The sequence below is a fragment of the Dendrobates tinctorius genome, unplaced genomic scaffold (assembly GCF_039654945.1).
Source record: "Dendrobates tinctorius isolate UK_male_01 unplaced genomic scaffold, ASM3965494v1 ptg000003l, whole genome shotgun sequence".
Taxonomy (NCBI): Eukaryota; Metazoa; Chordata; class Amphibia; order Anura; family Dendrobatidae; genus Dendrobates; species Dendrobates tinctorius.
The window spans coordinates 83,939,436-84,389,804 of NW_027361671.1; the positions used below are offsets into that span (position 1 = coordinate 83,939,436).

Below are 450,369 nucleotides of genomic sequence, written 5' to 3' on the forward strand. Positions count from 1 at the left end.
GGGATTCTGGACAGCAGAGAGGTGACATCTGGACCAGAAAGGTAGATCTGAGTGTTGTCTGCATACAGATAGTACTGGAAGCCATGGGACTTTATGAGTTGTCCTAGGCCAAGGGTATAGATGGAAAAAAGTAGGGGTCCCAGGACAGAGCCTTGAGGGACTCCAACAGAGAGAGGGCGGGATGAGGAGGTACTGTGGGAGTGGGAAATGCTAAATGTGCGGCCAGAAAGGTAAGAGATGATCCAAGTCATGGCAAGGTCTTTGATGCCAAGGTAAGAAAGAATCTGTAGCAGTAAGCAGTGGTCGAAGGCAGAGGACAGGTCGAGAAGGAGGAGGATGGAGAACTGTCTGTTAGCTTTGGCTGTAAGTCATTAGTAATTTTGGTCAGGGCATTTTTGGTGGAGTGATGGGGGCAGAAGCCAGATTGGAAGTTGTCAAGGAGAGAGTTAGATGCTGCTCAAGGAGTTTGGAAGCAAACGGAAGCAGTGATAGCTGGGCACAGCAGTTGGCATAGCATGTTTGAAGGCAGAGGGGAAGGTACCAGAAGATAGCGATAGGTTGAAGAGATGTGTTAGGGCTGGAATGAGCGTGTTAGTGAGGTTGGGCAGCAGGTGGGAAGGGATGGGGTCAAGTGCACAGGTGCAATTTGGAAAGGAGATGAGTAAGCTTTCCTTCGGTAATGTTGGAGAGAGAGGTTATTAAAGGGCAGAGGTCTGGTATATGGAGTGGTTGGGGTGGGGGAACAGTAAAGGTTTGCCTTATTTGGTCGATCTTATTTTTGAAGTAGGTGGCAAAGTCCTCGGCAGAGATGAGGGGAGTTGGAGGTGGCAGTGGTGGGCAGAGAAGAGAGATGAATGTGCTGAACAGTTGTTTTGGGTTGTAAGATAATGAAGATACAAGGTTTGTGAAATAGGTCTGTTTAGCAGAGGTGAGGGCTAATTTGAAGGCAAGTGTAGCTTGTTTGTAAGCAGCGAAAGCGTGTTTTCTTCCGACGCCGCTCTGTGACCATGGATGATTGTCGAAATTTTTGGTGAGATTGTTGTGCCAGGATTGCCTATTAATTCATCTCACTTTGTCATGCGTGAGAGGGGTGACTGAGTCTATGGCTTATGTGAGGGTGGCGTTATAGAAAGCGGTGGCGCTGTCCATGTCGTGGACTGGAGATATGGAGGACAGAGGCAGAAGAGAGTCTGAGAGTCTGTGAATGTATAGGTGTGCAAGGTTTCTGCAAGGATGTGCTAGTCTCTAGACATGGGGGGCAGGTGAGGACAGAGATGAGGTGAGTAGGTGGTGGTCAGATAGGGGGAGGGGAGAGGTTGTGAGATTATATAGGGACCAGAGGCAGGTGAAGATGAGGTCTAGTGTATATTCGTCTGTATGGGTGGCTGTGGAGGACCACTGAGTAAGTCCAAAGGATGACGTAAGTGACAGGAGTTTGGAGGCTGCTGGCTGGCGGGTGTCAGTAGGGATATTAAAGTCACCCATGATAATGGTGGGGATATCAGCAGAGAAAGTGAAGAAGCCAGGTGGAGAATTGGTCGATGAAGGCAGTGGCTGAGCCCGGTGGTCAGTATATGATAGCCATTTGAAGATTAGAGGGAGAGTAGATACGGATCCAACGATACAGCCAGTTTTAGAGTGATGTTTGACAGCTTTATTGTATAACAGCTTGCAAATTCACACTCCTTGTCTAGGAAACCAAATACGTCTGATAGATTGCAGAGGAGGCTATTACCATTGGCAACGAGCAGTGAACTATAGAATTAAAAATCTCTTCATTCTTGAGAATGGAGAGAATTTTTAATAAAAGGTAAATTACAAAATTGCTTGTTTTTGTACTTTGCAATTTGACCCATTTAATGAGAAGAGACAACCCCTTTAAGTTTCATTTAAAGAGCTACAGAATAATTCCAGCATAATAATCATTTTTAGGCTGTGTGCCCACGTAGCGATTTTTAAGCGTTTTTGCAGCGATTTTCGGCGCAAAAACGCTGCAAAAACGTTTAAAAATCGTGTACAGAACGCCCCCCATGCATTCCTATGGCATTCTGCACATGCTGTGCTAATGCTACGCTTTTTTCCGCGGCGGAATCGCATCGTGGAAAAAATCGCAGCATGCTCATTCTTTTGTGCGGAATCGCAAAGAATTGCCGCGATTCCGCACCCATAGGAATGCATGAGAATCGCTTACTTCCCGCATGTGGCTATGCCCACCATGCGGGAAGTTAAGCGTCTCATGTGCGGTTGGTACCCACGGTGTGGAGGAGAGGAGACTGTCCTCCAGGCCCTGGGTACCATACCCCTGTAAAAAAAAGAATAAAAAATAAAAAATCGGGGTATATTTACCTTCCGATGTCCCGCGCTGCATTCCCGGCCTAGCGTTCCCAGTAATGCCTTGCGGCAACGCCCTGTAATGACGTAGTCTCGCGTGACTCTAGCGGTCTCGCGAGAACGCTATAGCAACGTGAGACTACGTCATCACAGGTCTCGCAAGGCATTACTGGGAACGCTGAGGCCCAGGAATGCAGCGCGGGACGCCGGAAGGTAAATATACCCCGATTTTTTTATTTTTTTTAGCATTTTAGCATTCTATCTTTTACTATTGAAGCCGCACAGGCGGCCTCAATAGTAAAAACCTGGTCACACTTGTCAAACACTATGTTTGACGAGTGTGACCAACCTGTCAATCACTTTCCAAGCGATGCTTCAAATCGCTTGGAAAGTGCTTGAATATCGCACGCGAGGGGGAGGGGAGAGGTTGTGAGATTATATAGGGACCAGAGGCAGGTGAAGATGAGGTCTAGTGTATATTCGTCTGAATGGGTGGCTGTGGAGGACCACTGAATAAGTCCAAAGGATGACGTAAGTGACAGGAGTTTGGAGGCTGCTGGCTGGCGGGTGTCAGTAGGGATATTAAAGTCACCCATGATAATGGTGGGGATATCAGCAGAGAAAGTGAAGAAGCCAGGTGGAGAATTGGTCGATGAAGGCAGTGGCTGAGCCCGGTGGTCAGTATATGATAGCCATTTGAAGATTAGAGGGAGAGTAGATACGGATCCAACGATACAGCCAGTTTTAGAGTGATGTTTGACAGCTTTATTGTAAAACAGCTTGCAAATTCACACTCTTTGTCTAGGAAACCAAATACGTCTGATAGATTGCAGAGGAGGCTATTACCATTGGCAACGAGCAGTGAACTATAGAATTAAAAATCTCTTCATTCTTGAGAATGGAGAGAATTTTTAATAAAAGGTAAATTACAAAATTGCTTGTTTTTGTACTTTGCAATTTGACCCATTTAATGAGAAGAGACAACCCCTTTAAGTTTCATTTAAAGAGCTACAGAATAATTCCAGCATAATAATCATTTTTAGGCTGTGTGCCCACGTAGCGATTTTTAAGCGTTTTTGCAGCGATTTTCGGCGCAAAAACGCTGCAAAAACGTTTAAAAATCGTGTACAGAACGCCCCCCATGCATTCCTATGGCATTCTGCACATGCTGTGCTAATGCTGCGCTTTTTTCCGCGGCGGAATCGCATCGTGGAAAAAATCGCAGCATGCTCATTCTTTTGTGCGGAATCGCAAAGAATTGCCGCGATTCCGCACCCATAGGAATGCATGAGAATCGCTTACTTCCCGCATGTGGCTATGCCCACCATGCGGGAAGTTAAGCGTCTCATGTGCGGTTGGTACCCACGGTGTGGAGGAGAGGAGACTGTCCTCCAGGCCCTGGGTACCATACCCCTGTAAAAAAAAGAATAAAAAATAAAAAATCGGGGTATATTTACCTTCCGATGTCCCGCGCTGCATTCCCGGCCTAGCGTTCCCAGTAATGCCTTGCGGCAACGCCCTGTAATGACGTAGTCTCGCGTGACTCCAGCGGTCTTGCGAGATCGCTATAGCAACGCGAGACTACGTCATCACAGGTCTCGCAAGACATTACTGGGAACGCTGAGGCCCAGGAATGCAGCGCGGGACGCCGGAAGGTAAATATACCCCGATTTTTTTATTTTTTTTAGCATTTTAGCATTCTATCTTTTACTATTGAAGCCGCACAGGCGGCCTCAATAGTAAAAACCTGGTCACACTTGTCAAACACTATGTTTGACGAGTGTGACCAACCTGTCAATCACTTTCCAAGCGATGCTTCAAATCGCTTGGAAAGTGCTTGAATATCGCACGCAAAAATCGCGGCAAATCGCGATCATAATCGCGGTAAAATCGCGCGATTTCTGGGAAGGAGTCCGGTTTTTAGTGAGCGTTTTAAAACGCTAAGTGGGCACATAGCCTTACACATTGCTGTTGACTGTAATAGTCACTGTCATTATATTTATTTGTTTCATATCATAAATAAATAGTATACCTGAAAATCAGAAACTTCTGGACATATCTTAATACCAAAATCTACTTCTTTCTCCTCCAGGACTGATCTTTCATTCTCAATATTCCCAATTCACAGGTAACATCTGTCTTCAGAGAACTATTCCAAAACTGGGAGAGGAGATGACAGTTCGATATCATAACGTTATATGATGAAAAGAGGGAGGAGGAGGATGAATTAGAGTCAGACACAGACATTCTGCTGCAAGTTCTCCTGAAAGGACAATTAAAAGGTCCACTACGTCCTTTCTCTGTCTGAATGTTTGGTGCCGATACAACTATTCCAACAGTTTTGGCACTTGTGTTCCCGTGTGGTTATTATGACACATGTATAAGCCATTCGCCCAATCTGTAGCAGCATCACTGTCCTCGCCTTCAGACATATTGAACATCAATGGGAAGTTACTTCCTAGCTTCCTCTTGATGTTCGATTTGTCCGAAGGTGGGAAGAGTAATCCCAGCACAGATTAGGTGCCGAGATTATGTGTCATAGCAACCACATGTGAGCCCCATGACTGTGAGTGCCGACACCATGGAACGGCGCCGGTACGGGGGGTGAGTTTAAGTGTTTTTATCTTATCAGCTCCAAACACTCACATCGAGAAGAGGTTGTCCTAGTAGAATCATAGAATCATAGAATCATAGAATCGTAAAGATGGAAGGGACCTCCTGGGCCATCTAGTCCATCCCCCTGCTCAAAGCAGGATTTGCTAAATCATCCCAGTCAGATGTTTGTCCAGCCTCTGTTTGAAGACTTCCATTGAAGGAGAACTCACCACTTCTCGTGGCAGCCTGTTCCACTCATTGATCACTCTGTCAAATTGTTTTTTCTAATATCTAATCTGTGTCTCCTCCCATTCAGTTTCATCCCATTGCTTCTAGTCTTTCCTTGTGCAAATGAGAATAAAGATGATCCTTCTACAATGTGACAGCCCTTTAGATATTTGTAGACAGCTATTAAGTCTCCTCTCAGTCTTCTCTTTTGCAAACTAAACATTCCCAAATCCTGCAACCTTTCCTCATAAGACAGGGTTTGCAGACCAGTCACCATTCTGGTCGCTTTTTTCTGAACTTGCTCCAGTTTGTTGATGTCTTTTTTAAAACGTGGTGCCCAAAACTGGACACAGTATTCCAGATGAGGTCTGACCAAAGAGGAGTAGAGGGCAATAATGACTTCACGTGATCTAGACTGTATGCTTCTGTTAATACATCCTAGAATTGCATTTGCCTTTTTTGCTGCTGTATCACACTGTTGACTCATATTCGGTCTGTGATCTATTAGTATACCCAAGTCTTTTTCACATTTGCTGTTGCTTAGCCCTATTCCTCCCATTCTGTATATGCTTTTTTCATTTTTATTGCCCAGATGTAGTACTTTGCATTTTTCCCTGTTAAAAACCATTCTGTTAGTTGCTGCCCACTGCTCCAGTTTATTTATATCTTTTTGAATCCTCTCTCTCTCTTCTCTAGTATTAGCTATCCCTCCAAGCTTTGTGTCATCAGCAAATTTAATCAGTTTACCCTCAATTCCTTCATCTAAATCGTTGATAAAGATGTTGAACAATACAGGGCCCAAGACAGAACCCTGTGGTACCCCACTTGACACATTTTTCCAACTGGATGTGCAGCCATTTACGACCACTCTTTGGGTCCGATCACTAAGCCAGTTATGAATCCACCTAACAGTTGCCTTGTCCATTCCATACTTAGTAATTTTTTCAATTAGGATTGTATGAGATACTTTGTCAAATGCTTTGCTGAAGTCAAGATATACTATATCTACAGCATTTCCTTGATCCACCCAATCAGTGATTCCGTCATAGAAGGAAATTAAGTTAGTTTGACATGACTTATTAGTTACAAACCCATGCTGACTCTATTTAATCACTTCATTCTTATCCAGGTACTGACATACATGTTGTGTAATAATTTGTTCAATAATCTTTCCTGGTATAGAATTCAGACTCACCGGCCTATAGTTGCCTGGGTCCACCTTCTTCCCCTTTTTAAAGATAGGAACAACATTTGCTCTTCTACAGTCTCCTGGGACTTCTCCTGTTCTCCAAGAATTTTCAAAGATTATGGAGAGGGGTTCAAAAATTTCTTCTGCTATCTCCTTCAGTACTCTGGGGTGTAATTCATCTGGACCTGGAGACTTGAATTCATTTAGGTTAGCTAAGTGTTTCCTCACTATTTTTCTGTTTATAGATATCCTGGATTCTTCTATTCCCTTAATAGGACAGTGAAGAACACTTGATGTTACATTTCCTTTCTGAGAGAAAACAGATGCAAAATAGGAATTTAAAAGTTCGGCCTTCTCAACATCCTGTCTTACCATTTCACAATTTCATCCTGTAAAAATCCTCTAGCATGTTTGACTTTTCTTTTACTTTTGACATATCCCCAAAATCCTTTATTATTGCTTTTGACATCTCTTGCAAGCCTCAATTCATTGTCAGCTTTAGTTAATCTGATGCGTCCCCTGCAGGTTCTGCAGACATCATTATATTCTTCTTTAGATATGCCTCCCTCTTTCCATTTTATAAAAATTTCTTTCTTCCTTTTTAGCATGTGCTTAAGTTCTGTGTTCATCCATCCTGGTTTCCTTAAATGCTTCCTAATCTTCCCTCTTTTCGGAATTGTTAACAAATGTGCTTTGAGAATTTCATTTTTCAAGATTTCCCATCCTTCCTGGACATTTTTGTCTTTAAGGTTATGCAGCCATTGGATCCCTCCAATTCTCTTTCTGAATCCCTTAACCCCTTAAGCCCCAAGGGTGGTTTGCACGTTAATGACCAGGCCAATTTTTACAATTCTGACCACTGTCCCTTTATGAGGTAATAACTCTGAAACGCTTCCATGGATCCCGGTGATTCTGACATTGTTTTCTCGTGACATATTGTACTTCATGTTAGTGGTAAAATTTCATTCAAATAACTTGCGTTTATTTTGAAAAAAATGGAAATTTGGCGAAAATTTAGAAAATTTCACAATTTTCCAACTTTGAATTTTTATGCCCTTAAATCACAGAGATACGGCACACAAAAAACTTGATAAGTAACATTTCCCACATGTTTACTTTACATCAGCACAATTTTGAAACCAAAAGGAAAACAGGAGAAATTGGACTGCAAAAGTTATTGTGCAATTTGTCCTGAGTACGCTGATACCTGATATGTGGGGGGGACCACTGTTTCGGTGCATGACAGACCTCAGCAGGGAAGGAGCGCCATTTGACTTTTTCAATGCAAAATTGGCTGAAATTCAGATCGGGCGCCATGTCACGTTTGGAGAGCCCCTGATGTACCTAAACAGTGGAAACCCCCCTAAGTGACCCCATTTTGGAAACTAGACCCCCCAAGGAACTTATCTAGATATGTGGTGAGAACTTTGAACCCACAAGGGCTTCACAGAAGTTTATAACGTACAGCGGTACAATTAAAAAATATTTTTTCTACAAAAATGATTTTTTTTCACCCCCAATTTTTATTTTTCCAAGGGTAACAGGTCCCTAAAAGTTATTGTGCAATTTATCCTGAGTACGCTGATACCCCATATGTGGGTGTAAATGCTATTTGGGCGCATGGCAGAGCTCGGAAGTGAAGCAGCGCCATTTGACGTTTTTGGCTGGAATTGAGATCGGACACCATGTTGCGATTGGAAAACCCCTGATGTACCAAAACAGTGGAAACCCCCCACAAATGACACCATTTTGGTAACTAGACCCCCCAAGGAACTTATCTAGATGTGTGGTGAGAACTTTGAACCCCCAAGGGCTTCACAGAAGTTTATAACATACAGCCGTACAATTAAAAAATCATATTTTTTCCACAAAAATGATCTTTTCACCCTCAATTCTTATTTTTCCAAGGGTAACAGGACCCTAAAAGATATTGTGCAATTTGTCCTGAGTGCGCTGATACCCCACATGTGGGGGTAAACCACTATTTGGGTGCATGGCAGAGCTCGGAAGGGAAGCAGCGCCATTTGACGTTTTTGGCTGGAATTGAGATCGGACACCATGTCGCGTTTGGAAAGCCCCTGATGTACCAAAACAGTGGAAACCCCCACAAATGACACCATTTTGGAAACTAGACCCCCAAAGGAACTTATCTAAATGTGTGGTGAGCACTTTGAACCCCCCAGTGCTTCACAGAAGTTTATAACGCCCGGGCGTGAAAATAAAAAAATCATATTTTTTCCACAAACATGATCTTTTAGTCACCAATTTTTTCATTTTCCCAAGGGTACAAGGAGATATTGGACCACAAGAGTTGTTGTCCAATTTGTCCTGAGTACGCTGATACCTCATATGTGGGAGAAAACTACTGTATGGGCACACGTCGGGGCTCGGAAGGGAAGTAGTGACGTTTTGGAATGCAGACTTTGATGGAATGGTCTGCGGGTGTCATGTTGCCTTTGGAGAGCCCCTAATGTACCTAAACAGTGGAAACCCCCTACAAATGACCCCATTTTGGAAACTAGATCCCCTAAGGAACTTATCTAGATGTGTGGTGAGCACTTTCAACCCCCAAGGGCTTCACAGAAGTTTATAATGCCCAGGCATGAAAATAAAAAAATTGTATTTTTTCCACAAACATGATCAATTAGTCTCCAATTTTTTTATTTTCCCAAGGGTAACAGGAGAAATTGGACCCCAAAAGTTGTTGTCCAATTTGTCCTGAGTACGCTGATACCTCATATGTGGGAGAAAACTACTGTATGGGCACACGTCGGGGCTCGGAAGGGAAGTAGTGACGTTTTGGAATGCAGACTATGATGGATTGGTCTGCGGGTGTCATGTGCGTTTGGAGAGCCCCTGATGTACCTAAACTATTGAAACTCCCCACAACTGACCCCATTTTGGAAACTAGACCCCCCCACGGAACTTATATAGATGTCTGATGAGCACTTTGAACCCCCAAGTGATTCACAGAAGTTTATAACGCCTGGGCGTGAAAATAAAAAAAACTTTTTTCCACAAAAATGATATTTTTGCCCCCAATTTTTTATTTTCCTAAGGGTAACAGGAGAAATTGGACCCCAAAAGTTGTTTTGCAATTTGTCCTGAGTACGCTGATACCCTATATGTGGGGGTAAAACACTGTTTGGGCGCATGGCAGAGCTTGGAAGGGAAGGAGCACTATTTGACTTTTTCAACGCAGAATTGGCTGGAATTGAGATCAGACGCCATGTTGCATTTGGAGAGCACCTGATGTGCCCAAACAGTGGAAATCCCCCAATTATAACTCCAACCCTAACCCCAACACACCCCTAACCATAATCTGAGCCCTAACCCTAGTCCTAACCCTAGCCCTAACCCTGACCCTAACCCTAGCCCTAACCCTAGCCCTAGCCCTAACCCTAGCCCTAACCCTAACGGGAAAATGGAATTAAATACTTTTTTTATTTTATTATTTTTCCCTAACTAAGGGGGTGATAACGGGGGGGTTTGATTCACTATTAATGGCGGTTTTTATGTTTGGCGGCTGTCTCACGCTAAAAGACGCTTTTTATTGTAAAAATAGTTTTTGCATCACCACTAGAGTTGAGCGACTTTTGGTTTTTTAGGGTCGCGTTTCGTTTCGTGAAACCCGACTTTTCCAAAAGTCGGGTCGAGCAAGATCGTCCGATTATAGGGAAAAGTCGGGGTCGTCCCGAAACACGAAACCCAATGTAAGTCAATGGGGAATAAAAGTCAGCAGTGAGAGGAGGACAGGAAACACACCTACAGTGCCCATTTGAATGCCAAAAGCATCAATTCTTCTTACTTAAGCTTGTCAACCTTAATTAACTTCATAATACAAGTTACGCACTGAAAAATGGGGGTTATTTGGCTAAAGTTGTGGGGGGGTGCTGGCTCCAGGTTTTCATGTGCCCTGGGCGAAAGAGCGCCCCTTTAACACATACCAAAACCCATCATGCTCCGATACGGCAGAGAAATAGCGGTATAGTACAATGAAAAATACTTCACTTTTTACATCTCATGACGAGGCCCATCTATTTCTCCATACAGAATCATTGGTCCCATATAATGTTTGAAACAGTATATGATGAGCTCCACATAATGCTACAGTATATGTTGGTCCCCATGGATGAAGCTCCACTGTCTTATGGGCCCAAATAATGCTCCAAACATAATGGGCCCCATTTCTAATGCTCTAGTGTATAATGGGCCCTGTAAATGCTGCTCCAGTGTCTGATGTCCACCTTTGGAATGTTCCAGTGTATGGTGGGCCCCATCTATCATTCTCCAGAGTAACGTGCTCCCCAAAAATTGCTGTCCCAACATTGAAAACAATCAAATAAGTCTCCTCGCTAGGGAATCCCTGTACTAGTCTGGACTCCTCGTCGTCCCCATCTTCCATCTCACTGCACAGTATTTCAACCTTGCAAGTGCTGTGATCCTGAGCAAGCAGGGGGGGCCCACTCGTTGGCGACGGCACTGGCACAGGGCCCCTGATAGTACGGTGGTGTGTCTGATGGTGGGTGGGCCGAACCTGCACTTTCATCTGCAGCTTCCTCTTTGTCACCGTGTAAGATGGAACTGTATATGGGAAGGGTAACCTGAGTTTCATCAGGGTCAGATTCAGGCCGTATAGCGTGCGAGGGGAATGTAGTGGTCTGGGTCAATGTACCAGCAGATTCATCGAGCAGTGGCTGGGCATCAGTGCACTTGTGTCGCCCCCAGGAGTACGGTCGCCACAGTGGCATTACCTTCCTCCTAGGGAGTGTGATGTCATTCTTGGGAGCAACGAAGGATCTCTCTAGCAGGTTAACTGATTGAGCGGCGTTATTCCCACGAGTCATGACCCTCCAAACAGCGTTCATGAAGGCAAATTGTTTGTTTTACGTGGGCAGTATGGTTGCAAAGCTGAACCTTAAAGGAATGTCCAGAAGGGCACCACCAGGAGTGGAGCCTACGGTTAAATTCGACTCCACCTGGGAAACCTCAACCATGCCAGCTACAGAACAGATGCACACATTGCAAGCTTAATTCTGTTAACGAACGAGACTCCGTCATGCCCCGCGGTCCGAGTCCGGCTTACTAGAGGGACACGTGAGGCTCTGGAACATGAGATTGGCCAATAACTGGTGTGTCATGCCCTTACATGTCCGTGGCTGCATGTGCGCTACACTGAAAAGGCCAGCATTTGTCGCTTACAGGTGCAGATAACCCGCTGAACAACGTTAGTGATGGGGATCACTGATTACAATTATTACCCGCGAACAATGATTTCCCAGTAAGTGCAGGTCAACTGCAGTTCCGGAATTAGGCCTAACCGTCATTCCTGAAAAAATGAAAAACTTACGTGTGCAAACCACAGGTGCTGTAGCTTGCTTAACAGCTCGCCAGCCGTTCTCATGCCCAGTATGGATTACACGTGATTGCACAAAGGTAAGAAAGGGTACCGTATCCCCAGATAACATGTATGGATAGCGTACACATTCAAAATATATGTCTCAGGAGGCAGGCTCAGACGGTGTTAGGCCCAGTATGGATTGCACGTGATTGCACAAAGGTTAGAAAGGGTACCGTATCCCCGGATAACATGTATGGACAGCGTACACATTCAAAATATATCTCTCAGGAGGCAGGCTCAGACGGTGTCAGGCACAGTATGGATTTGACGGCCCAGATTACACAGTGGAGGAGCAGGGAGAGGTAAAGATTGCAAATGCTGGGGCCCTGCCCAAGCAAGGGGGGCCCACTCGTGGGCGTCGGTACTGGCACTGGGCCCCTCATAGTACAGCAGTGTGTCTGACGGCGGGTGTGCACCACCACCGTCAGAGACACTTGATTGCACTATGAGGGACCCTGTGCCAGTGCCCGCGCCCAAGAGTCGGCCTACCCACCTGTCCAGGGCAACGGCACTCGCACGGTGTCGTGCGCTAGGTGGTGACCCCGGCCATGGGGGGGGAGGCAGCACAGTTAGGGAGTTTTAGAAAGTGGCATATGTTGATGTTGGACATTCAGCTGATGCAAAAGGCGAAATAGGTCAAGTCCCAGGAAGAGGTGGACCAAAGCAAGCCATTTTTCTGTCACCCTATGTGTCATCAGGGGAAGGTGGGACAAAATCCTTGGAAACCCATGCATGGTTCATTTTAATGAAGGTTAGATCATCCACATTTTGGGTTGACAGACGGGTCCTTTTTTCTGTCAGGATTGATCCAGCTGCACTGAAGACTCTTTCCGATAGCACACTTGCAGCTGGGCAAGCGAGCTCCTGTAAGGCATATTGGGCCAATTCAGACCAGGTGTCCAGTTTAGCGGCCCAATAGTCAAAGGGGAATGACCTGTGTGGGAGAACATCGATATGGGAGGAAAAGTAGTTTGTAACCATGGTTGACAACTGCTGTCTCCTGTCACTTTCCATCGATGCAGTATTACCAGTTGTGTGAGCGGTATTTGAAAAATCAGTCCACAACATTGTCATGAAACCCCTGTCTCCAACGCCACTTCTGCTGTGTGCACCACGAACACCTCTGCCAAGCTGCCCACGGCCCGTACGGCTCGTGTGAGAACCATCACCGCTGCTGTGTGCGGGGAATGCCTCAAGCAACCGATTTACCAGAGTTGCTTGTTTATTAGCCAATATTAGGTCAAGGTTCTCCTGTGGCATGATGTTTTGTAATTTGCCTTTATAGCGTGGATCCAGGATGCTGGCCAACCAGTAGTCGTCATCGTTCATCATTTTGGCAATGCGGGGGTCCCTTTTTAGGATCCGCAAGGCATAATCTGACATGTGGGCCAATGTTCCCGGTGTCAATGATGCACTGCGAGTGCTGGGTGGAGGAGCACTTTCTGGCAAATCCACATCCCTCCAGTCACGCACAAACCCTGTACCAGACCTTGCCACGCCAACATTTTCACTTGCCCCACGAGATGCATCCTCCTCCCCTAAGTAATCATCCCCATCATCATCCTCCTCCTCCTCTTCTTCCTCCACCTCGTCCAGGAGAGGTCCCTGAGCAGACAACGGCTGAATGTCATCAAGGATTCCCTCCTCCTCTTCCTCCTCATCAACATTGGCTGCAGACGCCTGCTCCTTAAGGTGCGTCAAAGTTTGCATGAGCAGACGCATAAGTGGGATGCTCATGCTTAGGATGGCGTCGTCTGTGCTTACCAGCCGTGTGCATTCCTCAAAACACTGAAGGACTTTACAGAGGTCTTTCAGCTTCGACCACTGCACACCTGTCAACTCCATGTCTGCTCTCAAAGTGCCTGGCCGTGTATCCTCCCACAAATGCATTATGGCCTGCCTCTGCTCGCACAGCCGCTCCACCATGTGCAGGGTGGAGTTCCACCTTGTTGCAATGTCGATAATGAGGCGGTGGTTGGGAAGGTGGAGCAATCGCTGCAGCTTCTGCATACGAACGGAGTGTACAGGCGACCGGCGGATGTGCGCGCACAGTCTTCGCACCTTCTGGAGCAGGGCTGTTAACTCCGGATAATTTTTGAGGAAGCACTGCACCACCAGGTTCAAGGTGTGAGCCAAGCAAGGTATGTGTCTGAGTTTTGAAAGGGCTATGGCTGCCACAAAATTACGGCCGTTATCACTAACTACCTTGCCTGCCTCAAGATGTACACTGCCCAGCCATGACTCAGTTGTTCGCTTCAAGTACTCGGCCAGCACCTCGGCGGTATGTCTGTCGCCCAAACACATCATCTGCAACACAGCCTGCTGACGCTTTCCACTAGCTGCTCGATAGGGGGACACATCGTGTGCAACAGTGGCAGCTGCAGATGGAGTGCTCGTACGACTGCGCTCTGTGGACGAGCTTTCGCTTCTGGAGGAGGAGGAGGAGGGTGGAACGCCTACAGCCAACTGTTTCCTATACCGTGGGCTAGGCAGCACTGTCCCACCACCGCTGTCCCCTGTGGACCCTGCATCCACCACATTAACCCAGTGCGCAGAGATGGACACGTAACGGCCCTGGCCATGCCGACTGGACCATGCATCAGTAGTGAGGTGCACCTTTCCGCTCACTGACTGCTTGAGTGCATGGACAATGCGGTCTTTCACATGATGGTGGAGGGCTGGGATGGCTTTGCGAGAGAAGAAGTGGCGACTGGGTAGGTCATAGCGTGGTACTGCATAGGCCATGAGTTCGCGGAAAGCTGTGCTTTCCACCAACCGAAAGGGCATCATCTCAAACGAGATTAGTTTGGCTATGTGGGCGTTCAAACCCAGTGTACGCGGATGAGAGACTGAGTACTTTCTTGACCTACTCATAGTGTCTGGGAGGGTGAGCTGGACTTGAGAGCTGCATATGGTGGAAGTAGCGGTGGACAGGGCGGACTGAGAGAGGGTTGATGATGGTGATGGAGTTGGTGTTCTTTCTGATGGCCTAGAATCAGTCTTTCGTTGATATAACAGTGGGATTCCCTGACTGCTGTGGCCTTGCAACGACACCTCAACATTTGCTGCTGTGCTAACCGGTGGGCTTACAGTGGGGGAAACAATGTAGCGTTGCTGACTACCTTCGTTGTGATTAGTTGCACATGTGGCACTTGAGGTTTGGTGTTGTGTCCACGCTTGCAAGTGCATGCTGGTTAAATGTCTAAGCATGCAACTGGTATTCAAATTTTTCAGATTTTTCCCTCAGCTAAAGGTCTTTGCGCACTTCTTACAGATAACCTTGGCCTGATCATGAGGATTTTGTTCAAAAAAGTGCCACACTGCACTCTTCCTACTTTGGCAGACATTTTGCGGCCTAGCATGCTGTGATCTTTTGACCCTCTGGACAAGCTGTCCAGCAACTCTTTTGATGTTTGGAACCTGTCTTTGGAGTGCTCCGGGCCTGCCAGATAACAGCTGTTGCGATGTCGATGTCTGCTGTGGATGCTCCTCATCTGAGCTATTGGAAGCAGCACCCTCTTCCCCCAATGGATGCCAATCTGGGTCAACAACTGGGTCATCCATCACCTCCTCTTCTATGTCATGTGCACCTTCCTCTGTGTCACCGTGTATGGTGGTATAGTGTGCGGGAAGGGGCACCTGAGTCTCATCAGGGTCAGAATCTGGCTCTGTAAACTGCGAGGACAATGTAGTGCTCTGAGTGAATGTACCAGCAGAATCATCCATCAGCGGCTGTGCATCAGTGCACTCCATGTCAGATTCATCTTGGCCTGGGTAATTCACCATTTCACTTGATAATCCAGGCATGGTATGTGAAAACAGCTCCATGGAGTAATCAGTAGTATGGCCTGCGTCATCCTTCAATCTTGGTTGGGGTGAAGGACACAAGGAAAGGTGTGGTTCATGAACATGAGCCTCCAATGACGACTCAGTGCTTTTACTTTTTACAACTGAAGAAGAGGAGGCGATAGAGCTGGAGGCTGAGTCAGCAATGTAAGACAAAACTTTTTCCTGATGCTCTGGCTTTAAAAGCGGTTTGCCAACTCCTAGAAAACTAAGCGTTTGAGGCCTTATGTAGCCAGACGATGACGCAGGCTCAACACCTCCTGCATTCGGTCCTATTTTGCTCTTGCCACTACCATCAGATCCACCACCAACACCATCATTACCAGCTGCCAACCCCCGCCCAATTCCACGGCCTCTTCCACCAGCCTTCCTCATTTTTGGTAGAAATGTAGACAAAATCCAACAAACTATATAGTATGTAAAACAAGGTACAAGGTGTCTATAGGACAGGGGAGATTTTGAATTTCTGCACACACTTTTGGACACTGGACACTTTTGGATTGTGTGAGGCCCAATGAATATCTGAGCGCTATGTGACAGGCTCGATGGCACAGCTGTGACCTAAGTGACTAGAGGATAAGTGAGATTTTGAATCTCTGCACACACTTTTGGACACTGGACACTTTTGGATTGTGTGAGGCCCACTGATATCTGAGCGCTATGTGACAGGCTCGATGGCACAGCTGTGACCTAAGTGACTAGAGGATAAGTGAGATTTTGAATCTCTGCACACACTTTTGGACACTGGACACTTTTGGATTGTGTGAGGCCCACTGATATCTGAGCGCTATGTGACAGGCTCGATGGCACAGCTGTGACCTAAGTGACTAGAAGATAAGTGAGATTTTGAATCTCTGCACACACTTTTGGACACTGGACACTTTTGGATTGTGTGAGGCCCACTGATATCTGAGCGCTATGTGACAGGCTCGATGGCACAGCTGTGACCTAAGTGACTAGAGGATAAGTGAGATTTTGAATCTCTGCACACACTTTTGGACACTGGACACTTTTGGATTGTGTGAGGCCCAATGAATATCTGAGCGCTATGTGACAGGCTCGATGGCACAGCTGTGACCTAAGTGACTAGAGGATAAGGGAGATTTTGAATCTCTGCACACACTTTTGGACACTGGACACTTTTGGATTGTGTGAGGCCCAATGAATATCTGAGCACTATGAGACAGGCTCGATGGCACAGCTGTGACCTAAGTGACTAGAGGATAAGTGAGATTTTGAATCTCTGCACACACTTTTGGACACTGGACACTTTTGGATTGTGTGAGGCCCAATGAATATCTGAGCGCTATGTGACAGGCTCGATGGCACAGCTGTGACCTAAGTGACTAGAGGATAAGTGAGATTTTGAATCTCTGCACACACTTTTGGACACTGGACACTTTTGGATTGTGTGAGGCCCACTGATATCTGAGCGCTATGTGACAGGCTCGATGGCACAGCTGTGACCTAAGTGACTAGAGGATAAGTGAGATTTTGAATCTCTGCACACACTTTTGGACACTGGACACTTTTGGATTGTGTGAGGCCCACTGATATCTGAGCGCTATGTGACAGGCTCGATGGCACAGCTGTGACCTAAGTGACTAGAGGATAAGTGAGATTTTGAATCTCTGCACACACTTTTGGACACTGGACACTTTTGGATTGTGTGAGGCCCACTGATATCTGAGCGCTATGTGACAGGCTCGATGGCACAGCTGTGACCTAAGTGACTAGAGGATAAGTGAGATTTTGAATCTCTGCACACACTTTTGGAAACTGGACACTTTTGGATTGTGTGAGGCCCACTGATATCTGAGCGCTATGTGACAGGCTCGATGGCACAGCTGTGACCTAAGTGACTAGAGGATAAGTGAGATTTTGAATCTCTGCACACACTTTTGGACACTGGACACTTTTGGATTGTGTGAGGCCCAATGAATATCTGAGCGCTATGTGACAGGCTCGATGGCACAACTGTGACCTAAGTGACTAGAGGATAAGGGAGATTTTGAATCTCTGCACACACTTTTGGACACTGGACACTTTTGGATTGTGTGAGGCCCAATGAATATCTGAGCGCTATGTGACAGGCTCGATGGCACAGCTGTGACCAAAGTGACTAGAGGATAAGGGAGATTGGATTGCTTTTAAAAAAGCAGTTTGCGGAGCAGTGGGTAAACAGCAATGCCAGCCTGTCAGGAAGCCTTAAAAGGCAGCCCAACAACCAACACTACTGATACACCACAATATAGCCTCCCCTTGCACTGCACACACAGTGACTGGTCTGTTGTGCAGGCCAAATTGCTATCAGCAGCAGAAGCAGTTTTTTTTTCTTCTCAGCAGGACAAAAAAAAAAAATTGGACTTGCTTTTAAAAAAGCAGTTTGAGGCCCAATGAATATCTGAGCGCTATGTGACAGGCTCGATGGTGCAGCTGTGACCAAAGTGACTAGAGGATAAGGGAGATTGGATTGCTTTTAAAAAAGCAGTTTGCGGAGCAGTGGGTAAACAGCAATGCCAGCCTGTCAGGAAGCCTTAGAAGGCAGCCCAACAACCAACACCACTGATACACCACTATATAGCCTCCCCTTGCACTGCACACACAGTGACTGGTGTGTTGTGCAGGCCAAATCGCTAGCAGCAGAAGCAGTTTTTCTGTCTTCTTCCCTGCCTAACGCTCTCCCTACAGAATCAGCAGCAACCTCTCCCTATGCTAAGATCGGCAGAAGTAAGATGGCGGTCGGCGTGCACGCCCTTTTATACCCCCTGTGACGCCCACCAAAGCAAGCCAATCACTTGCATGCCCTTCTGAAAGATGGTGGTGACCCGTGCCTATGTCATCACGTTGCCCACAGTGTCCGTGGATCCTGATTGGCTGAAAAAGAGCGCAAAACAAACTTTTGAAACGCGAGTTTGGCGCGTGAGTCGCCGACCTCGTGGCCGACCTCATCCTAGGGTCGGGTTTCGTTTCATGAAACCCGACTTTGCCAAAAGTCGGCGACTTTTGAATTTTTTCGACCTGTTTCGCTCAACTCTAATCACCACATATTGAGAGCTATAATGTTTCCGTATTTTGACCCACCGAGTGATGTGAGGTCTTATTCTTTGCGGGACGAGTTGACGTTTTTATTGATACCATTTTCGGGTACGTGACATTTTTTGATCGCTTTTTATTCCGATTTTTGGGACGCAGAATGAATAGAAACCAGCGTTTCATGAATATCTTTTGGGGGGTGCGTTTACACCGTTCCGCATGTGCTAAAATTGATAAAGCGGTTTTATTCTTCGGGTCGGTACGGTTACAGCGATACCTCATTTAGGTCTTTTTTTATGTTTTGTCAGTTTTTTGCAGTGAAAACAATTTTATATAAAAAAATTATTTTTGCATCGCTTTATTCTGCGAGCTATAACTTTTTTACTTTTTTGCAGATGATGCTGTGTGGCAGCTTGTTTTTTGCGGGACAAGATGACGTTTTCAGCGGTACCATAGATATTAATATGCGCCTTTTTGATCGCGCGTTATTGCACTTTTTGTTCGGTGGTATGATAATAAATCATTATTTTTTGCTTCGTTTTTTATTTTTATTTTTTAAGGGGTTCGCTAAAGGGGTTAACTAATGGGATAATTTTATAGGGCGGGTCGCTATGGACGCGGCGATACCAAATATGTGTACTTGTATTCTTTTTTATAATTTTCAAAAAATGAATTTATTGGGGAATATTTTTTTTTTGTTTACTAATTTATTTAGCGATTTTTTTAAAATTATTTTTACACATTTTTTTTTTTTACTTTATTACATAGTCCCAGGTGGGACATCACTGTCCTGTGACAGATCGCTGATCTGTCACATCACAGATCACTGTGACAGATCAGTAATCTGTCACAGGCAGTTCTGCAGACTTCCTCATACCTACGCTTTGCAGGCAGTGAGGAAGTCAGCTCCCTACAGGCCCCCGAAGGCCCCCGTCGCCATCTTGGATCCGGGGGCCTGTAGGGAAGGAGTCCCCCGCAGCAGCGCTGCACATTGCGCTGCCATGGGGGGCTCAGGGAAGCACGGAGGGAGCCCCCTCCCTGCCGATGCTTCCCTTTAACCCCCGGTACACCGCGATCGTATTTGATCGCGGTGTACAAGGGGTTAATGTGTCGGGGGCGGTCCGTGACCTCCCCTGACACATTGTGCCGGGTGTCAGCTGTGATAATCAGCTGACACCCGGACGCGATCAGCGGCGCTCACCACGTGGGTGCCGCTGATCGCATTAGACGTACTATCCCGTCCTTGGGAATTAAGTCCCAGGGCACATAGATGGGATAGTATGTCTAATGGCAGAAAGGGGTTAAAATCTGCCTTTCTGAAATCTAACCTTGAAGTCTGAGTCTTCACAGGTCTTCCTCCTCTAGTTATCCAAAATTCTAAAATAGCATGGTCGCTACCTCCTAGGGTCCCAGCCACTTTTACCTCCTCAACCATTTCCTCCCTGTTTATAAGGATTAGATCCAAGGTAGCAGTTCCCCTTGGTTTCTCCCCTACCTTTTGGAAGATAAAGTTGTCAGCAAGAGAGGATAAGAATTTCCTTGACCTGTTAGTTTTGCCTGAGAGAGATTCCCAACAAATGTACTGTCCCTTCAAAGAACATGTGAATGAATACTAAAAATCCTTAGATTAGCAGCAGTCTCAACTCAGCTGGGTAAATGACCTCAACATAGTAAAAAAAATTGATTATGAAGGGCTACGTTCTTTTCAGGAGGAGATTACATTTTCAATGATACTATTATTGTTCTATATGACTTTTTGATCATCATTTTTGGCATGTTTTTTATTCTTTTAATGGTGTTTATGGGTTATGGGTTATGGGTTATGGTACAGGTCTTTTTTACTTCAGTTTTTACATAAAACAGCATTTTTTGTGGGCAAATATTTTTCCGCTATTTTTTCATACTTTATTTGTATATTTTTAAAAAAGATTTTTAATTGTTTTTGTCACCCAATCAGCCCCATACAGTATTACTGTGTCACGATCCATTTTTGGATCTGTGTCAGATCTGGATTCTCACATTAAAACTTTTTTCCTTTCAGGCCATCGGGGGTTAATATCAGTTTTTCCCCCCGGTGGCTGCTGGTGTAATTACATGGCTGGTCGGATTGCTGATGCAGGTGGTGACCACTCCCACACTTCTTTAAAACGTCACCTGGTGCATCAGCTGTCTCTTGGTTATACAGGTCCTTTTTGGAAACCAACCGTGCTGAAGACAGGAGCTTTCGGGTGCAGTGGTGCTTCAGCTGAATGCTGTGATCAGGTGCCTTACTCTGCTGTGTGGTGCATTGTAGCAGAGAAAGCTAAGTGTTGTTTATCTTACCTTGTCAGTTATATTTTCCCTTGGTGTTGTATTAGTGCAGCGGTGGGACCAGTGTCGGCACTTGCCAATTCCCTACTGAGGGATAGGTACAGGGCAAGTGAAGGCTAAGGTATCCTGCTCGGCAACGGTTTAAAAGAAGCCATATAGGGATGTCAGGCTAGACCATGGCACAGCCTCAGGACAGTGCAGGAGATGTCCATTTCCCCATTCCCTATCGCAGGGTCTACCATTGTAATTGTGTCCCCGGTGTTCCCTTGTTTGTTTGCTGTTTGGTGACCGACTGATTGCTGGGTCGTGTCACACAGGGCCAGTCACTTCGTGACATTATAACCAACCCTCTCATTTTTTTCTGGTGAGTCATGGCCCAAATGCAGGCCTTTGCCCAACTGCTTCAGACCTTCACTGATGAGCTTAGGGTGCTGCGTGGTGAGGTGGTGCAGCAGCTGCAGCAGTTGGTTGGGTTTGGGGCCTTGGTGCAGGTGCAGGCTCAACCAGAACCCAAGATATCTCTCCCTGACAGGTTTTCTGGAGGGAGAGATACATTTTTGTTTTTTCAGGAGGCCTGCAAGTTATACTTCAGGCTCCATCCTTGTTCATCAGGGAGTGAGGAACAGCGGGTGGGAATCATTATATCCCTTCTTAAGGGTGATCCACAATCCTGGGCCTTCTCCTTGCTGGTCAATTCACCATCTCTGCGATTAGTGGACGAGTTTTTTGTGCCATTGGCACTGGTGTTTGGGGATCCAGATGGTGTCTCCCTAGCGGAATCCTGACCTGACTTTGTAAAATCAAGCAGGGGGTGAGGCCAGCAGAGGAGTACTGCTCAGAGTTCAGGAAGTGGGCTACTGACAAGCGGTGGAATTACCCTGCCCTTAGGAGTCATTTTGTGCAGGGTCTGTGTCCCTTGTTAGGGAGGAGGACACACCAGTGCTGACGGACGAACCCATGCAGGTGGGAGGAGCTAGTTCCCGAACAGTGTTGCCTGCGGTTCGTCGCGATGTGGGGGCATGTTTTTACTGTTGGCAGACTGATCATTTTATCGGGGCCTGCCCAGTTCGAGCCAAAACATCTGTACCACCTTAGAATCTGCGTCCCCCTGGTCATGTGGAGGGAGGTGACCAGGGAGTGTATATTTCCTCCATTTTTTCCCCTCAGTGCACAATGTCAGCAGAAGTGGTGGTTGGTGGGGTAACTGAGGGTATACCAGTGCTTGTGGACAGTGGAGCAGGTGTCAATCTGGTGGATCGAGGCATCCTCATTGTAGGTTGTTTTCTGGTGATGTGCAGTGTTGAGGGTCTAGAGGCCCCTCATTGAAGGAGGGGTACTGTCACAATCCATTTTTGGATCGGTGTCAGAAAACTTTTCTCCTTTCAGGCCATCAGGGGTTAATATCAGTTTTTCCCCCTGGTGCGGTCTGGTATAATTACATGGCTGGTCAGTTTGCTGATGCAGGTGGTGACCACTCCTACACTCCTTTAAAAGGTCACCTGGTGCATAAGCTGACTGTTGGTTATACAGGTCCTTTTTGGAAACCAACCGTGCTGAAGACAGGAACTTTCGGGTGCAGTGGTGCTTCAGCTGAATGTTGTGATCGGGTGCCTTACTCTGCTGTGTGGTGCATTTCACAGAGAAAGCTAAGTGTTGTTTGTCTCACCTTGTCTGTTATATTTTCCCTTCGTGTTGTATTAGTGCAGCGGTGCGACCAGTGTCCGCAATTCCCTAGGGCAAGTGAGTGCTAAGGTATCCTGCTCGGCGACGAGCAGGATAGACTAGGGCACAGCCTCAGGACAGTACAGTAGGTGTCCATTTCCCCATTTCCTATTGCAGGGCCCACCTTTGTAATTGTGTCCCCGGTGTTCCCTAGTTTGTTTACTGTTTGATGACCAACACATTGCTGGGTCGTGTCACACAGGGCCAATCACTTCGTGACATACTGCTTTACAATTAGACCCTTAGGGTGTGTGCACACGCTGTGGATTTTTTCTGCAGAAAAATCCGCATCGCCTGGCAGAAACCGCAGGGTAAAACGCATTCAGTTTTCCCTGCGGATTCCTATACTTTGCCCAGTGGAATTTATACAGATTCTATTGCGGATTGGAGAGAGAGAGGGTTTTTTTGTATGTTCGTTCTTCCCGGGACGAAAACTGCAGCTGGGGTTCCGCAAAAAAGAAGTGACACGCTGCGTAAAATAAACCGCAGCAAATCTGCGTGGAAATTTCCACAGCATGTGCACAGCGGATTTGGTTTTCCATAGGTTTACATGGTACTGTAAGCCGCATGGAAAACTGCTGCGGATCCACAGGACCAAAACCGCTGCGGATCCGCACCAAAAACCGCAACGTGTGCACACACCCTTATAGTAATTCTGTTCCCCATCCTGTAATGATGTCCCCAGTTCTGTAATAATGTCCCCCATTCTGTAATGTCCCCTTTCCTGTATTAATGTCCCCAATCCTGTATTAATATCCCCAATCCTATAATAATGTCCCCATCCTGTAATAATGTCCTCTGTCACTTAATAATGTCCCCAATCCTGTAATAAAGTCCCCTAATAATGTCCCATCTCCTGTAAAAATGTCCCCATTTCTGTAATAAGGTCCTAAATCCTGTAATATTGTCCCCATCCTGTAATAATGTCCCTAATTCTGTAATAAGGTCCCCAATTCTGTACTAATGTCCTTCATCCTGTAGTAATGTCCCCTGTCCTGTAATAATGCTCCTATCCTGTAATAATGTTCCTCAACTTGAAGTAATGGTCCCATGTCCTGTAATAATGTCCCTTGTCCTGTATTAATGGTCCCATCATATAGTAATGTCCCCATTCCAATCAACATCTTATAGTATTGTCACCATCCTGGTCGCCATCATATAGTAATGTCCCCATCCTAGTTCCCATAAATTAGTAATGCTCCAACCTGGTTGGCATCATATAGTAATGCTACCATCTTGTACAATAACAATGTCCCACATTCTTGTGCTCTTTACATACACATATAAAAAAATTCTTCACTCCCTCAGCAAATAGTACCCTCTTCCTCCGCCACAGCAGGGGCAGCACATGGCAATGATGTCATGCACAGTCTTGATGAAGATGTAGATGTCAGTCAGCAGGCTTTAATTGGCTGGTGGCAAGTTTTGGTATTGCAGTGCAAAGAGCCAGCTTTTGCACTGCAATACACATCAATTGATTGTGCGTCCAAGGGCGCACATTGAGTTGAAAAGAAATGCTGACATCAGTGGCCCTTGGATTGGACCACGATCATCTCAGGAGTCTGATGGCCACACAATGGAGCCTCAGGAAAGGCATGAGGTCCATGAGCCGCGTGTTTGAGAGCCCTGGTTTAGGGCCATATTGTTTCATTTTATGGAGTTTTACAGAATAGTTATAGCCTATTTTTTACACTCACTGTTCCTCTATAGCTTTACTTGTTGTCTATGTCACTGCTCTAGATAACCAAGTGCAGCTTTCAACTTTTGACAATAGACAATAAATTGAGCACTGGCACCAATGCCACACAGTCCCATTCTTGGATCGGTTAAAACTGCAGATTGTGACAACCCACTAAAATTAAGCAAATGGGATAACTGAATTGAAGTTGTTTTTGGTGTTTTTCGGTTTTGTAAAATATTTCAAAGATTGATATATTTTAGATAGCAGATTATAAGGGTATTTTTTTAACCTAAAGTCAGTAGCTTCTAAATATCCAGGTTGCAAAATGAATTAGTAATATAATTTCCAAATATGTATGTAAGGCCTCTTTCACACATCAGGTTTTCGCCGTCAGGCGCGATCCGGCACTTTTGACAAAAACCGGATCCGGCGAAATGCAATGCCGGATCCGGTTTCCCCCCCATTGACTTGCATTAGCACCGGATCGGGCCGGATGGCCATGCGTTTCATCCGGTTTTCGCCGGATCCGGCAATGTGTCGCAATCCGGCGTCTGGAAAAAACGGCTACTGTAACGTTTTTTGTCTCCGGCGAAAAAGCCGGACACGCCGGATCCGGCATGTCCGGCTTTTTCACACAATGAAAGCCTATGAGCGCCGCAATGCCGGTGGCCGGATCCGGTTTTTTGGGTCTGAGCATGCTCAGTAGCTCTGCCCACAAGACACATATATAAAAGCATGACAGTGGGACCCTCAGCCACACCCAACATGCCACCCAAGACAGCAACCAGGCGCAGGAGAAGGCAGGAGACCACTGCAGCACCATCAGCACCACCACCACCCAAAATGGAGCAGCATGCTGAACAACGGGAGGGGAGTCCAGCAGCAGATGAGAGACGGTAATTATCAAATCCCTCATTCCTCAAAACTAGGGCCATGGAATATCAAGATATTCATTGGCCCTTTGTTTCTCTTTCTTCAACACCTGCCCAAGACATGCAGCAGCAGCAGTGGCAGCACTGGCAGCAGCAACAGCACCACCCACAGCCATGGAGTCTGGCCAGCAAGAGGACAGCACATCTTCTTCTGGGAGCCCTCCCTCGCATCGCCAGCATTTGACGGTAAGTTTTTATTTCCAAAATCCATCATCTCTGTAATATATGTCTATTCATTGCCTTTTATTTCAAAACAGGAATCACAAGCTGAAGAGGAGCTCCCAGAAGAAGAAGGAAGGGGTGGACAGACACCTGGAGTGGGCTCACAATTGGTAAGTTTTTTGCATCAAATGCAGAAACACAACATCACACTACACACAACACATAGAAAACAATGTTCTGCAGACCACACACAGCAAACAAATGCCTACATCCAAACACATAAATTTTTTTCTTTTCTTCTCTAGTCTTCCCAATCTGGTGCTCGGCCAAGAGGTCCTCGCAGTGCCTCCCAGGGTCGTCGGCGACAGCAAAGCGGCGGTCACCAGCGTGTAAGTATAATATTTAAGTGAAATTTTGGTACACTTTTTATTTCATGTCAAGTGTGGTGACTAATTTTGCTATTTTTCTCTTTTACTTTAACAGCCTTCACAGCGTGCTCCCGACTCAGACGGTGAGGATGGAGGAATTGATGTGGACCACCTCATCGATCTCGTCAGAGAAAGGGAGCCGCTATGGAATATGGCTGACCGCCACCATGCTGACCTGATCGTTACCCGACGACTCTGGGAGGAAATCTGTTCACTCCTTGTGGCCCGCAGGGAGGACCTCGATGCTCGGGCCCAGATTAAAGAGCGTAAGTATATACAGTACCGGTTGCTTGATGTAAACCAGTGTTTCCCGAACTCCAGTCCTCGTGGTCCCCACGGATCATGTGTTCAGGATTTCTATTTACTATGGAAATCCTGAAAACATGACCCCTGGGGACCATGAGGACTGGAGTTTGGGAAACACTGATGTTGTATACTAACCACTTTGTGTGAAAGTAGCCTTAAGGTGTCTAAAGGCCTTGTTCCACATCAAATCGGCATTAAATTTGCAACAAAATCTGAATGTGTTGCTTGCAGATATTGTACCATATTTCGCTGTGGATTTCACCCTACTCCACTACAAAGTATTGAATAGTGTGAAATCAGCACAAGAATGAGCATGGTACAGGTTTGAAAATTTGCAGCACGCTCTTATTTCCATGTGGATATGTGTGAAAGGCTATTTGAAAACCTCATTCATTTGTATTATGGTGCAAATTGCTGCGGATTTGTGGTGAGGAACCCACAACTCAAATCGACAGCAAATTTTAATGTATGAGAATAGCAGTAAGGTTCTAATAGCAGGAGATAAGTAAGATAAAATAATGATCAATAGTGAGCTTACCCTTGACTTTCTCTCAGTAATGCCAATGAATGCAAGTACCGTATGCCTCAAAAATTAGTGCCTCACCTGCAAGAACTGATGGTTTGCAAGGAACAAAAGAGAAATTAACTGCACATTAAATAGATACAATAAACTTTAGATTCAATGGGACAGAATGATCATGACTAGTTTAGCAAGCGCTCACACTATGCCAACCTTGCTGGAGTAGAAGGTATTGAATTCAAGGGGCACATGCCACTTAATGAATTTAGCACCTCTTTTGAATATTTGTCATCTCCACGTGCCGCACCAGAAAGGTTACTTCAGTCATGAACTGGTGTAGCATTTCTCCCATCCTGTTCCAATTTCTCCTCAGCTCCACCCATTTTGGCAGACTTGATTCAAACTGGCATGAAAATGACAAAAGTCACAACATTTTGCACAATTCCCTATTGCACAAAGAATTATCAACCTTTTAATGCTTTTACACCAGTTTTCTGGTGTAAAAGCGTTGATGAATTGATCCAAAAGTCTCATTCACATATTACTGTATATTTTGTTATATTTATCTAAAATATCCTGTAGAAAAGATGAGCAATAAGAAAACTATTAATTACCCCACTACTTCAAGGCTTCTTCAGAAGTCCATAAAATCAAAAACACAAGTGGCCAACTAGCATTTAAGAGTGCAAAATTTATTTATGACAAATAGCCTGTATTTTTCTCCTAGAGCAGGTAAGGAAATTAAACCAATGACCTAAATGTTGGTTTGGTAGCATCATCTCTTATATCAAATTTGATGACTGGCATAATATCCTCAGCTTTTAATGTCACTGAGTCTTTCAAGTATCCTGAGTGACATTTGGAAACCTGGGTACATCACAGCTCTAATAAAAAAAAACTATATATATATATATATATATATATATATATATATATACATATACACGCACAGTGGGGAAAATAAGTTTTTGACACACTGCCGATTTTGCAAGTTTTCCCACCTACAAAGCGTGGAGAGGTCTGTAATTTTTATCGTAGGTACACTTCAACTGTGATAGAGAATTTAAAAATAAAAAACAGAAAATCACATTGTAGGATTTTTACATAATTAATTTGCTTTTTATTGCATAAAAAAAGTGTTTAATAGAATAGAAAAGCAGAACTTAATATTTTGTACAGTAACCTTTGTTTGCAATTTCAGCGGTCAGATGCTGTATGTAGTTCTTGACCAAGTTTGCTCACACTGCAGCAGGGATCTTTTCCAGATCTTTCAGGTTTTGCAGCTGTCAATGGGCAACATTGAGTTTGAGCTCCCTCCAAAGATTTTCCATTCGGTTCAGGTCTCAAAGCAAACTAAGCCACTCCAGGACCTTGAAATGCTTCTTATGAAGCCACTCCTTAGTTGACTTGGCTGTGTGTTTTGGGTCATTGTCATGGTGGAAGACCCAGCCATGACCCAACTTCAATGCTCTTACTGAAGGAAGGAGGTTGTTGGCCAAAATCTCGCGATACATGACCCCATCCATCCTCCCTTCATTACGGTGCAGTTGTCCTGTTCCCTTTGCAGGAATGCACCCTCAAACTATGATGTTTCCACCACCATGCTTCAAGGTTGGGATGGTGTTCTTGGGGGTTGTACTCATACTTCTTCTTCCACAAAGCACGGAAAGTGGCATTGATACCAAAAGTTCTATTTTGATCTCATCTAACCAAATGACCTTCTCCCATGCATCCTCTGGATCATCCAGATGGTCATTGGCAAACTTAAAACAGGCCTAGATATTTGCTGGCATGAGCAGGGGGACCTTGTGTGCTCTGCAGGATTTTAATCCATGGTGGTGTAATGTGTTACTAAGGGTAATGTTTGAGATTGTGGTCCAAGCTCTCTTCAGGTCATTGACCAGGACGTCTCATGCAGTTTTGGGCTGATTCTTAACCTTCCTCAGAATCATCCTTACTCCACGAGGCAAGATCTTACAAGGAGCCCCAGACAAAGTAAGATTGACATTCATCTTGTTTCTTCCATTTTCTAACAATTGCACCAACAGTTGTTGTCTTCTCACCAAGCTGCTTGCTTATTGTCCTGTAGCCCATCCCAGCCTCGTGCAGGTCTATAATTTTGTCCCTATTGTCCATAGACAACTCTTTCGCTTTGGTCATGGTGGAGAGGTTGGAGTGGGATTGATTATATGGACAGGTGTCTTTTATACAGGTACCAAGTTCAAACAGGTGCAATTAATACAGATAATGAATGCAGAGTAGGAGGGCTTCTTAACCCCTTCCCGACAAGCGCCGTACGTGTACTGCTCTGTGGAAGATGCATTCCTGCAAAGAGCAGTACAGGTACAGCGCATCGATCTAGCTCAATCACACTGAGCGCTGTGGTGGTAGGGTGTGGGTGTCAGCTCTATGTGAGAGTTGACACCCAGCAGCAATGCCCACGATTGGTGCAAGTACCAATCGCAGGCATTTAACCCCTCTGATGCCACTGTCACTAGTAACAGCAACATTGAGGAGCATCATGCAGTCTTGATGGTCTCCATGGAGACCCCTGCCACAAGATGGCTGTGGGGTTCTTCATGGAAGGTGGCTTCTCAGTGCCTGTTCAGAGCAGGACCTGAGATGCCTCCTTCCCTGCAGGTCAGTGCTCCTCTGATGTTCTGTAGCACAGATGTATTGCAAAACATCAGATCAACAATCTGATGTAATACAGTGATGTCCCATCCTGGGACAATGTAAAAAAAAAAGTGAAAAAAAATGTTAGAAAGTGTTTTTATTTTAAATCCCCAGATAAAGAAAAAAAAAAAAAAGAAATATACATTTATTTATGTAAATATAAACATAAACAAATAAGTACACATATTTGGTATCGCAGCGTCTGTAATGACCTGCTCTATAAAACTGTCCCTCTAGTTAACCCCTTCAATGAACGTCGTACAAAATAAATAAAAAGCGAGTCAAAAACAATGCTTTATCATCATAGCGTTGAACAAAAACTGAAATAAGGCTATGTGCACACGATGCGGATTCTGCTGCAGATCCGCAGCGGATTTGGCCCTGCATATTCGCAGCAGAACTGCATGTGATGTACAGTGCCATTATTTTCTATGTAAAACAAAATCCTCTACAGTACCATTCTTTTCTGTGTAAAACAAAATCTGCAGTGTACATGCTGCATTTTTTCCACGCAGATTTGGTGAGGAATGAAAAAAGCAGCATGTCACTTCTTTTGTGCGCTTTTGCTGCAGTTTTCCACGTGCTCCATTCTAGAAATCCGGAGGTTGAAAACCGCAGTGGAAAACCACACAAAACATGCATTAATACCACACAAAAAATGCACTAAATCCACAGGAAAAATGCAGGTCATTTGACCTGTGGATTTAGTGAATTCTGCGCAGAAAATTCCTAAGCAGAATAGGCACCGTGTGCACATACCCTTAAACGTGATAAAACGATGAATGTAAATAAAAATGGTACCACTGAAAACGTCATCTTGTCCCGCAAAAGGCATATCTGGTGCTTCCTAAAAGCAACATGGTATCAGCTAATTATTCCAGTAAATTTTACTTTCAAAAAGTCAAATGGCGTTCCTTCCCTTCTAAGCCCTGCTGTGCACACAAAAAGTTGTTTTTCTCCACATATTGGGTATCTGTGCTCTCAGGAGAAATTGCACTACAAATTGTGTAGAGCAATTGGACCATAGAGGACTGGAGTAAGGTAATCTTCTCTGATGAGTCTAATTTTCAGCTTTGCCCAACACCTGGTCATCTAATGGTTAGACGGAGACCTGTAGAGACCTGTAGACGCGTACAAGCCACATTGTCTTGCACCCACTATGAAATTTGGTGGATGATCCGTGATGATCTGCGGATGCTTCAGCAAGGCTGGAATTGGGCAGGTTAATCTTTGCAAAGGACGTATGAATCAAGCCGCATGCAAGGTTATCCTGGAAAAACAGTTGATTCCTTCTGCTCAGGCAATGTTCCCCAACCGTGAGGACTGGTTTTTCCAGCAGGACAATGCGGCTTGCCACACAGCTAGGTCAATCAATGTGTGGATGAAGGACCACCACGTCAAATCCCTGTCATGGCCAGCCCAACCTCCAAACCTGAAACCCATTGAAAGCCTCTGAAATGTAATCAAGAGGAAGATGGATAGTCACAAGCAATCAAAAAAAGAAGAACTGCTTAAATTTTTGTACCAGGAGTGGCATAAGGTGACCCAAAAGCAGTGTGAGAGACTGGTGGAAAGCATGCTAAGACGCATGAAAGCTGCAATTAAAAATCGTGGTTATTCCACAAAATATTGATTTCTGAACTCTTCCTGAGTTAAAACATTAGTTTTGTTCTTTCTAAATGATTATGAACTTTTCTTCTTAGCATTATTTGAGGTCTGCAAGCTCTGCATTTTTTTTGGTCTTTTGACCATTTCTCATTTTCTGAAAATAAATAGAAAATTTATTGCTTGGAAATTCGAAGACATGTTGTCAGTAGTTTATAGAATAACAGAGCAATTTACAAAGATAGACCTAAAAAGAGAAAAATCAGATAAACTGAAAATTTTGCAGTGGTCTCTTAATTTTTGACAGAGCTGTAGGTCTAAAGGAAATTTTTTGTGAAAGAAAAGTAAATGTTTATTTTTTTCTTCCACATTCCAAAAATTTGTGTGAAGCACCTGAAGGGTTAATAAACTTCTTGAATGTGGTTTTGAGTACCTTGAGTGAAGTTTTTAGAATTTTGGCACTTTGGGGTAAGCCCCTTAAAGTCACTTCAAATGTTAGCTGGTCCCTAAAAAAATGTTTTTTGCAAATTTTGTTGTAAAAATATGAAATCTCTCCTCAACGTTTAATCCTTATTACTTACTAATAAGAAAAATATATGTTTGAAAAATTGTGCTGATGTAATGTAGACATGTGGGACATCTTATTTATTAACTATTTTGTGTGATATGACTGTGATTTAAGGGCATACAAATTCAAAGTTTGAAAATTGCAACATTTTTCAAATTTTTGCCAAATTTTCATTTTTTTCACAAATAAACACAAATCATATTGAAGACATTTTAAGACTATTATCAAGTACAATATGTCATGAGGAAATATTATCAGAATTAGTGGGATCCCTTGAAGCATTCCAGAATTATGACCTCATAAACTGACATTGGTCAGAATTGTATAAATTGGCCCGGTCTGGAAGGTGAAAACAGGCTTCAGAGCGAAGGGTTTAAAGAAAAATTAACAGGTCTGTGAGAGCCAGAATACTTGCTGGTAGGTAGATGATGAAATACTTATTCCATGCAATAAAATGCAATTTAATTAATTAAAAATCCTACAATGTGAGTTTTTGTTTTGTTTATTTTTAGATTCTGTCTCTCACAGTTGAAGTGCACCTACAGACCTCTCCATTCTTTGTAAGTGGGAAAACTTGCAAAATCGGCAGTATATCAAATACTTATTTTTCCCACTGTATATATGAAACTAACAACTTCAAGGAAAATTTGAAGGCTAATTAAAAATAAGTTTCCTGTAATTCCACCCCATTCTAGGTTTCTATAAATTCAATACATCACAACTCAAAAAGTACAGTACATAGGCTTTTGTATATTTAAAGGTACTGTCACACTTAGCGATGTACAAGCGATCCCGACCAGTGATATGACGCGGTCAGGATCACTGGTACATCGCTAAGTGGTCGCTAGTGAGCTGCCACACAGGAAGATCTCACCAGTGACATCGCTGGGGACGGGGGTCGCTACTTACCTGTCACACCAGGCGATCCTGCGTCCTCTCGCCCGCGTCCACGCTCGTCGCTCGTCTCTCCACAGGAAGCGCCGCAGGAAGCTGACGACGAGAAACAGTCCAGGAAGTTCTCGCTCGATCAGCGATAATCAGCGGGGGAGCGGGTCGTAGGTAAGTAAACAGACACAGCGATATCGCTAGCAATATCGCTATAACGTCACAAGTTATAGCGATATTGCTAGCGATATCGCTTAGTGTGACAGTACCTTAAGGCTGGAATAAAAAAATCAAATTTTCTATACCATATAGGATTTATGTTCCCACTGAACATCTGCAGTTATTAATGTATCCTGACTCTTACACCTTTCTCCCCGTGAGTTTTCTGCATATCTGCAATCTTTATAGAAAATATTCATTAATATTCTGGAAAGCTCTTTTCAAGCCCTGCTTTTCATTTATTAATCATTCCAACAAGAACAGCATGTGTCCAGTTGTGCTCAGTAACTGTGAAAGATAAGAAAGTCATTTGTTGTTTATCATCCAGGTGATGTCATTGGTATCAAGTAAAGATCAAAGTGTAGAAAAGCCAAATGATATATCCGACCGTCCACACTACGACACACAAATACAATGAGGCCAAACCAGCAGCCTACCGCATATGAACATTATCGATAAAGAAATGTAATCTGAAAGGGAAGCTTAGAATGAGAAACTGTAAATTTCTCAATTTAGCAAATAGCTTCCCTCCTAGGATGAATTATCCATCACAGCTGGAAGGCTGGACAGCGGCAAGATGATGAAAAATTCAGACGAAGCCCAACAGCATCTCCGCTCACTTGCTTTGCTTTAATGTACATAATTATTTTAATGATTTTCAGGCATTCTTGATATTTTAAGCAGGCATTATTTGTGCCTTGGGCTAAAAAACGGCATTAAGAAATGCAGTCAGGTGTGCAGCAGCGCAAGCAATACTGTAATGACAATAAAAATGAAAACAATTTGTCATGTAGACTGTGTAAGAGAAAAATAAAACAAAACTAGAGAGTGAGAGAGCAATAAAAAGCAAATTACTGTGCGCATACTTATCCAACATCTAAGAGTAAAATTTTTAACATTTTCTCCATCCCGTCTGGTAGTCAAGTGTATGCCATGAATTCAGTGGTATTGATATCACATAAACTACCCTAAATTATCTCACCACCAAATGGGGGAAGACATCTGCCTAATATATGACATCTGTATTCAATGTCATGGTTGCTAATTTCACCAAAAACTGATGTAATTGCAAGATCAGAGCTGTGCATTACGGAACGGTACTCCTGCCAACAGTCACATCATTGCATCGGATATACATGTATATCTGTTACAGAGCATAAAGAAGCATTTACCTGGGAGGAATATATTTGGCAGAGATTAGTAAGGGGTCAACAATGAATTCATTGTTTTTAACAGGATTTACTGTAGTTAAAACCTGATGGTATTTAACTTTCAATATGTACAAATATTTTTACCTATGTACCATTTCTTATTAAAGAGGTTGTTTCATAATCTTTGGTAGAAATGCACCACTCCCAATCCTCCCAGTTTCTTGCTTGCTATGAAGCTGTGTGCTCCTTCTTGATTGATAGCTCAGTCGAGCTGTGTCGTTGTGCACTGTATGAGACACATTTCCCTCTGCCGGATTGGAGGAGCAGATTGTCTCTGAAGCTGGTCAGGATCAGGAACTAACACAATACTCCAGCGATCCTGATTAGTTTCATAGTACTGATTATATGAACTTGTCAGCACTGCACATGTACAGCCATGGCTTTTAGACTAGCAATAATCACAGTGGTATCTAGGATGCTGGCATTTCGGTGCCAGAAGAAAAAGTTCACACTGTCTTGGTCCAGTCTTCATTGAGTATCGAAGTGGATTCTGGAGCAGGATATTTGGACACTTTTTGCTCATCTCTATTAAAAATCACTCTGCTCTTAGCAAGTGAGAAATAAACTGTAAAGTTGCATGTTTTAACAATTATTTTGAAATTTTACTCACGCAAGAACGTGGGAATAAAGCCCCCGTTACACATAGCGATATCGCTAGCAATATCGCTGTAATGTCACCGATTTTGTGATGTAGCAGCGATATTGCTAGCGATATCGCTATGTCTGATACTTACCTCCGACCGGCTGCCCCGCTGCTCATCGCTGGTCATGCGAGAACGTCCTGGATCATTTCTCGTCGGGCGCTTCCTGCTGGGCTCCCTGTGGCGCCGACGAGCGACGCGTGGACGCAGGCGGGAGGACAGGTAAGTAACGACCCCCGACCCCTGCTAAGTCGCTGGCGAGATCTGCCTGTGTGGCAGCTCACTAGCGACCACTTAGCGATGCACCAGCTATCCATATCATTGTCGGGATCGCTGGTGCATCGCTAAGTGTAACGGTACCCTAAGTCTTTAACCCTGACAGCCATTCAAATGAAACTAGAAAATGATAGTCCCTAATTGAGGAGTCTAAGAACTTAATATAATCTCTTTTCTCTAACTGTGGCTGCTCAATGTTTGAAAGTGGATTTAATGGAAGATTTCAAGTATTTCTTTCATTTGTTATACAGTAAGACCATGCAGCTGCTATGGAGCTCATGGAGAGAGGGGTCTTAGCTCATATCCTTTTCACTACCAGTTGGTAAGAACTTGTTTGGTGCCACACCCTTAAAAAAAGAAAAAGATAGCAAACAAGAGGTGGGGAATAGGCCCAAGGAAAGAGCCTGAAGAAAACAAACCCCATACTTTTCTATTTTGGGTTCCAAAATATCAGCCTATCATTGGGGGTACATTTTCACTTTTGGAGTGGGGTCCCTCTCTTTTATGTACACCATAACCATCTTTGACACTGAGTTTAGTTAGGAGTATATAATCTGGCTTTGTTATCGTACAGCTCAGATTGATATTCATCAATGGTAGAATATTTAATTTGCTGTGTGAGAGTAGATTAGTGCTGTAACCCCTTACTAACATAACTTATGGTACAAGATATGTCTGCTCGCTAACTTTGAACTGATCCTACTTTATTACTGGCATATGATGGTGGTGTTATTTAGCCATCATCTGCCGCTAATAGCCACACATACAGTGCAGCTTTCCCTGCGGCTGTTAGGATGCAGTCAATCTGTTAAATTAATTCACTGTCAATCTTTGACAGGAGAATTAACAGTTTGTGGCCTGGGGGCACAATGTTGTAACTGGGGATGTTCTGAAGATCCCCATGCCTATCGTGACAGTACTCTTGTGAATGCCACTGGCTGTTGTTCATAGGTGACTATGATGTTTGCTATTTACAGAAATATTGTGGTATCGCTGAATATAGCAAAAGTGCTCAGGCCACCACAGGTTAAAATACACTAAAGGAACTACAAGCACAGAGAAAAGTAAAGAAAAAAAAATAAACATGAAAAAATAAAAAATATAAAAGTTTGAATCAACCCTTTTCTTCTATTAAAAGTAAGGAAATAAAATATAGTTTCAAAAATACATGCAATATCTTTACATCCGAAAAGTCTGATCTGTTAACCTATTTATTTTTATTAAAATATAAAATTAACTAACCTGATCACTAAACTCTATAATGACAAAAAACTCAAAAACTCAGAATTTTGCAGTTTTTGGCCTTCGCAACACCGCAATAAAAATAAAATAAGAGGCAATCAAAACATTGCATTTACTCCAAAATAGGATCAATGAAAAATGCTAAGCCCTGACACAGCTCCACGGACGAAAAATTGAAAATTGACAATACCTCGGAAAATGGTGACAAAAGTGAAAAATTTTATTTTATAAATTTCCAAATTTTTTTTCAACATTTAAATTAAATAAAAAGCTATGAATGTTTGATATCCCTTGATTGCACTGACATGGAGAATCATAAGAATCATATTGCCAGATAAATTTTGTAATTTTTACTGTATAGTAAATGCTGTTAAAAAAATGCATTACAACACTTTTTTTTGCCATCTTGCCACATTTGAATTTTTTTGCCTCTTTCCAGTACATCACATAATAAACTGAGCAGGGTCATTCTAAAGTGCAACTATCCAACAAAAAACAAGTCCTCATATTCTGTTGACAGAAAAATAAAAAAAGTTATTGCTCTTGGAAAAAGGGGAGAAAAAAACGAATGCATAAAACAAAAAAAAAAATCACCATGTCAGGAAGAGGTGAATCAATTAATCAAGTTAATTTACACTACTATATTTGTGGATCTTAGAATCAACATTTCTGTAATTATGATAAAATCACTATTATAACTGCTACAGATCTAGCAGTTCTCTGAATGCTGAGCTCTATATAACCCCGCCCACACCACTGATTGACAGTTTTCTGTGTCCACTGTCCATAAGCAGGATGGTGTCAATCAGGGGTTGGGGCAGGGTTGCACAGGTTATAAAATGGAGGACTACAAGGCAGCAGGATTACTAGTCGAATGTGATAAAATTGTTTTATCAGCAGGAGATAAACCACAGCAAGCAGACCAGTAAGTGACACATTGCTGGCATCAGGGTCTCTATGTTACGCTGCTCTCAGATTAGCTGGCAAAAACCTATTGACAGATTTCCTTTAAGAGAGAATTCCTATCTCATCTAGTTCTAGAATTTGCTTGAACAATACAAGAATAAGATAGTTAAACAAATATGGTGGATAATAATATTATAATATTATAATAACCAATAATACTGGTTCATGCTTCAATCCTTGACATCTTTCTGTTTTATTTCATGTAATAAAATATGCTTTGGGCAAATTGGAGAATAAACTTTAACAATCTAAGAACTTTCAGTTTGGATCTAATCTTTGCTCTGCCGCCTCTGCCATACTAAATGGTGTACTTGTCCAGTTCCTTATCTTCTCTTTTATAGTTAATATAACTTTTTAAAGGCAGCTCTTGTGATTTTAATTTGCAGATAATAACTACAAATGCTGGGATAGTGAGTAGCAGCTATACATCATCTGATGCCTTTGATTCCCACTTTGGAGAAATAACATGAAGGACCGCCCTGAGTGACTTTTAAACATTTTAGATCCCATTATTTCCTCTGCTTTTCTGACACATCATAGAAGTAGAAAATTACTTTTTATTTGCAAACCTTGCCCAAAAGAGTTATTTATTTCCTATAGATTTTCAGACTGAACAGTCTCAGACAATTTGATATGACGCATCTTAAAGTAGAATTATTACTGTTAGAATAAAAGCAGGTTTAGTGACCTTGGCTCCATGTTGTGACAAGTACACAGCAACCAGGACAGCAGTGAAAATTTGTTAAAAGAGATTACATGAAATTAAAAAAAAAATTACTTGGATTATTATTCCACTGCAAGCTTCTAATGCAAACCCATTAAAAAAGAAAATGAGGAAGGGATTAGATTGTGCAAACTGCTGTGCATCTCCATATTTAAAAAATAAAAAAAGAACTGAAAATGTCATCAAAGGATCTTACAATTCCGTTTTCTTGACCATCAAACATTATGTATAATGTCATGCGGATGATTAGTTTTTATTAGAGGATATTCAAAGCTCTGCTGAATTAATTATAATAAATGCAGGTTATTCTTTTTAAGTGGCCAACATATAGTTTAGGATGATTCATAATTCCTGACATATAATGACTTGAAAAAGAAACTTTCACCAAATTTTACATGTGTAACTGAAAATAGGATTTGTATGTTCTCGCCGTGTTTATGTGGGTTTCTGTTGTGAGTTCATTTTCCCCTTCACCGTCGATGTCTGATGAACTCCCTCTTCTGGTGAAGGAAGGTAGTGAGGCTGATTACCAAACACCTGATCTGGTAGATGATGACTGGGTAACAGGAACTGCTGACTGGATATAAGGCAGCCGACGCCTTTCTGAGTCGCTGGTGATTTCTCTGCTGGATTCTTGGAGACCAGTCTGATTCCTGCTTCCCAAAGATAAGTTTTTGCTCTGCGATTGAACTTATTAGTTTTGTTTTGTTTACCTTGTTTTTTGGAGTTCAGCCATCCCCGGTCGGGGGTGTGCTGAGTTCCATTTTTGTCTCTGATCAGTTTGTCTCTTTGCTCTGTCTTCAGAATTTACCTGAGTGCTGATCTAGTCATTTTGAAGTCCTAGCGACTTCAGGGCCTGTTTTTCCTATCAGACGGTTGGGACATTTTTTGGTATTGTTTTTTGCGGATTGCAGACAGCAGCTTTTCTATCCTGTCCTTTTTAGTTAGCTTGGGCCCCATCGTTTGCTCAACCTATCTTTCTATCTGTGTTAGTGTTTGCATCTTGCTTCACCGTCATTATATGTTGGGAGCTGCCTATTGCTTTGGGGTCTGCTCTGGGGCAGTTTAGATTTCCCCTTTCTTTCTTTAGGCCTATTTAGTTCTCCGGCTGTGATCGAGGGGTCTAGGGCATCGTAGGAACCCCCCACGGCTACTGTTAGTTGTTGTGGATAGGATCAGGGGTCTGCAATCCGATAGCTAACAACCTCTCCGGTTTTCTGGACTTAGCATGTATTTTTGTTTTTTCCTCCTTCGGTGACTCATTCATAACAGGTTTCCTCCGGGTACTCCGGTTTCCTCCCACATTCCAAAAACACACTGATAGGGAAATTAGATTGTGAGCCCCATCGGGGTCAGTGCCAATATTGTCTGTAAAGCACTGTGGAATTAATGGTGCTATATAAATGAGTACAATAAATAAATCAATAGGATGTAATAGTGGCTGAATAGCAGAATGAAAGGGTTTTGTTTTTCATTTTTAACCTCGCGTTTCTGTTGCAGCAATAATAGCAATCAAAGTCTGTGTCCCCTAATGAGTTAATTTATTTTATATCCCAATGGATGTTATCAGAAAGTTTTCACAAGGGGCATATACTTCCCCCTGTATGATGCTGATCAATCATAAGCAGGCAGCAACAATCCAAGGAGAGAAATACATACCCCCAACATAGTTTATAGCAGGTTTCTCAGAGTATAAGACATAATAATACCTTGCTGATCTTCTGGTCTAATCTCCTACATGAGCCGGTGTTGGAGGAGGGGCAGAGCAGCTGATCTTACCTCTGCCACATTACAAACCTTTCTGCCCAGAGATAAGAACTCAAATTAATCACAATTATGCTTGTTTGTGCTTATGCAACTTGCACCCGCTCTACATGTCTGAGATCAGGGCTGCCAACACATCTCACACAGGAATAACCTGCTTGTTCTGGACTACTGACACTCTGCTCAGATCTCACTGCACAGTGAGTACAAATTGAGAAAAATAAACATAAATGTGATTATTGACACTGAGCTCTCAGCTCTGGACAATGAGAAAATGGAAAACTGTCTTAGGAGCGCAGGAAAGAGACTCAGACAAGAGATGGGTTTAAACCAGAACGCGTTTCGACGGAGGATCCATCTTCATCAAAACGCGTTGTGGTTTAAACCCATCTCATGTCTGAGTCTCATTCCAGCGCTCCTAAGACCGTTTTCCATTTTCTCATTGCTACTATCCTCCATTGGAGGTTTTCGGCTGGAGCTGCGGTGGAGAACTGACATCCTTGTCTGCCCCTGGGTTGCTTCCTAAGTGCTCCTTTATGACCGCTTATCACTGACTCTTACTCAGCTCTGGACAGGCAGTGTGGGGAGGAGGCCGTACATCAAAGGTGACAGTACTTTGAGAAAAACCACACATCAAGATAAGTTCCTTAGGGGGTCTAGTTTCCAAAATGGGGTCACTTGTGGGGGGGTTTCCACTGTATAGGTACATCAGGGGCTCTCCAAAAGCAACATGACACCCGCAGACCATTCCATCAAAGTCTGCATTCCAAAACGTCACTACTTCCCTTCTGAGCCCCGACGTGTGCCCATACAGTAGTTTTCTCCCACATATGAGGTATCAGCGTACTCAGGACAAATTGGACAACAACTTTTCGGGTCCAGTTTCTCCTGGTACCCTTGGGAAAATAAAAAAATTGGTGACTAAAAGATCATGTTTGTGGAAAAAATACAATTTTTTTATTTTCACGCCCAGGCATTATAAACTTCTGTGAATCACTGGGGGGTTCAAAGTTCTCACCACACATCTAGATAAGTTCCTTTGGGGGTCTAGTTTCCAAAATGGTGTCATTTGTGGGGGTTTCTACTGTTTTGGTACATCAGGGGCTTTCCAAACGCGACATGGTGTCCGATCTCAATTCCAGCCAAAAACGTCAAATGGCGCTGCTTCCCTTCCGAGCTCTGCCATGCGCCCAAATAGTGGTTTACCCCACATGTGGGGTATCAGCATACTCAGGACAAATTGCACAATAACTTTTAGGGTCCTGTTACCCTTGGGAAAATAAAAATTTGAGGGTGAAAAGATCATTTTTGTGGAAAAAATATGATTTTTTAATTTTACCGCTGTACGTTATAAACTTCTGTGAAGCCCTTGTGGGTTCAAAGTTCTCACCACATATCTAGATAAGCTCCTTGGGGGGTCTAGTTTGCAAAATGGGGTCACTTGTGCGGGGTTTCCACTGTTTAGGTACATCAGGGGCTCTCCAAACGCGACATGGCATCCGATCTGAATTCCAGCCAATTTTGCATTGAAAAAGTCAAACGGCGCTCCTTCCCTTCTGAGCTCTGCCATGCGCCGAAACAGTGGTTTCCTCCCACATATCAGGTATCAGCGTACTCAGGACAAATTGCACAATAACTTTTGCAGTCCAATTTCTCCTGTTACGCTTGGTAAAATTAAAAAAATTGAACCTGAAGTATTTTTTTGTGAAAAAAGGTAAATGTTCATTTTTTTTTAAATATTCAAAAAATTCCTGTGATGCACCTAAAGGGTTAATAAACTTCTTGAATGTGGTTTTGAGCACCTTAAGGGGTGCAGTTTTTAGAATGGTGTCACTTTTGGGTATTTTCTATCATATAGACCTCTCAAAGTGGCTTCAAATGTGATGTGGTCCGTAAAAATAAAATGGTGTTGCAAAAATGAGAAATCGCTGGTCAATTTTTAACCCTTATAACTTCCTAACAAAAAAAAATTTTGGTTCCAAAATTGTACTGATATAAAGTAAACATGTGGGAAATGTTACTTATCAAGTTTTTTGTGTGCTGTATCTCTGTGATTTAAGGGCATAAAAATTCAAAGTTGGAAAATTGCGAAATTTTCAAAATTTTTGCCAAATTTCTGTTTTTTTTCACAAATAAACGCAAGTTATTTGAATGAAATTTTACCACTAACATGAATTACAATATGTCACGAGAAAACAATGTCAGAATTACCAGGATCCATGGAAGCGTTTCAGAGTTATTACCTCATAAAGGGACAGTGGTCAGAATTGTAAAAATTGGCCCGGTCATGATCGTGCAAACCACCCTTGGGGCTTAAGGGGTTAAGGAGTGGACGCAAAAGCCAATCCATGTACTGGGATAGGGGCTCAGTGAAGGACCCCATCCCAGACACAATGGAAGTCAGGGAGGACAAGACGTCAGGGAGGACCAATGCGGTTTGATGGGAAACTCCGGTAGCAGTGTTTCAGCTGTCCTTTTTGAAATGGTTCCCAGCTCAACATACTTTCTAAGGAAAGAATGTAATTCATTCTTACATTTACTGGTAGGGTCATGTTGAAGTCTCGAATATGTAATGGTATCAGAAAGCTGTCTATTAGCTTCCCCTAAATACTGTGTTTTTTATAGTAATACCGTTTTGCCACCTTTATTGGCGGCTCTGACCACTGTATCTGTCCAGCTTTCAATCTCAGCTAAAACTTGTCTCTCAGGAACAGTTAGATTAGAAGGAGATTTTTGGTAAATTAAAGCCTCCATATCTTTTAACACTTGCGACTCAAAAAGATCTATCACATTCCCTGGAGATATTGGGATCATGTAAGATGATTTTACACCACCTAAAAACGATGTAGAAATTGGAGGATTAATGCACACATTCACATCTGTGTTAACCTGTGTGTCATTCAAATTATACAAAATTGCAGCATCCTCTCTAATGTCAGCATATGCACTCTTGTTTGCCAGAAAATATATAAGGTACAGTACTTACAATAAAAAGAATATAAAAATAGAATTAAAAAGTGACATGCAAATATGCAAAAACAGTGATAAAATAAAAGGGAGAAAACTTAAAGAAATATTGAGCTTTGCAGTCTGGTACTCTGTCCCTGAGGGAGGGGGAAATATGAAATGGAAAACATCAGTTGTCCATGCTGTCCTCACATGTGAAACCTTTTTCTTTGTGTGTAGGCCTATTTTATATATTTACTCAGGGATCAGGTTTCTACACCAGCCTCTCATGTTAATATTCTAATTTCTGGTTTGTGACTGGACCATGATTATTTTACCAATGAATACATTATTTTTCTCTGAAACTCTTTGAGTAACCTTTCTCATAGATAGATAGTGTCATTCTTCAATTGGAATCTCTCTTCAAAAGAGCTTGAAGGTGTGAAATGTTTCCACTTTGTGGTTCTCAGTAAAGCCCACTGGTGAGATTGGAGACAGGAGACTGACTTCTCAGGATAACATAGGTCATGACCTGTGTGGACAACTGCAGTGTAAGGACAGATATTAATTTACAGCTGGTCAAACATCCATACATATACATATTTCACTACACCTCCCTCCTTATGAACGTGCATGGGAGTTGAATTACAGGTCAACTCCCAAGCGCGTATCTGGTTCCTTGAGGTTTTGCATCTCCTCTGCATGTTCCCTCATGTGTGCCTTCACCTCTGCATGGTGAGTTGCTAACTTAGTCCTCCCAGGCTTCCCTGTGAAGACTTCTGTAAAACTGCTGAGCACCCCTATCAGCTCAGACCTCTGACTGTGGGATAGCTCAGGGTTAAATGCTGCTGACTCTATGGACTTCCTATACTGAGTCCAAGCCCCCACATCTAGTAACAGATCTTCCTCCCTCTCTTCAGGCATGCTACAGACAGGTAACACACAGGCCTCCCTGTCATGATGAGCCTTCAACATGGAATACTTTCTGACGCTTTGCATGCTCATCTAGGTTCACCACATAATTAACATCATTTAGCCGCTTGCGTACAGTGTATGATCCCTCCCATGCGGCCTGTAATTTATTCTGTAACATAGGGACCAACACCCAAACCTTCTGCCCCTCCTCGTAGGCCCTCATTCTACCATTATGGTCATACCAGACCTTCTAGTTGATTTGGGCTTGGGTCATGTTCTCATGGGCCAGGTTGCTCAGTTTTTGCATTCTTTCTCTGAGCCGCAATACATATTTAACCACTGAGACGCCCGTAGTTTTGGTGTCGCCCTCCCAACAGTCCTTAATCAAATCAAGTGGCCCCCTGACCCTCCTCCAATAAAATAGTTAAAAGGGGGAGAATCCTGTACACACCTGGGGTACCTCTCTGTATGCAAGCAACAGATGAGGAAGGTACCGCTTCCAGTCTCTTCCTTTAGTCTCCACCAACATTTTGAGCATCTGTTTTAATGTTCCGTTAAAACGCTCGCAGAGTCCGTTGGTTTGGGGATGATAGGCGCTGGCCACAAAATGCTATACTTGTATTTTTTCGCAGAGGCTTTCCATCAGATTGGACATGAATTGGGTTCCCTGATCGAATAACATTTCCCTGGGGAAACCCACACGAGAGGAAACAGTTAGTAAAGCATCTGCCACTTGGTCTGCTTGGATGGAGGACAGTGCCACAGCTTCCGGATACCGTGTAGCATAGTCCACCGCTGTGACAATGTACTTTTTGCCAGAGCTGCTAAGGGATTGCAGGTGGCCCTATGATATCCACAGCCACTCGCTGGAAAGGCTCATCAATCAATTGCAGTGGTTTCAATGGGGCTTTCTGTGTATCCCCAGACTTTCCAACCCTCTGACAAAATACGCAGGATCAACAGTAATTGGCTATATCTGTCCCCATCTTGGGCCAATAAAAATTATGCTAGGCGAGCTTTAGTCTTTTGTGTTCCAAGGTGCCCAGCCAGAGGAATTTCATGCACAATTCTCAATAATTGTTCCCTAAATAGATAAGGAACAACCGGTCGCTTTTCACAGTCCAAAGCTTCTGTAGTATTAGTGGGAAGAGTCTCTTTATACAGTTTGCCCTGCTTCCAGTATATTCTCTCTTTGTCAGAAGCAGTGGGAGGTTGATCTGCAAGACATCTGAGCTTCTCCAGAGTGACATCTGTCCGCAGGGGCCTCCTGGAAACTCTGATTGTCTGTCTGCAGCCCCTGGCCTCGTGTGACTGCCAGGCCCTGGTCTGAAGCTGAGTCTTCAGTGTCGTTTATCAGGGGCCTTGTTGGGTCTGCCATGTGAGGAGGCTCAGGGGCTACAGTATGGTCCTCCTGTTCTGGCAGTTCTATTTGAGCCTCATTCTCTAATCTATGGGGTTGAGTCTGAGCTGCAGCCTGACTCTGGGTCACAGCTGCCACATACGTACACTCCTGTGCATTGGTACATTTTGTCTCCTCGCACGGGATCTCAGGTGGGCTGCTTTCTTCCACCTTCTCTGCAGTATTTACTTGTAAGAGAGGGATATAGTGGGACACCATCCTCCCCAAGTCTATGCCTAGCAACACATTGGTGGGAATAGCCTCTGATACTCCCACTTCTCTCAGTCCTCTCCCTGCTCCCCAATCCAGGTACACACTGGCCATGGGAACGGCAGGGCTTACCCCTCCATTCCCGGTTATAGACATAGTCTTTCCTGGTGTGATATCTGCAGGGGTTACCATTGCTGGACGCACCAGAGTCACTTCTGCACCAGTGTCTCTGAGACCAATGGTGACTTTGTTGCCAACAGTGACAGATTGATAGTTCTCATTGGTCCTCATATCAGAGTCGGCCACAAAGAGGACAAAAGGTGGGGGCCCAGACGGCTTTGTGGTTGCAGTTGGGCATTTCTGCCTATCAGGGCAGACTGCGCTCACATGTCCCACTTTGTTGCAGGTGAAGCATTGGCTTATATCACCTAGAGGAGGTCTATTTCCTGGGACCCCATAGGAGGTGGGCTTGGGCAGCACTGGTGATCGACCGGCAGAGGGAGAAGGGTCCCCATTTGGCTTACCTCCCTTCCAACTGAATCCCGATGGCTTCCACACCTCCACACCTCAGGCATCCTGTTAGCCATATAGCAGTCAGCATTCTTTGCAGCCTGATCCGCAGTTTGTGGCTTCCAATCACACACAAATTGTCGTACATCCATGGGGAACATATGAAGAAATTGATCCTTGATGATAAGATCCGTTAAGTCCTCAAAACTGTTAACAGAAAGCCCCCTGATCCATTGGTGGAACGTGGTCCTCAAGGTGCTCACGACATCCGCATAGCTGTCAGTTGATCCATGTTGTAGGTTCCGGAACTTTCTCTAATACACTTCAGGGGTTAGGTTGTATTTCCTGATCAGGGCCTCTTTTATTGCCTCTGTTCCCATCTAGCTCTGGTGGGAGGCCAGTAAAAACTTCCAGGGCTTTGCCTCTCAACCCTGGGGTTAAATACTGCACCCACTGCTCACAGGGTAGGTGGTATTGCCTGCAGGGTTTCTTGAACCCCCCAAGGAAAGTATCTAAGTTCGCATCCTTCTCCATCACAGGGAAGTTTTCCAAACTTGATCTCCATGGATTTATGTCCTGGAAGGGGGTCAGCTGCGGGGTGTTACACCTTTCTGTTTGAGCCATCTGAATCTTGAAAGCTCTCTCCTCCCAGCGTTCTGCAGCCTCTCTCTCGGACTGGTCACGGCGTTCTGCAGCAGCAGCCTCTCTCTCAGCCTGGCGTTCTGCAACAGCAGCCTGTCAGTATTGTAGAATAAGCTGCATACGCAGATTGGGATCACTTGTTCCCAGCTGTTGTAAGTCCATTTGTAAAGTAGAGTCCATAGGCTCCTCAGCACTGGCATTACTGACATCTCCGGTGCAAGAGCAGACATTGCTGGGTTTCTCTGAGGTGAACTCTCTCCTTGCCCATATGCTTCAGTATTTTGCTCTATGTCCTGTTCGACCAAGGCACGCATCAGCAGTTCCTTGGATTTGTTGGCCGTCTCTATTCCTCTCTGCTCACAGAGGTCGGTGAGAGCCTCCTTGCTCTGCTTCTTGTACAGGGCTGCCATATTGATGAACAGTCTTTGCCAAACAAAAGATAAAGAAAAACGGAGAAGGGAAACTGTTTGCAAGTATGTCTAAGTAAGCATTGAGCTGAATCTTGTAGAACTGATGCACTCCTCGCCAGGATAATAATTCTTTAGTACAGGGAGTAATTGCTTACACCATGCACTAATGCTCTAATAGAAATAAATTCAATCCCACCGCTGCCACCAATTGTCATGAATTACCAGGGAGGATATATTCGTATATCCCACCGCTGCCACCAATCAATCCCCATGCACATTCATAAGGAGATAGTTGTGGTGAAATATGTATAGTATATGTAAGGATGTATGACCAACAGTAAATTAACATCTGTCCTTAGACTGCAGCTGTCCACACAGGTCATGACCTATGTGGACAGTTGCAGTCTAAGGACAGATGTTAATTTACTGCTGGTCATACATCCATACATATACATATTTCACTACAACTATATTCAAAAGAAACTGGCCAAGAAGCATATACATCCATCAACTTCTCGGCAGGAACACCACACTGCCCTTGCTCACTGAGCCAGTGCGTGTGTCCTGAGTAAGACAAACTGTGCTCTAAGATACCTGTTGAGTGGGCAGCAGCAGTGAAGATGCGTGCTTCAGACCAGCAGGACCTGAAGCACGTGACTGCTGGGGGCATGGCCTAAACTCCAGACAGCTAGGAGCTGAAAGAAAACTCCTAGAATGGTAACTATGGGACAAAGTTACCAAGGGGCATAGACAGGGACGTAAACAGATCAGGCTGGGGTCAAAGAGATAGCACGACAAAGCCAAAAGGCAAGACAGAACGGATAGTCAGGACGTAGCCAAGAAGTCAGAAACCAGAGATACAGACACACAGTACAGAATCAACAGGCAAACACAACGGGGAACAGAACCAGGTCAGAACCATATAAGCAAGCTAAAAGACAATCAACAGGCACAGGCGCACAGGGGTCAACACACTCGGCCAAAGGCAAAAGTATAACTGACAGGGATTGGAGTTTCCCAGGGCTATAAGAAGCTCTCCCCGAACCAAAGAGAGGCCACAATAATTAACCCCAGGCATGCAGGTCAAAGTCTGCACTGGGCTCAAGACATTAACCCCTGACGTGCAGGTCAAAACCTGCACTGGGATCAAGACAGTACCCCCTCTCAATGGGGGGCCTCTGGACCCCCAGACTTCCCCGGTATTTGGCATGGAAAGCCCGAACCAGGCGATCTGTATGTACAGAGTGAGCAGGGACCCATGAGCGATCCTCTGGTACATATCCCTTCCAGTGGACCAGGTACTGCAAGGAGCGGCGCGCCCGCTGAGAGTACCCAATATGTCCGACCTCATACTCCAAGTGACCCTCCACCAACACTGGAGGAACAACAGACTCGTGGTCCTCCTTGACAGACCCCACGGGTTTCAACAGAGATTTATAGAACACATTGGATATTTTTAAGGAGGTGGGGAGACGCAACCTATATGCCACTGGGTTGACTATCTCCATAATCTCATACAGACCAATGAACTTTGGTCCCAATTTAACTGATGGTACCTTCAAGTTGATGTTACGTGTGGAAAGCCAAACCTTCTCCCCCACCAGAAACATGTGTCCCGGGGCTCTCTTTTTGTCAGCAAAATATTTGTACCTCTCCTGGGCCCGAGAGATATTACGCTGGATTTCAGCCCAGAGGTTTTTTAACCGTTGAAAGGACCCCTCTGCCCCTGGACAACCGGAATCCACCCATGAAAACTCCCCAAAATGAGGATTAAATCCATAATTGATCAGGAATGGAGACATGTTGGTGGACTGACTCACCCAGTTATTAAAAGCAAATTCTGCCAACGGTAACGCATCACACCAATCCTCCTGTCTGGCGTAGGTCAGACACCTGAGAATTTGTTCCAGGGATTGATTGTTGCGTTCCGTCTGACCATTACTCTCCGGGTGATATGCCGATGAGAAGGAGAGTGAGATGCCCAATTTCTTACAGAATGCCCTCCTAAATTTGGCCACAAACTGCACACCTCTGTCAGACACAACATTCAGGGGTACCCCATGCAATCGGACCACATGCTGCACAAACAACCTTGACAATGTTTCTGCTGAGGGTAATGCTGCCAAGGGAATGAAATGAGCCTGTTTTGAAAACCTATCAACCACCACCCAGATCACGGTATTGCCCCTGGAAGGTGGAAGACCGGTAATGAAGTCCATGGAGAGATGAGTCCTTGGCCTATCAGGAACCGGTAAAGGTATGAGTTCCCCAGCCGGCCGGTTATGCGAGCTTTTGGAACGGGCACACACACCTCAAGCAGAAATGAATTTCTTGACATCAGACCCCAGAGAAGGCCACCAAAAATCCTGGCTACTGCCTCTCTAGTGGCCGTGATACTGGGATGAGCACTCAGCCTAGACACATGAAACTCCTGCAGAAGTCTAGGCCGCAATAAATCTGGAATAAACAATTTATCTCCTGGCCTGGTAGCCGGAGCTAGGAACTGAGCCCTCAAGATTTCTTGTTCCAACTCTGATGAGACCCCAGTCACTACCACCCCTGGGGGAAGAATGGAGGACGGCAGCTCGGGGGGAGATACCGGGTCAAAACTCATGGACAGGGCATCCGCTTTAACATTTTTGGACCCTGGTCGAAAAAGTAATGGAGAATTGAAATCATGGAAAAAAAGTGACCAATGGGCTTGTCTAGGAGTAAGCCTCTTAGCCGATTCAAGGTATGCCAAATTTTTGTGATCCGTGATAACAGTGATAGGGTGAGGCGCTCCTTCCAAAAAGTGCCTCCATTCTTCAAATGCCAGCTTGACATCAAGAAGTTCTCTATTGCCTACAACATAGTTTCTCTCGGCGGAAGAGAACTTCTTGGAGAAGAAGGCACAGGGTTTGAGATTAGTAAGGGTGGCCGGACCCTGGGACAACACTGCCCCCACCCCCACTTCAGAAGCATCCACCTCCACAATGAATGGTTTACACGGGTCTGGTTGGACCAACACCGTGGCGGACATGAAACATTTCTTAAGAGATGAGAAGGACTCTTTAGCGAGTACACACCAATTATTTACATCAGCCCCCTTCCGGGTAAGATCCATGAGTGGTTTAACCACTTGTGAGAAACCTTTAATGAATCTCCGGTAACAGTTCGCAAATCCTAAGAAGCGCTGGAGCCCCTTGAGATCTTGAGGCTGAACCCAGTCAGCGATCACCAGCACCTTCTAGGATCCATAGGAAACCCCTCACAGGACACAATCAGCCTCAAAAAAGACAGTTCCTGTACGAAAAACGAACACTTTTCCAATTTAACAAACAATTAGTTCTCCCTGAGTCTCAGGAGAACTGTCCGTAGGTGTTGCAAGTGAGACTGACTGTCCGGGGAATACACCAAAATCTCATCCAAATAAATGATAACAAAACGGCCTATCATGTCAGAAAACACAATATTGATAAAGTTCTGGAAAATAGCGGGGGCATTATTAACCCAAACGGCATAACCAGGTTTTCAAAGAGTACCTCTGATGTGAGGAATGCAGTTTTCCACTCGTCCCCTTCCCAAACCCTTATCAGGTTGTAGGCCCCCGGGAAATCTAACTTGGAGAACCATTGGGCCCCAGATAACTGGTTACATAAGTCTGGGATGAGGGGAAGTGAGTAAGTGTTCCTAACCGTTATCTTGTTAAGTTCCCGAAAGTCGAGGCATGGCCACAAACCACCATCTTTCTTCTTCACAAAGAAGAATCCTGCTGCCACAGGTGATACAGAAGGCCTGATATGCCCTTTGCGGAGACTCTCAGCTATGTACTGCTTCATGGCTTGGTGCTCAGGCCCAGACAAATTGATCAACCGAGCCTTAGGTAACTTGGCCCCGGGTACTAACTCAATGGCACAATCGTAGGGTCTATGTGGTGGCAGCGCCTCAGCCTCACTTTCGGAAAAAACGTCTTCGAAATCCTTCAGGTACTCCGGAATGCCTTCCAGACCAACAGATGACACAGATACGGATTTAACAGAGTTAACAAGAGGTCCCAGGTTACAACATTTATCTTTGCATCCCCATTGACTGATCTATCCTGTTACCCAAACAATGGTAGAATTATGGCGTTGAAGCCAAGGCATCCCCAGTACCAGTCCTGCAGGCAAGTTATCTAACACAAGACAGCTTAGTTTTTCCACATGAGTGGGACCCACTTTTAGAGAAAAAAGTTCAGACCTGAAACAGATACCATCCTGGGTAAGAGGGGACGAGTCAATTGCCACAAGTTTAACAGGATCCTGAAGCCTGACTGTCCCTATCTTATTATGAGTCATAATTTGGGTATCAATCAGGTTCACAGCAGAGCCACAGTCAACAAAAGCAGTAGTCTGAACAGGACCATCACCAAGTTCCAGTTCCACCTGAAGCACAATTTTTGCAAGTGAGGAAAATTGTACCTGAAGGTCTGGGTAGCCTCCTCAACTACTACCCTGACCTAGTCGTTTCCCGCCATCTTGGAGGATGATGGACAGGAGGGGCAGTCCTTCTTCTAATGTCCAGATTCCCCACAATAGAAGCACAACTGCTTCTCCCGACGGCGTCTTCTTTCCTTCTCCTCACAGGTGACAGCGCTCACCTCCATAGCCACAGGAGTAGTCCGGGTCTCACCTCCACTTGCGAATAATTGGTGTTTCAAGTTGCATAACACCTCTTGTCCGCAGTCTGCGATCCATGTGAACTGCTTGGGTCATGGCATCCTCCAGGGCCAAGTGCTTCCCCTGACAAACACTCATCACCTTGTCCTCAGCCAAACACACTCTATCCGGCTCATCGTAAATAAGCCCTAAGGCCTCAAAAACACATCCACAGTCATTCTCTCCGGGGCAAAAGAGGAAAGAGAAAATGCCCAGGCTTGTGGGGACCCCTAAGCAGGGACATAACCACCCCCACCCTCTGTTCCTCATCCCCAGAGGAACGGGGTCTCATGGAGAAAAAGAGCTTACAGCCCTCCTTAAACGCTCAAAATTCATTTTTGTTACCAGCAAACATATCTGGTAACTTAACCGGGGATTCGGGTGGGACTAAAATGACATCTCTATTCCCCACCTGCTGAAAGCCTGTGGAAAGCGCACCTTGAACTGAGTCCCCAACCTGCCATTAGGACTGGGCCAGAGTTTGATGTTCCAAACTTAGCTTCTGCAGCGACTGAGTCAAGCATTTCACAGGCTCAGATAAAGCATGCATTTGGTCCATGCTGCAGAAGTGGGAGAAAAAAAAAAAGTTTAGGTCAGTTATAATGTCAGGAACATCGCACTGCACTTGGTCACTGAGCCAGTGCGCGTGTCCTCAGTAAGACAAACTGTGCTCTAAGATACCTGTGGAGTGGGCAGCAGCAGTGAAGATGTGTGCTTCAGACCAGCAGGACCTGAAGCACGTGACTGCTGGGGGCATGGCCTAAACTCCAGAGAGCTAGGAGCTGAAGGAAAACTCCTAGAATGGTAACTATGGGACAAAGTTACCAAGGGGCATAGACAGGGACGTAAACAGATCAGGCCGGGGTCAAAGCACAAGATAGCACGACAATACCAAAGGGCAAGACAGAACGGATAGTTAGGACGTAGCCAAGAAGTCAGAAACCAGAGATACAGATACACAGTACAGAATCAACAGGCAAACTCACAACGGGGAACAGAAGCGGGTCAGAACCATATAAGCAAGCTAGAAGACAATCAACAGGCACACAGGGGTCAACACACTCGGCCAAAGGCAAAAGTATAACTGACGGGGATTGGAGTTTCCCAGGGCTATAAGAAGCTCTCCCTGAGTCAAAGAGAGGCCACAATAATTAACCCCAGGCATGCAGGTCAAAGCCTGCACTGGGCTCAAGACATTAACTCCTGACTAGTGTTGAGCGATACTGTTCGATACCCAAAAATATCGTATCGGATGATACGAAAAAAATATCGGGTATCGCCGATTCCGATACCGGAAGTCCCATTCAAGTCAATGGGACTTCCGGTATCGGAATTTAAAAAAGCCCTTTATTTCCTTGTTGGCTAATTCTACATAATTGAAAACAAATAAGAATCATGTAGAATTTATTGTGGGAGGTGGAGGAGACATTAAAGGCATAGTGGTTTATTCAAATCACATGGCATAGCATTAATTCCAATTTTTTTTTTCAAGACGTTCGGAGTTAAAAAGATATTGACTATGTTAACCTTTTTTATATTTTGTCAGATATGTATGTTTCACAACTTCCATGCTCTTCACCTTCTTTTGTACTTCTCCCACACTTTCTCCTTCATGATCCGCAGCAGTAGCATTTTTTTCATCAACTTTTTCTTCACCTTATTCATCTTCTTCTTCTTCATCTTCTTCCCTTTAATTTTTTTTTTCCATTCTTCATATTCTTCTTATTCAGCTATTATTAATTTTAATATGCTATTTCTTCATCTTCTTCCTATTCTTCTTTGTCTTCATTTTCTTATGGTGACAGGCATTCCTGTAGTACTTATCTATAAAAGTTATAAGATTACACCTTACATCCTGCATGTCACTAAAGATTTACAACAGGATTTGTCTGCGTTCAGTTTGGCCTGCAGCAGCAGGCATTTTCCAGGGGCTCCACGAGGAGGAACGGACTCACCCCCATTTACTGCTTAGTCTTCTTCTGCTTATAATTTTGATTTCTTCTATGCTGATTTTTAGTCTTATGCTTAAAGTTCTTCTGCTTTCTGTTCTTCTGCTTTTGCTTCTTCTGCTTCTTGTTCTTCTGTCTTTTGTTCTGTATCTTGGTGGTTGTCTTCATGTTCTTTGTCCTCTTGGTCTTATTATTTAGGGTCATATTTCTGGTCTTCTTTGGTGTGGTCTTCAGGGTTGTCGTCATCAGGGTCGTCGTCATGGAGATCAATAAGGATTACCAAAGACAATTTCAAAAAGCTTGATCTTGGAAATGTAGCAGAAGGTACAAGAAGGCTGAGAAACTGGCGAGAACCAGCAGACAGTGCTGGCACCCGGATGGGTAGCAGAAGGAACAAGAGCCAATGGCACTACCGAGGACCAACTAATGGTGCTGGACCACGGTTACTAAGCAGAAGGTACCTGTGCTAAAAAGCACTACCAAGGACCAGATGACGGTGCTGGACCTCAGATACCGAGATGGAGGCACCTAGGCTAAAGGCTGTGGCGCGAACCAGCAGACAGTGCTGGCACCCGGATGGGTAGCAGAAGGAACAAGAGCCAATGGCACTACCGAGGACCAACTGACGGTGCTAGACCACGGTTACTAAGCAGAAGGTACCTGTGCTAAAAAGCACTACCAAGGACCAGCTGACGGTGCTGGACCTCGGATACCGAGATGGAGGCACCTAGGCCAAAGGTTCTGGTGAGAACCAGCAGACAGTGCTGGAACCCGGGTGGGTAGCAGAAGGTACCCATTCAAAGCAATGTAGCCAGGCCGCAAGCCGGCCGCAGTTACCGAAACCCACAGTCCTACAGGGGGTCCATGTCCCATTGGCACTACAGATCCAGCCTTCAGTGCCAGTTCCCGCAGCCCACATAGGAGTCACCTAAACTGCAGGCACCGTAGAGTTGGCTAACCCGGCCGCAAGATGACAGGACAACGGATTGGTGGCATAGTGACCTTGACACTACCCGGAAACAGCAGGCGTGCTGAAAACAGGCTGGGCAACAGGGAGTACACGTGCCAAAGACACTGCCGAGAACCAGCTGACGGTGCTGGAACCCAGATGGGTAGCAAAAGCTACAAGAGCCAATGGCACTACCGAGGAACAGCTGACGGTGCTGGACCACGGTTACTAGGCAGGAGGTACCTGTGCTAGAAAGCACTACCAAGGACCAGCTGACGGTGCTGGACTTCGGATACCGAGATGGAGGCACCTAGGCCAAAGGCTCTGGCGAGAACCAGCAGACAGTGCTGGAACCCGGGTGGGTAGCAGAAGGTACCCATTCAAAGCAAAGTAGCCAGGCCACAAGCCGGCCGCAGTTACCGAAACCCACAGTCCTACAGGGGGTCCATGTCCCATTGGCACTACGGATCCAGCCTTCAGTGCCAGTTCCCGCAGCCCACATAGGAGTCACCTAAACTGCAGGCACCGTAGAGTCGGCTAACCCGGCCGCAAGACGACAGGACAACAGATTGGTGGCATAGTGACCTTGACACTACCCGGAAACAGCTGGCGTGCTGGAACCAGGCTGGGCAACAGGGAGTACCCGTGCCAAAGACACTGCCGAGCACCAACTGGCGTTGTTGGAGCCCAGGGACAATCAGGGTGCAGGCCGAGGCCTACTTGGTGCCAGTTTTAGATTGTTTGTAGGCTACAACAGACTGTCAACGTGCTCCTATTAGGCATCTGTCTCCACTCTGTTTCCAGGATTTCACGTGACCACCAACACCGCCAGTTTAGGCGTACAGCATCCGTCTGCCCAATCCACACGTGTTCCCGTGTTACTGGGGTTCTGTAATGTCAGCAGATCCCCTGATGTGTGTCTGCCACTGTCTCCTGCTCTGTCCACATTCCCACCGCTTGCAGTATAGATGACATTTTTTGCATTTTGACAGGGTCAGCTGATACATTAGACATATTCTATAATAAATTGAATATGGCCTGGCCAGGTCTAGCCTTTACCATGACTAGGGATTTACAGGTGGTGAGTTTCTTGGACACTAAGGTCATCAAGAGTGTGGAGGGATATTTGAGCACTGACCTACACATCAAAACCACAGACCGGAATAGTCTGTTGCACTACAAGAGCTTACACCCTCCCTCCACCAAGAAATCCATACCGATATCACAATTCAAGAGGGTTGAACGGATTGTTTCTGATCCGTCAGTTAGCCATATTAGGTTAAATGAGATGCATAAGAAATTTAGCTCGAGGGGCTATCCTTCAAGTTTACTTGATCAAGCACGACAACCCCCGGCCCCAAACCGCAGTGGAGTCTCAGGATGTCTACCCTTCGTTCATACATATCACCCGTATGTACAGATTTTACACCGTTCCATACGGAGACATTGGGGCATCCTTAAGGAGGCTCATCCAGAGGTCACAGAATTTCAGCATAACTTTCTACCATGCTATAAACGCCCCAGAAACATTAGGGACACCCTGATTAAAGCAGATATAGGCCCAGGAGTGAGGTCAACAACACAAAGATTTCTTTCCACACCCAAAATAGGGACTTATCCGTGCCTTCATTGCAATCAATGCAGCAATGTATTAAAAGGGGATTATTTTCACCACCCACACTCTGGTAAACGGTACAAAATTAAAGACTACTCCACTTGCGATACATCGCATGTGGTATACCAGATCAAATGCCCTTGCGGTCTTTTGTACATTGGTGAAACCACCCAGTCTATCAGGGACCGCATAAGCAAGCATAAATCCACAATCAGGTGTGGCAATACACTATTACCCCTACCATATCATTTTATTACAGCTGGGCACACCATCCCTCAATTGAAATTTTGTGTTATTGAGCACGTACCCTTTCCTCGGAGGGGTGGTAATCGTATCCAACTCTTGAAAAGAAGAGAGGCCTTCTGGATACATGAATTACAAACTCTCACACCGAGAGGTCTCAATAGAGAGTATGATTTATTATCTTTCATATGATGGGTCTAAGACTATACTTCTTCACAATTTTGTAGAAATTAGATGGTCATTATTTTTGTCAATGAGTCATGTTATCATTACAGGATTACTAACATATTTTCTTAATTTTACAGAGTCGTCGATTTTGAACTACACGCAATTGTCACCGATTGTCCTTGTTTCTCCCTCGGACTCTCCCTCCCTGCCTCCTTTAAGCTAATTCTTTTACTTATCAGCATATCTAGACTACCTTTTGATTCCTGTATTCAATTGTGTTCTTTTTCCTTTTTTTCTATAATATCAATAGATATATCCCTCCTCACTTTGTAACAGGAAGCTTTAATTTATTCCCCTTCACCACTGGTTTAATCATTGTACAATACATGTGTGACACTTTCATATCATCCCCAATGACTAATTAATTAGTTATTTACCATTAATTCACCATTATTTCATATACAGTTCATGTCTTTCACACATAGCCTCCACTCAATCTGATTGATACATGAGTGTTCCCTCTTCTCTTTCTCCTACAAGCTCCCTCCCAATACAGGAACCCTGACAGCATGAAAGCTGTTACACACATGGTTAATCGCTGTGCAGTCCAGCGTTACCTCCCACAACACGCCCCTCTGTTTCTTTATGCCTGATCTCACGTTCACATGGGCGGCAACGTCACTTCTGGTGACGCGGCCCAGTCAATCTGAGGCTGTCCCGCCCACCGCCTATTTAGCAATCACATCATGGGCCGTGTACACCCAGGCTACAAGCGGTGGATACCGCGTTTTCCAGGACACATTACGCCGCCACCCACTAACGGTAAGCACATCTCCTCTGCGTGCATTCAGGCATGTAAATAGTTTACAGGGAGACTTAACCCCTCATGCACTATATATATCGTCCCATACAGCTACATCACTCAGAGTGACATACCTGATCCTATGCAGAATTGAGTCCTAAGCGACAACAGACTTAACACCAAGTGAGCGGGTACATATGGGATATGATGATCATGTATTTCTGAGCATATTGAATGAATTCCTCTCATCCTTTGTTTTGATCTACAGACCTCTTATTTAAACCTCTTATGGAATTACTTCCTGCTAGTCCAGCCACAAATTATTGCCGGTTGGTATCTTACATACACTTAGCACTTTATCAAGGTGCAACCATATGGCAGCATTTTATTGTGGACATTTTTCTTTGTTTTTATTTTATTTCATTATATCTTTTCAAGATAAACGCAAGGATAATCTTTAAAAGGATCGCACTATCCCCACCATCAATATAGTGGTGACTAGATATTAAGTGAGTAGTAACAAATCTAAGATTAGTTTACGCTTTCTCGTCTACAAAATTGATACGATTATCTCACATATATATACTGTTTACTCTTGATACATTGCAAATCTTCCCAAGAGAGCAGTCTGGGTAGGTTACAATACTTCCGCCTTTTTCTTTTTTTTTCCCTAATCCCTCATACCTCAACCCATCCCTCCCATCACTATTGCACTTTTTTGAATATTTATTTTGGTATTTACTTGATGTTTGAACCATATTGATTGTACATTATGTAGCATCTGACTTGTATTCTATACCTGTATCTGATTTGCAGCATACTGATGAACGCTTGTTTGTATAAGCCGAAACGTCTAAATTTGAGACTGCAAATAAAATCTTCACTTTGCGACAAGTTGAGTGCCAAAAATTTCTTTCATTATTCAGCTGACGTTACTGACCCCCACTTTCACATGAACAAGTGTGTTTTTCTGTGTGGACAGCACTTCCGAGCACCAACTAGCGTTGTTGGAGCCCAGGGACAATCAGGGTGCAGGCCGAGGCCTACTAGGAGCCAGGTGTAAAGATGAGGTATTTTGACTTTGGAGGGAGCAGGACACTTTGCCCTCCACACAGCAGGGGATCAGCTGACGTTACGGACCCCCACTTTACCATGAACGAGTGTTTTTTTCTGTGTGGACAGCACTTCCGAGCACCAACTGGCGTTGTTGGAGCCCAGGGACAATCAGGGTGCAGGCCGAGGCCTACTTGGTGGCAGTTTTAGATTGTTTGTAGGCTACAACAGACTGTCAACGTGCTATAATTAGGCATCTGTCTCCACTCTGTTTCCAGGATTTCACGTGACCACCAACACCGCCAGTTTATTCGTACAGCAGCCGTCTGCCCAATCCACACGTGTTCCTGTGTTACTGGGGTTCTGTAATGTCAGCAGATCCCCTGATGTGTGTCTGCCAATGTCTCCTGCTCTGTCCACATTCCCACCACTTGCAGTGGGAAGGTGGACAGCGCAGGAGACAGTGGCGGACACACATTGGGGGATCAGCTCACGTAACAGAACACCAGGAACACAGGAACAAGTGTGGAATGCGTGGATGGCAACTGTGAGCAGGAACTGGCGGTGTTGGAGGTCAGGGGAAATACTAGAGACAGAGTGGAGACAGAGGCCAAATCAGAGAATGTTTAAGTCTGAAGTAGTTACAATTTGGAGGCAGCAGCACTTTGCCCTCCACACAGCAGGGGATCAGCTGACATTACGGACCCCCACTTTCACATGAACGAGTGTTTTTTTCTGTCTGGACAGCACTTCCGAGCACCAACTGGCGTTGTTGGAGCCCAGGGACAATCAGGGTGCAGGCCGAGGCCTACTAGGAGCTAGGTGTAAATCTGAGGTATTTTGACTTTGGAGGGAGCAGGACACATTGCCCTCCACACAGCAGGGGATCAGCTGACGTTACGGACCCCCACTTTACCATGAACGAGTGTTTTTTTCTGTGTGTGGACAGCACTTCCGAGCACCAACTGGCGTTGTTGGAGCCCAGGGACAATCAGGGTGCAGGCCGAGGCCTACTAGGAGCCAGGTGTAAATCTGAGGTATTTTGACTTTGGAGGGAGCAGGACACTTTGCCCTCCACACAGCAGGGGATCAGCTGACGTTACGGACCCCCACTTTACCATGAACGAGTGTTTTTTTGTGTGGACAGCACTTCTGAGCACCAAGTAGCGTTGTTGGAACCCAGGGACAATCAGGGTGCAGGCCGAGGCCTACTAGGAGCCAGGTGTAAAGCTGAGGTATTTTGACTTTGGAGGGAGCAGGACACTTTGCCCTCCACACAGCAGGGGATCAGCTGACGTTACTGACCCCCACTTTCACATGAACAAGTGTGTTTTTTTGTGTGGACAGCACTTCAGAGCACCAACTAGCGTTGTTGGAACCCAGGGACAATCAGGGTGCAGGCCGAGGCCTACTTGGTGGTAGTTTTAGATTGTTTGTAGGCTACAACATACTGTCAACGTGCTCCAATTAGGCAACGTGCTCCAATTATGTGTACAGCAGCCGTCTACCCAATCCACACGTGTTCCTGGGTTACTGAGGTTCTGTAATGTCAGCAGAGCCCCTGATGTGTGTCTGCCACTGTCTCCTGCTCTGTCCACATTCCCACCACTTGCAGTGGGAAGGTGGACAGCGCAGGAGACAGTGGCGGACACACATTGGGGGATCTGCTGACATTACAGAACCCCAGTAACACAGGAACACGTGTGGAATGCGCAGACGGCAACTGTGAGCAGGAACTGGCGGTGCTGGAGGTCAGGGGAAATACTAGAGACAGAGTGGAGACAGAGGCCAAATCAGAGAATGTTTAAATCTGAAGTAGTTACAATTTGGAGGCAGCAGCACTTTGCCCTCCACACAGCTGGGGATCAGCTGACGTTACCAAACCCCACTTACACATGAGCGAGTGTTTTGTCTGTGCGGACAGCACTTCTGAGCACCAACTGGCGGTGTCGGAGCCCAGGGAAAATCAGGTAGTAGGCCGAGGCCTACTTGGTGGCAGTTTGCAATTGTTTCTAGACTACTACTAACTGTCAACGTACTCCAATTAGGCCTCTGTCTTCACTCTGTTTCGAGTATTTCCTCTGGCTTCCAACCACGCCAGTTGCTGCTCTGAAATGCCGTCTGCACAACCCACACTTGTTCCTGTGTTACTGGGGTTCTGTAACAGCAGCTTCTCCCTAGAGGTGAGCACGGCAATGTCTCCTGCTCTGTCCACATTTCCACTACAAGTAGTGGGAATGCAGACAAAGCAGGAGACATTGCCGTGCTCACCTCTGGAGATGAGCAGATATTACAGGACCCAGGTAACACAGGAACAAGTGTGGATTGTGCAGACGGCACTTGAGAGCAGAAACAGGCGGTGTTGTAGGCCGGAGGAAATACTCAAAACAGAGTGGAGACAGAGGGCAAATCAGAGAACATATTAAATCAGAGGTAGTCAGAAGTTGTAGGCAGCAGGAGAGTTTGCCGTACACACAGCAGGGGATCAGCTGACGTTACCGAACCCCACTTACACATGAGCGAGTGTTTTGTCTGTGCGGACAGCACTTCTGAGCACCAACTGGCGGTGTCGGAGCCCAGGGAAAATCAGGGAGTAGGCCGAGGCCTACTTGGAGCCAGGTGTAAATCTGAAGTTGTTTGACTGTGGAGGGAGCAGGACACTTTGCCATACACACAGCAGGGGATCAGCTGACATTACCGAACCCCACTTACACATGAGTGAGTGTTTTGTCTGTGCGGACAGCACTTCTGAGCACCAACTGGCGGTGTCGGAGCCCACGGAAAATCAGGGAGTAGGCCGAGGCCTACTTGGAGCCAGGTGTAAATCTGAAGTTGTTTGACTGTGGAGGGAGCAGGACACTTTGCCATACACACAGCAGGGGATCAGCTGACATTACCGAACCCCACTTACACATGAGTGAGTGTTTTGTCTGTGCGGACAGCACTTCTGAGCAACAACTGGCGATGTCGGAGCCCAGGGAAAATCAGGTAGTAGGCCGAGGCCTACTTGAAGCCAGGTGTAAATCTGAGGTTGTTTGACTGTGGAGGGAGCAGGACACTTTGCCATACAGACAGCAGGGGATCAGCTGACGATACCGAACCCCACTTACACATGAGCGAGTGTTTTGTCTATGCGGACAGCACTTCTGAGCAACAACTGGCGGTGTCGGAGCCCAGGGAAAATCACGTAGTAGGCCGAGGTCTACTTGGTGGCAGTTTGCAATTGTTTCTAGACTACTACTAACTGTCAACGTACTCCAATTAGGCCTCTGTCTTCACTCTGTTTTGAGTATTTCCTCTGGCCTCCAACCACGCCAGTTGCTGCTCTGAAATGCCGTCTGCACAACCCACACTTGTTCCTGTGTTACTGGGGTTCTGTAATGTCAGCAGATCCCCTGATGTGTGTCTGCCAATGTCTCCTGCTCTGTCCACATTCCCACCACTTGCAGTGGGAAGGTGGACAGCGCAGGAGACAGTGGCGGACACACATTGGGGGATCAGCTCACGTAACAGAACACCAGGAACACAGGAACAAGTGTGGAATGCGTGGATGGCAACTGTGAGCAGGAACTGGCGGTGTTGGAGGTCAGGGGAAATACTAGAGACAGAGTGGAGACAGAGGCCAAATCAGAGAATGTTTAAGTCTGAAGTAGTTACAATTTGGAGGCAGCAGCACTTTGCCCTCCACACAGCAGGGGATCAGCTGACATTACGGACCCCCACTTTCACATGAACGAGTGTTTTTTTCTGTGTGGACAGCACTTCCGAGCACCAACTGGCGTTGTTGGAGCCCAGGGACAATCAGGGTGCAGGCCGAGGCCTACTAGGAGCTAGGTGTAAATCTGAGGTATTTTGACTTTGGAGGGAGCAGGACACTTTGCCCTCCACACAGCAGGGGATCAGCTGACGTTACGGACCCCCACTTTACCATTAGCGAGTGTTTTTTTCTGTGTGGACAGCACTTCCGAGCACCAACTGGCGTTGTTGGAGCCCAGGGACAGTCAGGGTGCAGGCCGAGGCCTACTAGGAGCCAGGTGTAAAGCTGAGGTATTTTGACTTTGGAGAGAGCAGGACACTTTGCCCTCCACACAGCAGGGGATCAGCTGACGTTACTGACCCCCACTTTCACATGAACAAGTGTGTTTTTCTGTGTGGACAGCACTTCCGAGCACCAAGTAGCGTTGTTGGAACCCAGGGACAATCAGGGTGCAGGCCGAGGCCTACTAGGAGCCAGGTGTAAAGCTGAGGTATTTTGACTTTGGAGGGAGCAGGATACTTTGCCCTCCACACAGCAGGGGATCAGCTGACGTTACTGACCCCCACTTTCACATGAACAAGTGTGTTTTTTTGTGTGGACAGCACTTCAGAGAACCAACTAGCATTGTTGGAACCCAGGGACAATCAGGGTGCAGGCCGAGGCCTACTTGGTGGTAGTTTTAGATTGTTTGTAGGCTACAACATACTGTCAACGTGCTCCAGTTAGGCATCTGTCTCCACTCTGTTTCCAGGATTTCACGTGACCACCAATACCGCCAGTTTATGTGTACAGCAGCCGTCTACCCAATCCACACGTGTTCCTGGGTTACTGAGGTTCTGTAATGTCAGCAGAGCCCCTGATGTGTGTCTGCCACTGTCTCCTGCTCTGTCCACCTTCCCACCGCTTGCAGTGGGAAGGTGGACAGCGCAGGAGACAGTGGCGGACACACATTGGGGGATCTGCTGACATTACAGAACCCCAGTAACACAGGAACACGTGTGGAATGCGCGGACGGCAACTGTGAGCAGGAACTGGCGGTGCTGGAGGTCAGGGGAAATACTAGAGACAGAGTGGAGACAGAGGCCAAATCAGAGAATGTTTAAATCTGAAGTAGTTACAATTTGGAGGCAGCAGCACTTTGCCCTCCACACAGCTGGGGATCAGCTGACATTACCAAACCCCACTTACACATGAGCGAGTGTTTTGTCTGTGCGGACAGCACTTCTGAGCACCAACTGGCGGTGTCGGAGCCCAGGGAAAATCAGGTAGTAGGCCGAGGCCTACTTGGTGGCAGTTTGCAATTGTTTCTAGACTACTACTAACTGTCAACGTACTCCAATTAGGCCTCTGTCTTCACTCTGTTTCGAGTATTTCCTCTGGCTTCCAACCACGCCAGTTGCTGCTCTGAAATGCCGTCTGCACAACCCACACTTGTTCCTGTGTTACTGGGGTTCAGTAACAGCAGCTTCTCCCTAGAGGTGAGCACGGCAATGTCTCCTGCTCTGTCCACATTTCCACTACAAGTAGTGGGAATGCAGACAAAGCAGGAGACATTGCCGTGCTCACCTCTGGAGATGAGCAGATATTACAGGACCCAGGTAACACAGGAACAAGTGTGGATTGTGCAGACGGCACTTGAGAGCAGAAACAGGCGGTGTTGTAGGCCGGAGGAAATACTCAAAACAGAGTGGAGACAGAGGGCAAATCAGAGAACATATTAAATCAGAGGTAGTCAGAAGTTGTAGGCAGCAGTAGAGTTTGCCGTACACACAGCAGGGGATCAGCTGACATTACCGAACCCCACTTACACATGAGTGAGTGTTTTGTCTGTGCGGACAGCACTTCTGAGCACCAACTGGCGGTGTCGGAGCCCAGGGAAAATCAGGGAGTAGGCCGAGGCCTACTTGGAGCCAGGTGTAAATCTGAAGTTGTTTGACTGTGGAGGGAGCAGGACACTTTGCCATACACACAGCAGGGGATCAGCTGACATTACCGAACCCCACTTACACATGAGTGAGTGTTTTGTCTGTGCGGACAGCACTTCTGAGCAACAACTGGCGGTGTCGGAGCCCAGGGAAAATCAGGTAGTAGGCCGAGGCCTACTTGAAGCCAGGTGTAAATCTGAGGTTGTTTGACTGTGGAGGGAGCAGGACACTTTGCCATACACACAGCAGGAGATCAGCTGACGTTACCAAACCCCACTTACACATGAGCGAGTGTTTTGTCTATGCGGACTGCACTTCTGAGCAACAACTGGCGGTGTCGGAGCCCAGGGAAAATCAGGTAGTAGGCCGAGGCCTACTTGAAGCCAGGTGTATATCTGAGGTTGTTTGACTGTGGAGGGAGCAGGACACTTCGCCATACAGACAGCAGGGGATCAGCTGACGTTACCGAACCCCACTTACACATGAGCGAGTGTTTTGTCTGTGCGGACAGCACTTCTGAGCAACAACTGGCGATGTCGGAGCCCAGGGAAAATCAGGTAGTAGGCCGAGGCCTACTTGAAGCCAGGTGTAAATCTGAGGTTGTTTGACTGTGGAGGGAGCAGGACACTTTGCCATACAGACAGCAGGGGATCAGCTGACGATACCGAACCCCACTTACACATGAGCGAGTGTTTTGTCTATGCGGACAGCACTTCTGAGCAACAACTGGCAGTGTCGGAGCCCAGGGAAAATCACGTAGTAGGCCGAGGCCTACTTGGTGGCAGTTTGCAATTGTTTCTAGACTACTACTAACTGTCAACGTACTCCAATTAGGCCTCTGTCTTCACTGTTTTGAGTATTTCCTCTGGCCTCCAACCACGCCAGTTGCTGCTCTGAAATGCCGTCTGCACAACCCACACTTGTTCCTGTGTTACTGGGGTTCTGTAATGTCAGCAGATCCCCTGATGTGTGTCTGCCAATGTCTCCTGCTCTGTCCACATTCCCACCACTTGCAGTGGGAAGGTGGACAGCGCAGGAGACAGTGGCGGACACACATTGGGGGATCAGCTCACGTAACAGAACACCAGGAACACAGGAACAAGTGTGGAATGCGTGGATGGCAACTGTGAGCAGGAACTGGCGGTGTTGGAGGTCAGGGGAAATACTAGAGACAGAGTGGAGACAGAGGCCAAATCAGAGAATGTTTAAGTCTGAAGTAGTTACAATTTGGAGGCAGCAGCACTTTGCCCTCCACACAGCAGGGGATCAGCTGACATTACGGACCCCCACTTTCACATGAACGAGTGTTTTTTTCTGTGTGGACAGCACTTCCGAGCACCAACTGGCGTTGTTGGAGCCCAGGGACAATCAGGGTGCAGGCCGAGGCCTACTAGGAGCTAGGTGTAAATCTGAGGTATTTTGACTTTGGAGGGAGCAGGACACTTTGCCCTCCACACAGCAGGGGATCAGCTGACGTTACGGACCCCCACTTTACCATTAGCGAGTGTTTTTTTCTGTGTGGACAGCACTTCCGAGCACCAACTGGCGTTGTTGGAGCCCAGGGACAGTCAGGGTGCAGGCCGATGCCTACTAGGAGCCACGTGTAAAGCTGAGGTATTTTGACTTTGGAGAGAGCAGGACACTTTGCCCTCCACACAGCAGGGGATCAGCTGACGTTACTGACCCCCACTTTCACATGAACAAGTGTGTTTTTCTGTGTGGACAGCACTTCCGAGCACCAAGTAGCGTTGTTGGAACCCAGGGACAATCAGGGTGCAGGCCGAGGCCTACTAGGAGCCAGGTGTAAAGCTGAGGTATTTTGACTTTGGAGGGAGCAGGATACTTTGCCCTCCACACAGCAGGGGATCAGCTGACGTTACTGACCCCCACTTTCACATGAACAAGTGTGTTTTTTTGTGTGGACAGCACTTCAGAGAACCAACTAGCATTGTTGGAACCCAGGGACAATCAGGGTGCAGGCCGAGGCCTACTTGGTGGTAGTTTTAGATTGTTTGTAGGCTACAACATACTGTCAACGTGCTCCAGTTAGGCATCTGTCTCCACTCTGTTTCCAGGATTTCACGTGACCACCAATACCGCCAGTTTATGTGTACAGCAGCCGTCTACCCAAACCACACGTGTTCCTGGGTTACTGAGGTTCTGTAATGTCAGCAGAGCCCCTGATGTGTGTCTGCCACTGTCTCCTGCTCTGTCCACATTCCCACCGCTTGCAGTGGGAAGGTGGACAGCGCAGGAGACAGTGGCGGACACACATTGGGGGATCTGCTGACATTACAGAACCCCAGTAACACAGGAACACGTGTGGAATGCGCGGACGGCAACTGTGAGCAGGAACTGGCGGTGCTGGAGGTCAGGGGAAATACTAGAGACAGAGTGGAGACAGAGGCCAAATCAGAGAATGTTTAAATCTGAAGTAGTTACAATTTGGAGGCAGCAGCACTTTGCCCTCCACACAGCTGGGGATCAGCTGACATTACCAAACCCCACTTACACATGAGCGAGTGTTTTGTCTGTGCGGACAGCACTTCTGAGCACCAACTGGCGGTGTCGGAGCCCAGGGAAAATCACGTAGTAGGCCGAGGCCTACTTGGTGGCAGTTTGCAATTGTTTCTAGACTACTACTAACTGTCAACGTACTCCAATTAGGCCTCTGTCTTCACTCTGTTTCGAGTATTTCCTCTGGCTTCCAACCACGCCAGTTGCTGCTCTGAAATGCCGTCTGCACAACCCACACTTGTTCCTGTGTTACTGGGGTTCAGTAACAGCAGCTTCTCCCTAGAGGTGAGCACGGCAATGTCTCCTGCTCTGTCCACATTTCCACTACAAGTAGTGGGAATGCAGACAAAGCAGGAGACATTGCCGTGCTCACCTCTGGAGATGAGCAGATATTACAGGACCCAGGTAACACAGGAACAAGTGTGGATTGTGCAGACGGCACTTGAGAGCAGAAACAGGCGGTGTTGTAGGCCGGAGGAAATACTCAAAACAGAGTGGAGACAGAGGGCAAATCAGAGAACATATTAAATCAGAGGTAGTCAGAAGTTGTAGGCAGCAGTAGAGTTTGCCGTACACACAGCAGGGGATCAGCTGACGTTACCGAACCCCACTTACACATGAGTGAGTGTTTTGTCTGTGCGGACAGCACTTCTGAGCACCAACTGGCGGTGTCGGAGCCCAGGGAAAATCAGGGAGTAGGCCGAGGCCTACTTGGAGCCAGGTGTAAATCTGAAGTTGTTTGACTGTGGAGGGAGCAGGACACTTTGCCATACACACAGCATGGGATCAGCTGACATTACCGAACCCCACTTACACATGAGTGAGTGTTTTGTCTGTGCGGACAGCACTTCTGAGCAACAACTGGCGGTGTCGGAGCCCAGGGAAAATCAGGTAGTAGGCCGAGGCCTACTTGAAGCCAGGTGTAAATCTGAGGTTGTTTGACTGTGGAGGGAGCAGGACACTTCGCCATACAGACAGCAGGGGATCAGCTGACGTTACCGAACCCCACTTACACATGAGCGAGTGTTTTGTCTGTGCGGACAGCACTTCTGAGCAACAACTGGCGGTGTCGGAGCCCAGGGAAAATCACGTAGTAGGCCGAGGCCTACTTGGTGGCAGTTTGCAATTGTTTCTAGACTACTACTAACTGTCAACGTACTCCAATTAGGCCTCTGTCTTCACTCTGTTTTGAGTATTTCCTCTGGCCTCCAACCATGCCAGTTGCTGCTCTGAAATGCCGTCTGCACAACCCACACTTGTTCCTGTGTTACTGGGGTTCTGTAACAGCAGCTTCTCCCTAGAGGTGAGCACGGCAATGTCTCCTGCTCTGTCCACATTTCCACAACAAGTAGTGGGAATGTAGACAAAGCAGGAGACATTGCCGTGCTCATCTCTGGAGATGAGCAGATATTACAGGACCCAGGTAACACAGGAACAAGTGTGGATTGTGCAGACGGCACTTGAGAGCAGAAACAGGCGGTGTTGTAGGCCGGAGGAAATACTCAAAACAGAGTGGAGACAGAGGGCAAATAAGAGAACATATTAAATCAGAGGTAGTCAGAAGTTGTAGGCAGCAGTAGAGTTTGCCGTACACACAGCAGGGGATCAGCTGACGTTACCGAACCCCACTTACACATGAGCGAGTGTTTTGTCTGTGCGGACAGCACTTCTGAGCAACAACGGGCATTGCTGTAGCCCAGGAAATAAAGTTCAGGTCATAGAAACATGAACACAACAGGAGACCTGGATCCTGTTGCCAGCCAATTATTTATTCTGGAAGAGGACTGGCAAATTCAGGTGAGATCCAGGCCTTGTTCATTTTCAGAAAAGTAAGCCGGTCAACATTATCGGCCGATAGTCGCGTGCGACGGTCTGTTACAACACCACCTGCAGCACTAAAGACACGTTCCGATAATACACTGGCAGCAGGGCAAGCCAGCACCTCCAATGCATACTGGCTAAGCTCTGGCCATGTATCCAGCTTAGAGACCCAATACTTGAACGGGGAAGAGCCGTCTGGGAGTACACTAACAGGGCAAGACAAGTAGTCTGTCACCATCTGACGGAAGCGTTGCCTCCTGCTGACTGGAGCCGTCTGTGATGGTGTAGCCGTTTGTGGCGGTCCCACAAAACTTTTCCACATTTGGGCCATACTGGCCTTGCCTTGTCCTGCGGCACTGCCTCTGCTACCTCTTTGTGCAGAGCTTCCTCCACTGCCTCTACCCACATGGCTGCTTTGAAAAGCACTACCAGCAACACTTGCGGGGGGAATGGAGAACATTATGGCCTGCACAAGTGTTTCTTGGTACTCCCGCATTTTTCGCTCCCGGTTCAACTGTGGTATGAGGCTTTGTAAGTTGTCCCGGTAGCGAGGATCTAGGAGGGTGTACACCCAATAATCAGCCGTGTGGAGAATGTTGGCGATGCGGCGGTCATTTAACAAGCACTGCAGCATGAAATCAACCATGTGCTGCAGACTGCCAACTGGACCGGAAACGCTGTCTCCAGCTTGAGGCAGCATCTCTGCCTGCTCAGCATCACCCCACCCTCGCTGTACACACTGACTACTAGAGCCTTGTGTACCTCCCTCCTCTGGAGAGATGTATTCCTCCTCCTCCATTGACTCCTCGTCATCCTCCTCACTAAGTGTCCCCTGCCTGGGCCTTTGTGTGGATGCACGTTGCGCAGACTTGCCAGAAGCAGATGGCATTTCTGACTCCTCATCCTCGACCTCTTCAAAAACCTCCTCACTTAGTGCTTGTAAGGTGTTTTTTGAAGCAGACAGATGAGGGGGACAGTCATGCTGATTAGAATCATAGAATCATAGAATCATAGAATCGTAGAGTTGGAAGGGACCTCCTGGGCCATCTGGTCCAACCCCCTGCTCAAAGCAGGATTCGCTAAATCATCCCAGTCAGATGTCTGTCCAGCCATCATCTGCACTGGCCATCCGCGTGGAGTCATCGAAGGCACGCAAAACTTTGCAGATGTCCCTCATAGTGGCCCACTCAGTGGTGGTGAAGTGTGTCCGGCGCACAGTGCGACTTGTTTGCGCCTGATGCAGCTGGTACTCCATTACTGCTGCCTGCTGCTCACACAACCGCTCCAACATATGTAACGTTGAATTCCACCTGGTGGGGAGGTCACATATGATGCGATGTTCTGGCAGGTGGAATCGGCGTTGCTGAGATGCAATGCGCGATCTTGCCATGCTGGAACGCCGCAAGTGAGCACACTGTAGGCGAACCTTGTGCAGCAGTGCATCAAGATCCGGACAGTCCCTCAGAAAGCTCTGCATGACCAAATTGAGCACGTGTGCCAGACATGGTATGTGAGTGAGGTTGCCTAGGCCCAGAGCTGCCACTAGATTTCGGCCATTGTCACTCACTACCAAACCTGGCTGGAGATTCGCTGGCACAAACCACACATCGCTCTCCTGCTTGATGGCATTCCAGAGCTCCTGTGCTGTGTGGCTCCGATTCCCCAAAGAAATTAATTTAAGGACGGCCTGTTGACGTTTGGCCACACCTGTGCTCATATCTGGCCTAACAGGCTCACGCAGTGCTGATTCCGAGGAACTAGAGTAGGAGGAGGACTCAATATGTACAGACTGCATTCCTGCAATCCTTGGAGTTGGCAGAATACGTACAGAGCCACTCTCCAGATCTGTACCCGGCTCCACAACATTGACCCAATGGGCAGTGAGGGAAAGGTATCGTCCCTGTCCATGGCTACTGGTCCACGCATCGGTGGTCAGGTGGACCTTGCTACTGACGGCGTTTAGTAGCGCATTTTTAATTTTTCCCTCCACATGCTTTTGCAGGGCAGGGACGACTTGCCTGCTGAAATAAAAGCGGCTGGGCACATTGTATTGTGGAACTGCCAATGACATAAAGTTCCTGAAGGTGTCAGTCTCCACCAGCCTGAATGACAGCATCTCAAGGGCCATTAGTTTGGCAATGCCGGCATTCAGAGCCAGTGCTCGGGGATGGTTTACCGAGTATGGCCGCTTTTTCTCCCATGCCTGTGCTACCGATTGCTGGTGAGTGGCCTGGGAGTGTGCTGATGACTGCGAACGTGGTTCAGTGGGTGGAATTTCACTGGGTCTCTGGACAACAGTGGCAGTGGTTCTTCCATGGCGTTCCAGTGAGGAAGCCGAACCAGCTGTGTGTGAGCTGGAGGAAGAGGCCCCAACACGAGCTGAAGAGGTGGTAGGTGCTGCTGAAGGTTGGCCTACATCTTCAGTGTGTCTGTGTAACTCCACCTCGTGCTTGGTACGCACATGTTTCCACATATTTGTGGTATTGAGGTTGCTCACATTTTTCCCTCGTTTCACTTTCTGATGACACAGCTTGCATTTGACAAAGCAAATGTCATCTGCAACTGTGTCAAAAAAAGACCACGCACTGCAAGTCCTGGGAGTGCCCGTTTTGTGTTTTGGAAGAGGATTGCTCCTCACGGGTGCCAGAGTGGAGGCTACAGGCAACCAAGTCTGCCCCCGCCCTCTCCCTCCTCTTTTGGCCGTTCGGGGAATCTCTTCCTCAGAGCTGCTCCCACCACCTTCCTGTGGCTGACACCATGATGGGTCAAGGACCTCATCATCTCCCCTCCCCTCTTCAAGCACCGGCTGGTCCTGGGTTGTCTCGCTAGCACCGTACGCACCAGAAATTGGCAACTGAGTCTCATCATCATCAGATGAGCACTGAGGTGTGCTGACAATAGGCACTGGCCCACCTGCCTCTTCAGATTCAGAGGGACAAAGCAGTTGCACATCACTGCATACTCCCTCTTCTTCACGCTCTAGAATGCTGCTTGGCTGGCCACCTCTTTCCAAGCCAACAGATTCTGAGAACAGAAGTAAAGATTGAGATGGCTCCTGTCCAGGGCTCTCAGACTGCCTGGGCAATTTGGCAGGTGGTGAAGAGACAGATGGTTGCTCTTCAGTGCTCTGGCCTTGGGAGGATGCGGAAGTCATTGAAGTGGATGCGATAGCTGCCATCCATCCGACAACGGCTTCAATTTGTTCATCACGCAGCAGTGGGGTATGGCGAGGTCCTACAAAGCTGCGCATGAAGGACTGTTGCCTGGTAAAAGTGGGGGATGCCGGGTCACTGGTGGCCGCAGCAGACACCGAATCCCCACGTCCTCTCCCTGCTGAATCCCCCCGTCCTCTCCCTGCTGAAACTCCACGGCCACGACCACGTGCCTTACTCCCTGCCTTCTTCATCTTGGTAGACTGATAAAGATAGGCAGAAAAGTAAAAAAGGGGTGGCTTAGTGTTCTTATTCCTGAACACCTGCTAACCAGTATAAGAAACACTAATTTGGTGTGTACTACACTTTAATATGATCTAATGTGGCCTACACAACTGTAAAGTGGAGTGTTTGGTGAACTTTATTTCCTTTTTTTTTTGGGGGGGGGGGGGGAAGAAAAGGATGTGACCAAAGTTTGAAAGCTATAGTATCACAAACTTTTTGGAGCGATTACAATGCAGGAAGCTAACCTACAATGCAATTGATGAGGCTCCAAAAAATAGGGTGATACTAGTCTGGCTGGCCCTGAAGGGCACGAGCCAGCAAAAAGGCTCCTCTATCTAATCCTATATAGTGTTTGCAACCAACCAATGACAATGGATGCAGATGGAAGCACACTAATATAGGAGCAAAAAATCTGGCTAAATTAGCTGCAAAAAAAGGACTATGTATGAGGCAGTGACGCACACTGAGCGGACTACAGCTAGCGGTGGCTGTAGAACACACTGCAACGTGAGCTGCACTCACACACAGAGAGACCTATTAGACAGCCAAAAACACAGAGAAATGGGCTATAGCACTGAAAGGCTGCTGAAAGGCTCTGCTGTCCACTCATTTAGTGTTTGCAACCAACGTATATGGATACGTATGGAAGCACACTATACAGGAGAAAAAAAAAGCAGCAATAAAAGAAAAATGTGTATGAGGCAGAGACACACGCTAGGCGGCCTACAAGCAGACGTGCCTGCAGGACACACTACACAGCGTGGGTCTGCACTCACACAGCCCTTGAAGACAGCTATTAAAACAGCACTGCTGGGCTACAAAAATGCTACAGTGGTGGATTATGTAGCCTGGGTAGAGCAATAGATATGTTTGATGATCGCTATCTCTAACTGTCCCTCACAGTCTTCAACAGCAGCCTGTGCGTAACTCAATTCACAGCAGAGTGACCAGAAATGGCGGCTGCAGCGGTTTTTATAGTGCATCATGACATCATTTCAGCAGCCAATCACAGCCATGCCAGTAGTTAACATGCCTACATGCCTAACAGGATGTGCCCACACTTCTGAGGATCCCCATTGGCTGAATCAAATCGAGCGGGCTCCTAGCATTATGGGAACTTCCGATTCCGGTATTCGATATGAAAAAAGTATCGGAACTAAGTATCGGAATTCCGATACAGCGAATATCGGCCGATACCCGATACTTGCGGTATCAGAATGCTCAACACTACTCCTGACGTGCAGGTCAGAACCTGCACTGGGATCATGACACCTCTCCAGTCACTGTGAGGTTTTTTTAAAAAAAAGGAAGGTGGGTTGCGTCTGTGCATGGATTTTAGTGAGATTTATAAAATTATGGCTCGCAATCGTTATCTTTTGCCCCTTATATTGGACCTTTTTAACCAATTATCTGAAGCTAAATGGTTTTCCAAACTTGAATCTAGAGGGGAATATAACCTTATATGCATTTGTCAAGAGGACGAATGGAAGACCACATTCAATATGCATGAAAGGTCATTTTTCAAAATTTGGTGATGCCGTTCGGGTTAACCCCTTTAAACCTCAAGCCTGTTTCCACCTTCATGACCAGGCCAAATTTTACAATTCTACCCAGTGTCCCTTTATGAGGTAATAACTCTGGTATGCTTCAATGGATCCAATTGATTATAAGATTGTTCTCTTGTGACATATAGTACTTAGAATCATAGAAAGTTAGAGTTGGAAGGGACCTCCAGGGTAATCGTAGCCAACCCCCTGCTCAATGCAGGATTCACTAAACCATCTCATACAGATGGCTGTCCAGACTCTGTTTTAAGACTTCCATTGAATGAGATCTCACCACCTCTCAGGGCAGCCTGTTCCACTCATTGATCACCCTGACTGTCAGGTTTTCTCTAAAATCTAATCTGTATCTTCTCCCTTTCAGTTTTGTTCCTTTGCTTCTGGTGTTTCCATGTGAGAATGAGAATAAGGATGATCCCTCTACACTGTGACATCACTTCAGATATTTGCAGTCATCTATTAAGTCTCAACTTAGACTACTTTTTTTTGCAAGCTAAACGTTCTCAGATTCTTTACCTGTTGTTCCTCATAGAATATAATTTGCAGTCCTCTCATCATCTTGGTAGCTCTTCGCTGAGCGTGCTCCAGTTTTTCAATGTCTTTTTTAAAATGTCGATCCCAGAACTGGACACAGTATTCCAGATGCGGCCTGACCAAGGAGGATTAGAGAGGGATAATTACTTCACGTGACCTAAACTCTATGCTTCTCTTGATACATCCTAGAACTTTGTGTTTTTTGCTGCTGCATCTCACTGTTGACATGTGCAGCCTGTGATCTATTAGTATACCCAAGTCATTTTCACACATGCTGTTGCTTCATTCTATTCCTCATATCCACTCCCATTCCTGGTCCACTCGCGTCTTATCCGCTATCTCTCTGATAACTCTCTTCTCGACCCTCTCCAATCCAGTTTCTGCTCTTTATACTCTACAGAAACTGCCCTCACTAAAGTCTCTAATGATCTTTTGACAGCTAAACCTAATGGTCACCACTCCATGCTAATTCTCTTGGATCTCTCTGCAGCATTCGACACTGTCGATCACCAGCTCCTCCTAACTATGCTCCGCTCCATCTGCATCAAGGACACTGTTCTCTCCTGGTTTTCTTCCTATCTCTCTGACAGCTCCTTTACTGTATCTTTTGCTGGCTCCTCCTCCCCACATCTTCCACTTACTGTTGGGGTTCCTCAAGGATCGGTTCTAGGCCCCCTCCTCTTCTCTTTGTACACTGCCCCTATTGGTCAAACAAACAGTAGATTTGGGTTCCAGTACCATCTCTATGCAGATGACACCCAATTATACACTTATTCTCCTGATATCACACCTGCCTTTTCAGAAAACACCAGAGATTGTCTAAATGCTGTGTCTAACCTCATGTCCTCATTATATCTGAAACTGAACCTGTCAAAGACTGAACTCCTTGTGTTTCCTCCCTCTACTAATGTACCTATGACCGACATTGTCATTTCTGTGTGTGGTTCCACTATTACTCCCCAGCAAAATGTCCATTGTCTTGGGGTCATACTTGACTCCGAGCTTTCATTCGCCCCCCACATCCAATCACTGTCTCTCTCTTGTTTTCTGCACCTCAAAAACATTTCTAGAATTCAACTTTTTCTTACTTTTGACTCCGCAAAAACTCTTACTGTTTCTCTTATTCATTCTCGTCTGGACTATTGTAACTCTCTTCTAATTGGTCTCCCTCTTACCAAACTCTCCCCCCCAGTCTGTCTTGAATGCTGCAGCCAGGATCATATTCTTCGCCAATCGTTACACCGATGCCTCTACCTTGTGCCAGTCCTTACTCTGGTTACCCATCCACTCCAGAATCCAGTACAAACTTATTACCCTCACCCACAAAGCACTCCACGGCTCAGCACCACCCTACATCTCCTCCCTCATCTCAGTCTACCACCCTACCCATGCCCTCCGTTCAGCTGATGACCTGAGGTTAGCATCCTCAATAATCAGAACCTCCCACTCCAGTCTCCAAGACTATACACGTGCTGCCCCAATTCTTTGGAATGCACTTCCCAGGTCAATTCGACTAGTCCCCAATCCCTACAATTTTAAGCGTGCCCTAAAAACGCATTTAATTCAGACTGGCCTACCGCATCAACACATTAACCTAACTATCCCTGTGTGGCACAGTCAAAACTTTTACCATAACCAGGTTCCACGCATCATGTTCCCACATGCAATATGCATATGTTACCCCTCTGTGTCTGTACTGTTACACACTTAACATTATGGCTGGTCTGAACAATGAAGGTAACTGTTACCACCCACCTTTCATGTCTAGCTTTTTTCCTCATAGATTGTAAGCTTGCAAGCAGGGCCCTCATTACTCTTGGTATCTGTTATGATCTATGTGATTATTTTTATGCTGTAATGTCTATCGTCTGTACAAGTCCCCTCTGAAATGTAAAGTGCTGCGGAATATGTCGGCACTATAGAAATAAAATTATTATTATTAATTATTATTCTTCCCATTCTGTCGATTTAACTTTGATGTTTCATGCCCAGATGTAGGATCTTGCACTTCTCTCGGTGAAATACCATTCTATTAGTCACTGTCCATTGCTCAAGCTTAACTAGATCCTTTTGAATCCTATCTCTGTCTTCTCTAGTGTTAGCTATCCCTCCTAGCTGCTAGATCCATTGTCTTCAAATTTGATCAGTTTACCTTAAGTTCCCTTATCTTATATACTATGTGGATGGACAATATAATACCAATACATTTTTGATCAATTTTTTAAGGGTTTTATACTTCATTACATAATAGAAGTAACATTTTTTGATATGACTTGTTTATTTGTGAAAAAAATGGAAATTTGGCAAAAATGTTGAAAATTTTGCAATTTTGAAACTTTTAATTTTTATGCCCTTAACCCCTTTACCCCCAAGGGTGGTTTGAACGTTCATGACGGGGCCAATTTTTACAATTCTGACCACTGTCCCTTTATGAGGTAATAACTCTGAAATGCTTCCATGGATCCCGGCAATTCTGACATTGCTTTCTCGTGACTTATTGTACTTCATGTTAGTGGTAAAATTTCATTGATATAACTTGCGTTTATTTGTGAAAAAAATGGAAATTTGGCAAAAATTTTGAAAATTTCACAATTTTCCAACTTTGAATTTTTATGCCCTTAAATCACAGAGTTATGGCACACAAAAAAACTTAATAAGTAACATTTCACATATGTTTACTTTACATCAGCACAATTTTGGAACCAAATTTTTTTTTGTTAGGAAGTTATAAGGGTTAAAATTTGACCAGCGATTTCTCATTTTTGCAACACCATTTTATTTTTACGGACCACATCACATTTGAAGTCACTTTGAGGGGTCTATATGATAGAAAATACCAAAAAGTGACACCATTCTAAAAACTGCACCCCTCAAGGTGCTAAAAACTACATTCAAAAAGTTTATTAACCCTTCAGGTGCTTCACAGGAATTTTTTGAATGTTTAAAAAAATGAACATTAAACTTTTTTTCACAAAAAAATTAGTTCAGGTCCAATTTTTTTTTATTTTTCCAAGGGTAACAGGAGAAACTGGACTGCAAAAGTTATTGTGCAATTTGTCCTGAGTACACTGATACCTGATATGTGGGGGGGAAACCACTGTTTCGGCGCATGGCAGAGCTCAGAAGGGAAGGAGCGCCATTTGACTTTTTCAATGCAAAATTGGCTGGAATTCACGTTTAGAGAGCCCCTGATGTGCCTAAATAGTTGAAACCCCCAACAAAGTGACCCTATTTTGGAAATTAGGCCCCCCCAAGGAACTTATCTAGATATGTGGTGAGAACTTTAAACCCACAAGGGCTTCACAGAACTTTATAACGCCTGGGCGTGAAAATAAAAAAATCATATTTTTTCCACAAACATGATCTTTTAGTCACCAATTTTTTATTTTCCCAAGGGTATCAGGAGAAAATGAACCCCAAAAGTTGTTGTCCAATTTGTCCTGAGTACGCTGATACCCCATATGTGGGAGAAAACTACTGTATGGGCACACGTCGGGGCTCGGAAGGGAAGTAGTGATGTTTTGGAATGCAGACTTTGATGAAATGGTCTGCATTGTCATGTTGCCTTTGGAGAGCCCCTGATGTACCTATACAGTGGAAACCCCCACAAGTGACCCCATTTTGGAAACTAGACCCCCTAAGGAACTTATCTAGATGTGTGGTGAGCACTTTGAACCCCCCAGTGCTTCACATTTATAACGCCCGGGCGTGAAAATAAAAAATCATATTTTTTCCACAAACATGATCTTTTAGTCCCCAATTTTTTTAATTTTCCCAAGGGTAACAGGAGAAATTGGACCCCAAAAGTTGTTGTCCAATTTGTCCTGAGTACGCTTACCTCATATGTGGGAGAAAACTGTTTTGGCACACGTCGGGGCTCGGAAGGGAAGTAGTGACGTTTTGGAATGTAGACTTTGATGGAATTGGACCCCAAAAGTTGTTTTGCAATTTGTCCTGAGTAGGCTGATACCCCATATGTGGGGGTAAAACATTGTTTGGGCGCATGGCAGAGCTTGGAAGGGAAGGAGCATCATTTGACTTTTTCAATGCAGAATTGGCTGGAATTGAGATCAGATGCCATGTTGCGTTTGGAGAGCACCTGATGTGCCCAAACAGTGGAAACCCCCCAATTCTAACCCCAACACACCCCTAACCCTAATCTCAGCCCTAACCCTAACCCTAGCCCTAACCTTAGACCTAACCCTAGCCCTAGCCCTAAGCCTAACCCTAATGGAAAAATGGAAATAAATAAAAAAAAATTTAATTTTATTATTTTTCTCTAACTAAGGCTAGTTTCACACTTGCTTTTTTTTTGCAGCGCGTTTTTCCCGCAAAAAAACGCATTGAAAAAACGCATACATAAGCATACAACTGCTGCGTTTTTTTCAAGCATTTTTATGAGCATGCATGAAAAAAACGCAGCGTTTTTATGCGTTTGTATGCGTTTTTAGCGCGTTTTTACCGCGTTTGCGTTTTTTTCCAACATTTTTAGGTGGCCCCTCACACTACCCAAACCATGACTTTACTAACCCTAACCCTGACCCTAACCCTAACCCTAACCCTGACCCTAACCCTAACCCTAACCCTGACCCTAACCCTTAACCAAATCATACTTAACCCTAACCCAAACCCTAAACCCTAACTAACCCTAACCCTAACCCTGACCCTAACCCTAACCCTGACCCTAACCCTAACCCTAACCCTAACCCTAACCCTAACCCTAACCCTGACCCTAACCCTTAACAAAACCATACTTAACCCTAACCCTGACCCTAACCCTAACCCTAACCCTAACCCTGACCCTAACCCTTAACCAAACCATACTTAACCCTAATCCTGACCCTAACCCTGACCCTAACCCTAACCCTAACCCTTAACAAAACCATACTTAACCCTAATCCTGACCCTAACCCTGACCCTAATCCTTAACAAAACCATACTTAACCCTAACCCTGACCCTAACCCTAACCCTGACCCTAACCCTAACCCTAACCCTGACCCTAACCCTAACCCTAACCCTAACCCTGACCCTATCCCTTAACAAAACCATACTTAACCCTAATCCTGACCCTAACCCTGACCCTAATCCTTAACAAAACCATACTTAACCCTAATCCTGACCCTAACCCTGACCCTAACCCTAACCCTAACCCTAACCCTGACCCTAACCCTAACCCTAACCCTGACCCTAACCCTTAACAAAACCATACTTAACCCTAATCCTGACCCTAACCATGACCCTAATCCTTAACAAAACCATACTTAACCCTAACCCTGACCCAAACCCCAACCCTAACCCTGACCCTGACCATAACCCTAACCCTAAACCCCCTTAACTAACCCTAACTCTAACCCAAACCCCTAAATTCCATGGTTTAAAAAAAAAAACGCATATGCAAAAAAACGCATACATGAGCATGCCAGTGCGCACATATGGCCATTTTTAGCGCAAAACGTGCGCATATGTGCGCATGCGCTTTTTTGCAGGGCCAAAAAATGCAACATGCTGCGTCTGGAAAATCCCAACGCACACCCCAAAAAACGCAGCGCATGAAAATCGCATACATGCGCTTACCAGCGCGCAGGTATGCGCACCCATGTTAAATATAGGGGAAAAAACGCATGCGCAGGTGTGCGTTTTTTTCCAGCGCTAAAAAACGCAAATGTGAAACCAGCCTTAGGGGGTGATAAAGGGGGGTTTGATTTACTATTTATGGCGGGTTTTTATGTTTGGCAGCTGTCATATGCTAAAAGACGCTTTTTATTGTAAAAATAGTTTTTGCATCACCACATTTTGAGAGCTATACTTTTTCCATATTTTGACCCACCGAGTCATGTGAGGTCTTATGTTTTGCGGGACGAGTTGATGTTTTTATTGGTATCATTTTCGGGCATGTGACTTTTTTTATCGCTTTTTATTCCGATTTTTGGGACGCAGAATGAACAAAAACAAGCATTTCAGGAATTTCTTTTGGGGGGTGCATTTACACCATTCCACATGCAGAAAAATTGATAAGGCGGTTTGATTCTTTGGGTCAGTATGATTACAGCGATACCTCATTTATGTAGTTTTTTATGTTTTGGCGCTTTTATGCAATGAAAACAATTTTATATAAAAAATAATTAATTTTCCATCGCTTTATTCTGCGAGCTATAACTTTTTTATTTTTTGGCTGATGATGCTGTATCATGGCTCATTTTTTGCAGGACAAGATGATGTTTTCAGTGGTACCATGGTTATTTATATTCATCTTTTTGATCGCGCGTTATTGCACTTTTTGTTCGGCAGTATGATAATAAAGCATTATTTTTTGCTTTGTTTTATTTTTATTTTTTAACAGGTTCGCTAAAGGGGTTAACAAATGGGACATTTTTATAGGGCGGGTCTTTACGGACACGGCGATACCAAATATGTGTACTTTTATTGCTTTTTTTTATTTCCAAAAAATGAATTAATAAGGGAATATTTTTTTTAATCTTTTAGCGATTTTTTTTATAAATTAATTTTACATTTTTTCTTTTTCTAACTTTATTACACTGTCCCAGGGGGGACATCACTGTCATGTGTCAGATTGCTGATCTGACACATCACAGAGCGCTGTGACAGATCAGCGGTCTGGCACAGGCACTGCAGCAGGCATCATCATGCCTGCGCTCTGCAGGCTGTGAGGAAGCCGGCTCCCTGCAGGCCCCCGAAGGTCCCCGCCACCATATTGGATCCGGGGACCTGCAGGGAAGGAGGCCCCCACAGCAGCGCTGAACATCGTGCTGCTGCGGGGGTCTCAGGGAAGCACGGAGGGAGCCCCCTCCCTGCTGATGCTTCCCTAAACCCAAGGTACACTGCGATCGTGTTTGATCGCAGTGTGCCAGGGGTTAACGTGCCGGGGGTGGTCCGTGACCACCACTGACACATAGTGCCGGGTGTCAGCTGTGATAATCAGCTGACACCTGGCCGCGATCAGCGGCGCTCCCCCCGTGAGCGCCGCTGATCACTATGGCGTACTATCCCGTCCATGGGCATAGGGGCCTGGGTCCCATGGATGGGATAGTATGTCAGATGTCAGGAATGGGTTAAATCAGAAAATTATGTCTCACAAAATAGTTAATAAATAACATTTCATAAATATCTACTTTACTTCAGCACAATTTTTTAAACATATTTTTTTGTTAGGAAGTAATAAGGGTTAAAAGTTGACCAGTGATTTCCCATTTTTTCAACAAAATGTAAAAAACCTTTTTTTAGGGGTGCCATTACAATTGAAGTGCCTTTGAGGGGTCTATATGATAGAAAATACACAAAAGTGACACCATTCTAAAAACTGAACACCTCAAGGTGCTCAAAAACACATTTAAGAAGTATCTTAACCCTTTGGGTACTTCACAGGAATTTTTGGAATGTGGAAGGAAAAAATGAACATTTAACTATTTTCACAAACATTTTAGGAGTGACAGGAAATAATTTGTTGTGCAATAATTCTGAGCATGCTGATACCCCATATGTATGGAAAAACCACTGTTTGGGCGCATGGCAGGGCTTGCAAGGGAAGGAGTGATATGACTTTTTGAAAGCAAAATTTGCTGGAATAATTAGCAGATGCTATGTCAAGTTTGGAGAGCCCCTGATGTGTGTAAACAGTGGAAATTCCCTACAAGTGACAGCATTTTGGAAACTAGACCCCTCAGGGAACTTATCTAGTTTTGTGGTGAGCACCGTGAACCTCTAGGTGCTTCACAGAAATTTATAACACTGAGCCATAAAAATAATAAAAATCGGATTTTTCCCATAAAAATGTTTTTAGCCCCAAATTTAGCATTTCATAAGGGTAACAGGATAAATTGAACCATACAATTTGTTGTTCAATTTCTTTTCAGTATGCCAATACCCTATATGTGTGGAAAAACTGCTTTTTGGGTGCATGGCAGGGCTCGGAAGGGAAAGAGCGCTATTTGACTTTTTCAATGTAAAATGTGCTGGAATAATTAGCTGCTGCTATGTCATGTCGTGTTTGGAGAGCCCCTGATGTGCCTAAACAGTGGAAACCCCCTAAAAGGAACACCATTTTGGAAACTAGACCCCTCAGGGAACTTTTCTAGATGTGTCTTGAGCACATTGAACTTCCAGATGCTTTACAGAAGTTTATAACTTAGAGTTCTGAAAATAAAAAAAACACATTTTTCCCACTAAAAAATTTTATTTTAGCCCAATTTTTTATTTTCACAAGGGCAACAGGAGAAATTTCACCATAATTTCTCCTGAGTAAGCCAATACCCCATATTTAGGGGAAAACTACTGTTTGGGTGCACGGCAGGGCTCTGATGTACCTAAATAGTAGAAACCACCTACAAGTAACCCCATTTTGGAACCTATCCTTCAAGGAATATATCTAGATATGTGGTGAGCACCTTGAACCCCCAGATGTTTATAACGTTGAGCTGTGAAAATAAAAACATCAAATTTTTCCAATTAAAAAAGTTATTTTAGCCCCAATATTTTTATTTGCACAATATTAACAGGAGAAATTGCACCATAAAAATGTTGAACAATTTCTCCTCAGTACGCTGATACCCCATATGTGGGGGAAAACTATTGTTTGGGTGTGCAGCAGGGCTCTGAAAGGAAAAAGTGACATTTTGGAACGCAGTCTTTGATAGAATTGTGTGTGGGTATGGACCTGAAACAAGTAAATAAAGACTTCTAGAAGCACAACTACAAGCGTGGAACTACTCTGTCTATATAGCATCATAGTCATCTAAATATCTGCCTCCTAACTACTCTTCAATTTACATTGACGGAATTTACAGAAGAGTGTCTTTTATCTCTAGAAGTGACTGCAGCAGCTTATTATACTATGAGCATTTAATTGTGTTGTGATATACACAGCCCAATAAGGTGAGCCCACCAACCCCACTTTACCTGCATCCTACAATACTACTTTAGGCGCTCTTGTCTCCCTTTTCTTTTCCAAGAGACATCCAGGTATCTTAGCGTCATTTTAGTTTTTTCAATTGACTTGAACTGTAAACTACAGAACGTCATCCGAGTGGAAAATGGCAGAAGAATGGTCAGCTCACTTTTTTAAATGCTTAGTGCTTTTAGATACCTGAAACTGTTAGAAAATGTTCAAAAACCTGAGTATACACTGACGATCAAAAAGCTGTATACATACCCAAGTGAGTGGACCAATATGCTCCAACTTTGGGAATGTGTAGAAGTGACCTGGGATCAGATTTCTGTTGAGACATGCCTGAATCTGATCGAGAGCATACCCAGAAGGACTCAGGCAGTTTTGAAAGCCAAAGGTGGATTTACAAAATACTTACAAAATAATAAAAATTTTAATTTTTATTTTAGGAGCAAAACAGTACCAATGCAGTGACATGACAAGAATCTACATAAATAACCATATGCTAAATTGTTGCAAGTCAAACTTATGTATGAGATGAAGGATGTGTGATGGGTATATGGGCACTCGATTATGGGATGGCGAATATGTATGATGGGTATATGGGCATGGGACTATGGGATGGAGGATGTGTGATGGGTATATGGGCATGGGACTATGAGATGAAGGATGTGTAATGGGTATATGGGCACGGGCCTATGGGATGGAGGATGTGTGACGGGTATATGGGCATGGGACTATGGGATGGAGGATATGTATGATGGGTATATGGGCATGGGACTATGGGATGGAGGATATGTATGACGGGTATATGGCACGGGACTATGGGATGAAGGATGTGTGATGGGCATATGGGCACTGGACTATGGGATGGAGGATATGTATGACAGTTATATGGGCACGGGACTATGGGATGGACGATATGTATGATGGGTATATGGGCATGGAACTATGAGATGAAGGATGTGTGATGGGTATATGGGCACTTGACTATGGGATGGAGAATATGTATGATGGGTATATGGGCATGGGACTATGGGATGGAGTATGTGTGATGGGTATATGGGCACTCGACTATGGGTTGGAGAATATGTATGATGGGTATATGGGCACGGGACTATGGGATGGAGGATAATTATAATTTGTTATAACTAACCACAGTTAGTTACTATGCCTGTGCAGCACCGGGCTCTTGAGCTAGTTGTCTATAAAATGATGGTGATCTCAAGTTCAAAGCAGTAGTGGATGGCGCGATATGGAGCAGGAAAGTAAAAAGTTCAAAATATTATCATAGAGAAGAAAGTGGATAGGTACATACCGTCCCATGCAAAATAATCCTTTATTGTGGCATCAAGTTACCAACAGCAGGCAGATAAAACCATGGAGCAAATACAGATGACGATCGTTTCGCTCTTACATTGCGCTTCAACAGGTCATTCTTTTTAGAACTTTTTTAATAGGTTTTTCAGTCAGTTTCTGCTGCAGAATTTTCCTGAATAAGATGTTGTGTGTACATCAAGGGATCATACAGACATCCGAGTAAGAACTGCTAGTGTACGGAGTGCTTATGGTCTTGTGGTGCCCCTGAGGCTCAGTCGCCACAGAGGTACTGTACCTTCTCCTAAGGTGTAGTGCCCCACCACCTAGGTAAGTTGGGGGCTCCTTTCCACACTCCAACACTCGCACCCCACACAACAGGGTAGTTCTGCACAACCACATTGCGGCTCAGTGCTTAGAGAGTAGCAGAGCACCTCTGGTGGTTCCCTGCATGGAACACTGGATGTGCTGGGAGGTGGATGGAGTTGAGATCCATATAAAAGGATGGGAAGGTTTAGAATTAGAGGTTCAGTCTGGCGGGAGGTCAGGCGAGAGAGAGAAGGACAGTCAGTCAGGAGAGTCGGAGGACGGGTCCGAGAGGAAGGAGATCCCTAGAAGAGGGAGAGAAGAAGGAGTGCTGCAGCTGCCTCAGTGATCTGAGCCAGCTGGCACGGGAAAGTAAGAAGAAGGAGAAAGATGTAGAACTGCAACCTAAGCTTCCATAAGAGCGAGAAGGATCAGTACGGAACGAAGGAGTAGGAGAACAGAGAGGAGTTGTGGGTTGGAAGAGGAACCCTGCCTCTAGGTTCTCAGCGCAAGGCCGGGGCCCGGTCCCCGAGGTTGTATGGACACTTATGGTTCTGCAGCAGACACCGGTGGAGTAGATGGCTGTAAATGCACTACTCCCATCTAAGACTTGGGGAACAACAGCAACTGAATAGAGAGCCAGGACTCCGGAGAAGGGAGTCCCCGAGAGAGGCTACAGCTGTCTGCCATATGAGTAGAGTTATTAGGAACATCTGACAGGAGGAACTCCAGAGTACCACGGTACTGGAGCTCTTCACACCTTAAGACGCAATAGAGGAGTCGTTCAGGAAAGGTACATGTTGGCAGAGTGTTGGAGAGGAGAATCCTGACTTGCCCGGGAGGTTGATCGAGTCTCTGCCCCGGAGGACACGGCATGGAAGCGGGCACAGGTGTGTACCACGAACTGTGAGTAAAGCTTTGGGAACTGCAAGCCCTGGTGTCTTCCAATCATTTGTGCGCTAACACCGTCAGCACCACATCAGGGTACCAACATTCCTCAAACCGCCTGCGCCTATTATCATCTATTGCAATTACACTGCCCTGGGGTTACAGCTTCACCTGTGGGGAGCTACACCATCTATGCTGCAACACACCATCAGCCCCAGAGGATCTGCACACAGCGTTGGCTTAACATCTTGCTTGCCAAATACCACAGGTGGCGTCACGAACTATTCCATTCCATTAACCACAAACCACAATTGATTTGGGCGCCCAGGGCCACGGACCGGGTCACCGCCACTGAGATACATCCCACTGACACCGGCCCGGTACCGAGTACCCCACAGCCCTGGGAGTGCGACCCAGTCTCCCATCCCAAGTGTGACTGCCTCATTGAAATACAGTGCCTTGAAAAGCAATCCTAGATCGTGAACCTTTCCACATTTTTTCACGTTATACCTACAAACTTAAATGTATTTTATTGGAATTTTAGGTGGTATACCAATACAAAGTAGAAAGTATTTGTGAAGTTGGCTATTTATTCATGCACTTGTGCACTTTATAATGTGTCCTTTCATTAGGGTCCATTACTAAGATTGATTTATTATGCACCTTTGTTTAGTGCACGGCACATTATTATTATTATTATTATTATTATTATTATTATTATTATTATCAATAAAGACATTTTTGTCTTATTTGCACTATGTCCCCCTGCACTTTATTAAGGGTTTAAATTTTTATCACTTATATGCACTTTTAGGCACTTATATCAGATTGTTATTAGGAGGACTGATGTCTTCCCTTGTTAGGTTTTGTCACGTATTGAGGCAGTTTGTATTTGCCGCTGGGTATGTGCGCATGCACGGACACCCGGTCCTCTGTCGCTTCCGATGATGCTCCAGCACTGACACGCAGGACTTGGAGCTTGCGTGCCAGGGAGCATCGGAAGGAAGCGCTTCATAGAGGAGGTGGAGTGACGCGCTATGCGCCGTGGATACCAGCTGAGGCAGCGTCATCATTAGAGCACTCCTATAGGAACACGGCCGCCCCTTGCCCTGACACGCCCCCGGAAGAAGCAAGAGCGAAACGCGCATCGGGGTGAGGGGACACCACGCTTACCACCACCGCTATTTAGGTAAACATATCTCTCCTCCACCTGGAATTTATTTGGTCATTGACTGCGGTATTTTTCTTTTTCATAGTGGTTCTTTTGTACTGGATGCCGTCTCTTACCTAGGAGAGGCTATTTAGTTGGCACCTAGTGCTTTTGTCTGTTACTAATTACTTCAGAGGCACATGTGAGCCATATAGTGATTTTGAAGGACACTATGTATATATTACTTTACCACATGAAAGGGGATTTCTCATAGTTGGAGGGGTGTTTGAGGTTTACATTGATTTGTATGTTTACACTAATTATTCCTGTGGAAGTTATTATATGGATGTTTGGTAATATATATATTACACATCATTACATGGATATTATTGTACAATTTTTTCAGTAAACCTCTGTAGATATATTTATGGAGATTTTTCTCCTTTGTATGTATTTGGTTGTGTTGTGGTGTCCCCCATGGCATTTTTGCTTTTTTATGTATTTTAACATGATATAATAAAATCGCTGTTTTATTATTTGGGATCTCTTCTTCTTCCTACATATAGTTTTGTAGGATTAGTTGTATCATTGATGTGAAGTGCCCTGGTATTTAGGACATTGGTTGATCAGTATTTGTGAAGTGCAAAGGAAATGATACAAGGTTTACTAAATATTTAAAATGTGTAAATATGAAAATTTTAACATGTATTTGAATTCAGATGGCTAAGTTAATAATTTGTAGGACCAACTTTCTCTGCAATTACTGCTGTAAGTCTTTTACGGTATGTCTCTATCATCTTTGCAAATCTAGAGGCTGACATTTTGCCCATTCTTCTTTGCAAATTAGATCTAGCTAAGTGAGACTGGATGGAGAGAGCCTGTGAACACCAATTTTCAAACCTTGTCTGAGATTCTCAATGGAATTTTGGTCTGGACTTTGAATTGGACATTCAAATACATGAATATGCTTTGATCTAAATCATTCTACTGTAGTTCTGGCAGTGTGTTTAGGGTTGTTATCCTGCTGAAAGGTCAACATGGCCCCTGTCTCAAGTCTTTTGCTACCTTTAACATGTTTTGCTTCAGAATTGTCCTGGATTTAGCTCCATTCATCTTCCTTTCAACTTTGACCAGTTTCTCTGTCCTGCTAAAACAAAGCATTCCCATATCATGATACCGCCACCACCATGTTTGATGATGGGATTGGTGTTTTCAGTATGATGTGCTTTGTTAGTTTTCCACCACACATAGCATTTTGTATTTAGCCCATAAAGTTTTAAAGTTCTACATAAAGCCATTCTTCTTTCCACTCCCATAAAGGCAAGACTTGTGGAGTATATGATTAATAGTTGTATTATGGGCAGATTCTCCAACCTGAGCTGCTGATCTCTGAAGCTCCCACAGAGTGATGATGGGCCTCTTGGCTGTTTTTCTAATTAGAGCTGTCCTTGCTTTGAATGTCAGTTTAGATGAATGGCCATGTCTTGAAAGTTTTGCAGTTGTGTCATACTCATTCCATTTTTAAGCAATGGATTAAACAGTGCTCCATGATGTGTTCAGAGCTTGAGCTTTTTTTAATAACCTAGGCATGCTTTACTCTTCTACACAACTTTATCCCTGACCTGTGTAGTGTATTTCTTGGTTTTCATGATGCTGTTCGATCTCTAATGTCAAACAAACCTCTGACGCCTTTACTGAACAACTGTGCTAAGACTGAGAATATATGGTACACAGGTGGACTCAATCAACTATTTATGTGACTTCTAAATGTAATTGGTCACTCAAGATTTTATTTAGGGGTATCAAGCTACAGGGGACTGAATATATATGCAAATCACAATTTTCAGATTTAAATTTTTAAAACAATTAGAAAACCAGTTATCATTTCCTTTACACTTCACAAATGCTTCATACGTTGTGTTAGTATATCACATAAAATCCCAATTAAATACAATTAAGTTTCTGGGTATAACATGAAAAAATATGGAAAAGTATGAATACTTTTTCAAACCACTGTACATGTATAAGCTGTGATGCTCAGATCTGGAGAGCCGCAGAAGGTCCATGCATTGCAGTCCAAGATCAGACCAATTTGCATGGGTGTCTGCATGAGGTCTCAAGCTGAATCTTTGCCTGTGGAGCACCTCTTTTTGTGTCTTTCTGTTTTAGTTTCCTTTCAGGTTTTTCTTTCCTGTCTCCAATGACATTTATGAACATTGCATGATAAAGTGGTCAGTACAGGAAGCTGAACATAGGAGAAAGGCATTTTTCTCTAACAAAAAATATTATTAATTTCTTATCTTCACTTGTACTATTGATTTATTAAATAAAATGAAAGTTTAGTCACTCTAACCGAAAATTGAAAGGACGTAGCAGCTCAGTTATCATACACCATCTATTAGAAAAATAACTTGGTAGACATTAAAAATTAGTGATATGCACTACATTTTTGAAGCAGGTGTAATATTCTGAACATTTTGGGGAGACGTGCAAAACATTATACCAACGGTGTCAAATAAATTATGGTTGCCCCAAATATTGTTGACATGCGCTTTTTTCTGTAAAATACATAGACAGGTGGCATAAGGAAGAGAAGTGAGTCTACTAAGCAATATATTATGTAGCACGCATTTATTTCTTCATCTCGACTTTACACATTAGCAAGTTCTCAGTCTTAAGACTATAAAAGTTTTTAATGCTATACATTTTTAAGGTATAGGAGAAGAAATATAAAATAAATGTATCATTTTACCTTTGTCTACTCATTTAGTCAAATAGTTTTGGAAAAAAAAACTTTCCATGCAAACTGTAATTCGATAATAATAATGATTCATACAGGAGCTACACTGTGTATATGAAAATAGAAATATTTGTATATGCAAAGTGGAATATGTTGGAGCTATAGAGATAAAAATGACTAATATTATCTGAAAATAGGAATGCTTTCTTTCAACTGAAGAGTCTAAATCTGGGCAATGTACAGAAAAGCATTTACTGGCAGAAAGAGATTAGCGAATTTGCTCGGATTTTGTCCCCAAATCTAATTTTGACATATTCGGGCGATATTCGAACACTATTCATGCCAAATGTATGTCTTATGATCGGTTCCAAACATATTCGGTAATTTCTACTACCATTGACTCTAATGACGTTCGGCTGTGTTCGACGAATACTGTAAAAACAATATTCGATTCCAATCATATTCAGAACCGAATTCGAACAAATTCGCTCATCTCTACTGGCAGAGTAATTAAAGGGATCCTGTAAAAACAACAAACAAACCTTATTCACCAGACCATTGCTGTGTTCTGCAGCTAAATATCATTTTAAATATGTACAACAGTATCATTGGAAGTGCGGATGCAGGGAGAAAATGAAATCATTCTCCCTGCAGCCGCTTGCTTAGAGCAAGCGGGACAATGTTGGGGACTGTGAGCCAGCAGTCAGTGCTCAGACAGACATACTTGACTGCAATCATGAAGCCCGATTCTGATTCTTGCTGCCAACATGAATCTTATGATAAGTTCCCTTTAACACAACAAGGTTAAAAAAATCACCTATCAAATTAAACTTATTATTTTACTCTGGGAATTGAGATTAAAGTAGTTTAGTTGTGGATTGCCTCTGATAAAAGTGAAAACAACTTTCATCCAAACTCCAATATAGCAACCAGCATAAATCATCAACTAATGACCCATATCAAAACAAGTTTTTCTCAATAGTCAACATCAGAAATTCTACAAACAGGTAGCTTCATAAATGCCAAAATAAATTTCTCTTTCAAATAAGTAAGAAATAGCACAAATGTGCACACTGTTTGCTTAGTACATATTCAGTAACACTTCAATCGGTTCACCAGGGTGAGAGTTAATTGCATAACAGGCAGTAATATTTCTACAATCAGTCTTTTACTAATGGATTCCATGGCTACTAATAAAAATAGGTCAGATATAATGTACACACTCAACTCAATTTAGATACATTTATTTTTGAGAAGTTTTATATAAGTAGGTAATTAGAAAAGGTCAACAGAAGCAGAAGAAATTTGCAGACACTTGTAAATGGTAATTTTAAAATTACCATAGAAAATAAATAGAGGTTATTTGCACTGATATTTCATCAGCACGCTCACAAAATAGTTGTTGCAGGGATATTTGAACAAAAAAAAGCTCTTGATTGGTTTAATTAGGTTGGGATAGACACTGCTATGGCAAATTCAAAAGTCCCAAAGATAATCTTATAAATGTGCCTCTGTGCAATAGATGTGTCCGACCATGCAGAAACAAGGTGGGATAAACCACAGCTCCTGGGCTTGGGAGAAAGCAAAAGATTATACAGACATTACAGCATGGGATCACAGCTAAAAATGTTTTCTCACAGAAACCAGCTGCTGCAATCACATGCTGTCATTTTTACAGTGCTGCTCATCTCTATTGGCACCCCATGGCAAAAGTAGGAATTAAAACATCACATTTAATAATACATTAAAAGGTTCAAAGGCACAACAAAACATATAAAATCAGAGCCCTCAAGGACCTGCAAGGACAACCAGCAGGCTCAATCAGTGCACCAACTGTCTATTCTGTATTACCTATGCCAGTACCACTGGTGGGATATTATAAATCCATATAAACTAGAATCGTTTCACCCAATTTCGGTTGTTGTTCGGACCTCTGGCAAGGATTTTACAAACCCTCATGTGAATCTGTGGGCATTAAGCCACTAAGAAGTCATCCATATCATGGGATGAAATCATTATGCCATTTCAGAATGAAAAAAAAACCGCCTCCCGACGTGTTTCATCCCATCCAAAACTCATCAGGGGATATGGCAGCCAAGACAGGAGGGTTCCACGATGTCAGGTAGAAAGAAAGAGCCTCCCTCTGTTCCAGAAATACAGACCATATTCCATTGTGAGTAGAACCACACTGCTCAGCACCCCAAAGTGCATTTCACGTATAGATTCGTCAGAGGGTACGGAGGCAGTGTTCCTGTAGGTACATAAAGGTATCATTAGTAATACTTCACCTGTAAATCATTAGACCTGTGCTGCCCATCGCCCATCAGATACCCCTGGCCAGTGCCAACAGGTCCTAGCAGCATGTAGTGTTTTTTCAAACATAGGTCATTATTTTTTACTATGTCCAATACAGTCATGCATAAGTATCTGCTACCATGTAATGCTGCCTTTTAATCTATAATACAGTGGTGTGGTACTGTAAAGGATGTTTTACTGGATGGGAGATATGTTTCTCCCAGCAGATTAATGTTTGGCCGGGTTTTTCCCTAAAGACAGGATCTGCGGTGATGGCAGGGTCACGTGATCAGCCCATGTGATGTCTATCTCACTGGTGGGAGGGGTTGGGCCCTATGTAATGGAGGTTGGTAATTGCCACAAGGAGAGTGTGTTGAGTGTGTTTCTGGAAGCTACAGGAACTTGGCTGGACTCAGCCTGAAACTTGTATACAGGATCCCCATGCTGCAGGACTATAGCAGCAAGACTCGGAAGAACCCCGGGAATGGCACCTGGCAGATGCCGCAGGACCTGGCAGCCGCTTAGTTAAGCCCGTCCTGTGCAAGGGGTGAGTCTGGGACCAGTGGTTCTCCAAGCTGGAGTATGTGTATGGTTTTTCCTTATGTTCTGTTAACCTGCTGGTTGCTAAGTGACATTAAACCACTGAAACTGGACTTTATGCCTGTGTGTTGCCTTGATACTGCCGCCCTGCAATTACCTACCAGAGCGAATCCCTACAATTGGTGGACTGAATGCAGGCAGAAGCAGTCAGGCCAGGCTGTTTTTCTTATTTTTGGATTTGGACCCCAGCCTATGTCCTGGGTGAAACGAATGGCAGAGACCCAGGCGGGGAACTTTCCAGAAATGGAGGCCACGGTAAAAATGCTCATAGAGGCCATGCGACAGCAGCAGCAGGCTATGCAGCAGCAGGCTACACAGCAGCAGCAGGCTATGCAGCAGCAGCAACAGGAAGCCATGCAACAGCAGGCTATGCAGCAGCAGGCTATGCAGCAGCAGCAGGAAACCAATCAGCAGTTAATACAGCATATCACGACAGTGCAGACAAAAGGAGCTGACCGGGGAATCCATGAGGTCCGGAAAGCGGTTCGTATAGTGATTCCCAAGATGGAGAAATCGGACGATGTGGAGGCGTACCTGGAGATGTTCGAAGGAGTCGCTGAGAGAGAGAAGTGTTATGAATGAGTCACCGAGAAGGAAAAAACAAAAAGCAAGCTAAGCCCAGAAAACCGGAGAGGTTTGTAACTAGCGGATTGCAGACCCCTGATCCTATCCACTACAACTAGCAGTAGCCGTCGAGCGTGCCTATGGTGGTCCTAGACGCCTCGTCACGGCCGGAGAACTAAATAAGCCTAAAGAAAGAAAGGGAAAATCTAAACTGCCCCAGAGCAGACCCCAAAGCAATAGACAGCCCCCAACATGTATTGTCGGTGAAACAAGATGAAACCACAGACACAGATAGAAAGATAGGCTGAGCAAACGATGGGGCCCTCACTAACTAGAAAGGACAGGAAAGAATAGCCGCTGTCTGCAATCACGCAAAGAACCCTGCCAAAAATAATGTCCAACACGTCTGATAGAAAAAGGCCCTGAAGTCGCTAGACTTCAAAACACTATATCAGCACTCAGGTATATTCTGAAGACAGAGCAAAAGAGATCAACTGATCAGAGACAAAATGGGGATTCAGCCCAGTCCCAGCCAGGGCTGGCTGAACACAAAAACTAAGTAAACCAGACAAAAACTCATGAAAAATAGCAGAGAAAACTTAGCTTTAGGAAGGCAGGAACCAAACTGGAAACCAGAAGCAGTCAGGAAAAATCACCAGCAAGAAACTAGGGAGTCGGCTGCCTTAAATCCAATCAGAAACTCCTGATGTCCAATCGCAGTCCTCTTCCTCAGGTGGCCGGTCTCTGCCATTTAGATCAGCTTCATTACTTCCCTTCATCAACAGAGGGAGTCCAGATAGAGAACTCACTACTCCTCTGTCAGCACAGCCAGCTCCATAACCCTCACCAGAAGCCAGAGGCAAACCCGAAAATGAGCTCACAACAGAGAAGCTACCCTGGGACCATTGGGCGGATATCTTTGCTAAGTTTCTGACCCCAGGACCTTTGAAAACGTATCAGAACATACCCACAGAGCAAAGGGCAGACTACACGATTGTCAAGGGTGAGATACTGGCACGTCTTGGTGTAAATGTGTTATTGCGGGCCCACCGGTTACACCAGTGGGAGTTTACCCCGTCCAAGCCAGCCCGATCCCAGTATTACGACCTGTTGCACCTGTTACAAAAGTGGTTGCAGCCTGAGGTGTTGTCCCCCATGGCCATGCTGGACCGCATAGTGACTGATAAATTTTGGAGGGCTTTGCCCCACTCCCTCCAGACATGGGTCGGACAGGCATCCCCTACTAATGCCATGCAGATGATAGACCTCATAGAAAGGTATGGGGCTACCAAAGAGCTACAGGGAGGGACCCCCCGGAAGGTAACAGGAAGGTTCCCTAAGTCCCCACCCTTGGTTCGGCGAGCAGAGCCCAGGAAGGCCGCTCAGGACTTATCTGGGGAAGTAAGGAGCCCCATAATCTGCTGGCAGTGCCAGGAGCCAGGTCATAGGAGAGCTGATTGCCCCCACCTGACTGAGCCCATGGAGACAATTTTGGGTACCGCCAGTCCCACTATGCCGAACCGATGTGCAATGGGTACCCTGAAAGGTCCCAATATGGAACATTTATGTCGGGTTGAAGTGGAGGAGACCCCGGCTGTGGCCCTATTGGACTCAGGGAGTCTTGTAACCCTGGTACGAGCCAGCTGGATACACACCGAGTATACGGGTCGGAAAATTGGGGTGTTGTGTATACATGGAGACTTAAAAGACTATCCCACCACACTAGTGGTAATCAGCACCCCATCGGGGTGGCGGTGCCACGAGGTGGGGGTTGTGACTAATTTGCATTATGAAGTGATAATTGGAAGAGACTTTCCGTTGTTTTCTGTGCTGTGGCCGTCTGTTGTCCCACCCACTGAGCAACTGCTGGCACCAGAGGCAACCAGGTTACATTCTCCAGAAGTGGGGCATGAACCTGATGGCCCGGATGAAGAAGTGCTGGCTGTAGGAATAACCTACCCTTCGGTGGAGGAAGGGGAGAATTCTCCCAGGGAAGTATTGGCTGGAGAGGTGGAAGACTTGCCGCCGGGACCTGAGTTGTCAGACTTGAATGTATCAGGTGACAATTTTGGTACAGCGCAACTCCGAGACCTTACTTTAGCCCGGGCCAGAGAAAATGTACTGTTTGTCAATGGGGAACCCCAACAACCTGGGGCAGATACAGTGTTGCCACGCTTTGAGCTGAACCAGGATTTGCTGTACCGAGTGGAAAAATACGGGGGGGGAAATGGTAGAACAATTACTGGTACCTTAGACGTATCGGAGGCTGGCAATGGATTTAGCACATGCACATGTACTTGGGGGGCATTTGGGTCAAAAGAAAACCCTCGACTGAATTCTGCAGCGATTTTACTGGCCAGGGGTCCATGAAGAAGTTAAACGGTACTGTAGCTCCTGTCCAGTGTGCCAGGTAACCAGTCCCCAGCCTCACTTTCGGAGCCCTTTGGTGCCTTTGCCAATTATAGTGGTGCCTTTCGAGAGAGTGGCCATGGACCTGGTGGGGCCTCTCAATAAGTCGGCAAGGGGACACCAATACATTCTTGTAGTTCTAGATTATGCTACCCGATATCCTGAGGCCATTCCTCTGCGCCACACATCAGCTAAGCTTATAGTAAAGGAACTCATGAGTATGTTTTCACAGGTGGGAATTCCGCAAGAGATTTTAACAGACCAGGGAACCCCCTTTATGTCAAAAATTGTGAAGGAACTCTGCCGATTGTTAAATGTTAAACAGTTGCGCACATCGGTCTATCATCCCCAAACAGATGGTCTGGTAGAAACGTTCAATAAGACGCTGAAGAGCATGTTAAAAAAGGCAGTTTCCAAAGATGGGAAGGACTGGGATCTCTTATTGCCATATTTGTTGTTTGCAGTACGGGAGGTGCCTCAGGCATCTACGGAGTTCTCGCCCTTTGAACTATTGTACGGCAGACACCCACAGGGCTTACTCGATATAGCCAAAGAGGCCTGGGAGAACCAACCTACCCCCCACAAAAGTGTGATAGAACATGTTGCAAAAATGCAAGAGAGAATAGAGACAGTCCTACCCTTGGTCCGGGAACATATGGAGGCAGCACAACGGTCACAGAGTCGGGTCTATAACCGCGAGGCTCGGGTAAGAACCTTTAGCCCTGGGGATCGGGTGTTGGTGCTTGTGCCTACCGTAGATAGCAAATTTCTCGTAAGGTGGCAGGGACCCTACGAGATCATGGAGAAGGTGGGGCCAGTAGACTACAAGGTACACCAGCCAGGACGGAGAATGCCAGAACAGGTTTACCATATTAAGTTGCTTAAACACTGGAAAGATAGAGAGCACCTTGGTGGGGATAGTCCACTGCCAGCATTTCAGATGGAAAAGGCTCTGTTACCTCGTGCGAGACAGGAGAAGCCCAACCCGCGGTCAAAATTGCAGATACTTTGTCTCCTAGACAGGTTCAGGAGGTCCGGGAGTTCATTAGCCGAAATACAGATGTTTTTTTGGAGCTCCCTGGATGCACCTCCCTTATCCAACATGACATTGTCACAGAGCCACAGGCCAAGGTCCGACTAAAGCCTTATCGGGTGCCTGAGGCCCTGAGACAAGCCATCTCGGAAGAGGTAAAAGCTATGCTACAGTTAGGGGTCATAGAAGAGTCTCAAAGTGAGTGGGCCAGCCCAATAGTCCTAATACCCAAGCCTAATTGGTCTCTAAGATTCTGTAATGATTTTAGAAAACTCAATGACATTTCAAAGTCTGATGCCTACCCCATGCCCCGGGTTGACGAGTTGATAGAGCGCTTTGGGCAAGCACGGTATTTTACAACTCTGGACCTCACAAAAGGTTATTGGCAGGTACCCCTAACAGAGGCGGTGAAGGAAAAAACGGCTTTTGTAACACCAGAGGGGCTGTTCCAGTATAAGGTGTTACCCTTTGGGTTGCATGGCGCACCAGCAACGTTCCAGCGGTTAATGGATATTGTGCTCCGTCCCCATCGCCGCTATGCCTCAGCCTATCTAGACAATATCATTGTGTACAGCTCCGACTTGGAAAGCCACTTAGCAAAAGTACAGGCAGTGATAGACTCTCTGCGACAAGCAGGGCTAACTGCCAACCCAAAGAAGTGTTCCATAGGATTGGAAGAAGCTCGGTACTTGGGGTATGTCATTGGGAGAGGAGTTCTCAAGCCCTCAGTAAACAAAGTAGAGGCAATCCAGAACTGGCCCCGTCCCCTCACAACAAAACAGATAAAAGCCTTTTTAGGTTTGGTGGGATATTATAGGCGGTTCATTCCCAACTTTGCAACCCTGTCCGCGCCTTTAACAGATTGCTTAAAAGGGAAAAAATCTGTGATGGTCGACTGGAATGATCAGTTAGAGGAGGCATTTACAAAGTTAAAATGGGCACTGTGTGGTACACCAGTCCTGATCACTCCAAATTTCATAAAAGAGTTTGTTTGTTCAGACTGATGCCTCTGAGATAGGGCTCGGTGCTGTGCTGTCTCAGGAAGTTAACGGGGAAGAGCATCCCGTTAGTTTCCTAAGCCGGAAGCTTACCCCAGCTGAAACACGATACAGTATTGTGGAGAGAGAGTGCTGGCCATCAAGTGGGCACTGGAGTCATTGCGCTACTATTTGCTGGGGAGAACATTTCGGTTGGTGACAGATCACTCCCCTCTTACGTGGATGAGTCAAGCTAAGGAGCGGAATGCCCGAGTCACCAGATGGTTCCTGTCCCTGCAAAATTTTAAGTTTTCAGTGGAACATCGCGTAGACAGACTACAGGGGAATGCAGATGCCCTGTCCAGAGTTCACTGTATGTCATGTGTCTACCCCCTTAGGGTTGAACATAGGGGGGAGGTATGTGGTACAGTAAAGGGTGTTTACTGGATGGGAGATATGTGTCTCCCAGCAGATTAATGTTTGGCAGGATTTTTCCCTAAAGACAGGACCTGCGATGATGGCAGGGTCATGTGATCAGCCCATGTGATGTCTATCTCACTGGTGGGAGGGGTTGGGCCCTATGTAATGGAGGTTGGTAATTGCCACAAGGAGAGTGTGCTTCTGGAAGCTACAGGAACTTGGCTGGACTCAGCCTGAAACTTGTATACAGGATCCCCATGCTGCAGGACTATAGCAGCAAGACTCAGAAGAACCCCGGGAATTGCACCTGGCAGATGCCGCAGGACCTGGCAGCCGCTAAGTTAAGCCCGTCCTGTGCAAGGGGTGAGTCTGGGACCAGTGGTTCTCCAAGCTGGAGTATGTGTATGGTTTTTCCTTATGTTCTGTTAACCTGCTGGTTGCTAAGTGACATTAAACCACTGAAACTGGACTTTATGCCTATGTGCTGCCTCGTTATTGCCGCCCTGCCATTGCCTACCAGAGCGAATCCCTACAGTGGGTACAGAAAGTATTTAGACCTTTTAAATCTTTCATTCTTGGTTTCATTGCAGCCATTTGGTAAATTCAAAAAGTTGATTTTTTTCTCATTAATGTACACTCTGCACCCCATCTTGACTGAAAAAAAACAGAAATGTAGAAATTTTTGCAAATTTATTAAAGTGAATCTGTCACCCCATTTTCGGCCTATAAGCTGTGGCCAGCACCATCAGGGCCTTACCTACAGCATTCTATAATGCTGTAGATAATCCGCCGATGTAACCTGAAAGATAAGAAAAGCGAGTTATATTATACCCACCAGAGGGTGGGGGTGGGTGCGGTGGGTGTCGCGGTCCGGTCTGGTGCCTCCCATCTTGCAGCGATAACATCCTCCTCCTTACTTCTGCTGTGGCTCCTGCACAGGTGTACTTTATCTGCCCTGTTGAGGGCAGAGTAAAGTACTGTAGTGCGCAGGCGCCGGAAAAGGTCAGAGAGGGCCTGCGCCTGCGCACTGCAGTACTTTGCTCTGCCCTCAATGGGTCAGATAAAGTACGCCTGTGCAGGAGCCGCAGCAGAAGTAAGAAGAAGGACCAGACTGCGACACCCATTGAACCAGACTGGATCCCCGGGTGAGTATAATCTAACTTGTTTTTCTTATCTTTCAGGTTACAACGGGGGCTTATCTACAGCATTACAGAATGCTGTAGATAAGCCCCTGGGGGCAGTGGCCACAGCTTATAGGCCAAAAATGAGGTGACAGATTCCCTTTAAAAAAGAAAAACTGAAATATCACATGGTCATAAGTATTCAGACCCTTTGCTCACACATTTATATTTAAGTCACATGCTGTCCATCTACTTGTGATCCTCCTTGAGATGGTTCTACTATTTCATTGGAGTCCAGCTATGTTTAATTAAAAAGATAGGAATTGATTTGTAAAGGCACACACCTGTCTATATAAGACCTCACAGCGCACAGTACAAGTCAGACCAAATGAGGTCAAAGGAACTGGCCAAGGAGCTCAGAGACAGAATTGTGGCAAGGCACAGATCTGACCAAGGTTACAAATGAATTTCTGCGGTACTCAAGGTTCCTAAGAGCACAGTGGCCTCCATAATCTTTAAATGGAAGAAGTTTGGGACCACCAGAAGTCTTCCTAGACCTAGCCGTCCAGCCAAACTGAGCAATCGTGGGAGAAGAGCCTTGGTGAGAGGTAAAGAAGAATCCCAACATCACTATGGCTGAGCTCCAGAGATGCAGTAGGGAGATGAGAGAAAGTTCCACAAAGTCAACTATTACTGCAGCCCTCCACCAGTTGGGTCTTTATGGCAGAGTAGCCCAACGGAAGCCTCACATCAGTGCAAGACATATGAAAGCCTGCATAGAGTTTGCTAAAAAACACATGAAGGACTCCCAGACTATGAGAAATAAGATTTCCTGGTCTGATGAGACAAAGATAGACCTTTTTGGTGATAATTCTAAGCGGTATGAGTGGAGAAAACCAGGCACCGCTCATCACCTGCCAAATACAATCCCAACCAGGGGCGTATCTAGGGGGGGCAGCCGGGGCAGTTGCCCCGGGCGCTGCCGGCAGGGGGCGCAGTCCGGGCCGCCTAATGCAGCGGTCCGCAGTGTCCTCCCTGGTGGCTGCGTTCTGCCGCCCCCCTGGCCTGAGAGTCGGCTGTTCTCTGTGTCAGCTGTCAAGCTGACAGCTGGCGCAGAGAAGTTGCGCGTGCCGGCTCCCAGGGAACAATTGTACTGGCGTCTGTATAGACGCCAGTACAATTGCAGCTCTGACCGCCGGGCCAGAGCGACGTCAGCAGCATGACATGTCATGTGATCACGCTGCTGACGTCACTCCCCGGTGCCTAATGTGAACGCTCAGCGCTGGTGGTAAGTGTGCTCCAATGTGGAGCTGAAGAAACCACCGAAGATGGGGGGTGTTAATGTGTGACAATGAGGTTAATGTGGGGATGGGGTTAATGCGTGGAGATGAGGTTAATGTGGGGATGGGGATTAATGTGTGGGGGATTAAAGAGTGGGGATGGGGTTAATGTGTGGGGATGGGGTTAATGTGTAGTGGGGTTAATAAGTGGGGATGGGGGTTACTGTGTGGGGGGTAAAGAGTGGGGATGGGGTTAATGAGTGGGGATGGGGTTAATGTGTGGTGGGTTAATGAGTGGGGTTGGGGTTAATGGATGGGGGTTAATGTGTGGGGATGGGGGTTAATGAGTGGGGATGGTGTTAATGTGTGGGGGTTAATGAGTGGGGATGGTGTTAATGTGTGGGGGGTTAATGAGTGGGGATGGGGGTTACTGTGTGGGGAGTAAAGAGTGGGGATGGGGTTAATGTGTGGGGGTTAATGAGTGGGGATGGGGTTAATGTGTGGGGGGTTAATGAGTGGGGATGGGGCTAATATGTGGCAGGTTAATGAGTGGGGATGGGGGTTATTGAGTGGGGATAGAATTAATGTGTGGGGGTTAATGAGTAGGGATGGGGGTTAATGTGTGGGGGATTTGGAGTGGGGGGGTACATAATGTGTTGGGGGATTTGGGAGTATGGACGGGGGGGTTAATGAGTGGGGATGGAATTAATGAGTGGGGATGGGGGTTATTGTTTGGGGGGGTTAATGAGTAGGGATGGGGTTAATATGTGGGGGATTTGGAGTGGGGGGTACATAATGTGTGGGGGGGAATTGGGAGTGGGGATGGGGGTTATTTAATGTGTGGGGTATATGGAGTGGGGGGTACATAATGTGTGTGGGGGATTTGGGAGTGGGGATGGGGGTTATTTAATGTGTGTGAGGGATTTGGAGTGTGGATGGGGGTTATTTAATGTGTGTGAGGGATTTGGAGTGGGGATGGGGGGATTTAATGTGTGTGGGGAGATTTGAGGACACCTAGAGTATGTATGAGGAAACAGTATGGGGGTTGGGTGCAGAGAGTATGGGGAGCGAACGGGTTAATGTTTGTGGACACAGTATGGGGAGTCAGGGGTATGTGTGAGCAGACAGTATAGAGAGTGAGGGGGTAAATATATGAGGAGACAGTATGGTGAACAGAGGGATGTTAGAGGAGGGAGGGGAATAGTGTGAGGCGACAGTATATTGCAGACATTTTTATTTAAGAGCATTATAATGACACTTCTATCTTTAAGGGGATCGTGTGGAGATTTGCTGCAGAAGACCGGAGAAGATGGAAGTCTGCAGAGACGGCTGTGGATGAGAAAACTCATCATGGGGTTTGGACAAGAAGAAGAAAAGGAGAACGACTCCAGAGATGACGTCATCTATAAGGTACCTGGATGTAAATGTTATTTGTGATACTGACTTATTCTCATGTTTTTATTTGTTAGGAACATTAAAGGGGCTGTCCAGGTTTGTGCTGAGTCTGCAGTCATTCTATGTGACCGCAGACTTCTGAATTCTCACAGTGCTCACTGAACGCTGTCAGGATTCTCTCTTGCCGGTAATTTACATACATGCGGTCACATGCTGACAAGACATGTGTGGCCTCACTCAATGAAAATGAACAGAGCGAGGCCGGGCACGTCTAGTTGGAGTGTGGCCAGAAATATATAAATCACATACTTGTGCTGACATGACTGTACATCGGCAAGGGAGAATCCTAAAAGTGTGCAGTGCATTCGTTGTGAGAATTCCGAAGATGCAATGTCAGGATTCAGCTCTGCAGGTTCCAGTAGTCATCACACAGACACTTCACTCATATGCGATTTTCATACTTGACAACGAGCTTCTCTTCCTGCTTTCAGTTTTTTACTGAACATTGAGAGCATTAGGGAGAGCAGCTCGTGGGTACGTGGCTAAGTGTGCAAGTCGCATATGTACTTGGTGTGGGGGGGGGGGCGGCCACCGAACCAAATTCTTGCCCCAGGTGCCAGGAAGCCTAGATACGCCTCTGATCCCAACAGTGAAACATGGTGGTGGCAACATCAGCTGCAGGGACAGGATGACTGGTTGCCATTGAATTAAACTTGAATGTAGCCAAGTAGAGAGATATCCTGGATGAAAACCTCTTCCAGAGTGCTCTGGACCTCAGACTTGGCTGAAGGTTCACCTTCCAACAAGGCAATGACCGTAAGCACGCAGCTAAAATAACAATGGCGTGGCTTCATAACAACTCTGACCATTCTTGACTGGCCTAGCCAGAGCCCTGACCTAAACCCATTTGAGCATCTCTTGAGAGACCTGGAAATGGCTGTCTACCAACATTCACCATCCAATCTGACAGAACTGGAGAGGATCTGCAAGGAAGAATGGCAGAGGATCACCAAATCCAGGTGTGAAAAACTTGTTGCATCATTCCCAAGAAGACTCAAGGCTGTACAAGCTCAAAATGGTACTTCTACTCAATACTGAGCAAAGGGTCTGAAAACTTTTGACCATGTGATAGTTCAGTTTTTATTTTTTAATAAATTTGTAAAAATTTCTAGATTTCTGTTTTTTTCAGTCAAGATGGGGTGCTGTTTACATTAATGAGGTAAAAATTATCTTTTTTTCCTGCTGCTGGAGAATGAAATGTCCATTTCCAAAAAGCTTGTCGGCAGAGGGAAGAATGAAGTGCTCTAAAATTTCCTTGATAAAACACAGTGGACCTACATCAGCAGATGACATGGCTCCCGAAATCATCATTGATTGTGGATACTTCACACTAGACCTTGGAAATCAAGGTCCCAGAGTCTGGAGGAAGAGTGGAGAGGCACACAATCCAAGCTGCTTGAGGTATAGTGTGAAGTTTCCTCAATTAGTGATGGTTTGGGGAGCTATGTCATTTTCTGGTATAGGTACACTGTGTTTTATCAAGACCAAAGTCAGCATAGTTGTCTACCAGGAAATTTTAGAGCACTTCATGCTTCCTTCTGCCGACAAGCTTTTTGGAGATGGAAATTTAATTCTCCAGCAGGACTTGGCACCTGTACACACTGCCAAAAGTACTACTACCTGGTTTAAAAACAACAGAATCACTGTACTTGATCGGCCAGAAAACTCACCTGACCTTAACCCCATAGAGAATCTATGGAGTATTGTCACGAGGAAGATGAGAGACAGCAGACCCAACAATGCAGATGAGCTGAATCCTGCTATCAAAGCCAGCTGGGCTTCCATAACACTTCAGCAGTACCACAGGCTGAACGCCTCCATGCCATGTCGCATTGATGCAGTAATTGATGCAAAAGGAGCCCCGACCAAGTATTGAATGCACTTACTAAATATACATTTCAGTAGGCCAACATTTCGGATTTTAAAATGATTTTTTCAAGCTGGTGTTATAAAGTATTCTAATTTACTGAGATAATGACTTTTGGGGTTTCATTGGCTGTAAGCCATAATCATCAACATTAACAGGAATAAACACTTGAAATACATCTGTCACGTTGCTCTGCTATTCAGGTAGATGCGTGCATGTCTGTGTGTGCATGTGTGTGTGTGTGCGTGTCTGTGTGTGCGTGCATGTGCATGCGTTTGTGTGTGAGTGTGTGTCTGTGTGTGCCCCATGTACTCTGTTGGCTGGTCTGTTTGCATGTGAGTCTGTGTGTGCATGCAAGTGTGTGTGTCTGTGTGTGCGTGCGTGTCTGTACTTGTCTGTGTGTGCATGCGTGTCTGTGTGTGCCCCATGTACTCTGGTGGCTGGTCTGTGTGTGCGTGTCTGTGTGCGTGCATGTCTGTGTGTGCCCCATGTACTCTGGTGGCTGGTCGGTGTGTGTGCGCGTCTGTGTGCGCATGTCTGTGCTTGAGTGTCTGCGTGTGTGCCCCATGTACTCTGGTGGCTGGTCTGTGTGCGTGTCTGTGTGCATGCTTCTGTGTGTGCATGTCTGTGTGCGTGTGCATGTGTGTGTGTGTGCGAGCATGTCTGTGTGTGTGTGCGTGTCTATATGTGCCCCATGTACTCTGGTGGCTGATCTGTGTGTGCATGTTTCTGTGTGAGCATGTCTGTGTGCGCATGTCTGTGTGTGTGCGCATGTCTCTTCTCCACTCCATGGACTGAAAGGAAGACTTCTTATTGCTTGTCTGTCAACTCCTCCCCACATATCAGTGGTGAGTAGTGTTGAGCATTCCGATACCGCAAGTATCGGCCGATATTAGCGGTATCGGAATTCCGATACTGACTTCCGATACTTTTGTCATATCGGATTCCGGAATCGGAATCGGAAGTTCCCATCATGCTATGAGCCTGCTTGCTTTGATTAAGCCAATGGGAATCCTCCGAAGTGTGGGCACATCCTGTTAGGCATGTAGGCATGTTAACTATTGGCATGGCTGTGATTGGCTGCCGAAATGATGTCATGATGCACTATAAAAGCCACCGCAGCCGCCATTTCTGGTTCACTCTGCTGTGAATTCAGTTAGGGACAGGCTGCTGTAGAAGACTGTGAGGGACAGTTAGAAATAGCGATTCCACCAAACATCTAGTGCTTTACCCAGGCTACATAAACCACCACTGTAGCCTTCTTTGCCCTAGCAGCAGTGTTCACAGCTGTCTGCAAGGGCTGTGTGAGTGCAGCTCACGCTGTGGAGTGGGTCCTGCAGCCACGTCAGGCTGTAGGCCACCCAGTGTGATCACTGCTGCCTCATACATCTTTTAATTTTTGAGCTGCATTTTTTACATAATTTCAATCTAGTGTGCTTCCATCCGTATCCATATACGTTGGTTGCAAACACTAGTAGTAGACAGCGGAGCCTTTCTGCAGCCTTTCAGTGCTAGTGTCCACTTTGCTGCACTGTTCACGGCTGTCTGAGAGGTCTCTGACTGTGTGTGAGTGCAGCTCACGCTGAGTAGTGTGTCCTGCAGCTAAGTCTGGTTGTAGGACGCTCAGCGTGTCACTGCCTCACACATTTTTCTTTTATTGCAGCTCATTTTTTCTTCTATTAGTGTGCATCCATCCGTCTCCATCTACGGTGGTTGCAAACACTATATAGGAGTACACAGCGGAGCCTTTCTGCAGCCTGTCAGTGCCAGTGCCCACTTAGCTGCACTGTTCACGGCTGTCTGAGAGGTCTCTGACTGTGTGTGAGTGCAGCTCACGCAGAGTAGAGTGTCCTGCAGCTACGTCTGGTTGTAGGACGCTCAACGTGCGTCACTGCCTCACACATATTTGTCTTTGAGTGCAGCTCATTTTTTCTTCTCCTATTAGTGTGCATCCATCCGTATCCATCAACATTGGTTGGTTGCAAACACTATATAGGAGTAGATAGAGGAGCCTTTTTTTCTGGCTTGTGACCTGCCGGCGCAGCCAGATTAGTATTACCCAATTTTTTTGGAGCCTCATCTTTTGCATTGTAGGTTACCTGCCTGCATTGTAATAGCTCCAAAAAGTTGGTGATACTATCAGTTTCAATTCTTTCTTCACATACTTTGAGTTTGTTTCCAACAAAGAAACCACAAAAAAAGTTCACCAAACACTACATTTGGAACTTGTGTAGGCCACATCAGCTCCTATTAAAGTGTAGTCAACACACACACACACTTCATAAAATTAGTGTTTCTTGTACCTGTAACCAGCTGTTCAGGAATAAGCACACTAAGGCCCCCCTTTGTACTTTTCTGCCTATCTTAAGCAGTCTGGCAAGATGAAGAAGGCAGGGAGTAAGGCGCGTGGGCGTGGGCGTGGAGTTTCAGCAGGGAGAGGACATGGGGATTCTGCAGGGAGAGGATGTGGGGATTCTGCAGGTAGAGGACGTGGGGATTCTGGGCCTGCTGCGGGCACCAGTGGATCAGCATCCCCCAGTTTTAGCAGGCAACAGTCCTTTATGCGCAGCTTTGTAGGACCTCAACGTACCCCACTGCTGCGGGAGGAACAAATTGAAGCCGTTGTCGGATGGATGGCAGCTAACGCATCGACTTCAATTACTTCCACATCCTCTCAGGGCCAGAGCACCGAAGAGCAACCATCTGTCTCTTCACCACCTGCCAAAGTGCCCAGGCCGTCAGAGAGACATGGACAGGAGCCATCACAGTCTCTACTTCTGTTCTCGGAATCTGTTGGCTTGGAAAGAGGGGGCCAGCCAAGCAGCATTCCTGAATGTGAAGAAGAGGGAGTATGCAGTGATGCGCAACTTCTTTGTCCCTCTGAATCTGAAGAGGCGAGTGGGCCAGTGCCTATGGTCAGCACAACTCAGTACGCATCAGATGATGACGAGACTCAGTTGCCACTTTCTGGTGCGTACGGTGCTGGCGAGACAACCCCGGAGAAGCAGCTGTTTGAAGAGGGGAGGGAAGATGATGAGGTCCTTGACCCATCATGGCGTGAGGAACAGGAAGGTGGTGGGAGCAGCTCGGAGGAAGAGATTCCCCTACCGGCCAAAACAGGAGGCAGAGGGAGGGGGAAGACTTGGTTGCCTGTACCCTTCACTTCGGCACCCGTTAGGAGCATTCCTCATTCCAAAGGCAAAACGGGCGCTCCCAAGAGTTGCAGTGCGTGGTCCTTTTTTGACACAGTTGCAGATGACATTTGCTTTGTCAAATGCAAGCTGTGTCATCAGATAGTCAAAAGAGGGAGAAATGCCAGCAACCTCAATACCACAAATATGTGGAAACGTGCGCACCAAGCACGAGTTGGAGTTGCAGAGACACCCTGAAGATGTAGGCCAACGTACAGCACCACCTACCACCTCTTCAGTTCGTGTTGGGGCCTCTTCCTCCAGCTCACGCACTGCTGGTTCGGCTTCCTCACAGGATCGCCAAGGAAGAACCTCTGCCACTGTTGTCCGGAGACCCTGTCAGATTCCACCCATAGCAGCACGTTCCCATCCATCACAGCCATCGGTAGCACAGGCATGGGATAAAAGGCGCCCTTACTCGGCAAACCATCCCCGAGCACAGTCTCTGAATGCTGGCATTGCCAAACTTCTGGCAGTTGAAATGCTGTCATTTAGGCTGGTGGACACTGACACCTTCCGGGACTTAATGGCATTGGCAGTCCCCCAATACAACGTGCCCAGCCGCTTTTATTTCAGCAGGCGAGCCGTCCCTGCCCTGCAGAAACATGTTGAGGGCAAAATAAAACATGCGCTACTAAACGCCGTTAATAGCAAGGTCCACCTGACCACCGATGCGTGGACCAGTAACCATGGACAGGGACGATACCTTTCCCTCACTGCCCACTGGGTCAATGTTGTGGAGCCGGGTACAGATCTGGAGAGTGGCGCTGTACGTGTTCTTCCAACGCCACGGATTGCAGGACTCCAGTCTGTACATATAGACTCCTCCTCCTACTCAAGTTCCTCAGAAACAGGAGAGCAGGAGCCTGTTACGACCGATATGAGCACAGCCGTGGCCAAACGTCAACAGGCTGTACTCAAATTAATTTCTTTGGGGAATCGAAGCCACACAGCGCAGGAGCTCTGGAATGCTATCAAGCTGGAGAGCGATGTGTGGTTTGGGCCAGCGAATCTCCAGCCGGGCTTGGTAGTGTGTGACAATGGCCGAAATCTGGTGGCAGCTCTTGGCCTAGGCAACCTCACACACATCCCATGTCTGGCACATGTGCTTAACTTGGTTGTGCAGAGCTTTCTGAGGGACTATCCGGATCTTGATGCACTGTTGCACAAGGTCCGCATAGAGTGCGCTCACTTGCGGCGTTCCAGCACGGCAAGATCGCGCCTCGCTGCTCTGCAGCGACGATTTGGCCTTCCGGAACATCGCATCATATGTGACCTACCCACCCGGTGGAATTCAACGTTACATATGTTGGAGCGGTTGTGTGAGCAGCAGGCAGCAGTCATGGAGTACCAGCTGCATCAGGCGCAAACAAGTCGCACTGTGCGCCGTTCACACTTCAGCACCATTGAGTGGGCCTCTATGAAGGACATCTGCCTCGTTTTGCGTGCCTTCGATGAATCCACGTGGATGGCGAGTGCAGATGATGCACTAGTCAGCATGACTGTCCCCCTTATCTGCCTGCTTCAACAAACACTGCAAGCACTAAGGGATGAGGTTTCGGAAGAGGTGGAGGATGAGGAGTCCCAAATGCCATCTGCTTCTGGACAGTCTGCGCTACGTGTTTCCTCACAAAGGCCTAGGCAGGGGACACTTTGTGAGGAGGATGAGGAGGAGTCGATGGAGGAGGAAGACATCTCTTCAGAGGAGGGAGGTACACAAACCTCTACTCAGTATGTACAGCGAGGGTGGGGTGATGCAGAGCAGGCCGAGGTCACGCCTCAAACAGGGGACAGCGGTTCTTTGGCAGTTGGGAGTCTGCAGCACATGGTTGATTTCATGCTGCAGTGCCTGAGAAACGACCGCCGCATCACCCACATTCTCGTCTCGGCTGATTATTGGGTGTACACCCTCCTAGATCCTCGCTACCGGGACAGCGTACAAAGGCTCATACCAACGTTGAACCGGGAGCGTAAACTGCGGGAGTACGAAGAGTCACTGGTGCAGTCCATAATGTTTTCCATTCCACCCGACAGCATTGTTGCTAGTGCTTTACAAAGCAGCTCTGTGCGTCGAGGCAGTGGAGGAAACTGCACAAAGAGGGAGCAGAGGCAGCACAAGGCAAGACCACTATGGCCCAAATGTGGCAAAGTTTTGTGTGTCCACCACAATTGTCTACACCATCAGCGACGCCTCGAGTCAGCAGGAGGCAACGCTTCCGTCAGATGGTGTCAGACTACATGTCTTGCCCTGTCACTGTACTCCCAGATGGCTCTTCCCCCTTCAAGTTTTGGGTCTCTAAGCTGGATACATGGCCAGAACTTAGCCAGTATGCATTGGAGGTGCTGGCTTGCCCTGCTGCCAGTGTATTATCGGAACGTGTCTTTAGTGCCGCAGGTGGTGTACTGACAGACCGTCGCACGCGACTATCTTCCGATAATGTTGACCGGCTGACTTTTCTGAAAATGAACAAGGCCTGGATCTCCAAAGACTTTGCCATTCCTCTTACAGACTAAATTAGTGGTTGGCAACTGTATCCAGGTCTGCTGGTGTGTTCATTTTTCTACCACCTGAACTATAATCCCTGTGCTTCAACACAGCCAGTTGTCGCTCAGATGTGTCGTCTGCACAGAGAAACACACTAGCTCCTGTGTTAGTGGGGTTCAGTAACGCCAGCTGATCCCCTGCTGTGTGGACGGCAAAGTCACCAGCTCCATCAACATTCAAACCACTACTGATTTTTAACCGTGCCCAACTTAGGTCTCTGGCTCCACTGTCTCTACTATTTCCCCTGACCTCCAACCCCGCCATCTACATCTCTGAAGTGGCGTCAGCACAATCTACACTTGTTCCTGTGTTCCTGTGGCTCAGTCCCATCAGTTTTTCCCCTGATGTGTGTCCGGCAAGGTCTCCTGCTCTGTCCACATTCCCATAACCAGTAGTGGGAATGAGGACAGAGCTGGCGAACTTGCCGGACAAACATCAGGGGATCAACTGACGGGACTGAGCACCAGTAACACAGGAACAAGTGTAGATTGTGCTGACGCCACTTCAGAGATGTAGCTGGCGGGGTTGGAGGCCAGGGTAAATAGTAGAGACAGTGGAGCCAGAGGCCTAAGTTGGGCATGGTTAAAAATCAGTAGTGGTTTGAATGTTGATGGAGCTGGTGACTTTGCCGTCCACACAGCAGGGGATCAGCTGGTGTTACTGAACCCCACTAACACTGGAGCTAGTGTGTTTCTCTGTGCAGACGACACATCTGAGCGACAACTGGCTGTGTTGAAGCACAGGGATTATAGTTCAGGTGGTAGAAAAATGAACACACCAGCAGACCTGGATACAGTTGCCAACCATTGGCCTCTGCATGCGGCATGCGTAATCCTGGGCTCCAACAGTGTCAGTTGGTGTTCAGAAGTGTCGTCTCCATAGAGCCAAACACATTCATTCAAGTGTTAGTGGGGTTCAGCACTGCCAGCTGTTCCCCTGCTGTGGAGATGGCAAGTCTCCTGCTGCCTTCACCTGCCAAAATCCAGTAGGCCCCAGCCTGCTCCACGCCTAATCCTGGGCTCCAACAGCGTCAGTTGGTGTTCAGAAGTGTCGTCTCCACAGAGCCAAACACATTCGTTCGAGTGTTAGTGGCGTTCGAGTGTTAGTGGGGTTCAGCACTGCCAGCTGTTCCCCTGCTGTGGAGATGGCAAGTCTCCTGCTGCCTTCACCTGCCAAAAGCAACAGGCCCCAGCCTGCTCCTCACCTAATCCTGGGCTCCAACAGCGTCAGTTGGTGTTCAGAAGTGTCGTCTCCACAGAGCCAAACACATTCGTTCGAGTGTTAGTGGGGTTCAGCACTACCAGCTGTTCCCCTGCTGTGGAGATGGCAAGTCTCCTGCTGCCTTCACCTGCCAAAATCCAGTAGGCCCCAGCCTGCTCCACGCCTAATCCTGGGCTCCGTAACTAGGAGGATAGCGTGCACTCAAGTCCAATGGCGAGGTGCAGGTGTAACGGACCAGTAGGTCCTATTACTAATAATAGTCAAATTCACCGCACACTCAGAGGGATTTATGCAAATAAGTGCTTATTTTATTATATACAAAACATGTGGGAGCCAAACAAGAATATATAGCACGAAGTAGAAGCGATATAATAACACGACGTTTCGGCTCAGTCCGAGCCTTTATCACTTTTATCGCTGAATTGAAAGTCGGATCTTTGAATAAAGAGGAATAGAACTCCCAAGAGAATAGCCCAAGAAAGATGGCTGTTGATAGGGTGCTATACAGCGGCGCTCCCACGCCTAGCTGCAGTGGCGTCATGCTGAGCTAGTTATGGGAAGGTGGACAGAGTAGGCGGCATTGCCGGACACACATCAGGGGATTAACTGACCGGACTGAACACCTGGAACACAGGAACAAGTGTGGATTGTGCAGACGCCACTTCGGAGCTGTAACTGGCGGGGTTGGAGGACAGGGGAAATACGAAAATCAGTGAAGCCACAGGCCTAAGTGGAGCACGGTTAAAATTAGTAGAAGTCTACAACCGATCTTAAAATTTCTTCAATGCAGCCTCAGCCTGCTCCGTGCTTGTCCCTGGGCTTCAACACAGCCAGTTGTAGCTCGGAAGTGCTGTCCACACGGAAAGAGACACTTGCTCCCGTGTCTCAGTGGGGTTCAGTAACGCTAGCTGATCCCCTGCTGTGTGGATGGCAGTCTCTCCTGCTGTCTCTGCATTCCAAATACAGTAGGCCTCTGCCTACACCCTCCTATTTCCTGGGCTTCAACACAGCCAGTTGTAGCTCGGAAGTGCCGTCCACACGGAAAGAGATACTTGCTCCCGTGTCTCAGTGGGGTTCAGTAACGTCAGCTGTTCCCCTGCTGTGTGGATGGCAGTCTCTCCTGCTGTCTCCACATTCCAAAGACAGTAGGCCTCTGCCTACACCCTCCTATTTCCTGGGCTTCAACACAGCCAGTTGTAGCTCGGAAGTGCCGTCCACACGGAAAGAGACACTTGCTCCCGTGTCTCAGTGGGGTTCAGTAACGCTAGCTGATCCCCTGCTGTGTGGATGGCAGTCTCTCCTGCTGTCTCTGCATTCCAAATACAGTAGGCCTCTGCCTACACCCTCCTATTTCCTGGGCTTCAACACAGCCAGTTGTAGCTCGGAAGTGCCGTCCACACGGAAAGAGATACTTGCTCCCGTGTTTCAGTGGGGTTCAGTAACGTCAGCTGTTCCCCTGCTGTGTGGATGGCAGTCTCTCCTGCTGTCTCCGCATTCCAAAGACAGTAGGACTCTGCCTACACCCTCCTATTTCCTGGGCTTCAACACAGCCAGTTGTAGCTCGGAAGTGCCGTCCACACGGAAAGAGACACTTGCTCCCGTGTCTCAGTGGGGTTCAGTAACGCTAGCTGATCCCCTGCTGTGTGGATGGCAGTCTCTCCTGCTGTCTCTGCATTCCAAATACAGTAGGCCTCTGCCTACACCCTCCTATTTCCTGGGCTTCAACACAGCCAGTTGTAGCTCGGAAGTGCCGTCCACACGGAAAGAGATACTTGCTCCCGTGTCTCAGTGGGGTTCACTAACATCAGCTGTTCCCCTGCTGTGTGGATGGCAGTCTCTCCTGCTGTCTCCGCATTCCAAAGACAGTAGGCCTCTGCCTACACCCTCCTATTTCCTGGGCTTCAACACAGCCACTTGTAGCTCGGAAGTGCCGTCCACACGGAAAGAGACACTTGCTCCCGTGTCTCAGTGGGGTTCAGTAACGCTAGCTGATCCCCTGCTGTGTGGATGGCAGTCTCTCCTGCTGTCTCTGCATTCCAAATACAGTAGGCCTCTGCCTACACCCTCCTATTTCCTGGGCTTCAACACAGCCAGTTGTAGCTCGGAAGTGCCGTCCACACGGAAAGAGATACTTGCTCCCGTGTCTCAGTGGGGTTCAGTAACGCTAGCTGATCCCCTGCTGTGTGGATGGCAGTCTCTCCTGCTGTCTCTGCATTCCAAATACAGTAGGCCTCTGCCTACACCCTCCTATTTCCTGGGCTTCAACACAGCCAGTTGTAGCTCGGAAGTGCCGTCCACACGGAAAGAGATACTTGCTCCCGTGTCTCAGTGGGGTTCAGTAACGTCAGCTGATCCCCTGCTGTGTGGATGGCAGTCTCCCCTGCTGTCACCACATTCCAAATACAGTAGGCCTCTGCCTACACCCTCCTATTTCCTGGGCTTCAACACAGCCAGTTGTAGCTCGGAAGTGCTGTCCACACGGAAAGAGACACTTGCTCCCGTGTCTCAGTGGGGTTCAGTAACGTCAGCTGATCCCCTGCTGTGTGGATCGCAGTCTCTCCTGCTGTCACCACATTCCAAAGACAGTAGGCCTCTGCCTACACCCTCCTATTTCCTGGGCTTCAACACAGCCAGTTGTAGCTCGGAAGTGCCGTCCACACGGAAAGAGACACTTGCTCCCGTGACTCAGTGGGGTTCAGTAACGTCAGCTGATCCCCTGCTGTGTGGATGGCAGTCTCGCCTGCTGTCACCACATTCCAAATACAGTAGGCCTCTGCCTACACCCTCCTATTTCCTGGGCTTCAACACAGCCAGTTGTAGCTCGGAAGTGCCGTCCACATGGAAAGAGACACTTGCTCCCGTGTCTCAGTGGGGTTCAGTAACGTCAGCTGATCCCCTGCTGTGTGGATGGCAAAGTCTCCTGCTGCCTACACAGTCGTACCACTACTGATTTTTAACCGTGCTCCAATTAGGCCTGTGGCTCCACTGTCTCTCGTATTTCCCCTGTCCTCCAACCCTGCCAGTTACAGCTCCGAAGTGGCGTCTGCACAATCCACACTTGTTCCTGTGTTACAGGTGTTCAGTCCGGTCAGTTAATCCCCTGATGTGTGTCCGGCAATGTCGCCTGCTCTGTCCACATTCCCATAACTAGTTATGGGAATGTGGACAGAGCAGGACACAGGAACACAGGAACAAGTGTGGATTGTGCAGACGCCACTTCGGAGCTGTAACTGGCGGGGTTGGAGGACAGGGGAAATACGAAAATCAGTGAAGCCACAGGCCTAAGTGGAGCTTGGTTAAAATTAGTAGAAGTCTACAACCGATCTTAAAATTTCTTCAATGCAGCCTCAGCCTGCTCCGTGCTTGTCCCTGGGCTTCAACACAGCCAGTTGTAGCTCGGAAGTGCTGTCCACACGGAAAGAGACACTTGCTCCCGTGTCTCAGTGGGGTTCAGTAACGCTAGCTGATCCCCTGCTGTGTGGATGGCAGTCTCTCCTGCTGTCTCTGCATTCCAAATACAGTAGGCCTCTGCCTACACCCTCCTATTTCCTGGGCTTCAACACAGCCAGTTGTAGCTCGGAAGTGCCGTCCACACGGAAAGAGATACTTGCTCCCGTGTCTCAGTGGGGTTCAGTAACGTCAGCTGTTCCCCTGCTGTGTGGATGGCAGTCTCTCCTGCTGTCTCCACATTCCAAAGACAGTAGGCCTCTGCCTACACCTTCCTATTTCCTGGGCTTCAACACAGCCAGTTGTAGCTCGGAAGTGCCGTCCACACGGAAAGAGACACTTGCTCCCGTGTCTCAGTGGGGTTCAGTAACGCTAGCTGATCCCCTGCTGTGTGGATGGCAGTCTCTCCTGCTGTCTCTGCATTCCAAATACAGTAGGCCTCTGCCTACACCCTCCTATTTCCTGGGCTTCAACACAGCCAGTTGTAGCTCGGAAGTGCCGTCCACACGGAAAGAGATACTTGCTCCCGTGTTTCAGTGGGGTTCAGTAACGTCAGCTGTTCCCCTGCTGTGTGGATGGCAGTCTCTCCTGCTGTCTCCGCATTCCAAAGACAGTAGGACTCTGCCTACACCCTCCTATTTCCTGGGCTTCAACACAGCCAGTTGTAGCTCGGAAGTGCCGTCCACACGGAAAGAGACACTTGCTCCCGTGTCTCAGTGGGGTTCAGTAACGCTAGCTGATCCCCTGCTGTGTGGATGGCAGTCTCTCCTGCTGTCTCTGCATTCCAAATACAGTAGGCCTCTGCCTACACCCTCCTATTTCCTGGGCTTCAACACAGCCAGTTGTAGCTCGGAAGTGCCGTCCACACGGAAAGAGATACTTGCTCCCGTGTCTCAGTGGGGTTCACTAACATCAGCTGTTCCCCTGCTGTGTGGATGGCAGTCTCTCCTGCTGTCTCCGCATTCCAAAGACAGTAGGCCTCTGCCTACACCCTCCTATTTCCTGGGCTTCAACACAGCCACTTGTAGCTCGGAAGTGCCGTCCACACGGAAAGAGACACTTGCTCCCGTGTCTCAGTGGGGTTCAGTAACGCTAGCTGATCCCCTGCTGTGTGGATGGCAGTCTCTCCTGCTGTCTCTGCATTCCAAATACAGTAGGCCTCTGCCTACACCCTCCTATTTCCTGGGCTTCAACACAGCCAGTTGTAGCTCGGAAGTGCCGTCCACACGGAAAGAGACACTTGCTCCCGTGTCTCAGTGGGGTTCAGTAACGCTAGCTGATCCCCTGCTGTGTGGATGGCAGTCTCTCCTGCTGTCTCTGCATTCCAAATACAGTAGGCCTCTGCCTACACCCTCCTATTTCCTGGGCTTCAACACAGCCAGTTGTAGCTCGGAAGTGCCGTCCACACGGAAAGAGATACTTGCTCCCGTGTCTCAGTGGGGTTCAGTAACGTCAGCTGATCCCCTGCTGTGTGGATGGCAGTCTCCCCTGCTGTCACCACATTCCAAATACAGTAGGCCTCTGCCTACACCCTCCTATTTCCTGGGCTTCAACACAGCCAGTTGTAGCTCGGAAGTGCTGTCCACACGGAAAGAGACACTTGCTCCCGTGTCTCAGTGGGGTTCAGTAACGTCAGCTGATCCCCTGCTGTGTGGATCGCAGTCTCTCCTGCTGTCACCACATTCCAAAGACAGTAGGCCTCTGCCTACACCCTCCTATTTCCTGGGCTTCAACACAGCCAGTTGTAGCTCGGAAGTGCCGTCCACACGGAAAGAGACACTTGCTCCCGTGACTCAGTGGGGTTCAGTAACGTCAGCTGATCCCCTGCTGTGTGGATGGCAGTCTCGCCTGCTGTCACCACATTCCAAATACAGTAGGCCTCTGTCTACACCCTCCTATTTCCTGGGCTTCAACACAGCCAGTTGTAGCTCGGAAGTGCCGTCCACATGGAAAGAGACACTTGCTCCCGTGTCTCAGTGGGGTTCAGTAACGTCAGCTGATCCCCTGCTGTGTGGATGGCAAAGTCTCCTGCTGCCTACACAGTCGTCCCACTACTGATTTTTAACCGTGCTCCAATTAGGCCTGTGGCTCCACTGTCTCTCGTATTTCCCCTGTCCTCCAACCCTGCCAGTTACAGCTCCGAAGTGGTGTCTGCACAATCCACACTTGTTCCTGTGTTACAGGTGTTCAGTCCGGTCAGTTAATCCCCTGATGTGTGTCCGGCAATGTCGCCTGCTCTGTCCACATTCCCATAACTAGTTATGGGAATGTGGACAGAGCAGGACACAGGAACACAGGAACAAGTGTGGATTGTGCAGACGCCACTTCGGAGCTGTAACTGGCGGGGTTGGAGGACAGGGGAAATACGAAAATCAGTGAAGCCACAGGCCTAAGTGGAGCTTGGTTAAAATTAGTAGAAGTCTACAACCGATCTTAAAATTTCTTCAATGCAGCCTCAGCCTGCTCCGTGCTTGTCCCTGGGCTTCAACACAGCCAGTTGTTGCTCGGAAGTGCCGTCTTCACAGAGTAAAACACTAGCTCCTGTGTTTGTGGGGTTCAGTAACGTCAGCTGTTCACCTGCTGTTTTGATGGCAATCTGTCCTGCTGCCTCCCAATTGACAGCACATCAGGCCTCAGCCTGCTAAGTGCTTGTCCCTGGGCTCCAACATCGCCAGTTGCTGCTCATAACTGACTTTGGCATGGGTACTCCCTCCTGCCCAGCTTGGTTCCAGCCCTGCCTGCTGTTTCCGGGAAGTGTCAATGTCAGTTTGCCACCCCAAGTTGCCATGTCGTGTTGCGGTTGGGTTAGCCGAGGCTAGGGTGCCAGCAGTTTAGGTGCTTCCTATGTGGACTGCGGGTTCTGGTAAGAAAGGCTTGTTCCGTAGTGCCAGTAGGACAAGCACCCCCTGTAGGACTGTGTGATTCGGTAACTGCGGCCAGCTTGCGGCATGCCAACTTTGCTTTTCAGGGGTAACTTCTGCTCCCCCTCCGGGTTCCAGCACCGTCAGCTGGTTCTCATCAGAGCCTTTGGCCTAGGTGCCTCCATCTCGTTATCCGAGTTCCGGCAACGTCTGCTGGTCCTTGGTAGTGCTTTGTAGCACAGGTACCTCCTGCTTAGTAACCGGGTTCCAGCACCGTCAGCTGGTCCTCGGTTGTGCCATTGGCTCTTATTCCTTCTGCTGCCCCTCCAGGTGCCAGCACTGTCAGCTGGTCCTCGCTATTTCCATTTGCTCTTGCAGCTTCTGCTACCCCTCCGGGTTCCAGCACCGTCAGCTGGTTCTCGTCAGAGCCTTTGGCCTAGGTGCCTCCATCTCGGTATCCGAGTTCCGGCAACGTCTGCTGGTCCTTGGTAGTGCTTTGTAGCACAGGTACCTCCTGCTTAGTAACCGGGTTCCAGCACCGTCAGCTGGTCCTCGGTTGTGCCATTGGCTCTTATTCCTTCTGCTGCCCCTCCGGGTGCCAGCACTGTCAGCTGGTCCTCGCTATTTCCATTTGCTCTTGCAGCTTCTGCTACCCCTCCGGGTTCCAGCACCGTCAGCTGGTTCTCGGTAGTGCCATTGGCTCTTGTTCCTTCTGCTGCCCCTCCGGGTGCCAGTTCCGTCAGCTGGTTCAAGAGGACAAAGAACAGGAAGACAACCACCAAGATGCAGAACAACAAGAGAGAGAAGACAAAGAAGCATAAAAAAACAAAGCAGAAGAACATTAAGCATAAGACTAATACTCTGAGCAAATGATATTATCTTATTTATAAGCAGAAGAAGACTAAGCAGCGTATGGGGGTGAGTCCGTTCCTCCTCGTGGTGCCCCTGGAAAAGGCCTGCTGCTGCAGGCCAAACTGAACGCGGACAAATCCTGTTGTAAATCTTTTGTGACCGGCAGAACGGAAGGTGTAAACTTCTAACTTTTCTAGATAACAACTACAGGAATGCCTGACACAAACAAGAATATGATGAAGAAGAATAGGAAGAAGATGAAGAAGTTGAATATGTAGAATAATAATTGTTGAATAAGAAGAATATGAAGAATGTAAGAAAAGGAAGAAGAAGAAGAATGTAAAAAAAGGAAGTAGAAGAATTTAAAAAAAGGAAGAAGAAGAAGAATGTAAAAAAAGGAATAAGAAGAAGAATGTAAAAAAAGGAAGTAGAAGAATGTAAAAAAATGAAGAAGAAGAAGAAGAAGAAGAATGTAAAAAAAGGAAGAAGAATAAGAAAGAAGAAGAAAGAAGAAAGAAGAAGAAGACATACATGTCTGGCAAAATATAAATGAGGCTAACATAGTCAATATCTTTGTAACTCCTAACGTCTTTAAAAAAAAAGTTTAATTCCTGCTATTCCATTTGATTGGGCTAAACCTCTATGGCTTTAATGTCTCCTCCACCTCCCACAAAACATTCTACATTATTCTTAGTTGTTTTTCTTCATGTAGAATTAACCTACAAGGAAAGAAAGGGTTTTTTTTAATTCCGATATTTTGGCCCCATTGACTTGCATTGGTTCCCGGTATCGGAATCGGCGATACCGATAGTTTTTTTTAAGATCGGCCGATCCATTCCGATCCGATATTTTCAAGTATCGGCTGGTATCGCTCAACTCTAGTGGTGAGCAATGAATTTTTTGAATGCGCTCAATTTTTTTTCTTAAAGGGGCTTTCCAGATTCAGAAAACCCACTGTTCCCTGAATGGAATGGCTCTTACTCACCTTCCCAGGTTCAGCCACTGATTTCAGAGCCTGCTATTGTCTGCAGCACAGATGTCATGTTGACACTTCTGGATCCAGTAACTCAGCTCAGCAGCATCACGTGGGTTGACGCCATGAGTCGCCTATAGCCAATGAGGTCACCGACTGGCTGCAGCGCTGCAGACGTGACCTGAGCACTTCAGACAATAATGGGCACCAGGAACTGTCACAGAGACTCAGTGCTAGTCCTGAGAGGGGGAGGAAAATAACTTTTTTTTATAACTGCAGCTAATGAGAAGAGTTTTCTGAAATTGGAAAACCCCTTTAATTAACGGCAAATACATGGCAATGTTGAGCCATGTTCATATGCAGTGAGATTTTTTCATGCAAATTAAAAGCTGCGTTTTACCATAGGAGCCAAAGCTATGAGGTTTCAGGAATCTTAAGCAGACTCTTGTTTTATTTACTGACTGATTTTGAGAATGGCAGCAGTTTTTCTAATCTGCAGCATGTCAGTTCTTTCAGCGTTTTTCACTGTTTCGCCCACAGAAAGTAATGTGAAAGTGCAAAAATGCTACAAAATACGCAAAAACTGTTTTTAAGCATTTTTGGGAAATAAAACCAACTTTATTAAACAAGCTATGTAAACAAAGCATACATGTAATCCACACTCAATAAAATGCAACAGACAAATGCATCAAAACTGGCATTTTGAACACAGTAGTTTTACTGCCAAGAAAGCAGGTTTTGACTTAAAAAACAAGACACAGCAAAAACGCTACATGTGAACATAGCCTTAAGGAGAATTATGACCAGCCAATTGGTTCTGCCCTCCACAACAGCCCCAGTTTCTTATGTGGCTGTTATAATTTCCCACCCCTGCTAAAGTGATATGGTAAAGACACAGCCAGAATAAATTCCTGCATCACTGAGAGCTCACCGGCATTTGTGCTCTCATTTACGGCACTACCGCTGTGTGAGAATTTTCTCACGCAGCGGTGCTGCAAGTGACAGCATGAACTCCGGTGACCTCTCGTGGTGGTGCAGTGATACACTGCAGGAGGATTGTCTTTTGGCAGTGTATCACCGGAAGCTGGGTAGAGCAGACACATCTTCTGATGTGACTCTACTACACATGAGATCATCGTGAGACACTCGTTATTAAATGGACTACAGTGGAAAGGTAAGTATATGTTGGTTTATTATTTTATTTTTGTTGCAGGAGATTGAGGGCGTCGGGGATTAAGTGTTTGGCGAGTATGAATTTTTTGGGGGTTTTACAATTGAACACAGTCAACGGATGATGAGACTACTGTCCCATCATCGGCTCATGTTGTCACTGTTATGTGTGACAGCATACATAGCCAGATGGGAGTAATAGTCCCATCAGATGATGCCTGGCTACACACAGGCACCCGCAGACAGACACCTGCAGACAGACACGCACATATTGTCAACTCACACATAGTCTCCACCCACACACTCTTCCTCCTTCCTTTCTGCAGCATTTTTTGTACACAAATCTAATCCGCAAGCCTTTTTACACCTGCGGTTTAGCTGCAGATTTGACTGACTCAATTTAAGTCAATGGGTGCAGAAACACTGCAGAACCACAAAAAGTCTTGACATGCTGCGGAAAATAAAACACTGCAAATCAGTGCGGAATTTTCTGCAGCATGTGTACACCAATTCTGGATTCCCATTAATTACCATTGCTTGAGCAACCATTTGCGAATTTGGTGCAAATCCATGCAGAAAAAATGCTGCGGATCCGCAACAAAATCCATAACATGTGCACATAGCCTAAAGGTGAAAAATAAAATCTAAAAAATAATAAACAAAAGCAAAATAAGTAGAAAATGCAATATGAAAAATAAAAATGAAAAATAAAAAATGATAAGCAAAAGTAAACATGAAAAAATGCAAATAACATGATAATGGTGTAATACAATATCCAGTACTCCATCAGATGATTAGAATATATTTAAGGCACTTACTGTATATTTAACTTGCTAATTGCATGTTAACTCACAGTGCTACCTTTGAGTCTGCTAATGGTGAACGTTGATATAAGATTAATCAATATTTCTCTTGAGGAAGCACAAATATTGTATAATATGCCTCTTGTGGATGCTCTCAGATCTTCTCCTCCAGAGAATTTAGAGTAAGGGAGCATGTGAGGGACGTTGGTGCGACCAGGACAGTGAACAACATTGAAAACTCTACCACTTTAAAATACATCATTGATACAATCCTAGGTCCCTTATGATAAGAGGAATTGATGTAATTTTGTGGTGTTATTAAGGGTGGGAACAAAAAGAAGCTACTTTCTCAACAGGAAATGAAGTGGATTATCTCTCTGGGCACTATGGCACCTGATGGTCTGAATGAGAAACTAAAGCCCCATCACACATAGCGATCTCACTAGCGAGATCGCTGCTGAGTCACAATTTTTGTGACGCAACAGCGATCTCACCAGCGAGATCGCTGTGTGTGACTCCTATCAGCAACCGGCCCCCCTGCCGGTATCGCTGATCATTGTTGGAAAGCCCTGGACATATTTTTGATCGCTGGTCTCCCGCTGGCCAGCACACATCGCTGCGTGGGACAGGCGGGAGACCAGCGATCAGCTGGTAACTAAGGTAATTGCAGGGTTTCTAAGCAGTGCTTAGAAACGCTCTGTGTACCTTAGTTACCAACACGCTGATGCATGGAGCTGATAACCAAGGTACACATTGGGTTTCTAAGTGACGCACGCCCCTTAGAAACCCGATGTGTACCTTAGCTACCAGCTCCCTGCATCAGCACGCTGGTAACTAAAGTACACAGCGACGCCGCGCGCTCGGCGTCGCTGGTGCTGATCGCTGGTGAGGCTATCTGTTTGGCAGCTCACCAGCAATCATGTAGCGACTCACCAGCGATCCTGACAAGTTGATATCGTTGTCGGGATCGCTGGTGAGTCGCTCTGTGTGACGGGGCCCTTAGTTTTGCATCTTTCCTGTAGACGTCTTCCTGCATCCTCTAATGTTTTATCTTACACTTCTTCATACATTTTATCAGTTATTTTTTTAATGTCTTTGACTGGTTGCTTCTCTTTCTCACAGACCTCCTTTTTTCTATAATTAGGAATTGCCTTGAATATTTTGAAATCATCTAGTGGAGACTACTGGAGCATTATGTGATATTGTATGGCATTTGAATACACCATTGCTTATGTTATTTGCATTTTTTTCATGTTTACTTTTGCTTATCATTTTTTATTTTTCATTTTTACTTTTTCACATTACATTTGTTTTCATTTTTTATTTTTCATTATTTTTTGTGGCATTTTTCATTTTTCATTTAAAATTGCAGTTTGGCAAACACAACCTGTACAGTCTCATCTCAGAGAGATTCTGGCTTGTTTCTCTAAAGCTCCAACACAACACACACCACTCTGCTCAGCTCCCCCAGCTGACTAACTAAAAATGAACACAGGACCTGGCTTTAGACATAGCTAGCAAGGTGCATGTAAATAAGATGTCCAGTCCTGGGTTTTTAACCCTGCCTTACCTGGGTTTCCTACAGGGTGCACTAAAAAAATTGGATATCATATGGATCATCCATAAAGCATCCAATTTTTATAGATACATCGCAACTCTTAACATGGGAAGCTGTATTTTGTCTTGTAGACTTTCTTCACTGCTGAAACATCATTATTTTTTTGGGGGGATGAAAATCAGATGGGTTTTATATGCTCGTGTGAACTTAGCCTAAGAAGTAGAAAGATGTTAATCTATAAAATGACATTTGTATTATTTCTCAAGTTTGAATCTTCAGATAGATTCAAGGATTCTGTATTCTAAAGAAGCCACAGACCTATTGTCAGGCAACGCACACCTCCACTTCCTATTCCGCTCTTGTAAAAATGCTGAAGAGCTATTCTAAATTTTTGCATTGTGTAATTAAGACCTAAAGCCTCAGGCAAATAAAATCTTTGTATTTCATTTTAAATATTAACAATCTAATGAAAGCAAAATAAAATTCACCATTAGTTAAATCCTCCAGTCTGCATTTCTGTTCTTAAGTATGTGGAAGCTTTTCATTGTGCAACAGACTGAAACACTGTGTGAATGGCAATCAGAGGTGCAGCGACGCAGTTGTATGTTGCGTTCTGTTATTTGTGATTCAACAGGACTACATGTATTTTTGTGTATGGCTAGCAGCAATGCTTGTCTGTGGAAAGCAGATCTCATTTCCACTTGATTGACTTCAGAGTTAGCAGCCTATTGTTAAAAAAAGGAAATCTGAGATACCGTACTTGAAAACCAAGACATTTGCAATGTAATATTCACATCCAAAAAGGATTATCATAATTGGTTTATTTGACTTTTAGACACAGCAAGTAACTTGTTATTCTGGAAAATGCAGCAGTCAAAGGAAGTACAAAATTGTATTTTTTGATAAATATGAAATTTTACCCACTAAATTTCCGCTACAGGCTTTTTCCAAGGTCAGTAGAGTTTATCTAAGAAGTTCAACAGACTGAACACTTGACGCAGAGACAAAATTTCTTAAAAACCTTAAAAAAATATTATACCATCAGAAGTATCAATCAATGAAACCTAAATCCTGAATGATCATTGATATTAAAATATACACATAGGATCACTCAGCATTATGAGGATTCCGTATTATTTTAACACTGAATGCAAGTAGTTGATAAGTAAGGTTACACGCACAGCGGTTTTTAAATTTTTGTATCACTTTATTATAAGTTATAGCTGCTTATTATTTCAGTCAACATAGCTAGATGAAGGCTTCTTTCTTCTGTTGGGCAAGTTGTAGTTTTTAAAGGTACCACTTCACTTGGAAGAACATGTTATGCTAAAAAATGTAAATATTTTTATTGGGTGGGGTATTTAAAAAAACAGCAATTCTGCAATTTTGGGTGTTTTTTTTTACAGTATTCGCTATGCAGCAAAAATAACAGGTGAACTTTATTCTATGGCGATATCAAACTGCTATAGTTTTTTTTTACATTTTCCTAATTTTGTACAATAAAATCCATAATATAATTTATCCTTGTTATCCTGCCATATACTGATAGCTATAAGTTTGTATTTTTCATTTGACAGAGTTGCATTAGAGCTTTTTTTTGCAGGATGAGTTAACATTTTTATTGGCAACGTTGTGGTGGAATTATAACTTTTTGATTGTTTTTATTCAATTGTTTGGGAGGTAGAAAAATTCTGAACTTGTATGAGTTAAATAATGTAAATAATGTGACATTTTTATCCTGGTGAGTTTATTTTATTCTTTGTCTTTTTAATATAATAAAGAAAAGGTTAGGACAAAATGGATAAAATATTTTGTCATTTTTTAAATTTTGAACCATTTTGATCCCACTAGAAGACTTTACTATATGAGGAACTTAAATGAGATTTATCACTCATGTAGTATAAACTACAATATTTCTGATACTAAAATGTTTGGAGCAATCATTATAGAATCATAATTAAGAATCACATTTTTCTCTGTGACTGTAATTTTCTTCCAGTAATTTACTATGCAGCTGTCCTTAATTTTATCTATATATCCTAACAAAATAGCTGCTCATGAATAATTTTGAGAAGTTCTATAGTAGTTGATCCCCTTTAAAATACAGGTTTTACCAGCTGATTGGTTGTCATATCACCATATATACTCTCCTGCATCTTACTGGTTGGCTCTCCAATAGCATCACCAGCCTGGAAACTCATTCAGACATAAGCTATCAGATTAGACAAGAGTTGAGCAAATCAAATCGGTTCCAACAGAATTAATTCTGAAGTTTTAGGAATTTTCTGAGCCTGGTAAATTCGAAACAATTGCGATTTGCTTTGCTTTAAGCAATCACCTAATATGTCTGCCACCGTGTTTCACGTTGCAGAAGATTGTACCAGCATGACCTCAGATACAGTCTGGTGGGCTTCCCCATACTGTCCTGCACCCATCACATCACATGGTATAGCACAGAATTTAGGAAGGACTATAATAGCCAGTATTAGGCTGGAGTCACACTGCCGTTTTTCTCATGCGATAACCGCATTGCACTGCACGGACTGGCCGGCACCTCTCCTGACCTGAGAATGACAAGGTGATGGGTTACTATGCACCTGTCAAGCTCAGGTCAGGAGAGCCGACAGCCAGGACGAGTTTTATGATGCGATTCTCGCACAAGAAATACAGCAGTGTGTCTCTGCCCCCAAAGCAGAAACAGGTAATGTAACAGCTATTTTGAGAGGAATCTGGTTCGTGAGAAAATATTACATCTCAGATTAGAGAGGGAGAAAGCCATAAAACAGTGAACAAAAACTACAGACAGTGTGTGTTACAGCACAATAGCGAAAAAGATCAGTATGTGTGTGAAAAAAAACCAGATTCAATTAATATGAGAAGAGAAACAGGAGAGCGGGCAGTGATTGATTTCAGGGGTTATAGTGCTTCTGTTACTGTATTTCAATGACACATTTTTTTTGCATTCATGCAGAATCAGAACATCTAATTTTGCTGAAAGAAAAAAATTAGCTCTGTGGCTGCCTCACAAGGTGTACAAGTCACAAACTACTATTTTTTTGCACACGTTACATTACTTTAATTTTATGTACAATACACGCCCCAACATCATTTCTTTGTCAGTTCTTTATTGGAAAGAGGGAATTAACAAAAATACAAGAGAGAAGAAAAAAATATAAACATTTAACCCCTTTACTCACAAGGGTGGGTTGCATGTTAACCCCTTCATGACCCAGCCTATTTTGACCTTAATGACCTGGCCATTTTTTGCATTTCTGACCAGTGTCCCTTTATGAGGTAATAACTCAGGAACGCTTCAACGCATCTTAGCGATTCTGAGATTGTTTTTTCGTGACATATTGGGATTCATGTTAGTGGTAAATTTAGGTTGAAAATTTTTGCGTTTATTTGTGAAAAAAATGGAAATTTAGCAAAAATTTTGAAAATTTTGCAACTTTCAATTTTTTAATTTTTATTCTGTTAAACCAGAGAGTTATGTGACACAAACTAGTTAATAAATAACATTTCCAACATGTCTACTTTACATCAGCACAATTTTGGAAACAAAATTTTTTTTGTTAGGAAGTTATAAGGGTTAAAAGTTAACCAGTGATTTCTCATTTTTACAACAAAATTTACAAAACCATTTTTTTAGGGACCACCTCACATTTAAAGTCACTTTGAGGGGTCTATATGGCAGCAAATACCCAAAAGTGACACCATTCTAAAAACTGCACCCCTCAAGCTACTCAAAACTACATTTAAGAAGATTATTAACCCTTCAGGTGCTTCACAGGAACTAAAAAGCAACGTGGAAGGAAAAAAAGGACATTTTAATTTTTCCAACAAAATTTTTTTTTTAGCATCAATGTTTTCATTTTCACCTGGGCAACAGGATAAAATGGATCCTAAAATTTGTTGAGCAATTTCTCCTGAGTACACTGATACCTCATATGTAGTCATAAACCACTGTTTGGGCGCACGGCAGGGCCCTGAAGGGAAGGAGCGCCATTTGACTTTTGGAATGGAAAATTAGCTCCAATAGTTAGCGGACACCATGTCGTGTTTGGACTGCCCCTGTGTGCCTAAACAATGGAGTACCACCACAAGTGACCCCATTTTGGAAACTAGACACCCAAAGGAATTTATCTAGATACATAGTGAGCACTTTGAACCCCCAGGTACTTCACAAATTGATCTGTAAAAATGAAAAAGTACTTTTTTTTTCACCAAAAATTTCTTTTGGCCTACATTTTTTCATTTTTTCATGGGCAACAGGATAAAATGGATCCTAAAATTTGTTGGGCAATTTCTCCTGAGTACACTGATACCTCATGTGTGGTCATAAACCACTGTTTGGGCGCACGGCAGGGCCCTGGAGGGAAGGAGCGCCATTTGACTTTTGGAATGGAAAATTAGCTCCAATAGTTAGCGGACACCATGTCGTGTTTGGACTGCCCCTGTGTGCCTAAACATTGGAGTACCCCCACAAGTGACCCCATTTTGGAAACTAGACACCCCAACGAACTTATCTAGATGCATAGTGAGCACTTTGAACCCCCAGGTACTTCACAAATTGATCTGAAAAAGTACTTTTTTTTTCAGAAAAAATTTCTTTTTGCCTACATTTTTTCATTTTTTCATGGGCAACAGGATAAAATGGATCCTAAAATTTGTTGGGCAATTTCTCCTGAGTAAACTGATACCTCATATGTAGTCATAAACCACTGTTTGGGCGCACGGCAGGGCCCTGGAGGGAAGGAGCGCCATTTGACTTTTGGAATGGAAAATTAGCTCCAATAGTTAGCGGACACCATGTCGTGTTTGGACTGCCCCTGTGTGCCTAAACATTGGAGTACCCCCACAAGTGACCCCATTTTGGAAACTAGACACCCCAACGAACTTATCTAGATGCATAGTTAGCACTTTGAACCCCCAGGTACTTCACAAATTGATCTGTAAAAATGAAAAAGTACTTTTTTTTTCACAAAAAAATTCTTTTTGCCTACATTTTTTCATTTTTTCATGGGCAACAGGATTAAATGGATCCTAAAATTTGTTGGGCAATTTCTCCTGAGTACACTGATACCTCATATGTAGTCATAAACCACTGTTTGGGCGCACAGCAGGGCCCTGGAGGGAAGGAGCGCCATTTGACTTTTGGAATGGAAAATTAGCTCCAATAGTTAGCGGACACCATGTCGTGTTTGGACTGCCCCTGTGTGCCTAAACATTGGAGTACCCCCACAAGTGACCCCATTTTGGAAACTAGACACCCCAACGAACTTATCTAGATGCATAGTTAGCAATTTGAACCCCCAGGTACTTCACAAATTGATCTGTAAAAATGAAAAAGTACTTTTTTTTCACAAAAAAATTCTTTTTGCCTACATTTTTTGATTTTTTCATGGGCAACAGGATTAAATGGATCCTAAAATTTGTTGGGCAATTTCTCCTGAGTACACTGATACCTCATATGTAGTCATAAACCACTGTTTGGGCGCACGGCAGGGCCCTGGAGGGAAGGAGCGCCATTTGACTTTTGGAATGGAAAATTAGCTCCAATAGTTAGTGGACACCATGTCGTGTTTGGACTGCCCCTGTGTGCCTAAACATTGGAGTACCCCGACAAGTGACCCCATTTTGGAAACTAGACACCCCAAGGAACTTATCTAGATGCATAGTGAGCACTTTGAACCCCCAGGTAATTCACAAATTGATCTGTAAAAATGAAAAAGTACTTTTTTTTTCACAAAAAAATTCTTTTTGCCTACATTTTTTCATTTTTTCATGGGCAACAGGATTAAATGGATCCTAAAATTTGTTGGGCAATTTCTCCTGAGTACACTGATACCTCATATATAGTCACAAACCACTGTTTGGGCGCACGGCAGGGTCCTGGAGGGAAGGAGCGCCATTTGACTTTTGGAATGGAAAATTAGCTCCAATAGTTAGCGGACACCATGTCGTGTTTGGACTGCCCCTGTGTGCCTAAACATTGGAGTACCCCCACAAGTGACCCCATTTTGGAAACTAGACACCCCAACGAACTTATCTAGATGCATAGTTAGCACTTTGAACCCCCAGGTACTTCACAAATTGATCTGTAAAAATGAAAAAGTACTTTTTTTTTCACAAAAAAATTATTTTTGCCTACATTTTTTTCATGGAGTACACACCACACACACACACCAACCTGATGTACACTACGCCACACACACACACCAACCTGACGTACACTACGCCACACATACCAACCTGATACTACATCCACTAATCAGGGGGGCAGGGGTTAATCAGGGGGGCAGGGGTTAATCGGGGGGGCAGGGGTTAATGAGGGTGATTACTGGGGCTCTCAGTCACAGGAGGCAGTAGGCGGCTGAGGAGCGCAGAAGAGGTAACAGCAGGTGGATGATCGGGAGTGCTGGGGGAGATCGGGGGTGCTGGGGGAGATCGGGGGTGCTGGGGGGAGATCGGGGGTGCTGGGGGGAGATCTGGGGTGCTGGGGAGGATCAGGGGGCAGGGGTGAGTGAGCGGAGGTGGGAGGGGCTGGAATTAGGCGGTGGAGGGGAAGTTATACTACCGGAAGGCAGTGGTGGCAGCGGCAGCGGCGATGACAGCGGTGACAGCAGCGGCGGCGATGGCAGGTCAGGGCGGCAGTCTGGCACCTCGTTCCTCAGCTTCCACGGACAGGATGAAGTTGAGGAACGAGGCAGCCATGATTTTACCCCGCCCCTCCACATCTGATTGGAGGGCTAGCGTCACATGGACGCTAGCTCCAATCAGATGCGAGGGGGGTGACAAAAAGGTCACTGGGAGTGATCGTATCCCCGGGGGGGCGAAGCCACCCCCCCTGGGGTCAAGTCTAGGTCCCCCTGTACCGGCGGGTCGGGTGAACTTTCATTGAACCCGCTCACCCGACCCGCAGGAGGGAGATCTTTTCATGACGCTGCATAGGCGTCATGGGTCGTTTTGCCACGACTTTTCATGACGCCTACGTGGCATCAAAGGTCGTGAAGGGGTTAATGCCCGGGCCAATTTTTACAATTCTGACCACTTTCCCTTTATGAGGTAATAACTCTGGAATGCTTCCATGGATCCCGGTGGTTCTGACATTGTTTTCTCGTGACGTATTGTACTTCATGTTAGTGGTAAAATTTCCAACTTTGAATTTGTATGCTCCTAAATCACAGCGATATGGCACACAAAAAAACTTAATAGGTAACATTTCCTATATGTTTACTTTACATCAGCACAATTTGGGAACCAAAATGTTTTTTGTTAGGAAGTTCTTAGGGTTAAAAGTTGACCAGCGATTTCTCATTTTTACAACACCATTTTAATTTTAGGGAGCACGTCACATTTGAAGTCACTTTGAGGGGTCTATATGATAGAAAATACCCAAAAGTGACACCATTCTAAAAGCTGCACCCCATAAGGTACTCAAAACCAGATTCAAAAAGTTTATTAACCCTTCAGGTGCCTCACAGGAATTTTTTGAATGTTTAAAAAAAATAAACATTTAACTTTTTTTCACAAAAAAAATTACTTCAGGTTCAATTTTTTTACTTTACCAAGGGTAACAGGAGAAATTAGACTGCAAAAGTTATTGTGCAATTTGTCCTGAATACACTGATACCTGATATGTGGGGGGAACCACTGTTTCGGCACATGGCAGAGCTCGGAAGGGAAGGAGCGCCATTTGACTTTTTTGGCTGGAATTGAGATCGGACGCCATGTCGCGTTTGGAAAGCCCCTGATGTGCCAAAACAGTGGAAACCCCCCAATTCTAACCCAACAAACCCCTAACCCTAATCTCAGCCCTAACCCAGCCCTAGCCCTAACCCTAGCCCTAGCCCTAACCCTAACCCTAATGGGAAAATGGAAATAAATACTTTTTTTTATTTTATCATTTTTCCATAACTAAGGGAGTTATAAATGGGGGTTTGATTTACTATTTATGGCGGGTTTTTATGTTTGGCAGCTGTCGCACGTTAAAAGACCCTTTTTATTATAAAAATAGTTTTTGCATCATCACATTTTGAGAGCTATAATTTTTCCATATTTTGACCAACCGAGTCATATGACACTTTTTATTCCGATTTTTGGGACGCTGAATGAACAATATGATATGATATGATATGAAATTACTGGTATTGAAAGGTAACTCCACATCTCAGAGAGAGAGAAGAGTCTGTGAGTATAAATTTATGATGACCTTTGACACTCTCAATGCTAGAATGAATGTGTCGCATGGTTTTATGTCTTTTTAAATCAATTAAGGAATTTGCTCCTAAGACCCTGTGGGGGCATCACAACACATTAGGAGACCCCAATCAGAGGACAATAAAACATCCGGACTCCTTATCTATGAACTGGTCGAATATTTATGTTTCTCCCTCTCCCATAATCATTTCTGCTTCACGTCACTTGTCTCATCTATTGCATTTTTTCTGTGCTGTATTGTGCATAAATATGTGACTTCAGATTTTGTATTAGTCTATGCCTGATGAACAGACCTGAGTAGTCTCGAAAGCTTGCAATGTGTTACCATCTTTTCAGTTAGCCATTAAAAGGCATCAACCACTGAGGACTCTCATTTCATGAATTTCTTTTGGGGGGTGCATTTACACCGTTCCACATGTGGTAAAATTGATAAAGCAGTTTTATTCTTCTGGTCAGTACAGTTACAGCGATACCTCATTGATGTCTTTTTTTATGTGTTGGCGCTTTTATGCAATGAAAACAATTTTATATAAAAAATAATTATTTTTGCATCGCTTTATTCTGCGAGCTATAACTTTTTAATTTTTTTGCTGATGATGCTGTGTGGCAGCTCATTTTTTGCGGGACAAGATGACATTTTCAGCGGTACCATGGTTATTTATATCCATCTTTTGATTGCGCGTTATCGCACTTTTTGTTCGTCGGTATGTTGATAAAGCATTATTTTTTGCTTCGTTTTTTATTTTTATTTTTTAAGGAGTTCAATAAAGGGGTTAACTAGTGGGACAGTGTTATAGGGCGGATCGTTACGGACGCGGCGATACTAAATATGTGTACTTTTATTGTTTTGTTTTTTATTTTCAAAAAATGAATTTATTAGGGAATTTTTTTTTAAATTTATTTAGCGATTTTTTTATAAATTATTTTTACACTTTTTTTTTTTACTTTATTACATTGTCCCAGGGGGGACATCACTGTAATATGTCAGATCGCTGATCTGACAGGTTGCACAGCACTCTCAGCAGGCACTAAGAAAGACGCCTCCCTGCAGGCCCCCGAAGGCCCCAGTGGCCATATTGGATCCGGGGACCTGCAGGGAAGGAGGCCCCCAGAGCAGTGCAGCACATCGCGCTGCTGCGGGGGTATTAGGGAAGCACAGAGGGAGCCCCCTCCCTGCAGATACTTCCCTGATCCTCCGGTACACTGCGATCATGTTTGATCGCAGTGTGCCGTGGGTTAATGTGCCGGGGGCGGTCCGTGACTGCCCCTGACACATAGTGCCAGGTGTCAGCTGTGGTAATCAGCTGACACTCGGCCGTGAACAGCGGCGCTCCCCCCATGAGCACCGCTGATCGTGTTAGATGTGCTATTCCGTCCTTGGGACTTAGGTCCCAGGTCACATGGACGGAATAGTACGTCTAGTGTAGGAAAGGGGTTAACCATGTGACATTCTAGCTCACAAAGTGTTTGTGTTACAAACTGCTGAGTTTTTGCTCACACGTTTTATTAGACAAATTTGATTTTCATACATGCCACATTAATATTGTGGCCTGTTCACGCTGCTGTTTTTTAGTATGTACCTAGCGTTTCTTAGACTCTCCTTTTTTGCATGGGAGAATGTGTTAAAACATACAAAAAAGAATAGAAAATAAGACATTCAACTGTGTGCGACTGTCTGCTTCACAAAGTATGCATCACAAACTACTGATTTATTTGGACACTTGGTTTGTTAACCTGATGATGATGAGGTTTTATAGACATTTTGTGTACCTGACACTTCTTGACTGATCCTTTTTGGAAAATAGGAAAGGAGGCTCAAAACAGTTTGAAAGGTTAATTCTAGTAAAAAGTGTATGATAAAAAAACGAAGCAATGGCAATGGAGTGAGTATTGCAAAAGAGAAAAAACAAACTACCAATGGATCTGGCAATAAGAAAGAGGAACTGCAAGAAGCAGCAGCAGCAACATTATTGAATGTAATACCACCAAATGCAGGGCACAGCTGTCCTCCTTAGCTCTTTGCAAGAGTATCAGTGAAAAGGAAGTAGTGGACATTTTAGAATGTGTGGCACATTACTCATCTCAGTCACAACAGGATGATGTTACCTCTGACAGTGACACCATTAGTTTAAGTGTTTTTTCCTTAGTCCTCCCCCACCATAACAGTTAAACCTTTAGACATCAGGCAATCAATTTCATCAATTTTATCATTGTCTGTTCTAATCACCTAAGCCAGAGCAATCCAGGTGTTAAGGAAAATATTTCACAACAATTTTTTCCAGTTGATGTATTGGATAAGATGAACAGTAAGTGTTAGGGCTTGGATAAGATGGGATGGAGGAGGTGGAATTAGAGATGAGCGACTGCTTTTTTAGGGTCGAGTCAGGTTTCATGAAACCCGACTTTCTCAAAAGTCTGGTCCAACGAAATCGGCCAACTATAGGGAAAAGTCGGGGGTCTGACTGAAACACGAAACCCAATGCAAGTCAATGGGGAAGCAAAGTCGGCAGGGAGTGGAGGACAGTAAACACACCTACAGTGCCCATTTCAATGCCAAAACCATCAATTCTTATTACTGAAGCTTGTCAACCTTAATTTACTTTATAATAATAGTTATGCACTGAAAACTGGGGGTTATTTGGATAAAGTTGTGGGAGGGTAGGCCTGGCTCCAGGTTTTCATGTGCCCTGGGTCAAAGAGTGCCCCTTTAACACATACCACAACTCATGATGCTCCGATAAGGCACAGAAATATAGGTATAGTACAATGACAAATACTTCACTGCTTACATGACATGACTGATCTATTTTAAATTCTACAATAGCTCAAAAAAAGGACAGTATATTACTCCATACAGTATTATGGCCACCACATTGTGCGCCATACAAAATAATGAGCCCCATATATTTCTCCATACAGAATAATTGGTCACATATAATGTTCCATACAGTATATGATGAGCTTCACATAATGCTACAGTATATGATGGTCCACATGGACGATGCTCCAGTGTGTTATGGGCCCAAATAATGCTCCATATATAATGGGCCCCATTTCTAATGCTCCAGTTTATAATGTGCCCCATTGATGCTGCTCCAGTGTCTGATCTGCCCCATTTAGAATGCTCCAGTATATGATGGACCTCAGGGATGTTGCTCCAGTGTGAGATGTCCCCCATTTGGAATGCTCCAGTATATGATGGGCCCCATAGATGCTGCTCCAGTGTCTGATCTGCCCCATTTAGAATGCTCCACTATATGATGGGCCTCATGGATGATGCTCCAGTGTCAGATGTCCCCCATTTTGAATGCTCCAGTATATGATGGGCCTCATTTTTCATTAACCCAGGCATGGTATGTGAAAAGAGCTCCATGGAGTAATCTGAAGTGTGTGCTGCCGCATCCTTCACTTTTGGTGTGCGTGAAGGACACAAGGAAAGTGGTTGCTCCTGACCAGAAGCCTGCACTTTCGACTCAGTGCTTGCATTTTTTAAACTTAAGAAGAGGAGGCGATAGAGCTGGAGGCTGTTTCAGCAATGTAAGCTAAAAACAGTTCCTGATGCTCTGGCTTTAAAAGCAGTCTACCTACTCCCATAAAACGGAGCCTTACAGGCCTTCCAGAGCTTCCAGGCTCAACACCTCCTGCCTTAGCTGCTATTGTGTTTTTGGCACTACCAGCAGATGCACCACCACCACCATCAGTACCAGGTGGCCCCCCACACCCACGTCCTCTTCCACCATACTCCCTCATGTTTTAGAAAATTGACCCAAAATACCAGCAGATATATGGTACTGTATCAGAAGCGTACAGCTCTATACAGTCTAGGGATAACAGTAAATCTCCGTATATATTTCATGAGTCATACACAGACACTCACAGGCTCAGTATGGATTACCCAATAAAATAAAAAGGTGAAAAAGGGTACAGTATCACCAGATACAAGGTATATATAGTATAGTGTAAACATTCTGAATCTCCGTATACATTTCAGGCGGCAGACACAAACGCTCTCAGGCCCAGTATGGATTACACAAGAATATGAAAAGCTGTAAATGGGTAATGTAGCACAAGCGTACAGCTGTATACAGTGTTGGCCAAATTTGAAATCTCGGTATATATTTCCGGAGTCACCCTCAGACGCTCACTCAGTCTGGGTTTGACCATAATAAAAAATGTTGTAAAAAAGGTACTTGATAACAAGATAGCAAGTATTTATATTATAAGGTGCAATTGAAATCTCCGTATACATAGTCCCGTAGTCAGTCTCCGACGCCTACCCAGTGTGGATTTGACCATAATATTAAATGTCGAACAAAGGTACTGTATAACAAGATACAAGCTGTATCGAGTATAGGGTAAAAATTGGTATCTCGATTCACCGTATAAATAAAAGGCGTAAACCACACACGCTTACTCACAATGGATGATACCGTAATACAAAATTTTGAACAAAGGTACTGTATCAGCACATACCAGCTGTATCCAGTCTAGGGGTAATTTTAAATTTCCGTCTATACTTCCGGAGTCAGACACAGACACTCAAAGGCTCAGTATGTATTACACCAGAATTTAACAAGTAGAAAAGGGAAAGGTAGTCGAAGCGTACAACAAATTACAGTGTTGTGGTACTTTTAAATCTTCATATATAATTCAATCTCAGTAAGCCAGTCCAGACTCTCCGCTACTGGAAACTACATGGATACAAGTACAGACGGAAATTCGAGTGTTATCAGAAATTTGGGAATTACTCATTACGGGAAAACCTCCCAGTAGATGTTGCAGTGGCGATGCAGACCCTCAATTACTGTGTCTGTAGAGACAGTGAAAACGGTTCTTTGTGAAGAAAGGATTGCTTTATCGCAGTAGTGTGGATCACATCACCGTTACTCATCTCCATCAAACTGTGATCACAGGGAGAGATGTACACATGGTCCTCACTGCCTATCATGATGTGTCTGGTCATTTTGGAGTGCCAAAGACAGAAGCCACAGGTCATAGGCGATTCTATTGGATTGGCATGAGAGGAGACATTGAAAAATGGTGGCAGGAATGTCACACGTCTGTGACTATCACAACTGTGAAAGGTGATCATAAAGCACCACTGCATACGCTTGTAAGTTGACGTCCATTACAAATGGTAGCCATTGATCATCTGAAGGTAGAGGCCAGCAGGAAAGGCTATAGCTACATCTTACCCATCATCGATCCATAAACCAAATTTCTAGTGGCCATCCCTGTGAAGGATTTAACTGCCCAGACTACACAGTGGTGGAGCAGGGAGAGGTAAGTATTGCAACTTGCAAGTGCTGTGGCCTTTTAGGAGGGGCACACTCGTGGTCAACGGTACTGGCACAGGGCCCCTCATAGTACACTGGTGTGTCTGACGGTGAGTGGGCCCCCCCACCATCAGAGACACTGTATTGTACTATGAGGGGCCCTGTGCCAGTGCCGTCGGCCATCTGTGGACCCATCCACCTGTTCAGAGCAACGGCACTTGCCCGGGTGCGCCAGGTGTTGACCCCAGCCATTGGGGGGTGCCCACTTAGGGAGGTTTAAAAATGGCATATGTTGATGTGTTGTGTCAGCTGCTGCAAAGGGCGGAATTGGGCAAGTCTGAGGAAGAGGACAAAAGCGAGGCAGTTTTCTGGGAACCTATGTGTCATCAGGGTAAGGTGGGACAAAATCCTTTGCAACCCATGCATGGTTCATTTTAATGAAGGTTAGATCATCAACATTTTGGGTCGACAGACGGGTCCTTTTTTCTGTCAGGATTGATCCAGCACCACTGAAGACTCTTTCAGATAACACACTAGCAGCAGGGCAAGCGAGCTCCTGTAAGGCATATTGTGCCAATTCAGGCCAGGCGTCCAGTTTAGACACCCAATAGTCAAAGGGGAATGACTTGGGAGAGAGAACATCGATATGGAGGAGAAGTAGTTTGTAACCATATTTGACAACTGCTGTCTCCTGTCACTTTTAATAGATGCAGTATTAGCAGTCGTGTGAGCGGTACTTGAGAAATCTTTCCACAACATGGTCATTAAACCCCTGTCTCCAACGCCACTTCGGCTGTGTGCACCACGAACACCTCTTCCATTGTGCCCACTACGGCTCGTGGGAGAAACAGCACCAGTGCTGTGTGCTGGGAAAGCATCAAACAACCTGTTTACCAGAGTTGCTTGTTTGTTAGCCAATATTATCTCTAGGTTCTCCTGTGGCATGATGTTGTGTAATTTGCCTTTGTAGCGTGGATCGAGGATGCTGACCAGCCAGTAGTCGTCATCGCTCATCATTTTGGAAATGCGTGGGTCCCTTTTTAGGATCTGCAAGGTATAATCACACATGTGGGCCAATGTTCCAGGTGTCAATGATGCACTGCCAGTGGTGGGTGGAGGAGCACTTTCTGGCAAATCCACATCCCTACAGTCACGCACAAACACTGTACCTGACCTTGGAACACCAACATTTTCTCTTGAACCCTGAGAAGCATCCTCCTGCCCAAAATAATCATCTCCCTCATCCTTCTCCTCCTCTTCTTCCTCCACCTCGTCCAGGACAGTTCCCTGACCAGACAATGGCTGACTGTCATCAAGGCTTCCTTCCTCCTCCTCTGCAGACGCCTGCTCCTTAATGTGCGTCAAAGTTTGCATGAGCAGACGCATAAGTGGGATGTTCATGCTTATGATGGTGGCATCTGCGCTTACCAGCCGTGTGCATTCCTCAAAACACTGAAGGACTTTACAGAGGTCTTTCAGCTTTGACCACTGCACACCCGACAATTCCATGTCTTCCCTCAAACTGCCTGCCTGTGTATCCTCCCACAAATGCATTACAGCCTGACTCTGTTTGCACAGCCTCTCAACCATGTGCAGGGCAGAGTTCCACCTTGTTGCAACATCTATGATTAGGCGGTGCTTGGGGAGGTGGAGCAATCGCTGCAGCTTCTGCATACGACTGGAGTGTATGGCCGAGCGACAGATGTGCGAGCACAGTCATCGCGCCTTATGGAGCAGGGATGTTAACTCCGGATAATTATTAAGGAAGCACTGCACCACCAGGTTCAAAGTGTGAGCCAGGCAAGGTATGTGTGTGAGTTTTGCACGGGCTATGGCTGCCACAAAATTACGGCCTTTATCACTGACTACCTTGCCTGCCTCAAGATGTAGACTGCCCAGCCATGACTCTGTTTGTTGCTGCAAGTAGTCGGCCAGTACCTCCGCTGTGTCTCTGTTGTCGCCCAAAGACATCATCTTTAACACAGCCTGCTGACGCTTACCACTAGCTGGTCGATAGTGGGACACCTAGTGTGCAACACTGCCAGCTGCGGATGGAGTGCTCGTGAGACTGCGCTCTGTGGACAAGCTTTCGCTGATGGAGGAGGAGCGAAAGCCTACAGCCAACTGTTTCCTATACCGTGGAATAGGCAGCACTGTTCCACCGGCGCTGTCCCCAGTGGAGCCTGCATTCACCACATTAACCCAGTGTGCAGTGATGGACACTTAATGGCCCTGGTCCTGCCTACTGGTCCATGCATTTGTTGTGAGGTGCACGTTTCCACTCACTGACTGTTTTAGTGCATGGACAATGTGGTCTTTCACATGCCGGTGGAGGGCAGGGATACATACTAACATAGTAACATAGTAACATAGTTATTAAGGTTGAAGGAAGACTTTAAGTCCATCTAGTTCAACCCATATCCTATCCTAACTTGCCCTAACATGTTGATCCAGAGGAAGGCAAAAAAAACCCATGTGGCAACAGTAAGCTTCACATTGGGGAAAAAAATTCCTTCCCGACTCCACATACGGCAATCAGACTAGCTCCCTGGATCAACGCAATATTAAGGAAACTAGTGTATATACCCTGTAATTTTATACTTTTCAAGAAAGGCATCCAGTCCCTTCTTAACTTTTAGTAGGGAATCACTCATTACAACATGATATGGCAGAGAGTTCCATAGTCTCACTGCTCTTACAGTAAAGAATCCGCGTCTGTGAGTATGCTTAAACCTTTTTTCCTCCAGACGTAGAGGATGCTCCCTTGTTCCCGTCACAGGTTTAAGAGTAAAAAGATCATTAGAAAGGTCTTTGTATTGTCCCCGCATATATTTATACATTGTAATAAGATCACCCCTAAGCCATCGATTTTCCAAACTAAATAACCCCAAGTGTAATAACCTGTCTTGGTATTGCAGACCCCCCAGTTCCCTAATAACCTTGGTCGCTCTTCTCTGCACCCGCTCCAGTTCAGCTATGCCTTTCTTATACACCGGAGACCAGAACTGTACACAGTATTCTAAGTGTGGTCGCACTAGTGACTTATATAGAAGTAAAATTATGTTCTCCTCATGAGCATCTATGCCTCTTTTAATGCATCCCATTATTTTATTTGCCTTTGCAGCAGCTGCCGGACACTGGCCACTAAATGTGAGTTTGTCGTCCACCCATACACCCAGGTCTTTTTCAGTGACAGTTTTGCCCAGTGTTTTACAATTAAGCACATAATTATACATCTTGTTCGTTCTACCCAAGTGCATGACTTTACATTTATCCCCATTAAAGCTCATTTGCACTTTATCAGCCCAAGCTTCTAGTTTACATAAATCCTCCTGTAATATAAAATTGTCCTCCTCTGTATTGATTACCCTGCAGAGTTTCATGTCATCTGCAAATATTGAAATTCTACTTTCTATGCCCCCTACAAGGTCATTAATAAATATGTAAAAAAGAAGCGGGCCCAAAACTGACCCCTATGGTACCCCACTGCTAACCGTGACCCAGTCCGAGTGTGCTCCATTAATAACCACCCTCTGTTTCCTATCCCTGAGCCAGCTCTTAACCCACTTACACATATTTTCCCCTATCCACATTATTCTCATTTTATGTATCAACCTTTTGTGTGGCACCGTAAATTGAGAAAAAAAAAATCGAACTATAGTAAGCTAACCCTTCTGTGAAGTCTTCATTAGACAGCTAGCACTCAGCATGGTTCCATAGAGCAAACGTACTTGGGAAGAAAAAAAAAAAAAAAACCAGCGAGTAGATCGCAGACTAAAATATAACCTTTAATAAATTAGATTAAAGCATGAATGGCACAGGATTGCCGGGCATGTAGAAAAACGCTTCAGAAACAGATGACGTGTTTCGACTTTACAGTCTTCATCAAGATCTGTGTTCTGGTTACAAAGCATGTGAACATATACCAGGAAGTCAGACATGATTGGTCAGACAATTAACATTATTTAAATAATGAATAATGAGTGTACCATGATAATTAAAACCAAAGAAAAAAAAAACCAGAAAAACATTTTTTTTAAAAAACCACTTAAGGAAGACAGTATATATACATGGAAAAATTATCAGGCAATTTTAATCAATTGTAACATTTTATCAAATCCTGTCTATAATTCAAACCTGACGGTGTCCTGGTGCTCAGTGTGAAAATCCAAAAGGATTCTCTCTTAAACAGCTTGCGTTCGTAATTGCCTCCTCTCAAAGGTCTGTGAACTTTTTCTATAGTATTAAATCATAGGCTAGTTTCACACTAGCGCTTTTGAGCACAGCGACAGCCTGCGCACGGCCGCCGCTAAGCCCTGCCCCCTGCCGCGCCTCCGCTGGTAGCTCCGCCTACCGGCGCATGATGCTGCATGCGTCCTGCGTCCCCTATCTTTATCACTGGGGGCGCAGGCCGTGCGCAGTATGTGTTTGGCGGCGCATGCGCCTTTTTGATGGTGCACCGAGCGCAACCAAACTGCAGCAGGTTGCGTTTGGCGCAGGTCGGCGCACCGTCAAAAGGACGCATGCGCCGCCAAACGCATACTGTGCACGGCCTGCGCCCCCAGTGATAAAGCTAGGGGACGCAGGACGCATGCAGCGTCATGCGCCGGTAGGCGGAGCTACCGGCAGAGGCGCGGCAGGGGGCGGGGCTTAGCGGCGGCCGTGCGCAGGCCGTCGCTGCGCTCAAAAGCGCTAGTGTGAAACTAGCCTAAGAGAGCCAACACAACTTTTAGGGTATGCGCACACGCTGTGGATTGGTGTGTGGATTTGGCTGCGCGGATTTTGTAAAATCCGCAGGTAAATCTGCAGGTCAAAAGACCTGCGGTTTCACCTGCGGATTGTCCTGCGGTTTTGCCCTGCAGTTTTTCATCTCTGCAATGGAAGAGATGGCAAACCACAGCGGAATCCGCAGAAAGAATTGACATGTCAATTCTTTCTGCGGTTTTGAAACCGCAGGAAAACCGCGCGGAAAAATCCGCACCGTCTGCACTGCGGTTTTTAATATCCATAGGATATTATGGTACTGTACACCGCAGCAAAAACTGCTGCGGATCCGCAGCGGCCAAATCCACTGCGGAACCGCAGCAGAATCCGCAGCGTGTGCACACACCCTTATGGTGTTTTAAAAAATGATTTGAAGCTGCAGATGGAGCGATAGCATTCGGATTAACCGCATTATTTAAATGTCTCCTGATATGAACTTTGAGAGGGCATGTGGTGCAACCTATATATTGTAGCTTGCACGTAATGCACTCTATTTGGTAAATGCCAAATGAGGTGTTACAATTAACATAATCTTTTATATAAAAAACTGAGGAATCCTGAGCTGAAATTTTTTTTTAGTTTTTCGTGCATACTTGTGTGCTTTGCATATGTTCGCACCACATTTGTAAAAACCCTTCAGGTTCAACCAATTATGTTGGGAGGAGGATTTGTCAGTATCCATGAAAACACTAGGAGATAGTAGTGAACCTAATGTAGGAGCTTTTTTTGGAACAAACCTCACAGGATTTTTTAAAATTTCTCTTAATTTTTTATCCTGATTCAAAAGAGGTAAGTATTTTTTGACGATAGAGACTATACTTTTATATTGAGAACTATAATTTGTTGTAAAAGTAACACCAGAAAAACCTGCCGCTTTAGTTGGTTTTAATTTTTTATTTTTTAAAAGACTTTCTCTGTTCATATTGGTAACTCTGTTTTTGGCCCGGATTAAGTCCTTTTCTGGATATCCTCTTTTGATTAATTTATTGCAAGTTTTATTAGATTCCTCTAAAAAGGTAGAGAGATTGCTACAGTTATGTCTTAGTCTTATTAATTCCCCATAAGAGATGTGTTTTACAACATGCTTAGGATGGCAAGAACTTGCCATGAGAGTAGAATTACTTGCTGTGGGTTTGTAAAAAGGGGAGATATTTACCAGATGTTGATCAGTATCTGCAGACAAAGTTAAATCCAAAAAATTAATGGAAAAAAAATCATGAAAAAATGTGAATTTTAGATTAAACCCACTGTTGTTAATATAATTGACAAACTCCTTTGTCCAAAAAATACTTACCTCTTTTGAATCAGGATAAAAAATTAAGAGAAATTTTAAAAAATCCTGTGAGGTTTGTTCCAAAAAAAGCTCCTACATTAGGTTCACTACTACTGTATCTCCTAGTGTTTTCATGGATCCTGACAAATCCTCCTCCCAACATAATTGGTTGAACCTGAAGGGTTTTTACAAATGTGGTGCGAACAAAGCATGCAAGTATGCACGAAAAACTAAAAAAAATTTTCAGCTCAGGATTCCTCAGTTTTTTATATAAAAGATTATGTTAATTGTAACACCTCATTTGGCATTTACCAAATAGAGTGCATTACTTGCAAGCTACAATATATAGGTTGCACCACATGCCCTCTCAAAGTTCGTATCAGGAGACATTTAAAAGATGCGGTTAATCCGAATGCTATCGCTCCATCTGCAGCTTCAAATCATTTTTTAAAACACCATAAAGGTTGTGTTGATTCTTTTAGATTTAATGCTATAGAAAAAGTTCACAGACCTTTGAGAGGAGGCAATTACAAACGCAAGCTGTTTAATAGAGAATCCTTTTGGATTTTCACACTGAACACCAGGACACCGTCAGGTTTGAATTATAGACAGGATTTGATAAAATGTTACAATTGATTAAAATTGCCTGATAATTTTGCCATGTATATATACTGTTTTCCTTAAGTGGTTTTTAAAAAAAAAAATTCTGTTGTTTTTTTTTTTGTGTGGCACCTATCAAAAGCTTTTCGAGAAAAGAAGTGCCGACTGGGTAGGTCATAGCGTGGGACAGCGTAGGCCATGAGGTCACAGAAAGCTTCGCTTTCAACCAAACGGTAGGGCATCATCTCTAATGAGATTAGTTTGGCAATGTAGGCGTTCAAACAAAGTGTACGAGGATGAGACGATGAGTACTTTCTTGTCCTACTCAGAGTGTCTGGTAGGGTGAGCCGGACTGGAGAGCTGCATATGGGGGAAGTAGCGGTTGACCAGATGGAGTGAGAGGGGGTTGGTCATGATATTGGTGGTGATGGCCTAGATTCAGTGTTGTGTTGCAAAACCATTGTTATTCCCTGAGTGCTTTGGCCTTGCGACGACACCTCCACATTTAGTGCTGGTGGTGTGCTTAACGGTGGCGGTGGTCTTACAGTGGGGGAAGCGATGGAGCGTTGCTGGCTACCTTGAGTTGGAGCAGGTGCACACGTGCTACCTGAGGTTTTGTAGTCCGTCCACGCTTGCAAGTGCATGTTAGTTAAATGTCTAAGCATGCAAGTGGTATTCAAATTTCTGAGTTGTTTACCTCCGCTAAAGGTCCTTCCGCACTTCTTACAGGTAACCTTTGCCTCATCAATAGGATTTTGGACAAAGAAGTGCCACACTGCACTCTTCCTACTTTGGTATACATTTTCTGGCCATGCATGCTGTGCTAAGTTGGCCGACAGGCCAAGCTGTTCTGCAACTCTTAATTTTTGGTCCATGTTTTTGGAGAGCTACAGGCCTGCCAGATAACCACTGCTGCGATGTCAATGCCTGCTACGGATCCTTCTCCTTATCTGAACTATTGCCAGCGCCACCCTCTTCCCCCAACGGATGCCAATCCGGGTCAAGAACTGGGTCATCCATCACCTCCTCTTCAAAGTCATCTGCACCTTCCTCTTTACCTTCCTCTGTGTCACCATGTAAGGTGGTATAGTATGCGGGAAGGGGCATTTTAGTTTCATCAGGGTAAGATTCTGGCTCAATAGACTGCGAGGGCAATGTAGTGCTCTGAGTCGATGTACCAGCAGAATCATCTAGCAGTGGCTGTGCATCAGTGCACTCCATGTCAGATTCATCTTGGACTGGGGAATTCTGGATTTGACTGGATTACCCAGGCATGGTATGTGAAAAGAGCTCCATAGAGTAATCTGAAGTGTTGGTTGCTGCATCCTTAACTTTTGGTGGGGGTGAAGGATACAAGGAAAGGTGTTTTTCCTGACCAGAACCCTGCACTGACGACTCCATGCTTGCAGGTTTCGAACGTTCAGAAGAGGAGGCAATAGAGCTGGTGGCTGTTGCGGCAATGTACGCCAAAACCCGTTCCTGATGCTCCGGCTTCAAAAGCAGTTTTCCTACCTTACAGGCCTTCTTGGGCCAGACGATGACGCAGGCTCAACACTTCCTGCTTTAGCTGCTATTGTGCTTTTGCCAGAACCAGCCGATGCACCACCACCATCAGTACCAGCTGCACCCCCCTGCCCACGTCCGCGGACTCTTCCACCATACTTCCTCATGTTTGGGAAAATGTACCAAAAATACCAGCAGAGAGATGGTACTGTATGAGGAGCGTCCAGCTGTGTAAGGTGCATGAAAAAAATTAAATCTACGTATACATTTTGTTAGTCACAGAAGCTCTCACAGTATGTATTGGACCGTAATCCAACAAGCAGATATACGGAACTGTATCATAAGTGTACAGCTGTATACATTTTTATATGTGACTAACTATCTCTGTGTATGTATTTACAGAGTGTCACACACACACACGCTGACTCTGTATAGATGTTACTCTAATGCGAAAGGCAGATATACAATACTGTTTGAGAATTAGACAGCTCTATACGGTGTCTGTATAGAAAATTGACTATCTCCGTCTATTTCTATAGGGACTGACACAAGCTGTCTCTGTCTAGTTTTCACTGTAATCAAACAGCAGATATATGAAACTGTTTGAAAAGCGGACAGCACTCTAAGGTGTAGGTCTGGAAAAACAGAAAAACTCCTAGGCTTTTTTTTCCAGAGTAACACACAGATAGCTTCTATTTGTCCGTGATACCAGCCGGTACACGGTAGTGTGTGAGGATCGTACACCGCTATACGGTGTCTGTATGGAAAATTGTCAATCTCCATCTATTTGTATAGGGACTGACACACGCTGTCTCTGTCTAGCTTTCACCGTACTCAAACAGCAGATATACGAAACTGTTTGAAAAGCGGACAGCACTCTAAGGTGTAGGTCTGGAAAAGCGGAAAAACTCCTCGGCTTTTTCTTCCAGAGTCACACCCAGATAGCTTCTATTTGCCCATGATACCAGCCGGTACACAGTAGTGTGTGAGGAGCGTACACCGCTATACAGTCTGTGAAAAAATGAACGCTCAGTAACTCACCAGGACAAAATAATAAAAGTTGGAGTGCTTTGAAAAAAGCAGTTTGAACACCAGTGTTCACACAGCAATGCTGCTAGCAGGTAGCCTTACAATGCAGCCTAATCACCACCAGCGCTCCTGCACAAAAGCAAAAATCCTCCCCTTTCACTGCACACTAACTGTACAGTGAAAAGCGCCATCAGCAGAAGCAGTTTTTTTTTCTTCTTCCCTGCATAATGCTCTCCCTATTCAGAATCAGCAGCAGCAACCTCTCCCTGTGCTAAGATCGGCAGAAGTAAGATGGCGGTTGGGGGTCACAGCCTTTTATACCCACTGTGACGCCACACAAAGCCAGCCAATCACTTCAATGCCCTTCTCTAAGATGGTGGTGGCCGCTGCCTATGTCATCGTGTTGCGTCCTCCATCACTGGCTGAAAAAAGGCACTGGAAGCATCATTTGAAACGCGACTTTGGCGCTCGGGTCGCCGACCTCATGGCCGACCTCACGCTATGGTCTGGTTTTGTTTCATGAAACCCGACTTTGGCGAAAGGCGGCGATTTTTTAAATTGACCGACCCATTTCGCTCAACTCTAGGTGGAATACATGACTTAAACACTCAGCTGTGTTGGAGCTGGTAGTGGAAGTGGTACTGGTAGCCGTGGTAGCATAGACACGAACAGTGACAGCCGATGTGGTAATTCACTCTAATTCAGGGCAAATCTAGATATGGGAATCAGGAAGGGGACAAGAATCTCATTATTTTTCTACCACTAAGACAACTGTCAACAGGATGAAAGTGTCATGGGATACCACAGCAGAGAGGAGCCAAACGATTATGGTGTCTGGTTTCACGAACCCCGGCACTGGTTAGAAGTACTTCACCATCTTATTAAACATTGCAGATTTTTTCCTTGCTACCAGTGCAAGGGTTAATCTGTTCAGCTGGAGCTCCTGGATCTTTCCTATCTAGATTGTATCAGCTATTCAGTGATGGACACTTCCCTCTGCTATATATGCTCACCTAGGGCACTTAGGACATGCCAGTGTTAGTTCTATCTGCCTGGTGTGGATTTGGAGGTGTTGTCTGTGGTTGGAAAAGGTGTTTGTAGATTTCCTCAGGAGATTGCTGCTTGGAGTTTTGTTTGAATGCACATCCTCTTCTCCTATTTGATTTCTTCTTCCTTTAACTCACCTGTGTTCCACTCCATTGTTTGATGAGTGTTTTTTCATTTATCCCTGTCCATCTTCCCCTTGTTTGACTGGTTGGTGCATTCCTATACACTTCAGCTTCTACCCTCCCTGGGTGGGGGGAGGGGACAGATAAGGGTTAATTTAGGAGCTTAATAAGGCACATGAACCTGGCTTATCCACCTTCATAAGTAGTCTGGGGGACAGGAATAGACCAGGGTTCCCCTAGTTCTAGTGACCTGGATAGCATCCACAGTTCTTAGGAATTGTGTCACAAAACGATTGTGATGATAAATTATTGATGGACAAGACATGGAAACCAGTTTGGGTAACAAGTAGCTGAGTAACTGATGTTATTAAAGGAGGAGGGTTGTGACATTAACAGTAAAGCGTGGAATCAACGTCTTTCCAAAACATGTTCTGGGGCAGATCAGCTTCTTTTATGGTCAGTTTGGGAGCAAGTGATACTGCAACTATTGTTGATGGAGGAGACACAACAGCACCTAAAAGCTCTGTTCCTGTTCATGGTTGTGAATCCTATGTGTAGTCATTTTATTGGTAGACATTCCTTTCCATGTCACCGGCCATCAAATATTAAGAAATGTTCAAGCTTTGCAATAGGAAATTTAGCCATAGGTCTTCCTGCAAAAAGTTTAAGCAAAAATAGGAACTTCTGCTCTCCATCATCACATGATGTAGAATCACTAAAGGCCCCGTCACACACAGCGATATCGCCAGCGAGATCGCTGATTTTGTGACGCCACAGAGATCTCACCAGCGATATCGATGTGTGTGATATGGATCAGCGACCGGCCCCCCTGCCGGGTATCGCTGATCGCGCTCGATCGTCCTGGGCCGTTTTTTGATCGTTGGTCTCCCACTGGCCAGCACACATCGCTGTGTGTGGCACCGAGAGACCAGCGATCAGCAACGTAAAGGTTTCCAATGTAAACAGCAGGTATCTAAGAGCTAGAGCATTATACTAGCATTATACTAGTTATATAACCCATTATGTTATTTGTTGTGAGAATAGTATTCAGCCTTTTATAAATTCTGTTATAGTATCTGGCATCACTACCTTTTGCAGCAGCACTTTCCTTGTCTGACTATTCTAATTGTAAAGAACCATTTCCTATTTAGCCGATTCCAATTTAGCTGCTGTAATCGCCTTTTTTCTACATGTAATCAATAAGCTCGTTGTTGTAGGTCACTCGGATCAAAGTAGAACATGTCTCCATTTTCCATTTTTTTTGCAGACAAATAACATGAAAGGCACATTGATTTTAAAGGGTCTGTGATCTGTCCGTAAACAAAATGGATAGAATGTGTACCAAAAAGGTGTGAGAGAGCCCTTACTAGCAATTTTATGGAGAAGGTGCTTTTTAAAAAGTACTGTTTGAAACTATTTTGTATTTTTGGGAATATCTTATTTATGACTAACCTTGAATAACCTATTTGACTCTTGGCTCAGGATAGGTGGATCTATTGTTAGTAGTTCCATCATGTAACAGCATGAATATACATATTCTTTTGTTATTTGGGGCTTATAGGTGACCTTGATATGTCTTTCTATTTACAAGTGAAATGGCTTTCTATATAGAGTTCTACAATATACTGCTGATCAATGCATAACTTCTGCATAACTATAGGAAACATTAAATTAGATCATTTTCTTGGCATATGATACAGTTTCAAGCTGCCAAAGACAATGATTAATTAGATATCAATGCTAGAAAGCTGCCATTTTACTAACTTGTAATTGCATATTCAGAATGCTTTTGGATTTTCTATACCATTAAACAAATTTTAGACATTGTGTTTGTGCACCTAATACATAAAGCCCTATTATGTAACAGTCAGATGACTGAATATATTATTAGGACAGCTAGCATATATTTTAATTGATCATGAAACTAGGGTTTATTAATACGAAGACATAAACTTGCTAAGTTATACACCTTGCATGAGAAACTTGTGTGGTGGTTCAGCATTGATGAGCCCCTTTAAGTATATAGGATGTATTTGTTCACCTAATGCATAAAGCACCATTATGTAACAGTCAGATGACTGAATATATTAGGACAGTTAGCATATATGGTAATTGACCACGAAACTAGGGATTATTAATGCAAAGGCATGTCAAAGTCTCAAAAAGCAATGCTTCTTTATGCTTGATAAATGAAACTTGCTAAGCTATACACCTTGCATGAGAAACTTGTGTGGTGGTTCGGTGTTGGTGAGCCCCCTTAAGTATATAGGATGTAGGGCCTCTTATTGGCAGATGGTGGGAGGAAAGCAGGCATAAATAGCAGGCCATACAAAACATTTAATCATGAATAAGTTATTAGTCTGACTGTTCCACTTGAATGGGGTATTTAGAACAATAGATTTTCACAGACGACACTTTATACTGTTTGCTGGCAACTTACTCACCAGCTTCATATGTTTCTTGGGACAGTCGTTGTGTCACCTTTAATACAGCACTGCAATCACTCACTTAGTGCTTGGTTTAGCCCTAGTCTTCAGCCTCTATTGACAGCAATACCCTCCTAGCACTGCTACTCATGCAATTATCATGTACCAGTCCCTCAAATCTAGATATTCTCTTCACTGTCTCTGCGGTGGCAAACCTCTTCAATAACGTAGCATAAGGCACAGCATAAAATAAATGTATAAATACAAGGCAACTTTGGTAACCAAGTGGTATATCCACTGCAAAGGACATAGCAGTGTTGTCCAGTCCAGAACACCACTTTGCGGTTCCTGTGGGGTAAGTCCTTAAGTTTTGTAAAAGGATGGTACTCATTTTCAAAGCTCTCAGCTACTCATGACTTCTGGAGACCTAATCCATTTAATATTACAGTAAAGGAGGCTTGGTTCTATGTTGGGTATGTAACCTAAAGTACCTGCATTTAAAATCAGTCCAAGGACCCTATAGTTCTGGTTTCTCCTCCGAGCTATGAGCAAATTTTACTAAAAATCGTCTTATCAGGGTTTTGCCAATGAGCACATTTTCTATTATGGAACAAAGCAGAAATAAAGATCCATAGTGCAACATATGAGAATATACAGTCATATGTTAAAGTTTGGGCACCCCTATTAATGTTAATCTTTTTTCTTTATAACAATTTTGGTTTTTGCAACAGCTATTTCAGTTTCATATATCTAATAACTGATGGACTCAGTTATATTTCTGGATTCAAATGAGGTTTATTGTACTAACAGAAAATGTGCAATCTGCATTTAAACAAAATTTGACCGGTGCAAAAGTATGGGCACCTCAACATAAAAGTGACATTAATATTTCATAGATCCTCCTTTTGCAAAAATAACAGCATCTAGTCACTTCCTGTAGCTATTAATGAGTTCCTGGATCCTGGATGAAGGTATTTGTGACCATTCCTGTTTACAAAACAATTCCAGTTCAGTTAAGTTTGATGGTCGCCGAGCATGGACAGCCCGCTTCAAATCATCCCACAGATGTTCAATGATATTCAGGTCTGGGGACTGGGATGGCCATTCCAGAACATTGTAATTGTTCCTCTGCATGAATGACTGAGTAGATTTGGAGCGGTGTTTTGGATCATTGTCTTGCTGAAATATCCATCCCCTGCGTAACTTCAACTTCGTCACTGATTCTTGCACATTATTGTCAAGAATCTGCTGATACTGAGCTGAATCCATGCGACCCTCAACTTTAGCAAGATTCCCGATGCTGGCATTAGCCACACAGCCCCAAAGCATGATGGAACCTCCACCAAATTTTACTGTGGGTAGCAAGTGTTTTTCTTGGAATGCTGTGTTTTTTAGCCTCCATGCATAACGCCTTTTTGTATGACCAAACAACTCAATCTTTGTTTCATCAGTCCACAGGACCTTCTTCCAAAATGTAACTGGCTTGTCCAAATGTGCTTTTGCATACCTCAGGCGACTCTGTTTGTGGTGTGCTTGCAGAAACGGCTTCTTTCGCATCACTCTCCCATACAGCTTCTCCTTGTGCAAAGTGCGCTGTATTGTTGACCGATGCACAGTGACACCATCTGCAGCAAGATGATTCTGCAGGTCTTTGGAGGTGATCTGTGGATTGTCCTTGACTGTTCTCACCATTCTTCTTCTCTGCCTTTCTGATATTTTTCTTGGCCTGCCACTTCTGGGCTTAGCAAGAACTGTACCTGTGTTCTTCCATTTCCTTACTATGTTCCTCACAGTGGAAACTGACAGGTTAAATCTCTGAGACAACTTTTGTATCCTTCCCCTGAAAAGCTATGTTGAATAATCTTTGTTTTCAGATCATTTGAGAGTTGTTTTGAGGAGCCTGTAGAGTCGGTGGGCCGGGCTGGGGGGGTGGTCCCTCTTTATGCCGTGCAGAGATGTAACAGAGACAAGATGAGGCAGGTTCTGGGTGCAACAGGTCCAAGTTTATTCACGCTCGCCGTCCGCCTGACGGCCTCAAAAGCACACTGTACTTCCTTCAACTCACGGCCCTCTGTTTCCAGGGCCGCTTCTCACACACCGTACGTTACACTGGGGACGTGTATGCACACACCGTCCCCTCCTCACTCGTCGACGCTCCTGACAGGTCCGTCACTGTGGCCGCCTTAGGCTCGTAAACCAACAGCGCTTCCACTGATCAGTCGTCGTGTCAAATACGGTGTCTCACACCCAGTGCCTCGTCCCTTCTGCGGTTCTTCCTGTCAGGACCACCCCCCTGACGTTCTCTCTCCTCAGTCCCCCTGGTTTAGATTCTCCTCACAGCGCACAGACTGTCGCAGTCCTCCTGTCACTGGAGCTCCCCCTGGGGACTGGAACCTTCTGGAACCCTCCCTCAGTATTTATAGCTCTCCCGCTCCCCTGTCAGTGTAACCCCGCCCCCCATGACCAACGGTTTCTAAAGCCCTAAGCTGTTGTCAAGTCCTTTGCTCACACTCCTCCCTGCCATCTAATGGTCAACCCAAGGTACTGCACGTCCACTACACTTTCCTAGCTGTTTCCCCACTGTAATAACTGACACCTACCTACACTGTGCAAACCTTTCCTTCTTCACTCTGATTAGTCCGTCCGTCCGTCAGGTCACCTTCCCTACAAGCCCATGATGCCACTCTTCATGGGAGAACCAAATAGGAGAACTACTTGCAAGTGGCCACCTTAAATGCCTTTTCTCATGATTTGATACACCTGGCTATGAAGTTAAAAGCTCAATGAGGTTACAAAACCAACTTAGTGCTTCAGGAAGTCAGTAAAAAGTAGTTAGGAGTGTTCAAATCAAGAAAATGATAAGGGTGCCCATACTTTTGCACCGGTCAAATTTTGTTTAAATGCAGATTGCACATTTTCTGTTAGTACAATAAACCTCATTTGAATCCAGAAATATAACTGAGTCCATCAGTTATTAGATATATGAAACTGAAATAGCTGTTGCAAAAAAACAAAATTGTTATAAAGAAAAAAGGATAACATTAATAGGGGTGCCCAAACTTTAACATATGACTGTATGTACTGATCTGTAGAAAATATAACACATAATAGAACATTTACCTACTGACAAAACTCAACAATGCAATTTTTATATGGTATAAAAATCTCTGAAACCATTAAAAAGAACCATACCCCCAGATGATGATATCCTAAGCAAAGGAGTCTATCTGGTGCCATCTCTATTGTTTGCTCCACATAGTCTGTATCTGTGTTCCCTAGAGCCGTATGCTAAATTACAAAGATGGAAAAGCCTTTTAAGGCCTTGCATGTCAAAGTCTCAAAAAGCAATGCTTCTTTATGCTTGATAAATGATACCCTAGCAATGCAAATTGTTTACCAAGCTGACAATACTCCAGGGTACAATTTCAGTGAATGGGCTAACCAGTGCTGACAACACACAAACACCGCAGTTGGCACTGGTTTTACCGTAATGCGCAATGCAAAAAAAGAATAATGGTAACTCATATGCTTAGATGCTAAACAAGTCTGTGTCAGCTATCAATAATTCACATTTTAATATTGCAGAACAGATATGAAGACTCTCATTGGCAAAGCATTGCAACATTTACTTAGTGTGTGCCCACATTACACTGGAAATATTACTAATACTGTCCTTTTAGCTCCCGTGGATACTTGTCATATTTCTGTAACAGCTTAGCATCATGTGGACAGAAAACTATATTTTACTTCTGAAAAATTCAGGATTTCAGATAATCTGCACAAATCTTTCTTAGCCATCAGTTCTCGCAGGACATTTATCTTCACCCTAAGTGTCCAACATGTCTTAGTATTCAGTGAAGCACTTATGGCGAAGGTCAATACATTTATATGTGTTGGATTAATCTTCTTTATACATGTTACTGCTCTGAAACACAACGGTCTAGACAGATGCTCGAATTTATGGAATATTTATACTTTAACAGTGTTAAAGCACACAGAACTTTATAAAGCCCATGGAGGAAGCAGACATATATTTGCTAGAGGCAAATAGGCAAACGTATTCATGCGCTCGATTGGAGCCCAATGTAATATGTACAGAGAATGGGCTCCTAGGTGAGATATCCAAACAGCGGCTTTCCCCATTCCTGGAAGTAATTGTGTTAGTGGAGTGTGGGAAGTCAGATGTCACAGCGCAGGACCCGGTAGCTGATGTTTAATGGAACACAAGAGCCCATTCACTGTGTCACATTTATCTGAAGGTAAAGTGTTTGCCAGCACATGTCAATCTCATTCTATTCAGCAGAGGATACAAGCTGAAACCAGTGTTGGTCCCATGTACCAGGTTTTGTTTCCTCAGCAAACTGTGAGAGAGGTGATTTAATTGTTTTCTAACCATGCTATGGATTTTTATATCTACAATTAAAAAAAGAGGGCAGCCAATGCTCATATGGAAAATCCATAAGAACGGGTCCTTTTAATCAGATCAAGTAGCACTGCTTTACTGTTTTATGGTGTGGAACTGAAGCTCTTACATTTGGACTCATTTGCATACTAAATTAAAGTAAATTTCTCATCGAAAAGCTAAGTGCTTACGTGGGCACAAATGTATGTTTCTGCTTGAGTTTTAATCTCATAAATGGCACAGTTATTTGTTTAAAATTTTGTATTAACTAATCAATTTACTAATTGGAAGTGAACAATTGGGAATATGAAATCGATTTATTAAAGGGAACCTGTCACCAGGTTTGTCCCATATGAGATAAGGCCAGTACCTTTCAGCACTGATATACATCATTCTTATATGCTGTGTTTATGCCTCCAATTCAGCCAGTAAAGGTACTGTCACACTTAGCGATGTACCAGCGATCCCGACCAGCGATATGACGCGGTCAGGATCGCTGGTACATCGCTAAGTGGTCGCTAGTGAGCTGCCACACAGGCAGATCTCACCAGCGACATCGCTGGGGACGGGGGTCGCTACTTACCTGTCACACCAGGCGATCCTGCGTCCTCCCGCCCGCGTCCACACGTCGCTCGTCATCACAGCAGGAAGCACCGCAGGAAGCTGACGACGAGAAACAGTCCTTAACGTTCTCGCGCAATCAGCGATAACCAGCGGGGGAGCGGGTCGCTGGTAAGTATCAGACACAGCGATATCGCTAGCAATATCACTATAACGTCACAAGTTATAGCGATATTGCTAGCGATATCGCTTAGTGTGACAGGCCCTTAAGACAAGAAAACACCTTTTACTATACTCACCTACGGGGTGGTACGGTCTGAGGGGTGTCGCTGGTCTTGGTTCCCTTCTTGCAATGTCAACCTCCTTATTTCATGTGGATGACACGTCCTACATCATCTACACAGTTTCCCCAGCATCGCGTTCCTGAGCAGGCGTACTTCTCTGCCCTGACTAGGACAGAGTAAAGTACCGCAGTGCCAATGTGCCAGGGCTCTATGATCTTTCCCGGCACATGCAGACTGCAGTACTTTCCTGTGCCCTCGACAAAGCAGAGGAATACACCTATGCAGGAGCACAATGCCAAGGGCCCTGTGTGGATGATATAGGATTCTTGATCCAATGAAGCACAGAAGGAGGACTGCATCACAAGAAGAAGGGAGGCACCAAACCAACACAGTGACGCTCATCGGACAAGGTCTTTTTCTTGTCTTGCAACCTGGATTGGGGGCATATATGCAGCATATTAGATTGCTGTATATGACTGCTGTAAGGTGGTGGTCTTATCTCACATGGGACAAACCAGGTAAGAGGTTCCCTTTAAGACTAACTTTGGGCAGGCCAGTCTTAATGAACAGGCTCACAGGAGTACGATGCACCTAATTCATTAAGTAGCGCACTTCACCTAATGAATTTGTTAGGAGTCAGGTTCCTGCATCGGCTCTGCAGGAATCCAGACATTTACATTCTGCGGTCTCTTGCTCTTTATCTACCGCAGAGGAGATTGCCTTGCAGCAAATCTCTCCAGGGGCTAAGTCTATCTGTCCTCCTACTGAGCATGCTCATGAGACGGTTTCCCATTGGAGATGGGGAGTCATGTGCTCAGGTCCTGCTCCAGATCTCATTGGTCCATCTCGGAGATCTGGAAGCTTCCGGAAGGTCCCGGCTGCTATAAAAAGCGCGCATGGCCGTTCCGCCATGCGCTAGTATAGACTATACTGCTATGTGTGAATGGTGACGGATGTATGCTTCTGGTGACTGACTTATTATGAAACCCCTTCCCTCTGATATTACGCATGTGGTTAGGGAATTAGTTCAGTAGTCTGTGCCAGTCTGTGGCAAGCCTTAGGCCACTGTGCACACCGCACCTCTGCACTAGCGTCCGACATAGCGCTTGCTTTGTAGCTGTGTCGTCCAGCGGCAGTGTCCTACGCCGCGCTGCAGTTGCAGCCCTTCTTGGCGCTCGCAGAAGCGACGCCGCACACACGGTAGGTCTAGAGGGATGCAGCTCCTCTGTCTTGGGTCCTGCTCCTGTGACCAGATACCGTGTGTGCATTTACCTGAGGCCTGTGTCACTAACAGGTTCAGCATTTTGTATGTTTTTGTTGCGGCACCTCTGTGTGTGGACAGAGCCCACTTTGTGCACTCCAGGTGAAGTTGAACCCGTGCGCATCATACCGCCATATTGCTCCTCTGTCATTACCTAGCAGCAGTGTAACATCTACTGCACGGTGGACCCCGAGGGGCGAACGCACTTTATTATTTATTTTTATTTAGTGTGTTCCGCCATTCCTAACAGAATTAGGAGCATCTCCTAAATGTCGCATGCCTCTGGCTGCAATGTACTCAAGTCAGACTCAAATGCAATTCAGGAATAAGTTGCGCCACTATATTGGTGTAATATTTCATTAATTTGATGGGTAGGTATAGTTACTTTACATCCTGCACACACTATACCCATTTTGGAATGGCTGGCTAAGATACCAAAAGTTGCAATACTCTTGTGCAACTTTCTAGTTGCAAAAAATTATTGCAAATTGTCAACAGAATTCTGGCTTAAACATCTTAAAGAAGTTGTCCACTAGTAGGACAACCTATTTTAAAACTAAATGTTCGGCACCAGTAAAATAATAAAGAATATACCTCCTCTCATGCTGGCTCCGTTCCAGTGGTGTCAGCACTTGCAGTCCTGGGGCTGAGATGTGGTGGAATGACACATGTTGCCCAGTGCCAAATCAGCGCTAGTGTCACTGTCTCCACCTTTGAACAAAGTGAACATGAATAGGAAGCCCAGGATGAGCTGCAGCCCTGACTTTCTCTTCATGTTCAGATCATACAGTCAGATAAAGTGATGCCAACACTGGTTGAGCACTGGCAACACGTGTCACAACACCGCATCACAGCCCGCGGAGAGCGAGTGCCGACACCGAGGGCATGGCGCTGGCACGGGACGTGAGAATAGGCTATATTATTTTATCAGGGCTGAACATTTAGTTTAAGAAGGAGTTGTCCTAGTAGCGGAAAACCCTTATAATGAATGAGGCCATAAAGTTGCTTTAGTTTATTTTATTTGTTTATTTTTGTTGTTATTTAGTCTAATTTTTGTCATGCTCAAAACAGGATTGGCTTTAAAAAAGATAAGTATAGGCCATACAGTAAGGGTATGTTTCCACGGGGCGTAATCCTTCAGTATTTGCTGCAGATTGGATGCTGCGTACAGACGCAGCGTCCAATCCGCAGTGTCCAGATTTTACAGCATAGTGGAGGGGATTTTATGATATCCCCTCTCCACTATGCATACAAACACGCAGGTGGCAGACCTGCGTAACCAGACATGTGGGTCGCCCTCCCAGGGCCGTGGGGTACTGGGTACCGGGCTGGTATCGGCGGGACGTGTCACAGCAGCGGTGACCCGGACCATGGCCCTGGGCGCCCAAGTAATAGGAGAAGATGTTGTGAATGTTGGAATGTAGTTAGATGAATAGTTCGTGATGCCACCTGTGGTGTTCGGCAAGGGAGGTGTTAAACCAACGCTGCAGACAGATCCTCTGGGACAGATGGTGTGGTGCAGCAATGGTGATATAGCCCTCCACAGGCAGGGCTGTTGTCCCAGGGCAGTGTAGATGTGGAGACACTTAGATGGTGTAGTGTCCGGCGCAGGGGATGTAGCAGTGCTAGGCGGACGGACGCAGGAAGGAATGGAGGACACTAGGGCATGTAGTTCCAAAGCTTTACTCACAGTCTGTAGTGCCCGCTTCTGTGCCGTGTCCTCCGGGTCAGAGACTCAGTCAACCTCCAGGCAAGATGGAATGCTCCCTTCCACGCTCCGCCAACTTATGTGCCTTTTCTGAACGTCTCCTCTATAGCGCCTTTAAGTGTGAAGATCTCCTAGTACTGAGTTACACTGAAGTTCCTCCTAACAGATGTTCCCAAGAACTCTACTTGCACGGCAGACAGCTGTAGCCTGCTTCGGGGCCTCTCTACTCCTAAGTCCTGGCTATCTATCCGTATTGCTGTTGTGCCCTCAAGTCTTAGATGGGAGTAGTGCATTTACAGCCCACTACTCCACCGGTGTCTGCTGGAGAACCATTAGTGTCCATACAACCTTGGGGACCGGGCCCTGGTCTTGCGCTTAGAACTTCTAGGCAGGGTTCTTCCTCTAACCCACGTCCTCTGTGTTCCCTTTCTCCTACATTCCATACTTGTCCTTTCCCTTCTATGGAAGCTCAGGCTTCGGTTCAATGTCCTTCTCCTTCTTTCCTTTCCCGTGCCAGCTGGCTCAGATCACTGAGGCAGCTGCAGCACTCCTTCCTCCATCCCTCTTCCAGGGATCCCAACTCCTCCCGAGTGGCTTGCTCTCTCTCACTATCCCTCTGACTGACTCCTCCGTCAGACTCTCCGACTGACTGACCTAAATCCTAAAGCATCCCGCTCTTCTATGTGTTCTCAACTCCACCCACCTCCCAACACGTTTAGTGTTCCAAGCAGGGAACCACCAAAGGTGCTCTGCCTCTCACTAGGCAAAAGAGCCGCAATGTGGTTGTGCTGAACTACTCTATTGTGTGGGGTGCGAGTGTTGGAGCGTGGTCAGGAGCTCCCAACTTACCTGGATGGTGGGGCACCACACCTTAGGAGAAGGTGCAGTACCTCTGTGGCGACTGAGCCTCAGGGGCGCCACACATGCGGAGCGTCTTGATAGACCGCAGCATGTCTATTCCGCATTCAATGAACACATCCAGAATCACCGTGCATACAACAGGGGGCGGCGCTTTGGGCCGAGCAGGGTATCCGCTGCTTCCAAAGTGCAGGGATTCAGTCAGGATTGGCTCAGCATTTGCTCTGGATTTTACGCAGGTGAAATCTTCACCAAATCTGCATCTGAGGTCACTGGCATGTCACCTGCGTTTTTGATGCTTTTTTTACATGCATTTTTAATGCGTTTTTCATTACATGTATTTTTTTGTCACTTGAAATAAAGCTAATTGAAAGTTGGCTTCTTGGAAGGAAAAAAAGTGAATTCCTATTTGCAGATGTGGCACCCCTGCGGGTCCAGTAGCCACAGAGGTACTGCACCTCATCCAGAGGTGTGGTATCTCACGACCGAGTAAGATGGGGGCACTTTACCACACTCCTAACACTGCACCCAACACACACTAGTTAGTCGGGGCATCTGGGTGTACCCTTCGAAAGGATAGCCTCATCCCAGACTGGCTAGGAAAAGGTGTTGGGGGGCTAGTGGGGAAGGTAGGTAGAAGTTGAGGAGCTTAGAAAGTAGAGTGATTTAGAGCAGCCAATCATTGACAGCGAGTGGGTGGAGCTTAGAGAAAGAGTGGGAGATTTGAAGAGAGTGAAGGGGGTTGACTCAGGGGGAGAGCAAGTGGAAGGACGTGTTGGGGGCATCTCCCGTCATGAGTAGCTGCTGAACTGACTGGCTTGGGAAGAAAGCCTCCCTGAAGGAAGGAGTGATTCTTCTAGAGCCCCATGCTGATAGCCGTCAGGTGGGGGAAGAAATTAGGTCACAGAAGGGTCTCAGCCCCTAGCCTAGTGAAGTGAACATCGAACTTAACTAGCAAGCTGACAGCTGTGGCTACTGTATGGGCCACAGTGAACTACCACAGTTACCTTCTCCAGAAAGGCTGCCACGTAGGATCAAGAAATCGGAATAGGAAGGAAGGAGATAAAGCAGCATTGAGGAGATGGCCTAGGAAGGAATATACTGACAGGGAGTGTTGGAGGGGTGTATTCATCTACCTGGGAGTATACTGGACGCCCTTTGCCTGGAGGACTCAGCACCGAAGTGGGCGTCTGTGTGCACCAGACTGTGAGTAAAGCCCCTTGAATCTGCATTCAACTGAGTCCTTTGTCTCCTTTCTGCACCAAGCACCCAGCACTGCTACATCCACCTCTCTGCCTGACAACATCACCCCTAAAAACAACTCTCAACTGCCCTGGGACTATGGCTCTACCTGTGGAGAGCTATTTTCACCTCAACTGCGACACACCAACAGTCTCAGGGGAACAACACAGCAGCGATGGTCGCCTCTGACCAGAAAACCACAGGTGGTGTCACGTATTCATATATAAACTTTATTTTCATTTTTGCTACACTCCAATAATAATAACTCTAACAAAAACATTTTTTCATTTGACCGCCTGAGATCACGGACCTGGTCACAGCCACTGTGACCCCATCCCCCATTGAAGTCGACGGGCCCGGTACTAAGTACCCCATGGCCCACGGGGCGCATCAGATTTTGGCGTCACGAACAGGATAAACAAAGCCCGGTGTCACCGGGTCCTGTGTGCCGAAGATTTTGATGGATTTGAGGTATAAAAATGCCTAAAATGTGCAAAAGAATGGATTTATTGAACTGTGATTTGGACTCTAAAAATGGCCGCAAGAGCGGTGAAGAGAGGCGTGCCATCACAGGTGACACTCAAAAAAGAGCACGAAAAATCGTTAAGTCCCCCTGCCTATATTATTATGTGACTGTGTCATGGCCAACGGCCAGGGGAGCGCGAGCCCTAGCCTGGTCTGGTTGAAAAGGGAAGCAATGCCGCCCCCAATGGGAGGAGACAAGCTCAGCGGCGGGAAAAACCTTGAAGGAAGAATCAGAACACCAGGCAGCCATGATGGAGAAAGAGCAACTAGAGGAGCGTGGGGAAGCATGTCATCCTTCGTCCAGCTCTGCGGTGTTCGGTTCCAGCCAAGAGAAGGAGTTGGATGTGGCCCAGCTAGAGCAGGAGATCCGCTGCCTACACCAAGATCTGCAGGACCGACAGGCTCAGTTGGAGCTAGTGAAGCAGCAAGCCCAGGAGAGGTCTGGCCCCAATGTACCACCAACACCGGTACCCGATTCCAGCACTCTGCCATCACCAGATCTGGAACCTGTGGCCGCAATGACACTGGAGGTCACCACCTCCATCCAGGAAGTACCGACACCCGTTCCAAGAAGCGGCTCTCTTGCACCCTCCACTTTGGATCTGACTGCCGCTTCAGCGTCCCTGACAGCGGAGCCTGAGGAGGAGACCAGCGGTGCAGCAACATCAGGTACCGCTGGCGCACCTGTGTCCTGGGAGGCCCTAATAGGCCCGGTTAGGTCCCCATCACTCCCGAAGTCAGGCCAGGTGGTGTTAGATCTGGCCTGGGACTGGAAAGTGTCATCTGGGGGGAAAACAGCAAAACCAGGCCCCATACCACCAGCAGGCAGTGATGAGCCTGTGCAGGAGGCAGATGATTTTTGTAGTCAGCAACTACGTCAGTTTGCTAAGGAGCGAGAAGAAAGAGAAGGCGACATCTGGCCTTGGAGGAAAAAGACCTCCAAATAAAGAGGTGGACCAGGGGTGTTACCATCAAAGACCCGGAATGAGTGGGCTGGGGAAGGGTCCTGAACTTTGATGATACCCATGGCTATGGGTTTGTCCTGGATTCCAGGGGCACCCCAGACCTCGTCGTCAATCGCCGGGATATGGAGGCCCACCTAGTAAAGGGACATTCAGGCGGCAATCTTAAACCGGGCGACCTCGTCTCATTTACCCGGCATCTGGGGCCACGGGGTTGGTACGCCCTTAATGTCAGATGGATCCCACCAGAACTGGCCACTGCATATGAACAGCAGGAGGCAGCCAAGAAAGCGGCAGGAGCGGCATCAGAGACCCCCAGGTTGGTCACAACCTACTATCCTGAAGGGGAAAGAATGAAAACTCCGGCCCCTGCATCTGGAGCAGCTACTCCCCTGGCTGCTATAACCCCCACCACAGCAACCACCAAATCAGCCCCACCAGGAGGGGCTCAAACAGTCAGACCGCCTAAAAGTGGACACCCAGAGCACTTACCCTGGAAGCAGAAGGGTAACAATGCTTCCATTACCCCAGGTGGTGATTGCAATTGAAAAGTTCTTTTAAAGTACTGAACAGTTACCCAGGAGGGTACAAGCACCCTTGTGCCTCATTTATTTTTCCTGTTTCCAGTTTTGCCCCAGTTGGGCATCAGTTCAGTTGCAACAAGAAACTGAGTGGTCACGAACTTGAAGTGATCTCAAACTTTCCTTGTACATAGTTTTGCACCTCTTAAAGTGCTCCCTCATGGTTTTACTTAAACCTTTGCAAAAAAAAGGCTAATTCAGAACAGAACAAAAACTCGCGGGTGTGGCCGAACACTGGGTCTGGAAGTGGAAGACCGTCTATGTCCTGTAGCCCACCCAGGACCACTGTTGGAGGTTTAGGGCAAGTCCTCCACCAGCAAAGAGACACTTCAAGATACCCCAGTTGGGGTTGCCAAAAATTCAGTTAAATTTGTAATGAAATGTTGATAGTGTTTTAATATTGATAGCATTTATTAAAGATGGTATTAAAAAAAAAAGAGAAGAAAAATGTGAAGTTGTTGAGTAAAAACTTGAATCAGGTGGCGAACCATAGTTAGCGGTTGTCACCAGTAGTGAAAAACTTGAACCAGGTGGCAAACCATAGTTAGCAGTTGTCATCAGTTAGCACTTAGAGTTATGAGTAGCATAAATAAAGTTATCTTAGGTAACGTTTAGAGAAAAAGTACCTCTCCCTGGAGAAGAAGTTTTATAGTCTAATATATATTGTTAACTGTTAGCAGTATTGTTCAAAAAATATGATTTTTTGTCTGTTCTTCTGTAACATGTTTTGCTTTATTTTCAGCCTGCGGACGTGCTGGGTTTAACAGGGGGAATGTGGCACCCCTGTGGGTCCAGTAGCCACAGAGGTACTGCACCTCATCCAGAGGTGTGGTATCTCATGACTGGGTAAGATGGGACACTTTACTACACTCCTAACACTGCACCCAACACACACTAGTTACTCGGGGCATCTGGGTGTACCCTTCGGGAGGATGGCCTCATCCCAGACTGGCTAGGAAAGGGGTTGGGGGGTTAGTGGGGAAGTTAGGTAGAATGGGAGGAGTTTAGAAAGTGGAGTGATTTAGAGCAGCCAATCATTGACAGCGAGTTGGCGTAGCTTAGAGAAAGTGTGGGAGATTTGAAGAGAGTGGAGGGGGTTCCCTCAGGGGGAGAGCAAGTGGAAGGACGTGTTGGGGGCAGCTCCTATCAGGAGGAGCTGCTGGACTGATTGGCTTGGGAAGAAAGGTGCCCTGAAGGAAGGAGTGATTCTTCTAGAGTCCAAAGCTGATAGCTGTCAGGAGGGGGAAGAAATTAGGTCGCAGAAGGGTCTCAGCCCCTAGCCTAGTGAAATGAACATCGAACTTAACTAGCAAGGTGACAGCTGTGATTGCTGTATGGGCCACAGCAAACTACCACAGTTACCTTCTCCAGAAAGGCTGCCATTTAGGATCAAGAAATCGCCAGAGTTACGAAATCTGACAGGATCCGCGGCAGCTAGCCTGGGACACTAACTGTGAGATGCTGATAGGAAGGAGTTAAAGCAGCATTGAGGAGACGGCCTAGGAAGGAATATACTGACAGGGAGTGTTGGGGGGGAATTACCAACTACCTGGGAGTATACTGGACCCCCTTTGCCTGGAGGACTCCACACCAAAGTGGGCGTCTGTGTGCACCAGACTGTGAGTAAAGCCCCTTGAAACTGCATTCAACTGAGTCCTTTGTCTCCTTTCTGCACCAAGCACTGCTACATCCACCACTCCGCCTGACAACATCACCCCTAAAAACAACTCTCAATGGCCCTGGGACTATTGCTCTACCTGTGGAGAGCTATTTTCACCTCAGCTGCGACACACCAACAGTCTCAGGGAAACAACACTGCAGCGCTGGTCGCCTCTGACCAGAAAACCACAGGTGGCGTCACGTATTCATATATAAACTTTATTTTCATTTTTACTACACTCCAATAATAACTCTAACAAAAACATTTTTTCATTTGACCGCCTGGGGCCACGGACCGGGTCACAGCCACTGTGACACCATCCCCCTTTGAAGTCGACGGGCCCTATACCGAGTACCCCATGGCCCCCGAGATGCATCACAGATATATTATAGTTTTCTTGAAGCAGAAAAAAATAAAAAAAATGTTTTCCAGCATCGGGTATGTGCACACAGTCAGTAAACCCTACGGGTTGGACGCTGCATACATCTGCAGAATCCGCAGCATCCAGATGTTAGAGCATAGTGGAGAGGATTTCAAGAAATCCCATGTCCACTATGCGTTCAAAGATGCTGATGGCAGACAAGCATAAACGGACATGCGGTGAGTCTTCCAGACCGCAGCATGTCTATTTACGATGTGGAGACGCTCAGTCCCCGCAGCATAAATTTCCCATAGACTATCATTAGATGCGGTAAAACTGCTGCCTACTACGCATGTGTACTAATTTACATATGTTGAATCTTGTGTCACATCTGGAAGTATGTGACACAGGAAGCTCCTAAAAGCAGGGAGAGGTAAGTAATATGTAATGTCCTTTCCTTATTTTTTTTTTTTACAAAATAAAGTTTTTTTAAAAAAAAATTACATGGGGCCCCCCTTTATTTGTTAACCAGCCAGAGTGAAGCAGACTACTGGGACTGGTATTTCAGGCTGCTTGGGATCCAATATCCATGAACCTTACCAGCCTGATAATTCAAGGCTGCAGCAGTCTGATTACCTTGGATGGTTAGCAAAAATAGTGGGATCCCCTCGAAAAAAAAAAAAAGCATATATCTATTTCTTTATGTCTATATACTGGGAGAGTCTTAAATGGGTTGTCCATGATTAGAAAGACTGGTATTGCAATTCAGGTCCATTGAAGTGAATAGGGATAATCTCCAATACCATACATTAGCTTTGCATAGGTGTGGCACTAAAGAAATCAGAAATTAACATTCATATCAGTCTCTATAATAAATGGTTGCTCACTTGTCTCAGATACATTACTGCTTATTTCAAAACAAATTGTTTAGATGTCGGACGAAAACTGTAGGAAGGTCATATAAACACAGAGAATACAAACTCCATGCCAATGATTTCAGTTACATTTTTTGTAAGGAAATGCAAAAGATTGCTTGTGTTTTGTAGGATATATGGTAATGTACACCAAGGTTTAGCTGTAGCTATAGAAACCCATGAGATGCAATGGAGCCTGAGGATTATGATTGGCAGAATATATTATGCTCACTGTCATACATTATTACACACGTACATATCATTAATGAATTCCTCTACTATGGCATGCCTGGACAGAGGAACTGTTTACAATGTAAATGATTTATCCTGAATTTATTTATCACATCTTTTTTTAAATGTAGAAAAAAAAAATCATCTTTGTAATAGATCATTGTTCCCCATGACATTTCCAGATATCAAATAAATTTCCGTTGTGTGCGGTGATAGAAAAGAAGAGCAGATTAGCTGAATAACTGGTGTAGCCCAGATGTAGGAGAATCACAGAGCTCACAGTTTCCTTCTAACTCGTCTATACAATAACTTTGTAAATCAATTTGCTTTACTTCAATATAATGTGTCATAAGAGCTTAGATTGGCTGCAAGAAAGGTTCTGTATCTGTTCGAAATCTGTTCGTCTCTTTCCAATAAAAACTAGCAAAATTATGGAGACAGATCTGTAGTGTAATACAGGGTGTAATTCAAGATCAAAGCAAGATAAGTAATATATTTGCAAAGTTACTTAAAGGAGTTGTCTCACAAACAAAGTTCATTTTAATCAGTAGATCTTGAAATAATAATAATTTCCACAATTGGATGTGTTTAAATAAAATTCTTCTGTGCTGAGATAATCTTACAAATGTGCCCCTGTTGTGTACTGTGTAAGGCCACTTTCACACTTCAGGCTTTCGGTATCCGGCATGGTGCGGTGAAAAACCGGACTGCCGGATCCCGTGCCTGTTACGACTAGATCCGGCTTTTTCTCCGTGCTGTTTCATTGCCGCCGCATTGCGCCGGATGGCAATGCGGCGTGTCCGGTTTTTGCCGGATCCAGAAAAAATAGCCGGTCCGGCGTCTGGAAAAAACATTGCATGCAACGTTTTTTCCCAATACCGGACAGGTTTTTCGCACTTGTGCTCGAAACGCGTACAGAGACCTGGAGAATATCCCCATGCGGTGAACTTTGTTGCCGTTACTTGATCACAAGCAGCCATGAATGTATTTTAAATATGATACAATAAAAATCCTGGATTTTAAATTTCTGGAGCTGGACCTTACTTCCTTTTCTTAGAGAAATGTTTTACCTTACAGAAAGAATGAAAGAATAATTTGCAATAATGTCCTGACTGTATACTCTCTTTTGTTTCCCCCCCTGCCAAGGAGCTGTGATATGATCAGACTATATAACTGCACAGTGAGACACAGCCATTACACAGTACACAGCAGGGGCACATTTATACAATGTTCTTAGGACAGGAACATTTTTTTAACACATACAATTGTGGAACTTATTTTTATTTCATAATCTAGTGATTTCCCCTTTTTGGGTGTCTGCTACTGGTTTACTAATGGCAACATGATTAGTCAATTGCAAAGGCTTTTTCTGAAACCGTCCTAAAATTATCCTCCTCTTTCTGGAGACAGAGCAAGAGTTCTGTTTTAGAATCATAGAATCATAGAATCGTAGAGTTGGAAGGGACCTCCTGGGCCATCTGGTCCAACCCCCTGCTCAAAGCAGGATTCGCTAAATCATCAGCAAATTTAATCAGTTTACCCTCAATTCCTTCATCTAAATCGTTGATAAAGATGTTGAACAATACAGGGCCCAGGACAGAGCCCTTTGGTACCCCACTTGAGACATTCTTCCAACTGGATGTGCAGCCATTTACGACCACTCTTTGGGTCCGATCACTAAGCCAGTTATGAATCCACCTAACAGTTGCCTTGTCCATTCCATACTTAGTCATTTTTTCAATAAGGATTGTATGAGAGACTTTGTCAAATGCTTTGCTGAAGTCAAGATATACTATATCTACAGCATTTCCTTGATCCACCCAATCAGTAATACCGTCATAGAAGGAAATTAAATTAGTCTGACATGACTTATTAGTTACAAACCCATGCTGACTCATTCTTATCCAGGTATTGACATACATGTTGTTTAATAATTTGTTCAAAGATCTTTCCTGGTATAGAAGTCAGACTCACCGGCCTATAGTTGCCTGGGTCCACCTTCTTCCCCTTTTTGAAGATAGGAACAACATTTGCTCTTCTCCAGTCTTCTGGCACATCTCCTGTTCTCCAAGAATTTTCAAAGATTATGGAGAGGGGTTCAAAAATTTCTTCTGCTATCTCCTTCAGTACTCTGGGGTGTAATTCATCTGGACCTGGAGACTTGAATTCATTTAGGTTAGCTAAGTGTTTCCTCACTATCTTTCTGTTTATAGATATCCTGGATTCTTCTATTCCCTTAATAGGACAGTGAATAACAGTTGATGTTGCATTTCCTTTCTGAGAGAAAACAGATGCAAAATAGGAATTTAAAAGTTCAGCCTTCTCAACATCCTGTCTTACCATTTCATCATTTTCATCCTGTAAAAATCCTATAGCATCTTTGACTTTTCTTTTACTTTTGACATATCCCCAAAATCCTTTATTATTGCTTTTGACATCTCTTGCAAGCCTCAATTCATTTTCAGCTTTAGATAATCTGATTTGTGTCCTGCAGGTTCTGCAGACAGCATTATATTCTTCTTTAGATATGCCTCCCTCTTTCCATTTTATAAACATTTTTTTCTTCCTTTTTAGCAAGTGCTTAAGTTCTGTGTTCATCCATCCTGGTTTCCTTAAATGCTTCCTATTCTTTCCTCTTTTCGGAATTGTTAACAACTGTGCTTTGAGAATTTCATTTTTCAAGATTTCCCATCCTTCCTGGACATTTTTGTCTTTAAGGATATCCAGCCATTGGATCCCTCCAATTCTCTTTCTGAATCCCTTAAAATCTGCCTTTCTGAAATCTAACCTTGACGTCTGAGTCTTCACAGGTCTTCCGCCTCTAGTTATCCAAAATTCTAAAATAGCATGGTCGCTACCTCCTAGGGTCCCAGCCACTTTTACCTCCTCAACCATTTCCTCCCTGTTTATAAGGATTAGATCCAAGGTAGCAGTTCCCCTTGTTTTCTCCTTTACCTTTTGGAAGATAAAGTTGTCAGCAAGAGAGGATAAGAATTTCCTTGACCTGTTAGTTTTGCCTGAGAGAGATTCCCAACAAATGTCTGGATAGTTGAAATCTCCCATGACAACTATGTTATATTTTTTGGAGAACTTGGCCATTTGATGCATAAAGAGTTCATCCATATCTTCAGCTTGCACAGGCGGCCTGTAGTAAATGCCTACAATGGTGTCCTTTCCATTGTTCTGTCCTTGTATTCTTACCCAAACAGTTTCCACAGAACTCCCAGTCTCTGAAGCTTCAATCTCTGTGCAGATATACGCATTTCTAACATACAATGCGACACCCCCTCCTCGTTTATCAAGTCTGTTTCTTGCAAATAAGTTGTATCCTTCTAGTCTTGTATTCCAATCATGTGTATTGTCCCACCAAGTTTCAGTGATTCCAATGACATCATATTTCTTTTCCTGTGTTAGTAGTTCCAATTCTCCTTGTTTGTTGCCCATGCTTTGTGCATTAGTATAGAAACATTTTAGTTTGTGATTGGTTTCTCTTTCTCCAATATTTTTATTAATTAGATTCTTTCGTCTTTGTTCTTCCTTTCCACTTCTAATAGCAGAGTTCTCAATAGCATTTGTCAGGTGTATGGCTTTTTCTGGTCTTTTGCTTCCCTTCCCATGTTGTTCTAGTTTAAAGCTCTCCTTACAAGTGTAGCAAGGCGACTTCCAAATACCTGCTTTCCAGTCTTCGTAAGGTGCACCCCATCTCTAGCAAGTAGTCCATCGTATAAGTAGTTCACTCCGTGATCCAGAAATCCAAATCGTTGCTGACGGCACCATCGACGTAGCCAGTTGTTCACCTGCAGAATCTTATTCCACCTCCTTGTTCCATGGCCATCCACTGGGAGGATGGAAGAGAAGACCACCAACTTGTTCTTGTTTTGAACAAGAAGAAGTTATGGCTTCTCAACTAAAATTGAAAAATGTGACCTTTTGAGGGTCTGCAACTGGTTTGCTAATTACAAAATAATTATCCAATTGCAAAGGCTTTTTATCAAGCCATCCAAATAGTATCCTCCTTTTTCTGTAGACAAACCAGAAGTACTGTTTTGACTGTGAACAAGTTTTGGCTTGTCAGTTGTCACAAAGCTTTTACAAAATTAACCCAATTTAAAGCTGTTTCATGTTTGTGTACTCTCAAGAGATAATAATCACAGCAAAAAAAGAGAAAGGTAAATAAAAATATAACTTTTACTAACTACATATTAAAAGTAAAGCCACACAATATTAAACAATTGGTGATCATATACCAAAGCAATTATCTGTCACCTATAGATATGTAGATAGAAATCAGATATTAGTAATATCAGTGAGATAATCTGATCAGATAAAGTAAGGCTACCACGAATCATTAAAGGATTTGTGGCAGCTCTGGGTCTGCTGAAATTGAAATAATTTTTTCCTTTGGTCCAGCAAGAGTTAATGTCAGTCTCTTGCTGGCAGCTTCTTTTTGGCTGGTCAGCTGATGGTTGGTAACCACTCCCACCTCCCTTTAAATAGTCACATTACCCATCAGCTGATCGTCAGTTATAGAGTTACTTCTATGCAGACCAGCTACGTGTATAGATTTCTCCTTTGGCTGTGGCATTGTCGCTGTTAGAATCCTGTTTACCAGGTGCAGCTTCCTTTGCTGCTGTGCAGCCGTTTCTGAGCTAAGTTGCATTCGTTCTGTCAGTCCCTTGTTCGTCTCTTTCCCTGTGTAATATTACCTGCAGTGGCAAGGCAACGTTCCTTACCGGGCAGTGCACTTGCCAGGGTTAGTAGAAGTGATATCCTGGGACGAGGCATGTGATGGCGGCAGGGAGGAAGGACACGCATAGGGCATTAGGGGAGCTTAGGGACAGGCACAGGTTGGTGTCAGGAGGTGTCCCATCCCCCTCTCCCTACCGTTAGAGCCTTCCTCTCCCTTTATCATCCCATTGCACGTATGTATGTTGTGTCGTCCACCAGACACACCCATTTCCATTTGTGACATTATAACAGACCAGCACCATTTTACTGAGTCCGTATGGCTCAAGCTGAAGCTTTTGCACACCTGATTCAGACCCTCACACATGAGGTTACTGACTTGCGATCACAGGTGGTACAGCAGTTTCAGCTTATCTCTGAGTTCTACGTCTTGACTGATGCTCAGGCTCTAACAGAACCCAAAATATCTCTACCCGACAGGTTCTCTGGAGGGAGAGATAAATTTATGGTTTCCAGGAAAGCCTGTAAATTATATTTCAGGCTCCACAGTTGTTCCTCAGGGAGTGAGGAACAATGAGTGGAGATTGTGGTCTTCCTTCCTGGGGGTGATCCCCAGTCCTGGGCCTTCTCCGTGTGCTGACCCACTCTCCTTCTTTGTGGCCAGTGGATGAGCTTTTGCAGCTTTGGCCCTGATATATGGTGATCCTGATGGCATCTCCCTGACTGAGTCTAATCTCCGTAACATCAAGCAGGGGTTCGGCCGGCTGAGGAGCACTGCTCAGAGTTCCGGAAATGGGCCACTGATACTCAGTGGTATGACCCTGCCCTTAGGAGTCATTTTTCTCAGGGTTTGCCAGCTAAGCTTCAAGATTCTCTGGTGCAATATGATACTCCAAGGTCTTTGGAGGCCGTCATGGTCCTTGCTATCATGATGGATAGACATCTTAAGGAAAGACCTACACCAAGTATGCTCCCTGTTGTTCTTCCTAGGGAGGAGGTCACACAAGTGCTGTCTGACGAACCCATGTAGTTGGGGATGTCTCCTTTCATACTAGGTTGCTTGTCCATCTAGTGCCAAACATGTTACTCCACCTCATAAGCCGCGTTCCCCTGGTCATGTGGAGGGAGAAGACCAGGGTGTGTATATTTCCCCCATGTTTACGGTCACCATTTCCACTGAAATAGTCGTTGGTGGGAAAACTGAGACAATTCCGGTTCTTGTGGATAGTGGAGATGGAGTAAGTTTTAGGGAATTCTCGCTTTATTCAGACCCATGGTCTAATCGGGAGGGTGCTAGCAAGATCCATTCCTATTCTTGCTATTGATTCTGCTCCTTTCAGCCAGAAAAGTTTGACCCAAGTCATAGATAATGCGAACGTGAGCACAGGGATTCTACATAAAGAGTTTCTGTCATGCTACTTCTTGGAGAGTCTGCATACTCACATTGTCTTAGGCCTTCCCTGGCTTAAGAAACTCAATCTGGTTATTGATTGGTGGTCCAGAGAAAGTCAGTTGTGGCAATTTTTGTAAAAACAGTTGCCTGGGTGCTACCATCTCTTTGTTAAATCTACCCCTTTTTCTCCGGTGGAGGTAGCTAATGTGTTAACGGGAAATAGAGACAAGTCTCTACCCACACCTCAGATTAACTTTAGACCTTGGTGTCCTCCCAGGAATATTGGTCAGGGGAAGGTGGTGGTTCCCACTGAGTATCCTGAAGGTAAGAGATTTGTAACATGGGGGGACGTCTTCATTGCCTGTCCTTCAAGGAGATCACCATCTTGTTGCAAACGTAGATATGGCAATAAACATTAAGGTCCAGACCTGTGTGTGGCTGAGTATATGTGGGTGTCCACTAAAAACATCAGGTGGATGTACGCATCTGGGACTCTGAGTTGTAGGGTGATCAGTCCTTATAGGATGGTGGCCGTTCCCAACCCTATGATCTTTCAGTTGGAGTTACCCTCAGTGATGCATATCCATAATGGGTCATTGCTCAGGAGATTTGTCGCACCTCAGGATTCTAAGTTATTACCATCACCATCAGTCAGCACTTGCTATGACCTTGAGGACCAGGTGACTACGGAGGTGAATGTTAGTGCTTTGATGTGTCCCTGTCGTACGTCAAGTCTGGTATTCAGTGTCATGAGGCCCCTCATAGAAAAGGGGGCACCATCACGAATCATTAAAAGTTTTGTGGCCATTCTGGGTCTGCTGGAATTTAAATATAGTTTTTTCACTTTGGTCCAGCAAGAGTTAATGTCAGTCTCTTGCTGGCAGCTTCTTTTAGCTGGTCAGCTGATGTGCCTTTAAATAGTCATATGACCCATCAGCTGATCATCCGTTATAGGGCTATTTATATGCAGACCAGCTAGGTGTGTGGAGTTCTCCTTTGGCTGTGATATTGCCTCTGTTGGAGTCCTGCTTACTTGTTTACTTTGCTGCTGTGGAGCTTAGCAGCAGGTTCAGAGCCACATGTGCATCTCACAGAATTAGAATATCATCAACGAGTTCATTTATTTCAGTTCTTCAATACAAAACATGAAACTCATATATTAGATAGAGTCATTACAAACAGAGTGATCTATTTCAAGTGTTTATTTCTGTTAATGTTAATGATTATGGCTTAGAACCAATGAAAACCCAAAAGTCATTATCTCAGTAAATTAGAATACTTTATAACATCAGCTTGAAAAAATGATTTTAAAATCCAAAATGTTGGCCTACTGAAATGTATGTTCAGTAAATGCACTCAATACTTGGTAGGGGATTCTTTTGCATCAATTACTGCATCAATGCAGCAAGGCATGGATAATGAGATAATTACTTTTGGGTTTTCATTGGCTGTAAGCCATATTCATAAACATTACCAGAAGTAAACACTTGAAATAAATCACTCTGTTGGTAATGACTCTATATATGAATTTCACGTTTTGTATTGAAAAACTGAAATAAATTAACTTTTTGATGATATTCTAATTTTGTGAGATGCACCTGTAAGTTATATTCTTTCTGTCAGTCCCTTGTTTGTCTCCTCCCCTGTGTAATATTACCTGCAGTGGCTAGGCTAGCGCATCCTTGCCGGTCAGTGCACTTGCCAGGGTTAGTAGAGGTGACAGCCAGGGACTAGGCATGTGATGGTGATGGGGGGGGAAGGACCACCATAGGGAGTTAGGGGAGACATCCCATCCCCCTCTCCCTGTAGTTAGGGCCTTCCTCTCTTTATATCATCCCATTGTACTTATATGTTATGTTATCTGCCAGACATACCCGTGTCCATTCAGGCCGTTCGGGAAAAAGACAAAGTGATCCAATCAGATAAAAACCACAGTATACACAAATGAACAATAATTATTTAGAAGTTAAAATACTGGATAGAAAGTCATGACAGTGATCAGACTCTAGATAAGTCCATTTACCCAACTAATGAGCAAAAATCAAGCAAAAATAGGTTATAATAACCTCAAGAGAATACGTTTTAAAGCATAAGTAGTATGTCTTGCACTAAAAAGCACAGTGAGCATCCAGAAGATGAGTTGGCCTGCAGTAGAAGAAGCACGATAGTTAGGATGGGATATGCAATTAGACCAGATTATAACAAGCAGTTGCAATATAGTCTAGCACTATGAAACACCATTGACAGCCATGAGATGTGAGGCTAACAGGTCTGTGAAGTGATTGCAGCAGGAGCAGCACAGTAGAGAGTTAAGATAGGTCAAGTAAGGAAATGCGTGGCAGTTTAGGACCTGGAATGGCAGCCACCAGCAGCAGCAGTGCTACAGTCTAACTGACTTACTAGACAGTACGATGCATAGCTTAGTGCGGTAGTAGAACTGTAGAAGACAATCAATGGACAGTCAGGCAGACAGATAGTATGAACAATGTAATCATTGGCATCAGTCATTGGTGCATGAAAGTCTACATTCATCCATGCTTGATTTAATTTTGACAAATTTTACATTTTTCACTTTTGTAGCAGATAACCTGGTCCACTTTGGAGTGCCAAATCGATGAGCCATGCTGAACACCCTCTCTGACATTATACTGGAGATTGGACATGATAATACGCTAAGCCATCATTTTCCCCAGCAAAGAATGGCTGATGCACTACTATGTATAGTACTAGCAATTAGACAATCGCAGCTTCAAGTACCCCTAAGGGGACTATTAAATACAGTAAATAGAAGTTTTAAAAAATATAATAAAAAATGCAAGTTCAAAATCACTCTTTATTTAAAAATGAAACAATAATAAAATATAAATCCATATTTGTTATCTCTGTGTTTTTAAAGTCTGATCTATCAAAATATAAAATAAATGAATCCAATCGGTAAATGGCGTAACTAGAAAAAAAATCGAAGCGCCGGAATTATTTTTTTTGTGGCCCCGCAACGTGAAAGTATGCAAAATGCAGTATATACACAGGCTCAGTGGTATCCTTGTACCAAAAAAGGTATTTTAGCATTGTAGTATTTTTACATATTTCAAGAAATTGACATGAGTCTCTATGACAATTTGATTCAGTTAAAATATTTTCTACACGGTTTAAACTATGCATCTTAAGACAAACTTATCCAGCAGTATACTATTGTATAGATGATACAGTTGATACTTAATTGTCTAAGCTGTATAGAAAATATAGGTTACAAAAAATTTGGAAAATAACAAGTACACTATAAAAAAAGTAAATGTTATTTTTTTTAATTGAAGACAATGGTAGATAAATTCAAGCATACAGTTTGCTTCACATGTACCAAAAGCACCATAATCGCAATCTTTGTAGGATAAACGTCTATGGACTGGTGGTTTTCTGACTCTTCAAGGCAGTATGAGTCACTAAATCCGTAGCCATCAATCTCTTGGATAACTGTATGATTGTTGTACTCACATGCTATCCGTCTTCAGATATTACAAGTCAGTGTGGCTGAGTTGGACTAAGAGTCCAGGAGAAACAGAGTTGATATTCTCTGAAATCTTGTATTTAAGCACAATGCAGCAGGTGGAAAGATAATCCAAACAGAGAAGTACACATGTACATCCAAAAATGGCTACAGCAAACTGATAATGATAAAGAAGGGAGGAGCAAAGGCTAACATCAACTACAGGAGAGAAAAAGGGACAAACTTCAACGGGCAGGGCTTCTCCCTAGCAACAGCAGAATGCAATGCATAAGAAAGAGAATACATAACAAGTTGTTCCATTCATGGTTCACAACACTCCCCATCTGAAATCTTCAGATTTCACAATGTCTCTGTATGACATGATGAATTGTTGCTGTCCAACGCCAACATGGAACCTGAAAAGAGAAGATAGAAAAAAACAATATGCAACAATAAAGCAAGAATTCAAGTCCATACTTGAGCAATGATGTGTAGACCGTGAATGAGAAATGAAAAGCTGAATATGATTTCAGTGGAAAAACCCATCTTCGGGTTGGTGAAGCCACAACAAGCCAACTCTTCCACCAACCCAATAATTCACTGATAACGTTTAATCCACGGGGAAATGTTCAAGTCCGGTTGCACGCAGAACCTTTTATGTCCTAACACGGTTGGGGTATGAAGGGGTATGCTCCCCACCATGGCAGAGTCCAGCAACAATGTTCAGTTAATGTGATGTGCTCTTTTGGTAAAAGTAGCATGAGTTCAGTGACTGGGCGAAAGAAGATTCAAGTCGAACCCCTTTTATCACCTTGACTTCTACCTTCCGAGTCTTTCCATCATCGCTGTGCACCACCTTGGTGATAAGACTCATCGGCCAGTGGTTACGATGAGCCTCTTTGTATTTTTAAAGGATGAGATCTCCTTCTTATAGGTTAGGAGTCGGCTCCTGCCATTTGTGACAGTTTTGAAGCAGATGCAGATATTCAGTCTTCCACTGGTGCCAGAATACATTAGACAGATGTACCTGATTCCATTAACATCTGAAAATGTCTTGGTGATCAAAGTTCCCGGGAGGAACAGGAACAGCTCCAATCTTCTGCATAAGGAATGTAGCTGGAGTGAGAAGCATTGGAGCATCAGGATCGGATGTTACCGGAACCATAGCTGCGAGGAAAATGACCAGCACTTCATGGGTGAGAGGAAGCTTGTGGTCCAGAAACATGGAATTGAGAATTGTTCGCGCAATTCCAATAATGCGTTCCCAGGATCCACCCATGTGTGATGAGTGTGGGGGATTGAACACCCAGGTGCAGCCATTATTATTCAAGAAGTTGTCTTACTGCAATTCCTTGTAAGCCCCTACAATGTTAGTTCCATGATCGGACCAGAGTTGTTCAGCAGGCCCACGGATGGAAAAGAATCTTCTTAAGGCATTGATGAAGCAAGACGAGTCCATGGATTCAATCACCTCAGTGTGAACTGCACGGATACTGAGACAGGTAAATAGAACAGCCCATCGCTAGGGCTAAGTGCACACGTACCGGAACTCTCGCGGAAATTACCGCGAGAATTCCGGAATTCCAGTCTGCGGGAAAATCGCATTTTAAATTCCCGCGATTTTCCCGCGGAAAAACTAGCATTTTGCAAGCGTAATTAGCTTGCAAAATGCTAGCGTTTTCCAAGCGATCTGTAGCATCGCTTGGAGAACTGATTGACAGGTTGGTCACACTCGTCAAACATAGTGTTTGACGAGTGTGACCAACTTTTTACGACTGAGGCCGCCTATGCAGCATCAGTAGTAAAAGATAGAATGTAAAAAAAAAAATAAAAAACGGTGTTATTCTCACCCTCCGACGTCCCGCGCATCCGTTCCCAGTAATCCTTTGCAAAAATGCCCGCGATGACGTCAGTTCTCGCGGGATCGCGACGTCTCGCGGTAATTCGTGATGATGTCGCGCGAATGACAGCGAGACTTCACGATCCCGCGAGAACGGACGTCATCGCGAGCATTTTCGCAAAGGACTACTGGGACCAGAGCGTGAAGAGAAGCGGGAAGGCTGCGCGGGACGTCGGAGGGTGAGAATAACAATATTTTTTATTTTAAATTCTATTTTTTACAGGGATATGGTACCCACAGCCCGGAGGACAGTCTCCTCTCCTCCGGACCGTGGGTACCATCCGCAATTGTTCTGCTTACTTTCCGCATGGTGTGCACAGCCACATGCGGGAAATAAGCGGAACAATGCATTCCTATGGGTGCGGGATCGCCGCGATTCCGCAAATTAATGAGCATGCTGCGGTTTTTACCGTGAAGCGATTCCGCCGCGGTAAAAACCGCAGCATTAGCACAGCATTGCGGAATCCCATAGGAATGCATGGGATGCTTATTTTTCGCGTTTTCGCGGCAAAATCGCGCGGTTAAAACTGCCGCGGAAACGCGAAAAAAACGCCACGTGTGAACTCAGCCTTACTCTTTGCACCTTCCCCACGATTTCTTCTTGTAACGACCGGCCAAGGACCAAAGATGTCTAAACCGACATAAGAGAATGGCTGACCTGTACTTAGACATTCTGTTGGAAGATTCACCATCTGCTGGTACTGATGTCTTTCTCTTAGCCTTTGGCACTTAACACATCTATGGCGCACAGTGGAGACACATCTCTTCATTCCAAGGATCCACAAACCAGTGCCCCTGATGCCACCTTCGGTAAGCTGTCTGCCTTGATGCTGTACTTGATACGTGATAGTGCCAGACTAGCAGAGTAGTCATGTAGATGTGGAATTGTTTTGTTTGGTTATATATATCTGAGTACCACTCTACTATCTGTGTAGAATGTAAAGCAATTGATTGCGATGTCCATTTAATTTCTAACAACTCAGCGATTTTTACTGCCAATACTGCGGCACAAAGTTCAAACCTTGGTACTGAGTGTGCAGGTTTAGTGGTTAGTTTGGCCTTAACCAGAATGAAACCACAGTGCATTTCATTCAGGTCTTCAGATAAGCTACTGCGGCTATGGCTTCTGTAGATGCATCAGAGAAAATGTGGACTTCTCTTCTGGTGGCAACTGAAGAAGATTTTACAGAACAACAATGTGGGACTTGGAGTTCTTCTAATACCTTCAGTGACTTCTTCCAGGCCTCCCATCTTTGTTGTTTCTGGGACGGCAGCGGAGTATCCCAATCGGAATTTTCGGCAATGAGCTGTCTTAGCAGTATCTTACCTTGAATGGTGATGGGTGCGACAAACCCAAGAGGATAGTAGATACTGTTTATGACAGATGGCACTCCTTGTTTCATGAATGGTTTGTTGCAGGGTGATACTTGAATGTGTCCTGTTTAATATCCCATAGCACAGGGTTCCCCAACTCCAGTCCTCAAGGCCCACCAACAGATCATGTTTTCAGGATTTCCTTTGTATTGCACAGGTGAAGCAATCACCTGAGCAATACTAAGGAAATCCTGAAAACATGATCTGTTGGTGGGCCTTGAGGACTGGAGTTGGGGAACCCTACCATAGCAGACCGAAGCTGCATTGCATGGGAGGAGCGTCAGTACCTAAATCGAGGCCTCTTAAGATCGTGGCATAGTCTTTGGATGGAAACGCTTCGATTACCTCTTGACTGTTGGAGATAATCTTGTGAAGCCTGAGATTTGATGAAGAGAGCATTTCCTGAGTGCCGGAGAGCAGATGGATAGCCTCTTCACTCGAGTATAAAGACTAGAGTCCGTAGTCCACATAGAAGTTCTTCTCTACAAATTGACGAGCATCACATCCATATTCTCGCTCACCTTCCTGGGCTGGCCATCTCAGTTCATAGATTGCTGCAGCAGGTGAAGGGTTGTTGCCAAAGAAGTGTACCTTCATCCAGCAGTCTATGACCTCGTCGTGGATGTCATTGCCCTTGTGCCATAGGAACCTGAGATTGCTTCATTGTGAAGGAAGACAGTAGAAACTATGAAACATCTGCTGGAGGTTGGCCATTATCACCACGGGTTACTGCCTGAAGCGAATCAACACTTCTATGAGGCTGTTGCTCATGTTGGGTAAAGTAAGAAGCATGTTGTTGAGGGAGACACCTTCGTGCTGAGCACTGGAGTCAAATACCACCCTGATCTGGTTAGGTTTGAGGGTGGTAGACCCCAAAGGACAGAAGGTACCAGCATTCTTCTCCTTCCTTCAGTGGTGGTGCGGTTTCTGCATGATCTCTGTCAAAGATGTTTTGCATGAAATCGATGAAATGTCTTTTCATCTCGGGCCTTCTGTTTAAAGTGCGCTTTAGAGAAGAGAACTCTGCTGTTGCTTGCTGCAGATTTTTTTGGCAACCTTGGTCTGTGTTCGCACTGTCAAGTGGTGGCCATCGCCAATTGGTGTCGCTCAGTTTCTCTTTCACCCAGTAATAATGTGGGCATGGCTCAAAATGAGTGCTGCGACCATTTGGCAAGATGTGCATCTTGTGCGAGAAAGTAGAATTAGGTCTCTTCATTTTATCTACGCAGACGTTCCCTATGATCACCCAGCCTAGGTCGAAGCACTAAGCAAATGGTGATTCTTGAGAGCCATTGATTTGCTGGCGTACCTTGTGTAAATAGAGGATGTCTCTCACAAGTAGAATCAGGATTTCTGCGTTGTGATCGAGAGCTGGAATCTTACTGGCTATAGTCTTCAGGTGAGGGTGATGAAGAGCAGCTTCTGGCGTTGGGATCTCTTCCTTGTTGGAAGGTATCTGATTGCACTCGACGAGTGTGGGTAGAGGTATTTCTACGGCATTTTCATGAGACCACTGGCCCTTCTTCTGAAGACTTCTGAGATGCCTCTGCAGGTGCCTAAGATGTAGGGGTAGGCACTTCCCATTAAATTGAACAGATCAAAGAGTTCTGACCTTGCTTGTGATTGGCTGCTCTGATTGTCCAGAATGCTATACACCTTCACGGCCTTCTCTGGGTGACCCTTGGGATATACCTTTAGCAGGCAAATCTTCACAAAAGACTTGTCCCAAAGACCTTCTTCACAGACTTCTGTGCATGAAGAAGATACTGCAAGGTGTCTTGTTGCTTGATCTGTACTCTCCACACCATGACTTGTCGTGGAAGAAGGCGTAGGTGGAGGGTTAAGCTGGGACTGAAGGAGCGCTTGTAAGTGGTCCTTGTTGTCACACTCCATACATTTGATTGTAACCTTACAGTCCTTAGCAAGGTGTTCGGTAGAAGCACAACATCTGAAGCATACTCCAAACTTCTTTAGAAGCTCCTTGCATTCTTGGAGTGATTTGTTCCTGAAGCCAATACATTTCTTCAGCAGATGTGGCTTCTTGTGGATGGGACACTGACGGTTTGCATTTTTGATTCTTTCACCCTTGTCATCCTCGTCAGGAACCAATGTTGTTGTGCAAAGAACGTCAGTCTTTTTCACCGATACTGGGCCTTGTTTTCTGTCAATTTGATGAGGGCTCTCATATTTGGGAACAGGTGAAGCTGTGCCAGTGGGTTCATCACAGGTGAAGCTTGAGTCCGCCTTACACTCTGCAATGTCTTTGGTGAACTCACAGAAGTAAGAGAACAGAGGAAATTACACCTGGTGTTTCGATTCTTTCACCCTTATGATCCTCATCAGAAACTGATGCTGGTGTGGAAAGAATGTCAGTTTTTTTCACCTATACTGGGCCTCTACGTTTTCTGTCAATTTGATGTGGGCTTTCATATTTGGTACAGGCTGTAGCTGTGCCGGTGGGTTCACCAAAGGTGAAGCTTGAGTCGGCCATATGCTCTGAAATGTCTTTGATGAACTCGCAGAAGTAGGAGAATCCCAGCATTGTCCACATTTTTTGCATGTTATATGGCAGCCTGGTGACTATGGGTTTCATCCCATGTGCGGTGTCCAGGTAGCTGAGGCCAGGTAGATGTGTGTGTCTTGGCCAGCTGGAGTTCGAACAGTAGGTCGCTGAGTTCCTGGAATTTTAAAGTGTCCTTGCCAGATACTTTAGAAAAATCCTGTAATTGTTTGAGCAGTGTGTCTTCTATAGCTTCAGGACTGCGGAAACCTTTCTCTAGTCTGTCCCATGCGGTCATGAGACCAGCCGCTGGATCGCTGATGTAAACAGATCTGAGTCTTTTGATTCGTTCTGTGGATCGTGGTCCCAGCCACCTGATCAGCAGGTCCAGTTCTTCAGCAGCAGTAATGCCGAGGTCACTAGTTGCTGTTTTAAAAGCACACTTCCACCATCTGTATTTTTTGGGTTGGTCGTCGAACCTTGTGAGACCAGTGTTGGAGAGTTCTTGATGAATCATGGACCTCATAAAGTCGGACATGTCTGTTCTTTCGGACTTTGGAAGCACACTTGCTGGCTGAGTAGTGCTGTTTGCTTTGGTTGTAGTTTCTTGGTTCAGAAACATGGAAAGGTATAGTGCGGCATAAGCATTTAACCCAGCAACTGGTTTGGTGTATATAGTCTCTGTCGAATGCAAGGCTGGAGCCATGCGGTTGTCAAAGGTATAGTGACTTGCCATCATGTTAGGCTGCATGTAGATGTTGGCATATGGAGTTTGCTGAGGTGCAGTGTTTGGCTGCGTGTTGGAGCGTGAATGAGATTCAGGTTTGGACATTGATTGTGCATTGGACTGACCTTGAAAGCTGGGAGCTACAGGCAGATCAGCGTCTTGGTGCCTTGGAGAAGTGTCGGAACTGACGGGAACATTAGTGGTGGATGGCAGTTCATTGTTTTGGCTTAGTACATAGTCTCTTGTGTGCTTAAGGAGGTCTTCTGTATCGATCTCACACAAGCTGATGCTGTCCCCTTGACTCCCACTCAGAGCTTGTTCAAATGCAAATGCCTTGCAATGGCTGTCACATGTTCACATTCCTTCACATTCCTTCTCTAGGACTTCTATTTCTGCTTTCTTACGAGCAGATTCAGCTTCCATGTGTGCCTTCTTGCGTGCAGATTCAGCTTCCATGTCTGCTTTCTTTTGTGCGAAGACAGCTTGCACATTCATAGTTTCCGCTTCGGCACATGCTCTTAGAAGCTGTTCACTGAGGGTAGAGAATTTTGATATACTTGATCTGGATGAGTGCTTTGAGAACTTAGCTGACCTGGACTTGTGAGGTGACAGAGCTGCGCGATTTTTGCTTCTGTTTTGTTCACGATGTCGCGCACAGTGCAGTCTCATTCAGAATTGAGTTGTTGAAAGCTCTGAAGTTCATTTAGAGACTCTGACGTGTTTAGTCTCACCAAGACAAAGGTATATTTCTCACAAGTGTCCTTGAAAGACTGGTATGCTGAGCACAATCATTCAATGGCTCCCTCTGGTGGTAACTCATGAGTGCCAGGCATAGATAAGACAGTCACTTGATTAAGTACCCTTTGCCATAGGGAAGATACACTGGAAAGTAATTCACATTTTGTGGTTTCTATATTGTCTTTGACCTTCCATGTAGGTTTAGTCAAGCGTTTGGATCTTTCACTGAAGGCTGAGTGAGATCCTATGTCTTTTTCTTGCTGTTCTAAATCAGGCAGAGAATTAGAGATCCTTCTTGTCTTTTCCATTGTACACAGGAGTGTAAAGGTGGGGACTGTTCCGCTCTTAGCTGCAGAGGAACTGACATACAATGTTGCTGTTTATAAGCAGCACAGGCAGTGTCTGCAGACTCAATGTAAGCCGCTGTGTCTTCACAATTAGCTTGATAGATGTTCCTTTCTCTGGATTGTAAGCTGTATACTGTTCTTGATGGCAGGCCACTCTTTCTACTATTCTGACTCTTCAAGACAGTATGAGTCTCTAAATCCTTAGCCATCAATAGATAGATAACTGTATTATTGTTGTGCTCACATGCAATGCATCCACGGATATTACAAGTCAGTTTGGCTAAGTTGGAACTAAGAGTTCAGGAGAAAAAGAGTTGATATTCTCTGAAATCTTGTATTTAAGCACAATGCGGCAGGTAGAAAGAGTAATCCAAACAGAGAAGTACACATGTGCATCCAAAAATGGCTACAGAAAACTAATAATGAGGAAGAAGAGAGGAGCAAAGGCTAACATCAACTACAGGAGAGAAAAAGGGACAAACTTCAAGGGGCAGGGCTTCTCCCTAGCAACAGCAGAATGCAATGCATAACATAGAGAATACAAAACAAGTTGTTCCATTCATGGGACACAACAGTTAAGCTGGAAATTAAACAAAAGGATCCAGTGTTGAACATCATACAAGTCAAATGGATTTAGATAGTATGTAAAATTATAGACATCCTGGTTTAATAAGAAAGTAGATCTAAGATATGAGAAGCTGAAAATGCTTCATATGATCTATAAAAGAATGGATGAAGAAAGAAACAATACACATGATTCCATTTGGAATTTAGTCATTTACTGGCCACAATGTATTAACCCTTGATTTCTCAACTTTATTGATACTGAAAGATAGGTGGTGATATTAGCTCCAATTTCCAGTACTCTGTATGTGTCAGGCACCAATCTACTACTAGATATAGTATGCACTGCAATTCATGTATCGTACTAGCCCTCTAACAGGACACTGATTGATAGACTATGCACAAGTACAGTATACTTTCTTTGCTCCCATAGAGTTAAAAAAAGGATAACAAAATTAACCCATTCCCACCTTTTGACATAGTATTGTGAAAGTATTTATTAAAATGAGCCCAGCTATTAATTTTATACAGTAGGCTCCCTGCTATAATAGCCAAGATAGGAGAAAATGATGATCTCAGCTGTTACTCATTTGCAGGGGTACCTGATGAGGCGCACTAGTTACTAATGCCAAATGCAAAGCCTAATAGGCTACTTTGTCACCAGAAAAAATACACTGTAATGTAGAAGGATTGATCAGCAATATATGAGAAATCATGTTTCCTACTGAAAAGTAGGGGACTTGGGGAAAAAAAAAAGTCTGTAGAAAAATAATGAGCCTTTCGCATAGCAAAAATGAAGAAAAGAAAAGACTATGTATTTTTAAAATAGTTGTAAGTAGAACAAAGCTTAATGTGGGAAAAACAATGCAGGAACACATCATCTCTACAGTATTAACATAAAGCTAGATACCCCCCTGTCCATCCACACTTGGACAAGCCATAAAAAGATCCCCTGGACCTAAAATTTTGGGGAATTAGACAGGTGACCCTGGGCCCTAGGAAGGGAGATTTGGATTGGATTCTACTACAAGAAGAGGTCAGGTGTGTTTTAATTGTATAGCTGCTGCACATGTGTTTAGCACTGGGGGAGTGGTTTAGCTGCCGTCACTCCTTTAAGTGGTGATGTCAGTTCCACTCACCTGTGCTACTGCAGCGCGAAATGGCCATCGTCTCTTCCACTTCTGCTCCCATCCTCCCGACGCCGATGTTTTAAAGTGTTGGAATAAAAGATTGATTTTTACTGGTGAGTGCCATCCATTTCCTTCTATATTGGCATCTAGAGGTCAGGTAGATCTATCATCTTAATACATGAGCCCCAGTTGGCCTTAATGAAGGATTTACCTTCACAGCATTTCTTTGAAGGGAGAGGAGTATTATATGTAGAGAACCTGTTTAATCAGTTGAAAATAGTAGATTTAGCAATATTCTCTACATACATCTTAAAAGAAGAGAAATAGGATACTAGAATAAGTGCATTTAAGGAGGAACCTGAGTCAAAGCTGCATATAAAAATAAGCAATTTTATTGAATAGACAAAAAACAATTAAAACACATAAGAAATGGGCAAATGTAAGGGATGACAGCAGTACAGTGACATATTAACCCAGAGCTAGAGAGGCCGGTAGCACTACATTTAGGTAATAAGCAGTGGGTGCTGAAAAATTCATTCAAATTTGGTGTCAAGGGTTACTAAAGTGTTCTTGTTCATCTAGGCTAGTAGCTCCATAAAGTCCCTGGAACAGCCACTAAACAGATCCTCCAACTTTTGTCAAAACCTTGTGTCCTCCACTACAAATGAGAGGAAGACTTGAACCCTAAGTCAAAAAGTGGTCATAAACTTGTAAATAACTCATGAAAGAATAAAGTTACGCTAAAACCAAGCACACCATTGTTTTTCTTGTGAAATTCTCAAAAAGTTTAATGTGTCACATGACCTTCTTCCCATTGAAAAAAATAAATTTGGATCCAAAATGGCCAACTTCAAAATGGCCACCATGGTCACCACCCATCTTGAAAAGTTTCCCCCATCCCATATACTAATGTTCCACAAACAGGAAGTTGATATCACCAACCATTGCCATTTTATTTAGGTGTATCCATATAAATGGCCCACCCTGTACAATTGTTAGGCATCGGGTTCCTGTCTCTGTACAGCAGGAATCCCAGGCCTTGCTTTCTGCGGTCTCCCATTCCTCTCCAGCTGCAGAGGAGCCTGCTCAGTAAAGACGTCGTTCCCAGCGTCTTGCTCTGTCTACTTCTGCTGGCTTGGCTACTGATGCCAAACAGGGTTCAGCTATGGCAACCTGCAATAGCCAGCAGCGAGCAGCTCTTGGGACGAAGTCCTTATTTCGGCCCACTGGGCATGCCCGTGGGAAGTCCTCTCATTGGAGCTCTGAGGTCACGTGCTCAGGTCCTATTGCTGCTCCAACTGGACCACTAGGAAGGTCCCAGAAGGACGCCGCTATAAAAGGTTTGCATGGCCGCTCTAGTATAGACTCATAATGTTGTTGGTATGTGTGATGATGGATGCATGAATCTGGTTAATGACTCATTAAATTACCCACTCCTTTGATATGCATGAGTTAGGGTATTTGAGTCAGCGCCAACAGGTGGCTATGCTTCCGCCACCGTGCTTCTAGCACTCGCACACTAGCATCCGATGGTGTCGCCCACTGCTGGGCACTATCGAACCTTGGCAAGTGACAGCGGCACTGTGCACACTTGCACGCGCTAGCTATTATAATGACTCTTGCTGGCACTGCATTCGCGGCGCCGAGTGCTAGCCGTCTAGACGGACTCCAGTCCTGCGGTCTAAAGGCCGTGTCCTGTGACCTTACGCTATGCGCTACTTCTGCCAAGTCCTGTGGTGCTAACAGGCTCTGACGTTTCTTTCAGCGGGTCTGTGGAGTAACAGAGGTCGCCCCAGTGCACACCGGGTCAGTGGGTAACCCGTCGGTGTTCACTTACTACTCCGCCATTACTAAGAAGCAGTTTTCCATCTCTGCTTGGTGGACCCCAGGTTGCGATCGCACTTCCTTATATTTTATATTTAGTGCGATCTGCAACCCTAACAACAATAGACCTAATTAGGCATTTAGTGTTGTACATCAATTTGATAGAAAGTGCCATGTTGTATCGCATGGTTTCATAAGTATCATGGAAAATACGAATAAAGTCCCTTCTAGTCTCATGAATTTCTTATTAAATCCAATCCTTAATCACTAGAAGGAAGGACAAATGTGGAACATAAAATCAAAAAACAAAAATAATAAAAGCCATAAAATATCAGATGAGAGGGAATGCAAACATAGCTATGAGTATCATGGATAGACGTTTATAAGAAAGAGGCAAATCCCTGTGATTCATTTAGACCATGGGGGGGGTCATTGTTCCCAAGACAGTAATCCATCTGCATTCTTTTTGTGCAAGAAGACGTTTAATATTGTCCCCTCTAATTTCACATTGAATATGTTGGATTCTTCTCACCATAAAGGACTTAGGGTTACAATGGTGGAACATTTTGTAGTGCCGAGGTATCGTTTTTACTTGGGACAGATCGGTGACACCTTCAGCAGCAATTATGTCGCGCGCACACACTCCCTTGTACATGTTTTGAGCTGGCATGAAGTTAATCCAGTATAAATTTTTGGAAAAATACAGGTGGCATAATATATTACCTGCGTGGTGGTGCAGGCAATATATTGCTTTATGGAAAAAGAATATTTTTACACGCAACACAATTGCTGCAGGGAAAACATCCCTGTGGGGGACCTCGAGAGTTGAATGGATTTTTAATGGTGGGGACATAGTGACTATACACCAATATGTCACCAAATTCTGGCTTCTTCTAGAGGTCATGAGTGAGTATTTAGACAGATGTTTTTGATAAAGTTGGTTATGTCTGTAATATATTCCAGTGTCGTTGGAGGCATTCTCTCATGGCCATCCATTCTCTATTATAAGTAGTGATGAATCTTATTTTGTCTTGTGACCTCTTACTTTTTAATGGAGGATGCAAGAGAGCCCAACAACTGTTTTTTTGGCTCTGCTATAGCCCTGTTTTATACATCTGTTGCTATAGCCTCTCATTTTAAATCTTTCCTTTAGATCCTCCGCCTGTTTGTGAAATTTCTCATCAGTTGAGCAAATGCGTCTCATTCGCAGGTATTGGCCAACTGGGATGACCCTGATTGTTGCATAAGGATTGCAGGAGTCAGCATGCAGGAGGGAGTTGACCGAGGTGGGCTTTCGATACACATAAGATAAGTAACCTGGGTCCATATTAAGGGATTATGGATTTAGAATCATTTATGACCATAATGCTACTATATGTCATAATAATAAATACCTTAGGGAATGCTTCCAATTCTCCTGCCAAGTTAATTTAATTTCCCAAATATACTCTATTGCCAATGTTGAAAAAACAAGCTTTTCTTATATGTTACATTGATTAAAGTCTCATTATACACGTTAATATAATATGAAAAGTGTAACAGCCCGTGGCAATGAGTAGTTGAGATTGAGTCGATGATAATTACCAATAGTATGCTGTTACATCTGTAGTGTTGGACTACATAGAGAATCCTTTGACCCTTAATCATCCTCAGCACTTAGAATACTGCAGCGTCTGTTAGAATGCACTAATAGTGCAGGCGCCGCAGAGTATATCACAGCTGTGAGGTCAGGAGAGAGGGTTAATATGTGCATGCGCAAACCCCTCTCCGTCCTCTAGTCATCAGTCTCCGGCAAAATGGATGATAACGAGACTCAGTAGAGTGTTGTCGACCTGACTCCCCGAACTACTCGTTTGTAGTGAGTAACGCATGGACTACAAATGAAGGATATATAGGTAAGAAGACTTTTGCCCTTATTGGCTGAATGAATGCTCTTCGCACAGGATAGGTACTAATTGATGAGATCTCAGGATACTATAGTACCGTCACTGATTAGCATTGGTTAGCCTAAATGGTAGAGGTCATTGCTTAAGTGTAAGAAAGCAAGCAATTGGCTGACCCTGATTACGACATCACAAATCAGGTAATTTAATGTTTGTTTGTAGCCCGGCCAGCCTATTACAATCTCAACCCCTGTTGACGCCGTAAGGTGAAACATGTTGAGGAGGCTAATGGCTGCTTAATTTTAAACAACATGAAAATGAGTGATGAGTGAAGCCTAGCAAGCTACAACCTTCATACATTATAAAGCTCTACATTGATCAGGAATTTTGTGGTATCCTATGAATAACACCAATGGATCTGACTGTATGATCCTATAGCTTAGAGAGCTGATATGGAAACCTGCTGCGTATCTGACTGTAGGTTAGAGAGGTAATAACATAGGAACCCATTGTGGATCTGACTGTATGATCCTATAGCTTAGAGAAGTAATAAAATAGGCATCTATCTGGATCTGACCATATGATCCTATAGATTAGAGTGCTGATCTAGGAACCTGCTGCGGATCTGACTGTATGATCCTATAGCTTAGAGAAATAATATTACAGAGGAACCTGTGTGGATCTGACTGTATGATCCTATAGTTTAGAGTAAAAATAGCATAGGAATCCGCTATGACAAGCAAGTGGATGACATATCCTCGGAATACCATTAGATAAGTTTTTATATTTCACCCTAATAATTGTAAAACTTATCAAGCAATAAAAAGGTGGAGTGATCGATATTTACAATTTTCATATGCACTAATACCCTCTAGTACCGAAAAGGGAATCTGTCACCTATTTTTAGCCCTATAAGCTGTGGCCACTGCCATCAGGGGCTTATCTCCAGCATTTGCAATACTGTAGATAAGCCCCCGATGTAACCTGAAAGATAAGAAAAAAGAGTTAGATTATACTTACTGGGGGGGCGCGGTCGGGTGCGGTGGGTGTCGCAGTCCGGTCCGCCGCCTCCCATCTTCTAGCTATGACATCCTCCTTCTTACTTCTGCCGCGGCTCCTGTGCAGGCGTACTTTATCTGCCCTGTTGAGGGCAGAGCAGAGTACTGCAGTGTGCAGGCGCTGGGAAAGGTCTGAGAGGTCTGGCGCCTGCGCACTGCAGTACTTTCCTTTTCCCCCTTCCAAGCATTAAGAGTTCTGGCTCCTACAAACCAGTTAGATGCTCCTAGTCAACTTGTTACCTGCATCAGCTGTCTTACATAGTCACCTTTATAAAAGACTCCTGTCCAGAGACTCAGTCAGTCAGACTCTAACCTCTACAACATGGACAAGACCAAAGAGTTTTATAAGGACATCAGGGACAAGATCATAGACCTGCACAAAGCTGGAATGGGCTACAAAACCATACATAAGATGCTGGGTGAGAAAGAGACAACTGTTGGCGCAATAGTAAGAAGTAAGAAAATGGAAGAAATACAAAATGACTGTCAATTGACATTGATCTGTGGCACCATGCAAAATCTCACCTCTTGAGCTATCCTTGATCATGAGGAAGGTGAGAGATCAGTCTAAAACTACACAGGGGGAACTTGTCATTGATCTCAAGGCAGCTGGGACCACACTATGGACGTGTATGCTGTTTATATCAAATAGTCAGTTATGGATTTTGTATTCTGTTAAGCTATTACATCCGTTTTTTCTGTTTCAGCTATATGTATAGTTCTACCAATCCTAAAGTTCTGCTGCACACCAGAACTGTCTCTCAGGGAGTGCCCAACATGCCAGAAATGAGATTTCTTCCATTGCTAAAATGGATCAAAATAGCATATACTGCATTGTAAAACATAAAAAATATGTCCATGTGAATAGCACTATTGCCATATATTACCTCCATATTTAAATCCATATAGAATGAAAGAAATATGAATAACAAATATATTAGTGTGAAATAGGCCTTAGATGCAAAGGATCATTTGAGATCACCGATAGAGATGGATAGAAAATGCGGTAGGAAAAGGAGGAAGTAAAAATTAATTATGGAGTGCAGAAGAGAAGAAAAAAAAAAACAGGAACAGAAATTCTTCTACAGCAAAGTGGTTTTCCATTCTAGTGTTTGCTGTGGGGGCCAGTTATTAATTATCAATTACATTCCTGTTGAAATGGGTTTGTAGAACCACGGCCTTTCAATACATTTTTTTCACTGTTGTGCTGTAATTCTAACTCATTTTAGCATAGTCGTTTATTTCTTTCTATGTTTGGAGCTGCACAAATGTATGCCTTGCATTTTGCACTAGAGGTAGACTGGGACACCTTGTATTTGTATACTGAAATTGGACCTGCATTACCTTCACTAGGAAAAGTCCTGCATGGAATACTGATGAGGAGGAGATCTGCTAGATCTAAATAAAGTCTTTATCCTGACTGCATGTAAAACACTTCCATATTAGGCCTCTTTCACACATCAGTTTTTTGCCATCAGTTTTGGAAAAAAACGGATCCGTCGCAGATTGTGAAAACTGATGCGACGGATCCATTTTTTCACTGGATCCGACTGCCCTACCTGATAATAATTGGAGCATGCTCAGTTTAAAAAAAACAGAATCCGTCGCTGGATTCCATAATTTGACGGACAGCGACAGATCCTGCTTCCATTGTATCCAGTGACGGACAGCGCTGGATCCATCACTGTCCGACTTTTCAACGGAGACAAAAAAACGTTACTTTGTCCGTCATCTACGCACGACGGACACAAAATTTCCGACGGATCCAGTGAATGACGGACGAAACATGGGGCCATCCGTTGCAATCCATTGCTAATACAAGTCTATGAGAAAAACGACGGATTGCGACTGATGGCAAAAAACTGATGTGTGAAAGAGGCCTTAGACATATAAATCATATATATTACTATTTGCCATCTCATTTCTTGTATTACTATGTAGATAAATTGTATAGATAAAAGTTTTGAGGCACACCTCATATTCATTGAATTCAGGGTTGTCATTCATTCCCCTTTTCCAGGTGTATAAAATTCAGCCGCTCGCCATGTACTCTGCCTTTACAAACATTTATAAAGACTTGTTCTGAAATTGAGTGCGGTATTGCAATAAGATGCCACTGTCATAACAAGATGAAATTTCTTCCTTCCTATAAATTCCACTATCTAGATGAGTTGTATTACTGAAAAGTGGAAGAGTTTAGGACCTACTGTACAGCCACCCAGCCATGAAGCAGGGACCATGTAAAGTTACCGTCCGATGTTAGGAAGTGCTGAAGAACATAGTCCATAAAAGTCACCAACCCTCTGCTGACTCAATAATTGCAGAGTCCCAACTTCCTCTGACATTAAAGATGTTGTGCGCTACGTGGACAACCCTTTCTCATACCCCACGCTTGCCCCCGATAAAATAAAAAAAGCCTATACTCAAAACCCATGCCGGCATCGTTCCAGCGGTGTTGGCACTTGCGTTTCCATGGCTCTTGTGTGGTTATTATGACGCGATAGCCCCAGGAACATGAGTGTCGGCATGGGAGGTGAGGATAAGCTTATAAGCTTTTTTATTTTATCGGCACAAAACATTTAGATCCTGAAGACGTTGTGCTAGTAGTTGACAACCCCATTAATATCAGAGACAAACATTGTGGCAGGAACTTCATGGCATGGGTTTCCATGGTCAAGCAACTGCTTGTAAGCCTTTTATCAGAGCACAATTGGACGTGTCAAATGAAGTAGTGTATAGCAACTGGATGCTGAAACATTGAAAACATGTTCTGTGGAGTTAAAAATCACACTTCTTTATCTGGGAGTTTAATTGACGGATTGGGGTTTCTATCGCGCTGTGGAAATCAATGAAGCTATGTAAGCAAGTAAAATAAATATGTAAACTTGGGTTGCTAAATGCCAGGAGGATATTACCAGCCTTATTGCACTGAGCCATCTGTAAAGTTGTAAAGTTTGGTGGATTAGGGATAATGCTATGGAGTTGATTTTCAGGTGTGAGCCTAGGCCCTTTGGCTCCAATGAAGGGAAATCTTAAAGCACCACTCCAGCATTTTTTTTTTATTTCAACACTTGAGTGCTGCTATTAATCTAAGTTCCCTGACCCTGGGATTATACTTAAAAGCTGTTCTCAGCGCCGCATCAGTCCCGTGCCGCCGTCTTGTGACAGCAACTTCTGACTGACTGGAAGACAGATGTAACGGTTACAAGCTCTCAGTGTAAGTCTAAGGCTAGTTTCACATTAGCGTTTTTTAGCACTGCACTTTGTGCGCAATAGAAACGCATGCAAAAAACGTATCATGCGTTTTGCATGCGTTTGCGGTTTTTAGGCACATGCGTTTTAACCAGTTTCCAGTCATGTTAACTCTTAAAACGCATGCAATTTCAAACGCAGGCGTGCGCCTGTCCATGCACACGCCTGCGTTCCTATAGACTGTAATGTGTTATTTTTGCGCATTCCGTGCTCTAGCATGCACATGCGTTTTTTTACACTGTTGGACGGACTCAAAGATGCAACAGGTTGCGTTGGGCGCGCCTAGGCGCACACTACAAAAAACGCATGAGCACAAAAACGCATATGAACGCATGCAAACGCTAGACCATGCCCCCGCCATGTTAAACATAGGGGCACATGGCGCATGCGCATGGACATGCACGATGTGCTGTGCTAAAAAACACTAATGTGAAACCACACTAAGTGAGCCTCAGTCTGGCCTCATTCTGACTTTCATACACCTTCATTCAGTTGTGACCTGGCTCCCCCAGCAAACACTGGAGCCATCCTGCATCCCAAACTGCAGAAGACGACCAGAGCGGCACCGATAACAGATGAAGACGGCGACTGGTAAGTATGAAATTAGGGGCAGGGAACTTAGATTTGTGGCACCACTCCAGCTCTGCAATGGAAAATACGCTGAAGTGGTGCTTTAGTGCTTCTGCTAAAAAAGACGTTTTGCACAATTGTATGCTTCCAACTTTGTGAGAACAATTTTGGGATGAATACGAATGGAAATTGCTAGCCAGGGCCTCTAATTTTATATCAATGTCTGATATTAAAAAAACAAAAGTTTTAGAAATATTTTTTAGCATCTATCTAACTACCCTTGTCTGTGTATATAAAATATTTTGTCTTTTTTTTATAATTATTATTTATATTACATGCTACTATCTTTAAAATGTTCTTTCCATCCTTTAAGGTTTACTATTTTTAGTGCTACTTCGTGACACTTTTATTTAAAGGGTTTACTATGGGTTCATTAAATAATGGTTTGCCATTGTATAATGTGCAGTGAAACAATTGTCAAATAGACTTTCTCCATCAAATCCATATTGAAATCTCTACTTGCTCATATCCATTAGGACCCACAATTGTTACGTCCAGCTGATATAAAGATATCCTGCTATGTGTCTGACACACAGATGTTATCAGAGCTCTGTCTTTGAATGATTTAAATGATCATCACCCCTTTGTGCACATCACATGATCAAAAAGGATTTTTATTCACTGAAGGTAGTCAATGAAGGTTCCTACTAAATGACAGCAAGCAAAGATCCTGAAAACCAAGAAATTATATATAAAGTAACTATTTAAATCTACAATGAATAATCATTTTTGCTGCAACTCTTGCGTTCTGAATATTAATAACCACAATATTTGAATGACAAAAATCAATGGCATTGCGCGGTGAATTAGGATTAAAGATTGTTCTATCTGCTTTCCTGCAATTTCATTAAATAAAAGTGAAGCTCTGCACTCAAATATGCAATCTTCTGTGGTGTCTGTCTCTTGATGCTTGGCTGCATTTTTCATTAGATTTGTCTGAACATAGAACTGACATCAGAAGTTAATTTAGTTTCTCTAGACTTTAGCAACAGACTTCAGCTCCCACTTAGCTCCATTGTAAGTATATTTACCTCCAACTGCGTAGGGACTAAAATCAAAACAAATTTAGGTAGGAACAGATACAGAAAGGCGTGAAAAGAACTCATGACAGTATTATACTGCCCTCTGGTGAATGTTGAAGGAGGTTTAGCTTTGCTTCACACGAAAAAAAAAATTACCTTTGACCATAAAGTTAAGTTCATACCAAAAGAGAAAAAAACAACTAAAAAATAACTTTTATTAATTAATCTTTGAAACTATGTCAATATTAGAACCACTCTCAATAAAAATAGTGTGTAAATGTTACAGGGTATACACAGGAGCCAACAAGCTAACTGATTCTCATAAGCCCTACAGTGCTGTTAACCTACCTGACCGCGGAGGTTGGTATCCAAATTTTTCAAAATGGCTCCCTCACTCACCCATGAATGTCCCTGGAAACCCTAATAATCACCTCTCCTAAAATAAATGCACAAAGTATATATCTATGGGTAGCATTGTGGCTCAGTGGTTATCACTGCAGCCTTGCAGCGCTGGGGTACTGGGTTAAAATCCCACCAAGGACAACATCTGCAAGGAGTTTGAATGTTCTCCCCGTGTTTGCTTGTGTTTCCTCCAGGTTCTCCGGTTTCTTCCCACATTCCAAAGACATACTGATAGGGAATTTAGATTGTCAGCCCCATTGGGGACAGTGCCAATAATGTCTGTAAAGCGCTGAGGAATAAATGGCGCTATATAAATGAGTAAAATAAATATATATACCAATACATACATCTGGGTATAACAGATTTGAATAGTGGCTATATGAAGGCACCCATCAACAAATTTATGTGCAATAAGGTGCATCAGCATATATATCATGGTAAAGGTGTATCAATATCCAGTATGTCCATCAATATACAGTTTCAAATATAGTTATCCAGGAAACAACCTCAAGCACTGTCATTATATACAGTCAACCACATTTAGGATCCCACTGAAATCTATTAAGCAACTAGCTGAAGAGTCCGGCATTGTCCGGGCATTGTAACTAATTGGTTAGTTATAACAAATTATAATGATTATATTGCACATAGAAACATTTCACATCATATATTCAACACAAATCCCGTGTGATACTGTCTGCTGAGCTGTGTATATAATCCTATTCTATGTGATACTGGGCTGTGTATCTAATCCTACATACACTAATTTTTATATGTATAGATAACTAAAACACTTGCAATTTTTTGCCACATAAGTGCTTGCTAATTCACTTAAAAAGACACCAGTTCATCTTTTTAGCTTTCCCATTGACTTATTTTATACAGTATGTAGCATCTTCCTAGTAGAAAAAGCCTAAACAATGGAAGTCACTTCTTTTTAACATCTGGCATCTTTGAAACCATGAAGTACTTAAAAGATTCTCAAAACCCTGATCATGTGAGCAGCAAGTCATTTTTCCATTTAAACAAATGAGACTGTCACAGTCCAATTCTTGGGTTTGTGTCAGATTCGGGATTCCCTCATTTAAATGCTTTTTTTTTTCCTTTCAAGGCTTTGGGGCCTTAAAATGGGTTTTTTGCCCCCGGTGGTCACAGGTGTTATTACATGTCTCATAGTTGTTTTCTTTGCTTTACCTTTTGCCCCCGGTGGTCACTGGGGTTATTACATGTCTTTGGTTTCTCTGCTGAGGGTGACCACTCCTCCTTTGCTATATAAGGTCTCCTGGTGTATCAGCTGGTGTTGGTTATAGCAGGTCCTTGGTGGATTCCAACCACAGTGAAGTTAGCAGCTGGCTCTGAGGTGTTTAGCCACTGCTGAAAGCTGATCTGGTGCTGAACTCTGCTGCCCGGTGTTTGCAGCAGAGAAAGATGTGAAGGTAGCAGCTGGCTTAGGTGTCGAGCCACTGCAGAAAGCTAATCCGGTGATGAACTCTGCTGCTCGGTGACTGCAGCAGAGAAAGATAAGTGTTTTGTTGTTTTCCCCTCGTTTGGTGCATTTTCCTTTGTGTATCCCTAGTAAGGGATAGGTGCAGGGTTAGTGAGGGATTCAGGTATCCTGGTCGGCGACAGGTGAAGAGCCTGTATAGGGAACGTTAGGAGTGTTCAGGGACACTGCCTCAGGGAAGTGCAGAAGGTCTCCACGTCCTCGTTCCCTATTGCAGGGCCCACGGTTGTAACTGTTTCCCCGGTGTTCCCATTTTGTCTTGTTGTTTCATAGCTCCTCTGCTTGAACCTCTCAGTGAGATCACGTGCCTCCCTGTGGAAGTCTTGTTCATTTGTGCAGTTTCTACTGACCCTCATAAATTGCCCGACAGGAAGCCCCCTTTTGGTGTGTAGTGGGTCAAAGCTGCGATATTCAAGCAAACTGTTTGTAGCCGTGGGTTTGCGGTATAAACACGTGGACAATGCGCCATCCCGGCATGTGATCTGAATGTCCAAGAAATTAACTGAAAAATATAAGATGGTCTGTGTCAAAAAGATGTTAAGAGAATTGTCATTTAAATAACTTAAGAATGACAAGCATTCCTCAGGTGAACCGGACCAGATAAAAAAGACATCATCTAAGAATCTTGACCAATGTCGTACCTTGTCCTGGAACCACCTGGAAGTATAGACAAATGTGGCCTCCCACCATCCTAGAAAAAGGTTTGCAAAAGCAGGGGCACAGCGCGCCCCCATGGCCGAGCCAGAGATTTGAAGGAAAAATGTCCTATCAAATAAAAAGAAGTTATGCTTTAAGGCAAAATCAAGAAGGTCAATGAGAAAAGAGTCATGCATCCTGTCTGAGTTGTGTTGTTGATCAAGAAAAAAAGAGTACCACCTGCCTACCATCATTGTGATTGATGTTCGAATGCAATGATTCAACATCACACGTGACCATGATCTCAACCGGGGAGAGGGTAACACCTTGGTAGGACATGATAAAGTGTGACGAATCCCTAATGTATGAGGGTAATTTTAGAACAAGAGGCTGCAAGAAAAAAATCAATATATATGCATGCTTTCTCACACAGGCTGCCTATGCTGGAAACAATAGGCCTGCCAGGAGGTCTGGTGATGTCTTTATGAATTTTGGGCAGCATATAAAAAGTTGACAAGTAAAAAAGGGGAGAAGCCAGCGCTGCTTGTGGTCAGAACGCAATACATAAAGTGCATATGCACATATTAATTTCTAGCTGTATTTCAAATTGAGACAATTAGCAAAAAAAAGATTAATCGTTTGAGCTACCCCGCCACGCCAAGGCAATCTCAAATGGGGCAGTCCTACTCTACGTTTTTTATATTCGCTGTGCCATTGCTGCCTCATAAATGTATTAAAAACAAGACCATATTAAATGCACACTATACCTGAAGCGTTTTCAAATCACTCCCATGAAGCCAGAAAGGTGAGCGCAGATAAAGGCCAACCAACAAATTGCCTCAAAATTAATAACATCATGAATAACCTGGTAAGTACCATGCACACTAGTAGATTAATCACTATTTGGATGCCGCAAGTATTTGAAATTAGGCTCCAAAAACTATGGTACTGATAAAAATAATTTTTATTAAACAATAATATTAAAAACATGTAAACAAAAAGGGGTGTATCCATATGAAAGAGGGACAAAAACTAAGGCCATAGGGTATCCTACAACTATGCATAAGTGAGGTATAATCCAAAATACAATGAATGTAATGGATATACTGCGCTGTGCAAAACAAGGCATAAAAAACTAAGTCCAATAGTCAGTTAGATAGCCAAATATCACTGTGCAAAATTACGCTTTTAAGAGGTATGACCCAATATACAATAGATATACTGCGCTGTGCAAAATAAGGCATGTATTAACATTATGGCATATAGTCACTTAAATAGCCAAATACCGTGCAAAACAGTTCATTTAAAAATTAGACAAAAATTAGTAAATTATGCCCAAACATTGATTATGCTGCATCACGATGTGTGTTAGAGGCTCACAAGCAGAACCTACTCATGTACAAAAGGCTGCTATGACAGCATGCTAGATTAACAAAGGCATAAGCTCCCAGCGTGTGATAATCCTGTAGTCTGTGAGTGTAATACATGTGTGTATGGTAGCTGCAGTGTGTGAATATGTAATGTGTGTGCGGTATCTGTAGTGTGTGAATATGTAATGTGTGTGTGGTATCTGTAGTGTGTGAGTGTGTAATGTGTGTGGTATCTGTAGTGTGCGTGTGTGTAATGTGTGTGCGGTATCTGTAGTGTGTGAATATGTAATGTGTGTGTGGTATCTGTAGTGTGTGAATATGTAATGTGTGTGTGGTATCTGTAGTGTGTGAGTGTGTAATGTGTGTGGTATCTGTAGTGTGCTTGTGTGTAATGTGTGTGGTATCTGTAGTGTGCTTGTGTGTAATGTGTGTGCGGTATCTGTAGTGTGTGAGTGTGTAATGTGTGTGCGGTATCTGTAGTGTGTGAATATGTAATGTGTGTGTGGTATCTGTAGTGTGTGAGTGTGTAATGTGTGTGGTATCTGTAGTGTGCTTGTGTGTAATATGTGTGTGGTATCTGTAGTGTGCTTGTGTGTAATGTGTGTGTGGTATCTGTAGTGTGCTTGTGTGTAATGTGTGTGCGGTATCTGTAGTGTGTGAATATGTAATGTGTGTGTGGTATCTGTAGTGTGTGAATATGTAATGTGTGTGTGGTATCTGTAGTGTGTGAGTGTGTAATGTGTGTGGTATCTGTAGTGTGCGTGTGTGTAATGTGTGTGGTATCTGTACTGTGCTTGTGTGTAATGTGTGCGGTATCTGTAGTGTGCTTGTGTGTAATATGTGTGTGGTATCTGTAGTGTGCTTGTGTGTAATGTGTGTGTGGTATCTGTAGTGTGCTTGTGTGTAATGTGTGTGCGGTATCTGTAGTGTGTGAGTGTGTAATGTGTGTGGTATCTGTAGTGTGCGTGTGTGTAATGTGTGTGCGGTATCTGTAGTGTGTGAATATGTAATGTGTGTGTGGTATCTGTAGTGTGTGAGTGTGTAATGTGTGTGGTATCTGTAGTGTGCTTGTGTGTAATATGTGTGTGGTATCTGTAGTGTGCTTGTGTGTAATGTGTGTGTGGTATCTGTAGTGTGCTTGTGTGTAATGTGTGTGCGGTATCTGTAGTGTGTGAATATGTAATGTGTGTGTGGTATCTGTAGTGTGTGAATATGTAATGTGTGTGTGGTATCTGTAGTGTGTGAGTGTGTAATGTGTGTGGTATCTGTAGTGTGCGTGTGTGTAATGTGTGTGGTATCTGTACTGTGCTTGTGTGTAATGTGTGCGGTATCTGTAGTGTGCTTGTGTGTAATATGTGTGTGGTATCTGTAGTGTGCTTGTGTGTAATATGTGTGTGGTATCTGTAGTGTGCTTGTGTGTGTAATGTGTGTGCGGTATCTGTAGTGTGTGAATATGTAATGTGTGTGTGGTATCTGTAGTGTGTGAGTGTGTAATGTGTGTGGTATCTGTAGTGTGCGTGTGTGTAATGTGTGTGGTATCTGTACTGTGCTTGTGTGTAATGTGTGCGGTATCTGTAGTGTGCAATATGTGTGTGGTATCTGTAGTGTGCTTGTGTGTAATATGTGTGTGGTATCTGTAGTGTGTGTGTGTGTGTGTGTAATGTGTGTGCGGTATCTGTAGTGTGTGAATATGTAATGTGTGTGTGGTATCTGTAGTGTGTGAGTGTGTAATGTGTGTGGTATCTGTAGTGTGCGTAATGTGTGTGGTATCTGTACTGTGCTTGTGTGTAATATGTGTGTGGTATCTGTAGTGTGCTTGTGTGTAATATGTGTGTGGTATCTGTAGTGTGCTTGTGTGTGTAATGTGTGTGCGGTATCTGTAGTGTGTGAATATGTAATGTGTGTGTGGTATCTGTAGTGTGTGAGTGTGTAATGTGTGTGGTATCTGTAGTGTGCGTGTGTGTAATGTGTGCGGTATCTGTACTGTGCTTGTGTGTAATATGTGTGTGGTATCTGTAGTGTGCTTGTGTGTAATATGTGTGTGGTATTTGTAGTGTGCTTGTGTGTGTAATGTGTGTGCGGTATCTGTAGTGTGTGAATATGTAATGTGTGTGTGGTATCTGTAGTGTGTGAGTGTGTAATGTGTGTGGTATCTGTACTGTGCTTGTGTGTAATGTGTGCGGTATCTGTAGTGTGCAATATGTGTGTGGTATCTGTAGTGTGTGTGTGTGTGTAATGTGTGTGCGGTATCTGTAGTGTGTGAATATGTAATGTGTGTGTGGTATCTGTAGTGTGTGAGTGTGTAATGTGTGTGGTATCTGTAGTGTGCGTGTGTGTAATGTGTGTGGTATCTGTACTGTGCTTGTGTGTAATGTGTGCGGTATCTGTAGTGTGCTTGTGTGTAATATGTGTGTGGTATCTGTAGTGTGCTTGTGTGTAATATGTGTGTGGTATCTGTAGTGTGCTTGTGTGTAATGTGTGTGCGGTATCTGTAGTGTGTGTGCAGTATCTGTAGTGTGTGTTTAATGTGTGTGCATTATCTGTAGTGTGTGTAATGTGTGTGCGGTATCTGTAGTGTGCTTGTGTGTAATGTGTGTGCGGTATCTGTAGTGTGTGTTTAGTGTGTGTGCATTATCTATAGTGTGTGTAATGTGTGTGCAGTATCTGTAATGTGTGTAATGTGTGTGCGGTATCTGTAGTGTGTGTGTAATGTGTGTGTGGTATCTGTAATGTGTGTGCAGTATTTGTAGTGTGTGCGATATCTGTAGTGTGTGTGGTATCTATAGTGTGTGAGTGTGTAATGTGTGTTCGGTATCTGTAATGTGTGTGCGTGTAATGTGTGTGTGTAATGTGTGTGCAGTATCTGTAGTGTGTGTGTGTAATGTGTGTCAGTGAGGACATTCATTGTATGTGGGCTGGTTAATTTTTTTTGTGCCAGGGCTGCTTTTTGGTCTCAGTCCAGCCCTGATTGTACCTATATATACAATTTTTTGTATATCCAGGTTATCACATGGTTTCTCTGGTTTCGACCCTCTTCCTATTGTGGGTATATATATGAACTTCTAGCACATGTTGTTTTCTTGCAGGTTGCTGGTCTATACAGGGCTGTTGCATATTTTATGTATTATCTATTGTATATAGGAGCAGGGCACATGCGGTTTGTTCCTTACCACTGTTTTTAGATGTTTTTATGCAGTGTTGTCAATAAAGCTTTTTCTATCCACAATTTACAATTGTGGTGTGTATTCATCATAGTGGTCTTCTTTTTCCTTGTTCTGGTTGTTACTATGTTTGACCATTGAATTGCACCCACGTAATTACTCTGTATGATTAGCAGTGCGCCAATTTAATATTTTTACATTAGGGAGTAGGGGTAAGTCACAACCCTCACCACAAGCTGCCCCTCCAAGTCAGAGTCCTCTTAGGAGGGGAGGCAGAGAGGAGTGGTTACCTCTGAGCCTTGTGGGGGTGTGAGTGTTACGACACGGGGGGACGCCTCTGTTGTCGGTTCTGTGAGGAGTTCACCATCTAGTGGCAAGAGAGTGAATGACAATAAACATTCAGGTCCGGACCTGGGTGTGTGCGTGTATGATTGGGTGTCTGCCATTCTCGCGCCAGCGAGTTATCATCTGGAGTTACCCTTTGTTATACCCAGGCCTAGCTCATTCCCCAGGTCAGCACTCTGGAGATTTGTGGTACCTCCGGAGTGTACGTCGTCACCTCCATCTGCCCTCTCTTGCCATGACCCGGAGAGTCAGATGATTGCTGAAGTGAGCTCTGGTGGAACAAGGCATCCTTACTGTAGGTGGTCTCCAGTGTAGTACGGTGTCGAGGGTCCGGAGGCCCCTCATTGAGGGAGGGGTACTGTCACAGTCCAATTCTTGGATCTGTGTCAGATTTGGGATTCCCTCATTTAAATCCTTTTTTTTTCGTTTCAAGCCTTTGGGGCCTTAAAATGGTTTTTTTTCCCCCAGTGGTCACAGGTGTTATTACATGTCTGATAGTTTTCTTTGCTTTACCTTTTGCCCCCGGTGGTCACTGGGGTTATTACATGTCTTTGGTTTCTCTGCTGAGGGTGACCACTCCTCCTTTGATATATAAGGTCACCTGGTGTATAAGCTGGTGTTGGTTATAGCAGGTCCTTGGTGGATTCCAACCACGGTGAAGTTAACAGCTGGCTCTGCAGTGTTTAGCCACTGTTGAAGGCTGATCTGGTGCTGAACTCTGATGCCCGGTGTTTGCAGTAGAGAAAGATGTGAAGGTAGCAGCTGGCTTAGGTGTCGAGCCACTGCTGAAAGCTAATCCGATGATGAACTCTGGTGCCCAGTGACTGCAGAAGAGAAAGATAAGTGTTTTGTTGCTTTCCCCCATTTGGTGTATTTTCCTTTGTGTGTATTAGTGCAGTGGTGGGACCAGTGTCCGCACTAACCAGTTCCCTAGTAAGGGATAGCTGTAGGGTTAGTGAGGGATTCAGGTATCCTGGTCGGCAACAGGTGAAGAGCCTGTATAGGGAACATTAGGAGTGTTCAGGGACACTGCCTCAGGGGAGTGCAGGAGGTCTCTACATCCCACCGTTGTAACTGTTTCCCCTGTGTTCCCCTTTTGTCTTGTTGTTTCAGTTACCGACCTGCGGGTCGTGTCACACAGGACAGGTACACGTGACAGAGACAAATCATTTGAGCTCTTTTTGGGGCTTATTTTTATCAGCGGAGCTGCTCAAAAAATGCCAAAAAAAGATTCAATGTGATCATACCATAACAATATAGCAGAGCTATTTAATGTAGGGAAATTAGAAGTTTCTCCCACAGCAGACTATTGTACAGCATATCTTGAAAATATACACAACACTGAACAAGGTTGTACACTTTCATATAAAGTTCTTTTTACCACTTAAAGGGAACCTGTCATCCCCAGGGCGTTTTTAAGTAAAAGAGCCACCTTCAGCAACCCTAAGGCTGTATTCTGTGATGGTGGCTCCTATTTTTCTGACCCCTAGTAACGCCGAAATATTGACTTTTATAAATAGGTCCCCATACCTTTATTGCGTCCCAGAGGTATGTTGTGTCCCCCTGTATCAGGCGCCTCCCAGACATCCATCATGCCCCTGTCTTGCGTCTGGGTGCTGCCTCCAAGCCATCCATCATGCCCCTGTCTTGAGTCTAAGCGCCGCCTCCCATCTGTCCATCATGCCCCTGTACGCCACCACCTCCTCCTGTGTTGTATGCCGGCACCTGCGCTGTTATAACAGTTCATGGGCATGCGCAGTGCGCTGGCGCACAGCTGAGCTAAGAAAGAGAGGAGCACTGTTTGAATTTTTGAAAGCAAAAATGGCTACAGTCCAAAATAGATGCCATGTTGTGTTTGGAGAGCCCCTGGTGTGCCTAAACAGTGAAAACCGACACAAGTGACCCCATTTGGGAAAATAGACCCTTCAATTAATGTATCTAGATATGTGGTGAGCACCTTAAGTCTCCAGGAGCTTCACAGAAGTTTATAGCGTAGAACCATGAAAATAAAAAAAATTAAATTTTCCCCACAAAAATGTTCCTTTAGCCCCAAATTTTTAATTTTCACAAGGGTTATAGAAGAAAATCATCCTAATAATTTTTTGTGCAATTTTTCCTGAGTGCCCGAATATGTCGTCAAAAACTACTTTTGAGGCAAAGTGCAAAGCTCAGAGGGGAAGAAATGCCATATTGGAGTTGAGATTTTGCTGGACTGGTTTGAGAGTGTCATGTTACACTGGCAGAGGCAGTGAGGTCATTTTACAAACTACACCTCTCAATGAATTCATCTAGGGGTGCAGTGAGCATGTTGAAAACACATGTGCCTCACAGAAATTTACACCACTGGGCAGTGAAGAAAGAGTTAGGCTAAGTGCAGACGTTGCAGAAAATTTCTGCTCAAAAACCTGAATCCCTTCCCAGAAACCGCACCTATTTTTCCACGGCAGTTTTGATGTGTTTTTGATGCGTTTTTTTCTGCAGCGGTTTCAAACCGCATAGAAGAAGCCAAAACCACGGAAAAATCCGCAAAATTAATTAGCATGCTGCAGTTTTTACCGCGATGCGGTTTTTTCGTGGTAAAAAACGCATCAATGTGCACAAAAATTGCAAAATGCATAGAAATGACTGGGAAGCTTATTTTTAGCGGTTTTATAGTGAAAACCGCGGTAAAAACCGCTAAAAAGACGCTGTGTGTGAACACAGCCTAATTATATTTTTACAACTAAAATGTTGTTTTAGCACAAAATTTTTATTTATTTTTTTAGGAAAAAAAGGGAGAACACAGTTTCTTGTGCAATTTCTCCTGATTGGGCCAATACCCTACATGTAATCAAGAAATACTATTCAGGCACAGTGGAAAGCTCAGAAGGGAAGGAGCGCCATAATATAGTGCAGATTTCACTTTTATGGTTTGTGGGTGCGAGTCACCCACTGGAAGAGCCCCTGAGGTGCAAGAAAAGCATAATCACCCTATAAATGACCCAATTTTGCAAACTACACCTCTCAAAGAATTCATCTAGTGGTGCAATGATCATATGGACCAATGTAGTTATACTGCACCAACATTGCAATGCATTATACCTTTACAGAAACTTTTAAGACCGTGCTATTCCATAGCTTGGTGATCCTGGGGTCGTCATGATGACTTCAGGTCACTATGGCAATGATCATCGCGAGGGCACCGATCTAAAAGTCTGAATGTGATGTCTCTCGATCGCAGCATTTAGGGGGTTTCACAGCCAGGGATGGAGCTGGCACCACCCCTGGCTGGCACAGCAGAACATGGCCATTAGCAGCGGTGAGCTCCTGCTGTGATCGTGCAGGAGGTACTGATATTTCAGCACCTCTTGCGTGATCATGCTGTCATCGGTTTAGTAAGACTGTCTAACCGATCACAGCCTTCTGCATTTGGGGACCGATGTTATGGGTCCCCACACCTCTCCAGTGCCGCTCAGCTATCAGTGACAGCTGTCAGCATGGAAGTGACAGTATAAATGCATGACGGACATGGCACGGCATGGTGCGGGAACTTACATCAGCTTGTGACGTGCTAGACCGTCATTGGTCGCAAAGGGTTTAAGTCACCAAACAGTGTGCACTCACTTTCTTTTATGCTCTATGTCAATACTTTGTTTGACGCACCCTGCAATATTGTTCGATCTTTCTGTCCCTCTGTCCACAATAGGTGGTCCTATTCTAGCATAAACAATCAATTTTAGCGTAAGGCCTCTTTCACACATCAGGTTTTCGCCGTCAGGCGCGATCCGGCGCTTTTGACAGAAACCGGATCCGGCGAAATGCAATGCCGGATCCGGTTTCCCCCCATTGACTTGCATTTGCGCCGGATCGCGCCGGATGGCCATGCGTTTCAACCGGTTTTCGCCGGATCCGGCAATGTGTCGCGATCCGGCGTCTGGAAAAAACGGCTACTGTAACGTTTTTTGTCTCCGGCGAAAAAGCCGGACACGCCGGATCCGGCGCGTCCGGCTTTTTCACACAATGAAAGCCTATGAGCGCCGCAATGCGCCGGATCCGGCGGCCGGATCCGGTTTTTTGGTCTGAGCATGCACAAGACATATATAAAAGCAAGACAGTGGGACCCACAGCCACACCCAACATGCCACCCAAGAAAGCAACCAAGCGAAGCAGGAGAAGGCAGGAGACCACCGCAGCACCATCAGCACCACCACCACCCCAAATGGAGCAGCAAATGGAACATGCTGAGGAGGGGAGGCCAGCAGCAGATGAGAGACGGTAATTATCAAATTCCCCATTCCTCCAAACTAGGGCTATTGAATATCAAGATATTCATTGGCCCTTTGTTTCTCTTTATTCAACAGCCGCCCAATAGATGCAGCAGCAGCAGCAGCAATGGCAGCAGCTGGAACACCACCCACAGGCATGGAGTGTGGCCACCAGGAAGACAGCACATCATCTTCTGGGAGCCCTCCCTCGCATCGTCAGCGTTTGACGGTAAGTTTTTATTTCCAAAATCCATCTTCTCTGTAATATATGTCTATTCATTGCCTTTTATTTCAAAACAGGATTCACAAGATGAAGAGGAGCTCCCAGAAGAAGAAGGAAGGGGTGGACAGACACCTTGAGTGGGCTCACAATTGGTAAGTTTTTTGCATCAAACGCAGAAACACAACATCACACTACACACAACACATAGAAAACAATGTTCTGCAGACCACACACAGCAAACAAATGCCTACATCCAAAGACATAACATTTTTTGTTTTCTTCTCTAGTCTTCCCAATCTGGTGCTCGGCCAAGAGGTCCTCGCAGTGCCTCCCAGGGTCGTCGGCGACAGCAACGCGGCGGTCACCAGCGTGTAAGTATAAATATTTTTGCTTTGTTTTTTTGCACTTTTTATTTCATTTCTTATGTGGAGGCTAATTATGTTATTTTTGTCTTTTTCTTTAACAGCCTTCACAGCGTGCTCCCGACTCTGACGGTGAGGATGGAGGACTCGATGTGGACCACCTCATCGATCTCGTCAGAGAAAGGGAGCCGCTCTGGAATATGGCTGACCGCCGCCACGCTGACCTTATCGTTACCCGACGACTCTGGGAGGAAATCTGTTCGCTCCTTGTGGGCCGCTGGGAGGACCTCGATGTTCGGGCCCAGATTACAGAGCGTAAGTATATACAGTACCGGTTGCTTGATGTAAACCAGTGTTTCCCGAACTCCAGTCCTCGTGGTCCCCACGGATCATGTGTTCAGGATTTCTATTTACTATGGAAATCCTGAAAACATGACTCCTGGGGACCATGAGGACTGGAGTTTGGGAAACACTGATGTTGTATACTAACCACTCCTTTCTCGTTTCAGGGAACAGAATTGTGAATCGGTGGCGGTCTGTGAGGGATCGTTTCAAGAAGGAGTTCAATAAAGAGATGCGGGCCCCGAGTGGATCTGGAGGACGCAGGAGCAAGTACAAGTACGCAGAAGCCCTGTCGTTCCTCCGGGAAACAATGGTCACCAGAAGGTAAATATTACACCACCACATGTGAAAAAAAATGTTAGATGTAAATTTTTTTTTCAGCCAGGGCCATACCATGTCAGTATTTTAATTGTTTTTTTTTCTCTTTATTCCACAGCACGGTGAGCAGCACTCGGGAGCCTGCACGATTGGACCCTTCTGAGGCGATCCATGAGGAGACCGGCACCGAGGGACACTTCGACCGCCCCGGTACATCTGCACCTTCCCAGCCTTCCCACACATTCGACCCATCTGTCCCATCCACCAGCACAGGAGCATCGTGGCCGCCTACATTACATGAAGCTGCTGGTGAGGAGATCGCTTTCCCTTTACCCCACCCTTCTGCCCCTGCCACCTCTAGTACACCTGCGGGTACTGGGCGGCAGCAGCAGAGGGGTCAGGAAAAGACTTATGCTCCAGAGTTCTTGCATCTGAATGCATCTTTCCAGAACTGTCTAAAAGTCTTGTCAGAGCAAATCTCCGCAGGCTATCAGCAGATCAACTCCAGCATTCTGGAGGTGAAGACACTTCTGCAAACCATGCATTCAGAAGCAAGATCTTCGCCAAACCACACCTTTTTCAGGTCTGTTGTGGAGCGCATGGAAACGCTCTCTCCTGCCCAGCAGATGCATGTAATGCATTCATGCCACGCTGCTCTCCAGCAAGTTACCTCCCAACCTCCTCCTCCCACCACAGTAGTTCCTCCACCTGCACCCCCTCCAGCCACTTTCCATCCTCCCCCTCCTATTACATCTACACCCCCTCCAGCCACTTTCCATCCTCCCCCTCCTATTACATCTACACCCCCTCCAGCCACTTTCCATCCTCCCCCTCCTATTACATACCATCCACCTCCCCAGCACCATCCACCTCCCCAGCACCATCCACCTCCCCAGCACCAGCAACCTCCCCAGTACCAGCAACCTCCCCAGTACCAGCAACCTCCCCAGTACCAGCAAACTCCCCAGTACCAGCAACCTCCCCAGTACCAGACATCTCCCCACTTCCAGCAACCTGCCCCGTACCAGACATCTCCCCACTTCCAGCAACCTGCCCCGTACCAGACATCTCCCCACTTCCAGCAACCTGCCCCGTACCAGACATCCCCCCACTTCCAGCAACCTGCCCCGTACCAAACTCCTTCCCCATACAACTTGCCATCAACATCATCTGCTCCTACAGTCCCTGCCCAACCCTCCACTCCACCACCCACCACCTCTTCTGCTTCCCACATGTCCACCCATTCTGTAGTTTTTTCCACACCTTCACCTCTAACTGTTCCTTCCCCACCACGATCCCAGTCCTCTCTCCACACTCCCATTGTCGAAGTGTCCCGCAGCCCCTCCAGCAGTATTTCCACCACACACTACACAGATTTATAATGTGTGTATTTAAATAAAAATGACCAGTTTTATGGTTTCAAAGCTTTATTAAACAAGTTTATTAAAATTTTAAAAAAGTTTACTAAAAAAAACATTTTTCAATAAAAGTTAAATTATTTTACACTGGTTGTCTGTCATTTCTTTCTGCGGCGAAAAAGGTTAAATACAGGGTATTTAAAAGGTGAAATGGTATTCAAAACTAGGTATATAACTGTGGGTAAATTTTAGCTTTTTGCCACAGTTGTGTTTCTGGTTGTGTTTGAAGCAAAGTATTTCACCTAAAAAGTTGTGTTTATTGTTGGTGATTTCCTAACAATGTACACAACTTTTGTTAAAAGGTGAAAAACTTTGCATAAAACACAACCAGGTACACACCTGTGGCCTAAAGCTAAAAATAGAGACCATGACAAGATAGCCAACTTTGGTTGGCAAAGGTATATACTGTTGGTACAGAAGGTACACAAGTTTGGTTAGGGCACAAATCTTTCACACTCTGTCATCCTGCCAGTGTACTCTGCCTTGAGGTGACATAAAGTATAGTGCAAAATTGTCCCTCATTACTGAAACCGTCACAGAACTTCTAGTGGTAATGTCCTGGTAATCTTGCAAGGTGGTTTCTTCAGAGGTGTCCTCAATGGAAATGGGTTCCTTGCAGATAACAAAATTGTGGAGTACCACGCACGCTTTGATCACCTCGTCCACAGTTTCTGTCTTGAGGTTGATCGCAGTCAATAGGACCCGCCATTTGGCTGTCAGAATACCAAAGGTACATTCAACCATTCTTCTTGCTCTTGTGAGGCGGTAATTAAAAATGCGTTTTGGTCTTGTCAATCCTCTGCTAGAGTACGGTTTCAAAAGGTGTTCTGACAGCTGGAAGGCTTCATCCCCTACACAGACAAATGGCATAGGTGGACCAGATGTTTGCGGCAGCGGTCTAGGTGGTGGGAACTGGAAGGTGTTTCCATACAGTTTACGCCCCATGGCAGACAGTTTGAAAACTTGAGAGTCATTGGAGCGGCCATAGGCCCCAATATCAACCGCAATAAATTTGTATTCCGCGTCAGCGATGGCCATGAGGACAATTGAAAAATATTTCTTGTAATTGAAATATTCCGATCCCGATCCAGCTGGCTTTACAATGCGGATATGTTTCCCGTCCACAGCGCCCAAGCAGTTGGGAAACTGACATATCTGTTGAAACTTGTCAGCAATTTCAATCCACCTCTCTGTTGTGGGCTCTGGTAAAAACTCTTCAGCTAAGGAGTCCCACAGTGCACGGCATGTGTACTTCACTATTCCAGATATGGTGGAAATCCCGAGTCTGTACTGGAAATGCAGTGACGAAAGGGATTCTCCAGTTGCAAGAAATCTGTGGGGAATTAAAAAACAATAAATTAGTTTTAAATCACAGCATTACATACCAAAACTGACCTATAACACTTGGAGATACAAACTACCACCAACAAGATTGCAGTGAAAGTGTGCTCTGATGCGAGCATATCCAATAAATGTGGCTTACCTTAAAGTCACCATCAGACGCTCTGCGGGTGAAACAGAGAAGCGGCAATAGGTGTCCGCTTTTCTTATGAGGTGTGCAATGCGCTCCACCAAGTAATCAAAATTCTCCATTTTCATCCTAACATATCCAAAAAATTTATCCGGGTTTCGTCGAAGGTCCATGCAGAGTGTAGAATAGACCCCACGCGTCATTCTCTTGGCTGTGATGGGGTGGATCCACAAACGTCGTCTACGATGCCTGATGCGCTGCTGTCTCGCTCTCTCCTTCTCCAGAACAATCACCCTCAAACGATTCGCCTCCGCTATAAAATCCGCCAAATTCTTCAAAATATTTCCAATGACAACATCCATCTTCGCCAGTAACTTGCTCTTCTCTCCAACCTGCACTTTCTCCTCTACAACCTGTCAAAGAAGGGCTGTAGGAACATGCTATATATAGTTTTCCAGTAGCCAATCCCGTTCGGAAGGCCACAAGGGTCAATTTTAAAAACCGGATCCGGCGTAATCCGTCGAAAAACGGATAGAAAAACGGATGAACAGGAGGAGACGGATCCGGTTTTGTCTGTCAAGAAAAAGACGGATCCGGCAGAAAACCGGATCCGTCACATCCGGTTTTACAAAACATTTGCCGGATCCGGCGTTCCGGCACGACGCCGGATCGCGCCTGACGCCGAAAACCTGATGTGTGAAAGTAGCCTAAAAAGTGACCAAAAGAATTTTAATAAGATAATTTAGAATAAAAAATTATATTGCGTTAATCTATGTATAAAAAAAAACTATTATAGGAGTGTTACTTTTTTTGGCTAACCAGAGAAATTATATTTACAAGACTTTAGAGCCAGATGCCCCTTTATCATTCAAGCTTACAAATGAAGAGCAGAACATTTAAAAGATGTTATGACAAGACATTTGTACATGACCTTAATAGTATGATACATCATAAAGATAAGCCAGGGTAATAAAACTGAGGTTCTTGTTACACACTGGGACTAGGTAATAAATGTGAAGACCACACCACAATGGAGGATGCCTTCTCATGTGCGTAGTCCAATGCGGTGTTCACGATCCAGTGTACAAAGTGTTTCAAAAGGAACCCACATTGTGAAGAACAAACAAAACTACAAACCAGCTTTAAGTCTTAATACTGAAAGGTCATTTTAAGAATGACAGAGAGAAAAATATGAGAATTCAAGCTAAGAACTTTCAAGTCTTTGCCAGAAAGCACTCAATTTAACACCTGATTTACAATCCACTGCATGAGTACACTTCACACCCTGACAGACTGACCCATAAAGTCATCATCTCTATTACCTCTTCATCCTCAGTTTTATTACGTTGGCCTCAGTTTTAGATAGAGACAGGAAAGTGTCCCATTGCAAGAACAGTGTATGGGCCCTTTGCAATACAATAGATCTGCCTATGAGAGAAGCTGCTTGCTGCTCTGGAGGGGGTAGTGGGATCTTTTAGCTCTCTCGGGCCCCCGTGCAGCTGTACCGGTTGCACCAATGCTTTGTCTGCCCCTGGTTGACTTATTCTTGCGATGCATCACCTCATCCAGCCCATATATCAATGTTATGTTGTAAAATCTGTTAAATGCTGTACTTCAGTCTCCGTCACTCATTTGAAAACTTGCGCAAAAATTATTGATTTTTGGTTGGTAATATCCTAATTCAGTGTTTAAAACTGGTGCATATAGAATAACAGTTTAATTAAGTGTTTTCCTTTTTCTTTAAAGTGTAAGGCTATGTGCCCACGCTAGCATTTTTAAACGCTCAGGAAAAGGATCCCCTTTCCCAGAAAACACGCGTCTTGTCCCCCCCCTTTTTTTGACGCGTTTTTGACGCGTTTTTTGACACGCGATTTCTGGGATCATTGGGGATGGCTAAAAACGCTGAGCAATGCGGGAATTAATGAGCATGCTGCGTTTTTAGCCGCTAAGCGATTCCTGAGCGGTTAAAAACGCATGCATTGGCACAAAAAGCCAAAAACGCATGCTTATGAATTAGAAGCATCTTTTAAGCATTTCTGCAGCGTCTGAGCCGGCACAAACGCTGCGGAAACGCTTACAAAAATGCATCGTGGGCACACAGCCTAACAGTCATTTTAATTTCCATTTCACAAATCAGCAGAACACAGAAAAATAAGAAACTTTGTAATATATCTTATCACAGAAATGTATTTCTTTCTCTGCCAAAATTAATCAGTCATAATCAAAAATCTCAGTTCTGAGGTGCAAATTGCCTCTTCAGAGAGGAAGAGGACTTAAACGCTATAGCGCCACCTGTTGGAAGCAGCAATCCTACAAGTCATCATCAACCCTTTACCTAGTCTTATAATATGACTTAAGGCCCCGTTACATTTAGTGATGCACCAACAATCCCGACAATGATACGACTCGGTCAGGATGGCTGGTGCATCGCTAAATGGTCGCTAGTGAGCTGCCAAACAGGCAGATATCAGCAGCGATGCAGCAGTCGGTGGTCGATACTTACCTGTCACACGCAGCGAGGGTGACGTCTTCTGCCTGCATCCATGGAGTCCGCTCGTCGGCGCTAGCAGGAAGCCGGCGACGAGAAATGGACCAGGCCGATCTCGCATGATCAGCGATATTCAGGAGGGAGCCGGGTCGGAGGTAAGTGTCACATGTAGCGATATCGCTACCGATATCGCTGTTGCATCAAAAAATCTGTGGCGCTTTAGCGATCTCGCTATGTGTGAAGGGGGCTATAGGATAAAAGTCAAATCAGAATCTTGCACCTAGCCAAATCTCATTCTTTGCACTGACAAGAGGCAATATCCAGAAACACTGTGTCTGAAAATTGAGATTGTGATTTGGCTTTTATCCTAAGTCGTAACTCTTCCCACAATGTACCATGATAGTTTGTGCAGGCGATAATAGAAATAAATAGTACTGTGATCATAAAGGCGCATGAATTGTGCCTGTGGGAAGTCTCCTGCTCTCACTCTCACTCTTTTTGGTATCAAAAATCATCCGAAAAGTGGCTGTACAAACATTTAGGTCTAAGATTTGGGAGGCGTATTTTTCATAGTGAAGCAGGTTGAGATAGACATGTTTTAATTGTAATTGAAGACAAATAATCTTTTGAATGGAGCAATGCAATAGACAGAAGTGAATATTGTCACCCAGGACACATCAGCTGTTTGATAAAAGAATAAAATATTCAGTAAGAGACTGTAACACTTTGTGTACCCAGAGGAATAACAAAGCAATTGTGCCTTTGTTATAAGAATAGCGCCAGTCTTTTAATTTGCCGCTGCACTTTTAGTACAATGTCGTCATCATTCCACAGACATCACATTGATTTTAGACTTTAAAGAACATCTGATTATTAAACCAATTATATTAACATATGACGTCTTGTATTTAATGTATCTTTTCACAGTAGGTTGTCTTTGTCAGCTAATGTAACATCTCCTTTCTTGGAATAACCCTGTAGGACAACCACTGGCTCTGTATTATATTTCCATCAGTTCTGTGAATTCTGTATTCCATATTGTCTTTTTTCTCCTCTGTATTTTATGCTCAGTAAAGAGAAAAAGCTGCAAAAAGACAGCCAGACACAGAACATGAAAGAAGTCAGCTCTACAAAAGGAGCAACACAGCGAGCATTCTGAAGGAGGACTGTTCAGAAGTCTTTGCTGGCTAATTACATTAATTTGCAGTAAAAGGTTCCTGGGTTGACGACAGTATATTAGGGAGAATGCGTTATAACTATAATTTCATCTAAACAAATTATCGCTACAGTGATACATTTTGTAACATTTTTAAAAATGAGAATGTGGCAACATACTGATTTTGTATTTGTCACTAAAGGGTAAAAATGCACATTTTTCCATTTAATATTGATTTATTTTTTTGTTCTAAGAACTATATTAAATGGGTTGTCTAATAGGCCCCCGCAGTGTCCTCTGCTTTGGAACACTAAAACTAATTTTAGAGTTCCACTTAAAAGTACATTCCTTCTGAAGAGGTGGATGTTATAAAATGTAGCCAACAGCTGACGTAATAGAAAAAATAGTAACAATACTCACCTAGATACCTTCTGTGATGCTAGTCACTTTTCACGGCCAAGCCGTCAGTCAGAGTGGTCGAGTCCAAGGTCAGAAGCCAGGAGGGTACATCATAAACAGAAGGAAGAGACAAAAGCATAGTCAGGTAACATTCCGAGGTCAGAGTACCGGGAGGATAATGGATCAGAGCTGAAGGGGTTAAACAGGTGGATAGTCAGAACAAATCCATGGTCAGGCAACAGATCAAGCATATAGAACTCAAGGCACAGGGAGTACAAACCTCACAAGATGAATGTACGCCTGGCAGTGGTCTGGGAGAAGCTGCTCAGTTAAGTAGGCATTGCAATTACCTGGGATAGAGAATACCTGAGACAGCCGACACCTCCCAGTCACAGATTGGCTAATCGAGCTGTCAATCAACACACTGACAGCTCAGCACGCCCCTGTACCAGACTGGATAGCCATACTGTCAAAGTACTGACAGCTTCAGCACGCCCCTATACGGGATTAGATGGCCGAGCTGTCAGTAACTGCATCCCAGACACCTTGAGGGGTGAAACCGTGACACCTACTCTACCACCATCAATGGTCCACCATCAACTACAATCATCACCACCACCAATGGTCCAGCACTAACCCACTCTGTCATTATTTACAAGATGCCACAGTCATGTGCTGTACTACTAGCATGATCACTCATTGACAGGAGCCTAAAGGCCAGTAATGCAGCCAGGGGCATAGCTACCACGGTTGCAGCAGTCGCCACTGCGACCAGGCCCGGGAAGAGTCAGGGGCCCGGTAGGGCACCATATGTCCCAACCCTCCCGATTCTCGCGGGACATTCCTGTTTTTGACCCCCCCACCCGCTTACCACCTGGGGGTGCTGCCACGCCCCCCATGCACCCCATCATCGCCCTCCTGCAGAGACCTCCCACAGACTGCAATGACGTCACTAGGCTGTTCTCTAATGTGCACACAGGACCTGTGATGAGGTCACAGGAGGGGAGAGTCAGGGGTCACATGATCAGGGGCCTCAGACAGAGGTCCCTGATCATGTGACCCCTGACTCCTCCCCTCCTGTGACCAATCACAGGTCCTGTGCACAGAGCCCTCTGTGTATGCAGGACTCTGCTGTGCTGCTGTGCTGGTTGTCATGGTGATGGATGGGGGTAGGTAAGTTTATGTGTTGAGTCAGGAGGGGTTTACAGTGTGGATGTAGCAGAGCCTTGTGTGTACAATTTTGGACAGAGCGGAGCTGAGTGTGTACAATTTTGAACGGAGCAGAGCCGTGTGTGTACTAGGTGTGTGGAGCCGTGTGTGTACGAGGTGTACGGATCAGAGCCTTGTGTGTATGAGGTGTGCAGAGCCGAGCAGTGCGTGTACGACGTGTGCTGCGGAGCCGAGCCGTGCGTGTACGAGGTGTGCGGAGCCGAGCCGCGCGTGTACGAGGTGTGCGGAGCGGAGCTGCATGTGTACGAGGTGTACGGATCAGAGCAGTGTGTACAAGGTGTGCGGAGCGGAGCTGTGTGTGTAAGAGGTGTACGGAGCCGAGCCGTGTGTGTACGAGGTGTGTGGAGCGGAGCCGTGTGTGTACAAGGTGTACAGATCGGAGCTGTGTGTACGAGGTGTGCGGAGCGGAGCCGTGAGTGCAAGGTGTACGGAGCCGAGCCGTGTGTGAACGAGGTGTGCGGAGCCGAGCCGTGTGTGTACGAGGTGTACGGAGCGGAGCCGTGTGTGTATGAGGTGTGCAGAGCCGAGCAGTGCGTGTACGACGTGTGCTGCGGAGCCGAGCCGTGCGTGTACGAGGTGTGCGGAGCCGAGCCGCGCGTGTACGAGGTGTGCGGAGCGGAGCTGCATGTGTACGAGGTGTACGGATCAGAGCAGTGTGTACAAGGTGTGCGGAGCGGAGCTGTGTGTGTAAGAGGTGTACGGAGCCGAGCCGTGTGTGTACGAGGTGTGTGGAGCGGAGCCGTGTGTGTACAAGGTGTACAGATCGGAGCTGTGTGTACGAGGTGTGCGGAGCGGAGCCGTGAGTGCAAGGTGTACGGAGCCGAGCCGTGTGTGAACGAGGTGTGCGGAGCCGAGCCGTGTGTGAACGAGGTGTACGGAGCGGAGCCGTGTGTGTATGAGGTGTACAGAGCGGAGCCGCATGTGTATTTCGGCATGGGGGCCCCCCATTTGAAAGTTCACACCGGGGCCCATAACTTTGTAGTTACGCCACTGCCTATAGCTTAGAGAATTAATATTACAAAGGTACCTGTGTGGATCTGACTGTATGATCCTATAGTTTAGAGTAAAAATAGCATAGGAATCCGCCATGACAAGCAACTGGGTGACGTATCCACGGAATACCATTAGATAAGTGTTTATATTTCACCCTAATACTGTAATTGTAAAACTTATCAAGCAATAAAAAGATGGAGCGATCAGTATCTACAGTTTTCATATGCACTAATACCCTCTAGTACCTTAAGAGCTCTTAAGTGGATCTAACTATATGACCCTTGTATCTCTGGGTAGGCAATCATCTTAAAGGGATGAGCTTGAGTCGACTATGTTAGACATTTAAGGTGGGTAGGCCTGTGTCGCTATCCGCAAATGCCTCGTGTGTATGAGGTGTACGGAGTGGAGCCGTGTGTGTACGAAGTGTGCGGAGCCGAGCTGCGTGTGTACGAGGTGTACAGAGTGGAGCCGCGTGTGTACGAGGTGTACGGAGCTGAGCTGTGTGTGCGCGAGGTGGATGGAGGGGAGCTGTGTGTGTACGGAGCCAAGCCATGTGTGTACGAGGTGTGCGGAGCGGAGCCGCGTGTGTACAAGGTGGAGCGGAGATGTGGATGTATTTTGGCATGGGGGGGCCCCATTTGAAAGTTCACACCGGGGCCCATAACTTTGTAGTTACACCACTGAATACATCACATAACCACAGTAGTCACTGACTGGCTGCAGTGGTCACGTGTTGATAGCATGTAAGCAAGTATCCCTGGGAGCTCAGCTCTGGATCGCTTGATGTAAATATTTTGACAAATTGGATAACCACTTTAAATTGTTTTATGTTGTTTAAAGTTCTGCTTTAAAAAAGGTATTTTTGCGATATTAATTAAATGTTAAACAAGAGGGTTCCATGAGGCTATGTACATTAACCCCTTAATGACCAGGGATATTTTTGGTTTTGCATTTTCATTTTTCCCTCCCCTTCTTTCCAGAGCCATAACTTTTTTATTTGTCCTTCAATATGGCCATGTGAGGGCTTGTTTTTTGCGAGACAAGTTTTACTTTTGAACGACACCATTAGTTTTACCATGTCGTGTGCTACAAAACAGGAAACAAATTCCAAGTGCGGTGAAATTGCAAAAAAAAGTGTAATCCCACACTTGTTTTTGCTTGGCTTTTTTGCTAGCTTCACTAAATGCTAAAAGTGACTTGCCATTATGATTCTCCAGGTCATTACAAGTTCATAGACACCAAACATATCTAGGTTCTTTTTTTATCTAAGTGGTGAAAAAAAATTCTAAAGTTTGTTAAAAAAAAAAAATTGTGCCATCTTCCGAGACTCATAGTGTTTCCATTTTTCGTGATCTGGGGTTGAGTGGGGGCTAATTTTTTGCACACTGAGCTGACGTTTTTTTAATTATACCACTTTTGTGCAGATACGTTCTTTTGATCGCCCGTTATTGCATTTTAATGCAATGTCACATTGACGTAATTCTGGAGTTTTGATTTTTTTTCCTGCCACGCCGTTTAGCGATCAGGTTAATCCTTTCTTTATTGATAGATCGAGCAATTCTGAACGCGGCGATACCCAATATGTGTAATTTTTTTTTTTAATTGTTTTATTTTGAATGGAGCGAAAGGGGGTGATTTAAACATTTAGTATTTTTTTTAATTTTTCATATTTTTTAAAACTTTTTTTTTTTTAATTTTGGCATGCTTCAATAGCCTCCATGGGAGGATAGAAGCATCCCATACTTGATTGGCTCTGCTACATATAGGCGATGAGCAGATCGCCTATATGTAGCTGAATTACTGCATTGCCATGAGCACCGACCACCGGGTGGCACTCATAGCAATGCGGCATCAACAACCATAGAGGTCTCCAGGAGACCACTGGTTGTTATGCCAACACATCGTTGGCCCCCGATCACGTGATGGGGTCGGCGATGCGCGTATTTCCGGCCCGGCGGTCGGAAGCACCAGTTAAATGCTGCTGTCAGTTAATAGGTGTAGGGTTCTAGCAGGTTCGCAGGATGCAGTGACGAGAAACGAGACTGAGTGTGGTTTGTGGAAATAACTTTTATAAACTGTAGCCGCTGGGGCTATATTGAGCAACCAAAAAAAAAGTATTAACAGCAACCAGTCCACGCAGGGACTCAACAAACCTAACAACACTTTCTTATGGGTAATGCGACTAACCCGGTTGGCCTGGGTGCTATAGGCCACGTATGACCAAACTGGGGGGGTCCTTATCTCTTATAATAAACTTATCCTTCCAGGGGTCTGTCAGGATCACAGGCATGGCTGTGTAGAGGTCGCTGATGCGGCTGCCTTGACACCTCGATATTCTGGGATGGAGCTGGGCACAACAGGCCCTGAAGAAACGATGACGGTGGGGCGCAACAGGCCTGGAAGAAATGATGACGGTGGGGTGCAACAGGCCCTGAAGAAACGATGACGGTGGGGTGCAACAGGCCCTGCAGAAACGATGACGGTGGGGCGCAACAGGCCCTGAAGAAACGATGACGGTGGGGCGCAACAGGCCTTGAAGAAGCGATGGTGGTGGGGCGCAACAGGCCCTAAAGAAACTGTGACGGTGGGGCACAACAGGCCCTGAAGAAACTGTGATGGTGGGGTGCAACAGTCCCTGAAGAAACTGTGATGGTGGGGCGCAACAGGCCATGAAGAAACTGTGACGGTGGGGCGCAACAGGCGTCTCCTTGCGGCTCTCGTCTCACCGCGGGGTTATGACGCAGTCTCAAAATATAACCGTTCACCAACCTCTGCTCAGGGTCCCTGAGCAAACCGGACAGGGGCCTCTACTACCGCCTGTAGCGAGGTGGCGCCCCCTGGGGCCGGTGATGACAGGGCCGCAGCTGTGGGAGAAGGCAGGGGGGCAGTGTCCTGACCGCTGTAAAGGTCTGTCGTCGCTGCAGTCGCCTGAGGTAGCCGCCTTGTCACAACAGGCTGGGAAGCAGCGGGAGTCGCTGTATGGGACCGTATGCGGGGAGCGGCCGCCGGTGCAAGTCTCTTACGTGTCACTAGTCGGTGAGTCCGCAGCTTTCCTTTCACAGGCCCCTGTCGATCTCTCCACAACACACCGTCTGCTCCCTCGTTTCTTTCTGTCTCACACGGCTTCCTGTCTGTTGTCCTGCTCTCTGTCAACTGCCACTTCAGCGCGCCCCCTGCTCCCTTTAAGCTTGCCCCGCCCCCTGTTTCCCTGACAACTTCAGTCAAGTCTTTCCTTTTACTGTCTTCCCAGTATCGTTCCCTCAGGAACCCTGATGGCGATCCCCCGGGCACCTGTCCCTTCACCATCTGGGAGTCCTCCTCCCCACATAGGCACAAGTGGATCGCGATTCCACCTGCACCTATTGCGGGCACCGCCGGAGCCCACATAAAAGCGGGGGAGATGTCCAATGGACGTTATGGGGTTAAACTGTTCTCAACCTCTGAGCTGAAATTAACATTAGGCAAGATCAGGAGCTGTTGCCTGGCAATTGCCTGTTCTCAGGAAATCAGCATTGTCAGGATTCTGTGTGAAAACAGTTAAAGAGTAATGATAATTTTAGATTTTATTTCATAGATCTATAGTACACATGAACGTAAGAAATATTGTAATATATCTTATCAGAGAAATCTGCTTCTTTCTCTGTCAGAATTGATCGTTTGTTATCAAAATTCTCAATTCTGAGGTAAAATCTGTATTCAGTGAAGACACATTTCCATTACTGAGATAGGAGATGGATCGGCTACTGAAGGGGGGAGGAGGAGGAGGAGGAGCTGTATGGCGGCTTGTTTTTTGCCGGACAAGATGCCGTTTTCAGCAGTACCATGTTTATTTATATCCTTTTTTATTGTGTTTTATTCTACTTTTTGTTCAGCAGTATGATGATAAAGCATTGTTTTTTGCATTTTTTTATGGTGTTCACTAAAGGGGTTAACTAGTGGGACAGTTTTATAGGTCAGCTCGTTCTGGACGTGGCAATACCAAATATTTGTACTTTTTTTGTTTATTTTTTTCATACGAATATTTATTTATGGGTACAATATCTTTTGTTTTGCTTTTTATATATATACTGCTCAAAAAAATAAAAGGAACACTAAACAATACAATGCATTGTTTGGTGTTCCCTTTTCTTTTGAGCAGTATATATTTTTACAATTATTGTTAAAAAAATGTTTTTACTTTTTTTTTACTTTGTCCCATTATGGGACTATCATTTTTTGCAGGCTGATACTATGTACACTGTGAGCTCTGCACTGACAGAGATAGTTGCTGATCATGCACTGTGCATGATCAAGCAACTTTCCTAGCTCTGGTGACCCAGATGTTATCGTGGCAATGATCAGGACAGTACTTCATGCCGCGGTGTCTCTGATCCACGTCAGAGTAACTGCCATCCCTATGCCTGCTTCCGGAATGCTGCGATCGTGTTTGGTTGTGAGATGGCACTGGATGGTTCCCGTCCTACATTGGGAGCCAGTGTGGGTAAAAACCAGGAGCAGAAACAAAGTGGAAAGCACTGCAGCGGCTACAAAAGGGCAAATCAAAATCAACAGGTATTCAGCACTAACTCAAGGAAGTAGAAAGACTTTGGGCTGATTCATTACCACTCGCGTTGCGTACATCAATTTTAATGAAGGAGTTTTTCTGGAGTAGGTTGCACCTAATTTGTTAAGAGGCGCATATCACTTATTTTATTAGGTCCTTTTCTTATCCGGTTTGTGCTACCGCCACAAATGCACTTCAGCTGGAAACTGATGTACATTTCTGGAGTAAGGTGTACCTAATTATTCATGCATTTAATGGCCGGGTGTAGATACTGCCAATGCCAACCATGCTGCGCTCATAATGATGTAGCTGGGTGAGACTGGCATGTAAGCACCATAAGATGCAATATCTCTGCATAATATTCCGAGTTACGCAAAAATATTGCGATTTATTAAGATGTTTTATAGTAGAATTGGCGTACAAACCTTAATCAATCGGAATGTTTGTTCACTCTGTTCAAGATATGGAGCTGTGGCCTCAGTAATAAAACCTATTAAAGTGTGTATGAGACTGCTTTCAGGTACTGTTACATAGGCAGAAAGAGTATTTCTAGTTTTTGCTGCATAGACTGTTGTTTGCTATGTAGTTCGCAGTACTGAGACTATTGAACTAATAAAATCTTCTTTTATTACCGCTCAACCTGTTATTTATAAGCTAAACAACTCCAGCTTATCGCCCCGTCCTGCAGCTCTGTTATTATCTCCATTCAAGTGCAAACTTACAAATGTACAAATTCTTCTAGATGCTACACAGAATCGATCAGTCATCACCTAACAGCTTAGCGTCCCATCGAGTGAGCTTCTGAAATACCCAACATCCTGCATCTAGTCACTTTTGTAATAATACGCTATAACCTTTAAATGGATAATTTGTATCACCACGTTTATGTCCCAAACAAAAGGGCTGAGAATGACTAGAAGTACTTTTCCTATAAAGCACTATATGTAGTCTAAGTTTAAAAGATCTCTATCTGCTGCCAAATAGCATCAAAGAGCCAATGTAGGGCCGTCCAACTTTTTTTTTAGTGTGAAAAGAACTTTCATAAATATTCATGCATAACAGTACAGTCATGTCTCCCCAACAGAGTTAATTCTGACTTAAAGTGGGTTTTCTGCCATAAAAATCCAATAAATCTGCTCTAACATCTGTATGTATTACAAGCAAACTATGCTACATGTAAAAGAGAATTTGCAGGACTCTATGATCTCCAAATTACATTTTATCTAGAGAAATGACAGCCTCTTACAATAGTGATGGATACATGTGACTGCCGCCTAGATGATGTCTGAATAAGTGAATGTAAGGGCCATAAATCTATGTCACAGAACTGCAAAAAGAGTGCGTGAACTCCCTGTTTTTTTCCTTGACAGGGTACAAGTCTGCAGTCAGTTTATTTGACTGCAGTTTTATGAATCCTCACAGTGTGGGCACTGAGCGTTGTGAGGATTCTCCGGTGCCAGAAGTGAGCGGTCATGTCACATTGAAAATGAAAATCGCATGCTTCCAGCCACATTCTGACTAGGCCTTGCTCAATACAGTTAGGGTATGTGCACACGTGTGCAGAAAATTCCTGACAGAAAACCGGACTCCTTCCCAGAAAACGCGCGTTTTTTGCTCGTTTTCCATTCGTTTTTTGTGCAAAAAACGTGCGTTTTTATGCTTTTTTTTCCGCGCGGCCCCAGTCTCATAGAAAATAGCTAGAAATGCAGATTTTTCTGCAAAAGTAACGAGTATGCTGCGTTTTTTACCGCGATGTGTTTTTTTTTCGCGGAAAAAGCGCATCAATATGCACAAATAGTGCAGAACTCATTAAAATGAATGGGATGCTTCTTGTAAGCATTTTTTAAGAGTTTTTGCCGGTAAAAACGCTTAAAAAATGCCAAAAAAAGGCTTACGTGTGCACATACCCTTACGATAAGCAAAGTTGCGCACACCTAGTCAGTATGCGTATACTTGCGGTCACGTGCCCACTGCCCCTGGTGACAGCAGCAAAAAATCCTTAGCGCACACAGAGACTGCATTGTGAGGATTCATGTAACAACCCTGCCGGCATCATTGCATGGTCTCCTATTCCCCACTAGCCTTACTCACTACTCTGGGCCATGCTGTGAGTTCTGTCTGCTGCTGGCTCCTTGCTGTATGCGTCTTGCCTCCTGTCTGCTCTCTGCATATTTCATGGCTGTGTGCATAGGGGGTGGCACTCTCTGGTTCTTATAGAATCAGTGTGCACCTGCCTAAGGTGTTCCCAGTCAATTACCAAGAGGCCTCAGATATTTTAGACAGCTCCACCTGGTGGAAGCTGCCTGAGCAACACCTTTACTCAGTAGGTGTCTTGCCAGGTCCTGTCCTGTCTTTGCCTGCTCTGGGGGCATCATACCCAGATCTGTTTCCATGTGCTTTGTGTCATGTTTTCCGCCCACCAGGAGGCAGAATATCCTGGTCTCTGCATCCCTTTCTTTATGCATTGACTTGTACTTTGCCTTGTCGGAACTCAGTCCTAACCTCTGTCTGTTGGTCTCCTTGTCCGTGGCTCCTTTCCCTGCCATGTCTATCCTTGTGTCGTCTCCATCTGCCTGTGCTCCGCACTCTTGAGGCTCTGCCTGTACGCTACTTCTGCTGCTGCAGAACCTCTTGCTGCAGTTTCTCTCCTCCGCATACCTTGCGGTTCCACTTTGCTTCGCCCCTTCTGCTGTAGAACCTCTTACTGCAGCTCCTCTCCACATACCTTGCGGTTCCATGCTATTTTCCTTCTGTAGCTCCTGCTGCTGCAGAACCTCTTACTGCAAACTGCAGCACCTCACCGCAGCCTTGCGGTTCTACCCTGCTCCGCTCCTTGCGGTTCTTCTCTGCTCCGCAACCCTGCGGTTCTGCTTTGCTTCCGTTTCGTACCTTGCGGATCCTTGTTCTACCCGTCTGTATTGGTTCTTAGTCACCTTCTCCTGTGTGAACAGCTCTGTACCTGTTTCCTCATACCTGTCTATTTTCCCGTCCTTCCTGAACCAGTTCCTGCATCTTCTGTGTGAACAGCTCGCTACCTTTTCCCTCATACCCTTCATACCTGTCTATGTTCCCGTCCTTCCCGAACCAGTTCCTGCACTGCCAGTGTGAACAGCCCCCTACCTGTTCACATATTCTACTCGTCCCAGTCCAAGTCTCTGTCCTGTCACTTCCGAGTCAGTTCCTGCCGCCTGCCTGCCAGTGCCTCAGCTGTGCCCGCCTGCCAGTTCCTCAGCCGTGCCCACCTGCCAGTGCCTCAGCCGTGCCCACCTGCCTCCCAGTATCTCAATAAAAAAAGAGAAGAGCCAGCACTGCCAGTGGTCAGAACGCATAACATGAGGTGCATATGCACATATCTTACTGCATTCAAAATGAGACATTTAGCAAAATATTGATCAATATATTGAGCCACCCCGCCACGCCAAGGCAATCTCATATGGGGGGTCCTACTCTACATTTTTATTTATTCACTGTGCCATTGCGGCCTCCTAAATGTTTTAAAAGCAAGACCATATCAAATGCAATCCATACCTGAAGCATATCTGCATCACTCCCGTGCAGCCAGATGGAGCAGGTGCAGATGAAGGCCAACCAGGTCTGAACACAGACATCTCAGGTTTGACCTCCACACACTGCCTGACCAGCAAACACAGATGAAGGGCAATGCAGGCTCAGACATGGATGCAAAAATAAATAAAGCCTGGGGCAGGGCGGGGCTGCCGTGAGTGTGCACAGCAGCCTAGATCAATCACAATAAACACAGAAAAGATGGCGAACATGACCCAGCGTGCACGGCAACAGTGGTGGTCAGCCACAAAACCAATTTGCAATAAAAAAAGAGAAGAGCCAGCTCTATTTAATTGTGCACCTGTGTCTGGACCAACATCGCCCTTCATCTATGTTTGCTGGTCAGGCAATGTGTGGAGGCCATTCCTGATATGTCTGTGTTCAGACCTGGTTGGCCTTCATCTGCACTTGCTTCATCTAGCTTCATGGGAGCGATCCAGTAATGTTCAGGTACAGATTGCACTTGATGTGGTCATGCTCTAAATGTATTTAGGAGGCCGTAATGGCACAGCATTTATTAAAAATATATAGAGTAGGACCCCCCATATGAGATTGCCTTGGCGCGGCGGGGTGGCTCAATTGAATTGATCAATTTTTTTGCTAAATATCTCATTTTTGAATACAGCTAGACATTATGTGCATATGCACTCCAATTTATGCGTTCTAACCTTAAGCAGTGCTGGCTTCCCCCCCTATTTTCTTGTTGTTGGTTTGTGGCTCACCACCACTGTTGCCGTGCACGCTTGGTTATGTCCGCCATAATTTTTCTGTGTTCATTGTGATGGATTAGGCTGCTGTGCACACACACGGCAGCCCCACCCTGCCCCAAGCTCTATTTAATTGTGCACCTGTGTCTGGACCAACATCGCCCTTCATCTATGTTTGCTGGTCAGGCAATGTGTGGAGGCCATTCCTGATATGTCTGTGTTCAGACCTGGTTGGCCTTCATCTGCACTTGCTTCATCTGGCTTCATGGGAGCGATCCAGTAATGTTCAGGTACAGATTGCACTTGATGTGGTCATGCTCTAAATGTATTTAGGAGGCCGTAATGGCACAGCATTTATTAAAAATATATAGAGTAGGATCCCCCATATGAGATTGCCTTGGCGCGGCGGGGTGGCTCAATTGAATTGATCAATTTTTTTGCTAAATATCTCATTTTTGAATACAGCTAGACATTATGTGCATATGCACTCCAATTTATGCGTTCTAACCTTAAGCAGTGCTGGCTTCCCCCCCTATTTTCTTGTTGTTGGTTTGTGGCTCACCACCACTGTTGCCGTGCACGCTTGGTTATGTCCGCCATAATTTTTCTGTGTTCATTGTGATGGATTAGGCTGCTGTGCACACACACGGCAGCCCCAACCTGCCCCAAGCTCTATTTAATTGTGCACCTGTGTCTGGACCAACATCGCCCTTCATCTATGTTTGCTGGTCAGGCAATGTGTGGAGGCCATTCCTGATATGTCTGTGTTCAGACCTGGTTGGCCTTCATCTGCACTTGCTTCATCTGGCTTCATGGGAGCGATCCAGTAATGTTCAGGTACAGATTGCACTTGATGTGGTCATGCTCTAAATGTATTTAGGAGGCCGTAATGGCACAGCATTTATTAAAAATATATAGAGTAGGACCCCCCATATGAGATTGCCTTGGCGCGGCGGGGTGGCTCAATTGAATTGATCAATTTTTTTGCTAAATATCTCATTTTTGAATACAGCTAGACATTATGTGCATATGCACTCCAATTTATGCGTTCTAACCTTAAGCAGTGCTGGCTTCCCCCCCTATTTTCTTGTTGTTGGTTTGTGGCTCACCACCACTGTTGCCGTGCACGCTTGGTTATGTCCGCCATAATTTTTCTGTGTTCATTGTGATGGATTAGGCTGCTGTGCACACACACGGCAGCCCCAACCTGCCCCAAGCTCTATTTAATTGTGCACCTGTGTCTGGACCAACATCGCCCTTCATCTATGTTTGCTGGTCAGGCAATGTGTGGAGGCCATTCCTGATATGTCTGTGTTCAGACCTGGTTGGCCTTCATCTGCACTTGCTTCATCTGGCTTCATGGGAGCGATCCAGTAATGTTCAGGTACAGATTGCACTTGATGTGGTCATGCTCTAAATGTATTTAGGAGGCCGTAATGGCACAGCATTTATTAAAAATATATAGAGTAGGACCCCCCATATGAGATTGCCTTGGCGCGGCGGGGTGGCTCAATTGAATTGATCAATTTTTTTGCTAAATATCTCATTTTTGAATACAGCTAGACATTATGTGCATATGCACTCCAATTTATGCGTTCTAACCTTAAGCAGTGCTGGCTTCCCCCCCTATTTTCTTGTTGTTGGTTTGTGGCTCACCACCACTGTTGCCGTGCACGCTTGGTTATGTCCGCCATAATTTTTCTGTGTTCATTGTGATGGATTAGGCTGCTGTGCACACACACGGCAGCCCCAACCTGCCCCAAGCTCTATTTAATTGTGCACCTGTGTCTGGACCAACATCGCCCTTCATCTATGTTTGCTGGTCAGGCAATGTGTGGAGGCCATTCCTGATATGTCTGTGTTCAGACCTGGTTGGCCTTCATCTGCACTTGCTTCATCTGGCTTCATGGGAGCGATCCAGTAATGTTCAGGTACAGATTGCACTTGATGTGGTCATGCTCTAAATGTATTTAGGAGGCCGTAATGGCACAGCATTTATTAAAAATATATAGAGTAGGACCCCCCATATGAGATTGCCTTGGCGCGGCGGGGTGGTTCAATTGAATTGATCAATTTTTTTGCTAAATATCTCATTTTTGAATACAGCTAGACATTATGTGCATATGCACTCCAATTTATGCGTTCTAACCTTAAGCAGTGCTGGCTTCCCCCCCTATTTTCTCCCAGTATCTCAACCCGTGCCCACTAGAGTACCCATTGTGTCCGTTTGTACTAGCCCGCACCTGCTCGCAGTATCCAGTCCCTCAGCGGGATCAGCAGCCACAGCCAGACACCACCCTGGAGTGGCACCTGGCAGCTACCTGGTGCACAAGCCTGACTTCACCAGCAGAGGCTCCAGTGAACACCAAGGTAGCTGCTTAGACACGCCACCTCCAGGGTAGTCTGGTTTGTGGTCCAGTGGGGCCACACACCCCATGCTCATGCCAACCAGTCAGGGTGCGAGCGTTACAATTCACAAGTCTGCAGTCACATAGAGTAGCTGCAATCCTGTACCCTAAGGCCAGTCAACCTCTTTAAGAATAATGCCCCAAAATTTCCCCAAATACCTTTTCTGCCAAGTTTCATGCTGTTTTATGTATTTCTTCTTTGCTTCCTGTGCTCTGGCATCAGCTCTTCTGTTAAAACCATAATTTCCTCTTCAGAAGCCTCTGCTCTCTTCTGACTAAATTTTCTATCATTACTTGTACGTGGTTGCAAGCCAGCAGTGAGCACACCCCATGTAACTTAGCGAAAACCATTACCAGTCCTTCCCCAGCATTATATATAACATCAGCACGATCTCCTGTACAGGACACTGCTGCAGGGAATAGACGTAATGCACAAGGCACCAGAAAGGCAACACTGGCAACAAAGATTAGCCTGTACTCCGCCTCACTGACTAATGGATGTGTGAATGGATAGAGAGATAGAGAGAGAAAGATATGATCGTTGGACGGATGGATAGATAGATAGAAAGATACACATGGCTCCCTATACACAGTAAGATGTCACCACAGCCCCCTATATACAGTATCATAGCCCCACAGCCCCTTATACACATTGTGAAACCTCACTGCCACTATACCTCTGTATGCGATGTGATGTCCCCCAAACCCTATATACAGTATGATGCCTCCACAGCTCCCTATTTACATTATAATGTCCCCCACAGCTTCCTGTTAGCAGTATGATGGTCCCCCACTTCCCCATATACATTATAAGGCCCCCAGAGCCCCTATATACAGTACAATATTATGTTCAACATATTCCAATATACACATTATGAGGCTTCACAGCCACTATACCCTTATATGCAAAATGATGCCCCCAAAATTTCCTATGTACATTATGAGGCCCCCACAGTCCATTAAATATAACATAATGTCCCCACAGCTCCAGATATATATTATAATAGTCCCCCACTGCACCTTATATACACTATGAGGTCCCCCTGAGCTTTCTATACACAATATTATATCCCAACAGCTCCCTATATACATTATGAATCCTATGTATACAATATGAAGGCCCCCACAGAGCTCCTATATATAGTACAACACCTGCTACATATTGCAAGGAGGCTCTACAGCCCCCCATATACATTATGAGGTACCCACAGCTTCCTATGTACAGTATCATGAGTCCCCCTTATATACAATATGAAGGCTCCCCATAGTCCCCTATAAATAATATGATGGTCCCCACAGTCCCTTGTATGCTTTATGAGTCTCCCAGAGCCCTCTATATAAAATATCATTAGGCCCCCACAGCGCACTGTATATAATATGATGTTCTCAACCGCTTTCTATATTCATTATGAGCCTCCCAGAACCCCCTGAATACAAGATGATGTCCCCAAAGCTCCCTATTTACATTATGTGGCCTTCACATGACCCCTACTTATAATATGATGGTCCTCATAGACTTTGTGAGGTAGCGCTGTCATCTAAGTAGGGGATACTCGCTCAGCAGCCACAAAATCAGATCCAGCACAGGTTTTCGATAAGATCATAACAGTCCATGCGGTTTATTCAGTAGCATAAACCCATAACAGCAACATAAAGTTCACTTAACAGCATAGAGTTCAATACAAAGTTCAGCTCTGTTACTCTGTAGTCATACAGGTTAAATATGCACAGGCTTTCTAGCCTCGGTTATCTCACCCACGTCAGGGTCACTCATGGTTCCTTTAGCATACTGCCGACGTCCATTCCCTCCAGGGAACTCCCAGGCACGTGCAGCCATTAACACAGCGTTCACTTGCTGTCAGAAAGCAGCCCAATCTCACTCAGACAAGACCTTCCACACTGGACCAACCAGGTCCCAGCATTCACCTCATGTGACCTACCCTGGCCACATTATATGGTCCATAGCCACGCCCACCGGGTCACATGACTATGACCTCATCACAGGTCCTTTACACACACATATACACTTTACAATAGCGTTATTAAACACACCCCCTGGGTGGGTTTGTAGGTAACTAGTCCCTGACACATTGAACCAGCACCTCAGCAGTATCACTGCTGATAAACACACACAAACCTCCATCTCAAGGCCACCCACCTTGAGATACATAACGGTCATTCAGTATCTTGCCATTCATCCACTCTCCTGGGAAATCCATACAGCGCCCCCTAGTGGAAACAGTGGTCACTGCACCACAACTTCTATATGTTGTATGATGGGCACCACAGCTTCCTATATACATTATGTAGCACCAACAGTCCCCTACATACAATATGATGGTTCCCACAGCTCTTTATATAAAATATGATGGCCCTCAGTCCCTTCTATACAGTATGATAGCCCCAAAACCCCCAATATAAATTATGATGTCCCCACAGCACCTCTATATATAGTATGATATCCCCACAGCCCCCTGTCTAAAATATTATGGGCCCATGACCTCTCTTTATACAGTATAATGTCCTTAGCACACCTATCTATAGTATGATAGCCCCACAGTCCCCTATATATAATGATACCCACACAACCCCTCTATATATAGTACTAGCTTGTGATGGTATGATATGCTATGTGGATGTCATTTTGTGAATATTTCTATTTCACTTGTTTTCATAGTGTTTTTCTTGATGCCCTGTGGGTCTACAGCCTGACTGTGTCTGTCTCTTGATGACCCCCTGTAGTGCATTAATCCCCAAGGCTCCTTTGTTCTCCTCTGGGAGGCCTGGAAACTGCCCCTACCTGTTTGACTACCCCTGGACACAAGGAAGGGGGTGGGGAGAACAAGAGCTGGTCAAGTCAGTTCCTGTTTGGAGAAGATCGTGTAAAGACTGCACTTCAGAGAGAAGGACCCATTTTTATCCTCTGGTGCTAGAGTTTTGGAATCTCGTCTCCCTGGACATTTTATCCTGTTACTTGACTACATTCTTGTTCTGGACTATTGTATCCTCAGTGTGGTGGATTGTTTATGGACCTTCTAATTTTGCCTGTAATAAAGGTCTTGGGATTGTTCACCCTTCCCTCGCTCTGTTGATTGTGTGGTATCGGAGAAGTACCCCATGACATAGCTGAAGAGCCCGGCTTTGCCCGGGCACAGTAACTAACTGTATGTCCATAGAAAAGAAAGCGGATAGGCAAATACCATCCCGTGCAGCAAAATCCTTTACTGTGGCATCATCATACCATCAGCAGGCAGATAAAACGATGGAGCAAATACAGACGACGATCGTTTCGCGCTTCTACAGGTCTGACCAAGTAAGATGATTCTGGCGTTGTCTATTGGTCATGAGCAGTTTGACACAAGGAATATGACACCCGTAGCTCGTGTCTTGGATACGTCTGTGTGTGGTGGCTCTTGAAGCAATGACTCCAGCAGCACACCAACAGAGAAAACAAAAAGGAACAAAAGATCAAAAAATGCAAAATTTTATTTCAATAAATACAAAAATATGTCATGAACACTATAAAGTACATATAATAGATACAGAGCACATATGAAGAGGTAAATATCTCGCCTGGATACATAAAAAAGCTTAGTTGTGAATAAGACGAATTGTATATGGTCACAAAATATAGGTCAAAAGCAGCATGAACTCATATGATACAAATCCTCATCGTGCACCATAAGGAAGGATAAAATAACATTACCCCTTCATGAGCAAAAAAACATCGCTCACATAATATCAATCCTCCTAGTGCACCATATGGGAATCAGGACCTCCTGATGATACTGCAGAGGCGGTGAAACGCGCGTCGGTGTGCGTCACGGGCCCACAACCAAGGCAGCAACATGACTACAGATATATTGATAATTTATGTATTGTGAACTTTGCGATTTTTATACCTGACAATTGATCGATTTATGCCATATGGGACTTTTATTCATTCCCATATGGTGCACTAGGAGGATTGATATTATGTGAGCGATGTTTTTTGCTCATGAAGGGGTAATGTTATTTTATCCATCCTTATGGTGCACAATGAGGATTTGTATCATATGAGTTCATGCTGCTTTTGACCTATAGGGTCACAACATATGCAATCCGTCTTATTCACAACTAAGCTTTTTTATGTATCCAGGTGAGGTATTTACCTCTTCATATGTGCTCTGTATCTATAATATGTACTTTATAGTGTTCATGACATATTTTTGTATTTATTGAAATAAAATTTTGCATTTTTGGATCTTTTGCTCCTTTTTGTCTTTTCTGATGGTGGGCTATATTGATTTTGAAGGGATCATTGCTATACCTATTCATTATATGAGGTTAGAAGTGTTTTGGATTGTTAATGACTCCAGCAGCAGTCCGCTCCTTGTGAATCTCCCCAAAATTTTTGAATGGCCTTTTCTTAACAATCCTTTCTAGGCTGCGGGTTATCCCAGTTGCTTGTGCACCTTTTTCTACCACACTTTTTCCTTCCACTCAACTTTCCACTAATATGCTTGTATACAGCACTCTGTGAACAGCCAGCATCTTTAGCAATGACTTTTTGTGGCTTACCCTCCTTGTGGAGTGTGTCAATGACTGCCTTCTGGACATCTGTCAACTCAGCCGTCTTCGCCAGACTTAGGCTGCTTTCACATATAAGGTTTTTTACATCAGTCGCAATCCGGATCCGTTTTTTCTCATAGACTTGTATTAGAGACGGATTGCGATGTTTCATCAGTCATTCGCCGGATCCGTTGGAAATTTTGTGTCCGGCGGCCAGAGACGACAGACAAAGTAACGTTTTTTGTCTCCGTCGAAAAGTCGGACATCGACGGATCCGGCACCGTCCGTCGTTTGCTAGAATAGAAGCCTATGGGCTCCGGATTCGTCGCTGTCCGTCAAATGACGGAATAAAGTGACGGATTCCGTTTTTTTAAACTGAGCATGCTCCAATTATTATTACCAGGTAGGCTAGTCGGATCCGACGAAAAAACGGATCTGTCGTATCAGTTTTTCACAACCTGCGACGGATCCATCCATCCATCGAGCCGATGGATTGTGACTGACTCCAAAAAACTGATATGTGAAAGGGGCCTAATGGACCTTTTTAAACACTTAGGAAGATTTGTAAGTGTTTTTTATTAGTTAGTCTAATTTACTGAGATAATGACTTTAGGGTTTTCATTAGCTGTAAGCCATAATCAGGGCACACAGTGCATCACCCAGCTTTGCACATAGACTTGCCTCTGCACCTAGCATTCACATGGTATGCCTTTCAGCTAACCCCAGCTTACCCCAGTGTTATTTATGACCTTGTTTGCTCTGGCTTGATCATATGCTTCTGGTCCACTCTTAATTGTCTGACCAAGAAGAATAGAGACCACTTCTCTCTGCTTCACACCTGACTGCACTTAGTTGTACATATATTGCATAGCTCAAGTCTGCATAAAGACTTCAGTCTGCAGTGTGATTTCTATAAGTGTGTTCTAGAAGTGTGAAGATTAATTTAAGAATTAAAACCAGAATTGAACCAGAAGGGAACTGAAGGTAACTGTACACAGTCACTGTAAACAATGTTTCTGTTTGTTTTCACTTTCACCCCAATAATCCTTCACTTTCTGCTAATTCCCCTAATCCCTACTCCTAGTAAGGAACTGTTCATCTCTTCTTCAATCCTCCCCATCCACTTCACCTCCGCCTCAAAACTGTTCCTTACCATACAATCCTCTGTCTCCAAACACAGACAGCCCCCTCCTGCTCCCACCTGCTAACACTTTCTGTGCTCCTTCTCACTGCTGGTGATATCTCCCCAAATCCTGGTCCTCCTCACCACATTCCCACAGTCATTTCTACCTCCCATCCACGCTCTATCACAACCTTCCGTAACCTCTCCAACCTTATACCCATTCACCCGGCCCCCGCTTCCCCAGTCCCACTAACAGGAGCTCTGTGGAACGCTCGCTCTGTTTGCAACAAGCTTTCCTACATCCATGATCTTTTTGTTACTACCAAACTTTCCTTCCTCGCCATCACCGAAACCTGGCTCACCCCTTCTGACACAGCCTCTCCTGCTGCACTTTCATATGGTGGCTTCCACCTTTCTCACACCCCCCGCCCCAGCAGCAAACATGGCGGAGGAGTTGGTTTTCTCCTGTCAGATACCTGCTCCTTCACCCCAATCCCACTGCCACCCTCTGTTACCCTCCTTCCTTTGAGGTGCACTCTGTGCGCATCTACTCCCCCTCCAACTGGCTGTCATCTACCGCCCCCCAGGGCCAGCCACCACCTTCTTTGACCACTTCACCATCTGGTTACTTCATTTCCTTTCCGCGGACATCCCTACTATCAACATGGGCGACTTCAACATCCCCATTGACACTTCCCTCTCAGCTGCCACTAAACTCCTATCTCTCACTTCCTCCTTCGCCCTCACTCAATGGTCTTCTACAGCCACCCACAAAGATGGTCACACACTGGACCTCATCTTCACCCGCCTCTACTCCCTATCTAACCTCTCTAACTCACCTCTTCCTCTCTCTGACCACAACCTTCTCACATTCTCTTCCCTCTCCACTCCATGTCTACAATCCCCACCCCACAAACTTTCACACCCTCGCAGAAATCTTAAACACCTTGACCTACACTCATTCTCTGAATACCTTCTCCCTCTCACAGATATAAGTTCCTTACACAATGCGGATGACGCTGCCGCTCTATATAACACCACAATAGCTGTAGCTTTGGAATCCGCTGCCCCACTTACACATACCAAAGCTCGCAAAATCAACAGACAGCCCTGGCACACCAGCCTGACCAAAGAGCTGAGGCGAGCTTCCAGGGCTGCTGAGCGCAGATGGAAAAGATCCCACTCCAACGAGCACTTCATAGCATTCAAACAGTCCCTCACTACTTTCAAGACCACACTCGCCACAGCTAAACAAACCTACTTCTCATCTCTCATATCCTCCCTGTCTCATAACCCTAAACAGTTATTCAACACCTTCAATTCTCTCCTCCGCCCCCCAGCACCTCCTCCCTCCCCACTCATCTCAGCTGAAGACTTTGCCTCATTTTTCAAGCAGAAGATTGATAACATCAGAGAAAGTTTTGGTCAACAACCCCCAGAACCCTTCCTCCCGACTTCCCAGCCCTCCACCTTCAAAACCAACTTCTCCACCATTACAGAAGATCGACTCTCCACTCTACTCTCAAGATCACATCTCACCACCTGTGCACTCGACCCGATCCCATCCCACTTCATACCAAACCTCACCACAGTCTTCATCCCAACCCTAACCCATCTCTTCAACCTATCACTAACAACTGGTGTTTTCCCCTCTAGCTTTAAACATGCCTCCATCACACCTATCCTCAAAAAGCCCTCTCTTGACCCATCCTCTGTATCTAGCTATCGCCCTATATCACTTCTCCCCTACGCCTCCAAGCTACTGGAACAACACGTCTACCTTGAACTGTCCTTCCATCTCTCTTCTTGCTCCCTCTTTGACCGCTTACAATCTGGCTTCCGGTCACACCACTCCACTGAAACTGCCCTTACTAAGGTCACCAATGACCTCTTAACCGCCAAGAGCAAGCGACACTACTCTGTCCTCCTCCTCCTGGATCTGTCGGCTGCCTTTGACACAGTGGACCATTCCCTATTATTACAGACCCTCTCATCCCTCGGCATCACAGACTTGGCCCTATCCTGGATCTCATCATACCTAACAGACCGGACATTCAGCGTCTCCCACTCACACACCACCTCCTCACCTCGCCCCCTATCTGTCGGAGTCCCACAAGGTTCAGTCCTTGGGCCCCTGCTGTTCTCTATTTACACCTTTGGCCTGGGACAGCTCATAGAATCTCATGGCTTTCAGTATCATCTCTATGCTGATGACACACAGATCTACATCTCTGGACCAGATATCACCTCCCTACTAACCAGAATCCCTCAATGTCTGTCCACTATTTCATACTTCTTCTCCGCTAGATTTCTGAAACTCAACATGGACAAAACAGAATTCATCATCTTTCCCCCATCTCACGTGACCCCCCCCTACGAACCTATCAATTACAGTAAATGACTGCCCACTCTCCCCAGTCCCACAAGCTCGCTGCCTCGGAGTAATCCTTGACGCTAATCTCTCCTTCAAACCACATATCCAAGCCCTTTCCACTTCCTGCCGACTTCAACTCAAAAATATTTCACGAATCCGTTCATTCCTCACCCAAGAATCTGCAAAAACCCTAGTCCATGCCCTCATCATCTCTCGCCTTGACTACTGCAACCTCCTTCTCTGTGGCCTCCCCTCAAACACTCTCGCACCCCTCCAATCTATTCTAAACTCTGCTGCCCGACTAATCCACCTGTCCCCCCACTATTCCCCAGCTTCTCCCCTCTGTCAATCCCTTCACTGGCTCCCAATTGCCCAGAGACTCCATTACAAAACCCTAACCATGACATACAAAGCCATCCACAACCTGTCTCCTCCATACATCTGTGACCTCGTCTCCCGGTACTTTCCTGCACGCAACCTCCGATCCTCACAAGATCTCCTTCTCTACTCCCCTCTTATCTCCTCTTCCCACAATCGCATACAAGATTTCTCTCGCGCATTACCCTTACTCTGGAACTCTCTACCACAACATATCAGACTCTCACCTACCATCGAAACCTTCAAAAAGAGCCTGAAGACCCACCTCTTCCGACAAGCCTACAACCTGCAGTAACCACCGATCGACCAAACCGCTGCACGACCAGCTCTACCCTCGCCTACTGTATTATCACCCATCCCTTGTAGATTGTGAGCCCTCGCGGGCAGGGTCCTCTCTCCTCCTGTACCAGTTATGATTTGTATTGTTTAAGATTATTGTACTTGTTTTTATGTATACCCCTCCTTACCTGTAAAGCGCCATGGAATAAATGGCGCTATAACAATAAATAATAATAATAATAATCATCAACATTAACAAAAATAAACACTTGAAATAGATCACTATGTTTGTAATGACTATGTAATATATGAGTTTCACTTTTTGTATTGAAAAACTAAAATAAATTACATTTTTGATGATATTCTAATTTAACTAGAAGCACTTGTATGTTTGATCCTACAATACATAGTATTTTAAACATAAGTGCATTTTATACAGTATATGCACACAAATAATGAGCCATAACGTTGAAACCAGGCGAGGTGTGTGACATAGCATTATTATCCCACATCTTAACAGGTGCCTTTGGGGTAAAATAATCTACGTTCATACATTTTTCACGTGAATTTGCATGCTAAAAATCCTTAGTGTAATACAGTACCAGCTAAGTAGATGAGATTTCAATAAATATCATGTATACATTGCAGGTATTTGCATAAATTGACCCATAGAGCGGACTTATAACCCACAGCAGGTCAATCCTTTGTGGAGATTGAGCACAAATTCCGTCTTTGCAATGGAATGTGTGAAATGTTCAGCAAAATCTACATTAAACAAACATGGATTCACAGCTTATTCAAACATCAATTTTTCACATACCTGTGTTTTTCTGTAACACATATCCTATTTTGATTTGAGTCATGGATCAAACTCTCCAGGGCAAGTCTATGGGTTAGTGGGAAAAAAAACGAATAGCACTTGGATGACACCCACATGTTGTGGGTTTTTGGCCGGTTGCAGTTGTGTGTATGAAAAATAGGCTAAATTTCATCCATATTCAGACGATTTTCACCTGATTTTCATCAGCGTGCCATCATTGTGTCCGTTTTTTACGTTGTGGGTTGTCCTTGTGTGATCTATTATCACACTAAAAAATGTATATTGTCAAATGTAGTTTTCTAGGTTGTTAATAAAACTTTAATAGAAATCGGTTGCCACATTGATGTACTGTGTGGGATCCAATTTTTTTTTAAGCATCATTCATTGAATGGGTGAATCTCATCCCATTTACACAAGAAAGTAGAGTATACTGCAATTTTTTTCTCACAGACAGAATAGGTTGACACAAGCGTACACAGTGGCATGTAAAAGTTTGGGCACCCCTGGTCAAAATTACTGTTATTGTGAAAAGTAGTGATGGGCAGCCCTGTAGATTTTCGGGTCCAAAGGGTTCGGACAAATTTTTTAAAAAATTTGGATACCAGAACAGTACCGGAACTCAAACCTGGACCCCAATCAAACATCCGGCAAAAAAGTCCTTTAATCAACATAAATACACCGCAACCCTCTTTTATCTATTTATTAATGTAAAAATAAAAAAATCACAGTATTCCTCACCTGTCCGCCGATAATCCACAATGTCCTCCAACTCTGCTAAATCAGAATGCATTTCTGAGCGGCAGCATGATGCGACCGCTCAGCCCTGCATCCAGGATACACTGAGCTGAGCACGGGTGCATGTGACCGGTGGTGATGTCATTAAGGTTACTACCAATCACACGCAGCAGCGCTTTCATGCTAAGCTCAGAGTGCCCTGGATACCGGACTTAGCAGTCGCATCATGCTATTGCTCAGCAATGCCTCCAGATGTAGCAGGGTTGGATCTCATCAGGGGACATAGGGATTATTGACGGACCCTTGAGCTTAAGTTTGCTTTATTTTTATTTTTGGTGAATAAATGAGCAAAAGAGGGTTGGGTATTTTTTTTTAATAAAGAACTTTACTCTGGCTGTATCTTTATTAAATTTGACTACTGGGTTAGTAATAGGGGCTCTAATAGATGCCTACCCATGACTAACCCCTGGGCTTGATATCAGCGGATATAAAACAGCTTACATCAACCCCAGAACCATTACCCCACTTGCCACCACACCAGGGCAAGTAGGAAGAACTGGTCAAAGCATGGGAATTGGCACATCTAATGGATGCGCTTTTTCTGGGGCAGCTGTGGAGTGCTATTTTTAGGCTGAAGTAGGCCAATATCCATGGCCCCTTCCCAGTCTGAGAACACCATTCCTCATCTGTCTACTTTATCTAGGCTGGTTACCAAAAATGGAGGGACCCCATTCTGTTTTTTTAAATTGAGTAATTGAAAAATATGCATGTGGACCCCTCTATTTTCGATAACCAGCAAAGATAAACCTGACAGCTGAGAGATGTAGCCTGCAGCTGTCTGCTTTAGCTTGGCTGGTTATCAAAAAATGTGGGGGGACCAAAAGCCATTTTTTAAGTTATTTATTTAAATACACTAGAGCTGCAACAACTGCAGGGTGTCGTGCTGTGCTCTGAAATACTGGCTGCTGGGAACTGAAGTGATATCAGTAAGGTTATCTCAGTTCACAGCAACCGATTCTCACAAGGGCAGGGCTGCTGTGACCTGAGATAACTTTACTGTAAGGTCATCTGAGTTCAAAGCAGTGCAGCGCCAGTGCTGGACTGATGAAAGACTGAGTCCAGCACTCGGCATTCATAATTCCGGCACTCGAGCTACAGGTAAACTTACCAGAGTTAACAGTCACTGAGTCTCCTGACAGCTGCGAGGCACAGAAACATCATGGGAAACTTTTAGAGACACTTTAAGGTTACTGGAGTGTCCAGCTGCTGAAACACCTGGAGGCGGTGAAGTAAGGTTATTTTTGGTATATATTTTACTGTACTTGTTTATAACTAAAATAAATGAAAAAAAATGGCGTGGAGTCCCCAGTAATTTTCATAACCAGCTGAGGGAAAGCCAATGGCTGGGGGCTGAGGTTAATATTCTGGGAAGGGGCAAATAGCCATAAAGGTTCACGTGCTATTGAGATCAACTCAACTCACAGCTGTTTGCTTAACCTTTACTGGTTATTATAGGAGACACCTCCCACAAAAAAGTGACATGGGGTCCTTCCTATATTTACTAACAAGCAAAGGTTAAACAAGACAGCTGCTGGGTTGATATTAATAACCTAGGAAAGAGCCTAGGATATTGGCCCTTCCAGACTAAGAACACCAGCCTTCAGCCGCCCCAGAAATGGCACATCCATGAGATGCACCAATTCTGGAGCTTGTTCTTCTCATTTGCCCTAGTGTGGTGGTAAGTGGGTTAATAGTTGTGGGGTTGATGTCACCTGTTTAATGGTCGCTGACATTAAGCCCATGTGGTAATAATGGAGATGTGCTATAAGAACCCCTCATTACTAACCTCAGAGTCAAATTTAATAAAGACACAGACAGAGTAAAGTGCTTTAATTAAAATAAACACAAAGTCCTTTATTTGAAATAAAAACTCCCCTACCGTCTTTTACCCATTTATAGCACAAAAATAAAAAAACAAAGTTTAGACTCACCTTTCCAACAATATTCAATTAATGCCCTTGTCCGACAACGATCTGGATGGTTTCGTGAGCAATCACATCAGTGATGCAACCTCTCATTATGCTAGCCGGGTGACATTGAGCTGAGCATGAGAACGTGGCTACAGTGACCGTCGGTAACCTTAATGACGTCATCGCTGGCTATATACATCCACTTTCTCACGCTCGGCTCAGTGTGTTCCGACTTCCGTGGTGAGCAGTCCTATCAATGCATCCGGAATGTTGTGGGACATGGCAATTAATACATTATCGGTACAAAGGTGAGTACAATTTTTTATTTGTATTTTTGTGGAATAAATGGGTAAAAATGGGCTGGGGAGTTTTTATTTAAAATAAAGTACTTTGTGTGTTTATTTCAATTAAAGAACTTAACTCCTGTGTTTGTGTTTATTAGAGATGAGGAAACTTGTTCAGAAAACGCTCGCCAATCTAATCTTTGGCATGAACGTTGCACATTCGAATTCGTCTTCGGATTCCCAAGATTTTTTCTAAAAATTGCCAAAAGTCGGCCAAAGTTCGGTAACTGACCGAGTTCACTAAGGGCTCTTTCAAACATCAGTTTTCTCCTAGGACTTTTTTGATGGCACCTCGAGTGTGAGAACTTTGGAGCTTACCATGAGGCAATGAGCAGCAGTAGCACAGACTGCTCAGTGTCTCTGCTGTATTGTAGGCTGTATAGTCGCATCATGCAACAATGCAGCCTGTCATCCAGATGTAGCAGGGCTAGACCCGTCGTGGGACAAATGTATTATCTTCTCAGCAGACAGGTGAAGAATATTGTTGTTTATTTTAATTCTGTTGCAGGAGCCACTGGCTTCTGTGGACTGGGCAATGACACAAGCATGGTTTGATGTAGATTCATTAAAGGACTCTGCGTCATTCTTTAAGTCAAGGACTTTATTCAGGGTGTGTTTTTTAATACAATATGACTATGGGGTTAGTAAGGGGGGCATCTTATAGATGCTTTTGCATTACTAACTTATGGGCTTGATGTCAACTGACAATACAAAGGTGAAATCAACCCCCTAGATATCACCCCACTTGCCATCGCACTAAGGCAAGTAGGAATAGCGAGACTAAGTGCCAAATTTGGTGCATCTTCTGTATGCGCCATTTCTGGGGCGGCTGAGAGCTGATGTTTTTAGTATGAAAGGGGCCAATATCGATGGCCCCTTCCTAACATCATCCCGCAGCTGTCTGCCTAGCTTTTGTTGGTTTTTAAATATAGGGGACCCTACATCATTTTTGGGGGGGTCCCCCATTTTAATAACCAGGAAAGGATAAGTATACAGCTTATGGCTAATGTTAAAATTCTGGGAAAGAGACAATACTCATAAAGGTTCTCAAGCTCTTAATATTAGCTCACAGCTGTATACTTAGCATTTCCTGGTTATTAAAATGTGAGACCCCCCAAAAAATTACATGGGGTTCCTCTGTATTTTTTATAACCATCCAGGCAAAACTGATAGCTGTGACTTCAGCAAGGCTGGTAATCAAGAATAGAGGGGTCCCTAGTATGTATTTTGCTAATTATTTAAATAATTTAAAAAAAATGGCTTGTGGTCCCCCCCATTTTTGACAACCAGCTAAAATAAAGTAGACAGCAGGGAGCTAGTATTCTCAGGCTGGCAAGGGGGCATGGTAATTGGGCCCTCTCAGCCTAAAAATACCAGCCCACAGCCACCCCAGAAAAGGCACACCTATTAGATGCGCCAAATCTGGTGAATTGCCCAGCTGTTCCCAATTGCACTGTGGCGATGGCAGGTGGGGTACATATTTCTGGGACTATCTTTATATTGGTACTCTAAAAAGCAGCTTTTAATTTGCAAAAAAAAAATGCAGCTCACACGTTGCGTTTTTGCTGCATTTTATGCAAATAAAAGCTGCTGTTTACAAAACAAATATAAAGATAGCTCAACAGAACAGATGGCATCATTATCAAAATGTTTGAGTATATTCAAATATCATACTATTCATTATACGCTCATGTATAGGATATGTGAGAGGACTAATCGCTAAAATTAACATCAACAGGAACAAAGAAGGGAAAAGACAATCAAACAGTCCAATAAAGTACAAAAATGTAAATGCTTTATTAATTACAAATAGAACAGGTAAGATTAAATAATGCAGGAACGCAATGTGCAAGCTGAAGGTCAAATAGACCCCGATGAAGGAAACGGTGAAACACACGTTGAGGTAGATGCAGGTGCTGCTGTGCCCCTCTATACTCCTCATCTGGGTTAGATGGGTCTTTACTCTACCATATATTCTTAGTGGTTTTTCTTCTATAGGTTGAATATCTCTTTCATGCTCGCGCCTTGGCGGGTTGGCACGAGCCGGGGGGTTGTGGCCTCACTGTGCCACAAACCAGACTACCCTGGAAGGTGAGTGCCTATGACAGCTACCTTGGTCTTCGCTGGAGCCTCTGATGGTGAGGTCAGGCTTGTGCGGCAAGTAGCTGCCGGGTGCCACTTCTGGATGGTGTCTGGCTGTGGCTGCTGATCCCACTCTGGAACAAACCACTTGGATAGGTTTGACTGACAGGCAGGCAGGTAGGCACAGCAGGTACAGCTTGAGACACAGGGCAAGCAGGCACGGCTTGAGACACAGGGCAGGCTGGCATGGCGAGAGACACAGGGCAGGCTGGCACAGCAAGAGACACAGGGCAGGCTGGCACGGCAAGAGACACAGGGCAGGCTGGAGTGGTATATGAAGGAACAGGTAGAGACCTGTTCACACAGCGGGTGCCGGTACTGATACAGACTGGGAGGAGTGGAATATGAAGGAACAGTTTGGACATGTTCACACAAGAGACGCAAGTATGGATACAGGCAGGAAGGAGTGGACTATGAAGGGACAGGTTTGGACCTGTTCACACAGGAGGTGCAGGTATGGATACAGGCAGGAGTGCAGAGTAGGCGGAGCCTGCAGGAGTGCGGAGTAGGTGGAGCCTGCAGGAGTGCGGAGTAGGTGGAGCCTGCAGGAGTGCGGAGTAGGTGGAGCCACAGGAGTGCAGAGTAAAGCTGAACCACAAGGTCTGCTGAGAGAAGCTGCAGCAAGAGGTTCTGCAGCAGCAGAAGTGGAGCAAAGGCTGAACAGAGCGGAACCGCTAGAGTATGGAGCACAAGCAGACAGGGAGGACATCAGGAAAGACACAGCAGGGAAAGGAACCACAAACAAGGAGACAGACAGACAGAGGTAGGACAGAGTTCAGACAAGGCAAGGAGCGAGACAAGGTTTAGGACCAAGGACACAGGGACCAGGATATTTTGCCTCCTGGAGGGCGGACAGAGAAGTACTAGGCAAGACAAAGAGATAAGCAATAAGAGCCTTCAGAGAAGGAGAGACACAGGACAGGGCCTGGCTCACTCAGCAGCAAGAAACTGAGTTTAGACATTGCTCAGGCAAGGTTCTAGTGGGTGAGGCAGCCCTAAATAGTAAAGGTCTCTTGGTAATTGGTCAGGGACATATTAGCCAGGTGCACCCTGACTCCATAAGAAGCAGAGAGTTCAGGCGCCACCCCTCTATACACACAGTCAGGAAACATGAACATAGCAGACAGGAGACAAAGCATAGAGCTGGCAGAAAACAGAAATCACAGCATGGCCTGCAGCAGTGAGCAAGTTGGTGAGTGGGTCCATATGACTTCTGATTTCTTTTTACACACCCAAAGACTTAAATAAGTGAGTCTCATTTGATTTATGGAAGAAACTAGTGCATTCTGCAGTTTCTTTTCCTTCCTATGGTCAGTGGAAAATAATCGCTAATCTGCACTACCCCATTGAAGAACATTGACTGCTTTTTTTTTTTTCACTGACATCACTTGGTCCAAAAATACGGTCGTGTGAATGAGCCTTCAGAGTAGTTTTTGTTCTCGTGGACTCAAGTCACCCTTCTATTACATTGACATCCATTTATCTGAATAGCTGCCACACTCTGACCTGTACTGGAGACTTACGCCTAGCTGAGATCTAAAAAGAAACATTTTTAATTGCTATGATTTAAACATTCCCAAAATAAACCTTATTTTAGATGGATAATGTAATATAGCTTGGAAATGATGACTCCTTGTAAAACAAATGGCTGCACCTTCATTTCTCATGTATAATAATATGAGGTTTCTGTTGGTTATTTATCATGTCAGCATTGATGCTTTTTTTCCAAGGACATGACAGAATATATATATAAAAAGATGAATATGATAACTTCTAGTCAGGTCAATTTACCGAGCAGCTATAACTCATATCTGTCCTGTTTTTCTGAAATATTATTGGCAAGTTCTTCTAAGGTCAAAATTACTCAAACAATATATTATTGTCAAAATGCTATCTTACCATATTCCTGAAATTCATTTACGCACTACATATCATATTTTCAGAAATTATACCTACTCCTATAAAAGTATGTGATTTTGCTTAAAGATTTTTTTTTATAAATTGTTACAAAAAAACATTGTTCAGATTTTTTGCAGTTGATAACAGAAAAATGAGCTGTCATGGTAGATTTATCCATCATGTGAAGATAAAATATCTGCATGACGTTAAAAATGGGAAACTAGACAAAACGTACTTTCAGAAACGTTGACATAGAAGTTCTTTATATTCTCCTTCAGTGCATGTCACATCATTGCACACACAAAAAGGAACAATGAACATGTACTAATGGTCTGCAATTCCTGCTAGTTTTGCATTTAGTATATTAATATTTGATCGACATGGAGTGTGACAATCGCTTAGGAGCTCAAGTTCTAAGCTAGAAACTTAAAGAAGCTGTCCGATGAATATTGTTTCTTATTAAATGTGTGTATATGTGCATGTTATGTAGCGTGAATGTATTAATATACTCCCCTACTGTCACTTTCTCCAGGATCCAGCGATGTTTTTCTCCTCTTTTCAGTGACGTCACTCTGCTCTATGTGTGACCAGGAAGTCTCTTTTACCACATAGGTCTATGGAGCCTCGTTATGACACTCCATAGACTTACACTGTAAAGTCACTTGCAGTGGGGAAAATAAATATTTGATACACTGACGATTTTGCAAGTTTTCCCGCTGTAAGGCAGCGGTAGCACCGTATGCATTGAAGAGGCAGTGACCCACAAAATTTAAACACAAGTCTCTTTAGCGTGTTATCTTCACACATAATAGTCCAATCCACACAAGTGCATATAACTTCAGTGCATATAATTAGTATCCATTTCATCATTTGCGGAATATATTATACGGCATCCTTCATTTTACAGACACTAAACACACCTGTCTTCCTCTGACTAGTTCCCGTGGGTGTCTGTGCGCCGTATCCAAGACACTATTCACACAGCATTACATGTTGCAGGCACTACACACGCTATTCTTCCTCTGACTAATTCCCATTGGTGTCTTGCACCGCTGCATCACAGTCTCTTTACTCATACAGCCATACACAGTCCAGGATAACCTACAGATCGCAGCCGGGCACCATATCCACCTGTTTTGCAATTGTTACACACGCCAGTCTTCTTCCAGGCACAGGACATCCACCTCCGGGCACAGGACTGTCCACATCCGAGACCAGTCACGATGGACAACTTGCATCTCTCTGTACACTGTGGGTTGCCAGGCCTCACTCTGGCCCTGACACACCTGAGACTGACTAAGCACTCACTCACTCTGAACTCACTAACCCTTACTTGTAGGGCTTTTACCACAGTCACATGGAAAACCTGGGTCCGAAATGGAACAGATTGCAATACTATAATACTGCAATCAGTTTCAAACACAACATCCAGAGCAGGTTTTCCCTACCTCTGTCTTGGACGCTATCATGTCCAAGACTAAACACTTACTTTTATTATCAGTCTGCATTGCAGTCACAGCTACGCCCGTGACTGCCATACAAACCTTTGGCCTTCATACACCTCCATGCATATCCTGAGGAGACTACACAGCAACTCCTACCTGTGACATCGGTCACTGCTTCCCCATTGCAATCCCAGCTACGCCTGTGACCGCAATGCATTTCCATAGTCTCAATACGCCTCTGTGCGTATCCTGGGGAGAACAAACAGCACCCTCTAGCTGTAACAGAGGTCACTGTCTCACAACGCCTACAAAGAATGGAGAGGTCTGTAATTTTTATTGTAGGTATGTAGGGTTCGAGCAGGCTCACAGGATGCAGTGACGAGACATGAGACTGAATGTGGTGTGAAATAAACTTTTATAAATTTTAAGCCGCAAGGGCTAAACTGTTTCAACAAACAAAAAAAGGTAACAACTATTCGTCCTCGCAGGGATCTGGGAAACAACGTAACAAACTAAGGGTCCTTATTTCTCTATAGTGCACTTAGCCTTCCGGGCGTCACTTGAGTTCACAGATACAACCACTCGAGGATTGCGGATGTGGCTGCCTTGTAATCCACGATTTCCCGGAAGGATTTGGGCTCGTCCGGCCCTGAAGAAACCAGAACGGTGGGGCGCAGCAGGCCCTGAAGAAACCGGAACGATGGGGAGCAGCAGGCCCTGAAGAAATGGGGACGGTGGGGCGCAATGGGCCCTGAAGAAACTGGAACGATGGGGGCGCAACAGGCCCTGAAGAAACTGAACGGTGGGGCGCAACGGGCCCTGAAGAAGCTGAAACGGTGAGGCGTAACAGGCCCTGAAGAAGTTGGAACGGTGGGGCGCAACAGGCCCTGAAGAAACGAGGATGGTGGGGCGCAACAGGCCCTGAAGAGACTGGTCAGGGGGGGAATCTCCCAGGCGTCTGTTTAGAGGCTCTCGTCCCCCAGCCAGGTCATGACGCAGTCCAAAAACATAAACGTTAACAAAACTCCGCTCCGTGTCCCCTCAGTAACCGGGACGGAGCTCTGCGGCCACCTATAGCGAGGTGGCGCCCCCTGAGGCCAGTAATGATGGGGCCATAGCTGTGGGAGGAGACAGGGGGCAGTGTCCTGGCTGCTGTACCGGATTTCTGTCTCTTATGTGTCGCTTGTCGGTGAGTCCCAAGTTTTCCCTTCGCAGTCTCCTGCCTGTCTCTCTTCCACACACCGTCAGTTACCTCAGTCCTCTCTCTGTCACACGGCTTCCTCTCTCCTGTCAGGCTTTTTCCCCAACTGCCACCTCAGCGCGTCCCCTGCTCCTTTTGCCCTAGCCCCGCCCCCTGTTGCCCTGACAACTTCAGTCGCATGTCTCCCTTTGTAATCCCCCTGATGTGGTTCCTTCAATAACTCTGATGGCAGTCCCCTTGGTTCCGGCCCAATCACTATATGGGGGTCCTCCTCCACACATTTCCCCACCCTGTAAGCTCGCCAGTCCTCGGGCGAGGGTGTTAGTCTATTGAGATTGGCCTGTAAAGGTGTCAACATTCGTTGCCATATAAACTGGTCTTGTTCATACCTTTCGGGGGGTTTGCCAGCTGTTGACCGCTCGGAGCGTCTAAGTTCGAAGGGAGTGGAATCTTCTGGGGTGGTGGACATCGGTGGGCTGCATGATGCAGGTGGGTTAATTGTGTCAACTGGCTCATTATTAGGTAGAGGGCCCTTGGGGTCTGAAGGGAAATCCTCGTCGTCCGAGTGCCAGCATATGGACTCCGGTTCGGATGTCAACGGGACGGGTTCCAGTTGTTTCAGGTCGGTGGAAATACACGGGCGTAACATATTACGATGCACAATGCGGGTGGGCAGTGTTTCATCCTGCTCAGGCCGTATTTCATATACAGGTCCTTCTGGATGGATACGGCGTAATACCCGATAAGGACTCTCTTCCCAACGTGACTCCAGTTTGTTCTGGGGGCGTTGATCCAGTACAAGCACACAGTCCCCTCTTTGGAGATGAGGAGGGGAAGTTGTAATCTTCCCTGGGTGTTCCCAGTCTTGGAGTTTGGTATGTACAATTTGGTGAAGAGTTTGCAGCCTGTGGCGATGATTTCGGACCCAGGACGACACTCCGGTCCAGGGCCGAGGCTCTTCGGGGTCCAACTCTACCTCCGTGATCCCTTTACCCTCTCGTCCAAACAGCAGGGAATAAGGAGTATAGCCCGTAACTCGATGTACCCAGTTATTATAAACCCATACTAGTTCAGAAACATATTCAGGCCAACGAGCTTTCTTGTCACTCTACAGAGTATGTAGCATTTGAATCAATGTCCGATTAAATCGTTCACAAGCCCCATTCCCTTGCAGGTGATATGGTGTGGTCCGGGATTTGTCAATCCCATAAAGATGATGTAGTTCCTCCATAACTTTCCCCAAAAAACATGCTCCCTGGTCGGAATGTATACGTTGAGGACAGCCGTACACTTGTATAAAGTTTCTGCAAATTGCGGAGGCAGTCGACTCCGCGGTCTGGTCTCGAGTAGGGGTGACCACAGCGAACTTGGTGAAATGATCCACCATGACGAGACAATGTTCGTATCCCTGGAATGCGGGACCAATGTTCAGGTAATCCACCGTCAGGAGCTCAAGGGGTGCTGAAGTCACAATCGTCTGTGTTGCGGCTCTCTGAGCGGGCGGTTTGGCCAATTCACATAAACGGCAGGTACGGCAAACTTCGTCCACAACAGCCGATAAGCGTGGGTGATAAACTTTCTGTTGTAACCATTGCAAAGTCTTTTTAACTCCAAAGTGGGCCCCTTTTTCGTGAGACTCTCGAGCCAGTTCATGTAGTTGAGCTCCGGGCGTAACCACCTGCCAAACAGTCGTTGAGGTTTTTTGTGAAGTGATTTTACAGTACAGTAGTCCCTTTCGGATAATCAGCCTTTCCCATTGTCGCAGCATTAGCGACAGGTCTTGGGTCAAAGTTTGCCGTTGAGTATCAGTGGGTAATTGACCAGCGGCGACCCATGTCCGGAGAAGTCCAACTTCTTCATCTTCTTGTTGTTGTTGTATCCACTTATCCCGAGATTGTTCCAGGATGCCCCTGTGGGCCTCTGGGGAAGATACTTTTGAATCCACATTGGTGAGCACGGCAGTGGTAAGAGTGAACGGTATTTCCTCTCCTAATTCTTCGTCTCGATTCTGTCCGGGAGTTGTATGTCGAATCCTGGAGAGGGCATCGGCATGGACATTCTCAGCCCCTCTTTTGTAGATAATCTTATAATTGTACTTCGCCATCCGGGCCACCCATCGCTGCTCCAAAGCCCCCAACTTGGCGTTTTCCAAATGAGCCAGTGGGTTGTTGTCAGTTCGCACTACCACCTCGGAGCCGCTAGGTATTCTGCGAATCTCTCCGTCATAGCCCACACCACTGCGAGGAGCTCAAGCTTAAAAGAGCTGTAATTGTCAGGGTTACGCTCGGAGTCATGAAGTGAACGACTTCCATATGCGATCACCCTCTCCTGGCCATCCTGAACCTGTGACAACACAGCCCCCATCCCGTGAAGACTCCCGTCAGTGTGCAGGATAAACGGCTGAGAGAAATCCGCATAAGCCAACACTGGGGCATCCGAAAGTGCAGCCTTGAGATCCCGGAAGGCCTCCTCCTGAGGGTGTTGCCACTGGATTTTTCGTCCATTGGCCCCAGCGGGAGCCCCCTTCAGCAGGTCATGCAGGGCTCAAGCTCGACATGCAAAATTCTTTACGAAGCGACAGTAATATCCAGCTAACCCCAGAAAAGCACGCACATCTTTCACCGTCTCGGGGATAGGCCATTCCTGTATAGCAGCGACCTTCTCCCGGGACGGCCTCACACCCTCTGCCGAAACGACATGGCCCAGATACTCAATCTGAGAGCGAAATAGGTGGCATTTCTGAGGTTTCACCTTCAACCCGTACTTTTTCAACCGGCTGAGTACCTGTCCCAACCGCTTCAGGTGGCCCTCGAAGGTGGCGGCATAGACAATGATATCATCCAGGTAGATCAACGTAGCCTCAAAATTGAGATCCCCCAGACATCGCTCCATCAATCGCTGAAAGGTCCCGGGGGCGTTGGCCAGCCCGAATGGCATCCGATTAAACTCAAACAGTCCCATGGGCAATATGAACGCCGTCTTAGCTCTATCTTCTTCTGACATGGGCACCTGCCAGTACCCACTGGCCAAGTCAAGGGTCGAAAAATATGTTGCCTTCCCCAACGCGGACAGGGATTCTTCTATGCGGGGCAGTGGGTATGAGTCTTTAATAGTGCAAGCATTCAGTTTACGATAATCCACACAAAATCATAGTGTACCATCTTTCTTCCGGACCAACACAATTGAGGCCGCCCAGGGGCTTTGACTTTCCCATATTTCCTCTTTTCGCAGCATTTGGGCCAGCAAAGTCTTCACCTCTTGATAGAGTTGTGGTGGAATCTGTCGATATCGTTCTCGGATAGGGGCAGCTCCTGCTGTGGGGATCTCATGAGTGATGGCGGTGGTACACCCAAAGTCGTCCTCATGGCTAGCAAATACTTCATGGTACTGTCCAAGCAATATTTTTATCTGTGAGAGTTGGGCTGCAGTTAATCCAGAAAGCTCGGCCAGCATTTGCTCTAAAATATTTCGGCCCTTCTCTTGTGCCGAGACTTCGTGGGTCTGTAAGGTTCGTATTGTTACTTCCCAAGGATCCTCGGGGTGTACTCGTAATTGAACCGCAGGAACTGGCAGCGCTTCTTCTAAAGGCCTTACTATTTTGGCCAGTACAGTCCGTGTTTTCAGAACGGTGTCTCGGTCTTCAAGGTTAACGCAGCGTACCAGGACAGTTCCTTTTCGCACCGTAGCGAGGGAACGGGCCACCAGTATGCCAGGAGGTAGGTGCTCTGAGTGACACGGCTCCACCTGCACCTCCATGCCCTCCAAAGGTATCGGGGCTCGAATTGGCAGGGCCACCACTGTCTGTACAGGAGGCAGCACAAGCAGGGGAGCCGCTGACACGATGACCTTGCCTAGAGCCTCACCCTCCTGGCAATCCTGATGCACCCGCGCACCCCACACCAGCTGCTGGAATACCTGTCCCTGAGCAGTGCGAGAACCCCACTGCTTCAGTATCTTTTGTGTGGGATCTTTAAGCAACAGGTTACCAAACTCTTTTAAAACATTCATGCCTAGGGTGACGGGATGTCGTTGATCAGCTTCTCCTTGAGTCAGCACCACCCCTCTGCAGCCAAGGGGTTTACCGCACAGCGTCACCTGCACCCACACTACCCCGGCGACCGGGACCGGCAGTTGGTTAGCGGCTACTAGTTTGATCATGGGCCCCCACTGAGGCCTTGCCGCCTCCGGAAAGTTTTGTTGAAAGTACGTTGCGTGCATAGTGGTTACTTGTGACCCCGTGTCCTACAGACACCAGACGACCTGGCCCTCTACTTCTGCCCAAACTACCGGACACTTTGCTACCAAATCTTCGGGACTTCCACCACCCCTATTCGTGGTTTTCGGCTCCGAGCGGCGTCCCCCCAGCCCGGACTCCTTTAGTCTAATGGCCGCCGAGGTGGGTATCTCCCACGCTGCGGACACTCTCGGGCTAAGTGGCCTGGTTCTCCACACTCATAACACCGGGCCGGTATAGACCGACCTCCTCGCGGAGAGCGTGACCCCCAGGGACCGGGATTAACGCTAGATCGTCCAGTCCCAGGTTCGGTTCTTCTCTTTACTTCAGTCAACTCGCCCTTAATATTTCGCAATTCTTGCTTCATTTCCTCCACCCACTGAGGCTCCTCAACTGCGTTCGAGGAGGCCTCCACCCCTCGGACCTTCCCCACGGTGACCGCCATCCCCTGCTCTTGCTCTCGAACCCGTGCCTGACTTCCGACTTCTGAAAAGTCTATTTGGGGATTCATTCTGATCTGCTCCCGTAATGCCTGCTTTATTAATGGATCTCGCAGTCCAGTCACCAGTAGGTCACGTAGGGTAATGTCTACAGGTCCTACCCCTACCCCGTCTTTTCTTTCAATAGCCGTATGCAACTCTTGGAGTACATTCATATACTGAGTAATCGTCTCCCCCTCTGCCTGCATTCGACTAAACAGACGGGTCCTTAACTCTCCCACATTAGTGGGATCCCCGTGGGTCTGTTCCACTATCTGTAACACCTTTTCAAAAGTGTTGCGGTGCCCCGGAGGTTTCAACATCACTGACCTCCACACCTCCCCGTCTAGGGCCATAAGTGCCACTTCGGCTTCCAGGTCAGGGGTCATTGGGTGTGTCCGAAAGAGCCCCCGCATTCGCTCTGTCCAGCTCCATAGCATAGTATTGGAGCCGGAGAATCTAGGCAGGTTGTTCAGCATGGCCCCCAATGAAATGCTGGTACGGGGACCCTCATTATTTACAGAGCTTTCAGCTCCCCCATGTTCTGGGCCACCACTGTCCGCGCTCGGAGACTGCATCCTGCCGACTACGCCAAGTGTAGGGTTCGATCAGGCTCACAGGATGCAGTGACGAGACATGAGACTGAATGTGGTGTGAAATAAACTTTTATAAATTTTAAGCCGCAAGGGCTAAACTGTTTCAACAAACAAAAAAAGGTAACAACTATTCGTCCTCGCAGGGACACGGGTAACAACGTAACAAACTAAGGGTCCTTATTTCTCTATAGTGCACTTAGCCTTCCGGACGTCGCTCGAGTTCACAGATACGACCACTCGGGGATTGCTGATGTGGCTGCCTTGTAATCCACGATTTCCCGGAAGGATTTGGGCTCGCCTGGCCCTGGAGAAACTAGAACGGTGGGGCACAGCAGTCCCTGAAGAAACCGGAACGATGGGGCGCAGCAGGCCCTGAAGAAACGGGGACGGTGAGGCGCAACGGGCCCTGAAGAAACTGGAACGATGGGGGTGCAACAGGCCCTGAAGAAACTGAACGGTGGGGCGCAATGGGCCCTGAAGAAGCTGGAACGGTGGGGCGTAACAGGCCCTGAAGAAACTGGAACGATGGGGCGTAACAGGCCCTGAAGAAACTGAACGATGGGGCGCAATGGGCCCTGAAGAAGCTGAAACGGTGGGGCGTAACAGGCCCTGAAGAAGTTGGAACGGTGGGGCGCAACAGGCCCTGAAGAAACGAGGATGGTGGGGCGCAACAGGCCCTGAAGAGACTGGTCGGGGGGGGAATCTCCCAGGCGTCCGTTTAGAGGCTCTCGTCCCCCAGCCAGGTCATGACGCAGTCCAAAAACATAAAATGTTAACAAACTCCGCTCCGTGTCCCCTCAGAAACCGGGACGGAGCTCTGCGGCCGCCTATAGCGAGGTGGTGCCCCCTGAGGCCGGTAATGACGGGGCCGCAGCTGTGGGAGGAGACAGGGGGGCAGTGTCCTGGCCGCTGTACCGGATTGTTGTCTCTTACACGTCGCTTGTCGGTGAGTCCCAAGTTTTCCCTTCGCAGTCTCCTGCCTGTCTCTCTTCCACACACCGTCAGTTACCTCAGTCCTCTCTCTGTCACACGGCTTCCTCTCTCCTGTCAGGCTTTTTCCCAACTGTCACCTCAGCGCGCCCCCTGCTCCTTTTGCCCTAGCCCCGCCCCCTGTTGCCCTGACAACTTCAGTCGCATGTCTCCCTTTGTAATCCCCCTGATGTGGTTCCTTCAATAACTCTGATGGCAGTCCCCTTGGTTCCGGCCCAATTTCTATATGGGGGTCCTCCTCCCCACAGGTACACTACAACTGTCAGAAACAAAATCTTTAAAAAATCCAGAAAATCACATTGTAGGATTTTTTCACAATTAATTTGCATTTTATTGCATGAAATAAGTATTTGATTACCTACTAACCAGCAAGAATTATGGCTCTCACAGACCAATTATTTTTTCTTTAAGAAGCCCTACTTATCTGCACTCATTACAGAGTATTAATTGCATATGTTTAAACTTGTTACCTGTATAAAAGACACTGGTCCACACACTCACACTCCAACCTCTCCACCATGGTCAAAACCAAAGAGTTGTCTAAGGACACCTTACACTTGAGATAGAGCCAAAAGCCATTAAAAAAATAAAAATCTGTAAGTATAACATAGTTATTTACCTTTTTTACTTGGGCGCTTGCAACTCTGTGAATTTAGAGTACACCAACACACAGCATATTTTGCTGCAGACATTTCTGTGAAAATTATTTCTTTGCATCCAAATGGCAAGCAAATGGATTTCAGCAAGTTCTACTCAGATGAGTTGGATAGTTGTGGAAATGTATTCTAACAGTGCTTTATGATGTAATTTTTTGATCTTTTTATTCAACTAACTGAAAAAAAACCCTATTAAAATATAACTTTTATTAAGTACAAAAGTAACAATATAAAATTGCACAGATGTCCCCTATTATAAAGCCTAGTAAAAAACGGGCTATTGAATTGCTGGAAAGAGATAAGGTATAACAGTCAAACCAAATCTAACCAGCGGAATCTGCCAATCCAATCATGTGGTCAAAAAAACCTGAATCATAGCAGTTAAAAACTGCACAATACTATTATAGCCCAAAAACCTGAAAAAATGGAAAAAAAAAAAGGGGAAATGGACATAAAGAGGATGTATAAAAATTGATAATACATGCTACCATCTGATAACAATTTCACTCAGCCGATGTGAAGAAAAGAGTGACCTGTCCCTATACAAAATGAACACCTCTGATCTGAACACCTACCTAGGTGCGGAGGTTGGCACCCTAAGAAATACGAGAATGGTGCCCCCGCTCGTGCGATGGCTATCCCTAATCTCCTATATCATCCTATAAGATGACAGATTAGAAACAGAGGGCCAGATGGCCTGTATCCATTTGCTTAGAATATCTTCATGAATGCAGTAAAGTAGATTTATACAATCATATATGCATGTGAGGAAAGGTAGAAAGTCCAGACAGTCTGAATAGATGCATAACACTCACACTCAGTAGATCCAGATCGTCTCTTAGATACGATGGTAATGACGTAACAAATGGGCGCAGGATCTTATCTTCAATGGCAAGACCTACCACCAGCTCAGGGGGACCGCTATGGGGAGTCCCTGTGCGCCATCTTATGCAAATCTCTTCCTGGGCTGGTGGGAGGAGACCAAGGTCTTCCTGGAGGAAGCATGGTGGTACCCGCATATCCTCCTATGGTCGAGATTTATTGATGACGTGTTCATCCTGTGGTCTGGTTCACCAAGTGAATTTCATAGATTCATATCGTGTTTAAACCAGAATGATATTAATATGCGGTTTACATCTGAAATACACAGTGAGACTATCACGTTTCTCGACCTTCAGATAATCAAAAATGGAGAGGGGGGTATCACCACAAAGATGTTTAGAAAACCTACATCCACAAATGGCCTCCTGTGTTGGGACAGCTATCATCCTGGCACCCTTAAAAGGAAAATACCCAAGGGACAATTTCGACACATTAAGAGGAACTGCTCGGATGGGCGAGATTTTGATACACAAGCCACATAACATGTGCTGTGAGGGGTTAATTGGCCATGACATGATTCTTTTTTGTGAGTAGCTGTAAGAGATGGGTGGGATGGATACTCACCATATCTCCACCCCGAGGGTGAGGTTCGGTAAGTTAAATGTCCTGCCCCTGGGTTTTTTACTCTGTCTGTGGGTGTGGAGGCAGGAGAGCTCCAGAGAAGAGTGTATGTACAACTGTGCTGGACTCTGTTGGTTGTACCCTGAGCAGGCAGATTCCCTCAGCATAAGGACTGTGCTATACGTTATCTTTTTGTTTCCCAGTTTTGACAGAAAGGCCATGGTTAAGGAGCCTTCTTCCTCAGCGCTGCTTTTTAATGGCGCTGAGGAATAAGAATATAGCGCCGCCAAGGATGACAGCTGACTCCCCGCAGTATCGACCCCGACCAGTTTTTGACCAATCGGGGCCGATTAACCCCAACAATACCATTGTCAATTGTGACAGCAGTATTTAAGTTGTTACAAGGTAGTCACAAGACCCCCTAAGTAACCATCGAACCCAGAGGTCATAACCCCATGGAACGGTGGCCTGTGAGATCCAGCAATTAGCTGAGTCTCACAAGCACCGGTCAGTGAGTCACTGACAGTCTGATATATGTGTACAGCAGTGTATGAGACAAGTGACCAAAATAAAAATTATACATGTCCCACAGTGGGACTAAGAAAAAATGTGAAAAAAGTATACAAATAAATAAAAAGAAAACACAAAAAAGTGCACACAAACCACAAAAATCAGTTTTTGCCAATCAAAACAAAGCTTTTGTGATAAAATAAAAATAAACAAAAAAGTACACATAATTTGTATTGCCGCATCCAGAACAATCCGCTCTATAAAACTGGCATGTTATTTATTCCGATTGGTAAAAGAAAAAGAAAAACACGTAAAAAAATTTATTTATAATAGTGACTCACGAAAAAGTGAATAAAAAGTGATCAAAAAATAATATGTAAAAAAATGGTATAAATGAAATCGCCAAACCGTCCTGCAAAAAACAAGCCCTAATATAGCTCATTCTCCAAAAAAGTTAAAAAGTTACAGCTCTCAGAATATGATGATGCAAAAACAAATTCAGTTTGCTAAAATATTATTTTTAGTCTGTAAAAAGAGCATAGCTTAAAAAACATAAATACTGTGTGTGTGTAAATATATATATATATATATATATATATATATATATAAATCTGCTATCGCTTTAATCGTACAGACCTGATGAACAAATGGGTCTTGTCAGTTTTACCGCACAGTGAACGGGCAAAAAAAAGAAAATAGAAACAATAACTAAAATGCGGGGTTTTGTTCATTCTGTGTCTGAAAAATCTAAATAAAAAATGGTACCAAAAAAATCTACAACTCGTCCCGCAAAAATTAATTCCTCATACAGCTACGTTCACCAAAAAAAAAAAAGTTACAGGTCTCAGAATATGGCAAAAAAAATTCAATATTTTTATAAAAAAAGCATTTTTACTAGACGATATTGGCAACCCTAAAAAAAAACATATAAATCTGATATCGCTGTAATCGCACCGACACTGAAGAATAAATACACCTCATTATTTATACCACATAGTGAACTGCACAAAATAAAAATAAGAACTACCCTTGTACTGCTGTCTATTTGTTCATTCTACCTCCTAAAAATTGGAATAAGGCTCACATTTATCCTGCACTTTCCGCTGAGGGCTTACGTCAAGCTTTAAGTGTAAATTCCCCAAAGCTGCGATTCAGACAAATTCCAGACGGAACCATTCACTTATGAGGCAGACGTCACTGTGGACTGGTCTCTGTTCCAGCGGTGTCCCATCATTTTAGGCATTGTTTTAGAGCACAAGTGTGGCCGAACACAGATCTGTGCAAGTCTAAAATAATGGATATCACCGGAACATACGTCAAACGGAGTACGAAGTGTCACCATCTGCCTCATTATGGTGGGTGATTACGTTGGGTGTTTAGTCTGAGTCACATTTTTGTGGGATTTACACAGAAACCTCGACATAAGTGATCAGCATAGAATACAAGAATGTGATCCAGCCCTATTCTGGAAGCAATCAAAACATTTGTCCCGCACAAAACCAGCCCCCCACTCATGTCCATCATCTATCACTGGAACTATAGGGGGTTCCAAAATTACTGGTAGAACAAAGAATGGGAAAGCGACTTGGCTCTTACCCCCTCAAATAAAATCCAGTGAATTCTGCGCTCCCAAATCCAAACGCCCTCTCGTCCTGAGCCCCACTGCACCTAAACCAAAGTAAGCACCCACATGTTTGGCATTATTGTAACAGAGAGAAGGCACTTAATTTATGGGAGCGTATCAACAGAAGCCGCTGGGTACAATGTATGGGCGCTACAATATATTGGGGCTCTAAACTATATGGGGGCACAATGTTTGGGTACTACACTGGAAGGATTTGCAATTCTCCAGAATAAAAAGCCTGGCCTGGATGTTAGAAATTAGTTATTGCAGCAGTACATGAATTCACAGGACAGCACGGTGGCTCAGTGGATAGCACTGCAGCCTTGCAGCGCTGGAGTCCTGAGTTCGAATTCCATCAAGGAGTTTGTATGTTCTCCCCGTGTTTGCGTGGGTTTTGTCTTGGCACTCTGGTTTCCTCCCACATTCCAAAGACATACTGCTAGGGAATTTAGATTGTGAGCCCCCGTCGGGGACAGTGATGTGTGCAAACTGTAAAGCGCTGTGGAATATGTTAGCGCTATATAAAGATTATTATTTTAATTCACTTAGAGGTGCAGTTTCTACAATGGGGTCACTTTTGGGGGGTTTCTGCTGCTCTGTCATCCTTAGGGCTCCGCAAATGAGGCCGTAAACGATTCTAGCACACCTGTTCTCCAAAAGTCAAATAGCGCTCTTTCCTTCTCAGCCTTGACATGTGGCCCAACATTAATTTCTGACAACATATAGAGCAGCACCGCATTCAGGAGAAATTGCGCGATAAAGTGCGGGGTCTAGTTTCACCTATTAACCCTTGTGTACCTTACAAATTTGCAGCAAATAAAAAAATTACATTTTCACTACTTAAATGTCATATTTCCATGTCTTAATTTTATAAAATTCTGTGAGGCACCTATGGGTTCAGAATACTCACTAACACTTATATATCAATTCCTTGAGGGGTCTAGTTTCCAAAATAGGGTAATTTTGGGGGGATTCTGCTGTTTTCACATGTCAGGGGTTCTTCAAATGCGACAGAGCTGTCACAATCTATCCCAGGCAAATAGTGCTTTTTCCCTTCCTAGCCCTGTCATGTGCCTAAGCAGAAGTTTTTGATCACAAATGGGGTTGTCACGTTTGGGACAAATTGCGCAACGAATTATGGGGCCCTTTTTCTCCTACTATCCATTGTGAAAATTACAAATTTGGGGCTACAACAACATTTTCGTGAAAAAAATGAAAATTTTCAATATGATGACCTAATGTTATCAACTTCTGTGTAGTACCTATGGGTTCAAAATTCTCACTATGCCCCTGGATTAAATCCTTGAGAGTAGTTTCCAAAATGAGGTCACTTGTCAGGAGTATTCACTGTTTAGGCACATCAGGGGCTCTCCAAACGCCTGCAGACCATTCCATCAAAGTTTGCATTCCAAAACGTTACTCCTTCTTTTCTGTGCCCAAACAGTGGATTTCCTCCACATATGGGGTATCGGCATACTCAGGAGAAATTACACAACTAATTTTTGGGTCCATTTTCTTGTGTTACCCTTGTAAAAATAAAAAATGGGGCTAAAATACATTTTTGTGGGTAAAATGTGATTTTTTTATTTCACAGCTCTATGTTATAAACTTCTGTGAAGCACCTGGGGGTTCCAGGTGCTCATGACACATCTAGATAAGTTCCTTGAGGGGTCTAGTTTCCAAAATGGGGTCACTTGTGGGGGATTTCTACTGTTTAGGCACATCAGAGGCTCTCCAAATATGACATGGCGTCCGCTCTCAATTCCAGATGGTTTTGCGTTCAAAAAGTCAAACGCTGCTCCTTCCCTTCTGAGCCATGTTGTTGCCCAAGTAGTAGTATTCCCCCACGTATGGGGTAGCACAGTACTAAGTAGGAAATGTACAACAAATTTTGGGGTCTATTTTGTCATGTTACCCTTGTGAAAATAAAAAAATTGGGGCTAAAAATACATTTTTGTGGGTAAAATGTGATTTTTCTTTATGACACATCTAGATAAGTTCCCTGAGGGTTTTTTTCCAAAATTGGGTCACTTGTGGGGTGTGTCCACTGTTTAGGCACATCAGGGGCTCTCCAAACACAACATGGTGTCCGCTCTCGATTCCAACCGTTTTGGCATTCAAAAAATTAAACTGTGCTCCTTTCCTTCTGAGCCCTGATGTGCACCCAAATAGTAGTATTCCCCTACGTACAGTATGTGGTATTGGTGTACTCAGTAGAAAATGTACAACAAATTTTACTCTCCATTTTCTCCTGTTACCCTTGTGAAAATAACAAATTTGAAGCTAAAGTTAAATTTTTATGAAATAACGTTAAGGCTATGTGCACACGTATGCAGAAAATTTCTGCATAAAAACCGGACTCCTTCCCAGAAAACGCGTGTTGCCGCGTTTTTACCGTGATTTTTTCCAGAGTCCCCAGACTCATAGAAAATAGCCAGAAATGCGGAATTTACAGCGAATTTACAGCGAAATTAATGAGCATGCTGCGTTTTTTTACCGTGAAGCGTTTTTTTTGTGGTAAAAAAAGCATCAGTATGCACAAAAAGTGAAAAATGCATTAAAATGAACGGGAAGCTTCTTTTAGGCGTTTTTTAACCGGATTTTTTGGTAAATCCGCGGTAAAAACGTGAAAAAAAACGCAACGTGTGAACACAGCCTAAATGTTCATTTTTTCCTTCCACATTTCTTTAGTTCCTGTGAAGCACCTGAAGGGTTAATAAACTTCTTGAATATGGTTTTGAGCACCTTGAGTGGTGTAGTTTTTTGAATGTTGTCATTTTTGTGTATCTTCTGTCATATGGATCTCCCAAAGTCACTTCAAATGTAATGTGGTCCCTTTAAAAAAATGGTTTTGTAAATTTTGTTGGAAAAATGAGAAATTGGTGGTCAACTTTTAACCCTTATAACTTCCTGACAAAAAAAATTATGTTTCAAAAATTGTACTGATGTAAAGTACACATGTGGGAAATGTTAGTTATTAACTATTTTGTGTGATACAACTCTGATTTAAGGGCATGGGAATTATAATTTAGAAAATTGTGAAATGTTCAAAATTTTCACCAAATTTCCATTTTTTTCACAAATAAATGCAATTGATATTGAAGAAATGTTACCACTGTCACGAAGTATAATACTGTATGTCACAAAACAAAATTCTCAGAATCAGTGGGATACGTTGAAGTTTTCCAGAGATAAAACCTCATAAAATGACACAGGTCAGTATTGTAAAATTTGGCTAGGTAATTAAGGTCAAAACTGGCTTGGTGTTTAAGGGGTTAAAAAAAACAGCAGATGAAACGTTCTTGTGTTTATCTTTGTGAGTCAACCTACCACATTTGACATTTCAATGACATACAAACGTCTGCACTGTCCTTGCATACCATATATGGTAGGAAATAATGCAACAGAGCATGTGATTTAATTTTATAGACATACTGTACAATTAATGTAAAGAATGTTCAGTGTAAATATGGATATACAGAGTGGGCCATTTATATTGATACTCCTGAATAAAATGGGAATGGTTGGTGATATCAACTTCCTGTTTGTGGCACATTAGTATATGGGAGGGGAGAAACTTTTCAAGATGGGTGGTGACCATGGCGGCCATTTTGAAGTTGGCCATTTTGGATCCAACTTTATTTTTTTGTCAATGGGAAGAGGGTCATGTGACACATCAAACTTATTGAGAATTTCACAAGAAAAAACAATGGTGTGCTTGGTTTTAACATAACCTTATTCATTCATGAGTTATTTACAAGTTTCTCTTTGTTTGCAGCCATTGACATGTCGTAGAGGTTAACACGTGAGGAGCTGATAGAAATTGTGTTGATGTCTGGTGAACGCAGTACCCAGGTCATTGCAGCAGATTTCAATGCAAGACACCCTACGCAAGAAAACTGTCACCTTTCCCATTTTATTTAGGTGTAGCCATATAAATGGCCCACCCAAAAAAGTTACTGAACATAATGTTCTGTGTAAATTGTGGGTCCTGTTCCAATTTTAGCTTTGCCCATTCTGCAAAATCAGCGTGCCGATCTGGGTCACCAACCATTCCCATTTTATTTAGGTGTATCCATATAAATGGCCCACCCTGCGTGTGATATATATATATATATATATATATATATATATATATATATATATATATATATATATATAATTTACCTTGTAATGTCTTCACATCCTGTTCTGTCTAGATGTGTCGGGATCCTAGACTTCCAAGTGACGGAAGTTCACTAACCGCCATATTGGGACACCCAAGTGATGGGTGTCTCAATATGGAAATTGCTGGTGGTACCAGCCTCTTGCGCGGTACCACCAGTGGAAGACAGCCGCACCACACACACTGTATATGCCGTACGTTCCACACACACACACACACACTTTGTATATGCCGTACGCACCACCCGCACACACACTGTGTACTCTGTATGCAGCCTCTTGCGTTGTACCACCAGTGGAACACCATCGTGAATGCGCCACCGCCGGGATCAGTTGAATGCATCAATGACCGCCGCCATCTATGTACAGGATGAGCGTATGCGCAGTTTTAATGTGACCGCCGCTATCTGTCTGCACAAAGATGGCGGCGGTCTGATTTACTGCGCCTGCGCAAATGCCACGCAGGCACAGTGAATCATTCGACTGATCCCAGTGGCAGATGTGCGATATGTCTACAGTAGAGTTGAGCGAAACGGGTCGAAAAAATTCAAAAGTCGCCGACTTTTGGCAAAGTCGGGTTTCATGAAACGAAACCTGACCCTAGGATGAGGTCGGCCACGAGGTCGGCGACTTACGCGCCAAAGTCGCGTTTCAAAAGTTTGTTTTGCGCTCTTTTTCAGCCAATCAGGATCCACGGACACTGTGGGCAACGTGATGACCTAGGCACGGGTCACCACCATCTTTCAGAAGGGCATGCAAGTGATTGGCTTGCTTTGGTGGGTGTCACAGGGGGTATAAAAGGGCGTGCACGCCGACCGCCATCTTACTTCTGCCGATCTTAGTATAGGGAGAGGTTGCTGCTGATTCTGTAGGGAGAGCGTTAGGCAGGGAAGAAGACAAAAAAACTGCTTCTGCTGCTAGCGATTTGGCCTGCACAACACACAAGTCACTGTGTGTGCAGTGCAAGGGGAGGCTATATTGTGGTGTATCAGTGGTGTTGGTTGTTGGGCTGCCTTTTAAGGCTTCCTGACACGCTGGCATTGCTGTTTACCCACTGCTCCGCAAACTGCTCTTTTAAAAGCAATCTAATCTCCCTTATCCTCTAGTCACTTTTGTCACAGCTGTGCCATCGAGCCTGTCACATAGCGCTCAGATATCAGTGGGCCTCACACAATCCACAAGTGTCCAGTGTCCAAAAGTGTGTGCAGAGATTCAAAATCTCCATTATCCTCTCGTCACTTTGGTCACAGGCAGCTGTGCCATCGAGCGTGTCACATAGCGCTCAGATATCAGTGGGCCTCACACAATCCACAAGTGTCCAGTGTCCAAAAGTGTGCGCAGAGATTCAAAATCTCCATTATCCTCTCGTCACTTTGGTCACAGGCAGCTGTGCCATCGAGTGTGTCACATAGCGCTCAGATATCAGTGGGCCTCACACAATCCACAAGTGTCCAGTGTCCAAAAGTGTGCGCAGAGATTCAAAATCTCCATTATCCTCTCGTCACTTTGGTCACAGGCAGCTGTGCCATCGAGCCTGTCACATAGCGCTCAGATATCAGTGGGCCTCACACAATCCACAAGTGTCCAGTGTCCAAAAGTGTGCGCAGAGATTCAAAATCTCCATTATCCTCTCATCACTTTGGTCACAGGCAGCTGTGCCATCGAGCCTGTCACATAGCGCTCAGATATCAGTGGGCCTCACACAATCCACAAGTGTCCTGTGTCCAAAAGTGTGCGCAGAGATTCAAAATCTCCATTATCCTCTCGTCACTTTGGTCACAGGCAGCTGTGCCATCGAGCGTGTCACATAGCGCTCAGATATCAGTGGGCCTCACACAATCCACAAGTGTCCAGTGTCTAAAAGTGTGCGCAGAGATTCAAAATCTCCATTATCCTCTCGTCACTTTGGTCACAGGCAGTTGTGCCATCGAGCCTGTCACATAGCGCTCAGATATCAGTGGGCCTCACACAATCCACAAGTGTCCAGTGTCCAAAAGTGTGCGCAGAGATTCAAAATCTCCCTTATCCTCTCGTCACTTTGGTCACAGGCAGCTGTGCCATCGAGCGTGTCACATAGCGCTCAGATATCAGTGGGCCTCACACAATCCACAAGTGTCCAGTGTCCAAAAGTGTGCGCAGAGATTCAAAATCTCCATTATCCTCTCGTCACTTTGGTCACAGGCAGCTGTGCCATCGAGCCTGTCACATAGCGCTCAGATATCAGTGGGCCTCACACAATCCACAAGTGTCCAGTGTCCAAAAGTGTGCGCAGAGATTCAAAATCTCCATTATCCTCTCGTCACTTTGGTCACAGGCAGCTGTGCCATCGAGCCTGTCACATAGCGCTCAGATATCAGTGGGCCTCACACAATCCAAAAGTGTCCACTGTCCACAAGTGTGTGCAGAAATTCTAAATCTCCCCTGTCCTATAGACACCTTGTACCTTGTTTTACATTACTATATAGTTTGTTGGATTTTGTCTACATTTCTACCAAAAATGAGGAAGGCTGGTGGAAGAGGCCGTGGAATTGGGCGGGGGTTGGCAGCTGGTAATGATGGTGTTGGTGGTGGATCTGATGGTAGTGGCAAGAGCAAAATAGGACCGAATGCAGGAGGTGCTGACCCTGCGTCATCGTCTGGCTACATAAGGCCTCGAACGCTTAGTTTTCTAGGAGTTGGCAAACCGCTTTTAAAGGCAGAGCATCAGGAAAAAGTTTTGTCTTACATTGCTGACTCAGCCTCCAGCTCTATCGCCTCCTCTTCTTCAGTTGTAAAAAGTAAAAGCACTGAGTCGTCATTGGAGGCTCATGTTCATGAACCACACCTTTCCTTGTGTCCTTCACCCCAACCAAGATTGAAGGATGACGCAGGCCATACTACTGATTACTCCATGGAGCTGTTTTCACATACCATGCCTGGATTATCAAGTGAAATGGTGAATTACCCAGGCCAAGATGAATCTGACATGGAGTGCACTGATGCACAGCCGCTGATGGATGATTCTGCTGGTACATTCACTCAGAGCACTACATTGTCCTCGCAGTGTACAGAGCCAGATTCTGACCCTGATGAGACTCAGGTGCCCCTTCCCGCACACTATACCACCATACACGGTGACACAGAGAAAGGTGCACATGACATAGAAGAGGAGGTGATGGATGACCCAGTTGTTGACCCAGATTGGCATCCATTGGGGGAAGAGGGTGCTGCTTCCAATAGCTCAGATGAGGAGCATCCACAGCAGACATCGACATCGCAACAGCTGTTATCTGGCAGGCCCGGAGCACTCCAAAGACAGGTTCCAAACATCAAAAGAGTTGCTGGACAGCTTGTCCAGAGGGTCAAAAGATCACAGCGTGCTAGGCCACAAAATGTCTGCCAAAGTAGGAAGGGTGCAGTGTGGCACTTTTTTGAACAAAATCCTCATGATCAGGCCAAGGTTATCTGTAAGAAGTGCGCAAAGACCTTTAGCCGAGGGAAAAATCTGAAAAATTTCAATACCAGTTGCATGCTTAGACATTTAACCAGCATGCACTTGCAAGCGTGGACACAACACCAAACCTCAAGTGCCACATGTGCAACTGATCACAACGAAGGTAGTCAGCAACGCTACATTGTTTCCCCCACTGTAAGCCCACCGGTTAGCACAGCAGCAAATGTTGAGGTGTCGTTGCAAGACCACAGCAGTCAGGGAATCCCACTGTTATATCAACGAAAGACTGATTCTAGGCCATCAGAAAGAACACCAACTCCATCACCATCATCAACCCTCTCTCAGTCCGCCCTGTCCACCGCTACTTCCACCATATGCAGCTCTCAAGTCCAGCTCACCCTCCCAGACACTATGAGTAGGTCAAGAAAGTACTCAGTCTCTCATCCGCGTACACTGGGTTTGAACGCCCACATTGCCAAACTAATCTCGTTTGAGATGATGCCCTTTCGGTTGGTGGAAAGCACAGCTTTCCGCGAACTCATGGCCTATGCAGTACCATGCTATGACCTACCCAGTCGCCACTTCTTCTCTCGCAAAGCCTTCCCAGCCCTCCACCATCATGTGAAAGACCGCATTGTCCATGCACTCAAGCAGTCAGTGAGCGGAAAGGTGCACCTCACAACTGATGCATGGTCCAGTCGGCATGGCCAGGGCCGTTACGTGTCCATCACTGCGCACTGGGTTAATGTGGTGGATGCAGGGTCCACAGGGGACAGCGGTGGTGGGACAGTGCTGCCTAGCCCACGGTATAGAAAACAGTTGGCTGTAGGCGTTCGACCCTCCTCCTCCAGAAGCGAAAGCTCGTCCACAGAGCGCAGTCGTACGAGCACTCCATCTGCAGCTGCCACTGTTGCACACGATGTGTCCCCCTATCGAGCAGCTAGTGGAAAGCATCAGCAGGCTGTGTTGCAGATGATGTGTTTGGGCGACAGACACACCGCTGAGGTGCTGGCCGAGTACTTGAAGCGACAAACTGAGTCATGGCTGGGCAGTGTACATCTTGAGGCAGGCAAGGTAGTTAGTGATAACGGCCGTAATTTTGTGGCAGCCATAGCCCTTTCAAAACTCAGCCACATACCTTGCTTGGCTCACACCTTGAACCTGGTGGTGCAGTGCTTCCTCAAAAATTATCCGGAGTTAACAGCCCTGCTCCAGAAGGTGCGAAGACTGTGCGCGCACATCCGCCGGTCGCCTGTACACTCCGTTCGTATGCAGAAGCTGCAGCGATTGCTCCACCTTCCCAACCACCGCCTCATTATCGACATTGCAACAAGGTGGAACTCCACCCTGCACATGGTGGAGCGGCTGTGCGAGCAGAGGCAGGCCATAATGCATTTGTGGGAGGATACACGGCCAGGCACTTTGAGAGCAGACATGGAGTTGACAGGCGTGCAGTGGTCGAAGCTGAAAGACCTTTGTAAAGTCCTTCAGTGTTTTGAGGAATGCACACAGCTGGTAAGCGCAGACGACGCCATCCTAAGCATGAGCATCACACTTATGCGTCTGCTCATGCAAACTTTGACGCACCTTAAGGAGCAGGCGTCTGCAGCCAATGTTGATGAGGAGGAAGAGGAGGAGGGAATCCTTGATGACATTCAGCCATTGTCTGCTCAGGGACCTCTCCTGGACGAGATGGAGGAAGAAGAGGAGGAGGAGGAGGATGATGGGGATGATTACTTAGGGGAGGAGCATGCATCTCGTGGGGCAAGTGAAAATGTTGGCGTGGCAAGGTCTGGTACAGGGTTTGTGCGTGACTGGAGGGATGTGGATTTGCCAGAAAGTGCTCCTCCACCCAGCACTCGCAGTGCATCATTGACACCGGGAACATTGGCCCACATGTCAGATTATGCCTTGCGGATCCTAAAAAGGGACCCCCGCATTGCCAAAATGATGAACGATGACGACTACTGGTTGGCCAGCATCCTGGATCCATGCTATAAAGGCAAATTACAAAACATCATGCCACAGGAGAACCTTGACCTAATATTGGCTAATAAACAAGCAACTCTGGTAAATCGGTTGCTTGAGGCATTCCCAGCACACAGCAGCGGTGATGGTTCTCACACGAGCCGTACGGGCCGGGGGCAGCTTGGCAGAGGTGTTCGTGGTGCACACAGCAGAAGTGGCGTTGGAGACAGGGGTTTCATGACAATGTTGTGGACTGATTTTTCAAATACCGCTCACACAACTGGTAATACTGCATCGATGGAAAGTGACAGGAGACAGCAGTTGTCAACTATGGTTACAAACTACTTTTCCTCCCATATCGATGTTCTCCCACACAGGTCATTCCCCTTTGACTATTGGGCCGCTAAACTGGACACCTGGCCTGAATTGGCCCAATATGCCTTACAGGAGCTCGCTTGCCCAGCTGCAAGTGTGCCATCGGAAAGAGTCTTCAGTGCAGCTGGATCAATCCTGACAGAAAAAAGGACCCGTCTGTCAACCCAAAATGTGGATGATCTAACCTTCATTAAAATGAACCACGCATGGGTTTCCAAGGATTTTGTCCCACCTTCCCCTGATGACACATAGGGTGACAGAAAAATGGCTTGCTTTGGTCCACCTCTTCCTGGTACTTCACCTATTTCGCCTTTTGCATCAGCTGAATGTCCAACATCAACATATGCCACTTTCTAAAACTCCCTAACTGTGCTGCCTCCCCCCCCATGGCCGGGGTCACCACCTACCGCACGACACCGTGCGAGTGCCGTTGCCCTGGACAGGTGGGTAGGCCGACTCTTGGGCGCGGGCACTGGCACAGGGTCCCTCATAGTGCAATCAAGTGTCTCTGACGGCGGTGGTGCACACCCGCCGTCAGACACACCGCTGTACTATGAGGGGCCCAGTGCCAGTACCGACGCCCACGAGTGGGCCCCCCTTGCTTGGGCAGGGCCCCAGCATTTGCAATCTTTACCTCTACCTGCTCCTCCACTGTGTAATCTGGGCCGTCAAATCCATACTGTGCCTGACACCGTCTGAGCCTGCCTCCTGAGACATATATTTTGAATGTGTACGCTATCCATACATGTTATCCGGGGATACGGTACCCTTTCTAACCTTTGTGCAATCACGTGCAATCCATACTGGGCCTAACACCGTCTGAGCCTGCCTCCTGAGACATATATTTTGAATGTGTACGCTATCCATACATGTTATCCGGGGATACGGTACCCTTTCTAACCTTTGTGCAATCACGTGCAATCCATACTGGGCCTAACACCGTCTGAGCCTGCCTCCTGAGACATATATTTTGAATGTGTACGCTATCCATACATGTTATCCGGGGATACGGTACCCTTTCTAACCTTTGTGCAATCACGTGCAATCCATACTGGGCCTAACACCGTCTGAGCCTGCCTCCTGAGACATATATTTTGAATGTGTACGCTATCCATACATGTTATCCGGGGATACAGTACCCTTTCTAACCTTTGTGCAATCACGTGCAATCCATACTGTGCCTGACACCGTCTGAGCCTGCCTCCTGAGACATATATTTTGAATGTGTACGCTATCCATACATGTTATCCAGGGATACGGTACCCTTTCTAACCTTTGTGCAATCACGTGCAATCCATACTGGGCCTAACACCGTCTGAGCCTGCCTCCTGAGACATATATTTTGAATGTGTACGCTATCCATACATGTTATCCGGGGATACGGTACCCTTTCTAACCTTTGTGCAATCACGTGCAATCCATACTGGGCCTAACACCGTCTGAGCCTGCCTCCTGAGACATATATTTTGAATGTGTACGCTATCCATACATGTTATCCGGGGATACGGTACCCTTTCTAACCTTTGTGCAATCACGTGCAATCCATACTGGGCCTAACACCGTCTGAGCCTGCCTCCTGAGACATATATTTTGAATGTGTACGCTATCCATACATGTTATCCGGGGATACGGTACCCTTTCTAACCTTTGTGCAATCACACGCAATCCATACTGTGCCTGACACCGTCTGAGCCTGCCTCCTGAGACATATATTTTGAATGTGTACGCTATCCATACATGTTATCCAGGGATACGGTACCCTTTCTAACCTTTGTGCAATCACGTGCAATCCATACTGGGCCTGACACCGTCTGAGCCTGCCTCCTGAGACATATATTTTGAATGTGTACGCTATCCATACATGTTATCCAGGGATACGGTACCCTTTCTAACCTTTGTGCAATCACGTGCAATCCATACTGGGCGTGAGAACGGCTGGCGAGCTGTTAAGCAAGCTACAGCACCTGTCCAGACAAGTACAGGGATTCCCTAGCGAGGAGACTTATTTGATTGTTTTCAATGTTGGGACAGCAATTTTTGGGGAGCACTATACTCTGGAGAATGATAGATGGGGCCCACCATACACTGGAACATTCCAAAGGTGGACATCAGACACTGGAGCAGCATTTACAGGGCCCATTATACACTAGAGCATTAGAAATGGGGCCCATTATGTTTGGAGCATTATTTGGGCCCATAAGACAGTGGAGCTTCATCCATGGGGACCAACATATACTGTAGCATTATGTGGAGCTCATCATATACTGTTTCAAACATTATATGGGACCAATGATTCTGTATGGAGAAATAGATGGGCCTCGTCATGAGATGTAAAAAGTGAGGTATTTTTCATTGTACTATACCGCTATTTATCTGCCGTATCGGAGCATGATGAGTTGTGGTATGTGTTAAAGGGGCGCTCTTTCGCCCAGGGCACATGAAAACCTGCAGCCAGCCCTCCCCCCCACAACTTTAGCCAAATAACCCCCATTTTTCAGTGCGTAACTTGTATTATGAAGTTAATTAAGGTTGACAAGCTTAAGTAAGAAGAATTGATGCTTTTGGCATTCAAATGGGCACTGTAGGTGTGTTTCCTGTCCTCCTCTCACTGCCGACTTTTATTCCCCATTGACTTACATTGGGTTTCGTGTTTCGGGACGACCCCGACTTTTCCCTATAATCGGACGATCTTGCTCGACCCGACTTTTGGAAAAGTCGGGTTTCACGAAACGAAACGCGACCCTAAAAAACCAAAAGTCGCTCAACTCTAGTCTACAGGCAGAGGAAGCCAGTCACATTAAAGGGGTTTCCCATGAACGAAAGTTCATTTTAACAATTGTCTGTGTCTGACCATGTATGGAGTATACCACATCTCCTGGGCAGGGGAGGAAGCAAAAGACAACACTGACATTACAGCAGGGGATCACAGAGGATTCATTTTGTGAGGTAAAATATTTCACTGACTGTTTTTAAACAATATTTTACCTCACAAAATGTATCCTCTGCGATCTCCTGCTGTAATGTTAGACACAGACAATTTTTAAAATGAGTTTTCATTTGTGGGAAGACCCCTTTAAAAGCAAATATCAACACCAACAATGCTCCTCCTAAAAAGTATGCCATAGACAATGAAAGAAAAGCAAAGGCAAAATGTCGACGACAACAATGGGCAAATGAGACTCTTGAAGAGCAACAGCATCGCTGATACAAAAACAATGCATATAAGCGTAGGCGTCAAGCACATGAGCCCCCCCGATACAAAAGTCATTAGATTATAAGAGGATGCTATTAGGCAACAACAGAAATCTGCAGTCTTAATAGCAATGCCATGCTCACAAGATAACCCATTGGAACTAGCACACCACACCGCCGAGTCTACAACTTCAAAGTGTATGAGGTTAACTAAGAAGGCATTTGTGGCACCCCTGAGGGTTCAGTCGCCACAGAGGTACTGCACCTCACCCAGAGGTGTGGTATCTCACGACCAGGTAAGATGGGGACACCTGACAACACTCCACACCTGCACCCCACACACACTTTGAACAGCAGAACACCCTCTACGGCCCCTGCTTGGATCATAAAGAGTGTTGGGAGGTGGACGGAGCTTAGGAAAAGTGCGGGAGATTTGTAGTCAGTTGGTGAGTTCCCTCAGAGGGAGGGAAAGTGAGAGGACGTGTTTGGAGCAGCTCCTGTCAGGAGGACCTGCTGGACGGATTGGCTTTGAAGGAAAGAGTGGTTCTTCGAGAGGCACGGGTGGAGAGTGCTCACCGTGGGGCTTGTCCCATGCTGACAGCCGTCAGGTGGGGGAAGAATCCAGGTCGCAGAAGGGTCTCAGCCCCTAGCCTAGTAGAGTGTACATCGTGACTTAGCTAGCAAGCTGACAGCTGAGGCTACTTTAAAAGCCACAGAGAATTACCACAGTTATCTTTGCCAGAAAGGCAGCCACATAGGATCAAAGAAACGCCTGAGTCACGTTATCTTACAGGATCCGTGGCAGCTGGCCTGGGACACTGACTGTGAGATGCTGAAATTAAGGAAAGTAGCAGGCAGCATTGTGGAGATGGCCAGGGAAGGTACAAACTGAAAGGGAGTGCTGGAAGGGTGTACTTTATTTAGCCTTGGAGTTGACTGGACCCCCTTGACGGGAGGACTCAGCACTAAAGCGGGCATCTGTATCACGAACAGAACTGTGATTAAAGTCTTGGAAGTGCATTCAACTGCATCATCTGCTTCCTTCCTGCGTCTTTAACCCGGCACTGCTTCAGTTTTCACTCCCCACTACATCACCACCTCAAAAACTACTCTCAACGGCCCTGGGACTGCTGCTCTGCCTGTGGAGAGCCATTTTCACCTCAGCTGCGACATACCAACAGTCCCAGGGGGAACGGCATTGCAGTGCTGGTCGCCTCTGACCAGAATACCACAGGTGGCGTCACGAATCACATATAAACTTTATTCTCATTTAATTACACACCACATTACATGACCACCTGGGGCCACAGACCGGGTCACTGCCACTGTGACATTTCCCATTGACGTTAACGGGCCCGGTACCGAGTATACCACGGCCCCTGGGGCGTGTCACATTTTTCCAACGCAAGCTACTTCAGGAACAATGTCCATTGGCCACATCAGGAAGACTGTCACACGATGCAGAAGCACACCGTCTACAGCAACAAGCTGAAACACAAAGCCAGAGAGAAGTGCGACTGTCATAAATTTTTCCATGTTAATAAAATGTTACTTTTACCTACTTTGCTTTCATTTTAACACAGGGGGAGGAGTGAGTGCGCACAGGAATGAGGACACACGGGGGAGACAGCTCAAACGAGAGAACACATGAGGGAAGAAGACAGCACAGTGGTGGAGAGAGAGAGCAGACGAGAGCACATGGGGTACACAGGTCAAAGAAGAGATGACATGAGAGGAGAAGACAGCAGATGGAGTGAGAAAAAGCACAGGGGTGAGAGAGACAGAGTACAGTGGGGAGACAACTCAAATGGGACAGCACATGAGGGGAGAACACAGCACTGGAAGGAGAGAGACAGCAGACAAGGGGGATAGCACATGAGGTAGACAGGTCAAAGAAGAGAGCACAGAAGGGAGAAGTCAGCACATGGGGAAAGAGAGAGTGGACAGGTGGGTGAGCACATGGGGGGAGAGATTCTCAACGCTGCAAAGCCTGCCCCCATCGTGACATTACCGCCCTCCCGATGCGATAGCATCGGACCTCCATCTAGTGTGTGTGTATGTATATATATATACACACACACACACACACACATATACATACATACACATTGAAGATTTATTTTATACTGAAGTCATTTAGACATATGTACGGTAACTAGAACAATGGGTTTGTCCATATAATAGATGTGCTGTATTAGAGATAATAGTATTTCTAGTTATTTCAGAGACACAGATGTGCTGAGCTGTCATTTATAGTCGCTGGTAAGGATTCATATTCTGAAGTATTAGAGAGAATTAAGTCCACTGTGTGTAAATCTGCATCTCCGATATATTTGATTGTGAACTTGTACGCGTATGCCTTAGAATATGACATTTAGATGTCGCAAGAAAGTCTGTTTACTTGTGTCCAGTGCAATCTCATTAATAAGAAGAAATGGTACATTGGAGATGACTAGGGAAATGCTGGGCTGTTTACTCTGGAAAATAGGCACTTTAGAAGTAACAGTAATTAATGTGTAGTAATATAATAAAGGACTGCAGCCATGCAGGCAAACAGTTGTAAAGTTTTAAATTAATACAAATTGTCACTCTGTATTGGACATTCCAATATCTCTGTAAGTAAATAAAAATTAATGCCCAGACTTTGGCTGCTGGTTTTACTTCTGATTTCCAAATAAATCGGCATGTCTTAGCTTAAAATTCTATTTTACAGTATTTTGGGCATATAACACTTATGACGTATCACATGAGTGTAGGTTTTATGGGTGTTGAGAATGAATACAATAAATCATTTTTTGTGAGAATGTGCAGTAAAAGGCTCCACTCCTACTGCTATTCAGAATGATAGTGCGGAGTTTAGTGTGAGCAGCCTCGTCTTACCTAAGCACTCCTGCCGTCTCCAGCATTAAAGAGGTTATCAGGGATTTTTGTTTTTTTCAACGGGGCTTATCGATAAAACATCGCATAGCATTCGGACCAGTATTAATCTATGGGGCAACTCCCATCAGCATTTTTTTTTCTCGTCCGTTTTCAACGTGCGAGTAAAATCACAACTGTGATTGTCACCGACACTCTGCCAAGACTCAGCTCACTCGCACCCATATAAGCCTACGGGTGTGAGTAAGACAACGCACATCACTCGGATATCATCCAAGTGCTGTGCGATATACGATGACCCCGGCAATGGAGGAGATGGAGAAATTAATTTCTCCGCCTCCTCCGCAGCTGTGCTCCGATCCGCTCTGTGCGAGAGACTCAGCGCACAGTCGCATGACACTTGGCTCCTGCTCGCAGCAGAGCAGGAACCAAGGGTCATTAGCAGATCACATCTGATGCTCTCGCATCGGATGCCATACTCTAGTCTGACCCCGGCTGTATAGTGAAAATCACAGTCTTCTATAAGCGTCAGCTACAGGCTGGCTTTCACTATAGAATCACCAGGACAAGCACGGAGGTCTTCAGCAGATCCCCAGCTGTCATGGCAACCCATCTTCGCCTCGCAATAACGTCACAGGCGCCCTTATGGGTGCATGGATTGCCCTGCCCCGCTGTTGGCATGTGTTAAATGCCACCATCAGAGTTTGACACCCGCGACTGTTAAAGCCACACGAAGGCTAATTAAATCAAAGTCGGGGACACCACATATAATGTACTTGTATGACAAATGTCGTGAAGGGGTTAGAGCAAGTCTGTCAGCAGAATGACTGTTCAAACCAAGTACAGGGGCTCAGTGTGGCCTTGGAGTGGCCAAACATTGAAGTGCACTTTCCCACCTGCTTGTTTCCTCCTCTGTCTCCACCCACTCTTCTATGATTGACAGCTCTGGCATTTTAGAGACAGAGAAGGATGGAGACAGATGGAAAATAAGTAGGTGGGAAGATGACTTATATGTTTGGCAATGTCAATGGTGCACCAAGCGCCTGTACTTGGTTTGAACAGTCATTCTGTCCCTTTCAGCAATCGCACATGTAACGGCACATTGTGGACTTTGTATTCTCTATGTGTTTTCTCAGTCGATGATATTTTTGGAAAATGACTATTATATGAGAAACATTCTCTAAAATACGAGTCTTCCATATCAGTGTTATCCATTATAACTGTACAGTACCTTTATCAGCAAGAAATGGGTATTCATTTAGTAGCCTGAATTTACAGAGATGAATATTCTAGTGTGGTTTCCTGACTATAACAGCTTGCCAAGGAGCTGATGATGTCTGGGTGATTCCTGCGAGATAAAATACAACAGCAGAACATTTAATTCCAAAACAAAAGTATACGCATGATCCGTAGCTACAAGAAAAATCCCATCAGAAGAGATAAATAAATCAAATCTCGACCAGACAGAACAATAATCGTCTCATAAGCAAGCGGGCCAGAATCAGTACTAATGGGGGAATAAGCATTATTCAGCTTCGTGAGCTGTAACATTGACAGGTATCAATGACAGAAAAAACTGACGGCACATCTAGAACTAGTCTGAATAGGTGCATACCAAAAAACAGCTTACATATCAAAATAAGGAAATGGCTGCACTCAATTGCATCAAGGCATATCAAATATGAAATATGTGAAATACGAATAGCATAATGGCTTTTGTAATCTAGAAAAAACATATGAGATACTTAGCACAAAATTTGGCCAAAAGATGTGAGCCCATTCACCAACGTCAAGGTGATCTCATTGAACGGGTCCCTATTCTAACTGCCTAGTGTGAACTAACCTCTGGCTAATAACATGGTAAAGCCTGTATTTATAGGAAGATAGGAACCAAAATGTGATTGGATGTAATTAAAATCACAGCTTGATGAAGGGCGGAGTGCTCAGTCAGAAAGCTAACATACAAATGACAGAAAAAACTGACGGCACATCTAGAACTAGTCTGAATAGGTGCATACCAAAAAACAGCTTACATTGCACTCAATTGCATCAAGGCATGATTAGTGTGAACTAACCTCTGGCTAATAACATGGTAAAGCCTGTATTTATAGGAAGATAGGATAGGCTTTACCAGGTTATTAGCCAGAGGCTAGTTCACACTAGGCAGTTAGAATAGGGACCTGTTCAATGAGATCACCTTGACGTTGGTGAATGGGCTCACATCTTTTGGCCAAATTTTGTGCTAAGTATCTCATATGTTTTTTCCCCTGAATCAGTGTCCCTAACGCTCCTAACGTTCCCGGTTCCACACCGGGCGCCGATCAGGAACCTGTCGCCCTAGCAGACCCTACACCTATCCCTTGCTAGGGAGCTGGGTGGCGCAGGCACTGGCCCCACCGCTGTACTAATACACACCATGGAAAAACACAAACGTGGAAACACCACTTAGCTTTACTCTGTTGCAATTGCTCCTGGCAACAGAGTCCACCACCAGAATGCAGCTCTCCTCCTGAATCGCTGTCACCAAGCTCTGTCAGAGCTACAAGGAAATCCCCTATGACTCCTTCCACACCAGGGCTAAAACAGTGCTGCAAGGAATGCTCTCCAGCTCCTTCCTCCACCAAGATGGTTGAAATGAACACTATCACCAACACTGATTGCCACACCTGTGACTCTTTTATAGCAGGGCCAGCAATCACACCTGCATAATAATCATGTGCACTTAACTAAAGAAACTAGAGTGCAATGACGCTCACCACCACCGGGGACAAACTTGAACAAACGACACCACAGTGCAATAATCCTAATGGCCACCGGGGGCAAAAACCAAACTTAAGCACAGCTTGGAAAAAAAAAAGGTTACCTGTGCTTTTTATCAGTCCTGATCCAGCATGGATCATAACAATCTTATATTGGCAGTCTTTGACAGGTTGATATTGCTGGCTATTTTCATATCCACTCTTAATTTCTCTTATGACTACATATATGACATTGGACTCTGGATTTGAAACTCCTATCACCATGTATTTTTGCTCTTGTCATGTTTCTCACAATCCCCATATGTGATTTATAACATTTTTTCGAATTTTCTGTTGCTCATAAATAAAGATAATTATTATTAACAAAAAACATAAGTACTATGACTAAGAACTGAAGTGTTTGAAACGCTTAAGCTTCACCCCTGCGTTTATCTGCACTGTTTTCTACAAGGATTTTTAAAGTGTGAATTTTAATATGGATCAATAAAGGTTTTTGATTTTAATTACTTTCCTTGGACGTGATGCTGGATACACCCGCAAATGCTGCCAACACAGCTTCTGTCCCTTCACCGCTCCAGGATTAAGTCCACGAACTGCATTAACAACTAGGTGAGCTGGGCTTCAGCTTTTTCTTTGTTACCTTCACATCTTCTTCAATTTTGTCCATTCACATTACTGTTAAGGCTAGATACAGCATGCAAACATCTCATATCAATATCCATACTGTGAATGCTTTGGGACTTAGTCTCAAATTCACCACTCAAGCTCTGTTACATCTCACACAGCAAGAAAAAAAGTGAAATAGCGCTCCTAGTGTGATCAAAAATGGCAAGCTTGTATGAAACAGTGATTGGCTAAACTCACCAGGAGGTGATGTATAGCAAGCAGAACATTTAACATGAGCATGATTACTCAAAATCCACCGACTCTGTTGCTTCCGTGAATTGCCAGGACTCCAAGACACACAGGAGAATTTAAAAAAGTACCTGATGAATGAGCTGGATCAGCCCCGAAACGCGTTTGATGAACAAAATTGTATCTATCAATGCTCTCATCCATTTTGACAGTGATCACCATGACTGTGACTTTTTCAATTCTCCCTTACATCTCACACAGAAGACTAAGGCCCCAATCCATCATTACCTTTTAGCTTGTTTGTCTAGCTTTGTGCCTTTTTTTGTTATTTGCACCATTATTCTTACATGAACACATCTGGCTTTTGAGTGGAGTTTGTCGATTCTAGATGTTTTCGGACGAATTCATCAATTTCAACTTTTTGACAAAGTTTAGTGCAACTCCACTTCAGTCCCCCCTCGCGTGTTGTATCTTTGAGTATGCCAGCATTTTGACGGAAGTTTTGCCTCATCTTGAAAAACATGACGCTTTTTGCACTAAAAAGTCTCAAAAACCTGTCAAGACACAAAAAAAGACGAGATTTCATTTTGCTCCAAATTCTCAAACTTGGATCAAGTGCGCCATTTTGAGAAATGCGGTGCAAAAATCTGCAACAAAAAAAACACGACAAAACTAAAAAAAAGTAAACGAAGAATCGGAACCATAGTAACTACCTATTTATATAGACTTAATCTATTTCAACTACCAGGTGGCGATTATTAGTCTCCTACTACACCTCCTCCACATCCTCTCAACAGACTTGACCCTATCACCTAAAGCAAAAGAGCAGAGTTGCACCCACTACCCTCATTCTTTTCATCCAAGCAAGGTAAAAAGCTGCCGAGCAGAGTTTTACACCTTGAGAGCCTGGGCAAGTTAGTTCCTGTTGTGTTAAATCCTCAATTTAAAATTTCTTTCTGAAGAACGCCATCCTGGCTTTGCAAAAATAGAACAGTCAGCCGGATACTATGTTACTGCAATATATAGTCAAAATTGTAGTTTCCTATGAAGCTCAGCTTGTAGTTTTTCTTCTCAGAAGACCCAAGATACCGGCAGCCCCCACCTGCAAGGTAAACCTAATTAAGAGATTGACAGCAGCATGTAATGATTAACAGCAGCACTAGGAGCACAGCTCTGATGACTGCTATTAGCCAACTAATGATGGGGGTCAGGATACCTTTTTTGAAGCCATAGCACTCCGGCCAAAAAATGTTAGGTCATTGTCCCTTTGAAATAAGTATGCTTCACACTGTGAATGTGGTCACACACTTACCAATTGCCATCTTCTCCCGTAATCTGCAGTATTTCAGTCATCTTCTGCACCACATGACCACAATACAGCCTAGCCAAATCATAGAGTTTTCGGTACGGGCTTGAAGTACTTTCTAAATCATCTTCTGAGCCACACAGAAATCGGTAGTCTGAATTGCAATCGATACTATAAGTACCATGAAATTAGAAGCTGGAAATCGAAAAGCCACATACTGCTCTCACATGGGCACCTCTGTGGTTGAGGTTCGCCCAGGTTAAAATAAATTGGGATTTGCAATTGTTTTTGTAAGTCCTATGAAGGGAATCTTTTCTCCTGTGCTTTCGATTCCCAGTGTGGTTAGTGTCCTTCACAGGCTTCTCTAAATAGGCTTCCAACGGCAGTGAAGGCCTAGCCGGGATCATTGTTACATTCTGAAATGCAATGTGACTGATACCACTCATCCTACATCCCTACCAGTCAGGAGAGCAAATATTGAAATAAAAAGATCTACCTAATCCATTGTTTCTAGGTGTAAAAAGAGCATATTAAATCAACTGTCATCTCTGGGGTAAAGATGCGGGCTCAGCCTCGGAGCCCGCATCAAAGTTTGGGGCAAATATGACTTAAAAGGGGTTTTCCCAAGAAGAAGAAATGTTAATTTTAATCAATAGATGTTGTAATTACAGTAGAATAAATGCCACAATTGGATGTGTTTAATTAAAATGTTCCTGTGCTGTGTATTGTGTAATGCTATTGGTAACATCTATGGATACCTAAGCTATTGCAATGCCTGCACATGAGGAGGGAGACACTGTGAAGTAGAACTATACTACATTTTTAATTGGATGTATTTGTTGTATTTGTGAATATTATTATGTCTACATTATACTGGGATAGGATCTTGGAGATGGGAATACTCATTCAATGCAGCCAGTCATATAAAATATTGGGATCCACTGCACACTGCAGTCTTTTGGTAAAATGGCTTTTACTAATGATTAGTGATGAGGGAACGTGCTCGGATAAGGTGTTATCCGCGTGCTCGAAAAATATGTTCAGAGTCCTCATGGCTGCATGTCTCACGCCTGTTTGAAAGCCACAACACATGCATGGATTGCCTATTTGTTAGGCAATCCCTTCATGTGTTACTGCTGTCAAAAAGCAAAATCATTGTCTTATCAGCAAAAGACAACCCCTAAAGAACCAGTACACCTGCTCCCATGCAGTTCTCCGTCTAATATATAAAGCTCAATGTGTGTGTGTGTGTGTGTGTGTGTGTATGTATGTATGTCCGGGATTGGCATCCGCACCGTCGCAGCTACAGCCACAAAATTTTGCACAGTCACACGTCTGGACCCCGAAAGCGTCATAGGCTATGTTGTGAGGCAAAATTTTAACCCCGCACGTTCCAATTCACCAATTTTGCCCCTATCTACATAATGGGGAAAAAGTGTATGTATTGGCATCTGCACCGTCGTTGGTACAGTCACAAAATTTTGCACAGTCACACCTCTGGACCCCGAGAGCGTCATAGGCTATGTTGTGAGGCAAAATTTTAACCCTGTGCGTTCCAATTCACCAAACAATTTTGCCTTTATCTACATAATGGGGAAAAAGTGTATGTATGTATTGGCATCGGCACCTGTGATGAAAATATATATATTTGTATTTCATCTAGATCTCACTTGCATGCTAATATGCTATATACTCATGTACTTATATACTCATATATAGAGTTGAGCGAAACGGGTCGAAAAAATTCAAAAGTCGCCGACTTTTGGCAAAGTCGGGTTTCATGAAACGAAACCCGACCCTAGGATGAGGTCGGCCACGAGGTCGGCGACTTACGCGCCAAAGTCGCGTTTCAAAAGTTTGTTTTGCGCTCTTTTTCAGCCAATCAGGATCCACGGACACTGTGGGCAACGTGATGACATAGGCACGGGTCACCACCATCTTTCAGAAGGGCATGCAAGTGATTGGCTTGCTTTGGTGGGCGTCACAGGGGGTATAAAAGGGCGTGCACGCCGACCGCCATCTTACTTCTGCCGATCTTAGTATAGGGAGAGGTTGCTGCTGAATCTGTAGGGAGAGCGTTAGGCAGGGAAGAAGACAAAAAAACTGCTTCTGCTGCTAGCGATTTGGCCTGCACAACACACCAGTCACTGTGTGTGCAGTGCAAGGGGAGGCTATATAGTGGTGTATCAGTGGTGTTGGTTGTTGGGCTGCCTTTTAAGGCTTCCTGACAGGCTGGCATTGCTGTTTACCCACTGCTCCGCAAACTGCTTTTTTAAAAGAAATCCCAATTTTTTTTTTTTGTCCTGCTGAGAAGAAAAAAAAACTGCTTCTGCTGCTAGCAATTTGGCCTGCACAACACACCAGTCACTGTGTGTGCAGTGCAAGGGGAGGCTATATAGTGGTGTATCAGTGGTGTTGGTTGTTGGGCTGCCTTCTAAGGCTTCCTGACAGGCTGGCATTGCTGTTTACCCACTGCTCCGCAAACTGCTTTTTTAAAAGCAATCCAATCTCCCTTATCCTCTAGTCACTTTTGTCACAGCTGTGCCATCGAGCCTGTCACATAGCGCTCAGATATTCATTGGGCCTCACACAATCCAAAAGTGTCCAGTGTCCAAAAGTGTGTGCAGAGATTCAAAATCTCCCTTATCCTCTAGTCACTTTGGTCACAGCTGTGCCATCGAGCCTGTCACATAGCGCTCAGATATCAGTGGGCCTCACACAATCCAAAAGTGTCCACTGTCCACAAGTGTGTGCAGAAATTCAAAATCTCCCTTATCCTCTAGTCACTTTTGTCACAGCTGTGCCATCGAGCCTGTCACATAGCGCTCAGATATCAGTGGGCCTCACACAATCCAAAAGTGTCCACTGTCCACAAGTGTGTGCAGAAATTCAAAATCTCCCTTATCCTCTAGTCACTTTTGTCACAGCTGTGCCATCGAGCCTGTCACATAGCGCTCAGATATCAGTGGGCCTCACACAATCCAAAAGTGTCCACTGTCCACAAGTGTGTGCAGAAATTCAAAATCTCCCTTATCCTCTAGTCACTTTTGTCACAGCTGTGCCATCGAGCCTGTCACATAGCGCTCAGATATCAGTGGGCCTCACACAATCCAAAAGTGTCCACTGTCCACAAGTGTGTGCAGAAATTCAAAATCTCCCTTATCCTCTAGTCACTTTTGTCACAGCAGTGCCATCGAGCCTGTCACATAGCGCTCAGATATCAGTGGGCCTCACACAATCCAAAAGTGTCCACTGTCCACAAGTGTGTGCAGAAATTCAAAATCTCCCTTATCCTCTAGTCACTTTTGTCACAGCTGTGCCATCGAGCCTGTCACATAGCGCTCAGATATCAGTGGGCCTCACACAATCCAAAAGTGTCCACTGTCCACAAGTGTGTGCAGAAATTCAAAATCTCCCTTATCCTCTAGTCACTTTTGTCACAGCTGTGCCATCGAGCCTGTCACATAGCGCTCAGATATCAGTGGGCCTCACACAATCCAAAAGTGTCCACTGTCCACAAGTGTGTGCAGAAATTCAAAATCTCCCCTGTCCTATAGACACCTTGTACCTTGTTTTACATTACTATATAGTTTGTTGGATTTTGTCTACATTTCTACCAAAAATGAGGAAGGCTGGTGGAAGAGGCCGTGGAATTGGGCGGGGGTTGGCAGCTGGTAATGATGGTGTTGGTGGTGGATCTGATGGTAGTGGCAAGAGCAAAATAGGACCGAATGCAGGAGGTGCTGACCCTGCGTCATCGTCTGGCTACATAAGGCCTCGAACGCTTAGTTTTCTAGGAGTTGGCAAACCGCTTTTAAAGGCAGAGCATCAGGAAAAAGTTTTGTCTTACATTGCTGACTCAGCCTCCAGCTCTATCGCCTCCTCTTCTTCAGTTGTAAAAAGTAAAAGCACTGAGTCGTCATTGGAGGCTCATGTTCATGAACCACACCTTTCCTTGTGTCCTTCACCCCAACCAAGATTGAAGGATGACGCAGGCCATACTACTGATTACTCCATGGAGCTGTTTTCACATACCATGGCTGGATTATCAAGTCAAATGGTGAATTACCCAGGCCAAGATGAATCTGACATGGAGTGCACTGATGCACAGCCGCTGATGGATGATTCTGCTGGTACATTCACTCAGAGCACTACATTGTCCTCGCAGTGTACAGAGCCAGATTCTGACCCTGATGAGACTCAGGTGCCCCTTCCCGCACACTATACCACCATACACGGTGACACAGAGGAAGGTGCACATGACATAGAAGAGGAGGTGATGGATGACCCAGTTGTTGACCCAGATTGGCATCCATTGGGGGAAGAGGGTGCTGCTTCCAATAGCTCAGATGAGGAGCATCCACAGCAGACATCGACATCGCAACAGCTGTTATCTGGCAGGCCCGGAGCACTCCAAAGACAGGTTCCAAACATCAAAAGAGTTGCTGGACAGCTTGTCCAGAGGGTCAAAAGATCACAGCGTGCTAGGCCGCAAAATGTCTGCCAAAGTAGGAAGAGTGCAGTGTGGCACTTTTTTGAACAAAATCCTCATGATCAGGCCAAGGTTATCTGTAAGAAGTGCGCAAAGACCTTTAGCCGAGGGAAAAATCTGAAAAATTTGAATACCAGTTGCATGCTTAGACATTTAACCAGCATGCACTTGCAAGCGTGGACACAAGACCAAACCTCAAGTGCCACATGTGCAACTGATCACAACGAAGGTAGTCAGCAACGCTACATTGTTACCCCCACTGTAAGCCCACCGGTTAGCACAGCAGCAAATGTTGAGGTGTCGTTGCAAGACCACAGCAGTCAGGGAATCCCACTGTTATATCAACGAAAGACTGATTCTAGGCCATCAGAAAGAACACCAACTCCATCACCATCATCAACCCTCTCTCAGTCCGCCCTGTCCACCGCTACTTCCACCATATGCAGCTCTCAAGTCCAGCTCACCCTCCCAGACACTATGAGTAGGTCAAGAAAGTACTCAGTCTCTCATCCGCGTACACTGGGTTTGAACGCCCACATTGCCAAACTAATCTCGTTTGAGATGATGCCCTTTCGGTTGGTGGAAAGCACAGCTTTCCGCGAACTCATGCCCTATGCAGTACCACGCTATGACCTACCCAGTCGCCACTTCTTCTCTCGCAAAGCCATCCCAGCCCTCCACCATCATGTGAAAGACCGCATTGTCCATGCACTCAAGCAGTCAGTGAGCGGAAAGGTGCACCTCACAACTGATGCATGGTCCAGTCGGCATGGCCAGGGCCGTTACGTGTCCATCACTGCGCACTGGGTTAATGTGGTGGATGCAGGGTCCACAGGGGACAGCGGTGGTGGGACAGTGCTGCCTAGCCCACGGTATAGGAAACAGTTGGCTGTAGGCGTTCGACCATCCTCCTCCTCCACCTCCTCCAGAAGCGAAAGCTCGTCCACAGAGCGCAGTCGTACGAGCACTCCATCTGCAGCTGCCACTGTTGCACACGATGTGTCCCCCTATCGAGCAGCTAGTGGAAAGCGTCAGCAGGCTGTGTTGCAGATGATGTGTTTGGGCGACAGACACACCGCCGAGGTGCTGGCCGAGTACTCGAAGCGACAAACTGAGTCATGGCTGGGCAGTGTACATCTTGAGGCAGGCAAGGTAGTTAGTGATAACGGCCGTAATTTTGTGGCAGCCATAGCCCTTTCAAAACTCAGCCACATACCTTGCTTGGCTCACACCTTGAACCTGGTGGTGCAGTGCTTCCTCAAAAATTATCTGGAGTTAACAGCCCTGCTCCAGAAGGTGCGAAGACTGTGCGCGCACATCCGCCGGTCGCCTGTACACTCCATTCGTATGCAGAAGCTGCAGCGATTGCTCCACCTTCCCAACCACCGCCTCATTATCGACATTGCAACAAGGTGGAACTCCACCCTGCACATGGTGGAGCGGCTGTGCGAGCAGAGGCAGGCCATAATGCATTTGTGGGAGGATACACGGCCAGGCACTTTGAGAGCAGACATGGAGTTGACAGGTGTGCAGTGGTCGAAGCTGAAAGACCTTTGTAAAGTCCTTCAGTGTTTTGAGGAATGCACACTGCTGGTAAGCGCAGACGACGCCATCCTAAGCATGAGCATCCCACTTATGCGTCTGCTCATGCAAACTTTGACGCACCTTAAGGAGCAGGCGTCTGCAGCCAATGTTGATGAGGAGGAAGAGGAGGAGGGAATCCTTGATGACATTCAGCCATTGTCTGCTCAGGGACCTCTCCTGGACGAGGTGGAGGAAGAAGAGGAGGAGGAGGATGATGATGGGGATGATTACTTAGGGGAGGAGGATGCATCTCGTGGGGCAAGTGAAAATGTTGGCGTGGCAAGGTCTGGTACAGGGTTTGTGCGTGACTGGAGGGATATGGATTTGCCAGAAAGTGCTCCTCCACCCAGCACTCGCAGTGCATCATTGACACCGGGAACATTGGCCCACATGTCAGATTATGCCTTGCGGATCCTAAAAAGGGACCCCCGCATTGCCAAAATGATGAACGATGACGACTACTGGTTGGCCAGCATCCTGGATCCACGCTATAAAGGCAAATTACAAAACATCATGCCACAGGAGAACCTTGACCTAATATTGGCTAATAAACAAGCAACTCTGGTAAATCGGTTGCTTGAGGCATTCCCAGCACACCGCAGCGGTGACGGTTCTCACACGAGCCGTACGGGCCGGGGGCAGCTTGGCAGAGGTGTTCGTGGTGCACACAGCAGAAGTGGCGTTGGAGACAGGGGTTTCATGACAATGTTGTGGACTGATTTTTCAAATACCGCTCACACAACTGGTAATACTGCATCGATGGAAAGTGACAGGAGACAGCAGTTGTCAACTATGGTAACAAACTACTTTTCCTCCCATATCGATGTTCTCCCACACAGGTCATTCCCCTTTGACTATTGGGCCGCTAAACTGGACACCTGGCCTGAATTGGCCCAATATGCCTTACAGGAGCTCGCTTGCCCAGCTGCAAGTGTGCTATCGGAAAGAGTCTTCAGTGCAGCTGGATCAATCCTGACAGAAAAAAGGACCCGTCTGTCAACCCAAAATGTGGATGATCTAACCTTCATTAAAATGAACCACGCATGGGTTTCCAAGGATTTTGTCCCACCTTCCCCTGATGACACATAGGGTGACAGAAAAATGGCTTGCTGTGGTCCACCTCTTCCTGGTACTTCACCTATTTCGCCTTTTGCATCAGCTGAATGTCCAACATCAACATATGCCACTTTCTAAAACTCCCTAACTGTGCTGCCTCCCCCCCATGGCCGGGGTCACCACCTACCGCACGACACCGTGCGAGTGCCGTTGACCTGGACAGGTGGGTAGGCCGACTCTTGGGCGCGGGCACTGGCACAGGGTCCCTCATAGTGCAATCAAGTGTCTCGGACGGTGGTGGTGCACACCCGCCGTCAGACACACCGCTGTACTATGAGGGGCCCAGTGCCAGTACCGACGCCCACGAGTGGGCCCCCCTTGCTTGGGCAGGGCCCCAGCATTTGCAATCTTTACCTCTCCCTGCTTCTCCGCTGTGTAATCTGGGCCGTCAAATCCATACTGTGCCTGACACCTTGTGAGCCTGCCTCCTGAGACATATATTTTGAATGTGTACGCTATCCATACATGTTATCCAGGGATACGGTACCCTTTCTAACCTTTGTGCAATCACGTGCAATCCATACTGGGCCTAACACCGTCTGAGCCTGCCTCCTGAGACATATATTTTGAATGTGTACGCTATCCATACATGTTATCCAGGGATACGGTACCCTTTCTAACCTTTGTGCAATCACGTGCAATCCATACTGGGCCTAACACCGTCTGAGCCTGCCTCATGCTGTATAGACATATATTTTTAATGTGTACGCTATCCATACATGTTATCCAGGGATACGGTACCCTTTCTAACCTTTGTGCAATCACGTGCAATCCATACTGGGCCTAACACCGTCTGAGCCTGCCTCCTGAGACATATATTTTGAATTTGTACGCTATCCATACATGTTATCCAGGGATACGGTACCCTATCTAACCTTTGTGCAATCACGTGCAATCCATACTGGGCCTAACACCGTCTGAGCCTGCCTCATGCTGTATAGACATATATTTTGAATGTGTACGCTATCCAAACATGTTATCCAGGGATACGGTACCCTTTCTAACCTTTGTGCAATCACTTGCAATCCATACTGGGCCTAACACCGTCTGAGCCTGCCTCATGCTGTATAGACATATATTTTGAATGTGTACGCTATCCATACATGTTATCCGGGGATACGGTACCCTTTCTAACCTTTGTGCAATCACGTGCAATCCATACTGGGCCTAACACCGTCTGAGCCTGCCTCCTGAGACATATATTTTGAATGTGTACGCTATCCATACATGTTATCTGGGGATACGGTACCCTTTCTCACCTTTGTGCAATCACGTGTAATCCATACTGGGCGTGAGAACGGCTGGCGAGCTGTTAAGCAAGCTACAGCACCTGTCCAGACAAGTACAGGGATTCCCTAGCGAGGAGACTTATTTGATTGTTTTCAATGTTGGGACAGCAATTTTTGGGGAGCACTATACTCTGGAGAATGATAGATGGGGCCCACCATACACTGGAACATTCCAAAGGTGGACATCAGACACTGGAGCAGCATTTACAGGGCCCATTATACACTAGAGCATTAGAAATGGGGCCCATTATGTTTGGAGCATTATTTGGGCCCATAAGACAGTGGAGCTTCATCCATGGGGACCAACATATACTGTAGCATTATGTGGAGCTCATCATATACTGTTTCAAACATTATATGGGACCAATGATTCTGTATGGAGAAATAGATGGGCCTCGTCATGAGATGTAAAAAGTGAGGTATTTTTCATTGTACTATACCGCTATTTCTCTGCCGTATCGGAGCATGATGAGTTGTGGTATGTGTTAAAGGGGCGCTCTTTCGCCCAGGGCACATGAAAACCTGGAGCCAGCCCTCCCCCCCACAGTTTGTAGCCAAATAACCCCCATATTTCAGTGCGTAACTTGTATTATGAAGTTAAATAAGGTTGTCAAGCTTAAGAAAGAAGAATTGATGCTTTTGGCATTCAAATGGGCACTGTAGGTGTGTTTCCTGTCCTCCTCTCACTGCCGACTTTTATTCCCCATTGACTTACATTGGGTTTCGTGTTTCGGGACGACCCCGACTTTTCCCTATAATCGGACGATCCTGCTCGACCCGACTTTTGGAAAAGTCGGGTTTCACGAAACGAAACGCGACCCTAAAAAACCAAAAGTCGCTCAACTCTACTCATATATACTCGTATGGACACATAGATATACATTTACAGTTATCTTGAACTTTGTAATCAGTTGCTGAAGATGACCTAACCCCATGAGCCCATCTGGAGAACAAACAGGGTCCCGTGATAACATTGTCTTGTCATTGTCTTGTGATATATCTACCAGACATGGGAAATGAGGAAGTTTGGCCAGGTGCACCAGCCGATACCAGAGTTTACTGACATTTGCAGAACAATGGGTGCCATACATTATATTGCTAAGTCACCCTCATGCCGGACACTGCCATATATGTTCATGTATTCAAACCAACCAATTAGATAAGAAGTTCAATCTTATGTTAATGGTGTAACCACCTTTTTCTGCAAGTATCTATAAATATATGTATGTACAATAAACTAGCAGAGTCCTGCTGGAATGAGTTGTTGCTAACAAGGTGTTTAGCTTCTTTTCCTTGAGCACGCAATAAGACTCTGTCCTAATTAGGACAGGCCGCAGCCCACACAGAGATATATACAGTATCTACATCAATCAAATTTCCACAACATTTGTGGCGCCCAACGTGGGGCAGTGGACGAAACGCACAGGGACCCTGCTGACCGGAGAGGACAGAGGTGCCGACTAAGGCCTTGACTCATTGGGACGGAGATTTGCGCAACTCCATAAGTAAGGTAAGAAAATCTAGTTATCTTACCTGAATGTCCCTTGTGCCCAGTCCGGGTCTATACCGCTAGCCGGTCAGGTGGAGTAACCGCATCCCAGGTAGTGTAAAAGTCCACACCCTTATCCAAACCCTGGGAGATAAGCCAAGGTGCCTGCTGTGGTCCTGTATGTGTCTAGATCCGGGAGAGCTGGTGGAATGGTGATTGATTGTGCATGTGGTTGCTGGAAAACCGATAGCAGAGGAGTTGAATCTCTCAGACAAGTCTTCACAAATTCACCTGGACACAGGGAGGACACGTGATGCCTACCCAGGGACAGGTTGTGGGGTCTTAGAGAGTTATCACTAGGCGAGTCTCCTATCAAGCTATCACAAATACACCCGTGCATTGGAAGGGACAGGAGCACCCAAATTGCCTGGTACATGGTGTTGTTGAGCTAGGGAGAGATATTGCAAGCCAAATCACTTGACAGGTTGCCACCAACACACCTGTACATAGGGAGGATAGGAGAAGCCTACCCAGGTACCAGGTGGTGGTAATTTTGCGGGAGTTATCACTGATACTGTTACTGGCGAGCCAGGCGGGACGTCCGGTACAGGGTGTTAACCTTGCCGGGTGACAGAGCACAGTACACCCAGTGTGATTGGCAGTTAATGGTTACCAGAGCTGCTTGTGCTACGTGTCACAAAAAAGGGCTTCAATTTCTCCCCAGAAGTCTATATGTGCATCAACCTGTGAATTCACTGTTTTCCATGATGATCTGAAGAAAAAGTTTTTTTCCTTTTCTTTTACACTTGCTCTTTTGCCTATAGGGTGCATCCCTGATATTTTTCATAGTGTCACATTTTTGTTCTGTACTCTGCTTTTCCCATTTTATCTTGCATTTGGTGGAAGTCTTTTACTGTAGTGTGAGAACTTTTGGGAAAGCTGGGTTTTTGAGTACTGTATATACTCGCGTATAAGTCTAGTTTTTCAGCCCAAAAAATGGGCTGAAAAAGACCCCCCTCGACTTATACGCGAGTCAAGCAAGTTTTTAAGTCAAACTTACTTTTCGGGAGGTGTTGCGGGGACGCGGCAGTCCGGCCAGCACACTGCCAGCACACGGCGATGTCCTCCGCGTTGCTCCGGCGCCATGTCTTCTTTATGAGTAGCTGCGGTTCGGCCTGCCTCCCCCGTCAGCTCTGCAGAGCTGTAGTTTTCTCTCTAACTGGTGAATCACCAGTCAGAGAAGGTACAACGAATGTAATTGGCCGCTCTGGCCCGCCTTCCCCTCCAGCTCTGCAGCGCTGAAGCTTTCTCTCTGACTGGTGAATCACCAGTCAGAGAACTTAGGAGAAATGCAATTGGCCGCTCTGGCCCGCCTCCCCCTCCGGCTCTGCAGCTCTAACTTTCAATTCCTCTGTCCTGCATTCCCACCCCCCACCCCCTCCCTGCTCTGATTCTCATACGCAGCTGCGTGCTGAAAAGAGCGGAGGTGAGGTGGGTGGCTGGGTTTTCCTCTAGCACGGCCCGTACGGAGCCTGCTATGAGGTTATGAAATACTGTATTAAAAAAAAACAATAAAGTGAAAGGCTTGTTAGCCTGTCATAAGTTGCCTCTCTCTCTCTGTCTCCCGCTGTCTCTCTCAGCCTCCTGCTGTCTCCCACTAAGGCTGCATTTCCCACCCTCGACTTATACGCGAGTCAATACATTTTTCCCAGTTTTTTGAGGTAAAATTAGGGGGGTCGACTTATACACGAGTATATACGGTATATACTGTTGTCTCAGCTTGCTCTTTTGTTTCCATTGTTCTCAGAAGATTTTACCAAGAGACGCAGGCAGAGGAAAGGGGAAGTGTGTGGATCCTGCATTTGTGCACGGACGTTTTAGGCCGGGGTCACACTGGCGAGGAATACGGACGAGTGAGAGGCGCTAAAAGCACGCATTAGACACGGACAAATGATTCTCTATGGGGTCACTCGCACCAGGCGTACATTTCTCATCCGTATCCTACGCTCCGTGCCAATCGCAGCATGCTGCGATTGTCAGCGTACTACGCCCGTAGTACGCCAATGCAAGTCTATGGGCACGCAAAAAATACGGATTACACACGGACCAGACGTATTGCTCGCAGGTCTTTTGGCTTGTGACAGGAAATGGGCCAATCCATCATCAGGAAGCCTAGACATGCAAATGAGCTCAAAAAGCGCTCCACACATCCAGGAAGTACGCCTCCACGGAGTACAGCAGCAGCATGGCATCCACGTACATAAATGTTGAGATGCTCATTGTCCTGGTGCAGGAGCGTCCCGAAATCTGGGACCAACGCGATGCAAATTATGCAAATCGGGCAAGAAAGGAGGCGTCATGGAGGCGCATCTGTCGCCAGATGTACCATGACTTTTGTGACCGACCACGTGAGGAGCAGCATAAAATTCGTAAGTACAACGCAAAACATCAGTAACCTTAGCGCGCAAGAAAAAAGGAATATAGAATCAGCACCCCCCTTCCTGTGCATGTACTTTTAGCCTCATGAGGCCGTTACATTTGGATGTGACACGTGGCTTCACACAGCCATAATTTGGGGTTAGGCCACAAGCTCCTCATCCTCCTAGACAAAACAATTAAGTGTAGCTAAAGAGACCCTGTGTATCTGCCCAATTACATATGCCACCATGGGTATAAAGCACACCCCAGAAGGCCCCATGCCTAGACTACTGGTAGAAAATGTGACCTCTCAAATATGTGAATTTGACAATATTTCTTGTCACATTGCAGTGGAAGATGTGATGAAACGCTGGCGAAGCATCCGGGACCAGTACCGCCGGGAACGCCAGCAGCGGTCCAGGAGTGGGGATGCTGGATATGTTAAAAGGAAGTACATCTACTATGACCGTCTGTCCTTCCTCGCCCCAATTCGGGATCTGAGACCGTAAGTAGATACCTCACACCACATTACACAAATACTTTACAGGGCCAAAAATATTGATGTATTTTTGCCTCTGTTCTATTTCATAACAGAACTCAATCCAACCTTACGGATCGAGGAACGGCCTCAGAGGCATAGCCCATAATAGATCCTGTAGGGGATGAGGTGGCTGGCCCATCTTCTCCCCCTACAAGAAGGATGGCAGAAGATGAGGCATCACAGGACAACCCAATGGCTGCCCAACACACAACACCACCAGGACTGTCTGCTGCTGCCCCATCACCCATCCTGGAAGAGCCGGGCAACTTGAGCAGCAGCCCAACTGGCCAGATCAGGGCCTACCCACAGGCTGCTCTTACATCACGGCGAACACAAAGAAGGCGCCAGGTCACTATTCAAGAGAGCAGGACCAATGTGGACACAGGGGTGCTCAATTATTTATCTAGAGTAACTACAGATGATGGGGAGGCCTACGCACGTAGCCTCACCCTTTATCTCCGTGCCCTTACCCGTGAGGTCAGGCTCCGTATTAGGGGATGTATTGAGATCCTGCTTGATGCAAGCACCCCCCAATACCCCATATGAGGTATTCGAATATCTGGAGAGGTGGCAGCTCTCCCCCCGAAATCTAATGCGCATGAGACCATCCACACAGATGCTTGCTCAAGCAGGGTCCGAACAGCCCCTAATACGTGGGCCAACACCTCAACCCCTTCCTCCCACTACCCAACCTTCTATTCCGCAGCCCCAAATGTCAGCCTCTAGCCAACCCCACCAATATGGCCACTTGTAACCACCCAGTGTTGGAGGCTGGTCCCAACCTGGTTGGGGACGATCTGGCTATCTTGGTGGGTATGAGCCACGTGCCTACCACAGCCAACAAGATGCCCCTCACCATCATCATTACTCTGGCCAGTATCCCCAACAGTCCCAGGAGGCAGGACAATTCCAGCATTATGGGCAACAGTATGGCCCCACACAGGGCGATGTTGGCCACAGTGTCCAGCAGCACCCACAGGCTGCTCTTCCATGTTCCCCTTCCCCAACCTATGAGGATTTATAAGTCTGATGGCCGGAGATGTCCAGTGCGGTTTAACTGGTGCTCCAAGTAAAAAGGAAAAAACAGGTGTTCTCCATCACCAAACTTTTTTACCTAATTTAACATTCTAATTTTTTCACAATGTTTTCCAATCATATGAAAGAATCCATCATGACAGGCAAGGCTACTTCACGCCTTTCAGACAGATATTACATGTGTGTACAAAACAGAATATTTCAGCGCGCTATACTGTAAAATGAAAGGATGAAAATACACTACTCGCTTGCTAATGCCTAGGATAGGCGTGCTGGCCTTAGTGAAGTAGTCACCTTTTTTGCTAGCAATCTCTAGTAAAACAAATCAAGGCGACCAGCCTTCAGAATATCACGCTCTCTCTATGTCTTAACAAGTGAGTTTTGTTTTTTCATCCTTTCCAGTATAGCATGGTTAAATATTCTCTGTTCTACAGACAGGTAATATCTGTCTGAAAGCCGTGAGGTAGCCTTGCCTGTCATGGTGGAATCTTTCTATGATTGGAAAACATTATGAAGAAATGTGAGTGTTATCTTTTAGGATTTATTTTGGTGATGGAGCTCACCTATTTTTTTCAATTCTAGTTTAATATTCTCATGCAGCAATGTTGTTATTGCCTAATCTTTTTTTGGGTTATGTTATGTAATGTTACTTTTCAAAAAAGTTAAAGAAGGCACAAAGGGTCATTTTGCCCATTGCCAAAATGTTCTTATGGCAATATTATGTTTGCCTTTAAGCAAACAAAACAAAAAGGCAAAACTAAAAATTTGTCTACTATAGTTAATGTCTCTGTGTGATTTTTCACAAACCCTCACAACATACTAACATACACTAACCAATGCAATGAAACAGTCATAGAATCATAAGGGGTTGAGTAATATATATTTAGACACACTTAAAGAAACAAATTATAACATAGACACAGCATGCTCTTGCCAAGAAGTTGCCCCCTCAGGTGAGATAAAGTAATTAGTGAAAATATCACGCACTTTGAGGCCAGAGAGCGGTCTACGTTGAGGGTTCATAGGTGGTCTCACCCTGCGCACATTGTCCGGCCTACGCACAACACCATCAGAGGAAGAACAATCATGTATCCTGGTAAAGTTAGGCAGAACAACACAGGCTTTCACAACTTCATTCACATTTTGTTCACTCAACTGAATGGCAGACTGTAGTACCCGCCATTTGGCACAAAGAATCCCAAAGGAACACTCCACCAGTCGCCTAGCACGTGATAGGCGCAATTTACAAATTCTGCGCCTGTGGTCAAGGTTGCGCCGGGGATATGGCCTCATGACATTGCGCGATAACTGAAAGGCCTCATCTGCCACAAGGACATAAGGGACTGATTCTTCAGGGGACCCTGGTAGCTGGCGTGGTGGTGGTAGATCCAACTGGTTGGTGCGTAGCCGCCGAGCCATTATGGAAGTATTGAAGACTCTAGAGTCTCCCGTCCTTCCATAGGCCCCAATGTCAACAATTATAAACTTGTATTGAGGGTCTACCAGAGACAACAATACAACAGAAAAGTATTGTTATAATTGAAGAATTGGGAGCCAGAGTTCGGCGGATTACGCGCCCGGATATGTTTGCCATCCAGGGCCCCAATAAAGTTTTGAAACTGGCAGTCCTCCTCAAAGTCCCTTGATATCCTCAACCAGTCTTCCATCCTGGGCTCGGGCATGACCACTTGATGGAGTCTTGTCCAGATTTCTGTACATGTAGACCTCACTATGCCTGAAATGGTTGATCTTCCAATGAGAAACTCATGGTGGAGGTCGGCATAAGACAGGTCAGTGGACTGGAAGCTGTAGAACAACATAAATTGATAAGTTTAGAATGCCTAAAGTCCAAAAACATCAGTTACATGCCGACCAAACTTGGGAGGAATTGAGATAGAATAACACACACATATTTGGTTCCACAATGACTAAGTGATATGCAGGACATATTAGAGTTAACATTCTGGGGTGTAAGTTGAAACATATTTGGAGTAAGATGAGGGCATAAAACTTTGTCCAAGAAGGCAAAAAAAACATACTTTAGCACACACATTATGAACATAGAGAATGTGGTTGTGTAGTACATACCGTATTGTGAGTAGAAGTCGCTCCTCTGCAGATATCGCTTTGCGCATCCTTGTGTCCTGAAAGGTTATCCCAGGGCGCACTGTCTCCAAGAGTCGATCAAATGTGGAAACGCTCATGCGACAGTACTGGTAAAATTTCTCAGGATGCTCCCGCAGAGAAGAATAGAGGTGGTGAAAATGACCTCTTATGAGTCGTTGACTCAAAAGTGGATGGACCCACATGCGTCTCCTCCTCCGCGGATCCACTATCACTGGGTATGGTTGCCAAAGCGCCGTGACAAAAGGCAGTTAAAGAGAACCTGCTCAGTTGTATTGAATCTCAGACCCTCTGCCATGTTGCACAAAGAACACCAACACACCTCGTGAAAGCAAGCTCACAAATGGACAGTATGGAGGCAGCCACCTGTTTCTGAGTGTATAAATAGGGTGCAGGCTAATGATTTAAATTGTTAGCAGGCCTCAAAACCGTTAAATGTCCATTTTGCAAGGCTGCGAGAAAATCTCGCCATACGGATTGCATACGGATACCATACGGATTACATACGGATGAAGACATGCGCAAAATACGCGACCGCACCTGGTTTACGGATGACCTACGGAGCACTATTTAGGGGTCATTCATCCGTATTACACATGTAAACTACGGAGTGTATTTTGCGCTGGTTAGTGTGACTCCAGCCTTATTGTTGGAAGTTGTACTGAATTTTGGACTTTTGACTTCTTTTTAGAGTGTTTTTTCCAGGATTTTACCAACTTCTTGAGTATTCTTTTTGTTTTCTTTCCTTTTTTTCCTCCATTTTCCCGAGTTTTTATTAGTTTTTCATTTTTAAGGTTTTTTGATATTTTGGTTTTGTTTTTTCCTTCCTTTTTAAGCAAGTTTAAAAAAAAAGGGTTGCAAAGTTTTTTTGAAGTTTTAATCACTTTTTTTTTTAAGTTTTTGGAACAGACATAGTAGGTGTCATTCAGAAAGTTAAGTATATGGATTTGCAAGAACAGCTTTTAAGCTGTAGCATGGCATGATGTATTGAAAAGAAAAAAAGGGAAGTTAGCTAGTTGAGCTGCATTGCCGTCTGCATTTTATAAAGTGACAGCGGATTTTACAGCGTAGAAGGTACTGAGAGTTAATGTGAACTGTAAAGGATTATTTTTATGTGTACAAGAGAAGAAAAAGCGTTTTCAGTGAAATTCTAATCTGTGCCGTCTGAGAGGCACCCCGTTTCCCACCCAGGGAGAAGGCACCACATGTCTAAGCATGCCTTCTTTGACTGCAGAAAAGGGGAAGGAGTCCGCTCCCCCTCCCTCTCCTCTCTCCCCACTCTTCCCTCCTCCCATCTCGCTCTCTCTCTCTCCTCCCTCCATCTCCACCCTCTCTCTTACCTCTCCTCCCTCTCCAACTTCACCAACGCCCACCTCTCATCCTCCCTCATCCCCCTCATCTTCACTCTCCCCTCTTCTGTCACCTTCCTCCTCTCCTTACTCATTTCTCTTTCCTCCTCCTCCTCCTCATGTTTCCAATCTGTCCTCCACCCCTCCCTGCTCCGCACTCTCTCTCTCCCACCTCTCAGTTCATTGTCACCAGCTGGCCCAGTGCCAAATCCAGATAATGATGTGTCCCTATCTCCACAGGGCACCCTCTCTAAAGAGCCAGCTATGATACCAGGAGAAGAAAGTGAATCACTCCCCACACAACACCGCAGGTGCCCCCCCCCCCCCCCCCCGATACAACAGCTAGCAGAAGGGAGGTGTGGGCTATCAGTGACTACAGCTGCTAGGTGTGAGAATGAGGAACCTATGAGCCAGACAGAGCTGCAGCCTCCTATAGTACCCACACACAAAAAGGCAAACACACAATGGCACAGTTTCTCCTCTGATGAATATGAAGAGGGGACATCATACATGCTGCCTAGTACTAGGGGAAACCCACAGACACCAAGTAGGCAGGGGCAGATAGAGCCAGAACTCTTAAGGCCCCGTCACACATAGCGATCTCACTAGCGAGATCGCTGCTGAGTCACAAGTTTTGTGACAACAGCGATCTCACCAGCGAGATCGCTGTGTGTGACAGCGATCAGCGACCGGCCCCCCTGCCGGTATCGCTCATCGCTCTGGGAAACCTCTGGACTTTTCTTTGGTCGCTGGTCTCCCGCTGGCCAGCACGCAAAGCTGCGTGTGACAGGCGGGAGATCAGCGATCTGCTGGTAACTAACGTACACATCAGGTATCCAAGGGACGAGCGTCCCTTGGATACCCGATGTGTACGTTACCAGCGCGCTGATGCAGGGAGCTGGTAACTAACGTACACATCGGGTATCTAAGGGACGCTCGGCGTCGCTGTGCTGATCGCTGGTGAAGCTGTGTGACAGCTCACCAGCGATCACATGGCAACTCACCAGCGATCCTGACACGTTGAGATCGTTGTCGGGATCGCTGGTGTGTCGGTGTGTGTGACTCCAGCTTTAGACTATGTGCCTTTCACCTCTAGTCAGGTGTTCAGTATTCTGAAAAATCTGCCAGACCCAGATACGGACCCCATGCCATTTTACCGAAGAATGCAGCAGAGCCAGCAAACATATGCTGCCACCTGGATTGATCTCTGGTCCATAATGGAAATAAAAGCAGGTGAAACACTCTGGACAATCATGAAGGAACACTTCAAGCTTCCATCAGAATTAGATGTGCACTCCTGGGAGTCAGGATCAAAGCTAATTGAACAGCTCAGAGAGTGGGCCAAAGCCAGACAAGCACTCAGCCTACATAACATGAGCCAGGCCGAGACAGAGTCTGTAGACAAGTTTCATGGCAGAGTGAGGCAAGTATTCCAAGTTTTAGGCTTCACTATTCATGATCAGATACATGGACAAATGTTGGCACAGGCCTTTGTGCATGGACTAAGAGAACCAATTAGGAAACCACTAATAGTGGCCAGACCAGAATACAGGTCAATAGCAATGGCCACCCTACTCACAGTGGCCAAGGGGATCGAATCTCAGACAGGAGTGCAGAAGATAACCCCCCCTCATGGTAGCCACTGATGGAGAAGAGCAACCACCACACAGAGTCAGGAGAGCTGGCAAGTGTTTCACCTGTGGAAAACCTGGCCATTACCGGAACCAGTGCAGAGCACCCCCACAAGCCAAGACATTGCCCAGAGGAGCAGGCCAGGAACAGAACACAGGAAGCAATGAAGAACCCTGTCCATAGGACAGAGGCAAACCAGGTCCACAAGACATCACGCCCGACATGTGAAACCCCATCAGCGGACCCAATACCTCAAATCACTGGGGGTTGTCATATCTTTCCTTGTGGACACTGGTGCAGTCAGAAGTGTGATGAGGCATGTCACCACCCTATCAGAACACTCTGTGTCTTGTGTGGGGACAGAAGGTCAAGACAGACATTCCCAGCTTACAAGCCCCTGAGCATGTGGACACAGCCAGGACACTCCATCCTGTTCCAGTTTATGGTGGAGACCTGCCTACCCCACCTGATGAGAGCAGACATACTGCAGGAACTGAAGGTGACCAAAGTGTTCCATGAAGATGTGACCATGACATCTTCTCCACCCCAGACCCAAGAAGAATCAATCATGCTGGCGGCCCTACAAGAGCCTCGAACAACCGACGAAAGCCTAGCCAAGGAGGTGCTGGACATAGCACCCGGAAGCCTATGGACCAAGGGAGACTTCAAGTTGAACCAGGACGGGTGTCACTCAAGACTGGAACCCCGTACCCTCACAAGTCCCAGCATCCCCAGCCCATCACCCAGAGTCAAACTGTCTCTGACCAACTGGAGGTCTAAGTGGAACCGCTGTTCAAGAAACGGCCTAAGTACTTTGGCATAGGCCAGGAAACTCTCAACCCAAAGGGATCATACCCGCTTCGTGAAATGGCTGCACTGCTTCTGGCTCCAGCGCCAGAGGATCATCTTGGACAAGATTCTGAAGGTGCTCCCTGAAGTTTATCCAGGCCCTGGACCAGAAGACAGCCACTCAGCTCCTCAAACTGGTTAACAAATGCTGACCTGAGGTCAAGCTGGGTGAAAGGAATGGCTGCTGGCTGCTAAAGGAGATGTCCCAGCAGAAAGACCCCCTGTAAGAGCGAGAAAGCTCAACTGGACATCATATTTGATGAAGAGGACCCCAGTAAACAACTTGTTTTCCTGCCGGCCCTGTGCCAGGAGATGGGAGTCACTCAAGGCATTGTGAAGAGCAAGGCCAGACTGGACTGAATGGTGCATAACCTGAGGGCTGTGAACGAAGCAACCGTGTTTGAAACCCCAGTTGTGCAAGACCTGCACACTCTGCTGTCAAATGTGCCAACCACAGCAACAGTGCTCACAGTGATTGATCTGTCCAATGCTTCCTTCAAAGTTCCTTGTTGTGAATTCGCTTTCTGGCCTACCTCTGGTTACTAGAGAAGGTAGTGGAGCTGGTTGTATTGACAGAGGGGTCGCGAGTTGTTTCTGGGCTCCCTCTGGTGGTTACTGGAGGTAATGGAGCTGATCTGATTAACAGAGGCTTGCCACCTGATGAGGACGATTGGAGATCTGGAGTTTGACTGGATTTAAGACAGCCAACTCCCTCGATCCCTGCTGGTGATTTTTTCCTGCCTCCAGAGGTCTTAGTTTCCAGCTCAGTCCCTGTATGCTCAGCTAAGAGTTCTTTTGCTATTGTTCTCATTTGATCTGGTTTTGTCTATTTCAGTTTTGTGTGGTCAACCAGCTCCAGCTGGGGCTGTGCTGAATCTCCATCCATATGTTACTGCTTGTGCCAGTTTGTTTTTGTCCCTTATTAGATTGGCCTCTTTTTGCTCTGCTTTCAGAATATACCAGAGTGCTGATATAGTGGGCGAAGTCGTGCGACTTCAGTATTTTTCTATCAGACGTGTTAGACATTTTTTGCAGGGTTTTTTGCATGATTGCAGACAGTGTCTTTCCTTTCCTGTCTAGTTAGTGTGGGCCCCATCGCTTGCTCAGTCTATTTTCCTACCTGCGTTTGTGTTTTCATCTTGTCTCACCAACAATACATGTTTGGGGGCTATCTATTCCTTTGGGGTCTGCTCTGGGGCAGTTTAGATTTCCTGTTTCTTGCTTTAGGCTTATTTAGCTCTCCGGCTGTCGAGGCGTCTAGGATCATCATAGGTACGCTCCACGGCTACTGCTAGTTGTGTGGATAGGATCAGGGGGCTGCAATCCGCTTAGTTACCAACCTCTCTGGTTTTCTGTGGCTTAGCTTGGTCTTGATCTCCTCCTCGGTGACCCAATCATAACAGTTCCCCCTTCACCTGGACGACCAGTTCCTGAAAACGCTCAAGGGGGGGTGCAGAACACATGGACAGTGGAGCCCAAGAGGGCCCAGAACAGCCTTTCACAGCTCACCAAAGCATTGTCCTCCATCCTCATCAACTGGATTGCAGAACACGCAGAAGTCATCAACATCGCTACCTGCACAGCCCTTTCCTTGTCTCCTCTACTCTACCTGGCAGAGCAGCAACGCAAGTTCTGGAAAAACAAAGTCCAGTGGTGTCAAAAGCAATTTACGTTCCTAAAGACACCGTATTGCCCGCCAGGCAAAACGCTTGACAGATGACCGGAAGACCGCTGAGAAGATGGCTCCCTCAACAACTCCGAAGATGCAGGCCTTCCTTGGTCTAGTCTCGTACTGCAGAACTTGGATCCCTGGTGCTCCAGTCTTAATGCAGCCTCTGTACAATTACATCAATGCATTGCAGCCTTCATCTCGAACAGGAAACGGAAAGACTCCATAGTCCCTGCGCCAGCTTTAGGCCTCCCTGACTAGGGGAAGCCATCCCGTCTTTGCCGAACGGAAAAAGGACAAAGATGGAGAAGGTCATGCTACTGGCGTCTTAAAACAGACTGATAGAGCTGACAAAAGGCCTGCCAGATTGCGAAGGACAAAACTGCAAACGTCTATACCGGTTCCAGGTACTCGCATGGCATAACACAAGACTTCGGACCCATCTGGGCTGCAAGAGACTTCATCACAGCAAGCAGGTCAACCGTGAAGCATCATGGAGCCATCAGGGACCTGCTGGACGCTCTTCAATGTCTAAAAGTGGCAGTGTTAAAGGTCAAGGCACACGGAAAACTGAACACAGTAGAGACACGGGGCATCAACATGGCAGATGTGGCAGCCAAACAAGCAGCCATAGGAAGACAATATGGAAAAATGGGAGAGATCGTAGAGCCGGACGGCTACTACATGACGACTGAAGACGAGAAAACCTGACAAAATGACTTCCTGGAACCTGTACAAGTAGCAGGACCAGACTCGAAAGGAGGAAAAGGAAAGCTGGATGCTGAAGGACCAAAGCACTGGGTTCCAAAAAACATGTCTACCTCAAACGTCTACCTCAAGACAGACCCAGTCTACCTCAAAGTATGTACCCTATGATGGTTCAATGGACACATGGCCCCCGCATAGAATTGAAGACACAGATGAATGACCTGATTGGACTGGACTCCCACCTTAACAGCCAAATTTCCAGCAGCTGTCGGGCCCCCGACAAATGCAACATCGGACGAGTGGGAAAAGTTCCCCCACATCATCTGGCCTTAAGATTTCCCAGTAAGGAACCAGTTGGCGAAGACTACTGCAAAGAAGCTACTCAAAAATAGTGTGCAGATATGGGGGTTCCAGAAGTGATAGCAAGTGATCAGTGACCCACATTCACAGCAAACCTGACACAAGAGATCTGATCAGCAGTAGGGTCAGACTTAAGGGCCTGTCACACTAAGCGATATCGCTAGCAATATTGCTATAACGTCACTGGTTTTTGTGACGCTATGTCTGATACTTACCTCCGACCGCTCCTCCGCTGGTTATCGCTGATCGCGCAAGAACGTCCTGGACCGTTTCTCGTCGGCTTCCTGCTGTGACGACGAACGACGCGTGGACGCGGGCGGGAGGACGTCAGGATCGCCTCGTCTGACAGGTAAGTAGTGACCCCCGACCCCTGCGATGTTGCTGGTGAGATCTGCCTGTGTGGCAGCTCACTAGTGACCACTTAGCGATGTACCAGCGATCCTAACCGCGTCATATCGCTGGTCGGAATCGCTGGTACATCGCTAAGTGTGACAGTACCTTTAGACCTACACACTTCCCACCATCCCGCACCATAGACTAAGTGAGACACAAGAGCAGCATGCTAAAAAATTGCCAAACAGACAAACCATGGTATTAGACACTCCCATAGGCTCAGAAAGAGCTGTTACCAATCTGAAATTTTATTTGGGTCTAAACCCAGGTTAGAGGTATTTTTCCCTCAGCAGTTGACAATGCAATGTGATACTTTGTCTGCATGCGTAATTGAATTTATCAAGAATTTTGCTAAGGTCCTTTCTCAAGTTTTTTCCTTCATTGCCAGGTCCAGATTTGGTGCCTGGTATGCACGCCCTGAAATCAGGAGACTGAGTGTTGGTGGAAAAAGTTCGTAAGGAGAGCACTCGATCCCAGATTTGATGGCCCTTCTCCAAGTGCTGACGCCACCAACCTGGAGGAGAAACCCCCACCTGGATCCACGCACCGCATTGCAGGGAAGCCCTCATACCAGAAGATACACCTGAGCTGGAATGATGCTGTGGATGCCCTACCTGACTGAATAAATTACCTACCTGATAGAGAATACACATCACTGACTGCATAGACTGCTAAGAGTTTGATTGCATTGCACCAAACCCCCGTTAGGGACAGATCTCCTGACCGCCCATTTTCGGAAGTCTGTGCGGAGAGGGGCGTATGTGCTAGGCATGTGTCAGTCCACTGGCAGCATAAAAGAGTTGCAGCACTTTGGGACAGGAGCAGGATTTTAGTTCAAGTGATATCTAAGGGGGGATTGTGATATATATATATTTGTATTTCATCTAAATCTCACTTGCATGCTAATATGCTATATACTCATGTACTTATATACTCATATATACTCGTATGGACACATAGATATAGGTTCACAGTTATCTTGAACTTTGTAATCAGTTGCTGAAGATGACCTAACCCCATGAGCCCGTCTGGAGAACCAACAGGGTCCCGTGATAACATTGTTTGTGATATAACTACCAGACATGTGAAATGAGGAAGTTGGGCCAGATGCACCAGCTGATACCAGAGTTTGCTGACATTTGCAGAACAATGGGTGCCATACATTATATTGCTAAGTCACCCTCATGCCGGACACTGCCATATATGTTCATGCATTCAAACCAACCAATTAGATAAGAAGTTCAGCCTTATGTTAATGGTGTAACCACCCTTTTCTGCATGCATCTATAAATATATGTATGTACAATAAACTAGCAGAGTCGTGCTGGAATGAGTTGTTGCTAACAAGGTGTTTAGCTTCTTCTTTTTCTTGAGCGCTCAATAAGACTCTGTTCCAATTAGATCAATCAAATTTCCACAACACACGGTCGTAGCTACAGCCACAAAATTTTGCACAGTCACACGTCTGGACCCTGAGAGCGTCATAGGCTATGTTGTGAGGCGAAATTTTAACCCTGCGCATTCCAATTCACCAATTTTGCCCCTATCTACATAATGGGGAAAAAGTGAAAGGAAAAGTGTTGGAGGCAAATTGACAGCTGCCAGATGTGAACAAGGGGGACTTAAAGAATGAGAGCGATGGCGCCAAACAGTATATACCGTACAGTTGCTAAGGCGGGGCCCTGACATGGGATACTCACCACTCACGGGGATATGAACACACACACAAAATGCGCCACACACTACCACGTGCTTCAACACATATACCACCTTCAGTACACATTTTCACCACACATACACCAACCTCGCCACATAAAAGTCGAAACACAAAAGTCGCCACTCAAAACCCGCCACGCTGTCCCAGAGCTGTTTAAAAGATGAAAAATGAGCTGTGATTGGTTGCTATCAGCAACAGTTTTCTTTGTAGACAGTTGTAACTGAGGCCTATTATATCATTTCTATGGTGCTATCGTCCTTCTGTAAAGCTGGAAATAACACAATTTATTACTGTGCCAACACAGACCACCCTCTGACACAGACTGCAGGGGCAGCCCAGTATCACACAGGATAGGATTAGATACACGGCTCAGCAGTCAGTATCACACAGGATAGGACTAGATACAAGGCTCAGCAGTCAGTATCACACAGGATAGGATTAGATACACAGCTCAGCAGTCAGTATCACACAGGATAGGATTAGATACACGGCTCAGCAGTCAGTATCACACAGGATAGGATTAGATACACAGCTCAGCAGTCAGTATCACACAGGATAGGATTAGATGCACGGTTTTTATGTGCAATATAATCATTATAATTTGTTATAACTAACCACAGTTGGTTACTATGACCAGGCAACGCCGGGCTCTTCGGCTAGTATTCAATAAAGCTGTATAACCTATCCCCCACCACTGCGATATTCTGTGTACACTGTGCATAGACAGAAAACTGCCAATCAGTGGTGTGAGTGGGGTTAGACAGAGTTTAACATTCAGAAAGAGGTAGAGCTGCAGCAGATAGGAGCTTTTAATCAAAACTGTGACATGCAGTCAGTAAGGGATAAATCATGGAAATCAGGCTCTCTATATCATGCTGCTCTCAGAAGAAAAAAATCTGGTTACAGATTTCCTTTAAAAGAAGGCGCTAAAGGGTAAATCTCCATATACAAGCAACCGTCAAAGCCTAGATTCTGAAGGTCAGCAAATAAAATGAAAAGACCAGCCCCACAAAATGAAGAAAAAAAATTAATTTATTCGTTCCATGCTCAATGTGACATCAGATGAGTTCTTGTCTAAACAGATAACTAAGTTTTGAGGTTGACATTTAGAGAATGCGTATCATCTGAAGGGGCAGATTGAGACTGCTGGGTGTTATACACCATTGGCCATTAGCCTGGAGGCCAGCCCAGTTGACGCCCTCCAAGAACATGCAGGTGAAGGTGGTACACAGACTGGCCACCATCTGGTCCTTCATTTACCACCATACGGAAGCCATTCGTCAAGCCTTGATCAGCAGCGCATTTCTTGCCAACAATCATCAGATGTCCTAGGAGCTGGCAAGAGAAAAAGAACAGAGGTAAATGCAGCTAGATCTAATACTATAATCCATAATGCTGAATATAAGCAAAGAGGGAAACTTTTATAGGAAATCTGCAGGATAAACCACTCAGGAAAAGTCAACTCGTGTCATTGTGGATTGTAAACACAGTCCAAAGATCCAGAGGACATCATGGTACCAATAATAACACAAACTATTTCTACCACATTTATTAACATTTTTCTCAGATTGTAGAGATAAAAAAATATACACAAATATCAAAACATTATTAATACTATATGCATCATTTATAACAATAATGATGTAATAGTAGACATCTGGACATAGCTTCTGGCCATGCTCAATGATATGTGCAGAGGTCTCTGTACAGAAAATATTTTTATCATGTGTTTTAAAAAGAATGAAAGGGGGAGTTACCAGAGTGAGACATGTAATGACTGAGAGTCTGATCTCCTGATGTACATGTCTCACGCTGGCTCTAGTTTATAATAATCTCGGAGGGCAGATTCTCATACAGATCAGCGCTCGGTCCATAGTCCTGAACAGCTTACTTGCATATTAGAACAACATGGATTTCTCTGGAATAACACATTGAATCACAGCTATAAAAAGTTATTATTTTATTCAGCTTCCTGCAATCTGCATGGCCATATAAACAGATTAGGAGGGTTAAACCTACTGAAAGATGCCCTTAACCCCTTCTCGAACTATGTATACTCTTAGGTCATGTCCCTGCACTCCATGCGGGCTCCGGCGCTGAGCTGACATGTGCCACTAACAGCCGTAGGAGGGATCGTGATCCATCCGCAGCTGTTAACATGTTAAATGTCAATCTCCAGCAGCGACAATTAACATGACTGCGCCGAAAGAGCGTCACTATTCCCGCCCATTAGCGCCCGTGTCACATGACCACGGGGCATCGATGGGTTGGCATCACAACCTGGGGTCTGAAGGAGATCCCTGTGGTTGCCATTGTCTATTTACTATGAGCACCGCCCTGTGGTGGCTCTCATAGAAGATTATCATTTTAGCGAAACATAGCACTGTTCAAGCCCTGCTATGTGTAGCACAGGCGATTGGATGACACCAGCTTCTAGTCTCCTATGGGGACTAGTGAAGTAGAAAAAAAAAAAAAAAAAAAAAAGGTTTGTAAAAATATTTAAAAAATATGAAAGTTCAAATCACCCCACTTTCAGCCCATTCAAAGTAAAACGATGAAAAAAAAAAAAAAAATTCACATATGCCTCTGCTCAGCCTCAAAGCGTCATATACTATGGGTAAGAGGACTTTACATATGCTTCGGCTTAACCTAAGTTAGGTATGTGCGTGTGGCTATTACGCCAATATGAGGATACTGATGCAATGTGCAACACCTTCAGCTGCTTATCACTTTATGAGGTTTAAAAACATATATCTTATGTGACTTATTTTGAAACCTCTGCTGCCGTCTGTGCTGTGCATGCGCCATTCATTTGTTATCCTCATTACCTGAGTATAAGAAGCCGAGAGCTGTTATTTTGGCTATGATGCTGTTTCCCATAAAACATGTAATGATTGGCTTGTTTTGCTGATACACAGTTACATCACTGAAGGCCTTTTACATTCATTATGATTCATGTGGTGAAAAATAGGGATTTTTGTGTACTCACCGTAAAATCCTTTTCTCCGAGCCAATCATTGGGGGACACAGAGACCGTGGGTGTTATGCTGCTGGCCTCTAGGAGGACACTAAGTAAACCAGAAAAAAAGTTAGCGCCTCCCCTGCAGTATACACCCTCTCGCTGGCTGAGATTCTCCAGTTCGGTGAAAAGAGCAATAGGAGCATAAACAGTTAACAATAACCATAATATCAACGCCTAAGAATGCTACAGTGAGCCAAAAGGCTAAAAAGGCTGGGTGCTGTGTCCCCCAATGATTGGCTCGGAGAAAAGGATTTTACGGTGAGTACACAAAAATCCCTATTTCTCCTACGCCTCATTGGGGGACAGAGACCGTGGGACGTCCTAAAGCAGCCCCTGGGTGGGGAGCATACATATGCTAATACCCCATGTACCACTGAGTGAACACCGTGGTACTGCCGATTGTAGGCAGCGTCTGCCGAGAGCTGCATCCGCAGAAGCCTGAGAATGAATTAGGCAATGTTTGTAAAGGTACGCAAGCTGGACCAAGTCGCAGCCTTGCAGAGAGGCCTGAGAATGAATGTGGTAACTTTTTGTAAAAGTATGCAGACTGGACGAAGTCGCAGCCTTGCAGACCTGTTCTGCCGAGGCCTGGTGCCGAAAGATCGAAGAGACGCTCACTGACCGGGTAGAGCGCGCCTTAATCCCCGCTGGGACAGGCGCGTTCCTGACACGGTAGGATACCTGAATCGCCAAGTGAATCAATTTGGCTAGACCCTTCCTATGCCCGTCTGGAAGTATGAACAGGGCTTCTGACTTGTGGAAAGGAGCCATCCGCGAGATGTACCGTCTCAGCGCCCTAACCACATCCAGGGTGTGGAGGGCCTTCTCAATGCGATGGACTGGCTACAGAACAAAGGGAAGGCAAAACAATTTCCCCGTTGAGATGGCAAGAGGAGAGGGCCTTGTCCAGGAAGGACGGGAACGTCCTGAGAACTACCTTTTCCTGATGAAAATTCAGAAACGGAGAACAGCAGGAAAGGGCTGCCAATTCCGAAACTCGTCTGATTGACGTAGTTGCCACTAGAGAGACCATCTTCTAAGAGAGGACAATCAGTGACACGTCCTGCAGCAGTTCAAAAAGGAACCTCCTGAAAGGCCCTGAGAACCGAGTTAAGGCTCCATAAGTCAAATGGTCTTCTATAAGGAGACGCCACATGGGAAACTCCCTGAATGAACGTCTTGAGCTGAAGCTTGGTGGCAATTTGTGTTGGAAAAGCACTGACAAGGCCGAAATTTTGCAGTTGAGCGAGCTAAGCGCAAGGCCTGATATTAATCCGGATTGAAGGAATTCCAATATGGCCAGAATGGAAAATACCAGAGGTGATCGACCATGAACCTTGCACCACAAAAAAAAGGAAGGTTGTCTAGGTGCAGTGATAGATGCGCATGGACACAGGCTTCCTGGTACTAATCATGGTGGAAATCACGTCATGAGGGAAACCAGCCTGAGCTAAAAACCAGGATTCAACGGTCACGCCGTCAAAGACAGGACCCCGGAGTTCTGGTGGTAAATAGGGCCTTGCGAGAGTAGATCCTTATGATATGAAAGTCGCCAGGAGATGTCGGCGACGAGTTGTATTAGTTCTGCATACCATGCTCGGCGTGGCCAGTCTGGCACAACTAGGATCACTGGCACTACATCCGCTCTGATCCTCTTGATGACCCTCGGAAACAAGGGAGGGGGTGGGGGAGATGTACAGGAGCCGGAACTAGAGCGTCCGCTCCGATGGCGCAAGGCTCACGCGATCAGAAAATGAACCGAGGAACCTTGTTGTTTAGTCTTGAGACCATGAGATCCACATCCGGAGTCCTCCAACGATGACAAATCTGCTGAAAGAGTTCCGGATGAAGAGAACACCTCCCCGAGGCAATGCCTTGGTGACCGAGAAAATCTATCTTCTAATTTTCCAAGCCCGGGATGTGGCTTGCTGAGATGGGTGAATGGTTGGTCTCGGACTTATCGAAGATGAAACTCACTTCGTGCATGGCCATCCTGCCCCGAAAACCTCCCTGATGGTTGATATACGCTACAGTCGTGGCGCTGTCGGATTGAGACCTGATGGGGAGACCTGCGAAGAGATGGCGGAAACTCCTTAGAGATAATCTGATTGTTCTTATCTCCCAAAGTTAATGGGGAGACGTGACTCTCGGGTTGACCAATGACCTTGTGCCGTGAGGTGACGAGGGACCGCACACCAACTGAGGAGACTTGCGTCGGAGGTTACTACAAACCATCTTACTGTGGGTAAAGACCTCCCTTGATTCAGGGAGGACCTCGGTGTCTACTCCCTGAGGGCTTGCCTGTCCCGCAGGGACGGAGGAATCCGACGGTCCAGGGAGAACGGGTTCTTGTCCAAAGCTAACAGCAATGCATGTTGTAAAGGATGGAGGTGGAACTGTGCAAATGGAACTGCTTCCATCGCTGCCACCATCTCTCATGCTGAAAACGAATGGAGAGAGAAAATGGTCGAGAAAGAGGCCGCTCTGCTTGTTGTAAGGCTTGGGTCTCTCCAGGAGGGAGAGTGGTGAATCCGCGGGAAGTGTGAGCCGGTCCTGGGAGACTTTTTGCAGTCTATCTTCCGCCCTAAGCGGGAAAATAGAATTAGACTTACCGGTAATTCGGTTTCTAGAAACCTTCCACGAAAGCATAGTAGGAGGTCGTCTCCACGCCCTAATGGGGGACAGGAAGCACGAGAGGTTAAAAGGTCCCTCCCACCAGTGACTTACAACTGATTACCATAGCACCGGTTACCTTTAAGATTCTCAAAATTTGTCCAAGAATACAGGGAGGGAAATAGTGGTGTCGTGGAAGATTTCGAGAAACCAAATTACCGGTAAGTCTAATTCTATTTTCTCTAGCAACCTTCCACGACAGAATAGGAGGCATAACAACCTATACTGCACTACGGGGGGACAACATCCTGAAGAACTTTCCAGCCAAAGACTAGATCCCTGTTAGATACAAGGTCTAATCTATAATGTCTAGTAAAGGTATGTAAGGAGGACCAAGTTGCTGCCCTACAAATCTGCTCTGAAGATGCGCCTGCCCTCTCAGCCCATGACGTAGAGGTAGATCGTGTTGAACGCGCCTTGATCCCAGCCGGGGGAGTGATGTTTTGTGTCAGGTAAGCTTCAGAGATAGCCCTTCTGATCCAATTGGCAATGGTGTTCTTCGCCACCTTCTTCCCTCTGTTTGGGCCAAAGGTATGGATAAATAGGTTGTGGTCGACTCTATAAGGTTTGGTACACTCCAGGTAGTGGAGAACTATACGTCTAACATCCAGCGTATGAAACACCTCTTCTTTGGGGTTTGCTGGGTTCTGACAAAACGACGGAAGGATTATATTTTGTGACCTATGGAAGTCGGACACTACCTTCGGCAGAAAAGATGGATCAAGAGAGAGAACTAAGGAATCATCTCTAACAGTTAGGTAGGGTTCCCTAACCGAGAGCGCCTGGAGCTCTCCTACCAGCCTTGCTGAAGTTATTGCTACAAGGAAGGCTACTTTACAGGTGAGGAGCTGGGAAGTACAGGATGACAAGGGCTCAAAGGGAGATTGAGTGAGTCCCGAAGCACCACATTCAAGTCCCAAGTTGGGACCGCTATTAGCTTCTTTGGATGAAGTCTAGTGGCCGATGTCACGAATCTTCTTATCCACCTGTGGTTGGCCAAGTCACAGTCAAACATAGAACTTAATGCTGACACTTGTACTTTCAATGTGCTAGGTTTTAGACCTAGTTCTATTCCCCTCTGCAAGAAATCCAGGATACGAGAAATGTTAGGTCTCTCTGAGTCAGGCAAGTCTGGTAGACACCACGAAGAGAAATTCTTCCTTTTTTTATTGTATATAGCGATAGTGACCGGTTTCCGGGACTTCTGGAGGGTCTTTATTATCGCCTCTGATAAGCCTCTGGCCCTCAGGATCTGGGCTTCAGTAGCCAGGCCGCCAACCTCATTCCCCGGAGGTTTGGGTGATGTAGAGGGCCCTGCGAGAGAAGGTCGTCTTCCGTGGGTAGGATGAATGGTCCGTCTACCACCAGCTCCATGATCAGAGAGTACCAGCTCCTCTTTGGCCATAACGGAGCTACTAAGATGGTTGGGGTTTGATCGTCCCGAATCTTCTTCAGGGTTGCGGCAAGAATTGGGACTGGCGGGAAGGCGTAAGCTAGATGGAACCTCCACCTGTGGGCGAAGGCATCCACTCCCAGGGATATGTCAATGGGGTTCAGTGAAAAGTAGTTTTCCACTTCAGCATTTTCTCCTGAGGCTAATAGGTCCACCTCCGGGAGGCCCCACCTGTCGACCAGTTTCTGGAAGATTATTTTGTTCAGGGTCCACTCACCAGGCTGGATGCATCTTCTGCTTAGGAAATCTGCCTGAAGATTGGCGGTACCCTTCAGGTGAATTGCCGTCAAAGAACAGAGGTGCCTTTCGGCCCAGGAAAATATTCGGTTTGAAAGGCCTTCCAGGCTGCTGGATCTCATACCCCCCTGGTGCCTGAGATGGGCCACTGTTGTTATATTGTCTGAGTAGACTGTGATGTGCTGGCCCCAGACCAGGTGTCTTGCTGCCAGTAGAGCTTCTTCCACTGCCTTCAGCTCTCTGAAGTTTGAGGACCTCGCGCTCACTTTCTGGCTTCATAATCTCTGGAATGGGTGACGAGACACTACAGCTCCCCAGCCTTTTTTGCTGGCGTCTGTGGTTAACATGGCTAAAGGGGTCTGAGACCAGTTGATTCCCCTGCACAGGTTCTTGTTATCCATCCACCATGCCAGCGAGGCTTTCACTACCCCTGGGGTCTGGACCTTTTTGTTCAGACTGGTGTGATCCAGATTGCAGTTTCTTAAGATATGGGACTGGAGCGTTCTGTAGTGGGCCTGTGCCCAAGGAACCAACTGGATACATGAGGTCATAGACCCTAGTATGGACATTGCTGACCTGAGGGTCGGGGATCTCTGTTCCCCGAACGCTGAGATCTTTGATATTATGGATCTTTGGTGCTCCTCCGGGAGGAAGGACATTTGATTTTTTGAATCCAATAGGATTCCTAAGAATTTCACCTCCTGGGAAGGTTGGATTTGTGACTTCTTTATGTTCGGGATCCATCCTAATGACTGGAGAATACTCAGGGTTTGAGTCACCAGTAGTTCTAGAGTCTGGTAAGAGGCTCCTATTATCAGTAGGTCATCCAGGTAGGGTACAATACATATGCCCTGGCTTCTGATGTAGGACACAGCCTCCGTCATGATCCTGGAGAATACTCGAGGAGCAGATGATATCCCAAATGGAAGCACGTTGTACTTAAAAAGTGTCTTATTTCTGGACCCTGGTGGACCGCGAACCTCAGATACTTCCTGTGGGAAGGATGTATGGGGATGTGGAAACAGGCATCCTTCAGGTCTACAGTTTCCATAAAGTAAGACTGCTCTATTAGAGGAATGGCGGTCTTTACCGACTCCATTTTGTATTTGTGGTATGCAATATGTCGGTTGAGGCCTTTTAGGTTTATTATTATTCTCGACTCTCCTGTGGGCTTTTTTACTAGGAACAACCTGGAATAATGACCTCTTCCTTGCTCCTTCACAGGGACCCGAGAGATGGCATTTGACTGTAGAAGCTGCTGAATGCCAGAATTTAGAGCTGGGGTCTCCCACGATGGTAGGGAGGTGACTCTTATACCCCGCTGGGGATAGGATTCGAATTCTAGCAGTAGGCCCTCTCTGATCACACTGATGACCTAGGGGCTGTTGGAAATCAACTGCCAAGCAGGAAGAAAACTCGAAAGCCTTCCCCCCACCGGGATCGAGTCATTGTTTCTCTTGGGACTGCTGTTACTGCTGTTGGGGGACCAGGATATTCCTGCCTTTCCCTTTAGCGTAGCTCCATCTTCCTGTCTTTCCCTTCCCACGTGGTTGGGATGATGGATTTTGAGGGGCTCGAAAAAGACGCTTTCTTGTGGTTCTCTGTTCTGGAAGCACCTTCTTTTTGTCAGTGGCCTTTTCCAGAATTTCGTCTAAGGCAGGGCCGAAAACATGATCACCTTTAAAAGGTAAAGAGCATAATTTGACTTTAGATGTAATATCTCCACTCCACGTCTTGAGCCAGAGGGCCCTTCTGGCAGAATTTGATTGTACCATGGCTCTGGCAGACGTACGGATCATTTCCATTGATGCATCTGCCAAAAAACCCGTAGCTCTCTGTAAAATAGGGAGGGAGTTAAGGAGGTCACTCCTTGAGGTACCATGGGAAATATGGTTCTCCAGCTCCTCAATCCATTGAAAGAGGGACCTAGAGACACAAGTGGACGCGATTCCTGATTTTAAGGTGACCACAGAGGTTTCCCATGTTTTCCTTAGGAGGCTTTCTGCTTTACGGTCCATCGGATCTCTAAGCTGGGACGCATCATCAAATGGTAGAACCGTCTTCTTTACCACCCTTGCCACCTGGACATCTACCTTCGGTATATCCCATTTAGACTCCTCTCCTTCCAGAGGGAATCTATGTCGGAGTTCTGAAGGGGCTGAGTAGCGTTTCTCAGGGTATTCCCATTCCTGGGAGATCATGTCCGCTACGCTCTTATGAATTGGAAAGCCTGCTCATTTAGGTCCTGCATATCGCCCGAACATGCGATCCTGAGCTGTCTGTGTGACAGGTTCCTCCTCTAGGCCCATAGTGGCGCGTACTGCGCTAATCAACTCTTCCACGTATTCTGTGGAAAGGAGGTATTTTCTAACGTCAGGTGCCATAGAGGTCCCTGGTTGCTCCCAATTTTCTGAGCCCGAGTTGAATGATCTCTCCGAATCAGATTCAGAATCCTCCACTTGAATCCTCCGTTTTTTTGAAGGTGGTGAGCCCATAACCGGAAGAGGTGGAGGGGGGGGGGACAGGGCGGCTAAAGAGTTCTGAACCTGATGAATAACCAAGCTGCGGATCTCATCAATTAATGATGGGTGCTCGGCCCTGACCACTTTATCCTTGTATGCCTGACATAACTTTTTCTCCCAGTTAGGCTGGTTTCACATTTGCGTTTTTTTGCGCTGTAAAAAAACGCATACGTGCGCATGCGTTTTTCCCCCTATATTTAACATGGGTGCGCATACCTGCGCGCTGGCATGCGCATGTATGCGATTTTCATGCGCTGCGTTTTTTTGGGGTGTGCGTTTGTATTTTCCAGACGCAGCATGTTGCATTTTTTGGCCCTGCAAAAAAGCGCATGCGCACGTATGCGCACGTTTTGCGCTAAAAATGGCCATTATAGCCTATGGATGCGCATACGTGCGCACTGGCATGCGCATGTAAGCGTTTTTTTAGCGCTGCGTTTTTTTGGTAGTGACCACTTGTTGTACTAGTTATAATCTTCTAAAGTCAAAAAAAAAAAGTCTATATAAAGGAGGTGCCTGCCAAAACTCTGCCACTACTACACTGACAGATTGGAGAGCAGACAGTCAACAAGGAACCCATCTTATATCAGCGAAGAATGTGAGTATATTACATTATATGCCTGTCCTTTTAAATTATGTATGTACTAATGATTTTTATTATTTTTACATGCAGTATGTCTTCAGAATCCGAGTATTCCCCATCGCGGCAGGAATTGGCGCAAGCAGACCGTGAGGTGATTATTTTCGTGCATCTGGTAAGTATATCTGCTGCTTCTCCAAATCTCTTACGTTTTTTTCTACTTTATTAAGACATCGTCATCATCATCTTCTGCGGACGGGACTAGTTAGGGCGAAGAGCAGGAGCAGCGAAGCCAAGTCCCGGTGGTGATACGGAATGTATGTATCAAATGATCTGTAATGTTCTTTATTTTTTATCTTCTATTTTTACTCTTTTTTATGTTTCTTTTTTTGTAACTTTTTATTCAATTTAAATTTGATTATTCTAATGAATGTGTTTTGTCTAGGTTCCACAACGGGATGAAGACGTCTACCTGGATAATGAGCAGCTCATCAGCCTGGTCCAGGAGCGTTCGCCGTTGTGGGACAGCCGTGACCGGCTGCACAAGGACATTGTGGTGACCCGGCGGCTATGGAATGAGGTGGCCGCAGCGTTGATGGATGGCTGGGACAGCGCCACAGCATCCTCCAAAAAGGCGTTTAGTGAGTATTTCCCTGCTCTGTATTGTGCCGCAGTGACTGTTGTCCTTGACGGCACTGTTGGGTTTCGTGCTAGGCATATTCTAGCAGGAAACCCAACAGTGTCATTGGGGTCTACAGTGACTGCTTTGAGTATTGTATTGCTACATTGTGCTGCAGTGACTGTTGTCCTTGACGGCACTGTTGGGTTTCGTGCTAGGTGTATTCTAGCAGGAAACCCAACAGTGTCATCGGGGTCTACAGTGACTGCTTTGAGTATTGTATTGCTACATTGTGCCGCAGTGACTGTTGTCCTTGACGGCACTGTTGGGTTTCGTGCTAGGTGTATTCTAGCAGGAAACCCAACAGTGTCATCGGGGTCTACAGTGACTGCTTTGAGTATTGTATTGCTACATTGTGCTGCAGTGACTGTTGTCCTTGATGGCACTGTTGGGTTTCGTGCTAGGTGTATTCTAGCAGGAAACCCAACAGTGTCATCGGGGTCTACAGTGACTCCTTTGAGTATTGTATTGCTACATTGTGCCGCAGTGACTGTTGTCCTTGACGGCACTGTTGGGTTTCGTGCTAGGTGTATTCTAGCAGGAAACCCAACAGTGTCATCGGGGTCTACAGTGACTGCTTTGAGTATTGTATTGCTACATTGTGCTGCAGTGACTGTTGTCCTTGATGGCACTGTTGGGTTTCGTGCTAGGTGTATTCTAGCAGGAAACCCAACAGTGTCATCGGGGTCTACAGTGACTGCTTTGAGTATTGTATTGCTACATTGTGCCGCAGTGACTGTTGTCCTTGACGGCACTGTTGGGTTTCGTGCTAGGTGTATTCTAGCAGGAAACCCAACAGTGTCATCGGGGTCTACAGTGACTGCTTTGAGTATTGTATTGCTACATTGTGCCGCAGTGACTGTTGTCCTTGACGGCACTGTTGGGTTTCGTGCTAGGTGTATTCTAGCAGGAAACCCAACAGTGTCATCGGGGTCTACAGTGACTGCTTTGAGTATTGTATTGCTACATTGTGCCGCAGTGACTGTTGTCCTTGACGGCACTGTTGGGTTTCGTGCTAGGTGTATTCTAGCAGGAAACCCAACAGTGTCATCGGGGTCTACAGTGACTGCTTTGAGTATTGTATTGCTACATTGTGCCGCAGTGACTGTTGTCCTTGACGGCACTGTTGGGTTTCGTGCTAGGTGTATTCTAGCAGGAAACCCAACAGTGTCATCGGGGTCTACAGTGACTGCTTTGAGTATTGTATTGCTACATTGTGCCGCAGTGACTGTTGTCCTTGACGGCACTGTTGGGTTTCGTGCTAGGTGTAATCTAGCAGGAAACCCAACAGTGTCATCGGGGTCTACAGTGACTGCTTTGAGTATTGTATTGCTACATTGTGCTGCAGTGACTGTTGTCCTTGACGGCACTGTTGGGTTTCGTGCTAGGTGTATTCTAGCAGGAAACCCAACAGTGTCATCGGGGTCTACAGTGACTGCTTTGAGTATTGTATTGCTACATTGTGCCGCAGTGACTGTTGTCCTTGACGGCACTGTTGGGTTTCGTGCTAGGTGTATTCTAGCAGGAAACCCAACAGTGTCATCGGGGTCTACAGTGACTGCTTTGAGTATTGTATTGCTATATTGTGCCGCAGTGACTGTTGTCATTGACGGCACTGTTTTTTTTTTTTAACAACAGTGGACAAAGTCCGAACACGTTGGCGTTCGATCAAGGACCGCTTCAACAGTGATGTTCGTGCTGAGGGCCAGGTTCGCAGTGGATCTGCGTCAAGGACCAGAACTAGATACCGTCACTATCACGCGTTGCAGTTCCTAAGACCGGTCCTTGCCACGAGATCGTAAGTATTATAAATTTTGGGTTTTTATTTTTATTAATCTGTGTTTTTCTAATCCACAGCTGATGCTTCTTGTAAAGGCATGGTAGTAATGATTTTCCTTTATTCCACAGCACCTGGAGCAGCACCCTGCAACCTGGCCCTGGAGCGGTCCTTCCTCGGACGTCCTCTGACCCGTCCCAGCCATCCGACAGCCAGGAAGCACCTTGCAGGTCAGCCACACACACAGCTGGTGACCAGGAAGCTGGGCCATCAGGTGTTCCCCTGTCCCAGGTCTCTGCCACTGGTTATGCGGGCACTACCCGCCAGCGGCAGAGGGCCTTGGACAGGAATGTCTTGCCCGAGTTCATGCATTTGAGCGAGGCCTTTAATTCCAGCCTCAAGTCACTGTCCGACAGAGTTGAAAGCGGTTTTGCACTCATGGAACGTGGTTTTAACCACTTTGAACACCGCTTCAATTCTGTAGAACAGCGCCTTGACCGTCTGGAGGCCGACCTCAACAGACCAGCACACCATTTTTTTAGTAAGATTGAAAAGGGCATGGCGGAACACCTTAGTCCTGAGCAACAGCTGAATGTGCTGCAGGCCTGCAACAATGCTTTCTTGCAGGCTATGCAGCATAATCGGTACGGTCAGCAGTCAGTGGTGTCATTTCCACCTGTGCCACCATTGACTCGCTTCACCTCACTACCGACTTGTGCTGCATACCACTGCACGGACACCTCTATTCAAAGCCAGGACACCCACCGTTACACCACCACAAGTCTGAGTGCAGCTGGTCACTTCACCGACACCACCATGGCAAGCGCTGCTCCTGTCTGGAGCACCACCGCCACTCCCATGCATGCGTGGAGCTCAGCCACCACTAGGCAAACATGGAACAGCCCTGCCGCTACAACAACATGTAGTAGCCCTGCCACCACTACTCTGCAAACCTGGACCATCACTGCCGCCACCAGTCCTCCTGCAAGGACGAGCACTGGCAACGAAGAGCAGCAGCAGCAGCCACCTCAGCAGCAGCCACCTCAGCAGCAGCAGCAGCCACCTCAGCAGCAGCAGCTGCCACCTCAGCAGCAGCCACCTCAGCAGCAGCAGCAGCCACCTCAGCAGCAGCAGCAGAAGCCACCTCAGCAGCAGCAGCAGCAGCCACCTCAGCAGCAGCAGCAGCAGCCACCTCAGCAGCAGCAGCAGCAGCCACCTCAGCAGCAGCAGCAGCAGCCACCTCAGCAGCAGCAGCCACCTCAGCAGCAGCAGCAGCAGCCACCTCAGCAGCAGCAGCCACCTCAGCAGCAGCCACCTCAGCAGCAGCAGCAGCCACCTCAGCAGCAGCAGCAGCCACCTCAGCAGCAGCAGCAGCCACCTCAGCAGCAGCAGCAGCCACCTCAGCAGCAGCAGCAGCAGCCACCTCAGCAGACGGGGGACCTACACTCAATATTTGCCCCTAGTTCAAGGCGAAATCTATCAAGGCGGGCATTGGGCCAAAGTCGGTCCAGGCACACAAGCCTACGGCGACATGCCATTACAACTAATGTACCTGAACAGATTTCCTCTCCTCCAAGTGTTCCTAGTTTAATTCCCTTAACTGGACTACCTTCCCCCACAAGTTTTGTTGCCCCTTCCCCTCAAACACCGTCTTCAACTGCAAGTGTTGCATATTCCCTGCACACCCCCAAATTGAAACCATCTGCCCCCAAACGCCGTAAAAAATAATTTTTTGGTTTACTTTTTTTGATTAAAAATAAATTTACATTTGTGGTTCACCATTAAAAAGTTTCATTAATGTTGTTTGCGCCGCTCACACACACTGATGGGTAAATACATGTTAAAAACCAACCCAAGGCCTAGTATAGTCATATGTGAAATACCACGGCCTAGTATAGTCATACCAAGGCCTAGTGTAATAACTCTAGTTTTACCAACTTGGATCTGGTTTCATGAAAAACAAACTGTTGAAACTTGTCTAAAAAATAAGTTTCTTTCTAGTTTCACCAGTTTGTTTTTTGTGAAACAAGATGCTAGTTGTTAAAAATCGAGTTATTACAGTAGGCCTTGGTATGACTATACTAGGCCGTGGTATTTCACATATTACTATACTACTAGCCCCAAGGCCTACTATACTCATATTTGAAATACCACGGCCTAGTGTAGTCATTCCAAGGCCTAGTGTAATAACTCTAGTTTTACCAACTAGAATCTGGTTTCATGAAAAACAAACTGTTGAAACTTGTCAAGTTTCAACAGTTTGTTTTTCGTGAAACAAGATCCTAGTTGTTAAAAAATCGAGTAGGCCTTGGTATGACTATACTAGGCCGTGGTATTTCACATATGACTATACTAGTAGGCCCAAGGCCTACTATACTCATATTTGAAATACCACGGCCTAGTATAGTTATTCCAAGGCCTAGTGTAATAACTTGTAAGTTGGAATGGAGCAGATTACATTCATCCACTCAATGCTGACTTGTATTCACCATTGACTTTCATTGGGGTTGGGTTTTGAGGGTTGTGTTTTGAGAAAATCACATACTTTTTTTTCAACTAGTTGCACAATTTTCTCTTGAAAAAATTTGGTTTCCTGATTCATGGCCTGCAGCTTTGCTCGTTCCAATATATTTCACGCAGACTAGCAATGCTGCATTTTAACTCGTATGTGTATTTACCTGCCCAGGTGTGTGAACATCAAAAAATTCAGTTATACATGGGAAGTTTTTTATTTAATTGGAGTTTAAAAAATATAGTGCACTCAGTAATGGTATCAAATAAGGTTTTTTATTACCATAAACAAACAAAAACATTACACCATTTCATCTTGCCAGTGCACCCGTCCTACATCAGAAATAAAGTAGGCCGCAAATTGGTCCCTCATTTGGCCAACTTCAACGGATGACCTGAGAGTGTGCTGAGTGAATTCAGGCAATGGGTTAGAAGCATCATCGTCCAGTTCAAAGGTCGGGTGCTCTTTAGCCATCACAAAGTTATGTAGAACCACACAGGCCTTCACCACCTCATCGACTGTTTCAAGTTTAAGATTAATGGCCGTGCCCAGAATTCGCCATCTGGAGACAAGAATCCCAAAAGCACTCGACAGTTCTTCTGGCCCTGGTCAGCCTGTAATTAAATATTTTTTTGGTGTGGTCCAAGTCCCGGCTGGAGTAGGGTTTCAGTAAGTTTCCGCACATTTGAAAAGCCTCATCGCCAACCATTACAAAGGGCAGTGGCGGAGCTTCGGTGTGAGGAAGAGGCCGTGGCATAGGGAAATTAAATTGGTTGCCATACAACCTCCGGCCCATGTCTGAGTTTTTAAAAGCCTGTGAGTCATTACCACAGCCAAATGCTCCAATGTCCACTGCTACAAACATACATCCGGCATCCGCAATCGCCATGAGTACTATTGAAAAGTACTTTTTGTAATTATAGTACTCAGATCCCGTTCTTTGGGGTTTGATGATCCGTATGTGTTTACCATCAACAGCTCCCAAACAGTTGGGAAAATTGCATACTGTCCAGAATTTGTCAGCAATTTCCATCCACTTTTCAGCTGTGGGCAGGGGCATAAATTCTGGACAAAGAACATTCCAGAGAGCCCGGCAGGTGTCAGCAACAATTCCAGACAAGGTAGAGATTCCAATACGGTACTGGAAGTGTAGTGAAGATAGGGTTTCTCCAGTCGCCAGGAATCTGTGAACAGACAAAGAAGTAAAATTAATATTTATGTATATTATTTTAAAAAACTATAAAATAAAATATTAGTACATTCACGAAAACTAATTACCCAAGGTTTTGAATACTAAATTTAAAAAAAAAAACATCAGACCGCACCCCTTGGTTTTTAAAACATACCGTAATGTCACCAGTAGCCGTTCCTCAGGAGGAATCGCACGACGGAGCTGTGTGTCCTGTCTCCGGATGGATTGTTGGACACGAGCAAGCAAATCCATGAAACTTTCGTGGGACATCCGGATATAATCTGTAAATTTCTCCGGGTTTGACTGGAGCTCGCTGTAGAGGGTGTGGTATGCCCCACGGCTATCCCGGAGTTCAACAATCGGATGTATCCACATACGCCGCCGTCTTCGCTGCCTCTCTCTCTTCCTTTGTTCATGGCAAGCAACTGCATACGCCTGAGCCATCGCGATGTCCAAATCCAAGTTGAAGTGAAAACTCTTCCAGCGCAGATCCATGGTCACGAGAAGAATCAAGCAAATGTGAAGAATACTGTAGACAGGGTCTATATATTAACATACCACACCCACAATGCAGTCCCATTGGTCTTGTGTGTTGTTGAATGGTTGTTTTTTCTTTTTTGTGGGGTTTTTCCAAAATCTGTAAAAAAACGCAAACGCACAAAAAACGCATACAAACGCACAAAAACGCTGCGTTTTTTTCCTGCATGCGCATAAAAATGCTTGAAAAAAACGCAGCGTTTGTATGCATTTGTATGCGTTTTTTTAATGCGTTTTTTTGCAGGAAAAACGCGCTGCAAAAAGAAGCAAGTGTGAAACTAGCCTCAGAGGGGAGTTTTGTACTGCATATGGCACACTTTGCCGATTTGCTGGAGGTATTGGTGCTTTTATGGGCAGACTTTTCTCCCTATAAGAAAGAGGGAGAGAAGTATTTTAAGGACCTCTATCCCAGATCGCACCACTAGGATCCACCCCAGGTAACACTCACTGTGGCTGGGGCAGCGCTGGGCTCTGCAGACGCAGGTCAGGAAGAACCGTCCATGACAGCAGGGGATTTGCCTTACCTGTCGGCGTCTTCCGGCGGGTTAATGGTTAACTCCGCCCTCAGCGCGTTAGCTTGATTCCCCCTCCTCCTCCCTGGAGCAGGCACAGCAGATGCCGGCGAGCTCCGCGCGCTGGCAGCAGGATGGGGGCCGGCATGACAGCGCGCCCTCCACATACCCTGGAAGTGACCCGCGCGTGACGTCACTTCCGGGTCTTCGCACCGCACGCAGGGGAGGAGGAGACGCCGGAGAGCTGCGGGAGGCCTCCGGCGGGGATCACTGGCCCGCTTTACTCCCCAAACGGGAGCGCGGGAGGGCCAGGAACGGTCCCGAATGCAGGAGCAGAACGGAGGAGGGGAGGCTGTGCCACCGACCACCACTGCCCGGCTTTGAACATCCACAGGTATGCTATAGCAGCCGGCCACACAGCACACCAGACCTCTCCATGCCCCATGGGGGACAGGAAAGACACTGGTGAGAGGGAGTAGGGAGGGACCTTTTAACCTCTTGTGCTTCCTGTCCCCCATTAGGGCGTGGAGACGACTTCCTCCTATGCTGTCATGGAAGGTTGCTAGAGAAAGAGTATTTACTGTTATCCACAGATTCCTTGAAGACTGGAAGGGACCGACCCTTGATGAGCAAGTCATCCAGATACAGTAACAGTACCACTCCCCGAGGACGAAGAATGGGCATGACAGCCACTATGACCTTGGTAAAGACCCTGGGAGCTGTGGCGAGTCTGAAGGGCAAGGCCACGAACTGGAAGTGTTCCTCGTGAGTTGCAAAATGCAGGAGCTACTGGAGGGACGGGCAGATCGGAATGTGAAGGCAAGCGTTCTTGACGTCGATGGATGCTAGGAACTGTCCCTTTTCCATGGGAGCGACAACTGAACGGAGAGTTTCCATTTCGAATCGCCGTACCGTGACAAGGTGATTAACAATTGAGATCCAGAGATGGGTCGCAGGGACCCGTCCTCTTTTAGAACCACAAAAGAAGGACTGAATAAAATCTTCTGAACCCTTCGTGAAGGGGGACCGGAATGATGACTCCGACCCTTAGAAGAGCCTGAACAGCCCGAAGGAAGGCTCTTGTCTTTCTCTTGGAGGAAGAGGAAAGGAAAACTCAAGTTGGAGGGGGGGGGGGAGAAATTGTATATTATATCCGAAGAATACCAGCTTCCTGACCCATTTGTCGTCATTAGGTAAGATCTATGAGATCTGGCTCCCCTAGATCCAGAAGCCCTAGGCTTGGGTTTCCAAGAACTGTTAGATCTGTATGAGATCTGGGAGCCTCTGTCTCCGCGCGGGGACAGACCTGATCCGAAAGAGAAGGTAGAGGAGGACCAACTGGAATTGTTGCGAGAAAATCTAAACACGTCAGCTGTTGGAGCGAAAATGGCTGAACAGCCCTTTGTTGAGGAAGGAATTCACTTGTCTTCTCCCCCGGTAGTATCAGAAATGAGCTGGTCCAGTCTCTCTCCAAAAAGATGACCCGCTTGAAAAGGGGGGAGAATTCCACAAACTTTTAGATGTGGCATCCGCCCACCAGCCGGGGAGCCCTGGGGCTCTTCTAATGGAGATCGCATTAGCAGCAGTATGAGCCGCGCAATTGGCGGCCTGAAAAGAAGCATCTACTACAAAGTTTGCTGTGTGAATCATCTGGCTGGCGACAGAGGCTGTCTCCGGAGAAAGATTGGTGCCCTGGAAGGCAGTAATCAGGACTTCTGCCCAAGCGGCCTTGCCTTAGTGACCTAAACTGCGGCGAAGCATGGAACAAACGCCGCTCCTGAAACTTCCAAAAAATTGAACTGGCAAGGTAGTCAATTTGATGATCAGAGGGGTTTCTGACCGAGGAACCCTCAGAAACAGATAGGAGCGTTGTGGAAGCAAGACGTGGTACAGGAGGGTCCACCGGAGGGTTCTGTAATCGATCCTTCATTAGGTCTGGATCAAAAGGGTATTTAGCCAGAGTAAACTTTTGCCCAGTGAACCACTTATGGCTGATCCCTATGATACTGGACGGCTGGTAAATAACCAGCGCACACGCTTATTCCTTAAATGAGGAGTGCTGGAGCGGGAATATTTTCATCATTCAACCTCAGAATCCTGTTGACTGATTCTATAAGAGAATCAAGCGACTCTTGATCAGTTGGGGGATTCTGAGGGGCTGACGTGACAGATACAAAATCAGAGTTATGCTCGCTGTGAACCTCAGGAGAGGGCGAGCGAGAGACAGGAGTCGCTGATGTTGAGGCGCGAACGCGACTAGGGGACGCACCATGAGCCCGCTTTGGCAGAGACAGTCCTCCCGGAGGGGGAATATAGCCTTGGTCAGAGGCTCCACTGACCGTGACAGGGATGCAGCCCACTCGGGGGTACCAGATGCAGGAGGCCCGTCAGCAGCGGATGCGAGGGGCGTTGGAGCGCAGGTCGGGGCGCGGTTCGGACACAGGCCGGGTCGCGGTCCGTGCATAACGGATTAGCTTGAGCACTGGAGAGTCATGCTCGCTGTGGTAAGGCCGACTTGCAGGTAGTACACACGGTAGAAAAGCGCAGTGTGCTTCTTAGCGGCCCATTTAGCCTCCTGTGAATGAGGCATAGCGCTCCAGAAAGGGTTAACGGCAGAGTCTGACTGCAGCTGCAGGGAATGTGCCGGGAAGGGGTTAAGCTTTAATCTGAGGGCAGATGCAGCTTACCCACGGTCCTGTGTTATGTCCCCCGGGAGGAAAACGGTGGCACTGTGGCGTCACCCGGAATTCGGCTGCTCCTGAAAGGGTTAACTGCAACAGAGGTAACAGACATGGCCCCCGAGATTAGAATCGCGCATCTCGTTTGGAATGAGAGGCGCCAAGAGGAGGGGGCGGTGGCGCTATTCAAATTGCGGCCTAGCAGGCCGGAAAAGCCGGGGACTAAATTTTTGGCCTACCCACTGTACGTGCCTGGGAGGGGGCGGCGCTATCGAGGGCGGCGCTATTTAAATTGCGGCCTCGCAGGCCGAAAAAGCTGGGGGCTAAATTTCTGGCCTCCCCGCGGTAAGCGCCAGGCGAGGGGGGCTGCGACCGGGCGCCAGTGTACCGCCGCTGACACTAAGTCAGCGCTTCTCCCGGGGACAAGGACCCAACCCCATACCTCCACTCCTGTGCTCAGTCAGGTCGTCGCTGTCCAGGGTCTTTCAGTCTCATCCTCCAGGCAATGTAGCAGAGCTGGAGGAGGTTTTACAGGGGGGTATTGCGCAATCTATCCACCCTGTGGTAGGGGGACGGAGAGCTCTGGGGCTGATTCAGGGCATCCGAAAAAGCGCTGTTCAGGTCTGCTCCATGCACTCCTGTGCTACGTCTGTTGCGCTTGACCTCGTATCCGTGGAGTACCGACCATAAGGGAACCATCGTCAGAGGAATCAGCCCCATTCATCACAGGAAAGTGTACATGAAGGGTTACTCCACATGCTTGCCTGTTGTTGGTTCGGGGGAGAGCGGGCCGTAGAAAGGAACCATCGCCCCCTTCACTCCGTTAATTAAAAAATAAAAATTTACAGAAAATTAAAAAATAAAAACGGTGGGGTCTGAAACCAGACCCAAGTGCCTCCTATAGACACTAAGTAAGAACTAGAGAATCCCAGCCAGCGAGAGGGTGTATACTGCAGGGGAGGAGCTAACTTTTTTTCTGGTTTACTTAGTGTCCTCCTAGTGGCCAGCAGCATAACACCCACGGTCTCTGTGTCCCCCAATGAGGCGTAGGAGAAAGATATATGTCGTTTGTGTGTTTATAAATAAAATATAATTTTGTGCTTTGCTAAAAACAAGACTCATAATTTACTTATTCACATTTCTCTATTCTGATTAGAAATTTAAGTTCCCAAATGTTCTCATGTTTTCAATGTCATACCCCTAGCTAAGTGTCTACAAACATAAAAAAAATAAACCACAATATTCCTCACCTGTCCACAGAGAAGATTATCCATAATGTCCCACAACGATCCTGATGACTGCTCTCAAAAGTCAGCCGGCGGTAGTGATTTCCTCCAATCAGTGTATCGCCAGCGGCTGGGTAGAGCAGTCACATCTCCCGACAGCAGACATAGCCCGATGGGAGCAGTAGTCTCATCAGCCCACGCATGCCGATCTGTGGTAAGCTTTTTACCGCAGGTCACCGCTCAGAGTCACAGTCAGATCTGCAGGGTCACGCTGACATCTGACATCATGACCCCGCAGCGCTCTGACCGACGGTCTTTCCTGCGGTAGCGTTACCGCCGATAACCACTGAGGCGGTGTTTCCCACGCTGTCACAGAGTTAACAGCGTGGGAAACATCATAGGAAGATGGTAAAAACGCAAACAAACTCAGCAAATCCGCAAACATTTTTATGCCTGCATTTTTGCTGTGGATTTGATTGACTCAAATTAGGTCAATGGGTGAAAAACTGTTATGAATGAGTCACCGAGGAGGAAAAACAAAAAACAAGCTAAGCCCCAGAAAACCAGAGAGGTTGGTAACTAAGCGGACCGCAGACCCCTGATCCCATCCACACAACCAGCAGCAGCCGCAGAGCGTACCCACGATGATCCCAGACGTCTCGTCACAGCCGGAGAACCCAATAAGCCCAAAGCAAGAAAAGGGGAAATCCAAACTGCCCCAGAGCAGACCCCAAAGCAATAGACAGCCCCCAAACATGTATTGTAGGTGAGACAAGACGAAAACACAAACACAGATAGAAAGATAGGCTGAGCAAACGATGGGGCCCACACTAACTAGAAAGGACAGGAAAGGAAAGATGCTGTCTGCAATCACGCACAAAACCCTGCCAAAAAATGTCCAACACTTTCTGATAACAAAAACCCTGAAGTCGCTAGACTTCAATTCCCTATATCAGCACTGTGGTATATTCTGAAGACAGAGCAAAAAGAGAACAATCTGATCAGGGACAAAACACAAACTGGCATAAACAGAGACATAAGAATGGAAATTCAGCACAGCCCCAGCAGGGGCTGGCTGACCACAAAAACTGAGTAAACCAGACCAAATCTCATGTGAAAAAATAGCAGAGCACACTTAGCTTGAGAAGGCAGAACAGAATTGGAAACCAGAACCTCAGGGCAGGAAAAAAATCACCATGACAAAATTAGGGAGTCGGCTGTCTTAAATCCAGACAGACTCCTGATGTCCAATCACAGTCCTCCTCCTCAGGTGGCAGGTCTCTGCCATTTAGATCAGCTTCATTACCTGCTGTCACCACCAGAGGGAGCCCAGATAGAGAACTCACGACTCCTCTGTCAACACAGCCAGCTCCACCACCCTCACCAGAAGCCAGAGGTAAACCAGAAAATGAGTTCACAACAAAAAAGGCTGCAGAAAAAAACACTTCAGGATTCTCATTGAATTAGCTTGCATACGGATTCCATATCATTTTTGGGTCATTTCCGCGCGGAAAGAAAACACACTGTGTGCACACAGCCTAACACTACCTCAATGGTTTGCCAAAAGAAAAAGCAGGGAGGCAATCGCCCTTTTGGTTTTTCATTGTTTGGCTTTGTCAGTCTAGTTATTTTCTGTCATTTTAAAATTCATGATAAACCCCTTTTAAAACAGCAGAGCACTTTTTTATGGAACAAACAAGTTTTCCTTTTTTTTTTTTTTTTGCCATTTAACTATAGAGGCTTTTTCCTGACAAATCCTATAAGGAAAAAAACAACAGCAGGAACCTTTTGCTAAAAATGCCTTTAACCCAATAATGCCACCATTTTTTTTTGCAATACTTGTAGCCCAATCTCACGCTCTGCACCTTAGTTCGCTTTAATAAAAACTGAACAATTGCCAAAAAAGTGTAGTACCATGCAGTTTATCACTGACCACTTCCAAAGGAGAAAGGTCCCCCAATTGACCTTTCCCCATGTCTTCTGACCAGATGGCCACAGTGAGAATAAGTGGTGTTCCCTCGCTTAAGCTTAGGCCCCTTCTACTTAAAAAAAAAAAAAAAATGTTCACGTGAGATGGCCTGTTTTTACTATCTGTGTGGTCTTTTTTTGGCCGTCCATTGTTTACTATCCGTGTGACACGTAACAGAATAGAATTTACATATTTTAGGTGTTAAAGATGTACAAAGATATGGATAGATATTTGTGAGATATATAATTGGTGCTTTGAGTGTGTAGTTTACTGTACATGTTAAGATAATAATAAAAAAAATGATGTGGGGTCCAACCCAATTTTGGTAACCAGCAAAGGTAAAGCAGACAGCTGTCAGCTATTATCATCAGGCTGGGAAGGTCCTTGGTTATTGATCCCTTACCAGCCTGAAAATACCAGCGTGCAGCCGCCCCAGAAGTAGCGCATTATATTACATGCTCCAATTCTGGAGCTTCGCCTTCGCTCTAACCAATTTGCGCGGAGGCAATCGGTGTAACGGTGTGATAGAGTTGATATCAGCTGTGTTTTCTGACAATTCGCAGCCGACATCAAGCCCTGGTGTTAGTAATGGAGGGGAGTCTATCATCGCTTGTTGCTACTGTGACACTGTATGTACCCAACTGCAAAAAAAACCCTTCAAATTCTGTCCTTTTAGGGGGGGGGGGGAGTTGCAGCATTTAACGGTTTGGTTAATTAATTTTAGATTTTAATAGACCGAACTTTTACAGACTAGGCGGTAAAGAATAGGCTTTCTTTGTTTCCTTATTTTTAATGGGGGGAAAGGAAGATGCAGCCTACGTAAGATCTACTGCGTGTGGAGGACGTTCGGCACCGGAGCCCCATCACTGACATATAGTGATGGGTGAACCACCGATGTTCGGGATCGATGTGTTCGCCTGATTTTTTTTGTAAAGTTCTAGTTCGGGGCCAGAGATGACACGAACTTGCGTCCGAAAAAACTTGCCGGAAAAAGTCGAAGACTGTTGAGTGCAGTGAATACCGCCGGAAGTTAATGAGCGACCCGTGAAGCAGATGCGGCCGGGAGACAGCGGGATGAGAAGACGCGTCGCTGGGGAGGTAAGTAGAATTATAATGTTTATTATTAATTTTCTGCTTTTTTTTTTTTACAGCTGGTCCTGGACCCGAACTGTTATACGGTTTCCCATGGAAACCCGTGTTCAGGACCGTGTGACCGAACACTATGTGTTCGGTACAGTTCGGGTTCGCCCATCCCTACTGATGTTCAGTTACGTCATTTTGGGTTAAGGAGTTCAATGATTTCCCGACAAAGAAAAACCCTAGCTAACTTTTAACACCTGCAGCTCAGCCACTGCCTATCATGTACCTTTGCTCACATACAGAGAGACTTGATTTGCTTTATCTGAGATTGACTTTTTGAACCCCAAGGTCTAATAAATCACATTTCTTCTGTTGCTCTCCTACAGCTACACAGTATGAGACAGATCAGAGTCTTCTTTAAGTTAAAAACAAACTGTCTTCCCAGCTGCGGGTTTCTTTTCTGCTCCCGGTTGAAACAGAATACATGAAAGTAAATGTGTCCCTCCGCTACGTGAACGGCTGGAGGCAATGAATGCTCAACGGGCCGAAAGAGAGCGGCTATTAATCAATATCAAAACAAGCTTTCACTTACAGCTTCATCAGCAGGATCCGCTTCTGAAACACTGCTAATGGCCTTCTTAGGAACCACTAAGAAATGTGTTGGCGCTTGTGGTGCGACATCATGGAAAGCGATACACTACAAAAGAAGAAAATCAAGACACATTAAATGATGATAAAACCCGAGGCGCCTAAGTAGTCATACGGTACGGGGTAGGACGATCAGAACCAAGCACACACACCAAAGTGCAGGGTCGGAAAGAAGCGAGAGGCTCGAGACTGTTCAGATTATGGTATAGAGAGCCTTGGGCTCAGTGGAATGAGAATATGGTCTAAAGATGGCCATAGGTGAAAAGAAGGTCACCCGAAACTGGAGATATCAGTGGGAAAGTGCAATCTCCTAGTGTGTTTTGGAGTCTTCCCCCCAATAGCAGTTGTTACAGGGAGAAGTGGTGCGATAAAATAAAAGAAAGTATTAGAACACGAAAAACACTTTTTTCTGTAAGTCAGTCAGTTAACTATAAAGCAGATCTATCTCCAGATTTCACAGTACTGATTTCATTATTAAAAAAGTCCCATAAGCCCCCGTCACACAAAGCGACGCTACAGCGATCCCGACAACGATACGACCTGGTAGGGATCGTTGCTGCGTCGCTATGTGGTCGCTGGTCCGACACGACCAGCGATCTCACAGCAGGGGCCTGGTCGCTGCTACCTGACAAACATAGCGAGATCGCTGCTGAGGTCGCTGTTGCGTCACAAAACTTGTGACTCAGCAGCGATCTCGCTGTGTGTGACGGGGGCTTAAGACTTGATGAAGCTAAGGTATTTACTAAAAATAATCCTTGCCAAGACAGCTGCACATTCTTGTTTAGGGTTCTTTTACACTTCCAGTGATTTTTGCGGGCCGTATTGCTGTGATTTTCACGGTCTCCCGCAAAAACAGGTCACAAAAAACCTTCTTGGATCGCCGTTTTTCCTGGTTTTGACAATTGGGGGAAAAAATATGGCGTTCCACAAATACGGTGTACCGCAAGAACAAGCTACCGTTGTTTTTGCGGCACCATTGATTTAAATGGGGGCCGTGTCCGTAAGCAGTGAAAAATATTGAGTAAGCTCAATTTTTTTTTACGGCTGTAAATATGGCCCTCATGGCCGCACGGCACTCCGACAAATTTTTGCGGCCCCATAGAAATCTATTGGGGCTGCAAAAACGGCCCGCAAAAACACGGCAAGTGTAAAAGAAGCCTTAGGGTATGTGCACACGCTGCCGATTGGGGTGCGGATTTGGCCGCACGGATTTTGTAAAATCCGCAGGTCAAAAAACCTGCGGTTTTGCCCTGCGGCTTTTCATCTCCTCAATGGAGGAGATGGCAAAACGCAGCGGAATCCGCAGAAAGAATTGACATGTCAATTCTTCCTGCGGTTTGGAAACCACGGAAAAATCCGCACCGTCTGCACTGCGGTTTTTAATATCCATAGGATATTATGGTACTGTACACCGCAGCAAAAACTGCTGCGGATCCGCAGCAGAATCCGCAGCGTGTGCACACACCCTTAAGGTGTACTGCTCTAATACTGAAATGTGCATTTACATACTAGGAAAGCAAGCTTATGAAAAAAAAAAAAAAGGCGGGGGGGTTATTTTTAAAGCCTTTCTGACAACGGATTTTCACTGTGAGTAGACCAGCCTCATCAAGAGTAAGATTTATTTAACAATGAATGCTGTTTGCATTGTGAAATCTGGTGAGAGACACTTTAGAGTAAATTATTGAAAAATATACATACACAGCAAATTGTTTTGATTTTTCATTTTTTTGTCATATTCCGGACAATTTTTTGTGTTCACCCATAGGCTTTTTTATAGAGATTTAAAAATGTCCAAAAAGATTGTTAAAAATGCCTTAAAAAAGGCCACAACTGGGAAACAAATGGCATTTTTTCCAAGAATATTGAGCAGATCCTTCCTGCCGAGACAAAGCACTGGGCTTTCCAAGAGATACAGTTCAGATGTATATTCTAAATTGTTTTAGGATTTATTTTTCTTGGGGTCAGTCAAAAGAACCTGGCCTGCGCTTCTGCTTAAGACAGACAGCTGCACATGGTAAGTACTTCATGGGATAACGTATGCCCATCACCAGGGCACAACTTCATGGCACCATCGGGTGACTAGGTACCAAAAAGTACATGGTGATTCACTCACTACTTTACCCAGAAATATTGCTGTAACTTCTAAAAGAGACGTCGATTTTACTGAAATTTGGACTGGACCTACTTCGGTTCACAAGTGAGAGTGCCATGAATCTCAGTGGAAGAGACGAGAAACATCCTCGCGACGAGTCGTCTCATCGATCTGTCGCACCGCCGGTCGTCTCCATTACGAGAAAGACCTGCTACATGCCTGTCTGCATATCGATAGTTTATGTGGCGCATGCATTTCACCCCGGCCAAATTGCTTCTTCATTTTTTAAACAGTTCGGAGCGAGTTTCCATGTCCTCTTTTACATGTCAACGAGCGGCCAAGAAAGGTCATGTTCACCTGTTCAGAGTCTCTGTCGTTCAGAAATTGAAAGGGCCCGATCAAGAGAAAATTTCACCCATACAAAGTATTGGATGGGGCGAATCTGCACAGTTCCGTGAACCCACGTGGAATCACCTGCGTTCAACAGACGGCAGCGCTTTGGACGCGGCGAACATGAGCTGTGTACAAAGCGCCGTTAGTTCCGTAGTTCTGGATCGTGTGCACCCGGCCTTACAGTCATTTCATTGCATGGAGAAACATTGTAAGGTAACAAAGGAAAATCACCATCTAGGTAATTATTGAATGCAACCATGGAAAGATCGTTCTGCTACGCCCCAGCATTTCAAAGAAAATGTACTTCAAAGATCTTCCCAGCCCAACTGCAGGTGATTGATAGATCTTTCCATCACGTCTACATAGGGAAAAACCTAACAAACATCTTCAGCGTCGCTGGGAAGAGTCAGCCGGACTAGTCTCATCTCCGGATATGATCCCGTATATTTCCTGTGAAATATACGCCTGGATGCGGTCATGCAGCCGAGCTGTGATTCATGCTGTCCGCAGATTGGGTAGCATGAATCAGGTGACAGGTTCCCTTTAATAAACTCATAACGAGTCTTAACATTTGACTTGTCAATGGCCATCCTTGTACACAGTGAATAACAAATACAGCCACAGTCTATAGTCTTATTACTTTTCCAGTAAAAATAAAGGAACAGCATGACATTGCTTACTTATGAGGAAAACAAGCATTCACTAAAACAGACTTGCTTAGGTCTGTAAATGTTTCACACCAAAATTGGAAACATTGGACTTTGGATGTTTCCACTTTAGTAGATTTGTTGCAAAATACAACATCAGAGTATGTTTTGACATTTTTGACACTTTTCTTCTTCATTTTTATGGAATTTCAGGAGCTACGGATAATTTTTTTGGCAACAGTAGATGAGAGCTTGTTTTTTTTCCCAAGAGTTGTTTTTGTCAATACCATGAGTTTGTGGTACATATAACTTGTTGAACTATTATTAACTTCTGTGCTTGTACAATCTTTGGAAATCACCTGCAATCTGGGCATACAGATATGTCCATTTATGGGAAGGGGTGAGCATAGGTAAAACAGACAAACCCTGCAGTTTTCTTCTCAATGCACAGTGACAGTGCACCCCCTCACTGTCTATACTAAGTGACAAGCCATTGAGAGAGCACACTGTCCGTGCGCATTGTAAGGAGAAAACACAGCAACCAAAGGGCAGAAACTGGACCCGCCTCCAAAACAGACGTTACTTTGAAGGATGGGGGTGGTATGCTTGCAGCATTGTCTCCTTACAAAGGCCACTGACAGTGCACTCTCTTTATGGCTTATCTCTTGTCATTAGAGCCAATGAGGGAGCGCACTGTCACTGTGCACTGCAAAGAATATTGCGGGATCTAGCTGGTCTACCTATGTTCACCCCTTCCAACAAACAGATATACGTGTAATCCCAGAATGCAGGTGATTGCCAGGGATGGCATAAGCACAGGGGTTAATAAAAGTTTAATAAGTTACATGTACCACAAAATGATGCAATTGACAAAAACAACTTACCCTGGACAAATCAAAAACAAAAAAAACCAAGCCCTCATATGTCTGTCAGCGAAAAAAAGTTATGGTTCCTGGAACGCCATAAGAAAATGAAGAAAAAAAAAAAAAAGCATCACAGTGACAGGGGAGCTTGTCGGAATTGACGACCAAAGCATGCTCAGTAGAGCTGGGACTAGCCCAACCCCAGAAACAGATGTCATTGATGACGCTTCCTAACAGGTTAGGGACAGAGGTAGCAGCAGTAACTGCAGCTTCTGCTTAGAGATCTTAGAGGAAACATCATTACACCATTAACAAGAAGGTAGGTTTAAAAAAAAAACAGCTAGAGAGATTTGAGAGGGAACGGTAAGGACTTTTAAACTAAAGTATATTAGAAAAGCAATTGGTTTATTACAATAGTCATTTAGGATTAAAGATCAATATTTGTTTTGCAGCCCCCCTTATGGTATGACAAAAGGGGAATAAAACTTCAAAACTTAAAAATTTCAATTAATTGTATAAATTTTCACCAAATTTCCAATATTTCCAAAACGAAAATATTATCAACCTAAATTTGACTATTATGAAACACAAAGGCCCAATTCATGAAGGAATTACATCAGGATTCTGCTGTAAATCTATTTGCAAACTTGAAAAACTGATGGGCAATGTTGTGACTATTGGCATTTCCACACTAGGTTTGGCATGCTCCGTCATAATAGGCCGAGCTGGGGTGACGCCACAGCTCAACTAAGTCATGACAAGCTGCTGAGTTTATCCGGCCAGAAATCTTACACTAATCTGACTGGAGTAAGACCTCAGTGGTGAGGAGCACGTCACTCGTCAGACGCAAAGGATTCATTAAGAGGCATGCAGTTCTTATTGAATCAGGAGACGCCCCGGACGCTGTTGATCACACAGGTCTTCAAAAATCATGGCCATAGTGTAGCAGTCTTGGTGACTTAATCATGGCCATAGTGTAGCAGTCTTGGTGACTTAATCATGGCCATAGTGTAGCAGTCTTGGTGACTTAATCATGGCCATAGTGTAGCAGTCTTGGTGACTTAATCATGGCCATAGTGTAGCAGTCTTGGTGACTTAATCATGGCCATAGTGTAGCAGTCTTGGTGACTTAATCATGGCCATAGTGTAGCAGTCTTGGTGACTTAATCATGGCCATAGTGTAGCAGTCTTGGTGACTTAATCATGGCCATAGTGTAGCAGTCTTGGTGACTTAATCATGGCCATAGTGTAGCAGTCTTGGTGACTTAATCATGGCCATAGTGTAGCAGTCTTGGTGACTTAATCATGGCCATAGTGTAGCAGTCTTGGTGACTTAATCATGGCCATAGTGTAGCAGTCTTGGTGACTTAATCATGGCCATAGTGTAGCAGTCTTGGTGACTTAATCATGGCCATAGTGTAGCAGTCTTGGTGACTTAATCATGGCCATAGTGTAGCAGTCTTGGTGACTTAATCATGGCCATAGTGTAGCAGTCTTGGTGACTTAATCATGGCCATAGTGTAGCAGTCTTGGTGACTTAATCATGGCCATAGTGTAGCAGTCTTGGTGACTTAATCATGGCCATAGTGTAGCAGTCTTGGTGACTTTTTAGCACCAAAAGTCACAAAAATGAAACGAATTTAAACTCCTCCACAAACCACTATTCAAGGGGGACTGAAATGAAACAAAGTGACATTTAGTAAAAGCAGCATTTCAGGAATCTGTCAAAAATATTTGGATAAGCTAACTAGTCAAGAGAAAAAAGAACTTAGTGTCGCAAAACTTAGAAAAAAAGGCGCACATACTGAAGCCACTAAAAAGGAGCAAATTACCAGTCAGGCGACCGTAGAGATCAGAATACAGTGCTCGGACTGACCCAAGTGTGATGTGGCACAGACATACATGACAGTGTCACACTCGGGTCACCGCCAGTCCGAGCACTGCGCTCTGATTTATACGGCGTCTGACTGTGCCCTATTCGGAGCACGGCGTGAATCGGCAGTCAGCCCTTATATCACATCTGTGATGTTCAGTGTAATACACGGAATTTGGATCCGCTCACCCACAGACGCGGAAAATTAAAAAATAAAAAATTTGAAAAACGATCATGATATTTCTCCTGGGCATAAGATCACTGGGGGTCCGACCGCTTGGACCCCACCGATCTCGAGCTCCTGAATTGGGACAGTCATTCTTATGGGAGTGGTGAAGTCCAGCCGCTGCGCTCTGGTGCCTCCAGCAGTCACAGAGAATGAATGGAGCTCATCATTGATCACTCCTCTGATCAGAAGCTCAGGATCGGTGGGATCCCAGAGATTGATAAGGTCTCCCCTGTCTCAGGAGGATGTGGTCTGTGAATACCACTGTAAAGGGTTAATGCAAGTCATCACAGAGCTCAGGCTTTGTGGAGCAAACCTGCATCAAGAGCAGCATGAAACAACAGAGGATTTTCAGAAATTACAACAATTCTGCAGAGTGTGAACGTGACCCAGTGTGACGGCTCAGACCATGCGCACATCACTCGCGGACAGCTGCGTACACCTGACACGTGTCTGTCAGCACCCCCAGGATTGCTCGTCACACGGCTGCATGCCACGTACTTGATCGTCCTCATAGCAGATTTTGGCCGGGATTTCCTTACGGATTATTTTCCCGAATATGGTGTCCCCCCCAGGACGAGCCGCCTGGGCTTTGCTGATCTCCTCCGCCATGACTGCAGTCCGGGTGACTGACAGAGAGCACGGGGGCGTGCCTGCGGTGAAACCAACAGCTCCTAATCCTGCGACACGTCGGCGCTGGCCAATGTCGTCACGGGAGCGCATCTGTCCTCCATTTTGGAATTGGGAAAGTCTGGAAAATAAAGCGGACGTGTATGAGTTTCCCCTTTCTAAAATGACGCCCGACGAGCCACGCACACGACGCAACGAGGGGCGTGGTTATTACACTGAGCTGTGATTGGTGAGAAGCTTGAGTTTTCTGAGCTGGTGGAGGATGTGAGGGGCATGGATGGCAGAATGAAGGTGAGCGGTGTCCTGACGGCGGTGTGTAGTGTGGGGCGTGCGTGGGCTCATGGTGGAGGACCAGTATAGAGGGAGAAGATATGTAGAAGGCTTATGAAGGGTCACTGGTTTAATTCAGCTGCTTTTTTTTTTTTGTCAGGCTGCACGAGTTTTTTCAAGACCCCAATTAAAATAAAAAACTATTTCCTCATCCAATATGGGCTCCATGCCAGCTGGAGAGTGACGGTTGCAGCCGATCAACAGTGGCTCAGCAGCAGCAGTGTTTGTGCTAGCTCAGCGGACACGCACCCTGGCGGAATATTAATGAGCTGCGAATGCGCGGCGGGCTGCTGACTGGCTGCGCGGGGGGGGGCTGCTGACTGGCTGCGCGGGGGGGGCTGCTGACTGGCTGCGCGGGGGGGGGCTGCTGACTGGCTGCTGACTGGCTGCGTGGGGGGGGCTGCTGACTGGCTGCGCGGGGGCTGCTGCTGCTGACTGGCTGCGCGGGGGGGGGCTGCTGACTGGCTGCGTGGGGGGGGCTGCTGACTGGCTGCGCGGGGGGGGGGCTGCTGACTGGCTGCGCGGGGGGGGCTGCTGACTGGCTGCGCGGGGGGGGCTGCTGACTGGCTGCTGACTGGCTGCTGACTGGCTGCGTGGGGGGGGCTGCTGACTGGCTGCGCGGGGGCTGCTGCTGCTGACTGGCTGCGCGGGGGGGGGCTGCTGACTGGCTGCGTGGGGGGGGCTGCTGACTGGCTGCGCGGGGGCTGCTGCTGCTGACTGGCTGCGCGGGGGGGGGCTGCTGCTGACTGGCTGCGCGGGGGGCTGGTGACTGGATGCATTTCCTTTCCACAGTGCTGCCGTGAGACTTAGCATTGTGCTGCCCATTGATGGCTCTGTATGTGGCTGCGTTATCTCTCAGCAGTGCAGGTTTGGGGTCTTTTACATGCTTGCCAGCTCCTCACTGGTGACGGCTTCATTCTCACAGGTGGTGATGTCCCCCGGCAATATCCCAACATGTGCTGTGGATGTGACATCTGCCATGTGTCTGTGTAAGGCTGCGGTCACACCACCGTGTTGTCTCTCCTTGAAGAAAAAATCGGTCAAATTCTGCTAATCGCACTCCGGTCAGTGTATGATCCGATTCTCTCCGATATAGAGAATGTGGGGGAAAAAACATTTCCTCATTGTGTCAGTCTGTGAAAAATTGTGTGCACTCTGATGTCATTGAAGTGCAGTCACCATCTACCTGTCTGATCAAGCTGCCCACCCAAACCCCTCATACCCCCAACTAACAGGCAACAGCCAAACACCCTGCTAACCCTAACATTGCTGTACTGCCTGTCCGTTCTCCAGTGAGTATATTTCTTGTCCTTAACTGAGCATGTACCGTGTTTAGGTAGCAGTATTGGCGCAATCAATTTTGGGGGGCAAAAATGATTGTGCTCTATTGTTGTATTGTTCTTGTGACTCAATGGAGGAGATTTATTAAGACGAGCATTCTGTCCACCAGTCTTTATAAAAATCATGCTTCATAAGGGGCACAAGCTATGTAACAAGTAGGAGACACCGTGTATGTGGTCTCTACTGTTGTATCTCATTATATTTTCATTGCTTTCCTAAGGAAGACTTTGGATGTCACACAGTATATCCAGTATGTCCTCTATTTGCATGGAGAGAAGAATGGACTACATTCTTAGCTTCTAGAGGGGGAAGGAGACTGATTTATTCATAAAGCAGCATTTGTAGACTTTTGGTATAAAATGACACATTAGTGTGTGAATTGGTCCTGGAGCAGGTTCTTTTTGTAATAGTAAATAAGGGCATTTTGCCACAGTATTGTACCACTGCTCCTGGGGGTTTACTGCAAGGACCTGCTTGAGCGAGTAGCCAGCTTGTTACCCTGCATTGGCCTAATATTAGAATCATAGAATCGCAGAGTTGGAAGGGACCTCCTGGGCCATCTGGTCCAACCCCCTGCTCAAAGCAGGATTCGCTAAATCATCCCAGACAGATGTCTGTCCAGCCTCTGTTTGAAGACATCCATTGAAGGAGAACTCACCACTTCTCGTGGCAGCTTGTTCCACTCATTGATCACTCTAACTGTCAAAAAGTTTTTTCTAATATCTAATCTGTGTCTCCTCCCATTCAGTTTCATCCCATTGCTTCTAGTCTTTCCTTGTGCAAATGAGAATAAAGTTGATCCTTCTACAATGTGACAGCCCTTTAGATATTTGTAGACAGCTATTAAGTCTTCTCTTTTGCAAACTAAACAATCCCAAATTATGCAACCTTTCCTCATAAGACAGGGTTTGCAGACCGGTCACCATTCTGGTTGCTCTTTTCTGAACTTGCTCCAGTTTGTTGATGTCTTTTTTAAAATGTGGTGCCCAAAACTGGACACAATATTCCAGATGAGGTCTGACCAAAGAGGAGTAGAGGGCAATAATGACTTCACGTGATCTAGACTGTATGCTTCTGTTAATACATCCTAGAATTGCATTTGCCTTTTTTGCTGCTGCATCACACTGTTGACTCATATTCAGTCTGTGATCTATTAGTATACCCAAGTCTTTTTCACATGTGCTGTTGCTTAGCCCTATTCCTCCCATTCTGTATATGCTTTTTTCATTTTTATTGCCCAGATGTAGTACTTTGCATTTTTCCCTGTTAAAAACCATTCTGTTAGTTGCTGCCCACTTCTCCAGTTTATTTATATCTTTTTGAATCCTCTCTCTTCTCTAGTATTAGCTATCCCTCCTAGCTTTCTGTCATCAGCAAATTTAATCAGTTTACCCTCAATTCCTTCATCTAAATCGTTGATAAAGATGTTGAACAATACAGAGCCCAGGACAGAGCCCTGTGGTACACCACTTGAGACATTCTTCCAACTGGATGTGCAGCCATTTACGACCACTCTTTGGGTGCGATCACTAAGCCAGTTATGAATCCACCTAACAGTTGCCTTGTCCATTCCATACTTAGCCATTTTTTCAATAAGGATTGTATGAGATACTTTGTCAAATGCTTTGCTGAAGTCAAGATATATTATATCTACAGCATTTCCTTGATCCACCCAATCAGTGATTGGCTCCACGCTTTTCCAGCCACAATGATCAGACTTGTTGTTTCCTGTAAATTTATCAGGTTCTGAAGCTTTTCAAGACCTTGCACAGAACAAGACAACACGTGTTCCAGGACGATGTGCGGGCATTAGACGGTGAGCGGGAATTACTGAATGCACAATGGTTTTCTCTTATGTTCACGTTTGTGGATTTCATAGTAAACCGACAGTTGCGCCAAGGATAATTATAAAGTTCTGCGCAATTTGTTGGAGCTGAATAAATAAAATAATATGTACAAATGGATCATGGCCACTGCACTGTCATAAAAAGCCTGTACAATCTTTATGGCTCAATGCCACACATTTTCATAGCGTCTCCCCTCGATTCTCTTGTGCTATTACATGCCGTCTAGTAGAGTTACATCTATGGGTTATTGATTGGTAAAACTGGCTTTAGTGGGATGTTCCAACAGTGAGATTCCCTTGATTTGACTTGATTTTATGCAACTAGAGCAGTATTCCGCAACTCCAGTCTTCTATAGCCACCAATGGTCCGGTTGTAAGGATTTCCTTAGTATCGCCCAGGTGGTGGAGTTATTGCCTGTGCAGGTGAGCAGATCTCACCTGTGCCATTCTAAGGGAAATCCTGAAAACATGACCTGCTGGTGGCTCTTGAGGACTGGAGTTGGGGAACACTGAACTAGAGAGCGTTCGCTTTGACATTTCTGATTGACACATGTCAGAAGGTGGTCTCGTTCAGAGAAGCGTATTTTCTTGTCCATTTGCCAAACAGTCTAGGCAGAAGTAAATGCAAGCGAATGGTCTAATGGGCTAGTCCACGTGACTGTTTTTTGTTTGCTTGTTTTTACATAAGGACATGGGTACGTCGCACGCACTATTCTGATTGTTTTTCAGATCAAACTCTCCCATTAACCCAAATCACGGGCAGCGCAAATCGGACTCTGGCTGCGGCATTTCAGAGTAAACATATTTTGAAAAGCCAACCAGACCTATGTATCCGAAATGAACTATTTTAGGGCAAGTTTCTTGCAGCTTCGACCCTCTTCCCCTTCCCTTGACAGACGGGGCAATCCCTGTATGTGTGTGTATATATTGAGAGGCCTTTCAGTCTAAGGGAGATGGGTGGGGAGAAGCCACCGGGGCCTCACTCCGACTAGTCATTTGAGTCGCATAGTCCTCAGCCAGCTCTCCAAAATATGTTTTCTTTGAAGAAACTTTCACTGAGGGAGTGCAGGGCGCAGGATTCCGGGGCCATAACTGACGTGCATGGGAGGGGGTAGTATTATAATGGGAGGCAGGGATTTCTTACAGCACCGCACACCCCAGAGCCTGGAATAAATCATTACCATAAAGACAGAATATAACATTTCTCCACAAGACCATTAATATGAGGTATACAGGTAGGACTAGTGTAACATTTCTATTACCTGTATGCCCATATTAATAGGTCATATACGTCCCGGGGGTGACAGGTTCCCTTTAACATCGTGTGACAGATAAAACCCAGTTGTTACTCCAAAAATTCCACCATGGGGTTTGAACCTGGTGCTTGAGGCACTGACCCGCTCGGCTTTCGAACCAATAGATTCTGTGTCAAAATCTTTGTTGAAACAATTCTCTTGGTGGCCCTAACATCTACTCCTAGGGTGACCTTCAGGCCTTGTTGTTTAGCATTCCCTTTATGCAGTCGCTGGGCATCAGATTTTTAGATGTTAGAAAATGGCTGATAAAATGTTTTAGCCTTAAGGCCATCGCAAAGGAATCATTAATAGTTCATCTGCTTCCTTGGTCCTAGGAAGGGTATGAAAGTTTCAAAGAGTATTTTGTCTAGATGGATGAGAGAGGCCACTAGTTAAGCCTATTCTTCAAGTGTTAACTGAGGTCCTCTCATGCTCTGCCATCCAACTGATTCGGGGGAGAGGTTCTGCCCTTTTTATTCTGTAGGTTTCCTGTCCTTGATGGGCAGATCCCCTTTCTCAGGTGGTGCTGTTATGGGCTATGGAAAATCCTATTACCAGTAAGTGATTTATTCTTTTTTTAAGTCACTGTAAATGTAACATAATGACGTGACTTGGATAAGGCTCATAATACAAGTCCAACTATTTAGCACAGGTAAAATAAGGTTTACATGAATATAAATCGGTGGTAGACCTCGGTCGATGTAGATTCAAGGATCTTTTTTAGCAATTTCATTTGTGGGTTTTTTTGTTATATGATCATATTTTTTTTTTTTAAACAATCCTTTCAATATTTGCTTATAATAAATGTACTCCATTATCAATGATAGCTGTTAATGCCTTCTCAAAAAAGAAGCAATATTAATCAGATGCTTGTTTTGTTGCTTCTGGATATACAGGATTGGTCTGTCAGTGTTGTGCGGCTGCCATTTTTCTTTGTGGCCGTTAGCTCTAGTGTTTATAAAGTTAATATGCCCTAATTGGATAGTGATACTACCCCTCTTCTTTACTCCTTGAGTTTACAGATTGGCTGTTTTATATTTCAGCTGCCAGGCAGAAAATCAATGAAGAATTCCGGAAGAATAGAAATGAGAGTGCCCCTGAAAAAATATCTGAGGTAAGGACCCTTTATTTCATCAGTCGGAGTTGTCAGATGGCAGGTTTTACCACAAAAACATCTGACTAAAAAAATCTTAAAACTCAGAAATTTTGGTTTGCACAAAGTCTCAAAACTTTTGTCCATGACTGTATATGTCAAAGCCTTATGTCACAAGTATAAGCCATGAAATTCTACTACGAAAGTGTGAACGGTGACTAGACGGCTCATGTCCTTTCCTAACTATTATAATGAATCACAGTAGTTTCCTTACAGGAGAATTATGACTTTATAAATTCTGTATCAAAATGCCAAGAGCTCATGGTCCATAGTGATCCTGTAATCAATCCTGCTAAAAGTTACTTTTAAAATGTAAACTGTATCTATTGCTCAGATGTTTTAAGTTTAGTTTGTCTGAAGTGCACCCCAGGACATCCTTTGTCTTCTAGGCTCTAGTTCTCAACCTATGGTACATGTTTCCCAGGGTGTGCAAAACATGTTTCTAGAAGTTCTTGTACGGTCTAGTAGAAGCAGCAAACTGTATGTATCGTAGTCTTGGGAGCATTTTTCTCAGAAATGCTATTTTAGTACACAGATGAAGCATATGTTGGCCAAAACAATGTGATAACGGCATCTTGCTAATGTGTGCAAACTGTAAAGTGCTGCGGAAAATGTTAGCCCTATATAAAAATAAAGATTATTATCCTCTTTTTGAGCCAACCTTAAGGCCCCATCTCACATAGCGAGATCGCTAGCGAGATCATTGATGCGTCACCGATTTAGTGACGCAACAGCGATCTCGCCACATGTGACACATAGCGGCGACCGCCCCCCCCGCTGGATATCGCTGATCGTGCTCGAATGTCCTGGGCCATTTTTTCATCGTCGGCGTCCCGCTGGCCAGCATGCATCGCTGTGTTTGACACCGACGAGCGACCTCGTTGACGACGCAGAACTCAGGGACGCAGGCTGGAATTGTTCAGAATAGCTGCTGTGTGACAACGCACCAGCGATCCTTACCAGGTCGCATCGTTGTCGGGATCGCTGGTGTGTCTTTGAAGAGATCTGCCTGTTTGGCAGCTTACTAGCGACCATGTAGCGACACACCAGCGATCCCTACCAGGTCGTATCGTTGTCGGGATCGCTGGTGCGTCGCTATGTGAAACGGGACCCTTAGTGTTATGTCTGTAGACTGACAAGTGTCTTATGACCTGCTTAGTTGCCAACCCTGAAGGCTACATAAATAAGGGTTTAGTTAAAGGAAACCTGTCACCTGATTCTTGCTGCCCAGAATGGAGGCAGCATGAATGAATGAAAGTTCGACTGCACAATTCTAGTCCAGTGTATATTTATGTAAAACACTTCAGTGTTCTAGAGAGAGTATGCTTTAAATATCCAGACCATATCCGGACACCAGACTAGGCTGGCGCCGCCAGCTTTTCCAGTCTTTCACCAGGGGTTAACAGGTCTCCTGCTCCAGCTGATTGACTGGTCAAGCGATAAACCAGTCAAAGAATAAGGCTGGGATCACACATGCGAGAAACTCGGGCACTGCCCCGGCACTCAGCCAGGAGCATGCGGCTGCATGTATTTATATGCAGCCGCACTCTCCGCTCCCGAGTACCGGCGGCATTGCCGGGTATTAATATGCAAGACTTGTCAGAGTTTCTCTCAAGTGTCCCGGCCTTACATTCGCCATGCAGGTGAAGAAAAGAACACATCTCCAAAGGTCAGAAGAACAAGCTTTCTCCTCATTTCTGCACCTACTATGTGGTTTGTCAGAACTAAGTTTGATTACAAACACATCCAGCTTTCAACTCAGCAGTCAGTAGGGAGGGGAGTAAAGCAGAATGAAGGTTCGATACAAATACCCCTGCATCTTTCCTCTAAGGCTACTTTCACACATCAGGTTTTCGGCGTCAGGCGCGATCCGGCGTCATGCCGGAATGCCGGATCCGGCAAATGTTTTGTAAAACCTGATGTGCCGGATCCGGTTTTCTGCCGAATCCGTCTTGTTCTTGACAGACAAAACCAGATCCGTCTCATCCGGTTCATCCATTTTTCTATCCGTTTTTCGACGGATTACGCCGGATCCGGTTTTTAAAATTGACTCTCAAGGCAGAGTACACTGGCAGGATGACAGAGTGTGAAAGATTTGTGCCCTACCAAACTTGTGTACCTTCTGGACCAACAGTATATACCTTTGCCAACCAAGTTGGCTATCTTGTCATGGTCTACTATTTTTAGCTTTAGGCCACAGGTGTGTACCTGGTTGTGTTTTATGCAAAGTATTTCACCTTTTAACAAAAGTTGTGTACATTGGTAGGAAATCACCAACAATAAACACCACTTTTTAGGTGAAATACTTTGCTTCAAACACAACCAGGAACACAACTGTGGCAAAAAGCTAAAATTTACCCACAGTTATATACCTGGTTTTGAATACCTTTTTACCTTTGAAATACCCTGTATTTAACCTTTTTTTTAAACATAGTTCGCCGCAGAAAGAAAAGACAGACAACCATTGTAAAACGATAATTTAACTTTTATTTAAAATTTTTTTTTTTTTGTAAAATGTTTTTAAAGTGCAAAAAACTTTTTTAATAAAGGTTTTAAACCCAATGGGCATTTTTATTAAAAAACACACATTACAAATCTGTGTAGTGTGGGGTGGAAATACTGCTGGAGGGGCTGCGGGACACTTCGACACTGGGTGTGTGGAGAGAGGACTGGGATCGTGGTGGGGAAGGAACAGTTAGAGGTGAAGGTGTGGAAAAAGCTACAGAATGGGTGGACATGTTGGAGGCAGAAGAGGTGGTGGGCGGTGGAGTGGAGGGTTGGGCAGGGACTGTAGGAGCAGATGATGTTGATGGAAAGTTGTACGGGGAAGGAGTTTGGTACGGGGAAGGAGTTTGGTACGGGGAAGGAGTTTGGTACGGGGAAGGAGTTTGGTACGGGGAAGGAGTTTGGTACGGGGCAGGTTGCTGGAAGTGGGGAGATGTCTGGTACTGGGGAGGTTGCTGGTACTGGGGAGGTTGCTGGTATGTAATAGGAGGGGGAGGATGGAAAGTGGCTGGAGGGGGTGCAGATGTAATAGGAGGGGGAGGATGGAAAGTGGCTGGAGGGGGTGCAGATGTAATAGGAGGGGGAGGATGGAAAGTGGCTGGAGGGGGTGCAGGTGGAGGAACTACAGTGGTGGGAGGTGGAGGTTGGGAGGTAACCTGCTGTAGAGCACTGTGGCACGAATGCATTACATGCATCTGCTGGGTAGGAGATAGTGTTGCCATGCGCTCCACAACAGACCTGAAAAAGGTGTGGTTTGGCGAAAATCTTGTTTCTGAATGCATGGTTTGCAGAAGTGTCTTCACCTCCAGAATGCTGCAGTTGATCTGCTGAAAGCCTGCGGAGATTTGCTCTGACAAGACTTTTAGACAGTTCTGGAAAGATGCATTCAGATGCAAGAACTCTTGCGCATAACTCTTTTCCTGACCCCTCTGCCGCTGCCGCCCAGTACCCGCAGGTGTACTAGAGGTGGCAGGGGCAGAAGGGTGGGGTAAAGGGAAAGCGATCTCCTCACCAGCAGCTTCATGTAATGTAGGCGGCCACGATGCTCCTGTGCTGGTGGATGGGACAGATGGGTCGAATGTGTGGGAAGGTGCAGATGTACCGGGGCGGTCGAAGTGTCCCTCGGTGCCGGTCTCCTCAGGGATCGCCTCAGAAGGGTCCAATCATGCAGGCTCCCGAGTGCTGCTCACCGTGCTGTGGAATAAAGAGGAAAAAAAAACAATTAAAATACTGACATGGTATGGCCCTGGCTGAAAAAAAAAAGTTACATCTAACATTTTTTTTCACATGTGGTGTGTAAAATTTACCTTCTGGTGAGCATTGTTTCCCGGAGGAACGACAGGGCTTGTGCGTACTTGTACTTGCTCCTGCGTCCTCCAGATCCACTCGGGGCCCGCATCTCTTTATTGAACTCCTTCTTGAAACGATCCCTCACAGACCGCCACCGATTCACAATTCTGTTCCCTGAAACGAGAAAGGAGTGGTTAGTATACAACATCAGTGTTTCACAAACTCCAGTCCTCATGGTCCCCAGGGGTCATGTTTTCAGGATTTCCATAGTAAATAGAAATCCTGAACACATGATCCGTGGGGACCACAAGGACTGGAGTTCGGGAAACACTGGTTTACATCAAGCAACCGGTACTGTATATACTTACGCTCTTTAATCTGGGCCCGAACATCGAGGTCCTCCCAGCGGCCCACAAGGAGCGAACAGATTTCCTCCCAGAGTCGTCGGGTAACGATAAGGTCAGCGTGGCGGCGGTCAGCCATATTCCAGAGCGGCTCCCTTTGTCTGACGAGATCGATGAGGTGGTCCACATCGAGTCCTCCATCCTCACCGTCAGAGTCGGGAGCACGCTGTGAAGGCTGTTAAAGAAAAAGACAAAAATAACATAATTAGCCTCCACAAAAGAAATGAAATAAAAAGTGCAAAAAAACAAAGCAAAAATATTTATACTTACACGCTGGTGACCGCCGCGTTGCTGTCGCCGACGACCCTGGGAGGCACTGCGAGGACCTCTTGGCCGAGCACCAGATTGGGAAGACTAGAGAAAAAAACAAAAAATGTTATGTCTTTGGATGTAGGCATTTGTTTGCTGTGTGTGGTCTGCAGAACATTGTTTTCTATGTGTTGTGTGTAGTGTGATGTTGTGTTTCTGCGTTTGATGCAAAAAACTTACCAATTGTGAGCCCACTCCAGGTGTCTGTCCACCCCTTCCTTCTTCTTCTGGGAGCTCCTCTTCATCTTGTGATTCCTGTTTTGAAATAAAAGGCAATGAATAGACATATATTACAGAGATGATGGATTTTGGAAATAAAAACTTACCGTCAAACGCTGACGATGCGAGGGAGGGCTCCCAGAAGAAGATGTGCTGTCCTGTTGATGGCCAGACTCCATGGCTGTGGGTATTGCTGCTGCTGTTGCTGCTGCCAGTGATGCCATTTCTGCTGCTGCTGCATCTCTTTGGCGGCTGTTGAATAAAGAGAAACAAAGGGCCAATGAATATCTTGATAATCCATGGCCCTAGTTTGGAGGAATGGGGGATTTGATAATTACCGTCTCTCATCTGCTGCTGGACTCCCCTCCTCAGCATGTTCCATTTGCTGCTCCATTTGGGGTGGTGCTGATGGTGCTGCTGCTGCAGATGTCTGCTGCCTTCTCCTGCTCCTGGTTCTTGGCTTGGGTGGCATGTTGGGTGTGGCTGAGGGTCCCATTGTCTTGCTTTTATATATCTCCTGTGGGCAGAGCTACTGAGCATGCTCAGACCAAAAAACCGGATCCGGCGCATTGCGGCGCTCATAGGCTTTCATTGTGTGAAAAAGCCGGACGCGCCGGATCCGGCGTGTCCGGCTTTTTCGCCGGAGACAAAAAACGTTACAGTAGCCGTTTTTTCCAGACGCCAGATCGCGACACATTGCCGGATCCGGCGAAAACCGGATGAAACGCATGGCCATCCGGCGCGATCCGGCGCAAATGCAAGTCAATGGGGGGGAAACCGGATCCGGCATTGCATTTCGCCGGATCCGGTTTCTGTCAAAAGCGCCGGATCGCGCCTGACGGCGAAAACCTGATGTGTGAAAGAGGCCTAACAGGGCGATCAGCTCAGCTGGTTCCTCCCACCCCAACACTGACTTCTGTGAGATGAAAGCTGGAGTTGTTTGTAATGATGCTTTACAGCTAGTATGTAGAGTACAGCATAGTTGAGATCATTGTCTCACTGGGGAAGGCATGTTCTTCTGACTTTCTAGAAGCATATTTTCCACTTCATGACACTTGCTGTCATAATTGGTCAACCTTGTATAGGTAAAGAAGTACATGCCACTTGGACAAATCTCTGGTAAAACCAAAGTGGGATTGTAATAAATGATCACCTAAATGTTACATATCATCTAGGAGCTGAGAAATTAAAACATACATTTTATTTAGCTTTGCAGCCAGTATTACATGATGTGGCCAAATTAACATGCTATTACCGGTGAATACTAAAAGAAAAATTGTAAAAGATTTTGTCTTGGGTTTTCTTTAAATTAAAATTACTGTATATACTCGTGTATAAGCCCAGGCACCTAATTTTGCCAAGAAAAACTTATTGACTCGAGTATAACCCGGGTATGCAATATCCCCTCATCCCTGTACTTGTATGCATGGCTCCCCGTCCCTGCCCTTGTATGCATGGTTCCTATAAAAAAAAAAAAAAAAAAACATCCTACCTACCTTCTCTGAGCGCCCTTGCAGCATCTTGTTCCCGTGCCAGCAGCTCGTCCAGCCGAGCGATCACGTGTCCCCGCTCATTAACGTAATGAATATTCAGTCCTGGCCTATGGGAGTGGAGAGAGGTGAATATTCATTACTTTAATGAGCGGGCTCCTGTGCTAGCCCGGCTGCAGCTGTAATTGTGCGCGCTATATAAGAGAAATGAATATTCACTGTCAGCGCAATGAATATTCATTTCTCTTTAGCAGCGGGCAAAGGCTTTAGCCGCAGCCGCCAGCTCCTGCCTCTGTGACCCACCACTCCCCCCGCCGTCTTTCTGGGACAATGACTCTTGTATAAGCCAAGGGGGCTGTTTTCAGCACAAAAAAATGTCCTGGAAAACACAGCTTATACACGGCAAATATAATTTTATATATTTTTTTTCGTTAGAATTCTTGCGGCGTTAACAAATGGCAATAAGCCTTCCTGTTTTGTACATCAGCCATATGAACATTGGCATGAATACACCGACCTTGACTCATTCACTTCTACAGAAGAGGTTCACTGGTATGTAAGGATGGGGAAGAGGTGGTCTATGATGTCACCTGTTGTAAAATGGCAGATCCTTTGTTACATAGTTCCATAGGTTGAAAATAAGACCTAGGTCCATCAAGTTCAACTTTTCTCAACCAATTGATTTTTTGTCTCTAAATTAACTATAACCAACAATGTTATGTGTATTGAGGAAATCGTCCAGCCCTATTTTAAAAGCTGTTTGTGTCTGCCATCACTACCTCTTGTGGTCGGGCACTCCACAGTCTGACTGCTCTAACTGTAAAGAATTCTGCTGTCTGTAATGATAAGCCTGCTGAAAAGTCTGAACAATAAATGAGTCTAATATTAGGCTTAGTGTGAAAATGCAAGTTGTATTATTAATATTGATATTATAGTGATCTAAAAATAGACAAATTATCAAAAAAATGGTTAAGGTGAAAACGTGTAACAATAGGCCATCATCTGCTATTACACTCCCCTTACAGCACTTGTATATACCACAGTGAAACAGTTTTGAAAATGGTAAATTAAATGCTTTACGCTTGTCTGAAACTTTATTTATTTTTTTTCTAGCTGATAAAAATTGGACAAGATGTTGAAGTTTTGTTGAGGACAACAGTTATCCAAGGGGTTCACACTGACTCTAATACAATAGGTACGTGTTCCTATGTTTTTCTAGAGGAGCACTAAGAAATGTATCAATCACCCCATGTTAGTTTTCTGTTTTTGTTTTTTTCTGTAGCACACTACAGCGCATGACATATTTCCATAATAATTTGCAACATTTGCGTTTCTAGAAAGCTGGTGGACTTTAATGGGAAGGGGACAGGGCTTCATGTAGTCTGACAAATTTACCATAGTTTACAACAGAGATCGGTTTAGCTTGCCGTGCCCCATCCCCTTGCTAGAATAGCCTTAAACTATAGTGCATAAGACGCACCTAATTTACTATGACGAGTGCGCCTTATTCTAAATTAGAGAAGAGCTGGATAGATAAAGACCAAGAACAACGTAGGGAATATGGTTTACACAGGGCATATACGATAAGGGTATGTGCACACGCTGCGGATTGGGGTGCGGATTTGGCCGCTCGGATTTTGTAAAATCCGCAGGTAAATCTCCAGGTCAAAAGACCTGCGGTTTTACCTGTAGATTGGCCTGCAGTTTTGCCCTGCGGTTTTTCATCTCCACAATGGAGGAGATGGCAAACCGCAGCGGAATCCGCAGAAAGAATAGACACCGCAGGAAAACCGCGCGGAAAAATCCGCATCGTCTGCACTGCGGTTTTTAATATCCATAGGATATTATGGTACTGTACACCATAACTGCTGCGGTTCCACAGCGGCCAAATCCGCTACGGAACCGCGGAAGAATCCGCAGCGTGTGCACACACCATAACTGTAAAGGCTCAACAATGGGAATGAAGAGCGGTAACACATGTCCGGATGAAATGTGTCCAGATCGTTAGAAAAGAAGACATGCTCTTTGTGTCTACAGGCACAATTGTAAATTGGAAACAAAATTTTAAAAAAAAAGTGAGCAAAGCGCTGGTCGTAAAAATGGTGTAGATTAACACATTTTGCATAATAATCAATTCTATATATAAAAAAAATTATTTTTTTTATGTGAAGGAGAGGTTACCCGTGCCCCCCGCCCCCAAAATGCATTCTGTTTTTATACAATAAACCCACAACATTTTTGACAGGCGCTGGAGCCCAGTCCTTATGAATGAGGCACATCATACTCCAGTGGGCTTTTTCTCATCTTTTTTTTTTTTTTTTTTCCATGAAGGACGTCATTCTGAATTGAAAGCAACCAATATGACAGTCATCACATAGATAATCCTGTTACGGCTTCCCTAGCTCCATCCTCATCCAGCAGAATGTCTTGTATTTGCTGAATGCTTTCTTGCTTTTCTGTGCAGACTTGCATGGATCTAGGGAAGCCGTCACCTCCACACCACTGACTCCATCTTATGTCCACTGATCGGTGGGCAGCAGAGGTCATGACAGCAGCACAGAGATGAGTGATAGTTATGTTTGACTGAATAAATCAGTTAAGCGGGGCATTTTAGAAATTTGGCCAGAAAGTACCTATCCCCTTTAAATACACATTACTCCTAAAATAACTGAAAATGTATTTTCCTACTTCCCAAAATAAATACTAACTTGTGTTTGTTTTTTTTCCCAGTTCTGCAGCCAAGAGAAGAGGTCCTCCTAGACAATATGCCATACTGTGATGCGCCTAAGAAATGACACCTGAGCTCCAAGTTTTTAACCTTTATCGCCAGCTTTTTCAGCTTTTGGTTGCACTTCATTCAAAGGGGAGAGGCCTTGTGGCATAAATGCAGAATGTGCAAATTTGATTTGGTTGCTTTTGGTAAAAACTGCTTTGATGTCAGGGTCATTCTCATTTGTTATGAACAAAGCCCATTTTTCATAAACTTCTTGTAAATTATTGTACTGTGAATAAAATATTTAAATTTTATGATAATTCTGTTTTAGCATCATAAGATAAACTCTACATGATCTGCTCCATAATGTCTTATTACCTGTAGAAGTCAGAGGTTGTGCACTATGGACAATCTAAGGTGGGTTTTTGCCCCCGGTGGCCATTAGGATTATTGCACTGTGGTTTCGTCTGTTCTAAGTTTCCCCCCCGGTGGTGGTGAGCGTCATTGCACTCTGGTTTCTTAGGCTGTGTGCACACGTTGCGGATTTTGGTGCGGTTTTTTTCACCACTAAAAACCGCATGTATCGCTAGAAAGCGCAAGTGCGGTTTTCCAGGACGTCCACCTGACATCACCATGGAGGACGTCCTCCTCCTCCTTACAGGGACAGGAAAACACACAAGAGGTTAAAAGGTCATGTCCCACCCCCTCTCCCTCAGTGTTTTTTCCTGTCCCTGCAAGGAGGGACACACAAGAGACTTACCGGAGGGGCTCAGGGGATCGTGCGGCCAGTCCAAGCCTTCCCCTGTCAAGAGGTCCCGGGGCCGAAACTCTCCGATGGGGGAGTCCCTCTGCTCCAAAGGCCAGGAACAGGACGACGCTCCTGGAGGGAGCCGTTCCTCCCTGTGGGAGGCTCTCGGCTCCAGGACGCACCTCCATAACAGGCGAGGGTCGGCTCCCCGCAGGTGGCTGGCCGAGCGGGCACCGGCAGAAGGATGGGCGCAGCAGCGCCATGACAGGTGGGCCCCTGCAGGCGGCGGGCCATGCACCTGCAGGATGGCTCCAACGGAGGGGTCAGCGCTGGAAGGCGCCAACAGACCGCCAGAGCAGGCGGGGGGCAGTTCCCTGCAAGCGGCGGTCTGAGCGGGCACCGGAGGAGAGCGCGGTCGCGCGCAGGAGCCCGGGCAGGAAGTGGAGGAGGCGGCCTATCGCGGAGGTCATGCGTCACATCCGGTGACGTCAAACGCCGGCTTTTGAATCCCGGGCGCGCGCTCCTGAGATCCACAGCGCTCGGCAGAATCGTGCCAGAATGGAAGGCAACGCTCCAGCAGGTGGAGGGGTAAGTGCGCATAGCGCAGACCACCCTCCCCCACCCATCCTCACAGCCCAGATCTGAGTAGGTGCCCCTTCTGTATTATTAGGAGAAGGGAACCCCGGCAGAATCCCCCTCGGTGAAGGACCCGGCAAAAGCCACCTCCAAATCGGTCCGATGCCCCGTATGCAGTGTAAAGCTGCCAGACACCTATAGCAAGACCCTATGCGGACCCTGTACCTCAAGGGTCATAGGCGAGGAACAGCCATCCCTCCTTTCCGAAATGAGATTGCTGATAAGGGAGGAAGTTCAGGCCTCCACAGCCGGCCTCACGCGGCGTCAGTCCCAGCCCAGGGCCAAATCGCAAGCGTCCAAGGTGGGAAGCAGACCCAGTGTCGGAAGCAAGCCCTAGCGAGGAGTCCGACTTCCGGGATTCAGACCAGGAGGAAGAAGGCGAGATCCCGGGGATAGACAGGATCAGAGCAGGAAGTACCTGTTCAGACTGGAGGACACGGACGAGCTTGTCCAGGCAGTCAGAAATACTATGCAAATAGAGGAAGTCCCTAAACCACAGTCCAGACAGGACTTAATGTTTGGAGGACTCGTGGCCCGGAAACAGGTAGTGTTCCCCGTAAGTGAACACATCAAAACAATGGTCCAGGAAGAGTGGAAAGAGGCAGAGCGTCGGTTGATACTCTCCCGAGACTTTAAAAATAGACTGCCTTTTGATCCCGAGGAAACACGGGCATGGGAGGAAGTCCCTAAAATAGATGTCCCAGTCGCCAAGGTTACCAAAAAGACGGCCATCCCATTCGAGGACTCGTCAGGTCTCCGAGACCCGATGGATCGGAAGGCGGACGTCTTGCTAAAAAGAACTTGGGAGACGTCGGCGGCTCTGATTAGGGCCAACATAGCAGCCACCTCAGTGGCCAGGTCTATGTTTTTGTGGATGGGGCAGTTGGAGGAACACCTAACCAACAAGACCCCTAGATCAGAGATCCTAGCATCACTTCCTCTCATGAAATCAGCCACGGTGTTCCTGTCGGATACGTCGGCTGAATCAGTAAGGTTTGCAGCCAGAAACAGCTCCCTCTCTAATGCCGCCCGGAGAGCAGTCTGGCTTAAATCCTGGTCGGGGGATAACGCTTCTAAAACAAAGCTATGCGCCATCCCCTTCTCGGGCCTGAGGGTATTTGGTCCAGCCCTAGATAACATCCTAGAGCTAGTGTCCAATAAAAATAAAGGGTTCCCAGAGGAAAAACCCAGGCGGCCCCAGTCCTTTCGGAGAGGCTCCTTCAGAAGGCAGACGGAATTCAGGGGTCGCGCAAAGTCCAATAGAAGCTCCTATAAGGGCTCCTTCAGCCAAGACGGGAGGAACAGGGGTCCCTCATTCACATCAACATCTAGATCGAGGAGGCAATGACGCCATGGGTGTTGGGGGGAGACTTCGCCACTTCGCAGCAAACTGGTCCCGAGTTACCCACAATCCATGGGTTCTCAGAACCATCGCGGAAGGCTACAGTATAGAGCTCTATTCACCTCCCCCCGACAGATATATTGCCCCCACTGTCGTCCTGGAGGACTCCGCAATGTGGTCGGACCTTCAGGACATGGTAAACTCAGAGGTCATAATACCAGTTCCCCCGACGGAAAGAGGGAGAGGGCACTACTCTTCCCTGTTTTCAATCACAAAACCATCCGGCGAGGCCCGTACCATCATAAACCTGAGACCACTAAATGCCTGGGTCAGATACAAGAGATTCCGGATGGAATCGATCCGATCCGCAATCCCCCTAATAGACAAGGACGCCGTTATGTGCACCCTAGACCTAAAAAAAGGCATACTACCAGGTCCCTATCCATCCCTCATCCCAGAGCCTTCTAAGGTTCGCGGTCAGTTTACCAGCCCGGACCTGCCACTTCCAGTTCCAGTGTCTTCCATTCGGGTTGGCCTCAGCTCCCAGAATCTTTACAAAATTGGTAGTAGAGGTGGTGGCCTACCTAAGAGATCAGGGTATTGTGATCATTCCATACCTGGACGACTTCCTGCTGGTGGCAAGATCCAAAGAAGCGCTCATTCGTGACAGAATTCGAGCAAATACCATAATGGAGTTCCTTGGCTGGGTGATCAACTGGGAGAAGTCGGACCTCAGGCCAGACACCAGAAAAGTATTCCTCTGAGTCCTCCTAGACTCAGCCAACAGAATATCCTGGCTACCCGAGCAGAAGCAGAAGACTGTTCAGGCCAGAACCAGAGACCTGTTGAGGCGTCAATGTTCCATAAGAGAGGCAATTGAAGTCTTGGGCCTCATGACAGCCTGCATCCAGTGTGTCCGTTGGGCCCAATTCCACTCGAGGTTGTTACAGAAAGAAATCCTCGCAAGGTGGAACAGAAGTCAGGCGTCGCTAGACAGACCCCTAAGGCTGCCAGAACGAGTGAAGGAGTCCCTGCGGTGGTGGACACAGTCCAGAAACCTTCAGGTGGGCGTACAATGGACAACCTCTCCATACGTGGTAGTCACCACAGACGCCAGTGCGTGGGGATGGGGAGCCCACATAGAAGGGAAGATCTTCCAGGGGAAATGGCCAGCAGGCATCAGGACCAGATCCTCCAATTTCAGAGAGCTCTTTGCGGTTTGGGAAGCATTGCGGAGAAACCAGTCGGTACTAAAGAATCGTCATGTCCGCATATTATCCGACAATACAACGGCAGTGGCATTCCTGAAGCACCAGGGAGGGACCAGACATCAACCACTACAGGCCCTGGCGGGAAAAATATTCACGTGGGCAGAACGAACAGTCCGATCAGTGACCGCAGTACACTTAGAAGGTTCCCAGAACGAAGTGGAAGACTACTTGAGCAGACAACAGATCTACCCGACAGAATGGGAACTGAACATGGAAATCTTCGACCACCTTTTTCAGCGTTGGGGGACCCCCACGATAGATCTTTTCGCAAGCCGGAAGAACTCGAAGGTCCCCAGGTTCTACTCCCTGAATCCGACGGACCACCCGGAAGGCGTAGACGCCCTGAGTCAGACTTGGGGAGAATCCCTCTCTTATGCGTTCCCACCACTGGCTCTTATACCGGCAGTGCTCAGGAAGATACGCGAAGACCACGCAAGAGTGATGTTGATCGTGCCATATTGGCAGAGGAGAAGCTGGTTTCCCCTTCTAGGAGCCATGGCAGTAGAAAATCCAGTCGAACTACCCCTGTGGAAGGACATCATCCACCAGGGCCCGATCCGCCACCCGGACCCAGCAAGACTCCACCTGTCGGCTTGGATCCTGAGAGGGACATCCTGAAGGCAAAGGGACTGTCGGATCAGGTCATATCCACCTTACAGGCCAGTAGGAAACCGGTGACATCCGCAATCTATCGAAAAATATGGAAAAGATTCTGTCTGGAGGGTGGCAGGTCCGATCTTGTGGCAGGCGCCCCTGACCTCCCTAACATACTAAGCTTTTTGCAGGCAGGCTTTAATAAAGGCCTTAAGCCCAGCACTCTAAAGGTTCAGGTTTCAGCCTTGAGCGCCTTCTTCGATTTAGCTTCACATCCCTGGGTAATAAGATTTATAAGAGCCACACAGCGCCTGCGCCCCACGATTAGGCAGCTCACCTCGCCTTGGGACCTAGGCCTGGTACTTTGGTTTCTCTGTACAGACCCCTACGCTCTCGATGAGAAAACCATCTCTGCTCTCACTCGTTTAAAAGAATAGGGGAGATCCAGGCCCTGTCCACTAAGGACCCATATCTCCAGATAAGAGAGGACCGTATAATCTTAAGACTAGACCCGGCATTTACCCCAAAGGTAGCCTCTCCAAAAAATCTAAATCAGGAGGTAGTGTTACCATCCTTCTGTGATAATTCCCGTAATAAGAAGGAGCAGCGTCTTCACTCGCTGGATGTGAGGCGCGCAGTTATAGACTACCTAGAGGCCACCAATAGCTGGCGCATCGACCCGAACCTGTTCATCCTCTTTGGGGGTAGAAATAAGGGGAAGAGGGCCTCTAAGGCGTCCATCGCGCGCTGGATTACCTCAGTAATCTCGGACGCCTACCAAGCTGAAGGCGCCAACCCGCCAAATTCCATAAAAGCCCACTCTACGAGGGCAGTATCGGCCTCATGGGCCGAACGGGCGGGGGCGTCGGTTGATCAAATCTGTAGAGCAGCAACCTGGACCAATCTTAATACATTCTGCAAGCACTACAAGCTTGATGTGTTAGCTGGTCAACAGACCGCATTTGGGAGAAAGGTTCTCCAGGCGGTAATCCCACCCTGAGGAGGTGCTTTGGTACTCTCCATGGTGCTGTCAGGTGGACGTCCTGGAAAATAGGTATTAGACCTACCGGTAAGGATGTTTCCAGGAGTCCATCCTGACAGCACGAGTAGTTCCCTCCCTGTTATGTTATACTATGTTGTATTATGTTATGTCATATGCTGTAATATGATTGTTTCATTAAACTGTTACTAGCATCATCCACCTTGTGGTACTTGTTAAATCACTGAGGGAGAGGGGGTGGGACATGACCTTTTAACCTCTTGAGTGTTTTCCTGTCCCTGTAAGGAGGAGGAGGACGTCCTCCATGGTGCTGTCAGGATGGACTCCTGGAAACATCTAATACCTATTTTTTGTGCGGTTTTTGCAATTTAGATGCGTTTTTTTTTATGCGGTTTTCCTGCGGTTTTTTAGTGCGGTTTTTGATGCAGTTTTGACTGCGCTTTGCAAAGCAAACAACATACATAAAGTTACGGCAACTTGAATGAGGAAAAAAAAAAGGAAGGTGATGTCATTTCCTTGGCCAACCCCCACCATTCTCCATTTTGCTAGCCAAAAGCAAGTATGAGCACAAACATCCAGCATTCAAGCGCCCAGTATACTGCCCCGATGGCCGAGAACCAGATCACACAGCGGTGCCTGCTCCGCAGGCCATATCGAATCCTTTTGATGTGGTTTATGCTGCAAAACATTAATCGCCACAGAGAGGAGGTAAGGCTGGTTTCACATTACGTTTTATTGCGCAGCACATCATGCGCTATAGGTCGCATCTGCAATGCTTCCCTATCGTTAACATGGCGGGCGCAGGGTATAGTGCTTGCATGCGTTAATCATTGGTTTGGGGCCTTGCGCATGTAACGGGTGTGCGCCCTGATGACCTAGACACATGTATTTTAATGTTATGCTTAAGGTTTTTTACAAAATTGCTTCCTATGCACTCCTATGGTAGTGGCAAAATATTCAGCATCTGAAGTTTTTTCATAATGGTGCCAATAATGCTGCCATAGGAGTGGAAACCATCACTTGTTAATTTACTGCTTTATGTGCGGATGGTACCCATGGTCTGGAGTAGTGGTTACTGTGTTCCAGACCAGGATAAATTAATCTGGTAACCAATATATATTAAAAAAAAAAAAAACAGTGATATACTCATCCTCCGTCGGACTACGTAGTCCTTTGAGCCGATCACCACGCTGACGGCATCTTCCGTTCAGTTGCCATAATGGTATGTGCTAATTAGGTCTCATTACATCGTGTTCTGGCAACCGTTACGTCTTCTAAGATCACTGTTTTAAAACAAATTTGGAGCCGAACATGCCGTGAGTGCCGTTTTGTCTAGTGGGGGACATTACTTTTTATTTTTGGGAACATGCTGTTTTTAGGACAGATGCAGAATAGGCAGCGGTGCGAGTTTCTTAAATTGTGCTGAAGTTTGGCCAGCTAATATGCAATGTGTGCACATTGCCTCTTTGTTTTTTCTTAACATTTATTTGTATTTTAGTTGCAGGAGCGACGAAGGAGGAAGAGGGACAGACGAATGTGGGTGCACCCACTTGTAGCTGAGCGACAGGAGAAGGGCCATTTTTATGTCCTTTACCAAGATTTGAGGCGGTAAGTTCAAAATATCTTTAATCCGTTTCTTCAAATATTATCATCATGAATTTAAAATGTTTGTCATGATATCATTTCAGCTTTCCTGACAAATTCATCTTGTTTTGTCGGCTGTCCATCCCGGCATTTGACCAATTGTTACATATATTGGCACCACATCTGACCTTTGCGGATACCATAAGGAGGAAGGCGATCACTGCTGAGGAAAGGCTGCTCATCACCTTGCGCTAAGTATATAGTTTTTTGTTTGTATGTGATTGAGGCTCTTTCACACGTCAGTGTGTCAGGTCCTTTTAATGTTACTTTTGACAGGTACCCGAGACACTCACACACGTACACCCACTCCAATTAATGCTTTGCTGCATGTCAGCGTGTTTTTGTGGCCCGTTTCCCAAAAACGATGACATGTCTGATTTCAAACACTTGCACGGATGACAAAGTGTCACGCACACGTGGACACAGCCAACACACATTGATGCCCTCTGTGTGACAGGCATTGCACAGGTTAAGAAGTGCTGCATAAAGCGCTGTTTCCTGGCATCAGGTGATGAAGATGCAGCCATCATTGTCCCCTTCTTTACTGTATTTGATTGACATCAGTGAAGAATGGGCTTTTCCGTAATTACCTAACACTGTGTCTTTGCTTCATGTTGCACTTCTTCCCTGGCAGCCATCCATGTGGAATGATACACTGCATAGTCAGCAGACGGTTGACATATCTGCACAAACACTCACACATAGATGGACATGGATATCTTTGTAACGTTTTTTCATGTAGTCTCTTAAATGGTAATATGTTAAACATGTTTAATAACATGTTTTGCGAACGTTTCTAATATTGGTTGTCTTTTTCTTTGCAGATTTTTGGCCACAGGAGAGAGCTATACATCCCTACACCTCCAATTTAGAGTTGGTAAATCCACCATCTCTCAAATTGTGAGGTGCACATGTAACGTGATCTGGCAGAAATTGCAGCCCATGGTGATGCCTTCCCCAACCGAGGAGACTTGGCTGCAGGTCGCAGCAGGCTTTCAGTCTGTGGCCAATTTCCCAAACTGCATAGGTGCAGTTGATGGTAAACATGTGAGGGTTCAGCAGCCACCACGATCAGGATCACGCTTCTTTAATTATAAGAAGTATTTTTCTGTGGTCCTGATGGTGGTGGCTGATGCACATTACAAATTTGTTGCCATTGATGTTGGTGCCTATGGTAGTACTGGGGATTCTCGGGTGTTGCGATCATCACAGATTGGTCAGCAAATTCTTCAAGATGGCGGAACGCTCCCAGCCCCAAGACCTTTGCCGGGTTCCACAGATCCAGTGCCCTTTGTGATGGTATCGGATGAGGCGTTTCCCTTAACGACAACCCTGCTGCGCCCATACCCACGAAGGGGACTGGATGACCAGCGGAGGATTTTTAATTATCGGCTGAGTCGTGCACGCAGATATGTGGAATGCACCTTCGGGATCATGACTAGTCAGTGGAGGATCTTTCACACTGCCATCCAGTTGGATACAGACACCGTTGACGCTGTGATTAAGGCCTGCTGTCTACTCCATAACTATGCTCGGGAGTACAGCTCAGAGGTAGATTTGGAGTACCAGCAGCCACAATGTAATCAGCTGCGCAACGTGTGTCTGGGAAGACCATCCAACTCTGGTGTGCGTGTGAGAGAAACCTTTACTGACTATTTTATGAGTCCCGAACGTGCCCTGCATTGGCAATACTCCTGTGCTGGTGTTGGGCAGCCTGACCAGCACTGAAAGATGGAGGAACAGAGTGTCACAAAAGAAAGGACCACTCAAGTTGTAATGAAAAACTTTTTCAAAAAATGTCAACAAAAATTGTTTTATTAATCAATAAAAAAAAAGTTGATTCTGTATTGACGGTGTGTGTTTGATTTATTTCACCTAATTTTCCTTCTTCAAAGCCTACACACAGTACATTGGCTGGAAATCCTACAGTTTCTGCTGCATCAACCACCTTTTTGGTCCTCCAGCCCATAGTCCTGTGATTCTCGACACATGACAGGCAGAGATCACTGCATTTACATTAATCTGTCCCAAAAAAAAACACATTATAAATACATTATTTTTTATTTAGAAAACAATATATAAATTCAAGGACATTGTTGGCATCGAAAAACCAGAAATACAGCAAAATATTATTAGATTTGAACAACCACAAACCTAACATTTTTAGCCAACACAAATTTTTGTTGGGATTATTGTGTTGAAGCGGCCAAGGTGTTAGAAACAGACAACATGTCTAGTTATTTTAACAAATATTATGTAGACCATTGACGGTAACAATTAGGGGAGATAATGGTACTCAGGGGTATAGGGATAGTTGGCCTGGGAGCTGCCTGAGTCAGAGTGGTTAAAGTAATTTGTGTTGTTATTTGGTGGCCTGTACTCCACCGGCCGCTGCTGTTGGGTGGGTGGTGTTGGTCGGAACAGGTTAAAAACGCCCATTAAAATATTACTGTACGATGCTATGGGAGCAGGATCCTGTAAAGCAGTGATTGACATCTGCACCATTGTCATTAATATAGACTGCCTCCCCGGTGTCAAGGCTCGAATTTTACTGGCAATTGTCATGCCAAAGAAATCGAACTCATCCTCGCTCGTCGTCTTTCTAATCAAATCCAGTGTATCCGAGGATGCCTTTAAGGTGGTGTCAATGTGTTTTTTTTTGTTTCTTTTCTTGCTCGGCTCTCCAGACACCGGAAAGGCAGTGGCTACACAAGCTTCTGAGGAACCCGATGGTTCATCAGCTGCAGAAACAGATGTTCCTGCAGCTGATGAAGATGGGGCTACATCAGAAGGGGTGTTACTACATGGTGCCGAGATGTCACCTGCCTCACAAGACCCTGCTCCATCTTCTGAATCTTCGACGTTTTGAATTATGTTCCCTTGAGTGGTGTGGAGAGAAAAAAGAAAAAAATGAGGATTAAAAATTACATATTTTATTCTGACCAACTGTTTGGCCAACTCCAAAAACATTTGATGACAACTGCGGTGCCCCATTTTCCATTGCATGATTATAACGCATGTTTGTATTTCACTCATTTGTAATCAGTGCATGCTATATATACACAGTGCAAATTATCTTTGCTGTCAATCAGCGCCAACAAATGGCAGCTAAACATGCAGTATTGGGAGAAGCTACGCCACATGTCTGAATTTATTGTAGACTGATGGGGTGCTACGCCAGATGACCTGGCCTCCACAGTCACCAGACCTGAACCCAATCGAGATGGTGTGGGTTGAGGTGGGCCCGCAGAGTGAAGGCAAAATGGCCAACAAGTGCTAAGCATCTGTGGAAACTCCGACAAAGACAGGTGGAAGACAATTTCCAAGGACTAACTGGAACCATCAGTGTGCTAAGCATTTCATAAAATTAAAAGATGTCAAATTTCTATAACCGAGAAGTAATGCAAATAAAGAAAACTGTTTGAATGAGGTTTTTTTTTTTGGGTGAACTTACCTTCGCAATGTCCGGCTGGAGATGAGAAATTGAAGCTCTTGAAAGTATGGAAATGTTCTGCTGGTTGGGGATGCGCCACTTTTTTGACAGCTGACAAGGAATTTGTTAAATCTGTCCCGAACAGAACGCCATCGTTGTTTTACATCATTGTTTACAAAAGAAAGTCAACACCATTTTTACCACCTTTATTGCTTTATTAACACGTGATAACAAAAATCATCCTGAAAAAGTTAGTTACCAATTTGTGACTGTGTTGCTTTTGGAAAGGAGTGCCAGTCAGGGTACAGATCACTCAAAATTTTGCTCCAGCAACGATCCCTGTTGCCACGGTCTTCGTACAGCCTGTCTGCGGGGTCCCAAAGGGCTGGGAAATCACGCACCTACACACAAATAGAAAATGGAACTAGGAACTATATCAGTTACAGTAATAAAAATCTAAAAAACAAACGTTTACATATAAGCCCTACCCATGGCCTAACCATAATCACATGCCTAACCCAAAGTAAACCTAATCCCCAGACATAATTTTCTTTTTAACATAATGTGTTAAAATCATGTAATTTTTGAGATACAAGTGTAGAATTCTGTTATATTTGTTTTTAATAGCCAAAGTAAAATGTTTAACAACTAATTTAGGTAGTGAGCACTGATATTGTATAGCTAAAAAAAATAGCCATACGTTAGCGGCTTCATATTTTTAGAATGTGAGTGAGGGGATAATACCCATTGCCTTTTCATAGGCTATTAATATCAGCCCGCAGTTGTCTGCGTTTCCTTTCTGAGTGCAAACTTGTGTGTAGACGCAACGTCCCCCCTGTATTTTGGTGCCAGAAAGGCAAAGCAGACAACTATGGGATGGTAAATGGAGGCTGGGTTGGGGTTCATAAACATGGCCTGTTTCGAGGCTCTGATTGGCCACAGTTGTATGCGTTTCTTTTCTGGCTCTAAAATTCAGGGGAGGCCTAAAAAACTATTGACGTGGGGTCCCCCTATATTTTAGGCTCAGGCAAAGCAGACAGCTGCGGCCTAAAGGCCCCGTCACACTAAGCGACTTACCAGCGATCCCGACACCGATATCAAGGTGTCAGGATCGCTAGTAAGTCGCTATGTGATCGCTGGTGAGCTGTCACACAGACAGCTTCACCAGCGATCAGCACAGTGATGCCGAGCGTGCGGCATCGCTGGCCATCACTGTAAAAAATAGAATTAAAATAAAAAATATTGTTATTCTCACCTTCCGATGTCCCGCGCAGTCTTCCGGCTCCGGTCCCAGTGATCTTTTGCGAGAATGACCGCGAGAATGTCACGGTCTCGCGGCAGTGACGTCTTGCGGTCATTCGTGCAAAGGATCACTGGGACCGGAGTGTGGAGAGAGGCCGGAAGACTGCGCGGGACATCGGAAGGTGAGAATAACAATATTTTTTCTTTTTTTTTAATTTTTTTAAACCTGATAGCTGGTCTCCCGCCTGTCACACGCAGCGATGCGTGCTGGCCAGCGGGAGACCATCGACCAAAGAAATGTCCAGAGATTTCCCAGAGCGATCAGCGATACCGGCAGGGGGGCCGATCGCTGTCACAGCGATCTCGCTGGTGAGATCGCAGTCACAGCGATCTCGCTGGTGAGATCGCTGTTACGTCACAAAAGTTGTGACTCGGCAGCGATCTCGCTACCGAAATCGCTTAGTGTGACGGGGCCTTAATATCTCAAGCCAGGGAACAGGGTATTTGTGCGTAGCTTATCTTGCTATAAAAAAAAAAAACATAATTACGTGCTGTTCCCCCTAAATTTTTGTGCCCCAAAGCCTATGCAGACAGCTGCAGGCTGATATGTACAACCTGTTAAGGAGTAATCTTGGTCCCCTTTACCGGGTGGTACATATATGGCCGCAGCTGTCTGCGTAGCCATTCAGGCTCTAAAAAAAAAAAGGGGGACCCCCCAAAAAAATGACGTGGGGGTCCCCCATATTTTAGGGCCAGAAAGACTAAGCAGACAACTGCAAACTGATATTTCCAACCTGGGAAGGGGTTAATATCCATGTCCCCTTTCCCAGGCTATGAAGATCTGCCCACAGCTGTCTGCGTTGCCATTCTGGCTCTAAAAAAAAAGGGGGACCCCCCCAAAAAAAAAATGACGTGGGGGTCCCGCATATTTTAGGGCCAGAAAGGCTACGCAGACAGCTGCGGGCTGATATTCATAGCCGAGGAAGGGGTCATGGATATTGCCCCCCCCCCTGGCTGCAAATATCAGGCCGCAGCCGCCCCAGAAATGGCGCATCAATAAGATGCGCCAATTCTGGCACTTAGCCCCTCTCTTCCCACTCCCGCACCGCGTCGGCGGGATGTGGGGTAATAAAGGGGTTAATGACACCTTTGATCGGTGACATTAAGCCCGGTTAATAATGAAGAGGCGTCAATTAGACGCCGATCCATTATTAATCCAATATTAAGGAATAGAAAAAAAACCAGACACATTTAATAATAATTTTTAATCAAATAAAAACCACTGTTTTTGACAATATTTTATTGCACGCTCATTCCATTTGCGATGCCATCGATCACCTAGAGAAAAATAAAATAACAAACCAATTAGATACCTACCGTTCCGTCGCAGTCCATTTAAACGAGTGTCCCACGTCGATCAATCATGAACAGTCACATCAGCAGATGTGACCATTCTCCATGTCACCAGAAACACACTGACAGGAGCTCTGCTCCTGCAGTGTGTAACTGCGCATGTGCCTAGAGTTTACCAGAGTTCAGTGACTCCGGTAACCTCATTTACGGCACTGCTGCGTGGGAAAGGTCACACGCAGCAGAAGAGCCGTAAAGCGAGGTCCCAGAGCGGCGGAACAACGGGAAACTCGCCCGAACGGCGGTGTATCGCCAGAAAACATCCTAGATCGCCGTGGGACCTTTGTTTTTTGGTTATTTTCGGCGGACATCATTTTTTGTTGGGGAAATGATTTTTTTTTTATTTATTCACCAACGAGGGGAGAGAGGGCTTCTGGGAACAAGATGGCCGGGCCTGGATGGTGAGTATATAGTATATGTTTTGTGTTGTATGTCATGTCTGTTACATGTATGTTGTATGTAATGTCTGTTACAGGTATGTTATGTGTTTTGTTATGTGTTTAGCACTGTACAATTGTGCTCGGTGGCCGCAGGGCCTACTCTCCCATCACATGGCCGGATGGGAGCAGCAGGCCCATGCGGCGATTGAGCACAATTGCACAGACAGACAGATGCACACAGACAGACACATACATATATACATACATACATACCAAGTCTATCAAACGCCCCACGTCCATCTCCATGCGACGGTAGCTGTCCCTCTTCCAAGAAATCTTGTCACTGCACACTATACTCCGCCCACACACTACACTTCCTCCCGCCTTGACATAATTTCCCCCCATTCTGCTGCGGTTTTTTACACCCAATCCGCACGAAAAACCGCAGATCTTTTTAGATCTGCGGTTTTTAGGGTATGTGCACACACTGCGGGTTCCGCAGCGGTTTTGGCCGCTGCGGACCCGCAGCAGTTTTAGCTGCGGTGTACAGTACCATTCAAATGAATGGTAAACAAAAACCGCTGTGTAGACGGTGCGGATTTCCTGCGGTTTTGAAACCGCAGAAAGAATTGACATGTCAATTTTTTCTGCGGAATCCGATCTCCACCATTGTGGACATGATGAAACTGCAGGACCAAACCGCAGATAATCCGCAGGTCTTTTGACCTGCGGTTTATCTGCGGTTTTTGCAAAATCCGTGCGGATAAATCCGCAGCATCTGCACACACCCTTATGCGGATTTTACTTAGTCCATGAAATCCTATGGGTGCGGAACCGCGGCAGAAACGCAGAAAGAATTGACATGCTGCGGAAAATAAACTGCAGTTTTTCCGCAGCATGTGCACAGCGGTTTTTATTTCTCATAGACAACAATTGCACTGTACACCGCAGCAGAAACTGCAGTGGTTCCGCAGGACAAAAACCGCTGCGGAACCGCAGCGTGTGCACACATCCTAAGTTAAGTGCACATGATTAGAATGCACAGGTGTGATTGCTGGCTCTGCTATAAAAGAGTCACAGGTGTTGCAACCATCCTTGGTGGAGGAAGGAGCTGGAGAGCAGCTCTGACAGAGCCTGGTGTGAAAGGAGTCATAGGAGATTTCCTTAGCTCTGACAGCTTGGTGGCAGCGATTCAGGAGGAGAGCTGCATGCTGGTGGTGGACTCTGTTGCCGGGAGCAAGTGCAACACAGTAAAGCTAAGTGGTGTTTCCCTAATTCTGCTTGACAACATTTTCATGATTTAAATTGATATACATGTACTGTGCAAAAATTTTGGGCAGGTTTAGAATAAAATGCACCAAAGTTTTTTTTTATTTTTTTTTTAAAGAAAAGAAAAGCCATTAAGTTTATTTTTATCCATTAACAAAAGAGAAATCGAAATAATTATTTGATTGTTACTGCTCAAACCAGTGTCTAAGAATCTATTTTACATTGTATGCTGGCACACAGTTTGAGGGAATTCTGCAGGGAGGTTTTTCCAAATATCTTGAACTAACCACAGATCTTTTATGGATGTAGGCATAAATCCCTGTTTCTTCATGTAATCCCATATAGACTCCATGCTGCTGCCATCTGGGTTCTGAGGGTGCCTTATTACTTCCAGGACTCCTTGTTCTTTACATGTTTCTATGTACACTATTCTGGCCAAATTCCCAACTCCATTTGCTGAAATTCAGGCCCAGACCTGCAAGGAACCTCCACCATATTTCATTACCTGCAGACACATTATCATACCAATTCCAGGCAACAAAATGCTTTTTTGTTGGTCAATTATTTCAGATTTTGCATCATTTTTTCTGCACCCAGGTTCCTAGATTTGTGTATATCGAGTCATTTTACTTTTTTGCATGTCAAAGGTATAGGTTTTGGCACAATTTTTCCATGAAAACTACTTGCAGCCAGACTTCTCCAAACAGATCAGTGTAGCTTGGGTACCACTGAATTTGCAGTTAGTCCTGCTTGCTTATATAGCGCCATCATATTTTACAGTGCTTTAAAGACATCATCTCCATCCCCATTAGGGCTCAGAATCTATGTACCCTATCAGTGTTTTTTTTGAAGTGTGGGAGGAAACCCATACAAACTCTTTGCTAGTGTCGTATTTGAACACAGGACCCCAGCACTGCTAACCACTGAGCTATCATGCTGCACTCATGCAGGGAAGTAAGCATGGTATATCTTTCATCTGTTTCACTAAGGTCCCTTGGCTGACCACTGCGACTATGGTTCTCAATGTTGCCCAATTCTTGTTCACAATGCTAAGAAATACAGACAGATCCGTATCCATCATGCAATACCATCAGAGAGCTATCTGATTGGCTTCAAATTTGTTCTTCAGCACAACAAAGCCAATGTCATTAAGAACCCTCTCTAGTGTAAAGAAGAATTATTGTCCTCACAAAACCCCTGATCTCAGCATCAAGTCTGGCTGGGATTACGTGAAGAGACAGATTTGCACAATCCTATATCAATATGATCTGTGATTAGTTCTACAACATGTTTTAGATCAGCTTCTCTGCTGAGTTCTCAAAAAACTGTGCAAATCACAGGTGTTGGGATCAGGACGTGGATTTCTGCCATCTTATCTGGATCTGTTTGATAATAAGGAGCACACGGGGATAAACAAACCAAGGTAAATGTAAAACCTGCACACGACAGATTAGTCTACAGACTAGTCAAATCTCTAACCTGACTGATTTGTCTCTGCTGACCGAAGGTTGGCACCCTAAAATTATGCAGTGATGCTCCCACTCAATTTCAGCCGACCTTGACTGCACCCTCAAATATACACAGAGTGGAACCCAAAGCTACAACAGAACAGGGTGCTCACAGAGAGAGGGTGAGGTGACGCTAAAGACGTGTACACACAGTCATACATGACAATTGGAAGGAAAATAAAAAAGGAACCCATAAAAAGGATTTGGCATACGTGAAAACCCCCAAACCCTGAATGTATCAAAATAGGAATACAGAAGACAAAGTGAATAGGCAAACCAACCACAGGTGAAGCAATAGAAAAAACCTGCAAGATAATCCTTAACTGGGACTCCAAACATCCATCAAACTTAGAATGTAGCCAACAAAGACTGCATGTGCCAGGAAAGTATAAATATTCTCTCCCTTGCTGTGATAGGAGAAACCAAAACGGGGAGGTAAAAACAGCTGCATAGAAGTAACACTGCAGAGCAAAGACGAAAGCATTATCAGCAGTTCAGTTGGACAGGGACCACACAGGCTGTGGTCCAATAGAGAAGGAAACAGACCCACAGCCAGAGATCCTTGAATTGAGTCCCAGAGTCGAGCCATGACAGAAATATTGGAATTAAGTTATCTCTACTTATATTCTATGACTGTTATAACGTTTATTATGAAAAAGTTTCAACAAAATAAGTTTAAAAAAAAATTTGCGTGCAAGTGTACCTTGAAAAATGCATGCCGTCTTGAAAGCAAAGGGTATTCACTAGAGTTGAGCGACGGATCGGGTTTCATGAAACAAAATTCGTTTCAGATGAAACTGGTCCGACTAGGGCAAAAAAAAATGGGGAATAAAAGTCGGCATTGTGTGGATGAATGTCATCCGCTCAATGTCGACTTTTATTTCCCATTTACTTGCATTGGGGTTAGGTTCCGGACAAACTCCGACTTTTTTTTGCCCTAGTCGGACCAGTTTCATCTGAAACGAATTTTGTTTCATGAAATCCGACCAAAGTCGCTCAACTCTAGTATTCACACCAATTATTTGATCTAGATTACTGTTGTGTATTCTCTTAGCCTTAATGTTGATCAATTAATAAAATGCAATGTGCCCACGGTGCGTGTTAAAACGCACACCAAAAACCAGACTCCTTCCCAGAAATCGCGTTTTTTTCCGTGCGATTTTACCGCGATTATGATCGTGATTTTCGTGTGTGATATTCAAGCACTTTCCAAGCGATTTTGAAGCATCGCTTGGAAAGTGATTGTTTGACGAGTGTGACCAACCTGTCAAACAGTGTTTGACAAGTGTGACCAGGTTTTTACTATTGAGGCCGCCTATGCGGCATCAATAGAATGTTAAAATGCTAAAAAAAAAAAAATAAAAAAAATCTGTGTATATTTACCTTCCGGCGTCCCGCGCTGCATTCCCGGGCCACAGCGTTCCCAGTAATGCCTTGCGAGACCTGTGATGACGTAGTCTCGCGTCGCTATAGCGATCTCGCGAGACCACGTCATCACTGGACCGTGCCGCAAGGCATTACTGGGGAACGCTTAGGCCGGGAATGCAGTGCGGGACGCCGGAAGGTAAATATACCCCGATTTTTTTTTTTTTACAGGGGTATGGTACCCAGGGCCTGGAGGACAGTCTCCTCTCCTCCACACAGTGGGTACCAACCGCACATGAGACGCTTAACTTCCTGCATGGTGGGCATAGCCACATGCGGGAAGTAAGCGATTCTCATGCATTCCTATGGGTGCGGAATCGCGGCAATTCTTTACGATTCCGCACAAAAGAATGAGCATGCTGCGATTTTTTCCGCGATGCGATTCCGCAGCGGAAAAAAGCGCAGCATTAGCACAGCTTGTGCGGAATGCCATAGGAATGCATGGGGGGCATTCTGTACACGATTTTTAAACTTTCGTGCCGAAAATCGCGGCAAAAACGCTTAAAAATCGCTACGTGGGCACACAGCCTAACACTTTCTAGTTTTGAAAGCATTCTTACTTTCCAGCATTTTTTTTTTTTTTCACACCTGCCTTAAGCTTTTGCAAAGTACTAAAACTCAGTTCTGAGCCTCAAACATGATGTGAGCATAGCATAAGACATGTTCGGGTCAGTACATCAAGGCGTTCTTTTTCTGTTCTGTTCTGAAATCTCTGCTGTGTTGTGTTTTCACCTTAGAAGGTAAGGCTTTGGCTTCTAGATCGTCAGTCTGCTGTAAATAAAACTGAGTAGCAAGTTGTCGTGTCATGATTTTCAGAGCAAAGAACGACACCAATAGCTCAAAGCTAAGAAAAATGATATAAATTGTATGAACTGCATATTCCAGGGGTAAAATCACAGTCTGTTCATCTGTTAAAAGGAAGAGTATGATCGGCATCTGTATGAGGAAAGTCAAGAGCAGAAACCCGGACAATTCTGGAACCTAAGAGAGAATGAATAAGGAAAAACTAAGGTACAGCATCACCTATCAATTATTAAAGCACATTGTAATACAACATTTAAAACAGCTGCTCTTTTTATCATTGTGCACTGTGTTTTTCATCCTTTAATACTTGAGACTTATTCTTCATTTGGTCTCTGGACAGAAGACGGTTACATCACTACATTAGCAGCTTTACCTTCTGTACTTTTTTTGACTCCGGTAAAGTTTAGATTTATTATAAGCAGATCCTGATCTATTAGGCCTTGGAGCGAAATGTCTAGAAACCGCATAAGACATTTTAAAGTAGTATATGCAGATTCCTGAAAAGTAATTTTTTTCCAGTCTTTTCCATGGTAGTATAAGGAAACAAAAAAACCCTGAAAACTTCCTTAAGCATCTCGCAGCTCAAATGCTATAGCCACCTCTCAGCGTCTGTAATCGTTGATGTGTGAAGTGGAGCAAAGCGTTGCTAGATGGCCGCTCATTATAAAATGATTGCTACACATATAGAACACTTATTATTTATCCAAAGCTTGTTTTATCAATGCTTCACATGTGCCCGTGCTCCCCCATATACAACGTACCTTCTCTTGTAAGTTTCCAATGTATCCCAAGTAGAGTCTCAGACTTTCTATTATTGTGAGAATGGTGACAGCTGATATTAGGAGCCATTGATAGTAACCAGGCAGCAAACGATACTGTAAAAAAAAAAAAAAATAAAGCCAGAAACTGAAATTTTTAAATACGCAATAGAAATTATAATAAGTTTAATATAACTTATTATTCCTCTCGACTCCAGGTTAACAAACTACTTTAAACAATAAATGCAACAAATAGGGCCTAGATAAATGGCACTTCCTAATGAACATATCATCCAAAAAGATCAGGGAAGCGTATAGCCATAAAATAACAGCTTTATTTCAATCAATACAAAAAGACAATCATGAAAAGGAGATGAATATCCAATAGGATACCACAAAGTGCATTGACATTACAATTCCGATAATATTGTGCCTAATGCTACAGAGAACTTGCCCCCCAGGACGAAGCTCACGTGAGACGCGCGTCGGGGACCACGATACCACAAGGTCGTATATTTCATTGTTTCTTTATGGGGCTGCCATGGCACACTTGGGGAATGAGAGCGGCACATTGTAGGAGCCTCTTGGATTACATACCTAGGCACTTGTGCTGATATTCCAATATGCTTACTACCCCATGATAAGCTCATTGTATTTTGGCATTATTTGTTATATATATATATATATATATATATATATATATATATATATATATATATATATATGATGGTACTTGCGTTATATTTTCCAGACTGGGATTTCTGCTTGAACCTCACCCATTAAGACACTTTTTTACTATTTTCAGCCTATGGCTCATTGCATTATTTGATATCAGTGTCTTTTGCTGGGTACTTACCCTTATTAGTGTATTCTAGTTACTGTATTTTCTAGGACTTTGCAGACATATTTTGGCAGTGTTTCCATCTATTTAACATACCATAAGTATCAATATCAACAGTAAACTGCGTCTAATATAAAAATGATCGGGAAGGCTGCTCAGCAAGAAAGCCAGGTTACAGCTTATAACTGCACATGGGGCAAGATCTTAAAGGGAATCTGTCACGTATTTTTTGGCATATAAGATGCGGCCACTGCCATCAGGGGCTTATCTACTGCATTCTGTAATGCTGTAGATAAGCCCGCGATGTAACCTGAAAGATTAGAAAAACGAGTTAGATTATACTCACCCGGGGGGCGGTCTGGTCTGGGTCCGGCGCCTCCTATCTTCATGTGATGATGTCCTCTTCTTTGCTTCCCGTCACGGCTCAGGCGTACTGCTCTGCCCTGTTGAGGGCAGAGCAGAGTACTGCAGTGCGCAGGCGCCGGAAAAGGTCAGAGAGGTTATAAAAAAAAAAAAGTTTCCTATTAGCCCTAAGAAACTTAAAAACTTGGGGCTAAAACATTTTAGTGGTGAAAATGTAATTTAATTTTTTCTTCACCGCTCAATGGTATAAAATTCTGTGATGCACATGTGGTGTCAATATGATCCTAACAAAAAGAATTTGGTTCCAAAATTGTGCTGATGTAAAGTAATGTGGGAAATGTTACTTATTAACTATTACTGAGATTTAAAGGCATGAAAATTCAAAGTTTCAACATTTTCGCCAAATTTATATTTTTTCCACAAATAAACGCAAGTCATACCAAAGAAATTTTACCACTATCATGAAGTACAATATGTCACGAAAAAAACAAAATTAGAATCAGTGGGATCCATTGAAGCATTCCAGAGTTATTACCTCATAAAAGGACAGTGGTCAGAATTGTAAAAGTTGGCCCGTCATTAACATGCAGACCACCTTTGATGTTAAAGGGGTTTTCCAGCTGAGGGCACACTTTCGGCAACCATTGCAGCTTTCCAGGGATAAAAAATGTGTAATGAACTTTAGGATTCAGCTCTGAAGCGGGACGATTGGCCGTCACGTGACAACAGGTTTGAAATACTTGTGGTCTATTGGTGCGGGTCCTAATAGTGGATAGATGATGACTTGTTTTCACCAGACACAGCTTTTAGGTACACAAATAGAAGGCAATTGTGTGGCCATCACAAAGCCCCAATATCAGCCCCATAGCAAATGTATGGGCACAACTGAAAAAGCGTGTATGAGCAAGGAGGCCTACAAATCTTCCATGGGCCGCTATATAAGTTTGACTGTTGGCCAAAGCCGTTGATATTGGTGAATTTGGCTGAAATTAGTCTTAGGCTGGTTTCACATTTGCGGTTGTGTCCGCAGCGTTTCTGCCGCATACATCTGCATGCGTCGTGCTTCCTATCTTTAACATTGTGGACGCAGGTACATGCGTTTGTATGCTTTCGGCAGCGTTGGACTACGCATGCGTTGTTTCGGCTTGTGCGACTGGGTGCGGCCAACGCAACATGTTGCAATTTTGGAGGCGGCAATTTGCCTCCGCCATATGCATGCAGCCGCTTGTGGAAGGAATGCGTCAAAACAATGCATTACAGTCTGAGAATGTATGCGTTCGCAAGCACACGCGTTTGCTAGCTTTTTCGCATGCATGTGTTTTTCCAGAGTAAACCTGTCTAGACACTGATTGGCCACCCCCCACACAAGGATAGATAAAAAGAGGGTGTGGGCACTGGCAGTCCACTACTCTACAGACTGGGAACCAGACTGGAACCTGTGCGGATGTGAAGAATCACAACTTTGGTTCTTTGCGTATAAAAGCGAATGTCTGTCCTTTTTTTCTCTCTTTAGTACGTACTAATTTCTGTCTCTTTTCTTGCAGCATTCATAAATGTCTTCATCTTCTTCTGAGGAGCGCGTGAACGTGCTTGACGGGAAAGTGAAGTGAGTACATTCCTTACTGATTGGTAAGTATTCTCTGTCACATATACACATGTGGCAAAATGTATTTATTTTTTTTTTCCTTTTTCCAAACAGTTCTCACAGCAGCGGAGGCAGAGCAGGATCAGCCAGCACCAGTTCAGGTGGCAAGACAGTGTGTAAGTATACTTTTTTTCCTGACTGTACTATTCTTCCCTTTTTTTTCTTGACTTTACTTATTCTTGCCTGTTTTCTGTATCTCTTGTTTTCTTTACAACATTAATGTCTTTCTTACTTTTCTAGGTTCCAGAAAGGGATGAAGACCTAATTGATAATGACCTCCTAATTTCCCTGGTCAAGGAGCGAGTCCTGTTGTGGGACACAGCAGCACTCGGACGCTGTGGTGATCCGACGGCTGTGGAGTGATGTGGCCCGAGTGATGATGAATGGCTGGGACAACGCACTGCCACTGGTCTTCAAGGCATTTCAGAATTATTTCAATGTTGTGTGATGCAGCAGTGACCTTGGCCGGGATCACACAACTGTGTGTGATGCGATAAAATCCTGCATCACACAGTTGTGTGATCCCAGCCGAAAGTGCATTGTCTAACAATTTTTTCTTTTTTTTCCACAGTGAACAAAGTCAGAACCCGTTGGCATTCAATGAAGGATTGCTTCAACAAGGACCTTCGTCAGGAGTGCCAGGTTCGCAGTGGTGCTGGAGCAAGGATGAGAAAATATCACCACATGCTGGTTTTTTGGAGACTGGTCCTTGCCCAGAGAATGCAAGTATTTTTTGTGGTGTAGTGTGTTGTATTCCCTAATCTGTAGTTTTCTATTCCACAGGAGTTGGTGTTTTTACTATTGTAAATTTTTGATAATTTTTTTTCTTTTCACAGAACCTGGAGCAGCACCCTTGAACCTGGATCTAGAGTGGTCCTTCATCGAACAGCCACGGACCAGCAACACAGACTGGAGACCAGGAAGCTGGTCCATCGGGTGTTCCCCTGTCCCAGGCCTCTGCCACTGGTTTTTTTCAGGGTATTCCCGCCAGCAGCAGAAGGCCGCGGACAGGACACTCATGCCCAAGTTCATTCACTTGAGCTCAATCTTCCAAAATGGCCTCAAGGCGCTGGGAGACAGACTGGAAAGTGGTTTCAACCATATTCACACACTTTTCCAGTATGTCAACCAATGCCTTGACCATCTGAAAGCTGACCTCCAGAGACTAGCACATAATTTTTTTTTTAATCAAATAGGGCATGTCAGAACACTTTACTCCTGATCTCCAGTTCAATGTCATGCAGGCCTGCAATGCTGCCTACATGCAGCAGACTCGGTACTTGCAGCAGTCAGTGGTGGCAATTCCACCTGTACCAACACCGACACGCTTGATCTCAATAGAGTTCTGCTGTATACCACTGCATGGCCGGACAACACTACAGTGACACCACCATGCCGAGTGCTGCTGCACAGTCCACCACGCCAATTGCTGCTCCTGCTTGGACCTCCTCTACCACCATCACCGACATGCCGCAGCAACTGGACCCTGGCAAGGCCGTCCACCATCACCAGGCTGCAGCACCAGGATCCTGCCAGACCGTCCACCAGCACCATGCTACCAGAAGACACCACACCAGCGCTCCCCAGAGGGCCACACCGCAGAACACAGGACAGGGAGAAAAAAAAAAAAAAAAAACCACCACACAATGGACTCTCGCACTCCCTTCCCCCCCCCCAATGTGTCTGATGTCTGGTTTGTCTCTCCCTTCCAGTGTGTCTGTCCCGTCCCATCCCTGACCCCACTAGTTTCATCGCCCCTTCCCCTGCAACCCCTTCATCGTCTTTACCCAGTCAGTCGTCTCAGCTCAACACCCCCAGTTCCGTCTCTTTACCCCAAGTTGCTGCAGTTAGTAGGTTTTTTTTTGTAAATAAATGTGGCTTTTTTGCCCCTACTACTGTTTGGTTCTTTGTGTATTTCGCCTCCGGCAACACACACGCCGTACACTGTTTTTTGCCACCACATGCTTCAGGAGTGAGACAGCTTGAACACTGCAGCTTTGATATGACTTGTATTTTCTCCAGCATCTCTTCAGTCTGCGTAATCTATTGGATGCAGACTGAAGAGACGATGGAGGCAATACAAGGCATATCTGTACTCACCTGGCCAGGTGTCAGAAATATTGACTTCAGGATGCACAAAACCCCAGCATCCTGAATTAACTATTTCTGACACCTGGCCAGGTGAGTATAGATATGCCTTGTATTACCTCCATCTCTTCAGTCTGCATCCAATAGATACTGCACTGACAGTGGATTTGAGTGGAAAGACATAGGACACTCGGTACAGGTCTCAATACAGGTTTTTTGTTTTTTTTTTATTTACACCAAACATTACAGTTAAACACAACAGAACATTTTATTAAACCATTTCATCTTGCCATGCCACACGTCCGATATCAGAAACAAAGTAGGCAGTAATTTGGTTCCTCATTTGGGCAACTTCAAATGTTGGCCTCAGAGGGTGATGATGGTAATCTGGCAATGGGTTTGAAACAGGTTCATCAAGTTCAATGTTGGGTCTCTCTTTAGCCATTATGTAGTTATGCAGTACCCCACAGGCTTTAACAACCTCATCGACTATCCATTTTTAGATTAATGGCTGTTCCAAGAATGCGCCATTTGGAGACTAGAATTCCAAAGGTACACTCAACAGTTCTTCATGCCCTGGTCAGTCTGTAGTTAAATTTTTGTGTGGTTCAAGTCCTGACTGGAGTATGGTTTCAGTAGGTTTTCACACATCTGAAAGGCCTCAACCCCAACCATAACAAATAGCATTGGCAGGCCTTCAGTGTTAGGAAGTGGTCGTGGGAGAGGGTAATTAAATTTTTTTCCATACAAGCGTTAACCCATGGAGTTTTTAAAAAGTCTGGGAGTCATTGCCATGGCCAAAAGCTCCTATGTCCACGGCAATAAAGCGACAGCATCTGCAATCGCCACAAGCACTACAGAAAGATATTTTTTGTAGTTGAAGTACTCAGATCCAGTTCTGGCGGGTTTGGTAATCCGAATGTGTTTTCCCTCCACTGCTCCCAAACAGTAGGGGAAATTAAACACTCGCCAGAAATTTTCGGCAATTTCCAGCCACGTTTCCGTGGTGGGTAGGGGGATAAATTCATCCCAAAGAACGTTCCACAAAGCCCAGCAGGTGTCCGCAACTATTCCAGACAGGGCTGAAATTCCTAGCCGGTACTGAAAATGGAGCGATGACAAGCTCTCTCCGGTAGCCAGAAATCTGCCAAACAGAAAAAATTACCAATAATAATATTTATGATGGGTGTTGTGTACCATGAATGGGAATAACCTGTAATGCATATTTCTCTGTGTTTCGTTTTCCTCCAATAAGCAAGATTCCCTGTTGCTAGGTAGAATTAGACTGTATGAAAATTGTCCCCATGTCCCTCCTGTAGTTGAGCTCTGTATTAGGTTGCTCCTCCCTTCTTTAGTTTAGCCTACAGCATACTCAAGATGCATGTGTACGCCCCTGTAAAGATTACTCTTTTTACCTACTGTCCATTGTAAACTATTACAAGATTTTGGAGCTGGATTACTTAACGGTAATGCTCTTTTAATGAGTCCAAGACAGCACCCACTGGAGGTATCGGATCCGCCCCATTGAACAGGAAACCCTACAGAAAGATAAAAGGGGGCGGTCCGCCTTTCCTCCTAAGTTGTATTTCAGAGTACCAGGAGGAACGCCAAGAGTTAGGCAATGTTCTTGCATTTTTAAGTTTCAACTTATTTATTTTTAGGAGATACTTTAATATGTGGTGTATTTATTGCTATTGTTATCTTCATAGGGAGGGAAGTGAGTGGGTGCTGTTGTGGACTCATTAAAAGAGCATTAATGGTAAGTAATCCGGCTTTTTACCCTTCGCCATGACAGCACCCACTGGAGAGATTCCAGAGACCATCACCTGGGTGGGACCACCGTGCTAAGGACAGTCCTGCTAAAGCTTAGGTCAGAAGTTGATGAAAGGTCAAGTCTATAGTGATTATAGAAAGTAGATGTGGTTGACCAAATTGCCGCCTTACATATGGCTTCGATTGGAACGTCTCCCCTCTCGGCCCAGGAGGATGCCATTGCTCTAGTAGAATGCGCGCTGATATTCTCCGGAGGATCTTCACTTCTTGCGGAGTAGGCTAAACAGATGGCATCCCTGATCCACCGGGATAAGGTGCTCTTCGTGACTCCGTACACCTTTTTACAGCCCTGAAAAGATATGAACAGAGCCCTACACTGCCTCCAGCTCCTGGATCTCTCAATGTATTTTAAGACAGTTCTTCTAACGTCCAAAGTGTGGAATTTCTGTTCTTCAGGAGTGGAGGGGTCTCTGAAGAAGGTCGGGAGGAGTATTTCTTGAGATCTATGGAATTTTGTTGATACCTTAGGAAGGTATGAGGGGTCTGGTTTCAATATCAACCTATCCTGGTATATCTGAAAAAAGGGTGGGTCTATGGATAGAGCTTGGATGTCGCTCACTCTCCTAGCAGACGTTAATGCTACTAAGAGGGCCGTCTTGAGTGACAAGTATTTTAGAGATATCGTGTCTATTGGTTCGAAGGGGGCTTCTGCTAGGGTGTCTAAGACCAAGTTTAAGTCTCACGGAGGGATTGTAGGTATGTGAACAGGGGCCGTTCATTCACAAGCTGTAATAAATCGTGACACCCACTGATTCCCCGCTATATTATGGCCATAAAGTGCCTCTAATGCGGACACTTGGACTTTCAGCGTATTTACTGCCAGACCTAAATCTTTTCCTTTTTCTAGAAATTCCAAGATAGGAACTATCGGTATTTCTGTGGTATGAGAGATTGTATGGAACTGCAGAAATTTTTTTCCATATTCTCGTATAAATCCGAGTAGTGGACTGCTTCCTGCTCTGTAGGAGCGTAGCAATTAGCGTTTCAGAAAACCCTCTTGATTTTAGTAGCTGCCTTTCAAATTCCACGCCGTCAAGTGTAAGCTGTCCACTTGGGGGTGGAAAAAAAAGGGCCTTGGGAGAGTAGGATGGGAATCGAAGGGAGAACCCAAGGATCTGACACTGACATTGTTCGTAGCCATGAGAACCACGGTCTCTTGGGCCAGAATGGCGCTATCAAAATTACCCTCGCCCTGTCCTCTGATCTTCCGAATTACCTGTGGCAGAAGGATTATCGGAGGAAAGGCATATGCTAGGTTGAATTTCCATTAGGCCTGGAGGGCGTCCAGTATGTCTTGATGATCTGATGGGGACAGGGAGGCAAATGTTTTTACTGGTCTGTTATCTTTTGTAGCAAAGAGGTCCACTTGAGGTTGCCCCCATAGAGCTACTATGTCCTTGAAAATTCGGTGATTGAGGCGCCACTCCCCTTGCTGAAGTGTGTGTCGGCTTAAGAAGTCTGCTTCTTGGTTGTTCTTTCCCTTGATATAGAGGGCAGAAAAGGGCAACAAATAATTTTCGGCTAAGCTTAAGATTCTTGCCGCAGAAGACATTAGAGTCTCTAATAGAGTACCTCCCTGTGTATAGATACGCTACTGTGGTGGTGTTGTCCGATAAGATCCTAACATGCTTCTGCTGGAGCTGTGGAAGAAAATGATGTAAAGCATAATGTACTGCCATCAGCTCCTTTAAATTAGATGAGTACTGCAGTTCCTCCCTACTCCACCTTCCTTGACAGAAGCTATTCCCCATATGGGCTCCCCAGCCGTGGGGGCTAGCGTCGGTGGCTAAGATATGGGATGGTAATATTACCCATGGACAAATGATTACCATCTAGCCACCATTCTAGAGAAGTCAAGATAGGGTTCTCTTGTTCTCGAGGTGACCGCCGTGTCGTCTGTCCTCTTGGAGGATCTGATGTTTCTGTGTGCGGATGTGATATTGGGCCCACTGAACTGCCGGGGCACAAGAAGTGAGCAAACGTAATAGTGACATTGCCTCTCTCAGACATGCGTGGTCTGTCCATTACTGCCTCAACTTTTTTTTTTTTTATGCGCGCAATTTTTACCTGAGGGAGTAGACATCTCTGGGTTGTAGAGTCTAACTGGAACCCTAAAAACATCTGGAGGGAGAGTGGAACAAGTCTGGACTTCTGGAAGTTGATGATCCAGCCTAGATCCTGCAAAGATGAGACCGTATCAGCCACACGTCTTGTACACTGGGTGATAGAGTTCCCGATAACTAAGAAGTCATCAAGGTAAGGCACGACTAAGTTGTCTTTCTGACGGAGATAGGCCATCACTTCCAACATCACGTTGGTGAAGATTCGTGGTGCTGTAGCCAGAACGAAGGGCATGGCCGTATACTGAAAGTGATGGATTTTGCCTCCGAATGCTACTTCGACCCTTAGGTACCTTTGGTATCTATCATGAATAGGGAGATGATAGTAAGCATCTTTCAAGTCAATTCCTGCCATTACACAGTTTGGGAAGAGAAGTTTAATGGTGGATCTGATGGATTCCATTTTAAATTTATAATTTTTAATAAACATTAAGTTTCTTCAAATTTATGATTGTTCTAAACGTACCATCTGGTTTGGGAACTAAAAATAAAGGAGAGTAGAATCCTCTACCCTCTTGTCCCTCTGGAACTTTTACTAAAACCCTCTTGGATAATAGACTTTGAATTTCCATTTCGAGGGCTTTTTGTTGTATTATTGAGTTAAGGTGGGTTAGAATAAATGAGTCGTGGGGAATATGAAGGAATTCTAATTTTATTCCTTCTTTAATTATATTTAGAATCCACGAGCTTGATGTTATTGCTTCCCATTTTGAAAAAAAAAAAAGTTTCAGCCAACCCCCTACTGGGGGGGACTGATTGCTCAGTATTTATTTTCTTTTCGGAATGTTGAACCTCTAAACATGCTACCCTTTTGCGGGCCATCTAGCTGATCTATCCTTTTGTCTCCTTCTCCCAAACGGCCACCTTTTAAAGGTTTTCCTGTAGAAAAGGATAGAAGAATCAGGGAAAGCCTTCTTCCTTTCTTTGGCGAGTATGTCATCTAGGGCTTTCCCAAAGAGAAACTCACCCTCGCACGGGATCGCACAGATCTTAGATTTTGATTGTGCGTCCCCCTTCCAGCTCTTCATCCATAGTGCTCACCTACCGCTGTTTACAAGACCCGCCGATCTTGCTGCTAGGCATAGGGTGTATGCCGATGCATCGGCCATGAAGGCTGCCGCTCCTCTAATGGAATAGCGGCTCGTAGTTTTTCCCTAGACACCTTCTGCTCGATTTGTTGATCCAATTGGTCTAACCACACGAGCATTGACCTGGCGGTGCATGTGCTGGCTACTGCTGGCTTAAAAATGCCCGTAGTTGTTTCCAAAGACCTTTTTAATGATGACTCCGCTTTACGGTCTATTAGGTCGGACAGTAAGCCTGCATCCTCTACCAGAAGAGCAGATTGTTTAGAGGTGGAGGCTACAGCAGCGTGAACTTTAGGAATTTGTGTCCATTTCAATAGCTCGTCGTCGCTAAATGGATATTTCCTTTTTGAGGCCGATGGGCGAAAACTTCTTTGATCATGTTTTTGCCATTATCTCTTTATTAGGGCCTTAATTGCCGGTATTACTGGAAAAGCTCTCCTTTTCCTCTCCGCCAAACATTATGTCTTGCGTGGTTTGGGCGCTCTTTGTCTCCTCACACCCCATAGTGTTTCTTACAGATTTGACCAGTTATCCACACTATCCAGGGGAAAACATGATCGTCCCTCAATTTCTGATGACATGAGTCAGGAGTCAGACTATCTCCTGTTCCTCCTCCGAATCTGAGCTGAGAGTCACATGTTTTTTGCTCCTAGTTTGAGGGAGTACTAGCACAGGCAATAGCCTGTAGTTCCTCTCTAATTATGGTCCGTATGTCCTTTGATGACACTGCGGCTCCCTGTCTAGTCTCTCTGGTGCATTGCTTACAGAGCTTTTTGGGGTAGGAGTCAGGAAGAGGCTGAGCACATAAAGCGCATTCTTTTGTGCTTGGATTTATCTTTTTTCTTCATCTGAAAAGAGGGGGGAGACATGGCGAGAAAAAAAAAAAAGGGGGTGTCAGCTTAATAGGCAGAGTATATCTTTTGCACACTCACCCATTGAAGCTTATGGTACCAGATAAGATGGCTGAGACCCAGTCCTGGATCTTGATTCTCCTGCGTCACTACTGTGAGCGGTGTCCGTGGATCCTTTGGCAGCGCGGTCCCGGGAGGCACTGCCCCTACAGAGTCCCCTGCTGGAGCGCGCACGTCTCCCGGATTTGACATGGTTCATCGCTGATTGCTCCGCGGTGTCTGTTTAAATAGGGCCTTCCTCCCTCTTTTTTTTTTGACCCGGAAATCCCTCGGGTTCAATCGCGCTCCTTGCACCTGCGCAATGGCGCTTGTGGGCGCCCCGCCTCAGCCATCATGCCCCGGAAGTTCACTCATTACTTCTGGGGCTCGGAGCAACTGCGTCAGGCGGCGCATGCCCGTCTCAGCCAGAACACTGCCGCCGGGTTTTTTTGTTTTCCTTCGCGCCACTGGCACTCTTACCACTCCTGCAGCGGCGGCTCCTGAGAACTTTTCGGCGCTGCCCGGCCATGCTCCTGAGCGAGACCAGGCGGCCCTCCCCGGACCCGGTCATCACTCTCATCTATCCACCAGACAAGGGGGGAGCCGTCTAACGGAAACTTCCGACGCCGCCTCTGGACCGCAGCCCATGCCGTTCTCACAGATACTGCACTGGCCCAGGTATGCTTTCTGAAGGATTCTTTCTGAGGTTCCCTGGGAACAGGAAACCAAAACTGAGGAGGAAAGGCGGGCCGCCCCCTTTTATCTTTCTGTAGGGTTTCCTGTTCTAATGGGGCGGATCCGATACCTCCAGTGGGTGCTGTCGTGGCGAAGGGTAAAAACAGAATCGTTTCTCCTGGTCTTTCTACAGTTGCATTTCCAGTGGAGTTAAAACTACCTGAGGACACCTGGTGGTGTAAGTACACGTTACACAATTATCTAAGAAGCTGATAGTTAGAACACTTGGGATTTGCAGCCAGCAGGAAGAGTCAGAATAACGGGGTTTAGCAAAAAAACACATAAAGGAAAAAACAATTAATACAAGGCAGATTAATAATAATTATGACAGACGTTTGTTTTGAAATATTACATACCTTAATGTGACCAAGAGACATTCCTCAGCAGGAATCGCTCTACGGAGCTGGGTGTCCTGTCTCCTGAAGGCTCCTTGGACACAACCAAGCAAATCCTGGAAGATCTCGAGACATCCTGGTATATTCCGCAAATTTCTCTGGGTTGGCATGGAGCTTGCTGTATAGGGCGTGGTAGGCTCCACGCCTCTCCCAGACTTCGATAATGGGATGTTTCCAAAAAACGCAGATGCTGTCTTCTCAGTCTCTTTCTTACTCACAAGCAAACGCAAAGGGAAGAAACGGCTTTATATCCAAATCCAGGTTGAAAAAAAAAGCTCTCCATGCGAAGATCCATCGTGACGCAGGATACAGGAGCAAAATCTGAAGATATCAGCTGTACAAGGGTCTATATAAAGATATCCCATAACACACGCCCATTGGTAGTGTCTTTATCTAGATTTTTAGAACTCATGCGCATAAAAAGCGCAAACGCATGGAAAAGCTGCTTTTTTTACCGCATGCATATAAAACGCTGCGTTTTGCATGCGGTTTTTCGTGCGTTTGAGGTTGCGGACGATACGCTGCAGATTCAACCGCAAATGTGAATCTAGCCTTAGTGCATCAGTGCTGATCTGGTTCTCAATGCCCAGGGCATGGTTAATGCTGCCGCTCACTATGTACGGAGTGGTAACTGAAGCTGCGCCAGCTGCACATCTATGACTGAAAGCCCTTAGGATGCCGGGAGTTACTATGTTAATCTCATTGCAGTCATCCCAATGCTTCAGAACACTTAATCTGCAGATTAATCCCATATCTGCAATTTAACAGCATTTTTTGACAAGATTGGTTCCCTTTAAAGAATTCCATTGTTTTCATTTGACAGTTTATGCTGTAAGATGATTACTGTTCTATAATGTTTTGACATTTTAGATCAGTTTTTAATTGACCTGTTAATCTCACTGCAATTTTGTGAAATTGAGTTGCTAATTATTCAGGCTAAGAAAAGGCCTTTGCAATCAAAATATGCTCCCTACTTTCCAAGCCCCCTCCCTGTTGCACATCGTCAATTACTAGTGGGCACCTTGCAGTTTGAGTTGAACTGGTCTAAGGGGCGATTATTATAGTATTTCGATTCCCTATATGAACAAACAGTCAATGGATATTACAACAGATCAAACTTATATTAATAGATGATCTGCAGAATGTTTATATTTTAATGAGATTGGTAATTTCTAATAGATAGTGCCATTCTTGATGAACTGATGCACATTTTACTCATTTCACAAATACCTATATGTTTTGTGCTTAAACATTGTTGGCTGCAAAGTATTGTGACTTTTCTTCATTATCTGTAGGTCTGTGCCTGTTTATATTCAGGGAAAAAAAAAAAAAAAGAAAAAAAAAACTACAACTACTGTATCCATACCTTCAGCTCCAGCATGATGATCTCAGAAATAAGCCATATAGGAAAGAAAAGCACATTAAAATACAAGGCCATCTGTAGTGGAAGGCTTGACACCATTTCATGTCCTGCAGAAACACAAGATGCACGGATTATTGGGCCAAGTTCACACTAGGCGTTTTTGCATAAATTTAGTTGAAAAGCACCAAACTGCAGTAACAGGCACTATATGAGCAGATCTAGTTGTGGGACATCTGTCTATTGGCCCCATCCATAGTCTCTGCCCGCTGGGAGGCTCGCAAATTTTTTACCTACTGGGATCCACACGGCGGCTTTACATTACCAGGCTGGTACGATAATCATCATTGCAGTGTGATGAAAGTCGACCTGCACATTCTCTACCAGGCTCACATACAGAAGAGCCAATGTGCATATATAAGTATTAAAGGGGCAAATAGTCAGTGGTTTGTAGCCATCTTCTATTATAACAGGAGTGAATGCATATCACTTTTAGTAAACTTTGAATTTGATAATAGATTTGATAAATATTCTATTACTTTTTAGAAGATTTTGTACAGCAATGTATCTTAGTATGGGGAGGATGTGTGTTGCTGAACTCAATGCCAGGAGCCATCTGTACAAGATTTCTCCTCTAGAAGCAGTTATTCTAGGAGATAACACCTTTGTATACATGATATCTAACAGGGAGTACATGCCGAGGTTCATTTTATATGCAAACTGCTTCTTCAGAGAGTAAAGGCCCTTTTACATTTAACAATGCACCAGCGATCCCGACAACCATACGACCCCGTCAGGATCGCTGGTGCATCGCTAAATGGTCGCTAGTGAGCTGCCACACAGGCAGATCTCACAGTGATACAGCGGTCGTTACTTACCTTTCAGATGCGGCGATCCTGACGTCCTCCCGCCTGCGTGCACGCGTCACTCGTCGGCGCCAGCAGGAAGCGCCCGACGAGAAATGGAGCTGCGCAATCTCGCACGATCAACGACAGACAGCGGGTGAGCCGGTCGGAGGTAAGTATCACACATAGCGATATCGCTGCTGCGTCACCAAATCTGTGATGCTTTAGCGATATTGCTATGTGTAAAACCCCCTTAAGAGGATAGGGAATCTAGTTCTACTTATTGGAGATAACAATCCTAAAAAGCAATATTGACACTTTGTGGCCGGGTGCACATTGTCAGTACTGTAATTGGAAGCAGCACATGTCCGCTGCGTCCAGAGCGCTGCCGTCTATTGAACGCAGGTGAATCCGTATGTGTTAATTGAATCACCACGTCCAGTACATTGTATGGGTGAAATTTATCTTGCGGAGACTCACGTCTCAGTGAGCTAAATTGATATGCTGCGGTCTGGAAAGATGGGCCGCTTGTCTGTCTCCACAGGCTTTGGTGCACATATAAGAGGGTCAAGCCCTTTAAAATGTTGATGCACCTGTTTACATCTACATAGTTGCCATATTTGTATGAGTCATGTATATAATTGCTATATATTTCAATATGCCGTATTTAAATATCTTTATACTATATTTAAACTAGGGACAATGCAGTTAGGGAAAAGGCCAGTAGATGGGGGCACTGAGTACACTGCATAGAAAGGTTTAGTTGTAGGACATTTAGAGGTTAATTGTAGGAGTGGTAGCTGGGGAATAAGCTAGACAGATTTCCTGGTTGTAGTCAGACAGGGGTAGACCCCCTGGTGTGCTCAGGTGTCCGTGGGGCCTGAGCTGCTTGGCTATCACATTAATGTTCCAAGTAAAGATACCCGGCCATCCATAGAAAGGATTAGAGGTACTCAGGAAGAGGAGAACGTGCGGACGTGCATGGTATTAGCAGCAGTGTAGTGAAGAAGCCAGTGAAGAAGTCACTGATGAAGTAACTGAAGAAGTTTGGGTGCTGAAGAAGACTGGACCACCAGCAAGTGTGCAGGCAGGATAACCAAGAGGAGGTGGATGACCTAGTAGATGATTATTTCCGTGTCTGGGCTAAAGTTGGTTCCAGGGAGATAGGTTGAAGTGCCACTTTCACCGGGCTCCTCGTCCTGTTGTAACCTTGTGGCCTATTCCAGTGAAGTAGAGGAAGTAAGGGAAAGACGAAGAATAATGCATTGCCGCTACTGTGACAAGTGTTCATGATGTGCCGTGTCCTGAAGAGAATAAATCCATTATTCTTAAAGTTGCTTTGGACTCTGCCTCCTGTCCTTTAAGTGAACGGAAGAACGGGGAACACAGCAGGGAAGAAGCAGCTGACAGCACAATGAGTACAGAATGTGCTGATGTGTCTACCACCTGACCGTATTATTACACACACATAGTGGACATGGGATTTCTTGAAATCCCATCCACTATGCTGTAACATCTGGACGCTGCAGATGTACGCAGCGTTCAACCCACAGCGTTTACTGACTGTGGGAACGTACCCTTAGGGGTTTTTGCCACATGACTTTGGGTTAGAAGACACATCAGAAACTCCAGTTGCATACGCCTTTTTCAGGATATTTACCCCTCATCAGTGTAAAGCACGAGAACTTGTTTTCCTGGGTGAGAAGCCTCTGACAGGAGGTCTAATAAGTAAAGCTTCTCCTGGTAGAGAGTGCCAAGTTGGTGAAGTGAGACTTACGATGTGTGCACACGTTGCGGATTCTGCTGCAGATCTGCAGCAGATTTGGCCTGCGGATTCGCAGCAGATTCTGCTGCATTGTACAGTACCTTTAAAGTCTATGGAAAACAAATAACGCAGTGCATGTCAATTTGTTGTGTGGAATCTGCAGCGGTTTGACACCTGCTCCATTATAGAAATCCGCAGGTATCAAAATGCAGAGGAAATCTGCAGGTCATTTTACCTGCGGATTTAGCCAAATCCACGCGGAAAAATCCACAGGACAATCCGCACCGTGTGCACATACCCTTAGAGGCCATGTAATACTCCAAATAAGAAAAAAAAAGCCGGATTACTTACCTGTAATGCTCTTTTAATGAGACCACAACAGCACCCACTTGGAGAGAGGGATCCGCCCATAGGAACAGGAAACCTACAGAGATAAAATAGGGCGGTCCGCCTCTCCTCAGTTGGATTTCAGAGTACCCGGAGGACCGCCAATTATTAGGCCATTATATTATCAAATATTCTAAATTTATTAACTTTACAACTAAGAAGGTGTATATACACATTATGTTAACTTCTAGGGAGGGTTAGTGAACGGGTGCTGTCGTGGACTCATTAAAAGAGCATTACCGGTAAGTAATCCGGCTTTTTACTCTTCGCCACGACAGCACCCACTTGGAGAGACTTTCAGAGACCTTCACCTGGGAGGGACCACCGTGCCGAGGACCGCTCTACCAAAGGCTAGGTCAGATGGGCATGATAAATCAAGCCTATAGTGGTTATAAAAGGTAGAGGGTGTAGACCAAGTTGCAGCCTTATATATAGACTCAATTGCGACGTCTCCCCTCTCCGCCCAAGAGGAAGCCATAGCTCTGGCGGAATGTGCCCTGATACCCTCCGGAGGATCTTCATTGCTCTCGGAGTATACTAGACCAATCGCGTCTCTGATCCACCGAGACAGAGTACCCCTTGTGACCTCATGTCCCTTCTTTTGGCCCTGGAAGGAAACAAATAGAGCCCTACTCTTCCTCCAGCTGCTAGACCTCTCAATGTATTGCAATACTGCTCTAACGTCTAGTGTATGGAACTTTTCTTCCTCTGGAGTAGATGGGTTACTAAAAAATGAAGGGAGATGGATCTCTTGTGATCTATGAAACTTCCCTGCTACCTTTGGTAAGTATGAGGGGTCTGGTTTTAATATTAGCTGATCCTGGAATGTCAACAGAAAAGGGGGTTCTATTGAAAGTGCTTGTATGTCGCTAACTCTTCTGGCTGAGGTTAGTGCAACTAGCAGTACTGTTTTAAGAGATAGGTGCTTAAGGGATATTGAGTCTAATGGTTCAAAAGGCGGACGTGTTAGGGCCTCCAGCACCAGATTCAAGTCCCAAGGAGGAACTCTGGGTATGTGTTCCGGTTCGCTCCGCTCACAGGCAGAGATGAATCTAGCTATCCATCTACTGCCTGCCACGTTATAACTATAGAGGGCCCCTAGAGCCGATACGTGGACTTTTAGTGTGTTAACCGATAGTCCTAAATCTTTCCCTTTCTGTAGAAACTCTAGGATTGCTGTTATAGGAATTTCTCTGGAATCAGGAGCTGTGTGAAACTCCAAGAATTTTCTCCATACCCTGGTGTAATTTTTTGTCGTAGCCAATATTCTGCTTTGCAAGAGAGTATTGACTAACCCCTCCGAGAATCCTCTTGCTCTCAACATTTCCCTTTCAAGTTCCAAGCCGTCAAGTGGAGATTGTCCACTTGAGGATGGAAGAATGGCCCCTGAGAGAGGAGCCTGGGGGTTGAAGGAAGCACCCAAGGGTCTCTCACTGACATTGCTTGTAGGCATGAAAACCATGGTCTCCTGGGCCAGAATGGCGCTATTAAGATTATTCGCGCTTCCTCTGTCCTGATCACCTGTGGTAGTAGTATGATTGGGGGAAATGCATATGCCAGTTTGAACCGCCATGGGACTTGGAGGGCATCCAGAATTTCCAGATTGTCTACCATTTTTAAAGAGGCAAATCTTCGCACCAGTCTGTTCTCCCTGGTGGCGAAGAGATCTATCTGGGGAAGGCCCCATAACTACACAATGCGTGTGAATATTTGTTGGCTCAGGCACCACTCTCCTTGCCGAAGTGTATGGTGGCTTAGAAAGTCTGCCTCTGAATTGTCTCTCCCTCTTATGTGGAGGGCTGAGAGAGACAAAATGTTTTTCGGCTAAAGACAAGATCCCTCTTGCGGAAGACATTAATGCGACTGATCGAGTCCCGCCTTGCCTGTTCAGATATGCGACCACTGTGGTGTTGTCTGACAGGATCCTCACGTTTTCTTCTTGTAACTACGTAAGAAAATTATATAATGCATGACTAACTGCCTTTAGTTCTTTCAAGTTTGATGAATCCTGATTCTCACTTATATCCCATAGGCCTTGGGCAAAGGTACTTCCCATATGAGCTCCCCATCCTGTGGGGCTGGCATCAGTAGTAATTATACGGGAAGGTGTCATCACCCATGGTACTCCTCCCGATAGGTTATCCTCCTCTAGCCACCATGCTAGGGAGGTTAGGACCGTCTGAGATAAAGTGATTTTTTTCCCCAAATTTCCATGGTACTGAGTTTCCTCTAAGAGAATTTGATGCTGTAATTCTTTCGTGTGGAATTGAGCCCACCGAACTGCCGGGATGCAGGAAGTAAGGGACCCTAGGAGGGACATTGCTTCCCTTAAGGATATGTGTGGCTTGTCTATTGCTGACCTGACCTTCGCTTTAATTGCTGTAATTTTTGTGGCAGCAGACATTTTTGGCTTATGGAGTCTAGTTGGAGACCCAGGAAGGACTGAACTGACTGTGGCTCGATTCTGGACTTCTTGAAGTTAATTATCCAACCAAGAGCCTGTAGGGATAAGATTGCATCAGCAACTCGCTTATTACATTGTCTAGCTGAGTTCCCCATTATCAAAAAATCATCCAAATAGGGAACTATCAGTGTGTCCTGTCGTAAGAAAGCCATTACTTCCAGCATCACCTTTGTAAAGACTCTTGGTGCGATGGAAAGGCCGAATGGCATGGCTGTGAACTGGAGGTGTTGTATGGTGCCCTCGAGGAAGACCGCCACTCTGAGGTATTTCTGAAATCTGTAATGGATGGGAAGATAATAGGCATCCTTCAGATCCAGCCCTGCCATCATACAATTGGGAAAAAGGAGCTTAATTGCTGATCTAATGGACTCCATTTTAAATTTATGATTTATTACAAATGAATTTAGTTTCCTCAGGTTAATTATCATCCTGAATGAGCCATCTGGTTTAGGTATCAGAAAGAGGGGAGTAAAGAGGGGAGTAAAATCCTCTCCCTTCCTGTCCTTTAGGTACCTGGACCAAAACTTTTTTGTCCAGCAGACTGACAATTTCATTCTCTAAGGCCCGCTGTTGGACTGGTGAGCTGAGGGATGTTACAATGACTGAATTACGGGGTACGTGATTGAACTCTAATTTTAATCCTTCCCTAATAATGCCTAGGACCCAAGGGCTGGCCGTGATTTTTTCCCATTCCTGAAGAAAAAATTGTCTCCCTCCTACTGGAGGGACTGGCTCCTTAGTTCCGATCTCTGCGGAAGGAGGATCCTCTAAACATAGCACCTTTGCCTTTTTCTTCCTTCGTGGCCCAGCGATTTCGATTCTCTGCTGGTCTTCCCCTGCCAAATGGTAGTCTCCTAAATGCCCTCCTATAAAATGGGAGAGAGGGGTTAGGGAACCCTTTTTTCCTTTCTTTTGCTTTTGTAAGGATTTCATCTAAGGTTTTCCCCAAACAAAAACTCACCCTCACAAGGTATGGTACATAGCTTTGCCTTGGATTGGGTGTCACTTTTCCAGCTCTTAAGCCACAGGCTACGTCTGGCGTTATTAAGCAAGCCTGCTGTTCTGGCTGCCATGCGTAGGGAATCGGCCGAAGCATCCGCCATATATGCCGCTGCGCCACGAATTAGTGGTATAGCCGCTCGTAGCTTATCTCTGGAGACTATTTGCTGGTCTAGTTGATCAATCCAGACCAGCATAGAGCGAGCTGTGCACGTACTGGCTATTGCCGGTTTAAATGTGCCCGTAGCTGCCTCCCATGCCCTCTTTAGTGAGGCATCAGCTTTCCAGTCCAGTGGGTCTTTTAGAGTGCCTGCATCTTCCACTGGTAAGGCCGACTGTTTTGAGGCGGAGGCGACTGCCGCATCGACCTTCGGGACCTTCTTTCCACGTTGACAATTCCTCGTCTCTGAAGGGGTACCTTCTTTTTGACGCCGAGGGAAGATAAACTCTCTGTTCTTGCTTCTCCCATTCCTTTTGAGGGAAAAGAGGGAAAAGAGGGAAAAGAGGGAAAAGAGGGAAAAGAGGGAAAAGAGGGAAAAGAGGGAAAAGAGGGAAAAGAGGGAAAAGAGGGAAAAGAGGGAAAAGAGGGAAAAGAGGGAAAAGAGGGAAAAGAGGGAAAAGAGGGAAAAGAGGGAAAAGAGGGAAAAGAGGGAAAAGAGGGAAAAGAGGGAAAAGAGGGAAAAGAGGGAAAAGAGGGAAAAGAGGGAAAAGAGGGAAAAGAGGGAAAAGAGGGAAAAGAGGGAAAAGAGGGAAAAGAGGGAAAAGAGGGAAAAGAGGGAAAAGAGAAACACTGTGGCGCAGCTAGTTAACATGGGACCGGCCTGAAATACCGGCGCCGCCATATTAAACATCTCTCTCTTTTTTTTTTTTTCCCCGGAGGGGGCGGGGAGTGCTGCTCCAAGCACCAGTCTCGCGCGGCTCCGTGAGACCGCGCATGCGCTGTACACTGAGGTAACCCGGAAGTTCCTCCTTACCTCCTGGCAGCGCCGCCCATGCATCCTCCTGGACACTGAAGCCCCGGGAACGCCAGAGATAACGGGTTCCTCTCGGCTCTGCACTCCCACACGGACCGGGATGGATGCCTACAAGATCCCGGTGGCATGTATGTCATTTAGAAAACCCCCGGTCGGCCTCATCCGGAACCGGTGTTTCTCGTTGCGCTGCCCGTCTGTCGAGGAGGGAGCCGGACTCCAGCATTCCCCCGTCGCTGCTTCTGGACCGGAACCCCTGCCGTTCGTGCAGACACTGCACAGGCGGTTCCTTGGCCCAGGTATGTCTTCTGTAGAAAATCCTGCGGTTCCCATGGAACAGGAAACCAACTGAGGAGGAGAGGCGGACCGCCCTCTTTCATCTCTGTAGGTTTCCTGTTCCTATGGGCGGATCCCTCTTTCCAAGTGGGTGCTGTCGTGGTGAAGAGTAAAACCTCTGTATGCTTGAATAAGAAATCAGAGATGTTCCATGGATCTGGATGAGCCCTATTACAGCTCTGTGCTATATGAAATCCTTCTACACAGGTTATCATCATTATATATTACACTGACCACAACATTTGTATATTTAGGGTATTAAATAAATAATTCTGATTGGTTAACAAATGCATAGAAGTATATTAAAAAACACCCTCAACAGGTCAGCACTACATGGGACTGTGCAGAGTCCTGAGTAGATGGCCTCCATACCCCGCCATAAATATAGAAAACATAGATCGTTACCTCTGTGATAAGGACGACTTTCTTGACAATCCCTAGTTTTGTTCTGGATGAAGAAAGAACCACTGATGCTTGCAAGACCATGGCGGATATTACTTGGCAGGGGAGTGTGAAGAGACATGGTCAAAACTCACGCTTCTCAACACAGTCTTTCTCGTCTTAACAGACGGGATTAATCCAGGCTTGTTTGCTAATTGTGATGTCTTAATAGGATTTCAATCTTCTGCCCAACTGGGATTAGCCAACTGTTTTTTTAGTAGACAGATGAAATTTATGAAAGTGTCAAAGTTTAGATATATGGAGCGATTAAGACAAAAATATCCTTAATAAAAAAATATACTATATACTGTACCATGTTCTCGGGTCATTTAAAAGTTGTGTTATATTGTTTACTATGTGGTAATGACCGGAAAGAACAAACTATTAATTTTACAACAAAAGAATTCCTTGCTACTGTACTGAGAAAGTTTGACATGAATACTTGTTTAGGAGTTACTACCGAGTTGATAACTTGATTGTTGGAAGTTTACTACGGTGACCCCCACCAATCCCTAGAATAAGAGTCTGATATGTCCTGTACAATGGCACAGTGGCTGCATATGTGCACCACCACATTATTCATTGTATATGGGACATTGAAAGATAGCTGGGCTGACACTTCAGAGGCTCATTCTCAGGATCATGGTTGTCAAATACACAGCAATCAGTAAGTTGTCACCAATGCTGTGGATAGGTGAATTATCTGCCAAGTTAGGAATAACTCCTTAGAAAGGCATATGTCAGAAAAATAACCCCCTCCCCACCAAACTATTTGTGGGCATATAGGTCTTTGAAAGCTAAATTCATTGACGCCATTATTTCTTTTATCTGTTGCTGCATTCCTGAGAAATCAGCATTTAAGTGTTCTGGGCATGGCAGATCACTTCCCAAGTCTCTGCTTTCTGAGGTTGTTTCCAGCTATGCACCAGCATATCAAGTTTGATTGATAACTTACTATCTGTGTGATGTCAAACAAGGCAAAAGAGCTGCGTTGCATTACCTGACAGCAGCCGGTACATATTGAATGGAGCTGTGCTTTCCGGCTTCATTCAAAGTATTTACATCCAGATGTTGCCAGAGCAAATAACAGCTGATCAGTGGGGTTGCAGGTGTCAAAGCCCCTTAGATTTGATAATGATGATCAAATAATAACATTAATCCTTAAAGACTTAAGAATTTAACTGATCTGTATTTGACATTACAATATGCTGAAAGAGAGCATTGACCGCTCCTCCAAAACTCATACAATGATCTAATGCCGCTAGGCAAAAAATTATATCACTGAACATGAGGTTCTTAGTGAAATATTCTGATCAGACTGTATGAAACCCACTGCCACGTCACAGCAAACCTCATAGTGGGTCCTACCGCCCTAACAGAGCGGAGCCGCTCACCGTGCAGCAACAATGCACCGTCAGGGCAGACGGCCTGGTGCCTCACAGCGCCCATGTTGCAAGTCCCCATGACTTCAGACCACACTGCACACAAGCATAAAAAAACCATAGCAACAGTGGCTGCCATACAGCACCACGCCATATGAAGGCACATTGAGGCTATGTGCCCATGTTAGCGTTTGTAAATGCTCAGGAAACGGGTCTCCTTCCCAGAAAATGCGCAGAAAAAAAATCACGTTTTTTTTGCCGTGATTTTTGCGGAAAAAACACGCATTTTTGATGCTTTTTTTCTCCCATGCATCTTCTGGACTATAGGAAATAACCGGGAATTAATGAACATGCTGCGTTTTTTACCACTAAGCGTTCCCTTGGCACAAAAAGGCCAAAAAGCATTAAAATGAATGGGATGCTTCTTTAAGGCTGTGTGCCCACGATGCGATTTTTAAGCGTTTTTGCCGCGATTTTCGGCACGAAAACGTTTAAAAATCGTGTACAGAACGCCCCCCATGCATTCCTATGGCATTCTGCACATGCTGTGCTAATGCTGCGCTTTTTTCGCAGCAGAATCGCATCGCGGAAAAAAAAAAAAAAAATCGCAGCATGGTCATTCTTTTGTGCGGAATCGCAAAGAATTGCCGCGATTCCGCACCCATAGGAATTCATGAGAATCGCTTACTTCCCGCATGTGGCTATGCCCACCATGCGGGAAGTTAAGCGTCTCATGTGCGGTTGGTACCCACGGTGTGGAGGAGAGGAGACTGTCCTCCAGGCCCTGGGTACCATACCCCTGAAAAAAAAAAAAAAAAATTCGGGGTATATTTACCTTCTGACGTCCCGCGCTGCATTCCCGGCCTAAGCGTTCCCAGTAATGCCTTGCGGCAAGGTCCTGTGATGACGTGGTCTCGCGAGATTGCTATAGTAACGAGAGACCAACGTCATCACAGGTCTCACAAGGCATCGCTGGGAACGCTGTGGCCCGGGATGGCAGCGCAGGACGTCGGAAGGTAAATATACCCCAATTTTTTTTTATCATTTTTAGCATTTTATCTTTTACTATTGAGGCCGCATAGGCGGCCTCAATAGTAAAAAGGTGCTCACACTTGTCAAACACTATGTTTGACGAGTATGACCAACCTGTCAATCACTTTCCAAGCGATGCTTCAAATCGCTTGGAAAGTGCTTGAGAAAATCGCGGCAAAATCGCGAACAGATTCGAGGTAAAAACGCGCAATTTCTGGGAAGGAGTCCAGTTTTTAGTGTGCGTTTTAACACGCAACGTGGGCACATAGCCTAAAGCATTTTTGATGCAGTTTGACCCCGAAAAACATATCAAAACCGCTTAAAAAAAACCACACCGTGGGCACACAGCCTGAAACTCACCTTCATCAAGCTCTCCAGTGAGAGCAAAAATGAGCTAGACCCTTTTATTTGCAATCTCCTGCTAATTAAAATCACCTGTGCCAAACAGGAGGAGTGCATGTCCAAAGAAAAAAAAAAGGACAGATCATGCAATATGCTGAAAAAGAGAATGGACAGCGCCTCCATAAGGCTAGTTTCACATTAGCGTTTACGGCCGCAGAGTTGGGCTGCGCACGACCGCCGCTAAGCAGCGTCATGCGCCCGTAGGCGGAGCTACCGACGGAGGCGCAGCAGGGGGCGGGGCTTAGCGGCGGCCGTGCGCAGCCCGACGCTGCGGCCGTAAACGCTAATGTGAAACTAGCCTAAATCATACATTGATCTAATGCCAGTAGGCAAAATTATCTATAACTGAACATGAGGTTCTTAGTTTAACATTCTAATCAGACTGTATGAAGCCAATTGCCACTTCACGGCGAACCTATTGATGTGTCCCTATCGCCCTAATGGAGCGGAGCCGTGCGTCGACCACCACCGCAGCGACAATGCACCGGCAGGGCGGACGGACTAGTGCCTCATAGAGCCCATGCTGCAAGACTGAGTCCCCATGACTCATCTTCCATCTAAAATTTTACCAAATACTTTCTTTGTCAACTTGTTTTTACCCATTGGTTACTTTATTCTAGTGTGAAGACATTTTCATCAGTGGACAATTTTCCTGCATAGCCAGCTGGGATTATGTATGCCATCTCACAGTACAAGTGAGTAAACCTTTGAAATGTTGTACAATCATAGCTGCACCATGGTGTTTGCACCATATGGTATGGCAAGTCTCTTGTATGTGATAAGATAATCTTTACCTTTGCAGAAACTGCTATTTCAGGAGGACTTTTTTTTCAATCTCCCCTCAGCTGTTGATTCTCATACTTACTCAAAGTAACTAAAACAGATAGCGTGTTCATTAAGGGTATGTGCACACGCTACGGATCCGCAGCGGATTTGGCCCAGCGGGTCCGCAGCAGATTCTGCTGCGTTGTACAGTACCTTTATTTCCTATGGATATATAAAAACGCAGTGCACATGCTGAAAATTTTTCCGCGGGTTACAATCCGCAGCATGTCAATTCTTTGTGCGGATTCTGCTGTGGTTTCCTACCTTCACCATTGTGAGGTGAGAAACCGCAGGGCAAAACCGCAGGCTAATCCGCAGGTAAACCGCAGGTCTTTTGACCTGTGGATTTACCTGCGAATTTTACAAAATCCACGGGGAGAAATCCGCAGGACCTAAAAACTACGTGGGCACATAGCCTTAGTGCTACACAATGGCTATGTTTGTGCAACTACATGTTGTGACCTTAAGGGTATGTGCACACGCTGCAGATTCTGCTGCGTTGTACAGTACCATTAAAATCTATGAAAAACAAAAAACGCTGTGCACATGCTGCAGATTTTTCCGTGCGGATTTGCTGCGGTTTCAAATCCGCAGCATGTCATTTCTTTGTACGGATTCCGAAGCGGTTTTACTCCTACTCCATTGTACAGGTGTCAAACTGCAGGCTAATACACAGATAAACCGCAGGTCTTTTGGCCTGCGGATTTTGCCAAATCCACGCGGAAAAATCCGCAGTACAGTCCGCAACGTGTGCACACAGCCTTACATCTGGGACATTTATGGAATATTGGTAGGGAAAGCCCTGTTCTTGAGATAGATGCGGATCCCAACATCAAGACCCACATCTATCAGGCATTTATGGCATATGCCATCACCTATCTTTGTGCCATGTGTGTTCCCAGCCTCACCGAATCCTTTTACTCAAAAAGTCCTTTATTCCATTGACTGGGACATTTCTGCAGTGCGCAGGGGGAAAGTGACAGAGAAGATGGCCATTGGCTGTTTCGTGTCTGCATGACGCTTCTATGGGTCCAGTCACCCGTAGAAATGTTGTGCAGTCGCGAAATGACTGTCGTCCGCTTTCTCCTGCACACCACAGAAATGTCCCACTCAATGGAGTAAATGACTTTTTAAGTAAAAGGATTCGGTGAGTGCCACTTTTCTTATTCCTGCTATATCATGACTCTTGCAAGCTGTATTGCCAGGTGAGTCCTGGATCACACTTCCGTTTTTTCAAATCCATCAAAATCCGTTGGTTTCCGTCAAAAAACGGATCCGCCATTTTTTTAGAGGATCCGTTTTTTGTCCCATAGACTTCGATTAACAGTTACCGTGGATCCGTCAAAAAAGGATCCGTTTGAAAAAAAACGGATCCGTTTGCATCCGTTTGTGGCAAAAAACGGAAACGGATCCGTTTGGCGGACACAAAAAATGGATGTGTGAAACAGGCCTAATGAGTTGTGAACTATAGAATTAAAACATTTTATATTCCTGAGAACGGAGAGGACTATTAACCCCTTCACGACATGCGCCGTATATACACGGTGCAAGTCGGAAGCGGGTGTATGTAGCAGGCGCACGCAGCGGGCCCACCCCATACCCAGAATGCAAAGGCTGAGTATTACAGCCAGGACCTGCAGCTAACAATTTCGGGTGGAGCAGAGCTCCACCAGCGATTGTTAACCTATTAAATGCCACTGTCAATCTCTGACAGCATCATTTATTTCACACTAACGAGCGCACGTCTTTACTTCCGCCCATCTACGCACCCATGACGTGATCGCGAATTGCCGATGGGTTATCATGACAGCCTGGGTCACTTGATGACTCCTGTGACTGCCATTACAGATCTCCTAGGAAACCTTATCTGTGGCAGAGCTTCAGAGGAGACTGTGATTTCAGCTATATACAGTGATGCTGAGGCATCGGACACTTGCATCTTCAATCCCTAACAAAATCAGTAAAAAGTAAAAAATATGAAAAAAAAAAGTTCAAACCCCTCTGTGAAAATAAAGATATTAAAAAAATACACATATTTGGTATTGTCACGTTAAGAAAAAGTTGATCTATTAAAATATAAACACAATTAACCCGATCAATAAACAGAAAAATTTCAAGAATGCCAAAATTACAATTTTTTTTCTAGCCACAATTCCACAAAAATAATGTAACTAGTGATCAAAAAGTCTCATCTATTCCAAAGTGGTACTAATAAAAGCGTCTCTCCCTCAAAAAGTAAGCCATCATACAGCTCCATCGGATGAAAAGTAAAAATGTTACGGGTCTCGGAAAATAGTGACAACAATTTTTTTTTTTTCAACACTAAAACTGGACATGTTATTGATGAGGAGAATAATATTTATTTTTTACCACACAATGTACACCGTAAAAACAATTCCCCAAAAAAATCACAGCCCTCTTATGTATATGTGCATAGAAAAATGAAAGAATTATGACTCTGGAAAGAAGAGGAGGAAAAGCGGAAACGTGAAACAAAAATGGGCTGCGGCTTGAAGAGGTTAATAGATAAATTACACAGTTGCTTTTTTATGAGCACTTTGCAATTTTAACAATAATGAACATGAGACAACCACTTTAACTCAGTGAGTGCTTGAGATCCACATCCATAAACCATGTTTAGAGCTACTTAGTCACACGTAACATCTATAATAATAAATGCCCTAAGCAGCTTCCGGTTGTAACAACTTCCGTCCAGTTGTAATCGGTGACGTCACCGCACACCTCTTTCCATGTTAACCCTCAACACACCACTCCTCAACACACACTCCTCTCACCTTTCACTATCTCCACTCACGTCCACTCACTCTTTCACTCCACATACGACCCCTTCTCTCACTCCGTCTCTCATACTCACGCCGTCATCGCCGCTGCTCCACGATCCCCGACATCTTCTTCCGCCGGCACCATCCTGGATCCAGACGTCCTTCCAAATAATCTAGTATTTATATAATACTAGATGGAGGCACGATGCTATCGCATCGGGACGGCGGTAATGTCACTATGGGGGCAGGCTTTGCACTATTGAGAATCTCTCCCCCCTCATGTGCTCACCCACCTATCCACTCTCTTTTTCCCCATGTGCTGACTTCTCCCATCTGTGCTCTGCTCTTTGACCTGTCTACCACATGTGCTATCCCCCTTGCCTGCTGTCCCTCTCCTTCCTGTGCTGTGTCCTCTTCTCATGTGCTGTCCCGTTTGAGCTGTCTACCCCTGTGCTCTGTCTCTCTCACTCCTGTGCGCTTTCTCTCTCCATCTGCTGTCTTCTCATCTCATGTCATCTCTTCTTTGACCTGTGTACCCCATGTGCTCTCCCCTTTGTCTGCTCTCTCGCTCTCCACCTCTGTGCTGTCTTCTTCCCTCATGTGTTGTCTCGTTTGAGCTGTCTCTCCCCCCCCCCCATGTGTCCTCTTTCCTATGTGCACTCACTCCTCCCCCTGTGTTAAAATGAAGATATTTGCTTTTTTCAGGCGGTTTTCCCACAAACGAAAGGTCATTTTAAAAATTGTCTGTGTCTGACCGTGTACACAACATACCACAGCTCCTGGGCAGGGGAGGAAGCAAAAGACAATACTGACATTACAGCAGGGGATCACAGAGGATACATTTTGTGAGGAAAAATATTGTTTAAAAACAGTCAGTGAAATATTTTACCTCACAAAATGAGGTAATTGCTAATAGGTGGCGATAGAGTCTTCTTCCTCTCTAAAGAGACCATTAGCATAAATATTATAAGAAAAAGTAGACCAAACCCACCGGTTTTGGTGGGTTTAACCGACAATCTAATGCGTAAGATGCCAGAGGAAGAAAAGTTTTACCATAATTTAATCTCCTCTGCATTAAGGAGGCACAGATATGAAATATTTGATAGCAAATCTGAAAAGTACTTTATTAGTTCATAAAGGAATAATTTTTGCATAGTACACTCAGTAATATGGATATTTTATATTAGTTGAGTATTTGGTTACCGCCAGTGTTGTTTCACTGTAGAACAAAGTTATAATAGTTGTTTTTATAAATGTTTGTAGGTTTGGAGATGTCATTTATATGGTTGAATTGTCCCTAGTGTCAGTTTTGGTTTAGTTTTTTCATTCAGTGCCTAGAATATTGACTGTTCTTAACACCCGGATAACTGTGTCATCATTTATTAAATTTGCAGTCACATAAAACACAGACTATAATAGTTTATTATAAAAAGGTAAAATTCTACAAAGTCCTTGTTTATCACAAGGGCAATTCACTTAGTATTATAGGAAGAAAAAAACCATCTGCAGATTTCTTGGAGTTGGAGCGCACTTTTCCTGTACATGTGGAGCTCATAGCTCGTCCCTTGGTGCTTTCAGTGGGTAGTGCTGGAATTCCTTCGGGACCTCTTCTCCTTTTTGCGATTTTTTGTAGAATCCTGCTTCATCCAGTATTGCACTAATTTCCTCAGCTGACTTTTGCTTAATTTTGGTGATCTAGAAAATATACTCAAGAGATTGTAATAATGAAATGGAGTTAAAAAAAAATGCTAACGATAAGATAAACATTTTCATATGAATTTATGTGTCACAGCATAATAACAATTTAATCATGAGCTGAAAAGCTTATCATCTGCTTGAAGATGTAAAATACTAAACATTGTTCAATTCGTGTAACATTAAATAGCCAGCAGGAAGATCGGGCTTCCAATACTTGGACACGTATAATTAGAAACACTTTGCTCATGTAAAAAAAAACTATTAGAAAGTAACATTTCAAGAGAAGCCAATACGCTGTGACAGTGCAGGGTCTATGGAGCCAGTAAATGCCACAGGGACTCTTGCTGGTGCTCATAAAATGCCTATGACAAGTCCCACCTGTCTGGCACTGTACTAGGTATTAGGGCTCCCTCACACTGATAGCACTTGACCCAATATTATACTATGAGGCAGTGCAGAACTGGCATGTTTTCTCATGCCAGTGTAAAGGGGTTAAGTTAATAATGTTCATTGTTGTATTTATGCTTTATTTTGCCTACTGGTACTGCTACATGTTACATGTACTACCTCATGTATGATATGGTACTGCTACCCCTTCTGGGTATTACCATTACTATGTCTCCATGTTCTTCATTGCATACTGTATAGTGTGATAATGTTCACAATGTTTCGTGTACAGTATAGGGAAAGCATAGTGCTCTTAGTTGGACACTAGAGGGGTGCACTCTAGTATACAGAGAGTTAGTAGATAGCATAGGGTTAAGTGTAGGAGGGGTCAGTGGCGTATCTAGGGTGGGGCAGCCGGGGCAATTGCCCCGGGCGCAGCCAGCAGGGGGGCGCAGTCGGGCCGCCTAATGCAGTGGTCCACAGTGTCCTCCCTGGCGGCTGCGTTCTGCCGTCCCCCTGGTCTGAGAGTCGGCGGTTTTCTGTGTCGGCTGTCAAGCTGACAGCCGGCGCAGAGAAGGAGCGCGTGCCGGCTCCCAGGGAGCAACTGTACTGGCATCTATACAGACGCCAGTACAAATGAAGCTCTGACCGCCGGGCCAGAGCGACAGCAGCGTGATCAGGTCATGTGATCACGCTGCTGACGTCACTCCCCGGCGCCCAAAGCAAACGCTGGTGGTAGGTGTGCTCCTCTGTGGAGCTGAAGAACCACCGAAGATGGGAGATGAGGGGGAGTTAATGAGTGGAGATGGGGGGGATTTTTTAGAGGGGATGGCGGTTAAAGTGTGGGGGTATTTAGGGTGGGGATGGGGGTTAATGAGTGGGATGCCATGGGGTTAATGTGTGGGGGGATTTGGAGTGGAGATGGGGGTTATTTAATGTGATGGGGGTTAATGAGTGGGGATTGGGTTAATGTGTGCAGGGGTTAATGAATGGGGATGGGGGTTAATGTGTGGGGGCGTTAATGAGTGGGGATGGGGGTTAATAAGTGGGGATGGGGGTTAATGAGTGGGGATGGGGGTTAATGTGTGTGGGGGTTAATGAGTGGGGATGCCATGGGGTTAATGTGTGGGGGGATTTGGAGTGGAGATGGGGGTTATTTAATGTGATGGGGGTTAATGAGTGGGGATTAGGTTAATGTGTGCGGGGGTTAATGAATGGGGATGGGGGTTAATGTGTGGGGGTGTTAATGAGTGGGGATGGGGGTTAATGTGTGTGGGGGTTAATGAATGGGGATGGGGGTTAATGTGTGGGGGTATTTGGAGTGGAGATGGTTATTTAATGTGTGGGGGGATTTCGAGTGGTGATGGGGTTAATGAGTGGGGATTGGGTTAATGTGTGCGGGGGTTAATGAATGGGGATGGGGGTTAATGTGTGGGAGCGTTAATGAGTGGGGTTGGGGTTAATGTGTGTGGGTATTTGGAGTGCTGATGGGGGTTAATGAGTGGGGATTGGGTTAATGTGTGGGGGGATTTGGAGTGGGGATGGGGGTTATTTAATGTGTGGGGGGATTGGGGGTGGGGGGATTTAATGTGTGGGGAGATTTGAGGACACAAAATAAAGAGTATGTATGAGGAAACAGTATAGGGGATTGGTGCAGACAGTATGGGGAGCGAATGGGTTAATGTAAGTGGACACAGTATGGGGAGTCAGGGATATGTGTGAGCAGACAGTATAGAGAGTGAGGGGGTAAATATATGATGAGACAGTATGGTGAACAGGTGGGATGCTAGAGGGGAATAGTGTGAGGCGACAGTATATTGCAGATATTTTTATTCAGGAGCATTATAATGACACTTCTATCTTTAAGGGCGTCGTGTGGAGATTTGCTGCAGAAGACCGGAGAAGATGGAAGTCTGCAGAGACGAGATGTGGATGAGAAAACTCATCATGGGGTCTAGAAGAAAAGGTGACTGACTGCAGAGACGACGTCATCTATAAGGTACCTGGATGTAAATGTTATTTGTGCTACTGACTTATTCTCATGTTTTTATTTGTTAGGAACATTAAAGTGGTTGTCCAGGTTTGTGCTGAGTCTGCAGTCATTCTATGTGACTGCAGACTTCTGAATTCTCACAGTGCTCACTGCACACTGTTAGGATTCTCTCGTGCCGGTAATTTACATACATGCGGTCACATGCTGACTAGACATGTGTGGCCTCACTCAATGAAAATGAACGGAGCGAGGCCGGGCACGTCTAGTAGGAATGTGGCCAGAAGTATATAAATCACATACTTGTGCTGACATGATTGTATATTGGCAAGGGAGAATCCTAAAAGTGTGCAGTGCATTCATTGTGAGAATTCGGAAGCTGCAATGTCAGGATTCAGCTCTGCAGGTTCCAGTAGTTCTCACATGGACACTTCATTCATATGCGATTTTCATAGGTATGGTCCTGTGACAACGAGCTTCTCTTCCTGCTTCTCTCAGTTTTTTACTGAACTTTGAGAGCATTAGGAAGAGCAGCTCGCAGGTACATGGCTAAGTGTGCAAGTCGCATATGTACTTGGGCGGGCGCCGAACCGAATTCTTGCCCCGGGTGCCAGAAAGCCTAGATACGCCTCTGGGAGGGGTTGCCGAGGGTTAAGGTTAGAGCAGAAGGGAAATTAGTCAGATGGGGCCAGGGTGCCGGAAGTGTCCACATGGGCTATAGGCCCAGGACGGCTCGGCAACCACGCAATGTTTAAGTAGCGACAGCCCACGTTATCCACAGCCACTAAGCATTATTGCATTGAGCCAGTACAGTAGGAAGAAGATGTGGCGACTCATAGCCTGGACGGATGCCTTTAGGGCAGGAGTTGGTTGGAATGAGGAACAGAAGGAAGTTGAAGCTTCGCAGGAAACATTACAGACGGGCCGGATGCTTTTCCAGAGGCAACTAAACCGGGTGGCGGATGATTTCAAGTCTGGGGTGAAACAGGCAGAAGGAATTGTCATCATGGCGAGGTTAGGCCAGCAAGAAGCTGGGAAGCAGTCTAAGACGGTCCGGTCCGGACGTGTGCCATACAGAAGCTTCAGCAAAGTAGGGAAAGCGGAGGAAGCAAGTAATGTTGAATGTGAATTCTATGATGTGCTTACTGTGGATATAATGTGTGGAGTTCTAAGTAAAGAAAACATTCAAGTGATTCTGGACTATGTCTCCATTACTGGGGGTCGCCTAGAAGAAGGGCCGTCGCCGCCTGGGAAGTGCCCAGGGGGACTTGAACCTGGAGACACAGGTATGATGAGCAATGGATTACAGTTTTCTGTGAGGGAAGGTCGGGACACAGAAGCTTCAGTGTCTCTGGCCATGACTACAGTCCTGGCCTCCCCTTACACCAATTCAGTATGAGAAAACAATAACAATATGCTACAAGTGGCTACAATATTCGGATCATGCAAACCCATATAAATCTATGGGTGCCTGTGAAACATCGGACTGCACTCAGATGTCATCCGAGTGCAGTCCAATCTCCAAGCACAGAGAGAATGGTGAAGATGAGAAATTAAGTTCTCCGTCTTCTCTGCACCTGTGCTGGGATTCTTTGATGTGAGAAAATCGGATCACACTAAAATGACACTGTTATTATCATTATGCCCAGTGTCATTGGCATTATCGTCCCGATTCTCTTGCATGAGATGATAGTGTGAGCGAACCCTTAGGCCGGGGTCACACTGGCGAGGAATACGGGAGAGTGAGAGGCGCAAAAAGCACGCATTAGACACGGACAAATGATTCTCTATGGGGTCCCTCGCACCAGCCGTATATTTCTCCTCAGTATCCTACGCTCCGTGCCACTCGCAGCATGCTGCGATTGTCAGCGTACTACGCCCGTAGTACGCCAATGCAAGTCTATGGGTGCGCAAAAAATACAGATTACACACGGACCACACATGTGACTTGCGAGAAATACGCACCAGGTGTCTTTTAGCAAAGCTGGCAATTCAGTGCGCTATACAGTAAACTCACACTGACAGTTTTAATAAAGAAATGAAAGAATAGATATAGACACATAGAATACATATATATATATATGCATTCTATGCGTGTATATCTATTCTTTTCCTCTTCGCCACGACAGCACCCACTGAGAGAGGGGATCCGCCCCCGGAACAGGAAACCTACAGAGAGATAAATGGGGCGGTCCCCCTCGCTCCCTCAGTTTGGTTTCCTGTTCCTGGAAAGGAACCCGCAGAAGAGGATGCCTGGTCTGGTAGCCGCCTGCGTGCAGAATATGAGCAGCAGGGGTCCCAGGACCGGAGGCAGCGTCGGGCGGAGAGGTGTATTCCCCCCCCCCAGAGCTGGTGTAATGCAGGTGAGGCTGGAGGCGAAAGTGGTGCCAAAGCTCACTGGGGGTATGGCTATACTCCCCCCCCCCCCCCAGAGGGGGTAGACGCATTACAAACGCCATCGGGCGTACTGAGGCCGCGCGCCCCCCCCCCAGAGTGGCAGAAGGGCTTGTGCGGTGTGTGCTGAGCGGCGCTGCTGGGAGTCATACCTGCGGCAGGAGAAGGCGTGGAGGGGGGGCGCAGACGCGCGGTGTCGCCGGCCGCATTTTCATTTGCGGTGACCCAGCGCTCCAGGAGAGGCAACCCGGAAGTGGAGGAGGACTTCCGGGATCAGGCCGAAGGCAGAGACCGCGGGACAACGCCCGCGCATGCGCAGTAAGGAAAAAAAAAAAAGAAAAAAATGGAGGACGAAAAAAAAAAAAAAAAAAGAAGAGAAGGAGGAGCAGCTATAGCAAAGCCTTTAAAAGGAAGCCACAGACACAGCGCTAGTGCGCAGTCATGTCGTCCTTAGATGACCCAGCTTCGCTCCCATTAGGTCAGCTAGTGGTATCCCCACTTGGCAGTAGACAAAGCAGTGCTACGAGGAGAACCAATAGCACCAGAAGAAGTGGCAGCGCTAGGAAGGAATCCAGTGGGCCTTCCAGGCAAGATGAGCTGTTAGAGAAGAAACGTAAGGAAAAGAAGTCGTCCCATGCCTCGCCTCAGCCTGGGTCCCGGACACCGCAGCCGGTAGTTGCTGACGAAATTCACGGGTGAGTGTTTTTTGGTCAGGTTAGATAATTGATAGCCTTCTCTTTCTGGTCCATACCCCTTTTAGGCTAAAAGAACAGAGAAGGCGAAACATAGAGAGTGTGCCTTATGTTCGCAGCCCCTCCCGGATGGCCACCCAAAGAGATTATGCCAATCATGTGTTGAGGAGGCCTTGCAGGAGGAATCCTCACGGAAGAAGGAGGATATCCGGGCACTGATAAGAGAGGAACTACGGGCCTTAGGCGGTTCCAGTAGTCTAGGGGGTCACTCCTCCGTGAGAGAAATACGTTCATCTAAAGGAGGAGTCTCGCTGGCGTCTAGGTCGCCGTCAGATACCGGAGAACTAGATTCCGATAAGTCCCAGGAATACCTCAGAGGACGAGGATCAGACGTGTTTCCCCACGGACAGTGTCAGTAATCTCGTGAAGTCTGTCCGAAATACCATGGGGTTGCCGGAGAGTAAGGACCCCAAAACCCCTCAGGACATAATGTTTGCGGGTATTTCCCGTAAAAAGGTCCGAGCATTCCCAATGGTCCCAGCTGTAAAAGACCTAGTTAAGAGGGAATGGGAGAAACAAGGTCAGAGGACCTTCCTCCCCTTAACGTCAAAGCGTAAGTATCCCTTTGACGATGAGGAGTTAATGGCCTGGTCGAGAGCCCCCAAGGTGGATGCGGCAGTGGCCTCTACCTCCCGTAGATCCTCCTTGCCGGTGGAGGATTCGGGAACTTTGGCTGATTCTTCGGATCGTAAGACCGATACATTCCTCAAAAGATCTTGGGAAGCTTGTACGGCAGCCTTTAAGCCCGCAATAGCAGCCACATGTACGGCAAGATCTTTGTTGGTGTGGCTGAACGACTTGGAGGACAATATTAAGAATGGAGTAGCTAGGAGTAGGCTTCTTTCCTCTATGCCCCTCAGTAAGGGAGCAGCGGCCTTCCTCTCCGACTCCTCCGCGGATTCTCTCCGGTTGTCGGCTAGAGCGGCAGGACTGACCAATGCAGGCAGGCGGGCCTTATGGTTGAAGGGGTGGAAAGGAGACACACAAACAAAAACTAGATTGTGTGCTATACCCTGCCAGGGTAAGTACCTGTTTGGTACAGAACTGGATGAGATTTTGACAAAAGCGGGGGAGAGGAAAAAGGGGTTCCCTAACCCGTATGTTCCGTTCAACAGGAGGGCCTACAGGAAGCCGCCGTTCGGTAAAAAGAAAGACTTTAGACCCCAGGACCGCTGGGGAAATAAGGACCCCAAGCAAAGAGGCAACCTATTCGGGAAACGTCCCTTCAGAGGAGACAGATCCCGATAAAACCGTTACACCGGTAGGTGGCAGGCTATTAAGATTCAGCCGCCAATGGATGAAGGTGACATCAAACCCGTGGGCCCTAAGTATTGTATCATCAGGCCTAAAATTAGAATTCGTTCGGTACCCACCGAACTCCTTCTTATTGACTTCTATGAAGTCCCGATCTCAGCAGGAAGCACTGGAGATGGAGATTGCGGTACTGCTAACTAAACAGGTCCTAGTGGAGGTCCCAGACGACGAAACAGGGATGGGCTTTTATTCTCCTCTATTCTTAGTCCCAAAACCAGATGGCTCTTACAGGACTATAATAAATTTAAAGAAACTTAATACCTTCCTAAGACTAAGGTCGTTTAAAATGGAGTCGATTAAGTCTGCAATAAAGCTTTTGTTTCCCAGGTGTTATATGGCGGTCTTGGACCTAAAGGACGCCTACTACCATCTCCCCATATATCGAGGGCACCAGAGGTTCCTGCGGGTAGCAGTCTGGTTCAGAGGTCGGATTCAGCATTTCCAGTTTGCGGCAATGCCATTCGGGCTATCCATGGCTCCTCGGGTACTTACCAAATTAATGCTGGAAGTAATGTCATATGTAAGGCTGAATGACACCCTAGTTGTCCCTTACTTAGACGACCTACTCATAGTGGGGAATTCTGTTTCACAGTGTGAAGCAAGAATAGCTAGGATTATCTCATCCCTACAAACACTGGGTTGGCTAATTAACTGGGAGAAATCCAAACTAGAGCCAGTGACCTGTCAAAGGTTTTTGGGCCTGCAAGTAGACTCCGTAACTGAGGAGTGCTTTCTGCCAAACGCCAAAGTAATGGCCATAATCGACAAAGTACAGAATGCTACAGGAGGACCCGTAATATCATTGAGACAGGGCATGTCCTTGCTGGGGTCACTGATATCATGCATTCCAGCGGTGCAATGGGCTCAGTTCCACTCTAGAGAACTACAGTGGGCTATTCTGCAGGAGATAGATAGACTGCAGGGGCGGCTGGAAGGGAAGATGTCCCTATCGCCCGAGGTGGTTGAATCCCTAAAATGGTGGTTAATTCCTTCCAATCTATCGAAGGGAGTACAGTGGTGGGTGACTCCCTCCAAGATACTCACCACGGATGCCAGCCCCTTAGGTTGGGGAGCCCACCTAGAGGAGCACATGGTACAAGGCTGGTGGCGTGAGAATGAAATAGAGGCCTCCTCTAATGTAAAGGAGCTAACAGCGATTTTTTTATGCGATATCTCACTTCAGTAGACCCACCGTTCCTGTTAACAACACGAGACAGTCTGATTTTAAAGACGGATCCGTCCTACCTGCCCAAACGGGCAACTAAATTTCATAGATCTCAAGAGATATGCCTACCTTCTTTCTATGAGAACCCGTCAACACAGGACGAGGAGAAATATCACACCTTAGATGTGAAGAGAGCCGTGCTAGCCTATCTAGATAGGACCAGTCCCTGGAGGCAGAGTAGGTCTCTTTTTGTCTCCTTCCAGGGCAGCAGGAAGGGGTCTGCAGTTACATCGGGCACGATATCCAGATGGATTAGAGATGCGATCACAATGGCGTATCTGACAAAAGGAGAAGACACTCCACTGGGGATTAAGGCGCACTCTACTAGAGCCATATCATCCTCCTGGGCCGAGAGGGCGAACGTCCCAATTGAACAAATATGTAAGGCTGCAACCTGGTCTTCTCCAGCTACCTTTTATAGTCACTATAGACTAGATTTGTCCTCTACCGAGGATCTAACTTTTGGTAGATCAGTCCTTAACACGGTGTGCCCGCCCAAGTGATTATCTCTGGAAATCTCTCAGTGGGTGCTGTCGTGTCGAAGAGGAAAAACCGGATTACTTACCGGTAATACTCTTTTGTAGAGTCCACGACAGCACCCGCTCACTTCCCTCCCGTAAGAATTTTTTCACACATGGGTCTCCTTGGTGGTGGAGATTATGATTTAAGTTAGATATGTGATTAAACTTAGTAAGCTTAAAACTGCATAGGGGTAAGATAGATGAATCGCCCAGTTTGACTAAAACATGTATGGCGGTTCCTCCGTTGTTCTCGGTAACACAAACTGAGGGAGCGAGGGGGACCGCCCCATTTATCTCTCTGTAGGTTTCCTGTTCCGGGGGCGGATCCCCTCTCTCAGTGGGTGCTGTCGTGGACTCTACAAAAGAGTATTACCGGTAAGTAATCCGGTTTTCATTTCTTTATTAAAACTGTCATAGGGCTCCATTATATGTCCATTTTGCAAGCCTGTGAGAAAATCTCACCATACGGATGCCATACGGATTACATACGGATGCTGACATGCGCAAAATACGCGACCACACCTTGATTACGGATGACATACGGAGCACTGTTTAGGGGTCTGTCATCCGTATTACGCATGTAAAATACTGACCGCATTTTGCGCAGGTTAGTGTGACTCCAGCCTTAGGCCGGAGTCACACTGGCGAGGAATACGGGTGCGTGAGAGGTGCAAAAAGCACGCATTAGACACGGACCAATGATTCTCTATGGGGTCACTCGCACCAGGCGTATATTTCTCCTCCGTATCCTCCGCTCCGTGCCACTCGCAGCATGCTGCGATTGTCAGCGTACTACGCCCGTAGCACGCCAATGCAAGTCTATGGGTGCGCAAAAAATACGGATTACACACTGAACACACGTGTGACCTGCGAGCAATACGCAGGTCTTTTGGCTGGTGACCAGGAAATGGGCCAATCCATCATCAGGAAACGTAGACATGCAAATGAGCTCAAAAAGCTCTCCAGACATCCAGGAAGTCAGCCTCCACGGAGTACAGCAGCAGCATGGCGTCCACTTACATAAATGTGGAGATGCTAATTGTGCTGGTGCAGGAGCGTCCAGAAATATGGGACCCACGCGACGCAAACTATGCGAACCGCACAAGAAAGGAGGCGTCATGGAGGCGCATCGGTCGCCAGATGTACCATGACTTCGGTGACAGACCACGTGATGAGCAGCAGAAAATTCGTAAGTGCACCCATAAAAATGTAATTAACGTTAGCGCGCGCTATAAAATGACTCTACAATCAGCCCCCCCCCCCCCTTCCTGGGCATGTAATTTTAGCCTCATGAGGCCGTTACATTAGGATGTGACACGTGGCTTCACACAGCCATAATCAGGGGTTTAGGCCACAAGCTCCTCATCCTCCTAGCCACAAAAATTAGTTTCAGGGGAGCTAATGAGACCCTGGGTATCGGCCCAATTACATATGCCACCATGGGTAGAACGCACACCCCATAAGGCCCAATGCCTAGACTACTGTTTGAAAATGTGACCTCTCAAATATGTGATTTTGACAATCTTTCCTGTCACATTGCAGTGGAAGATGTGATGAAACGGTGGAGAAGCATCCGGGACCAGTACCGCCGGGAACGCCAGCAGCGGTCCAGGAGTGGGGATGCTGGCCATGTCAAGCGGAAATATATATATTATGACCGGCTGAACTTCCTCGCCCCAATTCTGGCTCTGAGACCGTAAGTACATACCTCACACCACATGACACAAAAACATTACACAAATACTTTACAGGGACAAAAATATTGATGTATTTTTGCCTCTGTTCTATTTCATAACAGAACTCAATCCAACCTTACGGATCGAGGAACGGCCTCAGAGGCAGAGCCCGTTATTGATCCTGTAGGGGATGAGGTGGCTGGCCCATCTTCTCCCCCTACAAGAAGGATGTCTGAAGAGGAGGCATCACAAGAGCACACAATGGCTGCCCGACACAACACACCACCAGGACGGTCTGCAGCTGCAACCTCACCCATCCTGGAAGAGATGGGCAACTTGAGCAGCAGCCCAACTGCCCAGATCAGGCCCTCCCCACAGGCTGCTCTAGCAACACGGCGAATAAGAAGAAGGCGCCAGGTCGCCATTCAAGAGAGCAGGACCAATGTGGACACTGGGGTGCTGAATTACTTGTCCAGAGTCACTACAGATGATGGTGAGGAGGCCTATGCACGTAGCCTCACCCTTTATCTCCGTGCCCTTACCCGTGAGGTCAGGCTCCGTATTAGGGGGTGTATTCAGATCCTGCTTGATGCAAGCACCTCCCCCAATACCCCATATGAGGTGTTTGAATTTCTGGAGAGGTGGCAGCTGTCACCAAGAAATTTAATGCGCATGAGACCATCCACACAGATGCTTGCTCAAGCAGGGTCTGAACAGCCCCTAATACGTGGGCCAACACCTCAACCCCTTCCTCCCCCTACCCATCCTTCTATTCCGCAGCCCCAAATGTCTTCATCAAGCCAACCCCACCAATATGGCCACTTGTACCCACCCAGTGTTGGAGGCTGGTCCCAACCTGGTTGGGGACGATCTGGCTATCTTGGTGGGTATGAGCCACGGGCCTACCATAGCCAACAAGAAGCCCCTCACCATCATCATTATTACTCTGGCCAGTATCACCAACAGGCCCAGGAGGCTGGACAACAACAGCATCATGGGCAACAGTATGGCCCCACACAGGGCGATGTTGGCCACAATGTCCAGCAGCACCCACAGGCTGTTCCTCCCCGTTCCCCTTCCCCTACATATGAGGATTTATGAATCAAAACTTTGGAGATGTCCAGTGACATGTAACTGGTGCTTCTAATCTAGACAAAAAAACAGGTGTTCTCCTTCACCAACATTTAGAACATAGTTTAACACTCACATTTGTAAACAATGTTTTCCAAACATATGAAACAATCCATCATGACAGGCAATGCTACCTCACGCCTTTCACACAGATATTACATGTGTGTATAAAAGAGAATATTTAAATGCGCTATACTGTTACCTGAAAGGATGAAAATACACTAATCACTTGTTAATGCATAGGAAAGGTGTGCTTGCCTTTAGTTAAGTAGTCAACTTTGTTATTAGCATTCTCTAGTAAACCAATTTGAGGCGACCAGCATTCTCTATGTCTTAACAAGTGAGTTTTGTATTTTCATCCTTTCCAGTATAGCATGCTTAAATATTGTCTATTCTACAGACAGGTAATATCTGTGTGAAAGATGTGAGGTAGCCTTGCCTGTCATGGTGGAATCTTTCTATGTTTGGAAAACATTATGAGGAAATGTGAGTGTTATCTTATTGACTTTATTTTGGTGATGGAGCTCACCCTTTGTTGCCTAATCCAGGTTAATGTAGGCATGCAGCAATGTTGTTATTGCATAATGTTTGTTGCAGTTTTTTTCTGCTATGTTAATGTTACATCAAGTTAACGAAGGCCCAAAGGGTCATTTTGGCCATTGCCAAATTTGTGTTATGGCAAAATTATGTTTGCCTTTAAGCAAAACCCAAAAAAAAAAGGCAAAACTAAAAATTTGTCTACTCTAGTTAACGTCTCTGTGTGATTTCTCACTATCCCTCACAACATACTAACAGACACCAACCAATGCAAAGAAACACTCATAGAATCATAAAAAGGCTTGAGTAATATATATTTAGACACACTTTGACAAAAAAAAATTAGAACATAGACACAGCATTCTCTTGCCAAGAAGTAGCCCCCTCAGGTGAGATAAAGTAATTAGTGAATATATCACGCACTTTGAGGCCAGAGAGCGGTCTACGTTGAGGGATGATAGGTGGTCTCACCCTGCGCACATTGTCCGGCCTACGCACAACACCATCAGAGGAGGAGCAATCATGTATCCTGGTGAAGTTATGCAGAACAACACAGGCTTTCACAACTTCATTCACATTTTGCTCACTCAACTGAATGGTAGACTGGAGTACCCGCCATTTGGCACAAAGAATCCCAAAGGAACACTCCACCAGTCGCCTAGCACGTGATAGGCGCAAGTTAAAAATTCTGCGCCTGCGGTCAAGGATATGGCCTCATGACATTACGTGATAACTGAAAGGCCTCATCTGCCACAAGGACATAAGGGACTGATTGTTCGGGGGAGCCTGGTAGCTGGCGTGGTGGTGGTAGATCCAACTGGTTGGTGCGTAGCCGCCGACCCATTATGGAAGTATTGAAGACTCTAGAGTCTCCCGTCCTTCCATAGGCCCCAATGTCAACAATTATAAACTTGTATTGAGGGTCTACCAGAGCCAACAATACAACAGAAAAGTATTGCTTATAATTGAAGAATTGGGACCCTGAGTTCGGCGGCTTACGCACCCTGATATGTTTGCCATCCAGGGCCCCAATACAATTTGGAAACTGGCAGTCCTCCTCAAAGTCCCTTGAAATCCTTAGCCAGTCTTCCATCCTGGGCTCGGGTAGGAACACCTGATGGAGTCTTGTCCAGATTTGTGCACATGTAGACCTCACTATGCTTGAAATGGTGGACTTTCCAATGAGAAACTCATGGTGGAGGGCGGCATAAGACAGGCCAGTGGACAGGAAGCTGAAGAACAACAGAAATAGTCCAGGTTAGAATGGCTAAAGTAAAAAAAAATCAGTTACATGCCGACCAAACTTGGTAGGAAATGAGAGAGAACAACACACACATATTTGGTGGCACAATGACTAAGTGATATGCAGTACATATTAGATGTAACATTGTGCTGTGTCAGGTGAAACATATTTTGAGTAAGATGAGGGTATTAAACATTGTCCAAGAAGGCCAAAAAACATAAATTAACACACACATTATGAACATAGAGAATGTGGTTGTGGAGTACATACCGTATTGTGAGTAGAAGTCGCTCCTCTGCAGATATGGCTTGGCGCATCCTAGTGTCCTGAAATGTGATCCCAGGGCGCACTGTCTCCAAGAGGCGATCAAATGTGGAAATGCTCATTCGACAGTACTGGTAAAATTTGTCCGGATGCTCCCGCAGAGACGAATAGAGGCGGTGAAAATGCCCTCTTGTGAGTCGTTGCCTCAAAAGTGGATGTACCCACATGCGTCTCCTCCTCCGCGGATCCACTATCACAGGATATGGTTGGCCAAAGCGCCGTGACAAAAGCCAGGTAAAGAGAACCTGCTCGGTTGTATTGAATGTCAGACCCTCTGACATGCTGCACAAAGAACACCAACACACCTCGTGAAAGCAAGGTGAGAAATGTACAGAATGTAGGCAGCCACCTGTTTCTGAGTGTCTAAATAGGGTGCAGGCTAATGATTTAAATTGTTTGCAGGCCTCAAAACCGTTAAATGTCCATTTTGCAAGGCTGCGAGAAAATCTCGCCATACGGATTGCATACGGATTGCATACGGAGACACACATGCGCAAAATACGCGACCTCACCTTGCTTACGGATGACCTACGGACCACTATTTAGTGGTCATTGATCCGTATTACGCATGTAAAATACGGAGCGTATTTTGCGCAGGTTAGTGTGACTCCAGCCTTACACAGTTTATCACTTTTGACAGCAGTGTTCCTTTAATGGTGTATTAGTGCCTAAAGCCACATTCACACGTTCAGTATTTGGTCAGTATTTCACATCAGTATTTGCAATCCACAAGAAGTTGAACAATCCGAGGAAAAGTATAATAGAAACACGTTATCACTTCTGCATTTTTCAACCACTTGTAATTTTGGCTTACAAATACTGAGGTAAAAAACAGATCAAATACTGAATGTGTGAACGTGGTCTAAAATGGATTTATTATTCAGTTCAGTGGAAGCTTTATAACTCTTCAGGTAGTATATTGCTTTCACTTGTTACATACTGTCACTTGAGATTAGGGGGTTTCTTTGCATGTACAGATATAATGCCAATTTCTGTCCAATCTTAGAAATGTCATCCTAAATTCATGTAAATGTTTCTGATTTAACTCTGCCAACCTGCGGCGTCCAGATGTTACAGCATAGTGGATGGGATTTCCAGAAATCCCATGCCCATTATGCTTCCAGAGACGCGAGCGGCTTACCTGTGGAGACGGACATGCGGCAAGTCTTTCCAGACCGCAGCATGTCTATTTTGCGGAGACTCGAGCTCTCGCAAGATAAATATCACCCGTACAATGTATTGGACGCAGTGAATCTGCACAGTTCAGTGAACACATGTGGATTCACCTGCATTCAGCAGCCAGCAGACATGTGCTGTGTCAAAAGTGCTGCCAATTATTGAACATGTGCACATACCCTAATTTAGCTCAAAAAAGCCAACATTGCTGTACAACAACGCATTCAAAACCGCTGCAAAAATGCGCCAAAAAAGTCGCAAAGCGCGCATTTTTGATGCAGAAACCTTGCAGAAATTCCTGGAAGCAAACACGCAATGTGTGCACATACCCTAAGGCTGGAGTTACACTAGGGATTTTAAAATCAGTTCGATTTTGCTCCCGCAAAGTCGGACGAGTGTCATGCATTTTTCACATGAGTACAATACGATTTTTAACACCTAGCATCCGATTTACATCCTAAGTCCGGGGTCACACTTACAACTGCAATGTGAGAAACTCGCATCTCAATACCCGCAAATACATGCAGCTGCACACTCTGGTCCCGAGTGCTGGGTATGGGGGCGAGAGGCTCGCTCGAGTTTCTCGCATTGCAGTTGCAAATGTGACCCCGGCCTAAAAAATTATTAAAATTATACCGCCGGACAATGGTAATAAACTCCCACCGGTAGAAGAGTTGGTACCCGACGGTGGAGAAGGCCAACAAGGGGCAGTTGATCCGTCAGCAATGGACTCCCCCAATGAACCCAGACATTACCCTACATGGGAAAGAAGGGCTCCATGGAGACTTATTGACGAGATGTAATTAAAATGCCTGATTTCAAATGAACAAATAAGACAGTACAGACATACTGTATATCTTTTCTTGGATGTTCTTCTTTGTTTTTTATTTCTCTCTTTTCTTTTTCTTCTTTTTGCGTTGTTACCTTGTCAATATTTTTTTTGAGTTTCTTAATAAATATATATATATATAAAAAGAGGGATGATGTAATGTATAATGATTTGATCTGTCTCTTTAAGAAAGGAAATGTTGTGACTGGAAGTTTATAGACAGGAAATGGGTTGGTGGAGTTTCAGTTTCAGTTTAGCCTGATGAGGGAAATGTGATGCTGTGTGCTGGAGGAAGAATGAGAAGAATAAAGTACAGTTAAAGCATCCTCTCTTGAATTCCTTATACCGTGTGGACATTTTTTGAAACTTATACACAGCCAGTCCTTTATTTTAAATAAAACAAAACAAACTTTTACTTTTTTATTTAAATATAACAAACACAGTTATACTCGCCTAATCGCCTAACGCCCATTCCACTGAATCCCTTGTCTCCAGTAATAAAACTAAAATAAAAAATAACAATATCCCTCACCCGTCCGTCATTCTGTCCCACGCCGTTATCTATGTCTGGGGATGATTAATAGTTTTCAACCTGGATGTTGCCAAGGTGCGATCGTCTAGTCTGATAACCACTGGTGAATGAGATGACTAGCAGTGACATCATTGAGGTTACTGACGGTCACTGAGGCTGCATACCCACCCAGGCTGAACTGCGATGACCTCAGCACTGTGGGAAAAAGTCACTGAGTTCACCACAGTTCAAGCTCAGTGACTTCACCGCAGATCACAGTGAGAAATTCTCTCGCTGGCAGAGCAAGGGAAAATGATGAGAGTCGTCTTAAGCACCAGGCGCCGGGGAACAGCACTGACTGTACCACTTCTTCCCTGGTGCCTGCCGTGTGGTACTGATGCGGCACACTGTTGCCACACATGTGCCACACATATTACACACACAGACAGTGGCATCTTGGGTACTGTTTTGACTTTAGCGCGAGCACCGTGGGGAAATTTCTAACAGCACTCGCGCTGACATCAGGTAGGTGACGTTAATTCATTGGTTGTGAACTCCCTGGACCTCTCTGATGGCATTGGGAGTGTGAAAACTTTCTCACGCTCGTTGTAACGTCAGACAGGTCCTACGACCTACAGGTCCCTTGCAGCTCATGCACTGTGCACTGCGAGAATTCACCGTTCTCTGCCCCGGGCAAACTTTCGTGCAAAACCCATTTAGTGGGCGCAGCCTCTCTCTATACAATCATTCATTTACTCATGTCATCATGTCATATGCACCTCAAAAACATCTCTCGAAGTCGACCTTTTTTTTCCTTTGGCTCTTCAAAAACTCTTACTGTTGCTCTGATACATTTTTATCAGAACTACTGCAACTCTCTACTAATCGGTCTCTCTCTTACTAAACTCTTCCCTCATCAATCTATCCTGAATGCATCAGCCAGTATCATATGTCTGTCCAGTCGCTACACCTATGTCTCCACCCTGTACCAGTCATTGCACTGGTTGCCCATACAGTACAATATAAACTTATCACTCACCCACAAAGCTCTCCACAGTTCTTCAAGTTCCTCCCTCATCTCTGTCTACCACGGTACCCTTGATCTCCATTCCAATAATGACCTAAGACTAACATCCTCTATAATCTGAACCTTCCACTCCTGTCTTTATGACTTCTCTTGCGCTGCACCAGTTCTCTGGTATGCACTACCCTGGGCAATCCAGTTAATTCCCTGTATCCATATCGTGCTCTAAATACACATTTCTTTAGACTGGCCTATCACCTCATCTCATTAATCTAACTATTTCCTGTTCTCCCTTCCTAAGTTTTCCTCAGAATTTGACTCCTCCTCCATGCTCTAAGTAGCACTTTGATCTGTATTTATACATATACTGGCTAGTGACCAGTTTATACAACATTAATTGAATGCCCCATTTATTATATTGTGCTGTCTATGGCTGGACCAATAATTATTATTAACATCTGTATTTGATTAGTCAGAAATCTGTAAGTATAAACTCAGTCTAATAGATTATACTTGTCACTTGTAATAATTCAAATACAAACCTTAAGAACCTCATTCTTATAGTTGTAGAAAATGATCTGAGGTTCAATATCATCATTGGAATCATAAACAAGGTTATGGCTGTAGAAATGTTATGTTAAAGAAAACTATGTTATAGATATTTGTTTGAAAGTTGTTTAACTTATATACCAGTGAAAAACAACAAAATTTAAAGGGAATCTGTCAGCAGGTTTTTGCTTTTTTTGCATGATGTAGACAAAGAGAATCCATCAATGTATTACGTAGTTTACTGAATGCAGCCGTTCAGACACAGAGTTCAGACAGAGATTTAACAATGCAGCAGAGCTGAAAACGCTGCCCCCCCCCCCATACACACACACAGGCAGTGAGCTGCTTATCAAAGAAGGGACGGAGTGGAACTAGCATGCACGACTAAGAGGAGGTGACAACAATCCTAAAAGACCCCAGCACTGTGTGTCATTGTTGCGAGAAGACTGCCACCTACCATCCAAATAGGACCTTGCAGAACAAATCGGAAGAGGAAGAGTTGCAGGAAGGAAGTGTTTGGATGTAACACCTATCCAGGTGCTATTGATGACGAGGTTCCTGAGTATAAAAGGTCTGCACAACAAACCAAAGCAGATTTTGGTGCCAGGAAGGAGAGTGGACCAGATGTGCACAGGGGAAGATACTGCAGCCGGGGTGACAGGCTGGAGTAAGGAATGTGGGCCACGGTACAGTCAGAAACAGGTTTTGAGTGGCACCAGACCTGGAGTACACACTATGCCAGTCAAGCCTGATCCATGCCGCTCAAGACCCGATGTTCCGCCTATGCTGGTCAAGGCCCAAATCCCATATATACCCCGGTCAAGATTAGAGTTGAGCGAACATTGTTGGCTCCCTTCATATTCGGAAAGCTATAGCGCTTACCGAAGAAGCTGCATCGGGAACCCGGATACCTGGAGCGCTCTGGATAATCAGCTGTTTGGCGCAGCTGCTTGTGTCGCGGCTGTGTGACAGTCACAACACATGCATGGAGAACCTGTTTGTTGAGCTATCCATGCATGTGTTGTGGCTGTCACACAGCCACGGCACATGCAGCTGCGGTGCCGAACAACTGATTATTGTGAGTGCTCCAGGTATGCAGGTTCCCGATGCAGCTTCTTCATTAAGCACTATAGCTTGCAGAATAAGGAGGGAGCTGACGATGTTCACTAATCTCTAGTCAAGACCCAGAGCCGAGATTACGCCAGTCAGGAGCCGGAGCCCAGCCCTCATTCCTTTGAACCTCCATAGTCCAAAGTTCATCCCTTCGAACCTGAGGGACACCCACCGGCAGTCAAGCACCGAAGATTCATGAGGAGACTTTGTCACAGACAGGATGCCTGCGATGATGAACAGATGATGTGAAGAAGCCAGGCCATTGCTTCTCATGATTTGATACACCTGGCTATGAAGTTCAAAGCTCAATGAGGTTACAAAACCAATTTAGTGCTTCAGGAAGTCAGTAAAAAGTAGTTAGGAGTGTTCAAATCAAGAAAATGATAAGGGTGCCCATACTTTTGCACCGGTCAAATTTTGTTTAAATGCAGATTGCACATTTTCTGTTAGTACAATAAACCTCATTTGAATCCAGAAATATAACTGAGCCCATCAGTTATTAGATATATGAAACTGAAATAGCTGTTGCAAAAAACAAAATTGTTATAAAGAAAAAAGGTCAACATTAATAGGGGTGCCCAAACTTTAACATATGACTGTATTTTGGGTCATTGTCCATCTGTACTGTGAAGCGCCGTCCAACCAATCTTGCTGCATTAGGTTGAATCTGAGCAGAAAGAATCACCCTAGACTTCAGAAATCATCCGACTGCACCTGTCTTCAGTTATATCATAAATACATAGTAGTGACCTGGTGACATTGGAAGCCATGCATGCCCATGCCATCACACTGCCTCCTCCATGGTATACAGAGGATGTGGTGTACTTTGGATCATGAACTGTTCCAAGCCTTCTCCATACTTTTTCTTTCCATCATTCTGGTACAATTTGATCTTAGCTTCCTCTGTCCAAAGAATGCTTTTTCAGAACTGGGTTGGTTTCTTCAGATGTCTTTTGGCAAAGTCTAATCTGCCCTTTCTATTTTTAAGGCTCATTAATGTTTTTCACCTTGTAGTGAACCTTCTGTTTTTTGCTCCTAAGAAGTGTTCCCTTAGACTTAGGAGTGTAGACTTAGATACTGAAACACCAACTTACTGGAGAGTGTTTGTCATGCGTCTGGATTTGAACCCTTGAGCCTGTGCTTTTTTATTGAATTCTCTGTCCGCCGAGCCACAGCAGATACACCTTTTCTCCAGGTGTTTAATTCTTTTCCCCTTGCTTCAGTCTTTTATCGTAACAGGTGTTTTCGTTTATATATTTGTTTGCCCTATCCCCTTTCAGATGCAGCTTTACATACTTTCCCCCTTCTGGTATTTTCTGCTGGTGATAGTCTCATTTGAATGCCCAGCCATACTGCTGTAGTTTCAGCTAGTCCATGAAAGGCCAGCTCTCTCTCTGCTGTTTATGTTCTCTATCCTGCACCTATCTTTTCTTTCTTATTAGGAAGTAGGTGGCATAGTCTCTAACTACGTATTTAATCCTTTATTTTGTTTTTCATGGTTTGCTTTATTCACTCTGGGATCTCTTTCCATTTCAGCACAATTTCCCTTTTGAAGGTAATTGCACTCTGCACTGATCTACGGTTCTTTAGGAGGAACGTGAGGGTGCTCGACTGCTTTCCAGGCAGCATAGGTCCGAGTTGTCATTGTCTAGTCTGTGGTTAGCACTATTTCAGATCACGCAGGAACCACTAGGGACAGGATCTATACTCTGTACATTAACTGGCAGGGTCAATAGTTTTTAGTGTGTTAACTATTTTCCCCAGTGAGGTGCTATACTATCAAAACAGTGTTCTTTACTTGGGCTAACATTGCGAAAGGGTTTTTCTTTGCCATGGAAAGAATTCTGCCATCATCCACCACTGTTGTATTCCGTGGACGTCCAGGCTTTTTGAGTTCCAAAGCTCTCTTTTTTTTGCAGAATTTACCAAACTGTTGATTTGGCAACGCCTAACATTTCTGCTATCACTGATTTCTCCTTTTATATTCAGCCTAATGAAGGTTTGCTTCTCTACCATTAGGAGCTTCTTCAACCACAGGTTATCTGCAAATGCCACACCTGGGATAAGCTCCAGACCTTTTATCTGCTTAATTGATGATCAATGGTTAACAAAGCAATAGCCCATGCAGCCCTTTAGAGAGCTTTTAAGCTAATTGTCCAATTACTTTTGGTCACTTTAAAGAGAGGCATCTACATATTAAAGAGTTGCAATTCCTAAACCCTTTCTCCAGTTAGGATGAGAATACCATCAAATTAAAGCTGAGAGTCTGCACTGTAAGCCAATATTGATTATAGAACTGTATTGTGAATGTGTTTTGCTAAACAGCTAAATGCCAAACTTGTGTCACTGTTCAAATATTTCTGGACCAAACTGTATGTATTGTTAATATGTTGCATTTTGAGATGTAAACTGCGTAAAGGCTATAGATATAATTTCAAATAAAAGGATACTATAGTCCAAAGATGTCCAGCATGAATTTGTAGAGTCCTGGTTTGCTCTTTATAGCACATCCTACAACACTTGGCGCCTGTAAATGAAAAGGACAGAAAAAAAATACACAGAGTGTTAACAAGTTTGAACAAAACTGATTTGTAAACTGTACTGAAAATTATAACTGCTAATAATAGAAAGATTCCTCTTTGTTTATCATTAGGTTTGTACAAGATATTTTTCAGGAACAGTGTTACTCTTCTCTATGATCTGTGACTGTTTTTGCCAATGAGCTTTAATCCATAAACTGGTTCTATTTCTTGAAAACTGGAGCAGCCTTTTTATAATCCTATACAACCACATAAGAGATTCCACACAACTGACTTTAAAAATTGGTCAATCACACCTAGGAATCAAATTATTATTGATCCCATTATTCACTCTGGGGCTCTTTTCTTTTTCCTCTGTATGACATTGACCAATCATAAGCAGAGGTTGTGTTGCAAAGAAAAAAACATAAAAGAACATGCCCCCGGCTTTCTCTATGGGAGACATGTACTGAAACAAAATCATGCTTTCCTCACTGACCACACTGCTGAAATCTACAGTAATTACATTTGGTGGGAAGGGTAGTAGAGCAGAGCTTTGTTTTTCAGTATAAACACCTTTTGCATCTGTAGCACTCATCTCAGGGCACTGTCCATGAGATGAGACTGGGGAGTCCAGCAGAGCTGCCAACATTGTGGAATGGGAGCTGCAGATGCAGAGGTGTTTATGATAACACACAGCTCTGCTTTACTCTCTTCTCCTGGTTGAAATCACAGAAAATGCCTGCAGTGAGAGGAGAGCAGACCTGTGTGCATTTATATGTCTTTATTATCACACAAAGAAAGCCAACTCTAAACCTTTCTCTTTCTTTCCTGAATGTTGTCTCCTGCTTTTGATTGGTCAGCATCATAAAGGGGAAAACATAAATGCCCCTAGAGAAGAATCTATGCTAATACATTCTTATTTATAGTGAAACTAGATGGAGGCCCAATGCTATCGCATCGGGAGGGCGGTAATGTCACGATGGGGGCAGGCTTTGCAGCATTGAGAATCTCTCCCCCTATGTGCTCACCCACCTAAACACTCTCTCTTTCCCCATGTGCTGACTTCTCCCGTCTGTGCTCTCTTTGACCTGTCTACCCCATGTGCTAGCCTCCTTGTCTGCTGTCTCTCTCCTTCCTGTGCTGTGTTCTCCTCTCATGTGCTGTCCCATTTGAGCTGTCTCCTCCCCCATGGTCTGTCTCTCTCACCCCTGTGTCTGACCGTGTACAGAACATACCACAGCTCCTGGGCAGGGGAGGAAGCAAAAGACAATACTGACATTACAGCAGGAGATCGCAGAGGATACATTTTGTGAGGTAAAATATTGTTTAAAAACAGTCAGTGAAATATTTTACCTCACAAAATGAATCCTCTGTGATCCCCTGCTGTAATGTCAGTATTGTCTTTTGCTTCCTCCCCTGTCCAGGAGATGAGGTATGCTCCGTACATGGTCAAACATAGACAATTTTTAAAATTAACTTTTGTTGTGGGAAACCCCTTTAATGTGACCGGCTTCCTCTGCCTGTAGTCACGTCGCACATCTGCTGCCGGGATCAGCCGAATGATTCACTGCGCCTGCGCGGAATTTGCGCAGGGGCAGTGCGACAGTGTTCCGCTGGTGGTACCGCGCAAGAGGCTGCGTGAGAGTGTGAGTGTGTGAGCGTGAGTGTATGAGTCTGTAAGTGTGACTGTGAGTGTATGAGTGTGAATGTGTGAGTGTGTGTGGTGCTTACGGCGTATAGAGTGTGTGGGTGTGGTGCTTACAGCGTATAGAGTGTGTGTGTGGTGCTTACGGCATATAGAGTGTGTGTGTGGTACCGCGCAATGGGTTGGCACTAGCAGCAGTTTCTAAATTGAGATACCCATCAGTTGTGTGTCCCAATATAGCGGTCGGTGAACTTCCTCTGCTTGGAATTCTGGGATACAGTGACATCTGGACAGAACAGGAAATGAAAACATTTATCAAGCAATTATATAAATAGACTAGATGGAGGCCCGATGCTGTCGCATCGGGAGCGTGGGAATGTCACGATGGGGCAGGCTTTGCAGCGTTAAGAATCTCTCCCCCTCGGTCAGACACAGACAATTTTTAAAATGAACTTTCGTTCGTGGGAAAACCCCTTTAATGTGGCCGGCTTCCTCTGCCTGTAGAAACATCGCGCATCTGCCGCGGTGATCAGCTGAATGATTTACTGCGCCTGCGCTTAATTTGTGCAAGCGCAGTGCTTCGGTGTTCCGCTGGTGGTACCGCGCTAGAGTTTGCATGAGTGTGTGAGTGTGAGTGAGTGTGTAAGTGTGAGTGTGTGTACGGCGTATAGTGTGTGTGTGTGGTGTGACGGTGCTCCGCTGGTGGTACCGTGCAATAGGTTGGGACCAGCAGCAGTTTCCATATTGAGATATCCATCACTTGGGTGTCCCAATATGGTGGTCGGTGAACTTCCTCCGCTTAGAATTCTGGAATACGGTGACATCTGGACAGAACAGGAAATGAAAACATTACATGGCAATTATATAAATAGATTTAGCATATAAACTTTACAAGCTAATATCTCCATAACAGAGAAATTAAAGGGAAAAAATACATTTTATTCAGCACTGCAATCACTCCATGATGTGTCCAATTTAATATGCTTGAAACAGGCAAAGAAAGACGACTTCTAGCAAATGACTTCTCCCTCTCGGTGCTGGATTCACAGCTACACAGCTATGTAATGCTGTATATTGTCCTTAGTGCTGATGCTTCTGTCTGTGTGCTACACAGCAAGTAAGGGGCCCCAATTTTGTGAAACACACGTTATTTTTAATGAGTGTGCCACCACATCTTGCTACTTTAGCATGTACTATCTTTTACTTTTTTTTCCGGGAATTGTTTTCTGGCACTACATTGTGATCCACTTCTCATGTATACACTTAGCTCTGTACTGCCAACTATTATTTGTTTCTATGTACACTGGATGAATATACTAAGCCTTTTTATGACCGGCTATTTATTAATGGGGGTTTCGCTGTTGGTTCACCAACCTATATGTGTTTTTTTGTCCACTGACTTGGATAATATATATTATTCATTACTGTTATGTTTTTGGTTCCACACTTTTTATTGGTTCCCTTACAGCAGAAGACGACCAGGAATCATCTCTCTGTGCACTGTGCATAGAAACATCATCATAGGAGCTATTATACACCTACCAGTTTAGAAAGAACTGACAATTAGAGAAAGAGCATGCAGAGAGAAAAACTGGTTAAAATGGAAGCTATAAGTCATATAATGGCTAGAATGGGAATGAATGGGAGGAGACACAGATTAGATATTAGAAAAAACTTTTTGACAGTTAGAGTGATCAATGAGTGGAACAGGCTGCCACTAGAAGTGGTGAGTTCTCCTTCAATGGAAGTCTTCAAACAGAGGCTGGACAGATATCTGAATGGGATGATTTAGCGAATCCTTCTTTGAGCAGGGGGTTGGACCAGATGGCCCAGGAGGTCCCTTCCAACTCTACGATTCTATGATTCTATGATTCTAGAAATAGCGTTATTCCATATGTACTGTATGTACACATGACAGCTTATTCTGAAAAGTCACCTGAAATGACAGATACACTTGCAAAAAATTACTAAGTATTTTTCCCCGTTTTCAGTGGAAAGCGGCCGATCATGAGCTGTCACAACCTGTTAATTTCTGAATGTCTGCCTAAAGAAGTCTAAGTAGAGGTAACAGTAAAATGGCAAACTACTTTCTTAGTACTGTTGATAATTTGACTTAGCCACCTGAGGTCTAACAATTCAAGATTCTGAACAGACAGCAGTCAGAAATCAAACATAGGTGACATATAATATCAATATGCCACCAATAATTTATCCTGAAATAATTTCCCTTAAGGAAATCACATCATATAGTGTCAAGAGACTGTGAGCACCTACCCAGTCCCTCGAGCAAAGGGCGCCCTATACCTGTCCCCCAGATTACTACTGAAGGTGGAGATGCGCGGGTTCTCGTACCTATTTATGCTTCTAACTTAACCCTTCTCTGATCCCTCCCCCACCCAGGGAGGTGAAGGGCTGAAGTGTATAGAAAAACAATAACCAGACAGAATGGGTTAACTGACAGAGAGAGAAGAAAACTACAATCAATACAAATACATTATCAAAATAGCAGAATGGAAAACTCTCCATACATATAGGGTATTGGCGTACTAAGTAGAAATTGCACAAAAAAATTTGGGGTTCATTTTTACCTGTTACCCTTTTAAATTAAAAAATTGGGGCTAAAGTAAAATTTGTGTGAAAAATTTAAAATCTTAATTTTTTCCTTCCACATTCCAATAACCCCTTTACCACAGAGGGTGGTTTGCACGTTCATGACCAGGCCAAATTTTACAATTCTGACCACTGTCCCTTTATGAGGTAATAACTCTGGAACGCTTCCATGGATCCCTGTGGTTCTGACATTTTCTCATGACATATTGTACTTCATGATAGTGGTAACATTTTTTTTGATATGACATGCATGTGAAAAAAATGAAAATTTGGCAAACATTTTCAAAAATTCGCAATTTTTCAACTTTGAATTTTCATGCCCATAAATCACAGAGATATCTCACATAAAATACTTAATAAGTAACATTTCCCACATGTTTACTTTACATCAGCATAATTTTGGAACCCAAATTTTTTTTTTATTAGGAAGTTAAAAGGATTAAAAGTTAACCCCTTAATGACCTCCAATACGTCTTTTAGCTGACGTGAGATATAAGAGAATAGCATCCCCATACAGGTGACAATCCAGTAGCTGTCGGCTGTACACTGTAGCTGACAACTTGCTGCATCAGCCACGATCAGTGTTTGCACTGTACAAATCTTTTTAACCCCTTAGATGCTGCTGTCAATAGTGACATCATATAAATGGTTAACAGAGTGTGGGGGCTTCCTCTTTATCCTCATCGGCACCCTGAGATCTTGATTGTGTGGTCCTGATGTTTGCCATGGCAATTCACGCCCAAATAGCGGCCTTAGATTCTGACGGCTGTTGTAACTTGTTCAGAAGTTAGTGGCATTTAGGTGGTAAAAATACACATTTTCATTTCTGTCATGCCACTTTGCATTAATTTCTGAAAATCACCTGAAGGGTTAATAAACTACCTGACTGCAGTTTTCCATATGTCAGGGGGTGCTGTTTTTAAAATCGTGTCACTTTTGGGGGTTTTCCAATATATAGGACCCCCAAAGGCACTTCAAACCTGGATAGGTCACTAAAAAAAAAAATTTTGTAAATATCCTTGATAAAATTAAAAATTACTGCTCCATTTTTAAACCTCCTAAAATGCTAACAAAATAAAAGAACATTTTACAGATGATGCTGATGTAAAGCAGGCATGTGGAAAATGTTATTTATTAATATTTTTGTGTGGTATGACTATCTGGATTAAAGGGATAATCATTCAAATTTTGAAAATTGCTAATTTTTTAACATTTTTCTCAAATTTCTGATATTTATTATAAATAAAAACAAAACATATTGACCTAAATTTACCATTATCATAAAGTACAATGTGTCACGAAAAAAATCTCAAAATCACTGGGATTTGTTGAAGCGTTCCAGAGTTATTACCTCATAAAGTGACACTGGTCAGATTTCAAAAATTTGGCTCCGTCACTAAGGGGTTAAACAGCGATTTCTCATTTTTCCAACATCATTTTTTTTTAGGGACCACATCACATTTGAAGTCACTGTGAGGGGTCTATATAATAGAAAATACCCAAAAGTGACACCATTTTAAAAACTGCACCCCTCAAGGTGCTCAAAACCACATTCAAGAAGTTTATTTATTTCTGGTGCTTCACAGGAATTAAAAAAATGAACATTTAACTTTTTTCCACAAAAAATTTACTTCATATCCAAATTTTTTTCTATTTTCTCAAGGGTAACAAGAGAAATTGGACCCCAAAAGTTGTTGTCCAATTTGTCCTGAGTACGATGATATCCCATATGTGGGGGGATCACTGTTTGGGTCCACGGCAGAGCTTGGAAGGGAAGGAACGCCGTGTCACATTTGGAGAGCCCCTGATGTGCCTAAAGAGTGGAAACCACCCACAAGTGACCCCATTTTGGAAGCTAGACCCCCAAGGAACTTATATAGATGTGTAGTGAGAACTTTGAACCCCCAGGTGTTTCACTAAAGTTTATAATGCCCGGCCATGAAAAAAAAAAATCATTTTTCTCCCACAAAAATAATTTTTTAGCCCCCAACTTTTTATTTTCCCAAGGGTAACAGGAGAAATTGAATTCAGTGACTTTAGTGAGATCCTCGCCTGCACCATCAGCTGTGAGTGCTCACAGTGCTAGCGGGAATCTCACCGGATCTCACCACAGCTCAGCCCAGCTGGGAACGGAGCCCAGTGACCGGAGGTAACCTCTATGACATCACCCCCCTGGTTACTGATGCTGCGTTCCCAGCAGCTCATTCACCAGTGGTTCTCAGTGTGGACAATCGCATCCGTCCAGGTTGAAAACTAATGTTTTTATGTTTGGCTGCTGTCACACGCTCAAAGACGCTTTTTATTGCAAAAAATTCTTTTTGCATCACCACATTTTCAGATCTATAATTTTTCCATATTTTGGCTAACAGAATCATGTTAGGGCTTATTTTTTGCGGGATGGGCTGACATTTTCATTGGTACCATTTTCGGGCACATGATATTTTTTGATGACTTTCTATTCCAATTTTTGGGAGACAGAATGAGCAAAAATCTGCAATTCATGAATATCTGTTTTGGGGAGGGTTGATACCGTTCCGTGTGGTTTTATTCTTCGGGTCAGTGCGATGACAGCAATACCTCATTTATATCATTTTTTATGCTTTGCCACTTTTATACAATAAAAACTATTTTATAGAAAAAATAATTGTTTTTGCATTAATTTCTTCAGAGAGCTACAACTTTTTTATTTTTCTGCTGATGGAGCAGCTTGTTTTTTGCAGGGCAAGATGACGTTTTCAACAGTACCATGTTTATTTATATCCCTCTTTTTAATCGCGTGTTATTGTGTTATTTCACTTTTTGTTCGGTGGTATGATGGTAAAGCGTTGTTTTTTGCCTTGTTTTTTTGTTTTTTTATGGTGTTCGCTAATGGGATGGTTTAATAGGTTGAGTCGTTACGGACGTGGCTATACCAAATACATGTACTTTTATTGGGTTTTTTTTTCATTCAATTATTTATTTAGAGATAAAAAGATCAATATATATTCTATTATTTTTAATTTTTTTAATATTTTTACATTTATTTTAAAAAATTATTTTTTACTTTTTCCTGACTTTTACACTTTGTCCCACTATGGCACAATCATATTTTGCAGGCTGATCGCTTCTATGGCATGCAGATGAAGCAGCATCTGCATGCCATATAAGCTGTCAGCGCTGCACTGACTGAGAGAGACTTGCTGATCATGCACTGCACATGATTAGCAAGTTTTCTTAGCTCTGGTGACCCGGATGTCATCATGGCGACATCCAGCTTACTATGGCAACGATCAGGACCCCACGTCACGCCGCGGGATCTCCGATCCAAAGGCAGAGGAATGCTGCAATCTTGATAGATCGTAGTATTTTGGGGCTTAAAGTGCCGGGAGTGGTCTGTGACCACTCCTGGAACCTAGTGCTGGGTGTCAGCTGTGAGAATCAGCTGACACCCCGCCGCGATCAGCCGTGCTCCCCCCGAGAGCGTGGCTGATCGCTTAGATGTACTATTACGTCCACGGTCAAATTGTGCCAGGGCACATGGACGGAATAGTACGTCTGATGTCAGAAAGGGGTTAATTCCTGTGATGCATCCGAAGGGTTAATATACTTCTTCAATGTGGTTTTGAGGACTTTGAGGGGTGCAGTTTTTAGAATGGTGTCACTTTTTGTATTTTCCACTATATAGGCCCCTCAAAGTCAGTTTAAATGTGACGTGGTCCGTAAAAAAAATGGTGTAAATTTTGTTGGAAAAATGAGAAATTGCTTGTTATTTATTAACTATTTTGTGTTACATAACTCTATGCTTTAACGGCATAAAATAAAAAGTTTGAAAATTGCTAAATTGCTGATATTTTCACAAATAAACGCAAGTCGCATCAAACAAATTTTACCACTACTTTGAAGTAGAATATGTCACAGGAAAACAATCTCGGATTAACCAAGATTCATTGAAGCGATTCAGAGTTATTATCTCATGAAGTGACAATTGAAATAGTTGGCCTGGTAGGGAAGGTGAAAACAGGCTCTGGGGTGAAGAGGATAGGGTCACACAAAATTTGTAGAAATTCATTGAGAAATAAGCTAAAATAATTTTTAAGTGAAAAATAAAAAGAACAAAAACAACAAAAATGTAGTTTCCTAAGTGTAAATAACGTCTTATAATTGGGGATGTGTTTGTGCTCAGAGTTACTTAAATTTAAACACATGAAAAGCCAACAATGTATATCACCAAAATAATACCATACCCACAGTGAAGCATGAGCTCTTTTTGAATAGTTGGAACTAGAGCTTTAGTCAAGATGAAGGGAATTATGAACAGTTTCAAATGCCATTTAATTTTTCATCAAGACTTTAGGCCTCTGCAAAAACACAGTTGTTGAAGACGCTGTTTACCAGGACTACAAAAACCCTAAGCATACACCCAAATCAACAAAAGGGTAGCTTTGATAGGAGAAGATCAAGCTTCAGAATGCCCCAGCCAGAACCCAGACCTGAATTCAATTGAAAATATGTGGGTTGACCTCAAGAGGGCTGTACACAGGAGATGCCCTCATAATCTGACAGATTTGGAGTGCTACTGCAAGGAAGAGTGGGCAAAGATTGCCAATCCTAGATGTGCCATGCTGATAGACTTTTATGCAAAAGGACTGAATGTTGTCATAGATTCAAAGGTTAGTTCAACAAAATATTAATTGAAGGATATGTGTACACAGCGTCATTTAGATGCCAGTGCAGACACGAGCTTTAGAAAGTGAAGTCACTTCAGGAAAAAGTTGGACATAGTTTAAGAGGTGGATCTGCCACCAGTAGTTTTCACTCTATACTTTCATTAGAAGACAGAGCACATCACTTCTTTTAACCGCTTAAGAATCCTATATAAAATGGAATTATGTACACCGCAATGTCATTTTTGGCATTGCTGTGCACTAAGTTAATTTTATGAGGCGCCTTTGCGGCGCTTCTTCAGGTGAATTATGGGCGAAAACCGCATGAAAAAGATGCCATATGCATATATATTAAAAGGGTGTGCAATGTGCATATTTATGCTACCATTTATTTCCGTTCTATAATTCTCTTTTTCCACCTGAAACGATTTCAGTTTATTTTTCAATTGCATTGTTTAGATCAGTGTTCCCCAACTCCAGTCCTCAAGGCCCACCAACAGGTCATGTTTTCAGGATTTCCTTAGTATTGCTCAGGTGATAATTTCATCACCTGTGCAATATAAAGGAAATCCTGAAAACATGACCTGTTGGTGGGCCTTGAGGACTGGAGTTGGGGATCACTGGTTTAGATTATAGGTGACAATAAAGGTGGGAAAAGTTCTGATATTATTTTCTTGCATCACAAAAACCTGACATTTAGCAGGGATGTGTAGACTTTTTATATCAACTGTAGATCAAGTACGGTGGCTCAGTGGTTAGCACTGTTGATTTCCAGCCCTGGGTTCAAATCCCACTACTGACAACATCTAGAAGGAGTTTGTATGTTCTCCCTGTGTTTTGTGTGGGTTTCCTCGCACACTTCAAAGACCTACTGATAGGGAATTTAGACTGTGAGCCCCATTGGGGACTACTATGATGATATAAAGCATTGTGGACTATAATAACTCTGTATAAGCAGGGCATAATAAAAGCGATCACACCATACCAGAATCAAAATTATATAATCCGTAGTGTAAAGAAGAAAAAAAAAATTAAAAATTAGAATTGGTTTGTTTTTTTTTGTCATAAAATGAAATAGAATGTCTCAAAATAAAGTACTCCTAAGTGGTACTAATAAAAAAATAAAAATGGTGACATCAAAAATTTGGTTTATTTTCTTTTTTATTCCACCAATAAAATAATAAAAAGCCAACACCAGAAGTTTTTTATGAGCATACAGACCTGGATAATAATGGTACCAGGTAAGTTTTAGGGTATGTGCACACGTTTTGGATTTGGCCTTGCGGATCCGCAGCAGTTTTCCATGCGGTGTACAGTACCATGTAAACCTATGGAAAACAAAAACTGCTGTGCACATGCTGCAGAAAATTCCGCGCAGAAACACAGCGTTTTATTTTTCGCGGCATGTCAATTCTTTGTGCGGATTCCGCAGCATTTTTACACCTGCTCCAATATAGGAATCCGCAGGTGTAAAAATGCAGGCCAAATCCGCACAAAATCTGCAGAAAATCTGCACTAAATCAGCAGATAAACGCAGGTCATTTTACCTGCAGATTCTGCAGATTCTGAGCGGAAAAATCTGCACACGAATCCGCAACGTGTGCACATACCCTTACTGCATAATGCTCTGAATTCCAAAAAACAATGGCAGAAATTTTAGGGTTTTGACTTATTAGTAGGGATGAGCGATATTGCCAGATATCGTATCGGAATTCCGATTTCCGATATTGAAAAAATATCGGATATCGGAATTTCCGATTTCCGATATCAATGCAAGTCAACGGGAGAAAAAAATAGGAATTACAAAATGGCTAATACAGTGCTATATAATGGATAAAATGGAGGGGAAACACCTCAGGATAATGGGGAAGGAGTTTGCAGAGGCAGAGGAGCAAAAAATCGCTAGAAAAATGCACAGAGCGAAAGCTGTAGCAGGAAAACTGGTCACCATCTTCTTAACAGCGGTGTTTTTTCTTTGGGCTAGGATTAGTTGGGGTAGGGTTAGGGTTTATGGTTAGTAGGGTAAGGTTTAGGGCTTAGGGTTAGGGTAGTTAGGGTTATGGTTAGGGTTAGGGTAAGGGGTTAGGGTTAGGGTTAGGGTTATGCTTATGGTTAGTAGGGTTAGGGTTAGGGTTAGTTAGGGTTAGGGTTATGCTTTTGGTTAGTAGGGTTAGGGTTTAGGGTTAGGGTTAGGGTTAGAGTTAGGGTTATGGTTAGAGTTGTTAGGGTAAGGGTTAGGGTTAGCTACGGTTAGGGTTATGCTTATGGTTAGTAGGGTTAGGGTTATTAGAGTTAGGGGTTATGGTTATGGTTATGGTTAGTAGGGTTAGGGGTTAGGGTTAGTAGGGTTAGGGTTAGGGGTTAGGATTAGTAGGGTTATGGTTAGGGGTTAGGGTTAGGGTTAGTAGGGTTAGGGTAAGGATTAGGGGTTAGGGTTAGTTAGGGTTAGTAGAGTAAGGGTTTGCAGTTAGGGTTATGCTTATAGTTAGTAGAGTTAGGGGTTAGGGTTATGGTTAGTAGGGTTAGGGTTAGTAGGGTTAGGGTTAGGGGTTACGATTAGTAGAGTTATGGTTAAGGGTTAGGGTTTAGGGTTAGCAGGGTAAGGGTTAGGGGTTAGGGTTAGTTAGGGTTAGTAGAGTCAGGGTTTACGGTTAGGGTTATGCTTATAGTTAGGAGGGTTAGGGTTAATAGGGTTAGGGTTTAGGGTTATGCTTATGAATAGTAGGGTTAGGGGTTAGGGTTAGCAGGGTTAGGGTTATGGTTATGCTTATGGTTAGCAGGGTTAGGGGCTAGGGTTTAGGGTTAGTAGGGTTAGGGTAAGGGTTAGGGGTTAGGGTTAGTGGTTAGGGTTAGTTAGGGTTAGTGGTAAGGGTTAGGGGTTAGGGATAGTTGGGGTTAGTGATTTTACATTATTAAATTAAAACTGCCAGTGGTGGTGTCAATATGCCCTTTGACTGACATGTGTCTGCGTTCAGCTCACCTTGCTTTGCAGGGAGTTTCCAGGAGCACCATGCTTAGTCTTCTTCTGCTTTCCGATTTCCTATGTGAAAAAAATATCGGAATCGGAAATCGGAATTCCGATATCGCAAATATTTCAATATCGGAAAGCTCATCCCTACTTATTAGGTTTTGTGCCCACAATGAGTTTTTGACACTGCATATTTTGAAATATGCAGCGTCTTACAGTCCGCAAAGTGGATGGGGTTTATAGAAATCTGCACACTGTACTTTTTTTTTTACTCAGCGTAAACTAACCTGCCGTGCTTGTTTCAAATCTGCAACAAGTCAATTTTTCTTGCAGGTACGCTGACTTTTCTGTGCAGATTCTCCTCATAGAATTGCATTAGATGCAGAAAATAAAAAAATAAAAAACTTCACATGCATCTTTAATGTGCTTCCATGGCGGAAACGCATCAAAAACACATAACCAGCGCATGACTGTATCAACTGATCATATACAGAATTGGTGCAAGAAGACCACATTAGAGAATTATTTAAAAAAAACTACGCCCCCCGGAAGAAGGCAAGCACCGAAACGCATGTAGGGGAATCTGGTGACACGCTCTAAACTCGGGTAAATGTATACCTTTATCTTTACCTCTTCTCATTGCCAGGGCCGGTTTTAGGCAAAGTGGGGCCTAGGCAAAGATTAAAATGGGGCCCCAAAAGCTGACATATTGCACATTACACAGAAGCCTTTCGATTGTAGTTACATGCGCTGAGTTCAGGACACTAAATGAATGTGAGCGACAATATTGAAGTCGTTCAACACTTGTTTCCCGGCCTCTTTCCACCGGCTGAGGAATAATGATGGGGACAGAACCATCACTAATGGATCACTAACAGATCACCATACAGTATCATGTTATAGAATGCTGTAGATAAGCCCTGAAAGGCGGTGGCCGTATCTTATATCTGCCAAAACTGCTGACAGGTTCCCTTTTAAGTCTGGAGACAACATCAGCTTGTGCATCTGATTAATTTCCACCCTTGTTTTGACATGTCCCATTCATTGGTTCAGACTGTGTGTTACGTATTTTATGATTATTGTTTAAATAAAATTTTGCATTTTTTTAAAATAATCCTCCTATATGGTCTTCTTGCACCAATTCTGGATATGATCTATTCATTTATATGTGCATGACCTATGGCCCCAGAGCATTGCTATACTTTCGCAGTTTGTTCAACATTTGCAAACACATGACTGTATCAATAAAGTTTTCTCAAAGTCAAATACCAGGAAGTATCAAAAACAAAGCCGCTTTAATTAAAACCTGACAAGCCAACAAAAGACAAAAATGCCATAAAAAACACGTTTAAAAGACACAAGTAGCTTAATTTACTTAATAGGTGCAGAAATTGTTTATAAAATGTGCACAGCAAAAAACAAAAGCTCACTGTGGGAACGTAGCCTTAGTGCCCTAGGATTTTTTTTTCAACATTTTTTAGTAGATTATAAGGCAAAAACAAGTGGTGTAATTTAATACTACAATTTGCCCCACAAAGAAGAGCTCCTAATACAATTGTATTGATGGAAAAATGAAAAAATGTATGTTTTTTCAAAAAAGGACCACAAAAGGTAAAAAATTTAATGCCACGGGAAGGGGTTAATGAATCTTACATATTTATGCGATTATGTTAATCATTGATTATCGTGTCACAAAAATGATATATTCTAATGTTTTTTCAGAAATATATACAGTTTACGCAGTTTATTTTGCACCATATGGAAAAGCAGACACTGGAATATGCAGGTTGAGTGCGGTCCGTGGAAACAATGGGCAGCGTTCAGACCAATGTTATTCATTGCAGATGAGAAATTTTTTCTTTTCATTGACCGAATCTGCGCGTGAAAATAAATGTCAGCGTGTGCTAGTTTATTAAATAAATCGGAAGAAACTCAGCCTTTCAAGTCTATGGGTGTGCAAAAAAAATCAGAAGCCATGCTCAGCCACAGTATATCTTTTGTTTTATTCAGTATATTGCAGTTCTATATGCCGATTAAACAAAAACCTAAATACGATGGCGAAATTGCGCTTTTTTGCCCTTTTGGCGCAATTGTTTTTTTTTTTCAGTTTTCCAACACATTGCATGGTATAATGGATGTCGTCATGTAACAGCACAACTCGTCTTATGAAAAACAAGCTCTCACATAAGGCTATATCGATGGAAGAATGGGAGGGAAAAACTAAAGCGCAAAAATGGAAAATCACCATGTCGGATAGGGCATAAGGTTCAAATTCTGTGCTGTTTAACCCCTTAAGGACTTAGAGATTTCAATTTTTTATAGTTTTCCTTTTTCCCTCTATCTTTTCCAAGAGCCATAACTTTTTAATATCTCCATCCACATAGCCTTATGAGATCTTGTTTTTTGAGGGATGGCTTGTACTTTTGAATGACATCATTTATATTACCATGTAATGTCCTGAAAAATGGAAACAAAAATTCCAACTTTTCACTTTGAATATTACTCCCCTTTGGGGACTTGAACCTGCGATCATTTGATCACTAACAAAGTTTTGCTGTATTTAACACAAATCATGGTCTCTTATGAACACACTAGAAAGAATCTAATATGCAATTTGCCTCTTCAGAAGGAAGAGGACTTGAACTCTATAGCGCCGCCGGTAGTAGCGATCCTACAAGTCACAATCAACCCTTTAATGAGTCCTGTAATATGACTTAGGAAAAAAGCCAAATCAGAATCCAATTTGCAGACATGGAGTTTTGGGCTATTGGCCCTCGTCAGTGCAAAGTATGAGAACTGACTTGGCTAGGTGAGAGGCTCTGGACTGAGGTCTATGGGGTAAGGTTTCTCCTTGTGGAGAGTGACATACCAGCTCTGGTATGTCACTCTCCATAAGGAGAAACCTTACCCCTTAGACCTTAGAAAAAAATCTGGCATTCATAAGAGTACCTTCATGACAAGCACAAGGGGTCTTCAGCAGACCTCCGGATGTCATGGCAACTCATAGGCACCCCGCGATTGCCTCAAGGGGGCACCGATGAGCGGTTAGAACAGCGTTCCCCTGTTCAGGCAATCCCTGCATGTGTTGCAAGCCACGAGATATGAAGCCACTGGGACTCGAACATATTATTCAAGCTCGCCGAAGATACTCGGATAGCACTCGACCTTGATCAGATAATACTTTATCCGAGCACATTGGCTCATCAATGTCAAATTTGTACCAGAACTTTCTCATTTACTTACTTTGAGCTATATTATAGGTAAAAGACCTTCGTAAGTATATGGGGTAGAGGAGAATATGTTATGATCATATGGACAAATATAATGAAAGCTTAATTTGTAGGAAACAAAAATATCTACTAAGCAATTTTCGGTGTTTTGATTCACTCATAAATCAGTGTGATTGCTTCAAATCCATAGTAAATAAATTCCATTTCACTTTTAGTGAGTAGTCTGTAACGCTATTATTGCTTGTTGAGTTTGAGGCCAAACTTATCTTCAACTGCACAGAGAATGTAAGATATTAACAACTTGTCATTTCTGCTTTACTATAGATTGACAATAACAAAATATACCAAATCTGCTCTTCAGTACTTACAATAACAGTGCCCCTGGCGATTTCAGTGTCTTCTATCAGGACCCTCTCTACTGAGTCCGAGTTGTTTGCGTTGACACAGAGACAGATGGCGAGGACGCACAGCACTGCTTTAAGATCCATCGCGCTCGATGTCACTAAGTAAAAGACAACTAGGAGTTTCACCACAGCTTACAATGCACTGACTGTTATGCAAGTAGGGGTGTTTCTTTATGTGATGTCATTAAGGCAGGTGTTCCACAATCAGATCTTCTCACATGGAATAAGACTCACTGTCAAGGTCTATTTAAAGTCATTATCTTAGTTAAATATTACAAAAATATATGGAGTTTCTCCAAATTGCAAAATGTGGATTGTAACAATAGGTTTAACTTCTTAAGTTTTTACCATATTATTCTCAGGTAGGCTAATTATTACTTTATTCTGATCTTAAACGGAATCTCCCACCAGGTTTTTGCTACCCCGTATGAGAGCAGCATGGCAGAGACACCGTACCAGCAATGTGGCACTTGCTGGGCTGCTTGCTGTGGTTTTAATAAAATCCGTTTTTTCTGCTACATATCTAGACGTCAATAAGTGGTGAGGTTGGGTTTATACAGAGTTCATAAATATAGCTGCATGTTTACTAGTCCCTTAGTGATAATCTCCAGCTAATAAAACAATGATTTTATCGAAACTACAGCAAACAGCTCAGCACTTGACACATCACTACAATCTGAGTCTCTGTCTCTACATTAAGCTGCTTTCAGATTAGGTGGCAAAAACCTGGTGACAGATTCCCTTTAACACCTTCAACTCCTTAACGTCCAATGACAGACACAGTCCGTCATGGCCGGCTGTCAGTTTCTGCACCACAACGGGCTGTGTCCATCATGCATTTAAACTATCACTGCGTGTAAACACGCTGTGCCAACTTATTGCCGACAGCTGTCTGTGACAGCTGAGAGGCACGGGAAGAGGTGCAGGGACCCATGCTGACGGTCCTGCACCCAGATCGCTGTGATCGGTCAGTCAATCTGACTGACCGATCACAGCATGATTGCACAGGAGATGTTGAAATATCAGCAATTCCTGCCCGATCAGTGCAGCAGCTCAGCTCTGCCAGTGGCTGAGCGTCTGAACTAACAGCAAGGAGTGGTTTAAAATATATTTTTAAAAAATCCATTATTATAATAATCCACTAATAAATGCACATTTTTATGTAAAAAAAACAATCCGATCTACAAAAGTGTCACACAAGTTAACCCCTCTGTGAACGCCGTAAAAAAACACAAAAAAAGTAGCAAACTATGCTTTATCATCAAACCGCTTGAAAAAGTGGAATAAAACACGATAAAAAAGACAAATGTAAATAAAAATAGTATCACTGAAAATGCCATCTTGTCCTGCAAAAAACAAGCTGCCATACAGGTCCATCAGCCCAACAATAAAAAAAAATCCTGAATTGCAGACTTTTGTTCATTCTGCCTCCACAAAAATCGTAATAGAAATCAATCAAAAAGTGCCATGTGCCCAAAAATGGTACCAATAAAAAAGTCACCTTGTCCCTCAAAAAACAAACCATCACATGACTCGTTTTTTAGTATGTGCCAGAAGTCAAACATAAAAAAGCTAGATATACAGTGGGTACGGAAAGTGTTCAGACCCCTTTAAATTTTTCACTCTTTGTTTCATTTCAGCCATTTGGTAAATTCAAAAAAGTTCATTTTTTTCTCACTAATGTACACTCTGCAACCCATCTTGACTGGAAAAAAAAAAGCAGAAATGTAGAAATTTTTGCAAATTTATTAAAAAAGAAAAACTGAAATATCACATGGTCATAAGTATTCAGACCCTTTGCTCAGTTTTGAGTAGAAGCACCCTTTTGAGCTAGTACAGCCATGAGTCTTCTTGGGAATGATGCAAGAAGTTTTTCACACCTGGATTTGGGGATCCTCTGCCATTCTGAAAGGGAGCTTAATTGTCTCCTCTCCAAATCGCACCTCACAACCTGTGCACTCAACCCCATCCCACCTCCTCCCCAACCTCATCACCACACTTGTCCCATCCTTAACCCACCCTTTCAACCTATCACTGACTTCTGGTACCTTCCCTTCTGGTTTCAAACATGCCACAATCACGCCAATCCTTAAAATCCAACCCTCGACCCAACCGCTATGTCCAGCTATCGCCCAATATTGCTGCTCCTATTCGCTTCTAAACTCCTGGAGCAGCACGTCCATGCTGAATTTTCCTCCCACCTTTCATCTAACTTGCTCTTTGACAATCTACAATCTAGTTTCCGTCCCCATCATTCCACTGAGACTGCCCTGACCAAAATTACTAACTACCTACTTACAGCCAAAGCTATCAGACAATACTCTATACTCTATAAGCAGCCTCCGATGTGCAGCCTGTGGCTGGATACACAGGAAGAGATGCTCCTCGTCACAGGCTGTGCCCAACATGGCAGCAGAGGGGTTAACGCCACAGACAAGTCTCCGTCTCCTCACACACTGGACACAACGCTGCATCTGACAACGAACAAGCGCACATGTGCAATTTTAGTCATGCCCCAGATGTTCAGCATGTGGAGGACCAAGGGGGGACAAAAAAAACCCCAGGATTGCAACAGAAGCATGGAAAATGGATGGCAGTCGGAGGGGCAGGGTTTATATAGGAGTCAGAGTAAGTATATATATATATATATATACACATATTACTACATGCGGGCAGCACACACATGCACAATCCTCAGGTTGTATAACTTTCAACTGGTCAAAGCATTTCTCTCAGTAGGCCAAGAAAGAAATTTGGCAGGAATAAAGTACACCTCATAGTAACTTATGTGTGAAGCAGAGGTGACAAGACCCACCATCTCGTGCCCACCTTACTAGAGGTGCCCACTGCCCACATATAACAAAGTTGATGGAAACAGACGACTTCCACTATGGTGATTGGTTACGGACCGCCCGACCACACCCATTTCACAACTAGTCACACCCATGTCAATGCCCCAACCACACCCATTTAGCACTGCTGATCACACTGACTGGTACTGAGGGCACAGTGGCTGGGATTGTGGGCACAGTGGCTGGTACTGTGGGTACACTGACTGGTACTGAGGAAAAGAAAGAACAGAGAGAGAGAAAAAAGAAAACAGAGAGAGAAAGAGAGAAACAGAGAGAGAAAGAAAGAACAGAGAGGACATAAAAAAGAACAGAGAGAGAGAAAAAAATAAAGGGGAAAGAAAGAACAGAGGGGAAAGAAAGAACAGAGAAAGAAAGAAAGAAAGAAAGAAAGAGGAAAGAATGAACAGAGAGATAGAGAGAAAGAATCAAAGAGAAAGAAAGAAAGAAAGAAAGAAAGAAAGAACAGAGAGATAGATAGAGAAGATAGATAGAGAGAAAGAAAGAAAGAACAGAGAGAGAAAGAGAGAAAGAAAGAAAGAAAGAAAGAAAGAAAGAGGGGAAAGAACAGAGAGAGAAAGAAAGGGGAAAGAAAGAAAGAACAGAGAGCTAGAAAGAAAAAGAAACAGAGAGAAAGAAAGAAAGAAAAAAAGAAAGAACAGAGGGGGAAAGAAAGAGGGGGCAGAGAAAAAGAAAGAGGGGAAAGAAAGAACAGAGAAGGAGGGAGAAAGAAAGAGGGGAAAGAAAGAATAGAGAGAAAAAAAGAAAGGGGAAAGAAAGAACAAATCAAGTCCTATCAGTTTATTTAATCACAGCTGGAGTCCAATGAAGGAGTAGAACCATCTCAAAGAGGATCACAAGGAAATGTATAGCATGTGACTTAAATATGAGTGTCTGAGCAAAGGGTCTGAATACTTATGACCATGTGATATTTCAGTTTTTCTTTTTTAATAAATTTGCAAAAATTTCTACATTTCTGTTTTTTTTCAGTCAAGATGGGGTGTACATTAATGAGAAAAAAATGAACTTTTTTGAATTTACAAAATGGCTGCAATGAAACAAAAAGTGAAAAATTTAAAGGATCTGAATACTTTCCGTACCCACTGTAAATCTGGTATCTCTGTAATCGCACCGACCTGAAGAATAAAGTCGCCTAATCACTTATGACACACGCGGAACAGCATCAAAAATAAAACCAATTCTTCTCCTGTTGTCGATTTGTTCATTCTGCCTCCCAAAGATCGCAGTAAGGCTCAGCTCACATTTATCCTGCACTCTACACTGAACGATTATACCAGGGTTTCAGTTTAAATCTCTGAAATACGTGAATCAGACAGAATCGCAGGAGGAAGATTCCCTATAATGAGGCAGATGGAGGCACTGTGAACGCCATAGGACCTGTCATCCAGCGGCGTCCATCTTTCTAGGTGTGTATAAAAATGCGGTCCACCATAGTTTTGTGCACCTCTGAAAGGAAGGACAATGCTGAACAGGGACCAGGCAGAATCCAGAGTAACTCTGCTGCCTCGTTATAGTGAATGGATCCATCAGTGGTTTCATCTGTCACATAGCTCAGAGATTTAGATGGAAACCCCAAAGTATGTGATCAGCGTAGAGCGCCAGATAAATGCGATCCCAAACATTATGAAAAATGTTCCCAATAAAAGCTTCAACTCAATCCACAAAAAAAGCAATTTCCCACTCAGGTCCGTTGTAACAACTCTGCTTGCATCCCTGCATGACCTCCTGTTGTGAATTCTTTCTCTGGCTTCCTTCTGGTGATTACTGAAGATAGTGGAGCTGGTCAGATTGAGAGTTCTCTTTCTGTGCTCCCTCTGGTGGTTACTGTAGGTAGTGGAGCTGATCTGATTGACAGAGGCTTGCCACCTGATAATGAGGAAGATGATTGGAGATCTGGGGTTTCTGATAGGGATTTAAGACAGCTGACTTCCTCTATCCCTGCTGGTGATTTTCTTCCTGTGCCTTCTGAGGTCTGATGTCTCCTGCTCTTTCCCTGCATGTTTCATTTAAGTGGTTCATTTGCTATTCTGTTTGCATTTGATCTGGTTTTGTTTATATCTGCTTTATGCGGGTCAGCTAGCTCCGGCTGGGGCTGTGCTGAATCACCGCCCATATGTTACTACATGTGCCAGTTTGTTTTGTCCCCTTTTATATTGGTCTCTTTTTGCTTTGCTTTCAGAATATACCAGAGTGCTGATATAGTGGGGGCGAAGTCGTGCAACTTCAGTGTTTTTGTGCATCAGATGTGTGGGACTTTTTGCAGGGTTTTTTGCGTGATTGCAGACTGTGTCTTTCCTTTCCTGTCCTGTCTAGTCAGTGTGGGCCCCATTGTTTGCTCAGTCTATTTTTCTGCCTGCGTTTGTGTTTTCATCTTGTCTCACTGACAATATATGTTTGGGGGCTATCTATTTCTTTGGGGTCTGCTCCGGGGCAGTTTAGATTTCGCCTTTCTTGCTTTAGGCTTAGTTAGCTCTCCGGCTGTGCCGAGGCATCTAGGATCATCGTAGGTATGCTCCACGGCTACTGCTAGTTGTGTGGACAGGATCAGGGGGTCTGCATCCGCTTAGTTACCAACCTCTGGTTTTCTTGGGCTTAGCCTGGGCCTGCTATCCTCCTCGGTGACCCATTCATAACAGCCTCCCATTCCCCACTCAACAACTTGCTCACTGCTCCAGGCCATGCTGTGAATTCTGTTTACTGCCAGCTCCTTGCCTTGTCTCCTGTCTGCTGTGTTCATGTTTCTTGACTGTGTGTATAGGGGGGCGGCGCCTGAATTCTCTGCTTCAGGAGTCAGCGTGCACCTGGCTAATGAGTCCCTGACCAATTACCTAGAGCCCTCTACTATTTAGGGCTGCCCCACCCACTGAACCTTGCCTGAGCAATGTCTAAACTCAGTTAGTATTTTGTTACAGGTCCTCTCCTGTGAATCTCCTTCTCTGGAGGTTTTTCCCTTTGCCTTGCTTGGTTCTCTCTGTCTGCCCTCCAGGAGGCTGAATATCATGTTCTCTGTGCCTTGTCCTAGCCCTGTCTCTGTACTTAGCCTAGAACTTCTCTGTCTGCCCTCCAAGAGGCAGAATATCCTGGTCCCGGTGCCATTACTCCTTGTCTTGTCTTGTTCCAGTCTTGCTTTGTATCTGTCTCCTTAGTCCTATACCTTGTCTCACACCTATGCCTTGTCTGAACTCTGTTCTTCCTCTGTCAGTCAGTCTCCTTGTCTGTGGTTCCTTTCCCTGCTGTGTCTTTCCTGGTGTCCTCCCTGTCTGCTTGTGCTCCATACTCTAGCGGTTCCACTCTGTTCTGCCTGTGCTCCGCTTCTGCTGCTGCAGAACCTCTTGCTGCAGCATCTCTCCACAGACCTTGTGGTTCAGCTTTGCTCTGCTCCTGCTGCTGCAGAACCTTTTGCTGCAGCTCCTCTCTGCAAACCTGCGGTTCTGCTCTGCTCTCCTTCTCTGAGGGACCAGCTGCTGCAGAATCTCTTGCTGCTCTCCTGCTCTTCCGCACTCCTGTGGTTCCACCTACTCTGCACTCCTGCGGCTTCGCCTACTCCGCACTCCTGCGGCTCAGCCTACTCCACACTCCTGTGGCTCCACCTACTCCGCACTCCTGCCTGTATCCATACCTGCATGTCTTGTGTGAACAGGTCCAAAACCTATTCCTTCATATTCCACTCCTTCCTGCCTGTATCAGTACTAGCACCCGCTGTGTGAACAGGTCTCTACCTGTTCCTTCATATACCACTCCTGCCTGTCCTGTCTCTCCTGTGCCAGCCTACCCTGTGTCTCTCCTGTGCCAGCCTGCCAGTGTCTCAAGCCATGCCCGCCTGCCCTTTGTCTCGAAGCCGTGCCTGCTTTCCAGTGTGTCAAAGCCATGCCAGCTTGCCAGTGTCTCTAAGCCATGCCCGCTTGCCAGTGTCTCGAAGCCGTGCCCGCTTGCCAGTTTCTCGAAGCCGTGCCCACTTGCCAGTGTCTCGAAGCCATGCCTGCTTGCCAGTGTCTCGAAGCTGTGCCAGCCTGCCCTGTGTCTCAGCCGTGCCAGCCTGCCCTGTGTCTCAGCCGTGCCAGACTGCCCTGTGTCTCAGCCGTGCCTGCCTGCCCTGTGTTTCAGCCATGCCTGCCTGGGTATCAGACATGCTTGCCATGCCTACCTGCCTGCCTGTCAGTCGCACCTGTCCAATTGCCTTGTCCCTGAGTGGGATCAGCAGCCACAGCCAGACACCACCCTGGAGTGGCACCTGGCAGCTACCTGCCGCACAAGCCTGACCTCACCATCAGAGTCTCCAGCGAAGACCGTGGTAGCTGACATAGTCACGCCCCTTCCAGGGTAGTCTGGTTTGTGGCACAGTGGGGCCACAACCCCCCGGCTCGTGCCAACCTGCCAAGGCACGAGCGTGACATCCGTCATCTGTTAACGGAAATGTAGGAGTCTTCCATGTTACTGATAGCACAATGGCTCTGGAAAAGCAAAGGGGTGAATTGCCCCCAAAAAGAAAGTCAGCAAATTCTGCGCTTCCAAATCTAAATGCCCCCCTCCCTTCTGATCCCCATTGTGCATAAACCACCATTAGTGTTCACATTTGGCAGGATATAATTTCCAAAATGAGGTCACTTGGGGGGTGGGATATTCTGCTCTCTTGCACTTAGAGGGCTCTGTATATGGAGTCCACACATTATTGTAGGAAAATCTGCGCTCTAGGAGGCAAATAGCGCTCCATCCCTACCGAGACTCTCCGTATGACTAAACAGTACTGTGCAGCCACATATGGTGTATATTTATATTCAGCAGAAATTGTGGGACAAATTCTGGTGCCAATTTTACCCACTTCTTGTTTGAAAATGTTAAATCTGGGGCTAAAACAAAATTTTTGTGGCAAATATATAATTATGTTTTCTACACTGACCAATGGTATAAAATTCTGTGACACACCCTTGGTATCAATATGATCATTACAACCATAGATTAATTCATTGAGAGGTGTAGTTTGTAAAATAGAGTCACTTATGGAGCATTCTACTGTTCTGGCACTTCAGGGGCTCTCCCAGTGGGTCATGGCACACTCAAACCATAATAGTACATTCTGCACTCTAATATGGCGCTTGTTACCTTTTGAGCTTTGCCTCAAAAATAGTTTCCAGTTCCCAGAGGGGTCTAGTTTCCTAAATGGAGTCACTTGTGGGAGATTTTCACTGTTTAGGCACATCAGAGGCTCTCCAAAAGCGACTTGGCGTCCGCCAATTGTTCCAGCAAACTCTGCATTCAAAAAGTCAAATGGCACTCCTTCCCTTCTGAGCTCTGCCGTGTTCCCAAACGTTTGTTTTCTCCCTCATATGGGGTATTGGCACACTCAGGAGAAATTGCACATCAAATTTTGGGGTCCATTTTCTCCTGTTACCTTTGAGAAAATAAAAAAATTTTGTTCATTCTGCGTCCCATAAATCGGAATAAAAAGCGATCAAAAAATGTGACATGCCCAAAAATGGTACCAATAAAAACGTCAACTCGTCCCGCAAAAAATAAGACCTCACATGACTCGGTGGGTCAAAATATGGATGAAATTTTAGCTCTCAAAGTGTGGTGATGCATAAACTATTTTTACAATAAAAAGCGTCTTTTAACTTGCGACAGCTGCCAAAAGTAAAAACCCGCCATAAATAGTAAATCAAACCCCCCCGTTATCACCCCCTAAGTTAGGGAAAAATGATAAAATTTAAAAAATGTATTTATTTCCATTTTCCCACTGGGGCTAGGGTTAGGGTTAGTGCTAGGGTTAGGGCTAGGGTTAGGGGTGTGTTGGGGTTAGGGTAGGAGTTAGAATTGGGGGGTTTCCACTGTTTTGGCACATCAGGGGCTTTCCAAATGCGACATGGCGTCTGATCTCAATTCCAGCCAAAAAAGTCAAATGGCGCTGCTTCCCTTCCGAGCTTAGCCATGCGCCCAAATAGTGGTTTACCCCCACATATGGAGTACCAGCGTACTCAGGACAAATTGCACAATAACTTTTGGGGTCCTGTTACTCTTGGGAAAATAAAAATTGGGGGTGAAAAGATCATTTTTGTGGAAAAAATATGATTTTTTAATTGTACGACTGTACGTTATAAACTTCTGTGAAGCCCTTGGGGATTCAAAGTGCTCACCACATATCTAGATAAGTTCCTTGGGGGGTCTAGTTTCCAAAATGGGGTCGCTTGTGGAGGGTTTCCACTGTTTAGGCACATCAGGAGCTCTCCAAACTTGACATGGCATCCGATCTGAATTCCAGCCAATTTTGCAGTGAAAAAGTCAAACAGCGCTCCTTCCCTTCCGAGCTCTGCCATGCGTCGAAACAGTGGTTCCCCCCCACATATCAGGTATTGGCGTACTCGGACAAATTGCACAATAACTTTTACAGTCCAATTTCTCCTGTTACCCTTGGTAAAATAAAAAAATTGAGCTGAAGTAATTTTTTGTGTGAAAAAAGTTAAATGTTCATTTTTTTTAAACATTCAAAAAATTCATGTGAAGCACCTGAAGGGTTAAAAAACTTCTTGAATATGGTTTTGAGCACCTTGAGGGGTGCAGTTATTAGAATGGTGTCACTTTTGGGTATTTTCTATCATATAGACCCTATCTATCATAAAATGAGAAATCACTGGTCAACTTTTAACCCTTATTACTTCCTAACGAAAAAAAATTTTGGTTCCCAAATTGTGCTGATGTAAAGTAAACATGTGGGAAATGTTACTCATAAAGTTTTTTGTGTGCCATATCTCTGTGATTTAAAAGCATAAAAATTCAAAGTTGGAAAATTGCAAAATTTTCAAAATTTTCGCCAAATTTCAGTTTTTTTCACAAATAAACGCAAGTTATATGAATGAAATTTTACAACTAACATGAAGGACAATATGTCACGAGAAAACAATGTCAGAATCACCGGAATCCATGGAAGCGTTCCAGAGTTATTACCTCATAAAGGGACAGTGGTCAGAATTGTAAAAACATGCAAACCACCCTTGGGAGTAAAGGGGTTAAAGTGGTGAAAAAAATTGGAAATTTAAAAAAAAAAAAAAAAACTGCCAAAATAAGTTGCCACCTGTAACATTTTCAATTTTTGTCCCATTTTGCATTTTATTGCACAGTTTTGCCAGGCAATGGCCGTACTTCTGGTCTTTTTATTTATTTTCTCATTACACCATTTATCAGATTAATTAAATTCATATTTTGATAGATGAGACTTCTATGGGCTAGTGATGAGCAAACATTCTTGGTGATACTGGGATGTCACTCGAGTATCTAGGTGCTCTGATGTGCTCAACACTCGTCGAGCATTGGCTGATGCACAGATTGAATGCTAGAATCCCCGCGTGATTGGCACCTGTTACACAGCCAATAAACATGCACGGATTGCCTGCCAGTCATTGTAATGCCGTAGCCATATTTGCATTGGCATTACTTTGATTGGTTAGCCATATTACCTGATCAGAGGTTATAAAAAGAATGGTGCCACCATGCTCGGCTCACTGACGCCATTGCTGAGCTCAGGGACATTTTTGATTGGAGGGAGAGAGTAGTTGTCCAGGCCTCTGTGCACAGTGTTAGGAATCAGAGCCCTGTTGTGGTGATACTTTGCCAAACCATCATGTTAAAAATCCTTCTGAGGGCAAATCTTGTGCTTTGCTGTTTCCATGTGATACATTCTGCATTTAGCCTAGTGCCAACTGCTAAGCCCTAAACATGTGCGCACACGGGGTTAACACTCACGGTAAAGTTGGTATCTCAGTTCCTTCCTGGGGGCCCCCTGATGTTCTCTGCAAGATGATGCAATGTCCTCCCTGGAAGCTCTGTGCAACATGGTCTTGTCCTTGTGTGAAGATTCCAAGCCTGCTCCTAGAAACGGTGAATTCTCTCCTCTGAATTTCGTCCTTGTAGATCTTCGTGGCTCCTCACAGCAACACGGGAAAGACACCTTCGTTATCCCCAGAAGAGTATACAAAATCCCACAAGTTCAGTCAGTTACAAGCTGCATGTTTTTCTCCTCACAGCTCAGAGCATACCAGCTTCCTGCAGACTCCCAGTTCAGAACACGCACTGGAAAAACAGCCCCTCCCCTCTCCATAGCTGGAGGAGCAAAATGGCAGGGAGAGCCGAATGTCCCAATGCTCTAGCTAAGGGGGTTCTGTCTCTTAAAATGGCAGTTTATCTCACCTGTCCATAGCAATGCCACCCCCTTACAGAGGTGCTGGAGCACAAGAAACACGCCCATCCATGACACATAGCTTATTGTCCCACACAGCATGGAGGGAAGGAACACCGCTTCTGAAGCCAAACCAGAGCGAACAGGTGGTCAGTTGGATAGCAGATAATGCTTGCAGCATGCTTACAAGCACCACCCAGTCTTGATGAGTGTGGGGAATGGCAAATTTTGTCTAGGAAGTGGATGATGATGAGACACAGTTGCTGAAAAGTCAGGTTGTTGTTAAGTCACAAAGTCCGGAGGACCAGGGAGCAGCAGTGGGAGATGAGGAGGTGGATGATGAAGTCACTGACCCAACCTGGGAAGCTGGCATGCATATAGAGGTCAGCAGCACTAAAAGGGAGGAATCGACAGCACTGAATGAGGTAGGAAGAGGCAGTGGGGTGATCAGAGGGAGTACAGTAGATGGGCAACTGTTCCACAGAGCACCGACACTCGTAAATTTCTCCATCACAGAGTTAGGTGTTGCCCAGTCTGGGAAGTTCTTAAGCAGAGTTCTGAGTGCTAGATGCTTGCCAATCCTCTATCCATGACATTGGCGCAGATGCCACCTGCCCTGTACCTGTCCTTGCACATTCTGAAAAAAATATCATGAGGTACTTCCAAATCTTTGTCCCAGCAAAACGATTGTTGGCCCTATTTCTAACAGGGTTTTGTCTACCTCCTACACCAGTTCATGCACTCCATCCTGCTCCTCCTCCTCATCTTCCATCTTTGATTTGGTATCCCATAGCACATCGACCACATTAGCTGGAGGCTGGTAGCTCGTCAGCGCTGTCTCAACGAAGAGGCAACTGGCTCTGCTCTAGCTAATTTGTCTAGAACTATTAAAGAGAACAAGGATCCTCCAAAAGCTAAATAAGAAATAATTATTTTTATTCAATTACCAATGCAATATAAAAAACATAATAATGACATAAAACAAAGGAACTAGCAACACTTGCTGTACAGAAAATGAAAAAGGCTGTGCAAGGGAATAAATCATCAGTACATGCAGATATTGTTGAATATAAAGTGCATAGATAAATAGATAAATGCCTAATGCAAGCAATATTTCATATAGCAGCAGTTATTATCAATGGGTGACATGTATCATGCCAGACATCTCAGGAAGAAGTATAATACATAACATGCAAAACAGTATTTCAAAAGTGCCAAGTGCTTGAGACGTAGAGATAATGCAGGGTGATGCTGGAAGACGTCCCGAACCTGTGCTGCAGATAAAAAAGGACTGATATCAAGAATAAAGCTATAATAGTATTAATCCGAACCTTAAGTCCGCAGACAAGCTAAGGAGGCTATTGCTTACAAAAATGACATTTTCTGTGATGCTTAAGATAGGGTTACCAGTGAATATATTTACCTAGAGTTGGATTTGCGACAGTGGACCCCTTTATGCGTGTTTCAGCTGTTCTTCCTCAGAAGATCAAGCAATACCTGGCCGATAGAACCAGTGTACTCCCTAATTCCTCTGTGACCTTCAACTATTGGGTCTCAAAGCTGGACTCCTGGCATGAGCTGTCCAGCTATGCCTTGGAGGTGTGCTGCCCTGCTGCTAGTGTCTTGTCTGAGTGGGTTTTTAGTGCCGTGGGGGAATGGGATCATAACAGACAGGGGTTTTCACTTTTCAACAGAAGATGCTAACAGGCTCACTCTGATAGAAATGAACAAAGCTTAGGTTAGCCCGACTTCCACACAACCAGATAACAGAAGCACCTAAAGTATTTTTAATCTTCAATATTTGAATGATGTAGAAGTACCACAACTACAGTTTCTTAATATTTGAATGAGACCCTCCAGTTTGTGCCATCAAGGGTATCTGGATGACACTTCGCAGATTTTCTTTTTGTTTTGCACTGTGTGCAGAGTCTTTATGAGTATAGGAGCACCACAATTACACTTTCTTAATATTTAAATGAGGAACTCCAGTTTGTGCCTTCTAGGGTGTATGGATGACTCTCCTTATAAATTGTTTTTGTTTCTTCTGGCTTTGCACTGTGTGCAGAACCTTTATGGGTGTTGAAATATCACAACTTCACTTTCTTAATACTTGAATGAGACCCTCCAGTTTGTGCCTTCAAGGGTGTCTGGATGACACTCCGCATATTTTCTTTTTGTTTTGCACTGTGTACAGAGTCTTTGTGAGTGTAGGAGCAGCACAACTACACTTTCTTAATATTTGAATGAGGAACTCCAGTTTGTGCTTTCTAGGGTGTATGGATGACCCTCCTTATAAATTGTTTCTGTTTTTCCTGGCTATGAGAGCCTTTATGAGAGTAAAAGTACCACAACTACACGGTCTTAATATTTGAATGAGGCACTCTAGTTGGTGTATTCTAGGGTGTATGGATGACCCTGCTCGAATTGTTTCTCACTTTGCACTGTGTGCAGAGGATTTATGAGAGTAGAAGTACCCCAAATACACTTTCTATTTACATAGTAGCATAGTTAGCAAGGCTGAAAAAAGATATTTGTCCATCCAGTTCAGCCTATATTCCATCAGACTAAATCCCCAGATCTACGTCCTTCTAAAGAACCTAATAACTGTAAAACACAATATGGTTACGCTCCAGGAAGACATCCAGGCCTCTCTTGATCCCCTCGACTGAGTTCAACATCACCACCTCCTCAGGCAAGGAATTCCAGATTCTCACGGCTCTAACAGTAAAGAATCCTCTTCTATGTTGGTGGAAAAACCTTCTCTCTTCCAGACGCAGAGAATGCCCCCTTGTGACCGTCACTTTCCATGGTATAAACATATCCTGTGAGAGATATTTGTTTTGTCCCCTTATATATTGTACTTATACATGGTTATTAGATCGCCCCTCAGTCGTCTTTTTTCTAGACTAAATAATCCTAATGTTGCTAATCTCTCTGGGTATTGTAGTTCCCCATCCCCATTATTAATTTTGTTGCCCTCGTTAGTACTCGCTCTAGTTCCATTATATTCTTCCTGAGCATCGGTGCCCAAAATTGTACACAGTACTCCATGTGCGGTCTAACCAGGGATTTGTACAGAGGTAGTATAATGCTCTCATCATGTGTATCCAGACCTCTTTTAATGCACCCCACGATCCTGTTTGCCTTGCCAGCTGCTGCCTGGCACTGGCTGCTCCAGAAATGTTTATCATTATCTAGGATCCCCAAGTTCTTCTCCATGTCAGATTTATCCAGAGGTTTTCCGTTTCGTGTGTAATGGTGATATTGATTCCTTCTTCCCATGTGTATAACCTTACATTTATCATTTTTAAACCGCATCTGCCACCTTTCGGCTCAAGTTTCCAACTTATTCAGATCCATCTGTAGCAGAATACGATCTTCTTTTGTATTGACTGCTTTACATAGTTTTGTATCATCTGCAAATATTGTTATTTTACTGTGTAAATCTTCTACCAGATCGTTAATAAGTCTTCCCCATATTTGAATGAGGCCCTCCAGTTGTTGACTTCAAGGGTGTCTGGATGACCTTCCTTATATTTTTCTTTCTGGCTTTGCACTGTGTGCAGAGCCTTTAGAAGTACCACAATTACACTTTCTTAATATAATACGTTGTTCACAATATTTGAATGAGGCAATGCAGTTGGTGCTTTCAAGGGTATATGTATGACTGTGCTTGAAGTTTTTGGCAGGCTTTGCCCTAAGTGCATAGCCTTTATGAGCCTAGGAGTACCACTACATGACAATTTGAACAGAATGTGTATGAAGCCCTCCTTTATTTCTAATACAGCGTGTAGCTGAATCCCTCTTCCATCCAATTTTGGCAGTTCTTGCTTTCTTCATGAATTACACTTAAATTTCCAATTTTTTAATAAAAATTAAAATTTTGGTGTACTTAAATTATTATTTTTTTAAATCCTTCTTAAATTTTGCCTTATATGCAAGTCATTATACAGGAAAGAATGTTTCTTAAAAAAAGTTTCCATGTAAACTCCAATTTCTCTTTGATTTTGAATGTTTTATTGTCAGTCCTTAAAGTCGAGTAAAAGTGTGACACCATTGTTCTCAGCAGTTATCTGGGAATCAGAGATGCTTCCAGGGGTCTCCCCATGCTGTTCTTCTTCCATTCAGCACATTTTCCAACCATTTCAACATTTTCACTGCTTCCCAGAGTTCCTTTTAGGGTCTCCCAGAAAAATTCTCAGATTTCCCATTAGCTCCCATTATACTAGTTACTTGAAATGAGCATCTGAGCAAAAGGAATTGCTTGGTTCGAGTAACAAGCATCCAAGCATTTTAGTGCTCGCTCATCACTAATACAAATGTAGCGATACCAAGTATCTGTCATTTTTATTATTCTACTTCTTTAGTTTTAAATAGAGAAAAAAGGGGTGATTTGAACTTCTATGGTTTTTTTCTGTATTTTTAAAAACACTTTTAGCTCACGGTCATGCGCAGTGCTTGCCTAGTCTACACCTGGCTTCAGAAATACAGTGACGCTGCCAGAATGAGCTGTGTGCATGTGCTAGATATGCATGAGAAGGGATGACAGCGCTCGTGCAAATTATGTTCTCACGCACACAAGGGCTAGTAACATGGAAAGAGGGCTGACCAGTCTGGTGCAAGTAACGCACCATTGACTAGTCAAAGCCCTCATTAGCATAGCAAACGGGGACATTTTAAATGCTTTTTTTATACCCTGCTTTCACTCAATAACATTATACAGGGCTGTTAAGCAGGGAATTTATTCATATACAGTTCATAGGTGAATGCTGCTGAGTTGGAGGGCATGAGGGACCTGACAGGTTCCTTTATCTGTGACCCCATCACAGTGTGTCCTATTAATAACCATCCTCTGCTTCCTATCACAGAGCCAATTGTTAACATAGTTACACATTTTCCCCTAGTCCCATTACTTTCACTTTACGTACCAACTAGTGATGAGCGAGTATGCTCGTTGCTCGGGTTTTCCCGCGCATGCTCGGATGATCTCCGAGAATTTGGAAGTGCTAGGATATTTAGCTTCTGTTGCCGCAGCTGCATGATTTGCGGCTACTTGACAGCCTGAATACATGTGGGAATTCCCTAACAAACAGGCATTCCTCACATGTATTCAGGATGTCATGTAGCCGCAAATCATGCAGCTGCGGCAACAGAAACTAAATCTCCGAGCACTTCCAAATACTCGGAGACCACCCGAGCATGCTCTGGAAAACCCGAGCAACGAGCATACTCACTCATCACTAGTACCAACCTTTTGTGTGGTACCATATCAAACGCCTTTGAAAAGTTCATATAGATGACATCCATGGAATTTCCTGGTCCAGTCTGCAACTTACCTCCTCATGGAAACTGATCAAATTAGTCTGATTGGACCGATCCTTCATAAACCCATGTTGATGTTGCGTCATGGTGTTTTTGCTTTTGTGATACTCCAAGATAGCATCTCTTAGAAAACCCTCAAGGATTTTACCTGCAGTAGAAGTTAAACTTACCAGCCTATAATTTCCAGCCTCAGTTTTCATCCCCTTTTAGAATATTGGCACCACATTTGCTATGCTCCAGTCCAGTGGTACAGACTCTGTAGTTATAGAATCTGTAAATACAGTCATATGTAAAAGTTTGGGCACCCCTATTAATGTTAACCTTTTTTCTTTATAACAATTTTGGTTTTGGCAACAGCTATTTCAGTTTCATATATCTAATAACTGATGGACTCAGTTATATTTCTGGATTCAAATGAGGTTTATTGTACTAACAGAAAATGTGCAATCTGCATTTAAACAAAATTTGACCGGTGCAAAAGTATGGGCACCCTTATCATTTTCTTGATTTGAACACTCCTAACTACTTTTTACTGACTTCCTGAAGCACTAAATTGGTTTTGTAACCTCATTGAGCTTTGAACTTCATAGCCAGGTGTATCAAATCATGAGAAAAGGTATTTAAAGTGGCCACTTGCAAGTAGTTCTCCTATTTGATTCTCCTATGAAGAGTGGCATC

The 450,369-nt window shown here is 45.1% G+C and overlaps 6 protein-coding genes, 2 long non-coding RNA genes and 1 pseudogene across 10 annotated transcripts; 4 read left to right on the plus strand and 5 right to left on the minus strand.

The window, feature by feature from the left end:
- Window positions 1-35,061: 35,061 nt before the first annotated feature.
- Window positions 35,062-46,266, minus strand: LOC141080606 (uncharacterized; annotated as a pseudogene).
- Window positions 46,267-56,813: 10,547 nt separating this feature from the next.
- Window positions 56,814-300,179, plus strand: LOC141091986 (uncharacterized). Its single transcript, XR_012232642.1, has 2 exons — window positions 56,814-56,921; window positions 299,221-300,179. It is a non-coding gene; the product is annotated as an uncharacterized lncRNA (long non-coding RNA).
- Window positions 269,237-272,597, minus strand: LOC141091940 (uncharacterized). Its single transcript, XR_012232627.1, has 2 exons — window positions 272,096-272,597; window positions 269,237-269,475 (listed from the first exon to the last, which is right to left on the minus strand). It is a non-coding gene; the product is annotated as an uncharacterized lncRNA (long non-coding RNA).
- A 1,384-nt stretch (window positions 300,180-301,563) lies between the features above and the next one.
- Window positions 301,564-332,666, minus strand: HINT1 (histidine triad nucleotide binding protein 1). Its single transcript, XM_073557928.1, has 3 exons — window positions 332,439-332,666; window positions 325,788-325,892; window positions 301,564-301,884 (listed from the first exon to the last, which is right to left on the minus strand). The coding sequence occupies exons 1-3, from the start codon at window positions 332,658-332,660 to the stop codon at window positions 301,720-301,722; spliced, it is 492 nt and encodes a 163-aa protein (XP_073414029.1). The 5' UTR covers window positions 332,661-332,666; the 3' UTR covers window positions 301,564-301,719.
- A 56-nt stretch (window positions 332,667-332,722) lies between these two features.
- Window positions 332,723-347,782, plus strand: LYRM7 (LYR motif containing 7). The gene is made up of 5 exons (XM_073557932.1): window positions 332,723-332,858; window positions 335,982-336,054; window positions 338,423-338,493; window positions 345,863-345,944; window positions 347,480-347,782. Exons 1-5 carry the CDS (start codon window positions 332,841-332,843, stop codon window positions 347,542-347,544), a joined length of 309 nt encoding a protein of 102 aa, XP_073414033.1. The 5' UTR covers window positions 332,723-332,840; the 3' UTR covers window positions 347,545-347,782.
- Window positions 347,783-347,881: 99 nt separating this feature from the next.
- Window positions 347,882-356,544, plus strand: LOC141065347 (uncharacterized). Its single transcript, XM_073557818.1, has 2 exons — window positions 347,882-354,661; window positions 354,742-356,544. Exon 1 carries the CDS (start codon window positions 351,264-351,266, stop codon window positions 352,488-352,490), a length of 1,227 nt encoding a protein of 408 aa, XP_073413919.1. The 5' UTR covers window positions 347,882-351,263; the 3' UTR covers window positions 352,491-354,661; window positions 354,742-356,544.
- A 9,489-nt stretch (window positions 356,545-366,033) lies between these two features.
- LOC141065855 (transmembrane protein 17B-like) lies at window positions 366,034-388,694 on the minus strand. The gene is made up of 4 exons (XM_073557942.1): window positions 388,457-388,694; window positions 380,291-380,394; window positions 366,930-367,043; window positions 366,034-366,345 (listed from the first exon to the last, which is right to left on the minus strand). The coding sequence occupies exons 1-4, from the start codon at window positions 388,572-388,574 to the stop codon at window positions 366,034-366,036; spliced, it is 648 nt and encodes a 215-aa protein (XP_073414043.1). The 5' UTR covers window positions 388,575-388,694.
- A 7,586-nt stretch (window positions 388,695-396,280) lies between these two features.
- Window positions 396,281-433,450, minus strand: LOC141092099 (selenoprotein M-like). Of its 3 annotated transcripts, XM_073578036.1 has the most exons (5): window positions 433,297-433,450; window positions 429,711-429,770; window positions 417,761-417,837; window positions 414,191-414,269; window positions 396,281-396,611 (listed from the first exon to the last, which is right to left on the minus strand). In XM_073578036.1, the coding sequence occupies exons 1-5, from the start codon at window positions 433,414-433,416 to the stop codon at window positions 396,468-396,470; spliced, it is 480 nt and encodes a 159-aa protein (XP_073434137.1). In that variant the 5' UTR covers window positions 433,417-433,450; the 3' UTR covers window positions 396,281-396,467. The 3 variants fall into 3 exon arrangements, with proteins under 3 accessions (XP_073434137.1, XP_073434218.1, XP_073434309.1); XM_073578117.1 differs by lacking the exon at window positions 429,711-429,770; XM_073578208.1 differs by lacking the exons at window positions 429,711-429,770; window positions 433,297-433,450 and adding an exon at window positions 420,187-420,290.
- LOC141092025 (uncharacterized) lies at window positions 406,554-408,047 on the plus strand. Its single transcript, XM_073577912.1, has 2 exons — window positions 406,554-406,893; window positions 406,996-408,047. The coding sequence occupies exons 1-2, from the start codon at window positions 406,667-406,669 to the stop codon at window positions 407,972-407,974; spliced, it is 1,206 nt and encodes a 401-aa protein (XP_073434013.1). The 5' UTR covers window positions 406,554-406,666; the 3' UTR covers window positions 407,975-408,047.
- Window positions 433,451-450,369: the final 16,919 nt, after the last annotated feature.

Excerpts from the sequence above, each read along its gene's own strand:
- LOC141092099 (XM_073578036.1), bottom strand. The coding sequence starts at position 433,416 with ATGGATCTTAAAGCAGTGCTGTGCGTCCTCGCCATCTGTCTCTGTGTC. Across the intron at positions 429,771-433,296 it reads TCGCCAGGGGCACTGTTATT|GAAATCGGAAAGCAGAAGAA; the intron begins GTAAGTACTGAA and ends TTTTTCACATAG. Across the intron at positions 417,838-429,710 it reads GAAACTCCCTGCAAAGCAAG|GCGCCAAGTGTTGTAGGATG; the intron begins GTGAGCTGAACG and ends TTTCATTTACAG.
- LOC141065855 (XM_073557942.1), bottom strand. The coding sequence starts at position 388,574 with ATGTCTCTTCACACTCCCCTGCCAAGTAATATCCGCCATGGTCTTGCA. Across the intron at positions 380,395-388,456 it reads AAGTCGTCCTTATCACAGAG|GACATGAAATGGTGTCAAGC; the intron begins GTAACGATCTAT and ends GTGTTTCTGCAG. Across the intron at positions 367,044-380,290 it reads TCATCATGCTGGAGCTGAAG|TATCGTTTGCTGCCTGGTTA; the intron begins GTATGGATACAG and ends TTTTTTTTACAG.
- LOC141092025 (XM_073577912.1), top strand. The coding sequence starts at position 406,667 with ATGCCTAGACTACTGTTTGAAAATGTGACCTCTCAAATATGTGATTTT. Across the intron at positions 406,894-406,995 it reads CCAATTCTGGCTCTGAGACC|AACTCAATCCAACCTTACGG; the intron begins GTAAGTACATAC and ends ATTTCATAACAG.
- LYRM7 (XM_073557932.1), top strand. Across the intron at positions 336,055-338,422 it reads CGATGTGCGGGCATTAGACG|CTGCCAGGCAGAAAATCAAT; the intron begins GTGAGCGGGAAT and ends TTTATATTTCAG. Across the intron at positions 345,945-347,479 it reads CACTGACTCTAATACAATAG|TTCTGCAGCCAAGAGAAGAG; the intron begins GTACGTGTTCCT and ends TTTTTTTCCCAG.
- LOC141065347 (XM_073557818.1), top strand. The coding sequence starts at position 351,264 with ATGGACAACCTCTCCATACGTGGTAGTCACCACAGACGCCAGTGCGTG.
- HINT1 (XM_073557928.1), bottom strand. The coding sequence starts at position 332,660 with ATGCGCTCCCGTGACGACATTGGCCAGCGCCGACGTGTCGCAGGATTA. Across the intron at positions 325,893-332,438 it reads TCTGCTATGAGGACGATCAA|TGTATCGCTTTCCATGATGT; the intron begins GTACGTGGCATG and ends CTTCTTTTGTAG. Across the intron at positions 301,885-325,787 it reads CGGATCCTGCTGATGAAGCT|CTCCTAGGACATCTGATGAT; the intron begins GTAAGTGAAAGC and ends TTCTCTTGCCAG.